Source organism: Protomyctophum parallelum, assembly GCF_964188405.1.
Source record: "Protomyctophum parallelum genome assembly, chromosome: 11".
NCBI lineage: Eukaryota > Metazoa > Chordata > Actinopteri > Myctophiformes > Myctophidae > Protomyctophum > Protomyctophum parallelum.
This window is the reverse complement of record NC_139707.1, coordinates 30,554,327-31,131,042: the sequence shown is the minus strand read 5'-3', so window position 1 is coordinate 31,131,042 and position 576,716 is coordinate 30,554,327. Positions and strand designations below refer to the sequence as shown.

Below are 576,716 nucleotides of genomic sequence, written 5' to 3'. Positions count from 1 at the left end.
GTCATACATTTTTTATCGATGGTGGGATAATGCTTTATCCCTGCTTCTGGATGCATTTGTTTTTAAAAAATGTAGACAGTTTGATATTCATGTTTGATTAAAAAAAAAGCATTTATTTTAAATAAAATAAAACCTAACTTAATTTTCCTCTACAAGCTCACAATACATCACATCTGCTGTTTTCACTATTTGTCAAACAAAGACACATGATATAGTGCTTAATTATTTAAGAAAATGTTCCCAACTCCATTTTATTTTCCAAATTGCACCCTGTATACCAAGATATGTACTGTTAAAATAAAGTGCATCACATCACGAGCCACAGTGGTTATTGGTCCATTAAAACTGTGTTAATGTGTTTTCCATGCCACTTAGAAAACCATGCTTGACCGCAACACAGCATTTGAAACAATTCATTCGCACAATGCATTTTGCACAAGGCACTCGCTCATTTCCAAAGCTCATCACTTATCCTGTTAACCGTTGAAATCCTCATGTATCATTTTCACATTAGTGTGGAGAGAAATGAACGACAGTTATCAATGGACACCTTTTCAATCATGTGAAGAGCCCCATTAACATACAGATGGGGTTAAAACGTGTGTGTGTGTGTGCAGTGTGCACGCTTGTGCGGCGCGTCCATATGCTTTATTAGCGTGCGTGTGTGTATGTGTGCGCGCACGTGCATGGATGTGTGCACGCGCGCATGCGTGTCTCGGAGCCTGTGTGTGGGTACATTCTTATGCATGTAGCGTGTCATTTGTAAGCAGCTTGCTGACAGCCAGGCAGGAAGGCAGGCAGGCAGTGAGACGCTTGTGAGAGCGTACCTGTGGCGCCTGCAGGGAGAGACTCCCTGTGGTCAGTCCGCTGTGCGCTGGCTGGCTGCTTGTCACCTGCTAGCGTGAGGGAACATATGGCCTCATCCCAGAGAAAAGAGATCGCATTTGTACTGGTAATGGTGTCAAACTATAGGAGTTTTTCTTCTTTATTATATTTCTTTATGACTTAGGTTACAGTAGTGTCTACTCTATAAGCCAGTGATCCTCAAACCTTTTCCATGTCACGGAAAAGGTCAGGGACAAGCTCACCGCACTGCTATTTTCAAATAGCCAATATAGGTTTAAAGTGGTTGAACAAAGTTTTATCTTATATTAACACATTTTGCTAGGGACCCATGGGGGTCCCACAATGAGAAATACTGCTATATAGTAGTTTGGGGTGCTAAACCGACCAGAAAATAATCAGACCCGTCTGAACTGAGTGGTGCTGTACTTGAGACTGACACATAAAGCAATACTTAGTTCTTATTGTGCAGTATACTATTCCCGCTAGGTTGCCACATTTGCGACACACACACACACACACACACACACACACACACACACATTTGAATTATTTTATTTGGTCCACACTTTAAAAGGAAAATGCATAAGGACACAAACAGTATGGGTGCAGTTATGTTACAATCACAAGCCTATGACACATGTTTGGAATCGTGATACAGCATGCAAGAATGTCACTCAGCAGCGTCTCTGATAGCCATATTCGTTCACACAACGGTGCTCAGGACTAGGCTTAGTCTCATATGGTGGCATAGACAGTACAACAGGGACAGTACAACACCTCGCAAGTCCTTCTGCCTCATCCTATGGAGTCGGACACTCCAAGCTGTCGAGAGTTCGAAACGCTCCCACAAACGCTCCCACGCTGTGGGCATGTCCCAGGCTGGACCATCAGAGAGAACGGAGCCGTCTCACACCCGGTGACAACACACGCGTCCGCTTGCCGTAGGGAAGCTGCCGACTCACCGGGTCTCTCCCGGTGACGCTGCACCCTCCATACTCCCTAGCCGCTCTCATGGGCCTGGAAGTCCACACACCGCTGCCCCGATGGCGGACCGACACAACGGGGAAGTCACCGGGTCCACTGCCTCTCCTCCCGGCACCTGTTGTTCACGGGAGGGACCAACAGGCAGCGTGGCGCCGGTAGTAGACTACGTCGCTGGGTACATCTTGACGTGATATCCTGACACACAGCCACCGCCACAGGAGTTGCAAAAGTTCCAAAAGCTGTACCCACTACATTAACGATCGTAGAACAAGCAAAGTTGGCGTCCACCGGCGTTTCCACCGTGCCGCCATTTCTGCGCGTGCACACACACACACACACACACACACACACACACACACACACACACACACACACACACACACACACACACACACACACACACACACACACACACACACACACACACACACACACACACACACACACACACACACACACACACACACACACACACACACACACACACACACACACACACACACACACGTGTGGAGAGTTTGCTTTCTTTTAAAATTTAGAATTGTTTTACTAGTACTTTGCTGGGTGTTTTATTGTATATGTATGTATTGTCCTGAATGTATGCATTGACCTCAGCAAAACAAATTTCCCTTGTGGATAATGAAGATATCTAATCTAGATTGATAGAGTTCATTATATAACTATGTCTGTTATTGTGCTATATGTTAAGGTGAATTCTTACTTTCCTCTTCCAGTTAGGCCAGTAACAGCAATATCTGAATGGTAATACTTAAATCTGCATGCAATTTTCCACTTCTACCCCGGATTTGAACTTGGCTGCGCAAATACCATACAGGTTGGAAAAATTATAGTTATTCATTCAAAATGTGTGATGCTTTAATGGCTAATGAAAACTTAATCGAATCAACTTTACATGCATGTTTTGTAACGTGTGAATGTCAGCAGCACTGACAGCAAATTAAAGTGTCACACAGCAGGGTGGTACAGTCAGGAACGCCTCTAATCGACTGACTCTCCTGTAGCAGGATGCCTGGTATTTGCAGCACGCCATCATACTCTTACAGTGCATGTACCTGACCTGCGCACAAGACCTAACAATGAAGAGCTTTTGTTTCTGTGTGGCTTGGAAACAGTGTGGCATGATGGGAGAAATGGTGCGGCACTGAGCATGCACAACCTCTGCTTTAGAAAAGATAATATCCGTCAGTTTATTTGCATTCCAGCTTTTTGGGGAGAAATGTTTATTTAGCTACCATCCCTTCCTTTTATCCTTCCTTTAATTTTCTACAGTGTCATTTTCAGACATATCTTAGGCTTTCCTTGAGTCTGCCATAAGCTGTGGCATAAGCTCACCTACTCTGTTGCCCTTAAGGCCTCCAGGGTTCATTGAGTGAATCTCAGCAATCATTGTCTGGCCACGCACGCGGCAGTCAGCGTTCCTCTCCTCTCTGTACTCGGCAGAGCGGCAGCAGCCATGTTACGCTTCATTTGAGCCGACATCCGGAGAGAAAGAGAGAGGAGGATGATCTGCGGCTCGGCTCGAGAGGCGTCTGCCTTGCCTTCCTCCCCGACTCCGTTTCTCCGGCAGTCTGAGCATCGCGAGCTCCTCTGAATTCATTAGCAGGCCAGTCACAGCGACGCACTGGAGCGGAACCTTTTGCGGCGGCCCACGGGGACTGTCAGCCCGAGTGACGGAGACGGATCGCAGGTGGACCTGCGAGGAGACCTGCCATAGATTAACTCGTCTGCCAGCAGGGGGACTCTCTGCGCCACCATTTGTTTCCAGGCTCCAACCAGATAATTTTTCTAATTAACCTTTAAGTGTATCACTCGATGTGGCATTCACCACGATGTGAAACAACTGCCAGCCAAAGCGGCTCTCACTACCCTCCCTCCAACGCCGCCTTCTTTTTTTCCCCCTCTCTCTCTTTGGACTGGATGTTTACAAAACAAACAATGCCTCTCCTCTCCGTCTCTTCTTATCTCTCCTTTCCTCTCGTATTCTCTCTCTTTCTCTACATGTATATCTGCTCAGGTGGAGCAGACGGTGCTTGTCCTTGAACTGTTTCTAAGCCACTTCAAGTGGCTAAACAATTTGCATCCTTGGTTCACTGCTACACAAGTACATGTCATGTTACACAGCATTTCCATTTCACAGCTTTAGTTACTACTTTACCGATATATTATTAGGCTACATTACAAAACCTAAAGACCCATGTACTTTGGCTAAATAGCTGATCTACAAGCTCACAAATATATATATATTACAATGGATCCTGTAGATTATTTTATTTTATTATGTTTTTTGCAGAAGCTGCTGGAAACTATATACAGTAGACTGTAGATGTGCCTATGGTCGCTGTCGGGTGGAAAACTTGTATGTCCAAAACCGTTAGGCTACTTTTTAGGCTCGTTTATATATTTCTTTCATTGGTTAAATATGTATAAAACTAAAAACCTTATTTTGGGCATGTTGCATGTTGGGCATAAATGTTCAAAATGTATAAAAAAAATGCTATCACTAGATGCCAGATCTACTAGCTCCATGGGTCACACAGTGACTTGTTGTGAGCTTGTAGATCTGTTATTTACGCTAATCCTTTTGCGTGACACACTGTCAAACAACAAAATATCGTTGTCGGGCAGAAACCAATTCTCCATATTCTTTGTGTATTGTTTGGGTAAATGAATGGCCTACTACAGTGTCAAAAGTAGCATATCCACAGCTTGTAGATCTGCTACATTTGCCCCTTTTCTTTTAATCCTGAAAAGTAAGTAAGTAAGTTTTGGGCATAATGAGGTTTCCACCCGACAGAGACGATCTATGTAATAGGGCATTCATTCACAAAAAAGATTGAAGAATTGTGGAAGATACAGGGTTTCTGCCCTGACAGCTACGATATGCTTTGAAGTCCTATTCCCTAAACCAAATGAAAGGATTCTGATGGGTTTTCATCTTTATGTGTAAACCACTGGTTCTCAAAGTGGGGGTCCGGACCCCCAGGGGTCCTTGGGGGGGGTCAGCAAAAGTAGTTAACATAGCATCACAATCACTTCAAGCACTTTATGCGTTTATGTTGGCTACAAAAAATAGAAGATCTACCCACCGCATGTCACTTCATGCAGTACTGCGAGCTTGCATATCTGCTTTTTTTTGGAAATTTTTGAAAATCCTTATTTTAACAAATCTTTTCTGTGGGTCCCTCACACTGAATATTTTCAGTTTGGGTCCACGGCCAAAAACATATCAATTTGAGAGTCCTTGACAGGAACATGTTTGAGAACCCCTGGTGTAAACGGTCTGTTTGACTCCATCTCTCACAGTCCATCCCAGTAGCAGGCTAAGGACAATTCACTATGAAGACTTCATACGTACAAACAAATGTCACCCTCTGGGCAGTTAGACTATATGCTCCCCTGCAAATACATCCCACATGGCCATCACCACAAGGCGATTTCCCAGAGCCTGGAGAGGTTCACGCTTTAGATTAAAAATGTGTAATTCTGTAGCCATCTGGCTGGAGAGAGAAGGAATTTAAGACCTGCGCACGGATGCCAGCCCGATGCCACATCTTGGAATGGGCTATTGCTTTCCAAATGGCTTTGGGGCTGTCGGTCCCCTCCATGTATTTGTGGTGATGGCATTAGCTTGTTTTCTATCCTCCCCTCCCCGCCTTGCCCTCTCATTGAAAAGTTCCAGAAAGTAATCTTTTCTTTTCTTTGATAAGGAATCTCAAACTGGGTCAAGGACTCGGAGTAAAGTCATGGAGCAGCAGTAATTAAAGCATTCTGCGATGCTTACAGTGCATACGCCTCGGCAATGAGTCTTGAGATAGGAATCCATTCCAGGATTTGGAGCCATTGTTTCCCCTTTCCTCATGAGTAAAATCATTTTCATGATTTTTTTTCCCTTTTCTCTTTTTTTCCCCCTTCTCCGTGAAGCCAAGTCTGTAATTAAGCTAGCCGAGTTATTATCAAGCCACCGGAGAGCATGGCAAAAGAACAGCCAGTTCAATTACTATATACAGTATAGTGTAAAAGGTCCACTCATTTGAATTGATGTAGGTTAGCCACTTTAACGCTCTATACTTGGTAAACCTGACCTGGATCAGCTCTGTACTTTTTCCCCTTCTACACCAAATTCCTTGGCCAAAGATTACTGACAACAATAGTTCACAACGAGTCGCAACACAACATGCTGTGAGCTTGTAGATCGGCTACTTTGGGCTAATGTTGGCCCCAGGGATGCTAGGGTTCAAGTGGTCACTCACTGGACAGATCGAAGTAATGACCTGACTTCTATATAGTCTGTTATTATTCATTTTCAACAAGTCTTGTAGCTTGCCAAAATAAATGACCCCCCAATGTTTTACTGTAAATATACTTTTACTGCTCCTAGTGTTGATGATTTCTCGTATAGTATTGTATGTCTTGGTAAGTCTTGATTAATTCAATGCGCAGGTCCACAATGGAAATAAGCCCTCAGTTATTTTTGTGTTATCCTTTTAGCATTATTGTATAACTGTACCTCTGCACCCTTTGAAAACAGTTAATAAAGTATTTAAGCTCATAATATATTGCATGTATAAAAACAGGTACATACATTCTGTATTACTTTTTTACTAATATTGTAACATGTGTTGTCTTCAGTCCATGTTATTGTTTTCTTTTTAAATCATCAGACCTTTATCATGAGTCACCAGGAGTATTATATTGGAATTAGGCTATATAAAATAAATTCATCACCAAAAGGCAATACATTTTTGATATTGATGATTCTGAGACTTGCCCTCATTATTTGCATAGTCACTATAATAATGCTGGTTAATATTCACACCAATGGGACGACTATAGCCTGCTGAAAAGTATAATCCTTCTCTGTAAGGAGAAGATACGCAGCAGCCAGTCTCTCTCTCTCTCTCTCTCTCACTGACTCCCCTATTTCACACCCTATTAAAAATATCTGCTAATGCTGGGGAATGAAGTCCTTGTGGCTTCTCGCACGGAAAACTATGGCATTTCTGAATTCCTTTAAAGCCTCAAGAAGACCTTAGGCAGTCTTGTGCCAGGGTTTATGACCCTAAGATTAGTCACTTTTTTGTGCTGGGATGGGATGTACTGCCGTGGGCTATTTCTGCCAGAAAACTGATTTTCATATTGATGCGACGTTGAGGCCTCTTCTAGTTCACATATTGGCTCATGCATCACCTGCACTCTGCAGCTGTCAAGGCTCGCTGATAGCAAGTGAGGCAGACAATTCCTCCGTTAATAAATAAACAAGTGGGGGGACACCGAGCATGTTATATTCCTAAGGCACTAGGCAGGCATCTGATTACATGATACACATTTCATTACTGTTACGCATGGGTTCAATCACTAACTAGACCGTCTTCATTTCTTTGTTGTTCAAATATGATTTTTTTTTAATATGCTTTTGCATATGTCTGTGGATCATACTACGAGTACTTTTTTTCCCCCTTTCACCATTCATGTCCCATTGACTATCGAATATGACTTATTATTGCATGGCTCATCGTATTCTATTGCAGCCTAGGTTTTTTTTAATCATAAAATTATGAATAAAGCAAAAAAGCTGTTCAATTAAGCCTCCACCCATCATACTTCCAAGTCAACTAGACATGGACCGACCCTAACCCTAACAAACATATTAATCACTTTCAACTAAGCATCTCTATTTTGGTCATATCATGTGTGTAAATGTGAAAATGTAAAAAACAAAACAAAAAAACAATACAGGTAGTAATAATAATAATAATAAGTAGAGTCTCGGTCAGGTGGAAACCTCTTATATTCAAAACAACTTATATTCACAACATAGCAGATCTTTTGTGTGACAAGTAGGCCATTCATTCATGAAAAATGTTAAAATATGGAGAAATTAGTTTTTTTGTCGACAGCAACGATAGGCTATAGGACTTTAAGTGGTTAAAAACAAGGCATAATTCCTGCTTCTACCTCCGTTTCCCATGTCAGCGAGAGAGAGAGAGAGAGAGAGAGAGACATAAAAGAGCAGTCTGTGAATTACATGGAGCTGAGCTGTTGCGTGTGTTACACAGAGGACGACCGAGGAGAGATTATCTGTGGCCAGATGTGTCTTTCTCTCAGGGAAAAAAGGGGCCACGCTCTGCGAAGCAGCCGTACCCTGCTGCACTAGGAAGCGGCAAGCAGCGGGACATCCGCTTTCCCCTGTCTGTACAGCCACGCCGGCTGTCACTGAATATGCACGATTTCAGGTTTAGGGCCTTTTCATGTTGCCTGACACATCGAACCAATTGCACTTCAGACAAACAGCGACTCGCGTGATTGACGGTAAATTCCAGAATCAGCCTTCTCTTTTTGCACGGAATAGTAAATTGTGCCGTGTCTGCCTTGGCGCGCACATGCTGTACGCCACTCCGAAGGGGGCTCACGTACGTCAGACAGACCTGGCGAGGGGGGGGGGGGGGGGGTGGCATTTGCATGGTGCATTGAAAGAACACGAAAACACGCTTTCGCATATAGAAAACTATCATATTCGTCTTAATTTCAAATAGAATCACATTGCAGCCATTTAGATTTTGCAGGAATACATTTCTGCGTATAAGGGTTTCGACGTTGCTGTAGAGAGGATTGTGGGGCCATAGAGTGTTCAGACAGACACACCATAGTTCATGAGCTATGACCGTATAGAGCAGAGAGGAGGCAGTCAGCTTCAGCTCTGTACAGATTGCATTTTATTGAACCGTGGGCTTGTCAGCATTTTTTGGAGAGCTGGTAAAATATAATTGTGTCATTCTTTATAAAGCAGTGTTGGGGTGACAGCGCCCACAGAAGCTTCATTACTCTGCTTTTTATTGGGGTGTGAAAGGAGGGACATTCTCTTTGTGATGAATAACGTCTCTCTCGCAAGAACTCAAGGTAAAACACACTCAACACGGCGTGCTCCACTGGATGTATACATGGATCATTTAAAATGAAATCAATTCAAGCTGAAGAATTAGGGGCTGGTCATGGCTCTTATCCGACACTCATCAATACTGGCGATTGATCTGGCTGGTAAAATCGAACCTACGTGAGAACCGAAAGAAATGCTACAAACACAAATATCTGCAACTGCAACAAAATGTGGTGGAGAGCAATGGTAGAGAGCAAGTAGGCCTACCTGCTAATCCAGTAATTATTTTATTTTACACTGGTACATTATCCTAATCTCAGGGACACTAGAACAAAAAATAAAAAACAACTGGGCACATTTTGTAGAACTGCATCATTTCATGGAAAACCCTTTTTGGGGTAATTATTAGAGAATGAATTAGACAAAGTATATTTTCTTGGAGGCTCTGGGTGGGTCCTGCATTTTATGGGGCCCAAAGCTAAAGTGTTTAAGGGGCCCTCTGTGTAAAGAAAAAGAAAGAAGGTCAAGAAGAAGAAACGAGGCCAAAAACCAGCATCTTCCATCAGTGAAGATGATGGCAGTGTATATCCTCAGCCATTCCAGCATCTCTGGAAAGCATAAATAATACTATGGAAGCTTATAGCACCTTATTCAACAGCCTACTTACCAACAACAGCTTCAAAGCGATCACCACCATCCTCACGGTAGGTTGGTGTAATGTAGTCATTCAAAGTTTCATTCGGGATCCTGAAAAGAACAAAAAGTCAAATGAACTCCCTTGATTCTATGATGGGTGATGATGCAGCCATGTAATTGACAAAGGTAAATTGTACATGGATTGCATTTGCTGTATATGACATTTTTCTATACAACTACTGGACCACACACACACACACACACACACACACACACACACACACACACACATCATGCCAAGGACCCCCACAAATTAATATACATATTTGTCCGAATTTGTTGTTCAAATGTTTCAAGAATATTCCAAATATTTCCCTTTAAAAAAACTACTAAAAAGCTATTTTCTAATAGTCTATATACGGTTCAAACTGGTCACTTCTTTTGGGCTTGACCTGGCTGCTTGTTTCTGGAGAATCTTCCACTTCCGCTCTGCCTCCTATGGTACTGCAGCCTCAGAAAGCAGTTTGACTCCACTTCCTGTCCTCTCTCTTTGTTTTTGGCTTGTTGTTTTTCCACCACTGTGGCAACTGTGATACTCAGCAAACTTTCAATTGGGTTGAAAGTTTGTTGAGTGTGCAGAGTGCTCAATTATCTGCGCTTGGTTGGTATATTTCACACATCACATTCACAGATCCATTGGCACATCTACAGTACACCTAACTTGAAACTGAGAAAACAGCCGACACACAATACATGTCCTTTTCACATTGGAGAGGTAAATTAAACTATGTTAAAGGACATTTATTGCGTGCTAGCCGTTTTCTCAGTTTCATGATATTGTTGAGACTTTTGTTCATCTGCAATGCCTTCTCTTAATACATCTAACCTAACACACCCATTATTAATTGTAATCAGCTGCAACTGTGTTGCTTACTGTATATCAGGGTCCCCAGATCAGAATATAGCAAAAAATAAAATTAGGGGCGCTAGCCCATCATAGGCCAGCCAAGTCTATGGACTTGGCTGTTTGTTTAGAGCCCAATTATAAATTCCCCGTCCCAAGCCAAGTCTATGGACCTTAATGTTTGTTCATGGTAAATTATGATGCAATGTGTGCCAGCCAAGTCTATGGACTCTATTCTATGGTTCAGATCTCCTGAGGAGGCGCGTCTGAAGCCTGTCCTGGACGGGGTATCCGGACGTAAAAACAAATCCATCCAAGTCTATGGACCTGCATTTCCTGTTCGTTTGTTCGTTGCGTCACCCATGCCTCCATATATGGTCACGTACATCACACCTTCATATGGTCACGCCTCATGACATCACACTTCCATATATGGTCACGCCTCGTGACATCACGCCCCCATATATGGTCACGCCTCGTGACATCATGGAGACCCTTAGATCTCCATATACATTGGTCAGTCCAACCACCATCTGACCTCACTGACACCAGATTAATAGTTTAACTACTGCTTCTCAACTGTGCCGAATTAAGAAGCTCTGTTGTTTCAGCGTGACCTCGCCAGCTTCTCGCCCTCAGGGCGTCTTACTGGCTTAGGATAAATGATGTAATTTGTGCCAGCCAAGTCTATGGACTTTAATGTGTGTTGATAGTTATGATGTAATTGTATGCCAGCCAAGTCTATGGACTATAATGCAGTAAATGACAATGCAAGACGTCATATCGCTGTGTTACGACCCTTGGACTAGGGGTCTAGAGTAGTAACATAAATATGGAAGAATGACAACTGAAAAAAAAAAATGAAATGTTTTATTATTTACTAACCCGGTGACAAATAATTAAGGACCAAATCTAATCAAACACAATATTTGTTGGCCTTCGGCTGAATGCCAAAAAAACGGAGGTGATCACCTATAACATCCAAACGGAACATCCACCTCTCACAACAACAGGAGGCACTGCTCTGAAGGAAGTCAAGGACTTCAAGTACAGTACCTGGGTTCATGGGTCAACTCAACAGAGCACAATCTAAAAGTGAGGAAGGCACTTGCATGGAGGGCCCTGAATGGCATAGCCAGTGTATGGAACTCCAACCTCCCCTGACAAATCAAACTCAGCTTCTTCTATGCAACGGCAGAATCTGTTCTCCTATATGACAGTGAATGCTGGACCCTGAAGCCAACTTTGCAGAAGGCTCTAGACGGGTGCTACACCAGAATGTTACGTGTAGTGCTCAACATCAGTAAGAGTACACATGTTTCCAACGAGAATCTGTATGCTGCAATATTCAGGGTGAGCGACAAAATAGAAGCCAAGAGAATGAGACTTGCAGGACACTGCCAAAGACACCAGGAGCTGGTGCTGTGGGAACCAACAGATGGGCACCGGTCATGAGGACATCCCATACTAACATGTGTGGATGTACTCTAGAAGCACCAACGAGCTGGCCGGATGTATGGAGAACCGGGATGACTGGAAGCAACGAAGCAACCTATAGAGAGTGATGGATTCTCTGCTGCCATTCCCCAGAGTGATCAGGGCAGAGTGAGGCTTTATTATATTATATCTTGAAATAAATTTACATGAGAACAGTCCCCAAAAATCTGGGAGTGACACAAGTGACAAGTTTGTTTTTCTTTCTTCTATAAAGATGGAGTTCTGTGATTTTTGTACTTTTTCTGTTTTGTATGAGTCCATTACTATTATAATAGACCCCCAGGTGTGGTTATAACATTCAAATATGTATTTTTTTGTTTCTTCCTGAAAGCTGAAAGTCTTTTGAGTCAAAAGGCCCAATCGAAATACACCACTTTAGTGACATAACACTGAAAAGCTGGACCGATCAAGGGCAAATGTCTTGTGCATAGTATAACGCTAATTAAGATGTTAACGTATAATTCTGTTCGCATTAGATCACTTTTTATGATATCATGGACAACAGGGCTCATATTGACAAATTGTGGGCAGGGCCGTGGCATCATAGCCAAGCTCGAATTGGGCTGAAAGCTTGCCCAAATGTGGAATCATACCGTCTCAGATATGTCATGAGTGGTGCCATAAACTATGGACACATTAAGGGCCCAGATACAGTTACACACAATGTCATGCTGGTATTGGACCCAGTGTTTTTCAACCTTTAGACAGCTGAAAATTCACAAAAGTGGCCTATAGGTGTAGTTCCCCTTTAAGCTTTACTAGAACAGGAGCTAACATTTTCAAAACATTAGGTCAAATAAATTGCACGAATAAATGAACAAACAAACAAGAGAGAGAAAACAAGGAAACACCACAACTCACGGCTTAAGATTACCATATACCGGTAGACAATCTGCAATAGATGGTGAAGTGCAATAATTCACAGTGATTTCCAATGCTGTTGGGGGAGGAAACACTACCAACTCCTCCGAGTGGCCTCCACGCACCAGAGTGATACTGTGGATTTCCTAAATGAGAAAGCAAATACCAGCAGTCACAATAAAGTGTCATTGAGCACATTAAACCGTGTCTTATTGTGTTTGGGTTCTCATCCAGAACATAAACATCTTTTTTTTAATAGTCAGAGAGACCTGGGCAATTTGAGCAATTTAGCAAAACATTTCATTACATCTGGTTTAGTGACTAAATTAAAAGAAAGAAGGCAGTCCTGATCATGGCAGCTTATTAAGGCAAAGGGGCCACTTGAGGGAGCAGCACTTTAAATAGAACACCAAAGTTCCCAACTTCATTTCCTATGCACAATCAAGCTCCATTCCGCAAGATGAAGGGTATTTAAGATCCACTGAAGGGATGGGGTTTAGGAAGTGGCATTTAATCAAAGCAAAAGTTCAGATGCAAGAGACTTAATACACACTGGTATAATAAAACCCAAGGCAGGTCTGTTGGGAAATGTAAGGTCTCAGACAGAAAATGGATTAAATACAAATACCCCTCTGCTATTGGTAATAACCTTTGGTAGATTGCTCTGAGTCTCAATCATTTTTTTTTTCTTTTTATAAAAAAAAAATGCACACAGCATCCTCAGCAATAACGTCCACAGTCCACACACTACAAAACAATTTATATCACGTACTGTAAGTGAAAACTTTATGAGCAATAAACCGAGATTGAATGTAGAGCATCTTGGATTTGTCTTTAACCCATCAAAACCAGGCAATCATCCGTTTAGATTTTAGCTTACTGGTTGTTATGTATATGATTTAAAAGAAATAGCAGATATACAAGCTCATAGCGTAGCACGAGAGCTTGCAGATCTGCTATTTAAAAAAAGAAAAACATTTGTGCAAATCTTTTAATATAATAATATGTTTTGCTTTGCTTCTGGGGGTCCCTCCCTGGCTAAAAATATTTTGAGATGGGAGTCCGTGGCTAAATCCATATAATTTTGGGGGTCTTTGACAACATTACGTTATTCAGAAAAGTGTTGGGATATAGAAGGCATTTGTAGAATCGGCCTCAGGTCCGCCAATTAATGGATTATATTCCATGACTGCAGGCAACTGCTATGGTCTACACGGCAAACGGCAACGTGTGTGATGAGGGAGAACAGCATCATGTCCGCCTGGTGAACATCACTCAGTGTAATTAAGAAGGATCTTGCTCACAGCCGCTCACCCTATTGACAATGAACGTCTGACAGTAGTAGCAGCTTTTATCAAATGAACAAATGGGCTCAAATAAAAGGGCGATGACACTTTGGTAGAGGTTTGGGTTGTGTATTTACCTTGCCATGATGCAACTCCAAAGATGGACAATAAATCACAAATAATCTCTCCATTGATCTCCATCATAATTAAACATATGCTCCTCAAGCACTGTATGGAGAAACTCTCAAAGTCACTCTTTTAGTCCGTACACCACAAAGAAAGCCGATTCAGACAATATAGAACATCACAAAACCCTATTTTTTTAAATAAAAATGTCAACTTTCCGTTGATTGTTATTTTTATTAGGAAGAAAAGGATCCGCAGATCTTCAAATAGTAAAATCACCAGGAAGTTGAAATTTATATTTATACAGTACCGGGTTCTGTAACGTTCTTTAATATGCAAATCAGCTTTGATTGTTTACAGGCTGAACGAGTGACTTTGAGAGCTGTTTCACCGTACAATTACAAGTCAATGAGGAGCATATTTTGGATTATCAATTTCTAATCAATGGAGGAATTAGTTTTAGATTTTTTTACCTTTGAACTTTGAGTTACATCATGGGAAGGTAACTACTGTACACAACCCAAACCTCTACCAAAGTGTTGTTTTCCTTTAAAGCTGCATGCCTTTTGGCCCATATCAATGAACTTCCACCATATACGGACATTTTTCAGCCACATGGAAATTTCTCCCACCCTGCACCCTGTTTTCACCCCATTGTTTTCCGAAAGAAAGAGATTCACAGAGTATCACACAAATACAATGGCCACATACTGTATGATTGATGAAACGCACAATTTTATCTGGACTGGATATCAAAACAGTAGAGAAGTGGGACGTAACAAATGACATTCTTTTAGGCATGGGTTTCTTCAATATTACGATGACATGCAGAATGAATACCGAGCAGTGAACATCGCTGTACATCTCTATTGCTTATCCTCCATATTCAGAGGCCCAGAGGAACAATCCTGAAGAACGAGCGTTTAAATGGTCCGGGCTCACTAGATTAATGAGGCAGACAAAGGTAAACTTGATTACAGCAGAGTCTGCCTATTCCGCCCCCTTTTTCTGATTTGTAGTTAATCGCCTCAGATTGATTTAAGCTCTGCAAAGTCTCCATAGAATCTATTTAGACCTCATCCACAGCCGCACAACTCAACTGGGCCTGAAAAAGAGAAAAAGAGAAAGAGAGAGAGACCGGGGCTCTCGGAACCTCTAAAACCTACGTTTTTTCCTCTTTGATTTAATTGATACCATCAATGGGAAAGTAAGAAAAAAAGAAAAGAAAAAAGGAGCTGCGAATCGTCAATCAAAGGCCCATATTGTACTGGGCCAGCGTGCAGGGACAGGTGCTATATAACGTCAGCTGCTAAACAGTACTAATTCTCCTGAATGAAATACGCCACAGAGGGCAGCCATTTACAGGACTGCTATCAGAGCTATATTTCAGGGCCCATGGCTGCAGTCTCTTGCCCATTAAACAGCGGGTGTGTGTGTGTGTGTGTGTGTGTGTGTGTGTGTGTGTGTGTGTGTGTGTGTGTGTGTGTGTGTGTGTGTGTGTGTGTGTATTTTAGGGCTAGTTTATGTTCTATTCCGCTTTGACATGATTGGTCAAAGGTTTATAGAAGAAGGTTCTTCTCACTACACCAGAGCATATTCATTAACACAAACATGGGTACCCTTAATCACACTGCTTATGTATGACACCTTGTGATCTTGTATATCCATTATAAAAATAAAAAAATCACATCCGTGTGAAAGTGGCATAAACTCATGCTCTTCAGATCAACATAAAATGTGTCCAGTGTCTTTCTCATTTAAATCTGCAATCGATTACTTTTCAAACCTGGGATTGTGATCCAACAGGTCCCACGACACTGACTGGCGGTATGGGCGTGGGGGACCTGGAAAGCACATCTGTGACTTGTGCCTAATAGTCGTCCTCTTACTGACCTGACCACAGGATTTTCTTTTTTTAAGGCTCCCGTAGAACCTACTTGCTCCGGGGTTTTTTTTGGTTTTGTTTTTTTCATGTCTTTCAACTTTCAGACCTCCTCACCCAGGCGACCCGACCAGGAGTGATAGGTTCCCGGCCTGTGTCTAAGAAGCATTCGCCCACTGCTTGTCTCCCCTGATCCAGAGCCACCGTGAGGCTATGAAGCTAGTGATGGTCTTTCTCTTGCGTGGCCTTTTTTACGCAGGAGGCTGTAGGCCTTGCACAGTGTTTTTCCCCAAAAAACCCTATCCCCCACTTCAATGGGCATGCACCATATTGATGAACGTAAATGACAATTTAAGTCCATTAAGCTAATAAATCACACACACACACACACACACACACACACACACACACACACAGAGAGAGATTTAGCTTTGCGAGACTTATTTATGGATTGGCACGATGGAGCAAAATGACAAAATCTAGGTGAGAACATGAACATTTTGGAAGTGTGGCAAGCTAAGTTTTGTGTGAATTCAGGGTGTTTAAAGACATCAATAACAGAAATGCATCTTACATTATGTTTTAGGAATTAAATCATGTCACAGTAAGAGTAACAAATCACCCACATGTCAAAAAGCCTAGTAATATAGTCCTTAGGGCTAGTTAATAAAATGCTAACTACTGGGTTGTTTTTTTAGGTACATTTGCCTACATGCAATGATGGAAGAAGTACCCACAGTTTTACGTTTTACTTACTTTTTTGTAAAATTATCAATACCCTATTGTAGAAATAGTCTGTTACAAGTTTGGAATTAAAAATGTACTTGATTGGCATCAAAATGTACAAATTAAGTAATCGTCCCCATTATGCAGATGTTTTAATGTATTCAAAATGTATTCAAAAAAATCATTGAAAATATCAGATCAACAACGCATCGCTTTGTGACTCTGCTATTTTCAAATTACCAAAGTAGGCTATACTATATACCCTATGTATAATTTACCGTCTGAAGTGGTTTTGTAACAATCACACGGGGGCAGTATTTATATCAGCAAGATGATGTCTTACGTTGTAATTTACTGCCCTAATTAAACATTAAAGTCCATAGACTTGGCTGGCATAAAATGACATCATAACTACTACCCTAAACAAACATTAAAGTCCATAGACTTGGCTGGGGACAGGGGAATTTATAATTAGGCTCTAAACAAAAACATTAAAAGTCCAACAAACATTAAAAGTCCATAGACTTGGCTGGCCTGTGACTTAATTTCGGAAAGCAAATAATAATCAAAATTAAGTACAGTACTTCAGTACATGTACTTAGTTACTTTACATCACTGTAATTTGTACTGTAATTTGCGTCAAACTGTGACAGACTCCATATTGCTGAGGTAAAGCATTGAGAAGAGTTGACAATGCACAAGAGGCACTGAATCTATAAATTCCACCCTTGGTTGGTTGAAGTCAGGACAGCACAGAGCACAGCAACACAATCCAGCATGGTGTATGTGACAAATTGACAATCGTGTAGATATAAATGTCAGTGTCCGAACATAATAATTGCGGTTTGTTTATTTAGCAGAGTTCAATCTAGCACCAAGTCCACAAGCTGGTCATACTGTATATTTCGGCAGGTCAACAATTTCACCGTAACACGCCATAAGTGTAAGTGAGCGAGTGGCCGAGATTTTGGGAATTGGAATTTGGCTTGTAGTCCGGCGGCCGACAGGCTTCTTTTGTTTAAAGTTGGACATTGGTATATAGTATACATGCTTTAAGTAGCATGTGACATGTCAAACTAGGGGCTTTTCATGATTCTGAATCCATTCCAAGCATTCATTTTGCACAAAAAACACTCCTTGGGCTAAAAACGGCCATAGACGTCATGACAAATGTAATGAGGTCAGCACAAATGTGATGAGGTCAGCACACACACATTTGGGCAAGTGGCTATGGCTGTTTTAGCCCAAGGAGTGTAGTTTGTGCAAAACTAATGCTTGGAATAGATTCAGAATCATGAAAACCCCCTAGTTTGACATGTCACATAATTATGCTACTAAAGCAAAAGGAAAGTTTGCTTATTTTTTTTGCTTATTTGCTACATTTCAAGCTCCAGAACGTTTTTAGTCCATAAAACATTACTTTACTCAACATCATGTAAACCTTATATGCAACACAAAACTGTAGCATATAGCCTAGGCCTATGAGCTGTTCTCCCAGTCCCTTCCCTTCTATTGAACCATTTATCCTCAGATAAATTATTATTATTATTACTAATTACATAGGCTAGCTAGGCTATGATTATGAATGATGAGGAATGAAATCATATCAAAGAGTGACAAAGGGGCCTGCCGCCTACGTTACTTATAAATAATAAATAAAACGCTTGTAACACAAGTTGTGTGGTCCTTTAACAAGAAAGTCTGACTGTAAGTCTAACAAACTCCCCTGGGTGTTGTTGACATCCAGTCAGCGCTAGTGTACAAAGTAGGGGAAATGATCGAGACACACGTGAGCTTTGATACTTACTTACCATACATCCCCCCGTCGTCTCTATTTCATGATAAGGCACTAACAGGCTTTTGAAGTAAACAGGTCCTGAGGAGCATTAGCAACAAACGGTGTCTTGAGGTTGATTATCTCGGTGACAAATGCTCTGTCACTTCTACTGCTACTCGAGGCGCCCAGCGAGGACCTCCAGTAATGAAGCCTGAGCAGGTGCTGCTGCAAGCTCCCACTGACATCAGGGGGAACGGGACGCACTGACAAGAATTTCTGATGAATTTCAATTACTGTTCTATTAAAGCTAATGGGGTAAATGAGCAGCCAGAATACATTTACTAGATGGCTTCAGACAAGGCCCTGCCTCCGCAGATTGACGTGGTTTTTGTACGTGCGCGGCCACCTGGCACAAAATGTATTTTAGTTTTGCATGCCTCGACTAGTTTGAAATTTCCTAGGCTATACTACTGGTTTTGTGATCATAGCCTAGTGCGTTCTCGCCTCCCACAGTGTCACATCATCTGGCGATAGATTACACATTATATTCTCCAGAAGGCCAATTGATAATGGATAGGCTAATATATAATATTGACGGTTTCTTGGACAATTAAATAAAGTCAGTCTAATAGCTGGTACTGTCCATTTGTCCTGGTTTGGAAAATGTGATATCCAAGAGTGGTTCTACTATGCCATCTCCTGGAGAGCGTTATTAGAAAAGTAAGGCAGCGTCTAGTGAGCTAATCTAGTGAGCTAATTTAAGACTTCCGGTGGACGATCTCTTCAAAATAAGAGTACCCTCTAGAGTATTGAAAAAAAGTTTAATTTGCACATTAAAACTACAAATTAAGCATTTAAATGATGCTATATGATGCTATAAGACACACATTATGTTTCTGTGTAAGAATAAGTAATTAAATCCTTATAATAATAATAATAAAGTTATCTAAATGGATAAATGCTATTCACTGGAGTGCATGGACTTTATAAAGTGGACACTGGACAAAAGACGGCTCCGCAAGGCAACTATCTGGACATACCCACGCGTTCGGGGAGATGTCCTATACCACACCCCACTCTCCGCTAAGCGGGAGAGGTGTAAAATTCACAGCAGCAGACCTTCTACTGGGGTCAAGGCTGACAAAAAGTACCGTTTCCGGACCCAGAATGGACACTGGACAAAAGACGGCTCCGCGAGGCAACTATCTGGACATACCCACGCGTTCGGGGAGATGTCCTGTACCACACCCCACTCTCCGCTAAGCGGGAGAGGTGTAAAATTCACAGCAGCAGACCTTCTACTGTGGTCAACGCTGAAAAAAGTACCGTTTCCGGACCCAGAATGGACACTGGACAAAGAGGCCTCCGCGAGGCAACTATCTGGACATACCCACACGTTCGGGGAGATGTCCTCTACCACACCACACTCTCCGCTAAGCGGGAGAGGTGTAAAATTCACAGCAGCAGACCTTCTACTGGGGTCAATGCTGACAAAAAGTACCGTTTCCGGACCCAGAATGGACACTGGACAAAGAGGCCTCCGCGAGGCAACTATCTGGACATACCCACACGTTCGGGGAGATGTCCTCTACCACACCACACTCTCCGCTAAGCGGGAGAGGTGTAAAATTCACAGCAGCAGACCTTCTACTGGGGTCAAGGCTGACAAAAAGTACCGTTTCCGGACCCAGAATGGACACTGGACAAAAGACGGCTCCGCGAGGCAACTATCTGGACATACCCACGCGTTCGGGGAGATGTCCTGTACCACACCCCACTCTCCGCTAAGCGGGAGAGGTGTAAAATTCACAGCAGCAGACCTTCTACTGTGGTCAATGCTGAAAAAAGTACCGTTTCCGGACCCAGAATGGACACTGGACAAAGAGGCCTCCGCGAGGCAACTATCTGGACATACCCACGCGTTCGGGGAGATGTCCTCTACCACACCACACTCTCCGCTAAGCGCGAGAGGTGTAAAATTCACAGCAGCAGACCTTCTACTGGGGTCAACGCTCAAAAAAGTGCTGTGCCTTGGGGCATTGACATGAAATCACTTTCTCTACGCAAGCTAAGTCAGGTCAAGGAGTTACCTCTAGCTTTGGAATGGGTGTCACTTGTGTGCGTTGATTGCATCTGTCTGTGCATTTATGCATTTGTTTGTCCTGACGAAACTTGATTATTTCTCGACTGTTTATTTTCTTGTATGACACGACATAGAAACTACTTGTGACTACTGTCTTTGTGTGCTGTCGAGCGGATGTTCTTTGCATCAGCTCAAAGGTATAGCCTGCTGTGTCATTCGATTCATTTGTCCAGATATGCCATTTATGATCTTTTAGGATGTACAATGACGCATATGGTGGCCTGTCGAAAAATACACACATACTGGTCAAAGCATACTCATTTTGGTGGTACAGACAGGATAAATTGAACGTTTTTGGAATTTTTGTGCCAGCTCTTAACAGGAGAAGTAAGGTCTGTGGGCTGTTAATTACTTCATATGTTGATAAGCTCTTTTCCTGCTGACATGTTTCACATTGTTCAGATTGAGCAGGTAATATTTGTGCAATAGTGTCTAAGATGCCTTTTTGTGACACGTCAAGTGGCTGCACTATGAATTGTGACATGTTCTTTGTAGATGGTAAGGCCTTGTCACCACATTGAGTACAACTATACAGACTAAGACTTTTCAGGCAAAGCAGGTCATCTCCAAGGAAAGGAGACCGAAGTGTGTATTCTACAAAGCTGTTTAATATGGTGCATACTTCTGTCCTAGAACATTTCTGAGACACTAATGACACTGATGTGTTGGCTAGATTGAATTTCTCAAGTTTCCGTCTAAATGTTGAGTCCTGCGCTGCTGCTTCTTCAAGCCGTGTGTGACATTTTTTGATAGCAGATGTCTGTTGTAGAAATGTTAGAATTGGTAATGGTATAGCTTCACACATATTGTCATTTAGACTTTCATTGCATAAAACCACATCATCATCATCTTCTTCCAAATTGTCCAGAATGTACAGATGTCTGTATGTTTTGCTTGAACAACTGTGTGGACACCACACATACTCAACCAAACTACTAGTTTGTGTATAAAATCTAATGGGTCATTGTGAATTCCTAAGGCCAAGTAAGATGCTATTCACTAGTTGTTGAGTGACACCACAGATTGTTTTGCAATCAAATGGGTGACCTGGATTTTGAAAAAACGCTTGAATGAGAGCTGCTAAATTCCCCGGCATAGATGACAACTGAACCATCGAAGTAGGTGTCAATGGTTTCAATTTATCTTGTACTACTTGTAGATGCAGTATACCCACGCGTTCGGGGAGATGTCCTGTACCACACCCCACTCTCCGCTAAGTGGTGTAAAATTCACGGCAGCAGACCTTCTACTGAGGTCAACGCTCAAAAAAGTGCTGTGCCTTGGGGCATTGACAATTATTTAATTAACGAATTAAATAACCTTATTTTATTCTGAAGGCAACCGGATGTCTTAAATTAGCTAGCTCTCAGACAGGAAGTTCTAAATTAGCTCATAAGACGGAGCCAAATATCTGTCTGAGAGTGGAGCCTGCCTGGCAAATGACATGGGGGGTCCTTTTTGTGGGCTTGGCCGAAAGTGGGCGTTACCAAAAGGTGGGCGTGGCCATGGCCGCCAGAAGTCTGTCAGATTTTGACAGCTTCAAATTAGTGTTAAACATAATATAACCCAATTGACTCCAGTCCTCTCTGTTTAATATATCTATAATGAAACTATATAAACTATGCATATACCATGAAGTGCTATGACTACTAGCTCTGGTCCATAGCTCTAATGCGTTTCATTTAGAGCTATGTTACTCTAAACTTCCCCGCTCGCATGAATGCAGACCAGCCTCTACTCTTTGGCGTAAATAAAAAGAACGTTTTTGCTACACATAAAAACAAAGGCGAGTTGTGTCATTAGAAAGCCTACTTTGGTAATTGGTTCTAGTTCTAGTGAACAGAAATAATAAATAAATAGACTTGGTAACCTAACTGTAGGGAGTGCAAACACATTAAAGAACCTGGGGGTTATCATCTATGAAAAGGCAACACAATGAGCAGAAAATAAAAATGAACCATGTAAATACAACAAATTGAGCAGAGCACTGCAGGGAGTTGAACCCCATTCCGGTAAACCAGAAGTACCACAACCAGTGCCTTGGTTTTTGTTTTACGAGGTCCATTCGTTGAAATGTAAACTTTGCATTGCAACGGTAAAGTAATTTCACAATTGACATTGTAGGCAATAATTAATAACGGTATGGCACCAGGCCAAAGCCATGGGGATAGAGTATGTTTTGCACTCTGAGTGAGTGTGTGTGTGTGTGTGTGTCCGTCAGTTTGTTAACAGCTAATCTCCAGCACCATTAACCCGGTCGATGCCAAATTTTGCACACACACTCCCTGGATGCCAACGATGAACCTCTGTCCCAAATTTTCCAGAACGGCCTGTATAGCACCACACATTTTTGTATGCCCTCCGAGACTATGGACTATAGCCTTTCACTTTTCCGCGATTTAACCTTTTTTCAAATCGTGAACAATGATGAAGAATCGCGCACTATAGCATGCCACTTAATGACCTTGGGGTCATCAAGGTCATTGATATTGATCAATAACCTTGAGCAGTATAAATGACCTTCAATAAGACTAGTAAATGACCTTGACCAGTATAAATGACCTTGACAAGTACAAATGACCTTGACCAGTATAAATGACCGTGACCAGTATATGACTGACCAGTATAAATTACCTTCATGAGACTAGTAAATGACCTTGACCAGTATAAATGACCTTTAGAAGACTAGTAAATGATCTTCACCAGTATAAATGACCTTTAGAAGACTAGTAAATGATCTTCACCAGTATAAATGACCTTGACCAGTATGCGGTCCGTGACCATGGACTATAGCCTTTTGCTTTTCCTTGATTTTCACCTTTAAAAAATCCTCAACAATGATGAAGAATCGCACACTATAGCGTGCCGCTCAATGACCTGAGACCATGGACCAATGAATGAAATACAACACATTGAGCAGGGCACTGCAGGGAGTTGAACCCCGTTCCGGTAAACCAGAAGTCCGACACCAGTGCCTTAGTTTTTGTGTTGTTGTTCATTTAAAGGTCCAGGTGTGCATACGCATGTGCCCCTGTGTGTGTAGGTGCATGTGTGCATGTGTGTGCACGCTTCAATGACCACTGTTGGACCCAATGGCGATCAAGGACCTCAGGGAGCCACCCATAATTCACAACGGTCACAGCGAACTCTGTTGCATCACAACTGGTGGCCAACAGTCGTAACCAACACCGCCACGACCCACAGGAGAATACCATCGCACAGTGGTATCAGACCAACCACAATCAGCCAGCCCTCAAACCAAACCCTTCGACCTAGAAGAACTCAAAACTGCAATGGGAAAGTTGAAACCCGGAAAAGCAGCAGGGATTGATGACATACTGGCAGAAATTATACAGCACCTGGAACCTAACGCAAAGACCTGGCTCGTGGGGATGCTGAACACATGCATGGCACAGAAAACCATCCCTTCTGTCTGGAGAAAAGCCAAAGTGGTTGCAATCCCCAAACCTGGCAAAGACCCATCATCCTCAAAGAGCTACCGACCCATTTCCCTCCTCTGCATCACCTACAAGAGAGGCTGCTACTCCAACGCCTCATACCACTCATAGACACCAAGCTGACTAAAGACCAAGCTGGTTTCCGTCCCGTCCTGTGCTGGACAGAGCTCAACCTCACCCAACACATTGAGGATGGGTTTGAGGGAAAACAAATAACTGGAGCAGCAACTGTAGGGCGAAGCAAGCACGCAGGCAGCTTGTGCCTGCCTGCGTGCCTGCCTGCCTTCCTCATGTGGAAGCTGCATAGTTGAGTTTGTGTGTGTGTTTCTTTTTCTGTCTTTCTTTCTTAGGACGAAGATCAAGGTAGACGCCGTTGGAAGGCTCAATACAAGCCGATGCCCCTAGAGATCCATCCCAAAGCTTCCCTCAGGGAGTCCAGCAAGCCAGCTAGCCAGCAAGCCCGCCCAGTCAGCCAACGCAGCCAGCCAGCTCCGCCAGTCAGCCAGTGTAGAAAGTCAGGCTGCCAAGCCAGCGCACATCAGCCCTTGCAGTCAACCATTGTAGCCATACCAGCCTTGCTCAGTCAGCTCAGCCAGGCCTCTCTCGAGGCCTGGCTCTCTGTCTGCCTGGCCCGGTCTGCCCCGCCCTGCCTTGCAGCAACAGAACCAGCCTTGCTGGCAAGCCAGCCAGCTCAGAATACGAGCTCAGCAAGCCAGCGCAGCTGGCAAGCACGCAGTTAGTCTAAACCAGTTTCAGACTGGCAGGCCAAGGCAGACAGACAGGAAGACCGAGGCGCCTAGGCAGGCAGACAGGCCAGGAAGGCAACAAAGTGCAGGCAGGGGGACTGTCCGGCCTAAGGCTGCGCTGCAAGGGTTGGAGCCTGGCCAGCTCCTGCTGGTCTAGACTGAGTGGCTGTGGCTGCACAGTAAGGCTGCGGTAACCTAGTCTGGGCTTGCTGCTGCACTGGCTTGCTCAGCTCGCATTCTGAGCTGGCTGGCTTTCCAGAAAGGCTGGTTCTGTTGCTGCAAGGCAGGGCAGGGCAGACCGGGCCAGGCAGACAGAGAGCCAGGCCTCAAGAGAGGCCTGGCTGAGCTGACTGAGCAAGGCTGGTATGGCTGCAATGGCTGACTGCAAGGGCTGATATGCTCTGGCTTGGCAGCCTGACTTTCTACACTGGCTGACTGGCGGAGCTGACTGGCTGCGTTGGCTGACTGGGCAGGCTTGCTGGCTAGCTGGCTTGCTGTGCTCCCTGAGGGAAGCTTTGGGATGGATCTCTAGGGGCATCGGCTAGTGTTGAGCCTTCCTATGGCGTCTACCTTGATCTCCGTCCTAAGAAAGAAAGACAGAAAAAGAAAGACACACAAACCCAACTATGCAGCTTCCACCTGAGGAACCGAGACGCGAGAAAAGAACTGAGCGTCACTTGGGATGGTCACAAACTCTCCAACCATACCCACCCCATGTATCTTGGAGTTACACTGGACAGGACACTCTTCTTCAAAAAAAACACCTGGAGAACACAAAAGCCACGGTCAACACCCACAATAACATCCTGTGAAAACTAGTGAACTCCCAAGTGGGGCGCAGAACCACAAACAATCCGTGCAACTGCCATGGCCCTGTCTTTCTCTACAGCAGAGTATTCCTGCTCAAGCTGGAGCCGATCACGTCACACCAAATTGGTCGACACAGCCCTAAATGACACCTGTCGCATCATCACGGGATGGGTCAAGAAAACACCTGTCCCGTCCGTGCCTTTATGCGCTAGCCGGCACCTCCCCCCGCACATCAGACGACTGTGTAACGCTCAAGATGAATGGAAAACACAGGAGATAGACAGTGAAGTCTGGAATGAAATGATAGAGAACACCTCACACACAAAGTTTCCTTTCGTGGCTGTTTACATTCGAGGGTCGCCGGTCCTCTCAAACGGAACAGTTTAACGTCATGTCCAGGACGAAAAGATATAGAGAACACCATAATGACAAATGACAAATAACAGCAGGAAGGCATGGGCCACAATCCACCGTCTTGGCAAAGACCACACCACCCATAATTCACAACGGTCACAGCTAATTCTGTTGCATCACAACTAGTGTAGGTATTGGATGGAGCCCGCACACCACAGGTATAAGAAAGACGTGATGCAGAGGAGGGAAATGGGTCGGTAGCTCTTCGGGGATAATGGGTCTTTGCCAGGTTTAGGGATTGCAACCACTTTGGCCTTTTTCCAGACAGAAGGGGTGGTTTTCTGTGCTGTGCATGTGTTCAGCATCCCCACAAGCCAGGGCCTTGAGTTAGGTCCCAGGTGCTGTATCATTTCTGCCAGTAGGTCATCAATCCCTGCTGCTTTTCCGGGTTTCAACTTTCCCATTGCAGTTTCAAGTTCTTCTAGGTCGAAGGGTTTGGTTTGAGTGATGGCTGATTATGGTTGGTCTGATACCACTGTGCGATGGTATTCTATGTGGGTCGGTGGCGGTGTTGGTTACAACTGTTGGCCACCAGTTGTGACCAAGACCGCCACCAACCCACAGGAGAATACCATCGCACAGTGGTATCAGACCAACCACAATCAGCCAGCCTTCAAACCAAACCCTTCGACCTAGAAGAACGTGAAACTGCAATGGGAAAGTTGAAACCCGGAAAAGCAGCAGGGATTGATGACCTACTAGCAGAAATGATACAGCACCTGGGACCTAACGGAAAGACCTGGCTTGTGGGGATGCTGAACACATGCATAGCACAGAAAACCATCCCTTCTGTCTGGAAAAAGGCCAAAGTGGTTGCAATCCCTAAACCTGGCAAAGACCCATTATCCCCAAAGAGCTACCGACCCATTTCCCTCCTCTGCATCACCTACAAGCCTATCCCGTCACACCAAATTGGTCGACACAGCCCTAAATGACACCTGTGGCATCATCATAGGATGCATCAAGACAACACCTGACCCTGTCCCAACACCTGTTTACATTCGAGGGTCGCCGGTCCTCTCGAACGGAACAGTTTAACGTCATGCCCAGGACGAAAAGATATAGAGAACACCAACATGACAAATAACAGCAGGAAGGCATGGGCCACAATCCACCGTCTTGGCAAAGACCACACCACCCATAATTCACAACGGTCACAGCAAACTCTATTGCATCACAACTGGTGTAGTTATTGGATGGAGCCCGCACACCACCAAAAAAAAGAAAAACAACATACTATAGTATGCCCTCCGTGACCATGGACTTTAGCCTTTCGCTTTTCTGCAATTTAACCTTTTTTCAAATCCTCAACAATGATGAAGAATCGCGCACTATAGCGTGCCACTTAATGACCTTGACCAATATCAATGACCTTGAGCAGTATAAATTACCTTCAATAAGACTAGTAAATGACCTTGACCAGTATAAATGACCTTGACAAGTACAAATGACCTTGACCAGTATAAATGACCTTCACCAGTAGAAATGACCGTGACCAGTATATGACTGTGACCAGTATAAATTACCTTCATGAGACTAGTAATTGACCTTGACCAGTATAAATGACCTTTAGAAGACTAGTAAATGATCTTCACCAGTATAAATGACCTTTAGAAGACTAGTAAATGATCTTCACCAGTATAAATGACCTTGACCAGTATGCGGTCCGTGACCATGGACTATAGCCTTTTGCTTTTCCTTGATTTTCACCTTTAAAAAATCCTCAACAATGATGAAGAATCGCACACTATAGCGCGCCGCTCAATGACCTGAGACCATGGACCAATGAATGAAATACAACACATTGAGCAGGGCACTGCAGGGAGTTGAACCCCGTTCCGGTAAACCAGAAGTCCGACACCAGTGCCTTAGTTTTTGTGTTGTTGTTCATTTAAAGGTCCAGGTGTGCATAAGCATGTGCCCCTGTGTGTGTAGGTGCATGTGTGCATGTGTGTGCACGCTTCAATGACCACTGTTGGACCCAATGGCGATCAAGGACCTCAGGGAGCCACCCATAATTCACAACGGTCACAGCGAACTCTGTTGCATCACAACTGGTGGCCAACAGTCGTAACCAACACCGCCACGACCCACAGGAGAATACCATCGCACAGTGGTATCAGACCAACCACAATCAGCCAGCCCTCAAACCAAACCCTTCGACCTAGAAGAACTCAAAACTGCAATGGGAAAGTTGAAACCCGGAAAAGCAGCAGGGATTGATGACATACTGGCAGAAATTATACAGCACCTGGAACCTAACGCAAAGACCTGGCTCGTGGGGATGCTGAACACATGCATGGCACAGAAAACCATCCCTTCTGTCTGGAGAAAAGCCAAAGTGGTTGCAATCCCCAAACCTGGCAAAGACCCATCATCCTCAAAGAGCTATCGACCCATTTCCCTCCTCTGCATCACCTACAAGAGAGGCTGCTACTCCAACGCCTCATACCACTCATAGACACCAAGCTGACTAAAGACCAAGCTGGTTTCCGTCCCGTCCTGTGCTGGACAGAGCTCAACCTCACCCAACACATTGAGGATGGGTTTGAGGGAAAACAAATAACTGGAGCAGCAACTGGAGGGCGAAGCAAGCACGCAGGCAGCTTGTGCCTGCCTGCGTGCCTGCCTGCCTTCCTCATGTGGAAGCTGCATAGTTGAGTTTGTGTGTGTGTTTCTTTTTCTGTCTTTCTTTCTTAGGACGAAGATCAAGGTAGACGCCGTTGGAAGGCTCAACACAAGCCGATGCCCCTAGAGATCCATCCCAAAGCTTCCCTCAGGGAGTCCAGCAAGCCAGCTAGCCAGCAAGCCCGCCCAGTCAGCCAACGCAGCCAGCCAGCTCCGCCAGTCAGCCAGTGTAGAAAGTCAGGCTGCCAAGCCAGCGCACATCAGCCCTTGCAGTCAACCATTGTAGCCATACCAGCCTTGCTCAGTCAGCTCAGCCAGGCCTCTCTCGAGGCCTGGCTCTCTGTCTGCCTGGCCCGGTCTGCCCCGCCCTGCCTTGCAGCAACAGAACCAGCCTTGCTGGCAAGCCAGCCAGCTCAGAATACGAGCTCAGCAAGCCAGCGCAGCTGGCAAGCACGCAGTTAGTCTAAACCAGTTTCAGACTGGCAGGCCAAGGCAGACAGACAGGAAGACCGAGGCGCCTAGGCAGGCAGACAGGCCAGGAAGGCAACAAAGTGCAGGCAGGGGGACTGTCCGGCCTAAGGCTGCGCTGCAAGGGTTGGAGCCTGGCCAGCTCCTGCTGGTCTAGACTGAGTGGCTGTGGCTGCACAGTAAGGCTGCGGTAACCTAGTCTGGGCTTGCTGCTGCACTGGCTTGCTCAGCTCGCATTCTGAGCTGGCTGGCTTTCCAGAAAGGCTGGTTCTGTTGCTGCAAGGCAGGGCAGGGCAGACCGGGCCAGGCAGACAGAGAGCCAGGCCTCAAGAGAGGCCTGGCTGAGCTGACTGAGCAAGGCTGGTATGGCTGCAATGGCTGACTGCAAGGGCTGATATGCTCTGGCTTGGCAGCCTGACTTTCTACACTGGCTGACTGGCGGAGCTGACTGGCTGCGTTGGCTGACTGGGCAGGCTTGCTGGCTAGCTGGCTTGCTGTGCTCCCTGAGGGAAGCTTTGGGATGGATCTCTAGGGGCATCGGCTAGTGTTGAGCCTTCCTATGGCGTCTACCTTGATCTCCGTCCTAAGAAAGAAAGACAGAAAAAGAAAGACACACAAACCCAACTATGCAGCTTCCACCTGAGGAACCGAGACGCGAGAAAAGAACTGAGCGTCACTTGGGATGGTCACAAACTCTCCAACCATACCCACCCCATGTATCTTGGAGTTACACTGGACAGGACACTCTTCTTCAAAAAAACACCTGGAGAACACAAAAGCCACGGTCAACACCCACAATAACATCCTGTGAAAACTAGTGAACTCCCAAGTGGGGCGCAGAACCACAAACAATCCGTGCAACTGCCATGGCCCTGTCTTTCTCTACAGCAGAGTATTCCTGCTCAAGCTGGAGCCGATCACGTCACACCAAATTGGTCGACACAGCCCTAAATGACACCTGTCGCATCATCACGGGATGGGTCAAGAAAACACCTGTCCCGTCCGTGCCTTTATGCGCTTGCCGGCACCTCCCCCCGCACATCAGACGACTGTGTAACGCTCAAGATGAATGGAAAACACAGGAGATAGACAGTGAAGTCTGGAATGAAATGATAGAGAACACCTCACACACAAAGTTTCCTTTCGTGGCTGTTTACATTCGAGGGTCGCCGGTCCTCTCAAACGGAACAGTTTAACGTCATGCCCAGGACGAAAAGATATAGAGAACACCATAATGACAAATGACAAATAACAGCAGGAAGGCATGGGCCACAATCCACCGTCTTGGCAAAGACCACACCACCCATAATTCACAACGGTCACAGCTAATTCTGTTGCATCACAACTAGTGTAGGTATTGGATGGAGCCCGCACACCACAGGTATAAGAAAGACGTGATGCAGAGGAGGGAAATGGGTCGGTAGCTCTTCGGGGATAATGGGTCTTTGCCAGGTTTAGGGATTGCAACCACTTTGGCTTTTTTCCAGACAGAAGGGGTGGTTTTCTGTGCTGTGCATGTGTTCAGCATCCCCACAAGCCAGGGCCTTGAGTTAGGTCCCAGGTGCTGTATCATTTCTGCCAGTAGGTCATCAATCCCTGCTGCTTTTCCGGGTTTCAACTTTCCCATTGCAGTTTCAAGTTCTTCTAGGTCGAAGGGTTTGGTTTGAGTGATGGCTGATTATGGTTGGTCTGATACCACTGTGCGATGGTATTCTATGTGGGTCGGTGGCGGTGTTGGTTACAACTGTTGGCCACCAGTTGTGACCAAGACCGCCACCAACCCACAGGAGAATACCATCGCACAGTGGTATCAGACCAACCACAATCAGCCAGCCTTCAAACCAAACCCTTCGACCTAGAAGAACGTGAAACTGCAATGGGAAAGTTGAAACCCGGAAAAGCAGCAGGGATTGATGACCTACTAGCAGAAATGATACAGCACCTGGGACCTAACGGAAAGACCTGGCTTGTGGGGATGCTGAACACATGCATAGCACAGAAAACCATCCCTTCTGTCTGGAAAAAGGCCAAAGTGGTTGCAATCGCTAAACCTGGCAAAGACCCATTATCCCCAAAGAGCTACCGACCCATTTCCCTCCTCTGCATCACCTACAAGCCTATCCCGTCACACCAAATTGGTCGACACAGCCCTAAATGACACCTGTGGCATCATCATAGGATGCATCAAGACAACACCTGACCCTGTCCCAACACCTGTTTACATTCGAGGGTCGCCGGTCCTCTCGAACGGAACAGTTTAACGTCATGCCCAGGACGAAAAGATATAGAGAACACCAACATGACAAATAACAGCAGGAAGGCATGGGCCACAATCCACCGTCTTGGCAAAGACCACACCACCCATAATTCACAACGGTCACAGCAAACTCTATTGCATCACAACTGGTGTAGTTATTGGATGGAGCCCGCACACCACCAAAAAAAAGAAAAACAACATACTATAGTATGCCCTCCGTGACCATGGACTTTAGCCTTTCGCTTTTCTGCAATTTAACCTTTTTTCAAATCCTCAACAATGATGAAGAATCGCGCACTATAGCGTGCCACTTAATGACCTTGACCAATATCAATGACCTTGAGCAGTATAAATTACCTTCAATAAGACTAGTAAATGACCTTGACCAGTATAAATGACCTTGACAAGTACAAATGACCTTGACCAGTATAAATGACCTTCACCAGTAGAAATGACCGTGACCAGTATATGACTGTGACCAGTATAAATTACCTTCATGAGACTAGTAATTGACCTTGACCAGTATAAATGACCTTTAGAAGACTAGTAAATGATCTTCACCAGTATAAATGACCTTTAGAAGACTAGTAAATGATCTTCACCAGTATAAATGACCTTGACCAGTATGCGGTCCGTGACCATGGACTATAGCCTTTTGCTTTTCCTTGATTTTCACCTTTAAAAAATCCTCAACAATGATGAAGAATCGCACACTATAGCGCGCCGCTCAATGACCTGAGACCATGGACCAATGAATGAAATACAACACATTGAGCAGGGCACTGCAGGGAGTTGAACCCCGTTCCGGTAAACCAGAAGTCCGACACCAGTGCCTTAGTTTTTGTGTTGTTGTTCATTTAAAGGTCCAGGTGTGCATACGCATGTGCCCCTGTGTGTGTAGGTGCATGTGTGCATGTGTGTGCACGCTTCAATGACCACTGTTGGACCCAATGGCGATCAAGGACCTCAGGGAGCCACCCATAATTCACAACGGTCACAGCGAACTCTGTTGCATCACAACTGGTGGCCAACAGTCGTAACCAACACCGCCACGACCCACAGGAGAATACCATCGCACAGTGGTATCAGACCAACCACAATCAGCCAGCCCTCAAACCAAACCCTTCGACCTAGAAGAACTCAAAACTGCAATGGGAAAGTTGAAACCCGGAAAAGCAGCAGGGATTGATGACATACTGGCAGAAATTATACAGCACCTGGAACCTAACGCAAAGACCTGGCTCGTGGGGATGCTGAACACATGCATGGCACAGAAAACCATCCCTTCTGTCTGGAGAAAAGCCAAAGTGGTTGCAATCCCCAAACCTGGCAAAGACCCATCATCCTCAAAGAGCTACCGACCCATTTCCCTCCTCTGCATCACCTACAAGAGAGGCTGCTACTCCAACGCCTCATACCACTCATAGACACCAAGCTGACTAAAGACCAAGCTGGTTTCCGTCCCGTCCTGTGCTGGACAGAGCTCAACCTCACCCAACACATTGAGGATGGGTTTGAGGGAAAACAAATAACTGGAGCAGCAACTGGAGGGCGAAGCAAGCACGCAGGCAGCTTGTGCCTGCCTGCGTGCCTGCCTGCCTTCCTCATGTGGAAGCTGCATAGTTGAGTTTGTGTGTGTGTTTCTTTTTCTGTCTTTCTTTCTTAGGACGAAGATCAAGGTAGACGCCGTTGGAAGGCTCAACACAAGCCGATGCCCCTAGAGATCCATCCCAAAGCTTCCCTCAGGGAGTCCAGCAAGCCAGCTAGCCAGCAAGCCCGCCCAGTCAGCCAACGCAGCCAGCCAGCTCCGCCAGTCAGCCAGTGTAGAAAGTCAGGCTGCCAAGCCAGCGCACATCAGCCCTTGCAGTCAACCATTGTAGCCATACCAGCCTTGCTCAGTCAGCTCAGCCAGGCCTCTCTCGAGGCCTGGCTCTCTGTCTGCCTGGCCCGGTCTGCCCCGCCCTGCCTTGCAGCAACAGAACCAGCCTTGCTGGCAAGCCAGCCAGCTCAGAATACGAGCTCAGCAAGCCAGCGCAGCTGGCAAGCACGCAGTTAGTCTAAACCAGTTTCAGACTGGCAGGCCAAGGCAGACAGACAGGAAGACCGAGGCGCCTAGGCAGGCAGACAGGCCAGGAAGGCAACAAAGTGCAGGCAGGGGGACTGTCCGGCCTAAGGCTGCGCTGCAAGGGTTGGAGCCTGGCCAGCTCCTGCTGGTCTAGACTGAGTGGCTGTGGCTGCACAGTAAGGCTGCGGTAACCTAGTCTGGGCTTGCTGCTGCACTGGCTTGCTCAGCTCGCATTCTGAGCTGGCTGGCTTTCCAGAAAGGCTGGTTCTGTTGCTGCAAGGCAGGGCAGGGCAGACCGGGCCAGGCAGACAGAGAGCCAGGCCTCAAGAGAGGCCTGGCTGAGCTGACTGAGCAAGGCTGGTATGGCTGCAATGGCTGACTGCAAGGGCTGATATGCTCTGGCTTGGCAGCCTGACTTTCTACACTGGCTGACTGGCGGAGCTGACTGGCTGCGTTGGCTGACTGGGCAGGCTTGCTGGCTAGCTGGCTTGCTGTGCTCCCTGAGGGAAGCTTTGGGATGGATCTCTAGGGGCATCGGCTAGTGTTGAGCCTTCCTATGGCGTCTACCTTGATCTCCGTCCTAAGAAAGAAAGACAGAAAAAGAAAGACACACAAACCCAACTATGCAGCTTCCACCTGAGGAACCGAGACGCGAGAAAAGAACTGAGCGTCACTTGGGATGGTCACAAACTCTCCAACCATACCCACCCCATGTATCTTGGAGTTACACTGGACAGGACACTCTTCTTCAAAAAAACACCTGGAGAACACAAAAGCCACGGTCAACACCCACAATAACATCCTGTGAAAACTAGTGAACTCCCAAGTGGGGCGCAGACCCACAAACAATCCATGCAACTGCCATGGCCCTGTCTTTCTCTACAGCAGAGTATGCCTGCTCAAGCTGGAGCCGATCACGTCACACCAAATTGGTCGACACAGCCCTAAATGACACCTGTCGCATCATCACGGGATGGGTCAAGACAACACCTGTCCCGTCCGTGCCTTTATGCGCTAGCCGGCACCTCCCCCCGCACATCAGACGACTGTGTAACGCTCAAGATGAATGGAAAACACAGGAGATAGACAGTGAAGTCTGGAATGAAATGATAGAGAACACCTCACACACAGTTTCCTTTCGTGGCCGTTTACATTCGAGGGTCGCCGGTCCTCTCGAACGGAACAGTTTAACGTCATGCCCAGGACGAAAAGATATAGAGAACACCATAATGACAAATAACAGCAGGAAGGCATGGGCCACAATCCACCGTCTTGGCAAAGACCACACCACCCATAATTCACAACGGTCACAGCAAACTCTGTTGCATCACAACTGGTGTAGGTATAGGATGGAGCCCGCACACCACAGGTATAAGAAAGACGTGATGCAGAGGAGGGAAATGGGTCGGTAGCTCTTCGGGGATAATGGGTCTTTGCCAGGTTTAGGGATTGCAACTACTCCAGCCTTTTTCCAAACAGAAGGGATGGTTTTCTGTGCTTTGCATGTGTTCAGCATCCCCACAAGCCAGGTCCTTGCGATAGGTCCCAGGTGCTGTATCATTTCTGCAAGTATGCCATCAATCCCTGCTGCTTTTCCGGGTTTCAACTTTCCCATTGCAGTTTCACGTTCTTCTAAGTCGAAGGGTTTGGTTTGAGGGCTGGCTGATTGTGGTTGGTCTGATACCACTGTGCGATGGTATTCTATGTGGGTCGGTGGCGGTGTTGGTTACAACTGTTGGCCACCAGTTGTGACCAAGACCGCCACCGACCCACAGGAGAATACCATCGCACAGTGGTATCAGACCAACCACAATCAGCCAGCCCTCAAACCAAACCCTTCGACCTAGAAGAACTTGAAACTGCAATGGGAAAGTTGAAACCCGGAAAAGCAGCAGGGATTGATGACCTACTGGCAGAAATGTTACAGCACCTGGGACCCAACGCAAAGACCTGGCTTGTGGGGATGCTGAACACATGCATAGCACAGAAAACCATCCCTTCTGTCTGGGAAAAGGCCAAAGTGGTTGCAATCCCTAAACCTGGCAAAGACCCATTATCCACAAAGAGCTACCGACCCATTTCCCTCTGCATCACCTACAAGGCTATATGAGAAGCTGCTACTCCAACGCCTTGTTGCCACTCATAGATACCAAGCTGACTAAAGACCAAGCTGGTTTCCGTCCCAGCCGCTCCTGTGCTGGACAGAGCTCAACCTCACCCAACACATTGAGGATGGGTTTGAGGGGAAACAAATAACTGGAGCAGCATTCAGAGATCTCTCTGCTGCCTACGACACTGTCCAACACCGCACAATGGTCAGGAAAAGCCTCCTCAACAACAGGCGCTTCTATGTCCAGTTAAATGACCAGAGGAGTAAATGGAAAGCCCAAAAGAACGGCCTCCAACAAGGTAGCGTGCTCGCCCCCCTCCTTTTCAATATCTACACAAACGACCAGCCACTACCCAATGCCTAATGCCAGCGTTTCATCTACGCCGACAACCTCTGCATTACGACCCAACAAGCAGACTTCCAGAAGATTGAGTCTGTCCTTGAAAGTGCCCTCCAAGAAATGTCAAGCTACTACAATACAACCACCTGAAACCCAACCTATAGAGAACACCTCACACACACATAATTTCCTTTCGTGGCCGTTTACATTCGAGGGTCGCTGGTCCTCTCGAACGGAACAGTTTAACGTCATGCCCAGGACGAAAAGATATAGAGAACACCAACATGTCAAATAACAGCAGGAAGGCATGGGCCACAATCCACCGTCTTGGCAAAAACCACACCACCCATAATTCACAACGGTCACAGCAAACTCTGTTGCATCACAACTGGTGTAGGTATTGGATGGAGCCCGCACACCACAGGTATAAGAAAGACGTTCTTTGTTGAAATACTGACAGCGTTTCGATCCATTTGATCTTCATCAGGTCATGTGTACACAAAACATACACTTTTATACTAAGGGAGTGCCCCCATTAAACAATCAAAATACCACATTTTGGTGCCCCTCCCATCACTGCAGGTGTGACACGTCAACCCTGAGTGAGTAGGTGGGGACCCAGACATATTGATGTAAATATAGTCTGTTCAGAAATTGTAGTGCCTCTCATAGAGCTTGTAGGTGATGCAGAGGAGGGAAATGGGTCGGTAGCTCTTCAGGGATAATGGGTCTTTGCCAGGTTTAGGGATTGCAACTACTCCAGCCTTTTTCCAAACAGAAGGGATGGTTTTCTGTGCTATGCATGTGTTCAGCATCCCCACAAGCCAGGTCCTTGCGATAGGTCCCAGGTGCTGTATCATTTCTGCCAGTATGCCATCAATCCCTGCTGCTTTTCCGGGTTTCAACTTTCCCATTGCAGTTTCACGTTCTTCTAAGTCGAAGGGTTTGGTTTGAGGGCTGGCTGATTGTGGTTAGTCTGATACCACTGTGCGATGGTATTCTATGTGGGTCGGTGGCGGTGTTGGTTACAACTGTTGGCCACCAGTTGTGACCAAGACCGCCACCGACCCACAGGAGAATACCATCGCACAGTGGTATCAGACCAACCACAATCAGCCAGCCCTCAAACCAAACCCTTCGACCTAGAAGAACTTGAAACTGCAATGGGAAAGTTGAAACCCGGAAAAGCAGCAGGGATTGATGACCTACTGGCAGAAATGTTACAGCACCTGGGACCCAACGCAAAGACCTGGCTTGTGAGGATGCTGAACACATGCATAGCACAGAAAACCATCCCTTCTGTCTGGGAAAAGGCCAACGTGGTTGCAATCCCTAAACCTGGCATAGACCCATTATCCACAAAGAGCTACCGACCCATTTCCCTCTGCATCACCTACAAGGCTATATGAGAAGCTGCTACTCCAACGCCTTGTTGCCACTCATAGATACCAAGCTGACTAAAGACCAAGCTGGTTTCCGTCCCAGCCGCTCCTGTGCTGGACAGAGCTCAACCTCACCCAACACATTGAGGATGGGTTTGAGGGGAAACAAATAACTGGAGCAGCATTCAGAGATCTCTCTGCTGCCTACGACACTGTCCAACACCGCACAATGGTCAGGAAAAGCCTCCTCAACAACAGGCGCTTCTATGTTCAGTTAAATGACCAGAGGAGTAAATGGAAAGCCGAAAAGAACGGCCTCCCACAAGGTAGCGCGCTCGCCCCCCTCCTTTTCAATATCTAAACAAACGACCAGCCACTTGAAACCCAACCCATCAAAAACCCAACTATGCAGCTTCCACCTGAGGAACCGAGACGCAAAAAAAGAACTGAGCATCACAAACTCTCAAACCATACCCACCCCATGTAACTTGGAGTTACACTGGACAGTTTAACGTCATGCCCAGGACGAAAAGTTATAGAGAACACCAACATGACAAACCCTACACTTAAACCCTCTATATTTAATAAAAAACAATTCTGGACAGGAATCCTGTATTGCAGGGGTGCCCAAAAGGTACATCGTGATCTACCAGTAATCACAAAGGCTGTGCAGGTAGACCATATGGCATGCCCCTGTATATAATCTATCACTTGAATTAAGGTGACTTGACACCAGCTCAAATGTTGCACACAAACATCAGTAGCAAAAGTACAAAGTTATTGTGACAGTAATAATTGCTATAGTGTGTGTTCAGTAACAGGAATATTCCTGTCTCTCCAGCTCTTTAATAAATAGAAAAGGGTTTAATCAGGAGTTGTAGTAGCCACAGGATAATCTAAGCGGTGGATATTGCTCTTTTCTTCATGTCTTTATGTATGTAAATTGTCTTGTTGTTTGTGTTATGTCAAATGCGTGTATATGTGTTCTGCATATACTTGGCTGCTGTGTTGCAAGTTACTGAACACACACTATAGCAATGATTACTGTCACACTATAGAGCTATTTAACACTGTTACTGAACACACACTATAGCAATGATTACTGTCACAATATAGAGCTATTTAACACTGTTACTGAACACACACACTATAGCAATGATTACTGTCACAATATAGAGCTATTTAACACTGTTACTGAACACACACACTATAGCAATGATTACTGTCACAATATAGAGCTATTTAACACTGTTACTGAACACACACTATAGCAATGATTACTGTCACACTATAGAGCTATTTAACACTGTTACTGAACACACACTATAGCAATGATTACTGTCACAATACAGAGCAATTTAATTTAGGTAACCAAATTGACCCCAATAGTAGATCTTTACACTCTCAATAGTTCAATTGTTGTTAAGCATCTGCTTAATTTCCAAAAAAACTACACAATTAGAGAATGTAGAAGATTGCTACTTTTGATCCTTTGATTATATAATGCTGATTGTAGCATAGTGGTTAGTGACTGAGCTTTGTTAACATGAGTGCCCGGGATCGTTTCCCACCAATTTCAAAGAATGTTTGTTGCTTCGTGCCAATTTTCACAGAATGTTTGTCCTTTTACCTACCAAACAATACTATTTTCACCTCTAGTCGATTATTTATTCAGCGTTTGAGCCACGGACCACCATTTGAGGCCATCTAGTCTCTCAGACCCATTTGAGCCACTGACCACCATTGTGAGAGTCTATTAATGTGAAATGGTGGTCCGTGGCTCAAACATGTTATCACTTTTGAAGTTACTTGTTGTGTTTAGATATGTAAATACTACTCTTTAAAGCCGTGTTTCGGTAGTCGAGTGGGTACTGTCGACGGTTAGTAAACATTGAGGCCGGGCATAGTTGTTTATAAACCTTCGACACTAATCATTCGGCTACTGAAACACTGTTTTACAGTTTCGTACAAACATCATATATAAACATCATAACAAGTAACTTCAAGTGATAGACGTTTGAACACACAAACAACAACAGCGTTAAGTATTAAATAACATTTAATCACTTACTTGCTCCGAAGACGGACCCGCGATGGTGACGTGGCACGTTCCAAATAAACACTGACCAAACCTACCTCCACGCGTCTCTTCCGTATTTGAGGGCGGCGGCACTTCCTTCCGGTGTGAGGCCACGCCCGCGAGATTTAACCGCGAATCTATTGTAGTCCTCTTACGTTACATCCGGGTCCCTTGGTTTTTGATTGATTGATTGAAATCTTTATTAACAGTTTGTAGAATTTACAGTACATTTTAAGCACAAACTCAGGTCCCAGCTTCTAATGCAAAATAGCTACATATGAACGCGTGAATCTTTTTTTTTTTTTTACAATAACGTTATTTGTCAGAAAGGAAGCCATTGAGGGTTAAAATGGGTCTTAATGCTTCCAACTCATATAACTGTCACCAACAACACTTTTAATGATATTACATGAAGCAGACAGCCCTGTGATGAAACCTTTAGCATTACACTGTGGTTAATAGGTTTTTATTCACAATGGAATGTTATTGTACTCTTAATATATCATGGTGTAGCACAGCACAGTAGATTCATATTTCAATCGATCTGGGATGTTAAAATTGTGCAAAACTCTGTTCAATGAATGGCCTCTTCTGCTACATTAAACATTACTAAACATTAAACGTTACTTATACCTGTTATTGAGACTCCTATAGAGCATGTTGACATGGATAGCTTGGTTAGTAGTATCTCTGTTAGTTAATGCAGTTTGATTGATTAAATTAATAGCCTATTTTATTAGACAAAAATGTAGAACAGTAGTGTCATAGAGTGGAAAATGCCATTTGGTTTAATGTCACAGAATGCAGTGCCACGTAGAGCAGCATGATAAATGGTTAACTTTATAGTGTGTTAAAAAAAGGCAGATCTGCAAGTTCAGTGTCTTGAATGAGATGTGCTGTGAGTTTGCATATCTGCTATTGTCCAGCATAGGACCGTTGCACAGTGAAGTATAAACAAGGCTTTAGGATTTATAAGTCGTTTTTAGAATATAATAGAATATTCACTCCAGTGAATAGCATTTATCCATTTAGATAACTTTTTGATGTTATTTAATTACTTATTTTTACACAGAAACATAATGTGTGTCTTTACAATAACTGTAATGTAATAATAATACTAATAATGTAATGTAATAATTATTAATTAAATAACCTTATTTTATTCTGAAGGCAACCGGATGTCTTAAATTAGCTAGCTCTCAGACAGGAAGTTCTAAATTAGCTCAAAAGACGGAGCCCTCTCAGACAGGAAGTTCTAAATTAGCTCAAAAGACGGAGCCGAAAAGTAACACGCAGCTCTTGCTCCATATTCACTTCTTCAGACCATTACCACCATCTGGTGGCCATATGCTGAACAGTAGCACAAACGTGTCAAAACTCAAAACCATTTACAACGGATTTGAAAACATTTATTCGTCCATTTGTCGCAATTAATTTAATTCTGGGGTAGATTTTGAATCTTGTCCGCAACCATAATCTCCACCAATAATGCGCCATTTTCATGTGTTTTTGCAGCGTTTTATGTGAGAGTGAGTGAAAGTAAGCTAATTGTAAATTTGTAACAAAAGGTTTTTCATTGTAACAAAAAGTCTTTCACCACACATAATTTCTGAGAGGTCTAGAACAACATACTAAAAGTCCAAAGAAATCCCAGTTGTGGAAATGTGTTTAATTGCATAAATCAGAAAAATGGCCAATCTTGGAATATATTCCTGACCAGGAGGTAATTGTAACAGTGAGGCCATAACAGTCATATAAATACTTCCAGCATTGACTTTGAAAGTGGCAAGAAAGCATAATAGGTATCAAGGTATCATTTTTATAATCCTTGATAAATGCATAATCCTTGAAATGGCTTCTTAGAATCTTTAGATCAGTCCGAGGGGTAACCAAACATTTTGGAGTTGCATTTCTGAATATGTGCAAAGTAATGAAAATCTGAATTAAAAACAAAATCCATGTTTTCTAAGTTAATATTTCACTAAAAGCACAGTCACATCACAGAATATTTAGTTTTTTTTTTTAATCCTTTATTTACCCAAGGTATTAGCTGAGCAAAGGTGCTAATTTTCAGTAACGCCCTGCACACACACATTAAAACCTGGGAGCTGACCAGTACAACCAGTCTTAAATACTGTTGGCCACTAAGCAGCTCCAGGGGGAGCAGTTAGGGGTTCAGTGCCTTGCTCAAGGGCACTTCAGTGGTGTTGGGTGAGTGATGACAATCCCTTCCCCACCCAGATTTTTCCTGCCCGTCCTGGGAATCGAACCGGCAACCTTTCAGCAACAAGGGCGCTCCTCTAACCCTTAGGCCACCGCTGCTAATTATTAGGCAATAGTTTTTGGATGTACACGTCTGCGTGTGTGGCACTGAAAACTTGTGCAGAAAGTCAGACACAGGGCTGATCAATGCACAGCATCAACTTGCCCAGTGAGATTATCACTTGCGGGTCGAAGTTGATATTGTGGGGTGTTAGGGTAAGTAACACCCCTGTGTTAGGTGTGTGATATCTTTTTATGGATCTTAATATCTTACCAGGATGCATCCACCACAACAATTCCACCGTCCACAGGCACGAAATGTATGATGATGTATGATAAAAGCGCCCTGCACTTTTGCTCACTGCATTTTTTAACCAACACACACATACAGAGTAACGGGTGTTCAATAGCACTGATTTATACAAAACAAATTAAAAAAACTCAAAATTAGAGTTAGTTAGGTTTCCTCCCGACAGCAACAATATGATATGGCTAACTTATGCCACCATTTTGGTTTTCTTTTGTTTTTTTAAATGGTATTTTCTATGATTAATATTAGTTTTGGTAGGCCTACTACTGCAATTGATATTGTTGTTATTTTAAGTTTACTGGTGGACAAACCTTGGGAAGGGTGGGAGGCTTAGGAATGAGAAAATAAAAGACATTAAACTAAATAATGGTACAAAGAGAATGACTGTACTAAAAATAATGTATTTCAATTGTTTATTTTCGATGTACATCCTCTGTTATGCGACTACAGTGCTCAATAAACATAGCATTAAAAAAAACATCACAGACACAGAACACTACTATTATTTCAAGGTGAAATAACTATGCAGCTCAAGCTACAGTCAAACAACACCCTGCCATCTTTCACCATGCTGCACTTGTTGCGCAGCAGATCCAGGATGCCCGCACGGAGCTCGGGCGTGAGCGACCGGTGGAAGTGGTCCTGCTCCGTCATAAAGTCGAGCAGCAGCTCTCCTGCCTCGCTGCCCTGGACGAAGCAGTCGGTGATGTCCAGGGTGTTGGGGATGATGCGCTCCACGTACTGGAGGCCCAGGCTCTTCAGGTGGACTTTGATGTCTCCGGCCGAGAGGTAGTCGGAGATGGTTTTGCTGCACAGCTCCTTCCTGTAAGTCTTCCACAGGATGTCCCAGCCAGTGTTGGCTGGATGGATGTGAGATGAAGCAGAACATTAGACAGACTTGCAGAGGGAGGTGACGGTGAGGTGAGGTGGGGTGGGGTGGGGGGGAGATGACCAGTGTGGAGACCTTTGGTCTTCCTGTTAGGAATGTACACTAGTCTTGCATATTCGAAGAGAGATCTCTGATTATATGGCTATGTGAAAATAGGAATGCACTGCACTGATGCCTAGCCACTGCATGAGGATGATATTGGTCAGAATGTATTGAGACGATAGCCCCTTCTTGCAGCATCAAAATTTAGAGCCGATCTCATAAAGTACAGGGGGGTAATTTGATTAGGTTGAAAACATGACTTGGGGTATTTCCGAAAATTATATGTTTTGTCAAATGTTGACAAAAGTTGTTGAAAAAAAAATAGCAAACATGTTATATTTCAGTAATGCTAGTAGTAGTGGTTATGCCTTTTAATGCGGATGGTTGTGGATTCGAACCCTGCTTGGGGTCGACGTCAGCAAGGGCATGAGGTCGTAACGGGTTCCTAACGCCAAATAAAATGGGTTCAGATCTGAGCCAAGTCTCCTGAGAAGGCACGTCTGAAGCCTGTGCTGGACTGGTTATCCGGATGTAAAAACAAATCCATCCACCCAGTATTTATGTAGTAAAGAGAGTCTTAGATATGCCATCTGAGGTTGTTTGGCTAACCTTTCCGTGCAACTAAAAGTTCAAACTGGTCCCTCTGATGCAGACCACAGAGAAGATAGGGATGATCATGAGACAGCTCCCATCTTTGCAATCTATTTATGAACAAGCTTCTGAAAGGCTCTCAAGGTGGGGCCTGGGTGATACTGGAACTACATTATCCTTGATTTTTTTGAAAATACCCAATCTAAATGGTAAATGGTGCATTTATATAGCACTTTTATCCAAAGCGCTTTACATACCAATGGCAGAGGAAACCATGCAAGGCACCATCAGGAGCAATTAGGGGTTCAGCATCTTGCTCAAGGACACTTCAACACTAACTCTGGGGGAGCCCAGGATCGAACTGGTTATCTCACGGTTCCCATTTTCTTAACTAATAATATGTCCATGAAATTTAAGAAAGTATTTGATGGGTGAGGTGTGATGGGGGAGCTTGAAATTAAATAATGACTGTTAAAAGGATCCCTGGCTAATAAGACAAATATGCCTTAAAACATTATACTTGCCCACTACAACTAAAATTAAAAAATTAAAACACATTCAATATTTTATTTATTTAATAAATAAAGAATCTTTCACTGAATAGGAACTGCTCCTGTCGCAAGTTGATGATGTCATATGCCCATTATTGTCTAGCCCTATGGAATGTATGGAATGCATACGCTAATAAAAACAACTTAATACTTCGTAAGGATAATATGAGCATAGAAGCAATATTTTAAATGCTTTTTATTAGCATGTGCAGTCCATACATTCCATAGGGCTGGACCACACATGGACATATGACAACTTGCGACGGGAGCAGTTCCTATTGAGTGAAAGGTTCTTTATTTATGAAAGAAATAAAATATTTAAGGTGTTTTTATTTTAGTTATAGAGGGCAAGTCTTATGTCGAATTGTTTTCATAATCCTCATGCCCCCCCCCCCCCCCCCCCCCCCCCCCATGGGGCATGAGGATTATGAAAACAATTCGTCCCTGCATACACAGTTACAAAGTTTCTTCAAAATAAAACTAAATAAAATGGAGGGGGAAAAAGACTTTCCTACAGTACTGAATGCAGGGTCAGGGAAGGGAACACATGCAATACCTCCACGGACCACCAGTTGAAAACAGCCTGCCTTAATGAACCACTGGTATCTATAATCTATCTGCATGTACTGTATGTCCATTATCCTACATACTACCGGTCCATTGTCCTACATAGTACCGGTCCATTGTCCTACATACTACCGGTCCTACATACTACTGGTCCTGCCGTCCTGGAAATAAAATGGTTCTGGTTCTTTTTCTTTTCACAGTACAGGGAATGCTTGTTTTAGTGGCTTGATCGTCCTGGGTGAATAGCAATAGTTCTAAGCAGTGAAAACCTGTGTAGCATAAATCGATATTGTTGCGATCAGGCAGAAACCTTGTACTGTATGTCCGTATTTAAAAAAAGAAAAAAAGGTCACAAACGTGTCACATTGCACGACACATTGTGAGCTCATAGATGGTGAGTGAAAGTGGAAAAGTGTGCCTGTGGGTTTTACAAATATTGAATCAATTAATAATTAAAGAGAAGAGCTTGTGAGTGTGACTAAATAATAACTACATTGGATCCATTTAAACACAGGTTCTTTTCTCCATGTCCAACGGTTTTGGATATAAGGTCTCTGCCCAACAGCAAAGATATACTGTATAATATAGCCTACACTTGGTGTGGTGTTTGCTCTCTGGGCAGGCGGCCAAGGCAGTGTGACCTACTGACCTCCTTCATGGACGATGAGCAGCTTTCCGTCCTTCTTCAGAAGGCTGTGGAAGAACTTGATGGTGCCAGCATAGTCATCCACGTAATACAACATCTGTTCAGCACATAGCAGTGGGCATATTTAAAATCTGTGTGTGTGTGTGTGTGTGTGTGTGTGTGTGTGTGTGTGTGTGTGTGTGTGTGTGTGTGTGTGTGTGTGTGTGTGTGTGCATGCGCTATATACCATGGGTTCTCAAAGTGAGGTGCAGGGGATATCCAGAGGGTCCCCAGCTAAATGTGTCACAATCATTTTTAGCCATATTTTATACTTAAAATAAATAAAAATAGGAAGATCTACAAGCTCATAGCTATGAACTGTGTGTGTGTGTGTGTGTGTGTGTGTGTGTGTGTGTGTGTGTGTGTGTGAGAATGCAAGAATGTATATAAATATTTATGAGTAAATCTGTAACATAATTAGCATAATATAAACTGTCTACAAATCACACTAACACTATACCTGAACCATGTGTATGAGATCAAATCGTTTGGTTTCACCATCGTCTTGGACTTTCTTCTGGTATTCTGCACATGACAGGGGGTGCCACGCAAACGGCATCTTCTGCAGCTGGGGAATAGTTGCCAGCAAAGCTGCGAAGACAATTTACAATTTAGGCATTTAGCTGAAGAAGAAGGAAATATACCATCTGATCACTAACAGATTAGTTTAAAACAATTATACATTTATTGTCTCCACCAGGCCGAAGGCATGGGGAAAGAGTATGTTTTGCACTCCGTCCGTCCGTCTGTGTGTCCGTCCGTGTGTCCGTCTGTCTGCGCACACACTCCCTGGATGCCAACGATGAACCTCTGCCCCAAAACTTCCAGAACGGCCTGTTATAGCGCCACCAGGAGGCCGACATTTGAAATTATATTACTCCTCCAGATTCTGTCCAAAAATCCCGCAAATCGTTACACACTATCTCTATAGTCATGTGTTCAAGATGGATCTGTCCGATATTTCATATTCCATCCTAATTGGCTAACATTGGCTTTCAAAGTTTGCAGGATTGGCCCTTTTGAAACAAAAAGCCTCAAATCATGAACGCAGCGTGCAATTAACGTGAAATCTTTCACAGACTTTCATACTAGGCTGAGGAATTGTTTTTTGCAAAACAATTTTTTTGGAACAAAATGCCTCAAATCATCCAATTGCCATCAATGGTGTAAGAACAAATGGCACCCTTTTCACATAGGCCTATTATAGCGCCACCAGGAGGCCACAACCTGACTTGGCACTGGTGGAGACCTTTTTCTAGTTTACTATCAATCTGTTCATCCTAGTAAACGTTATCTTGAAATATTCATATATTAAACATAATAACATCTCAAATGTATACAAGTAGCCAAAGACACTTTACAAGTTGGAGCCTCTACAGCGGTGCCTATTGGGCACTGCCCTACTTGGAACGATGCAAGTTGGAAATGCATGCCCCACCCAGATATTATGTATATGTCCCTTTTATGCCCATATATGGAGTTCTTTGTCAGGCATGCATCTGCATTTATGGAGTATATGCAGACGTCCGAATGATGTCCGAACAGGCCACCTCCTATATGGACCATGTCCAGAGCCCGAGAAGAGGCCTTTTTGGGGTGGTTCTGGAAAACCGTGGGTCCGACCGACTCGACACCGGCCACTGCACCCCCTGTGGTGTGTCGAATTTGAAGTTGGTAGGGCGAACAGTTCTCGAGTTACGTGGATTAGACAGAGACAGACGTACAGAGACTTTTAGTGCATTTATAGATATGACATTATGATAGAATGACATGAACTATATTATATTATATATTGTTAGATTAGATATGCTATGCTACTAACTAACCCTAAGCCCAAGGGTGCAACGCGACACGTTGTGAGCTTGGAGACTGGCTATTTTCTGGCAAAGATATTTGGCGTAGATTCTACCTAGAGCGTACCTAGTAGTACAGAGCGAAACTTAGGGCCGCTTCACTAAGTGGTTACGTGACAAAATGTTTCAATGAGTCCATGTACGCTGCTTTGAAATGGGAGTGCTGTGCCGTACCTTTGAACTGCTCTGTGAGTTCAGTGCTGGGTTCCACTACATCGACAGCAATGGGCACATCAGGGAACGAGGAGTGCAGAACAGACAGCACATGGGTGTCGATCTCCCCTATAATGATAAATGAATGAGAAAAGCATTAACGACCCGGGTCAGTGGCTCGCAGACCAGCAGTGCACATTGAGAACTGCTGCTTTGTACTCCTCCAGCCATCTGTTCTGTCACTCATTTAAAATGTACAGCACTTCAATTTCATTCAACAGTTTTGTCAACGGTGGAGGCTGCAAGGGGGCACAGTACAGTATGTGTGTGTATGTGTGTATGTGTGCATGTGTGTATGTATGTATGTATGTATGTATGTATGTATGTATGTATGTATGTATGTATGTATGTATTTGGTTAAAATGGGTAGGGTTTAAAAAAAGGCAAAAGCATGCTCTGTTCTGTTGTATGTATGTACTGTATGTACTATTCATTCACCACAAGTACCTTTACTGGCGGCGATCAATAAAGGTTTATCTGATCTCCAGTACACTCAATCCTATAAGCTCTTGCCAGGTTTGAGGACATTCATTTCACAATAATTGTGAAATATAAGAGATAAGAGAATGGACACATTCTCTCACACACACACACGTAACAAATATACACACTTGTCTTTAACACACACACACACACACACACACACACACACACACACACACACACACACACACACACACACACACACACACACACACACACACACACACACACACACACACACACACACACACACACACACACACACACACACACCTCTTGAAAGCCTGTCTACACAATTGAGTACATGAGAAACTAAATAAGAATCGTCCATGAACACGGCTACTACAAAGTAATCCTGAAAAGTAACAGGCAGTTTTGCACATCCATCCGACAGAGATGATAAGACTACGTACCTGCACCACTCCCAACACCAAGAACATGCAGGTGGGATTTACTAGCTCCAATCCTGTTTTGTAGTAATGAGAAATGTAATATTCATTAGGCAAATTCAGCCGAGGAAACACTGTGCCATTAGTTGGGGAAATGGGCTGATTACCATATTTATTGCATTTGGAAGCAAGTGGCTTGGTAATAAAAGTTTATGAAATCATATTGCGTCCATTAACACGCCTTAGTTATTGAATGAGAACTGTGCTCACACTTGAAGCAGAGGATTACATGAAACAGGACATCTGTCTCAAAATGACAAAGACTAATTTGGTAAGCGTGATTTAAAGTGAGGTTGTTGTGTGACATGCATTTCAGTTATCCACATCAGTGGTTAACCTTATCAGGCCGAGACCCCCCCAAAAAAGGATCATTTTGGAACTGGGGACCGTCCACCCTGACAAGCACTTGGAATGTATGAGTTGAAGCATTAGCACAAATTTAGTTTGACTCAATTCCACAGATAAATGCTGTGAAAATAGACAATCTAAAAGCTCACAACACGAGGCATTCCGAGCGTGTAGATCAGCGTTTCTTTTGCCTATTTGACAATTTGGCCAATGTTTGACCAATTTTATAGTAACGTTTGTTACTATACTATTCTGTTTTAAAATACTATTGTGGTGCGCTCACTGCTCACATTAATAAACATGACATAATGCAACACAGTATGCTTCCCAGGCATTATGTCCTGCATGCGTTACCTTTCAAACTCTTCTCCAGTCAGGACGTAGTCCAAACACTGCAGGATGGCCTTGTGTTCCTGCGATAATTTCACGTATAACTGGAAGCCCTGTGCATAACGGCCCCCATATCCAGCCTGCTTCTCCTCTGTAGCCATTATTACAGATACCTGTAACCCATCATTAAACACATCAATCCCTACTTTATGCATGTCAATAGTGCTTAAAAGTTTCAAAATATCCACATTGTCCTTTTGGTATAATTTGTAGGCAAAAAGTTAAGTTGTTCAAAATAGCAGATCTGCAAGCTCATGCATTGCTATTCAACTTGTTGTGGGCTTGTGCATCGGTTCATTTCAAATAGCCAAAGTATAAAAGAGTGTAGCCACTTTGCTTTTGCAGAAAATATCAGATCGACATCAATTTGGTTTCACTTTTTGGTTTCACCATGTAACTGTCCATCCATGTCTATTCATTATTATTCTTAATTGAGAATCAATGTCATAAAACATGCAAATAAGAAGTATTAAAAGTATTTACCTCGACTGTGTGGAGGGAGAAGGCAAAGCAGACTGTGTTTTGAGTTACAGAGCAGAGCTGTTATTGTCCAGTCCCACCCAGACCGAGCTTTGTTCCAATACAGATTGCATAACAGTGCTGTGAGGCAGAACCCCCAGAAAATTAACAGCCCGCCTACTTTGTCATATAGGCTACTATGTCACACAAAAGTAAATATTAGCTTCAAGAAGATTGTGTGTTGCTTCATGTTGGTATGTCAGAGTTCACATGTCATGACGTGCCACAACTTACAAGTGAATGATTTCTCGTGCTTAAGCATAGTTTGCAATTGCAATGATTCAGACCCAAACTGATTTGCTCACAATTAAACGATCAGCATGCGGTGTGGTCGATGCGTGTCTGTGTGGGTGCTGCTGGCGGCATGCATCGTGATGCAAGCTGCGGCAACACTTTGGTATGGACTGGTACACCGAGGGAAGCTAATATGGTATCTTCTAGCCCGAGGGAAGCCACTGGGTCAGAGTCTCTGGTGGACAGGGGACACCTCGTCACTGTGCTGGTTCCTTCCCTGGCAGCCACTAGAGGGAGACATGCTAAGCAAAATTACTCTTTAGTCTTAGCTCTTTTTGGCGTGTGTGTGTGTGTGTGTGTGTGTGTGTGTGTGTGTGTGTGTGCGTGTGTGTGTGTGTGTGTGTGTGTGTGTGTGTGTGTGTGTGTGTGTGTGTGTGTGTGTGTGTGTGTGTGTGTGTGTGTGTGTGTGCGTGCGTGCGTGCGTGCGTGCGTGCGTGCGTGCGTGTGTGTGTGTGTGTGCGCGCGTGTAGCATAGTGTGTGTTCTGCACTTTGTCACATCATGAAAGATATCACTGCTGCTGTTGCGTAATCTCAATGACGTTACAAAAGCGAAAGTAAAAACCACAGCAGTGTGACTGACAACAGATCTACAATAACTTCAAATCAACAGGATTTTGTATAAACGGTAACGAATTACAGACATTGACAGGTGAGCAGAGCAATGAGCATAGGCTACGTAAAACTTTTCAATACAGAATACAGACCAAAAATACATATTTTCTAATTTTGTGGTTCATAATTGTCTCAATGGCGTGTTTCAGTGAGGTAAACTCAAAGTGTGTTTGCAGCGATTCTCAAATACTACAGTAACTTGATCAGGGTTTTGGTATGAATAAGAAGTATCCTTTAAGAAGTACGTTTTACTCTTTGCATTTTGGTGCACTGGTGTGTGTGTGTGTGTGTGGGTAACAAGAATACTCGCCGCATTTATCCTTTTTGGCGAGTTAACTTGAGGATTCGCCGAAACGTTACGAAAACTCGCCGAAACGTGACGAAAACTCGCCGCGGGGGCGACGCTTCTTCACATTCTGGCGAGTGTTCGTCACGTTTCGGGGCACTTTTAGCAGCTGCAAGTTTCTGAATGTTCTCAGAGTCCGCAGGCTGATCTACAAGCTCACAACGTGAGCTCATTCTGGCGAGTTTCCTTCACGTTTCGGGGCACTTTCACCAGCTGCAGCTGCAAGTGGCTGATCTACAACGTGTAGATCATGCGTGTGTGTGTGTGTGTGTGTGTGTGTGTGTGTGTGTGCGCGTGCGTGTGTGACTTGACAACTGACTTGACTTTCACCTTTGTTCCCAGTGTGTAGAAATGGCGTCTGCCAGCAGTCTCCTGTCTGAAGAGCAGTTCCTGTGTTCTATCTGTCTGGATGTGTTCACCGATCCAGTCACCACTCCATGTGGACACAACTACTGCAAAGCCTGCATCACACATTACTGGGACACTAATGATGTGTGGCAGTGTCCACTGTGTAACAAAAGGTTCTGTAAAATACCAGAGATCTTTGTCAATACTTTCATTTCTGAGATGGTTGATCAGTTCAGGAAGTCAAAGCAGACGAAAACAACTTCCAACGCAATCCAGGAACGTGCTAAACCAGATGAAGTGTCCTGTGACATCTGTTCTGAGAACAAGCTCATGGCTGTGAAGTCCTGCCTGGTGTGTCTGACCTCCTACTGTGAGACTCACCTGGAGCCTCATCAGAGAGTCACAGCGTTTAAACGACACAAACTCATCGACCCTGTGAAGAACCTGGAAGACTTGATGTGTAAGAAACATGACAGACCTCTGGAGCTGTTCTGTAAGACTGACAACGTGTGTGTTTGTCAGTTCTGCACTGAGTCAGACCACAAGTTACACCAAATTGTATCTCTGAAAGAGGAATATGATGGAAAGAAGGCTGAGCTGGGAAAGACAGAGGCCGAAGTTCAGCAGATGATCCAGGAGAGACAAGAGAAGATTCAGGAGGTCAAGCACTCAGTAGACCTCAGCAAGAAAGATGCAGACAGAGAGATAGCAGACAGTGTGCAGGTCTTCACTGCTCTGGTGAGCTGTATTGAGAGAAGCCAGGCTGAGCTCATTGTTGTGATTGAAGAGAAGATGAAAACAACAGAGAAACAGGCTGTAGGCTTCATTAAAGAGCTGGAACAGGAAATCACTGAGTTAAAGAAGAGAAGCTCTGAGCTGAGGCAACTCTCACATACTGAAGACCACCTCCACCTCCTCCAGAACCTCGCGTCCATCAATATCCCTCCATCCACCAAAGACTGGACAAAGGTCAAGGTCCATCAGTCTTCATATGTGGGAATTGTGAGCACAGCTGTGGCTCAGCTGGAGAAGACACTCAGTCAAGAGATGAAGAAGCTGGGTGATGCTGAGCTGAGGAGGATCCAGCAATATGCAGTGGATGTAACTCTGGACCCTGATACAGCACAGTGCGAACTCATCCTGTCTGACGATGGAAAACAATTGAGTCATGGAGATGTAAAGAAGATCCTCCCAGACAACAGAAAGAGATTCTACACTAAACACTCTGTTTTAGGAAAACAAAGCTTTTCCTCAGGAAGGTTTTACTACGAGATACAAGTAAAAGGGAAGACTGGCTGGCATATAGGAGTAGTGAGAGAGTCCATCGAAAGGAAGGGAATAAACGCACCGTCACCGACTCCAACAAACGGCTCCTGGTCCTGGTCTATATATATGATTAATGGAAATGAGTACAAGGCTCTTGCTAACCCTCCTGTCCTCCTCACTCTAAGAGAGAACCTACAGAAAGTGGGAGTGTTTGTGGATTATGAGGAAGGTCTGGTCTCCTTTTATGATGTGGAGGCCAGAGTTCTAATCTACTCTTTCACTGGCTGCACCTTCACTGAGAAACTCTATCCATACTTCAATCCACATAACAACCACTGTGGTGAAAACGTTGTTCCCCTGACCATCTCTCCTGTCAGTTGCACAAATTAGACTCATCCTCAGCTTTCCGTGACAATATTCATTGTGATGTGTGTGTATATTTAAGGTTCATTTATAATGTTGTGACCCAGGCTTGGGGTCTCTAGGTGCAACATAAAAAGTGGACTTCTTCCTTCCCAGACTAGTCCCCAAACAGCCAGGCCACTCAGGTTTACAAGAATTAAGGATTTATTTTCATAATTTACACACACACACACACACACACACACACACACACACACACACACATGCCGTGTTAAACAAGGACCGTAACATTCCAAAGTCCTTATCATGTGGTTTAGGTAGTCAGTAACCAGAGGAACAGCCCTTACAAGGCTACGGTCAAGGGCCAAGGAACCTCGAACTACAATGTAGATTATTGATATATTTGTTATATATTATATATATTTGTTTTTGTTTTTTCCCCCGTAAATTAACACCCTAGCCTATAGCTACTTGATAGTGTCACACAAAAGCATCAAAAGTATCAAGTGAGCTTGTGGATATGCTACTTTTGAATGTGAATCCTGAAAAGTAACAAAATCGTCAATAAAGTATTCAATCAATAAATCAAAAAGGTTTTTGTGCTTTGAAGCATTCCTGGCAGAAATGCTGTTCAACAGTTTATACAGTTGCACAAAACTGCATTGTAATTTGTAACAGTATTAATTAGAACAGATACCTTACCTTGTGTGTGTGTGTGTGTGTGTGTGTGTGTGTGTGTGTGTGTGTGTGTGTGTGTGTGTGTGTGTGTGTGTGTGTGAGTGATATGAAGAATTGACATTGAATGTGTCAATTTCTGAGGCTCACCTCAAGGTGGTGCTATAGCTTCACTATAGGCTACTGCACAAACAGTGTTGTGCACACTGCACATTACATTTCCTTATGCAGCTTACTGTAGCTTCAGGACTTCCCTGTATTCACATCTCGAAACAATATGTTTATGATTTTAATACTGCTTGCATTTACATTTATTTCTAACTTTGATACAGGTCATCATAGTACTGTTTTCTCCATTCTTTTTCAGCTATATATATTCAGCTATAGTGTAGATTTGTGTCCCAACACAAACATTGAATGCCATTGACAATGAATGTACAATTAATTAACATAAGTCATATGTAGACGAGCAAATTGGCTATTTCAGTCCTACACAAAGTATTCCCATTAACAATATGACACAATAGATGATAAGAGCGCCCCTCACTTCAAACGGGTGTTATTTTTATTTGTTTAAAATGAGTTGAGGGCTGGGGGTGTGAGGTTGGGAGATGGTGGGCAAGCTAACTGGACCTGTACGTGTGTATTACTGTATGTAATGTTTTACTTATGCTAACTGGACCTGTACGTGTGTATTTGTAGGTATGTAATGTTTTACTTATGCTAGCTGCATCTCAAGGGGCCATCCTCTCAATAAAATTCGGACAAATTCTTATGATAATTACAGTGGTTGCCATGCTTAGGCCTATGTTATGGCATAATTTATAAATGTTATTTTTACAATATGATATTAAAATCACAATGTTGATAGAGGTACATACAAAATAAATGATAGGCCGCTAAATGATCTAGAAATAAGATTGAGGCTTTAACTTTTGCTTTTTATGAAGTATCCAAGATCATTTATACTGTAGGTTTTATGGAAGATGTCTCGGAACATAAATGCTTAAAATAACAAACTTGCTTCCATAGCATGTAACCACTGGTTTAGCCAAACTAAACCAGTGGTTCTCAAAGTGGGATCATGGGAACCTCAGGTTCTGTGAGTTCCTTCAGGGTTCCATGAGTTCCAGGGGGTCACAAGCAAAAATAAAGAACAGTTTAATTTCACTAATTCTAACTGGCAAGAAGCCCAATGAGAGAATGTATAATTAATAATATGCATGGACTAGTTGTCTTGTCTCCTAACCTTCAGTAGTAGAATGCTAAATCTAATCTAACAAAGAAAATCATATAAGGGTCATGGCACAAAATCTTTTCAAACTGGATTTTGATACCCCATACTGTTTACATGTAATTGGCTTCCAATTTGGTGGGAGGGTCCTATTAATTAAATAAAAATGTAATATCATGAAAACAATTTCACTGTATGTTATAGAAACTCTTACTCCTACCCCACAGCTTCACTGGCCCTGGCCACTACTGCAACGCAAGACCTACACAGGCATGGTAGGCATAGTTGTCAAACAAATACAAAAGTTAAAGAGAAAAAATATATGTTTATTATGTATTTTGGAGTGGTTCTAAGAGGGTGGTGATAAAAAGGTCAGTCTGGAGTCCTGGTGTATATACACTATCTGCTATTGCTTCTGTCTCTCTATACTCTTCTTGAATAAAGCATAAAATGCCACAAAAACATAAAAGGTGGAAAATCTATCTGATGGGGTGGCTGGTGCTCTTTGTGAGTTTGAATCAGACACCTGTGTCTTGGCATGTCTGCCCTCTCAATGCCCTCAATTTCCTCTGTCACTAAACTCTCATCTAAAAGAGAGACCAAATACACTTTCTCTGTTGGAGACAGAGGGAGGGACGGTGAGGAGAGTTGACCGCCTATTGTTACTCCAGGACTTGTCATTGAAGCCCACACATGGCTGGACTTCATCTCCCAATGAAATCCAGTCTCAGCCCCTGGATTTGTTGGTTCCCCCCTCCATCCTATCCATATGAAACAGAAGTGTTCTGTTCTCCAGGTCCATCTCGGCAAGGTTTAACCATGTCTCGGAGATTACAATGTCTCCAATAGTGTTTGCATTAAATCTTCTTTAATTGATTGGACATTTACGATCATTGTGGTCATTCATATTTCCTGATGTTCCTCTGTGGTTGTTGTACCCACTCCATTGACCGCAGTGCATCTCCGCTGGCCGTCTATGAATACATCTGAAACCCGGTCAACCTAACATCCTATAAGCAACTGTTCTACGGCCATATACAGTATAACCAATGCCGATGCTGAACAACTTTAAAGGTCCAATATAAGCAACAAAATAAAATAAAAAACACAGTCTAAATTGACTAACCGAGCAGACAAATCTTGTTGGATGATGAGGATACGAATACTCTGATTTTCTCACACGCATCTTCCTCCTTGATCATCTGCTCTGCAGAGAGTATATTTAAAGTATTCGTTTTAAAGTTTTAAATGTTTTGCTCATTATCATCCAATTATCATGATACTGCCTCTGCCAATTGGAATGAACAGCAGAACACATCAGTATGTGGGTTTCGATTAAAAGCCTGGAGCTTGATTTAATGACTTAAAGGGGAATCCCTTCCAGACTTATTACCTCATCTCCGCCAAGCTTATCAGCTAGGGTATGTCGATCCTCGATGTCTTCCAAACAATTGATCTGCCACTCATGCTTAAGACCTGTGAATATCCTCCTAACGGCATCTACTGAGCTAGCATAAATCATCTTACTTTTCAGGGGAGCACCCTCTGGAGCCCAGAAGATGAAGACCAAGTCTTCCTTCTTTGCGGAATCCTTGGTTTCATAGGTGACATCGTACAGTGCATAGCGGCAGTCGTCTAAAGGCAGCATCTCCAGAAAGCGCTGGTAGGGGTCCGTGACGGTGGTCCCTACGTCTCCCTGCAGGATCTCTTGGCCTATGTCAAGGACAATGCTCTCGTTGTCCTCGCTCACAACGAACATCGTAGCCTTCTTCCTCTTCTTCTTGTCTTCCTCAGTGGCTCCAGCCTTATGAACCTTCATGTCATTGAAAATGTCAATTACTTCGTCCGACACCTTGATTCCGGAAGCCATTGCTATTCCTGTAAATTGGTGCTTGTGTGTCTGATTGAAAAGTTAAATTAAGTGATGATTATATTTATATCCCTGTTTATATATAATATAATATAGGATTTTGACGATGTCACGGTTGCTAAGGTAGCAGAGATACAGATGTTATCAATATTTCTGTGTTTTGGGCCTCAACAACATTGAGGTTCTCTTTATTCATGCCCCCCATGATGTCATGTGGCAGCCAAGTCTATGGACTTTTTGTTTGCCTTTGTGCGCCATGCATTAGATCCTAATGCATCATCAAACTTGAAGTTCTTGAAGTTCTAATGATTATGACATGAACCCCCATTTGATTGTTTTCTGGTATCAAATCTCTGGGACCCCAAACTACACTGTACAATCCTCAGTGTTTGTTACATCTGAGAGTGTACAAATGGGACCAATGGACCAATAAGGGTCCAGTGGTTCCATTTGTACACTCAGATCTTATCTTAAATGTCATTAAATATAAGAAGCGCCCCTTCTTCAGAGACAGAGAGACCCTCCTATTCATGCACACACAGAACTAATTCAAAACATGTTTTACTGTCATTCACAATGATGTTAGATGTGGGAGTTAGTTATATTAAAGGTACAGGATTAACATATATCGTAAGTTGAGTTGGACTGATATCACGCACGTCACATCAATATCACATTGATAACATGCAGTGGGTTGAAAGCAAGGACCAATTAAGAAAATGGTTAGGAAATTTGATGATTTTCCTGAAATTGTTTTACTACCTTAAAACAAGCAAGGCTTGGTTTTCTGAGTTATATTAAAGAATGTTTCCTAGTCAAGGGTCATCATACTGATTAAGGACTATCACACTTGTCCTACACAAACATTTAATCCCATTGACAATGAATGGACAATTGAGTGTTTGTGTAAACACAAACATTGCATAACACAACCATTGAAGATGAAGGTGAGGACGCAAATTCCGATTGGCCGGAATGACATGCCGTTGACATTGAAGGGAATATTTATGTCATAATATGACGTAAATTTTACATATTATGTAAACGAACAAATCAGCTAGCCAAGCACAGGTAACAGGCATTCTGATTGGCCAGTATTAGATGATGCATGATGATGTACGATGATAAGAGTGCCCCTCACTTCACACGGGTGTGATTCTTAAATACTATGTAGATATTCCGCTTGCTTAATTGTAATCATGTGAAATGAATGCTGACAAAATTAATAAATAAATAGCGTTCTCAAGAAAGGAGAGCTCGCTAACAACGTATTGGGTCCCGACCCGGCCTACCGTAGCTGAGGAGGACGCTGGGGAGGACGCTGGGCCATAGTGCAGGTATCGCTGAACCGAGCTCACGTTTCAGCAGAGGGCCCAATTGTCCGACAAACGTTAGGTTAGTGTGAGGCTGTGAGGTTAGGGTACGTCGGAATAATAATAAACACAAAAAAAACTAGATAAAGTGCCAATCGGCACAGGTCTCCACCAGGATTCTTCCTCAGCCTAGTGGGAATATGCGTGCACAGTTTCATCGCAATCGGACGCTGCGTTGAGGAGTTGTGGCCATTTGCTACACCTGAAAACTGTAGGAGCCAATCGTGGCCAATCAGGATGGAATATGAGAAATCAAACAAACCTGTGTTGATCACATGACTATGGAGATCATGTGTACCGATTTGCGTGAAATTTGGATAAAATCTGAAGGAGTAATAATAGAAAATGTGTTTTACATATGTGGGCCTCCTGGTGGCGCTATAAAGAGCAGATGTGAAAAATTCCAGACAAAGGTTTTTCCTTGGCCTCTAGGGAGTTGGCATACAAAGTGATCCACAGATTCGTGCAGTTAGAGGTAAAAACACTTTTCGGCCAGTTATAGCTTCACCTTGAGGCTGAGTTGAAATTGTTCATGTGGCATTTCGTCCTCGGCCTAGTGGGAATGTGGGTGCACAATTTCAAGGAAATCACGCGATGTGTTCATGATTTGCAGCATTTTGTTTGAAACTGAGCACTCCTGTGAACTTTGGAAGCCAATCTTAACCAATCAGGATGGAGTGTGAGAAATCTGAAAGACCGGTTTCGTTGAATGGCTGTAGAGAGACTGTGTACCAATTTGCGTGATGTTTGGACAAAATCTGTAGGTGTACTGTGCAAAAAGTTGTTTTGCACAAAGCGGCCTCCTGGTGGCGCTATAACAGGCCGTTCTGGAAAGTTTGGGGCAGAGGTTCATCGTTGGCATCCAGGGAGTGTGTGTGCAAAATTTGGCATCGACCGGGTTAACGGTGGCCGAGATTAGCTGCTAACGGACGGACGGACGGACACACGGACACACGGACGGACGGAGTGCAAAACATACTCTCCCCACATGCCTTCGGCCTGGTGGAGACAACTAATGGTTGGGTGCACAGGTGTATGTAAAACACGTAACTTTGTTTGGAAAGGTGCTATAAAAAATAATTAATTAAGAAAGAAAGAAAGAAAGAAAGAAAGAAACTATGGGGGTGCCTGGTGGCTGATAGTGATTTGCTCACAAGGGAGTTGCGAGAAAGCATCTAATATCTAAAATCTAAATAAAGCATAAAATGATAGTTTAAACAAATAAACAAACAAACAAATAAATCATTGGATGGGGTGCGTGGTAGCTCAGCTAGTTAAAAACCATTGTTAAAATCCTTTGTCGTTTCACCCCATGGTACTGGACTGAGGAATTTCTGCGTCTTCCCTCCATGTCTTTCTTTTTTGTTACTTTACAATAAAGTTATCAGTTCTATTACAATTACACCCGACTATTGGATTCACATCTTTCATATTAATCCTGTGTTGCTACACTATCCTTTAAAAATAAAGCATAAAATGACAAAACGATTAAATATCAAACAAAATAATTAAACAAATAAAAATATTAGACAGACAAATAAAATAAACGTATGAATGAAAAAATAAATGAATGAATGAACTATTGGACTGACCATAAAACTCGTCATGTCCCGTATGTCTATGCCAAAAAAAAACAAAAAAACATTTAGGCTGCTTCAAAATGCTGAAAAAATTAAATTTAAAAATAACAATTGGGTGGGGTCTTTATGCTCTTTGTGAGTCAAGTCTTGTGAGGGACTGATTTTGAATCTCAGTGAATTCGTGTTTTGTTCATATTCGACTTATGAACTGGAAGGACGTGGAATTAGGAGCAGTCACTTTAGCCCTGGAGACCCACGACGATGTGCCAAAGTGCTACAAATGGTTCTGCTTGTAGCCTGGCTAATTGGAATGAACAGCTGAACCGCTCAGATGTTTGATGTCTGGCAGGCCTCGATTGAACCCAGGGGCTGGATTTATCCCCCAATAGGGCAACCTTCCAGAGAGACTATCTCGGCACCGCCAAGCTTTTCAGCAAGGCTGCGCCGATCTTTGATGTCTTCCAAACCGTTAACCTGCCACTTATGCTTGAGACCTGAGAATTCCTTCTTAATGGCATCTAATGAGCTGGCGTAAATTGTCTTACATGACGGTGACGCACTATCTGGTGCCCAAAAGAGGAAGACTAGCTCTTCCTTGGTTGTCTCCTTGGTTTCGTAGGTAGCATCATACAGAGCATAGCGGCATTCATCTGCGGGTAGCATGTCTACAAAGTGCTGGTAGGGATCCTGGACAGTGGTTCCTATGTCTCCCAACAGCATCTCATTTCCATCCTCAAGGACAATCTTCCTCTTGTCCTTGCTCATGCAGAACATCACAGCTTTCTTTCTCTTATTCTTGTCCTCATCAGAATGAGCCTTACGGATTAACATGTTGTTGAACACAACACGTACCTCATCTGCCACTTTGATTCCGGATGCCATTGGTATTAATAATTACTGCCGGTTACTGAATGAGGCTGTTATGTGTCATGCGTTTATTTATATACAACAAGCCAAATTGTTGCTTCACAGCTGCGTGTCGATTGGAGTATTTTATTTCAATGTCATGGTTGCTATGGTAGCAGAGATCAAATGTATAAGACATTCATGTCGTCAAAGTGGAAATGATGGCCCAGGCCGTAGCGTAACGGTCTGGGCACCGGACTGGTAATCCAGTCGCAGTGTGCCGCGGGTTCGACTCCCGGACCCGACACGGCCTTTACTGCATGTCATCCCCCCATCTCTCTCCCGTTTCCTGTCAGCCTACTGTCTGTCCCTTCAAAAATCAATAAAAGGCGTAAGCCGCAAAAAATATCTTAAAAAAAAAAAAAAAAGTGGAAATGATGAAATGGAAAATATATGTTCATACTTTTAGATACACTATCTTTGAGTATGTCAAAGGTCCCTAGAAGTTGAATTTCAATCACTTCCTCAAACGCAAACATCCTGTGTGATGACATCACGCAGGATGTTTGTGTGAAGGCAAGTCCTTACGGATATAATGAATCATGATTTCATTCACGTTTGAGTCCCATGTCATGCTCCTCCACCTGCACCTGATTTAAATTTTGAGCCGATCTTGGGCTGCTGAGTTCTTTATCCAATTTGGGCTAAATTCCTGACAACAAACTGGTATCAAAGGTTTGGTATAATCAAATGGACCCATAGATCTTGACTCTTGAGAGCGTAAAATAAAACCAATGTGGTTAAATTTCACGCTCTCAAGAGTTACATTTTTGTTAAACATCTGCATTAATTTACAAGAAGTCTACACAAACTGTGTGTAGAAGAATTGTTATTTTGAGAAATTAATTTGCCTGTTGATTCTCCTAAAGGTATCAACATCAACACAGCATTGAATTGTGGACTAAATCTAATTTAGTAATAACTAGAACTGTCGAGTGCCTACTTGCTTGTTGCACACTAGTAGGTGCGCAAGCAGAGCGCGTAAGTACTGTCAACCGCTACAAACTGTCAAATCTCAGCTTCTCTGTGAAGGAACTTTTGAAATGTTGAATTATTAGGTTTAGCTATTTGCTACCTACCTACTTTATGCATGTAAAAAAAGTAGTATTATGAAGTATGGTACAAGTTTCTATCTATAAAATAAATAGTTTTATCGATTTAGAATTATTCTGGATCCCTTTTTAGTTTTTCAAAGACAAATAAATCATTGATATCAGATGAAAAAAAAGGTATATAAACTGAAATAAAATATGTTATCACATATACAGTACAATTATTTAATTATTTATTTTAAATTGTCAATTGCTTTAAATTGACTTAATCTTGTACTATAGTGATATTAATACTAAATGCTTCTGTGTATGTATATGTAATTTGTAAGTTGATTAGCGGTAGACTGTGGTTACTTTGCGCCACTTTTGATGCGTATGCACCGTCCCAGCATATGACGTCAGGGTATAACTGGTATAACTAGCTCTCAATGATGACGTAATAAAGATGTGGATTAAAGGACCCAATGCCTTCGATGGTGACGTATATGTGGATCAGTGTCGGGTGGATTAACGGAAATGCCTCTATGTATATGTAAGTTGTAAGTTGATTAGCGGTAGACTGTGGTTACTTTGCACCACTTTTGATGCGTATGCACCGTCCCAGCATATGACGTCAGGGTATACAGTAACTGGTATAACTAGCTCTCAATGATGACGTAATAAAGATGTGGATTAAAGGACCCAATGCCAGAGTGTAATTGGTTTTCGATGGTGACGTAATGACGATATGTTTTAGTGTCGGGAGGATTAAAGGTAATGCTCCTATGTATACATGTATGTAATCTGGCACCACTGCCGTATCAGGCACAAGTAGTCATTACGTCATTTGCTGGGATGGTGCATACGCATCGAATATCGTCCTGGGCGAAACTAGTACTTGTGTGCTCTGCTTGCGCAAGTAATAACAAAATATTCTTTAGTTTTCGGTCTGAGAGGATAAATGTCATCAAATGGTGGTCTGTGGCCCAAATTATGCAGCATAGATAATGGGCCTTGATATGAAAAAGGTTGAAAACCAAACGATAAATTTTCTGGCCATTTGTTCAGCATTACATATCCCCAAATTTGATAAAAGTCCATATTTGGGTGAAATTTCACACTTAAAATGTACAGACAATAATTTAGTAATGTATGATGCTGAGGTCAACATGACCAGCGGATGCTCACAAATTATATTTTATTATTTAGCAACAAAGTCGGGGGAAGGTTGAAAGTCAAAAAAATATTTTTAAACAAAAAGGTTCTATGATGTTGGTCATGAGTCCTGACCAGACTCGCGAGGGCCCAAGTTTGAATCTGACTCTCTATGCCTTCAGATTCTCTCATTCTCTCTAAACTAGTTCCTCTCACTGCACTCGTTACATTCTCTATATAAAGAGTGAAATACCAATAAAGTAAAAGTAAAATAAATAAACTATTGGTCTGGTAGTTGATCAGTCATTTCTTGCACTGACTGTCAAATCTCAACAGGGCCGGATTAACCCATATATGGTGCCCTGGGCTATACGACCAGGCTCGTTGCTCATTGCACATGTTTACGTGGGCCAGGCGATTGGTGCCCCCCTGTCCGAGCTTGGTGCCCTGCAGCTATAGGGCTGCAGCCTCTAAATCCTGTGCATTAAGCCAGGCCTGCATTTCACATGTCTTCCATCCCACTGCCTTAGGTTTCTTTCCTGTCTCACCACGATCTCCTATCTAAAGTACAACTATATAAACAAAAATCACACTCGTGTGAAGTGAGCGGTGAACAGATGGACATACACACAAAGCTGTGCATAGGAGCGGCTGCACTGCACAACAAAAAAACAGAGCATACTCTCTCTTTGAATGATTTCATTTTCTCAACTATCTTTTTTTTAAAACACGACTTTAACACATACAATTTGTATACCAAATTACCAATGTTTTGTTTCTGTTCAATACATACTCAACACATCACATCAGAAATATAACATATTAAACACATCCAGATGGAGTGAGGGCTCCTGACCTGCAGTATTTTAGTATTGATATCGAGGTGAAGGATGCATAGCACAATATTTGAAACTTACGGTCCCAAAAAGCAACCGGAAACAACTGCTATTGGCTGAAACCGCAGCGATGGCGGGTCTTCCCTTGATAGAGCCAATAAGCCCTAGAAACATACCCTATTATCATACTTTTTGAATGAATGGGACTATATCATTTACTAAATGCATATCATGATAATAGAAAAAAATCACACCCGTGTGAAGTGAGGGGCGCTCTTATAATCATACATCATTATACATCATCTCATTCTGGCCAAAATAGCCGATTTGCTCGTCTACATATGAAATTATTCTCTATAGTGTCCCCACCTCTGCCATCGGTTCTGTCTCTACACCTCTAAATAAAATGAATAAATATGTAAATAAAAAGAACATTGGAGGGCATGCCTGTCCATATGCGTTTAAATCAGACTTCCGATGTCTTCCCCTCTCACTGCCCTGCCCTTTCATCATATCTAAATATATCATATCTTAATGCCAAAGCATTCCATCAGAACAAAAAACGATTAAAAAACTAACTATTCTGCCAAGGTGTTCCTTCACTTAGGAACTGAGGGCCTGTCCTCTCTCACAACCCCTGGTTTCCTGTCTTGTTGCCATTCCCTCTGTAAATAAAGAATACTGCCAAAAAACTAAAAACAAACTAAAACTCCAAAATCACCCAAATATCTTCAGCGTGCAGTGAGGAACCCATGGGTGTCACTTCCCTCTCACTTGCCCTTTGTGTCCTCTCTCGCTACACTTTCCTATCTGAATAAAGTATAATGCCAAAAACATAATGCCGAAAATAAATGAAGAAATCAAACTATTGGATGGGTTGCCCCCCATATGGTCCTTGTGAGTTCCTATCTCACTGCCTTTCCTACCGAAATAAACAATAATGCCAATGAAATAAATAAATAAAAAGAGATACATAATATTGGATGGTACCTTGGTCCTTGCGAGTCACCACACTATCTAAAAAAAGCATAATATTTGAAAAATATAAAATAAAAGTTGTGTGGTTGCCTAGTATTTCAGCCAGTCACTATCCATTCTCCTTGTGATCTGCGAGGAACCAAGTTCAAATTAGATAGGGTCACTTTTAGCCCCACCCACGATATTCCTTGCACAGATGTGCCACACATTCTAACCAAAACCAGTAGAAATATTACAAATACTGTACATTTCAAGCAGCCAGCTAGTAACCCCAAGTCATCTCGTGACCCATATCATTAACCAGACCACTGCCGGACATCCTGAAGTGATTTTCGCCACCCTACTTATTATCCCTCAGCTGCATTCTAAACTATCTGTAATAGAGGGAAGCCTCTATACCTAGAAGTGTCTAGTAGGCCTCGATTGAAGCCATGGGACTCGATTTATTGGCATATAGGGGTTCCTTCCAGACTGACTACATCTGAACCGCCGAGCTTGTCAGCAAGGGTGTTTCGATCTTTGATGTCTTCCAAACCGTTGACCTGCCACACATGCTTGAGACCTGTGAATTCCTTCTGAATGGCATCTACTGAGGCGGCGTACATCATCTTACTCTTCAGGGGTGCACTCTCTGGACCCCAGAAGATGAAGACAAGCTCTTCCTTCCTACCCAACGTGGTTTCGTAGACGGCATCATATAGCGCATAGCGGCAGTCGTCCGCTGGAAGCATCTCCAGAAACTCCTGGTAGGGGTCCATGACTTTGGTTCCTATATCTCCCACCAGGATTTCTTTGCCTTCATCAATGATGATGGTCTCATTGTCATCGCTCAGGCAGAACATCACAGCCTTCTTTATATTTCTTTTCTCCTCGTCCGTGGCTTGAGTCTTACGGACTTTCATATCATTGAAAACTGCAATCACGTCATCTGTCACTCTGATTCCAGTAGCCATGGCTGCTCCTGTGTTGTAGCTTTGATAAATAAATTAGCAGGTGATTAACGACAGGCCGAATTTGCTAAATGAGTTTAACTATACTTGACAATTCATTATAAAGGAGATGGTAGTGATGACAACATTGTGATGTTGTTGCACAATGACGTCATTATGTAGAAAAGAGAATAGAAGCAAGGCATTCTAAGAATAGACACTAGACAGTGACCTTACTCAGTGTGACTGGCCATGTGGTCATCGCTGCAAAGTGACTAGCCATGTGGACATCTCGGCAAAGGAATACGACTTAAAATGTGTTGGTTTTTAGGGCTGTCAAATACATTATCTCACCTCGACTACATGTTCTTGAGAAAACCAGTGGTTCTCAACCTGGGGGTCCTCAAATGATTTGCTTAATGAATGTGTAAGTTGTTTTATCACTCAACAGTAAACAAACTGACATACAGTAAGTGTATATACAGGGTATCTGCATTCTGCACAAGTGACAATTTAAATACTTTTAAGATACTGAAATACTGTTAAAATAAATAAATAATAAGATCACACCATTTCTGCATCAAAATTAGTATTATATAAAATGGTCAAACTTTGGCTCTTTTCACAATAATTATCTGTGGAACAGAGTCAAAACAAAATGTCATGCCTCAACTCCTACAATTCGGACAAAAGTGCTGGTAAGGCTGGGGGGGAAACACGAACACAGTCTGTGTTTCTTGTCTCTCAGTCTCTACACAGTATATAGTACACTGTGTAGAGACTGAGAGACAAGAAACACAGACAGAGTATAGGAGTGACATGCAAGCAAAATAGTCCAGCCAGCTGGGAATCGAACCGGAGACTCGCTGTCCGGCATTACAGAGAACCCATGTGCTATGCACCCTATTCGGCTAGGGTGGCACAGATACTATGAAAACTGACAATATATCCTTCACTCTGCCCTGAACTGAAGTTGAGGTGAGTTTATTTGTTAATATTTCATTCAAAAAATACAGTAGGATTATTGAAGAATGGAAAGGCAGTATAGGGTAGATCTCCAGGGATGAGGGTTGCGGTGATTATTGCTTACGAAAATTGCATCCAGGTGTTGTTAACTTTTTAAGTTTTTGCCATAAGAGTGAGTTAAACGGGGATAAATGAGTTCAGGAGAAGAAAGGTACAATAGAACTAAACTTCCCAGAGGTAACCAACTGGGGAAACTCTGCAGGTATACCTGTAGGTGATGAGATCGACCTTGAGATGTTCTCTCAGCTCTGCAAGAACAGAAGCACCCTGGGGTGACGGGGGATAACGAGGTGGTGGAGCAGCCAATCAGCCAGCGGTTACATAACTACATAAGGTACCACCCAGAGGGATAGAGAACATTCTGATGTTTATCTAGAAGTCACATAAAGATCTATCCATGCACACATACTTCAGGGGTAGTCAACTTTGATGATAGGGAGGAGGGCCACAATATTTCTCACTCACTCCAGAGTGCCACATTGCATATACTGTCTCAAATCTCTATTCGTAAATTCATTCTCTACTTTGTCATTCTATGTCATACAAAAGTAGCAAAAATAGGTAGGGTATGGTAGATCTTCTATTTTTTGCCATAGCCTATTATGCATTGGAATCGTGAATAATGTTTTGCTATTTTTTCATTGGAATCCTGAAAAGTTTTTATTTTATTTTTGGGTTTATTTTATTTTTATTTAATTTCCAATGCATTTAGTTACACTTATGTTAACTTAAGCTAATAATATAGACTGAAATAATTAAAGCTGGTTTGGTTGCATGTTTGGAATTTTAACAACAGATATATCATTCAGATATTAACCTGCGGGCAGTGAAGGTGGGGGCCGAATGTGGCTCCCGGGCCGCCAGCTGCCCATGTATAATTTACTTGAATAATCAAATATAACAACTTAAGTATATTCTCACATCACAAGTGTACAAAATTATGTAGAAAGAGAGGGTTGTATATAGCAGATGATGTAGAGTTACGGTCTATTGTGCAAGTGAGAGACTATCACATATTAGCAGATATGAACATGTAAGTGCACATAGCAATATTAGTATATTCATAGTCCTATACATACAGAGAAGGCTATAGCAATAATCCCTGTGTCAAAGCACTGAGCAGACTATTTGAATATGATATTATGCCACTGGTTTCAATGACATTCTAGTGTTTTGATTTGATTTCACTTGATTTGATTTTGTTACAAGTTCCACAATGCAAGTTTCTAGTAGGTTGTATTTTGGTCAATAAACATATCTGGTGACTTTCCCACTGTCACAACAGCGTAAAAATACAAAGGAAGAAGATACTTTTTTCTACAGGCAGGTGTTCGGGGTGCATCTATTTTTGAGGGACGCTAGCCCCTCCTATGTCCAGCTTTGAGGTGTGTGTAAACACAAACATTGTCCTAAAACATTAAATGCCATTGACAATGAATGGACAGATTTGAGTGTTTGTGTAAACACAAACATTGCGTAAACACAAACATTGAAGATTCTAATTGGCCGGAATGAGATGATGTATTATGATGTATGACGATAAGAGCGCCCCTCACTTCACACGGGTGTGATTTTTGTATATATCTTTTTGTGAAGTCTTGATGAAATATTAAAGCACAGTACCTCAAGTTGCCATGTATTACTGTACTTTTTGATGCCAATTTCTGGGTAAAAGTGATGGTATAACACAATTTATGTTTAGTGTTCTAGGGTTAAGGAGCCCTAGAAACGTGTGCTTGAATGTGGCGTTCTCATGCTGATGGCAAATGATCTGCATGCTGATGAACTAGAAATCACATGAATGATATTGCTCTCTCAATGACATGGATCGTTTTTTTTCTCCACTTTTAGTTCAGACTGTTCAGAATCACTCAGCAGCACTCAACTACAAACCCATTCGAATATCTGTCTTTCATAGTAAATTAGCTGTTCCTTTGGTCTAATTATGAGTTCATTATCTGTGAAGGAATCAACAGATGCTGCACTACATCAAGGACACTGGAAGTATTGTCAGCTTTTCTGGGAGCCCATCTTCTTACAATGACTTCACACTGATGTGCTGTTGCCAAGTTTGTGGATATCCCATTTTTTATGTTAAAAAATGGCAGATGTACAAGATGTACAAGATTAACACTCGTATAGCTGCTACTTTCAAATGATGATGTGTAATCAAACATTTAGCTGGGGAACCCCTGGAACACACCAAGGACCCATGGAGGTCCCCGGACCCTACTTTGAGAACTACTGGCTTAAACAAAAACAGTGATTCCAAAGTTCATATATGGTTAGTCAATAGTCAGTAACTAGGAATTATCATTTTCAATGGCTCCACATACAGTAAATATCTGTAAACAATCAACGGTCCCGTAATAAGTGCATGTTTTTAAAAGCATTCTTGAAGAGACCATACCATGTCCGTCTATTATAGACAAGTGGTCTTCAACAGGGGGTCCGGGACCCCTAGGGAGTCCTCAGAGATACCACAGCCTTTGTGTGATATAGACTTTATTATTTTTACATTAACCACCTGAACTCTAGCATCTCTTTTCTAGGGTGAACAGACGCGTTGTGAGCTTGTAGACACTAGACAGGCACAGAGGTTTGGTGTAGTAGAGGGAGAAAAGGGCAGACCAGGTACAGAGCAAAAGGTCACAAGTTTACAAAGTAAAGCCAAGGGGGTCCTCGGCCTGAAAATAACTTTGAAGAGCGAGAGTACTTGACTGTTGCTGAGGCCGACCTCAAGAGGGCGCCATTACATCACTGATAACAGCAAAAGAATAGGCCTAGGCTATAGCATAATATTGTGTCCTAGCTGTCCTATAGATAACTAAGATAAGCATACAACTGGGATTTGTATGTATTATTGTGTTCATTTGTGTATGCTATGTTGATGAATTGAATACAGAGGACCACAATAGAAACAAGTTCACATGACCTTTTGTGTTATCCTTTTAGCTTTAGTATCTTACCACATGCTGTTTACAATCAATCTATCATCGTATACTTGTTATCATGGTTCCACTGTTTAGCAGGGAAACCGATTGTATCTGCTGGTTCTCCGGAGTTTTGTCCAATTACTTGTTCATATATGTAACCTTTAGTCCATTTCGGCCCACCGATGTCCAGATGTTGCATAACCTGTTCAACAAAAAAATGCATTGATTGGCCCATAGGGGGCGCTACAGTAAACACTCAAAACTAAGGCTAAGCCCCATTTGTTCTAGAAATGAGAAACTTGCTGACAAGATGTGATCTATTCTGGTCAGTGGACAGGCTGTAAAATGTTGCCTCTAGGACTCGGGTCCAAATTACATGAAAGTGCAGTGGAGAATTTGGCCAAAAAAAATTATACAGTGAAAACCGCCCCTTGAAAATTGTCAGGGCAACCAGAAACATAGTAAATATATCCACAAAGCCCCACAATCCCTTGCATCTGAAAGTCCAAAAAAGGAAGTGAATTTAGCACAATACAGACAAAAAGTAAGAAAACATGAACGGATGAAAAACGTACACAGATTGGTCTATAAGGGTGTTTCTGGGGGGCAGGCTCACCGCCATGTGCTTGCCATGTTGGGTCTAAGTATAGCCCTGTGCTAGGTTGTCGCTGTCGGGTGGAAACCTCATATGTCCACGGTTACGTTTTGGTAGGCTGAGGAATGGATCCCTGCTTTGTCACAGGTTGATGTAGTACACCCTCCTGATGGCATCATTTCTATTGGTCTATGACCTTCATGACAGATGAGTGTCAAGCAGCTGTGATGAGGATCAGCATCTCTAAATCCAGCCGTGCACCCGCTCCGGGGACAGTGACGGATTTGGCTGGGTTGGTACAACTGTCAAACGGGTGTCTTAAGGCGGGCTCAGGAAGGACAGAAACCTCCACAGACAGAAGGGCAAAAGCCCAGTTGATCTAGACTTTCAGTAGGAAAGCACACTCCTGGTAAGGAATGAGTCCACACCCTCACTCACCCTCGAGTGAGAGTGCTCATAGCTCAGGGTCTTGTTCTCAGGTGAGGGGGGAGAATGGAGCACGAGATCAACTGGAGATCTGGAGCAGTATTGCGTTCACTTGACCGCGCATGATAAAAAGAGTGCTGAGCCAGAAGGAAAAGTTGACCATCTGCTGGTCAGTATTTGTTCCTCTCCCCAGGGAGAATTTCCAGGCAAACCCATCTAGATCTGGGAGGAGGCCAGGGGAAGAAGACCTATAGGACCGGCATTCCATATTTAAAAAAATATGTCATACATGTGGAAAAAGAAGATGCATGGAAGTACTTCTGCTTCCCTGCTTTGTGATTCTAAAACTGCCCTGCTTTGTGATTCTAAAACTGCTGTTTTATTTAAACAAAAATAATAAAACAACCTATTTCCTTGATTTACACAATTTCATGTTTTGCTTACTTGCAGTATCAGACCCTGCCACATACAAAAAACAATCACTTCGATCTCAAGATCCACGTGTGAACAGCGTGGCTCCAAGGTGGATTTGGACTTCATGAGGTCAACCTGTGCTACAAGTGCTATACATGATCCTGGTTCTGCCTCTGCACTTCCTCCAACTGCAACAACTGGAGTAAACAGATGAAATCTGGTAGGCCTCGATTGGCTGGATGTATTAATTTATAGGCCATCCTTCTAGAGAGATTACCTCTGTGCCAAGCTTTTCAGCAAGATTACGGCGATCTTTGACATCCTCCAAACAATTGACCTGCCACTTATGCTTTAGACCTACGAATCTCTTCCTGACGGTGTCCACTGAGCTCGCGTAAATCATCTTACTCTTCAGGGGAGCACTATCTGGAGCCCAGAAGATGAAGACCAGCTCTTCTTTCTTTGTGTCCTTGGTGTCATAGAAGGCGTCGTACAGAGCGTAACGGCAGTCATTTGCGGGCAGCATGTCTACGAAATGCTGGTAGGCGTCGTGGACGGTGGTTCCAATGTCGCCCAGCAGGATCTCTTTGCCTTGGTCGAGGACAATGTTCTGTTTGTCTTCGCTCAGGCAGAACATGACAACCTTCTTCCTCCTCTTCTTCTCTTCCTTGTTCTCCTGCGCCTTACGCACTTTCATGTGGTTAAAAACATCAAGAACCGAGTCAGCAACTTTGATGCCAGAGGCCATTGCTACCCGTATGTATTGGCTGTATGCTCGTTGTAAATGAATGAGGCCGCGATGACTCTTTATTTATATGCCAGGTTGGTCCATCACAGCTGCGTGCTGATTGGCCAGTGTATTATGACATCACGATAGCAATTGTAGCTGAAATCAAACTGTGTTTTTTTTTGAGCGTGTGTGCCCCCCATGACATCATGTGGCAAGTCTATGGACCTTTTAAGGAATAATGTATTACATGCAAACTTTCAGGCCAAGTCAATGGCAAAATACATTTACTACGACAAAGTGGGTGCCAAGTCTATGGACCTTTAACGGAACTTTGATGACTTCATCATTATCATACATGAACATCATGATAAAAGGTGCTGCTCACTTCACATGAGTGTGATTTTTTAAGGTGTAGCTAGCTCCTAGCTAGCATATATCCCTCCCTATAGGGGGTGAGCAGTCTAAAAGAGCTAATCTTCTACTGGGCTGATCAGGGCCAGATATCTTGTTCTGCATGCTGCCAGTAGGCAAATATTGTGAATATACTGTACACTCACCAGTCACTTTATTAGTTTGAAAACAATCCGAGGCTACTTTATTAGACACACAACTGCACCTTTCCGATCAGCCGGACAGATGCACGCATTTTCGACTTTTTAATCAAACCCGGCAAGTGCAGTGAAACTCTAAACTCAAACCAAGCTGTTTGTTGATTTGTCACCATTCAACCCCACCTGTTAAGTAAGCCTTGCCTAGCCACGAGGCCCATAGGGCAGGAGCCTATCTCCTGTTTATGAAGCGTGAGGCAGCTTGATGTACAAGTACACCCCCTGGACATGACGCTAGTATGTTGCAGTGCGACACAGTGAGTGCCAATTAAGCGGATGGGCAGTGACCCGGCTGGGGATCGAACTCCAACCTTCCAGTCTCAGGGCGTACACTATAGGCGCGTTCGGAAATACCGGAGCACACTGGCCTATTAGTTTGCATTGCACAGTGCGCTATTTCCGAACGTGCCCTATCTCTAACCACAAGGTCACTGAGCTGGTCACCTGTTCGTTTGTGGCTAAACTCCAACTATTTTATTACGGTATTATTGGTATAGATTAGAACCTTGATGAACCTTTTGTGATACAGACATAAGAACTGAAAGTATACATTGTTAGTTCCAAGTGCTTACTGACTGGAAATTATGGGCAAACAATAAGCCCCGACTTATTTTGTGTACAAACTAAGCCAACAATAAAAGCTCATGAAATGAACACATCTCAGTTTTGTAGCTCTTCTGCACAAAACGTGAAAAGCAACAATTAATTTATGATGGGGGAGTGAACTTACCATGCTTGCCGAGTGCCTCAAATTGTCTCTTGCAAAGCATGCAGCTGGCAGATTAACGAGGTGGGAGGGCACTTGACTCTACTGCATAAAGTGCAACCAGGCTCAGTGCAAGGATGAAGGAAAAATATGTGTTATTATTTGGGGATTTTGTATTTTTATTTTGCCACATCTTGGTACCGGGCGGTTTTCCAAATCACCCAAATCACTGAATGCTCCTTTAACAATCTTTGGCTCAGGCGCTCCTGCTCCAGATCAGAGCTGATGGCCTCCCAGCCCCACCTACCAGATACCTGCATTCACAACAGACAAGCACTGGCAGACAGAGTGGGAGGCCGAATCAAGCTTCATGGTAATTCAGGAAAAAGCAAACACATTCTTTACTTTCAGCAAATTTGATATTATAATTAGAAGGTGACACTTTTCTATGAGAAATGAATTATGGAAAAATGCAATTAGTACCGCCATCTGTAAAATGTATTCACTGTCTGCAATGATGTATTGGAACCCTGGCATCCTTTTTCTGGGAGCAAACATTTGGCAAAAAATTGACAATAATTTCTTAATTAAATTACTTAATTTACAAAAAGTGAACCCAATTAGAGAATGTAGAAGAGTTGTTATTTTGATCAACGTTCAAACGTTCAGTTATCTCTCCTATGGTACCAACATCAATACAACATGGATGGAATTGTGGACACAAACAATCTATCCGACGGTCTGAGAGGCTAAATCTCATCAATGCCGAATAAATAATGGACCTTGACATGAAAACGGTTGAAAACCACTGTTTTAAGGCAAAGGGTCAACAACGAGCGCCGTTAGGTTGTTGTTGAACATCACCTTGTCGCCCGACTCCGAGCTGCAGTCCGGGTTGCGCAGCATGTCCAAGACGCCGGCCTTCAGTTCTGGAGAGGCCGTATGGCTGAAGTTCAGCACCTCGGTCAGAAAGTCGAGCAGCAGCTCCCCGTGCTGGTCTCCCGGGGTGAAGCACTCTGTGATGTCCATTTGAGACAGCAGCTCGTAGCTCTGGTAGCCCACTTCCTTGGAGTCCAGGAAGCTTTTGATGTCACCCATGGTCACACACTGGCTGATCTCCTGGTTGCACAGCTGGCTTCTGTACGTCCTCCACAGCTTTCCCCAACCACTCTCCCCTGAAAACAGGTTCAGACGTTTAACGTTCCAGGGGACAACCAGGGTGTCCAAATAGACCACTTATGGGTTATGTAACTCGGCAACCTGGGAACCCATTCAGTAAAAAACACAACAGCCGAGCACAGAAAATGTAAAGTCTTAGTTGTATATATATGCTAATCTGTTTAAAAACCTTAAAATTAGCTAAACTCAAGAATCTGTACCTCTCACTGTCAGCCTGCCTGCTATTCACTGTCAGTCAGTTCTGTGCTCCAGTGTTGTGTTTGATTAGTTTGCTATGGATTCTACTTTAGCATTATTATTATTTGTTTTACTTTAGACTATGCCAAGCCCAAGAGCCACATGTAGTCCGCAGAATAAGACCATCGCGTACTGCGCGTATACGCAGATTCAACAGGAGATGGGCGGCGTTAAGAAATGCGCTAGTGTTACGCGTTGTGCAGCATCTGTGAGGTTTTTTTTTGTTGGCGCTTGGCTCGTCGACTAGAGATTATGTCACGTTCTATGTTACCTTCTTTAGGTACGCATGCATTCACATTGGAACGATCCGTATCCGAATACACTTCAACGGTCCAGAGAACCGCCCCCATGTGTTCCCGGGGACGTTTGGGCGATCCGCTCCCGGGAACAGTACACATCATTCACACTACCACAACATCTGCCAAGTGGTCCCGAGTGCGCACCCGGGACCATAGTGTGAATCAACCCTTATATAGCTGTTCAATGGGTTTGAGAATCGTGATACCTAGGGTTGTCCCGATCGGAAATCGGGGCCGATCAAGTCATTTTCAAATGATCGGAATCGGATCAGGAGCCAAAAGACGTGATCGGGACATCCCTAGTATCAATATTATATCCATATCATGATATTAGACTGGATATTGTCTGTGATTTTTGGATATTATACTATTGTTATATGGCATAAATGTGTTCCATAAAATATAAATATCGGATCAGGAAAAATCGGTATCGGCAGATGCTCAAAATCAAACGACCGGAATCGGATCGGGAGCAAAACAACGTGATCTGAACATTCCTAGTTATACCTGTTTCACCAGTTTGTGAAACATAGGACCATGCATTGGAGACAGGATTGATTGACTGAAAATGTATTAACAGTATGCAGAATGCATACATTTCACCCATGATAAAGCATTACACTTGTTTACAACAGGGTCCACCATTTAGCAGCACTAACTGTCAGGAGGGGTCTAATTTGTTTAAAGTTTTGAAGGTTGAATTTGATTGTGTTTGAAACATTTTTCACATGTTTTTTAAAGTTTAGGGTTGAGTCTAACATGACCCCGAGGTAGTCCTACTTGAACTCTAACAAGTTCCTCCCCACCCAGAAACACATTTGTGACTAGCACAATTGGTCTTTTTTGCGTTCGAGAGCAGACCGAATGGGATCCGCACCCCGCAGGCGGTCCCAAGACCGGACATTAGTGTTTATTCTGAAAATCCATGTTTGCGTTTTGTGGAGAAGAATTGACAGGAGGGCTGTTCAAAGGAATTTTCCATCTGAGTCGCTGTTATTGAAGAAAAGATACATCTAAAAGCATGTAAACAACATTGGCTCAAGCTGTGATTCCTGTAGAAAGTACAACAGAGACATTTCAATCAATCCTCAATCAATTCCTCCACTGAAGGTACTGTAAGAATTATACTTCCTTAGAAACCAGCGGTAAAAAAACCCAGCCGAAATGACCCCCAGTTACCGGAAACAAGAATAATGAGAAGTTTCCCATTTCTGTTGAGCAGGCTCCTGAAGAAGCTGACGGTAGCTGAAGGATCCTTGACGTAATACAGCATCTGTGGATTCCATCACAGATAATGAGTAATGGATTGAGTCGACAGCTAATTACAATCCTATGAAAGGCACAAGATACTCTAATGGGATTCATTGTTAGCTACTGTAGGTCCGGCCGCTTTATCAGCCATCGACTTTCATGACGACATTCGTATCAGCAGTTACAGTATGCATCCGATGACGTGTCCCGATTTATATCCACTTTCAACGATGTCATTATAGGCAAATCTTTCAAATGTTCAAAGATACAACATCAATGCAACACATTATTTTTGAAAAACTGTAATCAAAGACTTTGCCCTTCTTTTGATAAAATACCAGTCAAAGTATCCATATACATCGGAGGGCTAGGACTTTCCAAAATCGTCATTGTCTGGCTCTAACTGTAACATGCTGTTGGTGTATACAATTGAATATACCAAGATTACTCTTAGTCTTATGTACCTGTACACAAGATGTAAAAAATTAAGTACAACCTTCAACAAAGTTGCCAAATGAATATGTCCTAACTATGGCAATAATACAGTAAGGGCTATACACAAATATGTCAATGTGAGGGTCATCAGCACCAACCTGAATCATGTGAATGAAATCTGCCTTCTTGGTCATCTGTTTGGCTTTCCAGTGTTCCTCAAATTCGGCGGCCGTCATCTTATTCCAGGTGAACTTGATGTGATCCAAGTCCTGTTTCTGGGACACTTTTACTATGACACACACACACACACAGACACAGACACAGACACAGACACAGACACAGACACAGACACAGACAGACAGACAGACAGACAGACAGACAGACAGACAGACAGACAGACAGACAGACAGACAGACAGACAGACAGACAGACACGTTAAACCATACATTAATGTATGCTTTGTACTAATAATTAAAATCTACAAAGTAACTAGCAACTAGATTTTTTTTTTTTTTTTTGCCAGTTCATATGATTATTTTGGGTGTTACGGGCTGGTTACCAAAGGTGAACGGCACACCGGTCCTTGCGAGGTGCCAGCCAACGGAGCAAACACTAAAGAATAAAGGAGTATTGCCGGCCAACTCATATAGCTGCTAATAGTTCATTGTGAACACAAAGACTGGAAACACACAGGTGTAACTTTTCGGACAGAGTGTGGATCTATACACCTGTATTCTTTAGCTATATAGCAACAAACTTTATCACATCACAGGTTTAGTAAAGAAATGGGTGATGGACCAGTTGATGGATTTTGCGTCTTTTATGTCCAGAGTTATCTCCCAGTGAGCTGTCGAATGCACATTAGTGAGGAATGGCCTACATTTAAAGACCTAAAATGGTAAATGATGCATTTATATAGCGCCTTTATCCAAGGCGCTTTACATACCGGTAGATTGTGCATTACATTCACCCATTCACATAGACCAATGGCGGCGGAAACCATGCAAGGCACCAACCAGCACATCAGGAGCAATTAGGGGTTCAGAGTCTTGCTCAAGGACACTTCGACACCAACTCTGGGGCCCTTCATCCCTTAACTCAGTTTGGCTGGGCATGCAGAATAGATCCAGGAAGACTGTTGGTGATTCTAATCATGGAGGCTGCCGTGCACTTGGCCACTTTCAGTGCAGCAGAAATGTTCTTATATCGTGAACTTTCCCAGATTGTTGTCATGGCACACAGGCACAGACATACACCATTAACTGTGAGACCTGACATGGACAGCTGTGTGCCTTTCCTAATTAATAATTATATTGAAATAATTCAGTTAGGCACAACAGGTGGACTCCGTTCAAGTAGTAGAAGCATCTAAAGGACTATTCATAGTAATAGGATGCATAATATGGGGTCATTATTGTGCCAAAATGTTTGATCGTTTAACAGCGGGCGAAATTGTGAGTGTCGTAGCAAAGGGTCTCAATAGACCTATGTTAAAGGGATATTTCAGACTTTCATACGTTCACTTTGTTTTATTGTTTTATTAATTATTTAAGTATTTTATATATAAAAAAAAACACTCCCAAAACGTATGTTTGCTTTATTACTGTGCTTTGTGTAGAAAGCTCCACAGCACATTTTTATTAAATACATTTTAAGCCGAGTCTGAATCGTAACAAAATGTTGAAAACTTGAAACTGTCTGAAAACGTTCTGTATGTACAGATCTTTCTGTCTTTGAAAGATATGCATCAGCGTTCGCCATGCCTCTGGGCTGGGTACCAGAGGTATACTGTAGGCTGTGTGGTACCTCTGTAGTTGTGCAACTGCTGGCTGCTGGGCTCCACCACCTCGTTATCCACCGCCACCCCAGGGTGCTTCTGACAGAGCTGAGACATCATCTCAAGGTCGATATCACCTATAGGTAGCAGCACAGTTATTCCAGTTACCTCTGGGAAGTTTAGCATTAAACTATACCCAAAGTCAACTCCTGTTATCCGCTGACATGAATGGGAAATCCTATTTGTATTCAATCAATAAAAAGGACAGATAGTTTCTTTTCAGAATTAGAAAAATATAAACAGTCAAATGGGCAGAAACCACTGTGCAAGAATGACTGTTGCAATAGTGCATCACTTTCCACAAATTCTCCGATTCTGAAAATGAGCAGCAGTATGTATTTTAAAAGAAAAGGATAATATAATTTATATTCAATAGAGTATTCCAGTGCTGGAAATTCCCAGAATTCACTGGGGAATATTCCACTGAAATCTGGGCAGGTATCAATGCCCATTGCTGTGAATTGCAACACTGGTTATGGTTTTGGGGACTTTTCTAGTCAAGCTGGTTTTCTCATTGGCTGATGTACCGGTATGTGCGCAATGGTTTTTGAGATATTAAAAAAAATCTTATTGTGAGTGAATGCATGGGACCCGAATGGGAACAAGACCGCAAGGTCTTTCTTCGGTGCTGACCAAATGTGCTTTACTGTACCCTGTACTGTCTGCACCTTATTGTCTAATAACATTACCAATCAAAAACCGCAAATATGTCCGGGCAGAAATGTATAACTCAGAACACAATAGTTCTGCCTTAGAGAATTTTGGTTCCTGCCTAAACTCCCGCGCGGACCCCCGCAAATAATAATGCAGCTGGTAATTAATTGATTTATTCAATTCTTGTTTGTACTTTATTGTTTTGTAAAGCACTGTGCTGCATGAAAGGTGCTCTATAAATAAAGTTTATTAAAGTTTATTACCGTGCATATTTTAGTCAAAACTGTGAAACCTCACGTCTCAGAAAATGTCAGAGCACATTTTCAAAAAGGTGTTATTCATTCATGCAGCACACTGATGAAGACGGGATAACTTTCCATGCAATACTTTTACTTAACTCTTTCACTTTTGAAGTGGTCAAACATATAATCACATTGTTTTTCTTGTCTTGGATGAGTTTCTATTGAAGCATGTAAAGAGAAAAGATGAAAGAAAAGAAGAGAAAGAAAGAAAGAAAGAAAGAAAGAAAGAAAGAAAGAAAGAAAGAAAGAAAGAAAACAAACTATTGGGGAAACTTTGACCTCACGTGAACGTGAACTTGCACCACACACTGTTTATAAAATTAAATTACCTACAGTAGACCTACAGGGCCGGCTAATGTTCAAATTTTAAAACCATATCAAATAACATTAGTCGGTCAGAAATGTGCATATCAGCAAAACTAGAGTGAACAAGCACATAAGCAGTGATGTAATGTAAGGTCCTCACAACAGGTCCTGCCAGCTGCAAATGACAGGACAATTGACAAAGTAATGAAAATAAAAATAAAAATAATAAATAAATTTGCCGGAAAGAATTGTTTGCCTCCCTGGTATTTACTATATATGAACCTCTTTCAGCTGTTGCAAGAGCTTGAAATACTGACTCACAGTCATAAAAGAATAAACCAAAACTTCAGATGATGATATTTTCACAAATCCACTTGCAATATTTGTCAGCTAGCACATAAACACACAACCCTCACACTTATTATTCAGATTAATACAATAATTGCCCAAAACTGTCTTTCCATTCGCTGGAAAGCTCAAGCGCTCCAGTGGGCACATGGGTAAAGTATCTGTCGACCGCAGGTCTATTATTCTATTACAAAGTTAAACACAACTAGTTGGAGGAGGGCAATCAGGTGGGGAGAGTGATCTTTGTCACTGTACTAGGGACTCCTACTGGCTGGGGCAGCGCCTGTCAGTACTAGGGACTCCTACTGGCTGGGGCAACGCCTGTCAGTACTAGGGAATCTTACTGGCTGGGGCAGCGCCTGTCAGTACTAGGGATCCTACTGGCTGGGGCAGCGCCTGTCAGTACTAGGGATCCTACTGGCTGGGGCAGCGCCTGTCAGTACTAGTGACTCCTACTGGCTGGGGCAGCGCCTGTCAGTACTAGTGACTCCTACTGGCTGGGGCAGCGCCTGTCAGTACTAGGGACTCCTACTGGCTGGGGCAGCGCCTGTCAGTACTAGTGACTCCTACTGGCTGGGGCAGCGCCTGTCAGTACTAGTGACTCCTACTGGCTGGGGCAGCGCCTGTCAGTACTAGTGACTCCTACTGGCTGGAGCAGCGCCTGTCAGTACTAGGGACTCCTACTGGCTGGGGCAGCGCCTGTCAGTGGGACGTGCTGAACAGGAGGAGTAGGATTGCTAGCCTGCTAGCTCCCGGTGGAGCTTCCTCATGGGCCGTTGAGCCAGTAGGGCACATAAGATGCAATGGCAACATAAGATGTGAATGATTGATTGGTATAATAACTACATTTGGAGTGAAAGAAATATACAGTATATATATTTTTAAATAATAATATTAAATAAAAATAAGCTTAACTCAACTCAAATCCAGGTGAAGCTAGGTTATAATTTCTGACTACAAATGGAGCAGTAGATCAAGGCCGTTGTGTGCTCCATACAGCAGATCAGGGGGCAACTGCTTGGCTTAAGGAGAGGACTTTGTATTCACTAAGTAAATACATTTATGATAATGTTTGCCACAGGATGACTTGCCATAAGCTGCGCAGTATCCTGTCTGCAAGCCCTTATTGAATCTTACAAGTTGACAGAGCACCTGTCCCTCTGGCTATAGTCTTGCGAAGTCAGAGGATCGGAGATCTCGGTCTACTGAAACTGTACGTCTGGTGACATCTTCATGCAATGAATGAAATGACAGAAACCATTCAGATGTATCTTTTTGTCCACTGTTCTAGCCCATATTGAATTCAGATTTCCACTGACAGAAATCTTCCAAGGCAGAAATCTCCCTGATCTTCTGGCTACGCAAGGCTACTCTGGCCACAGCCTAGAGTGAAGTAAATGTAGTGAAATAATTCCAGTACATCTGGGAAGCACAGGTGCATGAGCGGAAGAACTTTTCCACTTAACTAAAGAAACACCCTGTGGGAGAGTTTACTCTGACTCTAATAGATCGCCATTCTCTCTGTAGGCCACCTGCTGAACTTAAAAACTAGCTTAATTAAAGCGCAGGTATGGGACCCCTGATAACTTCGGATATGACATTACTAAAAGGGTAATAGCTCTCGTGGGCTAAGTAAGGGATGCTTCTTTGAAAATAAATTATATAAGCTCTACCTCTAAAACAAAGATCAACTACACCTTGGCGGGTGACACTGTCGGGCAAACCGAGGTTAAAGATTATCTTGGCAGCTGTTGCATATAAACCCTTGGAAATTATGGTAGCCATTCAGTGGGGTTAAAGGTTTTTATGCAACACTCCAACACGGCCATAAATTACACACAAGCACACAAACACAGCCTCCATTATTCAAAACATGACTGCTGCCGGATCACCTTAGCTGTCAGAAGCCATTCTATCTCTTTTACTGCGTCACAAAAAACTAGGAGATAATGTACTGTCTGCTCATAGTGTCGTCCTGATGCTCGTTACCTGCACCACTTCCAACTCCAATGACGTTCAGATGCGGCTGTCCTGCTCCAACGCTGATGGAGGAGAAGAGAACATTGCTGTGAACAGATTTACCTTCGACGACAGACACCAAATCAAATTCTATTGTGTAATATCATGGCATGCGCCTGAACCACTAGGCCAGCGGGCGCACCAGAGATAAGAGGTTTCTGCTCAACAGCAACGACAAAATATCGTAGTTGTCAGGTGGAAGCCTTGTACAGTGTCCAAAACCATACTGTACATCTACACATCAAGATAAAGTAGCGTGTACAAACCGGTGTATATAGTCAGTATGAAATTGCAAAGTAGTATAAAGTGCCACTTCATTCATATAATAAATGAATTAATACATTAATGCAGGTCAACGTTTTCAGACCAAGGACCCCTTAACTGAGAGATATGAAGCAGGGACCCCCACTACATGTATTGTTTAAAATTGTGTTGCACTTTTTCATAGATTTCATAGATAGCTTCATAGTCTTGTTTGATGGAATGCACACGCAGATTAGACACACCAACGGACAGACATGCGGAAACAACGGTCGGACATGCGGTCGGACATGTGCTGCTCCGTGCTTGAGGTTAGGGTTTGAGGTAAGTTGTCGCAGGTCTAGTGACAGTCGGACCAATTGTATGTCTAAACTAAAGCTGATTCACTCTGTACTTGGTCTGCTCTTTTGTCCCTCTACTCCAAACCACTTTTCCAAAAATAGCAGATCCACAAGCTCATACATTTGCAATTGTTGGCTGAAGTTCTTCTCAGAATAGGGATGCTAGAGTTCAGGTTAATGTAAAAAGAAAAGAGAAGAAAATCCCCTAGGGGTCCCACCCGGAACCCCTGTTGAAGACTCCTGCATTAATGTGAATAATAAAGTATTCTCCTGTGTGAGACTGTGAGTAGGACAGGGTAAGGGTTTACCTTGCTAAAATGCTGGGCAGAATGTTATGGATGAAATCCTGCATGCACTGATGCTCAGAGGAACGGTCCAGGAACATCTGGAAGGCCTTCTGGTATCGGCTGTCATCTTCAACCAGACTCCTCAATGGAGATGTCATGGTGGCAGCTGCAGTCTGTCACACTGAACCCTCTAACAGCAGAAACCACACATTTATTTAGGGAGTCTGTGCATGCAATAGGCCTACAGAGATATTCACGTTTAAGAAATGAATGGAGAATCATGGTTATTGCTCATTAAAAGGTGGGTCTTTAATAGCCCCTTTCGGCACCCTCCGTAAAGCTTTTCTGAATTCTGGATCTCGCTTTACGTAAGGTCCCTGTGCATTTATTCCACGCTCTATGGTAGGCAGATGTACACATACCCTCCGTTCAGGCCGTGCTGCGGCCTGGTGGTGGTGGTGGTGAGATAGCCACATAAAGCGGCTATAGGAGACAACGGAAACTTGGGAGAGATTTCAGTTGGTATGTATTTGTTAAGTATTTGTTTGACCGTTTTGGCTTCTCTCTTCCTCACTTCCTTATTGACTTCCCATTGTACCGCCTCCTGCACCGAGAGTGGCTAGCTGAGACAGAGCCGATCAGAGGCAAGAACGTAGGGACGCGCAGCTAGTCACTCTCGGTGCGGGAGGCGGTACAATGGGAAGTCAATAAGGAAGTCAAGGAAGTGAGGAAGAGAGAAGCCAAAACGGTCAAACAAAGTAAAAATACTTAACGGCATCTGCGCCAAATGAAATTTCTCCCACGTTTCCGTTGTCTGCTATAGCCGCTTTATGCATCTTTTGAAACATCTCACCACCACCACCAGGCCGCAGCATGGCCTGAACGGAGGGTATGTACATCTGCCTACCATAGAGCGTGGAATAAATGCACAGGAGTCGGGACCCTACGTAAAGCGAGATCCAAAATTCAGAAAAGCTTTACAGAGGGTTCCGAAAGGGGCTAGGTCTTTTGCTGGTCACAACGCCCTCACAAATTGTGCCTTACATATTATTTGTCAAATTTGATATTAATAAAATGCAAGGCTTTTGCACACCTACAGGCAACAGGTGCGTAGGAGAGGGTATGGTGCCCAACAATGACACCCGCACACTGTCTTCAAATGCAGTGACCAACTTTTAATAGTGAAACAGCATTTGATATTAAAATAAAAAGATCTTAAAAGTCATTAAATTGTACATTTATAAATTTGCAGATGCCCTGTAGTGTATATAGTTATACTGTATATGTTAACAATTGATTTGTTTACTGTTAGTGTTGAGTGAGAAAACAATGTGCACACTATGATTAAATCACCTGGGTGCCAACGACCCAGTTTGGTAGTTGCGAACCACTGTAGAGCAGGTTTGACAGGACTGGTTTTCTCAGGTCATTCATTCATACATTACATTATTACTAGCCCCTCTCTGAACCCCCTGGGTCAGCCCAATCCGAACCCAGTACCATTGGGTTCTGACTTGTGGGGCTACATTATTACTAGATAGAGAGTTAGAGACTAGCCTTAATTGTTCCTTGGATCAAGACTGTCATATAATTATGTTATCGATTCTGACTGTCTTAAAATGACTGTAGGAAAAGCATCGATTTAGACGACGTCATACGATTATCGTATGCACTACTATGCACATAACAAATGTCAGGACTCAGAATCGATTAAATCAATGCTCCAGGGCTACATATAGACCAGCATGCTCTCATAATGTTACACTGTGGTGCCTGCACTTAGGTAGCATAAGCAAAACATAATAAACATTCATGAATGCTGCAAACATGTGTTGTTGTTGTTGTTGTTTTTACACCACCCGGGATATGAGCGACAACGTCATAATGTGACTTACTTTGGAGAGTGTCACGAACGCAGGCAGCGGCTTTAGATTGTTGTGTTGTTGTGTTCTGAGTCTGATACACACACACACACACACACACGACACACCACACAGACGGAAAAGGAATGGTTGAACAGTAAGATAAACACTATACTTCTGAAGCAAGAGGGGCAGTCACTGTGACACAGAGTGGGCGGGGTGACGCCGTGACGGAATCTATGGCCAGGCAGTCTACTGTAGTGTATAGACTGTCTGACAGACAGACAGACCTATAGTTCAATGACACAGACAGACAGACAGACAGACAAACAGACAGACAGTAAAAAAAATCACACCCGTGTGAACTGAGTGTTGCAACTCCCCTCTCCCCCCTCCTCCCTCCCTCCCCCCCCCCCCCCCCCCCCCCCTCTCTCTCTCTCTCTCTCTCTCTCTCTCTCTCTCTCATATTAGCAGGCAACAGTGCAGCACGTGCAGCACTATCTCTCTCTGTTTCTGGCACAACAAGCCGTGTATATCCACGGCTTCCCAAGCCCAAGCCTTCTCTCTCTCAAAGAGAGAGAGAGAGAGAGAGAGAGAGATTTTTACCTGTAGCCTACTATATTTTCACCTGTACTTTTCCTGTAAACAGAGAGAGAGGGGTGGGGGGCCTCAGCCTAGTATGAAAGTCTGTGAAAGATTCCAGTAAATTGCACACTGCCTTCATGATTTGAGTCATTTTAAAAAATCCACCTGCTCCTGTTCTCCTGTTGAAGTAGACCACTGGCCTATGAAATAATGCAGCACCAATGTGAACTTCCTTTTGTTTTGTTTATTTAAAAAAAAAACATGTACAAAGGCAATTTAAATAAATGTAAGCCACTTAAGCATATTTAATATAACAGAAATACTATTAATATACGTGTAAATGGCTCAATTGAATAACAACATTGCTGTAATTTGCATCAGTTGAGTCCCAGTTTCAATGTATTGATTTATAAACAGTATGCAGAATAATAATAATAATAATAATAATAATAATAATAATAATAATAATAATAATAATAATAATAAACTTTATTTGTATAGCACCTTTCATACATAAATGCAGCTCAAAGTGCTTCACAGGGCAGGACACAAAAATAGAATACAATAAAACACAAGTAGTTAAAATGATAGAACAATGGCAAAGAACAAAATTGAATATAAGAACATAAAATAAATAAAAACACCACATGCAGCAAATCAGTCAGGACAGGGTAGGAATGTGCATATTAAAACTCAACTAAAAGCAAGAGTGAAGAGGTGAGTCTTGAGTTGAGATTTAAAAATGTCTACAGAGGATGCGTGTCTGAGCTCGAATGGAAGTTTATTCCAGGCTGTTGGGCCGTAGAAGCAAAAAGCTGCCTGAATGAGTACATTTACAACAAAAGTACAACTCAATACAAAAACTGTGGACACTTGTTTACAATAAGGCCCACCATTTTCAATTCATCAGAACATTTAGAGACTTACACACTTCTATATAAAAATCAGGAATGATTGAATGTAATATGTCAGGTATATCAAGTTAGTTTCAGCCTTCTAGTGGAATCTGATATTTCCTCTTGTCTTATGGGGTAAGAATTGCATAATTATGTACCATAATCCATAATATGACATAAGATTCAGGAATACCCCAAAGATGTATACGTTTGTAGTAGTAGTAGTATAGTATATCTATAGTATAGTATATATATAGTATATAGTATAGTATATATATATGTAGTAGTAGTATATCCATGGGGCCGTGGGGCGAGCCGTCTCTCTCTGGGTGAGAGTGAGAGTTGAGGGGGCCCAAGGGGGGTCATCAGCCTCTCCGTGACTATACCTCTCTTTCTCTCCCCCCATTACTATTGCCTCATGTGGCACACCCGTTATGCGATGCTCAGAATGCCAGAATTGCACCTTCCAGGCCAGCCAATCACAGCACGCAATATGTGCTGAGGCATTCCGTCCTCAAATTTATATGAGGGCCTATATTGTCTATTGTGACATCATTTTTCTATATACAGCTTTTTGCCCTTAACTCGTGTCACATTTGCCATTGACAATGAAAGGAGAATTTACGTCATAATTATGTGTCTGAACAAATCAGCTTTTTGTGGCTTTTCTAAACAGTGCAACTGTTTTAATTCAGCTCGGGGCTTAAATATAAATATATATATATATATATATATATATATATTATACAGTATGTATATATATCACATCAATTCAGTTGTCATCTAGGTCATGCATGGTGAAAAGATTCGTTTTTTAAAACATTGTATCATAGTTAAAAGATAATAACATAATTAAGTTGACAAATTAATGAAGAAGTATATACATTTTTATTTGATGATGTACGACGACAAGAGCGCCCCTCACTTCACACGGGAGTGATTTTTCTTTTCTGTAGCCTAGTTATTGTTCAGTAACTACTGGAGATTCTCCAATTTTAACCCATTTAGAAGTGAAAAACAGTCAAATAGAGATTAATAGGTTAATCCCCCCTTGCTCAAGAGTGATGAATGAGCCATGTGGCCCCAGCCTGTTCAATCTCTATCCTCTAAATATTCATTACAGCTTCCGCTCGGCTCTCAAATAAGCCAAACTATATTAAACTTTATTAAAGTGATTTAGCTGGCGGTAATAGATAAATCATGATTAAAAGGCAACCCAGTCATCTCTAAGCCGTACCTATACCCAGGCCCTCATAGACAACTATACCTTTATGCCAGTCAGTGGAGTAATTAAGTAAAAGTATCAATACCATAAAGTAGAAACCCTCAAAATTTACTTGAGTAAAAGTGCAAAATTTACTTGAGTAAAAGCGCAAACTTATTGGTACGTATCAAAATATACTTATATAGAGAGTACCAAAAGTAAAAGTATATGCCTAAATGCATTATGCTGAATGTCAACGCATTTCACATAATATGTGTAAAATCTACAGGAGGGGCGAATTTAAAAATCACACCCGTGTGAAGTGAGGGGGGCTTTACCAACCCTCATCTTACATCATTGCGATATCATAACATAACATCGTATGCCGATTTACTCAGTGACAGACAAAACAAACTCAAACTCTGTTCATTGTTAATGGCATTTAATGTTAGTGTTAGTAGTGACAAAACAAACATTAGCCTATTTAAACTATTTGTCCATTGTCAATAGCGTTTTTAATGTTTGTCTATAGGAATCTCGCCCCCCTAGTGGCGAAAAATAAAACTTCTGGGAACTCAGATTAGTCTAGGAAAGACAAACATTAAACCTGTACATAGACAGCAGATCACAAGCGCACAGAGCTTGTAGATCAGTTGTTTTCAAATGGCCAAGTTTAAATAGGGCTGAAGTGGTATATGTTTAAGTAACTAGTAACTAAAGTTTTCAAATAATTGTAGTGGAGTAAAAATTACAATATTTGTCTCTGAGATGCAGTGGAGTTGAAGTAAGTATAGAACATTTTATTTTATTTCTTAACTAAAGTACAGTACTTGAGTACATGTAGTTACTTAATTTCTTTCTTCCACTGGCTGAGTGGAAGGAAAGCGAGATGAATTGAACATGACAGCACTGTCCCGTCTTTCTTCGCTGCACATCGGTTGGCCTTGACACAACCATTTTAATTCACCCTGCTCTTAAATTAAAGTGACAGTTTTAAATAAATGAATTAGATTAGACAAAAGATTAAAGCGCTGTATAGTGTATATACAGTACCTTCTTCCCTTCCTCCCAAAATGTTCCGGCTACTATCACATCAGGGTGGGATCTGACTTGATAATGGCAAGAATCTTATCATCATCAGCTGCTTATATAACCTGCCTTCTCTCTCTGATTCTGCTCAGTCATTCTAATTAATCAAGGCAAAAGAGGAAAGGAGTCAATGGAGATCATCATGCTAAGCACGAAAAGAAAGAAAGGGGGTTAAACAAGTCTGTCTGCAATAGGATTGTGTCCAATTTGAACATGTGTATTTGAACTCTAAAAAGAAGAAATGAGAAAATGTGCATGATGTATTATTTTCCACACAGAGTACCACAATTTATTTGCATTTTTGTCCAACTCTCCATGTACACACAATAGTAACACAAATGGCATGGTATTACTGGAAATAATTAGCTAACATACTGTAGCTACTATCAGGATTTGTTATGTCATAACCCAATAGAGCCATCAAAACAACAAAGGCAAGTCTGACTGCTCTGAAGGTCACTGATAGCTGTTTGGCTGCACCCTATCTGAGAATGTAAAAGTTGGCAGATGTTTGTTTGTTAGTCGATAATCACACAATTTATTAGTACCAATTTTCCCTTATTTTTTCCCTTGGATGAGCCAAATATCAGTGGAAACTTTGCCTTTAAACCTCGGTCATTTTAGTATATGAATGCAAGGACACTTGGAGCACGTTCTGCCAAAACAGATCAAGCATGCATACAATACAGTTGGCTGTTGAAACAGAGTTATTACAACAAGTAACAACTAGCACTCTAACAACCATTACCTTTATAAAGTTGTTAGTAAAAACTAAAAAGACATTCATAATCAATTAAATTCTCACAAGGCCAAATCATTGATTTGCGGACAACGCAAATTGAAAGGAAAACAGCACACGCTCATTTCTATTCTATGGGGTGAATAGGGAATAATGCACTCGTATGCACTATAGGTGACGCAACAAACCCTCTGGACTTGATCAGCAGCAGATCGGATAATGCATTTAGCTGTAAGATTTTGCACAGGCTGTCAAAAAACAACTTTAAGTTGTTTCACACGGTAAAATAATTTTACCACCCCATTATTATTTCAGACAACCACAATAACATGTCAGTATAGGCCTAGCTTCAAATTTGCGGTGCATGGGAAATAGGTTCCGTCCCACCACCCTTCTGGGAGGCACGTGTGAGGTCAGGTCACAGATTTAGCTAGAGATCCATTGCTTTAAGGATGTTCAGAAAGGAAATTTACAAAAATTGCTTTCTGAACAATAACCGTCTTTGAGCTTGAGCCAGATTTGTCAATCCTTCTATGTCATCTGAATAGTACAGTATGTATAAATATGCTTTATTCTGTATTTTAATAAAAGCAATGAAAGGACAAATACTGTACATAACCATGAATAAAGACATAACTTTCATCAATGACTTTATGATGGATGACTTGCAAAAACAAAACCTTGATTTACACCCATTTATATCGAAAGCACTTTTGTTGAGTTTGTCTGCTTAATTAGCTCTACTCCAGAATCTCCACTACAGAATCCACAATCTGTTCCACTCCAAAGATCAGAAATACATAAATAAAAGGCAAGCCGTGAAATTGGCAGACATTTTACTTTTGTAAACAATATGAGGTGAAAAGCAGAAGAAATAAAGTATAATGATAATAAAAGAAACACCCAAAAAAATCTTTTACTGGCATTATGGTAATCATGATTTACTCCTTTATAAAAGAAAAGATAAAGCACTTCAATGAAATTGCGTACCCACCACAGGATCAAATAGCAAATTAGACCCTGTATACACGAGGACGGTTGTTCGTTGCTGGTCGTTGCTGTGTTCCATTTCGTCTCTGAAAGTGGACAACAGGGTACAGTACAATGATCATCATTACATGATCATGATCATTAATAACCACTTGACCCACAGCATGTATTATGGGGGTAACATTAGACAGAAAAATAGCCAATATACAAGCACACAGCTCGATAAGACTTGAGGGCATTGTGACTATTTTGGGGCGAGGAAATGTGGGGGAAATGCGGTCCAAGTACAGTTGCAACTCAAGTCCATGAGGGTTTAATTGGTTAACCCCAGCCTCCCTATTCTGATGCAAACATTCGGCCAAAATAGCCAGTCTACAAGCTCACAGCACTTGAGCTTGTGGAATTGTAGATCAGAGATTTGGTGTAAAGGGGGAAAAAGGAGCTGACCAGGTATAGAGTCCTGGGGCAAGTTGGTCAAATAAACATGTGATTGGCCAGTAGTCACTTTGATCGGCAGTTGTGCCGAATACAATAACAATAACCCCAAGACATGACTCCTCCCAGGAACATAACTCGAGTCGACCGTAGCAGGGTCGGCAAAAGCGGACTTTGCAACGTTCGGCACGGCGACTCGCGTAAACTCACTCAGCGGTGCCTCTTGTTCCGCTTTATTTCAACCAATCAGAAGTAGATATGGGCGGTCCTTGGCACAACACTGGCGTATCTGGTAATAACGCATTCATGAGCGGTATTCTGCCTGTCTTTATTCTGTCCTTTCATTGTTTACAATAATCACAATGTGATTTTTAAATGATTATTTGTATTATTTTCTGATGTTGTTTTCTACTAATTTGTTCTGTGGCCCGAGCCTCTCAGCAGAACCATAGAGGGGGAATTATAGCTTTATTGTATAATCAAACAAACAAACAAGACAAGGCAAACCCGCTTTTGGTATCACTGTTCAAAGTCCAAACACATCATACAGTATGCCTGGCATCATCAACAGAAAACACTATTTCACAGCAATAACTTGCATTACAATGAAAACACTAGAAAAGTTGTTTGAAAGGAAAAACAAGAATGAATCAGCACTAATGTAGTGCATAAAGACTTTAATAATAATAAATACTAATAAAAAAAAACAGCTGTTCATTTACTCAAAGATGTATGGCGTTTCCTACAAAAGTCCAGTATACAGAAGAAACGTCCTACAAATGAAATGTCCCATTGGTCCAACTTTGAGTATCACAATATACTGTGGCTGTTCACCCAAAATATTTTGTCTTGTGTTTAACAAGGGACAAATGACATGATGGCCTCTCTGATTCTTGGCACAAAAACTCCATAACCAGCACCTGAGGATCCACATTGGTCTCTGCAACAGCTTTCCCGAGGAGAGATGATGTTTGGCGGTTTGTATACAGTACTGTTACAGAGTCTTCACACGAAATCCATTTGTTTTAAATGACCAGATTAACGTCACGACACATTTGTGTCCCGTTTGTCCGTAAGGAAAGGTTGCCCTCGGCCAGTCTTTTGGGCTATTCTGCTCCAAACGTTATGTCCCACCTTTCATTGTGGCACCATTGGAACTATAGTTAGCGTTCAGCTAGCTAGCTCAAATGGGCCACCATGTGGTGGGATCTGAAGGGCATTGTGGTCGCTAACATTCTGAAAGCACAGATAAAAGTCTGTAACGACAAGAGTGTCCTAGAGAGGTGTATAGGAGCGCGGTTACATATCCGCATCACCGTCGTAGGCAAGGGTCAAAGGTTTCTGTGGTGGTGTGGACATCTTTGATGTTTTGGGTGGCTTGCTGGAAGAGACAAAAACGAGACAAAAGCAAAGACAACATGAATGACTCTGTGACTGTGTCACATACTGTACTGTAGAATGACAAATAATTCCATTATCTGATAGCTGCAGCAGACAAAATATCACACTGTCAGTTGTCACTTGAAAGGGTTATATTGGTTCCAATAGATGGAAAACAATATCCTCTGCTGTTCTCTCAATGTTTGCCCTATAGCTGTTCTGATACAGGACACCTGCGTTTTATTCGGCAGTGGCTCAGGGGTAGCTCAATCCCAGGCTCCCCCAGAGTTAGTGTCGAAGTGTTCTTGAAGAAGACGCTGAAACCCTAATTGCTCCTGATGCGCAGATTGGTGCCTTGCATGGTTGCCTCATCCTTTTGTGCATGGGTGATAGTAATGCACAATCTATGTAAAGTGCCTTGGATAAAGGTGCTATACAAAACCAATATGCACCATTAAAACAAAATTAATGTTGCATAAATAATGCATCATTCTATTGTCATGCCAGCCATGGTAAGAAACACTTCTAAAATGAAGTCTGCTGATCAAGATAAAGTCATCCGTGCATGTCTCTCTTCCCTTCTAGTTTACTACAACTCCATATACTATATCCTATCTTCAATTAATTAAGAAGACAGCAGCTTGACAGAAACCAAACGTATTAATTACTTTTAAGACAGGGCTCGATTGGTCTACCACATACATACAGTATGAGGAGAGAGTACATCCTCAGAGATCCTTAGGCAGGGCCCTTCTGGTCGTTTCAAATTATTATTCTTTTGCACATTTCAATTGTACATTTGACAGTTTTTACTATACGTCATTACAGTTTGTTTGTGTTCTCACCTTTTTCCGTTGTTTAATTATGTTTCTCGCATATTCTTATCCTTTTACAGTTTCTTGGCTTGCAATTGTGTTGTCCCTTTATGCAGTGTGCTGTGATTGTAAAGCACCTTGTAATTAGTTTGAAAAAGTGCTCTAGAGTTTATTATCATTTCAAACACTTCTTATCACCGGCAAACTTGTGATGTGACAATAAAATTCTGATAATAATTATATTATTATGGGTTGTAGTTTGGGTGATGGTTGCACACAGTAAGAAAACCTTTGATGCAGTGATCTATACATACCAGACCAGGAATGATAGTGCAATAATGAATAATATTAAGATGAATCCAACTGCAGTCACAGCATAAACCCACAGCTTCAGTCTTCCGTCTGTGTAATTAGAAAAGCAGGGGGTTATACAAATTGGTTACACATTATATTACAGCTACAGCTCATATTGCTGTAGAGATCTCTGCTGTGAGCGACAAGCGTGATAGGAAAAGCTTCTTTAAGAACGTTCCCTGTGTCCCAACATCCTCTGAATTATGCCCAAAGATCACAGGATGGGTTGGGGGGGATGAGGCCATTGTTTGGAGGTACTCCAACATTTATTATACGTTTCACAAGATCATAACTTGAGGCCATAAACGTTAAAATTTCTTAAAATGTTCTGAAACTTAAAAAAAACATCAGCATATCAGGTGGTTATGCATGTCTGGAAAACATAAGAGAGTGTGTGTGCTGCATGTTTTTGTAAGTGATACTCGGTTGCACAAACTACAGATATGAATCAGGCTGTACGGTACCTGGGCCGACGGGCCGCAGGCTCCACTCGCTGAAGTAGTCCTGCGCCGGTGGCGGCCGCGGTCTCAACCTGCCGGAGTTGGTCTTCACGTCGGCTTTCTTGTTGTCGGCCCCCGGGGTTCTGGTGCAGTAGTCCAGGAAGCCATGCGTGGTCATCACTTCAGTGTAACCCTTCTCACACCCACACACTCCATTCTGCACAGGGGGGGGGGACCTCATTTAGGACCGGCGTGGATCGATGGGCGTGATCATTACTTTCCCATAGCCACAAAACGCTGTCGATACAGTGTGTCTGTGATGTATGGGGAGCCACTCCTTCACGGAGATTGTACTGTTTTAAGAGACACTTTTGATTTATCTGAAAGCCAAGGCCTTTTAAAAAGTGCTCAGCTCAGTGGCTGGGGAACACACCGATGCACATCACTTACATCGTTTGATTCCCGCTGGGACCCGGAACGGTAGAAAATGTATGAACTAATGGGACCATAATGTGCTCTGTGTAAAACATCAACCAAACGGCGTACCAATCCATAACTCCATTTCATCATGCACCGTCAGTCATGGTGTGTTATTACACTGTTGTTTCATTCCCCCAGCCCATCTTACTTCTAGTAAACACCATAAACATCTAAATCAAAACAGAGAGGGATTGTGTTTCACATGCTGCTAAAATGACATTTGAAGATCTTTGAAGCCCTTAAACCCTATATATACTCCATTGACTGGGGTCCCCCTAGGGTCTAAACTTGGCCCACTCCTTTTCCTCCACCAAATCTATTCTCCTGAAAATAGCTGAGCTACAAGCTCGATCTGCTATTGTCACTGAATGTTTGTCAATAATGACATGCCCAGAATACGGATGCTAGAGTTCAATTGGTTAAATATACCCAGGAGAAATCAAGTATAGTGCATTTTAATTGCAGTTACACAGGGGGCACTGTAAGGGGCAGTACACGTTCATGTTTTAGACAAGCATGTTGGTCACCTCTTCGCAGTCCAATCCACTGCACATTTCAACCATTAATTGTGCTGTTTAGGAGCCAGAGTCAGTGGCTTGGTCATGTGTCATATTGCTTTCAAACAAAACACCATCAGATGAACAGAAAAAAGACTTGGTATAATATTAAACGGAAGAGGGTAGGCTAAACGGAATGCCATGGTAATAGTTAATAAAAGGATATTAGCAGCCTAAATATCAGCGTCATGATGAAACAAACATCTGCAGTAGCTGCGGGCCGCAGGCACCATCTGTCAGTTCAGGTTATACGGTATTTTGAGGATACAGTTTGGATAACAACCAACAATACAAACGTGGACATAATGAATAAATAATATAAGTAAACAGTTTCTGAAAGTAGAAAACAGTCAAAAGCAGCCGGTATACAAGCTCACACCTCGTTGCATGCACTGTGACTCGATGCGAGCTTGCATATCGGTTGTTTTCAATATGCAACACGATGTGCAGCCAAGTATGGGAAGCCGTTTAGGCCATAAATGCATAGTCAACTCGCACATACATGTATACTTCTCTTGCACATACATATATATTGGTACTTCACTTGCACATACATGCATATCTCACATACACATACATGCATACTTCACTTGCACATACATACATTTAGGTACTTCACTTGCACATACATATACATACTTCACTTGTACATACATACATACTGCATTTGCACATATATAAATACTTCACTTGCACATACATACATACTTCATTCACACATATATAAATACTTCATTCGCACATAATACTTCATTTGCACAAATATAAATACTTCACTTGCACATACATACTTCACTTGTACATACATACTTCATTCACACATATATAAATACTTCATTCGCACATATATATGTGTGTGTGTGTGTGTGTGTGTGTGTGTGTGTGTGTGTGTGTGTGTGTGTGTGTGTGTGTGTGTGTGTGCGTGTGTGCGTGCGTGTATGCGTGTGTGTGTGTGTGTGTGTGTGTGTGTGTGTGTGAGAGAGAGTATGAATGTATATGCACAAAAGTATGTATATAACAGGAAGGCAATTCCTGGAACAGGAAGCTCGCATGATGGTCACATAATTCGCCAGGACACCATTTTTGCCATAACAAATGATTTTCAAATGAAAAGCTAATGGTAATGCAACAGTCAGGAACAGGCCTGTAATTGCTGAGTGCTGAACTGGAGGTAGTGCAAAAATGAAGACTGTCCACTTGATTTTTTTTGCTTTTTGCAAATCAATGTCTTAAATGGCAATAGAGACTTTGTTATTAATTTTTTTAGTTTATTGAGATGCATCGAGTGCACTACAGAGAATGATACGAGCGAGTCTCTCTCTGACAGAGAGAGACTCGCTGTAAGCCCTGGACCAGGGCTAGATACAGCTAGCCGTGAGAGAAATTTCAGACTTCTAAATGACTACACTCAAGCCGTTGGCTGTTTAGCGCTATGTGATTAAATATTTGTAACTTATATTGCCATTGAAAAGAAATGCTGCTGTGACGATGATGATGATGAAAAATATCCGTCTTTATATAATTGGCTCAGTTATCAAACCATGACATTGATGTCAGAAGCTCAAACACTGATTCAGATTGTAAGTGTAGTGCAATTCTTAAGACAAAGCCAGAGTTTGCAAACTAAAGTAGCATAAACACAACACCAGCAACAAACGTTCCGAGGTATTTTCTTTCTCCCCGAGTTCTGTCGGTAAGGCTCATGGCTTTTTTCACATGATAGCGCAGCTGATTCCAGGCATCACATTAGGGGTAAAAAGGTACCACGTGTATATAGCAATAATAACAATTACTATTATTATTATTATTATTATTATTATTAATAAACCATAGTATTAATTAACAGGTTACATGCAGGCATCATTTTAGGGGTAAAAATGTAACATCTTGCGAGCTTCCTGTTCCAGGAATTGCCTTCCTGTTATATACATACTTTTGTGCATATACATTCATACTATCTCACACACACACACACACACACACACACACACACACACACACACACACACACACACACACACACACACACACACACACACACACACACACACACACACATATGTGTGAATGAAGTATGTATGTATGTACAAGTGAAGTATGTATGTATGTGCAAGTGAAGTATTTATATATGTGCGAATGCAGTATGTATGTATGTATGTATGTATGTATGTATGTACAAGTGAAGTATGTATGTATGTATGTGCAAGTGAAGTATGTATGTATGTGCAAATGAAGTATGTATGTATGTATGTATGTATGTATGTGCAAATGAAGTAAGTATGTATGTGCAAATGAAGTATGTATGTATGTTCAAGTGAAGTATGTATGTATGTTCAAGTGAAGTATGTATGTATGTATGTGCTTCCCCGTGGTCAGGCTCTTACCGGTGTGCAGTGGGAGAAGGGTTTAGTGCACGGTGGAAGGCAATGTCTGACTGTGGTCGGCCTGTTCTGTGGGAAGCAGCCCCCTGACAACACACACACACACACACACACACACACACACACACAAACAAAGGTTTCATACCACTTGTACCTTTAAGCCATTGATCACCAAAACAAATGCGGTGTCGCGCTTGATTAATGGACTCGCATGCCTATCGGGCTCTCTGATCAATTTGCGAACATTGTAATCCCAACGTGGAAAATTGCATGTCAAAATATTAAAGAGTAATGCCCCCAGGGGCACTCGGCTCCTGTGAGAGCGGGAGAGATTACGCCGACTGATGTCTGATTTATGCTCCGTTGTACGAAGGCATCGCAAAACCAAAAGAAGAAAAGAATAGCAGATCTATAAGCTCACAGTGTGTCATGGATGTGACTCGTTGGGAGCTATTCTCAGTCGTGTAGCGAAGGCTGTATTTGCCAAAGACACTTCATTGCGGTGATAATTTACCTGATATTTACAGCACAACAACTTCTCCCATCCCACTCCGCAACTATACCTCTGTCCCGTTTCTCCATTTCGCTTCATTTACCCCAAATACAAATGTGTCATTATATATATATATATATATGGATTGAAAGCCTCTCGGCAGAGACTCTGGCTCATTGATTAGTTATGGGGGAGGGGCTGGGGGACTGGGGGACTGGGGGGGGGGGGGGGGGGGGGGGGGAGGTGGCGGGGGGATCAATGGATGCTGCGGCCAGAAATGGGCAAATCAAATGAGAAGGTGGTAAATTCAATAGCAAAGTTATCATTCCTCTACCCCTCCACCCTGGGCAAGACCTATAAGCTGAAAAGCGGAAGTTGCGGGATTTTAGCGGAAGTGAAATCGTTGATGCTTTACAAATCAGTTTACATTCTCCGCAAATGAAACAAGTGTTGTGATTGGTCGGGAAAATATCGTATCCGGGGGAAATACATTCGACGGCTGTTCCGGAGGATACAACCGCCGATAGCTTCTCTGCCTTAGGTTGTGACCAGGCTTTTCTTTTCGCAGATAAGTAAGCCTGGGACCGAGGCTACTACCCCTCCCTATCCCTCCAACTCTGTATGTGGTCTGTGTGCGTATATGCACTCCGAGACAGAGCCAGAGAAAGAAAGAGACAAACAGAGAGAGAGAGAGAGAGAGAGAGAGAATCTACATCAAACTAATCAATTATAATAAATAATATTCTATAAAATTAAATTGATAATCAATTTTCTAAAATACCACAAATGGCAGATCTACAAGCTCACAAAGTGCACCTATAGCAACGCATTGAGGGCTTAAAGCTGCACTATGTAACTTTCTTCTTCTACTCCGGATTTGAACCTGGTTTCCTGCCCAAGTGCTAACAATTTTACCATTGAGCTAATAGAGCCTGCCCGTTTATATTGTGTTTAGTTTCCAAGATGGCCGCAGCACCAGGAGGGGTTGAGGCGGAGGTGAGCGGGTGGGGTTGACATATGTCCTTACTGGGCTGCGTTCACACATCCAAGACACCTGTCTTGTGTCTGTCTTGTGTCTGTGTTTAATGGCCGCTCCAATGCATTTCCAATGGAAGCCCATATGGTTTGACCAAACATTTTGTTTGATGGGGGCAGAACACATCCATCAAAGCTGTGTTCAGACACAAGTCAGGTGTCAGACACAAGGCAAGTGTCTTGAATGCAGCCCAGTAAGGGCATATGTCGACCCCGCCCGCTCACCTCCATCCCACCCCCTCCTGGTGCTGCGGCCATCTTGGATCCTAAACACAATATAAACAGTGGGACAGGAGTGGGGCCGAGAAAGGCCCTTATTGAATCTTGACCATCAGGTCAAAAGTCGTATCCTGTGTCTAAAGGTGAGACATGACCTTTGACACAATCTAAATGTCTCAATGCAGGGAGACCACTCCATATCCAAACGCTATAACTTATATTGTATTTGCATACTCTACCATACAGATTGGACTTTTTTTATTCATTTTATTCATGACACAGTTACTGTACATAGTGCCGCTTTAAGTGGTTAATTAGACTACTTGATTTAGCTGATCTTCACGTTGATGCTTTCATAATTTAACCAATTAAATAGATGCGTATTTATAAAAACATTATGGAGTTCAGGGGTTCCTGTTTATGATGATCATGTACTGTAGGATGTACAGTAATAAGTGTATGAGTCTGCAAATGGTCATGTCTGATTGAACTATTAACAAGAGCTTGTGACTACATAATAACATTGGATCCATTAGGACAGACGTTCTTTTTTACATTCTGTGAAAAGTAACAGTTTAGGACAAACAAGGCTTCCATGTGACAGCAACGATAGGCTACACAGTAGTATACACCGCCCGCCCTCCCCACACAAACCACACACACACACACACACACACACACACACACACACACACACACACACACACACACACACACACACACACACACACACACACACACACACACACACACACACACACACACACACACACACACACACACACACACACACACAGACATTCCGCCGCCTCACCTGTGACATTGACACCATCCGAGCGTTGACACCACACCACTCTTTCATTGTCAGTCCATCCGCCCATCCTCCACTGGTAGCTGTGGCATTTCCCCCCTGGATAACAACATGCAACCGAGGCAAGCAGAGCTCATTAGGAGCTGGTGCTGGGCAGTGGGCACCCAGGCGTGACTTCAGGCTTTCCTGAGCATTAGCCATCACCACCTCTCTCACAACACTTGCCGGCTCGCACATTATGAGGGAAAAAAGGCAAGATTCCGGATTGTGGTGAAACTAAAGGAGCTCATTTTCCGCTGAGCAGCAAAGCAGGACGCTGCTATTACGAGACAAAGGCATTCTGCGGGAAACAAGATGAGAGCAAACGGGTAGAAATGCACCAAGGGACAGATTATATATATATATATATATATATATATATAATTTTTTTCCCTTTTTTATAAAAAAGGAGATCTCACTTTCCCTGGTGGGCAGCTAAGAGGGGGAGATTTATTTTCAGCAGGACAATGGTCAGAGACACTTTGAGCCTGTTTTCTTCAGATAAAAAGGATTCCACTGTTTTATATTCTTGACTGTAGGGGGATATCTATGCCCTTCATGGCTTTTCCTGGCTTGCACCATGCAATCCCTCGTTTTGTCCCTGTGTCTTGTGTGTCAGTCAATAAATATGGACTCTACAGTAGATACAGTATATACTGTAAGTGTAAGTGATCAACCACTTTCAGCCTGGCGTCCCTATTTTTGGCCAGCTATTATAGCTATTATAGCAGTAAATAAAGCTACACTATTGTTTTGGGTAAATACAGTAACGTTATTTTTTACCCGGCCATCTGCATGGCAGAGTTACAGTATGTTAATCCTATTAAAACATACACACAAAAACTATTTCTGAGGAAATGGAGGTTCAGTAATAGGGAACATATTGTCTAAATGAAAGAATATTGACTTGAATTTTGTCAATGTCTTGTAAATGTCTTGGTTCCTGTTGTGTTTTTAATGTTATGTGTTTGGACCCCAGGAAAATTAACTGCTGTTACGCAACAGCTAATGGGGATCCTAATAAACTCAATAATCAAAACTTTAATAGATCAAATAATCACTAAGACAATTCCTAGTTCCAAGTCATAGTTCCTATAGAGAGCTGGGTTTGTCCTCAGTACCTTTGCAGGGCTGGGTCTCAAAGACCTGCTGTGGGCAGCCGTCCTGGTTCTCCAGAACCTGGATGACCACAGCCCTGGAGCGCGCCTGGCGACCCGTGCTCTCAAAGCTGCGTCCCTCCAGACAGGTGAGCTGACACGAGCTCCAAAAGGACCACTCTGTCAAATGACAGTCTCCTGAAATAAACAGCATCTCTGATAGGTCAGGCATGGATTCAACCCTAAAACACTTTAACCACTTAAGCCCTATATTCAAGCTCACAACACATTGTGACGTGACACATTGAGAGCTATAATGATTTTGTGTAATTTATGACATTGAGTTACATTTTATAACTTCTGCGTTTGGATAAAAGAAAATGTGAGTATGCACATGCATCACTTTTCCATTGGGAAACAAAAACATTGGGCAAAACATTGGCATTGGAGTTTGGAAGTGTACAATCATGGAAATCACTCAACAGTCCTGCCTACCTCCTGTTTCTAAATGAAACATAATGCAGGAGGCTGCAGGACGTTGAGTTATTGAAAACGAGTGCTTCCAAATTCAAATGGCTTTATTGGCATAAGAAAACGTGGCCAAAGAAAATGTGGAACTATAGGCCTACAATCAAAACAAAATGTATGAAAAATTGAAAGTCAGAATATCAAATAGATATACTGTAGTTCTATGTAGCGAGGTCACTCGATGCAGATCACACTCTCACACACAATGATTAGTAGTCTTTGAGGTGGTTGCGTCCCATTTGATATTGTTCTCCTATCACAGCAGCTCATGAATCTTGCTGCTGTGTGTTACGGCCGCAGGCCTAGACTCGGTGAGTCGTTACACTGTGTCTGCACATTGTTGTACTTCGCCCAGCAGATATGGGAGATTTTTTGTCATTAGTCATGCTTCCAATCTCTGACACTTGGAAAAATAATCATCTGCATGGAATTTATTGATAGAAAGTAGCTCATAACAAGTAGAAAGAGGATAATTCAAGCTTGCTGTACAGCTGCAATGTTGGTGAGTTAAATGTTGTTTAATACAATCAGATCAAACCTTTCTGTTTGAATGTTGGTGAGTTAAATGTTGTTTAATACAATCAGATCAAACCTTTCTGTTTGAATGTGTGTGCTGTCAAGGCCAGAAAGTTGTTTTTTTGCCACTCAGTATGTCCTGGAATGATGATGTCAAGTGCATAGCCTATTACGGTAATACGTTTTCACCATCATTGAAACATTTCATGTCCATAATGAGTAAAATCGCCCACTACGCTGATTTGTTTATCTTTGGAATACAGTAGCGACCTCTAGTGGCAGTAATATCAGACTTTACCAAGTGATAACTGCTGGAACGTGTGTTTGTGATGGTGTGTAGTGGAAGGGTATTCCAGGGTGGCAATGCTCTGCCGGAAGGCAGTTTATCTTTTCCACGCATAGCCAGGTTGATGGACTGTCATGGACACAACTGCTGCCCCCTCATACATACTTCATAGAAGGACAATATCTGTCACCAGACAGGTTACAACGGGTTTACATAGGAAGGGGTCCTGTCTGATAAAATATACCAATACCAATATACCAACAACAGTTTTAAACAGAGAGGCTGTCAGAACTTTCCCTAAAACATCCGGGACAACAATCCACATACTCTTCTCCCTTTTGGCTCACAAACTGTGGAACAAACTCAACTCCTCATTGCAATTAGATCTGCAGACTCACTCCAAATCTTCCACCACAATCTGAAGACAAAGACTATTAATTTCTAATTGAGCATGATATACAGACAGATGCCAGGTTCAATTGCTGACCTGCGATCCGATAGTTTGTATAGTTTCAATGTGCAGGTTATAATTTGTATATTGCACTGTTTAGATTGATGACAGATTCTTTGTTTACCTATGATCCTATATGACTATTTCTATGCATTTGATGTATTACCTTGCTTACTGTAAATCACTCTGGATTGAGTGTCTGCTAAATGCCTAAATTGCAAATTGTAAAGTGAAATACCCCTTTAAATAATTTGGGACTGTTACAGAACAATTGTATTGGTGCCCCAGCTAGAGCCTGGGTCACTTAAATATTATTGAACGCCACTTCGACCCGCATCTCAGCAGATAATGTACCAAACACCAAGGAAAATTACTCGAGACAGGCTGAGGTTCAAAAACAATACACCAATCCATACTTTAAATGATACACTACAACCTATAAAGACTTTAGAGTTGTACTTAGTTGCGCACAGGTGTCACGCACCGAAAATAGCTTACACTAAAGATCGGCTATATAAATCAAACATAACTCACACACTGTGAATGCAAAAGGCAAAAGGCAATAGTGAACATTATATCTCCTCTAAAGGAAAGGAAAGGTTTGTTTGTTTTCTGCCTCCGGTAGCGACACACAATCTACTCTGCATGTCTCCAAATAACATATAACGGCTTCCTTTGCTGAAGGTCGAATATCAATTTCTCCAGTAATCCTGGATGAGGACATCTCACAGTGATAATTCCACCCACTGCCAAGTCTCCTTAGCCAGCACGTCGCTTTGATTCTGTGCCCTGACCGGCCATTAGTGACAATCTGTGGACTGAAGCAGCTCATTATCTTTCATCTTCCACAGCGTTCTGTCCCCACCGCACTGCTGGGGGGCTGTTGAAACGCACACCCACACCCACACCCACACCCACACACACACACACACACACACACACACACACACACACACACACACACACACACACACACACACACCTGCATAGCCAGCCACACAGCACATTTTGAAACACCCACACATGCTCACAGCAGCACACACTTGCCTCCTCTCACTCGCACACACATTTGGCCACTGTAATCACACCCTCCTGCTCCACAGTCAAGGCACACAGCAAAGGCTGCTTGAATGATGAATGGCACCCATGATCAGAGGCTAGAGAGAGAGAGAGAGAGAGAGAGAGAGAGAGAGAGAGTGACCAGCACACACCCGATCCCTCATGGTTAAAAGGCTTGAAACAACGTCTGTCCCTAAGAGCAACGCCAATGAAACTCGCAGGGCCTGGAATTTCTCCTTGATAAAGGATAATGATGTTGGGTTTTTCCCTTCCTCTTTAAGCACTTAATTGAACGCTATAGCGCTCCTATTCTGGGCGTGTCATAATAATAGGTGAACATTTGGCTAAAATAGACGATCTACAAGCTACACTATCATTGTGAATGTGTGACCCACTGTGAGCTCGGCAGCTCGTTGATAGGTTTAGTTTTTTGCCTTTTGGCTGAGAGATGTGGTGTAAACACTAGAGAGCAGTCGTACCCAAACGTTTTTTAGCCCGCGACCCAAACCAGTGAAAATAGCAGATATACAAGCTCACAATGTATTGCATTGTGTTGCACTTATGTGAGCTTGTAGATCTGCTCTCTTCACCACTTATTTTCCTCTTCTAATTTATGGAACAGTGGAACTAAACCAAAATACAGCCAGAGGGATGTGTCTTCCTGCAGGGAAACACACCTGCAGTGTGCCACACACACACACACACACACACACACACACACACACACACACACACACACACACACACACACACACACACACACACACACACACACACACACACACACACACACACACACACACACACACACACACAGTACACACACACACACACACACACACACACACACACACACACACACACACACACACACACACACACACACACACACACACAGTACACACACACACACACAGTACACACACACACACACACACACACACACACACACACACACACACACACACACACACACACACAGAGGAGGTGTTCTCCTTACCGGGACAGGGGACGAAGCAGGGTCGTTCTAGCTCTAGTTGGCTCTGCCGGCTCAGTCTGTCTCCACACAGCTCATCCTCCACCAGCTTGAGGACGGCCGTGTCCGGTGAGTCCCCCCAGTGGGCCACACAGGACAGGCTCCTCCTCCGAAGACCCTCACCACATTCCGCTTCCTATGTACACACACACACACACACACACACACACACACACACACACACACACACACACACACACACACACACACACACACACACACACACACACACACACACACACATACATGATACACACATTTCTGTGAGACAACAGTACGAAAGGTTTCCCGACCACAGATAAACTCTGAACATTTGCTGAAGACCATTTTAAATATTTCAGAATGTACTGTTTCAGAGCCAAGATTGAATTAAATTAAATTATATTAAATTCAGTGTATATAAAGTTTTTTTAAGCTAAAGGTGGGTGTTATAATATTATTCAGCTTAATGCAGTTTACGTCCACAATGATGAATATTATATTATATAACTTTCTTAAAGGAGGAAGGGGGTCCTTTGGGCCTCTGAAGCTCTCTATGCTATTAAAGTTCTACAATAAAGGGGAAAACAAAGACACATACGCACTTAAATGTGACATTCACAATGAATAAGTCCGAACTGCGTGACAACAGAGCCGAGCTTGGGCCTTTGTTAATGTGCTGGCCAGTGGGGAATGGAGTCAATGGACTCAGGGGAGTAACAATGGAGCTGAAAAAACATTCAATTAAAACCCTTTTCAGAAGCAAGGTGGGGAGATGAGATGAACATGATAGAAAAGGGTGTTTTGCTGATGCTTCAGCTGCAAATTAAACAGTGTTTCATTAACAGATTGCGCTACGTATGTACCGTATCCTTACATAAAGATATTCAGCATTTTCACACCCTTTGAAATTGCTCTCCTACTGTATGTGAAGTTTGTGATCGCTACTGTAGGAAATGGTGTACTAAAGAAAAAGACAAGGGATAGGATAATGTAGAATATACTATATGCTAGGCTGTTTTAACACATTAAGTAATTTATGCCTTAAACCCTTAATCCAAGAATAACACAACAATAACTGCAAGAGAACATCTGCTAAAAAGCCACTCTCCTTCCTTCTCACCTCCTGCTGTTTTGTGTGCTGCAATGCAAACATGTGAAAGTAATTTATGTTGTATGTACTGTATGTTTGAGTCACCACTTTACTTTAGGCAAAGCAGATCAAAACAGCGAAGGTATAATAAGAATACAAATAAGTAGTTTAGTTTTAATCCAATTACACTCATTAGCCAACAGAGGTTGAATGCCAAATTATTTCAATTAATCACACTGCTTGGTATGCACCCAAAACGGCAAGCAGGATCATCAGCTTGCCTGGCTCCAAGACAAGGTGAAGTCCTTTGTAATTATGCTGTAAAATGAGATGCAGGTAGGCCATGTCAGAGGGCCCACAATAAAATGATGATTGCCAGTGGCTGACCACCAGATCATTCTGCCACAGACCTGTGTGTTTGTGTGAATACCGTATGCTTTATTTCACTGGTTCTTAACTTGGGAGACCGGGGACCACTGGAGGTCATTGGATCTTTAAGAGTCTGTAACTCTGAGAGTGTATAATGCTCCATTTGTACACACTCAGAGTTATATAGACTGAACAGACTGATCAAGTATTTAATGTTAATAGTGTGCACTGTGCATGTACATTGTGTGTGCATGCATCACAGTGTGATGCAATAAAATTGAGATCTTGGGGTAACGGACACAGGTGAACTCCAGAGCAACATTACTATGGATGTTTACTATAAATATTGCATAGCATGGCTGTTGTGTATATGGACATATACTATGTATGCAAATTGATTAACTGCAATATACATCAGGTTCAAGGTGTGCATATTGGAATCGGCTTGTGCTGAAATTGTCCCTGGCGTCAGGTCAATCGCAAAAAGTGATTCAATTTATTTTTAAATGGTATATTTGAATATTGGCTTGTTGTTTGTTCCCATGCAACATCTCTCTCCTATCAGAAATGTGTGTGCATCTGATAGCAGGTTGCAGGTTAGGAGGATTGCTCTCAGGCTCTCCTTAAAGGTAATATATAGGTAACATTTAGCCTATTTCTGAGCCCCTCCTATATTCAGCTATAGTGTAGGTTTTTTCCTAACACAAACATTAAAAGCCATTGACAATGAATGGAGAATTTACGTTATATGTAGACGAGCAAATCGGCTATTATGTCATAACACAAACATTAAATGCTATTGACAATGAATGGAGAATTTATGTCATACAGTATATATCTGAGCAAATCGGTATTTTTGTTAAATTCCCATTGACAGTGAATGGAGAATTTACTTCATATATGTCTGAGCATATTTATTATTATTTTATTTTAAACCGGCTCGGATTAATGGAACTTAATATACTTTAAGTTTCTATTTATTGAATACAACGAAAACTAAGAAAAATCACACTTGTGTGAAGTGAGGGGAGCTCTTATCGTCATACATCATCATACATCACATTCTGTGCTCTGCCAATCAAATCATCTCAAATTTGGTGCACACAAACACACAAAGCTGGGCATAGGCATTCCGTGCTCAGCCAATCAAATCATCTCAAATTTTGTACACACAAACACAAAGCAAAGCAAAGCAAAGTTACTATATTTACCCAGGGTAACTGGACTAAGCTCAATAACTTGTTTACAGCCAGGCCCTGCTCATAGAACATTTCATGGTAGGGGCTCAATGCCTTGCTCAAGGGCACTTCAACGGTGGTAATTTTAACGTGCCGGTCCGGGGATACGAACTAGCGACCTTCCGATATCAAGACCGCTCCGCAAACCGTTCGGCCACCGCTGCCCCCACACACAGCTCAGCATACGAGCACCCCTCAAAAATAGTACCATAACATTTTCTTTTACACATCAGTGGTCCCCGGCCCACATGTTGAGAATGACATGGCATCACATATTTTAATGACTGAAGCCACATGAAGACCCATGATCCACGAGCCAAGAGCCACACCGTGGATGATCCCAAGATCCACATAATTTGAATTTTCATTTAGCCTTTATTTAATCAGGAGAAAAAGCCCCATTGAGATATAATCTCGTTTTTCAAGGGAGACCTGGCCAAGAAAGGCAGCAGGCAGAGCACGCAGCATTCAAATGGCTGAAGATTACTCAGGCTTGGATAAGAAACTGGGCACTCCTTGGTGAGTTGACAGGCCATCACTGCAAGGTGTGCCTTTTAAAGACAGCTGTCACAGTCACTGAAAGAAGATCTCCTAAACACCTGCAACAAAATGATTCATAAACACTTAAACCCTCTATTCTTTAGTAAAAAACAGACTTAAACCAAAATAGTTTGGCTTAAAATAGCGGATAGTCTATTTTTGACAATTGTTCCCCCCAAGAATAGAGGGGTTCAAGCTGGGGTTCAAGTGGATAACTAGAGACTGACCGATGCCATATTGTTTTGTCCAATGTCGATCCCTAAACCTAAAAACTAACACAATAGCATTGTGATAGATAAAAAACATGAATTAAACATTATGTTAAACAACACAATATAATGAAGCTACATACAGGCAAATCTATCTATCCATCCATCCATCCATCCATCCAACAACATATTTGTTTACTTTACATTTGCTGCCCAAAATAGGGACACTAGGTTGAAAGCGGTTAAAATCATAGCTGCACATGAAAGAAGACCCATTTCTCAGTTGTCAAGAGGTTTAAAAGTCAACGTGACAGCCCAGAATAAATATATTGCACTGTTATTTTCTAAAGAGAGAGAGAGAGAGAGAGAAAGACAATCAAAGTAGGTATCACTGGACTTCAATATAAAACTAAACCAAAAAGGTCCAAAAAGCATGACATCATATTTCACATCTGTTGCTGTCTATTGCAGCAGCAAGAAAACATTGTTCACAAAACCGTCTTCTGTGGTGTCACGCCCTTCAGTGTGAGAGTTGGCACCGTGAACTAACTGCCAGTCCATTAAAGTCAGGTTGGTGGCTGCTGGTGGCAATGCTCAACGAGGCAACAAGGTGGTCATCTGTCACTGTTGTTCGGCACTTTGACTTGAAAGCTTTTGTGTGAGAAAACAGACTGACTGACAGAGGTACAGTACATTGATCCAAACATCACAGTTAGGTAAAGCAGATTCAGTGGTTCCCAAATGTTTTAGCTCGATACCCAAAAGAAAGATTTGACTGAACCCAAACTAGTGAAAATAGCATCAGGACAGTCTGTCCTGATGAAGGTCAGGTTATAGAGAGTATATATGCGCGTGACATCATCATCAAACCAGGAAGTTACGTGGGAACGCCTACTGAGTGCCAAAAAACTACTTTCTGGCCTTGACAGCCCATACATCCAAACAGAGTCCAATATGATTGCATTAAATACGTTAAATGACGTTAAACTCACTTTGCCACTCGATTTGCCATTCACTTTATGCATGTGCATACCCTCTATTATAGAAACCGAAACAAGCTCAAGTGTTGCAAAGTCAGCAAACCAGCCAATAAAATAATAAGAACGGATTTGTCACTGTACATTTGCACATACTGCATTCAACCCATATTAACTAACATCGAGTGGCAAAGTGAGTTTAACGTTGTTTTAATGCAATCAGACTTTATGTTTGCATGTATGGGCTGTTTTGTGACATTCCTGCATAACCTCCGGGTATGATGATGATGTCACGTACACACCCTCTATTACCATTAGTATGGCAGCTGGGGGTTAAGGGTCTTGCTCAGGGGCACTTAGACACTTGGACTGGGCGGACCAGCGGGTGAACCGGTGACCTTGTGATTACCAGGCGGCCTCACTACCCGCTGTGCTGACTGTCCATCTGCCTTGTCACGCTAGCCTGGCATTGCCAGACTGATCACGTGGGCTCACTCACAAGTTGCTCTGCGGGAGGAATTTGAGAGTCAGTACATGATCAGTCTAGCAATGCCAGGCTATATTTTCTCGCCAGTTCTGACTGCAAGTGCGGAGAGCAGTGCAGGTAATTTAACAGTTCATTTTTAGCTTGACTTTGAATGAATTGACTATTAGGAAACAGTCACCGTTCCGTTTGTTTTAATACAGCACAAACATAAATCACACATGCATTCAATGATACTATACAAAAACAATTCACACACAATTCAATGTGTGTAGGCCTATCCCACATCCCTTGCAGCTACAAATTCTGTTCATTCGGCATTTTTGTCAGGTCTCTGAGGAAAGTCAAATTCATCAGCCACTGTCATCCAAATGTTCACATAATACTGCTTGGTTGGACACACAAACCTCATGGCAATATCCATCACATCTATCATATTTTTTTCCACACAGTGCTTTCAGGCGAATAATACAATGACAGTGGAGAAACTGGGGGGAAATTTGAGCTTTGAACATTATGTAGCGCCCACCATGGCTGCAGCACTGTCCACTCCAAGTTTTGACTCAGGGAAGATCAGTTTTTGGTGTTGCTGAATTCCGATCACATCTCTGTGTCACTGTTGGACTGGACGACTGAAGGGTGTTGATGACATTCATCATTTCAGTCCTGTTTTTAACAGCCAAACAAATCCTTGGCAGGCTGAAAGCGACGCCTCCTTCAATCTCTCGCCATCCTGACGGGATTTCTTGAGTTTGGCGAATACTTGGCATACGCGATAGAAGGCTGCAGTGGTCGCCAAACCTTTTTAGACCAATCCGCTTTGTTAAAATAGACTGCTGTGTGACCTTCACTGTCCAATGAGTTGTGGAGCAAAGATTTGAGTTAAAAATGTAATACAAATGTACATGGTTTTTCTAAAATAACAGATCTACAAGCTCATAGCATGGCACACTGTGACGCACTATGAAAAGCCAAAGTATAAAATATGGTTAGGTTAAATTGATTGTGACACAGATGCTTTCCGGGTTTTAATGGGCCTCACAGAACTGAAGGTTTGCCTGTTATCACATGCCAAGAATAGGGACACTCATTGGTCAAGTGGTTAATAATAATTACATTATTTTATTTCACATCAAAAGTTCTGCTGTTATTGTCAAAATGTGCTAGTCCTTCAGTGAAGATTCAATACTACTAATCTCTAGATCCGTAATCTCTCAAGAACAGATTCCGAGCTACGCTACTGAATCTGTCAGCAGGGCCATTCAGAATGTGTATATACATTGTTGATAGTGGGAATGAAAACATAGGCACCCCACAGGAAGTGGAGGGCTGAGGGCGGGCCAACATCCTGTTATACACATTCTATTGCTAGATCAGTGGTTCTCAAAGTGGTGTCCGGAGACCCTCAGGGATCCTTGAGGGGGTTCCATGAGGTCCCGCGCTAGGGATATTTCACTTTCAAACACGTCTGGGGTCATTTTAACTATTTATCTACTTAGGCTTTCATAAGACTGTTTGTTTAGGTTGCTTGAGTCAGTATTACAACACTGTTGAATCTGTTAAAGCGTTATTTAGATTTTATATTCATTCCTCATTCTTCCAATACAACTTCAAACTCTAATGCGTGAGGGGCGGTGTTTATCCTTGTTTCTTTATTAGTATATATAGATTTCTTTCATTTCCCCCCAAATAAAAAATAAATACGAAAAGATCTATTAAAAAAACATGCGTGGCACCAGATGATACGATATTAGCAGAATGGTGAGCATACCTCCACAGCACAGAGGGACCAGTCTCCTAACAGCCAGGTGTAGCAGGGCTGTATGGGGCATGGTTTGGTCTGGGTGAGCTGGCTGGGGCATGGACGGCCCTCCTCGTGAGCCTGCTGCAGGATGCGCCTGCTGCGCTCTGTGTGACCTGCAGGCACACAGCACAACATGCACCCAGTGTTAAGAACAGAACACAATGAAATGGAACAGAACAGAACCCCACAACACAGCACAATTTGTGCTGTGTTACTACAGACTGGCAGTTGAATGAAATGGGGAGATCACTCGGTTGGAAGGTGTGAAAGTCTATGGCTTTTTCAACAATGCTTCCCTACATCCTTCGGCCCAACGCAACAGTGTAAACACAGTCCATTCAACAGCAGATTTTCGGCAACAGACGCTTTCCAACGTCGGTGCGGTGAAGAACTACCTTTAGGAACAGCACAGCACAGCACAGAATATAATAGTGATACCGGATGTTGGATTCAAACCAAATTAGTCACGTTGGGTGCAAGGTAAGATAGGCAGCTATTGGCCAAGTGTACTATTTTACTACCGTCAAACCAGAGGCCATAGACTTGTTTATCGTTGTCAGAAACAAAATCACCAATGTCACAAGTGTAAAGAAAAGTGTGGATTTTTTTGTGCACTCCATGCTTTGTAGCGTTCATGAGAAATAAGAGGATAGAGGTAAGGTAAAGCAGGAGAGGTAAGAAGAAAAGAACATTTGTTAGTGGCCCGAAAAGGTGTAGGCTACAGAGGCTTTTTATTTTTTTGAATATAACACAATGAAGAAAATGTCACACTGTATTGCGGCACCAGTAAAGAAATATACTGAATATAAAAGGAATAGTACCTGAGGGCAGTCAGTGCTGCATAATTAGGTTTGCGCTTTGCTTTGAACTTAAAGTTCTATTTTGTCGGGTGGATGGAAACCTTGTATGTCCAAAACTGTGTTCCAATGGATCCAATGTGGTTGTTCATTTTGTCACAAGCCCTGTTAATACTTTCCATTGGTTCGATATTTATAAAACCCACAGACAGACTTGAAAGTTGAAATATGGAGATACAGGTTTTCTGCCCCACAGTGACGATGTGCTGATTTAGTGGAAGCTGGACAGGAAGGCTAAGTGTCACACTCACAGCAAGAAAGAAATTAGCACCACCACCCCGATCTGTCTAACTGTGTCAGCATGGCTATTTATGCGCACGCCTGACTGATTCACACACCAAGTGCTACACTCAAGTGTGTCATTAATAACAAGATCGAGGCAGAGCAGCTAGAGTGAGGGAAAGGGCAACAGTAAAAAGGAAAGAAAAGAAAATTGAGCCAGACCAATATGTCGGCCATTATTTGACATTGTTATGAGAATTATGCAGACAATGTGACTTGATCTTTTACAATTTACAATTTAGGCATTTAGCAGACGCTCTTGATCCAGATTCCAGAGCGACTTACATTAAGCAAAAACAAAAGCATGGCATACATCACATATATAAAAAGTAGTTATCATGAATCATGTATAAACTAAGAACGTAACAGTGGAGTATCTATGTCAACTATACATACTATACTATATTATATATTATACAATATACATGTGTACTATAAAGTGCTATGACAACATCAAATGCAATTCTAGTGCTGTCTACGTAACAAGCTATAATTCTGTCTAAAATACTATCTAAGTCTACTCTACATAAAGTGCTATCTAAGGGGCTAGGCTAGGGCAAGTGCTACGGGCCATGGTGGAGTCTGAAGAGGTGGGTTTTCAGACTACGGCGGAAGATTGGGAGTGAGGCTGCAGTTCTGACTGTGATGGGAAGTGCAAGTTTTGGAGCCAGAAGGGAGAAGAGTTTGGGACGTGTGGAGCGTTGTCCCGGCGTTTTTAGTGAAGGTACCTCCAGCTTCCCTGCGTTGGCTGATCTGAGTGTGCGGGAGGGTTTGTAGCCAGGGTACGATCATACTTGTGAGATATAGCCTTTGGTTGCTTTGAATGCCAGCATCAGAGTTTTGTATTCTGTGTGGGCTTCTGTGCGGGCTTAAGTGCACATGCCGGTAGGCCAGTAAGGAGGGAGTTACAACAGTCAAGTTTTGACAAGACTGTTGTCTGGATTAGGAGCTGGGCTGATTCCTGGGTGAGGAACGGTCTAATTCGTGTTTGCTTGTTCAATGTATATTTTACATACATTACAATACATTAAATTATCTCTTCATATACTACCTGTCAAGCAGAAATCTCTTGCAAATTGACATTGTTTGGTAACAGTTTGTGTTGCAATGTGACCAGAATAAATCTTTTTGCAGAAGATCAGAAGATATTTATTTGAGCAGGAGATTCAGCCGAGTATAAGTCTTTTAGTATTGTTGTAGCGGACGAAGATGAGCTGTTCTATTCTGTTTCATTTTGCTGACCCCCAGCATGAGAACCACTGGTCTAGAACTCTCCCAAAACACCATAGATATTATTATTATTTTCTTTTTAACGTGTATGTTTCTGTGTCACAACCATATTAACCGTTATAACATTAGCAGCTGTTTTCAGTAGGTTCGAGCTGCGGCGGCGTTGCATGCAGTGCGGTTGCAGACTTCCGCGGTGCGGGTCAGAGCTTAGGAGGCAGCCAATTATGACCAGGTCGCTAATACAGGCAGCCAATCATGACTATAGGTCGCTACGACGCGATTGGCTACACGAGTGGTGCACTCTCATTGGCTTAGGCGGCGTTTCAGAGTATACCATTGGCTTAGGGGCAGTCAATCATGACTTGGTCGCTAAAGCCAACAGCAGAGGATGTAGGCTAGGTTTCACCTGGCATATGCCATGTTCCACACAAACATGCTGTTTGTGTGGAAGAAAAATGACGTGACTCTGAAGACTTGTCTCTCAGTCAGTCAGTCAGTCAGTCAGTCAGTCAGTCAGTCAATCCGCCAGTCCGTCATTCCGTCCATTAGGACAGATGTTAGTGGTTATCTACACTGCACTAATAACCTGCTGGACAGGGAGATGGCTCATCTCCCCGTAAGCTCCAGGGGTGGATGGGGAGTTTCTTTAGAAGACAGACACAGTTAGACTCCCGTCGGTCTCCCCATCATCGCTGGGATAAAGAAAGCCGGGATAAGCAGAAGGCTCTCTGTGGTACCCTGACAGAGAGAAAACATCTCAGCAAACCATCTGACACGGATACGACAGGGATCCGTCAGCCCAGCCTGACAGATGACGCAGTCTCGGAATGATGCACGTGGTGCGTGAGCACGTGCATGAGAGAGAAGGAGAGCTGAGGGAGAGTGTGTGAGAGAGATGGAGGAAGAGAGAGAGAGAGAGAGAGAGAGAGATAATAAATGCCCAGTGAACAGCTTGTATAATATTAGACAAGCCTTTCGGAGTGATGAACAGACGGAGTGCGGAGGGAGATGGGCATGCCAATATGACAAATTAAAATTAATGAAGTTGCGAAGATATATTGTTGAGTCATTCTAATTAATGAATAACAAGCTGTGAGACTATGGCATGCAGAGACTTTTGAGGGAAAAAAAAACTAAAAACAAAAAAACAATGTATGCATTCAGGTTAAAATATTAACTAGTGTATATTATGGTCAGACGCAGCCACAGGTTCACAACTACAAATTGCGGTGTAGTAGACTGTATGTGGGGGGGATGAATATTGAATTGTGGTCTGAATCATTTATGTATAGAAAAAAATATATTATTCTCAATAATATGCCTCATGCCACCAAAAGCTGTCAATTTCACATGGAATTCTAATGACGCGGGGGGTAATTGCGAGTATATAGATTATCGAAGGATATACAAGTGGGCTGTTTCCCATGGATAATGCGACGCGTGGATTTCAGACTCACATTAAATATTGTAATGCTTTTAAATGTATTCATGCACAGTTCAACATCTGAGTGGAATAATGAGAGGCGTGGGAGGCGTGTGGGGGTTGGCCGTGCATTCTATCAACAGATGGGTGCTCCCAGTGGCGCTGGGTATTTGCACAGGACCTTGTTTTGTTTGTTTTGAAAATGAAAGTGGGTGGGTGGGTGCTGCTCTCCCCTCGAAACTTTTGAAGTAAGACTGATGTAGCCTATAAAGCTGAGAAGGAGGCTGTGTACTGTAAGGGTGGGTTGACTCCACAGGGCATTAAATGCCCCACTAGAGCTGGCAAACTATCATTTTTCTCATTGAGTATTCAGTGGATTAAATTTTAATTAAATGAATAATCAAGATGTGTGTATTTATATACTGGTACAGGACGTATCGTTACTGACGATATTTGCGTACTTCTACAAGCTATTGTTAAAGCGATATTTCCGTTATTATCTTCTACTTTTGCTATTCTTTTTATTTGAATCCCGAAAAGTAACAGATTTGGACATACTGACATAAGTTCCACCCGACAGAGAGGATTATGTATTTGGCCACGCAAGTCGCACCCCCATCTGAAACGATTTGGTGCCAGCTATAGGGACACCCCATAAAAAGTAACAGTTTTGGGACATGCTGTATGAGGATTCATACTGTATATATAAGACATTGTATAACTGTATAACAACTTTACTGTGAAATGAACTGTGGCACCCCTAGTGTGGAGTTGATATTCTGTCCTGTACCTTGGTTCCCACAGGTATGAGAGCATTCAGCCCAAGGTGACCACTGTGAGAGGAGACAGCTGACCGGACAGTCCACCACACAGTCTTCAGACAGATTCCAATTGTTGACCGCACCCAACTGATGAAGAAACAAAACGTGAAGGTTAGGAGCAGTGGTGATAAGTAAGTGCTCAAGTATTTAAAAGTATAGTTCACCAACAGAAATTACTTTTTTCTATCGATTAATCACCCCATGGAGCCTTGAATTCATTGTTTTTGTCGCATTCCTATGCCAATAATTTGATGACTGCAGAGTCTCAATTCAGCCTCCTCAATTAAGTCTCCTACCGGAGAACTACTTGTTAAGTACAATTTTTACTTTACTGGAGAATTTATTTTACTTGTACTTTACTACTCCACTGCATGCAATAGCCTATAGTACTTTTACTCCTCTACCTTTATTAGAAAACCTTATACTTATATTTTATAGATTTTGATTATTAAAAAAAAAAAACACTATGGTGAACTGCAAATTTCAAACATTTTATACATTTGAAAACTGAAATGGGACTTTCTGCATAATGACTAATTTACATTTTCGGTACTTTTGTACCAATACTTTTGTAAAGTAAATGGTGAACTTTTAATGTAATGGAGTATTTCTACATTGTGGTATTGATACTTTTACTTCAGTAAAACAATATTACTTTTTACACCACGTCCACTGGTCATGATCATGCAGAGTCTTCCTTTCTCATGAGAAAGAAAGAGGGCTAGCCAATTAATTCCGATAAAAATAGCAGTAGTCTACATTTGCATAATGTTGAGTTAAAATAAAATATTTCACGGTGGGGGTGCATTCGAGGACAGTGTAGAAAGACAGTCGCGTCACAGTTTAATTTACAAAATAGGCATTTAGCAAACACACTTAATAAACAGAGCTACTTAGAAAGTACAAGATTGGAGTATAAACAAACGACAGGGTAAATGGACCTGTAAATTGAATGCTAAGAAAACAATTAAGTGCTTCAAAGTCTAACAAACTAGTATATCGTTGCTGTTGGGCAGTAGCCAACTATCTCAGTTTTTTATCTCTTTAAATTTCCTTTAATAAATGCGTGCTATTGACCACCCTTTACGTCTGTATGTGGCTTTCACAAATATTGAACCAATGAAAAGTATTACAAAAGCGCTTCTGACTAAACTTCCTAACTTGACTTTGACATTCTAATCGAAACAAAAACATCTCCACATTAATGGTCAAAAACCTCCTAAACTCCACTTGAGCTGTACTTTACTTGGATAAAGTGATGATACTATAAGGACCAATTCAAGTATCTGACTATGTATACCGTACAGTCACCATACCGACTTTGACGAGGCAGTGTTGTGTTGTTTTAAAAACGTATATATTTTTTTACCCCCGAAAAGTTAATATTTTTTAATATAGTTGGTTTCTGCACCAAGATATCAGGTTGACATCAAACTTAGCATATGTCTAAACAGCATGCTATCTATCTAAGAAAATAAACAGAATTATGTATATGTCTAACCCTGTTTAACCTATACGTCTTACTGGGGGACCGCCAGCCAGGTAAGAGCCACCGCAGGAGAGAGAGACAGACATAGGGAGGCAGAGAGCGCCGACCGCTGCTGGGCACGGTTATTGACGCTTGTTATATCCCCAATCACGTCTTACGTCAACCCGACCTGTCACCGATGAGATGCCGACCGGAAACCTTTAAATCTGAGCGCCGCTCTCTCACTCCTGTTCTGTCCGGCACGGGCTAACGCTGGCGGTAAGTGAGAACCCGAACATACCTCCTCATATCGCTATATAATAGTAGCCTGGCAAGTAATGCATCTCTCTCTCATCCACAACAGGCATATGCACGGGACTTCTCATAAAGAGCGCCTCTAAGGAAATAAGGAGGAACACAGCCCACAGGCAAAGAGACAAGGAAAAGAGGGAACAAAGGAGGCCACTCAATCACCTGCCTCCGACTGGAGTGATAAGTGAATATTAGTGCCTGAAGCACCTGCCTTCTTCTTTCCGTTAACTTTCTGAACTGTGAATAATCACACAGCCTGAGCTGTCTATATCGGGCTCCCACTGTAGAGACGGTCCCCCTACCCCGAACCCGCCGAGGGAGCTAGAAGGAGGACATAGACTGTTTGACTTATTATTAAAACGTTATTTGTATTGGCCCATACCCCCGATTGTCCTCAAAGCTGTTGAAATACCTGTGAAACAATAAAACCTGAGGCCTGGAGCCAACTCCTATACCCTCTCTTGTGTCTTGGTTTGAGGCAGATGCTACAGTCTTTATAACTTTCACTCTGTGTAGCATCTGTGTAGTATTAGATATGTATTTTTCCCTTTTTCTTTTGAGTAAAACCGTTTTTTAGAATCGGCCTCAGGTTTAAATGTCAACCAAGATACAATCTGCATGCTTAGTGTGTTCAGCTGAAATATGATTTAGTCATCTCAAAGTGGGGTCTGGGGAACCGTATAGCCTAAATATAGTCAATATACAAACTCATAACGTGTCACAATTGCGAGGCGTTGTGACCTTTAACACAATTCTTCTCTTTTGGGGGTCCCTGGCGCTAAATCTTTGCAGATACTGTACATATCGTCTCTGTCGGGTGGAAACCTCATATGTCCAAAACTGCTACTTTTCAGTATTCAAAAACACAAAAAGTTATAATACGGAGATAAGAGGTTTCTGCTGTGAAAATGTTTGAGAACCACAGGATTAGGCCACGCTCCCTGGGGTTCCAGCTGTTCAGCTCAAAGATTAATCGCTGGCCAGAGGGAGGAGTTTACCTGTTGGCACACAATCAGTTCCAGCACCTTGCCGTCGCTGCGCACGCAGTCCAGAAGGCGTGACCGAGATCCCTGACCACACACTGCCTTCTCATTCAGCTGGCATGTACTCCAGTCTGAAACGCGCGCGCGCACACACACACACACACACACACACACACACACACACACACACACACACACACACACACACACACACACACACACACACACACACACACACACGCACACGCACACACAGGTTTGTATTACTATACTTGGGAGAAAAATATAAGATTTATAATTTTCCATAGTTTTCCCGATCGTCTATTTTCCAAATTGTTTTAACTCTAAAACTAACCCACTAACATCTAAAAACCTACCTTTCTGGAAAATCTTTGGTAGGGGAAATATCAACATTTTAAAACAGCAATACAATGTAAATTGTACATTTGTATACTTTGAAAGGCATGTACTTTTGAATACTGAAATATTTTTTGAGCACTCTCACATCCTACTTCAACTCATGAATCTGACAGAGCAACTTATTATAGGAAACGGGTTAGGGTTATGTCCAAAACAGTTACTTTTCAGAATTCAAATTCAAAAGTATCATACCAGATCTACTTTTGATGCTTTTGTGGGACGCCGGACTATGGCCAATTAGTATAGGGCGGAGATACAGTAAGAGGTTTCTGCCCGACATTATGACCTCCAATACTTCAATAACTCCAAGTACTGGGGTTTGAGTCAGACTGTCACACAAACCTGAGAGACGGTACTGGTAGGTGAAGCAGGTGCTGTTGAGCAGACAGGCTTCAGACTGTACATCCTCTGGACAGGCCTGATCTTCTGAGGAGGGGAGACGCAGGACATGTCTTGTCCTGTTCCTCACTGCGGCCAGGTCATCACACTGCTGCAACCACAGCAAGACGATGTCACTCACACACTGCTGCAACCACAGCAAGACGATGTCACTCACACACTGCTGCAACCACAGCAAGACGATGTCACTCACACACTGCTGCAACCACAGCAAGACGATGTCACTCACACACTGCTGCAACTACAGCAAGACAACGTCACTCACACACTGCTGCAACTACAGTAAGACAACGTCACTCACACACTGCTGCAACCACAGCAAGACGATGTCACTCACACACTGCTGCAACTACAGCAAGACAACGTCACTCACACACTGCTGCAACCACAGCAAGACAATGTCACTCACACACTGCTGCAACTACAGCAAGACAACGTCACTCACACACTGCTGCAACCACAGCAAGACGATGTCACTCACACACTGCTGCAACTACAGCAAGACAACGTCACTCACACACTGCTGCAACCACAGCAAGACGATGTCACTCACACACTGCTGCAACTACAGCAAGACAACGTCACTCACACACTGCTGCAACCACAGCAAGACAATGTCACTCACACACTGCTGCAACTACAGCAAGACAGTGTCACTCACACACTGCTGCAACTACAGCAAGACAACGTCACTCACACACTGCTGCAACTACAGCAAGACAACGTCACTTACACACTGCTGCAACCACAGCAAGACAGTGTCACTCACACACTGCTGCAACCACAGCAAGACAACGTCACTCACACACTGCTGCAACTACAGCAAGACAACGTCACTCACACACTGCTGCAACTACAGCAAGACAGTGTCACTCACACACTGCTGCAACCACAGCAAGACGATGTCACTCACACACTGCTGCAACCACAGCAAGACAACGTCACTCACACACTGCTGCAACTACAGCAAGACAACGTCACTCACACACTGCTGCAACTACAGCAAGACGATGTCACTCACACACTGCTGCAACCACAGCAAGACAACGTCACTCACACACTGCTGCAACCACAGCAAGACAGCGTCACTTACACACTGCTGCAACCACAGCAAGACGATGTCACTCACACACTGCTGCAACTACAGCAAGACAGCGTCACTCACACACTGCTGCAACCACAGCAAGACGATGTCACTCACACACTGCTGCAACTACAGCAAGACAACGTCACTCACACACTGCTGCAACTACAGCAAGACAGTGTCACTCACACACTGCTGCAACCACAGCAAGACGATGTCACTCACACACTGCTGCAACCACAGCAAGACAGTGTCACTCACACACTGCTGCAACCACAGCAAGACAACGTCACTCACACACTGCTGCAACCACAGCAAGACAGTGTCACTCACACACTGCTGCAACCACAGCAAGACAACGTCACTCACACACTGCTGCAACCACAGCAAGACAGTGTCACTCACACACTGCTGCAACCACAGCAAGACAACGTCACTCACACACTGCTGCAACCACAGCAAGACAACGTCACTCACACACTGCTGCAACTACAGCAAGACAACGTCACTCACACACTGCTGCAACCACAGCAAGACAGTGTCACTCACACACTGCTGCAACTACAGCAAGACAGCATCACTCCCACACTGCTGCAACTACAGCAAGACAGCATCACTCCCACACTGCTGCAACCACAGCAAGACGATGTCACTCACACACTGCTGCAACCACAGCAAGACAGCATCACTCCCACTGCTGTCACACATAGTCACCTCACTGCAGTTTCTCTGTTATTTGTTATGAGCGTGTAACTATTTTTGCTACGGGGACGGGAAGAAGTGGTGTGAATAACACAATATATAAACTTATATAAACTTTATTACAGGCTCGTGGCCCACAGGGTAAGACAGTACATCACAAATACGAGAATACAAATAAAATAAAATAAAAATACAGTACATTTACCCAGCCCCACAGGTTACCACTCTAGGCGAGGCACTTATACCAGTGTCCTCTGATGGTAGAAGTGTACCTTACAGAACTACGGCCTGGGTCTGTCAACTGACCAATGAGTCCATTCAGTGAGCGATCCAGCCTGCTCATGAATTTAAATGTCAAGTTCCTCAACAGAGCCATGAAAGTAGTGAGTCCCAATGAACAGAAAAGCCCACTGGCTCTAGTGCTCCTTGGTTTCTTTAACAGGATACGAAGACAGTTATTATAGGCTACTTGCAGTTTGCGTAAGCTCTCCTTCTTGTACTTTACCCACAGTGGAGCTGTGTAGAGAGGGGTGCAATAAGCTCTAAAGAGGTTTACCTTAACATCCGTAGTACAATGGTGAAATTTACGGACCAACATGTTGGCTTGTACATAAAGCATTCTCCTCTGTCTAAACATGTCCTCGTCATCCTGGTATCCGTTATGATATGCCCAAGATATTTTGTAATTTTGGACACACCCATAATTTGACCAGACAGATGAAAGGCAGGAAACTTAAGTTCCAGATCTTCTTTAGTTCTACATATGAGTATCATGCTCTTCTTGGCATTATACTGAATATCAAAGTCAATACCGTAATTTGTACATATATTGAGTAGCTGTTAACAATAAAGAACATGTCACATTGTATTGCAGTACCATTAAATAGAAGAAAAAAGTCCTGATGCACACCTACAACAGGTGCGTATGGAGAAGTAGAGAAAAAAGGGATCCGTCTTCACTTGCAGAATTAGATTTATTGAGCAACGTTTCGGTCGTTCAGACCTTCATCAGGCATCTAACAGCATTTAACAGGCATATAACAGTTTACAGAAAAAAGCACAGGAAAGTACAATTTAATAAAAGGTCTGCTAAGAGGATTTAAAACCCAGGTCCAACTTCATATTCAATTCATTAGAAATTGATTCATCGTGAGCTTGTAGATTATTTTTGCTACTTTTGTGCGACAATGTAGTATGACAAATTAAACATTATAGGAGATCTCTCTCTCTCTCTCTCTCTCGCAGCAGTTGAAGCACTTCTCTATCACTGTCATTCCCTAATGAGATGAGGCCCGTTGATCAAACATGATTGTCACGCTAACAGCCCCCCCCACCCCCCCCAGCCCACACACACACACACACACACACACAAAGATAGACAGATGCAAGACGCCTTTGCCAGGGCCAATTTAATTTCAACTGCAACTAATTTTGCGAGCCTGATCTGAGAACAGTTTAATGTTTTGTTTGTGTACAGGCTGGAAAAAGCATCAAAACAGCTTGTAATGGAGCTCAATACCGCTGTCGGGCGGAAAACTCATGTCAATTTTCAGGAAATTGAGAAAAAATAACCTGTGTCCCAATGGATCCACAAAAAGCTGATCTACAAGCTTGTGAGCTGAGCTTGTAGATCTGTGGTCATTACTTTACAAAAAAAATAATTAAATAAATAACATAAAATGTTGAAATGTGGAGATACAAAGTTTCCGCCTCACAGTGACAGGGAGAATGGAAGGAGTTGTTCAGTAATACAACAACACAACACCACAGAAGCCAACTTCACTACGTGCTTGATCATCAATTGCAGCAGTTGTTCCTTATTCCCTTTCAGCTGCCAGTGTCTATTTTTGCACAAATCGCTTGCTCGACATCTTAACAATATGCATAATATAGACATGGAAACATAATATATTTGTACATACAGTGTATGTCAAGAGGATAAAACTAAAATAAAGCCAGAGAGCTTATTTCCACTGTGGTTCTTTGAGAGAAAGTGTATGTGTAAAGTGACTGTTATGCTGTTCTGATTTCAGTAATATTACCAATGCTCAATCCCTTACATAATGTCACCTTAATAATAGATGAAAGACCGCATACCATCCGCTCACAAACTCAATTTAACATTGATGAGAACTCTTTTGGGAAAAGAAGGCAAAAGGATGGCAAGAACATCGGGTATAAATCCAGTTTAGTTTGCCTGGGCACACAAAATGTGCTAAGGCAATCATTTCTTTCTCCAGGTGCTATAATTTTGAATTATGGAACAAGAAGTTCTCCAATATTAATACATTAATATATTACTTTTGATCAGCTTGCTTCTTCTTCTTTTTCTTCTATGAGCTGAGGAAATACATTTGATTTTTCTACATTTCACCCTAGCGTCCCTATTCTCAGGGCAAAGATTTTTGGTGAAGATATTATGTTATTACCATATTACTAAATAGTAGCCCGGGCTGTTAATATGCAAAATCGATTCGGACCCCTAGGCCGTTATTCGCCATAGGCTGTTATTTATTTTTGCACCGGCCTGCACAAGGCCATTATTTGGTTTCAGTATATACATACAGTAACATACAGTAACGTGTAAATATTGTCTGGAACTGGTATTACCGTAATACTAATTAAAAAAACAAAGCTACAGTACATACAGTAAAGCGTTTACAAGTATACTGTACAAAACAACATATAATAATACTGTACAGGGTTCCTACCGCCATGAAATTCAATTAATTATTTTTTCATTTCATAAATAACAACCGAACAGCATAGTGTTACTTTTTTTACATCTGTTCTTTTTTCCATGTTGTCTTGCTTGATATCATACAATATCCTCATTAATGCATAGGCCTGGAAATGGGGTAAAAATACATTTGGAAATGTTGTAGAATATACTCATCATCCTCCTCCAATTTAGTGCAACAATGTTGTACAAGACCTACAAGCTCACAACGCGCCGAGGCTCGACGCATTGTGAGCTTGTAGATCTGCTATTTCTTTGCACACCGGCCACGGCTTTTTGCACCGGTCTACACCTGGCCATCATTTGGTTACATACAGTTCCATGCAGTCATCTTTTTTTAGTATGGTAAACAATAAACATAGCAGGCAATGCATTTTGATTTAATTGTAAGAGGGAGCGTATATCAACACACAGGTTTAACCACTACATGTTCTGATTGAGCAAGGGGAAACAGCGGACAAATAAATGATTTCATTATAAACTGTAGGCCTACGTACTGATTGAATAAAACCATAATTTATTGGCCTACACTACACATAGCCTACTGTAGTACTGTACTGTGTGTAGTCAAGTGGCTAAACCCCACAGGTTAGGTTACAGGCGATAGAAAATGTAATGTCAAGCAGAGCCATGTGGTGCACGTGAACTATATGCCGATAGCATCTCACTCCAAAAAAAAAAAGCATATAAAAAACATTAATTATACACCCAATGAAAATTTACACTTCACGGATTATAGGCCATTTGGAATTAGAACAATCAGTTGAAGATTGGCTGAGAATAGCACGATTTAAATATCAACCTTTTTGTTGCTATGAGGACTTGATCATGGTGGTGGTGTTTTATACTTGTGAGGACCTGGCTGGCGCACGCCGCGCACCGAAAATGGATGATCTGCTCTGCAAGCTCACAAAGCGCTGTCATGCAACACTTGAAGCTTGTAGATATACACAGATGACAATAAACATTTCACAGAATATATACCACTTTGAATTAAAACAATTGGTTGTGCATAGGCTGCAGGGCAGCACTTGTGAAACTATAGCCGATTTATTTTATGGATGTGGAGGACTGGTGTTGCGCTGTTGTGAGGTGATCGAGTGGCGTGTGGAGATCTGCAAACTCAACACGGTGAACACGCATGTAATAATATAAATGAGGGCTGAGGCTGATTAAGTTAGCAAATAACGGTCCATGGGCCGTTATATGGGGGAGGGTGGTTATTTGAAGGAGGGCGGTTATTACGTAAAATGGTGTCAGTACCTGGGCCGTTATTAGGTGCTGGGCGGCTATTTGAGCATGGGCTGTTATTTGGTAATATACGGTATATATAATAACCAGTGTTGTGACTAACGCCCTTACATCGCGTTACGTTACATAACTTAACTACTATTTGCAATAATTTGTAACCTAACGCTTTACATTTCCCATTCCATAACGTCGTTATAATTACTGTGCGTGTGTTAACCGCGTTATGGCGTTATGTCAATTGATGTGATCAGTGAAAAGTCTCGCCATGCAGCTGAGCCGCTTGTCTATCATACAGGCGTCTCTGTGCTACTGAAGTGAAGGGGGCAAATAAAGTTGTTAATCGATATAATTCAACTAAACTGCGGGAAAAACACAGATGTACAAGCCCAACGCGCTGTGCATTGCGACGGGTAGATAACTACTTCCAGCGCAGGAAGGGCGCATGCTTATGACGCTCTTTAACTATGCATTCAGCAGCCAGCGACAGTCACAACACAGAACACACGAGCACTGCAGCAGATGGAATGCACAGGCAGAACCGACACAACTTTATTGCACACATCTGTGCTTTCATCCACGCTTCCATAGCCTTTTAAATCTTATTTCCCATCCACGGGCACAAGCAATGTGTTATCAGCAGCTTCCACCGGACCACCCGATCTGTGGTGGTGTTCTGTTGACGAGGGAAGCTACTAGCTAGTAGCTAGCATGGGAGCTAACGTTCCATATAGTCAGAAGGAGTCCTCTTTAATAACACTATACTTTCCATCCGTTCCCCAACCCGGGCCCTCACACTCGCTGCTGCGTTTACACGGGCAGACACAAAGACAAATGGGAATATCATTTGGAGCTTTAACAATGAATGATAGACTGTATTGTTGCGTCTGCCCGTGTTTAATGGTCAGGGTTTCACTGTCCACAGCAGGCAGACCTGTCAAAACGATGCACTTCCCAAAACTCATGCCACATGCCACCACCTATAAATTCAAACCCACCTCTGGAATATTGCTATCTCATTCCACTTTAATTTATTTTATTCCATAGTCTTAGTTTTTCTCTAATAAAGTTGTTTTTATTTGTTTTCTCATGTTCTCCTTGAAAAGTGTCTTTAAGTACTCAGAGAAGCTTTATATAAATAATATTATCACTATTATTATTAGTACTTGTTTTATTGCCTATGCTTATGTAGAAAAAAGCTCACTGCTCAGGTCAAATAGGCCTATTGATATGCGATTGTTTGTGATTAATTGAGATGAATTCATCACAAAGCCTCCAATTAATTAGATGTTTTTTAATGAAGTCCCAACCCTATTCTTTATAGATCTAGCTTAAAAACAAAATCTAAAAAAGGTTAAATGTGTCGGATGACTCGTATCACATCGCATCAAAATCCATGAAATTCCACATGCCACACAAGATGTATTTGGCTATTCGGTATTCGGTTTTCGGCCAACTGTTTCCTATATTCGGTATTCGGTTTTGTCCGTTTTTTATATTATTATTTTTTAAAGTAAAGTAAAGTAAAATAAAGTAGTTACTTTCATAATTTAATGTAAAGTAAAGTAACAAATTACTTTTTTAGATAAGTAACGATAACTATAATTCCTTACTTTTTAAAAGTAACTTCCCCAACACTGATAATAACATAATAATATAATATTGGTGAGTTTAACGTTGTTTAATACAATCAGATAGGACTTTACTGTTTGGATGTATGGGCTGTCAAGGTCCGAAAGTAGTATTTTTGCCACTCAATAGGCGTTCGTGCATAGCCTCTAGTACACTGTAGGGTCTTAAATGGTTAGACGCCAAAATTTGTTCAGAGCAGTAGGTTGCTATATCATTAATTAGATACAGAAATAATACTATTATTACTATTGCAAAAACATACATTAATTTTATACTTTGGCTATAATAAATAAATAAATAAATAAATAAATAAATAAATAAATAAATAAATAAATAAATAAATAAATAAATAAATAAATAAATAAATAAATAAATAAATAAATAAATAAACAAACAAACAAACTGTAGAAAATGTCTACAGTGCTAATGCTACTTTTAAAATACCTGAGCACTTCTTCCACCACTGGATACGAATCTCATACATGCTAATGACTAATCTGCCATCCCTACAAAGCCCTGTCGGTAGGGAATCATCCAGGGTAGCTACTGTAACAGGTACCAACTCCAGATCAATCCTGCATGACTACTAGTGTGCACGGTTGCTGTGGTTTCATTAGCATTCAAGTTAAGAGCAGACAACAATGGTTTAGAACAACTCAACCACAATGCCTGGACGGAGTGGTTGAATGGATTTCTCTGATGCAGGAACGCCGCCAGGGCTTGTAGATTGAATAGATTGAACAAGACACACAATGCAGAGACGACTTGAACTAATTCGGTGATCTCTCCCTCTCTCTCTCTCTCTCTCTCTCTCTCTCTCTCCATCAGCCTTTCTGTTCCCCCCCTCCCCTCTGCTCTGTCTCTGGTGTTGGTCCAGTGACTTGTGTTATCTGTGACAGAAACCCTATAACACAGCGATACAGGTGCCTGTAGCTTGTTGCAGCAGAAGACCACCCACATGCCAGGCCTCTCTAGCCTATGGGCAAACTCATCATGTAAAATGAATTAATTATACAGCAATATAATGGCATTATGCTAAATGTAATTTGTAAGTGTGCGGGCGTTACAAGCGGAGCCCCCCCGAACCGCACCCCCCCATACCCATTTTGAGCAATAAAATCTGTGCATCGTAATGTATTGGTTTGCTATGTTGCTACAACACGTCGGTGTACGTGTAATTAAAAAGCGGGTGCGATGATCTCTCCTCATGTGCCCCCCGGCGCGTATTCCAACGGGGGATGTGAGACTCTAAGCGGTGCGTACACACTGGGAGCCATTCATTTGCCATGCATTTGCATTCTCAACCTGTGGGTCGCGACCCCTCGGGGGGTCGCCAAATTATTTTGGGGGGTCCCCAAATTATTTTTCAAAAACAAAAAAAGGGGAAAATTCAATTTTCAACTGAATTGCTGGAAAATGGAAATGAAGAGTTTACATGGTACACATAGTACATCATGCATACTCCTCCCTAATGACTATAAGGTTTCAGTATTTATTTATTAATGTATTATTATATGGTATATTGTCTCTATTATTAAGGTTATTGTAGCAGTCAAATTATATTGGGGGTCGGGAGGGGGTGGGGCGGGGATCCCGAGACATTGCCAAAGCATCTCCGGGGGTCCCCGGCCAAAAACGTTGAGAACCCCTGATTTACACTGCTGTTTGTGTTATGAGTATACATGCACACAGAGCGGAGGGGGAGGGGGGGGAGGGGTTTGGGTTAGGGTTAGAGAGGAGGTAGCCCACAAAAGTCACATTTTCAAGTCTACATGAACACCTCAAAGCTTTAGCTGGAGTGTAGTCGGAAACGAGATGCCGACCCATTTCGCATTTTAAAAGCAACACGATCTTTAAGAGTTTGCACAAAGCCTGCGTTTTGCAGATCCGAAATCCTCAAAGGAGGCCACGCTAAATATCCTTGCACACTGAGTGCGATGCAAATTATTTAAAGGAGCATTCAGTGATTTGGAGAAAAAACACGGTCAGCGACGGGAACAAGATGTGCAAATGCACACGCTCTACAGTGGGGGGGAAGTGCAACAGGCCAACAGCACGCGCACCAAGGCCCGCCCCAATCGATCCTGATTGGATGAAGGCCCCCTCTATCCTGATTGGATGAAGGCTTTCTCACCCACCACCAAAACCGAAACTAGGGTTTTTTTTTACCCCTGTGGTTCACTGGGGATAGGGAGGAACTAATTATATGGTCAGCACACTCTATAGTAAGGAGGATTATCACACAACAAGAAAAAAGGGATATTTGAATTAAGTGAAATCACTGAATATACCTTTAAATTAGTTGCAATGTATTCGCAGACCGGAATTGAGTGGATCAGCAGCAGTGAGGATGATCCCCTGATCTGTGAGTGTTCAAAGATCCAATCTGAACCCTCCCGAGTTGATATGGGCCTCTCTGATCAATGCGGCCATTTTCAAACATGTTTGGTATTAAATATCAGCTACATTTTAGCTGGATCGCTACTGTTCTGGAACAGTGCAGCGGGGGACTGAGAGAGTGAAAGCCGCTGTTCAGATGCAAGGGAGGGGGACCGCAATGCCCCTAACCCGCAGATCACACACACAAACACACACACACACACACACACACACACACACACACACACACACACACACACACACACACACACACACACACACACACACACACACACACACACATAGATTGAGTGTGTGTGTGTGTGTGTGTGTGTGTGTGTGTGTGTGTGCTCTGCTGCCTATTTTCACAGCCATATCGGGCTTTTCATAAAGTACTTTGTGCTCTTCAATGAGATGATGAATGCTCTTTGGTCTGGAAGGACACAGTACTGCTCAAAGGGTGAAAGACCATGCCTAGCAATGTGAAAGACAACAAAAACGTTTTATAGATGCAATATTTGGGGCGGTGTGCAAACGTCGAATATTTTATTCCCGTGCTCCGACATTCGCCCCGATATTCGTCCGAAAAACACGCTCTATGTGCAAACACCTTAAATGTCTCAATAGTATAGCAGGGAGACAAAATACAACCACCACAATTGTATAAGTTATATAAGTTACATAATTTGTATATAACTGTATTAACATACTCTACCGTACAGATTGGACAAAATAAAATGTTACATATTTACTTGTGAGGCTTTAAGTGGTTAACTTGTTTGAAAATTATGTGTGTGCGTGCGTGCGTGAGTGCGTGCGAGCGTGCGTACATGCGTGCGTGCGTGCATGTACAGTATACGTGATTGTGTGTGTGGCCGTGCGCATGCGTGCACGTGAGGTGTCAAATGCTCCAAAGGAGAGAAGAAAAAAAAAGGTTGGGAAACCACTGGACTAAACAAGCAAGCCATCAAGTGGGTCAGTCAGTCCATTAGTGGGTCTCTCTCACCTGGGGGCATTGGCTCCACGGTCCCCAGGGGGACATGACACAGTCCTCAGGGCAGGGTAGGAAGCAGACCCGGGCTCTTATTGGTGGCATCGTGTCGTCCTGATCACACAGACTGTCATCCATGCTGGCAGCACCCTCAGCGCTCTCCTCTCCCCTCCTCACACACCTGGCAGCACAGAGACGGAATTGTAGCCGGATAACTAGTCTCTGGGGCCCTGCAAACTGGGTCCTTATTTTTGTTTTCTGAGCAAATTATACCAAGATTCTGTCTCTAAATAGACTAGCACCACTTTTTTTTAAACAGGCTCCCCTCAGCTTGCCACCTGCCCTCCTCTCAAACCTTTAGATTTGTTTCAGTTTGCCAGAGGATTGGATGATTAGGACCAGCGGTGGGTCTCGACTGCCTGGCACGTATAGCAAGAGTGCAGCTAAAGTGCCACACGAGATCAGTGACTTTAAGGGTCTTTTGACTTGGCTAAAAATGACACCGTCTACCGTCACAATCTTTTACATGCTGTGCATAATTCAATACCTGCAATGCCTACACACACAAACACTATACCAGTCAGCATATGCACGCACGCACGCGCGCACGCACGCACGCATGCACGCCCACACACACACACACACACCATTGATAAAGAAGGTCATGTCTGCCAAAACGTACTCCCTAGCTATAATATTCGTGCTGCTACATCGGAGGCAAACGGGTTGACATTCAATATAAAATAATAGCTTATTTTTCCACATTTTCTTTTTTTTTGCTTGGCTTGGCTGGCATTGCCAGGCCGTATTGTATGTGCCAGCTGTGATAACGATGATAATGATGTGTGTAACGGTTCCAGGAGGTCGCCAGGCTGTCTTTTGCTGACCTGATCTTGCGGCTCTGGACTCCCTCCCCGCAGGCTGGCGTCTCGTCCACAGAGTTGATGGTGCACATCGACCAGGGCTCCGTCCTCCACTCGTACTGGCTGCACGCATTGTGACACGGCACGGCCTCGTACACCTACACACACATGCAAACACGTACACACATCCGTTTGTATTACTATACCTGCTGTGAGACATCATCATTTTTGGGCGGCAATTTTATGAATGACTTTTGAATGAATGCTTTGCCATTTTTTTTTCTACAGTAACCCTAAGGCTGAAAATAGCCGATCTACAAGGACAGCTCCAAATCTAAACCCTAAACCTACAGTATACTGTATATGTATATTCCTACAACAATTTCTCTTGTGAGGACCATTCAAATAGTACTCACACTGTCTGTTCCTCACATTCTTCTATACTTGTGACATTGACATGGCTCTTGTTTCCTATACAGTACGTGTACAGTAGATTACACTTACTGTCCTATACAAAAATAGCAGATCTGTAAGCTCACAAAATGTGTGAATTTAGAATGTTTTTGAAAATAGGCAAGCCAAGTTTATTTGCATACCACATTTCAACACAAGGCAATTCAAAGTGCTATACACAAAACACTGAAGCAGTAACACTTCAAGACGAAATAAACACATTATGAAAGAAAGTGAAATCACATTGCAGAGGAAATGAGTAAAAGAAAAGAAGTAACTAAAAGGCATGCATCAAAAAACAAAAGAGGGTTTTTAGGGACACAGGGTTTAAAGTGGATAAGTGGGATGCATGGGCAGTTGGGCACGCATACTAATGAATGCACTCTTACACACACTTGTGTGTGTGTATACATATGCATGCACGCACACGCACAGTCGCACACACAGTCGCGCACACACACACACACACACACGCACACGCACACACACCCAACCCCACGCACACAAAGAGCACACAAACATACTATACGTGTTCAGACAGCATAAGTGGTGTGTGTGTGTGTGTGTGTGTGTGTTCAGACAGCATAAGTGGTGTGTGTGTGTGTGCGTGTGTGTGTGTGTGTGTGTGTGTGTGTGTGTGTGTGTACGAGCGTTCGTGCGTGTGTGTGTGTGCCTGTGTGTGTGTGTACGAGCGTTCGTGCGAGTGTTCGTGTGTGCGTGCGTGGGTGTATGAGGCGCGTATGAGCGTTCGTGCGTGCGTGTGTGCCTGTGTGTGTGTGTACGAGCGTTCGTGCGTGCATGTATAGCTGACACTTCAAAAGCTCAGGCACAGAGAAGACTTCAGAGATGCAGAGAATGCCAGGGAGGGAATGAAGCAACCTTCAGAATAGCAAGGCGTACCTTTCACCTCAAAGTTCCTCTGTAGCTACAATACACCACAGCTCCAACCACAACACCATCTATATTCTATAACTGCTGTTTTTACACATTCAATTAAATTCAATTCAAAGGGCTTTATTGGCATGAGAAAACATATGTTTACATTGCCAAAGCAGACAGAACAATACAACAATACAGCAATACAATCGAAACAAAAATGATGTACATTTGAAGGTCAGAATCTTCAATAGATCAAATTCTATGTACCAAGGTCACTCAATGCAGGTATAGTGCAGGAATATACACAATGATTAATCTTTAGGGTGGTTGTGTTCCATTTGATATCCTTCTCCTATCACAGCAACTCACAAATCTTGCTGCTGTGTTTGCACATTGTTGTACTTCGCCCAGCAGATAAGGGAGTTTTTTGTCATTGGTCATGTTTTCAGAATCTCTGTGTGTGGTTGTAATCTGTGGGAAGTATGTGTCTCTGATGTCTTGGTACAATGGACAGATGGTTAGGAAGTGTAGCTCGGTTTCCACTTCATTGTGTGTGCAGTGGGTGCATAGTCTGTCTTCTCTCGGGATACAGGTCTGCCTATGACGGCATTTCTCGATTGCGAGACTGTGCTCACTGAGTCTGTACCTAGTTAAGATTTTTCTTTGTTTTGGGTCGGTCACGGTGCTTAGGTATTCTGCCACTGTGTATTCTCTGTTTAGGGCCAGATAGCATTCTAGTTTACTCTGCTTTTGTGTTGCTTCTTTCCAATGTGTCAAAGTTTTCCTTTTGCTGTTTTATAATTTGGTTTAGTCCAATGGGTTTTCTATCTCGTGGCTCTGTTTGTGTTTGTGCCCGGAGTTCCAGGGCCAGATGGCTGAGGGGGCATCTCTCTAGAGTTTCACTGTGTGTGAGTGCCTTGTTATGGAGTGCATCTAGGTCACTTTCTTTTAGGTGGTTGTAGAACTTAAGTGCTCTCTTTTTTATTTTGATTATGAGTGGGTATCATCCTAATTCTGCCCTGAATGCATTATTTGGTGTTTTTCCGCTGGGTACGGAGAATGGATTTGCAGAGTTCTGTGTGTAGGGTCTCGGTTTGGTGTTTATCCCATTTTTCAAGATCATGGTTTGCTAATGGTCCCCAGATCTCGCAACCATAGAGGGAAATTGGTTCTATCACAGAGTCCAGTATTTTAAGCCAGGTTTTAATTGGGATGTCTATTTTGATGTTTCTTTTGATGGCATAGAATGCCCTTCTTGCCTTGTCTCTCAGGTCCTTTACAGCTTGGTTGTAGTTCGCTGTGCTGCTGATGTTTAGGCCAAGGTAGGTATAGTTTTTTGTTTGTTCTAGTGGGATTGTATTTAGGAACAATTGGTGGTTTTGGCGGCTGGGCCTTTTTTGAAATATCATGATTTTAGTCTTAGTTAGGTTCACTGTCAGGGCCCATGTCTGGGAGAATTTGTGTAGGAGATGAAGTTGCTGCTGTAGTCCTTCCTTGGTTGGGGACAGCAGCAGCAGGTCATCTGCGTAAAGTAAGCATTTGATTTCTGTGTTTGCCAAGGGGATGCCTGGAGCTGTAGACTGTTCTAACGTTTTTGCTAGTTCGTTGATATATGTTGAAGAGTGTTGGACTCAGGCTGCATCCCTGTCTAACTCCTCGATTTTGGGGGAAAAAGTCTGTGTGCTTTTCGCCTATTTTAACTGCGCATTTGTTGTTAGTGTACATTGATTTTATGATGTCATAGGTTTTCCCCCCAATGCCACTTTCCAACAGTTTGTACATCAGGCCCTCATGCCAAATTGAATCGAATGCTTTTTTGAAGTCGACAAAGCAGGATAATAATTAGCTTTTGTTTTTGTTTATTTGGTTGTCAATTAGGGTGTTGAGAGTGTAAATGTGGTCTGTTGTGCGATATTTTGGTAGAAAGCCAATTTGTGATTTGCTCAGGACATTGCTTTCAGTGAGGAAATTTAGAATTCTGTGGTTGAGGATCATGCAGAGGATCTTTCCGAGGTTGCCGTTTACACAAATCCCGCGGTAGTTATTTGGGTCATATTTGTCTCCACTTTTGTGGAGTGGCGTTATCAGCCCTTGATTCCATGTGCTGGGGGAAATCCCAGAGCTGAGCACGATATTTAGGAGTTTTAATATGGCCAGTTGGAATTTGAGGTCGGTGAATTTTATCATTTCATTTAGAATTCCGTCTGCCCCACAGGCCTTCTTTGTTTTAAGTGTTTTTATTTTGTCTTGTAGTTCTTTTAGGTTGATTTGGGAATCTAGTGGATTCTGGTAGTCTTTTATGGCTGACTCTAGGTTTTGTAGTTTATCTTTTATTTGTTTTTGCTCTTTGTTCTTCTCGATTGGGCCGAAGAGGCTCGAAAAATGGTTCACCCATATATCTCCATTTTGGATGGGTAGTTCGTCCTGTTTTAGCTTATTAAGTCTGTTCCAGTTTTCCCAGAAGCTGTTTGTCTGTATGGAATCCTCAATATCTTGCAGTTGGTTTCTAACATGTTGATCTCTTTTTTCTCTTACTGTGTTCTTGTATTGTTTCAGTGTTTCCCCATATTGGAGAATATGGGGATGTGTGTTGTGGTTGTCTGGGTCTCTGTGTTTTTGGTCTGATAGTTTCCTTAGTTTTTTCCTGAGATTCTTGCAGTCACTGGTCAGCAAAAACACCTTGAAGACCTTAACAGGAGCCCTTGTACAAGGTTTCTTTGACTATGCATCCACCTCTTGGTACCACAGCACCTCAAAGGCCCTTAAAACAAGGCCCCAGACCTCCCAAAACAAACTGGTCAGGCTCCTACTTGGCCTCACCCCCCGAACCCACCTCACCCCTGCCCACTTTGACAGGCTGGGATGGCTTAGGGTCGACGACAGAGTACAGCATCTTGCAATGGGTCTGGTCCACAAGATTCGATACACCACCAAGATACCCATGTACCTAAATACTTCCTTAATGTAAACGAAGTCCACACCCACAACACCAGAGGGAGTGCAACAAACCATGTACAACCCAGATTCGGCACAAACAAGGGACTAAATTCTTTTCGCTCCTATGCCACCAAAATGTGGAACGCCCTACCAACAGTCATTAAGACATGTGAATCCCTTGACTCCTTCAAAACCGCTCTCAAAGGGCACCTACGGATGGCTGCAATTCGAAACTGGCCTCTGTAAAATCTGAATCCCCCCCCCCACCCCATTTCCCCTCACTGTATATGTATCTTTTCCCTTTTTGCTTCCTATATGATGAATTCCTGTTCTGTTCTTTAGCTACATAGAAGTGTCTATTTGTATGTCTCTAAATGTTTTGATGAATTGAACAATGTGGACCCTGTTGTAAACAAGTGTAATGCTTAATTGGGTCGTCCACTCACAGTTAACAGTCTTTGTATTGAGTTTGTGCTTAAAATGTACTGTAAATTCTACAAACTGTTAATAAATATTTCAATCAATCAATCAATTATCGTACCATTTGTCATTTTCAACATTTTTTCTGGCTTTCTTGTTTGATACTTTTAGGTTTGCTAGTGAGGCTGTAAGTTCGAATATATAAGTGAGGCCTTCTACTGCCCTGTTTACACTTTCACTGTTTTCTTCAAAGGATTTTTCTAGGAACTGGTCCAGTTGTGATTGGACTTGTTTACACATACTGTAGCCAACTGTTACAATTAAGGTTAAAGCACTACTGTATATTCTGATAGTAATTATTGCTATGGCGTGTTTGTTCTGTAACAAGAGACTCCCTGGCGCTCCAGCTGTTTAAATAAACACAACATTTAGTTTAAAGCAGGTATCAACATTTCGGCCAATTAGACCTTTTCGATCACGTAAAAATAAAAAGGGATTCTTGTAAGGTTTCAATGAAAAAGATTGAAATAAACTATTTATTCAGTCATTCATTCAATATCACTTCTTTAATCTGTATCCTGTCTGAGTTATCTATTCTGATTGGATACAATTTGTATCCTGACCTGAAAAATGCATGTTCTGTTTAATAAAGAGATGGAGAGACATGGAGATTCCTGTTACTGAACAGACACTCTATAGCAATGAGTACTATCAGAAAGAAATCACTTACTCTACCTTTAAAAAACACAGATAGGTGGCAAAAAGTCCCCTTTTGGTTGTTTGATTTGCTGGGTGTTAAGGCAGTCTGTAGGACACATGCTCAGAAAGACAATACATATAATAATGAGGCATCACAAGAATTCAGAGTTTGGAAGTATGAGGATTTTACTCGAGTAAGGAGCCAAGATTTACATGACCTGTTCATATATGGAAACCCCAGTCTGACTCTCAGAGTAACATAGGATCACAGCCTTTATAGCTTTCACTCCCACAACAGCCAGCCCCAAATATAGCCTCAAGACTTGAGCCTATCAGTTCAACAAATGGGACAGTAACAGAGTGAGACAAACAGCACCACAGGGGTGTGACAGATGAGATAATCTCAGAGGAAATGACTTAGAGGAGATACTCTTTTATAAAGGGGTATTATTAAATGTTTACATCTAAATTTCTACGACAGGGGGGCGTGGATTGAGTATTTTGGCTGGCCTTGATTGAGTCATAATGGTTGATTTTACACTTGGTTGCAAGCTACAAGCCCACAATGCATTGTGAGCTTGTAGATCTGCTATTTTCAGAGCACAACATCAAACAAACATCAAGTGACTTGTCTAGTTTAGTCTAGTTTTTATTTGTTGACGAAACTGTTATATATTTAGTCTTATAGTTTGCAGGCGTTTCCTATGTTGAATTGCCGGAGCTTATTGTCTTCCCAGCGGTGACTCGGGTACATCTGTGAAAAGCGTCAACTCTATCCAACGTGGAAATACTCAGACTTCCTGTAAACACATGTTTACTCTCCATCTAGTATACTGCAGCCTGTCAGACTGATAGGGAGGTAGGTGCACTCTAGAGGACAATTTGAGCGAAAATGCAATGACAAAGTTGTTGAATGCATGCATGCATGTGTGTGTGTGTGTGTGTGTGTGTGTGTGTGTGTGTGTGTGTGTGTGTGTGTGTGTGTGCGTGCGTGCGTGCATGCGTGCGTGCGTTTGGCACACAGACACACACATGCGTACGGGTTAGAGAGAGAGACAGAGAGAGAGAGAGAGAGAGAGAGAGAGAGAGAGAGAGAGAGAGCGGGGGCACACAGACGCCCATTACACACTCTCATCATCCCCCATCTGTGCCTGCAGATGCCCCTGCTGGGTAGCGCTGGCACGCTGTATCCTAAACCCCTCCCCCACCCACGCCACTACCCAAGCCACCATCGCAACGCACCGCTGCTACAGCATGTGCACCACCCCCGCCTCCACCCAAAACAGTTAAACAGCCTGCTCATCAGCAGAGTAGAGCTTTTCTATCGCTTAGCTCCCAGAAGAGAAACAAAAAAAACCATGGCATTGCACAAGTACACAAGTATTTCGTTGCTGTCGGGCAGAAACGTCTTATCTCCATATAAAACTTTTTTCCCCCGTAATTGAACGCCCTGCTTGATCATTCTACAGCATCACACAAAAACACAAACGTGACTTGTGTCCATTGTGGTCCATAATTGTAAAAGTACAACGTAAAACAATATTTGCCTCTGAGATGTAGTGGGATATAAGTGTAAAGTCTTGACAAATTGACACACTCAAATGAAGTGAAAGTACCTCAAAACTGTATTTTAAGTAAAGTCATAACTTTCCACCACCGATTCATGTGCGAACTGCTTGGACAAAGACCCGTTATCAGTTATCACGATACGACCCGTGCAGAAAGCACATGGAACACGGATTGGACACAGTCCACTCATCCGTTCCCTTCCTCTGTACGACCGCCTCGTCTCCTCCTCCTGGCTCCCATCTCTTTCACACACACAGCCCTTGAAGCGCAGCAGCACTCTGTTTTTTTCATGGAGAATTAAAAGAATGCTACTGGGTCCTTTTTTCTTTTTCTTTGAGCAGCTCACTCTAAAAGCTTCACAGACTTATTCACAAATATAATGAAGTTCCGAGGCTCCTTCACAAAGTGCCAACGGTAGAAGGGACTGCGGAGGGGATCCGGATGGAATGGGAAATAGAGAGATTCAATTCCCCCATGCTCCCTCCCCATAATATACACCTGGCGTGACATTGTATCCAGTCATAGATATACGGTTCTTTCCTCTCGACTCAAAAGGATGGCGAGTGGTGATGGGGGCTTGGTATGGAGTGGGGTGGGGTGGATGGGTTGGAGGGATTGTGGGGAGAGAGTGTGTGTGTGTGTGTGTGTGTGTGTGTATGTGCATGACTTCTGGGAGAGCTGGCAGCATGCAAAGGGGCGCTTTCATTGAGCTAAAGCAGAGCATATCAGGTACACAATGTGAACGACACTGACCTGAGCCTGCGTGATGGAGGTCCATGTTAGCAGTGCGTAACAAGCCAGAGGTGGAGTGGGGAGGGACGGGATGGGGGGTGGGATGGGCGTCGGGGAGAAAAGAACAATATCACCGTTAGTTGTTTTGTTTTCGCTTTTCCTCTTCCATAGAATACCAAAACATATTTGCTTATATTAGATAAAAACCCCTCTCCGACAATAATATATCATCTCTGTCGGGTGGAAGCCTCATAAAGTAGGGACAAGCTCAAAACACTTCGCCGCCGTTCGACCTTTGGATCTTCTACTTTTGTGCTTTTGTGTGTGGCGCTATAGTAAGATCAGGTAATAATAATAATAATAATACAACTTTATTTGTATAGCACCTTTCATGACATGAAATGCAGCTCAAAGTGCATTACAGAACAATGGAGAATAAAAGAACAAAAAACAAGCAGTAATGCAATACAGTGAGGTAGGACATTAATTTACCAGATAAGAGGTTTCTCCGACAGCAACGATATAACTAAAGTTAAAATAAAAGCCGCGTTCTGGTCTTGGGGCTAAATAATAATAATGAGCCTCGTCGTGGCTGACAGTAAATGTTGTGGCGATGGACATTTTGCCTGCTTGAATGATTCATGGTGCGGGGCGAGCGAGTGAAAGTACAGCATGCAGTCGGCCGCAACAGCTGTGCCGGAGCCCAGACCGGCAGCCGAGGGCCACACAGAGTAACAGAGTAATTAATCTCTCTGGAGACGTCGAGTGAGAGAGGTAGACAGAGAGAGAGAGAGAGAGAGAGAGAGAGAGAGAGAGATGTATAGGTGCAGAGCATTATGCTTGAGATGGGGGAGGTGCTCTGTGTCTAAACAAACCCTGCATGGCTATAAGACCGTTATGGCAGGTCTGCCTGTTTGCTCACAGACCATATGCTCTTTGTGAGTACAAGTTACCCAGGTTCAAGTCCCATTCCCTCTCTTGTCTCTCTCTGTTATCTCTCCTCTCCCTGCCCTTGGTTCCCTGTCAGTCTGCGCTGACCTATCTGAAATAAAGAAATTGTATCACTCAATCTAAGCATTCGACACTCAAGGACAGACCGATTGATTTTTTGTGTACGTCAACAACTCTCCCTGAGCTCGAACCGGCCAGCAGCAGCCAGATGCATTGAGATGCAGATAGGCCTACTTAAAACTGGACCACTACATGACAGGGAAACTTAGGTGACTCAGACATATTGAGCTTTTATGCCCAGATTATTGAAACGGGAGCTCCCTTTTATCCCGACTCCCGATTATGTTTTTTTGCTCCCGATCCGATTACGAATATGGAATATATGCAGCATATACTTGCCTGTTGCCATATATTGGCATAATATGTTCATATATTTAAAATAAAACCATAGCACCACCATTATCCTTTTCATGTCACGGCTTGCGCACCACAGGGGGTGCACGCACCACAGTTTGGGAACCACTGCTAATTAGCCCTTCCCACCCCAAAAAGCGATTGTCCAATGCCAATCCAAATAATTTTGCAACGGTTGCTATGCAGGTCAAGCTTTCTTTACTGCTAACGTGCCTATTGGACAAGGATGGGTTTGGGAGGGACTTAGTGAAGTGCTAATTGAACGAAGAGTTTCCAAAACGTTTTTCAGTGTTATTGTTGCATCACGTTGCATGTAAATGTGGGGCATGCAACACTATTCTGCAATGCAACACTATTCTTGTCTTTGAAAGGAACTGTATAGAGCCTAATTTATGCTTCGGCGAAACACTTTTGCGTGTTATTGTTGCATCACGTTGCATGTAAATGTGGGGCATGCAACACTATTCTGCAATGCAACACTATTCTTGTCTTTGAAAGGAACTGTAGAGCCTAATTTATGCTTTGGCGAAACACTTTTGCGCTGAAGCATAAAATAGGTTTACCTGAAGGTCTTACACTTAACTTTATACCCAGTCGGTCACCACAAACTCCCAGTGTATATTTGAAATGCGGCTGGTCTGTTTGTTTCTTCGGGTAGAAATTGTGTTCATTGTATGAGTAAGTATAGTGTAGGTGGAGGATGTCAGCACATAGCTCAACAAGAGGTACTGGAACACTTTTTCGCAACAAAAAGTTAACTGCTAGTTATTGTTCTTTGTTATGTGCTTATTGTAGAACATTAATGTTGTTCACGTTGTGCTTACATTGTGTTGGTGCAGCAGCACTCCCTAATACATTATGCATTAGTCAGATTTTAGTACTTCATTCAAGTGCATTTTCCTAGGATAATTCTGAAGGAATTGTACATAGAGCCGAGATTCAATAGATTCAGGTTTTTGTTTCCTGCAGTACATGTGCAAATTACACACGCACGCACGCACGCACCCACAACGCATAAAGAAGAAAACAACATCTTCTGAGTAACCAGCCCAACATTGGCGTACAGACCGCTCTGATAGCAATTGTGGCTTTCTACTAATGACAGATAGACACTTCTGGACACACACACACACACACACACACACACACACACACACACACACACACACACACACACACACGTCGAAGGGAATGCAATATTTTATTGTGAAAATAAATTGAGCAGGAGACACTTTAAGGCAAGCTTCCCCGCCCATAAATCTCTCTCATTGTCAGTGTGTGACTAAGACTTCAAACGGATTAGGCCATTACTGTCATCAGGCCCGCGGACACCACACAAAACAATGGCTCCACTGAGAGAGACGAGGAGAGATGGATCCCTATGTGATAATGTCCTGCAAGGCACTCGCGAGGAGACAAGTTCAAATGGGCCAACACAATGAAAAGCCTGGCATCAAGATGACTGCCTGTCTACCATGAGACAGCTCTGGTGGCGTCGGGGTTGGGAATGTTCGGAAAGATTTACTAAAAGCATCAAGCCTGAAATGACTTGATGAAGAGACCAAGTGGCAGCCGCTACTTTCAACGATACCAAGTGGCAGCCACTTTTCAACATGGCATCCCTGTTGGGCATGTCATTATTATAGGCAAAACTTAAAAGAAAATACATTATATATACAAAATACATACAAAATACACACATATATATATACCGTCCGGTATGAATAGTGCAATTAACCAATCATATCAGCGTAGACGAGATTTGGATTATGCATAGAGCACTTGGGTTTCCTGGTCAGTTGAAGTACTAAAGTTGATCACTTAAGCCCTATACATTATCATCTCCATATTTTAACTTTTTGTGTTTTTTTTGTGAATTGACCCCCTACTTGATCATACTACTGTGTCACACAAAAGTGTCAAAAGTAGCTGATCTGCATGGTTGTAGGTTGCAAAAAAAAGAAAAAAAGAATCCTGAAAAGTAACAGAGACATTATGATGAATAGCGAAGATAGCAGATCTACATGCTCACAATATGTCGCAATTCGGTAATGACACACCCAAAATAAGGAATCCACGTTCAAAGAGAGGAACTGCTATTGATGGATGATCCTAGGTTACAATAAGAAACTGTTGAATGAATTGGGGTTAGTTCTTGGGCATCTTGTCATAATTAAAATTGCGTATTAATTTCAATTTAATTCACTTCAATTGTATTAATGTGTCAAAAGGTTGTCTCAAGACACTTTACATGTAGAGCAGAGACATTGTCCCACTCTGAGCAAGCAATATTTGTGACAGTGGCAACGGGTGGGCCAAGTGCATTTTCAGGGCATGTATATTTTAATAAACATGTTGAATTTGGTGGTTAATCACATGATGCTGTGCAAAGGTAGCCTAATTCATCAATTAGAAGATGTGTTTACCTGAAGACAATTGCCACAATCTGAAAGGTATATGCTAAAACTAGATCTAGCTACGAACAGTACAGGCGCACATGTATTTCCAGCAAGCATTACAATGGGGAGTAGCGTAAAACCACTGAATGCATGAATCCCAATGTGAACATTTTCAATAGCCTACTTTCTTACAACCTTTCACATTCACAGTATAAAGCTGCAACCGTATTTGACCCGCACTGCCATCTACTCCTGAGGCACTTACCTTTCATAGGAAGACAGCCAGAAACAGGCCTGAACTTCAAATGTATTCCTTAGAGGACACCAGCTTGTGTCATTTTCATTTCTCCACATTGAGAGCCCTGTGAGCTGACAATGGAGGCACAGAGACTCGTCTAACTTCCAAGAAAAACACCTGAACACGTTAAAACATCATAGGAAAATCAAATCAAAGAACTGCTCCTTTCATTGCCATTACATCATAGGGGGAAAAGTACAAAAATGCAATGCCCACAGGACAATCTGAAGCATACATACCAAAAGCTACGGAAATACTACTCCAAACTAACTCTACAGGGGACCCCCTATAATGTACGAACAAAGTTAATAAATGTATACAAATATGTTGTTTTTACTCCTATTCCTCCCACCCAACTCTCCCAGCTGGCCGCTGACAAGTAGCTACTGTATTTAGCAGACTTCTGCCAAGTGTAGCCTTATAAGGTTATACTTGCCGTGTGGTGCAGGCATCTGGCATCTGAAACAATCTATGTTTGGGATATAGGCTTCGAGGATATGGCACGCTTTGCTGTTTTTCCCTCCCTCCTGACACTCAATCAGTTTTGTTATTCTAATTAGTGCATAGGGGCTAAAGCCAAACTTCGCATTTGAACTAAACGCTGTGGCCCATCTGGTTGACTGGAGGGACGGGAGACAACATTGGATATGTGCCAAAGAACCACATTTTGTCTCTCTGCCTGGTGTGGAGAGAGAGAGAGAGAGAGAGAGAGAGAGTGAGTGAGAGAGAGAGCACTTGAACAACATGCAGATTCACGCCGCTTGTAATGCGGAGAGACAGCTTGCTGTTTGGACCGAGCCTGGAGGGGCTATAGAAGCGCTACTCTCCAGTAATTACACCTCATTGGCCTTAGTGAGATCTGCCACCAATATTGACTGCACAAACCTTTCATTCTATGAAGCACACAGACAAGAGGGGAGTTTAAGGACCTGAGCAAATCAAGGTGTAAAAATAACAAATCAAGCATCTCTCTTATGCTTTAAAGAGACATTCAATCTACAGTAAACCAATTCTACGATGAATTGCATAGGCGATATGGCCTGTCTGGCAGCATTACAATGTTTCATATTGTCTCTGTCGGTCAGGTGGAAACCTCATATGTCCAGAACCGTTACTTTTCAGGATTCAAATTCAAAAGTAACAATGGTAGCTATACTAGGCTAAGTATCTACAAGCTCAAAATGTGTTTCAAGCTTATGGATCTGCTACTTTTGATGCTTTTGTGTGATGTTGTACAATGATCAAGTATTCATTGTCATTTATGAAATAATAATAATATGGAGATAAGAGGTTTCTGCCCGAAAGCGACGATCTCCATCATTCAAGCTACATAAACCTTCCCTGAATGATTGCTGTATGATAATGCTATGGTTTATATACCAGACTGTATATTTTGAATGTGACACTAGAGCCCTAGCAAAAGCAACGTGAAGATAATTCCGGAGAATAAAACTTGCATGGAATATATGTTCCTAGCGCACACAGTATGTCAGATTTGATGGGCTTCTCGTAAACACGGCAAAGTGCGTGGATAAATCCTGAACGGCTGCATCTCTCGACATGACAAAAAAATATTTCATTGTATGCAAAGACAATTTAGAGCTGTTATACGTGAAGCTTGATGGGAAAAAGCAGTGATTCAATTTTTTGTATCGTTCCCAAAGGAGTACCAATGAATCACTGGAAGTTCTGCCCTTGTGTTTTGGGGTTTGGTATCTTCTCGTACCATGTTTCTTCTTCTAGTTTCAGTGGTGTAAGAAGTACTCAGATTCGTGACTTAGTTAAAGTAGCAATAGCACCATATAAAATAGTATATTTTAGAGTAAAAGCTTATTTTTTTATTGCTGATCTTCACAACGTGTTGTGTTGCGAACGCGCTTGCCATTTTCTCCTTCCTGTTAACCCATTTTGGGGGCGGGAACCCCTTTTGGTATTTTAAACATTATGTTATAATTTAGCTATTGAAAAATTGCAGATCTACAAGCTTGAGCTTGTAGGTCTGCTATTTTTGAAAAATCGTAAAAATGTGGCGCAAATCTTTGAATATATATTCTTTCAAAGTGAATGTTTTTAACTCGGGTCTAAATGGGTTAAACATTTTCATCTTGAATTGCCAACTAATGCGGATATTCTGAAATTGGAATACTACCGGGATGAGTGTGGCTTGAACCAGAATGTCTCATTTTTCTCTCCCTCGACAGCGCTTTGGCAGATGGACCATTCATTGAGACGACTAATTACATCTCAACAGTTACACTAAGTGCAGCAGCGAAGGTGGAGTAACACATTTACCAGAACTCACAACATGTTCAATGTTGTGTGAGGTGCAACAGTACATCAAAGTAACTGATTTTAATCAAATAAATATATATTTTGAAATATATACAGTACAAGCTCACAATTCTACGTGTTGCAAGCTTATTTTTTTTAGATCAGCTATTTTTGTACAACAATATAAAATAGGGCTGCCAATGGTTAATGAGACTAATTCATTTAGAATATTATACAAAAAAATATAATAATATAATAATATAATAATATATATATATATATATATACTTAGCTATGCATGGGTGCCATGCACCTAAAATAGCAGATGCACAAGCTCACAACCAAGGCCCGACCACAAGAGGAAACGTTGAAGCTAAATGGACTTGGTGGACGAAAGTGATATTGCACTATGGGCCATGGCACTATTCATGGCACTATGGGCCATACGTGAACGTGCTATGCTCCATACGTGAACGCTATGTTCCAGTAATATATCATATCATATATCATACGTGAACATGCGCTATGCGATGAACGGCCCAGTGCGTTTATGTATTGCCCAATACCAATCCCAGAATGCACTCTGTTCCAACCCAGAAGAACGCCTCATGCACTGGGTGAGCAACTCAATACAAGTGAATGAGAGGAGAAGTCCGGTGACGTCTCTATTATATATGCTCACAACGCGTCAGCTATTTTTGGTGCACGGCACCCACACACCAACCAAGTACAGATCAGGCGTTCACAGAGGCTGTGTCCCTGATGAAGAGAGGTTCATACCTCACATCCCCATATAGAGGGCAGCGGTGACCTAAAGGTTAGAGGAGTGCCCTTGAGCAATTAAAGATGGAGTGCCACAATTTTTTTATTTTTCCAGCTTTTCATGTGTCTATGGGGTGACAGTACTTCATTAGACACCCTGGAGTCGTTTTTATGTCCAATGGTGTAATAACTTTGTATTTAGGGTTTCTTCCTGGAGGCTGAACCCTTGACGGTCAAACTGGCCAATGAAGTAAACACGGATAGTGTGACGTAAAGATATTGCACGCACACACGCACCTCCCCCTCTATACATATTTTTTAAATACGACAACCTCTGTGGGCGGAGCTGCCTGCCACTTACACGTGTGTGAACTGAACAGCGCAGCCAGTTTGCTTTTGCTGCTCTGTGTGTGTCTAACTGTGTGGCAGATTTTCAAACAGTCATTTCACACATTACCAGTTCACAGTAGAGCAGACTGTTTTTCGTTAGATTGGAAGCAAGTAAATGTTCACGTCGGGTCCTCAGGAAGGAAACCACAACAAACCAGTCTTATAGCCTACCTGCTCTGCTGTATAGTTGCTCTTGTTGTTCTCAAGGAGTAGGTTGTTTCTTTTATAATCACAGTGGTCGGGCTTTGATACAGAGTGTAGTGTCACAGTGTGCATTCTTGTTGGCTGTTGTAGTCAATATGTATGTAGGTCCTAATACTTATACGAGGCTGTAAAGTCAAGAATTAGAAGTATGTTGTGTCGCGCTGGAAGTCATGTTGCCATGTCTGGCTATTACAAGCGACTTGGGCTTGTTTTCATATAAGTAACTTTCAGGGGAGATGTGGTTGACTTGACCAATGATTCATGTGAAGGACCCTCAGATTAATATGTTGTTAAAAGGATTGGTGTTGTTGAAACGTTTTCATAAATATTCACGGCAATTTCTGTGACTTATTTTTGTGGACCTGGCCGCTTGTTTCTTTAAATCTGGCGACTTTTGCTGAAACTCAACGCAGTCAGATAAAGGACAGTTTTAATGCCAGGGTGCTTAGCTGGAGGAAATCAATAGCCTACAATATATTGTAGGCTAAATGATCTATCAAACTAATTGTTTCTGCTGTTAAACTATGATCGAATTGGATGATGAGCTGAGCTGATTGCGACAATAGGGTCAATATAATTGGAGGAAATAAATAAATGATTATAAAAAATCAGAAAAAACAGATCTGATATGGTATGGATGCATGGATTATATGCCTATACATGGATGGTGGCAGTATAAGTGCATAATGGTGCCTATACGATATCTCAGAAATATTGGAAGTGTTCACTTCTAACATTCACAAAAACATGAGTTTTGTTACATTACAGACACCAATTTGCCATTTTGTAAACAAAAGGGCAGAGCCATGGGCTGTCCTTTTATAAGGAGGGGGAGGGACTAGGACAAGTGGGTGGTCTTAAAGGAGGAGGCGGAGGGACTTGATTAGGTGGGTGGTGCTATGGTTAAACTCACGCATACCTAATGAACTGGTGGGTGTGTCCACATAAAACCATCATTTTAACAAATACTGTACACTTTTTTGAAAAAATTATACCTCATATACACCTAAATACACCTGATGATCATGTTTAAGTGTGGAAAAAAATCACGGCACTCCATCTTTAAGGCACTGAAACCCCAACTGCTCCAGCCTCCAGTGGAGCTTCTCAGTGGCCAACAGTATAAGACCGTGGCTGACTGGTTGTGCTGGTCAGCTCCCAGTGTGTGTGTCAGTGTGTGTGTGTGTGTGTGTGTGTGTGTGTGTGTGTGTGTGTGCGTGTGTGTGTGTGTGCGCGTGCGTGCATGCGTGCATGCGTGCGTGTGTGTCATTGTGCAGGGCTTTGCTGAAAATGAGCACTTGTGTTCAGCTGGGTAAACACATAAGGAGAACATATCTCTGTGTGCCATTCACATGAAACAACAACACCATGCAGCACCATCATCAACTGACAGAAGCCATCAAGGCGGTTCATCTCATTTACCCCAGGCCGGCCACGGACGATTTTCCATGCTGGAGCACACTCGGAAGCATCATGAGAGGCATAAATGGAAACCGTATTGATTTTGTTGTCTTCCGTAAATAGGAGGATATGATGGTAAAGGACTCTCGGGGGAGGGCGTAATGTAGGAGCACTGTTTGTCAAGACAGATACAAACACGGCAGTGAGTGGGGAGACTATCTGTGAATATCTCCACCCCATACGGTATGTAATGAGTGTCGAGTGGAGAAACAATGGTGGCTGCCAATGCTTTTAGGTAGAGCCTGACCAATGCCAGATTTATGGATTCGATGTTGGAGTCGTACACCACAGATTACCAATGTTTTTACATATATTTCACCAAATCATATTTTTCACCACTTTTATACACTATTAACAATACATTATTAATTGATCTGAGTGCCTGCACAAACAAGAATTTCACCCATTTTTAGCATGTAACTGTGATCAGTGATGTGACAATAATGTTACGTTCATTCATGTATTGATGTTTGCTGTCAAACACTGTAAAAATAGAATCACACTCATGTGAAGTGAGCAGCAGCAGTAAGGTAAGCAGCAACAATAGGCTATCAATAAAGCTAGCCTTGATACATATGAAACCGCAAAACAGCACAAAAAAAACACAATACACATGAGATAAGATCCAGATGATTCTGCAATTAAATTCTGACTCCACATTGCGTTGTGGCGGCAATGTGAAGAAGGAAATTGCGGGATTTGACGGCCTCCACTTCATGTTTCAGCTGTGTTTTTAAACCCATTATTGTGCCCTTCACATGTAGTAGCGGATAGGGTAAATAGTTTGTGTACTGTAGTGAGGCTCATAATAGGAGCGTCCCCCAGCCTCATAGTCTCCGACTGTTGGACACAGCGGAGAGAAAAAGGAAGGGTTGGATAAAGTGTTTGTCCAGTGAAGACGTGCTGGTCTTCTCCGTGTCATAGGAAAGCACAGTAGTGTCACACACTTCTTACCTGAGCCGGCGACAACCAAACTATCCCACACTGTGACTGCACACATGTGACATTCTGTTTGGGACTTGCGCGCTGTACTCTAGTGTGTGGAGGCAATAGAAAGACGAGAAGCAGGGTTGCCAGGTGTACGTATTGTAAGCGAGTTTTGGTGTTTTTGTTTGTAAGGATTTCACTGCTCAAAGAGCGTGTTAACGCTTCGGAAAGGGTTACTGATGCTATTGGTTAACTTTTGGTTCAAGAGGCTCCAGGCTCCATGCCAGCTAACTACAGTAGCATCACAAACCAAGGCACCGTGCACGCACACACACACACACACACACACACACACACACACACACACACACACACACACACACACACACACACACACACACGCACACACACGCCTCAAACAGTGGCCATATGGCAGAGAAGCGCTGAGGGTGGACAGGAAGAATGTTCTCCACATGATAGGGCCGGTTGTGGAGCAGAGCAGAGGGCCCCAGGCACACACAGAGAGGGAAATAACTATCTATCTGGCTGAGGCACTTGCTGGCAAGTCTACAGGGGACAATGTGCACACTGTCTGTTGCAACGCATGGAAATAGTTAACAATACATTTTGGTGTCACATTCCATTTGCGGAAGTCAGCTGATATATTCGAGCAAATATAATTTCAGTCTAATTTCAGTCACTCTATGCATATCGTTGCTGTCGGGCAGAAATCTCTTACCTCCTCTATTTGCTCAGACACTATATGACGTAATTTTTCCATTCATTGTCAATGGGCATTTAATGTTTGTGTAGTAAGTTTGTGAACATACACTAAAAGCTGGATAATAATAAGAAAAGTAATCAAAGGCCGCTGCAAACAGAAAGGTCTTTAGTTGTGTTTTAAAATGGCAGCAGACCTGCAGTTTTCTGAGAGTTTGTTAATAAAAACTAAATGCTGCCCATCTCAGATGATCTGGATTGTTCATGATATCGCACAAGATCAGAAATGCATTTGCGCCCTAAGCTTTATAGGCTTGCAATTTGTAGTATTTTGAAATCAATTATTTGACACACAGGGAGCCGTAAGTATTTAAGAACTGGAGTGATGTGCTCCACTTTCTTGGTAATAGTAAGGACTCGAGCAGCAGCGCTCTGAATCGTCTGATTGGTTGTTATTTTATTTTTTTTGGGGGGGGGGGGGGGGGGGGGTATTAGCTAAAGCATTTTAAACACTTTATCCATATTTTATACGGTGGCTCTTCAAAGTTTACAGATCTACAAGATCACAGCTATCTTTCAGAAAGATATCGAAAAGGTTTGAAAAGTTTTGAATGATTTAGATACGTTTTTCTTCCATAAATCTCTTCTGGGGACCCTGGAACAAACTCTTTTCAGATGCATACATATCAATTTGGGGTCCTTGACATGAAAATGTTTGAGAACCACTGGTATAAATCGAGCATAACATGGCCGTTTTCACATAATTGTTTCATGACGGCAGGGCGGCTACCCTATCTCTCTCTCCCTCTCTCTCCATCTCCGTCTGTCTCTATCTATCTTGCTCTCTCGACCATGCAATAGCAGGATGGATGGGTTTCATCTCTATCAGACTAGTCATTTTCTGGTGGCTGCTAGACAGGAAACATCTGCCTGCAGGAGCGGGACGAGATGGAGACCAAAGTGCAGGTCACAGTGTGATGATAAGAGAGGCTGAGCTCTGGTGAGAGGTGAGGCTCAACATTAGGAATGGTAATGATTCATCTCACATCCACAAGCTCCAACCTCAGCGACACGTACCACGGCCTGTTGCCTTGCCTGTTATGCACCCTTCCATGATTCTGGTTTCTTTCTTTTTTTACTCGCACCTTAACTAACGTCCTTAGCATATAATTTAAAAGAGGTTATAGGCCCAGCCACTCTGTCAATTGAACTAATAGAGGTTATATGCCCAGCCACTCTGTGTCTATTGAACTAGAGTAGAGGTCATAGACCAAGCCATGCTATGTTTATTGAACTACAGTAGAAGTCACAGTACCTGTCCGCATACCCTACATCTTGGATAGATGTATTTCAAACTAAGAGGTGATTTCCAGCCCTGTTAACAACAATGAGTGCTCATCTACCCCTCTGGATAAATCCATGAGGATATTAGCTGAAGCCATCCAGCCCTGGTTCGGGTGGAGTGGGTTATTATTACTGTGCACTACAACAGGGGGCACATAAAGCTTGTTAGCAGGCACTTAACCATCCGTACACAGATCTCCACATGAATATACTGGAGTATATTTCATGCGAGCGCCGCCTCATCTGCATACTGACCTCTACAAACTAAAGTGTCCTTTTGGACTCGTTCAAGCGTACAGGCAGCATTCATAAAACAATTCCCCCCCCTCTTTAAAGCATGACCCCACAGGAGATGTGCTAGCTGTCACGAAATATTCAGAGCAAGGAGATAAAACCCCAACTATCTGACTCCCATCTGTCCACTTTCCCATGTTTCCGCCTTCCTTTTTTCTTTATTCAACCTCTCTGCATACACGTCAAGGGAGAGGGCTCAACATGTCTGGCAAGCCAATGGAATCGGAATCTGTTCCAAGAACTGCAAAGAGCAAATGGGAATGCCCAGGAGTCCCACGAACTGATGGGTAATAAACCTTGACTTTGAAATGTGACCAGACTACGATAACTCCAGCCTGTCACACACGCACACGCACACGCACACACACACACACACACACACACACACATACACACACACACACACACACACACACACACTAGTGAAATTGGAAGTGATGACAAAGAAATGGGCAGACAACACTGGAACTGAAACACTAAAATTCAAACTGATAAATGGAGTCTCATGGTCTCCTGGTTGGATGAAATTGCCAACCCACCTGAAAATGTGTTTTCTCTTTATTAAAGAGCTGGAGAGACGGGAAGTGATTAGCAGTGATTACTATCTGAATATTAGAGCTTTGACTGTAACCATAAAATATCACTTACTCTAACACTACCTTTAACGTTGGACCTTGTAATTCCATTTCCACCAACTCTCACAATCTTTACTTACAAACTAAAGAAACACCTTTTCTTTTCTCACTTTTTTAAGCGTTAACTCAAAGATAATTGTACGTACCGTTCTTGTCTCTATGTTGGGTGTGAAATGTTATTGGGTGTTAATTGTTTTGTACTGTATTGTCTGTATTTATTTTGTAGGAAAAGGAAAAAATAAGAAACGCCTATTTTCGTATGTACCTCGTCGCCAATTGCACCTTTTGATATTCTTAATATAAATTGATTACGGTGATCAACTGTATCCAGTAGCCTATGCTGTCTATTCAACGCTAATATTTCTGATTCTTCTTTTTGGGTCAAAACAAGCTAGATTTGCACCTCATTTCTCAAAACGATATGATCCTCGCTTACAAGAAGTATGTTTTGGGTGGATTAAATTACATCTGCGGCAGCCGTTAAATATCAAATTTTTACTTCCTGACTGGGAGTTTCTGGCCAAAACGTCTTTCAATTTAAGAGCGCTCTGCACCACTTTGAGCCACCACTAGATGGCAGTCAATGAGTTAAAAAATCACACCCGTGTGAAGTGAGGGGCGCTCTTATCATTATACATCATCATACATCATCTCATCAACAACTGAATTTATGTAATTGATTAGCCGATTTGCTCGTCTACATTTTCCCTTCGTTGTCAATGGTATTTAATGTTTGTGTTGCCACAAATTTACGTCATTTTTGAGGCACATATGACCTCATTTCTCCTTTCATTGTCAAATATGAGACATGTGGGGACAAAAGCTGTATATAGGAGGTCAAAAAGGAGCCAGAGTTTGAGTACCACTGGTCTAAAAATAAAAGCAGAGGGTAGTTTTCTCACCTGGTTCTTGAGGTCCAGCTTGGGGCAGGGCCGGCCCCCATTGAAGGCCTTCTCCCTCAGCCACTTGGACCTGGTCTTCAGGCCGCTGCCACAGGAGGCACTGCAAGGCGACCAGGCTGACCAGTCACTCAGCTTACAGTCCAGGGGACAGGCCAGGTGGCACGGATCCACCAGGTACCCTGGAATCAGTGAGGGACATTAGAACCATCAAGTGCATTCACCTCAGTAGCGGACTTCACTTAGGACTTCCAATGCATACATTTCAAAGACAAATATTATATTTCTTTACTCCACACTTCTAGAAAGGGACTGTACATTTTCACTGTAGTATATCACTTTGTTATACTAGTGTCACACACAAAAGTAACAAAAAATTGCTGATCTACAAGCTCACAAGTAATCTTTGGATAACTACATTGGATCCATTGGTACACAGGTTATTTTCTCCATTTCCTGTAAAGTAACGGTTTTGGACATACAAGGTTTCCAACCGACAGCAGCAATATTTTGACAAAATGAGTGTGAACGGACGGATGGACGTACGCAGGGCCATTCAGTCAGGGTGCCATGGTGGACCAGGGGCTCAGATGACAATAATAAAGTCTGGACAGAGACACTCCTCTGCTTGCACTCTGATTCACATCTGGGCCAGGCCATCATCAGTGCAAGGGTGCCTGCCTGCCTCATGACTGCCTTGTTGCTGGAAAATATACCTGAAATCTAGCTCAATACATAATGGAAAACCACTCCACTGATTGAAGCAGACATACACTTTGATGGATAAGCATTAAGTCAACTCATTATGTTCCTACTCAGTCTAGCCCTGGTTCCACTCGTCTCCCTGGGATAAAGAGCTATATAACGACACCGTTAACAGACACAGATAAAAGGCTTACTATATGCAAGAGAATGATGTACCCTGAGCTATTCAAAACCATCTGTCTGCGTCCTCTTATCTACCGCTTCATAAAACGACCAATGTTGGGTTACTTAAAGATGAACTGAAATGGCTGTCGTGTTATGTGGTCAGATGGGTGGATCCGTGAACACTTTCGAGATTTCCTAGTGGGCCCTGATCCAGAAAAGGTTGGGAAACACTGACTCTAATACTGGCCCTTTAATATCTATTCAAATATGCTGCTGTTGGGTCATTATTCGCACCCTCAATATGTGCTTCTATTTTGGATGGTTTAGGGTTAGAGTATCAGGGGCTCCATTTTCATCACCGCTAAACCCCTTATCCCTAAACTTCTTTGCCTTTATTTTTTTACTATTTTGCAAGACATTTTTGAATAGTTAAAATGGCCAGTCTACAAGCTCACAACTTGTCAATGTAGATTGGCTAGTTGAACTATTCAAAAATGTTTTTCAAAATAGTAAAAGAAAAAAGGCAAAGAAGTTTAGGAATAAGGGGTTTAGCGGTGACGAAAATGGAGCCCCAAATACCTAGCTGTATTTCACTTGTGACCCAAACAGCAGATTAAGGAGGCGGACTGCTTGTTGGATATCCATAATTGGATGTCTACAAAATCTTTGCAGCTGAATGCGAATAATGGCTGTGTTATTTGGCCTGTTATTTTCAATAACAATCTATTAACCTTGGAGAAATACATTATTAAATAATTTGAGGAAATTGTGTTTCTTTCACTTTAGGCAAAGACCAAATACTTTCCAAATACTTTCGAACACATTCGAATTCCACATCCCGCCAAGATTATTGCAATTTCCTTTTTCTGTCAAGTATCTCAATGTCCTTCAGGTGATCCAAAATGCAGCAGCCCCAAACTGGCACTAAAAATGAATGAATCACACCTACAGTATATCCTTGAATTCCTCTACTGGCTTACTGTGAAATGGAGAATCGATTAAACCATTTTATTGATAAATGTTCAAGCACAAATTGGAGCCAGAAGGTCATATGTGTACAGTAGCTAGGGGACTACTGTACACATCTGACCTTCTGGCTCCGTATGTTCCCCAATCCTAAAATGCAAAATGGCATTGGAGGTGAAAGTCATAGTAAATGTATTTGATGTCAGCATACAGCGCCTAATGTGAACATTGCATGACAACATTGTTTATTAGACACAATCTGAAATTGTTGTTCGCTCGGGTGGCACAGTGGTAAAGTACCTGCCCACCACCTCTAGGGATTCAAAGTCACCGAACGCTCATATGAACACAATTGGCCCGTGCTCAGGGGGAGGGAAGGTGGGCAGGGAAGCTGATATTTGTCACTACACGTTGCTCCTACGGGCTGGGGGCGGCACCTAGCTGTCAGCAGGGAGTATGGGGGGGAGGAGTAGGATGAAGGGCCTACAGTATGTCCTCCACATTCATCTGACCTGTCCTGTCCCTTATTCCTAATTATCCCATCACATTCTACTGTATCTTCACTCGCTTTATGTTTTCCTCTGCTTCATTTCACCTCAGGCAGTATTATTTTCACTTCATGTGTGTGATCATGGAGCCTCCCCTCACGGTTCATTCACGGTTTGTTTTGCTACACTCCGAAATGTATTCTTCCTTGATGACAGTTTTAGCTTGAAGATTTTTATACCTCTGGCTCTACCTGGATTTAAAATAAACACTTTTATACTGCCTACAGACTGTCATCACACCATCATGTCTTTGCCCATGGCATTCAGGTAGTCTTTGACGACTTGAACCCCCTTGCATGTTAATGTGTTAACACATTCTGGGCGGGAACCCCTTCTGATGTGGCACACGTCTTTGAATATATTTTCTTTCAGAGCGTTTTTTTACTCAAGTCCCTGGAACAACATATTTTCAGATGATAGAAATATAGTAGGTTTTTCAGAAAACTGGTAGGTTTTAGCAGACATTTTGTAGAATCGAGCTCAGGTCTAAATGGGTTAATGTAGCATCACAATAATTTTAACCACCAGCAGATAGACAAGCTCATACTGTATCATGTCACTTCGTGCCACGCTGCGAGCTTGTACATCTGTACAGCGTACATAGTTTTTTTTAAATATTGAAAGAGTTAAAAAATTGTCGAATAATTTCTTTTCCGGAGGATCCCTGGCACAAAACCTTTGCTTCACGGCCAAATACATCATATCATTGTGGGGGTCCTTGACATGAGTTTGAGAACCACCGAAGTGCTGAATAAATCACACCCGTGTGAACTGAGTGGTGCAACTCCCCTCTCCTCTCTCTCATTAGCAGGCAACACAGGCTGCACTGTCTCTCTCTCTGTTTCTGGCAACAGCGTCCCTACTGGTGCTAATAGTCATACTCGTGCTCATAGTAACATAGGTGGGAGGGTTAACGTCACGGACATTGCTGTTCTTTGGAGTGGTTGCACCACTCAAAAATGTGGTATAGACTACGGACCAGTGAAAATGAGGCATACCTGAGTCGGTACAGAGAGCTGGGCTGGCCAGGTGTCCCTGCTGGTCTACGCAGGCCACGGCCCTGTAGCGTAGGCCCTGGCCACACTCCTTGACCTCCCGCTGGCTCCTCCAGCCCTGCAGGGAGCCTAGCGCCGGGGGCTCCGCCAGGATGCAGGACGACCAGTTGCCGTATGGCTGGGACAGGAACTCATCAAGGCAGGGACAGGCCTCTGTCTCCACTAGCGGATGCAGCTCCTCATTCAGGCAGTGTTCCTTCTTCTTACTGCGGCCTGACAGAAGAGACGCCAACCAGATCTACTCATGTTTTCCATGTACAACAGACAATAAAGAGACATAATGCATTGTTCCGAATCAGTATCAGAATCAGAAGCCTTTATTGCCATGGTATGTAAACATGTTAGGAATGCAGTTACAACGTGCAGTTACAACATTAGGACAAGTGCAAAAACAACGTGCAATGAATAGTGAATAGTGTTATGTGTTCAACATATTCAGGTCACAAAAACGAAAGAACAGACTACCTCCCCGGTAGAAAACAGCGGAGAACACTGACGTCACCAAATATGGAGCGACATGCCTCTGCACTGTTATTGGTTAGTGAAATACAAGGAAGAGGGCTTCCTATGCCAAATTTCCCAATGGGTTTCCCTAGGCCTTTCGGGGGACACTGTGGTACTGCGTGCAATGAGCAATGCAACACTGTCTGGTGCAGTGGTTTGTGATTGTGCATTTAGCTCTGGAGTGGGACATACACAGACAGACCCATAGACTAGTATTATATAACAAGATTGGTCTCTTGCAGATGCAGAGCCACGCTGGAAAAATCAACAACTAAAGCTTAAAGTGTAGACTAAACTGGCTCCCTGTCAAAGGGAGAAGCTCAGCGAAGTAACACTATTTATTCACAGTCAAAATTCACCCGTGTCTGGCTGATCCTCACTTTGTCTTTCAAAAAGCATCTCTCGCGCCCATGCTGCGTGGACGTGCAGAGACCGAGGCAGATATGGAGCATATGATTATGAGAGCACTGAAGATGTGTCCTCAGGGAACCCACTTGTGTTATGTGACTGTCTTCAATAAAAATAAAAATAAAATCCCTGAAGTTAAAAAAGGCGCACATTGCACACACTATGTGGTTGCTCTAAAAGGTTTGAGTTGAAATAAGATTTTCTGGGTCATGTCCTTCCTTTTGAATGAGAATTTCATGTGTAGGCCTATTCTGAACGTGTAGAGTTGTAGACGAAAGAAAAATATTCAAGGCTCATTTCAGGGGAGACTTGACAAGTTAACATGAAGGAAAGTCTGCCTGACTAACTCACACAAGCTCTTTTCTCTAACTCTAACTCTTTATCGTTGACCTTTTCTTTCGTTACATTTTCTCCATTTCGTTCTTTTTCTTTTCAGTCATGATTTCTTGCTGGCACCGCGCATTTTCCATTACTATTGATGGCCAGGGCCACATTGTCTGAGCCTTTATTTCAAGTGTATGACAGCGGAGGAAAAATGGTCACCAGGCCACACATCAAGCACTGCTGTATATACCCTCTCCTTATCTGCGCTCTAATGAGGAGCGAAATGAATGCATTTCACACTAAAGAGCCGCTATCAGAGTGCCTATTAATGCCAGCTCAACAGACTTCACTTCTGTGTACTTATAATTAGTCCTGTCCATTTCAGCTGCTGAGTAATATTAGCATAGCGGCTGATTAGGCTACCGATCTGAAGAAAACATGGTGTTCCTTGCAGGCATTGTCACTCCAAGTCTCCCTGAGTTAGAACACACACACACACACACACACACACACACACACACACACACACACACACACACACACACACACACACACACACACACACACACACACACACACACACACACACACACACACACACACACACACACATCCTTGTTCTTGTTTAGACATCAGTGATATACCACCCATATCACAGCAATTTTGTTTTGTGTTCGGTATTCCACGGATATCTTGTGACAACGCAAAGATTGTGACTGTGTCAGCGCCGTGAGCCACTCACATTGGACAATACGCTTGGCATTCGCTGCAGAAATTACATTCAAGGAGTTCATAGCCTGTAACAAAAAGAGACTATTCAGGCTTGAGGAGATCCACTGAGAGGCTTATTGTGAGAGAGCGTCTTCGCGTGGGCTCGGCTGATAAGACGACCCCGTCTCACTTGCTCGGTGAAACGGCGGGCGAGCGGAGAGGAATCCTAGTTTAAATGAAATAACATTAATTCTCAAGTGAAAAAATGTGACGCAGTGCAGTGCACCAAAGTATAAACCTTTAGGGCGAGGTCGCGTGAAGGCAACCACCCATGGGCGACGACAGACTGCTGGGCAAGTGCTGGAGGGCTGGCGCTTTGGCATGGGGGGTCTGATCAACATATGGAATGAATTCTGTACTGGGCATATATGGAGCGTGTCTTGAGTTGAGTGTGATGAGGTCGGATCAAAATAAGGATTGTCATAACAGGTCAGCTCCATATATCTAAGGGTGGCAGCGGGGGCAGTATCTTGAGTGTACAGGGTTTGATGAGGTCTGGCCATATTATGGAGCGTGTCTTGAGTGTACAACAACACTGACATATTGGAGAGAAGAATCACAGCTAATTGTACAGGTGTAAAACAGTTTGTCACAGGGGTTGACACTAACGGTTGCCCGACTGCCTGAATGCCTGGAGTTTGCTTTCAGGTTGCCCGATGGACAAGTGCATTCTGTCGTCATTAAATAGGCTCTCACCTAACCCACTTTCCCCGTCACTCACCCGCCCAGCAATCTGACGTCACCCAGGCGGATGCGTGCACACGCCGAACTGCCCCAGCAGTACGGTAGTGTTCTAAGCATACCCTTGAGCAGGTTGACATCTGAGGTTTGGTGAGAACTGTCTTTTGCAAGTCTGATGTCAGTGTGAGTGATGTGTCAGTGTTGATATGCCCATATATGGATATTCAGATGATGTCAGTGTTGGTATGCCCATATATGTGTATTCAGGTAATGTAGTCTCGAAGGTCGGTCCCTGCTCATAGTATTCACTCAGGTAATGTAGTGGAGAGCCTTCGTAACAGCACGACCTCCACACTCTCACAGAGGAGACTGCCGTCACAGTTAACTATGAAACTTTGTACTGACACCCAGCGTCATTGGACAACCTGCTCTACCTCTGAGTCCTGATCCACAGCCGCCCTGATTGTGACAGTCTTATGATAACCACTGTGGTTGCCGTAAAGGTCATGAATGCCACAGACGAAAAACTGTCTAAGTCCACACTATTTATCCATAATGTATAAATAATGGATAAGGGGTCAGGACAACGAGGCCTGGTATTTTCTACAAGTGCAAATGTTATAATACTTTTCAGGCAAGTGGGGATGACCTTGGGCAAGTAGAACTTGATCTGTACTTCAAGTGCCTCTGAGACCTTAGTGTCAACCGCTATCCAAGACCAAGACCAGCCTGATGACAGGCGGTGTTCATGTCTTGTTCAACAGTTTGATGTTAGCCGCATGGAAGCTGGATCATTTGCATAATTGGAGAATCATGATTCAACAGTATACAATGCAACAGAATGTCACGTATGGAGATTTGCACTGCCTGCTGTTGCCTGTATACCATCTCAGCTTAAAGTGTCCGCCCTGAGGGAGGTTGGCGGTTCACTCCCTGGCAGGGTGAAATACTATAAAAATGGTAAATTGCTTGGCACTCAGGAGGATCTAGCATTGGATTGGGATACATACCCAATGTGTCATATATGTGACAAAATATGTCACATAATTATGACACATTGTCATGTCCAGGGGGTGTACTTGTACATCAGTGACATACTAGTGCCATGCCCATAGGGTGTACATGTACATCATGTGACATACTAGCACCATGTGTCCATGTCCAGGGGGTGTACTTGTACTGTACAGTAAATCAAGCTGCCTCATGCTACAGAAACAGGAGATACAGTATAGCTCCTGATCTAAAGGCATGGCTCGGAGACCGTCGGTTCCCAAGGCTGCTTGCTTACTTACTTATATTGCCTGAATGTGACAATAAACACCTTGAACCTTAATGAGCGGCGTAAACGCACACCTTGAGCTCTGGGGTGCAGGGTAATGCTTATGAAATCAACTGAAATGAAAATATTTGTGCTTACTGACTGTCAACATGTCAAAAGACTATAATTACTGCAACTATGATATAATAGGGCTGGCAACAACAACAATGCAGTGTAGTATCTATATAGCTAAAGTGCTCAGAGATCACTCCTGCATTGAAATATATTACACAGGGGATAAACAAAGCACTGTGTAATTATCATAGTTAAAGTAAACACCTCACTTGTGTACTGTAGGCCTACAAATAAAGTGGCAACAGAATCCCTTGACCTGAGGCAGATGGAGAGAGAGAGAGAGAGAGAGAGAGAGAGAGAGAGAGAGAGAGAGAGAGAGAGACCCGCTGTATCCTGTTCCCGTCCAACCACTCTTATGAACTGGCATTCTTTGTCCTGGAATCAGAGTGTTTTCCACTTCCGAAGGAAGTCCCTCTGTGCGCTCCATCTGTCCCTCTATGTGTTTCAGAAGTGGGCCTTATTGCAAACATTGTACATCTTTTTAGCATTCCGTGGGTATCACGCTTTGCATAAGGCAGAAGAAGCCCATATTGAGATCTCTCGGAAGAGCGTAGGATGGGGAGACCCTGTTACTGAACAAACACGATAGCAATGAAATCAGAATATAATAGAGCTATTTAAGAATAAACAAATCACTTACTGCACCTTTAACATCACAACTTTCCTCTTATGGGGTCTCTAGTACAAAACCTTTTCAAATGTGGCCAAATACAGAGGTCCTTGTAATATTTTTTTTTAGAATCACCGGAGTGTAGACTATAGTCATATTGGGCCCTGATATTAAAGCTTAATTTAGTGTAAAAATACATATTAACTGAAAAAAAACAACAACTCAAAAATGACAGCAAAAAAGGTGAAATGAAGTACAAATTAATGTGGTCAAGGCTGCCATGAATCCTAAAGTAAGTACTTCCACTAGATGACACTTTAGTTCACTGATAGATCCCCTGCTATCTTTATTCAAGGCTGACTGACGGCTGCCCGCCCTCACACAATCTGACTTTTACCATGATATGTGTGTTTGTCTGCACGCATCTTCCAGGGTCAATCTGTGTCTCTCTGCCATAACTCGCCTTTTGTTTTCCCTCTTTACCACGTATTTTTGAGGGGCGCTTTTTTCCCCACAAAATGTCCGCAACACAAACATTAAATGCCATTGTCAATGAAGGGAAAATTTACGTCATCTGGTCCCCACACCTCTTATACAATGCTAAATCCATAAATTACGGGTAAAGTGCCCCTGACGCAAGATAGATAGAGCCCCATATGTACAAAGGAGAAAAAGGATGGGGCGCCCAGCCGCCCACTGGCAAAGTGGTCCAGGGCCAGGCGCATGCCACATATAGGCTTTGGCCTGACAGCGCGTCACATGTTCGAGTCCCGTTCATGACGACCTTTGCTGCATGTCTCTCCCGAGTCTCCTTCTCTCTCTCCCTCTTTCCTGTCCATCTTCACTTGATACTATATCAATAAAGGCAGAAAAGCCTAAAACAAATCTTTAAAAAAGAAAGGAGAAAAAGGTGAAAAAGGAAAACCTCCCTTTGATGGGAATTTACATTTACCTCCCCCTGTGGTCTCCTGATGTTTAATATGTTCAGGCCTAGAAAGAAACCAGTGATACACATCCTTTAATGATGGTGTCAGATTCATGTCAAGTGGCTCAATGGGGTGATGAAGACATCAGCAATCAAGTGCCCTCCGTTACAAAAAAACAAAACACTGCTTTCTAATCAGTGGCAGAACGTGCTCACAGCAGGCGATGTTTGAATATGGAAATGAGCATCAAATGAGCATTGAACACACGCATGAGGCATGTTAGCAGCAGCTAAATAGTCGCAAACAGAGATAGGGTATAAATAATGGAATGGAATATGGAGCTGCTCCCTGAACTGTCTTCCACCACCCCCTTCCATCCTGGTCCGCTCATGCAGAGAATTAACACACTAAAACCGGGAAAGCATCTGTGTGATTTTAGATTACATAACAATTAGGATTTAGAACAGTGGTTCTCAAAAATATCAGATATACAAGTTTACAAGCGTGTCACTTCATGCTAAGCTGTAAGCTTGTACATCTGCATTTTCTTTCTTTTTACATTTTTAGAAAGATCTTTTTTTTTATTTTTTTTTTAACAGAAATCTTCTCTTCTGGGGGGTCCCTGACACACAACATTTTCAGATGGGGGTCCACGGTCAAAAGTTTTAGAACTACTAATTTAGAAGGCATTTGTAGAATCGGCATCAGGTCTTAATGGCTTAACACACTTCGGCATCACTACTCATCAGAAATCCGTACGTTCATTGTTCAGTAATTCCCATCATGATTCCATTTGACATCTGCACATATCCACGTGTCTTGGAACGGAGTCTACATCTACAACCGAGCCCTCAGGTTACTGAGCTTTGCCCTGACCTCTCTGTCCATCCCTGGCTGTGATCTGGCAGCTTGGCGAAAGCTCAGAGAAATTGACCTTGACTTGTCTGCTCTGGGACATCTTGATCTTGAATGTGCTTAGCACTAAACTGGCTCAGCCAAATGACGGAAGTTTATTACAATGGCAGGTATACGCCTGGTAAAACTTGCCTACACTGCTCACCGCTTTCCAACATATTGACTGGTTATTTTTTTTTTATGTTTTGAGAATTTCGGAAAGTCAAAGTGAAAGGGTTTAAGTGTCTGTGGGTTTCGTATTGAACCAATGAAAAGTATCAACTACAGCTTGTGACTAAATAATAACTAGATCAATTCGTAACACAGATTGTTTCGAATTTATGAAAAGTAACACGTTTTGGACATTATTACTGATTATTATTGACCACCCTTTGGCATCAGTAGCTGACCATCTGAGCAGCCATCATCTGGGTGAAGCTGAAACAGAATTTCCCTGAGGGACCAATGAAGTTCTACCTATTCCAGAGCTGAGGTACACTCTCTGTTTACTCGCCCGTGTGAATGTTTTCAAAGCTTTTACCCACACTGAGCAACAACATACCTCCAGTCAGCTTGCGCAACATGCTGCAGCTCAATGGGATTTAGGGGAATGATAACCACTGGAGCTACGAAAACCTTCTGTCCAAAAGACAGACAAAATAAAAACTGTGTTGGAATGTAGTTATTTAGTCACAATCTATTGTTAATACTTTTCTTTTCTTAGATATTTAAATTAAAGAAACAGACAGATTTAAGCACTTTCACTTTAAAATAAATAACAAAAAAGAAGATCTACAAACGAGTCACAGATCTGCTATTTCCCTACTTTTGTGTGATACTGTAGTATGACAATGTATGTATGGCATTCATTTCCGACACACTTTTTTCAAGAACAAAGTAAATAGTAAATACATACATAAATGATTACAAAAAAGGTGATCCTTACTGCTACCAGTGTTGTTTTCGTCGACTAAAACCAAGACAAAAAATGTTTGTTGACTAGGCCTACCTTTTTTCACTGACGAAAACTAAATGAAAACTAAGCTGACTAAAACTAAGACTAAATATACTGACAATTTTGTCAACAAATAATATTAGGAAGGGACTAGTGGACAAGAGATCCAGTATGATCATTTTACAATTAGTTGCATGCTGAAAATAGACGATCTACAAGCTCACAACGCATCGTGCTGCAACGCGTTGTGGGCATGTAGATCGGCTATCTTCTTTACGACGGCATCAAGGCCCACCAAAATACATTTGTTCGACTAAATCAAATGTAGATTTCGACAAAAATCTTATGATATTTAGTCGACTAAAACATTCCAGGTGACTAAAATGTGACTAAAACTAAATTAAAGACTATGACTAAAACTAAAATCTAAATTTACTGCCAAAAACAACACTGAGCTACTAAAATGCACTGGTTTGACGGGCTTGAATTCATAGCACAAAAGACAATAAAGGCATGCTTTAAATGAAACTGTCAAATACTTCATTGTAGGTTCATGTGCTATATGTTGGCCAAGATGATTTTGGGCATGCAGGACAGCTGTGTTGCTGCATAATAAGGTCTGACAGTCTGAGGCTAGCATGTCTGGTTACAAAAAAACGTTCCCGAGGCTAGCTTAAACCCCCAAAGTATGTTCTCTCTGCCCATCAATTCACCTGACAGAGGAAACGTACGGCTAAAGTATTGGAATAAAAAGGAAAAAAAGTTGGCCAGCGAGAGTTGAGAAGCTGACTGACCGTGACCATTCTGCCCCAAAGAACATGAGTATACAGTACATCACAAATATAAACTACGCTACAGCACGGAACAAGCCCGGGCTGATTCTTAATGCTGTACATTTTTAAGAGCATTATAGATGAAGACAGTGTATGTTTACTACAGCCCCCTAAGGCAACTGATCAAATATTCATGAAGACAAACTACCCAGCCTGTTTTAGTGTGTAATTCAGTCTTTGTCATCCGCACTGAAATAAAGGGATTACAAGGTGCACAGGGCCCTAATTTAGGTCTGACACCAGACTTGGGGGCTGCGGAGAGAAACAGAACAAGGAAATGAGGTTGGACTGGATTATGGATGCCAGGGCAGAAGAAACTGCACCATATATACTCTATCGTGGATGCTGCACAGAGATAATTTTAGTATGCCTCTAGCACTGCACTATACTGTTCAGGGAATACGTTTCCGCACAAGTGTGCTGGAAAGGGCTCGCAAAAGGTAAATAAGCTGTGACAGTGTATGTGCTCTATGAGCTCTAGTGAGTGTCCTTTTGTTTTAACAAGGACACACTAAGGCTTTACTATAGGAGCAGCAGACTGCCAGACGCTACACACTCAATGTATTGACTCTGCCTGCGAGACAAGAGGTGGAGAGAGATATATAAAGAGCAACCTGTATGTAGGATTGACACATTGCCTGCCATTGACGTAAGATTACCGTCGTCATCTCCAATCCAACGTATGGCCGCTGTAAATATCATTATTCATATCATATCATCTTTCAGTGATTACACTAGAGGGCGGCTCTAGTGTAATCACTGAAAACCTATGATTGATGCTACGACTTCCAGAGAAGAATACACCCGAGAATCGCGTGATCCAAACAAAATACAGCCCGTCCACTCCAACGCTAAAGGATTTATAAAAAGGCATCTATCTCGGATTTCTTTTTCCAGATTGTGTTTTGGTGAAAACAAGCTTTATTACATTCAAATGCCGATAACTAAAGAACGAAAGGTCAAAATGTTTTCGATCCAAGTGAATATGGATCGAGTATGGTTAGCCACTGTGATCATCATCCGTTTACCTCTGCGCTGGCAGAGATGGGTGTTGTTCCTGTGAAGACTTGTCTGTCTGTGTGTCTGCGAGTGGGAGGGCGACTCGCCGACTCCCCCCTTACCTGTAAGCGAGCGCTTGCGTGCCCGCGAGCTGCCACAGCCGACGCAATCCGAGAACTTGGACCACCCAGTCAGGGTGCAGTCGTCCCTGCAGGCCACCCGGCACTTTCTGATCTGGGTGGGGAAGGCGCCAGCCCACCTCAGGCACGCCGTCATGACGGCCAGCTCCTCGCTTTCTCCCACGCAGCTGAGTCCTGGAGACATGGGGAAGTGGGTGAGGCGTGTCACTCTGATTAGAAAATCTTCACTTCAATACCGGCTCAGATCTTCATCCAGCCATAACACACCACCACCACCAGGCTGTCATTGTATCAGGGACAGAATAATCTTCCTAATGTGTGCTTGTTCACACCCGGTTTAAATGATTACATAAAATTGCAAAAGAATCTGCACACACAAGTGACAGTTTTGGCTCCCGTATACATTACTGTATATACTGAAACATTGTAGCGCATGTGTCCAAATTGTGTTTTTCTCTGGCAAAAAACACACTGGCACGGCTGCTGAGGAGCTTCATCCCAGCGCTTCGATCATCAAAAAAGGAGATTTTAAGTACTGTGAGTGGGTTTTTGAGAAGGAACGATGACATAAGTGCTTTTCTAAAAAGTTCTGAGATTTTCAGCTAGAAAACGCTAGGCACACGTAAAAGTCATAGCAGGTGCTCAGTGCAGTGCCTTTTCGCTACAGGTCAGGGGTTCTCAACCTGTGGGTTGGGACCCCCAGGGGGGTCTCCACATGATTTTGAGGGTGTCCCCAGATGAATTTATTTTTTTAATTATAATATATGAAATGGAATAAGACCATTACTAGATCAAAAGTAATCAACCATAAAAACTGGTCAAGCATTAGCCAAATTGTCAAATAATGCAAAAAAGAGGCAAAATAAATTGCGAGTCGTTGTGAGCTTGTAGATCTGCTATTTTCACAATATTTAACTGTGAAACCTAGTCACATAGAAAAAATAAAAAGGAAAAAACTAGATTCAGCCTTATTGATGCCAGAATCAGTTTGAAATAGTTGCACACAGTAAGACAATGTGGTTCATTTCAAATTACCAGGCACCTCTGCCCCGATCTTGGGCGTGCCTTTCCCTTTATCCCTAAACTTCTTTACAATATTTTACTATCTCGAAAAATATTTAAAAATAGTTCAACTAGCCGATCTACATCGACACGTTGTGAGCTTGTAGATTGGCTATTTGAACAATTTTAAAATGTTTTTCAAAATAGTAAAAAATGGCAAATAAGTTTAGGGATAAGGGGTAAGAGGTGGCACAAGATATTATGTGTATATCTTGCGGTCTTGAATGGAAACAAGACCGCAAGGTCTTTCTTAGGTGCTGTCCTTTTGGACCAATGCTGTGATTATACCCTGTACTGTTTTTTATTGTCTAATATAATTATCAGTCAATCAATCAATCAATCAATCAATCAATCAATCAATAACCATTACTACACTCCCTCAGTCCCTCAGTGGAACAGAAAAATTACCGAATATGTTTGGTCAAAATTGCTAGCATTGCTAGAACGGATTTTTTTTTTTTTTGCAAGAGACTTGTTCAGCAGAGGATGGGGTTTGAATTAGAATAATCAGTATAGTCCTGCCAAGTGCCAAGCATTGACAAGAAATGAGTTCCCTAATTGAAAGAACTGTCATTTTTAAAGTGTGAGTCAAACGGGGAAGTTTAGAGATATGTCACCATAAAGCCTGATATACTTTGTTGTGCGATGATATATAAATCATGTCACAGATGCGAGTACGGAGCATACATTAGGCACAAGAGGGGCACATCCGTCTCTAATAATACATCTTTTTTTAGAATCCTACTCCAACCAAAAGCAGATATTGGGGGCTTGCATGGACATGCTGGGTGCATGAAACCCCCCACCCCCATGTCCACCCACCCTGCTCATTGATCCACAAACATGCTATTGATTCCCATTTGACTTTTAAATTTTGCCCTCTGACAGAAAACACTGTGTATTTTGCACATCTGCTGGGAGTGTGTGTGTAGGCGGTCTTGATACAAAATCCCTTTAAGGCATCACGAGGGCAGACTGGAGCACAGTCAACGCACTTATGTTCTATTGATGTTCAAAGTCACGCAGACAGAAAGCGCTCTGCTGGTAGGCCTGTCACAATAATCGCCTAATCGCAAATTATTTGAGATAATCACAAATATTTTGCATAAAAAATGTAGGCTACATATATTTTCAAACATTTTGCCTGCTTCAATGTCATCTAAAGGTATAGTTGCTCAGCTAATATCCGTTAATATTAACCTCACAACAGACACGCCTATTTTCCCCTGTTGGTTTTCAGTTCCGCCTACTTAAGCTACTCCTCTCTCTCTGTGTCTTTTTCTTTCTCTCTCTCTCTCTCTCTCTCTCTCTCTTGTGGTATATTTTATACCATACAGGAGAGAAATGTGCACGGCAAACAGACGAGATGATGTTCCAAGATGTTGTTTATTCAGAGTCCACAGCGCAGCAGCAAAGCATAGCATAAGCTCACACAGGAGCCAGAGCCAGCTGGCCACAAGTCGTGACCACTGACCAGCCTCGACTGACTAACCCAGTTACACTCAGAGTACAGGTATTAAGTACAGTTTCTCAAACTAAGGTGAGAATGTAGGCGTGTTCACTGTTCCTCTGAAGACCCATTGATCAACCATATGCCAACACCAATTCTATTGTTACACAAATTGCAGCAGGAACATACAGTAAACCGTAAACAAACCATCTCGACACCCTGCTTTTGAATGACAAAGGCAGGCCTTGTATAGACAGAGTGACTGCAGATAATTAAGACAGACAGAATAGGCCCTACAACAGTTTACTTTTGTAAACTGTACATTTGCACAAGAACATGGGTTATTGCCTAGAATTATTGATTACCTAGATACGACACTCTCTCTCTGTTTTTCTCTCACACTCACTCACTCATTCTGAATGAGTCATTCACTCTCATTGTCTTTTATTAGCCGGGCCCCAGTGTGAGTGCTGAGAGTACTGACATTTTGATTTGGAATTGTGAGCCATCCATTTTTAGCACAATTATTTCAGCTTCTTCCTACTCTTAGGCCCTACTCTTCCATCATGTGGCCTTTCATATGATCTCTCTCTGAATCGTTATCATTTTTATTCTTAACTACCCCCACCGCCGCCGACAGGGATTGTGTTTAATTACGCAATTACTTAGAAAGGTTACAGTGTTTGTGCCGTGGACTCTTTAAAATGACCTTGTGTTGAACTATATCCATCACCTCAACTAAGCCCTTTCCTGATCTTTGAATGCCTGTCAACCTTATGAGCTCCGCTCTCTCTTTATGACCAGATTGTAACATTTTAATCAGGTCCCCTGTCTGTTGACAGCCATTACCCACAGTAGCTCCCGCTCAACAGCCTCCATATTACAAATGCAACCAACGTTTCCACTCAAATCATCTTTTCATGTCCTTACATCGTTGCTACTGCAACCAGAGGTTAGGGGTCAGTCACGTGAGAAGCTGTTTGATCGCTCATTATTGCTCCGATCAATCGGAAACTTGATTGATGTTGCTAACTTCCTGTCAAACAACGTGAACATGGCTGTTTGTTGTCCACAGTCTGTTTGACACCAGATTCACTATGTGCATTAATGATACCGTATCTCATTCACTCCTGGAAGTCTGACATTAGCATTCACTCCCACAGCCTGCCTTGCATCTTGCATAAGGAGAAAGATGTGCTGAAATGAAAATAAGCCTTTAATCAGACCATGGTTCATGCTGGTTTTGTAAAAAGCAGACTTTCTATTAGGAAGGATTCCTACTATTTGGGCCAAGATCCTTGTGTGCCCTGGCTTCATCTAGCATTCATACATTCCGATAAGCACTCTGAAATGATTGCTTGTTGAGGATCTACCGTTCAACAATTCAAACCCTCAACTCAGAGTGAATTGTGGAACTGAGAGCATGGGTCTCTGTCAGGCCCTAGCTGGAAGTTATTAATAAGGCGGTAATACCCTCTAATGCCTGCCATAAATTCTTGCCTACACACATTGCAAACTGTGATCCGGCAGTGTAGCGTTGTTTGAGCGACCATCACTCTCTGTCCACTTGCATTCTGCCGAGGTACGAGCCTTTTGCCGCCTCACTGGGTGCAATTTACAGCTCACTATCTTAGCCTATTTATTCTGCCGTATGCTGATGAAGCAAGTCTTTGCACAGCACCTCACTTGCCTTTGCTCATTTGCATCTAAGAAGAGGTTTCTTTCAAACTATTTTTAATTGTTTTGCACCTACACACTCACAGCGACTTCTGTGAAACAATACTTAATTGAAGCTCGAGTGTGCTCCAGGGTACTGTTGTTAAGGGGTAAGAAAACATAAAAGTGGAAGACACAGGCTTATAGATCACAGGACGTTACAAATACAATACATCTTTGGAAGCATCTCATTTTGGTTTTCTTTTTGCTGGGGGAGGATGTTTGAATCACATGTATCAGTCCTACCAGAGTAAACAGCTGCAACAGAGTATTTCAAGTCCGATTAAAGTCAAGCACGGGAAGAAAAACATATGCGCTTGCCTGTTTTCTTAGAGAAAAATTACAACTGCACGCCCTGATTTGGAATGTGAAGAGGAAAAACGTGCAATAGCATATCGTCTCTGTCGGGTGGAAGCCTCATATGTCCAAAACTGTTACTTCTCAGGACTCAAATTCAAATATAGATAAAGTAGCATATCTACAAGCTTCTTTTAATGCCTTATATAATAACACAAAAAGCTAGAATATGGAGATTCGTCCAAGCAGCCTCCCTCATGTATGGATCCCAAGCTATAGAATGACCTCCCACCACAGCGTGAAAAAACTATTCAGACTTCATTCATCTCATTTCCAACTATACCTCCTAAACATTAGCCAGGTTTCTATTCGATCATCACTTATACAGTAACACAGCTTGTACTGTGTACTACTACCTATAATTATATCTTTGCATCTGCGCCTTCTCGACTATTAGGCTATTAAATGTAGGGCCTTTCGTCAGTGCTAAACCCCTTATCCTTACATTTCTTTGCCTTATTTTACTATTTTGAAAACATATTAAAATTGTTCAACTAGCCAATCTACATCAACACATTGTGAGCTTGTAGATCGTCTATTTGAACTATTCAAAAATGTTTTTCAAAATAGTAAAAAAAAAAAATGTATGGTGTTATTGAGCACAAACGGCAAATTCTGGTAAACCACTGTTGTAAGGAAATGTATAGAGACATGGAGCTGGAGTATACAGCAGCTGCATGTCTCTCAGTGCAGTGACATTCTGTGGTTATTTGCCATAATCATATTAAAAATGGTATCATTTTCAGACAAATTCAATGAGACTTAGTGTTGGGGGGTGCGTCAGCTAGGTCAGGAGGGTGCACGGCCAAAGAAGTTTGGAGACCGCAGACTGCTGCTCTAATTCAGTGACCAGATACTGTAAAATGTTCATGGAACTGATATGTACAGTATCTATTCTATGGTTACTCGAAAGCATTTGCATTAGCCATAAAAAGAACAAGTGAAAATAATCCGTCCCTTTGCTGAAAACTGATAGGCCTACTTAAAGCCTCATTATTTCTAATGACTAGCACTCAGCACTCACTAACATTCACCACACATTCCATTCTCACACTTAAGTTATTTTGAAATGTCACAGTTATTTAACTTAACGTTTTTCTAATCAAAATCAAATATGAAGCTGGTAAAGGTCAATGAGGATTATTACTAAAACTAGGAATCCGCCACCCCCGTCCCTGCTAAAAAGTCACACAAATACACTGGAGAAAATATCTGCTGTAATTAGGCCATGGAACTGAAATTAGCTGTGCAGCCGAGCAGAAACGCTGCAAAGTTCTCAAGACACAACACAGAGAGCAGGGATTTGGTTTCAATCTTCTCAGGAAATTAGATACAACAGCTAGTCTCTGTAGTACTCCACTAAAACAAATCTGAAATGATCCAATTAACACTCTCTCTGCCTTTTAAAAGATTTCTGTCCACTAGCAGCAGCAGTCATCTCCACACTTTCAAGGGCGGTCTAGAAACTAATCCACACTGCTAAGATACACTGAGACACCACAACTAAGGCTCGATAAAAAAACCCGTATCAAATTAATTAATCAAAATTAATTGCATGTTTGCATATCAATATTTTACTTAAATCGGTCTGATCGGCCGCTAGAAGCACAACTGGAGGCCCGTGAGCCACCCAGAAGCGAGCCGATAGGCGAGTGAGTGCCATGCTGAGCGTTGCGATGTCGAAGTCTGCTTCTGCCGACTCAAGGGCCGTTCAAGTTGCATACTGATAGGCAGAGAATCACAAATCGTCCATCCTCGTAAACAATAAACATGCAACGCAGCGGGTGTGAGAATGTGTTGTGTGATGTTGTTTCAGACTCTTAAAGCTGCACTATTCGTATTCAGGTCAAACTTTGTGTCAAACCAGAAACAGGGTCGTATCAAAGGCTCACCTAGACACAGCATCTAAAAGTCTCAATGTAAGAGCAGGAAGACAAAAAGTTATTCAACTCCTAACATACAGATTGGAAAATTACATTTCATGCATCAAAAAAGTTACATAGTGGCATAGTGCCGCTTTAAGCCTCTGGCAATGACATATACCGGTATCATATGCATTTTTGTACCGTACTGTACATTGTCTATGCACAATTGCACATCTCATACTGTATGGCATTGCGGACATCAGTCGGAAGAGTTTCTAAAATGACTTTCTGTCTGCCACATATCCCTTTTTCTCCAACCACTCTCCATCTGTGTGTATGTGTGTATGTGTGCGTGCGTGCGTGCGTGCGTGCGTGCGTGCGTGCGTGCGTGCGTGCATGCGTGCATGCATGCATATTTGTGTGTATGGGGTTGAACATGCTTCCAGCCTCCTGCTGAGCTGAGTTCTTGCCGTCTTGATGTGCTGCATTCATTAACGAGAGCCCACTGTCGAGATGACATCATCAAACAACACGGAGACAGGCCCAAGCGAGCACGCTTCTCCGGCAAACTGACAGCTTCTTCATGTCCCCATCACTTCCTCTTGTTAAGGGAGCTGTTCTCTAAGAGGCTATTAAGTCTCATTAGATCCGGACTGCACGATGGAGGAGGAGAGGAGAGGAGAGGAGAGGAGAAAAGAGGAGAGGAGCACACTTGCCTCTTATCTCTAGGCCATTGCCACACGACTCCGCCGTTCCAGCCAGCCCTTGTCGAACGGTGTCAGGTACCAGCGTACAGCTGTGCCATTTGTGTACCTTCCAACTATGTAGAAACACACAGATGCAACAAGTTTGCAACAATCAACATGAATCACCCAAAGACACAACATGTTTTAATGCATCTTAAAACAAACGCGTGCACGTGTGTGTGTGTGTGTGTGTGTGTGACTGTGCGTGTGCGTGTGCGTGTGCATGTGCATGTGCGTGTGTGTGTTTACCTATAAACTGGACACAGTGGGAGTGATTCACATTCCCTCTCCTCGTACAGAGTGTCTGGACACTCCAGACCTCCATGGGAGGACCTCTGAGTGATGGTGCGGTATCGAGACTGCGTGACGGCCGTGGTGTTGTCTGTCAAACACAAACATACTCAGCACAGAGCACAGGTTCACACTACAGTCACTGTTGTTACGAACTATGCTTTCCCAAGACAGACACAAACTGGAACGAGAGGGTATAGAGGTTAACAGTGATCAGTGATCAGGAGCAATAGCTGCACCCAGAATGTGGCTGTGACTCTGTGTTATGGTACAGTATGTGCACACTAACGGATTAACCACTTAAACCCTCTAATCTTAGTGAAATGGAGTTATAACTGAACTTGGACCAATTTATTCCCAGGTATCTACTATCTACACCAAAAAGACCTGATCTACAAGTTCACAATGCGACGAGCTCTTAGATATGCTATTTAAGAAGATTGGAAATGTTTTGCCCGTAATGGCATGCCCAAAACAGGTTGCACACCACAGGACTAAAATATTTAAACCACCACAAAACAATGAAACAAATACACTGCAAATAAGACGAGTGACACAAAATGTCAGAGACAAACAAATTTACAATGTCCTTGGATGGTGGGGTCGGGTTATGTCAAGTGAAAGCAAACAAAGTAACAACCTTCTCTGGAACAACACACGGTGGCCTGTCTAAAAGACAAACAGAGACCCCATATGCCCCATGATCTTATCGCAACTGACCGGCACTTATGGCCGTAATGTCCTCTAACGTCTCCCTACCGTCTCTCTCTCTCTCTCTCTCCAGACGCACAGCGTACCCTAATGGCTTCATTTGCCTCAGACACCAAGGCTCATTAAACAATGCTAATTACTAAACATTGAAAATGGCGCAATTAAGAAAGTGATCACATCGCCGGCACACCCAGTGGACTAAAGCATATTTACAGTACAGACGAGACACCAGCGTAATTCTTTTTTAAACAATTACATACTTTTGATTTCAGAGACACTTAGTGCACGACCACAGAGCGGTCAAACACATTAAATATCTATTTTCCTCTTGATGAGTCATCTTAATGTAATTAACAATTAGTGATATTTCTGTTTAAATCTAAACACTTCACCGGTTCGGATGGCAGAACCAGCAGTTAATGTAATGTAATGTAGTGTAATGTAATGTAATGTACAAGGTTTCATGGAACAGTAAGAGTCGAGTACTCGTATACCTGCATCTACAGCTTTATGAGGTGCAGAACTTGTATGCTTTTCATTGTGACCAATGATCACTGGGTTGGTTAGTGGTTACGTGACAGCATAGACTTGAAGTAAATTGGTTTTGTTCCAACACAAAAGGTACAGGATCAGGTTTCCTGTATGCTGTGCCTATACTGACAAAGATTGCTAGAAGATTGCAGATTTGTAAAATGTTTTGGTTCCTCAACATTGTAGCAGCAATAATAAAAAAATATTTGGAATAGATCTAAACATACACTATACACATATAGTCACAATCGGGTGGAAATATTGTTTGTCCAACACTGTTACTTTTCTGGAAATGGAAAAAAGTACTTGTGTACTCTAGTCATAATTTACACTCTAAATTATAATTTAGATCTAGTTATAATTTACACAAGCTCAAGGTTATTACTGATTAAATGCTCATAAAACCCACAGACAGACTCGACCACTTTCACTTGAAACGTTTCAAATTTAGCGAATATAGCAGAATTACAAGCTCACAACGTGTCATGATGCTACAGGTTGTGGACTATTTTCTCTACCTTTGTGCAACACGCAAGTACTGTACAACGAAGTATAGGGCATTCATTTATGGGAAGAAAGAAAAAAAAAGCTGAAATATGGAGAGGAGATGTGTTTTCTGCCTGACAGCAACATATATGGTTCCTGATCTGCATTGTTCACTACAAACAAACAAAAAAGAACAACATGTTATTAATTCCCACGTCTTGTTTCGTATGTTTGATTTCTCTGCCAAGGAAATGTGAAGATGAGTATTGTGGATAGGGTTAGTATGGGGCTCTATGGTCGGAATATTGTGTAGTCGGATTTATGGGTGTCGGTTTATTGGGACGTTGGACTAACGCTAAGCACGGTCCGTTATAGGTATCAAGTGGTTAATCGTTTCTGTGCTGTCCGTGGCAGGCCTCATTGATGTTTCACTCTGGAATTATTACCCGTAGATATGTGTGAAGTGTTGTGGAACGAATGATAGGCATTTGTTGTTGTTGGTTGAATTTCCTGAAGGCCTACAGTACAGTACGGTACGTACCCGGCACGCAGGATGACGGGCAGACCATCCACTCACTGAAGGGCGTCACGATGCAGTCTCTCTTGCAGGGAAGCAGACAGGGCCGTACCGTTTCTGGACGGGCAGAGTCCGGACACCTAATAGCAAAAAAAACAACAAGGGATGGCAAAGGGGGAAGAAAGAACCGAGGTCTTAAATTCTGTCCTCCTCCCCCTTTGGGCGATGAATGATAAGCGACCTGACTCACGCGGGTAATAGGACAGTGCGGTGAAACAACTGCCCTGTCCTTGACATTAGACAGCTCACACTGGCTTCCATGACTGATTGTATCTCCTCCCCGCTGCTTCACTTGCGAGGGAGAAAACAACAAAGAAATGCAAAAAAATGTACAGATCTCTTTGCACATGCTTTTGACATTGCTTCTTCTCGGGGTGCCTGCCAAATCCAGCAGCACTCTGTGGAAAGGAAAAGGAATCTGCACGCCAGTCAAGCATGAGACACGCAAAGTTTATGTGCCGTTCTGTATTTCATTACCCGGTGTGAGTTGTGAATACCAATTAGCTTACTTAGGATTCATTAATATGCACCGTCTTTCAAGGGCGCACGCAGCACTACGCCCGCGACTGTCTGTCTGATTATCATCTGAACACAATTCCCTTCTGTCTGTTTCAGAAGTAGAAAAGTGAAATTCAATAAATGGAGAAGTGCAGATTCCAATACACACGCGTGGGCTGTAAAATGAAATGCAGCGCAGCGTGACGTGACGTGCATACTGTCATGATCGGCATGTGTCAGTGTCAAGCATCAGAGTTCGAATGGCTGTGTGAGTTTCATCAGCTGACAGAGACAGGTGTTTCTGTTGTGAACAGTGGTGGCAAGTAACTCTACAACAATTCCAAGGTACTCTATTTTACTTTTATTTTTACTTTTTTTATTTAACTTTTTTTTTGTACTGTTAAGTATATATTTAATACTTTTGCACTCTCACTCAGTTAACATTTCTGAATACAGGCCTTTCTTTTTCTACATTGTGCTACTTTCACAAGGAACAAATCTTACTTCTTCCACCTCTGGCTTTTTATCAGCAACATAATGCAACGGAAAGGACAGGGGTAGGCGTTTGGGGTGTGTTGTGTTGTGAGGAAGTGGGTGATGAGTGCATTTATCTCCCCATACACAGACAGGCTAGGAGTAGCCTCTCACTGCCGCCCAGGAGATGGAACGCTCTTGCGGGGACATCAATCAACTTCCACTGTGTGGCTACTAATTAAAGTTGAGAAAAGTGAAGGTATGCAAACTGTTTGCCAATGAATGTTCCTGGGGTTCCAATGACAACTTAGTTACCACTGCCTCTCAAGTGGCTCTTGACTTTTACCACTTGCTCATTTAATGTTGAATTAAATGTGTTCAGTCCATCAACGATGACTCACTGTAGGCCAGCTATCAGCTGGGCTCTATGATGGTTATATCTGTCCACCACCTTGGTCCAACACGATATACCTATCTAGAAATCTGCTAGCTGGTTTGCCACGGAATTTTTAATGTACCGTCATTTTGGTGAGGCCTTTCCTCTAACAGCACCATTACAGTAGAATTTTCAGTTACACACAAGATATATCAAAATCTACTACAGTAGGCACATTGTTATGAAAGTTTTGTATTCATGCTCCCTGGAGAAAAAACACCATTGATGTTGCCATGTTGGTGATCCCATGGCCTTTCCGCTACTCTTTGTTTTTTATCCATGGTACTTGTACTCCACTTTAACCACATCATTCCTAAACATGCTGCGAAAATAGCACGTTTTGAACTTGTGCATTGACTGGCTATTTTCAGCGAAGAAGAGATGGTGTACTAAATTTAGGAAAAAGGAGGAGACCAGGTACAGGATGGTGAACCTGGTCAGTGGTCAACAAAGCATACATATTCTGTTTATGTATTTAACGTAGATTATTATTATTATTATTATATTACCCTTATTATTATTATTATTATTATTATTATTATTTTGTTTATAATGTGTGGATATTTCACTATCCCACCTTACCCCATTTCTAGGAGCAATAATGATTTCCATTCATTTACTGATTTCTTTAGCCCCCTTAGTCAGAATGCATATTAAGAATGGCAGTGTCTGCTCGATTCAGTTCTGGGTGGGTGTAGTTAGCTGTCGGGACTTTTAGCCTTTTGGGTCTTGTGTTTTAGGTAGATATAGTGCACGTGCCTAGTCCTTGGGGTCGAGGTTGGAGTTTCATGACAGCCATGCAAAATCAAACAGAGACACACGGCTTTGATGCCCTCATCAGTGAGGCTGGCGTCACAGAGCTCCAACATCACAGAACATCACAGCTTTTTTTCTGCAGTGTGCCTGAATCACTTTACCCAACAACCAAATCACGGCGATCACTGGAGACCCAGCATGTTGCCACAAGCTGCCAACTACAGAAAGCAAGGCACCAGGAGGAGTTACATCAAAGTACAGTAGAGCAAGAGAAGGCAAGATATATAAAATCCATCCCTTTTCCCGGGTTTACTCCTACGCTATCTGTCTCTCCAGTGATGCATGCCAGTGGGGATCCGAACACAACGCACCAGCTGGGGGCGGGGCGGGGGGGATATATTAAGTGCTAAGCCCCAGAGTGAATAAACAGGGATACAGAAGCCTTACAGATCAGAGGGTTGCGTTTAATGCTAAACACATGAACCTTACGCGTCCCTATTCTGGGGGTGAGCATTCCTGCGGAAACAGGTGATCTGCAATCTTGTAGATCGGCTATCTTCGGCAAAAATATATTTAGTGTAACAGGAGCAGGGCCTTGTATAGAGCCCTGGGGGACAGGGTCGTCAAATTGCATATCAATGTGATTATGTGAAATAATAATCACTGCTTAAATGTGTTAAACGTAAGTTATGATCACTTTCTACTTTCTACATACATTAGTTGTGATGTTAAAAGATTGGAATCATGGAATCAATGTTACGTGTCCCTCAAGCCTCTACCGAAACTGCCCTAAACATACATTAGTAATGAGAAATTACTTCACAGTAAAATAAATTCCCCTAAAACGGATGAGCTTCTCTCCCAGCAGTGGTTAGAAGGAAACATACAGTTGCATGGCAAACATTTCAGCTTTCTTCTAGTCTCGCGTGGCCAGACTGATTCCTCCCATGATTCTTAAACGCTTCTATCATACAGTCTGCAGCAACGGAAGCTCTGAAAATTCTCAGAGGATAAAGCTGATGTGACGCCTTCTCCTCCCCGTTTCCATTTCGTCTTTACAGTCGCGCAAATGTGTCCTAATATAAATGCTTATCAGAAATGGAAATTGTAAAATAAAATGAACGGAAATGATGAGCAGATGACAGCTTGCTTTCTCGGCTTTCGTGATGTAGTATTCGGAGATTATGGAATAGTTGTCGCCTCGCACTGCGAGGCGACATCAGCTATCATCCATCATCAGCTTGTAGTTCGGCTATTTTCACAATATTTATCTGTGGAGTCGAACTAAATGTAATGCCTACAATTCCAAGTGCTTGTCAGGATGGGAGGTCCCCAGATCAAATATGATTATATGGGGTCACGGCCTGAAAAGTCAAAGGGTTCATGGTTGACTGGAATAGCCTCTTTTGGGTGGTGACGCAATAACCGATTCCATGCTGTTACCATAGGCGGGATCGTGAGGCTAGTGCCAGTGAAATTTGCAACATAAGCAAAGAAGAGCCACATCCGCCCGACCCGGAAGTGATAGCCCTCCATATCTGTAGTTGAGCCTCACTCTAGGCTGTTTAATTTCCTTAGTGCGAACACGGATTAATGTTTTATTAATGTCCCAAACATGGTACTTCATCCCATTTTGAGCAGAAAAACCAGTACCGCAGATTAACATGTAGGCTTCTACAATGGGAGGCCTGTGGAGTCTAGCAACGAAAGCTAGCCAAAAAAGGTACCATTCATATTTTTTAATATTTTAAAATCTCGTGTTTCTCGTGGATGGCCCATGATGGTAATAATAGCTTTCCTCGAGATATCTCGTGGATGGCTTGGATTGGCTTAAAAGATATAATTTAATCCCCACCCCCAGTCCAGATAAGAGCAGGTGAGCTACATGGAGCGAGGTGACTCCAGGCTTGCGGCAGAAATCCGAGATTCAAGATTCTCCCACGATTCTGAAATACAGGTCACTAAAACAACCAGACATGAAGATGGGGGGGCGTTGCTATCCTGTCCTATTTCTCTAAGTCTCAGAGGCATGCTATCTCAGTGTGCAAGGCCTCCCGAGTGTTAATCACACTAGATCAGGTACACTGACTGTGTCATATCTGCAGCGTTCCACATGGGCACAATCTAACCTTGGGGGCGTGTCTATAGCAGCAGGGTATATATAACAGTATACAGTATAAAGACAGTGTATTATAGTATAACAATGTATTGAACCTTCCATCTGAAAATATTCAAAAGTGCTGAAATGTTTACCATCCTGCTACCCTAATAGACAGGGGGTACACGAGCACATGGCCGTTTATCCGTCCTCTATCTCCGACCGAACCACACTTTTACCACACATCTCTCTATGCAAAAAAAAAACTGCACGCTCCGAGAATTAACATAGGCTACATTTCAGCCACCGAAGTTTCTTATTTACTGTACAAATATTACTTTTGTGAAACACGCTGTTGTTGCGCAAGCTCAACAGCCTACGTCAAAATCGTCATGTTGGGGCCAGTCCTTCAGTGACACACGCATTACATGAACCAAACGGCGACCGGGATGATTTCTTACCCCTCAATGTGTTTGTGTTGGAGCGCCTCAGTGTGGCCGTATAGGTCATGTGCAACCTCTTCCAGAGAGAGATGGAGACACTAAATCTCAGCTGGAGAAACATGTTTGCATGCATGCATGGCTGCCTTGCATGCTGTGTGCTACTGTTGAGTCTGTCACTCACTTTGACTGATTTATAGCATTGTCTTTCTGTTAAAATCCAACTATGTTAATTTAAGAACTCTGGACATATTAGGTAATTGTTTATTAACTGTGCACACGTGTAGCCTATTGTATGTCAGACTGTATGTCTGTCACCCCACAGTCACAGACCAAATTTTGTTATTATCACATAGTGATTATAACCAGTTTCACTTTAACTTTAATATCATGGTGGTTTCTAAGTATGTGTAGCCCAGGGAAGTAGACTTTGGCGATCTTGCATTATAGAAGGGTCGGTGTCAGGGAAAACACTGTCCACATTTTGCAGGTGTGGGAGGCGGGGGGACAGAAGATGTGAGTAGGGCAACAAAAACATCAGCTACAGCTCTGTGTGTGTGTGTGTGTGTGTGTGTGTGTGTGTGTGTGTGTGTGTGTGTGTCAGTGTGTGTGTGTGTGTGTGCAAGCGCGCGCACTACACATACTATTTACCCAGGGTGTGCGTGTGTCAGCCAGCCAGCACACACACACACCACCTCAGCAACTCTCATCGCCACAATCATCGGATGCCAAGTTCTTCCGCGCATTATTTATTTCCCAGTCCCACCCTTAGAGTTAACCTGACGCTGCCAGATCCAAGAAGCTTGCTACACAAATTTGTTTCACAGCTTATTGGGATCTGGGATCGCGGAAGCAAATTCGATGACGGGGCTGTTCCTTTTTTTCAAGATACTTGGTAGATGATTGGATGGGACCGTCTGTCTATCACCGTGTGGGCGTGCAAACACAACCAATCATATTGACGTGTCTATATAGCTTCACATCCGGTTTCGCACATATCCCGCCCTTAGCTCACGCTGATTGGTCCGGTACGGAACGGATTTTTGTCAGCTCAACTGCCTGAGAGATCCCAGATGATTGCTGTGTTGGGGAACATGGTTACCCAATACCGCCCTCATCTGGCAGCGTCAGGTTACCCTTAGAGTAAGGTCCCACCACTGATTCAAAGTCACCAGTGACTGTGAGTGTAAGTGTGTGTGTGTGTCAACATTATTTTGTTTTGAAACAAAAGCGCATCCCCGCCGGTTACAAGAGAAGGAAATACAATGAAGGAAACAGACGTTTAGAGAGGTCCCAGCATGATGCATCACTTGCAAATGTGCAGGTATGTTGATGTGTTCAGACAGACAGTGACAGACAGTGTCGTGTTAAGCAGCTCAACCCACAGGTGACAGGAGTGACGGTGCTGTGCTGTGCTGTGCTGTGAGTAAACTGACAACGCTTGGCTTTCTGACATCCCTTTCTCACAATCTATATATACAAGTGAAAACATGTGAGCAAAAAGGTGCACCCATGTCGTATCAACATGGTCACCTGTAAACTCACTCATTTACAAACAAGCTCACATCACAACAATAATACATGTAATAATAACAATAATAATAACTAGAACTGCACTCTGTCGAGTGCATACTTGCTTGTTGCACACTAGTAGGCCATAAATGGCCAACTAGTGCGCAAGCAAAGCGCGCAAGTCCTTTCGACCGCTGTAAACTGTCAAATCTCAGTATCTCTGTGAAGGAACGTTTGAAATGTCTAATCTTTAGATGTAACTATTTGCTACCTACCTACTTTATGCATATAAACACCTAGTATTATTAAGTATGATTCAAGTTTCTATCTATATAAGTTTGGGTGAAGAGCTAGTCATACATATACACACCACGTACTCTGGTCCCAGCAGATCAGGCACAACTTGCTATTTTATTTTTACTGATTATGTATATAGTATACGTATGACTAGCTCTAAATGATGACATAAGAGATATGGTCATTTGTGGTCGTTTGGTCCCAGCAAAGCAGGCATATACTATATAGGCATATACTATATAATGTATATATATATAGTATATAGGCATATACTATATACGTATACATATATACTATATAGAGTGTGTAGTTGTAAGTTGATTAGCGGTATACTGTGGTTACTTTGCGCCAAAAAACGTGACAGCTGTCCCGCCATTTGGTGTTTATGCAAGAAAACAGCAAATCTGTGCCTGGTTTGCTGGGACCAAACGACCACAAATGACCATATTTCTTACGTCATCATTAAGAGCTAGTCATACATATACACACCACGTACTCTGGTCCCAGCAGATCAGGCACAATTTGCTATTTTATTTTTACTGATTATGTATATAGTATACGTATGACTAGCTGTAAATGATGACGTAAGAAATATATATAGTATATATATATAGTATTTAGGCATATACTATATACGTATACATATATACTATATAGAGTGTGTAGTTGTAAGTTGATTAGCGGTATACTGTGGTTACTTTGCGCCAAAAACTGTGACAGCTGTCCCGCCATTTGATGTTTATGCAAGAAAACAGCAAATCTGTGCCTGGTTTGCTGGGACCAAACGACCACAAATGACCATATTTCTTACGTCATCATTAAGAGCTAGTCATACATATACACACCACGTACTCTGGTCCCAGCAGATCAGGCACAATTTGCTATTTTATTTTTACTGATTATGTATATAGTATACGTATGACTAGCTCTAAATGATGACGTAAGAAATATATATAGTATATATATAGTATATAGGCATATACTATATACGTATACATATATACTCTATACTGTATAAAGTGTGTAGTTGTAAGTTGATTAGCGGTATACTGTGGTTACTTTGCGCCAAAAACCGTGACAGCTGTCCCGCCATTTGATGTTTATGCAAGAAAACAGCAAATCTGTGCCTGGTTTGCTGGGACCAAATGACCACAAATGACCATATTTCTTACGTCATCATTAAGAGCTAGTCATACATATACACACCACATACTCTGGTCCCAGCAGATCAGGCACAATTTGCTATTTTATTTTTACTGATTATGTATATAGTATACGTATGACTAGCTCTAAATGATGACGTAAGAAATATATATAGTATATATATAGTATATACTAGGCATATACTATATACGTATACATATATACTCTATACTCTATACTGTATAAAGTGTGTAGTTGTAAGTTGATTAGCGGTATACTGTGGTTACTTTGCGCCAAAAACTGTGACAGCTGTCCCGCCATTTGATGTTTATGCAAGAAAACAGCAAATCTGTGCCTGGTTTGCTGGGACCAAACGACCACAAATGACCATATTTCTTACGTCATCATTAAGAGCTAGTCATACATATACACACCACGTACTCTGGTCCCAGCAGATCAGGCACAATTTGCTATTTTATTTTTACTGATTATGTATATAGTATACGTATGACTAGCTCTAAATGATGACGTAAGAAATATATATAGTATATAGGCATATACTATATACGATACGTATACATATATACTCTATACTGTATAAAGTGTGTAGTTGTAAGTTGATTAGCGGTATACTGTGGTTACTTTGCGCCAAAAACCGTGACAGCTGTCCCGCCATTTGATGTTTATGCAAGAAAACAGCAAATCTGTGCCTGGTTTGCTGGGACCAAATGACCACAAATGACCATATTTCTTACGTCATCATTAAGAGCTAGTCATACATATACACACCACGTACTCTGGTCCCAGCAGATCAGGCACAATTTGCTATTTTATTTTTACTGATTATGTATATAGTATACGTATGACTAGCTCTAAATGATGACGTAAGAAATATATATAGTATATATATAGTATATACTAGGCATATACTATATACGTATACATATATACTCTATACTCTATACTGTATAAAGTGTGTAGTTGTAAGTTGATTAGCGGTATACTGTGGTTACTTTGCGCCAAAAACCGTGACAGCTGTCCCGCCATTTGATGTTTATGCAAGAAAACAGCAAATCTGTGCCTGGTTTTCTGGGACCAAATGACCACAAATGACCATATTTCTTACGTCATCATTAAGAGCTAGTCATACATATACACACCACGTACTCTGGTCCCAGCAGATCAGGCACAATTTGCTATTTTATTTTTACTAATTATGTATATAGTATACGTATGACTAGCTCTAAATGATGACGTAAGAAATATGGTCATTTGTGGTCATTTGGTCCCAGCAAAGCAGGCACAGATTTTATGTTTTTCTGCATAAACATCGAATGGCGGGACAGCTGTCACGGCGGAAGAGACCGGGCGAAAACATTACTTGCACGCTCTGCTTGCGCAAGTAACAACCACAATAACGATACTAATAATGATAACAAGAACAATAACAACACTAATAACAGTACAGTACAGTACAGTACAGTACAGTACAGTACAGTACAGTACAGTACAGTACAGTACAGTACAGTACAGTACAGTACAGTACAGTACAGTACACTACAGTACAGTACAGTACAGTACAGTATAGTATAGTACAGTAAAATACAGTACAGAACAAAGAAGTACAGTAAAGTACAGTTCAGTACAGTACAGTACAGAGGACAACATTACAGTGCAGTGCAATACTAAGGAGTGTAGTACAGTACAAAGGGGTACAGTACAGCACTCGCATCGCCCTCCCGCTATTGCCTTCTTCCCATTTGCGACACATCGAATGGCGCTGGGATGAGCCTGCCTGCTTGCTCAGGGGATAAACTGAATCTTGACCATCAGTTAAAAAATGTTGTCAGATCCTGTGACTAGACACATGAACTTTGACACGATCTAAATGTCTCAATAAAAGAGCAGGGAGACGAAACGAAATACAACCACCCCGATTGTATTAACATACAGATTGGACACATTTATACTACAGTGTTGCTTTAAAGTGGTTCAACTGATTTTGATGCTATGTTAACACATTTTGCTGGTGACCCCCTAGAACCCCTTCGAGGACCCCTGGTTTATTATAGCACAACCGTACGGGAGAATCGCTGGGAAGAGGCTGCTGCTTGGAAATGACTCTTATTGCCTCATCAATTACTGACTAATCCAGAATTCCACGGTTGCCATTAGATGAACTTAGAAATTGCAACACCAAAGCCACTACTAGAGGCATGTTGTACCAAATACAAATATATTGTAACTGACGCGGGACAAACCGTCTGAATTATTCATAAATGTAGTCTTCCTGGTGGTGGTAGGCTATAACATCATTATAGCCACCAGCACACACAGACACAGAAACCTTTAGTGGTTGTTTGATATTGTATTGCTGAAAGATGAGTAGATAATGGGGGTGCGTAACGCAAAATTGATCTGGGGTTCATGATGGGGAAACAGTCCTTAAACCAAAAGAAGAGAGGCAGTGGAAGGCAGTGATGTATACGCAGCTCTCCGGGGATAGAATTACAGTATACGCTAGATCAGGCCCTTGGGTCATCTGTCAAGTGAGTAAAAGCACAAGCCGCTGTATAGTATATACTGTACTGTATATGTACAAATAAGATGCTGCGGGGAAGCACACAGAGACACTTCTTCTCAAATGATCTACTGTAAGGGAAATGTGATCGCTTCCCACTTTCCTGGCTCAGCTCGTATTTACAAAGCATCATTTTTCCCCTCAGGATGCATAAGTCTGTCTCGCAGCTAAAACAAAGTTCAAGCAGCTAAGCTATGATTGATGCATTCTCCATGTAATGTAATCACGCATACAGTGCTATATATATATACAGTGTGTGTACAGTATATTATAAAATATTCTCTCCTGTGGAAATTATTCCTTCAGTTCACATGTACAATGGGTACACCTGAGTACTATCATGGGTGAAATATACTTTTAATATAGTATATGTAGTAGGTTATCCTTCCAAGTCGGCCATCCCACCCGTGACCGAAAATTGCATCAAATCAATTTTCTATCAAATGCATGTGTACGTATTTCTGTAATCCACGTAACTCGAGAACCGCTCGCCCCAACGTCTTCAAATTCGACACACGTGTTCCACACACCCACAGGGAGTGCAGTGCCCGGTGTCGAGTCGGTCGGACCCACGGTTGTCCAGAACTGCCACAAAAGGCCTCTCTCTGCCTGGGCTCTGGACAGGGCCCCTGCCCAGACTCCATATTTAGGCATGCCTGACAAATAACTCAATATGTCCAGAACCACCACAAAAGGCTCTGGTCAGGCTCTGCCAGTGGACCTCACCTGTACATTCCATGACGTCACGTTGAGATTAAGCAACACACTTCATACTTGGGCATGCCTGACACAGAACTCTGATGACAGATGGGTGGGACGGGTACTCCGACACGGGTACAACGGGTATTGCATAGCCAGGTGGGGCATGGATCTCCAATTTCCATTGTTACTGACTCGGTGCTCTACAGCCGGGCACCGGTCTAGTTATAAAACTAAATCTCATGACGCCAGAGGATTAATATCGCTGTAATATTGTTGTATATCGTTGCTGTTGAGCAGAAATCTCCACATCAGGTTGTAAATTAGTCATTAAAAAAAAAATCTTCGGCGCAATAGAGTGTGCATTACAAATAAAAGTGAAAGTGTTTCAATCTGTCTGCAGGTTTTATAATTATTTTAACCAATGAAGGCTTCCTTTGCATGAGGAGTCCAAGCTGCTTCTTTTCAACACGTTATTCCAACCAGTTCCTTTTCCAGTAGGCTAGGGGGTTGTTTAAAAGTTTAGCTAATAAGAATATGGACATACGAGGTTTCTTCCCGACAACAGCGAAATCACCACACTGTAGTATGGATCACAATTGCCTGAGAGAGAAGAAGTAGGGAGCAGGTCAGTTACCTTTTACTGATGACCACTCCGGCGTTCATCTTCACACAGGTGGCCTGGCGGATTTGAACTCCCACTGCACAGGCGTCAGCTGTGGTGTTCCAGGAGCCGCCACTTCCGTTGAGGTGCACGGAGGCCTCCTGGATGCAGGGGCCCCAGGCCGAGGCCTCCCAGTAGAATACCATGCAGGGGTGCTCATTACAGGGCCTCCACTCCTCCAGGGCTGTGGCTGCAGGGCATTCCTTCCCTCCTGGACATGAACAGACGGAGTATAAGACAATTAGAGCGGCGCTTCTCAAAGGGAGAGTCGTTTTTAGGACAGTGGTCCTCAAACTTTTCATGTCCAGGACCCCTAAACTGATTGGCCATGTGGACCCGCCATCTGAAAAAGATGTAGCAAACTTTCAAACCCACTCAACCAAGGAGTTATGGAATGTAAGTCTATTGCCTAACGAGCCATACAAAATGGCTGCTGGAATGCTTTTCTAGAGTCTACTACATTATAACACACCCAACTCATGTAAAAGAAAAGGAAAAACTCCGCCAAGTAAGGCAAAAACCCCACCTTCGGCCGGTCTCACTCTAGCGCCGAACCACACCATCCAGGTGGCCAGTGTTCTGTACTGTACAGTACCGTACCGTACCATACCGTACCGTACCGTACCGTACCGCACCGTACCATACCGTACCGTACCGTACCCTACCGTACCGTACCGTACCGTACTGTACTGTACCGTACCGTACTGTACTGTACTGTACTGTACTGTACTGTACTGTACTGTACTGTACTGTACCATACGGTACTGTACTGTACAATACTGTGCCATAGTTTTACGTACTGTACTGTACTGTACTGTACTGTGTGTGTGTGTGTGTGTGTGTGTGTGTGTGTGTGTGTGTGTGTGTGCACAGTGGAATGGGGTGTGGCCTAAACTGATGTAATTTGCATCACTGTGAAATGTTGCGCAATAACATGGTTTTTCATGCAAATGCAAACTATACAGTAATTATGACATTTGCATGGATGCAAAGTAGTGCGTTATGTCTGGACAGGCATGCCGGTGGTGTTGTGCATGGTGAGATGTGGGCAAACGGTGTGGTTTGGTAGGAGAAGGTGGACAAAGGCAGCCGGAGAAACGGGGTGCGTGGGTTTTAATTAGGGTGGCAGGATAATAATAGGGGAAGTTAAGAATGTTTGAAAAGTTCACCAGCACTCTTCAGCGTGAATATGAATCTACAGTACGCTGTGGATCAGCCGTTGCCCGAAGCGTACATCGTCCGTGTGTGATCTGCTGCTGGGGCTACAAAAACACAAGAGATCCTAAAATGATGGTGATCTTTTCAAAGATACTGTTTCTGCCAGAACCGTTGCACCCGGCCGATATACGTTTAACTTTTTTCTTTGTGCTAATAAATAAAAAACTCAAACAATTGACAGAATGTAACAGCTCTATTAAATAGCAGCTTGACAAACAGTGAGGTCCGTTGTCATTCTAGACGGGTGTGTCCCTAGTGTGCACACAGTGACTTTGATAACGACAGATTTAAGGCTGCAGTGTGTTGACTCTGTTGACCCTGTAGTTGTTTGTTTTTATTTTTTCTTTCTTTCACTCTCTCTTTTTTTTGCTTCTCTCAAAATGCTATAATAAATGAGCCAGCAGTGTCTGAAAATGAATAATGGGAGAATGTCAGCTAAATGCTAATGTGGACTTCTGTAAGATACACATTTTTTGTAAACAACTTTGTCCTATTACACAAAATTGCATTTACATCAGGATGTCTGCTTCAGTTTGGGCCAAATGAAAAAGGAGTAAATACACAGAATATCAATAGGAAGCAACTGAAAAAGGAGAGAAAGGATTTTTGTCCAACCACGAAACTGCAACCAATGAGTGCGAAGAGGCACACAACCACGGGCGGAACTTGACAAAGGGTGAATTGGCAGAAGCTTATACTGCCAAGGCCCTACTACTGTCTAAGCTGAAAACACACTGTGAAACTTTTTATTTATTTAGGCTAGTTTTATTGGAAGTGTATTCCACTATACATGTCAAAGACAAATATTGTATGTTTGACTTCACTTTCCTTTTGTCAATGGAGTGCAACAATATCTGTTTTCTCAGAACGATGCAACACATTGTGAGCTGCTTTGGCAATGTAAACGTATGTTTTCTCATCCCAATAAAGCCCTTTGAATTGAATTGAATTGAATTGTGAGCTTGTGGACTCTTTTCGCCATTGTCGTACAACACCTAGCCACTGAAACCATACTGTAGAATCCTTATTGTGGGCAAAGCTTTCTCAGAAAATAGCAGAATGTCACGCTCACAGCAGATGCTAGTATAGAGCCCTGAGGTACTACGGGCAACCATAAAGGGTGTAAGACAAAGATAAAAGGGCTAAAGCGATTTAATGAGGACACAGTGTAAAGGGGCATACTGTACTTGCTGATCACTGAATATGCACCTAAACACATCACTTGGTCTCATCATTAAAGCTAGAATCATTCAAAATAATTGTATTGTGCCTTCATTATGGTACGATACTCTATGGAACTCTCTGGTCCATATACTGTAAGTTAGATTGTACTGCTGTTATACTGTATTGTAATGCCTTCTTATCTTGTGATGTATCGTATTGCATTTGGTTTCATATACTGTACTGTACATACCTTCCAGTTCATATGCTTCTATTTTATATGTTGTCATGTTTCATCAATAACCATTTTATTTTTTTAAGAACATTGAGGACCTCCTCAAAAACAAGATGGGATTTATCCTCCATCCTCCAATCAAATTTAGAAAACAAACAAACAAAACATTGAGTCCTTATGCCTGTCAAATAAAATGTGGTTTAAATCCACTTGACTTGCTTCATTTATACTATAAAGCAGATCTACGAGCTCACAACACATCGTGTCGACTCAAGTATGAATCAGGCTATACACAAACAGAGACATAAAGTATAAGGAGGACATAATGAAAAATAGCAAAAACAAGGACGTTTGGTTTACCCTTCCCGGGGAGGGCCAGCACGAAGCGCGAGCGGCTCTGCCTGCCCTCTGCGCTCTTGGTGGCACAGGTATGAGAGCAGGAGGACCAGGGAGACCAAGAACCCACCACACAGTCCCCAGGACAGGCCACCTCACAGGCCACCAACGTGGGGGGAGGATCCTCCACACACTGATCACCGGGCACCTCCTCGCCTGCTAGGAGAGACACATGAACACAGGGACAGATAAGTGAAAGTTATGTTCCCTCAAATCTAACACTAACACAGGCCCAAACCTAACACTATACCACAAGCCTAATCCTATAACCCGAGGGAACATAATATGGCTGATGGAACCCCGGCCAAATTATACTCACCACACAACCCTTTTTCCCAACAAAAATGCAAGCTTTACAGTTGAGAAAAAACCCAAATCCTTTTTTCTCAGCTGAATATCCCCTTATGGACTAAATTAATTTCTAATGATGAAAAAAAATGTATTTGTGTTTCTGCCATCAATCTGACCCAACTACGGATAAGCGGTTGAAGATGGATGGATGGATGGACGGACACAATTTCACTATTACAGTTACTACTATCTCTATTATTGTGATGCCATGTCCTAGTCCCTGATAGGTCAAATTTGTCCCAAACAGACATTGCCAAATATCTCAGACAAAAGTGAGGTCAAATGTAATCTACTTCAATATTTCTATAGTTGAGTCATCGAGTTACAGTAGCTGTTCTATGAATGAGCCTTAAGTGTGGGCGGTGAGAGATTCAGATGGTAATTAGTTTATGTTTTACATTCTGGAAAAAAACATTGCAGCATTACAGAACTTCTTTCCCAAGACCAATAATAGAATGACTGTGGAAATTATCAATCGGTCTCATATTATGCATATATGCAGTGGCACATTATTTGAGGGGAAAAGCCTATTTCTGGAAAGCTTTTGTTGGTTTGTTGGTTTTTCTTTAAAAAATATCTCAAATCCATCACTGGTGATTCACAACTAATCTAGACGCCCTTCCTTGGTTAAAAAGCACTATGTCATTTATAATTAGGACCTGTCCTGTTTTTTGCCAGACCGTTTTAGATGAGGATGAAGCTGGAAGCGCTCCTGCAGAAGCTATTCAGCCGCATACAGCATTTCTGTGTCAAAGAGCTCCAAATTTATATATCGTCGCTATAGAAACCAGCTAACTCAAATGTTCTTTCCGTCTGTGTTGGTTAAAAAAAATACTGAACCAATGAAAAGTATATTACAAAGTGCTTCTGACAAAACAAGTTAACATTTTAGGTATATACAAGACGCTCTTACTCCAGAGCGACTTACAGTAAGCAAGAACAACACATGGTAATACACCAAATACAAGGAAAATCAAAAAACTGAAAAAATTAATCTAAATGATTCAAAATCTTTCAAACACTTTCAAATTTGTTCAACAATAGCAGATGTGCAAGCTTGCAGCGTGGCACGAAGTGACGTGCTGTGAGCTTTATAGATCTGCTAGCCAGCGTATAATTGGAAGTGGTCAAATTGAGTTGTATTAACACATTTTGCTGGGGTCTCCCCTGGACGCCTCCTCAAGGACCCCTGGGGGTCTCTAGACCACAAGAACCACAGACACAGTGCTCATTCCTCCTCAGCAAACCACAAATGATATTGACCAGTGGTGGTGGACAGAGAATAAGTAGGTCAAGTACATTACAAGTACATTGGGATGAGGATCAGCGTCTCCAAATCTGAGGCCATGGTTCTCAGCAGGAAACCGGTGGATTGTGCAGTCCGGGTAGGGAATGAGGCATTACCCCAGGTGAAGGAGTTCAAGTATCTCGTGGGTCTTGTTCACGAGTGAGGGGAGGACGGAGAAGGAGATCAGCCGGAGAATCGGAGCGGCAGGGGCGGTAGTGCGCAGTACCGCACTGTTGTGACGAAAAGAGAGTTGAGCCAGAAGGCAAAGCTCTCCGTCTACCGAGCAATCTCAGTTCCTACTCTCTCACTCCCTTAGAGATAGGGTGAGAAGTTCAGTCACACGAGAGAGACTCAGAGTAGAACCGCTGCTCCTTCACCTGGAAAGGAGCCAGCTGAGGTGGTTCGGGCATCTGGTTAGGATGCCTCTCGGGCGCCTCCCTAGGGATGTCCTCGACGCACGTCCCACTGGGAGGAGACCCCGGGGCAGACCAAGGCGCATTTGTAGGAAACACATCGACTCACTGGCCTTGGAACGTCTCAGAATCCCCCAGGAGGAGGAAGTCACTAATGTTGCTCTGGAGAGGGAAGTCTGGAGCACTGCTGTTGCAACCGCACCAGACTACGGATAAGCGGTTGAAGATGGATGGATGGAAGTACATTAACTTACTTAAATACATTTTTGGAGTTGACTTTCCTCCTATGTCCAGCTTTGAGGGTTTGTGTAAACACAAACATTGAATACCATTGACAATAAATGTCCAGCTTTGAGTGGTTGTGTAAACACAAACATGGAAGACGAAGGTGAGGACGCAAGTTGTGATTGGCCGGAATGAGATGATGTACGAATCAGTATGATGATGTATGATGGTAGGAGCGCCCCTCACTTCACACGGGTGTGATTTTATTTTTTTGCAAACTAATAATAATAATAATATACATTCAATAATGACATTCACTCTGCTACTGTACGTTTCAAATAGAAATATTGTTTTTCTTTTTTTGCTGATGTTCATTCACAGTTACTGCAGGGCAGGGGTTCATGTATATCATTTTCAACCATCATACAGTATATTCCACTCCATTGACAGGTCCAACATCGTCCAATTCTCTCATTTTTCAAGGAATAGAGTCTCTCGCAATCTCAAGTTGTGAGTTAGTTTCTCATTTACACATCCTCCACAATGCTCAGCCACAGCTCATGAATTGGAGGATCTGCTTTGTGCCTTGTAATTACTTTTTCACTAGCTGTCAATAGAGCGTCGCAGTCCCGCCCCCTTGAGAGACCGGAAAGGAAATCCCCGTTCATTTTCCTCATAGACTTTTCAGAAAGTATTTATTTAAAGACGTTTACGCCACAGACAAAGCCAACTCTTGTCGTGACAAATCATGACAATAAACACAATGTTTTGGGCCAAACAAATAATTAGAAAGTAGAAAAAAACGGCAGGTTACAAAACATTTTTTGTTGTTTGTAATTATTTGTTTGGTCCAAAATATTGTGTTTCTTGTCATGATTTGTCACGACTCGAGTTGGCTTCGTACGACGCTTGAAAAGTCTTTAAATAAATACTTTTTGAAATGTCTATGAGAAAAATGTATTGGGATTCATTTCCTGGGCCTGGCATCGCTCTAGTACTGGGTGCATACCTTCTCTTTGTGTGACCTTGATTTGGGATCAAGATGGCAAAAGAAACATAATTCGTTGCTGTTGCTGGAGGAAACCTTTTAACTAAATTTTTGAGGTTTTTCATTATTATTTGCATACATCAGTGCTATTGAACACCTTTTACATCTGCGTGTTGTTTCAAAAATATTGAACCAATGGAAAGTATAGTAAAACACGCTTTGGACAAAACTCCATTGCACCCTTAAACTGCTAAAACAGCTAACTCCACCACCTCTCCCGCTCTCATGCAAGTAATTGAAAATATATAAAGTCACAACACCAACTTTGATTAGTATTTGTTTTAAAAATATAAGGTTTTCTAAATTTCCTGAACATTTTATATTTTTCATTTCCTGAAAAATGAACATTTGTTGAGTGAGTGTTTTCCTCCTGACAGCAGAGATATCTAACTAGAAAAAGTGCTCCTCGGAGCACTGGTCTCTGCCAGGTCAGGTAGGATATTGTGGCCTCCCGGTGGCGCTATAATAGGCCAATGTGAAAAGGGTGCCATTTTGTCTTACGCCTTTTACGGCAATTGGACGTTCAAATTCATGATTTGATGTATTTTGTTCCAAAAATGAGTTTTGCAAAAATCCACCTGCTGGTGGCGCTATAACAGGCCAATGTGAAAAGGGTGGGATTTATTCCTCTGCCTAGTAGGAATGTGCATGCGAAACTTAATGTAAATTGTACACTACGTTCATGATTTGAGGCATTTTGTTAAAAATGGGCCAATCCTGAATGTTATGTTCAGGATTATGTTATGGCTGGAAATATCGGACACAAACACACACACACACACACACACACACACACACACACACACACACACACACACACACACACACACACACACACACACACACACACACACACACACACACACACACACACACACACACACACACACACACACACACACACACACTTTTCATTCTACTTCTTTACACCTGTAAACCGTGACACATCTCCAATTCTCCATATATGAAGATCATGATACTGACCTCAACTAACCCTGGAAAACCATACATGGAGAAGACTGGATCATCACCTAGATCTGCATATATGGAGCCTGCCAGCAACTCTATGTCTGACTATTCTGTCCTCACACTTGCGTGCCTGAGCAAAGGCTAGACAGATAGCGTACAGACTCCAAATAATAAAGACGTTTCTTGAGAAGAGTAATATTTACTGTTGATTATGGATTTTTGTAAGACTGTCAAACAAACACACAAATACATGGATTTCAGAAACACACATGAAAACATGAGATACAAACAAATGAGCTGCTACACTAGTAAGTTACAACAAACATTCTGTATTTGTTCACTATACTGAAAACATGTAGGACATGGCTGATGCAATCACAGACTCCTGTATCTAACATGGTACATGATAATCTGTAGACCAACATACACTACTAAATTGACTAGTACACATTACTCTACAAACTTTTTCTCAACTCAAACATTTTCTTTAACAGTTTTGCATCAACACATTCGAGTTTACTTACAGACATATCTACACCAAAACACATAACGTTGGAGAGCTGTGGAGAACACTGCTGCATGCTTGCTTCTCAAATGACAATGAAGGAATTAACTAAATTGCTTTCAATTCCCCCTGACAAACTAAACTGGACCATACCATCACCTGGAATATACCATTCAAAAAAGGAGGATGAAATAGCACAACCAACCACAAGGTGGTGCATATGTCTCAACTAAAGAGGTCAGGGTCCAGAACACTGACCTCAAACCTCAAACCCTTAGATCTCCATATATGAATCTGACCTGTTCTGATATTCCATATGTTGATCTGACCCCGATGCCAATACGCCAGCACTCGTCCAGCATCTTCCTTCTGCCGTCACCCAGGCGGATGCGTGCACTTGTCCTTTAGGACGAGGTCACTTCTCGCCCTCAGTGCGTCTTACTGGTATGCTGCGAATTTTCTCCAAACACAACATATCTTTTCACCATTATGCCAATGATGTTCAGATCTACCTACCTCACAGTTAATTCTAGTTACTAATTTCAGACACAATTTTTTTTTCCTAAACCTCAATGAAAGCAAAAGGAAAATAATAATATTTGGCCATGATACTTTTAACTCCAACTCATCTGTCAAATTTAAACCTTTTGAACTTTTATCTCGTCCAGACTCCATTACTGTAACTCTTTGTACACTGGCATTGAATAGTCATCATTCAGCCTTCAGCTTGTTTGAAACGCATCTGCTCGCCTCCGCACTGGCATTAAAAACGTGCCCACACTACACCTGTCCTGGCCTCACTTCATTGGCTCCACAACAATTTTAGAATTGACTTTATTTGACAATTTGTTTTGTAAATCTCTAAAAGGTTTGACTCTGCGGTATCTCTCTGAACTACAGCACCTTTTACACCCCAGTCAGAGTTTGAGGTCTGCTGACAAGCTGCTGCTGATCGTGCCCAGAACTAGTCAGAAAAGCAGATGATCATGTGACCACACATTTGTGAGCCTGAATCCATAACACAGTGCAACACATACAATTGTGGTTTTACTGGGAAGCTTGAAGAGAGGAGAAGCAAGCACTCAGTTGAGTAGTTCACAGCTATACATGTATTGTTATAGTTACTGTACTCTACTCTACTGTGCTCTGTACTGTATTGTAGTGCACTAGTGCAGTCCAGACCTCAGACTCCCAGGAACGTGCCCAGGGGGCCGGCCCAGTTCTGGCGAGCTGCCACGCGTCCGAAACGGTCGAAAAATGACAGATACCATGTGGGGGTCCGTGTGGGGGTCCCCGGGAGAAAGGAAAGAGGAGCTGCGCACACCGTTTTACCGGAACATCCAATCTCCGCCTCCTGGCCTTTCAGCCTGGCAAAGATAATTAAGTCAGCTTGATGCTGCAGTCACAGTATACCAAGTGTCATTTTACCCTTCACAAAGTCGTGGATCAATTTCACACACAGGGATGTCACTCTGTTGCCAACACGACGCCCAGCACCCGAAAATATTTTACGATGTGCAATCCTGCACAAAGCAGTATCATTAACTGGGCTGACACTGTAACAATATAACAAATCCCCAGGACAGACAGTGCCATCTCTTATTTTTTTCTTCTCCTAAGTGAGTCACCCTCAATGCCAAAATGGTGGTGGAGGGTGTGTGCGGAGGTATTACCTCGTCAGACAAACACGAGGAAACCCCCCTGGGTCTTTTGGAACCCGCCACCCACAACGTTTTTAAAGTGGGCAGAGCACTCCAGCCATGAATGCCTCTAGCATGAATACAGCAGGAGTAATTGTCCAGGAAGATCATGCTGGGAAAAAACACCAGGGGCTAGGTAGGTCCAAATATGGCAAATCGGCCTTCCGTTCATGAGTGGCTACACAAATGGCGTGCATAGAAGGTGCCTCTAGCTTCAGGGAGGAAAGTAAAATTCAGTTAATCTAACTCTGAGGGCCAGATATACGCCATTTGGATGCATTATGCACATAGAAACATGCATGTTATTTATTAAACAGATGCACCAGCCTAGAAATGCAGTTCACTTGTCATTAAAAAACCAATCTACAAGCCAAGCTCACAATGTGTCGAAGAATGCAATGCGTTGTGAGACACGTATTAACATGGTTGCGGCTGCACCCCGTCGAGAAGGTCGTATTACAGCCAATGAGAGCCCAGGACAGCTATGCTCACAGACAGAAAGTCTGTCTGTCTGCCTGTACCAATAGTTACATATAACCTTTATTCCGTGGGTGAATTTATGCACGGAATAGGAAGGTGACATATGGCTAAATGGTGTCATACATATTGGTAGCTATATTAGCCTAATATTGCAATTAAATATAGTCTATAAAACCAACACATCTCACTTTAATATGTTGATAACACAGCATCGGAAACTCAGAATCTACGCAGCAGCACAACTGTTATTATGGAAAAATGTGGTCCACATGCGCTGTGTGTGTTGCGAGACATGGCGAAAGCATTTCCGGGGATCCCCAGCCAAAAACATTGAGAACCCCTGCTCTAGCGCACGATACTGCAGGCTATCACATACTTTTGTGTGCGTGTGTGCGTGCATGCATGCGTGCACGTGCGTGCGCATGCGTGCGATAGAGATAGAGATAGAGATAGAGATAGAGATAGAGATAGAGATAGAGATAGAGATAGAGATAGAGATAGAGATAGAGATAGAGATAGAGATAGAGAGAGAGAGAGAGAGAGAGAGAGAGAGATAGAGAGAGAGAGAGAGAGAGAGAGAGAGAGAGAGAGAGAGAGTAGCGTCCTGTGTTGGTCTCGTGCTGCATGTAAGTATGTGAGACGTCTTGGTGAACTCTTGCAGTGTGTGATCCCTTGTCTGTGATCAATCGTTTACTGTGAATACCACGACGATATAATGACAGCCAATTTAAAAAATAGACGTGTAGTGTGAAAACGTAATTTGATGACTCCCTGACGACATTAAAAGTCCTTGCATGTGTATGAGCCCTAAGTCATCTTACGTGTCACAAACTAGTGCACTTCTCTCCTTTACTGCTTGCATATATCATGCAAATCATTTGGAGGTCCAACTAAATCAGCGAGCAGACATAAAATTCAGATTCTGTACAGATCCACCGGCCAGACACCATCAGCAGGAAAGATCTCTGGCAGAGAATGTGCTGTCTACCACCCATGGAAGAGGAGAGGATGAGGTGAAGCCAAGTACCGATAGATACACTTTGTTACCACCCGCACTCTGACTCCTCCAGTGCGATACCCTCTTAGACCAATAACAATTACTGTATATAAGTGATACTGTAGGTTGCACTCAACGGGAGGGAGAATGAATTAACTCACTCTTGGCATTCTGTGTGCCATCACCAGGAAAAAAGCATTAGATCAGTCATTCCCAAAATGTTTTAGCCTGACACATAAAAGCTGAAACAGTACAGTAGATCTTCTATTTTTGCTGTTTTATATTAAATTATATATAAATATATTATATATATTCTTAATCCCAAGAACAACTGCCCACAAGCACAGCAGGCAGAAACATCTGGCAAGGAAGGCCCAGAGGACTCAGGTGGACTGTGGCCAATGGCCTATGCTCCATGAAATTAAACCACAGGCATAAGTAAGGAAGATTTGTGCAAGGGAGGTTATGCGCAAATAATATGAGCATAATCTATGATAGAAATTTGTTGTGCTTCTCAAAGTGGTGTCCACCTAAATTAGTTAATAGAGCATCAACATAAATGTAATGCACCTCTAAAAAGCAGGTGCAAATGAACATAGGCAGGTTAAATTAAAGGGAGCATACGGTGCTCTGGCTTAGCTAATTCCTCCCGATGAGAAGTTTGGTGCCTTTTAGGTTTTCCTCCACCATGTGTGCGTGAATGGGTGAATATAATGCACATTGTAAAGCACCTTGGATAAAGGCGCTATATAAATGCACCATTTACCAGATGACAGTAAATGCGGGAAAGGGTCACATAACCTCACACTAATCTAATATTTTGTTGGACTATTGAGAAGTTGGACTAAAGGATAGAACCCCTCAAAGGTGGTGGTTTCCCCCACAGGAGGTGCCCAGTGCCAACTCTTGTATAGTTCCATATATAGCATAGTTCACATAGGCAGGCATCCACTTTAATGCATTATGCGGCTAGGATTTGTCACAGTTGTAAGTACCAATCGATGCATTTGCTATAAAATACAATAGCAATCATTTGCAGCGCTGACCTGGCGATTATTTACTGATGTAATAAAGTCTGTAAGATATTGTGTGAGTGTGATAAAAAATGATTCACATAGATAGACCATATAGTATGTTATGTGGGCAAATTGGTCACTTGAGCAAACATGGCTTCTGAATGGGAACCGTTTGGATACTTTGCATAATTGTTTTGAACCGAAAGTCACATCTGCGTGGGACTTAATTTTCTCTGCTGGGTGCGTCTCCCACCTAGCTGGAGAAAAGCCATAATTGCGACATTTTCAGGTGACCACGTTTTATTGGAAACAGGCAGACAATGGTTTGTGTGTAGTATAATGCGAGAATCCAGCTCTCTGACCCACATACAGACAGAGAGTATCATTACTGAGTAGCATCGCTATCTCATCATCATTGCAGTGCAAATGTAGTAGCGTGACTTATTGCTCGCTTGCATAAGTGCAAAATGAACAATGAGATGCGCAGCCACGTACAGCAGGCATATCCTTGCTTAAAAAAGTGTAACTTCGGTGTAATGAGCATTTTATAAAATGTATTGCTTTTGGAAAGTTTGATGCCTTTGTCTAACAGTTAGTGGTGGTACTCTAATACAAAACTGGGGGGGAAACATAAAAAGAAAAAACATACTGTTGCAAATAGGGTGAGAATGCAAGCTTGCGTGGCTCTATCACTAGCCTAGAACATTAACAATAACATTCTCCATTATTGTTGGTACTGTACACACCAAGGCCAAGGTCCTGAATAACCAGTTTCCATTTAAATGCATGATCACATACTTACTGTACTTTCTTAGGCCTTTCAATTCCCCGAGGAACGTGCACATAGCTGTGTTTAAACCTTTATGTGATTGAACACTTGAATCAAGGCCATTCAGATATCCACATAATCCTATAGGCTTAAACACACGTCTGGTTGTGTTCGCTAACAAGGATATTAACATGCCTTTCCATGCATTTCCTCACAATGCTCAGAATAATCAACACCTTCACAAAACCAACTGTGTCTGTGTGAGAAGAACGAGAGCACGGGACACAGATCTGAGACTGTGCCATCTGTTTTCCAGCTCGTACAGCAACACATTTTACAGGAGGCATACATGCGCCGCATAAAACAAAATGAGTCATGACTTTTGATCCTGCCACACTCTCCCCTGCCCCTTAATATGTCTTTGTCAAGCTGATGGCACAGATAATTACGACCTAATTATCGTACATCGAACAATGAACATCAATACAGCCGTGAGAACAATAGACGCTAGCTGTTCTTGACTGAGAGGCTATTGGAGCATTGATCAAAGAGAGAAAAGAGAGACACAGCGGCTATTAGGAATGATTAGGAAGGTCATACACAGTATTGCCATGTCTGCTTCTTATAAGTGACTTTGGCCGTGGTTTCCTGTAAAGTTGTTGGTAAATATTGGCAGTTGCGGTTTCTTGGGCTTCTTTATAAAGTATAGCAGCTTATTTGGGCTTGCTTCCTAATGTAGTTTTAAACCAGTGGTTCTATAACATTTTCATGGCAAGGACGCCTAAATGAATATGTATTTGTCCGTGGACCCACCTACTGTATCTGAAAATATTTTGTGCCTGGTACCCTACCCACATACTATTATTATATTTATATTTCAAAAACATAAAAAAAATGTTTAGCATTGTTTTCATACAAAATTGCTTGTCCACCGAGGCAGGCTTGGATAAAGAGAGATTCCAAAGTATGGGATCATAACATATATTGAAGAGGATTCATTGAGAATTTACTGGAGTTGATAATTGGCTGATTGAGAGTGAAAGAGCTAAGCTCTCTCTCTCTGTATGTGTGTGTATGTGTGTGTGTATGTGTGTGTGTGTGTGTGTGTGTGTGTGTGTGTGTGTGTGTGTGTGTGTGTGTGTGTGCGCGTGCATGTGCGTGTGTGCGTGTGTGCGCGTGTGTGCGTGTGTGTGTGTGGGAGCTCTGTAAATAGATAGCTGCCCTGGGGGTCCTTCTGCATTATTAATACATGGATCTGTCGCTGAGCTCCAGCTCAGATATAATACCAGTGCTTGCTGCATGCCATTCCAACTTGATTTCTGTTTCCACACACCCACACACCATTTAAGCCTCTACGCTGTTATTACAGACAGGCAAATTGAATGTCCTCAACTTTGCCTAAAAGTTAATGATCCACCTTACTTAATCACCACATTCATCCACAGGCAACATTAACAGCCAAGGTAAGTTGGTAACACATTTTGCTGGGGACCGCCTGGAACCCCTCCAATGACCCCTGTGGGTTTCCGGACCCCACTTTGAGTTGAGAACGCTGCATTATCGCATGCTTCCAGAAGTTTCAACAAGACAACCAGTTACTGTATGCTGCGTGCATTGACACTGGCAGCGTCAAAAGATGCACAACTATCAAAAGCAACGCAGCGCTGCACACTGTATCTGTCACTGAGTTGATGTTTAACATCAACATTAAGTGTGTGTCCGACGAGCGAGACAAATTATGAAGGAAAATATTGAGGTAAGCAGAACAGGCAGATGGAAATGGGTGAATGGGACAATGTCAGGTCTCTGCTCAGTGTCTTGAGCTTGTTATATATGGCACTTTAATCAAATTGAATTGAAGTCAGTGGAATTTGTTAAACTACACTTGCTTCCTTTTGTAGCTTTGTAACCGTGAGAATTGGAAGCCAGCTCAACGTTTATTTTGTAGCGTTGTAGAAAGGATAAAAAGCATCAAAAGTCTCTGACGTCAGTTTGAATCTTCGTGTCACTGGCTTCCATTGGAAGTCAATTGTAGCCTATAGCTATAGCTGCCAGTGTGAACACATGCATAATCAATATACTGTACATTCAACAAAGGCACCAGTTGTGGCCCTACTGGACTCGTTTCCTGTTCATTGCGTTATCTAATAGATAACAGACTGTCTTGACCATTTAGCATTTAAACCCTATAGACTTCCCTCAGGGTTCTAAATTACTGTCTTTGATCCCACAGGAGGAAATTCGGGCGCTTCCCCCGCGGGATCAATAGCTCTTGTCTTATCTTATTTTACTAGGCCCGCCATTCTTTTCTACACTAAAGGTCTTCGCCGAAAATAGCTCACAACACACTGGTATGATTTAAAATGTAAATTCCCGTTCTCATTTACAATCATCCAATCAATATGTATGTTGACTGGAGAAATGCATCTCAGATAGATTCACTGTCATCCCTCCTTTCACGCGGTGGACCCATAGGGAGCTTGTGGAACTATTTTCACCAAATGTGCACCCCAGAATAGAGAAGCTATGGGTTCATGTGGTTAAATACAAACTTTTAATACAATAATATGGATTTAAGTGGGGAGTTTTTATTATTTCATTAATAACTGAGAATTTAAAGTTGGCATAAATGATGTACAAAATGAGAAACCGCACTGACAATGTGCAGCAGCGATGGTAGACATAAAATATTGCAGTCAGTCAGTATGATCAAGTAGAAAAAGAAAACGCAAAAAGTTAGAATATGGAGATGAGAGGTTTCTGCCCGACAGCAACAACATTATTTTTAAATATGGCCCACAGGTTCGGGAATCGTTGAATTATTCAAAACAAAACAAGTCACCGATAACAATGAAGGTACAGCTTTGAGCTCATTTTCTGTGCTGATGAATGTACTGTGCATGTTATTGATGACGAACAGCGTTGTGTGCAGGTGGGTCTTACAGACTGATGAGTTGAGAGAAGCTCCTATTGATCTGACTTCGCTCACCAAATGGTATTTGCATTTTAATGGCAGCCATGACAATGTGACTGGGAGAGAGAGAGAGAGAGAGAGAGAGAGAGAGAGAGAGAGAGAGAATGGGAGGGAGAGAGACCCGCCTAGTCCATCACTACAGTGATGCCAGATTGGACGAGAAATAGGTTGATTGCGTTTAATGTGCAAGATGACCCAAAAGCTGAGGAAATGTCAGAGTCAAGATTCATCACAAAAAGGACGAGAAAGAAACTGATGAATAACAGAATTAGAATTTTCGTTTTACATGAGGAAATTGATTTCTGACTATGGCCCGTCTCTATCTGTTAGCAGCAGAGGTTTGCAGGTTTGCTAATAATTACGGTGAGATTTCGAAACTGATAAATTCCAAGATATTACGTTTACGAAATAGTCAAAGTGTTAACTTTATACTAGCACTACCACCATCTTAGAGAAACACCTGAGAGGAGATTGAATACTCCCGTCTTGATTATGTTGTGCGGAGGAAGTTTCCCTGTCCACTGTGAATAATCTCAAATGGCTATGGGAAAAGAATTGTTCGGTTTAGAGGCATGTATACCGGCTCAATCTCAACCACCTCTGACACGAAATGAGATTTATGCAGTCTATTGGCAAAGCCACTCACACGTGAAAGCATCCAGAATTAGATGGTTTTCCATCTGGTTTCAGACCTGTCACTCATCGCTCACTACTGCTACTACAAACTACATACTGTACGTCATGTTTGACTAATGTGGACCACTGTGGTAATGGTCTGGGTTTAATAGACAAATATTTACATTATTTCTGGATAAATGTCACATTCCTATGAGTTTACCTTGAAATGTTGCCTGCAGATGTCAAAATTACTTATTTTTAACTTAGCAGAGAGTGGCATTCCCATCCTCCCAGGGACAATACCATAGCCTGAAATGACGGTCTGGCTCAGCCAATCAAAGGTACGTCACGTTAGCCTGGCTAATAAGCCAGACTGAATCAGCCGCTGTTGAGTATAGAATGTGAACGATTGAACAACTGACTCGAGTGACTCTGCTGACTGGGTCTGTGGGTCTGAGTACAGAACGACCAAAATGAACAGATCTTTTTACTGAACGACCGAGCGATGATCTGGTTCACTGGAATGAACGATAGTTCCCAACACTACTCTCAACTGAACCAGACTCCACCCATAGCCAAGAATTCAGCAAATCACAATGTACCACACCAAAAATGCTCCCCAATAATGTAATCAGCTCTTCAGGCACCACACCAAGCCCCCAGAAAGGCTTGCCAATGTTGAAGCTGCAATGCGTAGTGGTGAAAGCTGGTACTGCAGGTGGGCCCCTCAATTTAGCACGAGGAAACCCCGCACGGCTGGGGTTTAACATTGAGCGCTCGGTTGCACTTCTGCATTTGGCAACCAACATTTGGTTGGCAAATGCGGAAGTGGAGTGTTCTTCCGGGTGCTTCAAAACGCCACTGAGCAACTTCCATTGCAATGAATAACAGGGGGTGGGGGCCTGGGGGGCTGTCGCTCCGGTCCTCCCTCTATCCTTTATAACTATGCACCACACACACAGGCTTCAAGCTTCCTCAATAACAACATCTGCATAGATAAACACAAGCGCTTTAGATTCATATCATGTCACAGCAGAATTTGCACCTTGGGACTGAGAATCTAAACGTTACAAACATAGAAAATACAGCATAAATACCATCATGAATATGATTGTGCATTGTTGAACATCATAAATTAGTCTGATAGCTGAGCTGCTCTGTCACAATCGGCCTCAGGTCTTAATGGATTAACAATTATAATAGGTGAAGAGCAACAGGAAACCAGGGGGAAAGGGGAGACATGTGAGACAAGATTGGGAGCCGGATTCCATGAGGACAATTGTCTGTGCGCTAACTCTGGCTGAGCCACCAAGCATCCCAAGTTTACATTTTGCCTTTACATATTGATAGGTTTCTATACAGTAGCTTATGGATAAACCAGGTTGAACAGAGCAAGTTTCCTCTCAGCTGACAGAACATGGTTTGTTGAGTGTTCCAGTCGCTGTAGCTCATCATCATGCTCTTGTTTGAATACATTTTTGCTGTTAAAGAGAACTGGTCGATAGCTCTCTCTCACCCTGTCTATCTATGTCTCTCTCTCTCTTTCTCCTACTACATAGGAATCCCTTCCACAGAACTACTTCCAGAGTTTTCAGGCATGAAATGGAGAGCACTTCTTGCCGGGGGGTGAATTGGAAACCAAATGCTTGCTCAGTCTAGGAACAAAGTGGGGAAAACATTGCATTGCATATCACTGGAGCTGCTATCTCCATGAAATCTCACAAAAACCTCCCAATGAAACTGCAAAAGTTTTAAGCTGGCCTGGTACAGTGTACCTGTCACTCGCTGCTACATAAAAAGTACTGTAGCTACAATACTTCTCTATTTTGTGCCGGAAGAAATTGAATCAGAAGTCGGTAAGCCTCTTTTCATTATGTAGCCTATAATGTTCTCATTATTTCACCAGAGCATTGTCTGGTAGCAAAGTGAGACAGACATTCATTCACATTTTAAACACTGTCAGCATTCCTGTTCTTACATTGAGAACATCATTGTATTTGAGCTTTCAAAGTACAGTCACCGGACAATGTTCATAACCATTCCTCAAAATGTGCCAGTCTTTTCTTTGCCATGTCACCCACCTGTCCTGAACCCGTCATTATTCCACTGTATTCAGCTTTTGTTCCACGTAAGTTTCTTGATTAAATGGGGCAAATGATTGGATTTACAAAATGTCTGACAACAGTACAGATATGCGGTACTATGCGGTAGGGGGAACTACTTAGAATAGTGATCTCAAAGTGGGGTATACATTCACCCATGTACACACACATTCACATACCAATGGCGACAAAATCATGCAAGGCACCATGCAACCGAGCCGTTAGCGGCACTAAGCCAGGGGAATTTGGAGGTTGAACAGCTGCTCTATACCTGAGCCACTGCTGCCCTTAATGCTGCTGATTGTGCTTATCAGAGGCCAAATGGTTATGTAATTGTAATGCTGTGTTCACAATAGCAGCGAAAACTTGTTGGCGAGTGTTGCTCAACGAGCTCGTTAACGTTAATAAGTGTGCGTCCGGAAAGCGATAACAATGAAGATATAGCCTAAATACTTGGATTAAAAAGAACAGGGAACTGGCCGATGGATATAATTTGTATTTCAGCAATTTCAGGCAGATATTGTGTGGAGCTCATGCAAAACAACATGATCGTTTTGTAGCTCTGTGCTAGTATGAAGTTGAAGCCAGCTCAACTTTATTTTGTGTATTTTAAGCAAGCATCAAAAGCATCAAAAAGTGTTGGTCATCTGTTTGTATCTTCATTTCACTGCATGGCTTGGTAGTTGGTAGCTTTGTAGCCGCCAGTATGAATGCAGTATATAGTCAAGAAGATGAGTGTAAAAAGGTGTGTCTTCAGTTTAGCATTCCTCGTCACAGATAATATTCACGTAGATGCTCATGCATGCTGTTCATTGAAGCGATGCGTCAATGTGGCTGCCATATTGACAGGAGGGGCAAGCCATGCCTAATGTACAGTATGTCTAGCAGGAGGTCTATTGATGCAGGAGGTCTCTCCATAATAAAAGGTCTCTCCGTAATAGAATAATCATAACTCACCGAATTCTCAATCAATTTCCAAGTGGTTTTGTTTGTTACAAATGTCAGACATTTAGTTATGTTATGACACAGGATACTTAGTTGAATTAAAAATGTGTCTTTATATTAAAAAACATATATTACGTATAATTGCAGTAATAGTTATCAAGCAGAAAAAAGATTATTGTGCAGACGTAGATCTAGTAGATATTTGATGTAGATCCAGTGCAGTGTCTACATATATTGTCTATGATCCTAGAAGTTCAAAGCTACTGAAAAACATACAAGGCACTGACTCGTCGACAGGGTAATGGATTTCAATTTTCAAAAGCCTTTAATACTTCATGGCTTGACCAAAGTTAAACGTAAAATGTAACTTTTGTTCCTACCATTGAACAAATTAAAGGCTTTTAAAATCTATTACCCCCTTGAGTGCCTCGGATGTTTTCCAATAGCTTTGGTTCGTCATGGTCTCTGAGATGTCTTTGTGGCTCTGTGAGCTGGACAGATGTTAGAGAACGGCTCGTACAATGTTCTTGTTTAATCCTCGTGTAATGGTGAGGAGACGAGGGCAAGGTGCAACAGTTGACCAAATAAGATGTTTGAATTTAATTAGCAAGTTTCACGGTGACATTATTGAAAAAAATTAAATCAAAATCTTTTGATTACTTTTCAATGAATCGTGCAGCCCTAATTTCTGTTTTCACAGTAGCTTATCTTAGTCAGCTCACAAGAGTTGGCATTAACAATTGGTTTAGAACACTGATTCATATTGATATTAACTTAACCCCCTAAACCCCAGCATCTTTAATGTGGGCAATTAAGGCTTTCGCAGAAAAATTGCAGATCAACAAGCTTTAACCCACAATAACAGAAAAGACAGCCCTGACCATCTCCAGTCAACCATATAACACGTTGTGAGCTTGTTGATCAGCTATTTTTCAAATAGCCGAAATACGTACAGTATAGACTAGCCTAAAGGAGTATTTCACAAAAAATAGATAGAAAATAAGTAATTTTGGTTTAAGTGGTATATATTTAGTTATAAAACATCTAAATCTTAAGTAAGTATTAAGAAGAAGAAAAAAAAGTACTAAGTACAGTACTTGAGTAAATGTACTTAAGCTACTTTCCACCACTGGCGATGCTCAGTAAGCCTTTCTTACTAGTATTAACTCAAATGTAATGTGTATTGATGACACACTGTAAGTATCCTTGAATGTGTTTCTGCAGAGCTTGGGTGAGTTTTCCTGGGTGGACTTTTTCCAGTTCTGAAATAACAGCCTTGACTATACGGGGAGTATATGGGGCTGGCGTGGATGTTGTTGTTCCAACACTCATTTCCATATTTATTTACACTTTATTTCCATGCCAAATTATAACATAGGTGCGGTTTCCCTTCCATGCTAATTTAATATTGGCCTGTCTCTGAAAAACAAAAGGGGAAGAAAATGTTCTCTATCCTCTGAAGAAAGAACTGTGCCTTGAAGTGTACAGTAGACGAGTTTCCATAATTTCCAAAATAGCAGATCCACAAGCTCACAGCGTGTCAGTTTGTGGCGTGCTGTGAGATGGCACATTTTTGAAAATATTGTACCAAAATATGGTGGCTCTAAAAAAATAATAATATCATCTATCCATCCGTCTATCCATCCAGAAAGTGAAAGTGCACAAAAGTGTAAAAAAGTGGGGAGTGCTGCAGTTTCTCAGCATGGCAGCTGGTGTAGCTGTGTGGTCAGTGGTAATGAGGGTGCAGTCCAGACACGCTCATCTGATCAGAGTGTGAATGGAGCCCGTCAGCACTGTGTCAACTCCTGCAGACAGTCGGTTATTTTGCCTTCTCTTTCTTCCTTCTCCATCTATTTTACTCTATCTCAGCCTGTTTCCCCGAGTCACTCTGTGTGACGACTGCATCACTCTCAGCATATTGTCATGTCCCCAGCAACTTGCACAAATTAAGCAGAGGTAACAGAGCATTTCAAATAACACAGCCATGCAGGCTCGGTTCTGCTTGGTTATAATGCACAATACAGCCTTTCATCAAAGTGACTCTTTAGGACAAAATGATGAGCAACAAATACTGCGATCACGTCTCTCCAGTTCTGGCAACACTCCATTGGCTCCCAGTTACATAAAGAATTAATTTAAAAAATATTTAAAATCTCTAAAATGGGCTAGCCCCACTCAATATGGATGAATTAGTAGAACGCTATGGGCTCCAATTTCGTCGCCGCCTTTACCCGCAACGCAGCCCAGCCTTTACCCGCAACGCAGCCCACAATTCAGCCGCTGGGCTGGGGGTGCAACGCAACACTCTTCCATGGGCTATAGACCGTAAGGCTATGAAGCAATATAGCAATAACGGGCAACGGATAAGGGATCTCTTGAATGCAATTGCACGTGGACTGGTGATTGGTTTAATTATTGTAACACCCAAACCACACCTACTGTATGCAAATATAACGGAGGTGTTTTAGGGATTTAGACAGGTAACCAAAATACCAACTTTAGTGGTAAATCCCAAAACAGTGTATTTAGAAAGATCAGACGAAAATGGAGCCCTATATGTCCGATTGAGAGGCCTCATCCCTGAGGTCAGCTGACCTTTCACTATACACTTTTTTCCAAAACCCCCACTAAAACAAAGGGCGACCATGCCTCTGTGGTGGCTGTTCCTAGGCTTTGGAATAGGCTCCCCCTCCACATTCGATCTGCCCATCCATCGAAGCCATCTTCTTAAGACTCTTGTTTTCGCCTTGGCCTTTACAGACAGTCAAACCTCAATTTTACCTCATCTCTCATCCTCATCATGTCTAGCCTCCGTCCCAGCCTTATACTCATCTGCGAAGAGAAAGGCCTGGTCAAAACCTAAGGCAGACTGGCAGAGAGTGTATCGGCGGAAGTATCGTCAGATGTATTTCCCCCGGATATGATATTTTTCGACCAATAACACCATGTGTTTCATTCACGGAGAATGTAAACAGATTTGTAAAGTGTGATTTCATTTCCTTGAGCGGTATTCCACCGATACACTCTACAGTATAGGTCTTGCCAACGTAGATCATGTCTGTATTTGAGTCTAACAAATAGGTCTGTGTGTTTCCTGTGCACACACATGCTTGCCTATGCTTTGCGTTTACACAAACGTCCCATCGCCTTGTCGTATGTATTTCTCTGTATTTGTTTTGTTCTGTTTGCTTGTATTTTAAAATAGAAATGGCCTATATTTTAAATAAAGTTTGATTGATTGAAATACAAAACATCTACTGTGCAAGTGTTACATTTCAAAGGCTGATAATGGGTTCGGTGCCATTATGTGCTTGTCACCTTCAATTTAGCCAGCTTACCCATAAATCAGTGAGATTGATTGACTGTATTGGTGGCCTTGTATTGTGTGCAGGGTGGCATCAGCCTGAAAGGTTTAGAGAAAAACTGCTCATGCAGGATGCTAGACAACACAATCATCTTGGCCCTGACATTGCTGGTGCTAGATGGAAGACTAACGCATTGAGCTTCAGTAGTAAGTCCAATGAGCCAATTACGGGAAGTGCCGGTAAACAACTTGTCAACAGTCGCTAACAATAGAACTACTGTATCAAAGATAATTTCATAAGGTTCTCTCTCAAACCCGTCGAAGCGTACGTCCTGTCAAAGCTTGTTAGGTTCCCCCATTGGGTAATACATTTCGACCCGCCACTGGCTCCCTGACAAACGCTCACATAATACATTGTGACAGGATAATAAAACACGCACGAAAGAAAGACGCAATTAGGTTTATAATCTGCGGAGGTGAACAATTAAGGCCCTAGTACTTGAGCCATGATTCTGACTTTTAATTTTTGCCGTGCGTGTAAACTGCAGCGACCGTCCCCTCATGAATAATACATTGCTGTGCTGGTGGTGCTGACGGGAAGGCGGATAAATGGATCACATTCTACCTCAGGCCTCACACATCACACAATGCTGTTCAACTGCTTAGGCAACATCAGGAACACAGCACAGGAAGACTCTGGCCATGGCCTTGTTTATTTATGCAGCTGTTTGCAAACCATGCCTGGCTTATAGGCCTAATTATACTCTTGAATACGGGCTGCCGTCCAGGCTTGGCTCCATGTAAATGATGCCCCCGCTGGCAAGCGATTTGCAAGCATTTGTACTGGATTTTGAACGGCACCAAAACAGTCCCCGCTGCTGTAGTCCCCTCGGGCTAATTTGCGAACAGCGGCATGGGAGACTCACGCAACAGTGGGAAAACTCACAGTGATTACAGGTAAAAAAACAAACAAACTCAACCCTGAATGAACTTATTCATATGGGTTATGGAAACACCGTTTGGAACCTCCCTCCGCGATAGCTCCGAGATGAGTTTATGCTCCATCGGGGTCCGGCGAAAGTCACAGATGACTAACTTTTTTCCCACATCGTATCCAAAAAGAAAAGGCGCCTACAGATGTTTGCAAAATAGTCCGAAAATAAAATATAAGCGACGGAATTGAAACATTCGTTTAAATTGCTTATTTAGTCAGTCTGTGACATGTTTTCCCATTGCAGCCGAATTGGGAGCAGGGCTAAAGGTACAAAGGGATAGGTACAAAAACGAACTCAACACTGAGAAAACTCATACGTATATTGTTAGTACAGTAAATAGCAGATCTACAAGCTCACGAGCCATGAATGTGACATGTTGTGAGCTTGTAGATCTGATATTCACCAGCTAAGTATATATCAGGCTTAACAGGTACAAAAACTCATACTACGGATGTAAAACGTGGTTGAAATTCTTTGGTATAGTATACTATAAGCTCCAGCATTGTCGTTCTAAGAAACTCAAAAGTAAAAGTACGGTAGTTATTATGCAGAAAGTCCCATTTCACAAGCGTTTTTCAAAGGCTTTCATCTCTCGAATATAGCCGATCTGCAAGCTGTCAACGTGGTGTGAGCTTTGTAGATAAAATAGGGATTAATTGATTAATGTATAGTTTGTGGTGGTGTAAAAAATAAAAATAAGAATTTGTGTAAGCATTGAAAAATACTACGTACAGTAGTACAGTACTTGAATAAAAATGTACTTAGTTACTTTCCACCACTGCAGCAAGATGGAAAGAAGAAACGAGGCAGTACAGTACCTTCAAGGTCGATGCAGGTGACGTTGCGCGCTGCAGTGCCCGGGCCGCAGGCTCCTTTGGCAGGCACGCATCTCTCCCCTGGCTGGATTCGCCACACGTAGCAGGCGGGGTCTTCACAGGGGATGGACTCCACGAGGTGAGGGCAGCTCGCCTGGTGGTCGCCAGGCTCCCACAACACCTGTCTCCTTCTCTGTCGGAAACCTGCAGGGGGGAATCGATGGGGGGGGCGGGAGGGCGAAGCAACAGGATACGTTGTTAGAGAGAAAAGGTGATACAGTAGAAGAGAAGGGTAGAGGATAGGGTGAGTGGAATGGTGTGTGTGTGTGTGTGTGTGGGGGGGGGGGGGGGGGGGGTAAGGTTGGGGGATGAGATCCTCTTTATGATCTACTGCAGTCAGTGCAGTGGTTCTCAAACAAATGGAACCAAATGGACCCATTAGCGTCTATTTGGTTCCATTTGTTCACTGTCAGTTACAGACTCTCAAGGAACCACGAGGGTATCTGGACCCCACTTTGAGAACCACTGATCCACTGTTCCAGCTTGATCCGATTGCGCTATTGAGTTGATCAATTGAGCTGATCAAAAACGTTTTATCATTATATACTAGTTTATTATACTGTACTTGGAAGTAGCAGCCTATAATAACACATACTGTACTAGCAATCGTGGCATTCACTGTCTGTAAATTGGGGGATCACGTTATCCTTAAGTGATCATGTGCCCGGAAAGGCTGCCCCCTGTAGGGAAAGAGGGCAGAGAGAAATGGATAAAAGAGAGAGTGTTTGTGTGCCTGTGGTTATCTGCAGGCATCCTTATTTATTGGCCGTCTAGGTCATTGAGATGACCTCACAGCCAACTCTGCCAATTCTGTCAACTGTTTGGCTCGTGCAGAAGCTCAATTGGGGCCTGAGTGGCAGTGGGTACAACTTACAAGGCCCTCACATCGACTATTTTAGCTCTCAACGGGCTGTCGGAACATTTGATTGCCAATTAAAAAGCAGAGTCTAAACGATTTGTTTCGCCCTGACCAACAGATGAGATCGCAGAAGTTGCAGAGGTACAGTAGCTGGATGCTTTGTTCTTCCTGCTGCCATGGTATCCTAGTGCTGGGGTGGACATCATAGCCAATATAGAAGGTGACATACAGTTTTGATCTTGTCCTAACCTGTTTTATTTATTTATTTATTTCATTTTAAGAAATAAATTAAAATGCCGGTGCCCAGCCACCTTATCTCAACTGATTTTCAAAAGCCAAAGAGAACATAATTATTTCTGTGACATTCTGTAAGTGTTTGTTTGTTCTACTGAGCTATATAACAAGGCTGGTGTAAAGCCGCCAGACTGCAGTAGCTTTAGAAAATTGTGTATTGATTGATTGATTGATAACGTTATTGAAAACTAAACAATTAGTGTTGTAGCCAATTTGATCATTTTATTCTGTGGTAAATTTTTGTGAAGTTGCTATGACAACCTGGGAATAGGCGGGTTCAGTCAATCACAGGCACAGCCGAGCCTACTTGTATGTGTCACAGGTGCACGGCAGCAGGGATTTTGGGAAACGCTACAGGGAAGCCACACAGTTTTTCAACCGTGCGTGTTTTGTTTGTTTTCAGTTGTTTTGAGTTATCCTTTGTTTATTTTTGCATCACGAGGTATTGTTTAAGTTTAAGTTAAATACCCGGTTTATGTTATGCCTTATCCACCCTGCAAGCAAAATAAAACCTTTTAAATGCACTCAACGAGACGACCTGATTTACTGTCATCATCACCACGCGTTGGAAAGAGCTTCACACCATATCCCTCACTGGCATCCTTCCTTTGAAAAGTTGCCTTTACAATTAGGCTTGTTTCCGTTGTATAGATTCTAACAAGGGCCAAGGCATGAACATCTTTAAGGTAGCCAAAGTCATAATTTTATATTCCGTAATTTGGTCAGAATCCATCTTGAGATGCAGCATCTCATTTTAGAGGGGGACCTATACACAGATAAAAAATTACATACACAACAATATCTGTACATGTTTGTATTGTAGCAATACACACGTGTACACAGATCCTCTCCCAACTCATTTTAGGCAAAGAAATGGAAAATACAGTACAATGACTTGTCTAAAAGTCAGACAAATTGCATATTCAATTATTCATATTGCTGAAGATGTTTCTGTAAAAATCTATGAAAAGTCCAAGCTCACAAGAGTCACAACATGTTTTAATGGGAGATATTAAGAACTTGTAGACTGTTAAATAACAGTAACTTTAGAGTGCACTTGCACTTTCACTGATATTCCTGCCCTGTTTTTATTGTTTATTGATCGTGTTTTAGGTTGTTGTTTTGTTGTTGTTGGTCTGATGAAGAGCCGTGAGGTTCGAAACGTCATGTCCCTGTGGTGAGAAAATAAATACTTCACATATATTTCACCAAATGTTCACCAGAATACCAGACGCTGGGTATACATGTGGTGAAATACAGATGGTAACAGAGGGCACCACCACTTTCGCACACACGAAAGACAATAGACAGTGATTGTGGAGATCTGAACACATATGGAATAATAGCCGAAAGCCCTACAGTCTGGTGTGTTGGGCAAACACAAAACACAGCAAACCTTCTCATGCATCAATGTCGTCTACTCTGCTGGGGAGGGGGAGGGGGGGTTCAAGCCTTGTGTAGGATTCTCGCCGGTTTTTACTTTTTACTTTGTGCCTTGTTCCCGCTCATAAATCCTGAGCGTCAGTCGTGCAATGGGGTCGCCTTGGAAACAACCATAAAGAACTTGAAGCACACATTAGATCATTTCTGTCAGCACAGCCATTGTTGGGGCCTGGATGGAAAACATGACAGAGATCTAAACACCAGACACCAACCGAGTGAGGCATAAACCACCCATTGTCCATGTTTTGACTTATATTTTGTCAAAAGTTGCACCATTTTATAATCAATTTGATTTGAGAACACAAACTAATGAATACAATTAAACAGAAATTTAAATGAAATCATCTCCAACATAGAAAAACAGCCTTTGATTAAACAATGAACAAGTACATAAAATACAAAATCATATGGACCTTTTTTCATTGTCTTTTATTTAATTGGCGTCATGGAGGCGTGACCATATATGGATGTGTGACGTGACACACGGAAATGCAGGTTTTCATAGTAAATGCGACCTCAGGTTGCAATGAACACCACCAAAGACCTCTAAAACCAGCTTTCCAATCTATTAATCCATTAAGCCTTATCTATAAATGGACAGAATATCTGTGTATGTATGTATGTATGTATGTGTGTATGTGTGTGTGTGTGTGTGTGTGTGTGCGTACGTGCGTTGTGCGTGCGTGCGTGCGTGCGTGCGTGCGTGCATGCGTGCGTGCGTGCGTGCGTGCGTGCGTGCATGCCTGCGTGCATGCCCCTGTGTGTGTACCCCTGAGGACCCAGTGGGAAGTCAGTGGACAGTGAGGCATTTGGTCAGAAATCCTAGTGTCAATGTGCAAAATCTCGTCCCGTCTGTCCATGCATCTGTGCGTGTGCGTGCATCTGTAGTTTGCACGTATCTCGAGGACCGTCTGACCGACCAACTTCAACTCTGGTGCGTGCGTCACCGACAATAACTTGAGGGAGTTCCGTGCCTGGCGTCTAGTCAGTCGGATAGCAGGGTGTTGCATAACCGGGATGGAGCATGCATGTCCAGCACTAGCATTTCATGCTGGACTTTCTAAGTTTCATGATACTGACTTGCCCTGCAGTGGATCCACCACATGCAATGTAGGATTTTTAACTCACACGATGCAGATTTTAACATGCTGCTTTTCATTTCAAATTCTTTCAATTTGCTAAACTGATGGCCTGCATAAATAAGAGTTTCACCTCACTTTTACCTGTAACTGTGGTGTGACAATAAAGTTTGTTTGTTTGATTGATTGATTGTCAGAGACTGGCCTCCAAGTACTATCACAATGGCTACTGCACTAAGTAGGCCTACTCGGACAACAGGTGCAACATAACTGCAGGGGAAGCGTCCCCAATGTTTAAAACCTAACTACTATTAACTAACTACTACTACTGCAGCTGAGTTGAATCCGCTTTATACCATCTAAGAGCCATGAGTGTAGTTCTGATGAATGATCTACAGTATTAGTTCTCCTCACTATGAAGTGAAAGAAAGGGAACAGAGGTCACATACACATTCATAGGGTCATAGGGTGTTTAGCAAAACAATAATAATCTTCTACCATCTGAAATATTCAAGAGACATAGCCAATATAGAACAGGGTAAAAATACCACATGTATCGGAAATTGAGCATGCACTTATTTGTATGGGAAGTGATAAAGTGTGTTCATGTATATGTGTTTGTTTTCTGTAAGTACCGTAAGTTAATAAAAACCATAAAGGCACGTTTGAATTTGTCATCATTCGTCATTAACATTAGGACACTTAGTTCATTCTTCGGTTTAGTTTTAATCAATGTGGTCTTTCTTCGGCTGGTCGGGGGCCAAGCAGGACAAGCTGAATAACCGAACAATGGGCATCACCTAGGTTTGTGCAGCAGTGAAAGTGATACTCCCTCACTATGTGAAGGTTGTGAATGAAAACCTTACTGCGAACAACTAAATTACACTTTATTCTGTTTCTTCATCATCTTCACATTCTTCTGAAAGTCATCATCTTCCTCTTCTTCCTCTTACCATCTTCTCATTTTCATCTTCTGCGTAGAAACCGTTAATCGCCGCTTGTGGAATTATTTCGTGATTATTATTGTCTCCACCAGCCGAAGGCATGGGGGAGAGTATGTTTTGCACTCCGTCCGTCCGTCCGTCCGTCCGTCCGTCCGTCCGTCCGTGAGCAGCTAATCTCGGCCACCGTTAACCCGGTCGATGCCAAATTTTGCACACACACTCCCTGGATGCCAACCATGAACCTCTGCCCCAAACTTTCCAGAACGGCCTGTTATAGCGCCACCAGGAGGCCGCTTTGTGCAAAACAAGTTTTTGCACAGTACACCTACAGATTTTGTCCAAACATCACGCAAATTGGTACACAGTCTCTCTAGAGCCATTCAACAAAACCGGTCTTTCAGATTTCTCAGACTCCATCCTGATTGGTTAAGATTGGCTTCCAAAATTCACAGGAGTGCTCAGTTTCAAACAAAATGCTGCAAATCATGAACACATTGCGTGATTTCCGTGAAATTGTGCACCCACATTCCCACTAGGCCGAGGACAAAATGCCACATGAACAATTTCAACTCAGCCTCAAGGTGGCGCTATAACTGGCCGAAAAGTGTTTTTACCTCTAACTGCACAGATCTGTGGATAACTTTGTATGCCAACTCCCTAGAGGCCAAGGAAAAACCTTTGCCTGGAATTTTTCACATCTGCTCTTTATAGCGCCACCAGGAGGCCGACATATGTAAAACACATTTTCTATTATTACTCCTTCAGATTTTATCCAAATTTCACGCAAATCGGTACACATGATCTCCATAGTCATGTGATCAAGACAGGTTTGTTTGATTTCTCATATTCCATCCTGATTGGCCACGATTGGCTCCTACAGTTTTCAGGAGTAGCAAATGGCCACAACTCCTCAACGCAGCGTCCGATTGCGATGAAACTGTGCACGCATATTCCCACTAGGCTGAGGAAGAATCCTGGTGGAGACCTGTGCCGATTGGCACTTTATCTAGTTATTCCTTTGTTTCTGTTCCAATGATTTCTTTCAGAGCTCTTTGTCAGAAACTATGTACAGTATATCTTCACAGTTATTACATGCTGGACACCACCAGGTTGTAATCTAGTCTCTATCGACCAATGGTTTGCTCCAGGTCCCTTATGTCATAATGTTCTTATGGATGGAAATTGCCAGAATAAACTGCGGTTCCTAGATACAGCATGCTCTCAGATACTTCGGGGGGGGGGGGGGGGGCAGCTGGAATCCATGAGCTGAACACTATAAGCCAAGCCTTGTTCTTCTTGCCCCTTGGTTAGCCCTTGTTTTCCTCTACAGACGAGGCTGTCTAACCTCCGGACAAATTGCATCCACCAATCATCTGGAAGTCAAGGGGCCTGATCCGGTGGGTCCTCCTGACCAGGTCTGCTCGCAAAGCTGGCAGAGAGACTGCATGGATCGATTGCTTCTGGGTACTCGGCTGCTGTTGCCCGCGTCACAAACTGTGAAAGACAATTTGCCCTGGATGCATCCCCTTGGATATGAATAATTCAAGGCTGGTCATATCAGATTTATTTCAGAGCAGACGACTGGGAGAAATCCCCTACTTCAATGGTCTCTATGTTAACTGCTTCATTCTACTGTACATTTCTGGTTGTGTCTGCTAGAGTCAGACCACCGTTTCTCAACACCAGAGTACACGGCCCACCAGGGTTGTGGATCTATGGGTTAATTTAACACACTCGGAATTAAATGAACACTGAGCATTGTACAGTGTAGACTGGGTTCCCAGAGATTAAAAAGTGTGTGTGTGTGTGTGTGTGTGTGTGTGTGTGTGTGTGTGTGTGTGTGTGTGTGTGTGTGTGTGTGTGCGTGTGTGTGTGTGTGTGTGTGTGTGTGCGTGTGCGTGTGCGTGTGTGTGTGTGAGTGTGAGTGTGAGTGTGAGTGTGAGTGTGAGTGTGTGTGTGTGTGTGTGTGTGTGTGTGTGTGTGTGTGGGGGGGGGGGGGGGGTCTGTGGCCTAATGCATTAAACTCCTTGAAATGAAATGAAATGAAATGAAAACGGTTGAGAATGTGTGCTGCCTCAGATTGAGAATCAGACGATGACAGTGTGGTGAAAAAAGGGACGTAACGGTTTGAGATGAGAGGTAATTCTAGATACAGTGAATTGGAGCATGACAATGTTAAGGCATCCTGGTGCCTGGTTTGTTCCACAGCCGGGTAAACAGTAGGATCCCATGGGGACACACATCAGACACAGCGGAGCAGAGCGCAGAGAGAAACAACAGAAGCTCCGCCGCCCAAGGTCCACCTGTGTAAACAGTCTGGATCATCATAACAATGAACGCCAGCCCACGCCAACGCCACGGGAGAGCAGTGCCAGTGATTGGGTGGAATGTCCAAAAAAATTACTTTTCAGGAAACCTGTCTCCATATTTTAACAGTTTGTGTTTTTTCATATGATAAATTAACACCCTACTACTTGATCATCATACAGCATCACACAAAAGCATCAAATGTGGCGAATGTTGCGAAATGTCGAAGTGTCCCCGAGCAAGACACTGAACCCCACCTTGCCTCCAGTGGTTGCCACCATTGGTGTGTGAATGTGGGGAAGTGAGGACGCTGGCGTTCAGTGGCGTTGACTGTGCATGTAGTGCATAGAAAAGTGCTGTAAAATGCAATCCATTATTGCCTCCACCAGGCCGAAGGCATGTGGGGAGAGTATGTTTTGCACTCCGTCCGTCCGTGTGTCCGTCCGTGTGTCCGTGTGTCCGTTGGCAGCTAATCTCGGCCACCGTTAACCCGGTCGATGCCAAATTTTGCACACACACTCCCTGGATGCCAACGATGAACCTCTGCCCCAAACTTTCCAGAACGGCCTGTTATAGCGCCACCAGGAGGCCGCTTTGTGCAAAACAAGTTTTTGCACAGTACACCTACAGATTTTGTCCAAACATCACGCAAATTGGTACACAGTCTCTCTAGAGCCATTCAACGAAACAGGTCTTTCAAATTTCTCAGACTCCATCCTGATTGGTTAAGATTGGCTTCCAAAGTTCACAGGAGTGCTCAGTTTCAAACAAAATGCTGCAAATCATGAACACATCGCATGATTTCCTTGAAATTGTGCACACACATTCCCACTAGGCCGAGGACAAAATGCCACATGAACAATTTCAACTCAGCCTCAAGGTGGCGCTATAACTGGCCGAAAAGTGTTTTACCTCTAACTGCACGAATCTGTGGATCACTTTGTATGCCAACTCCCTAGAGGCCAAGGAAAAACCTTTGTCTGGAATTTTTCACATCTGCTCTTTATAGCGCCACCAGGAGGCCCACATATGTAAAACACATTTTCTATTATTACTCCTTCAGATTTTATCCACATTTCACGCAAATCGGTACACATGATCTCCATAGTCATGTGATCAACACATGTTTGTTTGATTTCTCATATTCCATCCTGATTGGCCACGATTGGCTCCTACAGTTTTCAGGGGTAGCAAATGGCCACAACTCCTCACGAGTCAACGCAGCGTCCGATTGCGATGAAACTGTGCACGCATATTCCCACTAGGCTGAGGAAGAATCCTGGTGGAGACCTGTGCCGATTGGCACTTTATCTAGTTAGTATTATGTTGATTGTAAGTTGAAATATGGAGATATAGTAGATACAAGGTCTCTCTGCCCGGGCAATAACGATATGCTGTTGCTTCCAGAGCTGTACGTGTCCACTCCTTTATGAATGCTATCAGAAAGGAAATTAGCGGTGAGCAGGGGGTGTGTGTGTGTGTGTGTGTGTGTGTGTGTGGGGGGGGGGGGGGGGGGGGGGGGGGGGGTTGGGGGACAGCGGAACCTGTGTGTTGGTGGTTCCCAGAGCTATATTAACGGTGGCATGGCAATCACACGGTTCATGCTGCCGTGGGATAGATGCTGTACGCGGCGCTGAGGGAGCGATCGTTGACCTGAACAATCTGTGTTTTTCTCGCTCTCTCTGGGGATGTTCATGCATGGACCAGGTCATCCTGCCCTGTTTCTTTTAGCACAGCATGGACATGTGTATACACAGTCACTATCACCACCACATTCATGCACGCACGCACGCACGCACAACACACACACACACACACACAGCTCACATACTGTATTATACTGTAAATCTTTACTGTAAATATGGCATTGCTTCATGCCCACCCACACATACAGTACGCACACGTGCACACACACGTGCAGCCCCCCCCTTCCCCCACACACACACACTCAAGAGAGAGATAGGTCTGCCAGTATTACACTTCCCTCCTCTTGGGACCGTGGGCTAAACTTCCGGTCTCTCTCTCTCTCTCTCTCTCTTATTGCTGTCTTTCTGGTGTTCTCTATCACTTTATCTCTTGGCTTCTCCCAAGAATTGTTGTCAAAGTCTCCTATTCACTGAGTTTGGCTTCCTCTGTGTCAGTGTGTGCCTCCGTACCTTTGCGTCCCTGCAGCTCGTGGCAGTCGTGGTGCAGACAGGCTCCCCAGGGAGACCAGGGGGAGAGCAGGCAGTCCTGTGGACAGGGGATGAAGCAGTGCTGGGCGGCCGAGGGCAGCTCCTCCCCGGCACACAGCCTGGCGCTCACAGGCCTGGCCACTGAACACACACAGGCACGCACGCACGCACGCACACACACAGGCACACGCACACACACACACACACACACACACACACAGGCACGCACGCACACACGCACACACACACACACACACACACACACACACACACACACACACACACACACACACACACACACACACACACACACACACACACACACACAAACACACACACACACACACACACACACACACACACACGCACAAAAGTTGATTTTCACCTCTGCAGCCATGCAAAGACTCTGAACTAGAAAGGTGGAGGCTGGGGCGTCTGTGGCAGCAGCATTGTGTGCGGTAGCATTAGCGGAGATCAAAATGGTAAGACGGAGCCATAATTTAAATGTTGCGACAATGGTCTGTGATTGCAGTATGGAAATGCATGGCTGATTAGAAACACTTATTCAATCAACCAAGCTGACATCTGATTACAGCTGAGGCGCACAACGTGTGTGTCCTGCATCAGCTTCTCAAGCTAGGCTGTTGCCTCCCTTTTCAAATACTTTGACTGTCAAAGTTCCATTTCCATTTCCAAAGTTTGCAGTCGCGTATATTTGTCCTACTTTAAATCAAATTAGTCACAGATATTTTGAGCTGAAATGACAGACCAACAGCTTCCTTTCTAAGCTTTCAGGAGGTGCACGTTCAGATGCTAGCATTCAGAGATTGTGGAATAGTTGTCTGAGTGGTTCATTGTGTTTTCTTACGTTCATAGGCATTCAAACAAAAAACGAGGTTATTTTGGCTGAGATGGCTTTACTTCTTAAGATACCTTTATTTCTTATTTATTCCACCACTGGTGAAAGGGAGGCTTGAGACCCATATGGTAATATCCTGCTGTGAGAGAAAGGAGGACACAGACAGGCAGCTGAGGTTATTTCAGGGTTTGGACGGAAAACATTAGCATAATTTGATATAGCCCGGCTGGCATGGCCAGTTAACAGCATGGAGGTTTGGGATCCGCGGCTGCGGTTTTGAAGTGAAGGGGGAATGGATACATTTAGAGGGGGGGGGGGGAAAGCATGTGCTGTCAAAAAAAGGGACAAAACGGAAGGACATTTTACTTTCCCAGCCTGGTCCTGTATAACTTTGACCAGCTCAGGACTTAAACTTATGGCTGAGATGTTGAGTCAACGCGCACTGAATACGCAATCAGCTCCCTAGGAGACAACAGCAACCCTGCGGCCACCTATAACGGGCCCTGGCATTAGCATCCAACTCAAGGGGTATGGGGGGGGCGTGATCCCCCTCCTGCCTACGACATGAGAATTTATTAAATCTAATATTCCATTTTGATGCACCGTCCTACGCACATGAATGAGCTGCACATTTCCATTTAAATGAAACCCAAAAGAGAAGTAGACTAAATGTCCATTGTGCATTTTTGTCATCTTGGCAAAAAAGTAATTTACGTGGTCTTTGATTTTACTTTGTAACAATGAGATGCTTGCTTGAACCTCATTGATAAAGCGCATAATACGGCTCTTTCTCCTTTTTCTTCACTAAATTGTGATTTTTCATGTCTGACAATCCCCTTACAGTGGGTAGACATCCAAGGGGAACAAATTGGTTTCCATGTTACAATCTGTTTACATAAGCTAAAGCTGGTGGGGTCGTATCTAGGTAAACATTACTGTTGACTTGTATTGATCAGTGTCCCTGGCTGCCATTGATTGATTCAAACAAACTATGTTCATTCATATTCTACAGCAGGTCCCACACGTATATCTATCCACCATGCAAAACTAGAGTTTCCCTCTGAACATCTTTGATGAATAAAAAGGACATTCCCACCGGCACGGTGTGAGGTGTTTAAATCATAAAAAGAAAATATACTCCTCGGATATAAAATTAAGTCACCCTAGACTCATCATTGAGCACGTGCTGTAAAGTCAGCGGATTGAGATTTAACACGGTGGCAAAATGTAATAATCATCAGTGATGTTTATTACAAATTAACGCAGCTACCAGGGGGAGGGAGATTCTTCTTTTTTATTAATCTTTTACTAGGTAATGAAACCCATTAAAATGTACAAGGCCACTTGATTAAGGAGATAAATTAAATAGCTGTTATGCACAGGCTATTTAATTTCCCTTGATATCCATGCATAGGTCAAAATCCTAATGGAAACAGTTTTCAAACTATTATTTATTAATTCAATTCTGAATATCCTGTCTGTCTGTCTGTCTGTCTGTCTGTCTGTCTGTCTGTCTGTCTGTCTGTCTGTCTGTCTGTCTGTCTGTCTGTCTGTCTGTCTGTCTGTCTGTCTGTCTGTCGGTGTATCCATCTTTCTAAATCGTCACTCAGGAAGTTAGCTGTGTATTCGCATGTAGAACACAGGTGTGGCTACAAAATCCAATACGAAGCACAATCCTCCTTTTTCATCTTCCACTGCACTTCTCTTTTTGAGTGGTGCAACCACTCCTACATCCAGCAACGTCTGTGTACCTGTGTGTGTGTGTACCTGTATGTATGTATGTATGTATGTATGTATAAGTGAGCACGAGTATGTTACATATTTATACCAGTAGGGGGCACCAGAGATACAGAGAAGAAATTGGAACGATACAGAGAAGAAATTGGAACAGAGAAGAAATTGGACGATACAAATTGGAATGATACAGAGAACCAATAGACGGGAGTTGCACCACTCGGTTCACACTGGTGTGATTTTTTTAAGATAGGCTACATGCCTACAGGCTGCAGCTCTGCGCTGAATAATTGATTGCAGGAGTTTACATGGGGGCACGCAGCAGACCTTGCACTGCACTTTATTTATGTCTGTGGAATATGCTTCCAGTGAGCAGGTTAAGGTGAGCTGTGGCCTCTCCTCTTACCCTCCTTACTGTTGATTGAGTGCATGGTAAAAAGTAACTACGGTATAAAGTACATTTACTTACTTACGGCTTGGTTGAATGCTATCTGTCTGTCTGTTATTTCTGAATAATGACCGCTCTGTTATATAACAGGCCGATGCCTAATCAAACCTGCTGGTGCTGTGAGCACTGACTTTTTTTAATGGATTTAAGACGTGTGCCATACAACTGTCGTGGCCTGCGTTTGGGCCAGAGCGGTGATAAAGCTCGCCGTATGGTTGTTGACAAACTTTTGGACAAGTGTGACATACTTTGTATGCAAGAAACATTTCTCGCCAAACAAGACCTTGAGACCTTCTTGGGGTCCCTGGAACCAAAATATTTTGAGATGCGTTTTCTTTCCAGAAAACTGTGAGGATTTTTTAGAATCAGCCTCAGGTCTACAGTATAATCTCCTCTTCTTACCCTCTTTCCTGTGATGTGGGGCGGTGGAGTCACCGTGGAGCTGCACACAGTAGGTCTCTCTGGTCTGGACTCCTCCTCCACACAGGGCGCTGGCGTTGGCCAGCCGCCGGTCCTGCTGGCTCAACAGAGGGGCCACGCGGCATCCAGCCCAGTCCGTGGTCCTCCACACATACCTGGTGAGACAGACAGACAGTGGTGGAGAAAAAAACCGTCATGTACAATGTTATACTTAATCTACTAACATTGTCCCTGCTGTCCTATACATACTGTACAGTACAGCCAACCAGGTGAATAATAATGTATTCACAGACAGAGTGACTGTGGGTAGAAATCTTGTATGTCAAAGGAAATGGAAATAAAGAACCTGTGTTCCAATGGATCCAGTGTAGTTATTATTTTGATGTTGTATAATGTCATATCATGTATTTTCATGTTTGTTTTGTGTTTTTTTAATAATTTTTATCCCACGATTTTGTAACCCATTTTTCACCCCTGTGTCAATTATCTAATGTGATCCTGTGCTCTACACACCCTCCGCCAACCTAGTCCCCATATATGGGGGACATGGGGAGAGCAACAGACTTGAACTCATGCTTCCTTCATGCCTGAGTGTCCAAGTTGCTGGCCTGGCCAGGGGGAGGTAGTTTAGAGACCAGGATTACTGTATGTTTTTTTGTGAGGGTACCTACCCTAGGGGACACGGGGAGAACATGCAAACTCCACACAGAAAGGCCCTTTCGCCAACCCCGCCTCGGGTATGGGCCTGATGATGCGGAGGAGGAGACACGCTGCCAGCACCGGAGCACCCACAGCGTCCCGAGCGGGAATCGAACCCAGGACCTTCTACGTAGCTTCTAGCTGTGAGGCGACAGCACTACCAACTGTGCCAGCATGCCCCCTGCTATTTTATTTTCATGTTTTTATATTGTATGTTATCGTCTATGCACCCCAGGAAGATTAGCTGTTGCCCTGGTGTCAGAAAATGGGGATCCATTTAATAAACAATAAACAATGCATACGTGGATAATATAAATACTGCACATACTGGCCAAGTGCAGAGCTAGTCTTCAGGGTTTGGTCTTATTTTTCATAATGTGGACATGAATGTACTGCAAAACATGATGCATAGATCTATTATGTGGATCTGACACATGAAGAAAAATAAGTAATACGAACGGAGCGTTCCTCCTTTAGCTGTTCTGATTATGTGGAAAAAACTTCAAACCAACTGCTCTGGCCTTAACTATGAAAAATGCTGTGATGCAGAGACCAATAATATTGGTGGGAGTTTAATAGAAGAACAGCCTGTAGTAATCTATCAAATACTTAATTTCCGTAATGAGTTTTCCTTAATCATGTAAATCCACCGCTCTGAGGCGCTGCATGTAGCAAATAAAAAATCTACTCGAACGGCGAAAAAATTATTCTCTATTGACTACTTTGTTTACCTCACAGAATAACAGTCATGGCCCTCATCTCTTTGCAGCAGCCTTTACATATCAATGAGCTTACACCTCTCCACCCCCAATCCTCTGGACCGACAAAGTGATTTAAGGCTCCCTCGACATTTTAGGCACATACTAAAGAGAATATATATATATATATATATATATATCCCAAATGTATTTCGATTGTTTATATATGTCTATATTTACAGACTCTGGGCATTTTCTCACACTTGTCCAAGCGAGAAGGCTTGAGAAATAGGAAAATTCAAAAAAATATTAGTTGGTGTCACAGCTGAAAGTATGCCTCAAATCACAAATCCATAATTATGTAAACAACCTGTCTGCTTCTGGGAGAGGGGACATCTGAGCACCACTTCCAGGCTTTCATTTTGTAAATCAAAACATTTCCTGTATTTCCTTACAGATGGTGTGCTGTGAATTCTTTTTTCATGTGTTTATGAGGTGACAGTACTTCATTACTCATTAGACCCCTTGGTGTGGTTGTTATGTGCAATGATGTCTTCAATTTGTATTAAATATTTCTTCCTGGAGGCTGAAACCTTGACAGTCAATGGTGCCAATGAAAATAACAAAACATTGTGATATAGTGACATCACAATATCATCCTCTCTCCTATCCCCCTTTATCATACAAGTAAGACGCGCAAACGCGTGAAGCGAACGCAGCTCGTGTGTGTGTGGTTGTGTGTGTGTGTGCTACAGCTGCGCCCTGTGTGTGTGTGTGTGTGTGTGTGTGCGTGCGTGCGTGCGTGCCACAGCTGCGCCCTCTGGTGGCGGGCCGGTGGTGTAACAGCGTGACACCACACAGCGTGACACACACACAGACACTCAGCCCCTGCTGTCATAGTAAGTGGCTCACTGCGTTCGCAACAACCACAGCTGTGGGTGCGGCTTCAGTTCAGGTGGACCACCACCCATCACCACCCACCAGGCAAACCAGGCATACTTAATGAACTGGTGGGCGTGTCCGCACGAAAACTTCATTTTATTTTTCACCCCTGTGTCAATCATCTAATGTGATCCTGGGCTCTACACACCCTCCACCAACCTAGTCCCCATAGGGGGACAAGGGGAGAGCAACGGACTTGAACTCATGCTTAATTCCTTCATGCCTGAGTGTCCAAGTTGCTCCTTTACACCTGACAGGGGGGAGTTTCCCTGGTTGGACGTAGCATGTGGAAGGAACACGTTATTCCAACCAGTTCTTTTCCCCTCCATCAGGCGCCCCGGCTGGGGATCAAACATAAATATCAAACATGTACTGTAGACAACATTTCCCAAAAGGAAATTAATGCATGACTTTTAATTCAGTCTGACCATGAAACCATGCAGGCATAGAACATATCCCCACCGTCTATAAAAATGACCAGACAGCTGGGCATATCATAAGCAGAGGCATAGATCCCCACAACCAGCACCACTGATCTCATTCCCCCCAGATTCAGCACAAACATGGGGTTGAATTAATGATATTATGCCACCACAATGTAGAATGCCCTACCACCAGTCATCAAACAATGAGACTCCCTACCCTCCTTTAAAAGCACCATAAAGAGCACCTGTCTGCAATTTGCAACTTGACATGAGACAAGTCCCTCACGCCTCGTGACACGTCACGCCACCATATGGCCGTTAGTCCCTCACACCTCGTGACACATCACGCCACCATATATGTCCGTCAGTCCGTCACACCTCGTGTAACTCTCCATATATGGCCGTCTCCATATATGAAGATCACGACACTGACCTCATCAAACCCTGGATAGCCATAAATGGAGAAGACTGGATCATCACCTAGATCTCCATATAGGGAGCTGACCTAGGCTCCAAAAATGAACAAGTTCAGCATTACCGGTTTTGGGTTCTTTATTTCTCTAAAAATAATCAATATATAGACTTGGACAAATAGATTTACAAAAACAATGGAAACTTAAAGCACAACTAAAGACAACAAACATACAGTGACTGCCCTAAAGGCTACCCCTTAACTAAGGGCCCTGGCAGCGCTCCCGGCTGTTAACGCTTTGCCTGCCCAAGTACTACTGATTGTCTGTCCCTTGCAGCCTCCCTTTATAGGGAGTGAATCCTAAGTACAGATACCAATTAACCATCACTTAGCTTTTACAGAAAATTCCCCATACCACAGGAATAATCTAACTATTAAATAAATGTTGTACAACGTAATTGAATCTGAGCTCCCTGCCATCCTTGTTGATCCTTACCCACCCATTATTCCTCTTTGATGTCTCCATTTTTACTGTAACCTGTCCATTCAAACTTTAAACGGGCCTGCCCCAGCGCCCCAAAGACATTAGTGCAGCCACGCCCAGCAGCCGGCGAAAAGTAGAGTTCTCAACAGGCCCGAAAATTAAGGCCCGGCCATACCATGCCCTCATCTAACCCTGTACACTCAAGACACTGCCCCGCTGCCAACCTTAGATCTCCATATATGGAGCTGACCTGTTCTGACATTCAATATATGTTTATCTGACCTCATCAAACCCTGTACACACAAGACACGCTTGATGTCCAGTACAGCATTAATTCCATATGTTGATCTGACCCCCCATGCCAAAGCATCAGCGCTCGCCCAGCAGTCTGCCGTCTCACAGGTGGATGCGTGCAGCGCTGTTCACGCGACCTTGCCCTTTAGGGCGTCTTACTGGTTATAGTATAGTATTGTATGTTTTGATGCATTGAATACATCGGACCACAATGGAAACAAGCCCTCAGGGATTTTCATGTTATCAATCTTACCATTATTGTATAACTGTACTTTTTGCAAACTCTAAATTAATAATAAAATCAATCAAACCCCCCATTCCAGCAAATCCAAGCCCTGGCCACCACTGTTCATCACCTGGGACAGAGTGGAAGTAGATCTCCCATGATGTTACAGGCCTCTTTCTCCTCCAGGGCAGGACACTGTCTCCCTCCGTCGCCCACGGCAATGTGCGTCATGGTCCGCCTGCGCACCCGGTACCCGGGGGACAGGTCTGTGGCGCGACCGCGGCAGGTCTTGGAGCAGAGGCTCCACGACGACCAGTCAGACACCTGGCAGTCCTTGGGCATCACGCAGGCCTGGAAGGTCAGCGGCGTGTTGTCGTCCTGGGCACAGAGGCTGCAGCGCCACAGGGAGCGAGGCCAGTGGGAGGAGAGCACATGGAGATGGAGAGAGAATTTAGGGAAAGTGATATTGTTTGGTTCAGCCTATAAGGAGAAAGTACCCATTTCTCAGCTTTAATTTTACAGTGTTCCAGTTCCAAATCCACTTGTTTATCACATGTCCTGTGCTGTGTGAGTACTTTCTCCTCGTATCTTGACCTGAAGAGCATTTGCATTGCGGCCTGAAACCCTAGTTTGGTAATAATTATGCCCAAAAGAGTTAGTGTCCGAAGTGTCCTTGAGCCCTGATTTCTCCCGATGTGCTGGTTGGTGCGTTGCATGGTTTCCGCTGCCATCGGTGTATGAATGTGTGTGTGAATGGGTGAATGTAATGCACAATCTCTGTAAAGCGCCTTGGATAAAGGCGCTATATAAATTTACCATTTACCATTTACCAAAATATAGGGATGCCGGGGTTAATGTGTTAAGATTTTAAATGTTGATATTATCTAACATAAATATCATAAATATCTACATTTCCTAAGAAGAAATGCATGACTGTATATAATTCAGTCTGACCAGAAGCAGGAATAAAACATTATACCCACCAGCCATGAAAAATGAATGACCAGAAGTTCGATTTCCCCAGCAAATCGAAACTTTGAAAACATACATCTCTGACACAAGAAAGAAACAATAATCTGATATAAAGTTCATGCCATTGTCGCACTCTCAGACTTTGATAAATAAGGTTTGCAGGCAGAGAGTGGGAGAGAGAACGTTGGGGGGAGTATGACAGATGCCAGCTGACTTTGGCATTTGATTAGGCTATGTGAGGCAGACTTTGGCTGCTTAGAACAGAGGTTTGGAAATAACACATCAACTCTGAGAATACCATCTAAGTCACAGAGCTGACTGCTAGATATCTCCACTTTGACAGAGGAGAAACCTTTTCTGCTTCCACTGCACTGTGACACATTATTATCATTATCGTCTGCAGTGTGCGACAGTAACCAAGTACTTAAGTATTTTTGGGGTATCTGTACTTTAGTACTTGAGCATTTGTGTTTTTGGATACGTTTGTCTTTCACTCCACTAAGTTTCAAATATTTTTGGAAGAGTACAAAAAGTACATTGTGAATTAACCACTTACGCCCATCATTTCAAATATTGTGATGTCAGCTCATAGCTTGCAGGTCTTCTATTTGTACTATTATATAAAAACAATGCATTGATATTAAAAGGACTATACATTGCATTACCGGGTTAGATTTGCTTTGAGTTGATTGGAAAGGGGCAAACTCCTGGTCGTGGTTGGTGGGAATACGTTTTATCCCTGCTACTGGTCAGACACACATTTATTTTTTGGGAGATATAGACTGTGTGGTATTTATGTTTCATAATATCACAATTTAACAATTAGTAATAAAACAATTGTGTGTTAACCACATTAACCCTGGCATCCCTCTTTCAGGCATTTCTATTTTTAAATGTGACAAAAATAATGTCAAACTATAATAATTTATTTAAAAAATACATGAAATACATGAAAAATTACAAATATAGCCAATCTGTGCCAATCTACTGTAGGGCTTACCTAACTGGTTAAGAAAGTGTCCCACCTCTTTTTATTTGTATTTTATTTTAATTTAATCAAATGGAAGCCTGCATACAGTGACAAACCAATCTGCACAGTACGGGCACAGAGCAGAATCCATACTCTTACTTATGAATAAATGCATTAGTCACATAATTACAATTTCCATTGTTTAATTTGGACAATTTAATTTGTTAGGTATATTGTAATGCAAGTGCCGATGCCGATTTTTAGGCGGGATTTTACTTGGTAATTAGACTGTAATTAGAAAAGCAGAATGAGGCAGGGGATTCAGGTGGGAAATTTATATTCAAGGGGCTCTAAGCTCGCCGCATAAATGAATATGTTGATGAGATGCTGTAAAGGATTTCCTCAAGATCCGTGCTTCTTCGCCGCACGCCGGTGTTGAGCGCCAAAAGTAGCAGACCTGCATGTCGCGGGTGCGACGCATTGTGAGCTTGCAGGTGTGCTATTTTTTCCATGCAACGGAGCATAAATTAGACTTTTCTGTCGGAGGCATAACAGCCAAGTGATTCACTGTGGTTTTGTGGGTAATATGGCGGTATCAAACACAATCACACCACCTTCATCTCCCTGATGATTGTCTTTTAATTTCCACGGCCAAGCTGGCCAGAGGATGAAGAAAGCTCCAAATGGAAACTGACAGTGTTCCAGAATCCAATATCGTCGCTGTCATGCAAAAAACTTGTATCTCCACTACTTTGTACGTTTCTTCTTTTTTTCTTCCCACATAAGTTCATTATTGCAACCTATGTTATACTTGTATACTCGTTCGAAGGCGTTGCGCGCAAACGCAGTGGTCGAGATCATGGATTTCACAATGATCCAGAAGCTGTTGCAATGTGCTTTAGAGCCCTACTATCGTTATTTTTGAAGATTTTTTGAATTATTTTGCCTAGAATGACATGCCCATAACCAAGTTGAAACTGGTTTCGTCTGTTTGTGTTTTTTTATGATTATTTAACTAATAAAAAGTATGAACAAGAGCTTGAGACTAATATCAACTACATTGAACACACTTTCTTGTGTTCATCTTCTTACGTGTTTTGGACACAGAAGCAACGGTATCAAACATGGGAATGATTTATGAGCTGGCATTTGGAACTCAACTCCAACCCTCTCTTGTCAGACTGTTTTCTATTTTACTGAGGACCATCAATCACCGACTATCCTGATCCTGGCCACAAATGTAGAAGTCAGTACAGATTCAGAACCATAAAACGGTGTAATTCAGATGTGGCAGAGAGGATGAATATTGTTGCTGTCGGGCCGAAACCTCTTACCTCCATATTTCAACTTTTTGTGTTGTTTCAATGCCCTACTTGATCATAGCGTCACAAAAGCATCAAGTGTAGCATGTAGCACAAAAAAGTGTCGCTACACGTTGCGTTTCGAGCTTTTCAATCTGCTACTTTTGACTTTGAATCCTGAAAAGAGTTTTGGACATGAGGTTTCCACCCAACAGAGACGATATGGAATCAGACGCAGTATGTGTTCTCAATTTCACAGCTAAAATGGTAAAATGGTAAATGGTGCATTTATATAGTGCCTTTATCCAAGGCGCTTTACGTAGATTGTGCATTACATTCACCCATTCACACACACATTCATACACCGATTGCGGCGGAAGCCATGCAAGGTACCAACCAGCACATCGGGAGCAATTTGGGGTTCAGTGTCTTGCCCAAGGACACTTCGACATGTAGACAGGAGGAGCCGGGATTCGAACATTGGACGACCTGCTCTACCTCTTGAGCCACAGTCGCCCCGCTAATATGGAGGTTGTGAAAAATACTCTGGAACCCCCTCAAGACCAGCTGTAAACCCCCCAAGGACCCCCAGTGGCTCTGCAGACGTCACTCACGAGTCTGACAATTTCCTCACCGCATGCTATTCAAAATAGATTATACATTGTTTGCTGTAGTCTGTGCTCAGTGTGTGTGTGTGTGTGTGTGTGTGTGTGTGTGTGTGTGTGTGTGTGTGTGTGTGTGTGCGTGCGTGTTTCATTCTGAGAGAAATCCATTGCTATCAAACCTAAATACTAGAGTTAGCCGGAATAGCAGACATTACGAGGTTTGACATTTACCACAATAGTAGCGGCATTACCATGCAAATAGGACACTGCAAACACAGGCTCACACAACACTTTACCATAATTAAAAAGTTAACAGGCATAAAATTATTATCGCTTCATTTTCCCCAGCCCACCTCCACAGCAAAAACCACCATGCAATGTGTTGGTGAGTGACCCTCGATTATCCACAAGTCACATTAGGGGGACTGAAGGGAGTGTGGAGACACGATATAAACAAACCTCCAACATATTCACTGTTCAGTGTTCACCTGTTCATGTTGCATCCGTTTTGGAGGAGATTAACACAACTAAGCTCTTTAATCATATCTGATTCACGGGCCTGTTCCCCAAAACAATCTGCACACCAATTATAATTTTCATACAAAACAGCTGCTTCTTCTGCACATTGGTTTAAATCTAGGATTAAATCCTGGTTGTAAGACTGATTTTAACCACTTAAAACCCTATTATATGTCTGTAGTCCCCCTTCTACAACAAATCACTTTGCCCAGATTTGCATAGCCAACTTTTGGGGTATGTTCCACCTAGAATACCGATGCTATGGTTTCAAGTGGTTAAGTAATCTGTGATGTACCCCAGAACAAGTTATGAGGGCATTTTGCAGAATTCATGCATTGCCTACCTCAACATGGCATTCATTAATTCATGCCTACTTCAACATGGAATTCATTCATTCATTCATGCCTACCTCAACATGGCATTCATTCATTCACTCATGCCTACCTCAACATGGCATTAATTCATTCATTTATTCATTCATGCCTACCTCAACATGACATTCATTCATTCATGCCTACCTCAACATGGCATTCATTCATTCATGCCTACCTCAACATGGCATTCATTCATTCATTCCTACCTCAACATGGCATTCATTCATTCATGCCTACCTCAACATGGCATTCATTCATGCATTCCTACCTCAACATGGCATTCATTCATTCATGCCTACCTCAACATGGCATTCATTCATTCATGCCTACCTCAACATGGCATTCATTCATTCATTCATGCCTACCTCAACATGGCATTCATTCATGCCTACCTCAACATGGCGTTTTTGCCATCGTTCCGAGTACAGCGGACCTGTCGGATCTGGTAGCCCACCTCCAGCTCCCATGACATGGGGTTGGTGTGCGTGTGATGGTGGTGATTATGGTGGTGATTATGGTGATGGTGGGATGTGTGCTGCTGGGCGTGCCGCTTGACTGTGTTGTTTTCCTCTGTGTCGTTGCTGAAATTGACCGTTGTCCTTCCGCTCGGCAGGACGCCCTTGTGATGCGGCAGGCGACATTCACTCCAGGGCCCCACCTTAAGGCTGTACCGGTACTCGCCCTCCCCCGTGGGACAGTCCACGTGGGCAGAGCAAGTCCTGATCTGGGTCAGGTTGGGGCAGCTGGAGCCACCGTACATGGGCGTGGCCAGGACGTGCCGGGTCCGGTGCTGCAGGCCGGCACCGCACGTCCTGCTGCAGCCCGACCACGAGGTGAAGTCCGACACCACGCAGTCCTGAGGGCAGGGGATGAGGCACGCCTGCTCCCCGGCCGGCCTCTGGGAGAAGAACTCGCATATCCTCGTGGCGACCACCGTTCCGTTGGAGGTGCGAGCACACCTCACCCGGCGCCTCTGGATGCCGTGTTGCGCCGTGACGCACTCGCCGGCGGTCCGCAGCTTGAGCTCGTTGGAGAAGAACGGGACCAGGACGCAGGCGCCCCAGTCGGAAATGTCCCACTCAAACAGGTTCTGGTGCCACTCACAGACCCGGAAGCAGTGGCGCTGGCTCTCGGGCTTGCCGGCGTGCTGGCAGTGCGAGTGGTGGGTGGTCCAGCCTTCGGTGTGGACACACCACACTGTCCTGGTCTGAAGGCCACCAGAGCCACACTCCTCGCCTATGCACTGTCCCCACTGACCTGAAACACACAGGAGTGACATATACATTAAATATTCATTTTCATTAAATCAGGGTTTCTCTTGTATTCATTTATTACAAAAAATTGCAGATCTGACACCACTCACAAGGTGTCACAGCGTGATACATATATCAAGCCGGTTTAGAAAGAGAGTGCATTAAACAATAACAATAAAGCTTTAAAAAGACATTTGAGTTTGTTGGTTTAAATTTTGGCTCCCACACAGATTGCAATTAAGCCCAATTTAAGGCCGTTCACTTAACCTTCATGTTTGCCTTATTCATGAGGAGTAAGGAAAGGGCTATGAAGCAATCAACCCAGTAGTTGGCAATACACATTTTCTTGTTGATAAAGCACCAGATTCACTTAAATTCAAGAAAAAGCGAATGGATATTCTTTCTGCGTCCTATGCGTGCATTCACCCTGCAGCGCAGTTACATTTGCAGTTCAATCAGGCCTAGAATGAAGATCTCTCATTTCTTTGCCGAGCTGAGAAATTAGGCTTTGTCAATTTCCATCTCCATGCAGGCTCTGCAGTGCAATATTAGTTTAAGCCAATTATTTAACCACACACCACCAAGCCTGTCACATGCAAATCCAATGAGGCCAACCTAGGCCTGTAAGATGGCTACAACAGAGATCCAAGTGTTTTTGTTGATTAACCCCCGTGGGGTTAGCATGGATGTAATTAAACTCTAGATGAGGTATTGGAAAAATGGCTGTCATTCCGATAAGATCTGCACACCCAGCAGATTTTTGCCACGGGCATGGAGGTATTAAACTCTGGGGTTGCTTGCACGGTTCATCCCGAACGGATGGTAAATGGTGCATTTTATATAGCGCTTTCATCCAAAGCGCTTTACATAGATTCAGACTCATAGATCAGTGAGTCAGTAAGGGAGCGGATTGGAATTGGGATGGACATATTGAATTGAAAAAATGTGGAAGTAGAGTTCTTCCGGGTGCTCAAAACGCCACTGAGCAACTTCCATCGAAATGAATAGCTGGAGGCGGGGCAGCCTGCCCTCTATCCTTTATAACTCTATGACACACACACATAGATTACAGCATTCCATAGCCTTTTTAATTATTTCCTGTGAACAAACATGTGCTGCGTGATGACGTACCACTGCCCTTATGAATATAAATTAATCTTGTGTTCATTCACCTGTTTGATTGCCATAGCTGTATGTTCCTCCAAACACAGCTGATTTCCATTACAGAACTACTCCAGACAGTGTATTATTAATTTCAAACGTGATCAGCATGCTAAAATATGTATAGTTTTTTTGGAAGTTGCAGGATTTTAGCGGAAGTATCGCCCAAGGAAATTACGTTGATGCTTTACAAATCAGTTTACATTCTCCGCAAATGAAACAAGTTATTGTTCGGGAAAATATCGTATCCGGGGGAAATACATCTGACGGATGTTCCGGAGGATACATCCGCCGATAGCTTCTCTGCCTTACGTTGTAACCAGGCTTTTCTTTTCGCAGATAAGTGACGGGACCGAGGCTACATAGCCTGAAGGAATGGGCCGCTCTGATTGGTCTAAAAGTGTCATTTCACTACGCCTTTGAGTCCAAGTTGAATCTCAAAGCCAAGTCTCAAGTCCACACCTCTGAAAGCTTGCACAAAATAATGTACAGTACCTCACTCTTTTATATTGTAAACTTGTGATGTGAAAATTTAGCTGAGATTTGAGTAAACCAAGATTGTGTTCAGAGCAGATTAGTACAAGAAGCATTGCCAGTATGAATTACTGAAGAAACAATGACATTTCTTGGTATTCTGCTGTTTCCTTTCTGTTCCCCATTTCTCAGAGTAGAAATTGTCTTTCTCACGTCATAACTCAATAACTCATAATTCATAACTTATTAATGAAATCGTTTGGGAAAGAATGTGAGGAAAATTCAAAGGGCATCATGCTTCCGTTTTCTTTCGTAGGTAGGTTGCTCTACAAAAATTATACGTCAGATTTTTTGAAGGAAAACCTAGGTTCAGTTCCTTCCTCTAACTCAGGTTGTCAAACACATTTCAGGTCCCAGGCCGGTTTGTTCATAATGTGACTTCATGCAGATCGGATTACTTTGTATTAACTCATCGATTGCGCAAAACGCTCTAAAGCGTTTTATTAATCTCGAGCGCCGTCTGCGCATCACGCTCTAAAGCGTTTTATTGGTGTTTTTACTGTATACTGTACATCAACTTCTCTGACGCCCGGACAACACATAATGTAACACTGATCATCTCCAGAAAGATCCGCTGTGAGATCCGGGAGTTTAAAGCCCCCCACCTCCTGAAAAGAGGCCTGGTCTAACCACATTCCAGGCATGCCGTATCCATTACGACGTACTGGGGAGGCGGCATCGCCGTCCTGCACACGGCATAGACCAACGCAGATCAGGGGATCTAAAATGGAGCTACCCATTTTCTAGTGTGTGTGAAATTTGTGAATACACTCGATTACCCTTCCCCTCCTGTTTCTACATGGTTTCTCCCGAGGCATCTCTCCATCGCATTACAGTTTCTTCCCCCCCCCCCCACTCATTCACACAGATCCACTCGACACAGCCCTCTCTAATTCTTTCCAACGACAACTCACCGGTCTGCCGCCTCATTCTCGGAAATATAAACCCGTATATAAACCAAGAATAATCTCCAACGGTCGATCGCCATTTCACGCACAGGTATACGCGAAACGAATGACGTATTCTCGAAGGACCGCCATAGGAGAAGCAGTATACATCTGACCAACTGTCTTTTTTTCGCCGTCGCGTCAGCCATGTTTGGACAAAGAAGCAGTATACTAGGCTAGCAGATATCACACCGTGGAACCCCCCCCACACTGCGAGTTGCGATCGATCGTTTTGCAGTTTGCAATGCTACTCTCATTCTCGGAAAAAAGATTCTCGGCAGTTGATCACCATAATCGCCATAGCGCCTTCGCCAGCCAATTGCAGTGATAAGGCGTCTGGGACGTAATCGACCCGTTTGTAATGGATAACTAATACAATCCTAAGCTGCGGAAGCCATCGTGTTGTCTGTCATTTTGTCGAAATCACAGCCAGCCGGGCTACGCTTATCGCTCCTGTGGTTCATGTCCAGACATGTCGTGGAACCCCCCCCCCCCACTGCGAGTTGAGTCGCTCCTGTGGTTCATGTCCAGACATGTCAACCTCTCAAGTCACTGTTATGCTATCAAACGATCTGTTGATTTTGTTTACTGAGACAATGATCACATATGTGCATAGAATCATCATCATCATGACGTTATCATGACAGGCAGATATAAACATAAATAAATTATCATATACATACTACACACTGAATGAAAGCCCTAAATGTCTAATTTTAGGAGGAAAACAAATAAAATACACATATCCCATATACTGTTTGTCAATACTAGACTATTGAATCCATTTCATTTATAAAATTCTCTTTTTCAGAGAGAACTTTAGCCCATTCTGACCTGAGATCAGATTCATACGAGGTTTCCACTGGACACACACTGGTCTGATTAGAGAAAGCATGGACCTATAGAACTATTATTCACAAAATAAGGCATATAGCGACATGTACATACTATATACCGTATGAAACAGAAGACTCTCTGCTTTCATAAGAAAAAAACTAATACTGTAATAATAATAAAAATCACACCCATGTGAAGTGAGCAGTGCAATGTTGTGAAGTGAGCAGTGCAACATTGCACTGCTCACTTCACAGGGGTGTGATTTTCATTATTATTACAGTAGAAGTATTTTTCTTATGAAAGCAGAGAGTCTTCTGTTTCATACGGTATATAGTATGTATAGGCCTTATTTTGTGAATATTTAGTTGTCAGTTCCTTGTCTTGTCTAAAATACTCTGAGGATTTCAGAAAATGCATGGACCTGAAGAACCATTATTCACAAAATAAGGCCTATAGCGACATGTACATACTATATACCGTATGAAACAGAAGACTCTCTGCTTTCATAAGAAAAATACTTCTACTGTAATAATAATAAAAATCACACCCATGTGAAGTGAGCAGTGCAATGTTGTGCAACATTGCACTGCTCACTTCACAGGGGTGTGATTTGTATTATTATTACAGTAGAAGTATTTTTCTTATGAAAGCAGAGAGTCTTCTGTTTCATACGGTATATAGTATGTACATGTCGCTATAGGCCTTATTTTGTGAATAATGGTTCTTCAGGTCCATGCATTTTCTGAAATCCTCTCTGGTGGGCGCAAGCTGCATTCAACAGCCAATTACTGACAAACTATACATGGGACCATGTGTATTTGTTTTCCTCCTAAAAGTAGACATTCAGGGCTTTCATTCAGTGTGTAGTATGTATATGATATTATTTGTGTTCATTTTTATATCTGTCTGTCAATGTCTGTCAACTTCAACCTTCCATATCTCTGCTGTTTTTTCAAAAGAGCAGCGTGCAGTGAAAAGCAGGTTTTAGAAAAAGGTCAATATCTCCAGAATGGAAGATGGTAGAATCATTTTTTTTTTTTTTAAATTGAAGTGGACTAGTTTGGCTTCCTTTTGATTTATGCAATGTGCGATGTGCTATAAGAGGCCCCTCGCTGTGGGCCCCTAAAAAGTTAAAAAGTCCAATGTTAATCGCTTAGCAGAAGCAATCCTGAGTAGAATTTCAAAAGTTAGCAATCAATGTGTTAAACGGAGGTCTGTGCGTGTGTGTGTGTGTGTGTGTGTGCAACTGTGCATGGCTGCGTGCCTGTGTGTGTGTGTGTGTGTGTGTGTGTGTGTGCTTCCGTGCCTGTGTGATGTGTGTGTGTATGTGTGTGTATGTGTGTGTGTATGTGTGTGTGTGTGTGTGTGTGTGTGTGTGTGTGTGTGTGTGCCTCTGTGTGTGCGTGTGCCTCTGTGTGTGGTTCTCAACGTGGGAACCCAGGGTCCACTGGGGGGTTCTTGAGGGATCCAGGAGACACTGATCCTAGCTGGTCTACAACTCTGAGGGTGTGCAAAATGGAACCAAATGCATTACGGGTCCATTGGTTCCATTTACAGTACACACCCTCAGAGTTACGGGGGTCCATATGGCCTGATTGAAACAGGGGTAGGCAACCTTAGGCAAATATGGGTGCCAACACTGGCACAAGTGGCACAGGGGAGGGTGATCACTGACACACAGGCATGAGTGTGAGAGAGTATTTTTGAGTGGTGCAACCTGTGTGTCCCTGGGTCTGTCTGTCCAAGCACGAAAATACCATTATAGCGTCTGTTCACCACCAAGTGTCACTGTTGCACAGCCTAACACACAGACACAGAGGCCAGGGAGGAGGGCTTGTACAGTACAGTACAGTACAGTACAGTACAGTACAGTACAGTACAGTACAGTACAGTACAGTACAGTACAGTACAGTACAGTACAGACGACTCACTGAGTCTAGGGTGGTTATTTTGAATAACACAAGGTGTTTAATGCCAAAAGTGTTTTTATTATTCTCTTTTGTCACATACAAGTTATAGTGACAGTCTTAAGTGCTATTTACGTGAATTCAATATGAATTGCATTTATTTTAACAAACATAAATGACACAGAGCAACCCAGGGAAATAAACAAAAGCATACTAAAACTACCCTTGAGTTTTAGACACAACCTTGAGTTTTAGACACAACCTGACAAACAAAATAGATTTAAGGTGATAAAGGGCCAAATGGGTCCTTTCTGTTTCTGAACAAACACAACACACTGGCTAATGGCTAATTGCCATTAGAACATTTGGTTTAACCAGAAAGTATCACTTCTTAAGCTGTTAATGTGTTGATCACTCAGCTGGAGGTCAAAGCCTCTGCATTCTCTCTCCTAACAGCTCACTTGTATTTATCTTCTGGCTGTCAGATGCTTTTGTTGGCTTTGACTGAATTGGGTTAAAAAAAAGAAATAGAAAAAACAACATCTTAGAAATGCATCCTTTGCAACTTTACTAAACCCCTCTCTCCTCAGGGAAGTAAGGCTGGGCAGTAAATCAAACTATCCAAAATCATAGACATACGTATTCTATTGGACAGTAAAAAAAATGCAATATCTAGTTACTCAAAGTATTCTTTTTGTCCATAGAGGACACCCAGACATCTAGAAACTAGATTCTAGCTAGTTTTACCAAAGTGAAAAATGTAAGGGCACACCTGTATCTATCTATCTATCTATCTATCTATCTATCTATCTATCTATCTATCTATCTATCTATCTATCTATCTATCTATCTATCTATCTATCCACCCATCCATCCATCCATCCATCCATCCATCCATCCATCCATCCATCTATCTATCTATCTATCTATCTATCTATCTATCTATCTATCTATCTATCTATGCATTTACATAGTGCTTTTCTCCAAAGCGATTTAAAATGCAATTTACATTCACCCACTGCCGCCGCATATATATCGCTGTCTGTCTGTCTGTCTGTCTGGACGTAGGGTTAAAGTGGAACAAGGTAAAACAGAATGCTATCGGTTGATAACATTCGAAGCGGTTGACTGCCCAGTGCTCACTTGATTCAAACAGGCCTATGAGAGATCAGCCTGTCTGACACAAAACTCAACACTGCATATTGTAATGTGTGTCTGTGTTAAAGACACACAGCTTAACCACTGATATTGAACAGGGTTATTATCTAAATAATGTAGGGGAAAACTTACAACACAGAGGCATGATCAACATTTAAGAAATTTCCTGCCCACAGTTTGTGACCTTGTGCCTGTCAATTGGGGAGATTGAGAAAATCACTTCGTTAAAATCTCCATCTTGAAAAGAGTGGATGAATACATTCAATTAATATGTCAGCCCAGTTAATTTATCTTCCCCGTCCTTCAGTCCTATAACCCCCACAACATGACGGATGCAGATCTGATCGCAATCAGAGAGATGAGATCAGTTTGACGATTCATTTGATTACCTACGTTGGTCACAATTTCTTCTCTTCCGGAGTCATTGGGCTCTGTGCTATGGAAATAATAATTAGTTTTGTCTTTTTCATAATTGTAATTAAATTGATATAATAATGAGATCCTAGCTCTAGCAAATTGCTTTCAAATGACAACTGCGTGAAACCGCTTATGTGCTGCTCTTTGAAAGGTGCATCAGTGGGAGCTGCTGTTAACTCTCTGCTTCCCAGGCCAATGACCACGGTGGCACCCGGCGCTGCTTTCATGCTGTTGCTTTTCTGCTTAAGAGGGCAATATTTCAGACTGCTGAATTGTTTCATAGTTCATCGGAGCATATCATTGACTTTATGCTTCCCAGGTGTGCAATACTAATGGAGACTTCCAGTGTGGCTCCATTGGTGCTCACATTATCATAAGTGCTACTTGCCCACTTCTTATTCAGAGCCGGTACAATGCAATAAACAAAATGGGAAAGGAAAAGTGATGACAGCGCATGAAGGTCTAGGATGTAACAATAAGTGATTTGTTCCTGGCAAATTATGTTGATTCATGAAACCAAAGATAGGCGCTACAGTGTGCATAACAACTTTAAACAGCTAAGGTGTGGTGTGACACTGACATTTTATTCCTGAGGGAGCTGATCGCCTTGTTAGATGTGGTGGGGGAATGGATTGGGGTGATCCATGGCCCTCTGGTCATTCATTTTTATGGGTCAGTGTCAGTGTCTTGCTCAAGGACACTTCAACACTAACCATGGGGGAGCTGGGAACCGTCCGATTCCCAAGCGGCCACTCTACCTCCTGATCCACTGCTTTACTCTACTGTATATCGTCGCCGTCGGGCAGAATATTCTAACTTTTTGCATCGTCACACAAAAGCATCAAAATAAACTTTGGGGGAGGTTGGAGGTTGGAGTTCCATACACTGGCTACTTTATCTGCTACTGCTACTTTTGAATTTGAAACCTGAAAACTATTTTTTATGTGTTTTCCACCCGACAGAGATGATATTAATTAAATTAAATTAAATTAAATTAAATTAAATTCAATTCAATTCAATTCAATTCAATTCAATTCAATTCAATTCAATTCAATTCAATTTTATGTGTCAAATCACAACAATGTCTCAAGACACTTTACAAACCAACAAAGATCTACCCAGAGCAAGCAAGATATACTTTGTTGAGGTATCCCCACAGGTTATCCACCATTCCTCCCCCTCCACACCAATTCACTGTGACAATACCGTGTCACAATCTGACATGTTGTAAGCCTGCAGATCGGCTAATGTGGCCAAATATTCACATGCGCAGAATAGGGATGCTGCATGGGACTAATGTGTAACACTACCTATATTTCAGCTCCACATTTTAACCAAGGAATGGGCGCAGCTGTGTTGACATGCTGGCCTTGTATTGTACCTCTGTTCCACCTGAGCACCCTGTCACACCTCACATTCCACTGTGGTCACTGATGGCATTATTTTATGGTCACCCACCCTTGGCTTGTATCAGCAACACTTTGGTACAGCGGGGGCAATTTCCAGCTATACCGATACGTGTGTATGAGTGTGTGTGCGTGTGTGCGTGTGTGAGTGTGCATGTGTGTGTGTGTGTGTGTGTGTGTGTGTGTGTGTGCGTGCGTGCGTGCGTGCGTGCGTGCGTGCGTGCGTGCGTGCGTGCGTGCGTGCGTGCGTGCGTGCGTGCGTGCGTGCGTACGTGCGTGCGTGCGTGTCTATGATTTATGGAGGTGCGACTGAGAGTGATTGTTCTGACAGTGGAGCCCTAACCCAACACAAGCACACGTGCGCTCTCTCTCTTGTATATCTCCTAAACACTGAATAATCAACTCTCCATCTGTCACCATCAGCTGCTCCCGAGCCCCCGCATATGCCCTGTCGTCTGACGGTGTCGTGTGACGAAAATACAGTATAGCAGATCCACGTCATAGGATTGTAGATCAGCTATTTTTGGCATACGACAGTCGCTCATTTGAATAGACGTGTTTCTATGCTTTACATGTATACAAACATACAAACAGTATTTACCAGGGATTTTGTGTCAGGGAAGCCCAAATTTATATATATTTGGCCATGGACCCTCATCTGAAAGGGTTCTTTGCCAGGGACTGTCCAGGAGAGAAGATTTGTGTTGAAAATGTTAAATTCTAATATAAAAAAAGCTAATGTACAACCGCATGAAGTGTCGCACTGTAAGCTTGTAGATCTGCTATTTTTGAATAGCCGGCTATGTTGAGGACCCCAGCTAAAGTATATGTATAATATACATGGATAAAGTGGTTAAGATGATGACATCACGAAGGTGTACTCTGCAGGCCAAAGAGTACACCTTTGTGATGTCACTGATCACATGACCCCAAGTTCTAGACCTCCAGTTCTAGGGTAAACTAGGGGTACTTTATTTATTATTTCCACATAACAACTCTAAGGTAAATTAATGACATATAGTTCACTGTTGAAAATGAGTGGTATATTCCCCTTTAACTACATTTGTTGTGGATCCCCCCCCCCCCCCCCCCCCACACTTTGAGAACCAAATGGGCAATGGCATAGAAAACAAACTTTCAACTCTTGACACAGGCGGGTCTACTCTGTGTGTGAGGTGAGCATGAACGTGACAATTTCAAGGGATTGAGCATCAGACTCGTCAGATTGCTCATGCTGCCCCAACCTGAACTCTCGCCTCTCACTGAGATGCAAATTGAATTATTAGGCACGTCAGTCGCTTCCCATGTGAAATGGATATTAAAGTCATACTCTCTCAACAAAATATTTCAAGGGTATAATAATAATAATTACAACAGAGCTACTGTACCAGATGTGTGGCCAAAAAGACAAAAATTACTGCTATAAAGTAGGACTTCAGCATCCCAGAAAGGCAACAGACAAACAGGAAGCCCACGGCGGCTACATTACAACCCTGCTGCTCACACCACAGGGGGCCACCCGGTCCCTGCAGGGAACCCCAGTATTATTTACTATTCCATCACCATCCTGATTAAAAAGAAAAGAATATCCTTGACTACAATGGGGGAAGAACACACACACAGTAGCAGGCTTACATTTTTCATGAGACTTATGGTAATTCACCCACTAGCAAACATCCGACATCCAATCTTGAAACGCTTTAAGTTGAGTTGTAATAGCAACTGCTAAAATAAAAGCGCCGTCAAATAGAGATAGAGATTGAGAGAAATGGAGAGAAAATAGAGAGGGGCGCGGGGGCAAGGGAGAGAGAGAGAGAGAGAGAGAGAGAGAGAGAGAGAGAGAGAGAGAGAGAGAGAGAGAGAGAGAGAGGGAGAAGCACAGCAGAGCAGTGCCTCAGCCGCTTGGCAACCAGTCAACAACTTGTTCCAAGCAATGACAACTCCCAGCACATTCATCTTCTATTTCCCTAACTAAGCCTTTGAACTCGGCAAGAGAAGCAGCAAACTCCAGAAGTTTCCCAGTCTTTTCTGCAGGCTATTTCATGCAGATTCTGTTCGTTTCTTTGCTGCCCTTGCTCCAGGGACTGTGAGCGCCACAGAATCCCCAGAGTGGGGACACAGGGTCTATATATTGTTTTTCTTTTCCTGTGAGGCATATTCGGTTTCCTTGTATGTGTTAAATTAACTTGACCAATATATTAACATGAACCCTCACATCCTTATTCTGGGCATGAATATTCAGCAAAGTGCACATGGGCTTGTAGGTCTGCTATTTTCAGCAATGAGGTTTTTCTAGAGGCAAATTGTAAATGGTGCATTCATCATACTGTAGTGATTTTATTCAAAACACTTTACATATGTGCATTACATTCACAAATTCACATTCACACACCGATGGTGGAGGAAACCATGCAAGGCACCAACCTGCACATTGGGCTTCTACCTCTAGCGTCTAGCTCAAGGACACGAACTCTGGGGGGAGGCCGGGATTGAACCATCCCTCTGTTCTACCGCCCACTCTGCTATTAACTCAGTGGTAAAACACTTGCGCCGGAGACCTGGAGCATGCCGTACAGGAAAAACATCCCAACAGACAGAACAATACACAATGGCACATTTGGAGCATATTTCAGCTTTTACAGATAGGCCTACTCCAAAAAGAATACGTTGTACCGTCCAAATCAATTACTTCAGCTACAAGTATGGCTGCTGTTTGTTTGTTTGTTTGTTTGTTTGCTTTTTCACTTCATAACGTCCAATCTGGAAACATAATGAAGAGAGAGGAACAAAAGCTCAGCACTTCTCTTTTGCTTTCTATTAAATGTTTTAAGTATCATTTCCATATCTATGTCAATAACGATTTTCCCTTGAGGGAAATAAAGGAATTAAATTATAAATGTACAGCGGAAACCTTAAGTAATCATTTTTATCTTTTATCCACTTAAATATCAATGCCCTATTTTATAATTTGTTATATGAGTTGTATGTGTAGTATTGCAAAACATTCTACATTCTACAACATTATTGTGAGCTTGCAGATCTGCTATTCTCGCTATTTCCCCCTGCAATAACATGCATAAAATATAGGGTCAGAGGGTAAAAGTGGTTAATTCTATCTGTGGGTTTGTTTGCGAAAGTAGGTCGCAGTCACGCCTCATGTGAGTCAGTCCGTCAGTCACGCCTCGTGACATGCTCCATATATGGCTGTCTATATGAAGATCACGACACTGACCGCATCAAACACTGCGTATAGCCGATAGCTAATAGTCGAAAACTAGAGTTCTTAACAGGCCCGGACCGGCCCTACCTGGGCCCTAACTGGGCTGACCCTAGGCCCAACGTCACAGCGCTTTGCAATGAAATGGTACATCTGGTGCAAGATTTATTTTTACTTACTTAGTAAAAGTGGCAATACAGTACAATATACGTAAAGTACCAAAGTATCAAAGTACTTTGAAAATAGATCTACAAGATCTACGTGGTGAGCTTATAGATCGGTTATTTTTGAATATCTGAAGTATAAACTTCTTGGGCGTATTATATGTTTTGAAAAATTAATTGTAGTGGAGTAAATTTTTTCAAAGTACTTTTAAGTTGCTTCTGAGATCTACTGTATATTCTAGTGGAGAAGAAGTACATACAAAGTACCTCAAAACTGTACACTTAAGTACAGTGCTTGAGTCTTGGTTACTTTGCACCACTGTTTGTCACGTTTGTTTGTTTGTTTTAATTAAATGATACCACTGCCACTGGGGTGTCCTTATGCATGGAGCCGTCCTTCACCCCCACACTTCCATCACACTTAATGCATGAGCAGCGAGAAAGATGCATCCTTAATTACAGGTGTTTGCTTGCTAAGTTGGGATGAATTCAGGATATCGTCGTCGCTGTCGGGCAGAAAAGGCTTTAATTGGTCCATGTTCTAACACTAACTGTGTTTTTCATGAATCAATGCCCAACTACAGTGTCACACAAAAATAGCAAAAGTATCAGATCCGTGAGCTCGAAGCGCGGTGTGAAGCGGTGCGTTTTTATATTTTTGAATATTAATCCTGAAAAGGAGGTTTCCACCCGACAGAGACGATTATGTGCGAGTAAAAATACATTCTGAGTGATGATAAAACGGTGGCTGTGCGGAAGGACACATCAACCCCCGGAGCTCGCCTTGCTTGCACCACACAAAATGATTAGCAGCTTTTGTTAGAGAGAGAGATTTCTAAATATATCTTGGTTTGAATAGTAAATCAGCAATAAACGTTCATTAACCACTTTTAACTCTACTGCATTAAACTTGACCGGAGTCCCCCAAGGGACTATACTAGGCCGCCTAATGTTTCCCCCTCTGCACCAAATATCATTGCTGAAAATAACGGTTTATACAAGGTCTCAACGTGTCGAACACTCACCCCAAAATATGGACAGTACTGTATGCTTAAGTGCAAATATGACACTACAGTGTGTGTGTGTGTGTGTGTGTGTGTGTGTGTGTGTGTGTGTGTGTGTGCGCGTGCGTGCGTGTGTGTGTGTTTCTACCACTGCCTGTGTAATGAGCTATAGACACAGAGGTATAGTGCTCCCCCAAAGGATATGATCATCAAAACGCAGCTTTTAAACAGCCCTCACTAATGAATTTCCCCCCAGGGCACAATACTACAAATGTCCCCAATGTACATCATGTTATAATTTATTCCACTCAGGTCTCATGGCCTCAGTGCCAGGTTCACTTGTTTATAATATAAACAATATTATCATATTATGAACAATGCTCAATATCTACACAAAAAAGGCTATAGTCCCACATACATTTATATTATATGCGTTGACTACCTTCTAGGCTCTGATTTATTAAAACAATCGAAATCACACTTAATCATGCAGAGGATAATTTTAATATGTGCATTATACACTTCGAAGTGTATAATCAATCATCCTTTGTCAGTGGTCTCTGCGTTTTGCATGAAACTACTTCAGAGAGTTATAGAACGCCATGAGGTAAAGTGTGCCTGAACTCTTTACCTGCACAACGGGTTGCAACCATACACACAGAAACCCCAGTGCCAGCTGGAACCGAAACTGGTTCTTCAAAATGATGCCACAGACGGAAAGTTAAAAGGAGCTTCAAAGGAAAAAAATAATCTTTGAGGAACCATTTCTGCTACCTAAAATTACTTACTTAAAAAAAAGTTTCTTTAGTTGTTGACAGTTCTTCGTGGAACCATACTAGCCTTTAAAAGAACCATTTAAGAACCATTGTTTCTGTGTAGCCCAGTCAAGTGCAGTGACTGACAGCTAACAGGGTTCAGTGGAAGGGACTGCTGACTCTAATATATTCACAGGTGTTTTGAGGACAGTCCTCCACTGCAGACAAGAGCAAAACAAAAGCCCAGCATGCAGTGTCTGCTACATGAAGTTCAACTTGTGCATGTGGCAGGGCGGCGGCTCGCAGGCGGATTATGCAGAAATGTTACGTTATTTAAAGTGTTCGTCTATGACATTCCACCAAAAACAGGGTTGATTAATGGGGTTAATACCCATTATTTGATAGATGGAAACAAATCTATCCACATTCCTGAAGGAATCCGTATGTTGGCACTCAAGTAACAAGAGCTAGCATCACTGTGAGATATGCAGCTTAACAGTGGCAGGCTGATAGAAGGTCTACAGTGGTCCCCGTGTGGTGATCAGAATCTTTTTGGTGTAATTGCTTGTCTCGTGAGGTCTGCTCAAGTTCTTGGCACCCGGCTCTGTGGAGGTGACACGTAATTGGATAGGATGTCACTCACTCCTTCTGTCTGGCTGCCTTCTGCTGACCTGGGGATTTCTCACTCGTAAGCACGGGAGTTGAACTAATGGCCATATAGGCAGCAAAACTGAGGAAAGAGCCTTGGCATTTTTTGATAGCGTGTGTCCCCGGGGTCACCACACTACAGGTAAAGTGACAATGGTGCCTTTGAGGGTACAATACCCGCGGTCTACTGTACCTGCTGACTATGCTGATAAAGGAGAAGTGTAGTCGTATCAAACAGTTGAAGATCTGAGTACAGCTGGTTAGATTTTTTCTTTTTTCTTACCCTCAGATCTTCAACTGTTTGATACGACTACACTTCTCCTTTATCAGCATAGTCAGCAGGTACAGTAGACCGCGGGTATTGTACACTGGGTGGGATAATTCTTGCCAGTTAATAGGCTGACCATCCCTGGGGCCAGCCATTTGTATGGTCAGCCGATTATCTGGCAAGACCAGCCAGCGCAGCGCAGCTTTCTCACATCCCACAATTGTTTTTGTGGTTTACATGTAAATCAACCCTGTTACTTAGAGGCGAACCAGATGTTTTTGATCAAAACAATTTTGTTGTGCTGCCATGGACCAAATCTACAAGGACTGCAAGCTAAGAGATTCTTTTCGTTATTTTCTCTCTGACAGAAGAAGTGATTACCCACGTCAGGTTTCCTGCAGAAGGGAACCTGCTGAGGCTAAATACTTCACCTAACTTCCATCTGTCATCTCTGTTCCCTTTGTCCCTCGGTTATTAATCAGCCACACTACCTCATTCTGTGGTCATCTGCGGGAGCTCTAATAAATAATGACTAGACAAACCAACACAGCTCCCAGCATCTGCATCACCATTCAGCAGAACGCAGCAAACTCTCCAACATTCTGGATCACAGATCCCATCCATCAATCAGCCGCTATTTCCTGTGGTGTTTGTAGGAAACAATAACTCACATCCCTGTCCAAGCCTGAAGAATACACCTTCGTGATGTCACTGATCACATGGCCCCACGTTCTAGACTTCCAGTTCTAGGCTAAAAAGAAGGGGGAGACTTTTTTATTATTTCTACACAACAACTCTAAGGTAATAATTATGTGACCAGTGCCAGTATTTTCAACCACAAGTCGGCTATAATGAAAGTTCACAATAGACCAAAATATATAGGTGGTTTTCATTTTTAGCCACATTAACACAGATGGAATGTTAAAGAATGTTTTAATTCCATCAGAAAGTCGTTTTAGTGTCATTAAGTCGTTCTAATTGCTTAAACATGTCACTATGTTTAATGTTTTAACCATTGGGTTAACCAATGCTAACCAGAAAATACAGCTTTCCTGCTAAAGTATGCAAATTTCGCTAAAATCCGCCTTTTTGTACACAATCGTTTTTGAAGATAATACTAGTCTTTTACTAACTGGCTAGGCTGAGCTAACGTGTTAGGTTTCTGGTCTAGAGGGGCGGGTCGCGGCTGAGATTTGCGCACGCCCTGATTGGATCTCATCGATCTGTCCGTCATCCCCGGCCCCTCCTCTCCCCCTAGTGCAGCGCTACGTCACATAATTTGGAGCAACGCCCACCCGGAAGGGTTGACTCCCACTTTTAGACCAGAGCGGCCAATGCGTTCCTCCAGGCTGTCAATTTTTGCACCAACAAAAATGAAAGCCTGGTACCGAGGCTACTAACTGGCTAACAGAAATAGCAGAGAAAGAAGTATTAACAATCGTATTTAGTAAAAAGTGTGTTTATTTTCGGTCCGCCTAAAGCTAATCTATGCTAATGTTCCAGCTGGGGGCGCTTGTGATCAGAACAATGGAACATGCTGAAATGGCTTCCTATTTCCAATAGCAGAAGAAGAAGACTGGAATTAATTTATTGTAAACATGTAAACATTGTAATATTATGTCACCATAACGTGGTTATTATTAGTTGCTTTGGAATGTACCTGCCATGAAAATTAAGGTCATAATAACGCAGATCACATCGGCACGATAATGTACTTGTTTTAGCTACAGGATGATATCAATATAATGCTAAATGCAGCTAACGGCTATCGTTGCGGGGTTGCCAGGTTCTGCGAGAGAAATAAGCAACCCGGTATATGAAAACAAGCCCAAAATAAGCTAAAATAGCCGATCTACAAGCATTTAACAAAACCAATCTTGTCCCTGGCATACATTACTTTCAGATGGGGGTTCTGCAGACAAATAATAATAATAACAGACTAATATAGCAATTTTATTTGTACTCATCTGGCACATTTACATAGGCCTAATTTATCTGCCACTGTTATTTTCCCTTTTTTCATACTACAAAATGCCAAATAAATACAGTAGCCTATTTAAAAAAGGAGAGATAACAGGCAAACGATCAAGATAACAACATTCTCTAATTGTGTAGACTTATTGGTACAGTAGGCCTATGCATTATTTTTCTTTAGAAACAAGGCCAACTAATTATAATAAGCAGACATGGCAACACTGCTGGTTGGCTAATGGAGGAATGAAGGGAAAACAGCGCCCCCTAAAGTCACAGATCACTGCTGAAAACTTTGAAGGGGGAATGCTCTAATTTGGGATTTCTGGTTCAACAAGTTTCAAATGGTCATATCTTCTTCATTTCCCCCCCAATTTCAATGAGCAATACATCATATGAAAGGTTACACCGTTACAGTGTGCAGTTTCATAATATGTAAAGAACTGAAAAATGACCATGGCACCCTTGTATATCAAACTACTGTCCCCGGTCACATATTAATGGCATACTGTAAATTCAATGTTGAAAAATCAGAGTAGCTTTCCCCCAGTGCTGTCAGGGTGGGCTTGTGCAAGGCAGCGGGGCATAATACTATATTATACAGTCCATGCGGCACACACACACACACACACACACACACACACACACACACACACACACACACACACACACACACACACACACACACACACACACACACCAGCTTCTTCTGTCTCTAATGTGCCTCTCAGTGCTTATATAATTGCCTCTCAAATCTTTTGTGGATTCAAGGATGAACAGGACAATGCGGTAAGTGCTGGAAATAATATTTTCAGTATCTCACATGACATGTTGGACTCTTAACAGGTCTCCTCGCAACACTGCAATTGACATATTTTCATTTTGCATAACGGAGCATTAAATGTACCCACAGTAACAGTAACACCTCCTGTCTTTCACCATGATGGCGTGTGTGTCCGTCCGAGTTTGTGTGTGTGCGTGTGCGTGTATACACGCATGCGGTGTAGTGGCCGTGTCAGACGACAAACCTACATTTATACCTATCAACAGTGAATCATGGTTTTGATGGAACATGGTGTTTATGCTGTCTGGATTGACATTTGATTTGTGACTGGAGTCACAGTTTTTGTCACAAATAAACCAGGGGTTCTCAAAATGGGACCAGGGACCCCCATAAGGTTCTTTGACGAGGTTAGGGGTCCTTGACTAGATTAGTTAACAGCATCAAGATCGGTTTAACCACTTTGACCCTATATGCACATGCTATTTAAAAATAGCCAATCTTACAACATGTCGCAATGTGCTATTTATTTATTTATACATACCGGTACATTATTTTTCTAACAACACAAATCTTGTATGCGGGTCCCTGGCACCAATCTATTTCCAGATGGGGGCTCCACAGGAAAATACATAGAGGGGTGCATTGACATGATTAGCTGGTAGCACGCACACACACACACGCACACGCACACACACACACACACACACACACTTGGGTCTTGAGAAAAAAGTTGTGGAACCACTGCTTTATAGCAAATGGCTTTGACTTTGAAATAAAGAAGATAGAAAGTAGTTGTTTCAGTGTGTCCTATATGCAAGGTTCCCTAGGATGGAAGTGTCTTTGTGAAATAAGTACGTATAGTGGAGACAGACTGGTAATGGTGAATTGTTTACATGTGTGTGTAGCTGTGGCAAATTAAAGCTGTTAATTTGATTAATGACAGGATATTTCACTAGCTTTCATTCATGTGCTGGAATCAAATGGCCATACAGAAAATGGGTCGCAGATGCCGAATTCTACTTCCCGCAGACAGAAGAGGTCTGGTGATTTTGTTTTGAATACACTGGCACTGCACGGGTAGGAAAAGGAGACCTATTAACAATTATGACACAGACACCCACGTTCGTGTCATAATTGTGAACCGCCAGGATTAATGAATCTATCTATCGCGCATTGCCAATGTTTTATGGCATGCAACCCTTATTTTGAAGAGCCAAATATCCGTAACCGGATGTTACGATGACAACATGCTGTGTGTGGTGTCTTGACCGGTTGTTGTTCTCTTGGTCGGTGGGGAAAAAACCTGACCGCGAGTATCACAGCGCCTGCTGTCGGCCGTTGAAAAACTTTGTTTTCACCAGAAACGACATTCATTGCGCCGATTTGGAGATACAGGCCATTGAAAGCAGCACATAGAGTGCAAGTGGATGAGCGCGCATATTTCTACGGTTCTGGCGGGCGGCACGACTAATTTAATCCTACGGTTACTACGGTTCTGGTGGGCTCCGTGTTAACAGGCGTTACTGCCCTTGTTGTAGGCTATAGCAGCTGTTGCAGTTAATTGTGACCTAGTCCAGAATGGCCAAGGATGTGTCAAGAGCTAAATTGCCAATTACATGAAAGGTAAATGAATTGTATTCAAATAAAAATCCCTTTGCCATATATACTTACACGGGTCCATCTCAGAGTTAAATTAACTCTGGGGACTCTGTGTATTATAAGTATTGTGTAGGTAAATTGCTGAAACTATCTCCGGCTAGAAGTGGAAAAGAAACATGTCACAATATTACTGTTGAAAAAAGTCTGTGGAATTAATTGGCTGCAGCCCAGAGGAGCTAGGGTCCCTTTGGGACAAAAAGTTTAGGGACACTCTGCATAGTTTATTGCCAGTATTTATTTAACACGAAAAAGGATTATGTTCAAAGTGTCAATGTAATGAGATTTAAACGGAATACACCATGGTGACAAAAATAGATGTTTTCAATAAGTGCATGAGGACATTTCCTGCATGTGTGGGTTGCATGGAGCCCTGCATATGTAAATTAAGTGACCTGGGGAGGTTTAAACAGTACTGTAAAAAATAAAAAAACATTTCCATTTTTGTTTACTGCCCTCTTCAAAGAAGAGGGCAGTTTACTGCCCTCTTCAAAGAAGAGGGCAGTAATGGAGAGTGACTCTCCATGGGAAAATGCTAAACATTCAACTGGCTTTCTGTGGCAAATTCATAATGAAAGAAAAACCTAAAGGGCTCTGCTATGGTCTACTGCAGTGGCTTGCCAACCTTTAAAGTCAGAGGATGCCCATAAAGTAACTCTGAGAGTAATTTGACCAAATTAATAGCTCTATATTCTGATAGTACTCATTGGTAGAGTGCTTGTTCAGCGACAGGAGTCTTCTTGTCTCCCCAGCTCTAATAATGGATAATGGCTTGCGCAGTCTTCTCTTAAAGTCAATAGCATCTGGCACGGTGATCCGTTTTTAATATTGTAACCCCCAAAACCACATAAAATAGCTAGCACACAACACGACAGACAAAACAAAAATATCAGCAAAATGTGCTAGATTTATTGGACCACAGTCCACAATACCTGCTTTTGCCTCAAAGACATTTCAACTTTTCAATTTTGAACATGTCATTATAAGCTAAAGTTAGGTGTTTTAGAACGCCTATTTGTCTTGTGCGGTTGCGGTTGTCATTGCAAGGCTATCAAATAGTGAAAACCTGTCAACCAATTCTCGCAATGACAGCCCATACTGCCAACCTAAAACCTGTAATCTGTGTTCTATAGATACCTCATTACAATTAGCCCTTCGCTATGCCCCACCCACTCTGCGATGGCAAGCTGTCCTCACCAATTGAGATGAATGTTAAATGATGGAATTTCTCCATAAATAATCGATCATTTCAGTAGCCAGAGCTTCAAGTTCAAAATGTCTTCAAAATATAGTCAACAAGGCCTGCAGTAGTCTATGCACTGGACAAATGTGCATGACATTATTTCAATAAACTAGAAGTACGAGGAAATGTTAGAGGGAGAAACGGTATCCATATCCAACTCAATCAACTTTAACAACCGTACGACGATGAGGAGTTTTCATGTAATGCTACATGACTATGTAATGCTACTAATCACTATGGTGATTAGTAAAATTGCCATCAAATGGGTGGGTCAGTTGTGTAACTTTCCCGACATAAAGCTTTGTACAGTATGTGTTCAACAACACAGCCATGCAAAATAAAATTGACAGCTATGAGGTGTCAAAAGCTTGCCATCCTTATAACAACGTTTGCAAAACTATTTGGAATGGCATTGGACAATCGCTTTTGGGGTGGGGTTTAGCGAAGGGCTTAGCTTAGTTTAGGAAACAATGTGCAAAGTGTCTGACAAAGGTCACAATAAAAAAATGTTCAGTTTGTGTCTATGACACATGCCATGTTGTAGAATGGTTCCTTATCTTCTATATGTAGCCTTGCGCAATAGCAGCAACCTGGCTGTGTTTGATCTGCATGGAACACACCCATAATTAGCCTATCATACTCAACTCAACTCAACTCAACTTTATTTATATAGCACATTTAAAACAACCATAGCTGCCACAAAGTGCTGTACAGTACATAGGTAAAAACAGTAAGTAAACACATAGACTAAAAACACAGAATACAAAGACAACACACAAAACAAGAAAAGGAGGGGGGGGAAGCAAGTTCAGGAACAGAGGTCTCATGCTGTGTTAAAATGCACTGGACAAATGCATAGACTCACAGTACACCGGTAGTTGACAGCAGCTATTCAACTAGTCGACATTTCATGCCCACACAATTCAGTGTTTCGGGAATGGGAGGAGGGGACCAAGTATATAAGGAACACACCATTTTCAGGATTTCTTATAATTGGTTCTCACTAATGCTCATCATAAAATGTCACTATTTCTATCTACTCTGTGGCGTTTCATATTGGCTTTCTTTTTCGGCATGCTAACTTCCCAAGAAGAGAAAGCTTGCATTTTCTATTGGCTTGAAATCCCCATTGATGGTGTCATTGGTATAGGTTTTGGTATAGGTTTTATGTTACGTGAGAATAGTAATCAAGTAATCAAGATTCTACTTCTGATACAGTAATCTGATACCGTTTTCTGCAACCCCCCCCCCCCCCCCCCCCCCCATAAAATATGTGACACACACAGAAAGGATTGACTTTCTTGATGTAACAATCTTCAAGGGCCCAAACTTTAACACAAACGGGAAACTAGATTTAAAAGTATTCTTTAAAGAAACAGACACTCACGCCTTACTACACAAAACGTCATTCCATCCGGCACACTCCTACACAGGAATAGTCAAATCACAACTACTAAGATTCCATAGGATTTGCACGCAAAGAAGTGATTTCAAAATAGCTTGTAAAACGCTATTTAATGCTCTCAGACTAAGAGGATACACTAGGACATTCCTCCAGAAAGCTCACAATACCTTTTTAGAAATAAGAGTGCGGGATCCAGGCCCTAAATTGGCCCTGATAACCAGTTATTCAACACAGAGCAGACTGGCCAACAACAGAATAAAAAGGAATTTTGAGAACCGAACGGATGATCTTCTAAAAGATTATAAAATTATATCGGCATACAGAAAAAACAAAAATCTTAAAGACTATCTAGTACACAGCAAACTAAAAGGAATCAACACACCAGCACGCCAGGTACCAGAATACTTCAAACCCAAACAATTAGTCAAAAATAGAACTACAAAACGCGTGTTGGAGATTAAACAACAAATAACAGCCAGAACCAGCAACTGCATTTATTTAATCACATGTGAAAAATGTGGTTTACAATATGTCGGAGAAACGGGTAAAACAATAGCTACAAGGCTGGGACAACACAGATACAATATTAACAATGCAAAAAGACAACCACAAGGTTTGTTCAACATTTCATGGCTCATGGCATTGAAGCTCTAAAAGGCGCTGGACTTCAACACAATCCCAACTGGACAGTAGGACAAAGACGTTTTAATGAAAAACAGTGGATTAAGAACCTCAACACGGATTTTCCTGGAGGCTTAAACATGCCTAAAATCAGATCTTGAATACAACAAAACTTAAACTCAGGATTAAACTGGAGAAATCTAAAAGTGATTGGATCAGACTTCCTTCGGATACATGGCGAATGCATTAATTCCTTGCATTGTGCTTCGGTCCCAACATGTGTAAGCACAGTGCAGTCTTTCAGTGCCCCCCCCTCCACAGTCTAGTATGACATCAAATCTGTTATTTGGCACTCAGTGTACTTTATACATTATGTAAGCAACACAGAATAATAAATAAACATCAATTTTCAGAGCTGAAATTTAGCCTAAATCTTAATTGGGTGTAGGAAGGGGGGGGGGGGGGGTGATGAGGGAGGGGTAAGGGACCTGGATATTGGATGAAGACAGTATCCAAACTATGGTGGAATAACTTTTTAATTAAGTTTAAGTAGCAATACCTCAATGGATAAATAATCTGCCTGCCTGGTGGCGCCGGTGTTGTGGCTTTGTGCAGGATGTGCCAGTCGTAACTTCTGGGCTTTACTTGCCAGGGCTAGCGTAGCCGCATCCCGCCGGAGACTGGCTGGAGCAATTCCAGCCAGAACTGGCAGGTAGGACAGTAAGGACACCGATGTGGGTTTCAGACAACCAGTTACTATCCAGGGGGCACTGTTAATGACAGTATTGTTACAGCGGCGTGTTTTGAGATTGTGGATCAGCTACTTTTTATGATGTTATGACACTATATGATCAAGTAGGGCTTTAAATAAATAATTAAAAAGGTTAGTTAATATGGAGATTTCTGCCCGACATGTAAAAGGACTGTATGAAACATTTTACTTGAGTACAAAGGTTTTGTCGTCAAAATATAATTACTTTTCCAAAGTGATAGTACTCAATTCCTAAATTTTTTCGAAAACAGCAGATCTAAAGACTCATGTATCATTCATGATGCATGCGTTGCGAGCTTCGAGGTCTGCTATTTTCAAATAGCCAAAGTATAAAATAGGGTTTAAGTGGTTAAAGGGGTCGTGACATAATCTTATTTTCTTTAGGTTTTCTGAGCTCAATTGCACCCAAAAAACCTGAATTTTTAACATGCAGTATACTGTAGATTTGCTGGCTCAAACAAGTGCTCTGATTTGCCTGTGGACTGCAGATGTTACTGTTCAGGCGATTTGCCTGTTTTCATTGCAGCTCAAAAGGCTTCAGAACACACAGAGAAAACAATAGACCACAACAAATCCACTGAATGTTAAAAGTTCAGGTTGTGTGGGTGTAATTGAGATCATAAAACCTAAAATAAAATAATAATAAATAATTAATTAATTATGTTATGAAACCTTTAATGTAGCATATGTTTTGTAATAATATACTAAATATATAACTATAGTAACTAAAGCTGTCAAATAATTGTACTTATTGTAGTGCATTAAAACAGTAAAGTAAAAGTAAAACTAAAATTGGTACGGTTCTCTAGTAAATGTATCCAAATAATGTTAAATGGCAATCTGTCCTTTTTGGAAAGGTTTTCCACTTTCTTGTGGTTTCTTACTTTAATCGCTTTCAGAGACAAGCTTTTTATTTATTTTAAAAGCCAAGCCCATTCGAAATTTGGTGTGTTTCCCCCATATTTTCCCTTCTTGTTTTGATGTTAGTATTATAATAAACCATGTGTTCGATCCAATAAACAACTTTTATCTTCAATCAGCACACAATTCCGGCTCACTCAACTCGACGACGACGACGATGGCAATGGGGGAACAGCACAACTATCCCTAATGATCGCTGTATAATTGAAAGTGTCTTAACTGGCTGTATCACAGTGTGGTACGTTAAAACGACTGCTCACGACTGCAACAGGTTGCAGCTAAAATCATCGGCAGCACAGAACTACCCAGTCTCCACAACATCTACACCACTCGTTGTATGAAAAAAGCCCACAACATCATTAAAGACACCAGCCATCCCGCAAATACCCTGTTCAAACCACTCCCTTCCAAAAAACGCTACCAGAGCATCAAATCTCGCACCACCCGTCTCAGTAACAATTTCTTCCCCCAGGCAGTCAGGCTGCTGAACAGCTGACCTTGAACTGTATTGCACTGTAGTCACTTCAATTGCACTTTTTTTGTTTGTGTTTTTGTCTTTTTCTTTGCACTATAGATGTTTGTTTATGTCCTGTGTATGTAAGACTGAGAGTGCTCTGAGCTAAATAATTTTCATTGTATTTATACTCTGTATCTATACATATGACAAATAAACCTGAACCTGATCAACAACAACAACACAACACAATTAATATAATGTCTGTCACGTGGAAAACCTCAGCTCATTATGTCCAAAACTGTTTTCTGGATTCAAATACAAAAACTGGTTTCTTCTCGACAGCAACGATAACTACAGTATATCAAAGATACAGTAGGTGTGCCTCAAGGCATCAGCCACTAAAAGCTTTATGTGACAATGTTATACATTTCATGGACGTTTTATGAATCCAAGGAAAAGATTAATGTTAATGTCATGGCTGTGGACTGTGGACAAAGTATGGCTGTCACTACTAAGCACACGTTGACACAGCGACTGAAGAACGTGTATAAGCACATTATGTGTTAGTGTTAGTTCTCCAGTTTGAGAACTGCCAATGATGACACTGACGATTATATGAATTACAATTATATACAATATCTTTAATTATGTTGAGGTATTTTTTGTTTAATCAGTCCCAAAACGGATAGTCATTTATTTTTGTGAATATGTTATATATAATGTTATAATAATATTGTAATATTTTGTCTTTTAGTAAGGGCATTTTATCAGGTATACCCACAAGTAAGACGTGCAAACGCGGGAAGCAAACGCAGATCGTAAATTTCTACTGTGTGTGTGTGTGTGTGTGTGTGTGTGTGTGTGTGGTGTCACAGCGGGACAGACACAGACAGACAGACATGATCTGCAGGGTCTCATAGTTAGTGCTCATTGCGTTCGCAATAACATCCTATATAAAGAAAAAAAGTCCAAATTTCATCATTCTTTCAGTAGCATGTGACATATGAAACTAGGGGGTTTTCATGATTCTGAATCCATTCCAAGCATTAGTTTTGCACAAAAAACACTCCTTGGGAGGAAAACGGCCATAGCCGTGATGAGGTCAGCACATTTGGTCAAGTGGATATGGCCTAATTTAGCCCAAGGAGTGTTTTTTGTGCAAAACTAATGCTTGGAATGGATTCAGAATCATGAAAAAACCCTAGTTTCATATGTCACATGCTACTTAAAGAATGATGAAATGTTTACTTTTTGGCCTTATATAGGATGTTATGGGTATGGTCACATATTATGCTAATAACTCAATTTCCCACAGGAGTTGAATTTCAAACTTTTAGTATGTTATTAGACACATTTAGAAACACATTGGTGAAGAAATTTCTTGGTAACGATTTAGTTCCCAGATTTTAATAGATTTCTCTTACTATTTGGTCTAGTCATAACTTATAACTTGTGACCAGACCTATTGCAAATTAAACATTCACTCAGCATATTTCCCCTCATGGGTGTGTGTGTGGGTGGGTGTTTGGGGGAGGAAGATGATATATGGCACATTGCAGTTCCACAGGTATACTAATTACATTTCATCAGTGTCTGGCAAATTGACATCTTGTAGACTAATGGCAAACTGACTTCCCTTGCACAGTACGTAGTTTAGGCCAATCAATACACCAACTGCATTTACGCGCATGCGCGCGCACACAAACAAACACACACACACACACACACACACACACACACACACACACACACACACACACACACACACACACACACACACACACACACACACACACACACACACACACACACACACACACACACACGGCAAGATGTGCACTCATTAATTCTTGGAGATTAATGACATCAACTGTCTCAGGAGGGAGACTAGGCCGGGGCCTCCGATAAACAAGAGGTGCTCAGCATTATGATAGCCCCGCCCGTCACTGTCGGGTCGAAACCTTGTATGTCCAATAATAAATATAAATAGTGAAAGTTAATAACCTGAGCTATGTTCCAATGGATCCAGTGTAGTTATTTAGCCACAAGCACTTGTTCATCTATTCATTAATTGGCTAAATTATGTATACAACCCAACGATAACCCAGTCCTGAGGCCGATTCCACAAAATGTCTTTTGTACAGTTTTCAGAAAATGTTATGTTGCTATATCAGTGGTAGCTCAAACCTTTTTGGTCACGGACCCCCATTTCAAAATATGTTGATGCTCACAACGTGTCGCAATGTGACGCGTTGTGAGCTTGTAGATCAGATATTCTTGCTATGATAATAAAGTACAGCACATTCATTTACCACAACAACAAAAAAGAAAAGAACTAGAAAAAGTGCCCTTCTGGGCACAGGTCTCCACCAGGATAGGAATGTAGGACATTGCAGCTTGCCTTCATCTGGTGGTTGGATAAAAGGGCAACAAAAGTAAACTAGAGAGTTGGCATACAAAGGTATCCACAGATCCGTGCAGTTAGAGGTAAAAACACTTTTCGGGCAGTTATAGTGCCACCTTGAGGCTGAGTTGAAATTGTTCATGTGGCATTTCTTCCTCGGCCTAGTGGGAATGTGCGTGCACAATTTCACGGAAATCACGCGATGTGTTCATGATTTGCAGCATTTTGTTTGAAATTGAGCACTCCTGTGAACTTTGGAAGCCAATCTTAACCAATCAGGATGGAGTCTGAGAAATCTGAAAGACCCGTTTCGTTGAATGGCTCTAGAGAGACAGACTGTGTACCAATTTGCGCGATGTTTGGACAAAATCTGTAGGTGTACTGTGCAAAAACTTGTTTTGCACAAAGCGGCCTCCTGGTGGCGCTATAACAGGCCGTTCTGGAAAGTTTGGGGCAGAGGTTCATCGTTGGCATCCAGGGAGTGTGTGTGCAAAATTTGGCATCGACCGGGTTAACGGTGGCCGAGATTAGCTGCTCACGGACACACACACGGACGGACACACGGACACACGGACGGACGGACGGAGTGCATAACATACTCTCCCCCCATGCCTTCGGCCTGGTGGAGACAAAAATGAAACATGGAGGTAGATGGTTTCAAAGCAGGAGAGGAGAGGAGAGGAGAGGAGAGGAGAGGAGAGGAGAGGAGAGGAGAGGAGAGGAGAGGGTCCCCACTGAGAAGTCTCTGTAGGCTGTACTTGTGTTAGTACCCTGATGGCAGCAGTGCAGGAGGATGAGAATGGATGGTGTGAGTGAAAATACTCCGTCCTCTTCCCATGTTGTATCGTCTATTGCAACTTTGAAGTAAAGCAAATGACGATCCAAATCTTGTACATTAGGTTAGGACTAGTTGATAATAAAAGTATAGAGATGGATACATGGGCTACAGTATATTCATAACTATGAATAATTGCATTATTCTATTCATGACAATACTTTAATGCATAATTATTGATGATACCACTTTCAATTATAGGGAAGATTTTCACAAATGTTTCACAATATTTTCACAGATCTACACATTCATTGACAAGTTATGACAACACACTACATCGTAGATTGGCTTTTGTTGCTATTTTCATGCAACACTGTTGTAAGATGAAGCATAAAATAGGGCTTACGTTGTTAATTAAATGTAGTTAATTTCAATCTGCTTCAGTCATACTGCCTCAATAACCAAAGCCTTTAGACTTGTTAGGCTCGACTGCATAACCATACACAAGCATAATCGAAATTGTGAACCTTTTCCAGCAAACTCTCTGAATAACACATCAAAATGAAAATGTAAACACATATATACTTTGTTGTATGATGAATAGCATTAATGACCAATCTATTAGCTACAATATATTTTATTTAGGAATTTCTGTCAGAGGATATAAGCACCTTGAGATGCATCATTTTGGGGGATCCTCAATGAAAAATGTTGCCAATGTTGACCTGATACCGGACTCAGGGTGTCTGCACTAAATAAGTCAGTCTGTGAGAGTTATCCCTGATCAAGGGAAACCCCACTGGCACCCTCGGAGCAAAACCTGGCAGCATCCGTTTCCCATCCTTCGTCTGCTCTGTTTATATCATTACACCAAGCAGCGCTCTGTTCCTCAGCGCGACTACTGCTGCTGCTGCCAGCCTCATTGGGATACAGCTTCTGAGGCGGCCTCATTTCAATATTCTCCCCCCACCACCACCGTCATCTATACTGTACGTCTCACCACCAGCTGCACTCACCCAGTCCTCCACCACCTCTGCACAGCTTCCAGGTTTAGTGTTTGTGAGACGAAATTATATACTTTTGTAAAAAGAAATAATGATAATAACAAAAATCAACTGCCACTGACTGGGGAGTTGGCTGGTGGCTTCTGAAATACTGTACAAGGTCAGAGCTTTTTTTCCCCCGCTGACCTGATACAGCTCAGTGTTTGCAAGAAAACATTATTCAGTATATCGTCGCTGTCGGGAGAGAAAATAACCATGTCCAAAACTGTTACTTTTCCAGGAAATGGAACAAACAATTTCAGAAATAGAGAATATTACAGATCGGCTATTTTCACTACTTTAGCTTGACACTCTTGTATGACGAGAAAGGACATTAAATGAAGAACATTTTGAGATACAAGGTTTAGGCTGCGGACCCCCATCTGAAAATTGTGTTGCCAGGGACCCCAGAAGAAAAGATGTATGTACAATATACAGTATGTAAGTTTTCGATATAAAAAAAAAAGCAGATGTATAAGCAGCTTGTGGCCATAAGCATGGCTGTGAGCTTGTAGATCTGCTATTTTTGAATAGCCAACGTATACATGGAAAAAGTGGTTAAGGTGATTGTGAAACTACTACACCGAGGACCCCTGAGGGGTCCACTTTCCGAACATAGCCAATCTACAAGCTCATAAAGTGCCACAATGTGACACGTTGTGAACTGGTAGATCGGCTACTTTTGGAGAATATTTTGACAAATGTTCCGTTCTCCTATCTAGGAAGCTAGACCAGATTTAGTGAAATAAAGGCACATCTCTTGCTTTTTATATAATCCTCCCAGCCCCTCACACACATACACATGCTTCAGACTACCGACTTGTGATAGATTTTCCAGTGCAAGATGACTTCGATCTGCATTACAGCTGAATTGGCCAGTGGCCATTACCATGACCTTCGTGCAAAGAATAATAAGAAATTTAATAGCAGGATACATTTAAACTACACCTTCACCTGACATGACAACACAACTGACAGAGCCTGCTGGTATAGCAACTCCGTTTGGCATGCTTCGGCTGCTATACTTTACTATACTTTACTGCTTCATTTTTTTTGAGTGGTGCAACCACTCCATTGAGGAGCTTTGTGTGTCCCTGGGTCCCTGGCTGGCCGACTGGCTGGTTCTGTTCTGTTGCACAGTTAACACACACACACACACACACACACACACACACACACACACACACACACACACACACACACACACACACACACACACACACACACACACACACACACACACACACACACACACAGACACACATATTAACTGTATATATGATGATTTCGGGTGTGACAGTACAGTACAGTACAGTACAGTACAGTACAGTACAGTACAGTACAGTACAGTACAGTACAGTACAGTACAGTACAGTACAGTACAGTACAGTACAGTACAGGGACTCCCTGGGACCCCCTCACGGTCACTCTGTCATTTCTCGACCATTTCGGACCAGCTTGCCGGAACCGGGCCGCCACCCTGGGTGCCTTCCTGTGGGTCTGGAAGTTCCGGGGACCCCCTGGGGACCCCCACACGGAGTTGCACCACTCAGTTCACACAGGTGTGATTGTTTGTTTTTTTAGGTGTAATTTTCTTATTTTTTAGTGGGAAGAGGGTGAGGTGAGATGGCATGTTTTGAACAACAAGAGCTCAACAGTGAGTCTCTTCAGAAGTAAAACATCTCACTGATATTCTAGGATTTGTATTATTAGCCATAACATTGTAACCTTCCGAGGTAGACACACCACGATCTAGATACTTTATTGATCCCACGAGGGACACTTTGTCGCCATGGCAGTTAGAGCAGTCACACGAAAAACAAAGATGTCACACAGTGTGAAGTAAGCGGCGCCTCATACCCAGGTGTTGGCTAGTGCTCTTGTAATTGGTTGGCTTGAACCAGATTTAAAACTCTTTAACTAAGGATTTTCTGAAACATCTAAGGCAAATTCCATTGGGAAGTTTAAAAAGTAAGCTCTATTCCGTGGTTCCCTTGTTTATTGGCAGGGGCTGTATACCGGGCAATGCAGAATTATAGATTTCGATTACTGCAGGCACTCAGACGCGTACCACATTGGCTCTGATGCCAACAGTGTGTCTGTCCTGGGTTCGATTCCTGAGTGCTGCAGCCATTTGCTGCATCTCACTCTCCCTGTTTCCTGTTGTTCTCTACTGTGCTATCAAAGGCAGAAAAGCCCCAAAAAATTAATATGAATATAATTTGATAATTGTAACAGCTACAGTAGTAAGTACAACTTAGCAAAAATAATGATATGACTGGAAAACAAAAATACCAAAGTCAAGCAGTTATTCCCCTGCCTAAAAAAACAACTTGGTTATCATAGCAGACTTGGTGGAATGGATTCAGTCAAACTGTTTTCAACCTGGCGTCCCCATTTTGGGCATATGATTATCGGTGGAAAGTTTCAAAAATAGCACAGATGCGACAAGTTGCAAGTACAACGGCAATGTTTGCTATTTGTTGTAGTACGATGATATATATAGATGCTTATAGTGTATAAATTCTTTACTTCCCTCCCAATCCCTGTGGTGTCATCACTAAAGCATTATTCTGAATTCTAGTTATTGTGGGTATATGGACTAGTTATTAATTATCAGAAATTCTGTGATATTATATGGTGTTTGCATGTTCTCCCAGTCTCCCCTAGGGTAGGTAGTAGTACCCTCACAAAAAACATGCCTGATGGAGGGCAATCAGGGTCGCAATAACGTGTTCCTTCCACGCCCTACGTACTAACGGGGAAACTCCCCCCTGTCAGGTGATAAGAAGTGGCCTGCTCACTCATCATGCATTGAAGGAAGCATGAGCTCAGTTTGGGGCTCTCCCCAGGCTGGCAGTGGAAGAGTAGCACCCAGGATTACAGCTTCGGCAATTGGTATAGTGAAAAACGGGTTACAAAATAGTGGAATCAAAATTAAGAACGAAGATACTATTATATCCTTGTACCGGTAGGTCCTTTTGCAGTCAGGAAGGTATTACTTTGATGCTGACAAAGACAGAAAAATAAATTTTGATTGAGTTGGGATTCTGCTGTTCCAAAACATCCTGCTCCCGTTTGGACATACCGGTAATATTGTGACTCAATTTGGACAGCCCTTCATATCAGGCTCCCAGTGCACGTAACAGCAGCCCAGGGTTTATTATTAAAACTGTACACTTCCATGTGTCCCTCAGGCTTACTTCTATATGCACACGTAGAAATCAACTAAATATGTGTTTAGCTTAACATAGCGCTCTTCGGACATTCATTCATTCAATGACTCTACCAAGACAATGTTCTCCCTGGGGCAAAAATCTTTACCAGTCCTGGGAAAACAGACTGCTGCACATTATTATGCAGAGCTTGTTTGACTTTTACAACACAGTGAGAACCTCCTCACTCACACAAAGGGACCCCTCCAGTTCTCTGGAATTTGGAATGAATGTGCATGTTCTTACATTTTATAACATTTGCATAATGGCATGTCAAAATATATCACGCAATGTGACTAACAAAACTTCAAGTGAGTTTTTTGTATGGCAAGCTTATTTCGTTATAGTAGGCTACCAAATCACTAATGAGACGAAGCGAGTCAGTCAACCTCAAGGGGGTTCATGCCATGCTCAAAGGCGCATATTATACTCAAGGGGTTAACATGCTGCATTACTATGTGGGCGTATAAGTGTGTGCAAGTCTCACACGTCATTCGCCTGACCAATTGGGCAGGCTACTTAAGCTCACTAGACTGCATGCTCTTCCTGCCTTCCTCTGCTCATGGTTCCCGGTTGTATGTGATGTTTTCTCCCACCACCACCCCAGCACCACAGGTGGGCTCTGCTATTTATGCTCCCCATGGGGGGGTTATTGTATATCTATCTCCCTGCTCTTTATGTTTTATGTTGTTGCTTAATCGTGCAGAGCAGGGAGAAATATAGCAGAGCCGAACGCCAAGTCAAATATCATATGCACACTTGTTACTCATTCTGTAATAAATATTGGTAAATCTATTCGTGAGTTGTCTGACTGAACAAAGGTTAAGGTAATCACCCTAGAGGCATAACCAGGCTTATAAGCAAACGACTAGCTCCCTAGCCATTTTGCGACTACATCAAACTCTCTCTCTCTTCTCCTTACCATCTTATGGACTCCCACAGCACAAAAGAAACCCCAAGGATTATGATTGTGTATTCAAGATGCATTCAATATGTAATTTCAGTGAACATACTTTGTTTACATGAGGAAAGCCTGCCCTGAAACTCCGACTCATGATCGTACCATGACCCCCTGCTGGGGATGCCGACAGAAAATCACACCTTCTTCCCCAACTTCATTGGAAAACAAGTGGGGTCCTTTGGAGGGTTCTAGGGGGTCCCCAGCAAAAGTGGTTAACATAGCATCACAATCATTTTAACCACTTTATTCATTTTTAAGTTGGCTATTCAAAAATAGCAGATCCACAAGCTTGCAGCATGGCACAAAGTGCATTTTTTCCTTTTTTTTTTTTTTACATCAGTCTTCTCTTCTGGGGGTCCCTGTCACAAAAGTTTCAGATGGGGGGGTCTGCGGACCGCAGCCAAATACATTAATTATACATAGATTTGGGAGTCCCTGACCTGACATGAAACGGTTTGAGAACCACTGCCCTACTGGACTCACAGTTGTCGTAACGTAGGCAACAGCTTCCACTGTCATCTACCTAAAGTCCTCATCCACTCCTTTCCCTCCTCCAGTGCCAGCCCCCCCTCCCCCCAACCCATCCACCATCCCTGTCGTATCCGAGACTCTGGACACATCCTAGTCTATATACACTATGTGGACTTGTGTGATATGGCCACTGGACTTGTGGAACATGGTCTCTGGACCTTAGTTTAGCACACTGTGCACTGGGCCATGTGCAATAAGGGCTACGTGCAATATGGACAGATCATGTTTTTCTTCTTCCTCTCATATCATTATTTATTTATTTATTTAAATGACTACTGCTCAGCCCATTCTACTGTTACTACTGTACTACTGTAAATAATGTATCCTCCTTACTGACATGTTTGCACCATTGGTGAGATGCGAAAATACTTTTCGCTGTGCTGTACTTGTACTGTACATTGACAATAAATTGAATCTCATCTCATCTCACTGTTATACAGCCTCAGATCTGGGTACCGCCAGGGGTCCAAATGGGCTCTTATGGGTCTGTAACTCTATAATTTAAAATTTGTATACTCTAAGAGTTAAATCAACACTGAGGATTTTGCAGAGTAGATTGGGCTCTCTTGGGATAAAATAAAATGGGGGGCCATGGCCTAATGCATATCGTCTCTCAGATGCCAGCGCTGTCATATTTGATGCATTCTATGTCTTTCTCTTCTAATAAGTTTCATCTTTCTTCATGTTGCTTTTTGCTACATTAACTGCTCCAATATGTTCTCTGAGGCTCTCATAGCTGACCCCAATAACTGCATTATTCCTCCCCATCTCAGCACTGAGGAAATCACCTTCAATACTGCACTTCTATTCTCACCCCAAAATGTGGAATGCACTACCGACAGCCACGGAACTCCTCCATTCCCCAACCAGATTTAAAACTGACCTAAAAATATGGCTGTCCTCAAAATATAATTGGACTTTAGATAAATGTATCCCCTGCTAGCTTGCCCCTAGAGATGCAATCAACGCACTGCCTCGTCGATCTCCCGTGTGAGTGGCATCCTCTTGCATCCTTTTCTTGGTAAAACTACAAAAAGTCTAAGCCCAGTTTTGGCTTAACGACACCACCAGACCCCCGAGGAGGGAGTGCAGAACAAAATATGAGTGATAAGCTACAAAATCTCATTTGAAATGCTGAGAAACAATCTCCAGAAATATCAAGAAGTTATGGCAGCTGAGAGCAAAATACTTCTCCAACAACTCGTGATGGTATGATGGTAAATGATGGTAAATGAACTGCATTTATAAAACATGTCACTTTGTGCCATGTTTTGTGCTTGTACTATATGCATGCTACTTTGATACTTTTTTGACGCTGTAGTATGGTCAAGTAGGAAAAAAAGGTTTAGAGGTTTCTGTCAGACAACAGTGATATAGTAAACCGACAAGCGCTTTAGAATGTATTTCACGCTCACGTCCTGAGCCGCTGGCACCCCAGTGCATCCATCTTACTCAGTACCATAAACGCGATCCTTCCCCCTTGGATGTGTCATGTGTAAATATGAATACATATATGTATATATGCTGTTTTTAATGTGAAAAGCAGTTATGATTTACGGAGAACAGTATTTTGCGTCCATGTATATACCAAATGTGTATTATGGAATTGACAATGAATTGGGGGCAGCAAAAGTAGTTCGGCCTAGCGCATCACATGATTTTAACTACTTTAACCACATACTTTGCCTATTAAAAAATAGCAGATATACAAGTTCATAGTGTGTCACTTCGTTCCACGCTATGAGCTTGTGCATCTGCCATTTATTTATATATTGACAAAAAAAAAGTATGGATGGATCTAATCTGTGCATTTCTGAGACAAATATTGTAAATTCTACCACAGGGCGTTTCTAAGAAGCAATCTGATTGGTTGAAACAACCTTCTAGCCGTGGGTTAAACCAGCACCGTTCAACACCTAATCAAAACAAATAATTCAGCTGCTCTGTTCTCCCAGAGTGCTAGCAAACTCGGTGGCTAGGCTAGCTAGTTTCTTGGGACATTTGTGGTCGTAGTGACTACATCCGTCATTAAAAAAATATATTCTTTCAGCGATTTTCTTAGTTTTGAGGGTAACTGTGGTAGAATTGCAATATTACACTCAAGGGTGTGGATTAACTTCAGTGATGCTTGCGGAACTCGACTTTGTCTCGTTCCTGACCGCATCCCTGTCGTGGCAATAATCACGTTAACCCACACCCTCGAGTGTAATATTGCTTAATTCATTAATAGGCTTGAAGCAAGTCTTTACTCATTATGGTTCACCAGTGCGTGCTGGTGTAAAATTGAATTATTATGTTCTCAAAATTCCACATCTATTTTGGGGAATGACTGATGAGACTCAGCATCGATTCCATATTGGGCGGTTGGACTGTGGCCTCGAACCATTCCAATAAAACAATTTAGGCGATAAGAGGTCAGATCTTAGGAACTGACAAAAAATAGGGAAAACTAACTGTTTGCAATTATTAGAGGACTCAAATACCCCCACTCCTTTTTTTAATATAATTTATCATAATTAATATCACATATTATATTATAGATATATAGTATTATCACTATTCAATTTTAGCATTTAAGTATTAGTATATTTCTGCTTTGTTTATTTCATGTGAAAGTCAAATGACACACATTGATAATGCCATTGGTAATGCAGACTTTGATTTGTGTAATTAGTATGTTCTTTTTGTTTAATGTATTTTTATTTGTAAGACTGGGTGTATGAAAAGGGGGAAAAACTAAAAACTAAACAATTGCAAGATTATGTAATAATTATGTGTACTGCAACATGAAATTAATATGAAATAATTTTCAATAAAGAATAAATCCATATCCAACTTTCTTAACAGAATAAAATCTAAAAAGCCCACAGCTGTTCTGGTGAATGTGTCAATTTTCACGAATCATACAAAAACTTGGGGCCATATCTTGGCATGGATCTACATCACTCTGTGTGTGGTTGAGTACCCCCAGCCAACTGTCCCCTGCTTACATACTGTAAGGTTGACATGAAAGCCCTTCACACAGTTCTGAGGGGAGAGCAGTTCTGAAAGCATACTCTTCACTGTGAGCGTTCTCATGGGATTAGCATCCGACTGCTCGGACATTCTGGCCCTGTGGCTCTCGGGAGATTGGCCGGCAGCATTTCTGACAACTTCAAACCCCCCCCCCCCCCCCCCCCCCCCCACACACACACACACACACACACACACACACACACACACACACACACACACACACACACACACACACACACACACACACACACACACACACACACACACACACACACACACACACACACACACAAACCCCACCCCAAACAGATAATGGTGCAGGGGGTTTCTGAGAAAGATCACGATCGCAGAATCAATGTTGAAGGCCTTTTGAACAATTCCCCTTTCAAATTCTGCCAAGGTCGCTTTTATAGATTGAACAAACAGTTGACCATTAGAGCAATGCTGGATTCAATTTCTATTATATACATAGTATGCAGAAGAATGACAGTATTCTTTTCAATTATTATGCAAGTGATACGTTGTTACTAGCAGCAATATGAAGATAATAGAAAGAGCCGTAATTGATCACCACCTGAGGAAATGCATGTGTCATAGCAGCAACAGCAACACTAGTACAGTACTGGTGCAGGATACTATAGTATTAAATTGCCCGGGGGAGGCTGATACAGTATATGGTTGGTTCTCAGCTGTGCCATTAGAGAATAGGATATGCAATGTAAGTGATCTGAAAGATTTTATTTTATTTTATTGTACACTTTATGATGATTAATTCCTTTAGTTGATGTAATGCAAAAACAAACACCTGAGTTATTCTGGGAAGATGACAGAAGTTGACTTGGTTGTTTAAGAATGAAGTGTTTAAGACAGCATAGAAGACATAGAGAGAAGACAATCCCAGCTTTTCAAGTAATTCCATGTGGGTTCATTGTTTCTCAGTCGCAATCACCTTATCACCTATAACTGGAGTATGAATAGGCCTTAAGCACTTCCCCAGCCCAAATGCAGTGGCAAAAAGTATGTTTCATGGCAATCTGCCCATTAAATTGTGAGATATCTTGTAAGTGAAAATCTTGGCCTAAGGCTAATGCCAGAGGAAAGTCCATGGGGTGCCATAAATAGAGGCTTCATCCTAGGCAGAGCATGAAGGTAAACATACTACAAGGGCAATCAAGAGTAGTTTCTTATTTGGGTATAAAGTGTTGAGCTAGCATACTGAAGGGCTAAAATAAACGTATTATTTGCTGAATATTTGCTGAACCTGAATCACATAAAGACCACAGACAGAAGAAACACCTTGAAAGAAGAACTGAAAAAGGATCACACAAGGCAGTGAAGGCACCATCGGCACAGTTCAAAAGAGAGCACACATGAAGAAAAATATTGATGCTTCATCGTATTCAATGCAAAAAGTGTGTTGCAACATCAAAGGCGGAGGTGACTGACACAAAGCATAGACATTCCAAACTTGTCTTGCATGTTTACGGAGAGACTTGGCATTTGATACAAAATACTGGCACAATGAAAAATGACAAGGGTTTTCACATATCACTTTTAGCTGCATCAATAAGATTGATCTCAATTAAAAATGTAATTGGTTGCTCTTCAACTTTGGTGCTGGGAGCTATATTATTTTTCGATTCTATCTGGTGCTTAATTGCATTTTCATAGTCGTCTTTCTTAGGCTTACTAAATTATAGTCTGAGTTGAGCTCTTCAGAACGTATGCATTCGCTATGATTTTAAGCCCTATTAGATACTTTCAAAACCTTTAAAAAAATCACACCTGTGTGAACTGAGTGGTGCAACTCCCCTCCTCCCCCCCTCTCTCTCTCTCTCTCTCTCTCTCTCTCTCTCTCTCTCTCTCTCTCTAGCAGGCAACAGTGCTGCACTGTCTCTCTCTCTGTTTCTGGCAACAGCGCCCCTACTGGTACTAATAGTCATACTCGTGCTCATGGGTGGGTGGGTTAACGTCACGGACATTGCTGTTCCTTGGAGTGGTTGCACCACTCAAATATAGCAGAGCTGAAAGCTCACAACAATGTGAATCGTTATAAGCTTTGTAGGTCGGAACAATGACATGTTACCATAGCCTTTGTAGATAAACTGTTTTTCAAAACACTTAGAAAAATCTTATAATATGGATGTTTAATATTTGTTTTACCAGGTTGAAAGCGTGGTTAATACATTTGTCATATTCATAGCAGTTTGATGTTTCAGCACTTGGTCCACTGCTGCCCTGCCTGCTCTTCACTCTATTGCAGACTATTATTTTTCCGGAACTACAGTATCTAGTGTTGTAGAGCACCAAGCAGGTTGTTATGATTGATGATTGTTGATGTTGTGATGGAGAATGAATCCCTTGCTTCTCAAATTATGGTGAAACAAATCCACGAGAACTTTGAGCCGGTTGAATCTGAGACATTAATATTTAAAGGCTTGTGCAAATGATACGAGTGCCTCGAGTTGGCACTGGCAACTGTCTGCGGTCTCTGCACTGTTTATGCATTTGAAGCAGCAAATGCACCATTTATGCAGAATGAGCCTTTCAGGTGAACAAACCGAAAACACAATAGCAGCATGGTCCCGGATGTCAACCCAGGCACTACATTGTAGTATTTTTCCAGTCCTCTCAACCAGCGCATTTCTTACAGTGCCCTGAACAACATTACATGTTGTTCATGAACAACATTAACATTACATGTTGTTCATTCAGGGCTCAAAGAAAGAAAGAAAGAAAGAAAGAAAGAAAGAAAGAAAGAAAGAAAGAAAGAAACATATAGCCCTAGTGTATAATGTACAGTAGGCCTATATACAGTCCTGTGTGTTTATTTATTTACTGTACTCTGTTTTATAGTATTTATAGGAGAAGTAGAAAGGTTATCAGCCAACAACAAAACACACAGAAACAGAAACCATTGCCTAAGAATGCCAATGTGCACTCACCATTTAGGAAAAGGCACCATAGCATAGTACCATACCATAATAGCAGTACTTTTGATTGTACTGTACCACTATTTTGCTAATAACTGTCTTTTAGCTGCAGCAAAGCAAGCCCAAATAAATGTGCCAAACTGTACATTGTAAACACAAGAAAGTGGCTTTAAACAAGCCTGCCAGGCATTTAAGGGAACTTGAATTATGTTTTAAATGCTATCTATCGTATCAACACTATTACACAGTCATTAGAGCCCTGCAATTGTTATTCCCTGGTTCCGTGCACATTCACACACTTTACCTTGACTTCAAATTGTACACGCTGACACACTTACACAATAAAGCTATTAACCACTTAAGCCCTATGTTATAGTTCTTTGAATGGCGATATTGCAATGCGAAAACAGTCAATCTATGAGCTCACAACGCGTTGCAAGTTTATAATGACATGCCTTAAATTAGGAACACCAGGTTAAATTGGTTATGGTGGTGGCATGCATGAAATATCATAGCCTCGGTAGCCAGGCTTTTATTTTCGTTCGCATTTGGCTCACAAAAGTTCCTGGTCTAGAGTGGGCGTGAACTACAGTGCAGAGGGGCGTCGCTCGAACTAATGGTGACGTCAATTTTCTCTGCTGTTTTCTACCAGCGAAGGGAGGGGCGGAGGGGGCCAGGTGCGGGTGATCGGTTCTTTTGTTGGGAGAAATCAAATTTGCGTGTCCAATTATTGTGTTTTTGCCGTCATGAGCAGTGCAAGAGAGCCTGGAAGATCGAAGGCCTTCAACCGTGATGGATTGTCAATCACCATACCACTAGACCCTCCATTTTCTTAATCATGAAAACGTTCATTCTCTTGTCATTACTCAAGTGTTTATCTTTGGAGGACATTACTCAGTAGAGAAGAGACCCAGGGGGGCTTTATTGCACAAGCTTATAACATAATGGGCTGGAGCTGCTCAGGGGCCCTGAATTATCATGGAAGACAGCAAGAAAGCAAGAAAGCTGAAAGCATGAAAGAAAGAAAGAAAGAAAGAAAGAAAGAAAGAAAGAAAGAAAGAAAGAAAGCATGAAAGAAAGAAAGAAAGAAAGAAAGAAAGAAAGAAAGAAAGAAAGAAAGAAAGAAAGAAAGAAAGAAAGAAAGAAAGAAAGAAAGAAAGAAAGAAAGAAAGAAATATAGTGGAGTCAAAAGTACAATTTGTTTTTGAAATGCAGTGAAAGTATCCAAAAATACAAATGCATGCAGTGTGAGTCGTGGGACATGTGGACAATATATAGTTGTGTGTGCACTGTGCGCACTCGTGCGCACTCGTATACACTTGTGTGTCTGTGTGTGTGTGTGTGTGTGTGCATGCGTGCGTGCGTGCGTGCGTGCGCACGCCCATTGGGCCCAAGGGCTTGGACGCCATAAGCCTTTGTGTTAATCTGACTTGGGCGCCGAGACACATCTCATTAATGAAAACCTTCATTGATTTCTCATTCTCTTGAAAATCATTGCCCTTCAGCTGATTCTTAACAGCTGAAAGTTCCCACATAATTTATATGAACTGCAAGGGGGCTTAATCAGCCGCCGTCCTCCAGAGGAGCCTAACGGCACTTTTAGACTAAAGAAACAACCTACTTTTACCTGCTTTTAATTTACCAATGAAAGAGCATAACAAAACCTAACATGATTCAAAAACAAGCATACACAAGAAAGAAAAATAACAACATAAATAAAGAAAATCACTAACTAAATATAAGGCACATCTCAAGGCAGTTTTTAACCAATTAAACCCTGTATACCCTATACAGTATACCCCTAGCCTGGATCCAGCCCAAAGACCCCGCCCACTCTCTTAGTGGAAGCTTCAAGAAAGCTACAGTCTGATAATCAGGCTAGTATACCCCCTCTTTTTCCCATCCCTAGACCATATCTCTTAAGCTAATTTGAGCAAAATGTTCACCTTTTCTCGACGAATGTTCGCCTACTATGACAGCCAGCATAGGGGAACACTATAAGGCTTCATGCCGTTAATGAACCAATGGAGGGACATAACAAAATGCAGCAAGATTTAAAAACAAACATGCATGAGAAAGAAAATCACTAACTAAATATAAGGCCCCTCTGTCAGCAACAGTGGCCTCTGGAGGCCACGCCGAGTGGATTGGAGACGGGGGAGTCACAGATTTGCCTTTGGAATATAACGTGTTGCTCGTTTGTAATAAAGATACTTTGCACACTGGAGGTGTGCACGCTTCTCAAGGGGGAAAAAGTAATACGACTTCTTTTGTGCTGATTTAGTGCAGCCTCACGGTGTAGTCTGAAACAGCTTTGTGTTAGACATATTTCACTTGGAAGTTAATCAATAATAGTGCTGTTTTGGAAAAAAGGGGAGGGCGCTTTGATGTGCGGCACACTGCTCCATCTGGGATGAATTCCTCACTTGAAGCATAAAAGCTGCGTTTTTCTTTTTATATCAGACCATAACCACACACAAATAACTTTTAGAAGATGAGCCACAGCGTTTTTAAAGGCCTTCTGGAAAACACTTATTTCGAGAGATGACAAAATGCGTGCGCACACACAAACACACAGACACACTTTACACCTGTATTTGAAATTTGAAATTCACAAACCCAATTTAAGAGCTGTTTCAATGCACTACATGGCTAAACCCATCCATAGTGTTTTTTGAACATAGGATCTACACAAGGCGCAAACATAAATACGCTTTGTTTGTTGTCATTTGTCAATGTTGTGTTGTCATTGTTTTCATTGTTTTCCAATTTGATGCTTTGTAATAGAGCTTTTTGGCGATTTGTTAATACAATCCTAAAATGAATATTATCGTGCAATTTTCTTTTTTATAAACTCACTATTTCTACTGGTCTACGACATCCGCAATTTGCTCGGCTCAAGTATAATCTGGACCCACATGCGAGCAGCACGGTAATGAAATTACTTGGAAAAACCAAACACGTATACAGGGAGAAACAAATCGTGGAACAGAGGATCAATCAGAAGCCCTGCTGTTGTGAGGATAATTGCACAGGGAACACGCTAACATGAGATACACCCCAAAGGGCTGGATTTTATTGTAATTTGATATCTAGAACTACACAGAAGAATTGATTTTAATACTGGACTTGTGAGATTGTTTGACTACTACTGTGTGTATGATTCACTGTAGTAAAAGCAAAATCCCCATGAGCTTACAACAGAGCATGTTAACTCCGATTACCATCTCAAGGACAATCTGATACTATGGGAATTGATTTTCTTATACAGTAGGACTTGTTTTGAGTTTGTTTGACTGTACTTTGTCTGCTGTAGCAAAGCAATAACCCCCATGGGCTTATTACAATACAGTTATATATAACGCCTATTTCCATCTCATGTCAAGATATCGCGTCTGGTGGAAACTTGTATGTCCAAAATGGCTACTTTCCAGGAAATAGCATGTGTTCCAAATGTATCAGTTCATGAAGAAGAGAAAATAATATTAAATATATATATATATATAAAACATAAAAAGCTAAAATATGGAAATACAAGGTTTCCGCGCCGGCGACAGCAACGGACAGTAATACCACAAGACACTGTATGAAGCTACCACTTGAAAGATCCTCTGTTGCTTCTATTTGATAAGAACGGAGCGATCTAGAGCTGATTAAACGCGGTTGTTTATACAAACACTCCGTTACAGAGCTATGTGTGTGGGTGGGTTTTTTTACACAAAAAAGGAGGAGGCAAAAACACAGAATGGCCAGCTTGCCATAGACATAACAGCCTATTCACGATTGTTATTGAAGTCTAATGCCTCTCAATACATACTATATTAATAGTACTAGACTCTAGGCAAATTTAATATTACCCCAAACACTGTTCTGGAGTCTACCATGACAATAGTAGTCACTCAACATCCGAACGCATGCACGCACGCACGCACGCACGCACGCACGCACAGTGCAGTGTCTTCCCTAGGTCGACTAATGCATTATGGTGTAAGAGACATCGATATGTATTTATTTATTACAAGTACACAGATTTACTCTGTGGTTTTGTATCATTCTTGTTCCACTAGACCACCTAGTCTACTTTTCCTCGATATACTTAACTATATTGACTTGAAAAGTAACAGTTTTGGGTTTCCACGCGACAGAGGCGATATTCAAATTGTACTGCTTCATGTACACAGCACCTCTATCATCGGTGTGTTTATATTTACAAATACATTTTTGGCCCAATTCCTACTTACACTTAAGCTTGAATTATGGAAAATGTAATCTCCACTCTCAGGCCATTTGGCCTGATTTGTTATTCCCAAAGAAAGAAGGAACAGAAATGGGGAGAGAACGCTTTCAGGTTTTCTGCACCTGCGGCATGGAACACTACACAGATGAAATGTAATCTTCATCTTCAGAACATACAGTAGTTGCCCTGAACGATTTAGTACTGTGAAGTGTGAAATGGATTCAAATCTCGTCAATCCAGGTTGTCTGTGTGTGAATGATTAATCTGAACATTTTAGTAAATTAAGTTACTCAAGCGTAGGTTATTTTATCTCTGTAAAAAGACGAAACAAACAAATACTAGTCGACTATGTTAACTCATCCCTTCATAACCATCTTCGTAACCATCTTTAATGACTGCTACAGTAGCTTCCTGTGGGGCAGGCGAAGCCATGCCGAGGCTGATTATACCCAATTCATCCATAATAATACGACAAATGACTTATTTCCTGCACGTTCCAACTGACTTTACTTAAATTGAAGTTTCTGCTGCTTCAGTTTCTAGATTCAACCTAAATCACTGTGACACCTATTGTTAAAAATAGGGTTCCTCTGGGACTAAACTGGAATTAGAAGGATATATTCAAAGGTAAGGTGTGCAAACTGGAAGATTTCCTCTTTTAAAAAACGATCCTCATTTCCAGTCAAGCAACAACTCACATAAGCCGTCTTAAATCGGTAAGGATGTCAAATCCTCACTCCTGGTGTCCGGATTACATTCCTTTTGAACATACGCTCTTTCAAGTGAAATTAATCAATCTCTTTATCACTTGGGCAGTATCATTACCCGACCGCGGAGTGAGAAATGAAAGTGCTAATCGCACAGTGAGCGGGCAGTGGGGGATTTGTGGGGGTGGGGAAAGGCAAAGTTTATATTTTTTCCTCAGCAAGCTGCTTCAGAAATAAATAATTCACTTGTGTTGCAGTATAATGACAAACAGACAAATACGTTTGAGTGCAAGAAGATATTACACATATAACTGAAAAAACTGTTAGGGATGAAAGCAAATTTGCTTTGAAAAGCTGTTTTCTTGGACTCAACACAGTCACAAGGCAGAGCAAGGGTGAGCCACACCCCCAGAGCGGTACCGTCTCAATGAGCCGCAGACTGGTGCCATAAATCCCCAGGAGTGCATACCTGGACATCATTATTTACTCCAAAGCAAAGTCATATTAACTGTGTGTCACATTACCGAACCATACACATCATTATGATTACAATCTGAGCAGGGGATGTCAGCCACGGGGCCGGCCGCGGAGATGGATGGTCTTGCGGGAAGCATATATTAGTATGCTAACCACCGCCGGAATACTGGTGAGCTCTCTTGATCACCCCCGTGCTTAAATACGGAGCATGTATGCAGTCCATGCACCCCACTGTGGGGTGGAGAGTAACCTAAAACAGGATGATTATTTTCAGTGGCGAATTGGTGGCTCTGTGGCTGAACCTGGTTGTACCCTCATGTGTACCATCCAATAATAGGTCAGTAGTAATGAGGCTCGGAGTATGTGCTTATAGCTCACACACAGAACGTATAATACAGTAAACAGTATACGTGCCCTGTAGTGGTTCTGTTAATTAATCCTCATACAGGGGTTGTTAGGATAATGAGCTAAAAATTATTCCAATCATAACCAAGCAGCATCAACATAATTACACATTACACATACCACAGTATCACAGTGTGACATAATGACTAAATGCAGTGATTCCTCCTTGTGATCAGTGTGATCAGCTGAGCAGAAAAGTCATTGTGAAGCTACGGTGTAATGACACTCTGTCTGTGTGTGTGTGCATTTGTCACTCGGTCTGCCGTCACTAAACACATCATCAAATCACAACACAAGGCCATGAAGGTTCATATATTAGATCTCTAACTCAATATCTGACGTATAGTGTCATTTATTTGGTGGTAAAAGGCCAAAGGTCAAGGACGGTGAGGTCAACTGGCAATACGTGACTGCTTTGAAAGTGTTAATCACGTTACTGGGTCGAAATGGACATGGGACAAGTTACAGGTTAAGTATCTTGCTCATGGACACCTCGACGGGAGCCCGGGATTCAAACCTGGGACCTCCTGTTTTCCAGGTGGCTTCTTTCTACCCATTCAGCTATGGCTGCCCTTGAGTGCGGACCAGTGAGCAACAGATGGGAGCAGCTGAAGTAAATGAGCTATATCTTACCCGTCTTCCATGAGAAATGCTGGTCCCTGGGAAACTCGATGTCTGACCGGACTTGGATGGAGCCGAGAGACAAGAGGAAGAGGAGGAGGAGGAGAGGGTGGTGGTTCCCAGCTCGCCGTGTCCAGCCAATGACCCCAAAGTCATCTTTTAGAATCATAGTCCAGCCCATTGACTTTGTGTCCTCTCTTACTCCTGTGAGACACAGATCAATTCTATCAGTCAACACGGCTCGCTCATTACCGCTGAAGACAAAGATGGAAACACCTGCAGGTTGACATGACATATTCTACTCCGGCAGGGCCGCAGAGGGAATGCTCTAAAAGTTGTCAACTAGGGCTGCAACTATATCCATTGTGTTCTTAGCCTATATTCTATCAATTACATTTTCAATTGATCAAATGTGCTATGTTTTCTTTGTGTCACACACACACACACACACACACACACACACACACACACACACACACACACACACACACACACACACACACACACACACACACACACACACACTTACATACATTTAACATTTATACCTATAATTTGTATACAGTATACTGTATACTAAACAAGTCAGGAACTATGTACTGTACATTTTGTAAATTAATAGATAGATGGCTCTGTAAGAGTTAGTTTTGCCTACAACACAATACCTTGCTAAAAATCAAAAAATGCAAAGTGTAGAAAAATTTAGTCCCGCCACTAACGTCATCATCAATATGTCAGAGATCCACATGGGAGCTATGCCATTATTAGACCACATTTGTTACTTTTACCCTGAGAAAGTTGTTACACACACCTATCCCCATACATGTACTGTAGATCTAAAATAATTTGTACGAAGTACGAAGAGATAGCGAGAGATTTCTGAAAATCCTAAATCCCCATGCCCCCACAGGGCAGAACTGGAAACATGTAATAAGGGAGGGGGAGACTCTAAGCTTGGAATAATAGAGGGTATTAGCACCTTTTTATTCCAACTCATTTATCCCTATCTCCTGCCACTGTGATTCATGTCCTAGGAGTGTTAGGGATTAGTCCCGGATTCACAAGGACTCTAATTGTGCTGCATCGACAATAAAATTAATGAATGTGGCATTAGATCCGGAACACATGATGCTTTCCAGGGCATATCTTATGGGAGCTGATGGCTTTGGCGATTCTGTTCCTGCCAAAACCAAAAGAGATAAATCCGCAAAAACACATATTTCTGCTGCAGTGACAGTTATTTAGAGAGGGCTTGCCATTTGCTTAACATCCCATATAAGTTGCCTCACAGTAACAATCCTTAAGCTGTGTTTATGCTAGCACCGACAAAGGTACAGAATGGCCAAGCTTGGCAAGCTACTTTGCAAGCTACTTTGCAGCTACTTTGCTTCAACAGAGTTTCTGTTGAAGTTTTGCTCAAGCCACACGTGCGTAAATGAAACGGATATAGTTGCCAATTATTTGGACCCCCTTTTTTTCCTCTCCAAATTTTGTCTATATGCCAATTAATTTCTGGCACTGCTGTTGTACCCTACTGGCTCACTTGCCAACGAGGATGCCCCTCCGGGAGAATATAGAGCCTTCGTCTTACTCCTCCCTCATTCAACATTGACTAGTGGCGCCCCAGCCCATAAGAGTATTTTGTACAGTGACAACGTAAACCCCCTCCCCTGAACATGGCCAACTGTGTTCGTACTGACGCTCGGTTAAACACATGAACTGCGGCGGATTTTTGGAAGTATTTTTGGTGATGCCTCTGGTGACGTCACGGTCGTTACCCCGAGTCCTGGCGCCCGGCGATATTTTGGAAAGTAACAACAAGTATTCAGAAGTAATGATTACTCTAAGTTGTCAAAAACATGTTCAAAACATACCAGTGAAAGATGATATCAAAAATGTACTTTTGTTTCATTGAAAAAAGTTTCACAGTATGTACTTTAAGCTGCATTTTGGCAGACTCATTGAAGAGGCATTGTTTTGTGTAGAGCATGTTTTGACCAGACTGACTGAATGTGGTTTGGTGTGTTACCGTTAAATCAAAGTCTAGGGTTAGGGGCAGCATAAGATGCAGAAAGACAATTGCAATAAAACAGAATGTGTATTTATTTACCGCCAACTTATATTTTATTTGTTTTACTAGGACTCGTTTTTGATTCGAATGCATTCACTTATTTACAGCTGCCATAGTTTATTTATGTTATTACTTGGTGGCGGTGGCCAGAGGATTTGGACAGACATCCTCCATAGTTTGGCGCCTATACAGTCAAATGCCAATTAAGACACCTCTGCTTTGCTGATCACCCGGTAAACCTCTCAGGCCTGGCGGCTGGCTCTGGAACACATACCTGACTGCACACAATTTACATCCTTCCTCCAGCTGCTCTCATTTGCCTATTCAACAAGCAGAACTCTCTTCTGTGCACTGCTGACAAAGCAGGTCACACGGTTACATTGGATCATTGGAAAGTGTACACATAAACGTACTCTGGAAATGCAAAACACATGCATCATCTGAGAATGTTTATGTTAAAGAGCAATTGATCAATTGTGTTCCGGCTTGTAGTAGCATAAGTTCCTTCATTGGACAATGAAAACACATTTTTTCCTTTTTTTGAAGGAATAAATATATACCATGGGGCAGTGACGGAACAGAGACGACCGACCACTACCGGAGTAGATGGCCATCAGATCCCGAGACTTCTCCCTCACCCTGAGTCTCGTCCTAACCATGGGTTCCTCATCCCATTCCACATTCACCTCATTTCGTTTCAATAAATTGTCAAAATTTAGTAGAGGTGTGGTCTCTTTCTTGTGAATGTTATATCATCTCTGTCGGGTGGAAAGCACATAGGTCGAAAACTGTTACTCTTCAGCTGTAGTATGATCAATCAGTTAAAGATGGAGATAAGAGGTTTCTGCCCAACAGCGATGATATATAAAAGTTAGGATGCCTCTCGGGCGTCTCCCTAGGGAGGTCCTCGAGGCACGTCCCACTGGGAGGAGACCCCGGGGTATAGACCAAGGCGCAGTTGGAGGAAATACATCGACTTACTGGCCTTGGAACGTCTCGGGATCCCCCAGGAGGAAGTCACTAATGTTGCTCTGGTGCACTCTGGTGGAACTGTTGCCTAGGGATGCACCGATCCGATACTCGTATCGGAGATCGGCGCCAATCCAGGCTAAAATTCTAGATCGGGTATCTGTGGCAAATGGGCCGATCCATTATCTTATCCGATCCGATCCGATAATTATGTGTAATTACAGTATGAAAACAACTCTACCTCCTCTGTGACACAGCAGTGTAGTATTGACAGTATAACATGTGGAATGCAGCCAGGCTAGCCTGCTCACACATTAACCTGGTCTAATTGTTGCACAGTTATTTAATAAATAATTCAGTGCATTTATATCTGTGTTTGTTACATTTTGTTTTACAAAGTTGGGAAAGTAATGTTTAAGTCAAGCCTTGATGTTGCCTTACACAAAATAATGATTCCAGACTCCACACAGTGAGGCATGCAGCTTAATAGGTTATTACGTTTCTTTGTGGGGGGTATCGGATCGGTAATCTGTATCGGCAGATATTGGACCCCCATGTATCGAAATCGGTATCGAATGCCAAAAAGCCGGATCGGTGCATCCCTACTGTTGCCCCCGCAACCCGACTACGGATAAGCGGTTGAAGATGGATGGATGGATGGATGGATGGATGATGATTTAGAACACTGGTGCTCAAAAATTGAGAACAAATGACCAGTTTCACAAACTGGTAATTTGTCTGGTAACAAACTGGTAACAAACTGGTAAAACAGTCATCAAACCTATAGAACAACTTTTCAAGAGAGCTACAGTATTAAGGCATTAATGGTATGTATGGTATGTATGGTTCACTCAGCTTGGTATTGTGGCTGCTTTGGAGAGGTTATCCTTTAAGATGAATAATCAGTTGGATAAATATGATTCATCATGATGTCATGTTGCAGGTTATTTGGTGTGATCCATGGTCAGGCCCTTTTGATTGTTTATTGTATTAGTATACATATGATACGGTTGATGATGCTGCGTGTTTGGTGGTGTAAACTAATTTTAACTTTTAATTTGATTAATTTTTATTTTTATTTGTTTATCTTGTCTATCCTTGTTTTATTTTATGTTTCTGTGTTCTTACATAATGTCCATGAATACGTATTCTGTTGTTGTTGTTGTTATTGCTTGTGTTTGTATTTTCTGTTTTCTGTGTTTGTAAAAAAAATCTAAATAAAGTATTGATCATTAAAAAAACCTCACACAATCTTGTACATCTTCAAAAATCTTGTGTTTGAAAAATGTGGAATCATTCTGCATTTTAAACACAAATGATCTATTCTGAGGGTCCCTGGCACAGAACATATTCAACTGGGGGTCCACGGCCAAATACATATCAATGTGGGCGTCCATGGCAAGGAAAGGTTGGAGAACTACTGATTTAGAAGGCATTTGTAGAATCGACTTCAGGTCTTTCTTTTAGTTTTTCTCTTTTTTTCTGTCATTAAGGCTGGATTTGTCTCTAGGTCAGCAGGGGCAGGTTTTAAAACACCAACGCTCTCCTTGGACAGTGATTCTTCAAACAGCCAGTTGAGATAATCCTACTGGTTAGAGAGCAATCTGTCAAATATGCCCTCCGTGCAAGAGAGGCAGAAATAATGCCACTTTTCTCAAGGAGCTATAGTGGCTGCCAGTGTATGCTCAGGCTCAGCTCTGGAAACCTCCAGTGTGCACCTTTCAATGGAACAGGGGTGGCGGAGAGAGACAATCCTGGAAATCTCATGTTCTCATGTGTCACATTCTTAAAGCCGCTGTCTAAAAAGATCTGGGTCAATAGAAATCACGTGTAGCTCTCAGGAGTCATGGGGAACCTTGGCAAACAGTTTTGCGGTTCAGAGATGGACACGCATCGCATTATTCTTACACTCCACACAATATGCTGGGATGCAATCTTCCCTCTCCATCTCTTGTGACGTGCTGTTTGGGAGATTCATGTGCTGGCTTCACAAAGGAGCGCAGACCAGCAGCTGCCATCAAGGAACTGATGAGCCCTGGTACGTCGTGTTCTCACAGGTGGTCGCAATAATTAATGTTTGATTAGCACTTCTCAAATCAATGGCAAAAGCTAATTTAGTATGCTGGGACTCCATGCAATCATCAGCCTATCTTCTGCCCTTCTTGACAAGGGGGTTCACAGCCAGCTCTGGCTGCAGAGAAAACAAAGGCCTCTAATCCCAATCCGTTTACCGCAGATGTCACCCCTCTTGCCTGTTGGGATTTCCATACAATTACACAGAAATTGCTCATTCTCGTTTTGTGTGCCACATCCAGTAGATTCTGATGAACAAAATGGAGTCCAATTGCCATGCAATACAATATTTGATGGAAGGCAATATTTTTCAATGCTGTCGTATTGTGTTGTGCTAGGGCCCAGCAAAACAAAAAGAAACATTCATCCCTATGTATACAAACTCATATTCAGGTGTTTTCATTGGCCAGAATGAACGTGACATGAACAGTTGGGGGGAAAAGCACAATTACAGTCTTTGCTTGGCATTTTGTTGCTGTGCTGTATGAAACGACAGCTGATTCATGTAAACATGTACATACTCTATTGTGCGGGAGCTCTGTCTACATCGCAGATTACCATTAATGAACCGTGCACTCTATTGTGTGTGTGTGTGTACTGCTTATGAATCAAAAATCAAGAAGGGTTTATTTGTCACTCATTCATAAGGTGTAAGCTGCTAAATGTTTGTGTGGCATGTTCTGCCGGACACAATATGCAATTAGAGTGCCTACTTGCGCGTTGCACACAAGTAGGCCATAAATGGCCCATAAATGGCCTACTAGTGCGCAAGCAGAGCGTGCAAGTACTGTCGACCGCTACAAACGTTCAAATCTCAGCCTCTCTGTAAAACATTGAAATTAAATACTAAAGTTGGGTTATAACTGGCTGTCAATGGTGACGTAATTACGATATGTTTCAATATTGGTTGGGTAACGTATGTATACATGTATGTAAGTTGTAAGTTGAAAGTACTTTACTGTGGTCGGCTGGCCTTTTTATCTGCGTATGCTTGGTAGGTATATATGTTGATGGTGACGTAATTAAGATATGTTTCAATGTCGGGTAATAACTGGCTGTCGATGGTGACGTAATTAGGATATGTTTCAGTGTCGGGTGAATTAAAAGCAATGTCTGTACACATGTATACATGTATACATGTACAGTACTGTATGTAATCTGAAACCTATCTTTATTACATCACCATCAAAAGCCAGTTATAACTCGGAATTGATACATATCTTAATTATGTCACCATCAATACCTACCACGCATAGCCTACACGTGCATTCGTATACCAGCACGACCACAATACTTATGAGCTCTGCTTGCGCAAGTAATAAGAAAATAGAAATATTACTAAATTGCAATGAAATAAAAAAATACAGTTATGCTGGTATTGTCGAAGTACTACGACAGCTACGAAAGCGTTCCGTCAGGCTGTCTCACAGCCTATGGGAAGGAAAAACCTCTCATTCCAGGAGCCGTACGAGAAGCCATGGTCAAAGCTCCCAGGAGGAAGTCATCACCACCCGGGCAAAACATGTGCATCGCGCTTCTGCGACCACGGCCAGGCAAGGTCTACCTAACCGCAGTATCAAAGGCAAGCACACTAGCATTCTGAACAGCTTCCACCCAGTTACCATCAGACCGTTGAACAAGAGCTGAATGCCGCCTGTCACCAGTCATTTGGCCTACAGTACCACAAGGGAACACTTTCCTTTCACATTCCTATTCGTGTGGATTGTTCCTCGATGGGACATGGGAGATCGACAAAAAAAGGATTTCTCATAGAGTCTATGAGAAATACTTTTTTGTGGATCTCCCATGTGCATTGTAATGCCTGTGAAGTTTTTGACTTATGCCAGACATGTCCAAAATCTGGCGGCCTGGGGAACAATTGTGGCACGAGGGTATATTTTATATGGCCTCCCTTTTATATTATGTCCTTCCTAAAATGTATTATTTATGGCCCGCCAGTACAGAGTACAGTATAATTTAGTATTTCTTTTTTGTTTTGTTTTTTTTGTGTGTTTTGAAATAAACCTGTAAGGCTTTATACAGACTATTTTCATTTTTGTGGAGATTTTCTTACACTGCCATTTGAATAAAGGACAATTAAAATGCAGTGCATGCATGTGAAAAAAGGCTGAAAAAGGGGTTGAATTGTTTTGTTTTGTCCACAACACGGTTACATTTGTCTATATAAACAGAAGGCTATTGCTTTGTAGTTAAAGTTGTAATTTTATGCATTTGTGTGTATGTGACTTTGTTATGATACAAAGGTACATAATGACACAAGATGTAGTTGGCCGTATGGTATTTTCACATTTTCAATGGCCCACTTTGAAAAAAGGTTTTCACACCCCTGCTTAACGTGACTTCCTTCGTATTACTTGTGCAAGCAGAGCGTGCAAGTACTGCGATCGGCTGGGTATGTATGTATGTCGTGTACTCCACCGGCCAATAAGGGACCACTGTTCTTGATGACGTATAACTAAAGTACGTTTAAAGGTTGGTATAAGGTCAATAGGGGGTATGTATGTGTGCGTGCGTGGCTACGTGCGTGCATGTACTGTACTGTACTGTACTGTACTGTACTGTACTGTACTGTACTGTACTGTACTGTACTGTACTGTACTGTACTGTACTGTACTGTACTGTACTGTACTGTACTGTACTGTACTGGTATGTATGTATAAGGGACCACCATTCTTGGTGATGTAACTAAGGTACGTTTCAAGGATGGTATAAGGTCAATAACGGGTCTAAAGGACTTAGAATAGCAGAGAGCTCTAGGACTCAGAGCAGCAGTCTTACCAGCAATGGTGAGGGCACTTCATGGCGCACTCTGCTTGCGCACAAGTAGGCCATGTGGCCTAGTGCATTTCTAGTTTTTGACCTGCTGTTGGGCTCTCGTTGCTCTCTCTCTCAAGCCAAGTACATTTTATTTCTAGAGCACATTTTAAAACAGCAAAGGTTGACGAATAAACAAAACATATACAGTAGAGAAAATGCACAAGAAGATACAGTAGAAACATTTTTCACGAAAAAATAAATACAGAACAAACTATAAAATGGGAGAGCACAGCAAGACATGATTAAAAAAAAAGGAGTGGGGGGCGGCATATGGTATTTAACTGGCCAGGGAGAACATGTGTGTTTTTAAATGAGATTTAGAAATGTCCATAGAGGGTGTAGCTTTCACAGCTAGTGGCAGGGCGTTCCAAAGTCTGGGTGCAGTGACCGAGAACACCCAGTTGCCTTTTGATTTCAGGTGAGTGGGAGGGATCTTCATTCTTGAGGACCATCTGCTCTCTCTCTCTCTCTGTCTCTGTCTCTCTCTCTCTCTCTCTCTTACCCTCTTTTTCTTTCTTTCCTTGAAAGATAATCTCTCCCACTGATTCACACCTGCAAACCTGTGATCAATACAACTGATTCTGATGTTGTACAGTACCTGGATGAGATGACTGCCAGTCATCCTGGTGATGGGGAGGGAGATGATGGTTTATTGGTCCTCCTAGAGTAGGCAGCAGGAGAGTGCAGGGCTAAGAGGAGGCCTCCCAGGATGTTATGTCTGACAGGGACAGTAAATCAACGGTGCGGGGCATTCCTCATGTAGCATCATGCGGCAGCTTAATCCACTGTGAATCAATGTGGCAAGGGGTCTCTGGGAAAGTGTGTCACATCTCCACCATCTCTCAGAGCTGATAACCCCCCGGCACCGACTCAGTCAAGCACCCCACCCACTGACGCCCGCTGGGCCTGGCACGGCAGTAAGCAAGGCTGTAGGCTGTGAGAGGGAGAGAGAGAGAGAGAGAGAGAGAGAGGGGGCGAACAACGGTTAATAATAATGACATTAATAAAAAACACATTGACAATAACATTTTATACCACACCGGAGTAAGAATCCCACACTTCCACAGCTCAATGACATTATCTGTGTGGGAGGTTCATATTTATTTTGTTGAATATATTGCGATATCCCGACCCCCAGCGCAACTCGGAGCATTGCTCCTTCGGAGCAATGCTCCGTCGGATCATAGTATGCCTCCCGGAAAAGGTACGAATACGAGACAAAGTGGAATGAATGACAGAGTTTAGATGCAGGGAAGCTTCATGAGGATGCATGGCCCCACAGGCAGCACACTTTCATTTAATATATCAGCATACATTGGTCCAGAGATATGACTTCACTGTGATTTATAGTCCGCTTGGTGTCTCCTCTCTCATTTCTTCAGCAATTCACCATCGCTGAAAAAGATATCCGGCAAACTAAAAAGATTACACTTCATTTGTCGCAGAGAGAAGGGAGGGGCATTGCGTTGGTAGCTGGTGGTTGTTGATAAACATTTCACATTATTAAGAAAAATAAAACTCGCAAAAGGACTATGGCAGCGATTTGTCACCGCCTCCCCTGTCCCGCTCTGACAGTGACATCAAAAACAAGAGCACCGTCAACGTTGCCTGTACACAGCTCCCCCCACTTCTGCTCGCCAACGACATTCAATGATTACCTGTCAACGTTGCAGCCAAGCCTCTTCTGAGGGAGCTCATCCCAGAGAATCCCTGATTCTATTAACACCACCTGCCCTTAAAGCACCCCCACACACCACACACCCACTCAGCTCTGAGCTCCACCATTCTATTGACTTTCCCAGCCATGGGCCCGTCAACCCCAGACCCCTTTGACCCATGCCTTTTTTCTCAACGCTTTTAAGTGCTTTGCCTGCCCCTTCCATTGTGGCCTCAAGTGGGCTTGTCTTTGCGCTCCCTTCCACCCCACCCTACCCCACCCCAGCGGCCGGTCAAAGCTAATTGAAAGCCAACAATTACGGATGGAAAGAGGAGGTTCCTGGTGAATACAAGCCAGATCGATTTCCGACAAGCAGGCGAAATAATTGATTGAAATGTTTTATTTAATCCATACTTTCGACTTTTCCTGATGTTAGCCAGTGAGATGATTTATCTTAGCGTTGTGTTTTTCTACACTTGTATCTGTACACCCTGGAATCTTTTGGATAGATTTTCTATCCAAGACTAAAGAAACTAGTGTGGTTATCTCAATAACTCCACCAACACAGACAAAGACTACTAACCAGAGGTCATTGTTTTGATTAACCACTTAAATCCTATTCCCCCAGGTTACTCTATACTTTCTCTTTTTCCCTCTATTTCCCTCATAACGCATCTTAGTGTTATGAGCCTGCAGATCTGCTACTTTGATACTTATGACCATATACGTATGATAACCCGAGTAATTTTTTTTGACTATGTGTTTTTATGTGTCTTTAGACATAAAAATCACACCCGTGTGAAGTGAGGGGCGCTCTTATCGTCGTACATCATCATGACGTAACATGTCGATTTGCTCAGACACATATGACTGGATATGGACACATACAGTATGGACTGTAATCTTTGTGTAGGACAAAAGTACAGATTTGCTCAGACACATGACGTAAATTCTACATTCATTAATGGGAATTTAATGTTTGTGTAAGACGACAATCTACACTAATAGCGGAATATAGGAGGTGGCGGGCTAGAGCCCCTCAAAAATAACTGAACTTTTTAAAGGGGGTTCCTGACCTGTCCACTCAGAAGGACACCATGCATTTTTAATTGAAAAAAAAAAGAATAAAATGTTAAAAGGATAGAAAAAATCCAAATAATCCAAATAAAACATATTTGCAATGCTGTAAAACTACAATTGTCACATTTTTAACATATACCAATACTAGTTCACCCTGCAGCAACAGCATCACATCCCAGATACCAGGTTACAGCAATGACAATACTGTAGTAGGCCTATTATGTAATAGCAAGTGCTATTTCTTTCTCTGGACACATGCCATTTTAGCAAGAAATAATATGCCAGAATGGATAGGCTACATATTGTATGTTGAACTATGTTCCAACTGAAATGACTGCTTATAGCCTACTCTACTGCAAGTCTGCAACAGTTGTTATTACAACTGCAATTATTTCAAATAGCACCATGGGGCTTGTTTTTGTTTGTGTGGGATGGTGGATGGCTGGTTGAAGTAGTCTGACCTGGCCTGAGTCAAACTAAACTGTGGGTCCAATTAGTTTGACTCAGGTCAGGTGAGAGTATACTTCGATCAACAATCTGCTATAATACAGTTTTTGGTCAAGTCTGACCCACACAGAGACTTGGTGCATTTATAGTTAGATGTTTGCCTATTATGACATGCCCAGAAAAGACATTACGGTTCATGTGGTTAAAATATATTAGGGCATGTATGGCAATTGGCAAATCCAGATTTATTTGTTGTTTGTTTTGTTTGTCTTAAAGATGAGTTTAATAGTAGAAAATGATACGGTATTGTTTTTTGCTGCCTTTTGCTGGCAGCACTCATTTTGTGAGTGTATACTTAATCTTTCTAACAAGGTCATTTTGTAAGTGAACAAACAATGCAACAAATACCTCATAATATCGTACCGCAAACTCCAAACAAAAATAAAAATAAATAAAAAGGTCAGATGAGGATGCTGGCAGAATCTGTGGCTCATGAGCCAGCTTTACTTGCATTATGCTGGGCATTGCCTCCCAAGGCAGACATTGCTATGAATCATAAAGCTTAGTTTTAATATTTACCTTTCAGCAGACCCCAGGAACTCCGGCTTTTTCTGCCTTACTGATTATCACAATAATGGAATGGAATGGACCACATCAGAAATGTTTCAAGTAAATGAAAATGTGTGTGTGTGTGTGTGTGTGTGTGTGTGTGTGTGTGTGTGTGTGTGTGTGTGTGTGTGTGTGTGTGTGTGTGTGTGCGCGTGTGCGCGCATGCGTGCGTGCATGCGTGTGCGTGCAGTTATGCGAACAGGTATCTCTGCTCCGCCAAGAATCTCAGAAGGACACAACAAGTCCAAGCAGCAGCTCCCGGGGCCAAGGTTGTGAACTCAATCAGCTGCGTGTTTGTTGTCATGGCGGGGAACATGTTACAGTTGGCCCCTGTCTGTCTGGACCACTGTGCTGCCGGTGCAAAGATATGGCTAGTTAAGCAAGCAGACGAGGTCAGGCCCCTGATATAACATGCCACTGTTGGATGTACTGTATGGGAATGAAATTCAGCTTTCTCACTCCCAGCCGCAAAATGAAAATAATTTACTGTACGCTCTTGAGATCAACATTCTAAATAACCTGTACCTGTCGATTTCTTTCCACTTTTGTCATTTGTTGTACACATTTTGTTAACCTCAAATAAATATGTGGATGCCTTTGATTTTTTTATTTGAGAATTGAGACCGGAAAATTCAATGATCGAATTAGCCGCTGTGTGACCATATGGCTTCTGTAAAAGATTGTGGAATTGGAATGATTAATTACAAAGCAAATGTGATCAGGCAGGGTAAATTTGAAAGCAGCAGAGATATGTTTCGAATACAGACATGAGTGTTGAAAACCTCTGAATTTAAGTCATGATGCCAAACAGCAGGTCTGAAAGTCTCTATGCACATTCATTCCCAAAAATTATCGTAGCATTTACCCACGTGGATAAAGTGCTATTGGCATTATTATCATGTTTGTTTTGTTGTCTTTCATAATTTTCTTGTAATTAACTCATTTCTAATTCACTCATCGTAGAAATATTCAACAAAATAAAAATTGACTGGTCATGAATATATATTGTATGTTTTCAAAGAGATAATAGATGACAACTAAATAAAAGCTAACGACTGAATGTTTGTTTTACCAAGTCCTACTATGCGATTTGTGAAACACTAGCACTGATTCCTCAACAATTCATATAAATTAATGTAAAATTATGATGTTTTAGTATCATTATACCTGTTTTACACACTGCCATCCAGGTGAAATCACAGATTGAGGCTTTAACCTTTGTTTTTACATGAAACATCTGAAACTATACAGATTTTATGGTGAGAATGTTAAGAAGATGCTTCTTAACATAATAGTGTTAGTTTGAAAACAAGTTAAAATGCTCTAATCTTTTTAAAAAAAAGGAAAGAAAAAGAAAACAGTCTATTTAGCTGATTCCATAGAAGACATGCTGACTTCTACGAAATCCAAATGACTGAAATCAGTCGTGGCGACTGAGAACTTTCACGAGAGATTCAGGCGCGTCAATCATAATCATAATAATCATAAACAGAATAATTAATAACGTCACTGAAGGGATGCTCAGTTGCTTGAATCACAATCAATTAAACTACAAAGAAGGGAAAGAAAACTGTTCATGATGGCAGCTTGTTCTCTTTGATAGCTTATTGGAATTAACATATAGCCTGATAGTGTATTAGCATTAACATATATAGGCTATTTATGAGGTTTCCGAGGAATGGAGATTGGAGGCAAACCAGGACAAAACCCACATGGTACACTTAGACAAAAATCACTACAGAGATGTTGGTTGTGTTTAATTTTGGTTCAATAAGGTTGTCATATACTGTATCTTGGATCGACATTGGATGAGCACATGACTTTAGTGTCCTATAGCTCAGTCAGTGGGCTCTGTCATGAACAACGTTAAACATCGTGGTCATTTAGGATTCAATGTCCTGTGTCTGAATATGCTTCTGGTGTTTTGGGTCTCCAGAAATATACAAGTTGTAACTCTGTGCATGATCATAGAGCTATTCAGGCGTGGAACTACCGGGGGGGAAGGGGGGGTGGGGTGGTTTCCCCCCAGCCCGTGACTCCAGGGGACACGGGGCTCGGGAGCTGTCGGATGATCGATTGACGACCACACAGCGTTACACAGACACTCGACAGATACCCATTCAAAGCGTTATCTCTCAAATATATCTACACATCCTGTAAGTTCACTTAAGAAATAAAACTAGTGTTGACTAATCATTACAAGTATAGCTCTTATTTTGAAGTCTGTTTAGGTTGTAGCCTACAGACAGACAGTTGTTTTTCCTGCCGGAAGGGAGAGACTGACAGACTGTAAACATTGAAGTGGTGGTGGATTGCTTTTAGCCAAAGTTTATATTACCATATGAAAGCCATGTTGCTGCGCATCTTTGACTTAAACAATGTGTACACACTTTTTATAATGTTAAACAAGGTGGAGAAGTGGATCCTATTGAGCTACTATGGCAGCACCCCCCTGGCCCGGTACCGGGTTGTTCCGCCTCTGGAGCTATTCGATCCTTTTTGGGAGTCCAAAAATGGACTCCAGTGTTGTCAATTAATTATGTGATGGGAAACAAATGTCAGGTGGTCCGACTATGGAATAGGCTTGTGAAGATGTCTGACTAGAAAATCACTGAAAAATAAAATAATTTTTTAGATTTGGTCACCCGTGGACAAAATTAATTGAGATCTTTATTTTACTTTTTTTCAATTCATAAAGAAAAATGGTGTAGTGATATATGGCATAAACCTAAGTTGTGAACTTAGGTTTAGATACTGTTTGTTTTGTGGAATTGGTGAAATTGAAAATGAGGTTTTTTGTTTTTTTTATTGGCCGGCCTAAATATGATGATATAACAGAGGTATTTGTAAGTAAAAATGTCTTCTATTTGTGGTGATTTCCTTGACTTAGAATGATGATTATGAAAAACCTGGAAAGGAGCTTTTGTTGTGGCACATTTAAGCTTGGAAGTATCATTCTGAGCTGGAATGGAACGTATTATGTGAATATAAACATGTTGTAACTAAATGTAAAATGGTGTCTTATAAACTTAGCATACCGGTATATCTCCTTCCTCAGGCATGATGATGATCTATTATTGTATCTATGTGTGCATATATTGTACATAGAATATACATTATAGTTGTTGTTGTTATACTTATTTTCGATCAATTACACACCCCATAAAGCATGCAGACGGAGTATCTGATTATCCCGGTCATCATTGGCTTAAGAATGCTTCAAAAACAAAATAATGTCCATGTGGTGTGTAATTGACAGAAATTAAGTAGTTTTTTGGAAGATCTACTCCTTTTGACTTCCTGTGAACAACTCTTAAGGACCCCTGGGGGGGGGGGGGTTCCCAGACCCCACTTTGAGAACAACTGATTTAGACAAGAAGCCCCGTGCGTGGTACAGTGCCTCTGCGAAAAGACCATTGTATCCACAAATCAAAATGTCTAAAGGCAGGATCTCTGATCACTATCACAGCAAAACTGTACTATCAAGGGACACCGATCAGTCTGCTTATCAATGACAGCAGCATGGGATAAGAACTTGAACTTGAATTGTGATGACGCCTTAGAACGCAACATGTTAATGCTACACTCAGAGAGTTTATATCTAGCATCGAAAATGCAGTAGCCGCCTGCATATGGCAAAATACAATACACATATTCACATATCATTAAGCCTGAACAATTTCTTGTTCAAAGAAAATCAATATCCTGTGCAGTGTGGCATCTGTTGGTATACCATACACTGTATAGCTTCAGAAATGCAGTGTGCCATGCCAGCTGGATAATCCTCACTGAATGCAACAGAAAACAACTTCTGATCTAAGACAAACACATATGAGAAAAGATCAAATACAATAGCAAAGTAGAGGGAGATCGGAGACAAGAGTGCACAGTCAAATCCTCAGTGTCAATTGACCTTAAATAAAACGTAGATAGATTCCATAAATAAATGATATAAATAAACAATGTGTGTGTGTGTGTGTGTGTGTACTGTGTGTGTGTGTGTGTGTGTGTGTGTGTGTGTGTGTGTGTGTGTGTGTGTGTGTGTATGTATATGTGTATGTGTATGTGTGTGTGTATGCGTGTATGTATGTTTGTTTGTTTGTTTGTTTGTGCGTGTGTGCGTGCGTGCGTGTGTGAGAGGGGGAGAAAGAGGGAAGGGGTGAAGAAACATGTAATGGCAGAATAGCAACTGGCTGCCTATACTCTCCCTACATTAAAGGCTTCATAATTATAACCCCACAGCAGGCTGAAGTTCCGGGCAGCTTGTCTCCACGTCCACTTGAGATGAGGGCATGGGGGAATAGAAATACACAGCAGACCATTTCTGCTTTTATTTGTACATCTGCTGTTTGCGTCTGCCATGCGTGTCTGCCATGTACGTTTGCCACTGTATATATTCCGTGTACATCTGCTGTGCTGTGTATGTCTGCTGTGTAATGTAAATCTGCTGGTGTGTACATGTAGATATTGCCTGATTTGTACTTTGTGCGCAAAAAAGGCGATCTACAAGCTCATGATGCTAAAAATCAGGCTTATGCAGGTGGCTGGGTCAAGCCTTATATCTAATCAATCTAATCTAATCTTATCTAATTAATCCAACCCTGGGCTTATGCCTTCTGTGGGGCCAAAGGGTGGGTTTGATTAACCAGTATCGAGGGTAGGGGGGGGGGGCAGTGTGTTCAGTGTCGGGCGACGGTTCTAGTTTCTGAAAGAGGCTGCTTCGAGGGACACCTGGACCCCCACCCCCCACCCCCCCGCATCCCAATGGCCATCCCTCTGGAGAACACTGCGTAATGGGGTAATGATGCGGTGGCCAGGCATGGGCCGAGGCCAGAGGCCTGGAAGAGATGTCCAGATAAGAGAGCTTGAACCCGTGAAGTCAATTACACACATATAGGCGAGAGATGTGGACGAGAGGGGAACCATGGGTGAAATTAAAGGTGGTGGAGAGCGAGCTATGTGTCAAGAGGTGAATAAGGTGGTTACTTTTTGAACGCAGTGATCTGGTGGCTGCGTGACATCCGAGCGTTCCATCACGTCGATGGAATACCAGGAGGTCACCTTGCTTATCACGGAGAAAGCTGGGGTTTTCACGTGGCAGTGTCACATAATGTAACGTGTGCGTCAGTCACAAAGATCAATCCACCTGGTGGGTTCGTATCAACTTCAGCGCTGCAGAATGTCCTTCAGAGAACAACTGTGGATACATTCTTATATATTTATCCTAAATGGATGGCTATCATGTCCAACAGACCGGCCGCCTCTTTGGCAGGAGAAAATAAGTATTTGTTCTCGTACGACCGCGGATGTCGAACAAGATCCCCTCGTCCTCCACTTCCACAGGAAATAGCTTAACAGAAAGCTGATTAATTCATAGACGGCAGCGTGTTCCAGGAGCTGTTCCGACGATTCAAACCTTTACAAGGTTGCGGAAGGTCAAGGTCACAACAACTCACGACTCACAGCAGGAGAAAGACCACTGTGCGCTGTCAAAGACGGAATACAACAAATCACGGCTTGATATTCAAGTCGGATTGGTAGAAGTCAAAAGATAAGGCCAGTGTTCATGGATAAATGCATTTATTTTTTTTTGTAAATATTATCATCATGCTTCCCACCGTCATGGATTTAAATGTCAGAACATTGCATTCACCACGTTGGCTGACCTTTTCAAAAGCCATCAACACTGCACTGTGGCAGCGATAACCCTGACGAGCAGTGCCTTGTTACAGACTGGTAATGTGCTAGCTACATTATGTGCAACAACGCTTTGTAAATCTTCCCGAGTGCAAAGACAACATCTGCCTGCCATTAACAAGCCAAGAGTTACAAGGATGGAATTGCCACAGAGTATATACTGTAGATACAGTGGAAAACAGCATCTGTTGTGTACTCAGACATCACATGATGGAGAGAGACAGATAGCCATGTCTCATGAAAAGACGTGCCTGGCGTTCACGGGCATGGGTTTTCAAAATGGTTTCATTTCTTCCTGTACCAGAAACAAAAAAACAAAGCAATTCAAAGTTCACAGCACATGCCCAGAGGCATACACAAACATATGGATTTATCCTTCCATCAAGCAAGCAAGCGCAAACACGCACGCACACACACACACACACACACACACACACACACACACACACACACACACACACACACACACACACACACACACACACACTTCAAACAATCACACACACTCATCATAATAGTGCACACAGCTGACAAAGATAAATATTTCCAGGCACATACAGTAGTATATTCACACACACACACACACACACACACACACACACACACACACACACACACACACACACACACACACAACAAAACAACAACTCGAGTCTCCATCCTACGATGTTCAGAGATCTCCGTCTGTGTTTAGTTCCAATTTTGTTGGAGTATGAATGGGAAACAAGTTTGTGTTTTGTGTCCTTTAAGGAGGCACCAGGCATTGAGGCCAGGAGATAAGGAGCTTGTGGACAATAGCAAAAAGGCTGCTGGTGAAACCAGATGCCGGGTCTTGTAAAGCGTCTGTGGATTATCAGAGTGCAGCCATGGGTAGAGAGGAGAGGCGAGCAGAGGCAGCTGGCCCTGAGCCCTGTTGACTGATCTCTGTCAGTGTTGCCAGATTTTGTGAGAGAAGCGACCAGATCTATGAAAACAAGCCCCATTGAAGCAACTTGTACGCCACATGAGCACTTTAAACCTATAAGCATCAGATATGCTGATCTACAAGCTCACAACACGTCAAGTCACGGCAAGTGAAATATTTTTAATATGTTATAACAATTTAACAACACAAATATGGTACTGGGGAGGGCTTCCCCAATTGTGTTGTTACATTGTTTAAAAAATATTCAAAATATTTCATTGGCTTGCAGGCAATATTTACACATAACTTTACAGAAGAAACAAGCCTAAAGTAGCTTATAATAAGCAAACATGGCAACACTGATCTCTGCGCTGGTGGGGGGGGGGGGGGTGGTCTCCAATGTGTGACTTCCACTATTGATCCAACCCGTTTGAATGAGTGGTTCTGGGATTAAAGCTTAACCTTACATTGATCCAATTCACCGCTAGGGTGGATACTGGGGACTAAGGACTCTTTTTTTTCCTGAGGGCCAAGAATGTCCCCCAAATAACTGGTCTCAGGACAGTTTCATCTTCTCGCTCCAGTGATCCCTTAATTCTGACATGGTTCCAATGTGACCATTTCTTTAACAGGCTGCTGTGCGATGTGTTGCCGAATGCGACCTGTATCCAAACATAATTAGTAGAAGGAGTTGGGGGGTTCAGGGTAGGACGCTTTTGGGTAACCTCGCGTCATCCGAGGTGAAAAGCCTGGTCGGTGTTCCAAAATCGCGGTATGAACCGGTCTGGAGTGGTCTGGAGCGTTATGTTGTAGTCAGATTTGTAGTCATCAGGCAGGAAACCACAAGGCGAAATAAGAAAGCACCCATTCATAATACTGATTCCGCCTTGTGGTTTCCTAGGTGACTACAAATAATTGACTACAACATGACGAAAGTTACCATCCGCTCCCAAACAGATCATGAACACGAAATGGAATGCTGCCCAGGCTAGCTTTTGGGTGGCTGGTGTTTAAAAAATGAAATTTCTTTACTTGACTAAAAGTAGCAATACCACAATGTAGAAAGTAAATGTAAATTGATTTTCGAAAATAGCTTCCTCGTGATGCGTTATGTAGATCGGCTCTTTCCGAATCGACAAAGTTTCAAATAGGTGTATAAATAAGTTTCTATACATAATCTAAATCTACAAACAATTGGGATGGTTGTATTTTTGTCTCCCTGCTCTTCTATTGAGACATTAGCTAATGTGTCTAAGTGAGACATGACCTTTGACACCATCGTGTTTCTGGTTTGACACAAATTTTGACCTGAAGATTCTCCCCTGAACGAGCAGGCAGGATCTATTAGCTCAAATGTAAAAATGTCAGCACCTGTGCAGAGACCCGGGATCATATAGGGTAGAAGAGGAACGTTACAATATGTTAAGTAAAAGTACCTCAACAAGCTATATAACCAATAAATAACCAATCTACAAGCTCACAACGCATTCCATCATGCTGTGTTGTGAGCCGGTAAATTGTAGATATTTTTGTGCTATTTTTCAACAGATGACGTCATACAGATTCTTACGAACATAATCGTGATTATCTTCAAATAACTATGATGAGGGAATGATAATGTATAATTGTGACAGGCCTAGTCACTCATCACTTGGGGAGTTTGTGTAAAGTGCAGCAGGAGAGGCACAAAGGACGTCCTTCAGACAGATTAGCAAAGCGGTTTGGAAGCTACAGTACCCTACCCAGGTCCAGCGGCAGCAATGATCATGTGAGAAATTGACAGGCCCTGCACTTCAGCACTTAGCATGAGTCAAGCCTTAGCGTAGGCTGATGGACTCGGAAAATATTGCTACCGTCTTGCGATGCATGATTTTTTTATGCACTCCTTACACTGTGAATACCGCTGCCAGCAGATTGAAAAAATCACATCAGCGGAAATAAAGATCAACCTGACTTGATGGAGTTTTCGATTTGGCAAAAGATACACCCGTTTCCTGCAGAGAGGGCATAACCTGCTTCTCTTGTCTCTAAACAAAAAAAAACCTGCCCATAATTGTATTTTTCAGTCTTGGTTGGTGCAGGGACAGAGTGAATAAATGCCACAAAAGAAAGGTTCCCTTTTGTCTAACAGGTTCATCTACAATCTGCCAAGATGAGGATGGAAGATTGACAGAAATAAAAGATACTGCAGAGAAACAAATCTTCCAATGTACCAAACAATGCAATGATTGGCCACTGTTCTGTAGCGCATACAAAAAGGTATTGACTGAGGATTTCACACACATTTTAATACAGTGCTGCAAGAGCACTGAATTCAATTGTTTAAGCATTTGCAGGGCTTTATCACTTTATAGAGGCAATTATTTCTGGATTCTCCAAAAGGTTACAGTAGGTCAGACTTTAGAGTGAGTGAATGTTGCATTGCATATATAATCTCGTCTAGTACAGGTGCCTCCCTGGGTCCATTTTGTCCCCATTTGGTTATTTGTCATCCAACTCTAATTCACTCTTTTATTGAAAACTGAGATCCTCTAGTCTTAGGCCTCTTTTAGACGGCGACCATCTCCATATAACACGTCAAAGTCCCGTTGCGTTCTCATTTTTTTGGACCATTTACACGAGAACGCACACTTGAATGAACACGCTACAAAGTGCATGTATATAAATGCCAGGTCGCTAGGTGGCGCGTGTCCTTGTGGGGTCCGTGTGACGCAGCGCTTATATAAACCATAGACATAAGTCACGCATGCGTAGAACTACTTCCATTCTACTACACAGGAAGTAAACAAACATCGCGTAAATAACCCTTAGTAACCCTAGTAACCGCATCATCAACCGTATTATATGTATACTAATACAATAAACAATCAAACAATACATGAATAATAAGTGTACCGTGGTCCTCATCACACCTCCAGCAAACCGGACTATCCGACATGGTTGTTGTTGTTCGTTTCCCCTAGCAACGTAAAAACTTAGGACACGGGGCGAGCCGACCAGAGCTGACGTAAGCCATGATGTCACAAGTTTTGCGGATCCACCGTTTTGCCTGTTTACATGGAGACCATAGGAAACGGCGTTCTCAAAGATTTCCACTCTGGGAGGTGGTTTCACTTCGTTGCGTTTTTCACCTCCTGAGAACACGGTTCTCGTCTAAATGACAGCAGCAAACGATACTTTATTTTGCCGTTTTATATGAACACCATCCTCATGTAAATAGCACCTTAGACTAGAGGATCTCAACATTGATGACGGCCCTTTCACAACAGGGGAGTTTGCCAAGGTCAAAGCCTCCCTGAGGCACGGGAAAAGTGCTGGACCCAAGGGGCCAGCTAGGCACTCCAATGTTGAAGCGCTGGGCCCTAGTGGTAGGAGGAAGGACTGCAGGCGGACCCGTGGATTCATGACGAGGAAACCCCGTGCAACCGAGCGCTCAATGTTAAAGCCCAGCTGCACTTCCGCATTTGGGCACTAAAATTTGGTGCCCAGGCAAATGCTGAATCAGTGGAAAAATGCGGAAATAGACGGTCCTTCCGGCAGCCTTCCGGGTGCTTCAAAACGCCACTGAGCAACTTCCACTGACATGAATAGCGGAGGGGGCGGAGCTTCGCGCCAGTTCAGTCTCTATCCTTTTAATACTCTATGTCTGGACCTGATGGCATTCCACCTGAGGTAATCAAGAACTGCAATCTTGATGAAGTCATCTTGGAGATCTGCAACCAGGCTCTAATGGGAAACATCATGCCAGAAATATGGTCTCTCTCTCACATCATCCCATTACCAAAATATGGATATATCTCAAAACCTGACAATTACTGCTTCACAATGTACAGTAGCTACTGATGCAACACAGGGGCTGTTTCAGCAATATGCTAACACGTGTTTTCTCAGTTTGTCATGAGAATTTGCCCTCCTCACCACCATGCTATTTGCTATAGCAGTGGTTTGAAACATTTTCGTAGGCACACTTTTGAAAATCTCAAAAGTATTTGCCCACCCAGTGATGGCAGCCCGAGCCCACCCATCTGACGTTTATTTTAATGATCAATCATTGAGTGTGTTCTGGTTAGGATAAATGGAACTAAAGTAGTATAATTTAGGTTCCTATATCGGTATCACAATGAAACCTTTTTTTTAAGGTCGTAAGAATTTTCTTTTACATTATATCTTTTTTCAATAAAAGGTTGGAAATAGCTGGTACTGTATACAGTACACAACAAACCTAATAGTCTGCCCCGTCAGAGTTACATTTTTGAGGGGCACTGTGGCACAGTCGGTAGTGCTGTTGCCTCACAGCTAGAAGGTCCTGGGTTCGATTCCCGCTGGGCTCACTGTGGGTGCTGGCGGAGTGTTCTCTCCTCTGCGTCATCAGTGCCCATACCCGAGGCGGGGTTGGCGAAAGGGCCTTTCTGTGTGGAGTTTGCATGTTCTCCCCGTGTCCACTAGGGTAGGTACCCTCACAAAAAACAGTAATCCTGGTCTCTAAACTGCCTGATGGAGGGGAAAGGAACTGGTTGGAATAACGTGTTCCTTCCACGTGCTACGTCCAACCATGGAAACAAGGAGCAACTTGGACACTCATGCATGAGTTCAAGTCCGTTGCTCTCCCCAGGTTGGCGGAGGCTGTGTAGAGCCCAGGATCACATTAGATAATTGACAAAGGGGTGAAAAATGGGTTACAAATTCGTGGGATAAAAAAAAAAGAAAAATTTATTATGTGGATCTCGAGATCCGCAGTTTCTGTTCTCTCAATGTATGTGATCAGTCCAGATAAGACATATGTGTATTTGTGTTTAAGATTGCCACACTGTGAGATATGAATAAAAATAGTTAAAGTGAAATGACAACATTTTTGTATTTTCACTTTTCTGAACTGAACGCTTCCGTGGGCCTTTATGAGTTTTTCCCTTTTAGACAGATGCTTTTTTCCCTTTCTTAACTAAATGGTATCACATGGCAAGCCGAGATGACATTTATATAGTAAAAAAATGCCAATGCCTCAAACCGCCTTATCTCTAAGCTTCTGTTTTCCTTACCAGCAGCCAGCCATCACAAAGGAGTCTATCTAAATCAAATTCCAGTTAGCGAGAGAAAAACAACTTACTCACTGCGCTCGCTGGTGTCTTCAGATTTATAACCGTGACCTCTGCACAGCTCCATACCAACATTTTGAATGAAAGAGGAGCTGCATTCAATCAAATTGTGCGACTTGCGAACGGTATTGATTTCAAACCAGTCTTTTTTTCTCTGCTTTTAAAGACAGATAATTCTCACCGTGATGTGCATCTCACCAGTCGTTCATAATGCATGGCAAGAGTCTGTGTGTGGAGTGACGAGCGCAGTCAGTGTGGGCAAGTACTCGAACCCATGCATGTACAGTTTAAGCATTAACTCAGAAATCCACCAGGACACCCTGCTAACAGTGCTCTTTAAGATTGTAATAAAATAAGCGATTCTCAAATGTTTTCAAACATTTTAAAGACGGGGTGCAATGGCTTTTTGGGGCATTTTATTTTTAAGTTTTACTCTGAAACCGGAGGCTGTGCTTTTGCCTTCTCTGTCCATGCCCCAAAGCATCCAAAAGCAAGAAAACATGGTGGTGTTTTATCTTGAGCATTAGTGAGGACCAATTATATGAAGAGATGTTGAAAAGTGGTGAAGTGGTCCTTTAAGTGATGAATCAGATTAGTCAATGAGGTCAATTCTAAAAGACAAATTTGGATTTTTCCACACTTGATTATTTGATTCCATCTATAGAATGATCACTTACAAAATAATCAACAGTAGCTGCTCTGTAGCTATCCCCCAACACACATGCACACACAAATAACAAAACAAAATGTCAATCTAGTCATGGTAGGACTAGAAGTGTGTGCACAGCAATATCTCATATATAGCAACTCTCCACACAGTGCCTGCATGTAGCACCCTGTACTTTTTCACAATCACCAAGCTGCCTCTCTGATCCCACACCGATGATGCATGTCATCTTTCTGACTCCTCCGGCACCAGTGGTGCTTGGAGGATAATTCAAGGTGCTACGAGGTGCCAGCATCAGGATGAATGGTTGAACAACGTCTGGGGCTGAAAGCCCTCAGTTCTGAGTAATACAGCATGAGCAGGATATGCCAAGAAAATTAAAAGTTAAAAACATATTTTCCAGCTGATTAACGGTTGTCTATGTTATGATTAGAATCCAACAGGGATGTCATGTTAAGCTGTATATGAATTATATACAAATTACAGTAGTCACACATAGCCCAATGGTTTTCAACGTACACAAGTCCAGTGACCATACACTACTTGGTTCAAGTGGACCCTTAAGTCTGTAACTCGAGTGTACAAATGTGTACTTTACAGTGTAGATTTCCTTCGCAATCTTCAACACGCCAGCACTAACTCAACTAAGATGACGCACCTCCGTCATATACTTTTTTGCTGAGTCGTTTTAAATGTGTAAAATGTAGGGCTGTCAATCGATTAAAATATTTAACTCGATTAATCGCATGATTGTCCATAGTTAACTGTGATTAATCGCAAATTAATCGCATATTTTGTATACGTTCTAAATATACCTTAAATCAGTGGTTTTCAAGATTTTTCATATCAAGGCCCATTATTTATTCTGCATTTGAGCCACGGACCACCATTTGATGAGATTTAGCCTTCCAGACCCAAACTAAAGAACTGTATTGATGTTGGCCAATGGTACCATTACGAGAGATAACAGGCTATGTTGATCAAAATAACATTTTTTCTAAGTTTTCTAATTGTGTAGACTCACTGGGAGAGAAAGAGAGGGGGAGAGAGGCGGGGCTCACTGACTGCCTGCATTCACATGGATGCGTCTCTCAACCATTCTGTCAAACTTCACAGTGCGTTAATCGCGCATTAAAAAATATTGTGCCATTAAAAGGATTGTGAGTTAACTAGTTAATAGTGCATTAACTTTGACAGCCCTAGTAAAATGTAATAAATACATCCAGGCCAGTACTGTTCACATCATCTAGAGGATCTTACTGTAAGACGATTTTTACATGTAAGAATACTGTGACTGCAAAACAAAGTTAAATTTCCCAAGAGGTGTTTATGCATACCACAAACCGTTTTTAGCCCGGGGTAAACAAAATGGTCTTCCCCATATAGTTATAATAGCGTACGATCCTTTGGATCACTTTCAGAGCGATTTAGAAATATTGACAGCCAAGATAAATCCATCAGAAGGACATCTGGAACACTCGCCCTCAGAAAGTTGACTTATTATTACGTATACGAGACGATTTAGCCATGGTTCACATGGCGCTCGTCTGTCATGGCGGAACTTCAACCTGTTTTATGCACTTTTCCCATTTAGAACGTTAACGTCTACATACATGTTCAGATTTCAAATATAAAGTGCTCGCCCCAGAGCCACGGATATTACAATCCTCTTCGAGTGGGTAAAAGTACCCGTGTCTTCCGCATTGTTCACTAAAAAGCGTTTTAATCCGATCTGTGGCCATTTTATCAGAGTTATAATGCACCAACCGATAGGGGCGCATAGTTGAAAGTGTATGGCCAGAAACTGATTAAACATTGCTTTTTATTGAACAATACGGAAGATACTGGTACTTATTCCCGCCCTAGCAGAAATGTAACATCCATGGCCCTGGGGTGAGCACTTTATATTTGTAATCGGTACATTTTGTGTAGGCGTAAGCCGCCGTAAGGACTGTAAATGGAGAATGTGCGTAAAACACTTCAGTCCAAGCCAGGGGTACCATGAGCTCACAGCGCGTTGCGAGTTTGTAGATTTTTTTGTTTATGCTGGGGACCTGGGGTTCAAGTGGTTTATAGTCAGAGTATCCTTATCTCTTTATACTTTATTGCAGCGTCAAGTTGCACAAGCATAACCACCACTGAAATCGGACATCAATCTCCCTCTCCCTCCATGTTACAAAACATTGTGTTACCGCGGCGCAGTGTTTACTCGCCTGCAGACACTCTATAGATATGATCAATTAAACTTAATATAATATCAAAAACCAACAACCATAAAGTCATCAATAAAGTTTATAGAACACATTGTAGTGAATTCTATAGAGACAGTTGGAACTTGGCACAGAGCCATCGTTGTGCGGTCGAAACGAATGGTGTCGGTAGCCTACTTGGAATTCACTAAAACATGTTCTATAAACATCAGATGAATTAATGGCTTTTTAAAATGTATATATTATGATACGTTTCAGTGATCATATCTTACCATGCAAATATATCAGTCCATTGCGTTGTGCTGGATCATGTCCATGCAGTCAAGGAAAACATTCCAATCGGCCTCTAGCTTGTTTCATTTTCTAAAGTAGTGTTCCTTGTCGAGTGGCAACAAGGATCTGTGCCTGTGATCTGGCAAGCCATGACGCCTACTTTTAAATTAGTAGTATTTAAAGCATCTGCGTTTGAAAACGCAACACTCCACTGTTTATTTCGGTTGGGAGAACTCTGAACTTTCCCCCGGCTCCACCCCCAAACTATATTGACGCCCCTGATGACCAAAGACGGTGTCGGTGTAATTGTATTATAGTTTAATACATCCGTGCTTTATTTGAGATATATCTTGAGATATATCTTTGAGTCCAAGGAGTATTTTTGGTTAGAACTGTCACATAAATCCAAGCTTTCAAATGTGTGAAAAAGTTAACATAACTCTGACAAATAATTGTAACAGCTCAGTTGATGGACAAGCCAAGGTTTTAAGATCACAAAGAACTCATATCCATGCAACACAATGCTTGTGATGCCTTTGGTGCGTACAAATAAGGCAGATATCCAACCTGTCAAATAGGCTGTATCTCCCTGAATGTCTGTTGGGATGACTGACATATCCTGTGTGCAGAAATAGAGCACCAAAGTGTGACACCACTGACTAGAGGGCGCGATCCCCCTGGGTCACATAGTTATTGTACTGCAAATCCCATGTCTCATATAATCTCATATAAGAACTGTGTTCCAAAAAAAAACAAATTCAGTGGCTTCCTTGAAAATAAAATAAAACACAATATGCTTAGGTTTACGGTTAATTGAACTAATACATTTGACCAATTATAGAACATACTCGCTAATCGATTTTACCCGAGTCCCCACATTCAGGAGTCGTGGATTCTTGAGCCGCAATGGTTCTGCAGGCTCCACCGCTGGGCAACGGTAGTACTGCAGGCTCCACTTGCGGCTCGAATGGCCCTCCTAAAGGCCTCATCGAATGTTTTTGGGCTTCCTCCTCACGGAGGATGCAGGCTGGGGCACTAACCCATACTGCTCCCGGGGTGCCATTTACATTCCGGCTATCACCTGTCTCTCCGGTGGTCACCAGACTATACCTGGTTGTCACAGTATATTCCTCTGAGTCACTATAAATAGAATACCTCAGAACGAAAATACATCGCATGGATGAAACTGGGACGTATCCTCAGTGATGTATCCCAAGGTCATCGGGGTTTCAGGTCTCGCGAACAGGATTATCTAATGTAATCCTGGGCGCTATCCTTCCTCTGCCAACCTGGGGGGGGGGGGGGGGGGGGGGGCAGCGGACTGACCTCATGCTTCCTTCTATGCATGAGGAGTCCAAGCTGCTTCTTTTCACCTGACAGGAGAGAGTTTCCCCGGTTGGACATAGTGCGTGGAAGGAACACATTATTCCAAACTGTTCCTTTCCCCATCCATCAGGCGCCCTGACTGGCCAGGTAGTTTATAGAGACCAGGATTACTGCATGTTTTTGTGAGGGTACCTACCCTAGGGGACACAGGGAGAACATGCAAACTCCACACAGAAAGGCCCTTTGCCAACCCCGCCTCGGCTTGTACATTTTTTTTTTCAAAGATTTGCACACATTTTCAATATTTTTTTATAGACAAGGTAAAACATAATGAATGTGTCAGAGATGCTGTCCCGGTTTTGGGTTAGGATTGTTCACCCTGTTTATCCAATTAAAGCCTGATTATGTGAACTTGTGGTCAACCCAGCCAGCTCTTTCCTCGCAAAGTCAACAGCTACTATATGTGGTTGGTTACTAGGCAACTGTACACTAATGGTAGCAGCAAAGCACTATTTATGCCTCACAATTGAGACCAAACTTGAAATACCAGAACAAAGGAAAACAATCATTATTTCCAACATTACCTCTATAGAATAGATCTAATGTTCCACTCAAAGCCATGGCGCAATTTTCTGTGTCTCTAAAGCATAACTTAAGTTACAGTATACTGAAAAGTAATCAGAGTAGTCTCTCAACTATTCCACAAACGAAACGAATGCTATATAGTCTGTTACTACACGAAACATGAAATCCGAGTAAAGAAGCTACTATTTCCTATACTATTTCCGTTCACAAAAATATATTTGAAAATATCTTTACATTTATTATTTTTATTTCCAAGCTATATATGCTTAGATGATTTAGATGTATGTTAGGATACATTTGCACGACTGTAAAGACGAAAAAGAAGTGGGGAGGAGGCTTCACTTCCACTTTATCAGAGCTTCCGTGCTCCACACTGTATGACCGGAACATTTTTTTAAATTGCGACAGGCAACAGTCTGGCCACACGAGAATACCAGGAATGTGAAACTAGTAAACTACAACCCTTATTTCCTGGTTGGTTTGTAGCTGCTACTGCTAGGGGTGTGACCTTTGATGTGTGGATGTAAAAGATCTAAGACTTCAGAAAAGAAAGGCAGTACTTGTCCGACGCTACAAAATGCATCATGGGAATTGCAGGAATAATATTTACAGAAAGGATAATTTCAAGAGTTGTACACAAAATTTCTATAGACTATGATACTCATCAACAATCATCATCATCATCATAACCTTTATTTAATGACGATTGAGGGGCAGGCCAGGCCGTCATTTACAATGTAGCGGAGGTAAGGAGCTGAAACACACATGAACAAATGTTCAGAAAATGTGTATTTTCCTTGACCAGCAGCCATTGAAGGAAAGAGTGAGGGAGTCAGGGAGAGAGGCGGTGCCGCTCCAGGCACAAATCAGCAGGAATGCATAGGCTACATTTTTCCAACACCCCTATGTAACAAATACTTGCCTATAGCATAAACACAGTGATGCGCCACCAACAACAAACAAATGCAATTATGTTGAGCATTATAATGTCTTCCGTATGACCTTGTATTTGTTGAACTATTTAATTAATTCAAAAATGTATATACCGGTATTTATAATAATCGTGAAGAACATACGGTAGATTCGTAAAAAGTATTGGTAGCGTAGGTAGGGTACTACTGGCCAATCTGCATTGGGGGGGGGGGGGGGGGGCCCAAAGTCCAATCTGGGGGGACAATGCCCCCCGTAGCGCCGCCACTGGAGAGAGTACAGGCAAAAGCCAAATGCTGGATACTTAATATACTTACGTAAATTCGTAAGCTAAAGTTTCTTTGTTACAAAGTTTAAATTATTAATGTGTGAAAGATTATTTTGTCAATTTGATTGATTGATTGAACATTTTATTCACAGTATGCGGAATGGGTACATTTCAAACGAAAGCAAAAGTCAATACGACACCATGATAAAGTGTTTACAACAGGGTCCACCATTTTCAATTAATCCGAACACAACTATACACTTCCACAAAAACAGGAAAGTGTGTGTGTGTGGGGGGGGGGGGGGGGGGGGACTCAGACAGCTCTTTGAGACCGGTTTTAAAGGAGTCAAGAGATTCACATGTCTTAATGGCTGTTGGTAGGGTGTTCCACATTTTAGTGGCATAGGAGCCGAATGAATTGAATCCCTTGTTTGAGCCGAATCTGGGTTGCACATGGTTTGTTGAACTCTCGTGCACACTCCCTCTGGTGTTGTGAGAGTGGATTTTGTTGACAAAACACTTGGTTAGATGCCACAAAGTAGGTGGCAATGCCTAGGACCTCTTCCATCCCTGTCAAGGGGAGTGCTAAGCTTCTCTCCTTTCATACAATTTGAATGATACAGGATACATTTCACATCCTCGTGATGACTGGCCCTATTGGCTTATTGACAGTAGTATATTTGTGTGAAACGTGAAAATGTCATGTCTGCAATTTGACGGAATCTTTTAATGTATGTAAAACTGTGGCAGGAGAAAAATCTGCAAATATACAAAAATAAGTCAGGTCTACGGGCTTGAAGATTTGTCGACAGGTGGCCACCCATCAAACATCTGTCTGCCTATTTGTCTATCTACAGTATCTATCCATGGATAAACAGAGACAGGCAGACAGATGTTGATGCATTTCCAAGTAGCAAAGACATGCACTTGATTTCTCTTGGTTTCTCATCATGCACACTGACTGCACAGTCACACAAATGCTTGATTTATTCTCCGCTTGTATAGTACCATTATGAGAAGGATAATCTCTCAGGGGCTCCTTCCTTGCACAATCAAACAAAGCATACAATACACAGACAACACAACATGCATGCAGACAGAAGAGACGCTCCCACCCCAAAGTACAAAACAGTACATACAGTACATGCTTGTAGTTTGGCTATTTTCGGTGCATGGCACCCACACGCAACCGTTTCCAACTACCGTGGGTATCCCGAAAACTTCCATAACTTGAAACGTTCCAGAAAATGGGTTATAACACCAGTATGGTAAAAACATGGCTGGCTGCCATCACTGTGTACTGTGTACTATAGTACACAGTGATGTAAGCAACACAGCTGCAGCAAATCAAATGTACAATGAGTGTGTTACATTTTAGTTGTGTCTATCAGGGTTGCACATTGGCCCTTGACTCTGGACACACCTACTGTCTGAAAATCACTCATTCATTATTAATGTGTTTGGTGCAGCTGTATTGCATAGTAGTCTGCCATGTTTTTAATCTGCTGTTGGTTTTAACCTGAACTGGAAAACAAACAACAAAATCAGCCTGGGGTGTCATGCCCCTTGAAATTTCCATTATTAAGCATAATTGAAGGGAGAGTCACATAATTAAAAATAAAAACTCACAACACTATCAGAGTAATATGCACTTATATGGTGATACTTATATGTATCTGTAAATCCATGTCCCCAGTGCCGCCACTAGTAGGCATGCACTGTCCATAGGGAAGCACGCCGAGGCATCAAAATGCGCCAGGCGTCTCCGCTGCTTAATAACGGGCGCTCGTGCGTGCGTCCTCGAGTTGCATGCATGCCCATGTGGACCTGCTGAGAGTTAAAGCAGCCTCTCTTCTCTGCCCGGTCTGGCAGTGAGTTCGTTAGCACCAACATTAGGACAAATCAAACGGCGAAAGTAGCCGATCTGCATGTATAAACGGGGTGCTGTTTGAAAGGTTCTACACTGCAGCGGCCCTAGCCGCCCTACATGTCCCTTTTATGCCCATATAATTACATCTCTGTATCTGTCGGCCCTTTTTCCTCTTATGCCCATAAGGGCATACAACTGATGTCATCAGTACTGATGCCATATATGGGCATGCCCCCTTTTGTGCCCATATATGGAGCTGACTGATTTGTTTGCGCCTGATGCCATGACAACACATTGAGGTTAGATGACACACCACATTTGGGTGTAACTGCATTGGGAACTCCTTTATGGTTATAGCTGAGTTATAGTGACATGAATTGTAATATATAGGATAGGTTCTGAGTTCTGTTCTGGTTATCCAGAACTCAGGGTTAGTTCAGAGAACCTTATCTGGAATCCAGCCGTAGCGAAAATGGAAAGAAATCCAGAACCTTTCGAGAACTCAGGGTTAGTTCAGAGAACCTTATCTGCAACCCAGCCATAGCGAAAATGGAAAGAAATCCAGAACCTGCAAGGCTGCGATATACGCTACACGGCACAACACAGTTCACTCAGTTCTCATAGTCTGAAAGAGCCCTAAGTATATTTAATTGTCCGTGTACAGAACATTTTGACCCTGACAGGCACCACACTGAGAGACTGAGGTGGCAGTGATGAAAGCATCCGGCGAATAGTCATGACTGCTAATGCAAACCATTACCCTCAGAGCAGGGTGCTTAAAGTACCACTTACCAATCTGTGGAATTGATCTTAGAATGAAAGGCTCAGCGTGGCCATATGAGGTCACCCATGGCACGTCCGGACCTTAGGCTCCTACTTCACAAAATGTTATATAGCGATTAAGCGAAGCTATACTGTATAAATAGTAAGCCAGGTGTGTGCGTGTGTGCATGCGTGCATGCCTGTAGGCTTCTCCACTGACTGAGTTATGAAGCATTTTATTTTACAATGCTTGGACAGTGATAAACAAACATTTTAATAGATTTCACAAGCTATATTGAAACTGCAAATGGATGATTTACACGTACAGTGTTACACCTATTCTACTATGCATGTACCTGTATCTAGACATTCTCATCTCATTTCTAAAGAGCCTTTCAAACGGGAAGCGAGGAACGCAGGCGTTGTTGCCTGGATCAACGGCAGGTCTCCTCCAGTTCTGCTCAAGCTAAACAGTATTCAGGTCTGGTGAGTCGCAGGAGTGTGCACGAAATGAGCACGCGCACAACAAATTCGGGACCGCGCTCACATAAATACGCAACGCGACTGCTCCCAGTGCTCCGCGCAAAAACACAGGTCTCTTTGAAAATGAACTATAGGGCCTGGGCCGTGGCTCAGCGGTCCAGGCACCTTGGCTGGTAATCCAGTCTGGCAGTGTGCCGCGGGTTCGACTCCCGATCTTGACGGCCTTTACTGCATATCTTCCCCCCCATCTCTCTCCCCATTTCCTGTCAGCCTACTGTCTGTCCCTCCATAAAAAATCACACCGTGTGAACTGAGTGGTGCAACTCCCCCCTCCCCCCCCCCCCCTCCTCTCTCTCGCTCTCTCTCTCATTAGCAGGCAACAGTGCAGCACGTGCAGCACTATCTCTCTCTCTGTTTCTGGCACAACAGCGCCCCTACTCGTACTAATAGTCATACTGGTGCTCATGGCCGCATACATAGGTGGACACATAGGTGAACACATTGCTGCGGACAAAACGCAGCAAATGTTTGTAGGTGATTCTGGTATAAATGTTTTGACATTTTTAATTTGTGTTGGTCAAGTCCTATTTATAGTCTTGGAATAGTCCACAAATTCAGTAACTCAGCACGCACGCATGCGCACACACACATATGCGCACGCACACACACATATCTTCCAAACCCGGGCTACAGGCATGGGGCTCAGATGACATCGTCTTGTCACGCTGTTTCACAATAATTATTTTGGAGTGGCACTGTGCACACAATTTACTGAAACATGTTAACAGTTATCCAATCATAATAAAATGTATTTACTCGATCCCTCCTAACCTAGCCTCGTAGATGATTCTTCAAATTATATATGTGCTGTACAGTGCCATTTGGGCACTGTACAGCAGATATAATTTGAAGAAAACAAAAACACCATGCCCAATGGGCACGGTGCCCAATGGGCAGCACAGCACAGCATCATTTGAAGACTCATCTACTGCCCTTGCATTGTGTCATTTTTTATTTCAGAAGAGTTGTGTTACTCAAGAGAGTAATATGCAATTTGTTACTCCTGAAAAAAGTAATAATAGTATTTACTATTTGTTTATTTACGCTAAAGCGGAGAGACTGGTTCCATGTGAGAGTTAAAGCGAAAGTAGCCAATGGAGGGCAGAATCATAGAAGCATTGGCTATGAACCAGAGCTAATATACTATATGTGCCATAAAATGCTAGTTACATAAGTTGAGCTTTTGCATACTGTATGCCTGTAAAGAGCTGGAGAGACAAGGAGACCGCTTTTACTGAACAAACACTCAAGACCAGTGATTACTATGGGAATATAGAATAATATCACTTACAGAAACCATACCGTAGCTCTATAGAATATCACTTACAGAAACCATAGCTCTATAGAATAATATCACTTACAGAAACCATACCGTAGCTCTATAATAATATCACTTACAGAAACCATACCTCTAATACAAGCAAGCACTGTAAACACCATCATCAAAATCGGGCGGTGAAGGCGGAATGAACTTGCATTTCATTTCACTGTGCTAACTAATGCGTTATAATTGGAGTGGGAGATGCCACACTTGTTGGCCAAGAGATGGGGAGCTTAGGTGGGCTTTTTTATTTGCGGGAAGAGCCATCCTGTATGGGAGTTGACAGCGCCTGTGCATCAACAGAGCTCTCTCTTGTCTGACCTTCCCTGCTGCTGAGCACATTATGCTTCAATTAACGGCAGCAGCCTGCTGCGTCCAGAAGGAACAGCTGCCTGCCCCACATGGCAATGATTCAATAAGAGTCCCGCCGGTAGGAGGACGCAAAACTTGAGTCCAACCATCAGACACACCTTCACACAAGGGGATACAAATTGACTCAGTTACAGATGGGAGGAGGGAAGGGGCAGGAGGGCTGGTGAGGTCTGAGGATATAGGGGAGAATAGGGACTGTGACCTGCACGCACTGTGAGGTGCTTGCGACTATGTCCTGCCAATTGGAGATATAGCTTCACCATATGGGTAATTGGATTTTCATGTGCAACGAAGATAAAATCTGATTAGCAGCCACGCTCTCAGCTAATGGATACGCTCTACGATGCTGTGTTTCTGGCGTCCTCACAGGGAGGGATGAAGTCTTTTCAGTGTTGTGTTCATAATCAGGGTGAGAGTGGGCGATCATTGCCTGCTCTATCCAGGCACTTTGTAGTCAATTTTAATCCCATGTTTGATACACATGACGTAACAAAGCAACATCACAGAGGGAAAACTACCGTACAGGCGTCATCTCTGAAAAGAAAACACTAAGAGGTGGCAAAATAGTTACCCTATTTCAAAACGTTGTGAGCCTGTACAACTGGCTTTTTAATATAATAACATGCACAAAATAGGGGCATCAGGTTGAAAGTGGCTAATGAATGTATGGTTTGCAGACAAGAAAACACTTGTCTATAACATGTGTCACATTGGATTAAGATGTACTTCGCGCCAATCTAAAATGTATCTGTAAAAACATTCAGAGGTGGAGAAAATATTCATAAAATAATTGAATTTGAGGTTAACTGTGAATGATATTGGGGGTGACAATTGCCTTCCTCTGGGAACCCACATGACACCCCTGATATTGTACATGAGATACAGTAAATGCATATTTCCCTCAAAGAATTCCTGCAGTTGCGTCCACGTAGCTCACTTGGTAGAGTGCTCGCCATTGAATCACAATGTTCTGGGTTCCACCCACGGGCACCGCCAACTCAGCATATGTGTCGCACGGCTTGGGTAATTAATTAAGACGCGCAGTAAGTACTGGGAGCTGATGGTTGGTGTGGTGCTCCATCTCAGCAATCTCATCTCCCAGGGGTCTAGCATTATTGTAAAGGCACTGACAAGAAGCCAATCTGACCTACTTACTTATGGTTCAGTTGCACTATTCTTACCTGGCATCTCTATAATTATCCTGACACATACTGTAGGCCTACAGGTGCTCTACTTGGAGTACTGACAACAATAACCTAAAATACTAGCCTAATAATTTGCTCAGTACAGCACAGACCTATGCTCAGTTTGTCGAGGATCACTGTGCTTCTGGCACCAACCCATTTTGGGGAAAATGTTGATGCCGTTTTAGTCATAGTCTTTTGAATAAAAGTTAGTTATAGTTAGTTATAGTCATATTTTAGTCATCTGAAATGTTTTAGTGTCAGTCTAGTTCAGGGGTAGGCAACCTCTATTATCAAAAGAGCCATTTTTGGCCCAAAAGATTATTACAATTCTATCTGGAGCCGCAAAATATGTTTGCTTTAACAAAGCAAACTTTAATTATGTATGAGTTTTCTGTTCTTTCAATGTTACATGTAATTTTATTTTATCAAAGCAAATCAAGTATACCAGTAAGCCAGCAGCATTTGGTGGTGAAAACAAACAAAGATATCTTAGCATTAATACATTATGTATTTTCCTTCATTAAATGAGTTTCTTATTTTTATATGGTGTATAGGCAACATTGTTTTGCAATATCAAAATGAAAGAATAACTTACCTATACTACAATAATAAATTATGATTAAAATGTAAAGAAAAAAAAAGAAAAGAAAAAGAAAACCTCTCAAAATACTTCTTTGCCCAAGCAACTGGGAGCCACAGGAGAGGTCGTAAGAGCCACATGCGGCCCTAGAGCAGCAGGTTGCCTACCCCTGGTCTAGTTTAAGTTGACGCTGGCCTAGTGGTCCAGGCGCATGCATGCCACATATAGGCTCTGGCCTGACAGCTTGTCACATGTTCGAGTCCCGTTTATGACGACCTTTGCTGCATGTCTCTTTCTCCCTTTTTTCTGTCAATCTTCACTTGTATCTAACTACCTATGTATAAAGGCAGAAAAGCAACAAAAAAAAACTATTTTGGCGGGCCTTATGGTATCGTAATGGCTGATTTTACATTTGGTTGCATGCTATAAATAGCATCTAAGCTGGCTCTCTCTGCGTTGTGAGCTTGTAGGTCTGCTAATATGACTTGTCTTAGTTATACTGGATCTTTTCTCCACTAGTCCATAGTCTAGTTTTTAATACAAGTTTTTTTAGTTGACAAATATGTTTATTATCAGTGGTGGACAGTACATATACTTTACTTGAGTACTGTACTAGAGAAATTTGACAGAGCATCTTTCACTTGTACAGTAGTTGAGTAATATTTGACCACAATCATATTTTGCCTCAAGTAAGTACTGGGGTTGAATACATAATGTTGAATATGTAAGCCGGTGGAAATGTATAGATGTGTTGGTTTATTGTAATTTTTGTGCTTTTGCTGTGTTATTCTTTTGCATGTTTGTTTGAAATGTTTTCTTTAAGTTGCTGTGAGTTGATTAGAGTGAGATTATTGTCCAGTGATTTTGCTTTATAGTTTTGCTTATTTTGTGAGTTGCATGATTTAGATTTATGTAACTTATTTTTCCACGGACTGACATTGAACCCTGGCTGATACCAATTAAGGACCTGCACCTTCAAGGATCTACACCTGGGTTGGGTGTGGTCCTCCAGGAGCCTATATAAGACAGAGGAGAGTGTTTGGAGATAGGTTGGAGTGTGTTTGAGCTGGGCAGAGAGAGCCAGGCCTTCAACCAGCTCTGTAAGTGCCACGACCACGACCCCCGGCTGTTGTGTACCCGGCCCGGCCCGGCCTGTGGGGGCGGTCGAGAGGAGAAGAGAGAGAGAGCAAAGAGACGAGACGACAGCAAAGAGCGAGGTGTGTGCGAGCAGGTTGGGTAGACGGGACACAGTGAGATCGGGAGTTGGATCACCAGAGACGGAGGCGGAGAGAGAACAGCGAGGTCGCAATACTACACGCCGATAACAGAAGGGCTCAGGTTGACACCTGGGCTGGCCTGTGAGTACCTGTAGTATATTGACACACTGTAGACCGACCTGTCGCTCCCATCCATATAGCCGTAGGCATTGCAAACCAGATGAACTGTGTGTAGTTCCTCTTGTGGGTTTCAGTGGCCAGAAGAGGAGAAGGCACCGATGAACCGATCGTGAGTGTGACTGTCCCAACAATCCTCCTGTATTTTTGCACACTTGTATATTTGCACAGAATACCGTATATTGCAGATTGCACTTTGTGGGAAACCATATTTTAAAGTTGTTTTGTTGTGTTTATTTTTAGAATTTAGTTTAGTTAGTTAGGATTTTTATAGGGTTTTAGGTTTAGGGCGTTTTAATCATTGTATTTTCTACTGGCCATTTTAGCGTGCCCCCCTGTCTAGCTCAATAAGAATTACGTTGTAATTCCTCCCCAACATCCCAAGAGCTGGAGCTCTTATTCAGCCCATATTTGACTACGCCTGTACCTCCTGGTTCACGAACATCTCAAGGTCACAAAAAATTAAGCTTCAAACCTCACAAAACAAACTAATTCGACTCCTCCTAGGCCTAGAGCCCATGACCCACCTTTATGCAACACATTTTGATGGCATAGGATGGCTCTGGGTAGAAGACACCCAAGCACCCAAGAGTCAAGCAGTTGAAAATGGGGCTGACTTTCAAAATAGTAAATTCAGCCCTGCCCTCTGTGCCCTCAGTCCCCATTTACTTAACCGATTACCTCACAAAGGTGAGCAACTCTCACAGCCACAACACTAGAGTGAGTATAAATAATGATCTGGTGCCACCCACTTATAGAACAAATATGGGTAAATTCACTTTCCACAGCACTGCCACTCAGGTGTGGAATGCCCTGCCCCCTTCCCTCAAAACAAACAAATCACTGGCTTCCTTTAAAACCGGGCTGAAAAATCACCTAGCAATGTCAGCGGGTCAAAAGGAGAGAAGATGACTGCCCAATCTCCCTATACCCCCCCTCTGAGCGATTTATTTGGTATTTAGATTTTTTTTAGATTTCTTTGGTACTTTGGTACTGGTGTAAATAATTTGTATGTTTTTTGAGGTATCTTCATTTAATGTCATCATTGTATTGTGAATGAATGCATTGGGACCCGAATGGAAACAAGACCGCAAGGTCTTTTTTTGGTGCTATCCTTTTGGATAAATGTGCTTTTGACTGTACCATGTACTGTTTTTGCATTTGATATTGTCTAATAAAATAATCAATCAATCAATCCTGTCTCAGTATCGGTCTTTCCATAGTTTTCCTTTAATTTATATGCTCTTTTTAACTGGTTTTAATATCGAACCTGGGTGTCCTTTTTATTGTTTTTAAGAGTTCCCTTTACTCTTTTTAATCCAAGGGTGGCGTAGTTCGGCTACATTTTTAACTGAGTCTCACAGTATAACACACCGCACTTTAATTAGTGCACCTTAATCTACCACTGTGTTTCTGGTGACTTAACCGGCTCCCGTCACAAATACATAATGTATTCAACCCCAGTACTTACTTGAGGCAAAATTGTCCACCACTGGTTCTTTGAGAGGATTGAACTAGTTTGCCATGCGATCTTGCTGCCCCAGGGACTCTTTTTCTTTTTGTTCTGAGCGGTGATGGTGTTAATCCCTGCCCTCAGTGTCTGTTTGAGCAGGACAATTGTAATTAAGAGGGATGGATTAAACCCTGTCCTATCGGGAGAAATACCACGGTGAGAAGGAAACGAGATATAAGAACTGGGATGACGTCCAAGACTTTCTCCAGATCGCTATCACCTCAGACACGCATCAATCACACAATAATGCCCCATTAACAACTTCTGTGGCCTCAAAGTCACCTTGGCACTTTGGGCTTGTGACGCAAACCAAAATGCAGAGCTGTGACAATGCAATTAACATGACAAATGTGAAACAATACATTTGTGAAGCTGAAGTTTTGCCCCAAACCCTGCGACAAATGCCTACATGTCGTATCTCCGCCGTGGATCTCCTGCAAAGTGTAATTACACCTTGGGCCGGCAGGACCACGGACAGTATAGTGCTGCTGGCACTGATTGCATCTCACCTTGATTTGACCTCCATAACCCCCAGCGTGAATCCGCCCACCACTGCCCAACCCCCTCCATATCACGGAGGAACAATGCATTACTTAATCAACTGATAAAGCCTCCTGATAAAAGTGGCACTGTTTCCATTTAGAGACAGAAATAACTCTCCACTTCCTTTGCTTTGCTGTTGGGGGAGGATATATGGCATCCTTGTGAGGGTCCCGCTATCGCTACCCTTCAACAGCATATGCCTTGGTTTCTTAATGAGGCCTCTCCTTTTGAATGGGGAGTCAGCAGATCTCAAACACAGAGGGCAGACACGGCTGGGAACAACGGGAAACGTCAGGCCGGGAGTCTTAAGAATGTTAAGGCAGGTCAAAGAAAGCAGGCCTGTATAGGTGTGTATGTTGGGCCGTTTTTAAATTCAGATTATGTATTTCTGTGAGTAATTTATGATCTGAAATTAAAGCTGCCAAAATGTTTGCCCTACCCGGGATTCAAACACAGGTCTCACACACAAGCGCTGAAATTCCTACTGCTGAGCTAATTGAACTTGCATTTGCCAACACTTACTACCGCCGACTGATGCCGGCGGTAGTATATTTTTAGTACTGTTGTAGCCGTCTGTCGGTGTCGGCTCTCAGGTGCATTCAGCAATGTTTTTTTTTTCATACCTTCCAACGGACTGATCACTGTGATAACTTTAGTTATATTGTGTTAACATACTCTACCGTACAGAGCAGTTGGAATCATGTTTTATTCACAAAAGAAAGTTATCGATTGCAGCTTTAAGAATTAATTTGAGTAAGACAATCGCAAAACTATCACTATTACCAGAGAATGTCTTGTTGGAATGATAAGAGAGAGAAAGCGCCTCCGGGGTATTTCATCTGAATCTGAGTCATCTATCTGACAACAGTACACAGGCGTGGGAATATAGGGTCAACTTTGTCTCACACATTGTAATACGGCACCTTTGCAATGTGTCACATTTGAATGAATTGGAGCTAAAACAAGAAATGGAGTTTTGGATGAACAGAAACTGATGGGTTGCTGTTATGAATAATGCATTGCCGTAACAGCAGCAAATGGAAGAAAAAGGCAGATATGCACCAGACAAAACAGTGAAAGAATCACCTGATGGGCGTCAAATCAGAACCTAGAGACACTGAAAGGTACCTACAGTTTTGTATGCTCAGCCACTCCCCTAGTCCAACCCCCAGATTCTTAGCCACACCCCTAGATTTATTTAATGTGCAGTGTGGCCATTAAGCCACAGGGTGGCGTTTTCAAACTAGTGAGCACTGAGATTTCTTTGTGCTTGCTCATTTTCCCAGAAGTTAGTATTATGCAAATTGATCCAATTAGATTTTATTTCAGAAGGTCCTGTTATTATTAAACGTTTAATCAAAATCTACAAAGTAACTAGTACTATATACTATTTTCAAATAAATGTAATGGAGTAGTAAGTACAATATTTGCCTCTGAGATGTAGTGGAGATGGCACAATTAGTTGCCTATTAGTTACATATGAACGATACAGTGGCATCCATATTCTGGGCATGTCATCATAATAGGTGATCATTTGGGAAAAATAGATGATCTACAAGTTCACTGTGATACTTTACATTGGCTATTTTCGGCAACCATAATGGTCAGGCAAGTACATAGACAGGCTCAAAGAGTATACAGCAACCACCGATAACCAATTTGGTTTTAAGAAAAAACATGTCACGGATTTATGTATTTACACGCTTAAGGAAATTGTCAGTCAGTACAGAAGTCATAACAGTACAATATTTGTGTTTTCTGAATGCCTCACGGGCTATTGATCGCATTCATCATGGCAAACTGTTCTTAAAACTACAAGAGCGAGGGGTCTAATAAGGATCCTGCAGTATTGGTACTCTCACCAAACTATGCAGGCTAGGTGGGGAATGAGTACTTCCACGCCCTTTCTGGTGTCCAATGGAGTGCAGTGCGCCAGGGGGGAATTATGTCTCCACTAATATTTAATTTATACATGGATGATTTATCTAAACAGCTTAACGAGTGTAAAACTGGGTGCATGGTGGGGGGGGGGGGGGGGGGGATCAATCACCTGATTTACGCAGACAATGTTGTTGTACTATCCCCATACAGTGCTGGCCTACAGCAGCTATTACGGGTCTGTACCAAATATGGCTTTTTATTTGATATTAAGTTCAATTCTAAAAAGAGTGTCGTTATGATTTGTAAAACAAAGGACGACCAGAAGCTCACCTTTCACTCTTTCTCTTTGGCAGGTGAAGTATTAGAGGTTGTAAAGAAGTTTAAATACCTGGGTCACATAATCAGTGATGATTTATGTGACGATGATTTATTTATTTTTATTTTTTGTGTATGTTTGGATTCTGGGGAGACACCGTATTTCTATGTTGTGTCTTGAGCTGAAGAAGTTTGGGAACCACCGGTTTTTAGGGGCAAGGGGCTGGGGCATGTTTAGTTGCTCTGGATATATTAATGTTTACTGTGTCATTTGGGCTTTCGTCGCCCGCATCACCCAATCTGGAGCAGCCTGGTGGATCTTTTCTTGGAGGTTGTAGACTTGGAAACAAAGCGATTGGATGTGTTTGATGTGTTTGACACCATCAATCTGGTCAATGAAGCCATTCATGTGTGCCTCTGTGATCATCTGGGAGGCAATCTTTTCCGCTTTTTCTGAAGGAATTTCCAACAACAAAACAAAAATCCCTTTCTGGCCAAAAAGTGCATTTTATACGTGTTCAGGGCTCAGAGTGCATCCACTATAAGGAAAGTAGGCTTTCTAATAACACAAGCCGCATTTGTATTGGTAAGAAATATGTAAAACGTTCCTTATATTTCCGCAACAGAGGCGAGGCTGGTCTGCATTTCAGGCGAGGGCAGGAAGAGAACAGTCCCATATCTATACTATACTATACTATACTATAGTATACTATACTATTTATATACATATAAATGTCCCTGCGGTCAGCAGCAACGTGCATGCCGAGTTTGAAGTTGCTCGGTTGGACGATTCTCGAGATACGTTAACTAGATGGACATTGTGTATGCACGTACAGAGATTTTGTGCATTTAATACTCATCTGTATCAATAGGAATGTGTATATTAGAGTGTTCTAGATCAGTGGTTCCCAAAGTGGGGTCCGGGGACCCCCAGGGGTACTTGAGGGAGTTCCAAGGGGGACCCAGCTAAATGATAATTTGGAGCCAAATGGACCCTTATGGGTCTGTAACTCAGAGTGTACAAATGGAACCAAATGGACCTGGTTAAAGTTAAATTAGCATTGATTTTACAATATAAATTGGGGGTCCCAGAGATAGAAATGCTATTAAATGGGGTTCCGTAGACTAATGCATGTCAAACTGGGGGTCCTTGAAATTAAACGGATTGAAAATCACTGCTAGAGCCATAAAGATTTTCTTTTATTTGGGGTCCCTGGCATATATTTTCAAACGGCGGTCCGCAGGGCTAATTTGTGTCAATTTGGGGGTCCTTGACATTAAAAAGTTTGGGAACCACTGTTCTAGATAGATGAAATCATACACCAGAGCATTTAAATGTGTTTCTAATGCTTAACCGCCCATGCATCGTATAATCACAACATTTCACTCGTTTTCACATAGCCGCCGTCTTGTAAATATGCAAATTATGGTTCCAGACACACCCAATCATAATGATTTACAAACACGTTGAAGTATTCCAACGTGTTTGTAAACAGTAGGTGGTGACACTTTTTATGTATGAAACATAAGCTTTTTCCTAAATGTGTATGTTTCATTGTGCTAGGTGCCATCACTTAAGTTGAAGTGTTTTCTTTAACAAATGCGCTACATTTCATGATCTAGATTCACATATGAGTAAACTAAGGCACCAATTCCTGTTTCAGATGTTATACATACTGTACTGTATATAAATTTTTGGACTGTGACAGAATACTGCAGGATATTATGAGTAGAACTTTTAACCCAAAGTCCAGAAGGGTATTATCTATGGAAAAATGCATTGAATGAGTAGTGCCCATGACGCGGGAACGAAACTGAACGAAAAGGGACCTCACAATATGGCCTAAAAAGAGATCACCAATACGCTGAAGGTTTTCCAAGGTGAAGTGGCACCTGTATCATCTGGCAAGTTGGGGAGATAATGTGCAGAAATCAGTGAGCATGCAGTTGTCTGGAAATTACTAGACTGACATTGTCATTGACCATTGCTTCAACAAACGCTTTTAAAGCTCCCAGTTGCTCTGTATCTTCAAACTGAATAGCCTTCTCCAAGATCTGTCAGTACTTGGCTTGATCTTTGTGTGCTCTTGTTGAATTCATTAGCTGAGCAAGCTCCTGTCTCACGTCAGTTGCTATTTTTGGCATTATAAAGTCTCTCCTTTTCTCTTTTCAGTCTCTGTCCGTCACTCCCCTCTATTTGGCTCTGCTTTTTCTTGATCTGGTCTCTGCCGCCCTTTTCTCTTCAAGCTCTATTACAGTATATTATGTTATGTTCCTTTCTCGTAATGAACTAGGTAAAAAACTTCCGCATTAGCAAAATGTGGGATAGACAAGTTCCATTGCTGGAATTTAGACTGTAAAACTGTGACAGTAACCTTATTGGTCACTGTCAACACTATATTTGGGATGGCTGACCCCATTCACGATTAGCGATGTCGCCTCAAGCTACTTCCAATGACAATACGATTATCAAGGTGATGATTTTAGGATTTAGAGACATTTGTGGAGAACCATGCACTAATCCAACTGACTTCACAGAGATACACGTTGTGGACCCCAGTAAGACTAGCTGATTGTATACATGTTATCTATACAGGAACATTTAAAATATAAAGTTAATAGATGGTCAATTCACCTGTATTTAATAGCTGAACTATTGCAGAAATTATTTAAATATTTCTGATATCAAGAATGATCATCTTGCATCAGCTCCAAAGTACAAACTGATTAGAAAATCTAACCGAGTGCATCTGATCAATAATTATCTGTCGCTAGTGCTGACTGATGTTCAAAGTGGTCCTTTATAATCTTAACTCAATTGTCACCGTTTGGCCTCATCGAGTCTGTTCATTAACACATAATCCACTCTTCAGCCAAGCTGAGTTCTCAACTGGCATAGCTGTTAAGGGCTGATGTCCAGTAAGTAATATTACATAAAATGAGTCTGTTTAATGTCACACCTTTCCTTATAGACAGAATTGCAGAATTGATGCTCTTGCTTTGGGGTGTAATTTCAAAATAAAGTAAAGAATTTTGGGCATGGCATTAGTTCGAAGTGTGCTTGAGCAAGACAATGTACCCCTAACAGGTTGGGTTTCCTTCACCGTCTGTGTGTGTGTGTGTGTGTGTGTGTGTGTGTGTGTGTGTGTGTGTGTGTGTGTGTGTGTGCGTGTGTGTGTGTGTGTGTGTGTGCATGTGTGTGTGTGCGTGCGTGCATGCGTGAGTGCATGCGTGCGTGCGTGCGTGCACAATCACAATCAATCGCTGAATGTTCACAGAATTATTATTATCCAGTATTCCACCACCTATACAGTATTAGACCTCTGCCACTGCTAGGAGAGCACATCTTAGCCTTTACGTTTGTAATGATTGATTGGAGCGAACCCCATGTTGCTCCACTCACGGTTAACCTGACCCACATGATGGATAAACAAACAGAAGTCATACATACAAATGCAGATTAAAAGTGATTAAATTTGTCTTGAAAATGGGTCTAATCTCCACAGTATTCACAGGCACGGGAGTTATTAGCCTAAAATGGGGCCCTGCTGAAAAATCAAGCAATATTGTCTTTAATATGCAGCTTTAATATTTGAGTGAAGACATAAAATATTGATTTAAGAAACCTCTCCCAGGTCTGAGCATGATTATGTTAAAGAATTTGCTGATAACACAGATTTAGTCTGCATGTGCCAAAGAATACTAATTGAAGGCTTACAGTACTGGTTGGAAATTATATATTTCCGCACCTCTATCAGCATTTAAGGTAGAACTATAGTGGCATATCTCGGAAAGATAGCACATCTTTCCTTTCCTTGCACCTTGTATCATAATTGAGTTTGGTGGCGTGGCAGCGTTTCCCACCAGACTAAATTACACATTAATGCTAGTTATTAAATCTCACACACTAGAGGACTAATTGCTGGACTAACAACCCTGTGGCGGGAAACACACGATATGCCACATGACATATGGAGCACGCAATCTCCGGCACTGCTGCACAAGGCAGCACTTATTTGATTGTGTCTTCCCAGGATAAGACAGGAAGGGGCAACAGCTGAATGCGGGAGTTTATTGAGCATTCCGTCTCCGAGGTGAACCCAGGGCTGGCTGGCATCACAAAAGCAGAGACCTCACCATGGCCAAATCCAATCAAATGTTTGAGAGCTGACAGGTACAATCAGTCAGGGGCTGATTGTGGCTCAAGAAAGGTTGGGAAGTAAAGCTAAAAAATGAGGAAAAAACCTTTTCTTTCCTTCTGGTTTGATGCGGCGACTTTTATAGACGTATGGGTGAAACAACCGTGGTGAAAAATGACTTGAAACGGATCAGGGTGAAATTGAAAATACAATGTTTCTCTTTTCGTTCCTCTGCTATCGTGATGGTTGGCTTTTATTGCATCATAAGTGATAAATTGAACCAATCTCTGGTTCCTACACGACAATTTGCTTGTAACGCAGCAAGTATATTTTTAGAGGCAGCTCCAATAATACAGTAAGTGCAAAACCTAACAAGCTTCCTTTCTTTCAGATATACTGTAACTATCTCATGGGGAGCATCTCATGGCAGTGCCGTCACATTTATATCTTGAAATCTATACTCCGAATGACTCAGAAGAACAGACCTGAGACGTGCAGGATCTGGGGCTGCTGTATTGATACTGTGGAGAGATACCAGTGCCAGCATCCTCGTAGCATCAATGGCTCTGATTAATGGCACCTTTAGGGCAGGGACAGGATTAAACACACAGAACGGAGACAACCTGTGACTTGCATGACAAAATACAGTAACAGATTAGCAAGAAGTAGCACTCAGGAGCACCATCCTTTACAGGAGATAAGTGCACGTATTGGAGATCTACAGTATCATTCTACTGTATGTTACCCACTAGGAAATGTGAACACAGAGCATGACAACTGGAACTGGATAAGGAGTTCTTGCACCTACGCTGGCGAGAAAGATGGAAGCAGCAATGTTTTGCCAGAGCGAAGACAACCGCCCATGCATCGTATAATCACAAGTCAATGACTGGAATAACTGTCTAATGATTTTCCTAATAGAGAAGATAATGTGTAATCATAACGATATAATCCTATTATTGAGCCATTTCATTAGACCATGAAGGCCAGCTGTTTAGCACAGGGACTGTGCTCTATCAACTGTTGGCTCTATCAAAGTGCATACAATGACATTCATGGCCAGATGTTAATAAGTCTGATGAATTGTTTATTTCACAGCACTGTTTGCAAGCGCACACTAAAGGTGTATTAAGACATCTGATGAAAAGACAATTATATATGCGATGATAAATCTTACTGATGGTGCAGTTTGTTCATCAGATCTATAGCAATGTTGGTGGGCCAACTGCTAGTGGTAGTAAACCTGAGCCACAATCAATACACACACTAATCTAGACTTGCATGCCTTCTGTGGCATCTACGGGCAAGTCTGGATTTTTCCTGGCACGTCAAGGTCAGTGATAATATCAGTCTATCCATTCCACAAAGACAGCAACACAAAGCAGATTAATGATTTTCTGCTATGCCTCATCCCCTCAGTACCATTTTAAGACAAGAGCTTGAAAGGGCTGTGACACTAATATATATAGCATGTTTCAAACTAACGTCTTACCTACATACACAGCTAACATGCTTGATTAGTAGTGAATCTCTCTGTACTTCAGCTGGTGATGTGTGCCATCATCATCACTGTGTCATAATTGTATGTAAACTCCTCACAAAAAGTTAGGAAATTTAACTTTGCTCAATTATTTCTCCCCTTTAATAATACCAATGTGATATAGTTTTTGTTGATTAATCACCTTTACAACGAGGTATACATCTTGTCATTGTTATTATTTTTTCCAACCAAGGTTCATGTTTTAGGTTGTTATTAGAGAGACTAAAAGATGGGTGTCAATTATTTTCCATTTGCTGCTTTCTTTCATTTTAACGATTTTAGCTATTTTGAACAGGGAGAGTGGGGGCATTTGAACTAAATATGTATTCTTTTAACAAAGTTTTACAGCGATTTCTTACATCTGGCCACAGTAGTTGTTTTCCGTGAGTGGAACAACTGACTGGGGTTTATAGGGCTATAGTAAATAATAATAAAGAAATCGTCGTAAAATTTAAAAATAAATAAATAGAAAATAGAAAATAAAATAAATGAAATCGTTAAAATGAACACTCAACTTTTACATTCTCTAATAACAACCTAAAACATGAACCTTGGTTGAAAAAACCCAAAGTTGTCCTTTAAACTATCCCACAGTAATACGGAAAAAACAACACATATTGGCCATTTCTACACTTAATTAGCCTAATTTAACACTGAGTGCTACGGAACTCAGTAGCGTGTGGAAGATCCATACATAGCCATAACACTTTGCATGGAATGGGTCGGTGTCTCTCTCTACACCCGATTCACTACTCTCTGAGGCAAGACAGAACATCATTGAAGGCATCAATGCAGTAAGATATCGGGATGAGATTCTGGAGCCAGTGGAGATCCCATATCTTCAGAATCTGGGACCACGTGAGCTCATGAAAACTAGATGACCTGTTCTAGCCCTAGTCATACTTACGGCCTAACCTGATTGGCTCCTCTGGCCAATGGGACACCAAGCAACGGCAAAGCTGCCCTCTAGCCAATGGGAAGGGGAGAGGCAAATATCCCTGGCAGGCTGCAGACAGACAGTGCAGCGCAACACAGTAGAGAAGCATGATCACAGTCACACAGTCACTCACGGGGTGACGGGGAAGGAAGAGTATCGATATAGCTAGTACTCGATATAACTTCAAACCAAACGTGTCTGAAACAGCGCAGTGCAGCCAATGCAAAGCCACAACGAAACAGTCATTGAACCACGCACAGAACGTCGGAAACGAACACAAACAGCGCGCAAGGTTGTGAGTTGTGCCACACAAATATACATATTACTAAAATAATAATCAGACTAATATGGGGGGGGGGGGGGGAGAACACAACGGAGACACCGCTTCTTTCACCTGACAAATGACATGTTATGATCATTTCTTGTTTAAGTGTGATGGCCCACTTTTTGAGAGGCGTGCTGCTAGCCCCTCCTATGCACAGCTTTGTGTGTGTGTGTGTGTGTGGGGGGGGGGGGGGGGGGGGGAGGCGGAATTCACAGTTTTGTGTGTATGAGCACGGAATGTGCTCAGCTGATTGGCTGATGATAATTATGATGATAAGAGCGACCCTCACTGCACACATTTGGCAAATTTGTCAAATCCAATATTTTGTATGCACCTTCGTCAAACGTGCTTTATAGCCTACATCTAAAACACGTGGCACTTTGCCAGGGTTATTGCATGCGTGACATACTGTAGCCCAGGGGTACTCAACTGGCGGGACCACCTCTCTGCGGACCCTAGGACCCTTTTTCTTTTGCATCAGGTCAGGCCAGCAAAAAAAAATCTCTCCTAAGCTCAGGCCAGGCCAGCCACAGTCAATTTCAATTCAATTCAGGCAGTGTTGCTGCAGCACAACTACATTGTGTGTCTTATGTTAATGAAGGGAAGAAGTTAATAATATAAATAACATCAGATGGTACATTTCTCATGTCCCCCAAGGGCCCCCAAAATTCTGGCGCGCGCTACGCGCGCGCGCAGTGTGATTTGGATTTGGAGTTCCACTCCGGGCCTGCACTCTGCACCCCATTATTGGTTGGTTGGAAGGGGATCTGATTTGTATAAGCTTGGCTTGACCATACTAAACGGGCATAGAGCCCCGCTCTCCGATGGACGCCGCGCATGGGACCGGACCTCTGTCTTATTCAAAAAAATATTTGTGGACCTTCATCATTTCTAGTTGAGGACCCCTGCTGTAGCCTCTCTCTTCCTCTCTGGGATATTGTGTGGGCTATTTCTCTCCTCTCCCTTCACTTCCAAGCCCTCCCTCTCTCCGCTGCCCTAAGCCTTCCTCACTTTATCTGATGTACGCTGACGCCAGGGATCTCCATAATGTCCATATAGGGCTGTGAGGGGGTCATCCCTATGTTCCCCAGGTTCTATGTTCCCCACTTACCTTAGGGTTTAGGGTTAGCGTTTGGTTTCTGGTTTAAGAACTTCAGTGTTTTGTACTATGTACAGTATAGTATGTATAGTACAGAACAAAGAATGTTTGTTTTTGTCATCTTTGTTGAAGAGTCTGAGCAATTATGTTTTATTTTATTTTATGCCAGTGTTAATTTTTAGTTGGCTAAGACTAGATAGTAGTCTAGGCAGGCCTAGACAGGCCTAAAGTTCAATGGATTGTTAAAAGGCTGAGCTTAAATCAGAATTTGCTACTAAAAGTCTGACAGACAGACAGACAGACAGACAGACAGACAGACAGACAGACAGACAGACAGACAGACAGACAGACAACTATAACTTTCCCACAGGTCTCTCTTTAAAAAGACCTCCATCTCAATTAGATTAACTGCAAAAACGGACAAATTAAAAAAGAAATTCTCTAAAATGATAGGCTAAGTTTCGCCGTGCATTACTGAGCTCAGTCTGATTCTAGTGATGGTGGAGATACCCAAATCACTCTCATACCAGCTACCAAATAAAGCCGCGACACCTCGCACATTCTTATCAGGCCAGTCATCACAAAACAATTAGGAGATTTTCAATACCAGGAAGCCTGGAAACTTTGTCAAACCCATCAAAGCCTTGCAAAATACTGTCTGAGACATCCAGACTAAAACATGTGAATCAAAGCAGGGGGCAAGGCAATCACATTATACAAACACGTAATGTGATATTCTAAGACTGATATGGTGAATAATTATGGTATGCATGGTGTGGTTTAGCATACAGGGCTGCAAATAACAATTATTTTCATAAAAGACAAATCGGGTGATTATGCAAATGATTCATTGATTAACTTGAATATAGTTCTTATTTAGCTATTACCAAATGTATTTGTATATTTTAGGTTGTTTTAGGCATGATCTAACTAACAATAAAGTTAGTGCATGGTATTTATTGTAAATCGCTCTGGATTAGCGTCTGCTAAATGCCTAAATTGTAAATTGTATGGTTCTTTTTCTTATTCACTATTCAGCGGATGCAACAGCTGTAGGTAGTGTACCTCAGACAATCATGACAGTATTTAATTGCAGTATTGTAACATAGTACCTACAGGGGCATGGGTCATGACATGACAAGGCGATGGATTGTGCAGTCCATCTGTCTACCGAGCAATCTTCGTTCCTACTCTCACCTATGGTCTTGAAGTGTGGGTCATGACCGAAAGAATAAGGTGCGAATACAAGCGGCCTAAATGAGTTTTCTTCGACAGGGGCTGGCATCTCCCTTAGAGATAGGGTGAGAAGTCACGCGAGAGAGACTCAGAGTAAAGTCGCTGCTTCTTCGCTTGGAAAGGAGCCAGCTTAGGTGGTTCGGGCATCTGGTCATAATGCCTCTGGGGCGTCTCCCTAGGGAGGTCCTCGAGGCACGTTTCACTCGGAGGAAACCCCGGGGCAGACCAGGGCACATTTGGAGGAATCACATCGACTCACTGGAACGCCTCGGGATCCCCCTGGAGGAAGTTACTGAGGATGATCTGGAGTCTGGAGCACTCTGGTGGAGCTGTTGCCCCCGCAAAACAACTACGGATAAGCGGTTGAAGATGGATGGATGGATGGACTTTAAATACATTATTTTTATTTTATTTTATTTGTTTGACTAAAACATGACTAAAAACCTTTTGATTTTCCGTAGACTAAAACTAGACAAAAACTATCAAGGATAGAAATGACTAAAATGTGACTAAAAGTAATAAGCATTTCATCCAAAAGACTAAGACTGACTAAATAAAAAAATGCCTGCCAAAAACCACACTGGTGAGAAGTTCAGTCACATGAGAGACTCGCTGCTTCTTCGCCTGGAAAGGAGCCATAGCTTATGTGGTTCAGCTGTTTCCAATGCTCAAGTCTATTGTTTCTATGGCGTTTTGTGCATGTGTGTGTGTGTGTGTGTGTGTGTGTGTGTGTGTGTGTGTGTGTGTGTGTGTGTGTGTGTGTGTGTGTGCGCGCGCAATTTTTTTTGTTGTAAACCTTTGAAATATTGTTTAAAAAAAGGTGGAGGGGGATAATTACTGGGAACCACTGAACCAGCTTTTACCACAGAGAACCTGCCTATTGGTTGATCCTCAAATTAACTCCACACGATAAAACAAAAACAAAAGTTGCAATCACGCTAAGTCTGTCAAAATAATAATAATACAAAAAATCATATGCAGTATGGTATAAGGAGCTTGTCGAAAACAACGGACAAACCTCCCGTGTGTGAATGAAAGATTTCATTGTTTTCCCAAGCTCTACCCCTCTAGTTGTTCTAATTAATCCCCGGGTCCCTGGATCATTTAGCCTGGCGCTCCCACAGAATAGAGAGTCTGACATGATGGAGAACAAGTGAAGTGTTACAGTGGCTACTGCAGCTGTTATCGCCGGCCAGAGCTGAGACCTGAGAGAATAATTTAGGAGTCGTTTTCATATGGAAATTACAGTATGCATCACCTCTCTCCAGAGCGCTGTCTGACTCACTTCCTGCTGCTCTAATAAAAAAAGAAAACGCTCATAGGAGCCCGTTGAGTGGAGTGTCATTTGGGACGACTCCAGGGGAAAAAAGAAACGTTTTGAACCGTACCACATTCTCAATATAAAATGATGAGGCAAGCCTGCGAGGGGCTCTTAACAGAGAAAATAACCTTCTGCCATAGCTATAACTTTAAGTCCCATGGGGTCAAGTGAGACAACGGCGGGGACAGGCTGGAGATACTAAAATAAATGTAACATAAAAGCCATTTAATAATTCAGGGGAATTTGTTCACAGCTGTTATCCCACTAATACAATCATCTCATTGATCCGCAGCCTATTGAGCATCACAAAGTCACATGAGACGTCTGTAGTCTAGTGTAAATGGTGGCACATGCTAACATTTTATCACCAGCAGTCGCATGCTTGAGAATGGCATGTGAAACTTGTACCAATCTCTCTGAAATATCATTGAATATGCAAGAAGGCAGGTTGAACACTAACTGAAATGAATGCACTTCTGCTTGGTGACTGAAATGACTGCTTGGTTGACTATTTAAATTAAAGTTATGTTATTTGGAAAAGATGCAAGGTTTGGGTTATATGTTTTCTCCACATTCTATGTGTAATTTGAGAACTGGATGACCTGGAAATTGTTTTTGAGCTGTGCACACTCCTTTAACTGGCCATGTCCGTCTGTCCGTCCCTGTGTCCGTCTGTGCCTATGTCTGTCTGTTTAGACTAGGACCCCTTACGACCTAATGACCCCTGCAGATGCCGGGCCATTCACACTAAGCACTCACCCATTGACCACTGCAGCACGCACGCACACACACACTTTTTCTTTTTCAGTATAGGACTTCAACCGTGGCAGCAGAAACAAACTTCTTCATTACAAGATCACAGTTAAGAGTCAACGTTCCATGGCGCAGTGTCTCAGGTTCACTCCCCTCTGCAAAGTCTTGTTCTTGAGCAATACACTGCATCCCTCGCTGCTCACTAATTCACTTGATTAATGGATGGAAATGAGCTTTTAGCTAAATCCGGCATATTTACATGACATTTTTTGTATTGATTGAAATGTTCATTAATGTGCACTGTCCCGGAAACAAAATAAACTGAAACTCACAATGTGTTGTCATTAGATAATGTTGATCAGCATCATCATCACTGGATGAATTTCGAGTGATTATTAATCATTTAATTATTGTCTTCACAGATCCCCCGCCCTGAATTGAGACAAATAACAGTCTAAAAGTCCAAAATGTATTCTGACCCCTCCCCGAAAAGGCCTAGCTGTCCTTACCCCTTATCCATAATTTATACATTATAGATAATTAGTGTAGACTGATTGTCATTTGTTCCATCTGCTATATATCATTACATTGTATGTAACGTTAAAGTTTACCTACTGTACCCTGCCTGCTCCTGAAGACTCGGTTTATTACAAAAAAGGGGGCATAAACTTGCAAAATAAGGACAGCAACCTTAGGGACACGCTGGCAGAGAGAATATGTCAACAGCCTCATAATCGTAACAATCAGTGTTTCGATTCCAGTTGTGTTGCATGTCCTCCTGCCATCTCTGCCAACAGTATCATCTCTCGCTACTCTCCTGCACGGTGGGTGAGTGAGCGAGAGAGCCCAAAGCAAAGCGCTACAAACACTGACACAACACGCAAACAACCTGAGAAAACACATGCAAGGATATGATAATACATACTGTACACAAAGCATTTCAGAAAATCGCTTCACATTGACAAAGGAAAAGCTAGATTGAGAAAGCATGCCCTGTCAACAGGGACAGAAACAAGCCACAAATTGATTTTAACACAAACAAACTGAGCGCCTATTAAGTGTGGGCCTTCACCCTGCCAAGAATATTTAACCAAGCCCTCAGTGCCAGGCTTTTTCATATTTACTTACGTTTTAAAAGTAGTCACAGAATATTCATCTTCACTACGATTGCATCCCTGACCCCGACCATTCACTGTCCGATTACCAGTGTGAACTGAGCGGTGCAGGCTGCTCAACAAAACCGCTGGCTAGCTGCAGTTAAAGTTATAGTGCTCAGTGTCAATGGCCCTTTAGGCTCAACAGTGCCACTTTAGGTGGCACTGGCACAGACATGTGTGTGTGTGTACAGTATGTGCATTACACACACATTGGCTGTGGTTAGGCACCGCTAAAAATACCCAAAAAAGAACGTGGAACGATACAGGAAGAGAGATTTTAACATGTCATCTAGTGTAAAAACAAAAACACGTCAAAACAAGTGATTGGCACACATTCCAGCACTTTTCTAAATGCTTGACGTGTTATAAGATTGGCAAATGCGCTTCATCAATTTGCTAGTGTTTGGTTCAATTCAGCACATTTCGGAAATGCCTGTATTATTAGATTGGTAAGTCTACATGTCTTTTCTTAATCTGGTGGTGCTGTGTCAATTTGCAGCACAATTGGCTCTCTCGGCCACAGTACTCCACTACGAATAAAGCCAAAAAAGAAAGAGGGGAAAAAACAGCAGCATCTGGAAAGGAGTAAGCACCAGCATGTCCTGGCACTCTCTCATGGCTGAAGCTTGACCATTGGATCTGGTGTTTTTCCCCCATCCAATTATCTGGCGCACAGCCAAGAGGCACTCGGACTCTGTGCCCACGTAAGGAAAGAGCCAGTGGCAGTCATTATCCCATTGTTTGCACACAGTCTGTACTAATTAGATGCAAAAGAGTAAGGGGAACTGCATCTAGTGGCACTGTGGAAATGGCAGCGCAAATGAGGACAGAGAGACGCGTCACATGACCCTGCTGCTGCTGCAGGTTGGAGTGTAATGAAATAATGAACTGCCAGGGGATCTTCTCCTGGGGATAGCACAACACAACAGCCGTCTGCTTTTTTTTCTTCTAAAGCAGGCCAACGTAGTAGAGACGGCCAAGGCCCGTCGCGAAGGACCCGCATCACACTGATTGTACACACCAGGTTTTGAGGCACTAAAGAGAATGTAATCAATAGGATCGTGGATCTTACAAAAGGGTTTAAACAAGTAAAAATACAACATAAAACACCAGGGAACAACACTACACAAGAGCACAGTTTTCTGTGGCGTTGTTGGCGAGTCTCTGACTGAACTTGGCATTATGAGAGGAAGAATTGTTATGCCTTTTCATAAAAGCTGATTTGCCTCTGTGGGCTCTTTGACTGGGATTCACCGAGTACACACTATGATCACTGCGGTCTAGCAGCCTGCAAAATACCTAACATTATAATTAGGACATAGCATTACGACTAGACCACATCTGTCAATTCTGATAGAACCTTTGGTGAAATTTAGTCAGCCGCTGTTTTGTGCTCGCTTTCTGAGAACTATGCAAAACTGTCTCTCAGGTCTTTTGATAGGCACTCAAACAGGAGCATGTACTTCAAATAGGGGTGCAACGGTAAACTGAACTAACCAATTTAATTGATTGCGAATAATTGATCCCTATTTTCAGCAAGTTATAGACGAAATGTTTAAAACATTCTCTTTTTTTCCCTCAGATCTGCGAGCTCACACTTCTGAACTTGTGCTGTTTTAATTATGTTCGATTGACACCATTGTGCCGTTATATAGAATAGTACTTTTAAGTGGTTAATCGATTCGTTGATATAATAAATACAAAAAGAAAAAAAATACACTTCTTGATTATTTGAGTGATCAGGAAAGTAACCGATAGAATAACCACTAAGAAAATAATCGATAATTCAATATTGATGTCAAATCTATGGGCCAGAAAGTGTCATGATAGGACCATACTTGATAGATATGAGGCATTGCTTCTCATTGGACCATAAAGCTCACTCGGAGGACTCCCATGAGCCATATCTTCTTAAGTTCTTAGAGTGAATGCCTGTCAGTCTTCCACCACAAGAAGCAGAGAGGAGAGAGGGAGAGAATACAGCACAATACCATCACTAGCTTACCAACTTCTTAAGAAAAGTTAAACCTTTTCCTCATGCACAGCACACAAAAGTGTCACATTTTGCGTAGCGGCTAGGTTACTATGACAACGGTACACAAAAACAAACGCACGTGAGTGAGAACGCAACAACAGCATTTCCCAATTGCCTCAAACCCACATCCATTTTAGCTGCTACAATAATAAAGAAATTTAAACTGGACTCACCAAAATGCAGTGTCTCTCGTTAAACAATATAAACAAGAAAAAATCCACCAGTTGGTCAATAACACAATGCTAGGCTGTCACTGTCCTACCGTCACCTCATTGTTTTAGGTTTGCGTTTAGCATCAACGTGGCAAGCACTGGGAAAAAGACACGTTCGCTTGGAGTCCTGGTGGCTGGAATACCAGCACCGATTTTTTTGTCAGTATCTTCTGTGTCATACTGCCATACAATTGAACGACAAGCCCGTTTGGCAGCCACATGACTTGCTGCGGTGTTGTCGCTGCCATGTTTGTTTACATACTGACGGATTTTGGGGGTAAGTAGGCAGTGTGTGTGCCAGCCGGGTCACACACTGCTGCTGCTTCTGGCCCGGCTGTATTATTATATTTGTAATTTGAAAAAGAAAAATGTACATTGGTGACTTTAATATAGCTTAGATTAGTAGATTGTGTAGGCCTACAAAAAAGAATAAACACACACACACACACACACACACACACACACACACACACACACACACACACACACACACACACACACACACACACACACACACACACACACACACACACAAACACAGGTAGATATTCAGATGCCAACCTGAGGTCTCATTGTAAATACCCTCACATGAGTGTTGTGTACTTGATTAGGTATGCATCTGAGCGTGGGTGTGTTTACTCATCATAATACAGTGTTTATAATGACGGTAATTAATAGATGGAGGGAGCGACGCAGATAGCCGAGGAGCTTAGCAATTCCACGTTCCTTCTTGCATGAAGAACTGGCCTGCACATTGGTTCTGTGCCAGACTTTTTAAATAATGGGATGGATAAAGATATAGGCCTACTGTGTAGCAGGTCAGTGAAGATAGTCATTTTAATAATATCCCGCCATTGCTTCAGTAGACAGAAATTGTTCAGTGAATCAAAATATGTCTGCATGACATTGCTGAATATTCTCACTTCACCTACAGAGACTACGTCAGTGAGTGAGTGATTTATTTAACGACATACAGCCTCCTCCCTCCTTTAATGATGACATCAACGTGCGTGATACCTTTCTTTCTCCTTGACAATACACACTGTGACGTAAAGTCTGTTTGAAGTCGAAGGCGCTTGCATCAAACCGGACAGTAACCTTTGTGCATATCAAAGCGACGTCACATCAAATCAGACAGACTGCAACCACAAATTTGCATCACAGGGATATAGAGAGAGACAAAGCGGGGGTGGTGGTTGGGTGGTGGGGTAGCAGCATGTTTTTGCTAGAGGTCGCGTGTTCTCTTCAGGTGAACGACCCCCTTTCCTTTCTCATCACACGTAATTATCGCTGACACCACAAAGACAGAGGCTGTGTGGAAAAAAGGGAAAGTCAATTTGAGAGAGTGAAAGAGAGAGAGAGTGAGAGAGAGAGGGCGTGGGGGGGGGGGCTGCATATTGCTGTGCTAATTCTATTATGTGAAGTGAGGAGATTGACTGAATATGGCCAGTGATCCAGAGGTAATGGGGGTGATGGAAGCGGCAAAATCGAGGCTCTGCAGCCGGCCCACCACCCCCCTGCTGACTGACGGCTGAACAATCTGCCGCAGGGAAAGCTGACAGCCAGGGCTATTGTGACGGCTTCCTTCAGCTGCCTGACAGGTGCACACGACCTGAAGAGTAACCTAAGTGGTCAGTCGGAAAGATCCGCCGACAAATGAGCCGGGCCACTTGACAAAGACCCTTGAGGTAAAGACGCCGCTCTCCAGCAACCTCATTTGTATTCTGATTCAGTTTTTGGACTCGGGGGCAATGTAATTGAAAAGTGCTGTTGCGGGGTCAGAAAATCCAATAGACTCGAAAGAGTGTTTGTGTTCACGGTAGCAATTTACCCCCCGTCCACCCTCTAACTTTCTACACAAAGTGAGATGTCGGTCACTTTTAGCCCTGCAAGGATGCACACATCCCGTGTACATTCAGACAAATACAAACCCAAACACGGATCACCAACAGGGAGCAGATATCACCTATCCTGAGTGATTTGACCTTCAGTCGATGTCCATCTGTAGTGTTACTGTATGTCAGTGGAGGACATGAGATCAGGGAACCACTGGACACTCTCAACAAGACTTATGTTAATGTATTCGCCAGCCTGCTGCTGAACACATTGGGTGGTCGGTCACACATGGCATGCACGGATGTACGTGAAGGCAATCCTGCAAACACAAACATGCACACATGCATGCAGCGAGCAACAAATCCCAATTTACACATAGACATACATGTCTATGTGTCTCAGTACAGTATGAGTTTAAAGTAGGAGTTTAAAATAGCATTGCAAGGGCACAGTTTTTTTTCTCCCACTCCCCTGAGCACCCCGAGCCAAGTTGCATTGTTCCTCACATGTTAAATATGCAGAGGGTTACTCGTATATGGATGAATCATCTGTGCATATTCAAGTGGAAGAATATTATGCATATCATATGCATGTGTCTACACTAACTGAGATCTGAAGATGCATGGTACTGACTTTATCTGTGTGTCATTCAGTATCCTTGAGATGATACAATTATGTAGCAAGCTCACTCAAAACAGCTCTTCTGGGACCATTGACAATGCAACAGGATCCTATTAGTAGAAGGGTGTCATTGACAAATAGCTATCTGGTGTCTTTGTCCTTTCATTGTGTCACATCGGGAGGCACAGATATCATTCTGAGGGCTAAATATGTATGCAGGGATCTGTCTTATTCCTCTTTCATCTCTCAGTAACAAGCTAAGCAAAAAGAAAACAGAAAACAGAATTGCGTGATGTGATTCTCACTGGGATCAAAGGAGACCCACAGCTTATACAGATAGCCCTCCATTGTTAAGGTAAGATTTTGGTTCTAGAATTGTTTTCTTTTCTTCTCAAAGTGCCTCGCGCTTCTCCTTCAAGCTCAATCAAGATCAGAACTATTGATTATGCTCTTCAGTCGCCTGTTGGAAATGCTATTAGCATAAGACCGAGATCAATATCATTTTTCAACGCTGTAAATTTCCATACACACATACGAGCGTCCCTTCTTAGTTATCACGGCCATGTCTGGTAAAAGGTCCAACCGTCCAATCGATTTGATGCAGCAAGGCCCATTTGACCGGCTCTATTTGCTTGAACAGCATTACAGCATTATAACAAGTTCCTGGAAACTATATGCACAGCTATTTGATGCGGTAACTGCACTTATGTGGGCTGTAATGGTTGGAGCAAACTGCCTGTGATTGTGGTAATAGGCTGTAGGGCCTGGGATTAAGAACCATTCCAATTCACCCTGTAGGTGGCGGGCAAATTGCTGTTGTAAATTATTTGCTAGTGACGCATCGCATTGTACTGTACTGTACCATGTAAGCTTGTCACATTTGTAATTTAATATTTTTTTTAATATTAGGGTTACCATATCCTCTATTTTATTTTAGTATGATCTTTTCTATTGATCTACTACTGTCAAGCTGATGAACTTAAATGTACAGTAAGTTTTAAATATGTACATTCTGCAGTGCACATTGATAATTTACCTTCCCTTCATCTCTATTCACTTCCTTTTGTGCACAACAGTGATTTCAAAAATAAAAATAAATAGGAAAAAATCATATTTGATTTATGCTCCATTCCACTTTGCTCCGGGACATTCTTCGAGTTTTACTTCTTTCAGTTAAGATTTATTTATTTAGATTTTTTTGTTTTTGTTTTCTCCCATGTCACTGATCTGCAGTAACCTTAACGGCATGATTGGTGTGATTTCAGATGCACAATGGGCCATGACCATGGGCCAGAGGGAGGTGGCTGGAAAAATGAGAGAGAGGGGGGGGGGAGAGACAGAGAGAGAGAGAGAGAGAGATTTCAAGTAACTCAAGTAGGGTCCAATCGATAGGAGCCAGTGGAAATAGGTGCTCCATAAGCAACATCACCAGATGAATCTGTAAAATGAAACTCTCTGTGGACAGATGAAATCATCCCACGGGGGACACATAACTGGATGGTGAAGAGAGTTCATGCAGCCACTCTGGCTTGAGCATCCTGGTGTGGCAGACGGGGTCCATTTGCCAAAGAAACACTACTGCGCTCTGTGCAAGATGTAATGTAATCTCTTGGCCTTGTTTTCTGTTTATGTGCTCTGATAGGCTTATAAAAGATTAATTATCCCCATGAAATCTCCTCCGATGTCGGTACAAATCCCCCTGCGATGCATCACACACATGCAGGCCCAATACATTTTTTTCTTCCATCCTCAAGCAGTAGTTGCTCCTTTCCATTCTGGAATGTTTGTTTTGTAAAATCAAATCTTGTGCTTGTACTCACAGGGGAATGCTATTACCTTGACCAGTGGACTCTCACTCACACACCAGACCCCCCCCCCCCCCATCCCCTCCCCCCCCACACACACACACCCACGCACAAACAATTACGCACACATGCACACACACACACGCACACGCATACACACACACACACACACACACACACACACAAAACTCCGCCTTTCAACGAGTTCTGACATGCCACCCTCATATTTCAATCAATAGTCGGGGGTGGGATGCAATTAGTAAGCCGGACGGGTTGCGCGAGTCATGTGACAGATCAATCGAGCAGCGCGCCCAGGCACTGCCGCTCGTTGTGGTGATTCACGGCCCAATAGTTTGTCCCCCCCGCCTCAGCTCGGATCCGTGCCGTCGATCTCCTTTATATGAAGCATTCAAGGCTGGGAATATGCATCCGTCAAATGTCCCCCATTACTCTGGCTGCCTGTCACACCTGGGGTACCTCAGCCCACAAGCAGATGAGGGGGGGGGGGGAGGGTGGAAAGAGACAGAGTGGAACTGTCAAGCAGAGAAACCTCGACGGGACTGAATAGGCACCAGCCTTCTTCCATTTCTCTGGCTCTAATTTCCTGAAAACGTGGATATTTTTCTGGGTCCCCAAGCTGAACGGCGGGTTAATGACAGGGGCCTGGTGTGAGGGAGTAGGAGGAGAGAGGAGTGGGGGATAGCTGAGACAGCATTTATTTTGTCCCCTTTTCCCACACTTCTGTAAAGTTTGACCATATTATGGCTCTTTGGGTACCTGGTTACATTGTATAATATACTGTACATACATAATATAAGTCGTATGTACGTAAGGAGTACATATGTAGTACATAGTAGGTCAGGGTATAGTTGCTGTCGGACAAAACACGTTTATCTCCGTATTTTATGTTTTTAGGTGTTTTTTTCTTTCATAAATGAACCCCCTATTTTATAGTTTGACAGTTTTTGTTGCCTATAATGTATAATCCCTAGTTCAGAATAGGAGCGTAAGTGTTATAAATAAATAACTAATTAAAATTAAACTAAAGGAGCTTGTGACTAAACAATAACCACATTGGATTAATTCCTGAAAAGTAACTGTTTTGTAGTAACTGTTTTGGACACACACACACACACACACACACACACACACACACACACACACACACACACACACACACACAGTAAATGTGTATGAAATAAATCATTTCACAGTATACGCCATTATTATTGTGCGGTACAGGTGATATGCTGTTGTTGCACATAACTAGTGCACATAACTCAACTAATCAGTGTTGTTTTCTTCAGGCATAACGATAACGTAAATGACTACATCAATGCCCCTTTTTCCAGGACTAATACCTGACGTTGACAAACTAAACAATAACAATCAGGACAAGACTGACGTTGACTGAATGCATGACAATGTTGTTTGTGCAAAAAATTTCAGAAATGCTGCTGCTGCTACTACTGCATCCTGTCCTTCTTGGTCACGCCCATCACCTTGCATGCATGCACGCACGTCGTCGCACGCACACACACACCCTCCGTTACTTTACTCTTTCACACATGCACGGCACGTGCACACAGTCGACCATGATGGCGGCGCCCGCAGCGTCAACGGGGCTTGGTATCCGGAGAAAACGACACGACTTGTCACTGTTATTTTCATTATCGTTGTGTTGGTTATATTCTGATGTAATTTTCATACTACAAAATGCCCAATAAATACAGTATGTTTAACAGGTTCAGTCCATCCGACGTGCCCCCACACGTCATAAGCAATCCAATCGACGGATTCAAAGGACATGTGTACACGTCCTAGCGCATCTTCAATGATATAAAACGAGAGAAGAATATTCAGATCTTTTTCCTTTTTGAGTGGTGCAACCACTCCAAGGAACAGCAATGTCTGTGTCTATGTGTGGTTAACCTATGTGTCCGCCTATGTGTTGGTTAATGAGCACCAGTATAATGAGTACCAGTAGAGGCGCTGTTGTGCCATGCAGAAACAGAGAGAGAGAGACAGTGCTGCACTGTTGCCTGCTAATGAGAGAGAGAGAGAGAGAGAGAGAGAGGAGGAGTATGAACACGATGGATTATTTAGCGATATTATGGAAACGAGAGCAAGGTAAGCAAGCAAAAAAATATCTCAGTTTTTTTCCAGAACAGAAAAGTTTAACAATAATGTATCTCTTGAGAGTGTAAAATTAAACCAAAATGACCCGTTCTTCTTACACATTGGATGGCAATTGGATGATTTGAGGCATTATGTTCAAAAAATGTGTTTTGCAAAAGATTACCTGTTGGTGGTGCTATTATAACAGGCCAATGTGAAAAGGGTGGGATATAGAGACCAGCGGGTCGCGGATGGCCGCAGTTGCCGCGGGTGAACCGCAGTTTATATGGGTCATTAAAATATATTATAAATTAATATTGAATAAACCGCGGGTGAAATAATGCTGGAAATAAATTAATGGCATCTATCTATAGGCTTTATAGCTTTTAAATGGAAATAAATTAATGACATCTATCTATAGTCTTATAATATAGTTTTTAAAAGGCACAAAATCTCCGCATGCGTGCGTTAGTAGTATTTTAATATTTTCCATTGGGCACAAATTAGACGCCTATATTGGCTAAGGAAGGACCACAACAACGAGTGGTCTGCTAGCTGCTAGGTTAACAGGCAGCTGAGAGTGTGAAAGAAATTTACAACTAACTGAAACAGAAGAGAAGAATATAAGTATGGTGTGGGACTCGGTGCAATGGGACTGCATGGGAGCGAGGGCTGGATATATGCCACATGAAAAGACGTTTGTTGCGATGTGAGAACGTGAACGGCAGCCTTGTTGCCATGGAAATGGGAATATACAACCGTAACTTAACTGTCGGCAGTGGTGAGTGACACAAGTTATAAATAGCAGATCTACAAACTCACAGCATGTCTCAGCGAACCAGCGACGCGCTGTGAGCTTGTAGATTGGCTATACTACTGTATACAGTATACACAATTGGATTAATTAATTAATTCGGTCGGATAACTGGCGGATTATAAATATGCGGATTCGGGTGACAAAAAAGCTCATCAGCTGATCTCTAGTGGGATATATTCCTCAGCCTAGTAGGAAAGTCTGTGAAAGATTTCAAGTAAATTGCACGCTGCGTTCATGATTTGAGGCTTTTTGTTCAAAACGAGCCAATCCTGCAAACTTTGAAAGCCAATGTTAGCCAATTAGGATGGAATATGACATATCGGACCGATCCGTCTTGAACACATGACTATAGAGATACTGTGTAACGATTTTCGTGATTTTTGGACAGAAAACGGACGCACACACGGACAGACTCACACACGGATGGAGTGCAAAACATACTTTCTCCCCATGCCTTCGGCCTGGTGGAGACGACAATACTGCTGGTGGACTGCTGGAGGAATGAAGGGAAAACAGCACCCCCTAAAGTCACAGATCACAGAACTGAATGCTTTAAGTCCATTTTCTCTGCTTGCTCTTTCTTTTCCACTACTCGACTTTTTTAGACCCATTGCTGTTACGTTCGGTTCCCTAACGTGTCTCTCGATAAACAGCAGCAGCTCACGTGTCTGCTGTAACATTAGCAGAATGTTTAGCAGTCATCTATTTGTGTTCATGATAAAGTGCCACGTCGCGATATGTTATGCTTACATACCCAGCCGACCGCAGTACGATCACCGATCGTGGGTTTTACCCACCCAACATTGAAACATATCTTAATTACGTCACCATCAACACCCAATTAGGGATCACAGAGGACAGGCCTACATACATACCATACATACGCAGCCGACCACAGAACGTGCACTCTCTGCTTGTGCAAGTAACTATCAAGGGTAGAAATTACTAAAATATGACTAAAACAACTAAGCATTTCGCCCAAATGACTGAAATGTGACTAAAACTAATAAGCATTTCATCCAAAAGACTAAGACTGACTAAATCTAAAAAATGCCTGCCAAAAACAACACTGCTACTAATGTAACTCCACCAATACACATCTTGAAAGCGAAGCTTTCCCTCTAGTGTTGCAGAAGCAGCATGCATGTTCTCTCACCTCAACAACCAATGTCTTTTCATAATCACAAAGCTATTTCTCTCTCCTTTCTCCCCGCCGTCCTAGCAGGCGTCGCAAACTCTGTCATGAATGAAATATAAGCACACAGTTGTATTACTTATGAGGTCTAACACAACTTTGCTCTGAGCTATTTTCGGGACTCATTTAAATCCCCATCATGAAAAATTCCTATATCCACAGACGCGGGCTAGGGGAAATTAGTCTTCAAGGAAACTCTGGCCAAAGATGAACTTGAGAGATTGGTTATCAGCAGCGACCAGCTTTCAACCAACCAGTAATACCTGCATCAATCATAATGGTAGAAGGCTTCATACAGAAGCACCGTGAGGAAATTTGAAGCCTGCAGCCAAGTCCATCATGAGTCATGGTTTATAAGTTAGGGCCACTGTGCTTTCACTTATGAAATGTCCAACTGCAACATAGCGTCACCACATTATTTATCAACTGCAACATAGTGTCACCCCATTATTTATCAATGACTTCAAAAGGCAAGCAATGCTTGTGCTTTATTTCTCAGATCTCCTAAATGAGAGCTATAGCGAGATGGTGAGAGAGAGTAGGCTACTGTGAGAGGAAGGTGGTGGGGGGGGGGGGGGGGGGGGCTACTATGTCATTTATTCCAATTAGCCACAAATTAAGTTTTAAAGAAATGAGAATTAAGGAAAACAAAGCTATGAACATCATTGAATAGCAATTAGAACCTCCAACGTGACCCAGCCCTTCCCGGTGTCACTGTCACAGAGGCAGCCGACCGAATGTAATTATATCCGTTTCCTCCATCTCTCCTGCACATTAAGTCTTAATGTTCCATGCACACATAGTTAAACCTTGTGTCAATTAGTCTGCAGCAAAAAAAGAAAAAAGAAAATCAATTGTAAGATGGTGGGTATGCTAGAAAAAAGACACGCACGCACACAAGCACGCACGCACGCGTTCTCCATTCATTGTCAATGGCATTTTTAAAGTTCAGATAGCACAAACAATAAAGCTGTATATAGGAGGGGCTAGTGCACCTCAAAAAGACACATCTCAACAATCTGTAAATATACAGCGGAGGGTTCCTGACACAATCTCCCGGATCAGCGGCTAGATTTAGTCCAAATCAATAGACAGCGGACTCATTACCTGCTGCCGTGGGAGTGCGGTGAACACCTGAGCAACAGCCGGGGTCCACAGAACTCTCACACCTCACTTCCCACGTCCATCCAACCTTTGGCCAACCCTTTGGCATTCCATCAGACAGAAACCTACTGTATGTAGCTACCTAATACGATGTTTATCTGTCTCACTCCATCTCCCCGTCATCTGCCTTTTTAGTTTCACACCCTTTCTCTCGCATTCCACCCACATTTCCATTTGTCTGCCAGCGTTCGTCATTCGCATTACATTGCGTCACACACACACACACACACACACACACATGCATGTACATCCTTATGCACGCACGCACGTGGGTGCGTTCACAGTCTGCGCACACGCACACACACACACACACACACACACACACACACACACACACACACACACACACACACACACACACACACACACACTCACCTGTGAAGTCTTCCCCGACAGACACTCTCTCTCATTGAATACAGCTAGCATCCTGAAGTTATAGCTCAGCGGCAATAAGATCACTTACATAATCACCTTGAGAGAGAACAGCTTGAAGGCTTATGCCACAACTTTGCTCTGACGCTCATGGTTTCTTTGCAATCTAGTCATCACTAGTCATAACTAGTCCCCCCCTCAAGTTCAACACAGCTGAAGAACACCAGAGGAACTACAGGAGAAATGCATGTGCATCACTTTGTGCATGCAGAAGAGGCGGCAGCAACTGCTGCGCGTTTCCTTGTCAAATTTTAAAGAGGTGGTTCTTGTGGTTGAGGAGGGAATAAAATCAGAAAGCATGTCTTACCTGGACTGTGGGAGCCGCTGCCGCTGGTGATGCTGCTGCCGCTGCTGCTGTGTGGGGTTTATCAGATCCTATCTCTGTCTGTCTGTGAGTCGCGGAGAAAGAGATACAAAGGAGAGAGAGGAGGAGAGAAAGAAAGAGGGAAGGAGGTTAGAGATAGGAGTGCTGGGGAAGAGTGTGAGAGCACAGAGAGAGTGGGGCTGAGAAAGTGTGCCTGCACGAGAGAGAGAGCGAGAGAGCGAGAGAGAGAGTGAGAGAGAGATTGGGGGACATAGGGGGAGCGGTCGGTGGAACTGTGACAGCCTTGCTCTTGCATAGCACTCTGTTCCACTGAGAGGGGGGATGCGCTGCTGGCATCAGGAGGTGGTACTTATCAGTCAAATGACATCTGCTTCTTTCTTCAAAATCATTGGCTAAGAGGGATGATTTCCTAATAAGCCAGTCCCACTGTCTCCAAGTGTGCACACCTCTTCATATTCTCCCAGCAGCACACGTACAACAGCGCAGACATACAATACAAATGCAAGTACATCCTTATGGATGTACTTGGATGCACGCACGCACGCACGCACGCACGCACGCACGCACGCACGCACGCACACAGACACACACACACACACACACACTTTCTGTGCAGCTTACAAGGAATCTCTTTACAACTCCCTTTATCTCTTTTCTCCCTTTATCTCTCTCTCCATTCTGCCGGCACACGCACAAGTCTCTCCATTCTCCCATGGCCTCGCCTCCGTGAGCATTGTCTTTTTTCCCCTTTTTTTCTTATGAAGCTCTTTTTGATATTAACTGCTCAATTGCGGTGGCTTTCAATTCTGTGCCCATTCAAAAAGAAAATTCCCAGCCAATTCTAAGACAGCTTTCAGGGAAATGAAAAAGGGGTAGTTAGTTCTTCACGGTCTAGATAATGTCAAGGCCCATCCCATAACAGGTTATATCACACTATACTGACACTCTCACATTCTGTGCCTGAAAGCCTACTTTATACGCATTTAACGTTAGAGACTGAACCGCTGATTGCCACAATCATATCTCTCAATAGACTTTTTTGCAGTAAAAAAGTGATGATTGTATTAAACACCTGCTGATCCTATTTTGGTTGCCGGGTTGCCAGAATAAAATCTGATGCGTCTGAACTGAGTGGTGCTGTACTGTACTCGTACTGGTACAGCGTGCGATTTGCATGACATTTTGCACGGGGTCTTGTTCATGAGTGAGGGAAGGACGGAGCAAGAGATCAGCCGGAGAATCGGAGCACAAGGGCGGCATCATATTGCAGTCGCTACCGCACTGTTGTGATGAAAAGAGAGCTGAGGCAGAAGACAACTCTCTGTCTACCAGACAGAGATCAACATGTGTTTAATGTTAAAAACAATAACATTAAACACGTGATCAAGAACAAATTAAAATGAGGCAATGCCCTACATTTATAGTGACTATCAGATATAAATAACAATTTGTATTTTTGGGGATGATTTGGATATCTATTGTAAAACTGTGTGGGACATCAAATGAATGCTGTTGGAGATGAACAGTATATGTGACTGAGCAAATAGGCTATTTTGTCCTAACACAAATATTAAATGCCATTGACAATGAATGGAGAATTTACGTCATATGTGTCTGAGCAAATCGGTATTTTTGTTAAATTCCCATTGACAATGAATGGAGAATTTACGTCATATGTGTTTGAGCAAATCGACATGTTATGTCAAGTATAGAGAAACTAAGTGAGAGAGAGAGATGTTTGAAGGTGTCCAGGACTGAAATAAGCAAAAGTCATTTACACCTAAACTAACATTTGAAAGAAGAAAAGTGATATTTTCACACTCTACTATGTTACACTGTATTCCTGTCATATGGTGGTGTAGTTCTCAATGTGAAAAGTATAAAGGTGGCAATGCTCGGATCAGTTGTTTTCAAAAAGAAAAAAGTGGAGCTGTAGCACTATGAATTTTAAAGGTAGGGTAAATGATACTCCTGTAACCCAAAAGAGAAATTGTCTCCCGGGGACCCAAACTAGCTAGTAAGTGATGCTGTGATGTAGCTTTGCAGTTTCTGAGATATGGGATGATGGGCAGCCATAATCCTATATTTTCTCTCACCGTGCACATTATACAAATTATTTTTAATAGAATAAGCTTTGTATGCATTTTGGAGGTATCCACTAAATACTAAATACTAAAGGTCAAGGTAAAGGGACTGCATTTATCTAGCGGAATCTTCTCCATAGCACTTTACAATGTATTCCTCACACACACATTCCCAATCCGATGGCAGAGGAAACCATGCAAGGCAGCAAACAACCTGCTCACTGGGAGCTGCAGTTCAGTGCCTTGCTCAAGAAGGACACTTTGACAGGCAGCCAGGAGGAGCCGGGAATCGAACCTGGAGCCTTGCGATTCCAAGACAGTAGCTCAACAGTACTTCCTAAGCCAGGTTCAGGTGGCCAGTGGCTATATAGGTCACAGCAGGTTCAGGTGTGTGTGTGTGTGTGTGTGTGTGTGTGTGTGTGTGTGTGTGTGTGTGTGTGTGTGTGTGTGTGTGTGTGTGTGTGTGTGTGTGTGTGTGTGTGTGTGTGTGTGTGTGTGTGTGTGTGTGTGTGTGTGTGTGTGTGCGCTCGCGTGCATGCGTGCGTGCGTGCGTAGTGTGTACTGTTTTTTGTCTGCTGGTATAGTGTTGCCGTTTTGTCTGCAAGTCACATTCCCCTTTTGCACCACTAACATGTTTCCTCCTGATGAAACCTCTCCACTGCTGGTTGGGCTTCTGAGGGTGGAGCTCAGTTCCGAGGTGAGTCTAGTCTAGTGCAAACTGCTATGGAGAATCCCAACATTGAGCCTGGTGGTTGGTATTGACCTATTAAAGACCGCCTGTGCTGCCTGCCAGGCTGTCAGGCTGTCTCTGATCGTTCCCTTCAGAGACAGAGAAATAATATAAAAATATCGGCTCAACTACCTGCACCCCATCGTACAGCGACAGCAACGGGACTATGGCATATTTTCATCAGCAGCATACTCATAATCCTTCAGAGGCTATGAAGGATTATGAGTATGATTGCTTCATTTTCAGTGATCGGTAACAGGTCAGGTTCCTGATGGACCACCGGAACTTATACGGCTGCTTCAGCCAGCCAAGACATCTGGCGGCCGCCATTGAGAAGTGGAAACGTCCAGTTAATAAATCCCAAATATTATGGTGTATCGATGATGAGTACAGAGCAGTTTTGGAAAACCAATGGTTTCCCAAATAACTACTGGGGATGGGGAGGAGAGGATGACATTTATTAGAGGGTTAGAGATTTGTGTTAGCCTGGTAACCAACATTGACACGTTGTGAGCTTCTTAGACTGGCCATTTTAACTATTCAAAAATGTTTAGCAAAATAGTAAAAAAGGCAAAGAAGTTTAGGGATAAGGGGTTTAGCGGTGACGAAAATGGAGCCCTATAGGACCTTCTCACTCACACCAGATGGACCATGACAACAGACGGTATCAGTTCCACAAGGTGGTGAGGACATCAAGATAACCGCTGTACAAACGTCACCGTGAACATCGGCAATTCGGCATGCAGTCATACGTGACACCAAAGGGTATAAACGGAACAAAATCAACAGTTGATCTTGAGTGTGAAGGAAAAGTGTGAAGGAAAAGAGAGCTAAAGGAATGAGATTATTATTGACACATGTATGTGCAGTGATTTAATGTAGCCGTCTTTTGCTATTGTGTTATAAGTGCTATAAGTGTTTTGACATACAGTATGAGATGATATGTCCACGTGTGGGACACATTGTGCGCAGGTGTTTTTTGTGCATATTGTGAAATCCTCCCATAGTGCCCCTGGTTTCTTACACCTGTATTAACAATAACTAACAGGTTTATGACAAAATAAACATGATGCTCATTCATTTATGGAGAGACAGCGAAATGCCTTCACGACGGACGACGTACGTCGCGACGTATATTTTTCCGTCGCAACGTATATTCGAGTACGTCCTGGCGTAAATATCAATTCGTCCCGGCAGAACGGACTCGTCGCGGCTATATCTACCCGTTTGCGACGTAATATGTTGGCTATTATTTTCCGTCGCGCCAGAACGGGACTCGTCGCAGCTATATCTACCCGTTGTGGCGTGAGCTGGACTCGTCACGGCAGAACGTGACTCGTCGCGACTATATCTACCCGTTTGCGACGTGCGCCTCGCCGGTCCGGTCTCCAGGCGAGCCTGCGTCCTTCATATATTTTTTTTTCTGCTCTCGTTGGACTTAACTTTAAAAGTCCAATGGAACACCTCTTTGTAACGGGTCGCTGTAGTATAGTGGTCTAATTCCTCGCCTCTCTATTCTTTTTTGCTGAGGACGCTGGTTCAATTCCCGCTCGCGGCAAACCAAAATTATTATATTTTAGACAGACAGACAGACAGACAGACAGACAGACTGCCTGTCTGCCTGCCTGTCTGCCTGCCTAATGTATTGTAAATAATGTATTCATTCCATACGGCTATTTTTTTTTAATATAAAAACTTTTGTCTTTCGCGCGATTCGAACCAGCGTCGTCAGCACCAAAACATTGAGAGGCGAGTGATTAAACCGCTGGACTACAGCGGCCATACGTTACAAAGAAGTGTTTCATTGGACTTATAAAGACAATAGCACCCAGCTGCAGTCTCGCAAGGGGAGGGACCGGAAGTGCTTTTATTTCCGGCTTCCACGTGCACAAGCGCACATACACGCACGCGAAATATAATGCGCGTGCACGACACGCACTTGCTGGTGCGCGCTTAAATGCCGGGTGTATATAGTACCATCTGTGCTTAAACATAATTACGTGGTCGGTTTGGAAAAGTTTGAAGTAGTTTGTTGTAGGTAATATTTTAATTGAAAGCTTATTAGTTGGTGGTATAAGTGTGCATATTTGAAGAAATGCAAATCTAACAATAATAAAATGATATGCAATAATAGGCTAGGCCTATATGGTCGATTATAACATAATGATATCAAGGCATTTAAGTAATGTAATAAGTTGCTATAACCCCGTACCCCTGTCCCACACACACCATGTCCAGACCATAGATCACAGACACACGACCATATGCATTTAATTTACTATGAAAACCTGCATTTCCCGTCAGTCAGTCAGTAAGTGTGTCATGTCACGCCTCGTGTCATGCCTCCATATATGGTCACGCCTCATGACACGTCACACCGCCATATATGGCCGTTTCCATATGATATAAGATCCCGACACTGACCTCATCAAACCCTGGATAGCCATACATTGAAAAGACTGGATCATCACCTAGATCTCCATATATGGAGCTGAGGCGGCCAGCAACTCTACATCTGACCTCATAATGTAATAATCAGCTCATAATGTAATTAAAAGACGAGCACATAACTTAATAGATTTTTCTATAATGTAATAATGTGTTACATTAACAGTTTCCGTGCCTTGAATGGATTACTCCAGGTTAATGTCGCTGCCGTATCGGACATACCCGCCTTTTGTTTTATGTGTTTAATCCGCCGTAATGTAATGAATCAAAAGAAAATCCGTCTTCGTCGCGGAGTATGAGACTGGATGCCTTCGCTGTGATGACAAAACCGGAAATCGTCACATGCTGTGGGCTGCTAGGGCTTCTGGGAAATTGAGGCCAATGGAAATGCATTGGATGCAACGCCTCATTGAAACCAATCTTGTGTGCGTCTTCCGGGTGCACCAAGATGGTGGATGCTACACACAGATCATAACAAACCACGGGAGCTTTTTTTGATGGATTTTCGCGGATTAAAAGCCCAAATAATTCAGCGTATGCTCTAAAGGTAATACAACAATCTCGGCAGTGAAGGGGGGTTGATTAAAATGCGGGTTAATCGTAAAAAACAGTCAAACTGTTAAGAACCTCCACATAGGCGACTCATACTGTAATAAAACTTCATAATGCAATAATGTCTTTATAATGTATGAGCTGATTATTACATATTGCATTATATTTCGCGTGCGTGTATGTGCGCTTGTGCACGTGGAAGCCGGAAATAAAAGCACTTCCGGTCCCTCCCCTTGCGAGACTGCAGCTGGGTGCTATTGTCTTTATAAGTCCAATGAAACACTTCTTTGTAACGTATGGCCGCTGTAGTCCAGCGGTTTAATCACTCGCCTCTCAATGTTTTGGTGCTGACGACGCTGGTTCGAATCGCGCGAAAGACAAAAGTTTTTATATTAAAAAAAAATAGCCGTATGGAATGAATACATTATTTACAATACATTAGGCAGGCAGACAGGCAGGCAGACAGGCAGTCTGTCTGTCTGTCTGTCTGTCTGTCTGTCTGTCTAAAATATAATAATTTTGGTTTGCCGCGAGCGGGAATTGAACCAGCGTCCTCAGCAAAAAAGAATAGAGAGGCGAGGAATTAGACCACTATACTACAGCGACCCGTTACAAAGAGGTGTTCCATTGGACTTTTAAAGTTAAGTCCAACGAGAGCAGAAAAAAATATATATGAAGGACGCAGGCTCGCCTGGAGACCGGACCGGCGAGGCGCACGTCGCAAACGGGTAGATATAGTCGCGACGAGTCACGTTCTGACGTGACGAGTCCAGCTCACGCCACAACGGGTAGATATAGCTGCGACGAGTCCCGTTCTGGCGCGACGGAAAATAATAGCCAACATATTACGTCGCAAACGGGTAGATATAGCCGCGACGAGTCCGTTCTGCCGGGACGAATTGATATTTACGCCAGGACGTACTCGAATATACGTTGCGACGGAAAAATATACGTCGCGACGTACGTCGTCCGTCGTGAAGGCATTTCGCTCCACCTGCATTTATGACCAAATCTGTGCTGCACACACTTTTTCGTTAATGCCCCTCACTGCCTGCAATTTCAAAAACATTTTGGGGACATGTTTGAACAGCTTACTAGACATACCCAGCAAATTTGGTGATGTAAATGTTATTGATTACGGTCAAATTGTTGTGCCATTTATGGTTACTTGAGCCGATGGCTCCACATCCTTTAGAAGTTAATTGTAAAATTGTCGAAAACCAAACATTTCCGATTTGTACCATTTACCATCTCATGGGAATTTACAAATAGGGTTCAGCCTTTTGGCCTGAACCTAATTGAAATATCCACGTATAGTTATCATATAGAATATGTACTATATGCGGCAGACACTCTCATCTTGCTGCTACTGTGCCGGCAAAACTGACATGCATCGAAAAGACCAAAAACATATTTATTGCCTTTTCTAACAGAACAGATTGAAAGCACTGACGTGACTGATGTAGCTCAATTAAGAATATTTATTGTGTGCCACTGCTGATGCATCTTTGACTGTCACTGATGAGCCGGTACTGAGAGGCATTATGTTGCAGTAGCCTGAAAATGGAGAATGCCAGTGTGGTAATGAAAACCGTTCAATTTTATTAAAGTCAAGGGAGTCCCTGATACAGTACTTTCAAATAAGTTCCCAAAATTGAACAATCCATGAATGCAAAGGGAAACCAGTGGCAGAGCTGAATGACCCAGTCAGGCTTCATAATTTAGCATTTGGTGGGTATAACAGAGCACTTAATGCAAATAACACAGCAAATAATGTTGCTATCGGCCAGACACCTCTTATCTCTTATCACCCCTACTTGATATACTACAATTTCTATTACAAATACATACTGCTTTGGACCTGTCCAGCCTTACAGTCTTTTTGGTCAGCTATATTTGATACTATTTCAGATGTGTTACAGTTTCCCATAGAGTCATCCCCTATCATTTCCCTATTTGGCGTCCTTCCTGATACTATCCCCCTGCCTAAATATCAATCTGACCTTGTCGCTTTTGTGACGCTTCTGGCAAGACGTCTTATTCTCATGCATTGGAAAAAAATGCCCCATTCCCGTTGGATATCTGACATACTGTATTTTTTTAAATTGGAAAAAATTAAATATACATTGCGTGGCTCAATCTCCAAATTCAGTAAAACATGGCAGCCTTTTCTGTCTCATGTTGACCGCCCCCGATTGAACCTGATTGACTGTCGCCTGACTGGCCAACCTGTCTTGTCTGGATGATGTTTGTGACCATGATCTGCTTTGTATATTGACTAAATTGTGCCTTTTCTATCTCATGTTGACCGCCTTAAACTTGTGCCCCCGATTGAACCTGAATAACTGTCGCCTGACTGGCCAACCTGTCTTGTCTGGATGATGTTTGTGACCATGATCTGCTACGTATATTGACTATATTGGAGTTTTATTTTTATTTTTTATATATATATTTTATATATTGTTTTTATTGTTTTGTGTTTTGAATGTTCTTTGGTTGTCTTGATTTGGAGTTTGTGTTTTGTTGTGTGTTTTAGTTTTTTTTGTATTTGTCACTCTGTTTTTATTTCTCAATTTACTTCGATGTTTGTAAAAAACCAAAAACGAATAAACAGAACATTAAAAAAGAAAAAAGAAAAATACATACTGCTATTTTTTTATTTGAATCCTGAAACGTATCAGTTTTGAAGATATGAGGTGTCCTCTAGACAGAAATGATATGCTTAACCCTCTAAGACCCAGCGTTGCTTTATAGCAACAAGTTATATTTTAATTAATTACTTAATTTTTTTTTCTGTTCTTTTTTCACCTAAACGTCATCAGTGATGTTCATTGCAATGCCATTGGTCATGATATTTGCATATAAATACCCCCCACAGAGGCTGAAATTCACACAAATAAAATATTTTTTGACTCTTTTTTAACTTATGACTTTTGACCTTTAACCCTAATAAAAGTAAGTAAAATAATTGTAATATATGTTTTTTTGTGATCATTAGAATGTCTAGAACATGTTTTATTCATTATTGTGAAAGATATCCCCCAAATGTAAATTATTAATTTATTATATTATTATATAATTATTATATAATTTTTATAAATCTTTCATCAAACTTTATTATTATAATTTTTTTTAACATATTTTTTAGTCTTAGTCCTAGTAGTACAAAGTAGTAGTAAGGTTGAAATCCATTTTTTGCAAGTAGAAATTAATGCGGGTGTTAGAGGGTATTAAAGGACCACTTCACCACTTTTCAACCTATCTTCGTATAATAGGTCCTCACTAATAATCACGATAAAATGGTACAATTGTCTTCTACTCAGTCTGTGTCTCATAGGAGGGCTGTGGGCAGTTCAGAAACCCGTCCACCAGTGACATCATCATTAGGCAGATTTTTTTTTAAACAAGATTTTTATTGTGAGAACGATGGCTTCCATTTTCGCATTGCAACTTTTCAGGACTATAGAAAGCCTGCAGTTTATATTAACTTGGATTCCCCATCGATGATGTCACTGGTGGACGGGTTTCTTAACTGCCCACACAGCCCTCCTATGAGACACAGACTGAGTAGAAGAAAATTGTGCCATGTTATCATGATTATTAGTGAGGACCTATTATATGAAGATAGGTTGAAAAGTGGTGAAGTGGTTCTTTAATGGTATGCAAGTTGTTACAGACTAAAAGTGGACTGGTACTCAATTGTACAGAACACGTGTTCGTTCATATTACCTGTGTCTGTCTGAGTTCCCTTATTAGTTTTAATTGTCTACTACAAAGTTTTGGAGTGCATGTTGAAATTGAACAATAAATTGGTAGCTTAAGAATGCTATAATATATTTTTATAATATATGATGCTATACAGTATTCACCAATAATTTGGTCTGCATGAAGTCACATTTTGATCAATCTGGGCCGTGACCTAATGCAGTGGTTCTCAAGGTGGGGTCAGGGGAAACCCACTTTACATACTCCATTACGGGATTCGCTTGTAATTCTGACGGCGCATTAGTCCGAGAACGTGGCTTCGCCACGTTAGGTTAGGGTTAGAGACAATGTTAGTAATGGGCCGAGTCAGACCAATAACGCGCCGTTGGAATAATGTGCTGTTGGAATGACGCTGACACCTTCATTACATAGCTCAAAACATCGTTTCAAAACATTTTTGAAGATAATAAAAATAACTATATATATATATATATATATATATATATATATATATATATATATTATAATTTTTTATGGAGGGACAGACAGTAGGCTGACAGGAAATGGGGAGAGAGATGGGGGGGGGGTGACATACAGTGCAGGCTGTCGGGATCGGGGGTCGAACCCGCGGCACACTGCCAGACTGGATTACCAGCCAAGGTGCCTGGACCGCTGAGCCACGGCCCAGGCCTCGAAAAACATTTTAACAACAAAAATCTTGTATGGGTGTTCCCTGGCAAAGACTATTTTCAAATTCATATCAATCTGGGCGTACTTGACATGGAAACATTTGAGAACCACTGTATACCATGTGATGTCACATACCATGTGACACTATGCCTATGAAATCACACTACATGTGACCAAAAAACAAGAACTATATAGCTGCGAAGGAAACAAGAATACATTTCAAATAAATCACAAGGGTAGGTGTAAAAGACTACATTGATTTTGGCCTTTAATGAAAACAGAGTACAAATTCTTCAAAGTGGCATATCTCAATTAATCTTTACGGAGAAGGACAAATACAGACGCGTCCAGCAGCTGAGTCGGCAAAAGGAGGTAGTTTAGGGTTTATTATGAGTGTGGATTTGGCAAAAGTTTATCTATCCCTGTTATCGCTCTCAGTTGTCAAATCCAGACTCAAGTCTTCTCCATTGATACCCACATCCGTTTGAGAACAGCATTCTCCACAAACCCCATATTTCTGCCTTCAAACTCTTACCAGAGTGCTGTTTCATATTAACACATTCAGACTGTAGAATGTGTGGAAACGTCATATGAAATACAACCGATGGATCCAGAGGACGTATACACACTTCCTAGCGCTTTTTCATTGATATGCATTTTATGTAGACTTATAGCATTTTTATGTAGACATAGCACTATAAAGTATACATGCATAGTTCCATTATATTGATATGCCACTGTTACATTCTTAGCTTACGTATGATTCATGATAATTTTAACGTATGTGATGTATTGCCATGCTTTTTTGTCCTTGCTTAAAGGAGCATTCAGTGATTTGGGTGATTTGTGTGTGTGTGTGTGTGTGTGTGTGTGTGTGTGTTGCCTCCACACATTCCATTCAGCCCTTGTGTTGTCTCTCACAGCTGAGGACCTTAGGTCTGATCACCCAGCTGATGTTAATCGCCCACTTAATGTCCACGGACTGACGGGAGGTTAGAGGGAGAGCAGAACAAGCCAAGGAGATATTTCTTTAAAAAAATCATAACTCTGGACAGGAATGGACTAGGCACTTCCTTTTTTTTTGACATGCTCAGATATTATGCTCTACAAAATTCAGGCGCATTTGCGACCAAATGGTCGCTATTTCGAGCCCTGCCCTCGAGTGTAATATTGCAATTCTACCACAGTTACCCTTAAAACTAAGAAAATCGCTGAAAGAATATATTATTTTAATGACAGATGTAGTCACTATGACCACAAATGTCACAAGAAACTAGCTAGCCTAGCCACCGAGTTTGCTAGCGCTCTAGGAGAACAGAGCAGCTGAATTCATTGTTTTGATTAGGTGTTGAACGGTGCTGGTTTAACCTACGGCTAGAAGGCTGTTTCAACCAATCAGATTGCTTCCTAGAAACTTCTTGTGGTAGAATTAATCATACCTCCCGCTGTTGTCGATTGCCTCTAGAGTGTTTTGGCTACATCTAGCTGCTACAGCCACATCCGGGATAACATCTGGTCCGTCGGTAAAAGTGATCTGCTACTATAAATCGTTTGTTGTTGTTTTAATGGATTAAATAACCCTTGGCGATCAGGGTGTTAAGGCCGGCAGTTCCACGTGCCGCACAAGGTGCCCTATTGTCACGTGAGCACCTCAAACTGTCTGTGCACACCACTGGATTTGCCAGCTAACGCGGCCAGCTACCCATGGTGACTTAACCCAAACAGCGTTCAGACATGCACTTTCAAAGAGGTTTTATGTTTGGGTGCTCCCTGATGGGTGCATTTCTCATCAGTGTGAAAGCACACTGGCCAGATGAGCTAATTAAAGCTTTTCCAGCTAGTTCCAGTTTGCTGGCAGATTCCAGCGATGTCACACCTCATTTTCAGAGGGAGAGAGAGAGAGAGAGAATCAACATTGCAGCTTGTTTCAGCTCATACGTAGCTTTGTTCCACATTCTATGTGGCCTTGCAGTTAGTTCATCCCTTTGGGCAAGAAGTGTGCATTTGTTTGGGAGAATTCCGCAAAGTCCTTTTTAGTTGCTTTGATTTTTTTTTCTTTTTCATTCTGGTAGGCATGGGCAGAGGCCAACATTCTAGTACTTGGAAATGTTTTTCTTTCTTTTTTTATAATCACACATTAACCTTATAATAACAGATGTGTGACAATTCATTTTTGCATAACCCGCCCGTCGCGTCCCGCCACGGGAGCCAGCCCACACCAACCTGCCCTGCAAAACAAATTAAATCAACAACCCGCCCGCCCCGTGGCCCCCAAAAACAAAAAAACTACCGGCTTTTCAACAGCAAGTTCAGTTGCTTTTCGAGAGAGGGGAGGAGGCACCTTTATTTTTCTTTTACATTTCTACCCAGATTTAGATGAATATCTCATTTTAAACACTAGAAAATGACCAGTCTGCCCTGCAGCCCAAATTACTGGTTATCAAAGTAAAATGAGCTGTTGTTTGCTTTGCCGCTATTAATATTAAATATCGCATAATTCGCATGCATAATCGCATTTGCTTGATTGCCTATAAGTGACTGACTGAGACTGAGAGAGAGAGAGAGAGAGAGAGAGAGAGTGAGACAGACAGAGAGAGAGAGGTGAGTCAAGTGACGGTTCCTCGAATGAACATATAAAACTCATTTTAGTTTTGATTGTGTATACTTCGACTTCGTTGCACGGTGGCAGGTTCCGCACACCCAAAATAGCACGTTGCTTGTAGATCCTATAATTCTGGGGGTGACCCGCCCCGCCCGGGTCATTGTGCTGAAAACCTTGACCCGTCCGTCCGCCCCGCGGGACCTGCGGGCAACGGGCCGAGCCGCACATCACTACAGGACACCATACATGTCCTTCTCACACGGTTTATTTACCTTTCACCTGGACAAACCAGGTAAATGAACCATGTGAAAAGGAAATGCATGCATTGTGTGCTGGCCATTTATTCACTTCTATTGCATTATTAAGCCTAGCCGCACCAAAATACTTTGATCTGGAGTGTGCAAGCCTTTTGCTTTTGCAGATATTTTCTCTCAGGGACTTTATTTAATGAAATGTTATTATACTGTATTTTTAATAAGATATAACTAGCACATTGCAGTCAGTGGTTGAAGGTGGTGGTGGACCCTGCTCTTTCATTGAGACATGTAGATCCTGGTGTCGGGTCAACTAATGTGAATTTGAGACATTACTTGAAGCAGATCGGACACTATAGCAGATGCAGCACAATGCAGATTATTGTAGTATGAATTACTGTGTTCCAGGAGGGGAAGACAACGAACATACCGGCAACTGACCAACAGTTTGCAGCACAAATTTGTTCATTCAGGGCTATATGCAGTTTGGGCCGCCGAAACGCCTCCGGTCGGCAGCCCAGCTCATTTACTGTGAACGTACGGTCGTGAGTTTGTAGGAATAAAGTTCAGTTCTTTAAACCACACTATTTCATTTGATTATGTGATTCTGTTTTTCATAGTTTGTATTATTTGTGTTGCGACGTTGACATGACATGAGGTAGAAACATCTTACAGTAAATCGTTAAAAACGGGAGGAAAAAGTTTGTCAGCTCAGGACATGGCAGCTTATTCCTTTACATATTTGTGATCGTATTGAACTGTGTTGTATTTTCACTGTGAGGTTCTATAAATGATTTAGGTTTATTTGGCATAGTGACAAGGACTTAATCTTCCATAGTCTTTTATTTGTTATTCATAGCCTAAGCCTACAACTCCCCCCTAATGACCCAGGAATGTGAGACAGATTGGTTGTATGACTAGCCCATGCTCTATATGTGACATTGTGATTGACTTGAGATGTTTTGCCACATAACCTGAAGAGTCCTATATAATAAAAATGTTGGCACTTTGGCTATTTGACATATTAGATTATTCTGCCGTAGGTGGAGAGACTGCTTTTTCATAGCTTTATTTAATATTATACGCAGTAAAACCACCTTCCAAAAGCGACGGGACAGTAAACCTCGGCAGTTCGAGTAAACAACGGGTGAAACGGGATGATTCCTCCTCCATTGTTGCAGTCCAGTCACTCCAGTGTGTCTGTCCACTCGTCTCGGTCGGACTGAAGGACTTTTTCTCTGTGAAGCCACGGTCTCTCCGCCTGCTTCTTCTCCAGCTGTTAAACACAGCAGTGAAACGACTGGAAGGACTCCCTTTTTAAAAGGAGACGTTTCTACCTCATGTCATCATGTCAACATCGCAACACAAATATGACAAACTATGAAAAACTACGCCATCAGATAAATAGTGTGGTTTAAAGAACTGAACTTTATTCCTACAAAATCACGACTGTTCGTTCAGTGAATGAGTGGCTGCCGACCGGAAGCGTTTCGGCGGCCCAAACTGAACACGGAAGTGTTGGCTGCATATAGCACATTCACTCATGCTGAATTTGTTATATTGTCACTGTCGGGCAGAAACCTTGTATCTCAAATTATCCACACACACACACACACACACACACACACACACACACACACACACACACACACACACACACACACACACACACACACACACACACACACACACACACACACACACACACACACACACACACACACACACACACACACACACTTTCATGTCAAGGACTAACAAATTGATATGTATTTGGCCACGGACGCCCCACCTGAAAATGTGTTGTGCGAGGGCGGAGGGACCCCCAGAAGAGAAGATTTAGTTTTTTATATTGCAGTCGTACAAGCTTGTCCATCTCCTATTTTTGAATAGCCAACATATAAATGGAGTTGTTAAAAATAAGTGGTGCTATATTAACTACTTTTGCTGGAGACCCTTAGACCCCATCCCCATGTGGAACATTAACCAAAAATCGTGGCTCTACAAGCTTGTAGTTTGTCTATTTTCGCCTGAAAAGGTCTTAAATGTTAGCTGTCTGAAAATACACATTAGCATGACTCTGACACAACACTGAAGACAATGCTGTATGGGAACACAAGCTCACAATAAGAGTCACTGTTAATTGTGTTCAGCTGCTCAATTCACCTGCTAGGCCTCAGTGTATTCAGTCGTACGATTGTTTGGAATTCCATGAACAGCACAGATCTAGCAACATGAACAAAAGCCGAGATCATCACACATTCGTTCACTTTTAGCTTTGCGAGATAGAGAGCTTTTCAGGTATTCCACTCACTATGATCTGGGTAAATATGGTTCTCTTCGAGACAGCTCACCCCCTTAGGTGCCATGGAAATATTTATACTTCAGTGAAGGAGTCTATATTTTCAAACAACATTTGAGGGAGGGGGAAAGGAAATTGCACTTAGAGCTCAAAGATCACACTTGATTTTATCGATTCTGAAAATGTTTGAAAACATACAGTATCAAAGTTGTTCAAATGATTAATTTATACGGGTGAATTGAAACAGGTCTGGCAAGTTACTCTTTGATGTCATGTTAGTGTTCTGCCGATTCAACTTCTAAATAAAAATAATAAAATCAAGTCTTCTAAATCCTACGTTTTTTTTAAACGTATGTTTTGTATTTGGCCGCCGGCCGCCATCTCAAAATATTTTTGTTCCAGGGACCCCCAGAAGCAAAGATTTTCAAAAATAGCAGATCTACAGTACTGTACATGCTCAGAGATCTGCTATTTTTGAATAGCCAACCAATATGTGCTATATATAAATATCTACAATCTAAAATGACACAGATGATTTAATGCGTAAAACAACTGTCACTATTGTTGGCTTTCTTCAGTTCCATCTTGCATCTTAACCACTGGATGCTTTGAGTCATCACCATTGACTTCTTCCAGCGATTGCACAGCGGGAGCCCCCTGTGCTGTCCATAATTGTGTGTGCCAACCAATATGTGCTATATATAAATATCTACAATCTAAAATGACACAGATGATTTAATGCATAAAACAACTGTCACTATTGTTGGCTTTCTTCAGTTCCATCTTGCATCTTAACCACCGGATGCTTTGAGTCATCACCATTGACTTCTTCCAGCGATTGCACAGCGGGAGCCCCATGTGCTGTCCATAATTGTGTGTTTGACAGACTCTTTTTGATTAGTCCGTTTCTTGCTGAGCAATACTGACCCATCATGGGGTAATTGGCTGAGATGGTGATAACCCTTTGAGTTCCTGTCATTCTGCCCCGACACATCCATGATATATGTTTTTTTATTATTATTCTTTTGCCAAAGTCTAGAAGTATTCCTCGCTATAATTGGAACTTTTCTTCCAGCCCGAGGAGCCTTCCTTCAGTATAAGTGCAGGCTTCTCTTCTTCTCTGAAAATTCCCCCTTTGACAAAAGCCACAAGACAGTTGAGCCAATAGGCTATATACGTGGTGTGCTCATATCAACCGCACAACACGGTAAAGTACAGAATGAGGCAAATTAATGTGACAGCCAAATCAGGCAAATGGCCCCCTGTTTCCCTGATATATAGGGTGCTGAAAGATTTGCGTTATTGCTACATAAAAAGGAGTTAACAGCTCCCTTAATTGTGGTGTGGCTGGAAAACACAGACAGTAGCTACCGCCATTCTCAAGCAAGTGACTAACGCAACCACAGGAATTGTCTATCCTGCGCATTGATCATCACAAAAGACATCCATTGTTATGTGAATACACTCTGACTACAGCAGTGCCAGGCTTAAATATATTCTCCTTCACAGAAGGTATAAACATTGTGTGGAAATAAACGTGTGTTTAAAATGATGCTAAAATGTCTGCCCCTTCATATTAAGTCTGCACCCTCCTTAGAGACCTTTAAGTCTTTACTCAAAACCCATTTCTTCTCCCTGGCTTTCAATGTTTGACCTAATTAAATTAACCTGTGTACTTCTTTTTTTTTGTGTTGCTTTGATTTTGTTTTACTATGTTACTTGTGTCATGTTTCGTGTACAGCACTTTGGTTGGCCTCCTGGTCTTTGAAAATGTGATTAAAATTTGATTCGATTTGATTGAACTAAGCAACATCCACAGAATTTCTAGTTAGAACATTAAACTGATGCCTGTCCAAATAAACAATTTATTTCACACCCACACACACACACACACACACACACACACACACACACACACACACACACACACACACACACACACACACACCTCTTTGTACTTAGATTCAAACATCAAACGATGAACAACTGAAGAATTGTCCTTGCCTGAACTAAAATGAGAAACACTCTGAATAATCAGTCATATGAAGAAAAAAAGCCATGGACCAAATCTAAATTTGAGGATGGCATTAATCCTACCAGGAAATTCAAATATCCCCCATGCTTCTGTACAGCTAAATAGCTGACTCTCTGCATCTCAGAGCCTCATAGCAGCTCATTCTCTGTCTCTGGAATCACATATGGCTGGCTGCCTGCAGTGTGCGATCTGATTATGTGTTTTATTTAGGGCTCTTTCAAACTACCAATCAGGCTTTCCATCAGGCCCGGCTGTCTGCTTGCCTTTGAAGCAGGTCTGGCGTCACAGGGGTTCCAGAGGGGGCCTGGCACCCTCTGTTGCAGATTTTGCCCCCTCAGTTTAAGTTGTATGTACATAATGTTTTACTATATCCAGCGCAGCGATACGTTCATTGAGACACGGTAGGCAGAATATAATCTCCCCTTCATTCTCTATCAGTAATTCATTATGTTCCTTTAAATCAGCAGTCTCTCTCCATGTCAACTCACTCACTCTCATTGGCTGCCAGCTAACTCACTCACACACACATTCAATCAGGTGTTCTTTTAAGCAGTCACTACACTGTCCTCAGTCTTCATGCTAGCTGACTGTGTCTCTGTTGCTCAGATTTCAGCGTTAATATTTTCTCCACCTCCCCGGCCTCCTCCCTGTGGCAATATTTATGTAATGTGGTATCTAGTTCTGTTATGGGTATCTCTGATTATAATGTGTTTTATGGATTGCATTACGATCATGTGATATGTTCAGTATCTACAGTATGTGGTATATGGATGCATTGAAAGTTATGTTGTTGATGTTATGTCTTTATGCTCTGCTCTGGGGTTTGTTGATGATATCAGAGCTGTGTCTCGGTGCACAGATAATCTGAAATGTGATATGATATCAGATGATATGATATCACAAGAGCAAAGCCACACCGCCATACTAAATGCAATAATTTGCAATAAATGGTTAAAGATGGAGTGCCACAATTTTTGTATTTTTCCAGCTTTCCATGTGTCTATGGGGTGACAGTACTTCATTAGACACCCTGGAGTCGTTTTTATGTGCAATGGTGTAATAACTTTGTATTTAGGGTTTCTTCCTGGAGGCTGAACACTTGACGGTCAAACGGGCCAATGAAGTAAACACGGATAGTGTGACGTAAAAAAATTGCACGCACACACGCACCTCCCCCTCTATATATATTTTTAAATACGACAACCTCTGTGGGCGGAGCTGCCTACCACATACACACATGTGAACTGAACGGCTCAGCCAGTTTGCTGCTCTCTGTGCGGCAGATTTTCAAACAGTCATTTGATTTCACACATTACCAGTTCACAGCAGAGCAGACTGTTTTCCGTTAGATTGGAAGCAAGTAAATGTTCACGTCGGGTCCTCAGGATAATCAAGGAACACCACGACTGGATCACCAGTCCGGTGCCCAGACCGTTACGCTACGGCCTGGGCACCGGACTGGTGATCCAGTCGCGGTGTGCCGCGGGTTCGACTCCCGGACCCGACACGGCCTTTACCGCATGTCATCCCCCCATCTCTCTCCCGTTTCCTGTCAGCCTACTTTCTGTCCCTTAAAAAATCAATAAAAGGCGTAAGCCGCAAAAAAATATCTTAAAAAAAAAAAAAGGAACACCACAACAAACCAGCCTTATATAGGCTACCTGCTCTGCTGTATAGTTGCTCTTGTTGTTCTCAAGGAGTAGGTTGTTTCTTTTATAATCACAGTGGTCGGGCTTTGATACAGAGTGTAGTGTCACAGTGCATGTGCATTCTTGTTGGCTGTTGTAGTCAATATGTAGGTCCTAATACTTATACGAGGCTGTAAAGTCAAGAATTAGAATCTGTTGTCTGTTGCGCTGGAAGTCATGTTGCCATGTCTGGCTATTACAAGCGACTTGGGCTTGTTTTCATATAAGTAACTTTCAGGGGAGATGTGGTTGACTTGACCAATGGTTTATGTGAAGGACCCTCAAATTAATATGTTGTTAAAAGGATTGGTGTTGTTGAAACGTTTTCATAAATATTCAAGGCAATATCTGTGACTTATTTTTGTGGACTTGGCCGCTTGTTTCTTTAAATCTGGCGACTTTTGCTCAATGCAGTCAGAAGGAACATTCATGTTGTAAATTGAGTTTGATCAGAGCAAGAGTGGAGAGTCTTCTGTCCAGAGCATCATGTGCCTAGGGCAGTGCAAGTGTTTTGGACAGTTTTAATGCCAGGGTGCTTAGCTGGAGGAAATCAATAGCCTACAATATATTGGCAAATTAATAAAATTATTCATGCTAAATGATCTATCAAATTAATTGTTTCTGCTGTTAAACTATGATTTAATTGCATGATGAGCTGAGCTGATTGTGACAATAGGGTCAATATAATTGGAGGAAATAAATAAATGATTATAAAAAAATCTGAAAAAACTGATCTGATATGGATGCGTGGATTATATGCCTATACATGGATGGTGGCAGTATAAGTGGATAATGGTGCTTATACGATATCTCAGAAATATGGGAAGTGTTCACTTCTAACATTCACAAAAACATGAGTTCTTGTTACATTACAGACACCAATTTGTCATTTTGTAAACAAAAGGGCAGAGCCATGGGCTGTCCTTTTATAAGGAGGGGGAGGGACTAGGACAAGTGGGTGGTCTTAAAGGAGGAGGCGGAGGGACTGGATTAGGTGGGTGGTGCTACGGTTAAACTCATGCATACCTAATGAACTGGTGGGTGTGTCCGCATAAAACCATCATTTTAACAAATACTGTACACTTTTTTGAAAAAATTATACCTCATATACACCTAAATACAACTGATGATCATGTTTAAGTGTGGAAATCACGGCACTCCATCTTTAAATGGTCATTCTGAGCTTTAGTGTTTCAATGAAATAAAAGTTATATGTGCTCCTCGCCATTTTCAACTTCCCCCTCAGTCATTTCATCCTGGAGCCGAGCCTGCTTTGAAGCGGTTATCCTCGCACTTCTCCGCCAGCCAAATGCTGGATCCTGCATGCCGCCATATCGCCAAAATGGTTATGGTGGTTAGATACATTATTTTTTAAATCGCTGTTGGAACTCAGCTTGCGATCAGCCACTTAGCCCATTAAGGACTGAGGCCGATTCTACAAATGCCTTCAGTAGTGCCATCAGTAGTTCTCAAACTGTACGTTAAAAAAATAGCAGATGTGCTTGTATATCTACTATTTTTTAATAGCTAACGCTAGTAAAAATCTAAAATGTCACAGATATGCTTTCCCGGTTTTAATTGGTTAGTGCAGCGGCATATCTCCTTAATTACACCTTGACTATGAAGAAGTACATAGCTTATCAGCTTAAAATAGCGCACATCACAAGGCCCTAATGTGTACAGGATTAATTAAACTCAAAGTACCAAGAAACAGTATGCAACGTTTGATTAAACAAAACGAAAAGGGTGGACTGAAAAGACAAAAATAAATCATACTTGCTAGAAGAACATCAAGATTGTTTTTCCCTCTGCATAATAAATCACTTTGTGAACCATGACATACATGCCTGTGTGTATTTTACAATCTGAACATTTTGTTAGATAATATCACATGATGGTTAAAAACCTGTGTGCTCATCGTGTCGTAAAGCTGACAACTGTTGCGGCAGAATGTGCCTATATTTTAGTGTTCAATTGGCACGAGGCACAGATTTATAGCTTAATTTCCATTCCCTGGGGCTGAAAAAACTGCTACTGGTGGCAGTGGTGGGCACAGTATAGAATGTGAATTAAACTGCTACTGGTGGGCACTGTGTAGAATGTGAATTAAACTGCTACTGGTGTTCACAGTGTAGAATGTGAATTAAACTGCTACTGGTGTTCACAGTGTAGAATGTGAATTAAACTGCTACTTGTGTTCACAGTGTAGAATGTGAATTAAGCTGCTACTGGTGGGCACTGTGTAGAATGTGAATTAAACTGCTACTGGTGTTCACAGTGTAGAATGTGAATTAAACTGCTACTTGTGTTCACAGTGTAGAATGTGAATTAAACTGCTACTGGTGTTCACAGTGTAGAATGTGAATTAAACTGCTACTGGTGGGCACAGTGTAGAATGTGAATTAAACTGCTACTGGTGTTCACAGTGTAGAATGTGAATTAAACTGCTACTGGTGGGCACAGTGTAGAATGTGAATTAAACTGCTACTGGTGGGCACTGTGTAGAATGTGAATTAAACTGCTACTTGTGTTCACAGTGTAGAATGTGAATTAAACTGCTACTGGTGTTCACAGTGTAGAATGTGAATTAAGCTGCTACTGGTGTTCACAGTGTAGAATGTGAATTAAACTGCTACTGTGTTCACAGTGTAGAATGTGAATTAAACTGCTACTGGTGTTCACAGTGTAGAATGTGAATTAAACTGCTACTGGTGGGCACAGTGTAGAATGTGAATTAAAAGATACTTTACCATAGGAAATCCCAAGAGCAGCACTGTACAAAATACAGCACAAAAAAACAGCTGCATAAGTTCAACAAAATAGACACGGGGGGAAAATAAAAGGGATTCATTACGCACTAAGAGCAGGAAAGTAATTAAATGCAATTAGACACCAATGATAGATGCCACATTTCTCTCTCTTTTCACTAGACACTAGACCTAGACCGATATATAGGCCTACTGGTCTGACTGACGCCATTGCAGCCCAGCTCCTGAAGAACAGCCAATTTCAAGGTGCAGATAAGAACTTTGCCCGCCTCACACTGTGCGAGGTATCTGCCCTCTCTAGGGCACCAAGTGTTGAGGCTGACACATCCGGAGCCTTTACAACAGCTGAGTTTAGAGCGGCCATCGACAAGCTCAAACAAGGCAAGTCCTCGGGGGAGGATAACATCCATCCAGAGTTCATGATCCATCAGAGCGAGACAACATCTACCTGGCTCTGCTCCTTTTTCTCGTCTTGCTTCCAGAAGTCCAAGCTGCCGAAGACCTGGCGCCGTGCTGCTGTTATCGCCCTGCTGAAACCAGGCAAAAGTGCGGAAGACCCCAAGGCCTACAGACCCATTTCACTGCTCTGCGTGCCATTTAAATTACTGGAGAGGATGATCCTCAGTCGCATAGAGCCAGTAGTAGACCCACAGCTCCCCAGGGAGCAGGCTGGTTTCCGACGGGGCAGGTCAACGGTGGACCAGGTGACACTACTCACCCAGGACATTGAGGACAGCTTTCAGGCCAATGAGAAAGCTGGAGTAGTGTTGCTTGATCTAACGGCCGCATATGACACCGTCTGGCTCCGTGGACTTCACCTAAAGCTGCTAAGGACAATTCCAGACCGGCATATGGTGAAATTCATAATGGAGATGCTGTCCAACCGCAGCTTTATCCTCAGGACCAGCGACGGCAAGAGAAGCAGATTGAGGAGATTGAGAAATGGGGTGCCACAGGGGGCTGTCCTCTCACCACTGCTATTTAACATTTACATCCATGACCTTCCGGAGACAAAATCCAGGCAATATGGTTACGCTGATGACCTAGCAATCATGCTGCGTCAACCAACATGGTCAGCAGTGGAAGATGGTCTTAACCTGGACATGAGCACCTTGGCCGACTACTTGTGCAAGTGGCGTCTGCAGCTCAGCCTTGGGAAGACAGTGTCGGCCGCATACCATCTGTGCAACAGAGAGGCAAAGATGGAACTGTCGGTGTCTGTTGACAACAAGCGCCTAGAGCACCAACTAGCCCCCAAGTACCTCGGGATTCGCCTGGACAGGACACTGTCTTACAAACAACACCTGCAGGAAGTTAGAGCCAAGGTATCGTCAAGGGTCTCGCTTATCCGCCGCCTCGCTGGCACAACTTGGGGAGCCTCCGCCAGGACACTACGGATCTCCACACAAGCCCTAGTGTTCTCTGCTGCAGAGTACTGTGCTCCAGTCTGGAGTAGAAGCCCACACGTGAGGAAGGTTGACCCGGTCATCAATAATGCCCTTCGGATTGTAACTGGCTGCCTGAAGCCGACCCCTGTGTCCTACCTGCCAGTCCTAGCAGGAATTGCCCCCACCAGCCTTCGACGAGAGGCCGCAACCCTCGCACTTGCAAGGAAAGCCCAAGAAAACGACTGGCATATCCTGCACGAAACAACAACTAACAACTAACCCAATTATGTTATGGACCTTCGTCTAGGGTGAAGGGACATGACACAATTTGAGAGGAGACAGGGTTGAAAAGAACTTGAATTTATTTGTAGTAGCCCTTTTTGGTCAACAGCAGAGACAATTTGTACATTTCGGGTTCAAAACTCTCACCTTTTGGCTTCAGAGTGCAGGTGCTATTCTAACAAAACGAATCTAACTGGAAATCAAAAGTTTACCCCTACCTAAAGGCCCTAACAGAATGTTAAACAAAATTACAATTCTAAATCCCTAACTACCCTATTCTAACCAAAATTACAATACATTAACAAAAGAAAAGACCTGGCACCCCTACATGGTGGAGGTAGGAACCGGGCTTCTTATTTAACAAGGATAAATAATAAGTTACAGATTTACAAGAACAACAATGATATAAACGAAACATCTCTAAGGCAACTTACGGCAGAATGAACAGGACAACTAACAAAAGAACAAACTAAACAATAAGGCAGGCAAACGGGTGGAGGACTAGAGGGATCGAGTCTCTGCTGCAAACATGCTGTCGTCCCCTGGTGAAGTCAAGTTCAACTGAGCTTTTATAGAGCAACAGGAAGAGTGCCCAGCCAACAGGAAACTGGTGTTGTCGGGGAGAACCAATAAGCAAGAGAGGGGCAGGTCCAATCAGAGACCTGTCACTCACAGCCATGTCTGTATGCATTCCCTTGAGTACTGTAGCCAACAGTCTCATGTTCTCAGCACCTCATTCACAAACAGAAGAAACACAACTTGTCACATGCCATAAAACACAATACATTTCCAAAACTTATAATTATTATCCTAATTTAATAGTCACCATAAATAATAATTATACTTAAACAAATAACAAATAATCAAAAGGACCGTGGTCCGTAACACCCCCCCCCCCACAAAACAGAACTTCCTCCCCCAAAAGAAGAAGTTGAGTTACTCCGGGGAGCAAACACGAGAAAGAGCATCTGCCAAGACATTATCAGCTCCTTTCTTGTGACAAATTTCCGAGCTGAAATCCCACAGTATACCACTACATACGTTCTGGGTCCAAGTTTCCACATTATTCTCGGTAATAGTACAGCTGTGGCCCAACCACCACTGACATCCGCCTCGAACTAGTCTGGCGTCTGGACACTTGGGACAGGCAAGCTACACAGGAGAACTTCACAGGACTACAAACAAAACAAAACCCAGTATCATTATGTATGGTACGAATCACAAAACTCATCAAGAAACAGAAACAAAAAAATCACAGGAAAACAGAAACAAAAATCACAAAAGCAGAAATCTCCGACACACAGGTGACTGTGGCTCAGGAGGTAGAACAGGTCGTCCAATGATCCATGGGTCGGCGGTTCGAATCCCGGCTCCTCCTGTCTACATGTCGAAGTGTCCTTGGGCAAGACTCTGAACCCCAAATTGCTCCCGATGTGCTGGTTGGTACCTTGCATGGCTTCCGCCGCAATCGGTGTATGAATGGGTGAATGTAATGCACAATCTATGTAAAGCGCCTTGGATAAAGGCGCTATATAAATGCACCATTTACCATTTACCATTTAAGGCAGCGCCCCCATACAGACTTAAGTCCCGTCACCCCTATAACAGGAGAGCACAAGATATGCTCGGTTCCATCCCTGAGGACCTGTCTACAAGGGCATAGCTGGCAACCACCTGGAAGCGGGAATGGGAGTCGGCTGAGCCCACACGCCTGCACCGCTACATCCAAGACCCGGGAGATGGAGTCGAAGGAGAACACCTACCACGCCGGCACTGGACCCTGCTAAACCGCCTCGGTACCGGGGTCGGACGCTTCGGATCGGCTATGAAGGAGTGGGGCCTGGCAGACAGCGCAGCATGCGAGTGTGGGGAGCCTGAGCAGACTGCCGACCACATCATTACCACCTGTCCTCTGTACAGACCTCCTTCAGAGGCTGGCCTCTTCCAAGTGGGACCAGAGACAATGGCGTGGCTTTCTGACACTGAGCTGGACATTTGACGACAATACACGAAAGAAGAAGAAGACTGATGTGTGGGCAGTGTGAGACTTGTTATACAACTGCTTCCTCTGGTGCCATAGTTAGCTCAGCTGCATCACAGATGACAACATGGTGGAACACAGTGCCCTGGTGGAGAGCTTCAGAGTGGAGTGATGGCAACCACTTTCAGCTGTTGGAAAGAACAACACCACAGCAATACGAGACCCCTAGCTAGCTCCCCCAGCACATGCATCCACAGGGAGAGATTGTGGATAAACTGGATACACGTACAAGTTCCTAGGAGTAGCCTACACATGAACATTGAACAACAAGCTAAACTGAAATATTGACAACACATACAATACAGTAGGCCCTACAGGTGTCGTTCCCAAACTGGGGGTCGGGACGTCCGTCCGTCCCCAAATGATTTTAGGGGGGTCCCCAGATGATTAGCTGAATGTGCAACATTATTTCAGTATGTACAGTAAGTGTACTGTATATAGGGTATCTGCACATTTCTAAAGTTACAACTTCTAACCACTTAAACCTCAGCATCGGAATTGTGTGGAAAGCTAACAATGCGACATATTGTGAGCTTGTCGTTTGGCTATTTTCAACAAAAGGTTTCCCCAATAACAGAAAAGACTGGCTCTGTTGTTGGCTCTGTTGTTGGAGTTGAATTGGACAGTAAATGGCAGAGGAGAGAATGAGGAGGAAGGCTCCCACCCTCTCCTTAATATAGTGGGGCAGTTGAGAGCAAATAGCAGATTCATCTCCCCGCCAAGCAAGACTCAAGAAGACGCAATCGATCCTTTTTTTTGGCTGGTATGGCCATCAAGCTATACAACTAAAGCATTGAATGTTCCTCCACAAGGAGGTTAGACTGCAGTGGTTCTCAATCTGTGATTTTTGCCCTGTGGTTCTTGTTTTTTTCTTTCAGCCATCTACGTTCTAGCACCACTAGGCTGGGGTCAATACTTACAATACAAGATGCAAATACAAGATGCAAATCTTGGAGTTCCAAGAGCAGAGCGCCAAGCAAGGACCCTAATAGAGCCCTGCGCGGGAGTGATTTATTGATCCCGTTCCCGCCCGCTCCCATTGAATTTCAGACCAATCCCGCCCCCGCGCCTGCAATGATTTTATTTTTGAACACAGGTGACCGCCTGTCCGCCGCTCCCGCCCGCAACAAAAAAATAAGTAGAATTTAGTCCCGCACCATCCCGCAATTGTATCGTTTCGTCCCGCTAAACCAGCAATATTTCCATTGGGATAACAAAAAATACATTTAAGAGGGTTGCACACCGGACGCGTTTTTCGGAAAACCGATGGAGAAACGTCGCTTAAAAATCCGAATTCGCGCTCGGTGTGTGGAGTCTGGAGACCTTCACCCAAACAGTTGCTGAGATTGAGCAGGCGTGCGTGCATGAGAGAGGAGTTAATGGTGTGTGAGGAGCTGATCAGTCACAGATAGAGGGAAAGTGTTATATTAGGCCTATTATTTATGCTATATATATTATTATTGTGTCACTCACAGTCTCACAGTCACAGACATTGCGCAGCAGCGCGCACATCATGCAGCTGGGTGGGGGGAGAGAGAGAGAGAGAGAGAGAGAGACTGCATGCGTGTTAAAAGCCAAATATACTCATCGTTGTGTTCTGTTTCACGTTATTGCTGAGTGAGTGACGCTGACGCACACAGGGAAAAGCAACAAGGGGTTTAAGCGAAAATGTCCGTTGTGGGGGGAAGGAACTCGATCCACACATGCACTTCTCACAGAGCTATTCGCCTACTAATGATTGACAGGTGCGGCCGCTTTGGGATGATGTCTGTTGGAGAGAGTGAGACTGACTCCAGCACATGGAAATTATACGTTCTCATCAGACATTCATATTTTGCTAATTTGTAGGCTATATAAGCTATGTATCTGGTTAATTTCGGGATGATGCGGGATTCGCGGGGGCCCACTGGTTTTATCTTGACCGCCCGCAGGCATTTTAATACCGCCCGCGCCGCCAACATTTACGTTGAGTCCCGCGGAAGGAAGTCAAGGACTTCAAGTACCTGGGCTCATGGGTCAACTCAACTGAAAAAGACCTGAAAGTGAGGAAGGCACTTGAATGGAGGATCCTAAACGGCATGGTCAGTGTATGGAACTCTAAACTCCCCCGTCAAACCAAACTCAGCTTATTCTACGCAATGGTAGAGTCGGTTCTCCTATACGGCAGTGAGTGCTGGAACCTGAAGCCAACCCTGCAGAAGTCCCAGCGTATAGGCACTGGTGACGCAGAGGAGAGAACCCCCAGTGACCACAGCATCCCCAGCGGGAATCGAACCCAGGACCTTCTAGCTGTAAGGCAACAGCGCTACAGACTGTGCCACCGTGCCCTGATCTGCTACTTTTGCCGTTTTGGAATTTGAACCCTTGAAAGAAACAGTTTTGGACAGAGAGATTTCCACCCGACAGAGACTATATTATATTCTGTCTGAAATGTCAAGTAAATACTTTTTGTATAAACAGGATGCAAGAGCAGAGTTTATACGAGAGGTTGTACATGAGTTTGCAAATCAATTCATAAAGGCCGGAAGTCTATAGGAGACATTAAAACAAGGTATATTAATAATAGTATTAATCTTGGGTTATGGATTGACATGCAACAGTAAACAGCCACCCACCCCCTCAAGAAATATAATAGATACAAATGTCACTCCGCACAATTGTACATAGACAGATAGTATTCACACACACACACACACACACACACACACACACACACACACACACACAATTTTTGCCAACTGTTTGCCTATTATGACAAGAACGCCAGGGTTCATGTGTTTAAACTCCAAGTTACTTTGGAATAAAGGGCAATGATGTGTATTTTGCATGAGGTGACAGGGTTCAAATAGTTTGGGGAATTGAAGAATAGGCCTATTCCATTTACAAAATACTATACCACCTGGCCACCAAGCTATTGCCCTAATCAACTCACATGTTACACTGGCTCCCAAGGGTATTTTACAGCATTCATACTGAATTTGCAGGCAACCACAGCCCACATTCTGTCCACGTATGGCCATCCTCTCGAGGCACAGACTGAGAACAGTATAATGGTTTGTAAAAAAGATTTGTCACAGACATGGCCAAGTCTGGCCACGCACACATGTGTCATATAATATTGATGACTGATGTGCGGTCCAGCACTATGGAATGTATGTGTAAGCTCATACAGTATAAGCTTGTAGATCAAAATGTTTAACTAAAATGTTTGCTTCTGAGGGTCCCTGGCACAAAATATCTTTTGAGATGGTTGTCCGCACATGTCATTGTGGGGGTCCTTAAGGCTCATACATAGTCTGGATTTTCGGTGGTGGGGTGACCACCGAACTACAACATGACGTCACGAGCCGCGGTGAAGAGCAAACCACCGCCACTGCTCCAGCCCTTCTCTCTGTTTTTACTCACCACCGCTCAACGTTATTTCAGCTCCGGTGGTCAGCTCACCACCGGAGCGGTGGTCACCTCACCACCGAAAATCCAGACTATGAATAGGCCTTTAGAGGGACACTTCACCCTTTTTGCAAAAAAAATATAGGTTAATGACGTTTAGAAGATTTAGAACACTTTCATGGGGGTCTTTATGTGTGTAATATGTGGTTTTAGCTTTTAGCAGTGAGCCCAGTGTCTCTGATGTCATGGACACTGGGCTCACTTCCTTCCTGGACTACAATTCCCATAATGCTTTGGTGCACTGCTCCTCCTTGTGGATAGGGGGAGGGCTGTCTTACTGAGACAACATGTAGTCCAGGAAGTAAGTGATCCCAGTATCCACAACATCAGAGACACTGGGCTCACTGCTAAAACCACATATTACACACATAAAGAACGTCATACTGTGAGAACCACTGATCCATACAATGCATTGCTTGCTGTCAGATACTTTGGGGGGATTTATGGGGGTGAAACAGGCTGGTCAGCAGGAGCCTCAATGCAATGAATAGGTTTCCTTGGTGATGGGCTAATTATCCCATCACATCGCGGCAAGAAAACGATATAAGGCATTTTGGACAAGGCAGTATTACTGGCAGCTCTATAAAGACATGAATAAATTCTAGACTGATTTAAGTTCAACCCAGTAACGCACAGGTGTTTGCTTTGGATTGTTATGCATATTATGCTAATTAACTACCATAAAACATGGCCAATGGTTACACTACAAATATCCTTAGTTAGTACACCTGAATGAGACAAAATCATCTTATTATTACTTGCGCAAGCAGAGCGCGCAAGTAATAATTTCGCCCAGTCTCTTTCGCCGTGACAGCCAACCCGCCATTTGATGTTTATGCAAAAAAACATCAAATCTGTGCCTGTTTTGCTGGGACCAGATTACACAAATGACCATATTTCTTACGTCATCATTGAGAGCTAGCCATACGTATACTATATACATAATCAGTAAAAATAAAATAGCAAATTGTGCCTGATCTGCTGGGACCAGAGTACGTGGTGTGTGTATATGACTAGCTCTCAATGATGACGTAAGAAATATGGTCATTTGTGTAATCTGGTCCCAGCAAAACAGGCACAGATTTGATGTTTTTTTGCATAAACATAAAATGGCGGGTTGGCTGTCACGGTTTTTGGCGCAAAGTAACCACAGTATACCGCTAATCAACTTACAACTACATACTCTATATAGTATATGTATATGTATACGTATGTCTTACGTCATCATTTAGAGCTACTCATACGTATACTATATACATAACCAGTAAAAATAAAATAGCAAATTGTGCCTGGTTTGCTGGGACCAGATTATACAAATGACCATATTTCTTACTCAGATTCCCAAATAGAAATGTTGGATCTAATAGCTTTTACTGAAACACACTTAAAGAAAAATAATAACATTACTTTTAAATTAAAAACAATGAACACGAATTACAATACAATCAGGAATGACAGAGAAAAAGATATAGATGGGGGAGTTATGTTTGCTATAAAAGAAGATATTTCCATTGAAATAATTCAAAATGAAATCAGGATATTAGAAAAAGTAGAACACGTATGTATACATGTAAAAGATAAAGATCTATATATCATTCTTATGTACAGATCACCTAAAACAGACCTTTCGAAATTAAACACATTTCTGGAAAACATGGTAAAGTATCTATCATCTCCGACTTCTGCAATTATGATAATAGGAGATTTCAATGAAGACCATAATACTGAGAAAGATAGAAGTATAAAGACCTACATGTCAAGATTAGGCTTTAAACAATTAAATACAAATCCAACTACAGATTACGGAAGTATTTTAGATCATGTATATTTTAACAAATGTGAAAGTATTATTACAGAAATTGAAGTTAGAGACACATTATTACTCTGATCATGATTTAGTATTAATATCACTATAGTCCAAGATGAAATACATTGAAAACAATTGACAATTTACAATAAGTAATACAATAATTATACTGTATAATATATTTTAATTCAGTTTATATTTAAAAAAAATCATCACATATCAATGATTTATTTTTCTTTGAAAAACTAAAAAGGGATCTAGAATATATCTACATCGATAAAACTGTATTTCTTATATAGATAGAAACTTGAACCATACTTAATAATACTAGGTGTTTACATGCATAAAGTAGATAGGTAGCAAATAGTTACACCTAATAATTAGACATTTCAAACGTTCCTTCACAGAGATACTGAGATTCCACAGTTTACAGAATAATTATACTGTATAACATATTTTAATTCAGTTTATATACCTTTTTTTTCATCACATATCAATGATTTATTTTTCTTTGAAAAACTAAAAAGGGATCCAGAATATATCTACATCGATAAAACTGTATTTCTTATATAGATAGAAACTTGAACCATACTTAATAATACTAGGTGTTTATATGCATAAAGTAGGTAGGTAGCAAATAGTTACATCTAATAATTATACATTTCAAACGTTCCTTCACAGAGATACTGAGATTTGACAGTTTACAGTGGTCGAAAGTACTTGTGCGCTCTGCTTGCGCACTAGTTGGCCATTCATGGCCTACTAGTGTGCAACAAGCAAGTATGCACTCGACAGAGTGCAGTTCTAGTTTCTGCTAATTTATGCTTAATGTAAAAATTTGTCTCACTAAATATGCACAATACAACAATGTCCCGAACAGAAATGGATTCTAGGTAAAATAAATTACCATGGAATAAACAGAGAAAACTTTGGTAAACCCAATTATCAAAATTGAGAGAGAGAGATATATCCATTCCTTTTTAATGATTTCAAATCCATTTTATTTTTTGGGAAGACAGTCGGATAAGTGCTTGTCCAGAAATACATACGGGCCATATGGCATCTATGAATCTCTCTGTATCCGTCTGAGTCCCTTTTATGCCAATGTACGAGATCACTGGTGGTCACGTGACATCATAGACTGGCCTCCAATGACTATGATAATGTGTTCTGCACTAAGTGCTCTGATAGCAGGTACAATGGATACAAGAGGTATTGGAAAACCGGATGGTCCTGACTCATACCAAAGACTGAAATATATTGGACCAAATGCCTCCCTGCTTGGCACTCAGGATCAATTGGATTTGGAGTCCCTGTGACATACTAGCAGCATGTCCAGGGGGTGTACATCAAGCTGCCTCACGCTACAGAAACAGTGATAGGCTCCTGCCCTATGGGCCTCATGGCTCGGCAAGGCTTACTTCAGTGATCCTGACTAATCCTCCCCTGCCATGTTCTGTGCATTTCCCATTGCTGCTAAGATTTTATTTTTATTTTTCTTATTATCTATCTAAAATGCATGACGTCTCTGTAGTCTGTACGTCTGTCTGTACGTACGTACGTCTGTAATGCACGTAACTTGAGAACCATACTGACACAAAACTCCATATATAGGAATAAAGGACACAGAGAGACATATAAAGACATTTCCATATACAGTATGGGCAAAAAAGGGATACAGACAGATGGGTGGAACGGATACTATGACACGGGTACAACATGTATTGCATAGCCAGGTGGGGCATGGATCTCCAACTTCCATCGTTACTGACTCGGTGCTCTACAGCCAGGGACCCGTCTAGTAAATATGAATACATCCAGTATCATTATCCTGTTCTTATATTGTTTATGTTGGTCTTAGACTTAGACAAATACTGACATTTCAGTGGCAAAGGGTGGCTAGAGTTGGATCTGGTCCATCGACTGTAGGTTTGTTTGGCAATGATGCAGCGAGACGGGAGGGACGACGACAGTCAATGATCCTCCTCAACTATCCGGGGACAGACTGTGGTTTTCCCTTGGATCAGACGCAGGAAGTGAACACAGTGCACTGCGAGGGGTGATGATTGATTTGACTCCGGGCGACTGTCTGTGTGGAGCTGGACGAAGTTGAACGTTTTCAGCTGGCAGGGGTTTCCACTCTCAGCCTTATCAGTGATGGAAGTGATGTCCTCCTTAGGTATTGCAAGTGGCATGTCATTCAATTATTTGAATGATTCAACTCCACCCCCTCTGAGCAACAGAGTCTGTGGGGTTCAAGTATTCCCAAAGGTGGGACAGAGTGGTGGTTCGGAGACATTTAATAAGGGCTTCTTCATTTTCATTCATTTTCATTGAAGAGGTGAGTGGGCAGGCAGGTAGGGAGGCACGTGCAACCTAACAGGTGGAGCGAAAAGCGAGCTAAACCGACATGTTCGTGCTCGTTTCATGCACACGGCGCCTGTGACAAGAGCTGGATTGTGGTTACCTTTTTAAAAATGTATGTGCAGAACAATGATGTGACACAGCTATAACAGGTTAGATGACCCTCTGTTTACTCACGATTGTGAGAGAGAGCAATTTAGCTAGGCGGGAAATAGCTGTTTTCAATGCATGATAGTTCAGTTGGTGATACAAGCATGAAATCTGGCACAGATATCCTTCATATGACCCTAATCGATAATCAACCTCGGGCCACGCAGAATTTAATTTTTTTCAAGGTGGCCCGCGAGTTTCAAAAAGGGCTGCAACTGGACATACGTTTTGGACTATATCACTTCGCTAGGGCTGTAAATATTTTTATTTCCACTAATTTTGATGTAAGAGAATATGTTCTGGAGGTATTTCTACCAAGTATGATATAAAAAGTAACATTAGGTTCCAATATGGCGGCATGTTTTCCAATATGGCTGCCAATAAACTGTATAAATGTACATCTGCTCATGGTTAATGCACAGTTGATGATGCAGTTTTCAAAATCGCTGCAACTGGACCTACGTTTTGGACAATATCACTTTGCTGGGGCTGAATCTTTGATTTCCCCCTAATTTTGATATAAGAGAATATGTTCTGGAGGTATTTGTACCAGGTAAGATACAAAAATAACATTAAGTTCCAATATGGTGGCATGTTTTCCAATATGGCTGCCGATAAATTGCATAACTGTACTACTCATGGTTCGGCTCATGGTTAATCCACAGTTGGTGATACAAGCATGTCATTTGGCACAGATCACCTTTATACCACCCTAATTAGTAATCAACCTCGGGCCATGCATAATTCCTCATTTTTTCAAGATGGCCGCCAGGTTTCGCCAGTTGAAATGGCTTCAACTGGGCCTACGTTTTGGACTATATCCTTTTGCTGAGACTGTAATTTTCTATTATTTCCCCCTCATTTTGATATAAGAGAATATGTTCTGGAGGTATTTCTACGAAGTACGATCAGAAATAACATTAGGTTCCAATATGGTGGCATGTTTTCCAATATGGCTGCCGATAAATTGCATGAATGTACATCTGCTCATGGATAATACACAGTTGGTGTTACAAGCATGAAATATGGCACAGATCACCTTTATACCACACTAATTGGTAATCAACCTCGTGCCATGCAGAATCCCTCAATTTGTGAAGATGGCTGACAGGTTTACAAAATCCCAAAAGCCCAATTGACAAGTTGTTATTGTGTTATTGCAGTACCAGGGCACACTGGTTGACACTATAGCTGTGATACTCAGCATGGGGTTCAATGCAAATACATTTTCTATAAGGTTTCCTAAATGCTGTATAGCTTGCCCCAAATTAAAGTTAAACTGCTGCACCTGAATTGACAGGATCAGGATGTTCCAGCGCGGGAGAGCCGAGCCAAGGAAGACAGGGCTTTTGTCTTTTGGAAGGTGTACAGGTGATCTTACTTGTTACTTGTAATGTGTGTACTAAGTAATGTTTTCCGTCATGCTACGAAGCCTATGTCCCAGATATGTACCAATGCCAGGGTATAATTGGTTTACGATGGTGACGTAATGATGATATGTTTCAGTGTCGGGTGGATTCAAAGGACATACGCATCAAACCACCCGAGTAACCACATTATACCACTAACCAACTCACAAATTACATATACATACATATAGACATATACATATACAGACATACAGTATGAGCATATGACGTGGTGAATTATGTATCAATGCCAGGGTATAATTTGTTATCGATGGTGACGTAACGATGACATGTTTCAGTGTTGGGTGGACTAAAGGTAATGCCCCTATGTATACATGTATGTAATCTGACACCACTGCCATAACAGGCATAAGTAATCATTACCATACTTCAAAATACTACTTTTTTTCATCCAAAAGCAAGGTACGTAGCAAATAGCTAAACCTAATAATTCAATATAGCAAATGTTCTTTCACAGAGAGGCTGAGATTTGAAAGTTTGTAGCGGTCTACATTACTTGCACACTCTGCTTGCGCACTAGTAGGCCATGCAACAAGCAAGTAGGCACTCGACAGAGTGCAGTTCGAGTTAGAAATACCTCCAGAACATGTTCTCTTATATCAAAATGAGGGGGAAATAAAATAATAATAATAATACAGCCCCAGCAAAAGGATATAGTCCAAAACATAGGCACAGTTGAAGCCATTACAACTGGTGAAAACTGGCGGCTATCTTGAAAAATGTAGGAATTATACGTGGCCCAAGGTTGATTATGAATTAAGGTGTCATAAAGGTGATCTGTGCCAAATTTCATGTTTGTATCACCAACTGTGCATTAACCATGAGCAGATGTACATTTATGCAGTTTATTGGCAGCCATATTGGAAAACAAAACATGCCACCATATTGAAACCTAAAGTTATTTTGATCGTACTTGGTAGAAATACCTCCAGAACATATTCTCTTATATCAAAATAATGGTGAAATCAAAGATGTACAGCCCTAGCAAAGTGTTATAGTCCAAAACGTATAGGTCCAATTGCAAACTGGCGGCCATCTTGAAAAATGCGTTGCCTAATGTTGATTATCAATTAGGGTGGTATAATGGTAATCTGTGCCAAATTTCATGCTTGTATCACCAACTGTGGATTAACCATGAGCAGATGTACATTTATGCAATTTCTCAGCAGCCATATTGAAAAATATGCCGCCATATTGGAACCTAATGTTATTGTTTTATCTCACTTGGTAGAAATACCTCCAGGACATATCTTATACCAAAATTAGGGGAAATTGTAAGTTTTATAGGCCCCGCAAATTGTTGTAGTCCAAAACGTATAGGTCCAATTGCAAACTGGCGGCCATCTTGGAAAATGGAGGAATTTTGCGTGGCCCGAGGTTGATTATCGATTATGGTCATATAAAGGTCATCTGTGCCAATTTTCATGCTTGTATCACCAACTGAACTATCACCTCTATTTCCCGCCTAGCTAATTGTCAGTCTGTGTATTCACATGAGAAGTGAAGTGCGACCCCTATGATCCAAGAGAGAATGCAGGTGTTGCGTCCCTCCCCTCCTGAAAAGCCTTTTAATGGAACACTTTCAGGATCTTAAAGGAACACTTTCAGCTTCTTGCTTCTATTGCTGCTGAGCTGCTCAGATGGTCATGATGAGCGGGCTGGGAGGCGAACCGATAACCATCTGATAAGAATATCTCTCTAGCAATTCAGCTACTGCCGCCTATTTGTATTTTTTTGCCAGAACATAATTTTCAACTAAAGCACAACAGATCTACGTGTATGTTTTATTTATTCATTTCACTCACCAATATAGCAGAACTGAAGGCAGTGATTATAAGACCTGCGGCTGCATGACAATTCGTCCCTCCATTCATTTTGGAAAAGTATGAATCATATAATTATATTTAACATTTGTTAAATATATTAACCACTTATTATTGAAAGCTCTTCTCAGTAAGCAGTTTTTGTTTTGATATGTTTTTGGATACTGTTCATCAGTAATTATCAGTTGATGATGTTGTTGATTACAATTTTTGTCTGGCTTCTTTGCTATATATTCTGTGCACGCACCAGACTACAAAAAACACAGATACTGGCTTTTATGGTACCCAACAACTGAACACTATCTACTTACCACTGCCAATTAAACTTTATGGGCTCATTGTTTATCGGCTTAATGTCATTATCTGGGATTTGTTCGTATATAGGACTATGGCAGCAATGAAGATTTTGTAACCATGCATGTGCATAATGAAGTTATAACATTGAACAAGACCTAACAAAACCTATAGTCGCCAAGAGCCTAATGACTAATTAGTCAACCAGTGCACTATAGGGGGGATCAATCCTAATGTTCAATATGCTTATGTTCAAATTAGAGCCTCACAATGAATAAAAAGTAATTGCTGCCATTTTTCAATCCCAAGAGGCTATGCATGAAACGGCTTCAGAAACACATTCATTTTAGTGCTGCATATATTCTATCACATCTAAATCAAATCCTGCATTTCATTAAAACTGAGCTCCTCCAGAGTAAGAAATCAACTCATAATAAACACGTAATTCATATTGCAATATCAGACTAAAGTAAAAACAATTCATGCCGATATCACATGGGACCATGCAATGACAATGGCGGACTAGAGTCCAATTATCTAAATGATTTAAGGGCCTGCATTTTGATTTGTTTATCTGTTGTATCAATATTCATTTAAAAGAGCAGAGCAGAGAAGTCTCAAGTGGCTGTCATTGCAAAGACTGAACAACTACAATATCCATTAAACACAAATCTCATTCTCCCCAGCACTTTGGAAGTGGATTAATCCGCAGTGCATTCTAATCACACTGTAACAAGAGGCTATCACTGACCACCTACAATTGAAGCAGAGGGGTAAAGGAGGTAAGTGTTCATGGGGAGAGCTGGCAAACTTTCATCAGAACTTCTACCACAAGTATTTTCTCTCCTCATCACGGGTGGAAAGATGAGGGAATGAGCGGTGAAAAGCGTGGAGTTTTTAGGTGGAGGGTGATGTGGGTGGGGGGTGATGGGTGTGAAGCCACCTTGCCCTGACACACAGACACATTCTAAAAGGAGTAATGAAAACAGTGCAGAGGAGAGACAGTGAGTAATTACAGGCTTGGCAGTGTTATCCATTACAGCCGAAAGTACCATGGGTCTGGGGGAGGGGGTTCTTGTGGCTGCTCCAGCAGAAAATGCTCTGCTCTTATTTACATTTAGACAAGTCTTTTCCTCAAGCCAAGTCCTCCTCTCCCTCATGACAAGGTTAAGAATCTTTTTAATCTGCTATTGAGAGGCGCAGTCATGTGATCGTCAAGCTAACACTTATTCACACATGCACAGTGCACACAGGGCTCCGGGAGTCCACTTGGCCAGGTGGTGGCAGTGGTGACGAGAATGATTAGGCAACGACCTGCCTTGTCCCACCTAAACATACAATGACTTAGGGACAATGACATTATGTGTTCATGGGCCTTAATTTCCTGGTCTGCTCATTAATCACAGGCTCTGGGTCTTCAATTTCATTAGGCAAAGCAATCAGATCACACACACACACACACACACACACATACACACACACACACACACACGCACACACACACACACACACACACACACACACACACACACACACACGCATTCATTACATATGTTACTCCTGCACATGCGCACGTCTGAAAGAAGTCACAAGCATTCAGTGTGCATTCTGTACATATGAGCTTTAGGCTGGGAAAAATGGAGCCGACAGTGTCCGGTAAAAAGATGACAGCCAACAATACCAAACTCATTTGACCCGTGGGCCACGCTCAAGTACAGGCCAATGAACCCAACAACAACATTTTGTTGTGAAAGTACCTACCTGCCTGTGTGATTTTACACGTACTGTTATGTCCTGTATGTGTGTGCACTCATCACTGTATTTGTGTGTTATTTTTATGCTATGTTGATGAATTGAATACACTAGAATTTTGTACTGTACTGCACTCCTTAGTATTGTACTGTACTGCACTCCTTAGTATTGCACTGTACTGTAATGTTGTCCTCTGTACTGTACTGTACTGTACTGTACTGTACTGTACTGTACTGTACTGTACTGTACTGTACTGTACTGTACTGTACTGTACTGTACTGTACTGTACTGTACTGTACTGTTATTAGTGTTGTTATTATTATTGTTGTTGTTGTTATTATTATTGTTATTATTACATGGATTATTGTTCTGATGTCAGCTTGTTTGTAAATGAGTGAGTTTACAAAGAAGCTTATTGTTATTATTATGATTGTTATTAGTAGTATTGTTATTGTGATTGTTATTATTACATGGATTCCAAAATTGCTAAATATAAAAAGATATATATTTTATTATTGACATTTTTACAAACAAATAAATAGGCTAGTTACAGTAGCTGCCCACTTAAGCACCCTGACCACACCCAGCACAATGACATAGCACCCCTGGCTAGTTACAGTAGCTGCCCACTTAGCACCCTGACCACTGCAACAATGACATAGCACCCCTCCCCACCCCAAGGATGGCCTATAGGTGAGGAATGTTGTTTTTCCAGTTCTAGATGGGAGATCATTAAGATGCTGCTGCATCCTGTATTAAGATGCATCCTTACTTCCTCCCTTTCAAGCAATGGAATTTAATTGAATGGCTGGAAATGTACCATTGTTTTGTCTGTAACTATATACCCCCTTTACCCCCCGTGGCGCCGGGCCTGCAAATCCAAAAGTAGTGTGAATATTTCCACAGCCTAATTACTAAATCATCATACTATCAGTCTTCTCCGAAATCTGTCAATCTTTGTCAACTCAGCACGTGTTGACAACGCATTGTAAAAGTAGTGTGAATATTTCCACAGCCTAATTACTAAAGGATTGTGACTGTGGGGTGACAGACATACAGTCTGACATACAATAGGCTACACGTGTGCACAGTAGGGCATTAACCAAACGTGATTTTTGATAGTCGACTCGACTACCATCAAAATCGATTTATAGTCGATTAGTCGGCGGTAAAATATGATATTTATTCCATCCAATCAAGCATTAAAACATCGCGTTCTGAAACAGCCAGCGAGTGAAGCAAAACAGAGCCGGTGAATGCACTCAATGCAGGCCGTGTGGAATAGTACTAAGAGAGTGGCGACACCTATGGGCTATAGTTCCAAACATTGGAACTGTATCCCATTGAGATAGAATGAGCACTTCCGCATTCCATTGTTACAGTGGGAGTCAACGCGAGTGTCGCCACTCTTACTAGATTACGCTGAATGCCGCTCTGGTTGGCCGAAATTAGCTCAGCTGTTTCAAGTCAAAGTTGCAAGTCCACAATGACTCACGGATGGACGCGTTGTGAGCTTGTAGATCTGCTATTTTTTATGCGCAAGACCGTTCAACGGAGCAGCATAGCATGTTACGTTGTTCACAATGTTTTGGAGTGGAGACTGAAGCGGGGAGGAGGCGAAGGAATGAACCTTGCGATGTTTTTCATACAACCATAAATGTTCAACAACAAGTTACAACAACAGTTCCTTTGGTTTTTAGAAGGAGCTACAAGCTAGGGGGAGGTTTGCTAGCTAGCAGGCTGCCAGGCTATGAATCAGATGATCAACTACTTAACTCCATCGCGAGTCTTTTGCGACTATTAGAACTATGATCATGCTAGCCCTGGAACATGACTGCCATGATAATTATCATGACAGTCATGCAGTAACTTTGCCCTGTTTTTTGCAGTCGCTGCATTTACAAGATTTCCGTATATATAAACATTCAGATTTCAAATATAAAGTACTCACAAAGTGTCCCACGGGTGTTAGTTAGTAGCAGCGCGAGCGATTAGAATTGCTGCGTCCCGCGTTCTTTAATAAAAAGCATTTTTGTCCGAGCTCTCCGGCTACTTTTTTCAAACGGGGTTCGTTTGGGAAATCCACAGTTGCACACCGGGAGCGCACTCGCCTATTAGTCTGTATTGGCAGGGCGGTCAGCGTACCTATATCGAACACACCGAGTGCCACCCTCCTCCCGACCGATAGGGGCGCGTAGTTGAAAGCCAATGGCAAAATAACACCTCGGATAAAAATGCTTTTTATTAAACAACGCGGGATGCAGAAATTATAATCGCTGGAGCTGCTACTAACTAACACCCGTGGGACACTTTGTGAGTACTTTATATTTGAAATGCGAATGTTTATATATTTTAATTATTTGTAAATGTAGCGTCTGCAAAAACCAGGGTGAAGTTGCGTCATGACTCTCGTATGAATACGAGAGTCATGTTTACAGGGCTATGATCATGCGGCATAGCTGTTTGTTTTTAATAATGCCACACGCGGCACGCCTGGACTTTTGTTGGATAAGCATGAAGAAACATGAAATCACGGCAAGAGCTACTGTAGTTTGACTGTCACCAAACTGGATAATATTGGGCAGAGCGAGGAGGAACTCCTGCTATACTTTACTGTACCGGATGACGACGACACGTCTCCAATCTAACTTGTTGAACAAACTACAGTAATAAACTCACCAATAGTAAAAGTATTTACACACTGCAGTTGTCCCCATTGATCTTATGAGCCTATGAGGCATATCGCATATGCTTTTCCCAAATAAAATCTGTCTTGAATGCTGCTAGTGCCACCGCCGCCCACCGCACCTACACGAGTGAGGGTGACGGCAAACCCCACGTACAGTAGGCTTGTATATGATATGAAAACAATCAGCCAAGAATGGATTAGTACTGAAGTTGGCAAACTACCAACAAAACAACCGAGCTCACAGCTGCATGACTGCATGTCTGCTGTAGAAAAGCAAAAAAAAAAAAAAAAAAAAATCATAAAAAATATTAAAAATTAATATTAGCGAATAATCGGATGTCAATTAACAGTGTCGACTAGTGTTTTGCTAGTCGACTAGTCGACTATTCGATTATTATGTTAATGCCCTAGTGCACAGTAGGGTTGGGTGACGATACGAATACATCGTCAATATACTAATCCAATCGCCGAATATTTTTATTAGGCGATTTCTCGGGACGATTTAGCCCAATTAACCTGTAAAGTGTGAGCAACATGTGAATCAATTTGGCCCAGCAAAGTAGTAACACCGGCCGGGTGGAAATCACCTCCTCCGTTATAATGTATGCTCCCACAGTCCCCGCACTCAGCAGCATCGGGCACCGGGGCACGGCACTTACGCCAGCCAAAGTAAAGGCTGGGAGCTGGGAGGATGTAGCCTACATGTTGTTTAAGCTCCGGAGTCCAGACCCATGCAGTTTAATAATATACAGTCACAACAGAATGCACACTGCTGTCTCGTGTCTCATCACAATCCCAATGCCTCACCCGTGAAGTCGGGGGGGAAAATAAAAAAACAGTCTACTAGTGTTAGTGTATAGGCTCTGGGATCATAATAGCGCTTAGCTTAGCATTAGCTTAGCGTGTAGCCCCTACTGGTGCTGCAACCCACTGATTGAACTTCATATCCGCCTGTAATCTAAGTTATTTTTATTGACAACGTGAACGAACACCGACACCAGTGCTGCAAAAATAGACAGATCTACAAGCTCTCAACGCGTAGCGAACGGCACTGCAAAACAGCAGCCCGGCCGCAGCAGCTTGTGCGCTCCGCTCCGAGGCTCCGACTGACCGGTGCGGGGAGGCAAGGGAGCAAGTTACCCTGGCTGCGCAGCTGCGCTGCAGAAACAGACTGACCTACAAGCTCTCAACGCCTAGCGAACGGAGCTGCAAAAACAGGCAGGACGCGGCGCCTTGAGAGCTTGTAGATCTGGCTTTTTTGGGACCTGCAGTGAGCTGTTCTCACTTTACTTTTATGACACGAATACATCGTTAATCAGCGAATATTTGTCAGACGATGGGCGGTTGAAAAAATTTGGCATATCGCCCAACCTTAGTGCACAGTTAATAAACAATGACCTAATATGTCCAGAGTTCTTAAATTAACATAGTTGGATTTTAACAGAAAGACAATGCCATAAATCAGTCAAAGTGAGTGACAGACTCAACAGTAGCACACAGCATGCAAGGCAGCATGCATGCATGCAAACATGTTTCTCCAGCTGAGATTTAGTGTCTCCATCTCTCTCTGGAAGAGGTTGCACATGACCTATACGGCCACACTGAGGCGCTCCAACACAAACACATGAAGCTTCAGCTGACACAAAACAACACCATGCTGTTTGTCCAAAACACACAATAACTCCTCTCCCACCGATGTCATGTGTTCATTTATCTTTAGCCATATGGACTCCATTTGACCCAAATCAACACCAATGCTAGCCTGTTTGTCCAAAACACACTATCTGCTCTCCACGTTTCTACTTCGCCACAACCTAATGTTAGTAACAAATCTATTGTTGTAGATTGTGAGAAAGGGATGTCAGAAAGCCAAGCGTTGTCAGTTTACTCACAGCACAGCACCATCACTCCTGTCAGCTAGGGTTGAGGTACAGGGTCGAGCTGCTTAACGACAACACTGTCTGTCAGGCGTACTGTAGTAAATATAGGACTAATATGTGCATGGAATGGATAGTGTGTGAGTCTGGGTTCAGCGCACACTCGCAATTGCGGCTGGAGGGCGACGCGACACACACACACACACACACACACACACACACACACACACACACACACACACACACACACACACACACACAGGGCGATGTGTGGATAAATCACTGAGAGTTGGGAAATGCGCAGGCAAGCACAGAATGCACGGGCGTCGCCGCGTCGGGCGTGCAAACGATTAAGCACGCACAGGCAAATGTGTTCAGAAGTACAACGATTAAGCACGCACAGGCAAATGTTGTGTTGTCAGAAGCATCTGTTTCGGTTTCGTTTGCACAACGGTTTCGTTCGGATGGCTGGGCTCTGTACTGCTGCTGCTATGGAGCAGTGTAGAGTAGGTGACAGGCTGCCTTAGAAGGGCGCGTTCACGACATTGAGGGGTAAGAAACCATCCCGGTCACGTGGTTCATGTAACGCGTGTCACTGTGAAGGACTGGCCAGTCTGGCCCCAACATGACGATTTTGACGTAGGCTGTTGAGCTTGCGCAACAACAGCGTGTTTCACAAAAGTAATATTTGTACTGTAAATAAGACATTTGTGTCGATGGCCAGTAGCCTATACTGATTCTGGGAGCGTGCATATTTTATTTTGCATGGAGAGATGTGTGCTAATAGTGTGGCTCGGTCGGAGATAGACCACGGACAGATAAACGGATAAACGGGGCTGTGCTGTCTAATGTCTATTAGGGTAGCAGGATAGGACCACAATGGAAACATGTCCCCAGGACTTGTTTCATTTCTGTCTAATAAAGTATTCAATCAATCAATGTAAAAACACCATTCTGATGTGACTGCAATGTAGTCCAAGCTAAAGCCTGATTTACTTATTGCATGCTGTGAATAGCAGATATCAAGCTCAGCTTGTAGAGCTTGTAGATCTGATATTTACTGAGCATGACACTGTCACACAACTAAGGTGACCTTCACACCAGAAAGCTTTACTGCGATTAAAACGAATCCTGCTACGTATTGTCGGAAAGTGCGCTTCATTTGGCAGGTGTGAAGGCTCATTTGAATCCTAATGCGCATCAAAGAACCACATTCTACTCCGGCCAAAAACGGGGGTTTCGCTTAGCTTCCAATCGCACTTGATTACGATTCAGTGCAGGTTGGAATGCAATCCGCAGCAAATAAAGGAAATGAAGCAAACTATGTGGCGGATAAGGAGATAAACACAGTTGGAGACGGAGAAGGGATACTCATTTTACGCAGTACAAAGATGTCCCGTAAGGTTACTATGTGACGTGGTCAAATAATGAGACCGAAGCCCTCATCGAAATATGAGGACGAGTACATTAATCTATTGCTTAAGGAAAGGAAACACATAAAAAACACTGCAGTGTACAGAATATTCTGTCTGTCTGTCATGCGTAAACATGGAGGGCTGTCACTGTGTGTGATCCGAGTGGAGACATTCTTCATCTTGTTTAAATATAAATACTTCAAAATTAAAACACATGTTTAGCTCAGCATGATTTATAAACTGTATAGCTAATATGACATATGCATAATAATTGTAGGCTATATGGTGATCGGATCATCAATGGGACTCTGGGAGTAGCTATTGTAAACTGTGGATCATTTTGCGCTCCCGTCTCCGCTGTGCCTCGTTCATGTGCCCAAAAGAACAGTGACTGGCAACACAGGCACGCGTGCGCACACACGCACACGCACACGCACACACACACACACACACACACACACACACACACACACACACAGTGTTGGGAAAGTTCTTTTTTTTAGGAACTAGTTCAGTTCACAGTTCATCATCCAAAATTTTGAACTAAAGTTCATCGTTTGAAAAATTAACTATTATAGTTCTTTTTCGTTCTTTTTTTGCTTTAATTTTTAAATATTTTTTACATTTTACAAAAATTGCTCTTTTGCAATGTGAAATGCCACCGAATTCTTAATTATTTTCCTTCTCTATATGGGCACATACTTTTATTGTGAAGGCAAAAGTTTCTGAATATTCTCAGAGCCTGCATCTCCGCATGCTGGGGGTGGCTGATCTTCAAGCTCACAACGTGTCCGGACGCGACGCGTTGTGAGCTTGTATATCAGCTATTTTCAGCACGGAACACATTGTACGGCGAAGAATAAATCAGGCATCACTGCGATTCATTCACTGTGGAAGAGAGATGTCTTTTGTTGGCCGTTCGTGGCGATATTATGGACACGTACCTTCTCGACGCGATAATAACCAACTAAGCTATTGGAAGCTATTTTTCGTGGCACATTATGTTTAATCAAACAACAAGTTCCCTCAGTGTTTGTGTTAGGAGTTGGGACAGTGTCTGCTGCTGTCTGTCAGCGTGCATGATCATCATGCAGTAGCTACATGCGCGCTCCAGTGACAGCTGAGAAAGATTAGTTAATTTGTGTCGGATAGGGACTTATTGGTGGGTTTTCAGCTAAATATTAAGGCCTGTTTAGGGTGTGTTTTAGTGCCGGGGATTTCGCCTGGAAGACTCTATTGAAACACTCACTCTTGAACGAAAGTTGAACGTGAAAAAGTGACGTTCACACACGCCAGAAATGAACGCGTTCACAATGACGTTCATCAAACAGAAATACAGTACGTTCAGTTCACGTTCACCCTAAATGTGAACGAGTTCGTGAACGATCGTTCTTTGAACGCGTTCGGGTACAACACTGCACACACACACACACACACCAGTCCCCGACGACACACTGCATATCAGTTACCCTCACATCAAAAGTCTTAACTATTACTCGAAGTACAGCCAGTGTGAAGGCAAACCGCAACAAATTAAATATGCAAGAATCGCAACTTCTCCGCCCATTCGCATCAAGTCTACCAAAGTATTAGGTGAGAATGTGACCTATCAGGCTGACTTAATGGCTTAACCACCCATTCTGTATTTCACCAGTTGACATTTAACAGACACCTACAATAGATAATTGTATTCATAACCTCCTCTCAATTATGTGTCAGCAAACAAAAGGAAACTGATTTAATTGTTGGCCAGCGCGACCTGAATTGAACGTTTTCATTGAGCATTAAACAGAGCACTTATTTTCGTTGGAAGAATGCAATTAGATTATGTTGAAACACAACAGCATCCCCGTGGCATTACTGGGGAGTCTTGGCTACCGTTAAGATATGGAGGAACAGCTGGGTGCCATCGTTAGAATGCAGCATAACTGAGCTGTAATGTGTAACACAGACATCCATTTCATCAGTGCAGCAAAAGCATCCAGAGGAACAGTACAGTAAACTATTCCAATTAATATAGGGGGAGGGAAAACTGTCCTTTCTCATAATCTTCAGGGCCTCAAAAGAATCTTAGATTTTTTTCTTTTTTTTTGTATTTCTTTCATTTAAATGTTCCACCATATGTTCCAATTTAATTATGTGGAGAGTCATCATGCTTGTACAGTATGTGTTGGAGGTGTTACAGTAGACAGATGCACTTGCTCAGTTGCCCACACGATGCAGGGAAAGACGTATACTTCGACGGATTACAACAAAAAATGAGATCTAGTTACTGATGTGATGATTGAATTCAAATTGGCCAACGGCAAGGAGGTTTTGTTATAGAGCGTCGCAGTCCCGCCCCCTTTCAGAACGACGAGGCACCAGGACATAATTCCCCATTAATTTTTCCCATAGACGTTTCAAAAAGTATTTATTTAAAGACATTTAAAGCCTCGGAGGCTCGGACCAAAAATTGTGATAGCATACAAAGAATTGCGTGCACACAGTATGTAACAGTAAGAGCCATATTTTGGACGGTGTATTATAATGACTAATCTCATTATTAGGCATGTTATATTATCTATCTATTATCTATTATCTACAAGCTCACAAAACACTTCTCTGCCTTGAGGGCGAGAAGTGACCTCGCCCAAAAGGGTCGAGGTCGCGAGCACGCATCCGCGTGACGGCAGACTGCTGGGCGAGCGCTGGCGCTTTGGCATGCAGGGTCAGATCAACATATGTAATGAATTATGTACTGGCCATATATGGAGCGTGTCTTGAGTGTACAGGGTTTAATTTGGTCAGATCAACATATGGAATGTCAGAACAGGAAGGATCAACATATGTCAAAACATATCAACTCCATACATGGATATCTAAGGGTTTGAGGTTGTAGGTCAGATATAGAGTTGCTGGCTGGCTCCATGCAGATCTAGGTGATGATCCAGTCTTCTCCATGTATGGTTATTCAGGGTTAGATGAGGTAAGTGTCGTGATCTTGGCCATATATGGTGGCGTGACGTGTCACGAGGCGGCATAACCATAAATGGAGGTGTGATATGATGAGGCGTGAACATATGTGGAGGCATGATGTCACGAGGTGTGACCATATATGGAGGTGTGATGTCACGAGGCATGACCATATATGGAGGTGTGACTAACACACAGGAAATGCGCGATTCCATAGTTAACTGCGACCTTTGGTCACAATAATGTTTTTCAAGGGGGGCACGGTGGCGCCTGCTGTAACTTCTTTGTCGAGCTTGGGCGGCCAATCGCGGTCCTGGATTTTCGGTGGCACAGAGAATTCCAGCACCGAGAATCAGCCAATCAACAAACAGCCTGTCGGAGTGGACCAATAGCAGCCAGCTGCAGCCTCGCCAAAAGCCAATCACCACGAAGCCGGTTAGCAAAAAACGTAGAAACAGAGAAGACAAATAAAATAAATAAAAAGAAAGTTTGATTCACACGGTCAGCATTTTCTTTTGTCATTCTCTAGCATGTCATGATCTTTGTGTTGTTAAACGTGACCCACACGTCGAAGACAATCGGTTGAGTTTGCTGTTCAATGTTCATTGCAACGAGGAGGTGATTAGTTTTAGTCTTTTTGTCATTACATCGCTTTGATCCTACGTTATTGGACTTCTGGTATCGTCGCATTATTAGTCTATTTGAGAACGGCGAGGTCCAGTCATGATCGATGTGTTATATGTGGCTATATTTTATTCATCGTTTCCTACAGTCAAGGGTTTGTAACATATACACAATATGATTACATTGCTTAATGATGGTTTCATAACAACAACAGAGCTAAAGTTAATAAATTATAAAATTGCCGACTGATGACTGTTAAAAGAAATCACTTGGGGAATAAATATGCATGAATGGACACTGGACAGTAAAGTCAAGAGCAGGCTGTCAAGCATTATATGCAATAATGTTTTGATCAACTCACATCAATAATACCGGGTGAAAGAAATATGTCATATATTGTAGGCTACAACAGCCTATGAAGTTAATATAGGCTATATTTAATGGTTTGCACTGCAATGACTGATGACAATGATCTGAAAAAAACACTAGGTAGCCAAGACCTGCACTGACATTTTACTATAAGGCATATCTCGCTCATTTCTTAAGCGATTTTTTTTTATTTAAAAAAATCGCCATAATCCTTGGGAACTCTACTTTCAATTGGTGTTGTCAGACTGTATTGTCTTCCAATCTAACGATATAGTCACATTACGCACAGGTACGCACAGAGGCTGCAGCGTCTTCCTGTTCTGTCGTTACAAGGAGTGAGAGAGAGAGAGAGAGAGCGTGCATATTTAGGCTATATTAAAGGTCTTGTATATAATGATACATGTGATCTCACATAATGTGCGAGTTAGAGCTAACGTTACTCAATGATCATTTGCCATCTGATTGATATCACAGCAATCAACTAGATTTGAATAACAAAACGTATAGATTGGACAATATGTATCTGCTTGTCAGAAAGTGTGAGAGAGAGAAAACATGTGAATGAAATTTCTCCAATGTCTATAATTGCTTAGAGAGAGAGAGAGATGCGCTCCAAATTTGGCAAGTCAGCCAGATAGGTAGTAATGCCTTTATCTCACGTCAATTTTAGCGTCGTATACATTTATACATTAGCATCTTTCATTCAGATTATGTTCAATAACGTTATGGTAGGCTACAGACTACAGTAGGTTACAGCCAGGTTCAACCAAGTTGTGCCTCTAACTGGAGTCGATCCCGTTCTGCCCAGTTCAGACAATGCTCGTGGGTCTGTGTGATTGGCCAAGCGTTGATTTTCTGCCTTGCTCAAGGGCACGTCGGGACCTCGACAAATGAGCGATACCCTTGGCGCAGTCGGTAGTGCTGTCGCCTCACAGCTAGAAGGTCCTGGGTTCGATTCCCGCTGGGGACACTGTGGGCACTGGGGGCGTGCTCTCTCCTCCGCGTCATCAGTGCCCATACCCGAGGCGGGGTTGGCGAAAGGGCCTTTCTGTGTGGAGTTTGCATGTTCTCCCCGTGTCCCCTATAGGGTAGGTACCATCACAAAAAACATCCTGGTCTCTAAACTATCTCCCCCTGGCCAGCCGGGGCGCCTGATGGAGGGGAAAGGAACTGGTTGAAATAACATGTTCCTTCCATGCGCTAAGTCCGGCTGGGGAAACTCCACCCTGTCAGGTTAAAAGAAGCAGCTTGGACTCCTCATGCATAGAAGGAAGCATGAGCACAGTCCGCTGCCCTCCCCAGGTTGGCAGAGGAAGTGTAGCGTCCAGGATTACATTAGATAATTGACACTGGTTGAAAAAATTGGTTGTAAAAAAATTAAAAAAAAAATCATAGTCATAACTAGAAAAAGTGCCCTTCCGGGCACAGGTCTCCACCAGGTTATCCACAGATCCGTGCAGTTAGAGGTAAAAACACTTTTCGGCCAGTTATAGCGCCACCTTGAGGCTGAGTTGAAATTGTTCATGTGGCATTTCGTCCTCGGGCTAGTGGGAATGTGGGTGCACAATTTCACGGAAATCACGCGATGTGTTCATGATTTGCAGCATTTTGTTTGAAACTGAGCACTCCTGTGAACTTTGGAAGCCAATCTTAACCAATCAGGATGGAGTCTGATAAATCTGAAAGACCCGTTTCGTTGAATGGCTCTAGAGAGACTGTGTACCAATTTGCGTGATGTTTGGACAAAATCTGTAGGTGTACTGTGCAAAAACTTGTTTTGCACAAAGCGGCCTCCTGGTGGCGCTATAACAGGCCGTTCTGGAAAGTTTGGGGCAGAGGTTCATGGTTGGCATCCAGGGAGTGTGTGTGCAAAATATGGCATCGAAAAACTTGTTTTGCACAAAGCGGCCTCCTGGTGGCGCTATAACAGGCCGTTCTGGAAAGTTTGGGGCAGAGGTTCATGGTTGGCATCCAGGGAGTGTGTGTGCAAAATATGGCATCGACCGGGTTAACGGTGGCCGAGATTAGCTGTTCACGGACACACGGACACACGGACGGACGGACGGACGGACGGACGGACGGAGTGCAAAACATACTCTCCCCACATGCCTTCGGCCTGGTGGAGACAACAAGGCATAAGATGCTGCACAAAATAGGGCCCATTCTATAATGTTGAAAACACTGGTACATGTCTACATATAATGTAGACATGTACCAGCAATACAGGAAATGTGGGACAAATCAACATGCGGCCATGTCCCACGGTAGGTCTCATGATTAATGGTCACTGAGTTTTCACTTTTCAAAACAAGTGACAGTGCTCTGCACTGGCACGTCATGCGCTCGCCTGGCGGCTCGCATGGGCATGGCTCATGAATAAGCCTCAAGCCTCGAGTTTGCAAACATGTCCCACTTTTCAGTTTCCTACATTTACTCATGTGACACACAGACACACACACACGACACATGCATAAAACATGCATATTTTCAGATCCTTGTTATCTGAGATCAACAATACCGGAGCTATGTCGTCTATGGGGGTGTTGGTGAAACGTTGCTCTATAAATATAGTATTATGTTACCAGTGTCCCCCTTCAAAGCTCTTGCTGATGTTCCTAATAGCCGGCAGCACCTCACCAATATAGATGTGCATTTCCTCTTATCTCTATGCTTTATGTGGTAAGCCGTGTATGCCGCTGGGAATGATATCCTATTCCAGCAAGGAGAGGAGAGAGTGAACTGGTCGAACATCAGTTGCAAAAAACAAATGGAAAAACCCTTGTCTGGTGATAGAGTATGCTGCTTCTGTTCAAATAGATGGTTTCTATGAGTGTGCGTCCATCTCTCCCAGTTTTGTCCTGGATGATTCTATGCGGACAAAGGTAGTGAACACCATTTGTAATTTGTGTTTTTAATAGTGCAATTTGTTCCAGTGACTGGGGATCTTAACGCTACAGCGATAATGACATTCTAGACAACTGTGTGCTTCCAATTTTACAGTTTGTGCACGGAAATCCGACCATATGCCTACTCTCCCACACAGAAATGGTTTTGTAGGATGATTGAGAACTTGAACTTGACCGGCATGCACAGAGCCCTGACCCTATCAAACCCCTATGGAATCAATTGGAACACCAAATATGAGACAGGCCTAATCGTCCAAGATGAAGTGTCTGACCTCATTAATGCTCTTGCACAATCTTCCGGCTGGGATCTTTATGATATGGTTTTTTTTAATGTTCTTTTTTGAAAATATCGTGTTCTGGTTGTAAATATGTATATATATATGTATATATAAGGTTTCTGTCTGACAGCGGCAATATCATACAACGATAACGTACACCTGTTACTGAAATGGGTGTGGTGGGTGATTTGATGCTCCAGTAACTACTGTCTTTAACGATTTGGGGGATTTCCCTTTGTGGTGAGGTGTAAATGTTATGATTGATTGATTTTGTTGCAACTGTCATAGCAGTCTTGCGATGCAGTCAGGTTGCCAAAACACGCCGTGACACAGCCTGTCAAGAACAGAACACTCTCAATGTGTTACAGTGATAAACATTCACAAGAGCTCTGGTACTCATACCAATGCCCTTGAGACGTGGCAGGAAGTACAGTCTCTGCTGTTCTGTCTTGAGGATATTGTAATTTTTGTACACCCCTCTAATAATAGTAACAAATATAAGTTCCTCTCCCTCATGTTGTGTCGGATGGGAGTTGGGAGACATCCCACTCTGATGCCTGTTTCCTTGTTACTCTCAGGTTCAAATTACTAGGGCTGTAACAATGAGTTAAGCATGTTTTCTTTGATAATTTGTTTTATTTTGTATATATTAACAAATTGCTGTGAACAAATATTCAAATTAAGTTTTATAATTGACAAATCATATTAGTATTGGATTAGTATTGAACCTATTTTATACTTGATTGTACAACGTGTCGCTAAAATAGTCGAGATTAGTAAAGCTAATGTGTACAGATTTTTGTGAGATTTGGACAAAATCTGTAGGTGGAAGAGCAAAATGTGTGTTTTGAAGAAAATTCTAAATGGCGGAAAATCTATCCTGACACATGGGTGTGGCCTATATGTGGAGATGCGTCATGACCCAAGGAATCCAGGGAAATTTTGATTTGACATACGGTTCAAGAGTTATGAGGCAAAATGTCAAGTGGGCTCTTATAGCGCCACCATGAGGCCCACTGATGTAATTATTTATTACATAACTTTTAATAATTATTATGAACCCCTTTAAGTGTTGTAACTGTAGCCCTTACTACTACTACTACTACTAGTATGGTTTCTGAGAGAAAAATACTAATAATTAAAGGGCCTCGTTAAGACCTCCATAACATAATAGTCAATGCCTGTGTGATAATTCAGCGCGTTTGGTGCAGCCAGTGAGGAGCAGCGACACTCAGACATTCAAACAGACATCCAGTCAGACATAGGGTGATGTGATTATTTCTGTACCTATCAAACATTAATAAGGCCACATGCTGGTACTAAAATAAATATAAGTCAGTTCGAGTTCAGGAGACGTCTCCAGCCACAGACAACTTGTTTACCAGATTGTGGTCTCTACGGGCAGTGTGAAGCAAGAATTGAACACATTTTCAGCATTTTACCACTTATGTCCATTACTTTTTTTAACCTACTATGATTTAATCATAGGTGAAGGCAGAAAAATAACTTTCAAGATGGTTGCTATCAAATAATATAGAAAACTTAATTAAATGATCAAATCAACTGCAAGAGCAAACAATGGTGTATTAGGGTGCCTACTGGGAACGTGTGATAAAGGTTTGACTAGTTTGAGTAGCAAGCCCATACTGTATGCAGCGGCAGTCAAATTAGTCAAATGTAATTAGTTTTGTCCATGCATGCCATGCATGCACTTTAGAGATGGATACATGTTGAGGAAGTAGCAGAACCGGCGTTGAGAGAGTTAGTTACGGCACTCTGCAGAGACGAGGGGCTGCTTGAGCCCTACCCAAGGAAGCTTACAGAAGGAAAAGTCATAGTCACGTGACTGGGCTGCTGCGTGCGCCATGTATGACGCTCTCTGTGGCAACTTTCTCAACGGAAGTTCGATGAAATACATGGCAGTGGATGGAGCCGGCTGGACGAGCTGATGCACAAACATTATTTATGAAACACTGTCTGAGACCTTTGTCATAATCGGTTCAGGAATATCTCTGGTCTAAATGATCTGCCCTCTACAGGCTGTCCTTTAGATTCTGCGGCGGATGGGTGAGCTTTTTGTACGTGGAGTGTGTGAGGCTGCACAGTTGAAGGTTTGTGTTTTCTGTTTGCTGAGTGTTCTCTAGAGGCCCCTCGGCCCCGGTGTAGTGGAGTAAAGGACGCATCAATTGTCAAAAGCCCCAGAATGGCTACTTCCTTCCAATTGTAATGACGGCTCCTGTCTTTTATTTAGCTGCTAGTGACTACAGGGTTTTTTTTAAAGAAAGAAAAACACACAAAAAACTAAAAAAACAAAGAGAGGGTGGGGACACATAAGACCTATACCGTATACTGTAGTTATAGAAATGTAGAAATAGCTACAATAACCGCCCTACAAGCTCATAACACATCGTGACAAGAATATCTATGAAGATATATGAAAGGGAAATGTGTCTAAAATATATATATATTAGAAAATTGTGATTATCAAACATAAGCCTATGCATGTATTTAAGTCAGTCTGACCAGGAGGGATTCCCAAAGTTGGGGTCGGACACCACATGGGGTAGCGGGACACTGACGTGAAATAATTTTCACATTTTTGAGTGGTGCAACCACTCTTATAGACAGCTATGTGTGTCCCTGGGTCCCTGGGTCTGTCTGTCCAAGCACGAAAATAGCGTTATAGCGTCTGTTCACCACCAAGTGTCACTATTGCACAGCCTAACACACCTTACATACCATTTCAATTCAACAGAATGAGTGAAATACAATGTAAAAATGATTTCAAACTAATTTAAACCATAATTGTTACAAAACCCCTAGCCCTAGGCTTAATATATTACATGTGCGGACAAATGCACAACAAAAGTGCACATTTATGTGCATAAAATTACCTCTGGGGTTAGGTTGGGGTCGCGAGTCAATACAGCATTATTTTGGGGTTGGGCCGGGGGCTGAAAAGTTTGAGAACATATGGCTTAGAACAGCGGTTCTCAAGATATGGTTTGCGACCCAAAGTGGTGTCTGCGTCAAAAATAAAAAGTTTTATCAAGGAGTGAGTTTGTCGCAGCCATCATGAAAAGGATGTCACCTTGACTCCTCGCACACGCACACACACACACACACACACACACACACACACACCTCTCTGCCTCCAACACCGACCGGGTGTTGGAGCAACTTGCAGCACAACTGCACAAGACAACAACACACGCACAAGCTTTGGCAGAGAGGCTGAGGCGCACAAAGTGATTTAAGATGGTCATAAACTATTTACTTAGGACTTATGTTCAACATGAGCGGGTGGTACAATTACAAATTCATGTTCCATTTGTACCTTGGAAAGTTAGATTTGCAATCGTGAGGGGGATAATCTCACAGACAGACAACCATACCAGTTCTCAACATCTACCACTGTGATAGCGTAAAGAGTTTGATCAGCTCTCGTTTTTATTATACTTAGTAATATATGTGAAGGTGGTTCTTTACTACAGAACCAGAACAGGTGTGAAGATGAGGTCTGCAAATTATTTCCCTCATACTATGGGGTCATGTGTGGTACGAAAAAAACCTGGCTTAGAAAAATTGGCCATGTTTTCATGTCATAAGTAATGTTAAAGCTGCTATAAGCGATATGTGAAAATTGTAATTACCTTTTTTTTCTCCTTTTTGTTGGTATTCAGACAGCCAGCAATGGGTAAAACTCTCCCAAAAAATGTATTCTCAAATTAACTCTAGCTTCTTCTTATATAAAGACTATAATACCAGGTAATGAAAAATACATATGATTACTTACAATCTCTGGTAAGCTTTTTAAGGCCCTGTTGTTCATTGTACGTGACTCCGACTGTTGTGACATCCTCCACCAAAAGGAAACAAAGCAAACGTTGGAAAGAAAAACAGAATGCACATGATGGTTACTTCTCTGACCAGAAATGCAGTAGTCAATCCAACTGCTTCACGACCACTGCATTTGCTCAGACTAATTAGCAATTGTACCTCGGGAGGATTAAATTTAATAGTGCCTTTAATAGTCCCTTACCTAGGCTCATCAGTTGTTTCTGGTGTAAAGTAACTTATGTTTGTATTTGTTTAAAATGTCTTAACTTCCGCACCAAACCTTTCCTACAAAACTAAATCTTTTCACCCTTGGGAAAATATTGTTGGAGCTCTTCTTAAAAAAAAAAGATGAAGAAATTCACGAATCTTAAACAATACCTACAGTATACAGTAGGTCTCTGCTTTTGAAGCCAAATCCTGGCATGCAGCTATATTGAGCTTGAGTAGCAGCCTTTCAAACTCAAACTCAATCAAATATGGCATGTTTGTTTCACATTACCTGCCTCAAAATTTCTAAATGTCCTTTGCATTTTCGCACACAGACGGTGTGTGTTGGGCTTAACAAACACGCTTAAAATTCTTCCCCCGTACCCCGTCACAGTGGCTTATTTTTAACATCTTTTTATGTTTAAAATATTACAAAAGCCTATCCTCCTCATCCTCCTTCGGGGACAGCACCTTTTAAAGGGCAGCGGTAAAGGGCAGCGGCCACAGAGGTGGGCCGGGCCCAAGCTTATATTGGCAGCCTCTTTAACGGATGCCTCCAGAGCCGGAACATGTATTATTCATGCGCCGGTACGACTCACTCTTCCCAGACTCGGGATCACCTCAGAGACTTCACACTGGCCTGTGTTTAGCGTCAGGCTTATTTAAACTACAGTGCATACTGGTAGAGGAAGAGAGAAAATAACAATCTCTCACCTACTGTAGATCCACACTTTAAGCCTCATTACAAGCCTCAACCTTTTTTTATTATCGTTTTGCCTCAGTTGACAATGTTAGAAATTGTGAAATGAGCCTGACAGTAGCTGGCAAAGAACAATGCTGGTGGCTGTCAACACATGATTCAACACTCGGTTCTGTAGATGTAACATTTTAATAGCAGGAAGTCTTTTCAGGTCACCCGGCCCTGTGCTAATTAATATAGATAATGAATAATCGGCTCTTATCTCTGACACCTGCTAATTATGTTTAATAGTTCAGAAATGCTCTCATTAAACGTGCTAATTTAACACTTGGCTCTTTATGGACCTTCTGCAGAGGCTGATTCTGTGATTCTGCACAGGAAAATGTGTTAATCTAACTCAGAAGAGTGTGCAGAGCTAGGAGCTAGGAGTGCAACACTTAATCAAACTAATCAGCTTAATCGATTATAAAACATTCATTGATTTTCATTTTAATAAAATACATTTGCGTGACAAATGACAAAAACAAAAAATACCTCATCTACAAACTGTTTATTTATAAAAAAAATACAGCTCAAGTGGTTAATCAAGCTAATCGATTTGATCAATTATATGATCAATAAAGAAAATGTGCTTTATTCATATTTATTTCTTCCATTTGGTTCCATTTGTGCAATCTTTGGAGTTAAAATAAGGATTTTACCCTCCAGACACATTGCTCCATCCTATTCCTCTTGGCTAATGTTAGTCTTTTTTGACGACTGATGGCCTTTTATCTGTCACACACGCGTTAATTTATCTGAACAACAAGGGAGACGGATACATTTGACCTTCTCCAGCTGATGAAATGGCATTTGTACTGACTGTCACGCTAGTGCACACCCACCAGACCTCCTTGGTCGACACAACTGGATGTAGCTCTGCTGTGTAATTCTCACTCGCCTTACTATCACACGGAAGAAAAAATATATATCTCACGATGGAAAGAGCCCCCGGCGCACTAGCATTTAGTGCAACCTAAACAAAATACTAAATATACAGAATACAAGATACTTGAAACTGACAGTTTTTGCTCTCTTCATGTGTCTCTGTGCAGACTTTAGTTCGCTGTGAACCTGCCATGTGTATTTTATTACCTGTGAAGTTTCTGCCTTATAATGTTTCTTTCTTTCTTTCTGTGTGGAGCCACTTTCGCACATAATGCTTTGAAACCAGGAAAGCATCTGGATCATTTTAGATTTTTGCATTGGCTATTCAACAATAGCATTGTTTTTGAACATTTTTGAAAAATCTTGAAAGTGTGAGAAAATGAAAATGAGCACTATACCCTGGGTAAATAAAGAACAAAAAGCCAACCAGCTGAAGAAATCATAGATTGAGACTTTTATGAAATATCCAAGACCAATTGTGTTTTATAGAAGATGCTTCTGAACATGTATTCTATTGCTAGTTTAACCAATTCAAATACGCTTGTAACTACTCGGTTGCACGCCACGTCGTGTAGATAGCAGATGTTCAAGCTCACAAGTTGTCAATGCTACACGTGCAATGTGTGAGCTTTGTACCGTCACACCAAAAAGGCAATGACAGACAAGAGAGACAATCTGTTGTTTTATGTTTTGCAATAAATCTTGCATCCAATCGAGATATTTATGAGCTGAGAATAGTCTTTATTTTAATGTTGGCTCATCATGACAGATCTTGCTTTGATTTACCACACATTTGACACTTAGTTGTGACTAATGAGAGGTTTACAGTATTATTTGTTGTTGTTGTTGTTGTTGTTGGGGTGTTTATGGAATCAGCAATGAGAGTTTTGTTGCCGGCTAGATATGTTTGCACATACAAGGATTATGTCTCTGTGAGGTTGGTGCATCACACTGATGTGTTGAAACACTTCAATTATTTACAACTATTTACTGAAAATATGAGATGAGCTGAAACAGGGAGACTGTAGTACTGTCCTGTATATACAAGCTGAAATATACAATGTGCATTATAGACTTAACTCGTTCCCTCCGGTTACCATAGGCGGCGATCTGTGGCCAGTGCCAGCAGAATTCACGAAAAATCCAGAGAAGAGCCATTATTCATAATAGTCCATTTTCGAGCCAGGGTCGTGGCCGTGTTCTAGCGATAGAACCATTGATGTGGTAACCGAGAGCTCCAATTAATGTTTTATTAAGCTCCCAACATCGTACTTTAATAGACTGGTAGAGCAGCGTAGGTAGACAAATGAATACATTATGAGTTGTGTGTAGTAGTTAGCCTGGTAAGTGTGAAAAGGAACAGCTACTTGCCGTTTATGTGCTTATTACGCATGCACATATACATTCACACGTTTGTATTTCTGTATATTGTAACTGTACTTACAATACAGTAAGCCCTAATTATTTTTCTTCTTTTAGGGCTTTTGCCTTTATTTTATATTTTTTATGGAGGGACAGACAGTAGGCTGACAGGAAACGGGGAGAGAGATGGGGGGGTGACATACAGTACTCCCCAAACCATAAAACAACCAATTATCTTGTGAGGACCAGGAAAGTGGTCCTCACAATGTCTATTTTTCAAATTCTACTATACATGTGGTTACGTTTGGCATAACTATGTACACACACACACACACACACACACACTCTCTCTCTCTCTCTCTCTCTCTGAAGGTGATGTGTCCATGGCTTCCAATGGAAAGTGACACAGTTGTGTCACCAGTTCATGAATCACTGTCTTCAATAAATTAAAATTAATCACCACACTTTACACACAATCATCATGCCATGATGCCACCTATGGTTCAGCTTCCCAAACTCAATTCTGTTCACGTCGTTATAAACACACCACAGGAAACTCCTCTGCATTATTAACCCATTCAGGCCTAAGGCCGATTCTAAAAACGCCTCTAAATCCTGACCTAAGGTTTCTGAAAAACTTCAAATATTGATATAGCAGAATCAAAATTTTTACATTTTTGAATACTGTACATACTGTACAGAACCCAAATATGGGTTCCCGGCCTGAGGGGGTAAGGTACAAATAGGGAACCCCGCCCAGAATGGGTTAATGGAACCAAGAGTGTATACAAAATGGACCTTAACATTCCTCAACAACCCCCAGCGGTCGTTGAGGACGTTCTGAGGGGTCCCCAGTAAAATTAGGCCAGTGCCACTGGCCTACTTGGAACGATGCAAGTTGGAAATGCAAGCCCCACCCAGTAATTATGTCTTTAATTATGCAATCCAACGGACACCGGGTTCTGTACTCCCTGTGGTGGTGTGGAACGCGCGTGTTAAATATCAGTGGGGCGAACGGTTCTCGAGTTACGTCTTACATGGATTACAGACGTACAGCCATACACACAGAGACTTGTTGCATATTATATATAGAACCAAAATCAGTTTAACAACTTTAACCCTATATGTCATGATGCGATAAGTCGTGATCCCTGGCACAAAATATTTTCAGATTGGGGTCCACAGTCAAACAGCTCTAAATCTACGGTGCTCTCCATGGTTTGGATATAACGCGCGATGTTTGGAGGTCTTTGCTGATTATCCGTTGATCTATATGGGACCATTGGCGCTTTCTAGAGCAAGGGGGGGTTTACAGACCCCCAGGGGTCCTTGAGGAGCTTCTGACAAGTTCTGAGTGGTCCCCACTCCTCCAGCTAAATTAATGATTGTTACAGTAGGCTACAAACTTTTACTGTTTTTTGTCTTTTCTTTTTTGAGTTTGTCTTGTCTTGTTTAAAAAAATAAAAAATAAATCATGATTCTGTAACTCATTGTGGTAAATATCTGCATTATAAATAAATCAATCTTAAAAAAAAAACAAAAAAAAACACTAAAATAACACAATTTCCAGATATGTTAGATATTTCAAAAAAAGCTTATGAAGTGGGGTCACTGAAATCAAAAGTGTTGGAGAATCACTGAGCCAGATTGCCGTACACGATAAAAACGTCCCCAAAAGATGTGACTTCCTATTCAGCAAAGTGGCTGTCCGTCACGAAAGAGTGCGTGACCTATATGGATGATACGGCGGGGGGGGGGGGGGGGGGGGGCGTGCCACGGGAGTCTGCTGTGAATACTGAGTTCCCTCCTTCCTCTGCTTCCATTCAGGCCCGAGCGTTAATTTGTGCCCATGCGGCCGCAGGTGGGTGGATTTCAATCGCGCCTTGGTGTCAGGAGAACAGTGGTTTGTTGCCAGGGCCTCTATCCACAGGTGAACGGCTGATGAATGTGAGCCGTCACGGCTGTAAAGTTCCACGCTGCCGCTCCCAGACAATGTGGTAATGGGGTGTCTGTCACCTTCAATAGCTGCCGACACCAGGTCACTCTTGGGGGCTTGATAGTAATTGCCGGCGATGGAGACGCGCCGCTTCCGAACACGAACTGAGCACACGGTAAAATCCATGGCGTTTATTTAACCCATTAAAGGAGAATTCCATGCTAGAAGGCTTTCTTACCTTTCTTTGTAGTTGTTACGTCCCCACCAAAGAGGTCCAGGTTTGTTTGTGCAAAAACTCCTTATTGGCTATTTCCCCTACCATAATGAATCGCATTGAATGGGAATTTAAGCGCAAATGAAGCACTAGTATATCCATCAGATCAAAACCACGGAGAGCGCTCTAGATGAGCAGATACGAGGCATTCTTTCTGCCACGCTAACAGGCTAGTGAACGGTAAGCTAATATGACTGAAGAGCGAAGTACGGTGGCCGAGAGTCCGACTGAAAAATAAACAAAAAGGAAGAAATTCTGAATATTCTCCCCTCGCCTGATATCATTGAGGATGCGCTAGGACGTGTACACACGTTCAATGCATGCGTCGGTTGGATTCCCTAGGACGTGTGGACACGTTGGATGGACGGAAACGGTTAACAAGGAAGCAATAATGTAATAGACATCGTTTACAACATTATGGCCCTCAGCAGGAAAATGATCTCTAACGTATGTTGGAGGACCTTTCTACACAAAGCTTTCAGTAATGTGCTGTATTTTGTCCTGTGCTAAATATTTTACCCGCCTCCTTTTCTTGTATTTGTCGACTCCTGCTGGGTTCAGTGACTCCGAGATTGGGGGAACGGGCCTGACATTAAACAAGTCCCTTTCTGGACCCCAGGGAGCCTCTGGTGCTTCTGTGTGCATCAGATTTCCCACTAATACACCTCCTGCATTTACTGAGGGACTATACCTTATCTCTGCCCACAAAGGCCACAGACAGACAGACAGACAGACAGACAGACAGACAGACAGACAGACAATAGAGGGCTCACTGCATTACAGACCCGACACAAAGACCATGCCATCTGTCACAGCCCTCCATTTAGCTCACACTGACTCTTATCTCCAATTCGCTGGTTCCCTTTTAGCAGTGGTACTGGGTCATTATAGAGATCTGCATTCAGCTGTTTTCATTTCCCTTTATTGTTGTGGCCTATACGTGAGCGACAACAGCGCTCAAATGCTTATGTAAGCACAACAGCAGTTATGCGTGTCATGCTGCGCATAATAAGGTTGCTGTGAAATCGAAGAAAAAAACATTTGTGTCACTTAAACAATACTATACCTTCATTCGTTTCAAGGGGTGTCATCTTGTTGACTGATTTCAACAGAGAGCTGCTAGCGGTTGTGGCTACAACCTGGCGTTGAATCGTTACTAGACCTGTCACCTGTCGCAATTATTTTAAATAATCGTAATCGTTTTTGCACAATCGTCATGACAGTGTAAAAGTAACTACATTATGTATGTTATTTGTCATGGCTGCCTTGTGCAACTTTCGTTTGCGAAGCCTAAAAGCCAAAAAGAAATACTAATGTTATTATATTTTTCCAATGTTAAACGTCAAATACAATTAAATCGTCAACTTAAATGTTGTAATCGTAAACATCCCTAATACCTAATCATGTATACGTTGTTTCAGCCAAGCTATTAAATAGCAAATGTGCTAATAAAGCAGATGGCACGACATTAGAGCACAGAAACAGTTGATATATTTGAACATTGCGGGCATCAATAAACAATGTGTGCGATCAGTCTGGACATGCTAACTAAAGCCCTGTTTTATGGGTTAAAGGATTAAAGAAAACGCAAGATTTTAGAAATTGGTTGAGAGGGGAAAAAGGAGGCGGCCAAATACAGACCCCTGGCGGACCTTGGTCAATAAAGTATATAGAGCTTCAGTGGTTAACGTCTATATCAAACCCACATTAGATATTTGTCTCTCGCTTGGCGCCCTTTGACGTTACATTAAGGCAATGTCCTTGAATCTTGTGTCGTATACTTGTCTACATCCTCTCCTTGTATGTTTCATGTGCGCTTTAATTTGCGGCAATTAACGCTCTTGCCAGCAGTGCGGCTGGCTTATGGTTAATCAATAGGAGGAAAGAGCGACGTGGTGCCACGCTCTCCCAGTGAGAGAGGCGGAGGAGACTTCATTGATTGTGCAGCACGGTTTGACCTATGTCAAACCCCATCTGTCACCTGTCACCGAGACGCATGGCACCCGGCTGTAGACCACTGATTCAACAAGACACCGGGAGAAGGAGATGGAGGAAACTGTCACTGTGTGCACAGCGGGAGGGCTCAGCTCAGACACCATGCACTTGCAATGACATCTTCCAGGAGCAGCAGAGAATGCGCCTTTGAATATTGTATGTCCAACTACGATTCTTTGAATTTCATTAAAGAAGAGTGAACCACGCGGCATTGCAATGAAAGTGCAAAAGATGTAAAGTGCAAAAAGCAATAGAACCCACTTGATCTACGGCCATTATCGAAAGCACTATTAAACTACTACGGAAGCTATCATTGCAAAATATGTCCTGTTCAAAAGTTGTTGACAAGCTAGGGATCATGTTTTACGACTATTTCATAAACTGTGGACATTCTGAAGCAGGCTCTCTCTCCAGTGCATCCTGGGAATTCTCTCGGTGATCCCCCTCTCCTGGATAATTGTGTATCATACGCGGGACTAGTTTACGGTACAGGACCACATCTCAATTGTGGTTAGAATAACCACGATAACTCACATCCGCAGCTTCTAAACAGCATGCCGGCCTAATGTTGCAGGCTCAGCACATTAACTATATTTACTACCATCCGTTCCCACAGGAAATTGCCTCGGCGGGGTGAAGTAAAGTAGGGGGAGCCAATCCCTAAATTTCAGTCGAGTGACAGTTTATAAACGGGCAATGTTTTCTGAGTGTCGTGTGTCACGTTTGTAATTCAAACGCCGTACCTCTGTGGCCGCCTAAACAAAATCTGTGGAATAAACTCCTTTGCAGCGTTATCTGTAAACACTAATGGTGAATGATGTCAGGGTAAATTTAATGTTTAAAAACAACCAGGTTGACAAAAGTGCTGTACAACATGAAACAATAACAAAAAACATTTTAAAACATTTAAAAATAGCAAACAAAATTACAGACCACAAGGCCTCAGATGCACTGTGTTAGGCCATCAGTCATGAAAGAGAGAGAGAGAGAGAGAGAGAGACTAATTGACAATGGCACCATTTTACACTGATTTTGTCTGGTCTGTATGACTGTACAATGTATGTATACTGTATAGTCTGGCAGCCAAGAGGCTTCTTTTGTTTAAAGTGGTACATTTGGTATATAGTTTTATTTATTGGCCTAAAATATTGTCTATATACTATACATTCATGAATCCACTTGCTGACCGTCGGTCAGTATTGAGCAATTTCTTTATAGGGGCATGTATACAGATATATGACCATACCATTAACATCCTACTCTGTATATAAGGCAACATTTGCAAAATGTCATTATGCTTTATGTAGCATGCGACATGTCAATCTATGGGGGTTTCAAGATTCTGATACACTCCTTGGGCTAAAAAGGGCCATAACGACTTGCCCAAATGTGCCCAAAAGGTGCTGACCTCATCACATTTGTGATGACGGCTATGGCCGTTTTTAGCGCAAGGAGTGTTGTTTTTTGCAAAACTAATGCTTGGAATGGATTCAGAATCACGAAAACCCTTTGTTTGACATGCTACTTAAAGGAGCATTCAGTGATTTGGAAAAACCCCAGTCCGCCCCGGTAACAAGATGTGCACATGCACACGCTCTACAGTGGGGGGGGACGCAACAGGCCAACAGCATGTGCACCAAATCCCGCCCCAACTAGATCATGATTGGAGGAAGTCCCCTCTCATCCTCATTGGATGAAGGCTGGCTAACCATAGCCAAAATTTAAACCTAAGTCTTTTTGACCCCAGGGGTTAACTGGGGACAGGGAGGAACTCCTTATATGGTCAGCACACTCAAAAAATGATATTTGAATTAAGTGAAATCACTGAATATACCTTTAAAGCATAATGAAAATGTGACATTTTTGCCTTATATAGGATGTTAATGGTATGGTCACATTATATTATAAACCCCTATAAAACAAAATGCTCATTGCTGACAGCCATTCAGCAAGTGGATTCATTAATGTATATAGACAATATTTTAGGCAAAAACAAAAGAAAGAAAAATACCAAATGTCTTACTCCACACCACTGGCTGCCAGACTAGTATGTGTGTGAATTGATGTCCGTCTGTGCCTACTGCCTATGCATACACTGTACACGTGAGAGGCTTATCATAGTGAACAGGCCATGATTTTGATATTTCGTCATCGTTTTGTCAATCCACGTATGACTCATGGTTAATAATCGCCTTCTGTCTCATTCTTGTCGAAGTTGTCGTGCCGCAGAAGACGCACCCTTTAGGTCAGACTAAGATCGGATTTTAAGGTTTCTGTCTGTACGACGTGGATAAAATGTCGGCATGTGATTTTTTTTTTACTAGGCTGTGCACGTCTCACAGTGCACATGTCTAGTTGGCCAGACTCTGTCATACAGCCAGACTATTTTACTCCTCTGCCTGCCTATCGTCTGTCTGTGCAGGGGGAGCAACACAAGTATTTGCAGCATGGGGTCGGCAGGCACTCAATCCCTATATCTTACCTGGTCTGTGCAGCATTCGGCAGTGTTTGTGCGTGTGCGTGTGCGCGTGCATGCGTGTGCGCGTGCATGCGTGTGCATGTGCATGCATGCGTGTGTGCGGGCGTGCGTGCGGGCGTGCATGCTGTTGACCAAAACTGACACAGGAGAAGGTGTCAGAGATTAAATAATGGGATAAACAGCTGCCTAGAGGCTGTCAGGGGGGGACGAAGCAGAACTGAATCTGCTGATATGGCCAAAGTTCTTTGGGGACATTGATTAAACAATATTTCTCCTTTGCAGCAATGTGAGGGGAATGAGATACAGTGTACTGTAACGCAGAGCGCAGGATCATTCGGTGTCCGTCTGGAGAGCTTAGACGAAGTAGACGCTATTTTCTTTTGCCTTGGCACGGTTCGTCCCGCCATCCTTCTTGAAGATTATATTAAGAGAATCCCTGAATTGGTATTGACGCCTAAACAGATAGTGATTAACTATAACATAATTCTCTCCCTTCAGACTCTGACTCTTTTGGGGTAATTAATCTGTTTCAAATCCGAGCATGCACTTTCAGACTACTGCAGGGATCCGTCCATGCTGAGGGATACTTAGACAATTGGTTCTTACAATTTACAAATTTTCTTCAAACTTCTTCAGGGACCCCCAAACTGTTATTTATTTAGGCCTCAGACCCCCCAGAAGAAAATGTGAAACCAACAAAATTATTCAAACTTTGTCGATATATTTTTTCTAAATTCTTCAAAAATAGCAGATGTACAAGCTCGCACTTGGTGCGAAGTGACATGATGTGAGCTTGTAGATGTGCTATTTTTTAATAGCCAACGTAGAAATGGAAAAGTGGTTAAAATGAGTGTGATGCTACATTTACTACTGGGGGTCCCTGCACCAACCACTTTGAGAACAACTGATTTAACTAATCAATTTAATCAATTAAAAAAATGAAAGAATATATTATTGATCTCTATATTGGACATGTTATTAAAGTTTAAAATAATTTAAAAACGCATGCCGCATTTGCATGACACCACTGTGCGACAAAGTATTAGCGCTTAGGTGCCATTGTTTGGTTAACAAATCAAACAGCGGCTTTTATTAAAGGTCAAAGATGTTGGACATTCCCACTGTGGAACTGTGGAAGGGTCTTCATTTGTCAATTGTCCTATGTACTGTACATGTGTACATATAAAGTGTTAGTAAAGTCCTACGGAATTAGCTCTATTTTTATAACAGCAACTGATACTCAACTATTGGACGTGTCACGTGTATTTGATTGAGCTTGTAAGTTGTGAGCTAGTAAGCCTACTATTTAAAAAAAGACAAATATTTTTCACCATGTCCAAAATATTGATGTCAAATAAAAAGTAGTTAATTTGACCATTATTTGTACAAACATTGAGGTATCAAATGGTACAAATTTCTATAGTCAATAGTGCACCACCAGCTTTTATAGTTAATGTTTTATAGTACCTTTATTCCCAGTATGAGGGAGAGGGACACAGAGCTACACTTAAAAAGTAATTACCGGTATCTAAAGAATCTGGGATGCAACCGAGCCCCGAGAACTTGTTTGGTGTGCAGACATAACAGTGTTCTTTTTTTACTTTTCTTTGTGTGATAACTAGCACTTGTCATGTGAGTTTTGGTACAATTCACACCTCTCTGTGTCTGCATTTAGAATTTTACACCACGTGATGGTCATGCTGTTTGCTGCCAGCACACTTCCTTAATAGGAACAAGGACTGTCTAAAGAGGACGAGACGCGAAGACCGTACGGGCGACGCCATGTTGCTCCATGGTGATCCATGGAAGGAAAGAAACATGCGCAGTTGAGACCAAGGAAGCTGAACGCGGAAGAGTTGGCTGCATATTGCCCATTGCGCATGTTTCTTTCCTTCCATGGAGCACCATGGCGTCGCCCGTACGGTCTTCGCGTCTCGTCCTCTTTAGACAGTCCTTGAATAGGACCAAAACATTTTGTCATTAAGTTATTAAACATGTCCACACTTAAGCGTTGGCCACGTGCTACGTGTTGCAGACCTGAAACCCGGAAGTCAGTTAACAGTGGGTTCCCTTTCACTGCCAAATAAATACATAAATAACACCTTAGTAGTACTTTTGAGGAAGAGGTCAATTTGAATCATGAATAGTGAGTACTGTCTTCCAGGTAGCAATTCACTGTTCAGAATTATGTAGTGCTTTGTAAGAAAACCTTTGTAAGAAAAACATTCAGATGCTCCCACTGGCTGTGATTATGGAAAACAACAAAAATGTGTTACCACAATTATGCAGATGGCACACACATTTACATAAGCATATCACCAGGGGACGATTGTCCAATATAAGCAGAGTAAGTGCAATGAATAAATCAATGATTGGATGTGCCAGAATGTTATTCAATTAAACAAAGACAAAACTAAAAGTAATTGTTTTTGGAGCCAAGGAAGAACGATTAAAAGTCAGCGCTTATCCTCAATCGGTAATGCATGTTAAAAACCACAACCCGAGCTAGGCATTAAGACAATTACAAAGTCAACCTACTATCACTTTAGGAATATTTAAGGATCAAAGGAATTATGTCTCAGCAAGATAAAAAAGATAAAATCAAATCAAAAAACGTTCAAATCGTCAGCAGACTCGAGCAGTGTCTTCACAGGTCTCCCAAAATATTCAGTGAGACAGCTGCAGTTTATTCAGAGTGCTGCTGCTGCCTAACAGACCAAGTAAGTGGATCATATCACTTGATCCAACTTTATTTATAAAGCACATCATTTATAAAGCACTTCAGTTTTAGGAACTTTTACATTGGCTTCCTGTCTGTCAAATAATTGATTTAAAAAAAATAGTTGGTTTATAAAGCAATCCACTGACAGAGGAGCAACGAGGGGAGAGAGAAAGAGAGCAAGAGAAAGTCTTTTTTGTCGGGTATACAGTATACATAACAACGTTGAACTTGAACTTGATATTGTGCCACTGTGCCACGTAGTGTAGGTTTGCTCTGTACTCCCATAGACATATAAACGTAGACGCCCTTTCCGGCTCTGGAGCGTATGTGCTCAAGGGAGGGCAAAACTTTCCATATATTCCTTGCAAAGCCCCGCGGTAGCATGAGCGTGCATCACAGAGCGCATGTTCGGGTCTGTAAGTCCCGGAAAAGATGCGCTGTGATTGGCCAGTAATCACTTGAGTGGCAGTGTGACGTAATGTGCCTTCCACACTTCCGGCGTACTTCCTCTCCCAGTGTAAATTATTCCGCCCCTCCTTCAACACACATCGCTCCAACGAACTGCAGCGTTGAGCCATCTATTCTTTTTAATATCTATGTGTATTCCTTCCTAGTCTCTCCTTCCCTCTCCACTCTTTCATTCTCTGCAGATTTGAAGTCATCAATCACCTCATTTGCCAATCAGCCTGTTACCTGACTCCACCCTCATCCAATCACCACCACCTGCTGCCTATAAAAGGCTCAGTTCCACCTGAGCTCACTCTCTCAACCAGTTCAACTCATTGTTTGTTTGTTTGTTTGTAGTCCTGTACCTGCATCCTTATATTTTGGCTCCCTTTTTGATCCCAGAGCAAAACCAAATCTTTTAGTTTATTGTTGTTCTAATGTAAATTCTATATTATATGCCCTGCCTTGGGACAGGTAAGACAGAGGCCTCAACAGAGCGTCGCAGTCCCTTTCAGAACGACGAGTGGCCCAGGAAATGATTCTCCATTCATTTTCCCCATAGGCTTTTCAAAAAGTATTTATTTAAAGACGGTTACGCCACGGACAAAGCCAACTCGGATCGTGACAAATCATGACAATGAACACAATGTTTTGGGCCGATCAAATAATTTATAAGAAGAAAAACAAAACAAATAGTGTTGTCGCCTGCCTTTATTTTCTTCTAATTATTTGATCGGCCCAAAATATTTTGTTTGAGTCATGATTTGTCACGATCCGAGTTGGCTTTGTCCACGCCGTAACAGTCTTTAAATAAATACTTTTTGAAAAGCAATGAATGGAGAATCATTTCCTGGGCCACTCGTCGTTCAGAAAGGGGGAGGGACTGCGACGCTCTATAGGCACCACGTAGACCAGGGGTAGTTGGTCTGTCTTTTGTTTCACCTAGCTGCTTCTTTTGTTATTTTGGCAACACCCGTGTCCCTTGGTAGTGGCTTAACTGTTTATGGTTTCATGTGTGCATGTTGCACACCTACTGGATGTAAATATGTAAATAGCCTAAAATACCTAAAAGTAATACCTAGTAAAAAGCACCTTTTTTACTCAAACTGTCGCCATTTATTTGCACCTCTATGCTCAACAGCCTGGTTATCAATCTTTGATACAAACTCATCGCTAGACCCACAAGGGTTTCGTAACAGTCCAAAACTGCTACTTTTCAGGAAATGGAAAAAATAATGGATCCAATGGATCCAGCCAGTGTAGTTATTTAGTCACACTTTTGAAATTATGGACATATGAGGTTTCTCCCCGACAGCGCCGTTATATACTGTATGTGTCTCATAGGGATTTGCAAAGAAGCGCTCGATTTAATATGGTAATTGAGTGCTCAAAATGCCTAATATATTTCCGCACACCCGCTGCCCCATTTATCGTGTTTTCTAACAGGCACTGATTATGAATTCATTTGATGGGGAGACATCGTTTTGATTTTATATAGCATTGCTTCAAAAAATTATCAAAAATATGCTTTTTGAACCTGCTAGCTAGACTTGAAATGCCAGTGTTCGTCTGAATGACTCACGGCTGTTACGTAACAATAGGAGAGAAAAGTTCAAATGGTGTGTGTTAAGTGTCCATCCGCAGGCTGAATAAAGAAAACACTGTCTAAGAAACACTGGTACATCTAAATGTATTCCTAACTTTCCTTGACAGGTATGTTTGTTTTGTCTCAGAAACGCAACTGGAAACAAATTGTCTTCACCACCGCATTGTTGAGTTTACCTACCAGCCAGGTTGTCTGCAGTGTGTTGCTGACTCTGTGTCAATAAGACGGCTCAATTAACGTTCCACTCCTCGCCAATATAGTGGCACATAATTGTCAAATAGCTCTCCGTGTCCAACAGTTGAGTCACATGCGTAGCACCCAAGCCCCCCCACCCTGTTGCAGGCAGACAGGCGAGGCTTTGAGCTCTTCCCTGGAATTCATTAGCTTCAATCAATAACTATGTCCCTGTTTTGAAAGTACGTACTGCATGTGCCATTCTCCTCTTTCTGTTTCAAGGATAAATTTGCTGATATTTGCATCTTTTGATTCACTTAAAGTTACTTTGTACATAGTAGTAACACGCAATACTTGCCTAATATAGATAACGGCTTTCAGGAAACCCGGGGGTTGTGAAAATCTATCTCCTTTGAAATGTGAACTAATAATATAAAAATTGCTCTATCTATTTGTGATTTTCCATCATTTCTTTGCAAGGTTTAATCTTGATAACATATAAAAAACCATCAATTGCTTTCCTGGGGGAGTGCTCAGAAAGTACCATTTTGACAAGTTTGATGGGAGACCGCTCGGAGGATCTGAGGGAGTCACCCATGTAGATTTGACAGTTTAGCTGCAATAGATGATTCTGCTATGCTGGGGACTCTTTCATTATCTCCAAATTACCTGAGATGGAGCCTGGGTTTACTGGGCGCACACAAGAGAACACCTGCAGACTTAACACAATCTTTCTATGGAAACCCAGAGCCAAACAGGGGGGAAAAAATAACTATATATGCTAAACCAAAGAATTAGAGCACCTAACCATTTGATCCCTAGCCTCCATATTCTATTTCTATTATTCAATAACATATATAAGAGCTCACAACGCGTCACTATGCAACACATTGTGAGCTTGTAGATAGGCCATTTTCCAGTGAAGCCCCTTGGGAATCCAGTCAACTAAGTATATAGGGTTTAAGTGACTAATAGCAAAGCATGTTTCTTTTTGACAAATCCACGCACGTTTGTTGACAAATGCACACCACCACCACATGCTAAATACAGAACAGAAGGGGAGAGCAGGACGGCAGTCATCAATTTTCACTGGGAAAGAGGATTCAGCAGTCACTAGGAAGCCTGCAGTCTAGTCAGTAATTGACTGGAGTTCTGTCTTCTTTTTGCCATTATGCTCCGTTCATCCTTGGCCGAAGCCCAGCTGTCCACCCACAGGCCCCCAAATATACACTCCACTAGCCTGAGCATGACAATGAAAGCAAGGTGCACGCGCACACACACACACACACACACACACACACACACACACACACACACCCCCCCCCCCCTCTACAGGAGACACATTTGAGCATCAGCATGTGAGAGACGTACTGTACCCAGGCAGTGCCAGAATAGCCAAAGGACAGAGTGTGAGCCATAACAGCTTGACCAAAGGCAGTGGTACACACAGGCCACAACAATGAAGGTTGTTTGTTTCCAGCCAGGTCGTGTGAAAGTATAATGGGGAAAAAGTTTTCTTTCTTATTCATCCTCTCATGTGAAAGTATAATGGGAAAAGGGATTCTTTCTTTCTCTCTCTCTCTCTCTCTCTCTCTCTCTCTCTCTCTCTCTCTCTCTCAAAAGCGGGCGACAGCCAGACGAATTGTCCGGAAGTGCATTATTTGTCTATGGGAGCCGGCGACTACCAGCAATAGCAGGCGAACAGGTGATGGTCGAAAAGTGGGCGGAGCAACGTCGCCGAAAAGAGGGGGATTGGGTGATGTGTCGGCAGATGCTCGCCCGCCAATGCTTGCCCGCTGTAATTCAATTCAATTCAATTCAATTGAGCTTTATTGGCATGAGAAAACGTACGTTTATCTTGCCAAAGCAGAAGTGGAACAAGACAATCAAAATAAAACAATGTATTTACAAATAAATATTGGATATAAATAGGAATTAAATAAAGGTGTAAACAGAGCTACTGTAAACGGTGAGTGCACACACAATGATTTGTATTTCTTAAGGTGCTTGTATTCCATTTGACGTCCTTCCGCTGTCACAGCAGCTCACAAATCTTGGTACAGTGGGCAGACGGTTAGGAAGTGTAGCTCAGTCTCTACCTTGTTTTGTGTGCAGTGGGTGCATAGTCTGTCTTCTCTTGGGGCCAGGTCTGCCTATGTTGGCCTTTCTCAATCGCAAGACTGTGTTCACTGAGTCTATATCGAGTTAATGTTTTCCTTAGTTTTGGATCAGTTACAGTGCTTAAGTATTCTGCTACTGTGTATTCTCTGTTTAGAGCTAAATAGCATTCAATTTTGCTATGGTTTTGATTAGATCTTCTCCAGTGTGTAAGATAGCTTTCTTTTTGTTTCCTTATGATTTGGTGTAGTCCCATTTGTTTTCTGTCTGGTGGTTGTGCTAGTGTTAGTTCCAGAACTAGCTGGCTGAGGGGACATCTTTCCAGTACTGTGTGTGAGGGCCTTTTTGTGGAGTGTGTCTGGTTCACTTTCCTTTAGGTGGTTATAGAATTTCAATGCTATCTTTTGGGTTTTGATAATGGGTATTATCTGTGTGTGTGTGTGTGTGTGTGTGTGTGTGTGTGTGTGTGTGTGTGTGTGTGTGTGTGTGTGTGTGTGTGTGTGTGTGTGTGTGCATGCATTTGTGCGTGCGTCGGTGTGTGTGAGAGAGAGAGAGAGCACCATCTCACACTGCAGTCCAATGCTGGCCAACTTGTGGAGGAAGAAGCAGCACCACACTGAAGAATAGTACCACACTGCCTGCACGCCATCTCCAGATGGCGTGCGTAGGTGCATGCGTGCATGTGTGCTTAATTGTGTGTGAGTATACTATATGCTGAATATATGTAGCATGCATAGTGCATACCATATCGTCACTGTCTGGTGGAAAAAACCTTTTATGTCCAAAACCATTCCTTTTTCATTACTATTTTTAAAACATTTTAAAATAGTAAAAAGTTGCTGATCTACAAGCACAAAACGAAAAGAATGTGAGGCGTTGTGTGCTTGTAGATGGCCGAAGATCGGCTGTTTCCACAACTTTTGTGCGACACTAGTCTCACATGGAGATACAGGGTTTCTGCTCGTCAACAGCAATATCTTCAATGTAAACATGCTTAATTTTTACAGAGCTAGAAACTAAATAATTTAAAATAATAAACAACAGATGAGGGAATTAGGCTATATGTTATATAAACTAAATGTATAGGATGAGTCTGCACAGGTATACACAACAAGGTGCAGGCTACAACTGAACGGGTGCAGGGCTGCAGGCTCACTTGGACCTACATTACTGTACAGTATTTGATTCTATGCACGTATAATTGTCAACCCAGTCCCACATCAGCCTTCATCTGTCACTGCCTGCCATAGCGAGAAGACACTGTGCCATCTAGTGGTAGCTCAGAGAACACACCCTTTGCGCTGATAACAAGTCACACTGCTCTGAGCCCAGAACAAACAAACAAATCCATGTGCAGCCGAGCTTTGCAGCCATTTATTGAAATGGAGCTAATTCTATAAACCCAAATCTATCCACTCCAAGAAAAAAGCATTCAAAACAGCTACCTTGGACGAAGGGGGGAAATGACTAATGAAGATTTATTATTACCCTTGTTTGTCATTATAGATTTGCTCAACCATGTCTGTTGAAGCCAAAATGGGCAGTATCTTGAATGATTCGGGTGGTTTGGTTGTTTCCAGGTATTTCCAATCGGCTTTCAATGAGCGCTTTCATTTTAGCGTATATTATTGGTATCCAATAGCGTGTTGCCCAGAGTCTGGTGGTGGAACGTAACCAAGTACATTTACTCAATGCTGTACAATTTAGGAGTATGGTATTATTTCCATCAATTCCATCCTAATAATAAAATATATAATAATAATATAACATTTAATATAATATAACATAATGTACTGTCTCACCTACCTTTGAGAAAGTCTGGAAAGCCTCTAGATGTTTCCTACTGATCTTCTTCCCTGGGGTATGTCTGTGCGATCAGATCCACACGCATCATTCTGTTAAGAAAAATGTTGAAAACAGAACTTTTATTTGAAACAGCGTATTTTTACATTGTTGCTTTTTTCACCACTGCTTGAGACCAACACTGCAGCCCCACATGAATCAGCATAGCTACTTTAGTGATGCTCACACATTGGCAGCCAAAATCTGACTTTTTTTTGTTGGGCCTATCCAGATTGGAATAAATAAAATCCACACGGAAACATATTTGTGCTTATCACATTTGTGATTAGTATACAGTGTCTCAGTCTGGACACTGAAGGCATATTTAGTTGCTGTTGGGCAGAAACAGAAACCACTATCTATATTTACATTTTTGCTATATTTGAATCGTGAAAAGTAGCAGTTTAACTTTTGGACATATGATCAGAGGTCATGTGAGCTTGAAGATCAACTTTTTCCGGCAAGTGACACTGTTGCTGTACAATACAGCACTGAAGTCTGACATATTAAATAATGACTGACTATCGTAAACACCACGAAGCCATATGTTAGATTGAAAACGCAGTCAGATTGAAAAAGGAGTGCTCGTTTTCTGACATCTTGGAGGTACAGAGACTCGGGGGGGGGAAGATGATTTATGATTCTGTCCCCAACAGTACATAATTTGGACGGCGCTGAGTCGACTGAAGGTGACTTCACAACACTCTGCAAGGCAACTCACTCACCTAAGCTTGCTCGCCGGTGCCTCACGTAACTCCAGTCACCTTCTGGCGGCGCGCCTCCATCGGTGAAACCGAGAGCACCTTTTTCAATATGACTGGTTTTCCAATCAGCCTGTGACTTATGTGTGTATGTATATATTGTCACATCCCCTTTGGCCTGGCCTGCAGGCCTGTTGTCTGTGTCTGTTTAGTGTACCGGTACTCCCCTGTCTATGGGACCATCTGATGGTCACTACATTGCCGCAGCGAAGCAAATCTACCCCATAATACATTGCGCAAGCTCGCTCTTGAGCACACATGCATGCGTTTGCGCACGTGCGCTGCTTCTGCATGCATGCGCTTCAACTCAGAAGAGGCAGAAGTTGAACCAGCGAAATAAATCATCACATCAAAACATTTATTTTCTTCCCAGACGGATCACGAAGCTACAGATCTCGAGACAAATGATCTGTGCATTTATTTGCAATTGTTTTATTTTATTTATAATAAAACAAAGTGTATTCATTTGCAATAGTATTACTAATCTGATTCATTCACCCAGGCCCAGCACATGACGTTAGGAGAGGAATCAGTTGCTTGCTATAGAATATATTTGCGAGATTCTTTATCACAAACGTAGGCTAAATACATGCACGTGAGACACATTGTGTCACGAACATATGATTTATTAATATTAATTCATTCCTGCCATGAAAAAAATATATTATATAACATTATTTAATTGAATTGCGATAAATACATTAAAACCTCATTATGTAGGCCTAGATAGTAATTTATTGGAGTGCTGTTTCTGTTAACACCAAACGTCTGTATTGTGAGCAGAGCTTGTAGATCGGCTACTTTTGGTAATTTTTTACCAAAAGTTGTTGGTAATTCTTTACCAAAAGTAGCAGATCTACAAGCTCACAATACGGACGTCACGTTGCTTATAGATCGGCTATGTTTTGGCGTATTCTCCCCCAGGCATAGCGGGGGTTCAATGTTTTAATATTGTCAAGGTGGTGCACTGAGGCCCAGGCGGTGGCGTAACCGTCTGGGCACCCGACTGGTAAACCAGTCGCAGTGTGCCGCGGGTTCGACTCCCGAGCCCGACACGGCCTTTACTGCATGTCTTCCCCCATCTCTCTCCCGTTTCCTGTCAGCCTACTGTCTGTCCCTTCAAAAACCAATAAAAGGCGTAAGCCGCAAAAAAAATATCTTAAAAAAAAAAAAAGGTGGTGCACTGTTTTCATATTGCTGGATAATATGGATATAATATTAATTTATTGATAATAATCATTAGGCCTATGTTATTTTAAGAGAATAACCTTTTTATCATAAACATAGGCTTGAATGGCCTGCAAACATATTTTCATTAACCTATTTATTCATTCCTTCCTTCCTTGAATCCATGAATTTAAAAATAATTTAACAAACTGTCCTTGTCAGGGAGGTGGCTCTCTATTGTTTACGACAGCCTGCAGTCACTTATTAGATACAGTCTGTTTCTAGCGAAACTTTTACTAATTCAGCAGCAGTAACATTAACGTTTTGACTGGTTTCTTGTAGTCAGTTGATTCTTCATTTCCATATGAGTTAAACAGTTATTAATGAGGCGATCTGAAAAAACCCTATGGGGATTACAATGCAAATAAAACGTAACATGAAACGGCAGACTTATAGCGCCCTCTACAGATATTGACTTCAGACTCGGTGCTCCCCATATAGGGAGTACTGTCCGAAATCATCACTATTAAAGTCCACTAAGTCTGGATCCCCATATGTGGAGTAGGGAACAACGGTGGAATGCAGCCTTTGTGTTTCCCCCACAGATGTGTAGGCGTCGGCTAAGGTTCCCAATCTTCCCCAATCCTCGCCCCCTACGAGAACGGGGTCCTCGTAGGGGGCGAGGACCCCGTTCATTTTCCCCATAGACATTTCAAAAAGTATTTATTTAAAGACCTTTTAAGCCTCGTACAAAGCCAACTCGAGTTATGACAAATCATGACAACAATAAAGCCGAACAAATAATTAGAAAGAAGAAACAAACGGCAGGTTACAACACAATTTTATTTTTTTGGGGGGGGTTTTGTAATTATTTGTTTGGCCCAAAATTATTTGTCATGATTTGTCACAACTTGAGTTGGCTTTGTCCGTGGCGTAAACGTCTTTAAATAAATACTTTTTTGAAAAGCCTATGGGGAAAATGAACGGGGAATTAACTTCTGGGTCTCTCGTCGTCATGAAAGGGGGCGGGACTGCGACGCTCTATTATAGGTGAAAAGGAGGCACTGGAGCAACTCAGACAGTTTAAGCCCTTATTTTATTATCAGGGTCACAGGAGCAAGTAAATTGGCGACAATGTTTCGATGTTTCAGTTACATCTTCGTCAGGTCACCAGGTCAAGATGTAACTGAAACATCGAAATTTTGTCGACTTTTTACTTGCACCCTGATAATAAAATAAGGGCTTAAACTATCCGAGTTGCTCCAGTGCCTCCTTTTCTCCTGTAACCTGTCCTGCCTCTGAGACGCACCAGACTGGCCTGCCAGTTGGAACTCCCTTCTGCTCTATTATAGATGCATTGGGAGCACCTGATCAATGCTACCTGGAGTCTTATAAGAGTTGGTGGCAGCCATTCCTATTTTTCCCTCTCCTGATGACAGCACCCTTCTTTTGCTTTCTCATTATGACTTGATTTACACACCATACAACACCCCACAGTACATTGATCACACATCCACACTGACTACTACTGATTTACACACCATACAACACCCCACAGTACATTGATCACACATCCACACTGACTACTGATTTACACACCATACAACACCCCACAGTACATTGATCACACATCCACACTGACTACTGATTTACACACCATACAACACCCCACAGTACATTGATCACACATCCACACTGACTACTACTGATTTACACACCATACAACACCCCACAGTACATTGATCACACATCCACACTGACTACTGATTTACACACCATACAACACCCCACAGTACATTGATCACACATCCACACTGACTACTGATTTACACACCATACAACACCCCACACTACATTGATCACACATCCACACTGACTACTGATTTACACACCATACAACACCCCACAGTACATTGATCACACATCCACACTGACTACTGATTTACACACCATACAACACCCCACACTACATTGATCACACATCCACACTGACTACTAGTTATATTACTGACTTACACATCCCACACTCTTTTGTTTGCTAGTATTTAATTAAGATGAAATTTAGTTTTTATGACCTATGGTTCAAGAGTTATAAGGCGAAATGTAAAGTGGGCTGTTATAGCACCACCATGAGGCCAACGGATGTAATTATTCATTACATTAATTTAAGTATTATGATGAACCTCGCCCCTCCAAGTGTTGTAACTGTAGCCATTACGGTTTCTGAGAGAAAAATACTTGAATGTGAGTTTTCACATTTATTAATTATCAAATACATTTACAGCGTTAAATTTGTTAAATTGAAAAAGGGCTTCGTCAAGACCTCCATAATATAATGGTCAATGCCTGTGTGAAAATGCAGTGATTGGTGCAGCCAGTGAGGAGCAGCGACAGTGTTTCAGACAGACATTCAGACATTTCGTATACCGTGTATATATAAACGCCCTGATGGCGAGCAGTGACACGCATCCGCCTGGGTGACAGCAGATTGCCGGGCGAGCGCTGGCGCTTTTGGACACATTTTCATGATTTTCCAAAAAATTGCAGATCTACAAGCTCATAATGCGGCACAAGAACTGTGATCTTCTATTTTTGACTAGAGGGAGTCCCCAAACCCCACTTTGTATGCACTATGCACAGTAACAGAAAGTTGCTGCATTCCTTGCATGCAGACCTTTTTGAAATATAATATATTTTCTACTGAGGAAATTTCAGCAGATGACTCAGTAGAGGACTATTTCAGGTCACAGACATAAAAAAATAAACTCATTTTCCGGGGGGTGAAGCTCAAGGGATTTAGAGAAAATTAATTTGGCTCAATAGTGGGCTTGTTCAATCGGTGAAATTTTGCAACAATTATTATAAACCTTTATTATTGTTCCACGGAGGTGTCACAGAAGAGTCACAGAAGTAATAACAACACTGATACATTCAAATTCTAAATAGCTAAAGTAACAGATCTACAAGCTCAAGACACGTCGCGTCACACCGCACTTCAAGATAGCAGATCTGCTATTTTTGGTTATTTTGTGTGACGCTGTAATATAAATCAAGCAGGGCATAATTTTACAAAAAAAACACGAAAAGTTAAAATATGGAGCCGAGAGGTTTCTGCCCGACAGCAACGATATTCTCTATGCTCCAGATGGTGTGTCACTCGCTGAAAATAGCAAATGTCTAAAAGCACACGATGTGATGCATCCGTGAATGAAAATAACATCAATACAATTTAGAAACCAGTAAGACGCCTTTAAGGAGAGGAGCGACCGCACACACATCAATACATATAAATGTGCCGAGAATATCAATACCAAATGAATGTCAATGACTATACATCTAGCGCTATGCTCCAGTGAATTAATTAATATATGTACGGTATATGCACGGCTTATCTTATCTCTATACGGGGTGGATATATGATGGACTATTAACCGTCTATCCGCACTGAGTAATGAGTATATGAAATAATTATGCATTAGCAATTAAAGCGGCACTATGTAAAAAAAAAAAAAGAATATATATATTGTCAATCTGCAGGCCTATACAATTAAGGTGGTTGTATTTTGTCTCCCAGTTCTTCTATGGAGACATTTAGATCGTGTCAAAGGTCATGTCTCACCTACCTGCATAATAGATACACGAGGTCAAAATTCTTGTAAGATCAAGATTCAATTCAATTCAAGCAGGTAGGCTCTATTAGCTCAATGGTAAAATGTCAGCAAATCCGTGCAGCTTTAATGTAATATATTGGCTTAATATTACACCAATGCTGGTAGTGGCACACATCTCAAATTGCTTAACCCCCTAGTGGCCAATGACGTTATTTGCGTATTAAATCAACAAATCCCTCGTGGCCAATGGCGTAATTGACGTAATAGACGTACTGCCCTGTCAATACGTCTTATTATAACAAAATAATGGAATTTTTAGACTTTTTTTTTTTTTTTTTTTTTTGAAATCTACCAAAAACCGGCCGAAACGCCGTCTCTATGTGATTCGCGGCAAAAAAATTGATATTTTGGGATGTTCCTGGCTGTTTTTAAGCTTAGTTTGACTAAGTTATGAAAAAGCTAATGTTAGTTTAGCAATCCGGACAGCCAAGCTATCTGCTTGGGGTCAAACTAGCCTCGGTTGTTTACCTCCGTTTGACAGGAAGTGATTTAGCCAGATTTGACACTTTAGCCAAAATCAGCATAATGGTACGTTCCCGCCATCTGGTGGCAATTGTTGGGTATTACTTTGAAAGTAAAAGTAAAACGTGATGTATTTTATTTAGATCGCTGATCTGCAATTTGCATTAAAATGACGAATTAAGAAATGGGGCATTGGCCAGCATTGGCCAGATTTGGCGACTTTTTGGATGGCAATCGAAGAATGTGAGATATGACCACAATGTCACGAAATGTCTCATTTTAAAGCTCCAAGTCAATAGTTTACAATGAAAAAATAATTATGATTATAGCTTGTTCCATCGTTTACTTATAAGCTTTTTAGTAGACCTTGGTTTCAGTGATAAGTCAAACCAAGGTGTACTAAAATGCTTATAAGTAAACGATGGAACATGCTAGGAACATAATTTTATTTTCGGTGTAAACTCGAGACGTGCAGCTTAAAATGAGATATTTCGTGACATTGTGGTCATATCGCACATTTTTCTATTGTCATTCAAAAAGTCAGCCAAAGCTGGCCTAAGGCACAATAAGATGTTATTAAGGGTGGCCATAACAACTCAACTTGGCATCCTTATTTGGGTCATTATAGATGAGATTCATCCCCCAAATAATAGATGATTTTCAAAGCAACTCTACAAGCTCACAAGGCGTTGCATCACAACGCATTCTGAGCTTGTAGATAGACTACTGTGTAGCTTCATCTTACACCACCGTACAACGGACGAAGTATAAAACAGGGCTTAAATGGTCAATGGGATTCCATAGTCTGTGACCCATAAAGATATATCCTTGAGATATATGCCATAGAAATAGAAATGTAATCTCCTTCACTTTCTGGCTGCTTCTGCCCTTCAGCTTAAATTATACTCCATTACATGAATAATGTCACTTATCAGAAAGAACAAATCAAAAAGCTAACAAATGCATCAGGATGCGATCATGCGACGCGTTGTTAGATTGTAGATCTAGAACAGTTTCTGCTATTTTTGTGTGACACTTTTATACAAATTAACGGGCTTAAGTGGTTAATGCAAATAATCGATTATATACACCAAACAAAAGTAGATTCAAGAATACACACACACACACACACACACACACACACATCTATATTATTTGATTAACCAAACACGTTATATAGAATCATCGCTAGCATCCACATTAGCTGGTGCTGGTGATCTTTAAAACATAGATATTTGGGCTGTGTAATACAAGCTGCCCATTACTGGGCAGCTTGTATTACACAGTAGTTTTACTACCATGACTGAATTGAACAGTGTAACAGAGTCTGCTGTTAGAGACAGGACACCCACAGAGGGCTAACGTGTTGCATGCAATTAGGCCCTGGACTAATGGAAATGTAGATAAGGTCCTATAGACAAATTAGAGGCAGAATATAATAAAGAACACGGCAGACGGACACCCAGGAGCCTTCTGATGCTATCTGATACTACAGTCTGAGGCCCCTGCAACTCTTTTCTGCTGAGTAAGCACATAATGGTCATGTACAACCCCTGCGAGCAGGAAAAATGAGATAATTATGTCATATAATAATGAATTACTGCTGGCTGTGCTTCAGAGCAACGTAGATAGCGTTTGTCAGCACATCACAGAGTCAGTCTTGTCTGCCTTCCAATTTGGTTCAGTCAAATAATACCCTGGCGGTGGTGAAATCTATTCACCATGCTCTTTCCGGCTTACTCATGGGCCTATAAATGAAGATAAAACGTGAATGTGGGAAGTGTGTGGGTGGTAGGGCAGGGGCAGGGCACACGGGTGGGCGGGAGCCGAGGCGGGTGAGGGGGCTCCAGGCTCCAGCTCATTCCCGTCTTGAGCTGGAGCTTCTGAATCTGAGACTTCCTTTGGCATTTTATTTAAGACAAAATCATCATCACTTTCTGGCTGGTACGTTTACGTCTGGGGCACCGTAATACCACTGTCTGCGTGGGTCAATGAGCACTGAAAGGCATGCGTATGTGCGTGCGTGCGCGCGTGTGCGTGTGCGTGCGTGCGTCACAGCATGGCACAAAGTGACATGCTGTGAGCTTATAAATCTGCTATTTTTGCATATCCAACATATAAAAGGATAAAGTGTTTAAAATCATTGTGATGCTGTATTAACAGACAAAAGAGAATTCAAACATAATAATAATAAAATAATAATAAAAAACATAATACATAATACATAATAATACGCACACAAAGACGAGCCGCGGTAGTTTGATTTTGCAGTGCAGCCAGGCTCTGCGCAGCACAGTTTATTCGCTTGTACCTGCACTTTGCCAGCTGTCAACAGTAGTAGAACTGACACGATTACATTTTGAATGAATCACAATGGCATGTTCTAAGTTCGCTAGTAATAAGAAGGTTTGACAGTGAAAATTGTCGGTTCAATGAAGAATGGAAAAATTAAGAAAAGCTCAGTGTTCAAAAATTGGTGTGCATTTTGGGTAAGCACAGGCCATTCTCTGACGTAGAAATATAAAAGAATGACAAAGAAAAAGAGGAAATGACAGCTAAAATAAAGCAAATCAGCAGATTCCACTGCAACCAATATAGGCTACTGTTACTGGCTGGTGATTTGTCCAAACAGCTTTGTGATGGAATACAAAATGCAGAGTGCATTTAACTAGCAGTGGATGAGTCCAGTCCACTGACACCAATGTTGCTCAGTTGCTGGTGTTTGTGAGGTATTATCCATCGATCCATCCATCTTCAACCGCTTATCCGTGGTCAGGTCACAGGGGTGAGGTATTATGATGATGCAAAGAGCGAGTTTATTGAAGATGTGTTGGAATTGTTAAACCTCAGTGGACAATGTCTTGGTAACCAAATGTGCCATTTCTCTTAAAGAGGCTATTAATCTTATTATGCAGGCACAAATTGACAAAATAAAAGTGTTCTTTGTGCCTCAACACAATATCTCTCATTTGCTGTGAATTTGTGGAGGGGAATATTTGTCAAAGTGAAACATTTTATTTGTATACACATTTTATTTTCATACTCTGCAGTCTGCACCCCAGTATTGGTGCTGATCTGATTTGTATAAGCTTGGTTTGACTACTAAAGAGGCATACGCGTGGGACCAGACCTTAGTCTTATTCAAACATTCTTTTTGGACTATAGGGGAATTGATTTTCAAGGTTGCTTTTGTGTGCATGTACTGCACTTACAGTAGCTGTGGAGAACAGAGCCTTCAGTTCAGACAGAATTGTAAAGTCGTTTTGAGTTCAATAATGATTAGGAGAAGAAGCTTGCAAAGAAGTTTTCAAGAAATGCTCACACTCTGCCCACACCATCATTTCTCATGATTTTGAACTTTTCAAGATAGCCTACTACTCATTCTGGGGGCATAATTTCATAAAGAACTATGGGAGTTGCAAAAAAGGGCCAACTTAAGCCTTTTTTAAAATAAGAAAAATAGCTGTATCTACAAAGCTCACAACGCGCCATGGTGTGATGCGTTGTGAGCTTGTAGAATAGATACAGCAATTGTTTTGTTATCTTGTGTGTCACATGTGACATGTCACATGTAAATGGATGGACTCGGATTGTGAAACGTTCAGAAGTGGAGAAAATATACATAAAATAATTGAATTTGACGTTAAATTTAGGGAGTGGCAGTTGTGATCACCTGGGAACTCAAATGACTCCCAATGATCATTCCCACCAAGTTCCATGAAAGACTAGATAAAGTGCCCCTCTGGGCACAGGTCTCCACCAGGGCAGGTCAGGTTGTGGCCTCCTGGTGGCACTATAATATATGAAAAGGGTGCCATTTCTGGACGGCAATTGGATGAAAAGGGTGGAATATATTCCTCAGCCAGTAGGAAAGTCTGTGAAAGATTGCACGCTGTGTTCATGATTTGAGAAAATGTGTCGCAGTCCCGCCCCCTACCAGGACCCAGGAAATGATTCCCTGTTCAATTTTGAAATGTCTATGGGAAAAATGCATTGGGAATTATTTCCTGGGCCTGGCGTCGTCATGAAAGGGGGCGGGACTGCAACGCTCTATAACAGGCCAATGTGAAAAGGGTGGGATATATTCCTCAGCCTATAGTATGAAAGTCCGTGAAAGATTTCACATAAATTGCACACCGTGTTCATGAAATGTGTTTTGCAAAAATCCACCTGTCGGTGGCTATATAACAGGCCAATGTGAAAAGGGTAGATTATATTCCTCAGCCTAGTATGAAAGTCTGTGAAAGATTTCACGTAAATTGCATGCTGCGTTCATGATTTGATTTTTGTTCAAAACGGGCCAATCCTGCAAACTTTGAAAGCCAATGTTAGCCAATTAGGATGGAATATGAAATATTGGACAGATCCGGCTTGAACACATGACTATAGAGACCGGGTTAACGGTGCCGGAGATTAGCTGTACACAGACGGACGGACACACACACACACACACACGGACGGACGGAGTGCAAAACATACTCTAGACAATAACCAATAACCAAATCAGCTATGGATTTTGACATTTTCCTTGATTGTGACCTTGCCCTTTGAACTTGAATCAGCCCTCAAATTATTATTTTTTTTAGAAATGTCTACTGATCCTGCTAACAAACAAACAAACACAAACAGACAGATAGTATTGCTGCAGGCAGTGTAATTATAGTTCATTTCTGAATCAAAATGGCACAAATTCACTAGGCTAATTGTTCTCCAGTAATGATCAAGAAAAAGCTTTGGAATTATTTAAGCTTTTTAAAATAGAACATGAAAGTTTAATGAACTGTACTGCATTAAGCAATCATATGATTCTAAAATCATTGATATGCTTGGTGTTTATTCAACAGTGACAACCTGCGAATTTGGATTGCAGAGCTGTGCTCGGGGAGCAAGGGAACAGTGTTCCAGGAACAGAGCATCTGATGAAGGTAATTACACAGTCCTAATTGTGCTTTCCTTTTTTTCATTGAAACAGCTAATCACTACGAATTGCTAACAAATTTGCTTCATGATTCAAAACAGAAATAAGGTGAAAAAGGAACAAGCTGTGTTCTCCGTCTTTGATGCCACCTGTATTATTTCCACACTCAACAGGCCCCACCATCTTATAATTACAGAGCATTGTGGCGGAGAACTAGCTATGGCGTTTATTTACCTCACACAGCATCCTCATTTAATCATGCCTGTGCTGCATTTAAATTGGCTTCTTCACATCTTCTAAGAGACTTAGTTGCCAGGCAACGTGGACATAAAACACTTTATGGTGTTCCAGTTGTGGAGTTCTTAGGTTTTTTCCCTTAAGGCATCAGCAATTCATATGTGAGTTATATACAGTGCCATCACTCCTCTGACCTCTACGACGTCAATCTGCAAAATTGGAATCCAGGTCTGGAGATTCGTGTGATGATAATAACGGCGCAAGGCCAAGGCGCCTCGTCTCAAATGAGAAAGATTTCCCTTTGTGATTTTCCATACACAAGGTATTTTTCACTTATAATTGGATATGTACAGGACAGAATGGAGAAGGTTTTAAAATCTTGTTCTTGAACAGAAAAGCACAAGTCAATAAAAGCTGAGCTGAAATTTCCCAAGTGGAATCAATGTGCTGTTCAATGCTTCATTCCCTGCTATACCAAATATAAAGATAAGAACATGTGCCTTTCGATAAAAAAAATATATATTCCATTTCTCTCTCTTCCCTCAAGAGCCTATTACTTCACCATTGGCATGATGAAATCTGCCCCGCACTGAAATGTGAGGTAAAAGGTAATGGGTCAGCCAGAAGGGCTGACACCAACGAGGTAGGTGAGCGACACTTGACTTTGAGCTGTACTCCACCAAAAATGTACATTTCTACCATGGACATGCCTGTCACTCTCTTGGTGGGGGTGACATGACCCTATAGTGGCCTGCTCACACATCACTGTAAATTGTCCAGATTAATTAGAGCATTTTCAACCTTTTGTGGAAAGCGTTGGCGGCCCACCCATCACCCATTTATCTCGGCTGCCATGATAATTCCCAGGACGTCTGGGGACGTCTTCGTCACAAATTGGGTTAAAGGGTCACTTGACCCCTTTTGCAACCAGAACTTATTTTAATGATGTTTGGGAGACAAGAACTGGACTGGACTACAGTACTGGACTACAATTCCCATAATGCTTTGGTGCACTGATCCTCCTTGTGGATAAAAAAAACCCCAGGAAAGTGTTTGTCTCCCAAACATCATTCTTATCATTAAAATAAGATCTGGTTAAGATGAATGTTATACCTAGGATATTATATTTCTTTCAGTCTCTACCAGTGGAGGTGCCTGCCAAACAGTTTTGTGAATGGGACAAAATTATATCTAGATTTATCTGGATCGGAAAAAAAACGAGAATCAGATTCCAAACTTTACAACTCCCTAAAGAAAGAGGGGGACTATCCCTTCCAAATCTCAGGGATTACTATTATGCGTCACAATTAAGACCTTTAATATGTTGGTGTGATGATAAATGCGAGGCTAAATGGAAAGCTTTGGAAATTAAATCAATCAACATCCCTATTCAGTCTTTAATTGGGAACAAACACCAGGCTAAGTCATACTATGACATTTTAGACCCATTCACAATATTTACTTTAAATACTTTTCAAAGTCGTGAAACAGTTCAAAATGGAGAGGACAATCAGGGTGTTGAGGTGGCCCGCTTACGATCCAGATTTTAAGCCTGGTGTGTACGATCAAACTTTCAGGCGATGGGCTCGGTATGGTTTTTCCTCTTACAGTACTGCCATGAAAGGCAATGTGTTATTGAACTTTGAACAATTGAAAGATATGTGTATGTGCATAGATAACAAGGACTTTTTAGATACCTCCAAATACGAGAGTACTTTATGGGGGAGGTGAAATCATCCGAGCCGGTGGCCTCAAACGATCTCATACAGGTTTTTATTCAGGCATATAAGCATGAGTCCAAAAGAGTAGTGTCCAGTATATATAATGCCCTGGTTTCAGCTAGGGTCAATTCCACAGAGTACATTAAAATTAATTGGGAAAAAGAGTTGGAGATTACCATCACATCAGAAGAATGGGCAAACATGTGCAATACACAAATTACATCCACCAATTCAAGAATGTGGAGAGAATTCTGTTGGAAGACCCTAATGAGATTTTTTATTACACCCAAAATTAAATCAAGTCAACTGAAAACAGATCAGCCATGCTGGAGACAGTGTGGCCACAAGGGGGTCGGGCCACGCTCATATTTTCTGGTCTTGTCCTAAAATTCAGAAATACTGGCAGGACATCCACTCCACCTTGGAGACCATTCTGTGTTTTGAGATACCTCTGTCTGTTCCTTTTCTACTGTTAGGAAATATCCCTGAAGAGTCTCTAATACATGATAAATATTTAATCAAGATCCTCTTAGCAGCAAGTAAAAAAGCAATCACACGACGCTGGTGCCAGCAGGACCCACCAACGAAAGATCAATCAATGGATGGACATTATTGAGGAACTGTATGCTATGGAAAAACTAACATTCATACTTAGACTACAAGAGGATAAATTTTATAAAAAGTGGGAAAAGTGGAATCTCTTCTCTCAGCCTAGCGATATTTGCAATAGGATTTCATTGAATGTTTTTTGTAATATGAAAAATGCAGCCTTTTTTTCTTTTACTTTTTGTCTTTTTCTTTCCGTATAGTCTTGTCAGTTGTGTTTTTCTTGTCTGTTCTTCCTTCAATAAAAATTAAGTGAAAAAAAAAAAAAAAAAAAAGATCTGGTTGCAAAAGGGGTGAAGTGGCCCTTTAAAGGGGCAGATGGGTGAGCCATGTTGATTTTCAGAGCATGTTTGGTCCAGCTTCTCAATTGAACTAACAAAAAGTATACTTTAAAACAAGAATGTCAAGGTTTTAACGAACAGATACCACATTTTGTTCACATAATTATCAAGAAAGACTTAGTGTTTTGGCAATTATTTGGCACACTTCTCATGGCACACCAGTGGGCCCCAGCCTACAGGTTGGCTATTTTCCCTAATCAAAAATAGCCATAACCTCAAATAGTCATAACCTCATGCATACTTTATACGCATCTTTGTCTCCACCAGGCCGAAGGCATGTGGGGAGAGTATGTTTTGCACTTCGTCCGTCCGTGTGTCCGTCCGTCCGTCCGTCCGTCCGTCCGTCCGTGTGTGTGTCCGTCCGTGTGTCCGTGAACAGCTAATCTCGGCCACCGTTAACCTGGTCGATGCCAAATATTGCACACACACTCCCTGGATGCCAACGATGAACCTCTGCCCCAAACTTTCCAGAACGGCCTGTTATAGCGCCACCAGGAGGCCGCTTTGTGCAAAACAAGTTTTTGCACAGTACACCTACAGATTTTGTCCAAACATCACGCAAATTGGTACACAGTCTCTCTAGAGCCATTCAACGAAACGGGTCTTTCAGATTTCTCAGACTCCATCCTGATTGGTTAAGATTGGCTTCCAAAGTTCACAGGAGTGCTCAGTTTCAAACAAAATGCTGCAAATCATGAACACATCGCGTGATTTCCGTGAAATTGTGCACGCACATTCCCACTAGGCCGAGGACGAAATGCCACATGAACAATTTCAACTCAGCCTCAAGGTGGCGCTATAACTGGCCGAAAAGTGTTTTACCTCGAACTGCACGGATCTGTGGATAACCTGGTGGAGACCTGTGCCCAGAAGGGCACTTTTTCTAGTTGTTTCTTGTTTTTCTCCTTGCTCTCCTTCCTTCTGTCCTGCCTTTCCTAAAAACTATGAATGATGGAGCTTGCCCAAAAAATAATTGCACCCACTGACTAAAGGTGCGTTCAGACTTGGATGGTTAGAACGGTGCGATTACATACAAAGTGTACTGCCCTGAATAACCTTTAACGTCCATAGACTTGGCTAACAAAAAATTACATCATTCCTGCCCTAAACAAACATGAAAGTCCATAGACTTGGCCGGCCTATGACGTAATTCTGTTAAGTAGTGATTTACGATAGAATCGGTAGCATAAACGGAATGAGCCATATCGGCCATAAAAATGCCATATTGGGATCGGAACGGTCTCAAAATAATCCAGAATATTTATTTTCACCAGCAAAAAAAATAAAATAAAATAAATAAATGAAAAATGTAAAGATTCATCAATGAGTTCAATATAAATCAACAGTGTCTAGTACATCTAGTCTAGATGAAAAGCCAAATCAAATATGATGTAAAATCTTAAGTAAAAAAATGTCTACATTTACAGTAATTTGTGTACTCAACTCATTCAGTAGTCATTCAGTTGTGAAAACAGACACTTGGAAAAGCGTATAGGCTATTTATTGATTGATTAAATACTTTATTAACATGCTTTGGGCCAAGCCCCTATAAAGCGTCGCAGTCCCACCCCCTTTCAGAACGACGAGTGGCCCAGGAATGATTCTCCATTCATTTTCTCCATAGGCTTTTCAAAAAGTATTCATTTAAAGACGGTTACGCCGCGGACAAAGCCAACTCGGATCATGACAAATCATGACAATAATTACAATGTTTTGGGCCGATCAAATAATTAGTAAGAAGAAAAACAAAACAAAGTGTTGTATCCTGCCTTTATTTTTCTTTTAAAAATTATTTGAACGGCATAAAATATTGTGTTTGTTGTCATGATTTGTCACGATTTGTCACGATCCGATAAATACTTTTTGAAAAGCCTATGGAGAAAATGAATGGAGAATAATTTCCTGGGCCACTCGTCGTTCTGAAAGGGGGTGGGACGGCGAGGCTCTATAGGGCCTATAGGCTTGTTTCCATTGTGGTCCTATATAATATTGGAATCGGTCAGAATCGGTATCGGCAGATATGACCCTGCAAATAATCGGAGATCGGATATCGGTCAGAATTTCATAATCGTGCACCCCTATTGGAAAGCCATGCACACAAAAAAGGACACTGGATAGAAACTGGTTAAATAATGAGAAGATGTAGGCTACAGATAGTGTATGTATGTAGTAACGGTTACATGATGTTTACAATTTTAGCATCATGCAGGAGTACAGAACATGCCCTCACGAGGCGATTGGGCGAAGTTTCCCCCATTTTATTCTGATTACATACTGTATTTTTCTGGGGATCCATTTTAAACTGGAAGGTTGACAGATTTATTGATTATGATTTTTAAAAGAAAACTACCAACTGAATTTGTAAACATCAATCAAGCTTGTACAACTTTACAAACCAGTCTTCCAAAAACAATATAGATCATTACAAAGAGGGTGGGGGGGGATGTTGCAGGAGGGTCGGTAATATGGATCACAGCCTGGAGAGACAAAAGTCAGAGTGGAACACAGCAGCATTGATTTCCTATTAATCAAGAGCATCAACTTTGTTCAGATGAGCAACATCAAAAGCTATAACAATGAGGCTCTCTGGGGGAAAAGGAACTTGATAAAGAATCTTGAGAAAGACAAAAGTGATTTCAAAGAAAGACTCGAGCAAATAATTGACACAAAATAAACAGCTTACTTAACCTACCATACTTGTTTCTGTGAAATTCACATTTCAATGGCAATCTACTTTTTTTTCTTCTTTCTTTAATTTAATTATCTTCTCTGGATATCAGTCTCCTGTGCCATGTTTTTGATCGTTTCAAGGAAAAGAAAATAATATCAGCTTTATGAAGGTGTTATTTAGACACAATATCGACCAATAAACGCCATATGTCCTCCTATCGAAAGCAATCCAGCCTGACTCCAAGATCCATCCCTATGATTCCCACCCAGTAGCATGAGATACGTCTATTTCTGCAGAATGGCTTTAACAACGATCTGCTTCTGTGCAAAAAGTAATACAATCTTCACTGGCCATGATAATGAAACAGCCTGCTGGTAGTGGCTGCGTTTGTTGTCTCATTTTGACTTCTGTAGACTGGTGGGAGAGATTATTTGATAGACATGGGGAGATGCCACAGGGGAGGGGGAAAGCTGGCTCACTTTGAAATAAAACTGCTTATCGTAATTTGTCTTGTTTATTGGTAGGGGACGTGTATTGACATGTATGGGTTTCATAACTTGGACATCTGCATTCATTATTGATCACAAGAAAACCTATTATCTAATTATCTTAAAGGTGCTGCGTGCTGTAAGTGATTTTCTTTTTTGCGTGTTAAATGGCTCAATATTCCCATAGCAATCATTTCTGTGTTTGTTTAATTGCACAAAGACCCGCACACCGTCTGCACCTGCAATACAAACACTTTATTTAGCCAACATTTCGGTCAAAGACCTTAAGGCATCAGATGCCTGAAGAAGGTATTTGACCGAAACGTTGCCCTGAAACTGGGAGGTCGGGGTTCGATCCCCGGCCGGGTCATACTAAAGTCAGTAAAATGGGACCCAATGCCTCCCTGCTTGGCACTCAGCAACAATGGGTTGGATTGGGGGGTCAAATCAACTAATTATCAAATTATTCCCGAGCGCAGCACGCCTGCGGCTCACAGCTCCAAGAGATGGGTCAAATGCGGAGAACAAATTTCACTGTGTGACAAATCGTACAACTTTGATCAGATGGTACAAATCAGAACCCTCAGTTTGTGAGCAGTGGCTGAGCATTGTGGAAGAGATGTTTGTAATGGAGAAACTAACTCATACATTGAGACTACAAGAGGATCTATTCACCAACAAATGGGAGAAATGGACTGAATATAGAAACCAACAGGATGACACAGAAGATAATAATGATGGACATTCATGAATGGACTGGAATATGTTGCTAGTTATTGTTGTATATGTACCATTGCACTGTGACTGTAATTTTGTGTTAATCTGCTAATAACAATTAAGTTAAAAAAAAGAAATGTATGTCAGTACTGCCTGCCAATGTAACCTCTCCTTGCCCATTTGTTGTGCCAACTGGTCAAATCCTTTTATTCCACAGTCATGTCTTAGCCTTGATCGATTTGTTAGGCCTGTCATAATTATTATTACATAATTGTTTAACCTCAATTATTTTAGATAATCACAATAATGTTTTACATTATTGTCACAATAATTACCAAGTTGAATTTGTTGTTGTTTGTTTTATAGTGTAAATTGCAGATCAATAAGCTCAAAACACGTCATGAGCTTGTACCTCGCCTATTTCCACTATAACTTTAAGTATAAGGTTATTAAATTAGGCTATGTACGTTATTTGTCATATCTTCCCTGTGCACGTTTTGTTTATAAAGCCTAAAAGACAAACAGAAATGTAATTTCTATTCATAATGTTCCACTGTTCAATGACAAAAACACTTTAAAAATCTTAATGGTGACTGACAGCCCTACCTCTCATGTCTTCAGTTCAGTCACATCACCAGTAGAAGGTAGCAGGGGATCCTCCTTAGCATCTCACCATCTTCATCTAAAGCCATCCATGTGTTTCACGTTGACTTCAGTTTGGATTCAAATCGATAGCCGAGCTCTTACCATCAATCTGCAAACAATGACCAGGTGAATTAAATAAACTCACACATACAAAACCTTTATGGCTTAATTCTTAATTATCTTAAAGTTTAAGCTAATTAATTTGCCATCTTTATACCATGACACTAATGGTTGCCCGACTGTCCGTGGCAAGTAGGCAAGTGAAGTTCTCTTTCAGGTTGCCCGACGGCCCGGGCAAGTGCGTTTAGGAAAAACTCTCTTTACACAACACAAAATAAGAGAGCACAAGTGGGCATGACCTTTGGGCAAGTAGAACATGACCTGTACTTGCCCGATGGGCAAGTGCCTCTGAGACCTTAGTGTCAACCCCTGACATCTATCTAGGTACCACATACATCGATGCCATTGCACAAATATAATTGGGATGAAGCCTACGTGTACATGAAGCTGCCTCATCATTCCTATGGAGTGGAATAACCAGGAATTCGCCATCCAAAATTCAGAAAAGGTAACCGAGGATCCCGAAAGGGTCTAGGCACCTGCCTGGTATGGGCCACAGGGCCAGTGCAGACTGCAGAGTAATCTAGTAAGAGATTGGCAACACTAGCGTTGACTCCCATTGTAACAATGGAATGCGGAAGTGCTCATTCTATCTCAATGGGATAGTTCCAATGTTTGGAACTATAGCCCGCTTTGCGGCGAGATCAAAACGTGTCGCCACTCTCTTAGATTACTCTGGGCCATTGGGGGTATAATTATATGCCTCTGCAAGGCTATTTTACAACATATTGTAGCCTATAGCCTACTACTGGCATGCCTGACATTAACTACTCAACAAATATCGATATGTTCAATAAAAACCTGTTATATTTAGACCTGGCTGTTAGGCTACTTTCCCTTTATTATTTTTTAGGGGCACTATATCCCCAGCCCATATGGCAGTCAAGTCTATGGACTTGTTTAATGTTTGGTAGAGCACTTTAAACAGAGTGGCAGCCAAGTCTATGAGTATGGACTGTTTGTTGTTTAGACTTTAGAGCACAGTAGCGCACACAAAACAAAGAATAGGCGGACTGGAAACTGATGCAAAACTATAGCCTATTGTGTGTGTGTGTGTGTGTGTGTGTGTGTGTGTGTGTGAGTGATTTAAGTCAATCTATAACACCTGCCAGCACTCAGCAATTAACATTGCGTCACTTGTGTGGTTTCTTTTTACTGCACACATAACAAAACACGTGTCTGTCAGAGCAGACTTTCGTTTTTTCTTTAGTTTATTTATTTATTTACTAGGCCTATAATTTATTGTAAATCCTTTATCAAGACATACAGACACGAAAATTAAGCAACTCGAGTGACTCACCACCTGCTCGCCACCTGGTCTGCGTCGAGACTCTTCACTTAAATACAAATAGGAATCAAATAAAAACTAATATTAGCCCTACTGCCTGCCTAATGCCTATGCTAATGTAGCTACTAGCTAAATACATGCTACTAAAAAACGGGGGAAACCTCCACCTTAACCTGACTCCGCCGCCAGATTGCGGCAGTAATGTTGTCCAGCAGGGGGAGTGGTTTCAGCCCACCCAGAGCCATCAAATAGAAGATAAGGGGGAAGAAAGTAGAAACCGAGCGCTCGAGCGCTGTTCATGCAGCCTGAACTGAGACAAGCTGGAGTTGGAAATACATTGTTTTCAACGAGGGTGGCGCAAATAAGAGCTATTTTAGGCATGTGTGCAACATGACCTGTTTTAAAGTATTGTACAGTAACAACTAAAGTCTCTGTAATGTTTATGTTGTACGATTACTAGTACAAAACAATCTAAAATAAAGGGATTTAAGATCATTAAAGCTGGGCTGTACTTCCGGTCCAGGGCAGGACTCAATAGAAGTCGTAGGATAGCCGCCTTTAAGTTTGGACTGGCCCCATGAAGTGAACGCAGTTTGCGTAACTCTGTCAGCCTTATATGGTCATAGTTTAGATTTGAATAAAAAATGTCACTTTTTTGACTTGAGAGCCACTTTCAAAATGACCAGCGCAACAAGATCTACCCACCAAAAAAAAGATCAGATCACATTGCTGAAATCTGTTTAAAAATGAGGGGGTTTTAGTATAGTGGCGCTGGCGTTACATAAAACACACACACTTGGAATGGGAAATAGAGGGGGGAAATGGAATTGGTAGGGTTTTTCAATTGTATACAACTTTGTAATGCTACTGACGTGTACATGACATGTGCACAACAATCTTGAAAACAAAAATCTAATCAAATCAAATTTATTTATATAGCACATTTAAAAACAACTCTCATTGTACCAAAGTGCTTCACAAATGCAATACAATACAATACAATACAGTGCAGAAGACGTCAATAATAAAACAACAGGCATATAGGACAGAATAATCTAAAAGGAAAGGTGCAGGATCATGTCGGTGGTGGAAAGGCTTGTGAATATAAAAATGTTTTAAGTTGTGATTTAAAAGACTCAATGGAGGGCGCAGACCTAACCGCGAGGGGAATTTTGTTCCACAGATCTGGGGGCTGAGACAGCAAAGGCACGGTCGCCCCTGAGCCTCTTTTTTGAGTGCGGAACCCCTAAGAGACCCCTGTCTGCTGACCTGAGGGTCCTGGTAGAGGGGGGATAGGATGGGAGGTCGGTGATGTAGGAGGGGGCCAGCCCATTGAGGGCTTTGTACACAAACAGGAGGGTTTTAAACTGGATTCTGAACAAAGTAATACATTGTGGGTTTGAGCTGATAGGCCCTTCTACATTTCAATCAAGTCACCTTAATTCAAGTGGCACATGCCAAAACGTTTTTTTTTTTTTTCTTTTTTTAATTAAATATATTTTTAGGGGCATGTCATGTGATCTACCTGCACAGCCATTGTGATCTACTGGTAGATCGCGAGCTACCCTTTTGGCACCTCTGCCCTATGATAATTGATATTGTATATCTTCTATTTGTGAAAAGCCAAAGTAAAATATAAAGTGGTTAAAGTGGTTAAAATGATTGTGACACTATTAATCCATTTTGCTGGGAACTCCCTGGAACCACCCAAGGACCCCTGGGGGTCCCCGGATCCCACTTTGAGAACCAATGAATGCTTCAGGGGGGCCTAACCCTACATCGGCAATTTGAAAATAGCCGATCTACATGCTCACAACGTGTTGTGGTGCAACGAGTTGTAAGCTTGTAGATCGGCTATTTTCATTGAAAAAAATGAAACCCAATAAATAATACATGTAATCAATAATACAAACACTAGCCTGTCCGAAAGACATGGGATTTCTTTCCCCCCATGGGAGTCCCCGGAACAAAATAGCCTACTTGTCTGGTTAACAATATTTTCAAGAATGAAAATGTTTTCAAGAGGGAGTGGTTAACCATACCAGGTTAGGTCTGCAGACAAATAATTTGCATATAGCTGACATATACAGAATTTCAGAAATTGGCGCTCTATCTTCCCCAGTGGCCAACAGACTGCTGATCACTGATCAGGTGCTCTGATCAGCCAGCAGGTGCCGCTACTGCAAAGTACAGGTCACAAACCCTTTCCACTGCCTCCTGACCTAACCTATCAGCCTTATACCCTACTTTTTTTAGGAAACCTGCATTTGCCATGACCTCAAAGGTTGTCCACCAGAAATAATATCTATATCTATAATATCTATCACAACCTATATGGACAACCCGGTCAATTTTTGGCTGGAAATCCAATATGGCCACCCCAATATTAGCCCCTATTAGTTATAATGGGGGGTGAATAGGGCAAAATTTTAAACTGAGGGATATTTCCACGAAACTTCACAGGTTGATCAATGATATAAATACGAACATTTGTTGTATTGAAAGTTTCCATGAAATCCAATATGGCCGCCACAATATGGCCGCCATAATATTAGCACCCAGAAAATATAGGTTTGGCTCTAACTGCTGAACGAGATGAGCTAGAAATGCAAACTTGGTGTCTATTACATGGTTTCTGACCATGAGAGACTCAATGGAATACCTGTTTTTATTATTGGGTGTGTCTGGACCCTTTTTGTGCATATTTACAAGATGGTGCCTACCCGGAATAGTGCTTTACCATGATTTATTGCATGATTGTTGACTGTTTTGGCAAACACAAGCAATATTAATCCATTGGCTAAGATTCATTGCACAGAAGGGACATATATTCTTGAGCTTGCATATTGTCAAAAAGGCTGCAAACGTGAAAAAGAAAAGTGATTACTATTCCTGTCAGATCCTATTACCCAGGGGGCCAAACCACCCCTTTTTTTGGATACCTGCATTTGCCATAACATCAAATGTTGTCCACCAGAAATAATATCTAAGACCCAATAGAATCACAACCTATATGGACATATACGGTACATTTTTTGCTGGAAATCCAATATGGCCGCCACAATATTAGCCCCCATTAGCCAGTATACAGTATATAATAGGGGTGAATAGGGCACGTTCTTTAACTGAGGGATATTTCCACGAAACTTCACAGGTTGATCAATGATATGAATACAAAATCTTTTTGTATTGCAAGTTTCCATGACCAGGTGAGCTAGAAATACAAACTCATGGTTTCTGACCACGAGAGGTCAACTTATCTGGACAGCCAAACTTGCCAAGGATCTGCCATAGGCCCTCACCATTGACTGTGTCAAAGGCCTTGGTGAGGTTGACAAACACCATATAGAGACCCTTGTTCTGATCTCTGCACTTTTCTTGTCGCTGGTGAATGGCAAAGATCATGTCACAGGTACCTCTGCCTGCGCGGAAACCACATTGGGATATAGGGACAACATTCTCAGCTACATGGCTGATGAGCCGGTTGAGGATGATTCTCACTAAGATCTTTCCTGCGATGTTCAGGAGGGCTATACAGCGATGGTTATCGCAGGATGCCCTGTCCCCTTTGCACTTGTTAACATGCACTATGGATACATCCTTGAAGTCTTGAGGGAGATCACCCATCTTCCAGATTACCTGGTACAGGGACGTTAGCTTTTCTACTAGTGCCATGCCTCCATTCTTGTATAGATGTCTGCGGGCAACCCATCACCTCCTGGTGCCTTTCCAGAAGTGGTCTGTTGGAGTGCTTTCAATGTCTCTGCGTTGGTGGGGGTGTCAGCCAGTTCAGCTTTGATTGGCAGCTGGGGTATGGGGTATCGTGCTCTGCCCAGCATGCTAGGATGTCATTATTGTCAGTGAGCAGGACTGCTTCTTCTGGCTGCAAGCCTTATCATCAAGATGTTGTTTGTGGGCTTCATGGAGTCTGTTGATGAGGATTTTGATCTCGTGCAGTGCTTCCGTAATGTTTTCTTCTAGCGCAGTAGCAATTTGTGAATAGCAATGTTTTACATGCAGCCTGTTTGCATCCATCATTACTCCTCTACTTCTCATAGATTCATTCCAACTGGCCTTAGAACCAGCAACAACAAACAACAAAGGTGAATATGAAGACCGTAAAGGCAACCTCTTCACTCCCATTCACAGACTGCACTTTATGTCCTGTTATTCGCATTGATAGAGTGAATTTTGATTGCCCTAAAGCTGAAGTTGTTGGCAAGTTGATTTTATGGGAAATCATTCCTACAACTCTACATAGGATCTGACAGGAAATGTAATATCTCTTTTCTTTTTCACGTTTGCAGCCATATTGACAATATGCAAGCTCAAGGATATATGTCCCTTCTGGGCCATAAATCTTAGCCAATGGATTAATATTGCTTGTGTTTGCCAAAACAGTCAACAATCATGGTAGAACAATTTCGGGTAGCCACCACATTGAAAATATGCACAATAAGGGTCCAGAGAAGACACACCCAATAATAAAAACAGGTATTCCATTGAGTCTCTCATAGTCAGAAACCATGTAATAGACACCAAGTTTGCATTTATATCCCTCAGTTTAAAATGTTGCCCTATTCATCCCCATTATATCTAATCGGGGCTAATATTGTGGCGGCCATATTGGATTTCCAGCAAAATAATTACCGGGTTGTCCATATAGGTTGTGATCCTACGGGGTCATAGATATTATTTCTGGAGGACAACCTTTGATGTTATGGAAAATGCAGGTTTCCTAAAAAAAAAGTGGTTTGCCCCCTGGGTATAATAGGATCTGACAGGAAAAGTAATGTCTCTTTTCTTTTTCACGTTTGCAGCCATTTTGACAATATGCAAGCTCAAGAATATATGTCCCTAATGTGCAATTAATCTTAGCCAATGGATTAATATTGCTTGTGTTTGACAAAACAGTCAACAATCATGGTAGAAATCATGGTAAAGCACTATTCCGGGTAGCCACCATCTTGTAAATATGCACCATAAGGGCCCAGACACACCCAATAATAAAAAGGTATTCCATTGAGTCTCTCATGGTCAGAAAACATGAAATAGACAATGTGTTTGCATTTCTAGCTCATCTCATTCAGAAGTTAGAGACAAACGTATTTTCTGGGTGCTAATATTGTGGTGGCCATATTGGATTTCATGGAAACTTGCAATATAAAAAATGTTCGTATATATATCATTGATCAACCTGTGAAGTTTCGTGGAAATATCCCTCAGTTTAAAATGTTGCCCTATTCAACCCCTATTATAACTAATAGGGGCTAATATTGGGGCGGCCATATTGGATTTCCAGCAAAAAATGTTTTTATTTGGTTAAAACAAAAAGGAATTTGTTAACATATTAAAGCTATAGTACTGATATAAATCTTTGCTGTATTTGTTCAATAGCCTCTCCAGCAGGTGGATGCCAATCAGGATAGAATACCCATTTGTCAGAATTTATAGTATTTCAATTCCAATTGTGTCTGTCTGCTCATTTCTTTGTTTCATCACTTCCTATTTCACCTGTTTAATCTGAATCCTGTGTGAGTTCTCTCTCCTGATTGGATAAAATTGTTATCCCGACTTGAAAACTAAATAGTTGCCCATGTTTCTACCTTATATTGTAGCATATAGGCAGGTATACTATACTAGGTAAATTGACACTTGTTTTGCCATTCACATTACAATTACAAAGAGTTAAATTCACAATTTGAATCACCTAGATATATATAATAAATAAGGCATGTATCCCCACATGAATAATAGGCACCACACTAGTGGTTAATCACTACACAAACACAGCACGTTTTACCAGGAAATTAACTGAACAAGGTACATGCGTTGAACAACAATGGAAGCTTTTACAGTGTCAAGTGTCAACTTTGCTTCAGTGCACAGCAGCACACTTCAGGAAGCCCTTTGGAATAACACCATTTTCAACAGGAACCTCCTCGCTCACTTTCATCTTCTCTGTGGTAAATTGGCTGCCAGCCAGTTGCTCCAGATCATTCTGGTCTAAATGAAGACTGAGTCAGAATAGACGGCCCTGTCAATTTGTTCCCAATATCCTGGGACACATGGGGCTCCCAGACCTGCTCACAATAATCCTGTTGGGGCCGGGCAGAATCTCAATCCATGCACAGAGGAAGTGAATTCTTTAAAGGGGGATCCGTGTCAAAATGCATCTTAGGTTTTTATTATAGCCAAATAGAAATAAAAGCTCTTCTTCTTTCCACTGCCAACAACTTGCAATGCAGCTATAGCACCATTTATTAGAGTGTGTTGGCTTTATTAAGCAGCAAACGCCCGTGCTTGGTTTATTGCATGGCGGTTCCGGCATATACCTGTCAGGAGACTTTCCATTTAATTCAGATAAATGGCTATGCAGCTTGTCCAATATATCCTGTGTCTTCATTGCTTTAACCTCCTTTTGGAGACTTTATGGCGGTTTAGCAAATGGTGTCACGGCATCAAGGCAAGTGCTCAGAGCAGTAGAAATGAGCACCACTCCACCACACTGAAATTCTGCATTGTAATTTACAGGCTTTTGTAACCTATGGCAAATTGCTGCTTGCCAACAAGGCTGTGTCTCCAAATGACTTTGCTGACATTAGAGGGAAACAATCTGCTATTTACTTTGATTTGTGTAAAACAATTTCCCCAGACAAACCACCTGTACCGGCTGAGATTAATGAGTTAATTCTAGCCGTTCTCACATCCTTAATAAAGTTTCAAAAGAATCATTGAGGTCGGAGGTCATTATGTACTCGGTCTCGGGTCTTTAGTCCTATTGGACGTCGAGTTAAATGAGGCAACTTTGTCTCAATTGTAGCTTCTACCTAAACACAAAGAGTTGCAAGGAAACAGTAATAAAAATGGCTCAGTGAATCGATCTGTCCAAGAGGAACATTGTGTTTTTATGGTATATATCAATGGCCCACTTAGCCACTTAGGGGCTGCCAATATTTTAGACAGCACTATCTGTGTCTCTGAAGCACTTTATCATAATGCACGTGCAATGTCTCCATACAGTCATTTTCTCTTAAGGTGGCATTTCATCAGCAGCATAGTGCTGTCCAGCGGTGAGAAGTGCTTTGTGCATAACAGAAAGGTCAAGAGGAATTTATAAGCTGTTATATGCCTCAGAGTCCTCAAACACTACTGGAGTAGTACTAGTGTGCCTGTCTGCCTGTCAGTGCCTGACCATGCTTTTTGCCAGGTGCTTGAAAAGCGCCTGGACTACATTTGCTACTACCTCTAGTAGCGACCGTAGTGGACACTTTTTCATGATTGGCTGCCTCGTCTATAGGCTGCCTTTAAGCCAATGGGAGACTTACCCATAAAACCCATAGCCTGAATGGCATGATAAAACCCATACTCTGAATGCCACAACGTGAGCAGAGGCTGCAGCACGCAAACTGATTAGACTGCATTGTAGATGATAAACGAGAGCTTTCTGCACCTGGCAGTTATGACATTGATTTGCTAGGAATCAAAAAGGTTTGATCCATGTCTCCCCCCTGTCATTGCGCCTTGCGCAAGACTCCAAACCCCTGACTTCTCCCCAACAAGCACCTTGTATTGCTGTGTGTGTGTGTGTGTGTGTGTGTGTGTGTGTGTGTGTGTGTGTGTGTGTGTGTGTGTGCGTGTGCGTGTGCGTGTGTGTGTGTGTGCGTGTGCGCGTGTGCGTGTGCGTGCGTGCGTAGTGGGTGAAGTTGAGGCATACACTGTAAAGTGCTTTGAGTGGTCCTAAGACTAGAAAAGTGCAATACAAATGCAGCCCCATTACGATTTATTGTGCTCCTTATTTCTGCTTGTAATGTGTACAAGCCAAGGGGGTGGGACCTCGATAAGATGTTCAAAAGGATATAAATGTAATGTAAAATGTAGGTATGTGACCCACTGTACAAGCCAAGAGGGTGGGACCTTGATAAGATGTTTAAAGGATATAAATGTAATGTAAAATGTAGGTATGTGACCCACTCTGTGAGCTCGCCTCAGTTTAAGGAACCTTTTACATTCACTCTCCGAACACAAAGCTATGTTGTCTCCGCATCCAGAGATTATTTGTCATTGTCCCACTGAGACACTGGTACTTAGACCTGTAATTGTTGCCAGCCAAACTGATCACTTCCATCGATCTTAAGCCCTTCGCCTAATTCCAATAAGCGCTCTGAGACGCCATTCTCCTCTCCTTTCATAATGAGCTAAATTAGATAAGACCAATAACAACAGTGTTCTTTGTTTTCTTAATCTGGCTATAGTCTTTGTGTGGCCTTTTGTTTGTTTTTCATAAAATAAATGTGATCGTTTAAATGACCTTGTTCTAATAGTTTAGATTTAGCTTATGATCATTTAACGAGTTAAATGAGTGCATATGAGTGGGAATTCATGAAGTGTTGACTGTGTTATTAAGGTGATTGTTATAATAGCTACTTAGCTAGTAGGAGGATGAGGATGTAATGGCTTGGGTCTTTCCACTAGATGGCCCTTAGACCCTGCTGTGATTCCTCTGGAGTGGTGTTACTGAAAGAGCCACTTGAGCTCATTGACTGTACTTTATACCAATCAACCAATCCAAAAACCTTGCACTCGAGAATCACATCCAAATTCAAATGGAAGATGTATGAGCCAGCAGTCACTTTTATGTGGCAACTGACACACATTCCCTTTCAAGTACACAGCAAAAAGGCCTATCCTGGTTAGTTGCCAAAATCACTAATTAAAACTTAAATGTATTCCAAGTCCTCATTAAAACAATGACATATGACAAGCCATGTTAAGCGGATGATTCTTATTTACATTTGCATGTGAAACCACAACAAACTACAATAAACCACCCCCCAAAAAAGAGAAAACAACCCAAAGAAAAGCACAATTTGTTCTTGTCAGTGAGGAAGTGGTTTGCTCAGCAAACCATGTGACATGATGACTTCCTCGTTTAACACCTCATGATGAAAACATTTCACTGAGCAGCTTGTAATCATTGGCAGAGCGGTGGAATGACAATCTGGCATTGTGCACCTCAGTGAACACTTGAGTGTGCGCTGTCTGACATATATAGAGCAGCAAGACTAAAGAAAGTCACTTTATGATTATGAGGGAGTTGTGTCGCTCACTATCTGGTGTTTGACATAAATTGCTCTCAGTAATGATGGATTTCCCTCTTAAGGCCCTCTCGCACACATCTCAAGAATTGAACGGATTCTCTTTTCCTTTGCAAAGTCACCCTTTGGGGCCTCGGTCATGACATTACAAGGGCCCCTTTTGTTTCTTTTGGCAGCAAGCTGCAGCACCCCGGGATCCATCCCCACAGATCCACGCAACAACACTGTCTGCCTTCCAGGAACGAGCTTAAGCTGCACCATTCCTCCCCTTGATTTATGGGCTAACGAGAAAGATAAAATAACAGGGAGGTCTAATTATTCTCTGTAAGGAAACAGGAGAAAGCCCAGAGAGGGGGGGGATATCAGTCGGTGGTGTGGGAGGACTGTGTCCGCAGCCAGAGAGTCGCTGTCCGGAGGGCAGGGCGTGAATGGGAGTGTGTGCAGGTGGTGTGTGTGGGACGTCCAGCCTCCATCCCAGCGGGGTCATCTTACCGCTCAGTGCCCCTTACACTGACCCCATGGCTCCGCTGTATGGAGCTCCACTGCCCGCCTCCTTTCACCCAGGCTTTTATAGCCCCATGTAAATCTCTCTCCAGTAACACAACCCTGTCATGCCTGCAAACCACTCTTTTAATCTAGCCACATTCAACCTTTCTTCCTTTTTTTTGCATGTCATTACAGGTGACAACATTTTCAGAAATTGTCTGAAATAGCAGATCTACATGCTTGGATTTGACTACTTCTAACTCATCAAACACTTAAAAACTGTCTATTCTTCATTCTTCAAAGCTGGAATATGAGCCTGTCAAAGGCAAAATGTTGTCAAAATGTTAGGAGACCTTTTTAAATAGGGCTTAATTTGTAAAAAAAAAAAAATCCTATTGAGGGCACGAGAAGGTCGCTGGCACAGAGATGTGGTCACAGGTCTACTCCACTTGAAAGATAGAAATGGAGAAAAGAAAAATACATCAAAAAGGGTTTATAGAGTCCAGAGTGAAACCTTAGACATGAGAATGGCCGGACATTTGAGGACCCGAGCCCGTCAGATGAAAGGCAGGCGTCCATCAATAAGTCATTAAAGCAGACGTGTAGATACGACTCCCAGAACACTCTTGAGTCTCCGTTGCGAGCTCCAGCTCGCAGGAAGCAAAGGTCAGGAAGTTTCTGCAGAATGAATAAAGGATGATATGAAAATGGAACAGGGAGTTACAGTATCAAATGAGGAAGTGATGAGCACCATCTGCTGGTTTATGGCCCAATTTGTTGTTTACTCATTGTGCATGTGTGAAATTAACAAACAGCCACGAGTGCTGGGCATAGTATTGGTTACTCGTCACAAGAAGGAATTGTTGTGGTTTAGGAATAGAATCAGATTACACTATAAACGCACTGGCAGCAAGTTCCTGTGGCAAATGTCTCAAATGAGAATGTAAATAGTAAATACGTGTCTCAGAGCAGTGCAGTGTATTTTCTTGACACTCGGTATGTATTATTCATACACAGTATTAATATACAATGAACTCCATATAGTATGCTATTTATACAGTGTATACTATATATCAATATGCAATGAACTCTGTAATTTAGCACTTTAACCCTGGCTTCCCTGTCTCCTCACTAAAGATTTAAATAGCCCACCCATCTACGAGCTAATGTGAGTGGCTATTTTTATAATTGAAAATTAATATAAGTGGGTAAAGAACCATAACATCTGTTAGTGGTGTCCCTACGACACACAGACAGTAGAGAGATGCAAGAAATTCTGGATTTGCAGTTACTAACTGCCTGGACAGGTCACAGTCTTTTATTTTACAACATGATGATGAGCAGTAAAATACCACCCAGGGGAGATTCTCTGTTGTTTTGTTGTTGTTTTTCAGTTTGTGGTGTATTAATGGAAAGTGAGAAATTCATGGATGGATAGTTGGATACACAAAGCAGCAACATCCGAGTTATGACATACTGAGACAGTTTTATGCAACAGCTGGCCGAGGCAAGACTTGTTGTTTTATTTAGGGTGTGTGCGTGCGTGCGTGCGTGTGTGCGTGTGTGCGTGTGTGTGTGTGTGTGTGTGTGTGTGTGTGTGTGTGTGTGTGTGTGTGTGCGTGCGTGCGTGCGTGAGTGCGTGCGTGCGTGCGTGCGTGCGTGCGTGCGTGCGTGCGTGCGTGCGTGTAATTCTGAAAAAGGCAAAACTAAGGGCCTCTCTTTGACCAGTAATTTTATCACCAATGGTCAAAACAAGCGTCTCTAACCCCGATCCGTCTTCGTTAACCAATGAGGGACATTAGGACCTGACACAAGTCACCCCACCCCAGCACTGATTCATGTTCCCAGTGACATGTGTTAACCCTGAAAGCTCCTAGAGAGAAGCATATAACAACATTTACAAGGCAATAAATTCAATCCACTTAGACGGTACAATGACAACCCCACTGTTTGTGTTTTATCCCTGGAAAACAATAAACGAATATAATAAACCTCGACAATGGCACCGCTGTTCTTGCCATGCAAGAAAAAAACTTTTAGATGAACTGTTTCTTTCACACTCGATTTGATCGTGTTTTTGAAATACTTCGGTAATGGGTGGCATGAACCTCAAGAGGCCCTTATCACTCAGCAAATGATAGCTGAGGGTTGTTACTCAAAATTGAATTCTGAAATTACTTCCCTGTGTGCCTGCAACATGGGGAAATCACAACATGGGGAAATCTTTCCATTGATGATTATCTGAAAACCTTCAGTTTCACTAAGTGCGCAGACTTTAATTACCGTAGCTTTGTCTCGATGATTTTGGCTCAGGCCCAAACAAGGCATGGACAATTGTGTCTGCTTCTTTTTTTAAGATTTTTTTTTTTTGCGGCTTACGCCTTTTTTTTATTGATTTTTGAAGGGACAGACAGTAGGCTGACAGGAAACGGGAGAGAGATGGGGGGATGACATGCAGTAAAGGCCGTGTCGGGTCCGGGAGTCGAACCCGCGGCACACTGCGACTGGATTACCAGTCCGGTGCCCAGACCGTTACGCTACGGCCTGGGCCGTGTCTGCTTCTTAATCCATTACTCAAGGGTCACTTCAACCACTTTGCCCCCATAAGGCAGCTTAAGGTGCTTGTTACTGCTGAACGAACGTGAGATCCGCTGAACAAATACAAACACTTCGAGAAGTTCTGTACGGTCGCCTTTCACTCGCACTCCAACGGCCACTTTTCTGCATTTGTTTGTTAAAGAGTTCACTCCAGCCATTTTGTCCCTGTGTGTTCCAGCTTTTTTGTCTGTGTCAAACAGAGCCAATACAGCAACTGGGCCCGCTGACTCATATCCAGCAAATGGCTGGCAGCGAGGCAAAGCATGGTGCGAGTCTATGCCCTTTTCCTGCCCAGTGAGCAGCTAATGGTGCACAGAGACTGGCCTGGGCAGGATAGGGCGGGTCAACGGACTCATGGCCCGCTCGTGGCCCCCGTTCCAGATGTGCTTTTGGCCCCTGCATTGTGCGCAGCTACAAAGCACGCTCACCGGGTCTCCGCTCGTCGAGCATTCATGTTTTGGCTGGAGCCGCACCGCCCTTTTACTGTCTCTACTTCTTTGTGTCTCTGGCTGATGGCCGCTCTCTGCTCTGCAGGGGCTTGGCTCTGGGCTTTCACTCCAGCCGAGGCACACTTAACTGCAGTACACGTACACACTCACACACTCTCACACACACACACACACACACACACACGCACACGCACACGCACACGCACACGCACACGCACACGCACACGCACATGACAGACAGACAGACAGACAGACAGACAGACAGACAGGACCAGAGGCACACGTGACATGCTACACTCTACACACAGCTGCTACACACACACACACCAAACACGCATGCACGCACGGCGTGATGTGCATGGCTGGGGTGTGTGTGTATGCATGCGTGCATCGCACGCATACATACACACACACCCCAGCCACATCTACACACTATCCCACACACACACATACACACACACAGATAGAGAAAGAGAGCTGTCCCTTCCCCCGCCATGGAGGGTGGAGAGACGACCATCTGCCTCTGAGAGCAGCAGCACAATGCCCAGAGATCTGAGGACTCCACTTAATGGGGAGTTTGTCGGCGTTAAAAATTCATTCAGCATCTCCCTGTGCTGCTGTCAGGCGAGCTGCGAGGCTTTTCATCCTCGTTACTGATAAGTGCTTTGTTTCCAGAGGATTCGGGTTCGACCGCTGCTGCACCGCCGATGACTTCATCACCTGTGGTTCCCTTACTATAAACAGCAGTGGCTCTCAACATGCGGTCTTGGGAGTTGGGACTCCCAGGGGGTCCCAGGGGGTTCCAGGAGGTCCTCAAGCTAAATGATTGATAGCTAGTTACCAAATGGACCCATTTGTACGCTCTCTGACTTATAGATCAGGGTTTCCCAAAGGGGGTGTGCCGTGGCACCCGCGGGCCGTGACGCAAGTCCAGGGGTGCCTCAGAATACATTGCTAATATATTATCACTTCAGTTTAACCACTTAGGTCAAGAGACATTTTTGGCCTAAAAAAGTATTTAAAATCTGTCTGGAGCCGCAAAATTGTTTTTTTTTAGGAGAATGGAGAATGTAGGGATAACTTTATGCCTACTACAATAATAAATTATGATTAAAATGTACAAAAACAGGAAGAAAGAAAAACTCTTATTCCTTCACAACAACTTTATCGAAGGTTGCCTATACCTGGCTGGCCCTGCTAGACCCTCTATCTATGTACTGTACGTTCAAGTGGTTTAATGTCAAGTATAAAGTTTCAGATTTTCAAGTTTTCTTTCCTTATGACATACTGTATATTAGGGGGAAAGATTTACATATTTATATACCGTAATACAACATAAATGCAAGGTGCTAAAGTAACTATATGTCATCCAGGGGTGCCGTGGATGAAAAGGTTATTTACAGGGGTGCCCTGAGCCCAAAACGTTGTAGTACCAGTGCTACTGCCTTATACACACACGAGGTTAATGGCACATAACCCCCCCCCCCCAACCCCACTGCATGATCCATTCATTGCATATGACATTAACGTCACAACACTCGCTGGGCTCTTGCCGACAACCGGTGTGTTGACACAGAGTGTCACCGGTTCAACGGTGAGGCGAGCTGAAGAGGTGAAAACACCAATACATATTATTTTTGGATAGCTCCAGTGCAAATCTGAGATGAGGGTGGCGGTGCGAACTGTTGGGGCAGATGATCCACAGTGATAGAGAGTCACGGTCCATGGCAACAAGGGGCTATTGATCTCCCTGCTAGCAGACATCTGTGGCATCTATCAGGGGGGCACTGACACTCACTGGACAGGGGGAGTGCAGGCAGAACGGAGAGAAGTGCTGCTACTCGCTGCTGCTATGGCATTTTGACATTTGGCTAGAGAGAGAGAGAGAGAGAGAGAGAGAGAGAGAGATAGAGTGAGTGAATGAGTGAGTGAGTGAGTGAGTGAGTGAGTGCATGCGTGCGTGCGTGCATGCGTGCGTGCGTGCGCGTTGATGATTATGACACGTCACAGACAGACAACAAGAGGTGATGGTTCGATAAGAGTGCGTGCGTGCGCGTTGATGATTATGACACGTCACAGACAGACAACAAGAGGTTCGATAACAGTTCAGCCGTGAGCAATTGTGTTTTTATCTTTCGATTTTTTTTCTATCTCTTTCCTTTGGTCTCACTGTCCCACTGTACTATCTCTCTCTCTCTCTCACAATTCAGTTAACAGGCTTTATTGGAATGGGAAACTATTACATTTCCCAAAGCAAGTGTGAAATAAAAACAAAGAAATGTAAAATAATTAAAAAAAAACACACGTGTAGCTTAAAGAGAGCTGTGTCACATTGAAACTTTGCAATCACATATACTGTACCAACTTAATAATATATAAAAATTGCAGTACATTTCTGAATGAATTTAAAGGTATTTGTTCTGTACAACGTTCAACTGAGTGAATAAGTACATTGATAAACAAATGAGTGTTTCTCTCTGACTCACATGTTTCTCACTTTCTCCCTCTTTGACACAAACACATTATCTGCCTGACTGCCTCTCTTATGTGTGGTTGTTTGTGTGAGCATGTACATTATACGTATTACTGTGTTTTAAGAATATACTGAAGTGTTAACAGGTGCTGACTGGTCGGGTATGTATAAAAAAAATTGCATCAGTAAAAGAAAAGCAATCATTCCATTATCAGTACAAAGCTTGGCATGCCGGAAAAAGGGCTTGTTTGGGCCAAAAATCATGCAGGGCGGTGCCAGCCATCGTAAAAGTGAAGCAATGGTGTTTTTCTTGCCGGCTTGTGAGACACAGCCAGGCTTTGTAATATTTATGAAGGATCTGCGGAGACATTTGTCTCTGAAATTAAAAGATTATCCGGTTATCTCAAAGTGAAAAAGTCTTATTTCCAACTGCACCAAAACAGCCACACTGATGCTGCCTGTGTCGCGTGCCGAAAATAGCCTATCTATAAGCTTGTAGATGTGCTATTTCGGCATGTGAAGAGACAAAAAGTCTTCTTCTCTGTGTCACACTGATTGCTGTGTGATAATAATGGTATGCATTATATAACTTAACGTAGAAGTAGCTTATTTTTGTGATTTATATTTCTCCTAGCACCATCTCAGTTACAAAGCCAATAGGCCATCATTATCTATGTAGGAGAACATGCCCCGCAGATGATTTGGAAACCTGATGATGGCAGAAACAATCTTCCTAGACCCATTATAATGGCAGTCTGCTGCTGCCGCTGCTCCTTCTGGGCATTCGAACACGCACAAAATCTAATAAATCATAGAGCAGAACAGGGAAAAACCAAGGCTGAGAAATAGGAGATGTGTCTTAGTTATGTTATGGAGGAACAGTGATGGAAAACATGTTTTAAGTAAAAGTAGCAATACCACAACACAAGTGAAAGATCTGTAATAAAAACAATTACTTGAGTTAAAAAAATACAAAAGTAGCCTACTCAAATTTGTCAATTTGTTTTCAAAATCTTTTAAAACGAAAACGTCCAGATGTCAAATCAGCTATTCATTCAGTCAAATACACATTACACAATAGAACAATTTAAAATCCACAAAGTAACTTAACTAAAGTGAATTTAAATAATTGTAGATGAGTAAAAAGAACAATATTTGCAAAAGTACTGAAAATTTGAAATAGGCTATACTCAAGAAATAAGTAAATCAAAACAAAACAAAAAACAAACAAAAATTCAGCAAGTAGAATAACTCAAGTGCATGTACTTATTTACGTTCCACCACTGTGGAGGAGGAGGAGGAGGAGGAGGTGGAGATGAAGGAGGGAGGGGAGGGAAGGTGAAGAGGTAAATGTGGTGAGTAATAGTGAGTCATCTTATAGCATGCATTGGAGTCATGTCTCCCGGGACCACAGACGATGATAGGTGAGTAATAAACAGCCTGAACAACACCAAGGTGTTGGAGGGTCAGGTCACAGCCAGGTGCAGAAGAAAGTTTAGCGTGGAGCAAAAAACAAGTTCACCTTCGCTTTTACTTAATGTTTCCACCACATCGTGACCGCAGTGATCCTCATAAAACAGGAGGTGTTCAAAAAAACATTGGATCAGCTGTCATAGAAACAGGATAGATACATACATACATACATACATACATTACCTCCCAAGCCCCCACAGCCTCATACACTCCATTTCAAACCCCGCAAATTCATCAATAACCCCCATAGTCACACTTCCTCCCCCATCACGGATCCCCTGTCTCTGACCACACCCAATATAGTCTACATCATCACCTGCACACAATGTCACAAACACTACATAGGAGAAACCGGACACACACTAGAAACACGCCTCAAACAACACTTATATCACATCCAACGAGCAGACATACACACAACTCTGTACACACACTTTCAATCCCATCCTATCGCTAACCTCATCATTTCAGGTCTGGAATGTGGAGTCCGTTGGACCAGTGGACAGCGGAAACTCATGGAACACAGATGGATAAAAAAATTACAAACTGTAACACCCACTGGTCTTAATGAAAGAAGTTGATTTTTATCCCCTTCCTGTTCATTTTTATGTAAAATAAATAAATGGTATCCAGGCCTTGCTGTGAACTTTTACTCCTGTTTGGTTTTAGGTTGTTTTATTAATGTCCTTTTTTATATCCATTTTACCATTGGGTTTTAGAGTATGGTTTAGGTATGCGGTCTAGCTTAAACTTGGACTCAGGGGGGTGGACGCCTCTGCCTTGCATAGTCCCCAGTGAATAGGCAGTTGGCCCTTCACTGGTAACCCTATTTTGGACTCATTTTAAATATATGAAGGTATTGCGGGCAGGGATTTTTACCAAAAAGCCCCCCCTTTTAAAATACATACACACATACATACCTACATAAATACATTTCAGAAGTTTTAGCAGTTTTAGGCCAGTGCACCAGAGCAAACTCTTGCCTTTTTTTAAACACTACCCATTCTAACCAAATACATACATACATACATACATACATACATACATACATACATACATACATACATACATACATACGTATACATCATTGTGTATTGTATGTATGTTACATTAAAGTTTACCTGCCTGCTCCTGAAGACTTGGTTTAATTAAAAAATCACACCTGTGTGAACTGAGTGGTGCAACTCCCCTCTCTCCCCTCTCCCCCCCCCCCTCTCTCTAAAACCCACATTGTGCACCCATTGCTTGTGCTACTGAAAGAAAGAGGGATACCATATAGAATGCCAGATAGCAGAGTACAGCAAAAGCCTGTGTGTTAATTATTCCAAAGTGTATACAAATGGAAGTAAATGGGACTTCCATTAGGTGACATTTGTGTGCTCCTGACAAAATGTGCACGTCCCCAGGTCAGAGGCCTATTAGGTGTATCTGAAACCAGATGATGGTGTGATTATGTGATATAAATCTAAAATGTGTAATGCCCTGACATCATCCATTAAAGGACATCCACTTTGAATGTTATCTACCGATAATCTTATCAAGACGATGTTATCGACCTACTGCATGTATACTGGGAGCCTATTGGCTGTGATTAGGAAAGACAGAAGTGAAACTGACTTACACTGGTTTCTTTCCAAATCTGTCTGAAAAAGCTTCTACCAGGAGACCACAAGGGGAGGTAAAATGCAGTTTTCCCTTCTCTTTTGTACATATGCAGTAGTGTTTCTATTCGCTGATGACATGTAATATTGTGTTACGTTTTTATGTAATATGTGTTATGTTCCATCTGCTGCTTACATTTCTGACTAATGAAGTATAAAATCAATCAATTAAAAGTCAACTAAAATGTTCCGGCAAAAACCCATGTGTTTAATTTGACTGGTATTTTAGGTATTTATTACATTTCATCCATCCAGCCATCTTCAACCGCTTATCCGTAGTCTGGTCGCAGGGGCAACAGCTTCACCAGAGAGCTCCAGACTTCCCTCTCCAGGGAAGTACATTTATACCGTACAATTTATTAAATTTGTAGGGCCTATACATCATATATTATTACTAAGTGGCCTCATTTTGTCAGATGACATGCAAAACCAGATGAATATGTCCCACAGGATGGAGACCATGTCTAATTCTATTACTCTACACATGCACAAGCACGCACGCACACACGCACGCAGTACCAGACACACATACCGCTCCTGGACATGAGTAGCAAGTGGACAGAGCAGAGGGCAGCTCCCTGCAGATCCTAAGAAGCACCCCGAGGCATGAGGACCCATGATGGATCTGCCATTGATTTGATTTCAAGTGGGAGTGAAAGCTGTTGTCTGTGGCCTCTGCCACAGAGGTGAACCATGATTGAGCAATGACTGTCTAGAGGGTTTGCTCAGGAAACCGTAAAGTGGAACTGGCCGGGACACGTTGCAAACAATCACCTTTTTGTACCGATCGCTTGGAAATGAATTGTTGATTCATAGAGTGGAAACAAAAGGCCAGTCCCAGCTGCCTGTATGGCCCCGGCCGGCTCGGCTAGGCAATCTCGATTTCTTGCATTTCAGATAAGAAAGAGGCACACGAAAGGGTAAAAATTAAGTTATGAACATGGATATTATACAAAAAACACTCTCAGATATCTGCATGGCACTGATGGCAGTCATAATACAGACCATGCGACCTCGTGACAGGAACAAATAGTGTGTCAGCCCGGTGGTGTGCAAAAAATATACAAAACAAATTGACTTATCTGAGTACAAGACCAAAGTAAACAAGAGATCACAAACGGGACTCAAGAGACAAACTGAAGCACACACAGCTCTTGCGGTCGTGTAGATGTTATTGATGATAACCCGGAACCTCCTGTTGACACTACCTGATAATAATACGCTCTGTCGGTTGCCTTGGGCCTTGTCTTTTCTGGACACCTCTACCCAAAGCAAATATCCCACAGCAAATATCCAAGTGTCTGGGTGCTTGACAGATAATAATCAGTCCAAACAATATGAGTCTGTCTGTATTCAGAAAGTGATCGCACTGCTGTAACATCCTGCTCTTCAAGTTCTTGGCTCTGATAAGTGGTGCAGAAACTCCTTACATCATCAGTGGTATATTTTCATTCAATGGATCAAACAGGTGCAGTGAGTATATCCAGCTTGTTCAGGTGCAGGGGGGGGGGGCAAACAAATGTCTGCATCTCTGTTATGACCAAAACAAGATTGGTTGCGGATGCACTAATTTTATCAAAGTTTCGATCGCTGGGATCTTCATCAGGTTCATGTTTCATATAGAAACCATTGATGAGTAATTCCAAACTTGATGTTTACTTATACATCACAGTGGGATGTTTTATAGCAACCACTGGCAACAGGGTTTGATTTATAGCCTAAAAAAGAAAGAAAAGCTAAAAACAGAGGGGTGGGGAGGTGGGGCATTTTCTAACCACTTAAGCATAAATGCCCTATGTCATATACAACAAATAGTGGCAACATGTCGCATCCTAATGTGTTGTGAGCTTGTAAATCAGCTATTTTCGTTTGGGGAAAAACACACACATGCGCACATGTGTGCGCGTGTACAGTGTACACACACACACACACACACACACACACACACAAAGAAGACGTTTCTTTAAATTCAAAATTATTATTATTTTTAAAAAATTCTATTATATTATTTCTATTATATCAGACAGTTACTACATTTAATTCAGTCTGACTCTGACCAGAAGCAGGGAAGCACCGGCCATCCTACTATAAATGCACCACGTCTCTGTACGTGTGTACGTACTGTGTGTACATGTGTACATCTGTAATCCACATAACTCTTGAGTATACCTTGATACACCGTTGTCCAGAAACGCCACAAAAGTCTCTGGTCAGGCTCCTGCCAGTGGACCTAATGAGCCTAAGTCCCCTCACCTGTACAGTTCACAGCCTCTGCCTCAGCCAATTGTGCCATTTGATTACTTAACCAGTCCACTTTTCACAGTCAGTTTGCACTCTTTAGACACAGGCAGACAGACATAGAGAGATCACCATATGGGACACAGACAGATGGTTAAAACGAGTGCTACGACAACAGGTATTGCATACTAGGTTCCAAATCGTTCCCAAGTAGGCTGGTGGCCGAAGGGCACAGGTCTAGTGAACATTAATGACGAGGAGGAGGATATCGAAAGCAGCTGAGGAATGGAACCCTGATTCTGAATAATAATAATAAATGTATTCCTGGTTTGCTGGCAGGGCGACTAACGCCTGTGCTCTTCCTCTGTCATAAACCATTTTAAAAACGTAGGTCCTGCCAAATAATCAAGTGGGCAACGAACAGGATGTTGGTCTGTGAGCATTCATCGTGGAGTACTATGTACCACATGTCCTTGTTGACACAAAAATACAATAATCCTCGCGAATTTGGGCCAGCGGGAGGTAGGGTAGAAATGGCAACATTCTGTATCAGCCGGGGAATCTAAAGTCTTTGCAGTCTTTAGAAAAGAAAATAATTCAATTGTTCTTAAAACTCTGGGAAAATAAACCCAGATGCGGTGGAATACAAAGGCCCCCAGGTCTATAGGGTGAGTACCTCTAGGATTTGACCGCGGAGGCGGCATGAGGAGGAAATTCTATCGTGGCGAGAGAGCACGGAGTGTTTGTTTACTCAGCTCTGAAAACCCCACCATTTCTATATTCTCAAGGGATGACTCTCTTGTCGGCCTCGATACAAACTGAGGCCTAACACCACATGCTGTGTGCAGTGTGCACAAGACTCCTGTCAAGGAGTCTCATCTCTGTCAGCTATCAGACTGCCTGACTAATTGATACCTTTGTCTTAAAGTCCTCCAGAAATTAGCTGTATGGCATCCAAACGTTGATTTAAAACATATTACACATCAAAGCAGTGTGTGCATTTGCCTTTGTTCCGCCACTGTGAAGAGTAGACTATCATAATAAGAGAGTGTAGCTTCATTCAGGATCAGGGTTGTAAACTCAATAAACTCACCCTATGAGAGGCAGAGCAGAGGGAAGGAGGGGTGTAATAATCACCTTTTTAGGGATGGGAAGTCGAGAACCTGAAATGGTAATTCCTTTTCAATGCTGACTTGTTTTTCAATTGCTCAGACTGGTATTCATTACAAATCCACTTATCTACACGCCTGAAAAGCTAATTCAAAACAACCCTGTAATTTATTTTTTTATTTTTTATTTTTTATTTTTTTATCCCACGATTTTGTAACCCATTTTTCACCCCTGTGTCAATCATCTAATGTGATCCTGGGCTCTACACACCCTCCGCCAACCTGGGGAGAGCAACAGACTTGAACTCATGCTTCCTTCATGCTTGAGTATGTCCAAGTTGCTCCTTTACACCTGACAGGGGGGAGTTTCCCTGGTTGGACGTAGCGCATGGAAGGAACACGTTATTCCAACCAGTTCCTTTCCCCTCCATCAGGCGCCCCGGCTGGCCAGGGGGAGGCAGTTTAGAGACCAGGATTACTGCATGTTTTTGTGAGGGTACCTACCCTAGGGGACACGGGGAGAACATGCAAACTCCACACAGAAAGGCCCTTTCGCCAACCCTGTAATTAATTTTAACATGTTATTAAATTGTTATTAGACAGACTGTTTCTACACTTTTCAGATATAATAATACAGCTGAAAACCTGCATAGGCCACACTGAAAGTTGATCAGGAATCAATAGAGGAATTACTAATGGATTTGGTATCATTCAAATCTTATCTGTTCCCATCCCTAATTTCAACAGGTGCCTGGCTGCCACTATTTACTTTCCACAGCAGCCCTTTCCTGAAGACAGAAGAGGAAGGAGAAAATACAACAACTATTTGTTTTCAGCTGGCTTGGGGGCAGGCAGTATAGACGGACGGTATCGTCTTTCAGACGTCAAGGCACCAGCGGGGTGGTAAAATGTGTCCCTCCAGCCAGGATTGATATATTACATACCTCCATTGGTCAGCGTTGTTGCCAGGTCTGCTACTCTGCGTATTATAGGCGATGTTGGCCTTGTTTTTCTGTAAAGTTGCTTGTAAAATGTGTGGATTTTGGCCTTGGGGCTGGTTTCTGAAGTGTTATTTGGGCTGGCTTCAACTGGCTTGTTAAAAGGTTTCAAAAATATTCCACATTTTGCACTTTTATTTCTCCTCAAGATTTCTTTGAAAATAGCAGATCTACAACCTCACAGCTTGTATCGTTATCTATCATCGGCTATTTTAATATATGTAGGTTTGAAGTGCTCATGTGGTCAGTCGCTTCTTTTGGGCTTGTTTTCACCGATCTCTGGTTCTTATTTCTGTCGTAACATCTGGCAACACTGCTCCATTGGTACTTTGTTCTCACATCCAACGCTGGACACTTCTTCTCACTGCAGACCAGCACAGCATGTCACTCAACACGGGATGTTGAAGGCATCAGCGTGCGAGGACGTGCTACGTACGTATGCATGCCAGCCATATTTGTTGTTTCTTTTTTTCCATTCCATTGTCTAAATAACAAATTGAGAGTTCTGTGCTGAGAATATAGGGGGCTATAAATCAGCTCTCTAACAGCAATGTGCCAAAGGCGACAGGTTTTATGCACAAAGCCTGTTTGTAGAAGCAGAGGTTAAAACATTGGGTTTATTTAATAGTGTTAAGTGACTCTGTTAATTCAACAGACATAATATTCACAATATAGCAAGATGTCCATAATTACCTGTGTGTCTGCCATAGTGCCTTACAATGGTCAAACATGCCATCATTCCATTCCAAAATTACAAATAAGTCATTGGTTATTATCCTCGATTTTCCAAAATAGCAAAAAAAACTGATTTTTTTCTTGTTTGCCTATAATGACAAGATCAAAATAGTGATGCCTGATTGAATGGTTACATTATTTTGTATTGGCTATAAAATAGTGAATTAATGCCATACTTCAGAATTAAACCAAAAACATATTAGATACTACTGTCAGGCTAATTAGGTAGCCTATTTCTCTCCACAAAGAACACAGATTTGTGTCTTTTTCAGCATTTATTTTGGCATAATCTCAAGCCACAAACTCACTCATAAAATCACCATGTGTCGCCTACATGTTGCTTTAATATAAAACTTCTATTATATATTTTTTTTACTGTAGATCCAATCAGGGAAATGAGAAGTGTGTCCTGACAGCAGGTCTATTCCCCATTTCCCCTTCTCCCCTCCTCTCTAGAAAGCTTATCCGATGTCATCTGTCCCCATTGTCCTCTTATCTCGGAACATCAGGGCTGAGCTCAGCATTTGGTATTGCATTTGGAGGAGTGAAGGGGGACCGTCTCTACTCCTCTCCGGAAGCCTGCCAGAGCAGATGGAGCACCTCCAACTACAACAAGAGGCTTGGATGGATGCTTTTTTGGCCTTCTGTTGCAGGTGCTACAAAAGTCAAAGGAGGTCTAGTACTAGTGCCCACAGAGAATAATCTCTCAAGCATAGGTCTTCACGCTTCGTTGCTGTATGGTCATATTTGTGACTGGTGTAAGTGACTTTCCACAGCACAGTTCATTTTACTCTGAGGGCTCCATCTTGTGCCACCCCTTACCTCTTATCCCGAAACTTATTTGCCATTTTTTACTATTTTAAAACATTTAAAAATAGTTCAACTAGCCAATCTACATCGACACGTTGTTAGCTTGTAGATCGGCTATTTGTACTATTTATAATGTTTTAAAATAGAAAAAAAGGCAAATAAGTTTAGGGATAAGGGGTAAGGGGTGGCGCAAGATATAGGGTTAAGAGTGTAAACATGGACCTGCAAGACTGATGGGAGGGTCCATTTGGTCAATTTTTATTCTCTCGAGTATATCCTATACAGTAAGTGAGGATTTTAGTTTGACTTTGGCATTATGCTTTATGCAAACAATAACCATGTTTTTTCCACAACACCATGTAATGCTGTGAGCTTGTAAAGTAGCTACTACTTTTGAACCTTTTAGTAATTTGGGGGAAATCTTCGCCTATAATGACATGCCCCAAATAATGTCTCGTGGAAAGTATACAGTATACAGTACATACAATACAGAGATGAGCATGAAAGGGCACTACCAGACACCAGCTTGGCATGCAGCGACCAGTGTGGCAGCAATTTAAGGCTGTTGCAAAGCAAAACCACATTTTAGACGTTGGTGCATAAGGAAAGGGAACGCTTGCATTTATCATGGACACATAGAGAACACCCTTCCTCTGTAATATCAAGCTGCCGTTGCCCAACCTCCCCTGTGGCTTGTTTTGAGTCTATGCCAACAAAGTGAGTATATTCTCCTCACCTCGAGGGTAGTGTCAACCATTTCACATTTTTATTGGCTCATGCATTCTTTTTTTTCTTTAATTCTGCGTGGATTCCATGTCATGACAGGCAAGGCTCAACATAATCTCTGCAGAGATGTTCAGAAGGACCAACCACCTTATTCCTGTTGTTGCCCACAGACTATCAAACTAGATACTGATGAATGATTGTTTTGTGATGTTTTCTTTTATGAAGAAATGTTACATCTTGTGTGAAGGTAATGCCAACATGAATATAAGCATATACTCATTCCACATGCTAACTGTGGATGATATAGAATGATATAAGACATTATTATTGCAATATACAGTATATACAAGAAAATGTTATGAATAAGCACTGATATTATTAGTGTGGTTGCCTGAAGGCAACCATACTATTGTTTTTGTGACCTTTTATTAGTGTGGTTGCCTGAAGGCAACCATACTATTGTTTTTGTGACCTTTTATTATTATTAGTGTGGTTGCCTGAAGGCAACCATACTATTGTTTTTGTGACCTTTTATTATTATTAGTGTGGTTGCCTGAAGGCAACCATACTATTGTTTTTGTGACCTTTTATTAGTGTGGTTGCCTGAAGGCAACCATACTATTGTTTTAGTGACCTTTTATTCTTTTCATTATAGATAAACTTATTTTGCCGCATTATACCTCCCACAGTTTTTGTCGCACGCACTCGAGCCATATGTCAAAACGACGGGCTACATCGGGAATCGTGTGCGTGTATTTTGCTAAGACATTTGTTGAATAGTTTAATTGATATGAATTAATTAGTGCATTAAATTTCCCCATAGACATGAATGGGAAAATGCAAAAACTCACTTTCAAGTATTTTTTCCTCTGAGACCGTAAGGGCTATACATACAAGACTTGGAGGAGAGATTCATAATAATTACTAAAATTAATTACCTTAGAAGTATATCGGTCGGCCTCATGGTGGCGCTATAACAGCCAACTTTACCTTTTGGGGTATAACTCTTGAACCGTAGCTCGTAAAATAAAAAATATTTTTTCCTTGGATTCCTTGGGTCATGACACATCTCCCCATATAGGCCACGCCCATTTGCGTCTAGATAGATTTCCCGCCATTTTGAATTTTGTTCAAAACACACTTTTTGCTACTCCTCCTACAGATTTTGACCAAATCTCACAAAAATCGGTACACATGATCTCGGGACCTATCCCATTAAAACAGCACAGACAGAATTTAGATCTTCTGTATCGTTCGGCCGTAAACGTCTTCCAAAGTTAGTGGGAGGGGCCTATTTTACAAAAAACGCCACAATTCACGCACGGAATGTCCGATCCATCCCAAATTTGAATCACAGGTCGAGGGTGGTTTCATCAACGCAGAGACAAAAGCAATTCCATTTTCGACGGGTGCGATGTGGGCAACCACACTTTGCAATTTCCCAGAATTGCCTCTTTCTAGTTTATGTTTTTATTATAGATAAACTTTATTTTGCCGCATTATACCTCCCACAGTTTTTGTCGCATGCACTCAAGCCATATGTCAAAACGACGGGCTACATCGGGAATCGTGTGCGTGTATTGGGATAAGACATTTGTTGGATAGTTTAATTGATATGAATTAATTAGTGCATTAAATTTCCCCATAGACATGAATGGGAAAATGCAAAAACTCACTTTCAAGTATTTTTTCCTCTGAGACCATAAGGGCTATACTTACAAGACTTGGAGGAGAGATTCATAATAATTACTAAAATTAATTACCTTAGAACAATATCGGTCGGCCTCATGGTGGCGCTATAACAGCCAACTTTACCTTTTGGGGTATAACTCTTGAACCGTAGGTCGTAAAATAAAAAATATTTTTTCCCTGGATTCCTTGGGTCATGACACATCTCCCCATATAGGCCACGCCCATTTGCGTCTAGATAGATTTCCCGCCATTTTGAATTTTGTTCAAAACACACTTTTTGCTCCTCCTCCTACAGATTTTGACCAAATCTCACAAAAATCATTACACATGATCTCGGGACCTATCCCATTAAAACAGCACAGACAGAATTTAGATATTCTGTATCGTTCGGCCGTAATCGTCTTCCAAAGTTAGTGGGAGGGGCCTATTTTACAAAAAACGCCACAATTCACGCACGGAATGTCCGATCCATCCCAAATCTGAATCAGATGTCGAGGGTGGCTTAATCAACGCAGAGACGAAAGCGATTCCATTTTCGACGGGTGCGATGTGGGCAACCACACTTTGCAATTTCCCAGAATTGCCTCTTTCTAGTTAGTGTGGTTGCCTGAAGGCAACCATACTATTGTTTTTGTGACCTTTTATTCTTCTTATTATTATAGATAAACTTTATTTTGTCGCGTTATACCTGCCACAGTTTTTGTCGCACACACTCGAGCCATATGTCAAAACGACGGGCTACATCGGGAATCGTGTGCTCGTATTTTGCTAAGACATTTGTTGAATAGTTTAATTGATATGAATTAATTAGTGCATTAAATTTCCCCATAGACATGAATGGGAAAATGCAAAAACTCACTTTCAAGTATTTTTTCCTCTGAGACCATAAGGGCTATACTTACAAGACTTGGAGGAGAGATTCATAATAATTACTCAAATTAATTACCTTAGAAGTATATCGGTCGGCCTCATGGTGGCGCTATAACAGCCAACTTTACCTTTTGGGGTATAACTCTTGAACCGTAGGTCGTAAAATAAAAAATATTTTTTCCCTGGATTCCTTGGGTCATGACACATCTCCCCATATAGGCCACGCCCATTTGCGTCTAGATAGATTTCCCGCCATTTTGAATTTTGTTCAAAACACACTTTTTGCTCCTCCTCCTACAGATTTTGACCGAATCTCACAAAAATCAGTACACATGATCTCGGGACCTATCCCATTAAAACAGCACAGACAGAATTTAGATCTTCTGTATCGTTCGGCCGTAATCGTCTTCCAAAGTTAGTGGGAGGGGCCTATTTTACAAAACACGCCACAATTCACGCACGGAATGTCCGATCCATCCCAAATCTGAATCACATGTCGAGGGTGGCTTAATCAACGCAGAGCCAAAAGCAATTCCATTTTCGACGGGTGCGATGTGGGCAACCACACTTTGCAATTTCCCAGAATTGCCTCTTTCTAGTTAGTGTGGTTGCCCTGAGGGCAACCATACTATTGCTTTAGTGACCTTTTATTAGTGTGGTTGCCTGAAGGCAACCATACTATTGTTTTAGTGACCTTTTATTCTTTTCATTATAGATAAACTTATTTTGCCGCATTATACCTCCCACAGTTTTTGTCGCACGCACTCGAGCCATATGTCAAAACGACGGGCTACATCGGGAATCGTGTGCGTGTATTTTGCTAAGACATTTGTTGAATAGTTTAATTGATATGAATTAATTAGTGCATTAAATTTCCCCATAGACATGAATGGGAAAATGCACAAACTCACTTTCAAGTATTTTTTCCTCTGAGACCGTAAGGGCTATACATACAAGACTTGGAGGAGAGATTCATAATAATTACTAAAATTAATTACCTTAGAAGTATATCGGTCGGCCTCATGGTGGCGCTATAACAGCCAACTTTACCTTTTGGGGTATAACTCTTGAACCGTAGGTCGTAAAATAAAAAATATTTTTTCCCTGGATTCCTTGGGTCATGACACATCTCCCCATATAGGCCACGCCCATTTGCGTCTAGATAGATTTCCCGCCATTTTGAATTTTGTTCAAAACACACTTTTTGCTCCTCCTCCTACAGATTTTGACCTAATCTCACGAAAATCAGTACACATGATCTCGGGACCTATCCCATTAAAACAGCACAGTCAGAATTTAGATCTTCTGTATCGTTCGGCCGTAATCGTCTTCCGAAGTTAGTGGGAGGGGCCTATTTTACATAAAACGCCACAATTCACGCACGGAATGTCCGATCCATCCCAAATTTGAATCACAGGTCGAGGGTGGTTTCATCAACGCAGAGACAAAAGCGATTCCATTTTCGACGGGTGCGATGTGGGCAACCACACTTTGCAATTTCCCAGAATTGCCTCTTTCTAGTTTCTTCTTATTATACTAGATAAACTTTATTTTGCCGGATTATACCTCCCACAGTTTTTGTCACACGCACTCGAGCCATATGTCAAAACGACGGGCTACATCGGGAATCGTGTGCGTATATTGGGATAAGACATTTGTTGGATAGTTTAATTGATATGAATTAATTAGTGCATTAAATTTCCCCATAGACATGAATGGGAAAATGCAAAAACTCACTTTCAAGTATTTTTTCCTCTGAGACCGTAAGGGCTATACTTACAAGACTTGGAGGAGAGATTCATAATAATTACTAAAATTAATTACCTTAGAAGTATAACGTTCTGCCTCATGGTGGCGCTATAACAGCCAACTTTACCTTTTGGGGTATAACTCTTTAAGCGTAGGTCGTAAAATAAAAATAAAAAATTCCCTGGATTCCTTGGGTCATGACGCATCTCCCCATATAGGCCCCGCCCATTTGCGTCTAGATAGATTTCCCGCCATTTTGAATTTTGTTCAAAACGCACTTTTTGCTCCTCCTCCTACAGATTTTGTCCAAATTTCACAAAAATCGGTACACATGATCTCCGGACCTATCCGATTAAAACAGCACAGTCAGAATTTAGATCTTCTGTATCGTTCGGCCGTAATCGTCTTCCGAAGTTAGTGGGAGGGGCCTACTTTACAAAACACGCCACAATTCACGCACGGAATGTCCGATCCATCCCAAATCTGAATCACATGTCGAGGGTGGCTTAATCAACGCAGAGCCAAAAGCATTTCCATTTTCGACGGGTGCGATGTGGGCAACCACACTTTGCAATTTCCCGGAATTGCCTCTTTCTAGTTCTTTTTATTATAGATAAACTTTATTTTGCCGCATTATACCTCCCACAGTTTTTGTCGCACGCACTTGAGCCATATGTCAAAACGACGGGCTACATCGGGAATCGTGTGCGTGTATTGGGATAAGACATTTGTTGGATAGTTTAATTGATATAAATTAATTAGTGCATTAAATTTCCCCATAGACATGAATGGGAAAATGCAAAAACTCACTTTCAAGTATTCTTTCCTCTGAGACCGTAAGGGCTATACTTACAAGACTTGGAGGAGAGATTCATAATAATTACTAAAATTAATTACCTTAGAAGTATATCGGTCGGCCTCATGGTGGCGCTATAACAGCCAACTTTACATTTTTGGGTATAACTCTTGAACCGTAGGTCGTAAAATCAAAATATTTTTTTCCCTGGATTCCTTGGGTCATGACGCATCTCCCCATATAGGCCACGCCCATTTCCGTCTAGAACGAATTTGCAGCAAATTAGCATTTTCTTCAAAACACACTTTTTGCTCCTCCTCCTACAGATTTTGTCCAAATCTCACAGAAATCGGTACACATGATCTCGGGACCTATCCGATGAAAACAGCACAGTCAGAATTTCGATATTCCATATCGTTCGTCCGTAATCAGCTTCCAAAGTTAGTGGGAGGGGCCTATTTTACAAAAAAATGCACAAATCACGAGCGGAAAGTCCAATCCTCCCCAAATTTGAATCACATGTTTAGGATGGCCTAATCAACACAGAGCCAAAAGCAATTCCATTTCCATCCATAGGGGGCGCTACAATCGCAAAAACAATTACCCGTTTGTTGCAAAAACACGATTTTGGGGGGGAAATCCCCTTTGAATGACTTACGCATGATCACAAAGGGTGACTTGACATTGTAATTGGCTGGCAAAATTACTGGGAGGGGCCTATACCCCTTTGTTGCAAAAACATGATTTTGGGGGGGAAATCCTCTTTGAATGACTTATGCATGATCACAAAGGATGACTTGACATTGTAATTGGCTGGTATAATTACTGGGAGGGGCCTATATCAGCCAACCTATCCGATTTCAACAGCACAGTCAGAATTTAGATCTTCTGTATCGTTCGGTCGTAATCGTCTTCCCAAGTTAGTGGGAGGGGCCTATTTTACAAAACACGCCACAATTCACGCACGGAATGTCCGATCCATCCCAAATCTGAATCACATGTCGAGGGTGGCTTAATCAACGCAGAGACAAAAGCAATTCCATTTTCGACAGGTGCGATGTGGGCAACCACACTTTGCAATTTCCCAGAATTGCCTCTTTCTAGTTAGTGTGGTTGCCTGAAGGCAACCATACTATTGTTTTAGTGACCTTTTATTCTTTTCATTATAGATAAACTTATTTTGCCGCATTATACCTCCCACAGTTTTTGTCGCACGCACTCGAGCCATATGTCAAAACGACGGGCTACATCGGGAATCGTGTGCGTGTATTTTGCTAAGACATTTGTTGAATAGTTTAATTGATATGAATTAATTAGTGCATTAAATTTCCCCATAGACATGAATGGGAAAATGCAAAAACTCACTTTCAAGTATTTTTTCCTCTGAGACCGTAAGGGCTATACATACAAGACTTGGAGGAGAGATTCATAATAATTACTAAAATTAATTACCTTAGAAGTATATCGGTCGGCCTCATGGTGGCGCTATAACAGCCAACTTTACCTTTTGGGGTATAACTCTTGAACCGTAGGTCGTAAAATAAAAAATATTTTTTCCCTGGATTCCTTGGGTCATGACACATCTCCCCATATAGGCCACGCCCATTTGCGTCTAGATAGATTTCCCGCCATTTTGAATTTTGTTCAAAACACACTTTTTGCTCCTCCTCCTACAGATTTTGACCAAATCTCACAAAAATCAGTACACATGATCTCGGGACCTATCCCATTAAAACAGCACAGTCAGAATTTAGATCTTCTGTATCGTTCGGCCGTAATCGTCTTCCGAAGTTAGTGGGAGGGGCCTACTTTACAAAACACGCCACAATTCACGCACGGAATGTCCGATCCATCCCAAATCTGAATCACATGTCGAGGGTGGCTTAATCAACGCAGAGCCAAAAGCCATTCCATTTTCGACGGGTGCGATGTGGGCAACCACACTTTGCAATTTCCCAGAATTGCCTCTTTCTAGTTCTTCTTTTTATTATAGATAAACTTTATTTTGCCGCATTATACCTCCCACAGTTTTTGTCGCACGCACTCGAGCCATATGTCAAAACGACGGGCTACATCGGGAATCGTGTGCGTGTATTGGGATAAGACATTTGTTGGATAGTTTAATTGATATAAATTAATTAGTGCATTAAATTTCCCCATAGACATGAATGGGAAAATGCAAAAACTCACTTTCAAGTATTCTTTCCTCTGAGACCTTAAGGGCTATACTTACAAGACTTGGAGGAGAGATTCATAATAATTACTAAAATTAATTACCTTAGAAGTATATCGGTCGGCCTCATGGTGGCGCTATAACAGCCAACTTTACATTTTTGGGTATAACTCTTGAACCGTAGGTCGTAAAATCAAAATATTTTTTTCCCTGGATTCCTTGGGTCATGACGCATCTCCCCATATAGGCCACGCCCATTTCCGTCTAGAACGAATTTGCAGCAAATTAGCATTTTCTTCAAAACACACTTTTTGCTCCTCCTCCTACAGATTTTGTCCAAATCTCACAGAAATCGGTACACATGATCTCGGGACCTATCCGATGAAAACAGCACAGTCAGAATTTCGATATTCCATATCGTTCGTCCGTAATCAGCTTCCAAAGTTAGTGGGAGGGGCCTATTTTACAAAAAAATGCACAAATCACGAGCGGAAAGTCCAATCCTCCCCAAATTTGAATCACATGTTTAGGATGGCCTACTCAACACAGAGCCAAAAGCAATTCCATTTCCATCCATAGGGGGCGCTACAATTGCAAAAACAATTACCCGTTTGTTGCAAAAACACGATTTTGGGGGGAAATCCCCTTTGAATGACTTACGCATGATCACAAAGGGTGACTTGACATTGTAATTGGCTGGCAAAATTACTGGGAGGGGCCTATACCCCTTTGTTGCAAAAACATGATTTTGGGGGGGAAATCCTCTTTGAATGACTTATGCATGATCACAAAGTATGACTTGACATTGTAATTGGCTGGTATAATTACTGGGAGGGGCCTATATCAGCCAACCTATCCGATTTCAACAGCACAGTCAGAATTTAGATCTTCTGTATCGTTCGGTCGTAATCGTCTTCCCAAGTTAGTGGGAGGGTCCTATTTTACAAAAAACGCCACAATTCACGCACGGAATGTCCGATCCATCCCAAATTTGAATCACATGTCGAGGGTGGTTTCATCAACGCAGAGACAAAAGCGATTCCATTTTCGACGGGTGCGATGTGGGCAACCACACTTTGCAATTTCCCAGAATTGCCTCTTTCTAGTTAGTGTGGTTGCCTGAAGGCAACCATACTATTGTTTTAGTGACCTTTTATTCTTTTCATTATAGATAAACTTATTTTGCCGCATTATACCTCCCACAGTTTTTGTCGCACGCACTCGAGCCATATGTCAAAACGACGGGCTACATCGGGAATCGTGTGCGTGTATTTTGCTAAGACATTTGTTGAATAGTTTAATTGATATGAATTAATTAGTGCATTAAATTTCCCCATAGACATGAATGGGAAAATGCAAAAACTCACTTTCAAGTATTTTTTCCTCTGAGACCGTAAGGGCTATACATACAAGACTTAGAGGAGAGATTCATAATAATTACTAAAATTAATTACCTTAGAAGTATATCGGTCGGCCTCATGGTGGCGCTATAACAGCCAACTTTACCTTTTGGGGTATAACTCTTGAACCGTAGCTCGTAAAATAAAAAATATTTTTTCCTTGGATTCCTTGGGTCATGACACATCTCCCAATATAGGCCACGCCCATTTGCGTCTAGATAGATTTCCCGCCATTTTGAATTTTGTTCAAAACACACTTTTTGCTACTCCTCCTACAGATTTTGACCAAATCTCACAAAAATCGGTACACATGATCTCGGGACCTATCCCATTAAAACAGCACAGACAGAATTTAGATCTTCTGTATCGTTCGGCCGTAAACGTCTTCCAAAGTTAGTGGGAGGGGCCTATTTTACAAAAAACGCCACAATTCACGCACGGAATGTCCGATCCATCCCAAATTTGAATCACAGGTCGAGGGTGGTTTCATCAACGCAGAGACAAAAGCAATTCCATTTTCGACGGGTGCGATGTGGGCAACCACACTTTGCAATTTCCCAGAATTGCCTCTTTCTAGTTCTTCTTTTTATTATAGATAAACTTTATTTTGCCGCATTATACCTCCCACAGTTTTTGTCGCATGCACTCGAGCCATATGTCAAAACGACGGGCTACATCGGGAATCGTGTGCGTGTATTGGGATAAGACATTTGTTGGATAGTTTAATTGATATGAATTAATTAGTGCATTAAATTTCCCCATAGACATGAATGGGAAAATGCAAAAACTCACTTTCAAGTATTTTTTCCTCTGAGACCGTAAGGGCTATACTTACAAGACTTGGAGGAGAGATTCATAATAATTACTAAAATTAATTACCTTAGAAGTATAACGTTCTGCCTCATGGTGGCGCTATAACAGCCAACTTTACCTTTTGGGGTATAACTCTTGAACCGTAGGTCGTAAAATCAAAAATATTTTTTCCCTGGATTCCTTGGGTCATGACGCATCTCCCCATATAGGCCCCGCCCATTTGCGTCTAGATAGATTTCCCGCCATTTTGAATTTTCTTCAAAACACACTTTTTGCTCCTCCTCCTACAGATTTTGTCCAAATCTCACAGAAATCGGTACACATGATCTCGGGACCTATCCGATGAAAACAGCACAGTCAGAAATTCCATATTCCATATCATTCGTCCGTAATCAGCTTCCAAAGTTAGTGGGAGGGGCCTATTTTACAAAAGATTGCACAAATCACGAACGGAAAGTCCAATCCTCCCCAAATTTGAATCACATGTTGATGATGGCCTAATCAACACAGAGCCAAAAGCAATTCCATTTCCATCCATAGGGGGCGCTACAATTGCAAAAACAATTACCCGTTTGTTGCAAAAACACGATTTTGGGGGGGAAATCCCCTTTGAATGACTTACGCATGATCACAAAGGGTGACTTGACATTGTAATTGGCTGGCAAAATTACTGGGAGGGGCCTATACCCGTTTGTTGCAAAAACATGATTTTGGGGGGGGGGAAATCCTCTTTGAATGACTTATGCATGATCACAAAGGATGACTTGACATTGTAATTGGCTGGTATAATTACTGGGAGGGGCCTATATCAGCCAACCTATCCGATTAAAACAGCGATCTTCTGTATAGTTCGGTCGTAATCGTCTTCCCAAGTTAGTGGGAGGGGCCTATTTTACAAAAAACGCCACAATTCACGCACGGAATGTCCGATCCATCCCAAATTTGAATCACATGTCGAGGGTGGTTTCATCAACGCAGAGACAAAAGCGATTCCATTTTCGACGGGTGCGATGTGGGCAACCACACTTTGCAATTTCCCAGAATTGCCTCTTTCTAGTTAGTGTGGTTGCCCGAATGGGCAACCAGACTCTTGTAACTGTGACACTTTATTATTATTATTATTATTTTTTTTTCACTGGAGTAGTCTTTATTTTGACGCTTTATACCTCCCACACTGTACGCTGTACGCACTTGAGCCATATGTCAAATTGACCGGAAAAATCGGGAATCGTGTGCTTGTATTTTGTTAAGAGAAATGTTGTATAGTTTAATTGATATGAATTTATTAGTGAATTAAATGTCCCCATTGACATGAATGGGAAAAGGCAAAAATTCACATAAAAGTATTTGTTCGTCGGAGACTGTAATCACTATAGTTACAAAACTTTTAGGGATAATTCAACATTATCCCTAAAATTATTTAACCCTAAAATTTTATCGGTCGGCCTCATGGTGGCGCTATAACAGCCCACTTTACCTTTTGGCTTATAACTCTTGAATCGTAGGTCGTAAAATCTAAATTATTTTTTCCCTGGATTCCTTGGGTCATGACGCATCTCCCCATATAGGCCACGCCCATTTCCGCCATGATAGATTTTCCGCCATTTTGAATTTTGTCCAAAACACACTTTTTGCTTTTCCTCCTACAGATTTTGTCCAAATCTCACAGAAATCGGCACACGTGATCTCTGGACCCATCCAATTAAAACTGAGCCGCAGAATTTTGAAAGTGCGTATCGTTCGGCCGTAATCGTCTTCCGGAGTTAGTAGGAGGGGCCTATATCACAAAAAATGCCATAAATCACGAACGGAATGTCCAATCCATCCCACATTTCAATCACATGTCCGGGGTGGTTCAATCAACCAAGTTCTAAAAGCAACAAAATTCCATTTTCATCCATAGGGGGCGCCGCAAATGCGAGAAATGTAACCGTGTGTCGCAAAAACATGAATTTCGGGGGTTAAATCCCCTCCGAATTACTTACGCATGATCTAAGGCGTGACTTGAAATTGTAATTGGCTGGCAATACTAGTGGGAGGGGCATATGTAAGCCACTGCGGCAACCACACTCTGCAATTTTTTTAAATTGCGAATTTTCTAGTTTTTGTTATTATTATAGATAAACTTTATTTTGACGCATTATACCTCCCACAGTTTTTGTCGCACGCACTCGAGCCATATGTCAAAACGACGGGCTACATCGGGAATCGTGTGCGTGTATTGGGATAAGACATTTGTTGGATAGTTTAATTGATATGAATTAATTAGTGCATTAAATTTCCCCATAGACATGAATGGGAAAATGCAAAAACTCACTTTCAAGTATTTTTTCCTCTGAGACCGTAAGGGCTATACTTACAAGACTTGGAGGAGAGATTCATAATAATTACTAAAATTAATTACCTTAGAAGTATAACGTTCTGCCTCATGGTGGCGCTATAACAGCCAACTGTACCTTTTGGGGTATAACTCTTGAACCGTAGGTCGTAAAATCAAAAAAAAAAAATCCCTGGATTCCTTGGGTCATGGCGCATCTCCCCATATAGGCCCCGCCCATTTGCGTCTAGATAGATTTCCCGCCATTTTGAATTTTGTTCAAAACACACTTTTTGCTCCTCCTCCTACAGATTTTGTCCAAATCTCACAAAAATCGGTACACATGATCTCCGGACCTATCCGATTAAAACAGCACAGTCAGAATTTAGATATTCTGTATCGTTCGGCCGTAATCGTCTTCCGAAGTTAGTGGGAGGGGCCTATTTGACAAAACATGCCACAATTCACGCACGGAATGTCCGATCCATCCCAAATCTGAATCACATGTCGAGGGTGGCTTAATCAACGCAGAGCCAAAAGCGATTCCATTTTCGACGGGTGCGATGTAGGCAACCACACTTTGCAATTTCCCAGAATTGCCTCTTTCTAGTTGTTATTGTTATTATCATCATTATGTATTATTTATTTTTTTGTTTTGTATTTTTTTTGTATTTCTTTGTGCACACTAAATTCCCAGTAGGATTCTAAAGGAAATAGTTAAAAACGTACCACCTGGGCATAGGGGTGCAGCACGATTATGAAATTATGACCAATACCGATTCTGACCGATTCCGATATTATACAGAGGACCACAATGGAAACAAGCCTAGGCAATGCTGGTGAAAACGATTAAATAATCAGCATTATTTTGAGACCGATCCGAAACGATATGGCATTTTTATGTTGTTTTCGTTATGAATACAGGTGTGCTTTGAGATTTTGGCTTGTACCTTATAGGCGCAAAAATGTTGAAAACCACTGGCCATACAGTGCATAATCAATTACCTAGTCCTCGCCATGCAAATTTCCGAGTAGGAATACAGTACGTTCCATATGATGAATCATTGTTCCTGTGTATACAAAGACAAAAACTGTATTGTAACAAATTATTTAGGCTTAGAGCAGTACACACAATAATGTGTGCATGAGCTGTCAGTGATATTTGATCATGATCCCGAAGCAACAAAGAGAAACCACTTCCACCTGTTCTCAATGAGTAAAATAATTACTTTCCAAACTTCCCTAGGAACTAAAAAAACATATATTTCACAAACACATATTCTGATGTGCAACAAAATGGCCATTTTAAATAAGAATTTCAGTAATATGGAGAAAAACAACTGGATGGTAACCATTTGCTCTCCTTAAAATGCGGTGAAAGCTAAAACTTTTTGTTCAGACAAGTTTGGAAGGCATTCTTTAGTGTGTGTGTGTGTGTGTGGGGGGGGGGGTGGAATAAACTGGCAGCCAAAAATATATTGTTCAATACTACGTTTATAAGAGAACACAAATTGCAACACTGACTTCAATCTGGGTGAAATGGAATTCACTGAATTGTGACAGCATATTAGGTTTGTTTAAATATATGTAAACATATTACATTCATAAGTCTGTGACTTAATTTCCAAATTAATAATACCAGTAAGACGCCCTAAAGGGCGAGGTCATGTGCGCGCATCCGCCTGGGTGACGGCAGACGGGAGCCTGCTGGGCGAGCACTGTCACTTTGGCACGGGGGGTCAGATCAACATATGGAATGAATTCTGTACTGGCCATACAGTATATGGAGCGTGTATTGAGTGTACAGGGTTTGATGAGGTCAGATCAACAAGAGATCCAGTCTTCTCCATGTATGTGACCGACGGACCTTAGACGCAGGATTTCACAGTAAATTAATTAAATTAAATTAATTGACCTTCGGTTGACCTTGACTGAGGTCAAGGAAATAGCTTTCAAAGAGCCAACATATCCAAGCCCTTAGCAAAGTAGGAAGTCTAGGAAAGCAAGGGCCATGCCAAGATAACACAACCTTTGTCTTTAAAGTGGGAGCATTGTTGAGAATCCAGCCCTTTCTTAAACACAAGCATGCGGCCAGCTTGGAGCTTTTCAAATGGTTTTGTGAGTGAAATATAATCAGCAATTTATATATTTCACTTTGGCAGCTTTATGTAAAAAATAATTAAATAGATTTTACTCAATACCATTTGTAACATACAAGTCCTAAAATAAAATGATTTTGTGCTTGCTTAATACCTGTACTTGTCCTATGATAATTCATATATACCTGCATCATTCTTCAAGTTTTCTTCTGTAGACTGAGGCTGGATGCACCTTCACCGTTGTTTCCTTGAATGGAAGGAGAACCGGGATTCATTCTTAAAAATGTAACTTAAATTTTCAGTTTAGAAACAAGGTTGTCAATGTGTGATTTGATTTAGGATACATTTAGTCACACACAGTGTTGTTTTTGTCGACTAAAACTAAGACTACCTATTTTCACTGACAAAAACAAATGAAAACTAAATGAAAACTAAGCTACGATGACTAAAACTAAGACTAAATTTACTGACAATTTCGTCGACAAAGAAAAACTAGACTAAAATGTTAGGAAGGGACTAGTGGACAAGAGATCCAGTATAAGTCATTTTACACTTGGTTGCATGCTGAAAATAGCTGATCTACAAAGATCGCGTTGCGACGCGTTGTGAACTTGTAGATCGGCTATTTTCAGCAAGTGTAAAAACACTCATTACGACGGCATCAAGACCCGCTAAAATACATTTTAGTCGACTAAATCAACTGTAGATTTAGTCGACTAAAATCTTATGACATTTAGTCGACTAAAACTAGACTAACACTAAGACATTCCAGGTGACTAAAATGTGACTAAAACTAAATGAAGTTTCAGTCCAAAGACTATATGACTAAACTAAAATAGAAATTTGCTGCCAAAAACAACACTGGTCACACAGTGACTGGTTGATTGATTGGATTTGATTGATTTCGGAGGATAACACAAAAAAGTCCTGGGGACTTGTTTCAATTAAAATGTTAACGCCTTGAGCAGTCTCTAAGATTTTGGAGGTTCACTCCATATAGCTTGAATTTGTATTTGTTTGTATTTGTCTGTTAGATAGAACCACATCAAAACCAGACTGCAGGAATCCAAGGGCTTGTGCTATTGATGTGGAAGTGCGGTGTATAACTGTATAATTTGCATTAAAATGGAATGCAGCATTTTATAAATTATCTCAGAGATTATTTACATATATGGAGACCAGCAGTGGTACCCTAGTGTGGTACCCCTGCATGGGGCTTTAGGCTCGTCACAGAAGACAAACCCCTAACAAAAGAGAACACAAGAAAACAAGCATGTGGGATGGATGTCTCATCCCACTTGGCAGCCTCCCTTCCCAAGAGACACCTTGTACATAGACCATGACTACTCTCTACTACACTACTCTCCTGAGAGTACAGCCTGGCCGATAACTTATCTTTTGGTTCCGATGCCGATCCCCAGTTTTTTTTATTTTGGGGCGGTCCCCCAAGTCCCCCCGGTAAACAAACCGACCTACAAAATAAGTGTATACACTATACAGGGTATCTGCACATTTCTAAAGTTAAAGTTTAATGACTTGTAAGACCTTTAATACCAAATATTATCAAATTATTATTATTTTGGGGGGTAACAGCCTGAATATTTAGGAACCGATGCTCTAATCCCTCGATTGCCGATGTTTCATTGTATAGCAAAAAATAAAATAAATAAATAACCGATCTACATGCTCGCAACGCATCATAACACTGTGAGCTTTGTAGATTATTTCTGTTAATTAACTTTTGAAAATGTTCTCCTATAATGCCCAAATTAGGGAGACTAGATTGAAAGTGGTTAAATTAAAATGATGTGTCCCATAAAAAATGGGACACATCGCCTATTTTCTGATACTGACCTGATTGACTGATCTTAAAAAAAAGTCAAACAATGGCCGATAGATCGGCCAAACCAATATATCGGTCTAACTCTACGAGAGACACTCTGTACATGGACCATGGAGAGAAGGAAAAACACAGGTACCCCGATGGAGCCTTCACTGATAAACGCAGATATAAATGTTATGCATTCCAGCATGAATGCTGAAAATACCACATACCATAACATGCATGCAGGCACATTCCAACTCTTCTGAGTCATGTAAGAACACAGGATTCTAAAGGGCGCGAAAACATGATTCCCTGTGCATTCACTCAGTGACATTTTCGACAGGTACAAATATTTTCCTACACATCAAAATATAGATAAAAGTACTTATAGGACTATGAAAAGAGATTTAAAACTTCCCTATGTGTTCATAACTGAATGATTTATACTCAAATAATGAATGTGAGAGTGAAAATAAGCAGTTCACTAAAACCATGCATCAGATGTTTTGCGCTTTACTTAATCAACTGTCAGCGAAAACGGGACTCTTTGCAAGACAGAAAGAAGAAAAACATCCCTCAATCTCACCGTTGTTCCAGCCCCACAAATATGCAGCCTACAATGCATTGGCAAGCATGCACAGGTGAGCCATGGTTCATGAATAAAGGAAAAAAAATCATAAAGCTATCATGTACAGAGTTGATATACACGTAACCCACCTGGCAATCCCCACACAGGAGATTAAAGGTTTTGGGGATGGGCTACTCAAACCCTTTTATATGTGTTTAGGGGCGACACCCCAAGTGAGCTTCAACAACAAAGAGAACATGTTATTTTCTATGTGGTGATTTGAAGGAGAAGGGGGGGAGAAAGTGATGGTGATATTTGAGCAGTGGTATACCATTATGAAAATGATCTGACTTGCTATGGGCTCCTCTCTGGATGAGTTGGAACTGGATGACTGACTGTGACTGGCATTCAGTGTTGCCAGTTGACATTGTGTGAGAGAAATAAGCAACAAGGTATATGAAATTAATCCAAACGAAGCAACTAGACCACATGAGCACTTTAAACTTTATGTACATCGGCTGATCTCCAAGCTCACAACTTCGCAGTCTGGCACATTGAGAGCTGATATTCAAAAATAATAATGCCCATTTCAGAATGTGTCTTGTTACTCTTGTAACTACACAATAATTATTGATCGTTAATAATCATTAAGCCGTACTTCAGATATTTGAAAATAGTTGATAGAAGCTCGCAATGCGTTGTGTTGCGCCACATTGTGAGCTTTAAATTTGCTATATTTCCAGAGAAGAAAAAGAAGATGATTGATTAATTGCATGGATTACTACAAAGTAACTAACCAACGCTGTCAAATAAATGTAGTGGAGTAAAAAGTATAGCATTTTCCATGTAGTGGAATAGAAGTATGAAGTATCAATACATGATATAGTACAGTACTTTAGTTACTTTCCACCCCTGCAAGTCTTTATGAGTAGGAACTGGGTGACTGTGACTGTCTGGCATTGTTGACTGAACAGCTCTGTTCACTTCACTCCTCTCTTTATCTCACAACAAGCATTCTTCTGCCTCATTTCAATAGCCATTCTTCACTGAAGAGCCCCCCAACCCCCAGCCCTGCCACTCACACTTGCTATGATTTGTATTCTAAGTGGGCTCATGGACCCCTGCTGCCTATGTCGATCGCAATCTGCAGCCTTATTGCATCCAAGGAACAGGCTTCAGATATCCATTTGAAGGCTCACACGCACATTTGTGTTTTTATTAGAATAATACTAGACATTCCTTCAGTTGAAATGGCAATCAAATGATAAGCTACACAGTACACACACTCACAAACACTACAACACAATAAAGGGGAAAACATCAACTAGTTGTGTAAGACGAGTGATTATCTTGCAGACATAATAATCATTCTGAATTCATTACTCTTGACTTTGAAAAGTCATATGTTGTAGGTGGTTCTCAAAGTGGGGTCCAGGGACCTCTAAACTCTAGAGGTCCTGGAGGGCCTTCCGGGGGGTCGCCAGTTATAATATAACAGTGAAATCAATATAACCATGCACTTCGATATAGCCGATATACCTGTACCAGCAATGCAACGTGCTTATATGTGCTTATACTTTCTTGTACAAATTTGGGGATCCTTGACATAAAAAAGTTTGAGAACCACTGCTATAAGGAGTTAAAATAATATTCTGGATTTGACTGCATAGGTAGATGATAGATTACATGCCACAGAGAACAAACAATGCAAGAAGGGGCATAGACTTGTGCCAAAGACTCAAACGTGTCTGAAACTTTTGATAAGATTCTCTTTGTCTCTGTTATTTGAGACCGTCTGAAATGCCAGAATGACATAAAAGAGTTTTTGAACTTTGGATTCCTCCCAAAGGATAAACCTTCCACCGGTCTGCCACTCAAGTCTAGTTCCTTGGCAAAGTTACACTTATGAATCAGTTCTTTCTTGTCATAAAGGTTATTTCTCTACCATGTTGCTTCTACACATAATGCCTGCTTAAAATAAACCTGAATGACATTTCTATTATGAATCATTTCACAGCATTTCACAAAAAATGTATATGCTATTTTATGAATACCAAGTTACAAACCATCAAGATAAATGCAAATACAATACAGTGACATTATCAGATTACATTGTCTGCGACCGCTACAGGAATTAGGCCCTGGTAGTACTATTGTTCAAACATGATAATCTTTTGTTAATGTGTTTATGAACTCTGACATAATTAGTTGAGCTATAAGATTACAGTTACTGGATAATCATAAAACATTCATAGTTCATCTGTTGTTTAAAGTGTTGATTCTTTACTTTAGAAGAATACTGTATGCAGGAAGTGCATTTCAATTTGTATCAATGCTAGTGAGAACTCAACTTCTCATTAAAAAAAAAGAGGTGAAAATACAAAAAGTTGTTTTCAATGTAATTCCCCTTTGAACAGAAAGTAATTTGGATAAAGCCCAGTGGTTTTGACTTCCAGACACTGATAGCAGAAAAGCAGTTTGCTACTGAATGGATTTGATAAGAGCAACACACCAATACAGTGGGCATTCTCTCCTGGCCAGACTCCCCTTTGCCAACTCTTCAGGGGCCCAGACACTGCACACAGGCACACTCTGGCAGACTGGCAACACAGATAGAGCATTTTATTAGATTAGCCGGTAACACTGCAACAACTTTGATAAGCATTCAAAGGCTAATATGAATTAGTAGTTTAGTGTGTTAATGAACGTCTGGATTATTGGTGATTATTGGATTGCTTGATGATAATTGGTGGATTGACCATTTAGACTCCCTCTACATATAGTAAATGGGACCAGAGTTGCACTGTACTTGTTATTTTTCCAATCTACAACATAGAATAGCTGAATTACAAGCTCACAAAGTGATGCGTTGTGTGAGCTTTTAGATTTAGAATGTAGATCAACAATTTATGGTGAATGTTCCCTCCAGCATATTAATGTTGGGTTCAAGTGGTTAATGGGTTATTCAACTGTTCTACATTGTTACATTTTAGACAGCGTCCAAGGCCAAATGGTTTCAAGTTAAACATGCAAAAGCTTTTCTGTAAATGTGATCATGGAGGATTCACACTTCAACACAAGCAACAGCTACATCTGTGGAACCGACAACATGGATAGACTCATACAATCAATCACTACTATCATATATCAAAGAGTAGTATAACAACATTTGCAAGCCACACATGGCATGTATCCAGTTTCAAAAGTGGCCACAATTTTGGTTGAGATCAGAGCCGAGAAGGTGGAGAGCTCTGTGTGGCCTATAGTTCTGTCATCGCTCTACTAAACTGAAATCAGAGAGGGTGAGAGTGGTGTGGTGAGACTTTAGTATTAAGAGAATGAACACCCTTCTCAGTGGCACCCTACACTATGCGCTGTTTGATAGAAGTCCCACATAAGAGTGCGGTTCTTTTCAAATCCAGAGGGGTCAATCAGCACTTGGAAAGGCAGACATAACAGCACTTAAAATGTGGCAGGATGTGTAGAGGGGTTGAGAGAAATGTAGACTCGGGTGGTGAAAACTAGTACTAGACTTAATTCTCACATCATAATAGCCTAACATATGTGACAGTGCACACACTGTCACACAGTGATTTGTATACAGAAATATGAGTCTGAAATATACAAAAAGACCACTCTAATTTTCCACTCTCTTTGAGCAAGAGAGGGGCATTCTGTTAAGCTGGAAACGACATAAGTGTAAACAACACAAACTCCTCTCTCACACGGTCACACACCATCTACTCACATGACACACTGTCTGTCAATGCCACTGACTGAACACAACATAGTTTTGATTTTATAGCCTTCCCGATTTGGAGACTTCTGCTTCAGGGACGACGCGTCTTGTGCGTGGTGTTGTGCACCCCCCACACGCGCCCTGATGCTCCTCCTCGTCCTCGGACCCGGAGGGGGAGGGGTTAAGGGTTAACAGTATTTATGAGTGCAGGTCCCTTTAGAATTTACTATTACTACTAGGCCTACTAGGAGGAGACTGGAGAGGAGACCTACTAACCACCATACAACACACAGATATAGGAGCCTACCTCTACCTCACTCACAGCACAGAGACAGAACACATTTTCAACGCACAGCAAAAATGTCATATGAGGTGAGTTTTCACTTTTTATCTTTTCATTTGTTTGTTTAAATAGGCCTACTGTTTAAATAGTAGAATATTTAATAGGACTTAGTTTTTGTGTGTAAAGGAGCAACTTGGACACTCAAGCATGAAGGAAGCATGAGTTAAGTCCGTTGCTCTCCCTAGGTTGGCGGAGGGTGTGTAGAGCCCAGGATCACATCACAGGATGATTGGCACAGGAAAATGGGTTACAAAATCGTGGGACAAAAAAATATAAATTATTTAAAAAAAATAGGACTTAGTTTTTGTTTTTTTGTGGGTTAACTTTTAAGTGTGTAGGATATACTATATGTGTTCTTTGTCTATAATTCCAAAGTTAATTATCATATAAAAATAAATATGTAGGCCTATGGCTAAAGAACAATTAGCCTACAAACCTATAACTATATTGTGTTTCAAATTCTAACCTATATTCCATTCTATTCTGCTTTCAGCAACATGTGTTTGTATTCGAGAACGACAACAGCTCGGATGATGAGTCCGGGGATTTTGAAATGCCCGAGGACTTCGAGGAGCCCTGCGGCAGGGCGCTCAGCAGCGAGTTCTACCGGATCTTCCTGCCGACGGTTTACGGAATTATCTTTATCCTGGGCATCATCGGCAACGGATTAGTGGTGGTGGTCATGGGCTACCAGAAGAAGGTAAAAACAATGACGGACAAGTACCGGCTCCATCTCTCCGTGGCCGACCTGCTGTTCGTGCTGACGCTGCCCTTCTGGGCCGTGGACGCGGCCAGCAGCTGGCACTTTGGCGGCTTCATGTGCGTCTCCGTGCACGCCATCTACACGGTGAACCTGTACAGCAGCGTGCTCATCCTGGCCTTCATCAGCTTCGACCGCTACCTGGCCGTGGTGCGCGCCACCAACAGCCAGGCCACGCGCAAGCTGCTGGCGGAGCGCGTGATCTACGTGGGCGTGTGGCTGCCCGCCGCGCTGCTCACCGTGCCCGACCTGGTGTTCGCCAAGGTGCAGGACATGGAGGCCAACGACGTGTTCGCTGGCCTGGACGGCGTGGAGACGGAGGGCTCGCGGATCATCTGCCAGCGCAACTACCCGCAGGCCAACAGCACGCTGTGGGTGGCGGCGTTCCGCTTCCAGCACATCCTCGTGGGCTTCGTGCTGCCCGGCCTGGTCATCGCCACCTGCTACTGCATCATCATCGCCAAGCTGTCGCAGGGCTCCAAGGGCCAGGCGCTGAAGAGGAAGGCGCTGAAGACCACGATCATCCTCATCCTGTGCTTCTTCGGCAGCTGGCTGCCATACTGCCTGGGTATCTTCGTGGACACGCTCATGATGCTGGGCGTGATCTCGCAGAGCTGCGCGCTGGAGAACGGCGTGCAGAAGTGGATCTCAATCACGGAGGCCCTGGCTTATTTCCACTGCTGCCTCAACCCCATCCTGTACGCCTTTCTCGGGGTCAAGTTCAAGAAGTCGGCCCGGAGGGCGCTGACGTTCAGCAAGTCTAGTCAGAAAACGACTCTCATGACAAAAAAGCGAGGGCCCATTTCATCTGTGTCGACTGAATCTGAATCGTCCAGTGTTTTGTCCAGTTAACAGACTGCATGCACGACTGAAGCCTTAATTTGGCTTAAGACTCTCAGGGGAAACACAAAGACTATAAAGCTTTCATTTCAAAGGACTTACTACATTTTGTACATTTGTAAATATTATACATTCTGTATTATTGCTTTGTTTACTACTTGAAGCTTGACACATACACACATAAGTGTCTACCTGATCCGTCTGGAGAGAAGGACTGAGCAGGAGAGGGGCCCTGTAATTGGAAGAACATCTGTGCACTTTTTTTTTTTTTTTTTTTTTACATCTTAAGCAACCGTGGCCCAAAAACCAGAATCCTCAGTCACAAATTCACAATTAGCACCCATATGGCTTCTCAATAGAGAAAGTAACATGTTAAGTTCCCTTCACTTGGTGGAGATATACTGCCTTTATTATGTTAGGCTTGTAAACATGTATTATCTCCATTCACGTTACAAACCTGAAGGTCAGAGGGTCAACCCCCAGTGCTTTCTCTCTGAGAGTTGCTGCAAAGACTTAAATACCATAAACCAGAATAATAATGTTCAAACTGAATTATGCCATGCAAAGAAGGCAGATGTGGCTTTTGTGGATCCTGTGGCATGGCTACACAAGAATATCCTCTGAAATAACTTTCACTATGACATGCATGTAAGACGAAAAACTAAAATAAAAAGTTACATTCATCTTGGCCTGCTTTATCTGTCAATAATTTGTGGTAAATATTTTAGTGGTTTTAAAACTTGTAATAAGTATATTGGCCACCCCCAGCTGGACATATTTTGTGCTGAGGACCCTCGTACAAGATTTGTGTGTCCAAGTAAGAGAATAAGCCAATCTACAAGCTCACATTGTGGGCTTGAAGATCGTCTATTTTCAACTCGTAAATGTATAGGGATAAAGTGGTTTAACTGATTTTAATACATTCACAAACCCATGGGGTCCTCAAACCCCACTTTGAGAACCACAGAGTTAAACGGATTGGGAGATGTTCAGGTGGAAAGTAAACCAAAGAAAGCATGACAACAAAGGATGTCAAGAAGAATGAAGTCGTCAAATAGCTCCTGTGTTTTGCTGCCATTCATCCAAGCTTCCAGCTAGGACACATTTCCATTTCTTTACATTTGTAAAAAAAAAAGTGTGAAGTACAGCCATCAAGCCCTGTGCTTTATTATGGACATTTTTTCTGACTCTTAAGGTCTCACAGTCAACAGGATAACAACAAGAGGGCTTTATTGGGTTGAAAATGCAGAATGATTCCCTCATATTAGCATAAAACCTCAGCTGCCTCAGTCTGAATAATAAGAGGACACAGACTATTTACACACCTCTGAGTTCAGCTGAGCTCTTCTGCTTCTACCAAAAATAAACTATATGGCTCTGACTCGTGGCTTCTGCCTTCTGCATGGTTTACCACATTGTTGGTTAGTTTATGATGCAGCTATGCTTTTCAGCTTGCGCTGCTTCTGCATCGGCTTCTTACCTTTAATATAAGATAAATAATTACTGATCAACCAAAATGTGGAATGCCCTGACACCATCCACTGAAAGGTGTAAATGTATAAAAACCGGTTTCTTTCTATACTGCCTGAAAAAACATCTATCAGGAGACCACAAAGTACCGCGAATGAAATTTCCCATATAGACTATACGAACATATTTCCTGTCTATAGTGTTTTGTATTTGTTGATGACACTTGTGTTATCATTGATGATATGTTGATACTACTACTAACAATAATAATTATAATAATATTAGATTATGTTGCTGCTCTTAACCTCAATGTCAGTGAACAAGCAGATAGGGGTTCTACCTCATTTTCATGAGCAGTTAAGCACACACACACACACACACACACACACACACACACACACACACACACACACACACACACACACACACACACACACACACACACACACACACACACACACACACACACACACACACACACACACACACACACACACACAAATGGCTGGGGTTGGGATCAAATACCACCCTCCCCCGCTAAATGCCATGTGCAAGATCCAGTGCATACCAACCTGTGCATTTGTAAATATAATAAACTTGCAAGATCACTGTATCTGTCTGTATATGTTTAATTGGAATATGCCTCATGTGTATGAGCTGTGTGGAGTCATAATACTACACTGTTACATTGTGGGAATTCTTTCGTAACCAAGGATGTGTTAGTGCCATAATTATGTCAGTTACAACACTGCATCATTCCTTACGAGAATTTTACCCAAAGATCAGGGGGAATGATCTTTTGTTCATTTGTAAAAGTTTAGCTTTTTGTTGTTAAAAAAATCCCTCAAACTGTACATTCATACACTAACATTCCACTATTGTTTTTCAAGGGCTGTATGAATTCCCTGATTTCCCTCGCCTCGGCCATATCAACAACTCCACTTAGTCTGGTGCACTATTAGACTATATAGGCTACTGAATTGTTTGTTTTCAAAGACAGACCAGGCAAGCATACCTAGTAATGATCAAATCTTAATCAAAACCATCTGGGCTCTCTATCATTTTCCCATGCAATCTACACTGCACTGACATATATCACTTTAAACAAACTCCAACCGTCAAAATATTTTGATTTAACAACCTATTGAGAGGCGTCTAATGTGTGTGGGGTTTTTCTTCTTGTTGTTTGCTTTACTGGGTTAAAGGAAGGAGCTGTTGAAAGCATCAGGAAACGGGTTCTGCTTAAGATTCATTAGCAATAGCCTATGCATATCTGTGGCATTTAACACTGGAACCTGGGACCTGGTGCATGCATGTGCTGCCTGTGTCGGTCTAATTTTGGCTGTTCTTTTAATCAAAATGATTGAGGGGAGATGTCACCATGTTAAATTATCTTATAATATCCCAGTCTGTGGACTAGCAACAAACAAGAGATTCTCATTGGGCACTGGCCTATTATTATTAATGGTGACATTGTTTTGGTTGGGAATTGAACGGCAGGAAGGCCATTTCCTGCACCAGGAGCTCTTGTGGCCAACAGCCTGTGAAATGACTTGAATTACCCCTCACCAACGTTACTGTGCTCCAACTGTGACGTGCTCACTGGTCAAAAGGCCACTGCATGCAATTAATGCACTCGACCCAAAGGTGTGAAAGGAATTTCATGACAAGGGATAGCCCACATAATGACTGCTTAAACCCTATTTTATACTTTAAATTTTAAATATAGGGAAAATAGCCAATCTACAAGCTCACAACAGGTTGCATTAATTGTTGCATCGATCTGCTATTTTCTATTAGGCTACAGGCTGTATAGGCCTACATTTATGAATGGTTTTGAAATGAATTATTCAATAAGTGTGTAATATTATATGCCATAAGGTATCACATTCACTGCATAGTCTGCATATTCCATTCATCCATTGGCGATACAAATGTATAGGTGAGATAGTACATTTACTCAGTTAGACCCAGTGCAGTTGTCAGTGGTTGGTTCTCAAACTTGCCGTACGTAGGCTAGTACTTGCCCTAACCTCGATGAACTTACAGTAGGCCTATGCAAAGGCTCAACTTATGTAACTTAGATAGCATTAGTCAGTGTATACGCATAGTTTCATTATAGGCCTATAGATATCATATTCCACTAGTCTGTTTAGGCGTATGATTCTTGATTACTATTTTTGATGGATTAGCTACCATGTTTTGGTCTTGCTTATAGTCACAGGGATTAAGAGTGTCTGCTAAATAAAATGCCTGAATTGTAAATTGTAAACTGAGGTCTTGTGATGAATTGAACATGGTGGACCCTATTGTAAAAAAGTGTAATGCTTTATAGTGTTCCACAGTTAACAGTCTTGTATTGAGTTGTGCTCGAAATGTACTGTAATTCTCCAAAACTGTTAATAAACGCTTCAATCAATGAATCAATGAATCAATGAATCAATGAATCAATGAATCAATGAATCAATGAATCAATGAATCAATGAATCAATGAATCAATGAATCAATGAATCAATGAATCAATGAATCAATGAATCAATGAATCATCTTTTTGATTCATCTTTAGTTCACCTTTTCTGTATGGCTAGAAGTCTGTTGATATTATTTTATCTTTATTTTATCCTTATTATGAAAAGTGAAGTAGAGTGATAATAATATTAGGCCTATCCCGCTACTTTTCCCCTTTAGCCTGCATTTCCCCATGGGAATGAACACATTTGGGTTAACTTATCTTATCTTCAACAAACATCATGTCATTTTTCAACTATTTTATTGTAACATCACAATTTTAAAGAGTGGGTAAATTGTTTATGCAAGCTCCACCGTTTTTGTTATTCCCATTAAAAATGTAAGAGAAGAAGATTGAATAGTCAAATTATTAATATTTCTGATATTATATGATAATATCTATTTATTGTCATTATCTAGATAGAAGTACTGAATTAAAATATCTAATTTTGAACAAAGTGATATTGAAATCACATGGAATGAATTGCGTCCTCTGCTTGTTTCTAGTCGGATCTAAAACAAAACGGTATTCTTCTGCGCGTCGCCGATACTGGTCCTTCCTTCCCTGTTCCCTTCCGACATCCATGCTGACTGAGTGAACAGCTGTTTCTCCTTCTAACAACTGTCAAACTGCTTTTTCTGCACAAACAAGACACGGGTACAACTTGAGATGACAAAAGAAGAGGTGCAAGGAGGGTAAGAGAAAAATACAAGTCATACATGTGGACGATAGTTCTAAAAAGCACGTTCTGCTACTTATTATGTAGCAATTGTATGCTAGCCTATGATGCTAGCGCTATAGCTGCTATCGTTACAGTTTATTGCATCATCTTACAATTTATCCAACTTCTAGATAGAAACTACCACTATGTGCAACAAAACGCATTTCCAACAGCAGCACGTTGCTCAATGCACAAGATAATCACAATGACAGCTTCAGCTAATGCCAACATCAGTCAGCCACAGCCACATTGCAAGGTGTTGTTCATTGAGGACTATAGCCCCAATACGTTCCCTACTAGGACCTGTCACCTGATGAGGACGTGTTAAAAGTCTGTCTGTTGACGCCAGGTCCTTTACGACGGTGGTCCTCAAGGTTGTCACTGTATTAGACCTGGAACTAGCCCCTTTCGGGACCCTACATAGTACATAAAGCTTTTCTGAAATTTGGACGAGTTTTATGTTGGGTCCCTGGTCATGACTATATTTTCGTATGGGAATTCCGGAACGCGGAAGTAAACATGCTCTCTAAGATCCTATCTGCGGCGTGTGACAGCCTTTTTTTGCTTGAGTTATTCTGAATTCGGGAACTTTAAGTACCTATACATCCCGCTGCGAATATCTCCTGTGGCGCGGAAGCCGTTAAGTATTTTTAATCTTTGTTTGACCGATTTGATCGCTTCATTTCTTCTTGTTTGTTTACCGTTTATTGTACCGCCTCCCGGTGTGCGGTTGGCTTGTGCGGCTACGTCCCTGCCTCTGATCTGCTCTGTCATAGCTATAGACCGATTCCGTACCGGTTTCATGGTCGCAGCCTACGTATTTCCTGTAGGCGGACTCGACGTAGCTGCGGGGGTAAAACCCTCACCAGGCGCACCTCTTCCACTACAGTGAACGGCAGAGTGACTGATGTTAGTTTGCCTCAAACTTTACTCCTTTACCTGCTTTTTTACTAACACTAACATTACAAAGATGTCCAGAACATCGAGATGAACCTGTGTAGTTTATGGCTGCTCCAACAGTAGTGGCAACATAACAAATAAAATAAAACGGAATGTCTAATATCCACCGCGATGGCTGAGACCAGAGCCATTGAGTAATGGTTGAGACAAGGCAGTGAAGAATCCTGCAAGATACATAATTTCAGTCTTACCCAATACCCAATCTTTCTGTTTTATGAACACAAGGCTGCTGTATTTTATACCTCATACTAAGCATTTAAAGTATGAGGTATAAAGTACAGCAGCCTTGTGTTAATAAAACAGAAGTATTTGGTATTGGGTAAGACTGGCGTTATGTATCTTTCACTGCTTTGTCTCAACCATTGCTCAATAGCTCTGGTCTCCGCCATCGCGGTGGATATTAGACATTCCGTTTTATTTTTATTTTTATGTTGCCACTACTGTTGGAGCAGCCATAAACTACACAGGTTAATCTCGATGTTCTGGGCATCTTTGTAATGTTAGTGTTAGTAAAAAAGCAGGTAAAGGAGTAAAGTTTGAGGCAAACTAACATCAGTCACTCTGCCGTTCACTGTAGTGGAAGAGGTGCGCCTGGTGAGGGTTTTACCCCCGCAGCTATGTCGAGTCCGTCTACAGGAAATACGTAGGCTGCGACCATGAAACCGGTACGGAATCGGTCTATAGCGCCACTAGCTAGCCAGATAGGCGGTACAATGAGGTGTCAATAAACAAGGAAGGAAGAGAAGAATCAAAGCGACCAAATCGGTCAAACAAAGATTAAAAATACTTAACGGCTTCCGCGCCACAGGAGATATTCGCAGCGGCATGTATGGGTACTTATACTTCACATATTCAGAAACACTCACACGAAAACATTTCGTCAAAGAGCGCAGACAGGCCATAAACACGGTGTTTATGTTTTATGTAGTCTGCGTACCAGGTGGCACTGTACTGATGCAACAGGACGCAATGCTCTGTGTCGTCAAAAAGTCAGAAACTTCAGTAGCATTTGGGTTCTGCTTGGAGGGCTACCCTGGAACATGACTGCCATGATAATTATCATGACAGTCATGCAGAAACGTTGCCCTGTTTTTTGCGCTCGCTGCATTTACAAGATTTCCGTATATATAAACATTCAGATTTCTAATATAAAGTACTCACAAAGTGTCCCACGGGTGTTAGTTAGTAGCAGCGCCAGCGATTAGAATTGCTGCGTCCCGCGTTGTTTAATAAAAAGCATTTTTGTCCGAGCTCCCCGGATACTTTTTTCAAACGGGGTTCGTTTGGGAAATCCACAGTTTCACACCGGGAGCGCACTCGCCTATTAGTCTGTATTGGCAGGGCGTTCAGCGTACCTATATCGAACACACCGAGTGCCACCCTCCTCCCGACCGATAGGGGCGCGTAGTTGAAAGCCAATGGCAAAATAACACCTCGGATAAAAATGCTTTTTATTAAACAACGCGGGATGCAGAAATTCTAATCGCTGGTGCTGCTACTAACTAACACCCGTGGGACAAATTGTGAGTACTTTATATTTGAAATCTGAATGTTTATATATACGGAAATCTTGTAAATGCAGCGAGCGCAAAAAACAGGGTGAAGTTTCTTCATGACTCTCGTATGAATACGAGAGTCATGAACCATGGCTATCACTGTATGAGACATACAACAACAACATTTTGTTTAGTGCAACCATAGCCCTAGAACGGCTCTTGTTGTTACATACAGTATGTACAGTATTTCACATACAAGAGCCATAGTACACCCTCCTTGATTTGTGGTAGAACTTTAACATGTGCGGCCTAAATGTGATAAATGCTCCGTTTGTACTCACCCATTAAATAATTCCAAAGACGTGGAGTGAAATATGGTCCTCTAGTTTTATATCCATGTGAAAGTTCTGGCACAAAACGTGTATTTAGTCAATTATCTCCACTTTTTCAAGAGATGCACACGGACATCTTTCTCTCCGGGCGAGGGGGGCCGGAACAATCGATGAACTGATTTTACAAATAGTCCTGTTTGCCGCAGACGTCATCACCAATTGACATGGGAAACACAAAAGTTTGCAGTCACACAATTGGCAGGTGCTTTGCGATAGGTGCTGGGTAATTAATCACACCACCTGCCAATTGTGTGACTGCAAACTTTTGTGTTTCCCTGGTCAATTGGTGATGACGTCTGTGGTAAACAGGACGTATTTGTAAAATCAGTTCATCGATCATTCCGGCCCCCCCTCGCCCGGAGAGAAAGATGTCCGTGTGCATCTCTTGAAAAAGTGGAGATAATTGACTAAATACACGTTTTGTGCCAGAACTTTCACATGGATATAAAACTAGACTCCACGTCTTTGGAATTATTTAATGGGTGAGTACAAACGGAGCATTTATCACATTTAGGCCGCCAATATGGAACCCGACCATAAAGTAAGTGGGACCGTTCTATGCCTCTGATACATGAAAATTTACAAAGTATAATTAAATGATCACAGGCATTCTAGGTCTAGTGCAACCATAACACATAGCAGTATCAACAGAGAGAGAACAAAGAAACACTGATGGGGCAACTTCATGGCATAAAACTGTTAACCGTTAAAAATAGTAAAATACACCAATAAAATGATAAGTAGATAAAATAAGGAGGACCACACAATCACACGATTAAATGGATGGAACAGAGTTCAAAGTTCATGTGCAAATTCATCATCCATAGGGGGGACCATGGGGGATTTATTATATACTATTGCACTTGTCCATATACTATTGCACTTGTGTGTGTGGTTTGAGGACCCCCAAGGTCTTTGATTGGGTTCATCAACATTGAGGAACAGTTTAATTTCACTGTTTCACAGGCGGTAGTCACAGGAGAATGTATGTGACTACCGTATGTTCCTATATGTTTAATAGATGTTTGTGTTTATGTTTAATTCTCTCCCCTATATCTCCCACCTAGACAGACTGGTAAGGGTCCATCAATTTACTACCTGCTGTCAGTCATTTAGCTGGGTGGGGACCCCTAGCCGCAATTTGCAACTCTAGATTTTTTAAATAATGGGATGAATCTAGAGTTGTAATTCCCTCCATTGACTCCCCACTCATCCAAATTGCTTTTGCGATCTGCTTGTATTAAACAACATTAAAACCTCTTCAACCCCAGGGGGGTCCAGGGGGGAAAATCGAAAACATCAGAGTTGGAACCTGAGACCTTGACCAGCTCCATTTACCCGCTGAGAGCTGTTCATGAGGTGGACAGCCACTGCCCCCGCCGGTGGTGGTAATGGGGCTCAAGAGGTTCTCACCAACATTGCAGCTTGAATGATCCTCTTTCAATCTGCCAAGCGTTTGGAAGCACTCGTCGATGTCACTGAACAGCCATGCGTACCACATTTTCGAATTGTTACAGAATTTGCACATAATGCAGGAGGCAACAGCGTGACCCGTTAATAAAAACGAGTGCTTCCAAACTCAAACACTTAGAAGAATAACCTGCACAGAATTTTTTGATAGAAAGTAGCTCATAACATGTCTACGGTGGATTTTTATGAAACAAACGCTTGGCAGATTGAAAGAGGATAATTCAAGCTTTCCCTACAGCTGCAATGTTGGTGAGTTTAACATTTATTTATTCACAAAAAAAACAAGCATATTGCAAAAGCAATTTGGATTCATCCCCATTGTAAAAAAAATCTATAGTTGCAAATTGCGGCTAGGGGACCCCCTGGAATCCCCCAAAGGACACCTAGAGATCAAGGGGCCCCACTTTGAGAACCACTGCATTAAGATGATGAGACTTAGGTGTAATGTAATACACACTTCAATGTGTTGTAGCTTTGCTAACAAATCTGACATGCTGTTAACTGTAAACAACTTGTATGAAGTGAACCTGTCAGGTCTTGTTCATTTCCCCTCTGGCCAATGAGCAGCCTATGGGTTCAACTGAACAGGGTTTTCAACAGTATGAAGACGGACTGGAATGTTTATTATAAATTGGTGGCTCAAATGTCTGCCATGCCATCTGTGGCTGACAAGATCCACATGAATCAACACATCGATTAACCACTTAAGCCCTAGTGAGGGCTGTGAGCTTGTAGATCTGTTGTTTTCACATATTTCTTTTGCCTATAATGACATGCCAAAAATGGGAATCCATTATTATATTAAATTGTTGATTATGGATTAAATTGATTAGTTCAATTAACTGTTGGGCACTTATGTTCTATGATAACTGAGAAAACAGCCAGCATCACACAATAATTCATTGTCCTTTTCACATTTCACGTTTTCATTTTTGAGTGGTGCAACCACTCCCTTACGGAGCTATGTGTGTGGGTGGCTGGCTGGCTGGGTCTGAGCACGAAAACAGCATGGTTGTTTTTCACCACCTGTGCGCAACCTAACACACACACACACGCACACATATTAACTGTATATATGGTGATTTCAGGTGTGCCAGTACAGTACAGTGACAGTACAGTATAGTAGAGGGCACAGTAAAGGGACCCCCACACGGTAACTCTGTAATTACTCATTCGTTTCGGACGTGGGGCGGCTCGCCAGAATCGGGCCGGCACCCTGGGTGCGTTCCTGTGGGTCTGGAACCCCCCCAGCCCACACGGAGTTGCAACACTCACTTCACACGGGTGTGATTTTTATTTACCACTCCACGGACAGAGCAACGGATTGATGCGTTTCAACTTAACACGTGTTCCTCAGTGGTGTCATTGCCGGCATTCTGCTTTGCAGTGTTTGTCCCTAGGTGGTTGTAAATGGCCGTACGGAATAGACAGTTCTGTCAGAAACTGTAACTAATGTGAGCTTATATTGAGTGTTGTTGCACAGTTGCTGGACTTTAGGTGTGTTGTTGTTTACAAAAGAGGTACTGTAGGTGCGCTGGAGAAGTCCATCCGTTGATTTATCGGCGCAGAAGAAAAGACTTCTGCACAATTCTTCTGGTTAACTGTTGATGTTGTTGGACTTCACCTGTCTTTCAGGACTTCACTTACTGTATGTAAAAATAAAAATCACACTTGTGTAAAGTGAGGGGCACTCTTATCATCATACATCACATTCCGTGCTCAGCCAATCAAATGAAATTTGGACACAAAGGAGGGCATAGGAGGGCCTAGAGCTCAAAAATGGAATGATTTCATGCACTTTCAACGCACGATTATTATTTATAATCGTTTAATGTTGTATTGAGTTTGTGTTTAACTGTTGCACGCCTAAATACTGAAGGTTTGACTGTGTAATATGACAGGCAAATCCCATTTATCAGTTGATCACATTTATGAGGATTATATAATAATAATAGTAAAAATAATAAGAATACATGTTATTAATATTAATATATATATCTTACTTTAGATTTTAAAGAAGTGCAATAAGTGCAACAAACAAAAAAATGAGAGAAAAAAAAACATTTTTAAATCACGTGAGCATGAGAACTAGGAGGTAAATCACTATAGCTAAACGGACGTTTTGTTAAAAAGGAAAGTCCTTCCTTAGTCCATCTGTCAGCACGTGTTTGTCTATTGAATAGACAGCTGCAAGGTGCACTGGATTGACAGCCCAACACATGTGTCATGCAGCACAGCTGCACCACACAGTCATTCGTCATCAGAATCCTCATAGGGTAAACAGGAAATTACATTGCTAGTCTGGTTTGTAATCAGAATCTGTCTCTCTCCCTTTTTTTGTTATTACATATTGTACATGGAATTTAACTTGGTACATTGCTCCTAGACAGTGAAACCAGAGAAGTATGCAATATAAGAGTAGGATATATAAAATATTAAACGTAAAAATATAGTGTGAGATCAGATAACTTGTCAAGAATTCTACAAAATATACAGTATATCGTCTTTGTCAGGTGGAAACCCCAAATTGTGTCCAAAACTGTTTTCTGGATTTTAATTCAAAAATAGCAAAAGTTGAAGAAAATCAATAGCAAAGCGCATCACTTCGTCCGGCGTTTCGAGCTTGCAGTTTTGCTGCTTTTGCTACTTTGTGTGACTGTTGTATGATCAAGTAGGCCATTAATTTACAGAAAATATGGAGAACTTAAGAGGTTTCTGACCAACAGCAACGATGTTCCTGTTTACGTAGTTATATCTGACATAGTGTGGCTGTAGCTGTAGTGGCGTGTGTAGAGAGATGGCTGTCTGGTATTCACAAGGTCACCGGTTTGACCCTTGGCTCACCCATCTATCTACATATATGTCGAAGTGTCCCTGAGCAAGACACTTAACTTAACCCCTAACATACCAGACAATACCGGTTCGACCGGGAATGTCCGGTTTCATACAGGGTGTCCCTAGTGCCCAGCCTCATCAAATCAAATAATACTTGTTTTGAACACTTAGATATTTATCATGTTCTGTAACTTGTTACAGAACATGATTGTATGTGTAAAGGCTAACCACAAATAGTGGCTATAGAGTATAGACTCTCAAACATTTTCATTTCAACGACTCCCAAGTTGATATGTATTTGGCTGCCGACCCACATCTAAAAAGGTTTTGTTTCAGGGACCCCAAGAATATAAGATTTAATAATAGCAGATGTACAAGCTCTGATGAACATTTGTGAACATTTGGTTATAATGAATGATTAATAAAGTTAACTACATCTGCTAGGGACCCCCTAGAACCACCCCAAGGACCCCACTATGAGAACCACCGCTATAGACTATAGAAGTATAGAGCACACATACATGGAGGATGGTTAGTTTATTTACTTACAAGCCACAGGTCCACTTTCAAAATAATCAGAGCGTGGGCGGACGGTGGAAGTGTGTGTAAATACTACGTAATATTTTCATGAGCCATTCGGAAGTTGAGTGTGTGATCTGGTGTTTTTGTTTAGACTGTGTTGCACTATTTATAGTTGGCCATTGGTTCTTGTTATTTCCTGCGACTAAATGAGTGCAGCTCTATATTTCATAAAGGCTTCCTCTAGGTCTTGATTGATTTGAATACTTTATTAGTCAGAAATGTAAACAGCACCTGGCTGGTACAGTAAGCTATTAGCTAAAAAGATAACACAGAAAAGTCCTGGGGACTTGTTTCTATTATGGTCCTGTAGACACTGCTGAAATATAGGCTTGCTTTATCAGAGTAGATGCAAATAGCAGTGGTGGCAAAAGTACTCATATCTTTTTTTACTTAAGTAAACGTATCAATACTGCAATGTAGAAGTACTCTGCTACAAGTAATCGTCCGGAATTCAACAGTACTCAGTCATTATGCAGAATGTCCCACTTCACACATTTTTTAATGTATAAAAAGCTTTTGAAAATAGCAGATGTACAAGCTCACAATGTGTCATATTGAGAGTCTTCGCGACACATTGTGAGTAGAAGTAAAAGTACTGAATATTTGACATATTCAAGTAAAGTATAAATACCTCAAAATTGTACTTAAGTAAATGTATTTTTAGTTGCTTTCCACCACTGGCAAAAAGAATTGCAGGGTCGGGCACAGTTCTTTTCTGTACTTGAGTGTGGTCTTATCTGTGCTGTGTCAGCACAGTTAGTGATATGATGGTGTCATATTTCACACTGAGTGGATGGGTGGGACAAGTACTTGGTATTGAGTTTTATTATTTGCTGACTTTTCACAATGAAATAATATTTCTTCTTAATGAATTACAAATAATTACAATTAAACGTATGTGTATTGTGTAGTAATATACGTATTTCTATGCAGCGAAATTGTTTTTTATTACTACAAAAAAATAAAAAATAAAGCATTACTGATGTCTACATTTTAAATTCAGGTCCTTTCTCAGCTCTTATGTTGTATTCATTTCTCGTATTTAGTCAAATTACGACACCTTTACCTTGAGATAAGCTTGAGTCAAGTGTTATCATCATAACAGGATAATCTATTTCCACGCCTTCGGTGCTTCGGTGGATTAGACTACAGTCCTTGTGAATCTGCTGTCTCCCTGCATGGTTCACACCAGGTTCACACAGGGAGGGGTCTGCCGTATTGAATCTGATACAGTTTAACCTAACTGCTCTGCCTCTTAAGACTCTAGTCTCCATTCCTTCAGTCACACACAGGGCTACAGTTGTTTTTTGGAAAAGTGTGAAAACAATGGCATTAACCTATTAAGACCTGAGGCCGCTTCTAAATCAGTGCTTCTCACACTTAAAAATATGTATAAGCTTGCTCCGCAGCACGGAGTGACACACTGAGCTTTAGATCTGCTGTTTTTGAATAGCCAATGCAAAAATCTAAAAGTCTGCCTGCTGTGACTGTTTCCATGTTTATCCAGTTTTAATCTCACTTTTTTGAGACTCCCCTTCACTCACGCACAGGGCCTACAGCTGTTTGTGGAAGTGTGTGAAAACAATGGCTTTAAAGCTATAACAGCAGACTTAAAAAGCCAGCAGAGACCCGGGTGGGCAGGCCGCACCGCCCGGGCCGAGGTGGTGACGGCCCGGGAAATTGATTTTCCCACCCGGCCGACGACTTCCTCCCAGGAAGCCAGGCTGAGGAATAGAAGCTGGAAGTTGACTTATAGTGTTTGTGTTGTGCGTGTCTTCCTGTTGGCAGGGCGGCGGAGGAGGAGGAGCAGGCCCAGTCAAAGAAAGGACTGAAGAAACAGCAGAAGGAAGCGGAGAAAGCCGCAAAGAAGGCTGAGAAACAGGCCAAGCTGGTCAGTGGGGTTTGTTGGATTGTCGCACACCACATCCGCCCATCGGCCCCCCAGCCTCGGCCTCGCACTCCCAGCTGGTAGGGAGGTGACGTGCCGAGTGGCTGGGCACCGTGGGTTCGAGGATGGTTGGCGTGGGGGCAGCGGAGGGGATTTGTGCTAAGGGGAATCCATTGTCTCGGTATTCCTGTCCCCATGGCTTTGTTTATGTGTCCACCCAAACAAAGAGCTATTTTCTTATACACTGGAAGTAGACAAAATATGGACTAAACAACTCCAACATGTAATCGGGCATGCAAGGCTGACGTCAGGGTAGGCTGTCACGCCTACCGGCGCCATCTTGGATGTGAAGGCCTACATATTAGATCTGTATCAAGTTGGTGTTTGAGTGTTTAGTGCACAGTGCTAGAGCTCTTTCAGTTTGCCAAAATGGGATTTATTTAGCCTAAGTAGGCTTCTCACCATCAACAAGGTCAGAATAAAGGGGATAAAATAGATAATAGACTAACGTAACGTTTCACCGCATTCCTCTCACTGCAGCCTCCTCTGAGTGTGACTCTTTTTTTCTCTCTCTCACTATATTATGTTATATAACTATTCTCTCTCTTTCTCATATCTCACACACGTCGTTATACGTTAGCGGGCAGATTCATACTGCAGTAGATGGGCGACCTGTTTCCTACCTGCTGGCTGCTGCTGCTCCATCTGTCTGTCAGTGTCAAACCACCACGCGGTCATTTAATTATTTTATATCTCCGACCGACAGTCAATGCAGAGTTGAGCTCGGCTATAGGTGGCTAACAACAAATTAGCCTGCTGCCTGCAACATAAAACCGCTATGTATTTACTGCAGAGAGAACACATGTTTGCAGTTTGCATGATGATCACTTGTCACTCTTGTGGTGTTTTCCCCTCTCCCTTCGATAAGGATGTCCACGTGCACAACTCCTCGTCCAGTAAGTTGTAAACATAGCCCGTTTCATGGAAGGAGCAGGGGTTGCTGATAGTTTTTGTACACTCAGCATATTAACATCGTAAGCAGAAGCTAAGAGTTGACAGTTTTCAACGTTAAATTACTTATTGAGTGACTGATGCGTCTATCCTACACTGAACTTCCTATTCCGCTATTATGAGTTACAGTGTGACTATTTTAGTTACAGTTATTTGTACTCCTGCGGTAGCGTGTTGCTTATTGTGACTATATAGCAGGTCTGTATTACAAATGAATCCTGCCTGCTTCAGTGCATCACATCCAGCCGTGTCGTCCATCATGCGACAGGATTTTCTTATCAAGGGGAGGGGTGGTTCCCATCCAATCCAACCCCATCAGCCATCCCATCTGCATGCGCACTCACACCAATTTGCATAGGAAATGGACCCGTTACCTCCTCAAGAGTATCTCGTGGCACGGGGAGTGATTTTCCCCATTGCAGCCGCCGTGTCTGTAAAGAGATAAATAATATCCGTACATTACAAAGCAATTTCTCCCCATGCCATTACTCATTTTCTGTGATCCCCAGAGCCATGTACAGTAGAGATTGGGGTTCTTCCGGCCAGGGATCTCCACGCCAGCTTCTTGGCTTTGGAATGAGATTTGTTTATAGCTTTTATCACGATTTAATTCACTTTATTCAAATTCCCTATGGATGAGAGCGATGTTTAACATGGTTGTTAAAGCAAATGGTATCGAGTGTCCCCCATTGGATGTGTGAAATATCGAACCCCCTCTCCATGAAGTGTTTGGAATCAAATGGAGCATCTTCGTGTTGTGGTGATATTTTCTGTACCCGTCTCACCCACCTCATTTCTTTGTTTTACAGACGTCCGAACAACAAACTGCAGAGGAGGATGTAAGTACACTATGCAGTAAAATCCTCATTGTTAATTGAACTCTTAACGGGCGTTTACACTGAGCACTATAACGATGACTATAAATATTTCGATATATATTATTTCGACTTTTTATTGTTATAGTTGCATAGATTGCATTTTTAGTTGCTGGTACAACCAAGACTAGGCCAATAAAAGTTTCAACTAATTTCAGTTAACCACACAGGATAGCAACTGGAAGGCTCACCCCAAAACACACTTTCCCCCATTTATTTCGCGGACTAGAGATTCTTGTATTTGTTTTACCGAGCATAAAACACTCCTTTGAAACAGATTGATGACTACAAGTATTTGGGTTCATATAAATCTTCTCCCCAAAAAGACTTTCAAACTAGGGATGGTATGGCCTGGTCAGCCTGCAATGACATGCATAATCCAGAAGAACATAGTTTTTCTGGCCACTGCTACAGAGCTGATCATGAGGATCTCTTCCCTTCTTTTCTGGAATCCTGCCTCAAAACAGACCAGAGGTAGAAAAACTGTCGTTCCCTGATGTCATCGCTAGGGACACATGCATGTAAGCAGGAACTGGGGATGGCAATGAAGGACCGGGAAGTCTGGCGTGGCATTGTGAAATCCATTATCTCGACCGTGGTCGAAAAATGGTGATGATAGAAATAAGTTTAGGCTTTGGCATAGTTTTACTGAGGTTAAGTTTAGGAATGAGGTTAGCCTCCCTTTTATACGGACGTTATGTTTAGCAATATGGTTAGTTTTAGGCATAGTTTTCTGAGGTTACGTTTAGGATTCCGTCAGATTTTCCCTGAGGTGACTGTGTTTTGGGTTGAGTGTTTTGGTATTTCAAAGGATTGCTGAAAGCAGAGCCTTTAGTATTTAATTAGCAAGGAACATATTTCTGCAAAGTTGCAAACTGCAAAGTTTCTCGCCTTTCGGTCTTTCTAAATTGTTCATGCCCTTGCAGCTATTTGTATGCAAATACTTATTTGCTGAACCTCTTACGCACTCTCCACTCTTTAGGAATCTTGTTATCTTTAGTCAAGGTTCATAATCTCCTGCAATCTTTGAGGTACCAGACAGGCAGACAAATCATGAGATGAATGTGACATTTCGCATTCAAATTGTGTTCATCGAGCATTTTGTGTATACACCAATAGCCAAATGGTGTTTTATTCAGCAGCAGAACACCGCCAGAAGAAATGTACATTTTGTAATGTATTGACAGCGAGATCACCTTGAATGAAACCACAAAGTTCCCCAGCTAACAAGCACTCCTCTTGTGCTTTCAGGACTTTGCCAAGGATCGCTATGCTGTGTCGCCTCTTTTCCAGTCGCAGCAGAAACTGGGTAAGTCTGGCTGAGTGGGTAGAGCGAGGTAGTCAGAAGGTCACTCCTCCTTCGACCTTCGCTTCGCTTATATTCGTGCAGAAGTGTCCCTGAGCAAGACACTTTAACCCTTAACTTCTGCTAGGTGAATTCAGCAAAGTAATTTCTCCTTTGGGACAATTTAATACTCTTAACCCTAGAACACTAAACCCAACCCTAGAACACTAAACCCAACTAAATGGGAAACCCCACTACACCCAACTCCGGTGTTCTAGGATTAACAGTGTCGCACAGCAAAATTAGCTGACGTACAAGCCTCACAACACACCGGCATATTATGGTCAGGGCATCCTGATCAACAACATCCTGGTTCATGTTTGGTTCAGGCAGCCTGTGTGTTAAAGGTTGTGAAGATAACACGATTACAGCAGATGAGCTCCGTGACAAATGCTCTTAGTCAACCCCGCTCATCTCCATAGCAAAGATTTCAGAGATATAATTGCAGTGACTAATAGCCTGGCGATAAACTCCTGGACGAGTGCCATTGAAATCAACAGGTAGGCCGACGGAGGCCGTCCATCTGTCTGGCTGTTCTTTCAGCTCCAGTGATGGCGAACAAAGTGGGAGCCTCCCCCCCACCTGCATGCCTGGTCATGGGGTGGGAGTGGGGGGGTTACAGAGCAGGGCCTTTCATGTGGGTGGAGGTAGGTTTCCCAGCCAAAGGAGCGTCTCTGCTTTCTCGAGTGTTGCCGCGCTGTCTGCCTCCTTCCCCCTGACTGATAATGAGGTTAACGTATGCCTCTGAGTGACACAGGTGAAACCCGAGTCAATTTGTCATGTTGGGCCCACAGAGGATGGGGGGAAAGTTTGGACGGCTTTTCACCAACTCTTCCGTCTAATGTGTCATATTTATCACCACGGCTGTCCCTCTTGTAACATGAGGAGCTTTTTGTTGTGTAATGTATGTGTACTGGTTTGTGTGTGTTTATGTGTGTGTGAGTGTGCCTGTGTTATCCTGTGGCTGCTTGAAGTGTGTGCGCGTGTGTGTTTGTGCACGCTCGCTCGCTGCTGGCTGGTTTCATGGGGAGAAGGGTGTGTATTTGTGTAATATGCATGCTTCTTATGCACATTGCTTTACGCTACGTTGTCACTGAGTGTGTGTGTGTGTGTGTGTGTGTGTACAGACATGGTGGTGTGATTTGCACATACTGTACAGGTGTGTATAGGAGTGACTGAACCCTTTTGAGGTATTAAAACAAAATGTTTGTGTGTGTGTGTGTGTTTGTGTTTGTGTTTGTGTGAGCCAGAAAGAGTACTGGTGCGCGTCCAGGAGCTGACGCCCGAGAGAGCAGACCAGCTGATGTGGATACGTGCCAGAATCCACACCAGCCGAGCCAAAGGTGAGCTCATCCACCCTCTTTGTCCGTCAATTTTTCAGACCACAGACCCCCCCCCCCCTCCCCCTCCTTCTTTTTAACAAAATACCAAAGAAACAGCCAGCCCAGCCCAGACTTGACTGCCCCACCCTCCACTCCACCCCTTCGCTAATCCTCGGTGTACTATAACCCCAAAAAGCCCCCGTGCCCTTGGGCAAGAAGATAAAGACAAAAAAAAAAAACATAAGGAGAGGAATGCCATTTTTCAGATGGCACCCTTCAACTCAGCTAACATCTTAAGGTCAGCCTCTGAAAACAAATGCACAGCAACCATTACATCAAAATAATCTACACTGGTGTCTTGAGAGTTATTCGTCATGATCTGCTTCCTGGTGAAAGAAGACCACCTCCAGCCAGCATGGATGGAGGTAGCAATCAGTGTTGCCAGATTTAGCAAGAGAAATTAACAACCAGGTCTATGAAATGAGCCCAAAAGAAGCGCCTAGGCAGCACCGCCGCCATTGTAATGCATTGGCCAGAGCGACCGGGTGATGTCATCAAAACGTGTCACCTATCCCACTCTGTCCTGTGGAAAGCCTGTATGACTTAAAACGTATTAAAACGCGGATTAAACAATAAACATAACTCGGGTAACTCGCGAATAGAGGGAAAGTGTTCTACAGTCAATTAACTTGTGTAACTCATTTTCATGAGTCAAAGTGTTAAACAGAAAGAGAGAGACAATACATGGACTGATGCCCCATGGGCATAACAACACATGGGGCACAACATAATACACTACAACAAAAGTACAGTACAGTACAATAAAAACAAAACAAAAAGTATATACAAATCATAAAATACCTATTCACACTAAATACACTATGATAAACATCACAATATAACTGACACCATCATCTGATTCAATATGCAGATTTATCAAATAGTACATTTGGAATATTTTAAACATTTTAACAACACAAATCTTGTATGGGGGTCCCTGGCACAAACTATTTGTGACATAAAGAACCATTGGGTTAAACAACATTAGGAATCAAGCCTCAAAAATCAATAATTTAGAAACCAACCCCAAAAAACTGCAACCGACAATGTATACAGATTAGAAAAACAAGCCCAACGTCGCTTATAATAAGCAGACTTGGCAACACTGGTGGCGAGGTGTGACTTAACCCCTGCTATCCTTTCCAGAATATATATATTCTCATCAAGCGCCAGTCCCCCCCTCCTCCTCCCCCCCAGAGTTTTAAAAACCCCAGAGGGTGTTTTTGATATCATTGCGTTGGTTGTCAAAATGACAATGTCAACAACGACCTGTGTATATATCAAGTAACCTTGTCTACCCCCGGTCCCGGCTTGTAGCAGCCAGGTATGAGGGCCTCTGTCCCGTTTGAATACAATGAACCCATTTAGCAGTAACAACCCCCGCCAAACAAAACAACAAAAAAAGAAAACGAGAAAAGCACGTACAGCTCTAGTCTGTGCTAACAATGCGATGATGAACAAGCCGCGGCGTTGCTCTGATTTGGTGGTCGTTGTGTTTCCGGGACAACTTCCATGTCAAGAGGTGCTTCCTCCCTTCCCATCCATTCATTCACTCCGTCTCATCCAAAGGATGTCCTTGAGAGCAGAATAACATCCTAATTTGGTCGGAGATGAGACCGTTTCTGTTTGTCTCTCTCTCTCTCTCTCTCACACACACACACACACACACACACACACACACACACACACACACACACACACACACACAGAGCCCCATGTCTTCACACAAACATGCGACATCAAAGCACCTGGGTGGCCTGAGTGACTTCCCATGTGATTGTTGGCTGTGTGTGTGTGTGTGTGTGTGTGTGTGTGTGTGTGTGTGTGTGTGTGTGTGTGCGCGCTACAGTAACAGCCCATCATCATATAGCCTCCTTCAAAGACCAAATTCCTTTCACAGATGTTTGACACTTTACCTGCAGAAGAAAAGGGCCTTTACAGACCAAAGGCAGCGTCTTTTAAACCCTCTGTCTTTTTGGTACAGCCAACACGGTTGGTCACAGCCTTTATTTTATTTTGACGAGCCCATTAGGCCGTCTCCTTGTGAATGAAAGGGGATCTGTTAACGGCCCGGCCGCTTGTCTATTGTTGTTGTTTTTACAGGGAAGCAGTGCTTCTTGGTCCTGCGTCAGCAGCAGTTCTTCGTGCAGGCACTGGTCGCCGTGGGAGATCGTGCCAGCAAGCAGATGGTCAAGTTTGCCGCCAAGTGAGTACCCGAGACTGCATTTCCTGTCAGCACGGGCCCGAAAAAAAAACAATGGTGGGAAAATCTCAGTCACCAATAGTCAAGTCCTCTTATCCATTTTTCACACGTCCTTTGGTTGAGAGGGGAGGGGGATCGATCATCTCTTCACTTTGACAACAAAAGCCGGCTATTCTAGAAGGGCGGTCCTCAGCGGTGTCTTAATGGAGCAGTTCCCGTCCTAGATAACAGCCAGCCTATTCTGCATAAGAGGAAGAAGGAATACTTAAGGTCCCCCGTGTCATCAATCATCATAGGAGGTCAGACTGAAGCCCATTACTGGTAGTCTATGAATGAGCAGGAATAACACATTCGAGGTGCACTTTCTTTAAGAGCCTGCCTCGGTAATTATAGCGTTGTGTGCTGCCAAGCATTTCAGACACTCTTTTATCAGCCCTGATACCACTTGGCTCAGAGAAAACATCTCTTTTACAATAATTTGCACCTACTCGATATCAAGGAAGAGCCTGTCAGGGAAGAATGCAGGCTTCGACTTGTCGCTTAATCCTGTCACGTGCATGCTAGACATTTCCATGTACTTTGATGGGGTGTCCCTGTGCACTGAGGTTTAGTGGAAGTCGACCACAAAACACAAGTCGGCTTGTCATGGTCAGTTTCAGACAGACAGTACAGTGGCCTCCGTCAGTGGGTGTGGGCACCAACCGCCATCTGAAAAGACTTTGTGGTCTGCCACAAAGAGATTTTATTATCAAAATTATTGTTATAGTACCAAAATGGTCAGACTTGTTTTGTGATATGTAATATTGTAAGAGTAATGCATCATTCCTTGACTTGGTGCAACAGAGCCCAAATCTCACATCCCTTCCACAGTCACCCTGACAACCAACCAGCAACTGTCCGTCCAGTCTGGCTGTGGGACTGTGACGATCCATAGCCTGTGGCAAATGAAAGACACACATACTCACTTAAGAATACTTACTCGCTTAAGGAAATGTTTTGCACCACTTCAAAATATGTGAACGGACTGAGTTCACAAATTTGAAAAAAAACAATGTCAGTCCTAGTCTGAGAAGATCTGCTTTGTTGTCAATCCCTGTGGTTGCCATTGGAGATGTGCAATGTCAAATCTATTGGTCAAAGTGTAAAAATTAGGATGGACAAAAGAGTTTTCTTCATTTTATAGTGGAATCAGATTTTGAGATTTCTACATGGTCTTGAATTAAGTTTTTTTTTAGGGAGATGCTTATCTGTTGAAGGTGTTACATCTCTTACTTCCCCTCTGTTTTGGTTGGTTGCGCAACTTTATATAGTTGGGCTAACAGTCAGATAATATCGCAACGTTTCGTTGAGAGCTGGATTGCCAAATTATTAGCAGCCGATAAACACAAATAGCCAAGTCACACTGCCTGCCATGTCACATGTCAGGGGAATTTGATGTAACACCTGATTCTCTGATGACAAAATCCTTTCCCCTTTTTATACTCTACGATATGATTCTAATCACGTGGAACCACCATTTGCTACTTGCTAGTGTTTTCCTGGCTGGGTTGACAAGTCACATAAAACTCCCTGGATTAGGATGAGCCCTCTCTTGGTAATCATCAAGAGATGACTTTCATAGGGAAGACACCTGTCACGTAATTGTGAATCCAAGTAATCCTCCTCTCACTAACAATTCAATTAAGGTCTACTCAGCTTAGACTCTGATCATCTGAGAGCATCTTGTTCTCTTAAATCCTCGTCAAGTGACCCCGGTCATGCCGCAATACCGCTGATCCTAAGATCACTACCATAGTTGGCGGGGCCCCCCTCAATCTCCGTGGCATAATTCAACAAGTTATCTCAACTCCCATCTCTATCCATTTAGTTTCCATCTCACAGTGGCATTGTCGACTTTTTTTGTCATAGCTAATCAGACTCAGTGCATTCCTGAAGCAATACCGTCCCCGGCCGAGCCACAGGGCCCCTGAGGAGGAGGTTATTAATGTGGGGATTTATTTGTGTAGCTGATCCCCCTGCCTGCTTGAGGCGGAAGAGGCCTCTGTGGCAGCTGCAGCCCTACGCTGGCTCTCATTACTGCTTTTTAATGGGATGCACCAAAGGATTACAGCGTGGCACTCCATCTGGCTTTGCACCGTGCGACAGTTGGTAACGCTCCTTGCATCTCAGGCCTCCTCTGGGTTTCATCTCAGGCCTCCTCTGGGTTTCATCTCAGGCCTCCTCTGGGTTTCATCTCAGGCCTCCTCTGGGTTTCATCTCAGGCCTCCTCTGGGTTTCGGCGATGAAGATGAGCGCACCCTGCATGACTAGACGGCAGAGTGCCCTCTGCTCTTTGCAATCACACAAATATGACCAAATATGTCACCTCGCACAGACAGCATTTTGGAATGCATGGATGAGGTTGGTGGGGAAAGGTTCTAACCCATGTTCATTGTAGAGCACAAACCAAGCCAGGGTTTTGTGGACGATGCTGATCCCAATTGCCTATTTTGGTTTTTTATTAAAAACATCCAATATCTTGAAATCAATCTGAAAATCTTAGTTTTTATTAAAGCTTCACTATGTAACTTTCCTGCAAATGAACTAGCAAATGAATAAAATACACACACAAAGTGAACATTTTATTTGACCTCTTAAACCCTATTAAAATTTTCTTGTCAACAGCCTATGTACTGCTCATGATGGGTGTACATTAAAAACAATGTTTTCACACTCTCTGAGAGGTGACAGTTGACTCATGTCAGACGAGATACAAAATTATTACTCAAATTAAACTGCGGCAGCGTGCTGCAAATGACAGACAGATTGTCTGCCCCTTACACAACCAATTGATTTTAGCCCACCAACCAACCAATAAACCGTGTGAGTGGATTGAGCCTATAGTAGACAGACGGTTAAATTGACAGAAAAGCCACAAGCAACGAAACCGCCCTTAAAGACACTCTCCTGAAGAAATGTCTGCCGTTGTAGCAATGAGTATTTCAGGATGTGAAGTGATTTTATCTGTGTAAGCTTGTGGTTACCTAGTGCCCCACGCACGCACGCACGCACGCACGCACGCACGCACGCACGCACGCACACACGCACACACGCACACACACACAGCCACAGCCTTGTGAATCATAAAAGCACTCATCTGTGAACATCAATCATGGTTTTTGGATGGAAAGTTAACAGATACAGTATACGTGCAGACAACGCCTGTCTCACTAGTGTCTCAACCTCCCACAACGGAGGCCAGCCGTGAGTCTTTCTTTAGATGTCGAGTACTCACTGTGGTTTGCCCCCCCCCCCCCCCCCCCATTTCAACCATAGCATCACCAAGGAGAGCATTGTGGATGTGGAGGCAATCGTCAGAAAGGTGGACCAGAAGATCGAGAGCTGCACCCAGCAGGATGTGGAACTGCATATCGAGAGGGTGAGAGCTGATGGCCCGATGCCTGATTTATACTAGCAGATCTATAACCCATTAAGACCTCAGGCCTTCTAAATCAGTAGTTACAATTTACAATTTTGGCATTTAGCAGACGCTCTAATCCAAAGCGATTTACAATAAGCAAGAACAAAAAACATGGTAATACAACAAGACATTGTTCTCCATAGTTCTCAAGTGCACGCAGCGCTGCATGAAGTAATGCGCTGTGAGCTTTTATATTTGATTTGATAACGACTGTTCTAAGCCACTGTTCTAAATCTTAGGTTGTTGTTAACCTCGTAACTGCAATGCGTTGTGAGGTTGTAGATCTGCTATTTTTGCAGCGCGACACCATCATACGTCAAAGTATAAAAGGGACTTGAGGGTGTCATTTAGACTTATGTATCTCTACCACTGGAGTCTGAAATTTTCAGGGGGTTTTCAAAGGTTCTCTCATGTGAAGCAATCGTGAACCAACAAAAATTCACCAACAGAAATCCTGCACTCTGCTCTTGCTCAGCAGCATCAGTTCTATTCAAATTGACATGACACTCATGTTCATGTTCATGTTCACTCAAGAGGTCAAGAGTGTGTAAAGCACCGTTTCACAAACAGTGTCTCGGGACCGACTTATACGGTTTCACTACTTAAAATAAGTAGTGAAAATAGCTGATCTACAAGCTCACGACGCGTCTCATCAGGTTGTGAGCTTGTACATCAGATTTTTTAACTTTGGAGAATTTCTCATTTGGCTCTTGAGCTAAGAAGTTTGGTAACCACTGAGGTGTCTAATACACTCTAGATGAAAGACGAGGTCCACAGGGTCCAAAGCGTCACATCCATTTGAATAATACTCATGCTGCTGAGCAAGGGCAGCGTGCAGGAGTTTTGTTCATGATTGCTTCATTTGTCACTGTCCCAACGCACCTGCATCTGAAGTGTATGTGTGAAAAAAGGTTTTCTCCTGAAATTATATCTTGTCACTAAACAATACTCTTTGGTGCAACTGCTGGGAAGGGGGTGACATGAATACTGTACTGTTCTTTCTGCTTTGGCAATGTAAACGTATGTTTTCTCATGCCAATAAAGCCCTTTGAATTGAATTGAATTGAATTGAATAAATGTCATGAATTAATGAAAATATATCACACTGGAGATGTTACCACAAGTGCACCGCCCCCAACCAACCGCCCCAATTTGAAAATCTTCCCTCCCACAGACAATATTTATCACGCTACTCCATATCGATAAACACAGAAGCCTCATTTAACCACATATACATCCACCCACCCACAGTTGCATGCACGTAAAAGGTTTCACGTGAGACTTTCAGTTTCAAACTGTTTTCTTTCACTTTTGCCGTGGAGCCTCTTTTTGTTTGTGATCCAGGTACTTTCCACTTTTCTGAACATGTGTCCAATGAAACCCTTTAATGTTTTGTGTGTGTGTGTGTGTGTGTGTGTGTGTGTGTGTGTGTGTGTGTGTGTGTGTGTGTGTGTGTGTGTGTGTGTGTGTGTGTGTGTGTGTGTGTGTGTGTGTGTGTGTGTGTGTGTGTGTGTGTGTGTGTGTGTTCCCCTTTTACTTCCCCGCTCTCCCTGTTAGATCTTTGTGGTCAGCCAGGCGGAGCCGCGCCTGCCCCTGCAGTTGGAGGACTGCGTCAGGCCCGAGGGGGAGGGGGATGAGGTGAGACCCAATGGCAGGGATGAATGGATTCAACTGATTTCTGCCATTTTTATGCGATTTTTAAGAATTAAGACATTTTAACGATAAAAACCAAAGAGTATTAGAATGGGTCAAACTAGCAATAGAATAGCTTTAAGAATATGCAAAGGATTGTAAATGTGCTATTTTGGTTATCCTGTCACCACCCCCCCCCCCCCTCCCTCCCCGGACCCCACTTTGATAACCATTCAATTAAAATAAATAAACACAAGACAGCATTCACTGCCCTAGACAAAAATAATACAATATCCAACTGTGTGATCATAATGAATGCTATATTAACCAACACAATAGAACATTCAAATCAACTGTCACAACAATAATAAGGAAGCTTTAATAATGGCGTGCAAAAGAACAGGACAGTTTTATGACCACTGTAGCCACGAGTACAGGGTCAACGGAAGCTAAAACCCGTGTGCAACTCAAGAGTGAGACGACCATAATAAACGGAAGAAATTAGCTGAAACTGTAAATGTTTCATGGTAGGAGGAACTAGAGCTCCCAGGGGCTGTAAGGTCACACTCTCCCAGCGTTCCTGTTGTGCATTGAGCTAATAGAGCCAAAGGCACATCCTGCTCAGTCTGTCTCACGCAGAAAGATATGAGGAGGACATAGGCAGGCAAACTGGTGGGACAGACAGACAGACAGAAAGACAGACAGACAGAGACAGGCTGGGAAAGTGTCCCATGCCTCCCTGACCGACCCTGACAGCAGGTGCAAGAGGAGCATAGATGGGAGCATGTGACGTGACAGACTGGGGGCCAATCCCCCCAACAGAAAACACCTGGGGTCCAGTGTTGCTTGCAGCTGCATGGATTGGCTTACTGCATAAACAGTGACAGTCCCTCAGCTGTCTCCTCTCTGGGCCCTGCACTGGGCTAGGTGACCCCAAGTGACATGGACATGGAAGGAAAAAAAAAGAAAAGGAGTATTGTATTGTCCTGACTTTTTTGATTACTTTTCTGTATTCACCCAGCAGTTGGATTGAGGGTTAAGTGTCTTGCTCAGGGACACTTTGGCATGTAGATGTGACATTCAATGACGAACTGCTGAGCTAATGATTACCAGACAGGCCTCTCTACACGGGCTCTGGACACAAAATTGGATCACAAAATGTTTCATGTAGATCATATTTGGGTATTCGGCCATTTTCACTAGTTTGTGTACCGTGGAGAAATGTAGGTTCTCACGCTCTATCTCTCAAAATGTTTCATGCAGGGGGTGTCAGTGGCTCGGGGTTAGAGTGGCCGGTAGAGCAGCTGGATGGGAACTGTGAGGTTCCTAGTTCGATCCCGGGCTCCCCCAGAGTGACCTTGAGCAAGAAGATGTGCAGGCTGATGACTTGCATGGTTTCCTCCACCAGCAGTGTATAATGTGTGTGAGAAAGCCGGGTAAATGTAATGCACAATCTATGTAAAGCGCTTTGGATGAAAGTGCTATATAAAATGCACCATTTATTTACCATTGGCTCATATTTAAACCTGCGTTGCACGAGGGTGCAACGCGCTGAAAAAGAAAAAACTCCTGCACACTGTATTCAAATGCAAATAAAGGTTTTAATGGGAAACATTTTGGTCTGTTAGAGCCTGTTAGAGTCTAACAGACTAAAGATAACCTGATGGTCTAACTGTCAGACCTTTGTCAGGTTATCTTTAGGCACTAAAGATAACCCGATGAAGGTCTAACCGACTGAAACGTTGTTTCCCATTAAAACCTTTATTTGCATTTGAAGACGGTGAGCTGGAGTTTTTTCTTTTTCAGCACGTTCCGCCCTCGTTTGGTTTTCTATGCACCTGTCGCCTTTGTAGGTGTGCAAGAGACTTGCTTTTGACATGATAAAGGGCTAAAACATTGTTGTTGGCATCTGAGAAGTTCCTCGATTGCTGCCCCTCTGAGATTAATGTGGTGTGATAATCAAAAACTAAAGTGACCACTAACAGTCTAAGGAAATGGTGATTCTGGGACTCACGCATTATGCAAATGCTGCATATGCAAAGGCTGCATCGCAGGTTACAATGCAAAATCCAAAAAGTGTTCAGTTATACCCTCAGAGTTAATCACTTTCAACCATGTCTTTTGGGGGTTTGTATTTTTCAAAAATAACAATTGTTCAAGCTCACAATGCATCACAGTGCTACAGGTATATCTGCTATTTTATATGATTGCTACTTTGACCCATTGTAATACTCTTTGGTCTTTATACTGTATCTGCTCTTCTGTGGGTCCCTGGCACAAAACCTTTTCAGATGGGAGTCTGCGGAAAAATACATTTAGGGGTTCTTGACTTGAAAAAGTTTGAGAACTGATTTAATTGCTTTTCTTTTCTTTTCCCTTCAGGATGGCAGAGCCACAGTAAACCAAGACACCAGACTAGATAACAGGGTGATTGACCTCAGGGTAAGATATTTGCTTTTTCTCACAAATAACGCTCTGAAATCCACCCTGCACACCTACTATATCTTCATTATGTTACATTATGAAACGTTATCACATTATCCGGTGTTATTACATTATTAGCCCGTGTTATACAGGTTGCTTGTCTTGATTTATCTAATCCCACAGAAAGGAACAGGTTCATATTTGAGGCTTGTTAACTGTCATGCTAAGATAAATCTAGACAACAACTGCTAATTGAAAACGCATGATATCAGTTTTTGCCCGAAGGGCAAACTTGATTCATTTGATTAAAACCCATCCAGCCTTTTGAAGAAAATATGGCAATTGGAATAAAGTTCAACACAGTCATATAAAAAGTTTTGAATCTTCAAAAGGAAATTAATATGCATAGAAAATGAGCTGACTCACTCTATGGCTACCGGGTGAAGCATCAGAAGGTTGTGTTTCAGGCCCAGTCGAGCCTTGGTACTTTATTAGTGCGAGAGGGGCTAAATGTTAACGCAGCAAGGGCAGAATCCATTTCTTCCGGCCGGCCGGTAAGCACCGTCGGCCGGTCCGTGATTACGTCGGCTGGTCCGTGATTACGTCGGCCGGTCCCTGATTACGTCGGCCGGTCCGTGATTACGTCGGCCGGTCCGTGATTACGTCGGCCGGTCCGTGATTACGTCGGCCGGTCCGTGATTACGTCGGCCGGTCCGTGATTACGTCGGCCGGTCCGTGATTACGTCGGCCCGTCCGTGATTAGGTCGGCCGGTCCGTGATTGGGAGGCGGTCCACCCCAGGAGGTTAGACGGGACAATAGTCCGATACGGGAGGGGAGGTGCGTGCGTGCGTGCGGGGGTAAATGTGTCAAGTCACGTGACCACTGGCTGTGCTACGAATATGAATTATTATTATTATAGCTAACTTAATAGTTCCTGCTGTAAAACTATTTCTAATAGTCTAGGGGTCTGTGCTAATGCCTCTCGATTTATTGCTCCGTGTGGCAGACCCCTAGACTATTAGAAAGCCGTGACTTACATTAAAGAAACGTTCCACTGGGAGGCGGTCTTTTGCAACGAGAGCAGAAAAAAAAAAAATATGAAGAAAGATAACGATATGATTGGGTGTTTTACAGCAGGAACTATTAAGTTAGCTATAATAATAATTCATATTCGTAGCACAGCCAGTGGTCACGTGACTTGACACATTTACCCCCGCACGCACCTCCCCTCCCGTATCGGACTATTGTCCCGTCTAACCTCCTGGGGTGGACCGCCTCCCAATCACGGACCGGCCGACCTAATCACGGACCGGCCGACGTAATCACGGACCGGCCGACGTAATCACGGACCGGCCGACGTAATCACGGACCGGCCGACGTAATCACGGACCGGCCGACGTAATCACGGACCGGCCGACGTAATCACGGACCGGCCGTCGTAATCACGGACCGGCCGACGTAATCATGGACCGGCCGACGTAATCACGGACCGGCCGACCTAATCACGGACCGGCCGACCTAATCACGGACCGGCCGACATATCAAACGACCGGCCGACGCACCTACGGACCGGCCGACCCATCGCACCGGCCGGGACGTCGGCCGGAAGAAATGGATTCTGCCCTCCCTCTGTTAAGGGGGGTCCAACTGATATTCTTCTGTTTTTAAGTGTTAAATTAAGCAATATTACACGAGAGGGTGTGTTTTTACGTGATTATTGCCACGCCAGTGATGCGGTCAGGAACGAGATGTAGTCGAGTTCCGCAAGCATCACTGAAGTGATGATCACTTTGCCCTTAAAACAAAGAAAATCGCTGAAAAAAACGTATTTATTTTAATGACAGATGTAGTCACTACGACCACAAATGTCCCAAGAAACTAGCTAGCCTAGCCACTGAGTTTGCTGCGCTCTGGGAAAACAGCAGCTGAATTCTTTGTTTTGATTAGGTGTGGAGTGGTACTCGTTTGAACCACGGCTAGAAGGCTGTTTCAACCAATCAGATTGCTTCCTCGAAACGACCTGTTGTATAATTGATAGTAATCATTGCTAGAGCAGATAGAGAGACATTTTATGTCTCCACGGTACAGTGAAAAAGCCGATCTACAAGCTCACAACACATTGCAATGCAACACGTTGTGAGCTTGTAGATCTGCTATTTTTTGCTATCTTTTTCTCAGGGTTTATTTGTATTTATGGAATTGCTTTGATTCGTTTTATACATTGTTTATTTTTTATCTTATGAGGATCCCTGGCACAAAACCTTTATCAGATGTGGGTCCAATACACTACATTTGGGGGTCCTAGACACCACTGACCTCCCAGCGCCTAGGTGAACTTTCAGCCTAAACGAGGGTCTCACTGGTGTGAACCACGTTAGTTTGTCACACGAAGCAGGCGCTCGGCAGAGCTGGCTAGCTCACTGTCAAAGCCCAAAAACACCTGTTTCTACAACACTTTGCCCTTTGAGCTCTTGGACTTGGGCCTGTTATCAGCTCTCTCTGTACCTCAAGTAAAGTTGTTCTCACACAGGCAGGCAGACAAGACGGGCGGCTGGGCAGGCAGGCCGGCGTCTATCCTCACAGGGAGTCATAAAAGACCTTCAGTAATGAATGGCTTGTTCTTATACACTCTACCCCCCTCTAACTTCACTGCCTTTTAGTTTAACCCATTCAATCTGGGAAAGCATCTGTGTCATGTTCAGACTTTGCTATGTATAAGCTATATATTGTTGCTGTCGGGCAAAAATCACTTCATCTCCATATCTAACCTTTTGTGTTTGTTTTCGACTTTTCGCAAATTAATGCCTACGTTATCATACTACATGCTCACACAACGTGCTTTGAGCTTGTAGATCTACAGTACTTTTACTATCTTTTTATTTGAATCCTGATAAGTAAAATCTTTGAACCTATGAGGTTTACACCCGACAGACGAGATATGCTTCTCAGAAAACTATTAGGATTTAGGTGTTAGAAACTTCAGTTGGAAGTGTGAAACCATACTGTGGCAGTTACCAAAAAAAAACCTCAAGCCACCATCCAACCAATCGAAACTGTGATGCAAGTCACACAGTCAGTGATGTTCCCTGCCCTCACCATGGGGACACGCTGTCAAAAGGAGAAGTGGGGACAGTACTACTCAGCCCACTAATGATATAAATAATGCCACCTTCAAACCAAATTGTAATAAACAGGAAGGGCTTTCTCGTTATGTAACCTCTGAATCTGTCAACGGTCTTTTCAGAGCTTGTGACTCATGTTGTAATGTGTTACCTTGTGATGTACAGCAGTGGTTCTCACAGTGGTACAGTAGTTGTCCGTTTTAAGCCAGGGGTCGGGACGGGGTCCTCAGTTACTACCAAAGTTCTGTGTGATTTTTTCATTAACTACTTTAAGCCTAGCATCTCTATTATCTATTATGATGAGAACATTACTAGCCAAAAATTGCAGATCTACAAGTTCACAACACCTCACACTGTGAGGCCCAGATGTTGGCAGTTGTCAAAATATAGCAGTTGAGGTGATTGTATAGAATCTAGATTATGTTTTTGTTTTTTTTCCTTCCCTTCAAAACAATTGAGAAAAAGTCATTTTATTTATAAGATTCAGGTTGAAAATTAGCTGAAGGTAATCTCAACTAGACGGCGGAGCCCGCGGCATTGTCTGTAGATTGATGAGGTTGTCAGTATTCAGTCATTATCACTTTTCCTCTCTCACAATGGGAGAAGTTGGGACGACGCCCATTCGGGACTTTGGACAATCACTGGGAAGAGAAATACGAAGCCTTTCAATTAAAGCAGGTTCTTTTTTTAGGTCCTGTTGTATTGAAAGGGGGGCAGTGGCCTGCTAGACCGCTTTGGTTTACGGGGGATGAATAATTGCCAGAGTTGAAAGCCAATAGAGACAGTTTCCTGAGGAAAAACCCAGTGAAATGAGTCAATCGATTAAGGGAGCTGCTCACACACCTATATAGTGACACACTATACAGTCTAACGTTGTTATAGTCCCCCCTGTGTAGTTTACTTTTACTGCTCTCACATGATGTCAGGTTGTGCATTTCTAATTGTATGGTTATATGTCCTCAGGCCTTTTTTCTGAGTTTGAACTCATCCCACCCACGCCACTGCTGACAACACATTGACTGAGTGATGCTTGCTCTTTGCTGAGCAGACATGCACAAACAGAAAATGTTGAGCGCTGCCTTCGCAAACTTTAAATTACGATCACTTTATAACCCAGGGTGAATCACGCAAGTATTAACTTGTGTTAACACTGTGTGCGGCCGTGTTAATGTGTGCGTGTTTGTTTGTTTGTGTTTTGTGTCCACCGCCCACAGACGACAACCAGCCAGGCCGTGTTCCGCCTGCAGTCAGGAGTGTGCCAGCTCTTCAGAGACACCCTCTATAAGAAGGGCTTTGTGGAGATCCAGACCCCCAAAATCATCTCGGGTACAAACAAGCACCACTCATGGCTAATTTAAGCCTTAGTTGTGTGCCAGATGTCACGCATCCAAATAGCATATTGTTGCTGTCATCAGGCAGAAACCTCTTATCTCCATATTCTAACTTTTTGTGGGTTTCTTTCGTGAATTTAATTGAATGATTGATTGAATTTTTTTATTTCACAGTATGCGGAATGGGTACATTTCAACGAAAGTCACGACACCATTATAAAGCATTACACTTGTTTACAAGAGGGTCCACCATTTTCAATTCATCAGAACATTTAGAGACATACAAATATATACTTCTATAAAAAAAACAGGAAATCATCATATAAAGGAAGTAAAAAGGGGGGGGGGAAACAGACTTCATTTTAAAATGTTTATTTAATTAAATGTTTTATTATTTTATTTTATGGTCAAATTGAAATATTCACTTCGATAGAAAGTTCTGTCTGTATTAAGGTTGGCAGTATTTTGTTTGAAAAACCAACTGTTGCACCAGTGAAAGGCACCAGTGAAAGGCACCCGGTTTTAATCTCAGTCTTTTTGTTCCAGGGTCTGGGGATGTATTTTAGTTTAAATTCTCTACTTAAGGATTGCAGTTTGTTGTTTGTTATATTAAGTGAACCACAGCAGTGGTCTCATGCCGCTCTTCTGCAGCCCACAGACACCAGGTTTGAGTCAGAAGTGTGGTTTAAACAAATGACACTTTCACTTCCCCCTTCTTCATTTGGTGCCCAATGACAGCTCGATTCAACGTGGCACTGGTATCAAATTCAAATCTGGCGCTTTTTTCAGTTCACTCGGTGGTAGTTGTAAAAACCGCACAACGGACTTCCTGCTCCACCCTGTGGCATGGTTTTCAGTACACTAGCATGAAACCGACCCCACCCTCCAGAATGGCAGTCATAGCAACACTGAAACTTAAAGTCCTATACTATATGAGTTCATAATACTGTACGTCTGTCTGGTTTTATGGGGGGTACTGACTAGGTCTGGGCCTAACCCAAACCCATAATGTATCGAAACCCTAATTTATAACTCTCAGTAACTGACTAATCTTGCTCATGTAGGATAATCGACTTATCCAGAAGCAAGTTTTATTTTATTTTAACATTCATTATAGTTTATTTCTTATTAACACATTGACACGAAACGTTCCTCCACTCATCATGCCATTGCTCTGCAGTTTGAACGGATTCATTCTGCTGCCTGTGCGGTCACCTTATCAAACATTTTTAAGTGATTTCCCTGTAATTATATAAAGAATGTAACTAATATTGTTGCCTAGATCAGTGGTTCAAAATAAGTTTAACCATTTAACCCTAATATACGTCCGACTATTTGAAGAAGGAATAAATAAACAAAACATGTATGGGGGTCCTTAGCACAAAATCCTTTCAGATGGGGTTCCTCGGCCAAAAATACATTTGACCGTGGACTCCCAAACTGTTTTGAGAACCACTGGTCTAGATATTCTGTAGCGTGTTTGAAGGGATATCGTGTGGTGTGCGTGAACTTATCTGTTGCCCTACCTTCTTTGATGTCCACCTCCAGCTGCCAGTGAAGGCGGGGCCAACGTGTTCACTGTGTCCTACTTCAAAACCAGTGCCTACCTGGCCCAGTCACCCCAGCTCTACAAGCAGATGTGCATCTGTGGTGACTTCGACAAGGTCTTCTGCGTGGGACCAGGTACATATTGACACCTGCCAGTACACTCCTCCATCCACACCTCCCATTACACTCCTCCACACCTCCCGTTACACTACTTCACACCTAGAAAAGTCCCCCAGGGGCCAATGGGCTCTATGCACACAGAATAACTCTTCCTACTTCCGGGCCCCTTCCTTACTTCCTTCACAGGTGTTACTGATGATACTAATTAAGGCTCTGTTCCAGTTAGTGGTTCTCAAAATGTATAATTTCAAGGACCCCCATAACTCTTGAGAGTGCACAAATAATATTTTTTATTTATTATACTGGTCCATTGAGAGTGCACAAATACAATTTTTTATTTATTATACTGGTCCATTTGGTTCCATTTGTACACTCAGTTACACATCCATACAGGGCCATTTGGAACCCACTCAAAGACACTTTGAGACCCACAGGGGTAGCAGAGTGTTTCCAGTGAGCCAACACGCACAGTAGCAGCACCCTGGCTCTGTCTGACCAGAATGGAACAGAGCCTTCATTAGTATCAGCGTTAACACCTGTGAAGGAAGTAGGGGAGGTGGGCCAAGTTCTTTCCAAAATGGCGTGTGTGCATAGAGCCCAGTCGGACCAATAGTATGTCTAAACTAAAGCCTGTACCACAGGCTTTAGTTTAGAGATACTTTAAATATATTTTTTAATATGGCAAATAAGTTTAGGGCTCAGCGCTAAGAGATGGCCCAAAATATAGCTATGCTAAGTCTACGCAGTGGTGTAGTCTACCATTATACACTAGTATGATGTGCCAAGGTTTTGTGGGAAAAGCGTATAAAGCATATGCTAGGATGTAATTTCCATCTATTGTGGTCAAATGGTCTAGTGTACAAAAATCACACCTGTGTGAACTGAGTGGTGCAATTCCCCCCATCTCTCTCTCTCTCTCTCTCTCTCTCTCTCTCTCTCTCTCTCTCTCATTAGCAGGCAGCAGGCACAGCACTATCGCTTTCTCTGTTTCTGGCGCTCATGACCACTGCCACATAGGTGTACACGGACATTGCTGGTTGTAGGAGTGGTTGCACCACTCAAAAATAAAGCCATTCCCGCCACACGCCCTATCACAGCATACTCTAGTATGCTGTGCCGAAGTTTTGGAGGGAAAAGCGCATACTAATCATTTAGTCCATTGAGCATATAGCCTATACGTGCGCATGTCGTGCAGGGAATAATGATGTTATACTGACTGAAAAAACCTAGGCTACAGCACCCGCTCCACATCCTCCTGGTCGGGTGAGTCGGTTGGATAAAACAGCAGTGACAACACAAAAATGTGTGTGGGGAGGAATTAGTTGGGATAACTAAGATTATACTGATGAATAGGAACAAAGTATACTATGTTAGTTCCATTGATCCAAGCTGGAACACAATCAATTGATTGATCGTTAAAATAAATATGTTCTGAACATTAAGGCTGTACCCTAGCCCTGTTTTTAGGACTCGAACTTTGGCAGGAATTTTCGAGCGAACATCCGGACCATTTGTTTCTAATTAATTAATTTCTCAGAGTGCTTTTAACCAGGCTGCAATTCAACATGAGATATCCGCCTTGAACATGATTAGCGCAGCTCTGAAGAGAGCGCAGCACCCTCTCTTTATCAATCTCTCTCGTCTCTCCCAACACACGCACGCATGCACGCACAGTCGCACACACACACACAACCTGCGAAAATCCGCAAAAACAGCTGATCTGCGAGCTCATCATTCCATAAAAATGAGCCATGGCATGAGTTCTCAAGCAGCCCCCAAAACATGGTTGTGTGTACCTGTACGACCGTCCATATTTTTCGCCTGACAAAAAGCTGAATGGTTCAAGCCCATTAAGATTCGAGTGCCAACCCTAACGAGCAAACGTTCAAACCCCGAATGTTCTGGGACAACCTTACTGAACATGCACACGTGCAATTTTCAAGTGGGCTCTGATCCAGGAGAGTTCGGAAAACCACTACCATAGAGAAAGACCTGATTATGCAGGCGTGGCCCCCTTGAGAACTCTGTGATGTGAAATCCCATCCGTTGGTTCCAGTGTTCCGAGCGGAGGATTCCAACACCCACCGTCACCTGACAGAGTTTGTGGGTCTGGATATCGAGCTAGCCTTCAACTACCACTACCACGAGGTCATCGACTCCATCACTGACACCATGGTGCAGATCTTCAAAGGCCTCCGAGACAAGTAAGAAAAGCAAAAGCAGATGTGTCATTTCAGGAATAAAATTGAGGGTGGACTAAAATAAGATGTCACTTAACCATACCATTTCTAAAATAGCGAAAGAATTGTGGATGCTATTGTGCTATGTGAGGTTTCCACTTGACAGACAATATACTGTAAGGTCATGCCCAAAATGGGGATGCCAGGTTGAAATTGCTTAATATAGGTATGGTTGCAGACAAGCAACCATACATCAGAGTCCTGCACCGGGTCGGATACCAGCGGATACCCCGTGGGTACCGAGTTTGACGGGTGGAAACAGGTGGGAAAATTGGGTGCGGGTTTCGAAAATTGGACTCGCATGTAGATGGAGAGGCATGGATTTGCACTCGGCCTTGATCTGAAAAGAAAATCCATAGTTGGGGAAAATATGCATGAGACCTGAATTGCTTAGGTTCTATGTGAACATTAGTTTGTGACAATTGCCATCCGCCGAGAGACCTCATATGACGCTCCTGAAGAAAACCATTTCAAAGCTCAAACTCTTAATAGGACACATTGATATTAGTTTGGTAATTGGTGGTACCCGTTGTGCGAAGCATGCCAGCCTGTACTGTCAATCTGTCATCCTTGGCTCACAAATTTGTACTTTTCTAATTGAAAAGGCCGTTTTGTACTCGTCAAATATAATGAGCAGACACATTGAGATCACACTAAAACAATGCTACAAGCTGTACACACAGTTTCTGTACTGTCTTAGCAGATGTCTGGCGGACTCCAAGTGTTGGTATTTTACAACAGCTCATTCAGCTGTGGAAGCAAGTTTTAATGTTGGGGAATATCCTTGTCATATTGTCAAATCGTTCAACGCTGGACAACAGCCTGTCACCGAAGGGAGGCAGCTATGAAATGTTGTGCAGGTCTTTCCTGCCCTCTTGTGGACTGACATAGTGTAGCACGGAGAGAAAAAAACATGTTTGTGCTCTTGGCACAATGAATGTAGGACAAGCAAGTGATGGAAAGAATTCTGACAAAAATGCAGACGAAGTAACACTGAGGTATCCTCCAACGTGTGATGATCTGGGGGGGATGTGTGTGTGTGTTTTTCTCTGTCAGCTTCCAGACAGAGATCCAGACAGTAAACAAGCAGTTTCCCAGCGAGCCCTTTAAGTTCCTGGAGCCCACCCTGAGGCTGGAGTATATGGAGGGTGTGGCCATGCTCCGCAAGGCCGGCGTGGACATGGGAGACGAGGAAGACCTGAGGTCAGTGGTGGAAGAACTACTAACTATATATATATATATATATATACTATATTTTTGAACATGCAAGGTTTCCATCCATCGACATTATATCCTATATGGTTCTGTAACAGTACATCAGTCAGTTTGAGCGTGTTATGGCCTCAGATATACTGCAGTATACATGGTAGTAAGTCAACACATGCATTTATTTGCAGATATTAAAACCTTTTCCTATCATCCATGTGCTCCAGCCTCATGACCTCTAATTTATACTGGCCCATCTGTGTGAGGAACCGGACCTAAAGCCCGGTTTATACTTTATCTATACTATTTTCAGTCTCGAGAATAAATGATGCATCGGTTGGCTGAGGGAACAGATGTTACCTCAAACATAATACAACAATAATACTTCTTTTTTCCCCCACAGCACCCCCAATGAAAAGCTGCTTGGCCGCCTTGTCAAGGAAAAGGTACAGTAATATTAAGTTAGGTTTCATCATGTGTTCCATTGTTCTTTCATTTTAACCATCTCCAAAGCTGCAATCCATACTCTTTAAAGGGCCCCTTCACCCGTTTTGCAACCTGAGCTTATTTTAATGATGTTTAGGACACAAGAAAAACTTTCCTGGGGTTTGTGTGTGTGCTATATGTTTTCTTAGATATTTTAGTCATGGCGCCATGTTCATGACCAAAAGCCTCCCCCCTCTCCACAATGAGGGAAGTGCACTAAAGCATAATGGGCATTGTAGGAATTCAGCAATCGAGTCAAAACCCTAGTCAAACAGACAATTATTCTTCTGGCCATAGTGTGCAAATTTCAAATTGTGCTACTGTTATCTACTACAAATACTATTACAATGTAGTAACTGCAGTTTCTTCCAGCAGTGAAATGTCCCTTTAAGCGAATAAAACAAAATTTGTATCAATCTGTATGGTAGAGCATGTTAATAAATATAAATAACACAACTGCAGTGGATGGAGGTGGTCTCCCTGCTCGCCTATTGAGTAATGTAGTACATATTGTGGTCTTGCAGGATCACTACTGTTTGACAGCAGTAGAAATGTTGGCCCTTGTGCAGGGGACTCATGCAGGGGTTCATATCCCGTGCAGGGGACTCATGCAGGTGTTCATATCCCGGGCTCCAGATAAACGTTACAGATTGCTGCTTTACTTGCAGTGAGTGGGACATCACTTGACTTGACATGACTTTTAATGTTGCGTACATTTCTGTCTGTTCCCTCAGTATGACACTGACTTCTATGTGCTGGACAAGTACCCTCTGGCTGTGAGGCCTTTCTACACCATGCCTGACCCCCACAACGCTGTAAGTCCCTTTTTATGTTTTGCATTTTGTGGTGGAATGATTTTCGGATGTTTTTTTTTTTTTACTAAATATAAGTCAAAGGGGCTCAGATAGATGAAAACGCCTTCCAGAAAAACCTGTTGCTATAGCAACATCTAAAATGACACGGATGCTTTCTCAGTTTTACAGGTATAACAAGTTGTTGTACAACAACGTATAGGCTTTCCCAGTCTTAATGGGTTAACAAATACTGTGTAGGGCAAAATTGGAGCCAAGTTCGAGGTACTATAAACCGTGGATTAGATTTTATTTAAAAAAATTGTGTGAGGAGAAAATACTTGACATGGCCATTATTGATAAAAGATTCATATTTCTGAAGATTTATGTTTGGAGGTGTGAACTGGATCTTTAAGCCCTACTTAGTACGATGATAAATAGTAAAAATTGTTTGTCTCCAATCTCACGACATCACGTGAGCTATTTCGCTATAGAAAAGGATGTGTGCACTTTTTCTGTAAAGCACTTTGAGTTGCATTTCTGTCATGAAAGGTGATATTATACGTTTTTGAAAATGTTTCACTAAATGATTGAAAGAAAAAGATGTGTCATGACCTCATTAGCAATGTGTTTTCTTTCCAGAAATACTCCAACTCATACGACATGTTCATGAGGGGAGAAGAGATTCTGTCTGGAGCTCAGAGAGTCCACGATGCTCAGATGCTGACTGAGAGAGCCATGCACCACCAGATTGGTACGTGGAAGTCTTCTAAAAACAACTGTTCGGAGGCCTGTGTCAAAGTCACAATCATATGGCTCTTAGAGGATGGCTAGAGAGAAAATAGAGATACTGTATTGGTGGCATCAGCAGACGGAACTGTTTAAGTAACTTAAGACAAGTAACTAAAATAATTAGAATCAACATGAGGCTAGTAACTAGTGTTACTAATTAGTTATGAGATTATAAAATTTTTATATTTGAAAATATATCTTTATCTTGTTTACTTGTCGTTATCTTTTAAGAATTTGTGTCACTTTCTTTAAATCAGTCCATACCCAGGATGTGAGCACTCAAAGTATTTACAGACTTATGTATTTTATGTTATTTATGGGAATGGCCTGTGTTCCTATGGCTCGATTTCGGCGTAGCTCAACAAACACACACACACACACACACAGTGCAGCTCCACGCTTTGTCGTTAACAGAGAGATGAAGCGAATGCGGACCCAAGTAAATGACCCGCTAACCCTGACACTTGCTGTGTTGGGTGTGTCTTTTGGTAACGACATGGTTATAAATTGCCTGTTCACTTGTAACATCACGTGGATAGACACTATTTAATGGGTTTGTATGTTTGTTGGTCCAGTTCTCGCACTGATGAAGACCTTAACTGCAAAGCGTTTGACAACATTGCATTTCAAGGGTGCTCAGTCAGCTGGTGCAAGATGTAAAGTACGTGCCCACTGCCCACGACTCACGACTGTAGTCGAGTCTACACCGTGGTATGCACCACCACGGTGCATCTGGTTTGGGTGTCTATCTAAATTATATGAACGCAATTTGCTGTGCCTCGGTCTGGGGAGGGAAGGCGGGCACAGAGGGTGATTCATGTGTCGCAGCACGTACCCCTACGGGCTGGAGTGGCACCTGGGGTGTAGAACGGAGGAGGCGCCACCCTACTGGCTCACTGGCACTTGAGCCACTAGGGAAACAAGACCGTTGTCTATTAAACTATTCAATAAAACAATCAAAGGGTACAATAGCAATTAGTAGTGGTACAAGAAGAAAGGTTGACTACACAGCTGGTTATCAGATGTCTAAAGTGGTCAGTGTCTGTGGAATGGAGGTATTATGGTGTATTAATCACTTATGTTATGTTAGCATTTTGAACTTCCTCTCTCTGTTTAATTCCACAGATCTGGAGAAGATCAAGGCGTACATTGATTCCTTCCGATACGGAGCGCCCCCACATGGTGGCGGTGGAATTGGTAAGGAATGTTAAGGAATGTAACGGATGTTGGAGGGTACACCTAGAAGGACGACACTCCTTTTGTTCTTTCCAAATGTTGCTTGTGTAGCAGAAATATACACCACTGTACTAAAAACAAAACATTTTCCCTGTACACATTCACAAGAATATTGTACAAGAGTATCAGCCAAATGTCTAAAATGTATGGTAACACTTTATATTAAGGTCGTCTTTATAATGCATTATAGCGCATTTATAAGGCATTACTACTGGATTGATAACACCCTCTTACACCCTTACTCCTTCTCCTCCCCTGCAGGCCTGGAGAGAGTCTGCATGTTGTACCTCGGCCTTCACAACGTCCGCCAGACCTCCATGTTCCCACGTGACCCCAAACGTCTGACCCCTTGAACAAGCCCCCTACCTACTGCACCCCTCCTCCACTGACCACCTGACCCCAACGGAGACCCTGACCATCACTGGATGGATCACAGATGCTAGCGTCTGGACACTAATTTTCTAAAACCCACAATCCTGAAGAGCAGGTATTTGAGTTAGTGCCACCCTATGAAGTGCCACTATGATTAAACGTTAGGGAATCATAAACAATAGGGCGAATTATGGTGGTTTGTGCGCCCGTATGACACCATAACAAGGCATTGACCATGTACACCCCACATGTTTGAGCGGAGTCCCTCAGGGCTCTATGCTAGTGTATTTTAAATGTTCTGTTATTGTGGGGAAAATAGCTGATCGACCTGCTCACAACGTGTTGCAACGCAACGCGATGTGAGCTTGTAGATCTGCTATTTTCAGCCAAAGCTTTCCCCACAATACAGATGCTGGGGTTTATGTGATTAAAAAGGAAGAGGTGGTAACGCCCATGTTTAGAAACGGGGCAAGTGATTTACACACAAAATAACCCATCTCCCGATCGATAAATCCTTTGTTTGTTTTAGCACTTTTATATGGGGATTAAAACGACGTAACTTTGATACACAACGTCCAAGCACTGCTACTACAGAGTTAGAAATACTGTTTGTGGTCTCACGCTAATACACAGGTATTATAATTAGTAGAGATGTTTTCTAAGGTAATTGGTGGGCTAAAAGTCAATAAAAAAGGACTTGAATCACACGTTTTCCAATGCCTTTTCCCCTTCTCTTTAATATGTTACATCTGATGTGTTTTCTAACCTCAACTCTAAATATTAGATAGATAAGAGTTCTAGGTTCACAGGATATTTAACATCACCATGGTGCATCGGCAAGAATGCATACACAGAGTTCCATCAAAGCCTTTTATTGTTCCGTTGCACACATGAGCATTTGAGATGAGCAAGGAGGTGGTGAGGCTTCACAGTTATGGTTTTTACTATAAAAAGACAGAAACATAATTACAATTCATTATATACACATCACATTTATACAGATAAATAGACAATTAGGCCTAATGCAAACTTGGTACTCAAGGTGTGGGTGGGTAGCTAGCTACCACTAGATACATTAAAGAGTACCAAGCAAACTTAGAATACAAACACATTTCAATGAACTCTATAGGTTAAATACTGCATTTCCATGAATACTGAACAAGTCAATTATGTGCACTGCGCATTACACACCATCTTCTCTATAGAGTTTCAAGGCAAACAGTTGAGATCTAATAATCACAATAACCAATAAATACATGAACTGAACTCACTTCATTGACGCATAACAAAGGCATGAGTTGCTGCTGCTGCTGCCAAACTTAACTGTAGGGACAGGCACTCAAGCAGTATATATAGCTGGCAACTGATTAAGGTTTGAGTGAGAGCAGGTGAAATTACTGATTGAGAGGGAGTGACAGCAGGAAGTGGGTGGATCCAGTCCATGAGTAGGCCAGGAGGAGGGTTGCTGTTGATAAGTAGGATGACTCTTTTCTACATGGTTGATTAACCATGACTGCAGGAGTTCACAAACATTAATCATTAACAGATGACTATATTACAATGACACATGAATTACCACCGGAAGGCCTTTTACCCGGAATAAAGGGGTAATTTATTATTGATTTGATAAGATTCAATCATACAATGGTATTTACAACCAATAAATGCATGGTAATGCTGAACTCACTTGAAAAAAGGAAAGAACAAAACAATCACTATCCCAATCAAAGTGTTAATGACACATGAGAAAATAGCATATAGATTTTTCAATACTGACAGATCATATTATTACAAATTAGGCATGCTTTAATCTGGATGGAAAGAGTTTGAAGTCAGATTAAAGGTTTTATGACATTCATTTTCATTTATTTTTATTTTTACTTTAGGTTTTATGACCTCAATTACACCCAAAAAACCTGAACTTTGAACTTTCAGTGGATTTTCTGTGGTCTGAAGTTTTCTTTGGGGTTTTTTGGGCCTTTTGAGCTACAATGAAAACAGGCAACACAGTGAAACAGTGACATCTGCTGGCAAATCCCATTGACATATATGGGATTTGCAGTAAGTGCAGATCACAGAAAATCTACTGAATGTTAAAAGTTCATGTTTTTTGGGTGCAATTGAGATTAGAAAACCTAAAAAAAACAAGAACAATTCCAAAAACTTTTTTTTAATGTCACAATCCCTTTAAAGAGTCTTGCTTGAGACTAATTGGCACCAGTCAATTCCAATATTGAGTATCACAATGTAAGGCCTAAAGAGATGTGTGACTAATAATTGTGCTTTGAATGCCTAATTTATACTCTGTAGTATGACGTTGTGAAGAACTGATCTTCAAACAGTTTGTGGTGCGATGGAGTATAAATGAATATTGTGAAAATAGCCGATCTACAAGCGTTGCAAGGCAGCGTGAGCTTGTAGATAGTCTGTTTTCAAATGTACCTATTATTTGACAATTTGGCCTGACCAGTTTTATAGTACAATTTGTTGATTACTTTTGACGCAGTAGGCTAATGGTCTTAGTATTGAAATTGTCACACTACTGTCATCTGGGGAAAGAATCATGTGGGGACCCACCACAGGTTGAGAAGAACCACTGCTTTAATCAGTGGCGCCTCCGCTGATTTGCAAGATGAACAGGAAGATCTGGACAATGTCGATGTAAAGGGAGAGGGCACCGAAGATGTACTCCTCTGGACTGATGGCCAACTCACGGTTCCCAATGAGGAGTTGGGTGTTGTACGCTAAAAACTAACGGGAAGAGAAGAAATGACAACATGGATTTGCGGGATCTCCCTGTCTCAAGCTCCTTAATAAACTTTACATACATTTTCAGGTAGGTAACAAAGTTTCAGCCAATCTGTTCCAGTTCCAAGTTTGTCTGAAGCCCGTCTACCAGCCCCAGCAGCCTTTGAAACCCGTCTACCAGCCTCAGCAGCCCGTCTGTCTATCCTAGGTAGGTCTCTATCCTGATTCCAACCAGAAAATGCATTTTCTGTTTAATAAAGAGCTGGAGACACTATAGCAATGAGTACTATCATCATATAGGGCTATTTAACACTTAAATTAACCAAAGAAAATCACTTTAAACCTAATGTTTGATCTGATATAGTAAAGGGAGCACTTCATCTGTTTTCAACCTTCAATTGGTCCTCACTAATGAACATAAAGATGGCACATGTTCGGTCTGCTCACTCTGGGTCTCATTTGTGGGTTGCGAACAGTTCAGAAACCGGATGATTCACATCTATATGTTCTCTTTGAATCTGCACCCAGCACACGCCTGAACCTTTAAAAGACTACCTGAGTTAATCGAGCCTTTTCCCTTGAAGTGAACCATCATCTATAAAAGCCATTGTTCTTGCAACTTGCATCCTATTAAAAAGGTAAAGTACGGGTTTTTAAATGATCAAACCTGGCTCCCAATGGTGTCACTGGTTTATGAAAAATGTACAGACCACCAATGAGACGGCGAGTAGACTAATGGCGGAATGTTATAATGAGCATTAGTGAGGACCAATTATATGATGGATACTGTACTGTAGGTAGGTTGAAAATATATGGAGTGGTCCGTTAAAGGCAGACATAATATAAGCCGATGCTGCATTGGCCACTGGGATCGTAGGTCAACCTGCTGCCATATTGGCAAGGGGCAACTTGCCTTAAAAGGATCCCTGGCTAATAAGACAAATATGCCTTAAAACATTATACTTGCCCTCTACAACAACAAAAAATACCTTAAATATTTTTTATTTTATTCTAAATAGAATACGATACAATTTGACATCGGTCAAAAGGAAGGAACCATGACAGCTCTCCACTTGCTTCCTAATTGAAAACATGAGTCTCGTGTGGAACCGTGAAGTGACTCACCAGGGTGTAAATGATGGCTCCAATGGCAGCGTAGAGCATGTGAAGCCAGGGGACCTGTGGAGTGACAGATAAGAAGTCTCTGTAAAGGGAAATCAAATAGCTTAGTCCCCAACAGGGCTGCTTTGATACGGGGTCTTCAACAGGGAGTCTGGGACCCCTAGGGGGTTCTCGGAGTAACTACAGGGGGGTCGCCAAATCTTTGTGTGATATTTTCTGTAACATTAACCACTTGATCCCCAGAATCGCTATTCTGAAGAACTATAACTACAAGCTCACAGCGCCTCACACTATATTTCGCTAAGAGGTTTGGTGTAGAAGGAAAAATCACACTTGTTTGAAGAGAGGGGTGCTCTTATCATACATCACATTCCGTGCTCAGCCAATCGAATCATCACAAATGTCATTCGGCCAATCACTTTTTGTGAATTCACTAAGGGGTGATGAGCCAATCATCATCCAATGTTTGTGTTCACACTATCCCGTAAAGCCAGTTACGCAAACTGTGTTCACTTCATGGGGCCAGTCCAATGGCGGCTCTTCTCCATAGACTTCTATTGAGAATGGGGACAACCAACTGGGACACGTCCTGGACCGGAAGTAGGCAGAAATGCATTGGACTCAGGCAACAGCCCAGCTTTAATGATCTTAGATCCCTTTATTTTAGATTGTTTTGTAGTAATAGTACAACATTACATAAACATTAAAGAGACTTTAGTTGTCACTGTACAATACTTTAAAACAGCTGTCATGTTGCACACGTGCTTAAAATAGCTCTTATTTGCGCAGCTCTCGTTGAAAACAATGTATTTCCAACTCCAGCTTGTCTCAGTTCAGGCTGCATGAACAGCGCTCGAGCGCTCGGTGTCTGCCCCCTCAATATCGTAACTCTTCTATTAGATGGCTCTGCCCCTCAAATAAAGAGCAGACTAAGTACAGAGTGATAGATCAGATATTGACGGTTTAAGTGGTTAAATGTCTGAAAATACACTTTAACATCAATCCAACACTGATGATGGTGCTGTCAAACAAGTCTATGAAGCTAATAAAGGTGGGGGTGCTTCTAAGGGGTCCTTGGCCTGAAAAACATTGAAGACCCCTGCCTTAAAGCAATCAAGGGAGGGCAGGGGACATTTTAAAGGGAGTACAGTATGTTAAAAACTATACATACTTTGTAGTATAATAGTGAAAATGTATGTACAGTATGTAAGCTCACAATGCTTACAGATCTGCTAGTTTTGCTATTAAAAAATTTGCCAAAAAAAAGGACACCAGGATGTAAGCTCTATGTTCTGATCATAATAACCATTGCTATAGAGCAGGGTCTTCAACAGGGCGTCTATGACCCCCAAGGGGTCAGGTCCTCAGAGTTACTAAATCGGTGGTCTCCTGCAGAGCCATGCCGTATAAATAAGTATGACTTACTTCCCCTTTAAGTATTATTTGACTGTAAAATTAAAAACAAAGTGTCCTCACATATTGGAAGGAGAGGACGACGGCCGTGATGATGCCGAGGACCAGGAGCAGAACGGAGAGAATGCACAGAAGGCCTGAGCAGGAGGTAAAGTCCACCTGTGATTACAAGCGTAGTCATTAGAGGGCACTGTGGAGTAGGTCACAAATAACATGCTCAATGGCTCAAGGCCATACGAAATGGAAATGGACGGGGGAATAGGAAGACTGCAATGAATAACATGATTCGATATTATACGCTGAAACACTGTAACATTCATTTCATCAGATTTGGAAGTTGGATCCACATAACATACATCTTACCCTGAAAAAGCAATGAATATTTAAAGGCCACTGTGCCCCGTTGTAATCCGAGACAAAGGAGTTATTTTACACACCGAACAAAGACGCCCTCTCACCAGCCACAGGCTACTGAAGCTTCAGAGAGGCCACACCACAGACACAATTTACATCCTCCGTACCTTGGTTTGGAAGCAGAAGATCGTCACAGCTATACACACTATTGCTGTTATTCCGATTGCAAGAAACACTGCTGTTGTTTCATAGTAGCTGTGAAAAAACACAGAATAAGGTTGAAAATGAGAAACTGTGTCCACGTCATTATCAGTATCAACATGGGTTTCTTTGTAGTCACAATTTAGAACAAACCTTGCTATTGTTCCGGTCATGTAAGACATTGCAAGAGTCTACAAGAGACAATAGGAGATGGTGAATGAAGACTGCAACTGGACTACTAATAAATTATGAACTAAAACAAAACAACACAAAAATGACCTGCAGTAGGATACTTATATTCAGTAAATGCATGAAATATGTGAAACTAACTGGCAAAGTCAGTTTTAACCCTATTTTATATTTTGTTAAATAAACTCACCTACAAACTTGTGGCATCACAAAGCGTTGTGAGCTTGTAGAGCTGCTATTTTTGCTATTGATTTTGTTTATTTTAAAACGTTTATAAAATAGGGACACCAGGTTGACATTTTGGGGGGAAACTTTTTTGACATCTTTGGAAATGTCTGGAGATTTGGGAGAAATTTCTATCTATGAGGACATGCTCGATATACAGTAGGGTTGGACGTGTTTAAGAAATCACACCCCTGTGTGTCTTCTGGGTCAAGTGAGGGGCGCTCTTATCATCGTACATCATGACAGTTACATGCTGATTTGCTCAGCCAAATATGACGTAAATTCTCTATTAATTGTCAATGGCATTTAATGTTTGTGTTAGGGGAAAATAGCCGATTTGCTTGTCTACATTATGACCTAAATTCTCCATTCATTGTCAATGACATTTAATGTTTGTGTTAACACAAAATAGCCGATTTGCTCAGACAAATATGACGTAAATGTCTCCATTCATTGTCAATGGCATTTAATGTTTGCGTTAGGACAAAAATCTACACTAGGCCTATAGCTGAATATAGGAGAGGTCCTCAAAAAATATATGACAGTGAACATACTCACAAAAATTGACAGCAGGATCAGATTCCATGGAAAGCGTCTCCTAATAAACCAAGAAGACATGTGTGAGACCTCAGGAAGAGTAGCTGCTGTCATGTGCACCAAGCTAATGGGGATCTAATACATACATCTAATCAATAAGAAGAACAAATCATGTGTATTGTTTAATCATAAGAGTCATCAATCATAATGGTTATAGTTATACTGTGGGGAGCGTTGCCATGGTTACCGTGGCTCTTTGCAGCAGATGAGAACGAGGTAAACAACAAAATAAACCACACTATAGGGGGATAGAAAGGTAGCATTCATTATACCGTCAGGGGATGAGCACAAGTACATCTGATTATAAGAGCCTTATCTGAAAAAGGACACATCCTATCTATATACTCACAATGATGCCCAATAGATGCCAGGGTTTTCAATGACAAAGAATCTCACTTCACCACTGGAAACATACAAAGAAAATGCACCACAATGGAACAAGTACACAGCACAGCAAAGTTAAAAGGTGTGTGTGTGTGTGTGTGTGTGTGTGTGTGTGTGTGTGTGTGTGTGTGTGTGTGTGTGTGTGTGTGTGTGTGTGTGTGTGTGTTTTCTCAAATTCAAATACGGTAAGTGTTAAACAGCTATATTCCCATAAATCATTTGACATTGAGTGACAGGGGTCTCTCTCCCCATCTCTCCAGGACTTGAATACATATACGTAGGACCACAATGGAAACAATTAGCAGCTTTTTGCTTCTACAGGCCGACGGCATGGAACAAACTCCCACTGTACCTTCGACAGGCAGCCTCTGTAGACATTTTTTAAGCACAGCTCAAGACCCACTTCTACACCCTTGCTTTTAATTGATCTTTTATTTTTTGTTATTCATGTCCTCACTGTATTGCATTACTGCTTGTTTTTTAATGTTTATGCCTTGCTTTTCTTTTCTTTTTTCTCCATTGCTCTGTAAAGCACTTTGAGCTGCATTTCATGTCATGAAAGGTGCTATACAAATAAAGTTGTATTATTTATTATTATTAATTAAGCCCTCTGGGCTTTTTGTTATCCTTTCAGCATCATTGTATATAGTTATAGCACTACTCATCCAGTCGGGAGAAAGAAAGAACTCATACAGGATAAGCAAGTGAAATGATGATTAAATAAATGCTAGGGAAGAAAAGGTTTGGAACTGGAACATGATACATGATACATTATCTTTGTGGGGTTCTCTCCCTGATTGGATATTTGTAACCCACCTGAAAATGTATGTTTTTTGGTAAAGAGCTAGAGAGATGGGGAACCACCAACCAATATAATAGCATGCAGTGATTTATCAAGCTTTAACACTTGAGGATTTACTATTTACAAACATGTGTCATCAAACCATGTTATACACAATTAATAAGGGATATGTCTGAGACACTATACTTACACAAATGTAAAGACAGCAACAATTGACACAGTGACGAGAAGCTGAGCGGTCAAAATCAAGTAAACCTGCCCATAGATTAAAAGAGAGGAAATAAAACAACATAAGTCCTGGCACTTCTTGCTTTGAATGACTGGCAAAAGTACAAACACTCTTACTTACTTTTCTGATGAAGGCGTGTCGAACAGATGTGCTCTCCCACTGGGCACTCAGAAAATCATCCATGTCTCCTGTAGAACAAGCAGGGGGTTTAGATAGGCTACTTCCGCTTTAGCCATTGAAAAATCCTAATATGTTGTTATTTCGGATGTCTGTGTTTCAAATCCTGTGTTATTGTGGCTCACAACAACCTGAGAATGAATTGGGCACTCCAGCAGACAGAGTCGGTATGGTGGGCATCCCAGATGGAGGGTAGCCAGGCCCTGCCCTCATCAGGCCAGCCCCCGGGGGATAGTTGGCTGCCTGGCCTGGGTAGCCAGGCTGCTGGCTGACGGGGTAAATGCCAGGGTCAGGGCTATAGGCCGGCGGTGGTGGTACGTCGTACCCGTACTGTGGTGGGTAGTTCCCATACTTGGGAGCCTGCAGAGCCTCCTCGTAGGCTGGAGGGGAATCTATTTTGGACATGATGATACAGTGGATCACCTTTAAGAGGGGATGAGTGATGGACAACTACATCAGAGTGAGTCCGCATGTCATATAATGTTAAACAAGTGAACTTGTGATTGCTTTTTCTCCTCACTCTATGAACCATATTATGTCTTCTGGGTCATCATCTTTACCCATATCATAAGTAGCTTAACTACATCATGGTCTAAAAAGTTCTAAACTCCTGGCTGTCAACTAGCGATATTGTTCCAATTCCACCCAGCAATAGCTTTAACCACATAGTCATAGGCCTACTGTTGGTGCACAGACTCGCCACTCTATCCAAGCTCTAGGTACTGTAAATAACAGTACCTGTATATCCAGTAGGTGAGTAGGATGTTTCTAGCTGTAAATAACAAGCATAATTTACGTTGGTATTATCATATTAATTTATAATTGTTGAGTTCACTCTGTATATCCATGGACATAATAGCCTACTAGCATGATGATGCAATTATATTACGAAACATGGGCTACATGGAAGAAATGTGTTTAATAAAACTAAGTGGATTGTTTACACAGCACTGAAAGAAAGCACTCACCTCTCTGTCTCATGTTATTCTTTCTTGCTCAGAGTAAGTACAGAGATCGACTAATATATAATACACATATAATACAATCAAATAAATCTGTATACAAGATAATTTCAGATTTCAGCAGGGAGAGGGAGGGATAGATACAGACTTATAGCATGTTATGTAGACAGCACTATAATTGCATTGTATATAGTCATAGCACGGCATAGTACATAATGTATAGCATAGTAGTATATGTATAGTTTATATGTATAGTTTCATTATGATATTCCACTACTTTCTTAGCTTACGCATGTTTCATGATAAATGCTTTTATGTGATGTATTCCCATGCTTTTTGTTCTTGCTTAATGTAAATCGCTCTGGATTAAGAGCGTCTGCTAAATGCCTAAATTGTATACTAAATTAACTGTTAACTAAATTAACACTTTTCGCGGGGGAGAGTTGGTAAAGGGGCAATTGGTTGTTTGGTATCCTTCTACAGTAGCCTACAGTAGGCTATATGGAAAGCCTGTTTTCAGGGCCACCCCTAGGTAAAAATTAACCTTGCCTCACCAGGCTTTCCACCACCTCGGAGGAAAAGGTAACAATAATGCATTCTAAAATATTAATGCTGAAGCCAAAGAAAACAGTGACACACAAATTAACCTAGTACAGTATATAGCCTATAGGCATATTTCCTGATGATGTAGCATACCGGTACTTTAAAATAATAATAACAGGGGGGGAATGCTTACCTTGATGTTATAGAATTAGTAGAGATGGGATAATTGTGCCTTTGGTCCTGTCAGTGTGTGAGAGACCGCTATAGTGTCCTTGGAGGTTTGCTGGTGATCAGCCACCGCAAGAGGATGTCATGTTGGTAATGAGATATGCTCTGTGAAACTCACACTGCCAATGCGTCTCAGAAGAAGAAAGTTAGTTCATTTGATCTTATGTATTTTGAGACGGCTTCTAATGTAGACTATATTTAGAGTTTGAGTGCACATTTATTTTGTTTTGTTTTGTTATTATTATTATCTTTATTATTTTTAAGAAAAACCTACATCACAGTTTAGCCTGCCTTTAGCTTGTTTTTCCTTGCATCGTTCTTGTGTGTATGACAGGACGGTCGCACCATGTTGTGTTAAATCTGCATAAGTCTGCATAAAATAACGACTTTTGCACGAATAAACCGTTTAAAGTTCTCTGTGGGCATGTAGGATGTGATACTACCACTTACTACCACTAGAGGTCACTGAATGATTAACTTACTCCAGTTCAAACTTCAAAGTCATTCACATTACACATAAAACACAGCACACATGCCGTACGGGTGTCACTATAGTATAATATTACTTTGATTGACGTTTGTGGTTTGTGTACTGTAGACCAGTCTAATATGGTTGTTGTTGTGGCTAAACAATGCCAGAGATAGATTACAGGCAGTTAAGAAAGTAAGGATTTTAAGATAGGCCTACTGATGTGATCAAGTAATTTGCTGATTTGTGAGAACAAATAAAGTACGCTCATAATGATAATTATATAATAATAATAATAATAATAATAATAATAATAATAATAATAATAATAATAATAATATTGAGGATATGTAACTTTTGTATGTGAATCATGGATACATTAATGGCTTTATTGATAGGTAGGCCTGGCCTAACCCTTCCTGATACGATTCTGCGAATTTCTGCCTTCCAGTAAGGCAGAAATTCGCAGAATCGTATCAGGAAGGGTATGAATCAGAGCTAGATAAACCTGTGGATAGTCATTTTGGGCATACAGAGGTTGAAGATTAACTTTAGATAATGTTCAACTTAAAATCATTATTTATTTCAATAATTTGCAAATAGGCTACAGTGGTACGATGCTAAATGGATAACAATAACAACATGTGGACTGCGGTAGGTCTAGTGTCCATTGAGGTGCACATTTGCACAATTTACTGAAATACACCTGTGCTTTTGTTGCTTGCCCCCAAAAAAGAAAGAACGCGTGCGTACCACGTCGTCACTCTAAACCCGGCAGTGAACACACGTGACTGGGAGGCCGCCCACTCCACCATGGCGCTGAATGACTGGTCTCCAGTCAGTGTGCTGCTGGTGGTAGTCCTCTCATCCCTGGGCTGTGTGTGCTTCTTGTACCGCCGCTGCTGCTCCAGACGAGCTGCTGCCCGCTGGCTGTGGTGGAAGAACAACAGCAGCAGCACCATGGCGCGCTCCGAGTCACCGCTGTTCAGAATCGCGTGAGTTAGTAGAGTAGAGAATGTCTGTCGCACTGCAGGAATGTCTGTGTTGATGTTGTTGACCTACATGCATTAGCTTAGCATCACCCATACTGTACATGTACAGGCAATAACAATAACATACACAATGGATACATAGTACTAACCCAGTTTTCTGTACAGTCTTGCCACTGGTCCATTTGGTCAGAGCTGTAGAGTCCATTTCAAGTTATATTTACAATAATTTAGCTGGGGACCCCCTGGGTTCCACTCCACCTCAAGGATCCCCTGTGGCTGGGAAGGGGGGGGGTCCACATTGATAAACACTACTGTTGTAATGTTCCCACTAGGTACATGCTGTACACACGGACCAGACTGGGGTACATGTACTACAAGATGCAGATGAGGAAAGCCCGCGAGCAGTTTCCATCCGGACACTCCAGAACCCAGTGCACAGAGCTGAATGGTACTGTATGCAAGTTGTCAAGTGTATAAACTGTATTCAAATCCTTTGAAAATAGCAGATGTAGGGCTTGTAGATTGGCTATTTTCAAATTGCCAAAACGTATAATAACGGTCTGAAGTGGTTTTGTAATAATAATCAAAAATCTACAAAGTAAGTAGTCACTAAAGTTTTCAAATAGTTATAGTGGAGTAAATGTACAATATTCTCCTCTGAGAGGTAGTGGAAGTAAAAGTACTGAGAACTGGAATTATGCCAGTAAAGTGAAAAATACCTCAAAATTGTAGTTAGGTACACTTGAGTAAATGTACTTGGATTGTATTACTTTCCACCACTGGTATGGTATTGTATGGAACCACTGTACCATTGTGGTTCCACTATAACAATGTAACAATTGTTACATTGTATCATGTAACATTTAGCAGTAGCACTGTGCAGCACTGCTGTTTACAGAACATCAAATCAAATGCATACTGTATATCTAGGGTTAGATTTAAATTGTACCAAAGTGCTTTACAGGGGATAATCATCAAAACAGAACAATCAATAATAAGTCATAGTCAAACAGAAAAACATTAAAAGCATAAAAACAAGCTCTTCTTAACATAAACATAGTAGGATAGTGCAAATTCAGTCGTCAGGGGGATTCAAAGGCTTGTGAAGAGTTTTTAGCCTGGATTTAAAAGACTGAACAGAGGGGGCAGACCTAACAGCGTAAGGGAATGCTGTTCCATAGTTTAGGGCTGCGACAGCAAAGGCACGGTCACCCCTGAGCCCCTGTCTCGTTATCGGGAGTCGGGACCTAGTGGTGTGGGGAGGATTAGAGGTCAGGATTAGAGGTAAATGGGCCCATTTAGATCTTCTCCGATTCTGATGAATGGTAGCTAGTGGAGACTGGAGAGAGGCCAGGACAGGGGTCTCTATTCCTGGTACCGGTCAAGGGTCTGGCCGCCACATTTTGGACCAGTTGGAGACGGGACAGTGTCCAGGTATCCATGGTCAAGGATGGTTTTATTTACTGTATTTTTCTTTTTTTACATAATGTTTTATTGGGTTTTTTCCATTTTATAATACAAGACATACAAGGAACATAGTACACAAAAAACAACAAACATGACAAAACAAAACCAACATTAACACATACCCACCCACCCACTAGCCCTGTGGGGAGAATAGCTCCTAAACACTGGGGCCCCCCAGGGGTGCGTCCTTTCTCCACTTCTCTACTCATTATACACTCATTTCTGTCAATCTCACTTGAGTACAGTTATGATGTATAAGTTTGCTGATGACACATCCTTAGTAGGTCTTATTACCATTACAACGAGGTTGAAACCGACTACCGCAGAGCAGTAGAGGAGCTGGTGAGATGGTGTGAGAGTTACAACTTGATTCTAAACATCTCTAAAACCTAAGAGATGTTCATAGATTTTAGTAAAAAGAAACCGAGTCCCCTCCCCCCCCTCTTCATCAATGGGGAAGAGGTAGAAAGAGTTTCCTCCTTCCGGTTCCTAGGGACCACCATCCATGAATCCTTATCATGGGATCTTAACACCAGTCTCATAATAAGTAAATCACACCAGTGTCTCTATTTCCTGCGGCAGCTTAAGAAGTTCAAAGTCAGCCAAGCAGCCATGACTCACTTCTATAGGGCCACTATTGAAAGTGTTCTCACCTTCTCCATGCTTGTCTGGTTTGGTCACACAACCTCTCAAGACAAATTAAAGCTTGAAAGAGTAGTACGTCGCGCATCAAAAAACATTGGATGCAGCCTCCCTACACTTTCCTCACTCTATTCCACCAGAATAATTAGGAAGGCAAATAAAATCATTGCAGACAACTCCCATCCTGCACATCACCTCTTCAATCTCCTCCCATCAGGCAGGAGATATAGAAGTATCCAGAGCTCAGGGATAGCACTTACCCTGTAGCCATTAGACATCTGAACTCATAGTATATACATATAGCACTTTAAAAGAAACTGAATGTAATTTCCTATGCTGCTGGTTTTTGTTTTTGTATTGTACTGTCCTTCTTGTTTGTGTATCTATGGTTGTCTGTATATGTTGAGTATGAACCAAGACAAATTCCTATCACTTGTTGACGTGGCAAATAAATGATTGAATCTTGAATCTTGAGACTTGTAGAAAAATAAATATACAATAATAAACAAGACTTACAAAAATTATTAGGAAAGAAACTTGTAGGCAAAAAGTTACCATATAAAGGAAAAGAAAGAAGAGAGAAGGATTATTAATCAATTGCAGTTAAATAATTAATATATACTGTACAAGAAAAGGGTCCCAGGTTCTAGAGAAGTTATTCAATGAGCCTCTAGTTGAGAATTACATTTTTTCTAGGTGGATAGGTCTTTTAGCCAGGATGTCGTGGCAGGGGGGCTAAGTGAAGCAAAATGTGACGCCTCGCTATGAGGAAGGCGAAGGCAACTAAATCTGCCTGGCACCTACTGAATCATTTTGCACGCCACAGGAGACACACCGAAAATAGCAACTAGGGACACAGAGACACAGGAAAGCCAAAGACTGCGGAGAGAGTATCAAAAAAGTGTTTTGGGCAGGAGTAAAAAGTGTGTATGGTCTGCAGGCAACACTCATCACCTAGCAAATACCATCCCTACGGTGAAGCATGGTGGTGGCAGCATCATTCTGTGGGGATGTTTTTCAACGGCAGGAACTGGGAGAAATATAGTATAAAAATACTGTATTTTTCAATATGTTTCCCAGTTTCCTCTGACATGTGGTCTGAAGGGAGACAAAGAGGTTGCATTAATATAATTATTTCTGGCTATACATAGCCACTAATAGTATGTCATAGCAGATTATGGCTAACGGGAGAGGACAGGACACAAATCTCTTTGCCACACTAATGCCACTTTTTTAAAAAGCTCTAATGCTATTAGAGGCCCCTCTGTTGTGTCTTGGTAATTTACTATGGCCACAGCCCACTATCTCAGTCAACAATAGCCAGCACTTCACATCCCATCAGGTGCACAACCCAACCCCTTCTGGTCTCTCCGTTCAGTAGAATGCGTTGGTCTAGCCAGGGCAAGGGCCTATAGATTATATAAACAGTGGGTAATTCCTTGGAAAAGTTAAAACGTTTAACACAAATAAATAATGAAAAAGAAACAAAGAATTATACATTTCTAACTAAAACTACTTATGTATATGTCATACAGACATAATTGACAAGTTTGTATACACTGCAGCAGACTACTGTATGTGTTACACATATCTCTGTCAGGTGATGTGTCTACTCTAAAACTGTTACTTTTCAGGTTTTTGTGTGGTGCTGTAGTATAATCAAGTAGGACATTGTTATCTTTTAAGTGTAGCAACAGTGAAAACGAAAAAATATAAAATAATAAAAAGTATTGCATGTTAATAACGCTCTTATTTTACATTTAGTCTTGGTGTTGACCAATTCAGTCTCGGTGGTGTGCATAAACTGAACTGGTCTGGTGGAATCTCATCGTAGCTTCTCTAATTTATTTTTTTATTCCGCAGGAATTAAAATAATTCCCATTCCAGTACTGTCTGATAACTACAGCTATCTTGTGATTGACATGGCCTCTAGCGTGGCAGTGGTGGTAGATCCTGCAGATCCTCAAAGAGTACAGGTGACTATCTTTTTATATTGTTAAAATAAAAATACCTGCTCTATTCTATTCTAGAAAAGTGTAATCTTTTAATGTTTGTTAGTGTAAAGTGAAGGGGAGCCAGTTCACATTAAAAAACGAGTATACTGTAAATGAGATGTTTCACTTCATTTTTTTCTCTTCTCCATTACTGCATACATAAATCAACCGTTGCCGCTCAAAGCTGCTGATTTTAATAAGCTTCTGATCACAGGAGGACACAGTGTTACTGCTGTAGATGCCAAGGATTAAACAAACCTCTGTAACCCTGCAGGCAGTCCTCGAGGAAGAGGGGGTGGCGTTAGAAGCAATCCTCTGTACACACAAACACTGGTGAGAGAATCTATCTACATCTTCTAGTATGTTACTGTGCAGTCTGCACGCTGTACCCACTTACTGCGATATGATTTATTATAAATTATTATGTTGTGTATAGGCCAAGACTCTGCGAAATTTCGCCTGAATGACATGCCTAAAACATGGACGCCAGGGTTAATGTAAAGAACGTTCAGGGCTATTAGCAAATTCCACGGTGAACACGCAAGCAACAAGGGTGGGTGGGTAAAAGGAGGGCCTGGAGGAGAGGGGACTCGAGGGCAATTATGTGAAATATGACAGAAATGTGCACGCATTGGCATGCATGCATTAGTAGATGGACGCATGTACTGTATAAAGATGAAAGCAGATCTATCGGGTCATCTGGGAAAGGTCTGCAGCAGCTTTAGTTTTTATGCACCACATATCTGGCACAAACTTCCAGAAAACTACAGGTCTGCTGCCACTCTTACTTATTTTAAAATTAAAGGCCTTTCTGGTTTCCGCCTTTGATTGATTTATTTATTTACGTTTTCTTTCTCTTCTGCACTGTAATCTGTTATCAATTGTATACATTTTTCTGCTTAATGTTTTGTGTAAAGCACATTGAATTAACTTGTTATTGGAATGTGTTATACAAATAAAACTGCCTTGCCTTGCCTTGCCTTTCACACACAACTGATAATGGCTCATATTTTGTGTCATGGTAAAACTTTCCATATTTTCTTAGGGACCACAGTGGGGGAAACAAAGGGCTGAAAAAGCTCCATAGTTCATGCCCGGTTTATGGAAACGCAACTGATAACATCCCTGGCCTTACACAGTAAGTCCCAGGCTGCCGTGCACACTATGAAATACGTACTATATCGTCTCTGTAATCTATCCAAAACTTTTCAGCAAACGGTTACTTTTCACAAGTATAAATAGCAGATCCACAAGCTCAAAACGCGGTGCTTTGAGCTTGTGGATCTGCTACGTTTGATACTTTTGCGTGACGAAGTAGGGCATTCATTTACGAAAAAACACAACGTTAGAATATCGGTCTAAGAGGTTTATCTACATGGATTTCATCATTGTTATCCGAGTGCTTCTTAATTCTTAATTATTTTTGTATTAATCGAAAAAGTATTCCATAGATTAACAGTCACTGACACTATTCTCTGATACTGTTTCCCACTGGGAAAAAGGCTATTCATGGATAACATCACGGCTAGTGTAGCGTTGTGATCAGCTCTGTCATGGTATATTGATGCTGTTGGGCAGAAACCACTTATCTCCATATTCGTTTTGGATCTACTAACTTGTGATACTTGTGATACTTTTGCTGCTTTTGAATTTGAATGCTGAAAAGTAACAGTTTTGGACATATGAGGTTTCCAATTCCACCCAACAGAGGTGATAATATATGCTCAGTTCATTTTTCCACAGTCACATGTCTTAACTATGAACAAACCCCAGGGTGTTGTGCTGATAGGCCTGATCCAAACCACATGAAGTATAAAAGCCCTGCTAGCTGCTACACCCAAACACACCATGAACCGATGACCACACTGAGTGGGGTAAAAAACAACAACATTGGATAAACATATTTTAATTTTAAAGGATCTGTACAAAATGTCAACAACACCACAGTGAAATTAAATAAAGTACCATTATGAAAATTAAACATAATAATTGGAACAGCCAGGAACAGTGTGGCTTCAATGTCATGTGGCCAGCCTGTATGTATGACTCCAAATATGGGCAGGGTTTCAGCCTGATCCAAACCCCATAGACATGCATCATTATGCAAATAAATAATATTTTTGTGGGTGTACTAAGATAGCCCTACTGCAGTGTGTGCACAAGAAATGTGACAATGGTCCAGCAGTTAGCAAGATAGCAATCATATCATTCTGCGTGAATGCGCTCAGCAAGTTTCATATTCATTGGCAGTCTGCCCAGTAGATATTGAGATATTTTTGTGCATGTACAGTAGTGGAAATTCTGACTTAATGGTGGTGCTAGTCTAGAATACATGGGGCCAACTGGGCCATCCATGCATGTTTGGGACAACAGCGCTGTGAGCTTGTAGATTAGCTATAGCATTTGATAACTTTAATAACTGAAAATAGCTAAGCACATTGTGTTGCATCATGAATCATGATACGTGATCTTACAATGTGACACGTGAGCTTGTAGATCTGCTATTTCAACTATGTTTGGAAATGCATAAACATTTTTCCAACATGGAAACTATTATGATGATTATGCAAAAATAATTATGATTATCTCAAATAATTAGGTGATTATGTAGTAATTGTGACAGGGCTAACTGAACCCCCCCCCCCCCCTCTCTCATGTCACCCAGTCCCCTCTCACACAAGGACACGGTCAGTGTTGGCCACATGCACTTCAAGGCTCTGTTCACTCCTGGACATACGGTGGGCCACATGATCTACCTCCTGGACGGACGGGCCCTCGGAGGGCCCTGCAGCCTGTTCTCTGGAGACATGGTGTTCCTGTCGGGATGCGGTGAGCAGGGCTGCCTGGGGGGCAATTTACCCAAATTATATCCAAAACCATATTTAGGACCAATAACCAAATAATCAGGTTTTGTGTCACAACAATATTTCACAATAGACTTTTATTTATTATAATCAACTAAATGTATTAGTCTGAGTAACCACTTTGTTGCACAATGGCACAATGGTGGTGTACAAAAACTGTGAAAACGATTCAACTCATTTTTGTTTAATACTGTCGTGTTAAACATTGGGATGTCGAGTTTAGTTAATAGTAGACCACACACACACACACACACACACACACCCACCGTTGTGTGACAAAGTATAAACTAGGACTAAAGTGGATAATCCATTCCTTGCTTCTCAATTATTCAATGAATCGGAAAGGTCATAGTTAGAATAATCCCTGACCCTAAGAAAATAATGGATAGTTGCAGCCCTAGCTTGTGTGTTGTTGTGACATTCCCATCAAGCTCTTGTGTTTCCAGGCAGGATGTTTGAGGGTTCTTCCCCAACGATGCTGTCATCTCTAGACAGCGTTGGAGCGTTGAGTGATGACACACTACTGTGGCCGGGTAGGGGTGTCTTCCTAAGTTGTGTGTGTGTGTGTGTGTGTGTGTGTTAGAGATTGGATGTGGTGAGTGATGTGTGTATTTGTGTGGCGGGGGTGTAACTCACTTCCTGCACACATCACAGAGTGCACATCCTATCGACTGTTGCAAAATGTAAAGAAAATAGCACTTCCACTACTCACCAATACAAAGACTATTTAGTGGAGTTGAAAGCCTACTTTCCCTAGTGGACACACTCTGAGCCCCGACCACACGTATAAAAGGCACTTAAAAAAAATATTATCCCACGATTTTGTAACCCAGTTTTCTTTTCACCCAGTGCCAATTATCTAATGTAATCCTGGGCGCTACACTTCCTCTGCCAACCTGCGGGGGCAGCGGACTGACCTCATGCCTCCTTCTATGCATGAGGAGTCCAAGCTGCTTCTTTTCACCTGACAGAGGGGAATTTCCCCGGCCGGACGTAGCGCGTGGAAGGGACACGTTATTCCGACCAGTTCCTTTCCCCTCCATCAGGCGCCCCGGCTGGCCAGGGGGAGGTAGTTTTAGAGACCAGGATTACGGCATGTTTTTGTGAGGGTATCTACCCTAGGGGACACGGGGAGAACATGCAAACTCCACACAGAAAGGCCCTATCGCCAACCCCCGCCTCGGGTATGGGCACTGATGACGCGGAGGAGGAAACACGCTGCCAGTGCCCACAGCGTCCCCAGCGGGAATCGAACCCAGGACCTTCTAGCTGTGAGGCGACAGCACTACCAACTGTGCCACCGTGCCCCGTTAAAATAAAATGCACCTTTTGGCCAAAATGTATAATAACACTTATTTCCTCACCTTTTTAACGCCCAGGGATATTTAGGACCATTAAATCAGAGCGCCCAGCGATTTACAGCAACGGAGCACATTTAGCGACGCACAAGGCGCTATCCCGGATGTAGCTGAAGTAGCTTGATGTAACCAAACGGGAGGTATGATTAATTCTAATGCGACTAGCGACCGCGATGGGCCGTCTAAAACATAATCTTTGCTTAGAATTGGACGGAATGATTTAGATCAAGAGTTATTCACATTTTAAGATTTTCGATCTGATCGGCTAAAATGGGGGGAAACATTTTCGATGACGTCCCAACCGGAAATAACATTGAATGTTGCGCAACAGACACTCCCAGCCTGTGGAGCGATGCGATCGGTTTTGACATCAATAAATCCCGTCCTTTTATTAATCTCCGTCCTGAGCGCTGGGCGCTACTATTTGATAGGACGGAGAACTCTGTTTATGCCGCTTGGGGTGTTAATCTTCGCCATCACAGTGCCAACTCACTACTGCTCCACAGGCCAGAGGACAGCATCATACAGTACATTGAGTTACCGATAAACTGCACGCTATTCGTCTCTGCAACGTGGCAGGCGCTGTTCCGTAAAAACATCGCTCAACCAGTGTCTCCACCCGGTGGATTATTACAACATTGGAACATAAGTGGTTAATTAATTAATTAATTGGTGTGTGTGTGTGTGTGTGTGTGTGTGTGTGTGTGTGTGTGTGTGTGTGTGTGTGTGTGTGTGTGTGTGTGTGTGTGTGTGTGTGTGTGTGTGTGTGTGTGTGTGTGTGTGTGTGTGTGTGTGTGTGTGTGTGTGTGTGCGTGCGTATATATCTGGAACTCCCCAACACTGTCCACAGGCCACGAGTATGCTGAGGATAATCTGCTGTTTGCTGGCGAGGTGGAGCCGCGTAACGCTGCCAGGGAGACCAAATACCAGTGGGTCACGCAGCAGCGGGGCCAGAAGCTGTGCACGGTACTGAGAAGAATCTTCTGTCCTTGTTAGCAACAACTTGTTGTCCCAAAAGGCTTTTCACATTGGCTAACAACACCTGGTGAAGAAACGGCTTATCACAGGTCCACAGCGTGTCTGCACTGTAGTCAGAATGAATCCCTCAGTGCTGCTGTCTGTGTCTGTGAATCAGCCTTAGTCTGGTAAGGTATTGATATTCAGCACAGATACCTAGTCTCACATAGTCACATTTGGACGATCGGAGGAGATTTCTGCCTGCAGAAATATTCAAAGAATATCTCTATGGCAGGCCTAAATATTGGGACGGTATCAGGATTGTTTTTGAAGCGCCAAGGCGGAGGCTTGTTTAGTGCTGCTTCTCTCCGTTGTTGTAGCCCCTGCATTGAATTTATAGTTCCGATTTCCAGGTGTAATCAGTTAGATGAAGAATCTCTGATCTTTCTGACTACACATGACTACAGAATATCTGGTAATGTGAAGGATTAACTTTATTTTATGATTCAGGCAATATCCCATGACACATGAGGCAATAAAAATCCAGAGGATAGCACATAGAAGTATTACTTAACCTATTAAAACCGGGGAAGCATCTGTGTCATTTTAGATTTGCTATATAGAGCAGTAGTTCCCAAACTTTTTCATGTCAAGGACACCCAAATTGACACATATTAGCCCGTGGACCCCCATTTGAAAGGATATGCCAGGGAAGATTTTTTTCTAGCAGTGATTCTCAACCCGTTAAATTAAAATACAGGACCCCCAGTTTCACATGCATTGGGCTACGGACCCCCATTTAATGGCATTTCTATCTCTGGGACCCCCAATTTATATTGTAAAATCAAGGTTAATTTAACCCTGAGAGTGTACAAATGTACATTTGGTTCCAATCTCAGAGTTACAGACCCATAAGGGTCCATTTGGTTCCAAACTATCACTTAGCTGGGGACCCCCTGAACAATGGTTTAGAACAGAGTTTCTCAAAAATAGCAGATTTGCAAGCTCACAGCGCATCACTTTAAAGTTTTTGAAAATATTTAGAATCATTGATTGAATCACCCTTGATTGGCTTTGTTTGGTGCTTAGGGGTTAGTTGTTCCATATTGAAATCCCTTCCATTTAAAACCCCCTGAACAGATCACAGACTCATGGGGTCTGCCCAGATAATTTCAGAGACCGAAGAGACAACACCCTGTAATGTTACCATGAATGTAAGAACACAAGCACATGAGACGGAGTGTTCAAGTTCTTTAGGGGCCAAGCTCGAAGGGCCTATTTTATAAACCCACAATACCGTTTCAGATAGTTATGTTTTTGTAAAGCCTTATGTTTTTGTTTTGATCTTATTTCCAATTCCAGTTTCCGTTAGTTTTAGTTTAGTTAACTATAACTTGTAGATCGGGTAAATAAGAAGGGGAACAAGTAATTTATTAAAGACCCTTGGGGGGCACCGGGACCAACTGAAGTGCAGAGGTTTTAAGTGGTTCAAATATGGGTGGTGTAGAGATAAAACAAGAACTCACTGGGTCAAATTCCTGTCGGTGGAGTAGTGGGAGGCCGGCCGGCAGCAGTGGTAAACCTCTGCATGCCTTTCATTCTCCCGGGGGAAACTCCTCACTGTCGGCAGCGACTGGTGACTCCACGTGTACTGGATGAGGCATATGGTTGTCTAACAAACACTCACCGGGGCCTAACTGTGGATGTTGGCAGTAACACAAACACACACACACACACACACACACACACACACACACACAAATTACTTTATTTAGTTGTGTGAAGCGAGGGAATAGAGATGTAAAGCTGTGTGTTTCATTTGACCCTGTTTGCTACAAATACTGACTGTACACCCTGTAAACAAGTGAATCGACCAATTGCTTATTTTTTCAATCTTATATTTTGTATATCAACAAATGGATGTGAAAACATTTTAATAGGTTATCTGCTACATTTTATGTTTTTGTGCGCCACTGTAGTATGATCAAGTAGGGCGTTAATTTACAAAAAAAAACACAGTTAAATTATGGCTATGAGTTTTCTGCCCAAACAACGACATGTGTATATATATATTTTAAAATAATCAATTCAATCCATTTGTTCGTTTCACCCCTACTTTTTTAATAGAGTCCGTCCACCATTGGGGAGGAGAAGAAGTACAACCCCTTCCTGCGGAGCGACTCTCCGGAGCTCCACGTGGCCCTGGGCCTCCAGCAGTACCAGGACGAGGACTGGACACAGTTCAGGGCCCGGGTTCTGGAGGAGCTGAGCCAGCGCAAGGTCCTCTACAACAGCAGGAGATCCAGATAAACAGTGACACCAATAAAGGGAGGTTCCACCGCGGCCTCGAGCCTACTAAATCAGGCTGGTCCGGTGTATCTCAGGGGCAGACACATACAGTATAGCTCAGTGGTTTTCAATCAGTGGTCCGGGGACCAACAGCTAAATGATGTTCGTAACCAAATGGACCCTTATAGATCTTTAACTCTGGAGAGCGTAAAATGAAACCAAATTTACCCTTACAGATCCATTTGGTTTCATTTTACGCTCTCAAGAGTTAAATTATTGTTAAACATCTGCATCACTTAATTTACAAAAAGTCTACACAGTGAGAGAATGTAAAATAATTTGTTATTTTGATCAAAGTTTGCCTGTTATCTCTCCTACGGTACCAACATCAACGACAGACAAAATCTTATCCGACAGCAAAATATTCTAAGTTTTGGGTCTGAGAGGCTAAATCTCATCAAATGGTGGTCCGTGGCTCAAATGCCAAATAAATAATGGGCTGAAAAACCACTGGTATAGCTGAATGAAGAAGTCACTGGTGCAGCAATACGGATGACCTGATGAAGATGTAATCTGACATCGAAACATCCTTTTTGCCTTGAACCCTGTTCCGTATTAAGACCTGAGGCCTAACCTTTTTGTGCCAAGGAGTAAGGAGGACCCCCAAAATTATATATCGCTGCAGAAGAGGGGGAGAAAAAGGTAAATTATTCAACGTTTTCTCAAACGGGTTCCAAGATTTGTTAAAAATGTTCAAAGATAGCAGATGTACAAGCTCGCAGTGTGGCACGAAGTGACGCCCTGCGAGCTTGCATGGTATTAAACCAAACCACAGATTTTACTGAAAAACGTATGTTGCTATATATATATATATATATATATATATATATATATATATATATATATATATATATATATAGCTAAAATCTAAACGGACAGATGCATTCCAGGTTTTAATGGGTTAAAGAAAAAGGCTCCAATCATCCGATTGCTCCAGTGTCTTCTTTATTAAAAAGACACGATGGATGGGCTCACCCTAAACGGAAGGAAACTTGCATGTGTTGTGTAGCATTCCCTGATTTTGGCTTCTGAATAATCAGCGCGATAATGAATGTGTCGCAAAGTAATAACCACATGGGTTAATTCAGGGTTTAAAGGTACTTGAACAGGTTGGTACTACTTAACTGCACTGTAAGGCTTTATGAGGGCATTTAAAAGATACATTTTCTGATTCTTTGACGGTGCTGTGAAACATTTATTACACCAGTTTTGTTATGAATGATTTTGCTCTCTTGATTAACAAATAAGAATGGTAAAAACGTCGAGACATTTTCCTAAAAGAAAATAATTTGTTAGCTTCAGCTTCAGTAGCTATTTTCTTTTCCTGACACTTGAAGTATGACTAATAATGTTTTTAATTAGCTTTACTAACTGCTAATGCTCCATTCTGGACAGTGGTTCAAATTAATCTTATCGAGTCTGTCATGGAGTTTGGCTATATAGGCCAGGGCATAGCAGAGGTGGCCAATTAAAGTTATACAGTATATGGTATGGCCTAGAATCATGCCATCCAGCGTCCTGGTGAATTATGACCATAAAAGCATTGATTCTATGAAGAAGAAGAAAAGAAAACCACTAAACTAATGTTAATTTAGTATTCTTTTAATATATAACACAGAATCAAATGCTTTATGGTCATGCTTCGCCAGGAGCCTGCATGGCTTGATTCAAAGCCTAAAATACTTTATATAGATATTTTTTGGTAATCTTTATGTGAAAAATGAAAACCCCTTTTTTGAGTGGAACCACAAATGATGGTTGCCACTGCCTGGCCTATAATAATAAGGTTTTACATCCGTTGTCGCCCTCTGCTGACGTAGAATGGTAATAATAATGATGTCTGAGAGTTGCAGTAAAGATAATGGCACATCATGTGCACATCAATATCTTCATTTGCTTCAAATAACATTGTCAACCAGTAAAATCTCACTGGAAGAGTAGGGAGACCCACCTCCAACTACTGCACATATTGCCAAATATATTGCATTGATACAGTTGTTACAATTGTTAAAATTATGTTTTATTCATTAGACAGGATTGTACAGTAGCTTTAGTTATCTCTGCCATTGCGCTGTTAATCTTTTCTTGTTATATTACACTACCTTTCATCATAGTACTGTGCGTGCAGAGCATGAAATGACTCATGAAGGGACAGATTTCACTGAGCCTCTGCAAATTGTATTTATTTTCAAATCTGGCAGTGCAGCTAGCGTGGTTGTGATTGGATTTCACTGCCCTCAAAGTTGCGGGGCACTAATGCAAATATGGGTGTGGGGTTATCACCAGAGGCATTTTCTTTTATCCACCCATTGAAAATGCAGGTACCACTGTTACCACATGAATATTCCAGACTAATATATAGTGATATTAATCTGGCAATGCCAGGCTATAGGTCTGTAGGCCTTATGGTGACATTGGCAGGGTCATTGCACCCAGATATTCACTAAACTACATGTGAATTTCGAAAATAGTTGAAATCGTGACTACTTGTGAGCTTGTAGATTTGTCTATATTTTGCTATTTGGCATATGATAGTGTATTGGGCGTAAGTGGTTAATTATGGTAACAGACCAGTATTTGTAAATGTATTCAACGTTCACACATTTGTAAGATATTTGTTTGGCTTTTGCCTTATTGATTAATAGTTTACAGTAGACCCTAGCAGTCCGGGCTGTAGATGCAATTAAGATGTTTAATTTCTTTCATTTTGTAAAATCACTTAACATGAAGCTAGTGTTTTCTTTTTTTTCTTCTTTTCTTTTAATTTAAAACCTTTTTTTATATAGCTCATTGGTTAAAAACCTTCTGAAACCAAAATTGTGAATATTACTGTATATAATAACATGCTGAATGATTTATAAAAACTGTGACGATACATTATATTTTTTTGAGTACAGTGAAGACAATAAATGTGGTTTCATTGCAATATGAATTTGAATATTTTGGTTTCCTATTTAAAAATGTTGTCAATTTAAATGCAGTTTGAGTCACTTTTCTGTAATGTCACAGTGGCACAGGGATAAACATTTCTTATTTTTGAGGACACAAGTCAGTTCTAGCTCCTAGTTCTCTAGGTGACTCCTATAGCTGAAGATGTTATTGCTGTCGGGGGGGGGGGGGGGGGGGACCTTATCTCCATATTTTAACTTTTTGTGTTTTAGTAAATTAACGCCCTACTTGATCACACAACAGCGTCACACAAAACCAACAAAATATCAGATCCACAACTCAAAATGTGGTGCGAAGTGATGCATTTAGAGCTTGTAGATCTGCTACTTTTTACGTTTTTGAATTAGAATCCTGAAAAGTAACTGTTTGGACATATTGTCCAAACACCCGCCAGAGACGATATTCTGCAGGGTTGATGCAGACGCGTGCTATTTGCATAACCGTTGCTGTTGGGTAGAAACCTATATTTTAACTTAATATGTTTTTCTTTTTGTAAATTAATGCCCAACTTCGTCGCACTACATGGTCACAAGAAAAGCTGAAAAAATCTATAATCTCAAAACACGTCGCATTGTGACGTGCTATGAGCTTGTACGTGTGCTATTTTGGCTCTTTTTGAGTGGTGCAACCGGGTGCATCCCTCCATTCCTACATGCTGCCATGCCGACATCCCCCCATTCCGACATGCCCCCATTCCGACATGTTGCCATTCCGACATCCCCCCATTCCGACACAGTTTAGTCCCACCATTCCGACAGTCCACAAATCTTAAATGTATTTTCAAGGCAATGTTTTAAGGGGTGTGTAGCAACTTATAATGTAATAATCAGCTCATAATTTAATTAAAAGACGAGCACATAACTTAATAGATTTTTCTATAATGTAATAATGTGTTACATTAAGAACCTCCACATAGGCGACTCATACTGTAATAAAACTTCATAATGCAATAATGTCTTTATAATATATGAGCTGATTGAGTTTTTATTACATTTTAGCCATGATACTGACATGACACTGACCTTGACACTGACATGATACTGACCATGACACTGACATGATAATGACCATGATACTGACATGATACTGACCATGACACTGACATGATACTGACCATGACACTGACATGATACTGACCATGATACTGACATGATACTGACATGATACTGACCATGACACTGACATGATACTGACCATGACACTGACATGATACTGACCATGATACTGACATGATACTGACCATGACACTGACATGATACTGACCATGATACTGACATGATACTGACCATGACACTGACATGATACTGACCATGATACTGACATGATACTGACCATGACACTGACATGATACTGACATGACACTGACCATGATACTGGCATGACACTGACCATGACACTGACATGACACTGACCATGATACTGACATGATACTGACCATGATACTGACATGACACTGACCATGATACAGGCATGACACTGACCATGATACTGACATGGCACTGACCATGATACAGGCATGACACTGACCATGACACTGACATGACACTGACCATGACACTGACCATGATACTGACATGACACTGACCATGATACTGACATGACACTGACCATGATATTGACATGACACTGACCATGATACTGACATGACACTGACCATGATACTGACATGACACTGACCATGAAACTGACATGACACTGACCATGACACCGACCATGACACTGACCATGACACCGACCATGACACTGACATGATACTGACCATGATACTGACATGACACTGACCATGATACTGACATGACACTGACCAAAGAAAAAGAGCACCAATCACAAACATTCAATCAAGAACTGACCAATCTAAGCAAGGCAGTAAAAAGAGTACTCTGCTGCACTAATTATGAGATGAAACACTGTTGCATAGAATAGGTAATCAACATGAGATCAAACACTGTTGCATAGAATAGGCAATCAATATCAAACACTGTATCCTAGCTGAATATAATTCAGAGTTAAATTAATAATTCAATTGAGTAATTCATGCTATTACATTCGATAATATTCAAGCAGGATAAACCATTTGTACTATAATCAATAAACCATAAAAAATATATATATATATATATATAAAAAAAAATATATTATATTAATATAAATAATAATAAATAAATAGTTGTAAACCATTTGTACTATAATCAATAAACCATAAATAAAATGAAAAATAAATAAAAATAAAAATAAATAAATAATAATATTTATATTAATATAAATAAAATAATTAATTAATTAATAATAATAAATAAAATAATAAATAAATATAAATAATACTATTTAAATAAATAAATAATAAATAAATAAAATAATAAATAAATAAAATAATAAATAAATACATAAATATAAATATAAATATAAATATAAATATAAATATAAATATAAATATAAATAATAAATAAATAAATAGTTGTGAAAGTGATCTGTCGGAATGGTGGGACTTTTTCTGCCGCGGGTCCCTGTCGGAATGGTGGGACTTTGTTCTGTCGGAATGGTGGGATGTTTACAAATATGAAGCATACCACCATTCCGACAATTAGAAGTCAATGTAGGAGTGGCAGCATGTAGGAATGGAGAGTGAACACCGGTGCAACCACTCCTACAACCAGGAATGTCCATGTATCATGTATCATGTATCATGAGCACGAGTGGTGTGCGCATGCGTGAAACCAGCAATGGCCAGCAATATCCGCGCGTGTGTGTACAATGCGCGCCTCACATCTTGTGCTAAATAAATAGCGTCAATGCTAGCGAGCTAAAATATAGCCATCCTTGCTCTAGAAAGCACCAATGTTTCCATCTAGACCACCGGATAATCAGCAAAGACCTCTGAACATCGCGCTAATTGACCAAACCATGGAGAGCTCCGTAGATTAGGAGTTATTGAAGCTTTTAGTCTGCCTGTATAATGGGAGGTGGACGGCAGCTCGCATGCGCGATCCGGTCTAGGTACGCTAAAGAAGGAAAGGCCGACCCCCGTGGACGGAAGCTCGCATGCGCAATCCGGTCTAGGTATGCTAAAGAAGGAAAGGCCGACCCAAAATAATAATGAAAAAATAGTTCTCAGCGACGCGGATTGATATCCATAATAAATAAAGAGAGAGAGAGAGAGAGGAGGGGGGAGAGAGGGGAGTTGCACCACTCGGTTCACACAGGTGTGATTTTTTTATTTGACATATGAGGTTTCCACCCGACAGTGACGATGAGTTATAAATGCTGCCATGGGAGAGCCATTTTACTTCAGGTTACATTTTAATGAACATCTCTGAAAGTCAAAATCCAGCTGTGTGTTATAGTTTTATACTGTATATGTTAGTAACGAAAATATGGGATATATTTCTCAATAATGGACCTCCCATGGGAAAACGTAACCCTATACTGTATGCAAATGAAAACCTGTGTCTTCATTTGCCTTGGGCCTTGGGTGGTAACGAGTTTAGTACAACATGCCTCAGGTTACACAAAAAAAAAATCAAAATTAAGATCTATCTACATGGAATTGTTCACAATTGTCAGGGGTGGAAAGTAACTAATCACAAGTACTCTCATTACTGTTGATGGATAGATTAGATTTTGCCCACAATTAATGTCAAGGTTTCTCCATGTCACTCATATTTGTCACCATGCACATCCCTAATCATCTTTAACTTTGGCCTGTTCCCTGTTTTGTGTTTTGCCCCATGTTTGGGAAAATTATGTTTTCATCCCATCCCTACTTAATGTCATGTCACATTGTTCCATCCGGTTGTTCATATTTCACGGCCCTATTTTATCATTTATAATATTATTTATATCTCTGCCGCCATCCTGTCTCTATAAAGCTCACTGTATTTCCCCAGCCAGTTAACATATTATACTGTAGGCAATGTTTTTAATTCAGATTGCAGGCACCTGCGCTCTTATCAAACCAGTGACCTTGTTACTATACGGTATATAGATATTGATAATAATATGAAGATAGAGACCAGATATTACCAGGCAATTCGCAGTCCCCTCTGGTAGTTGCTCTCCCCTCTGGTAGTGAGAGAAAAAAACAACACTGTAATAGAATGCACAAAATCTAGTGCCCATAATTGCCCCTTAACTCCTTTTCACGCAGTGCAAGGAGAAGGACATTGGTGAACAGCAGGAGGAGGAGGTCATCAAATCCATTTGAGGAAATATGACCCCCCCCAGTCAAAAAACAATTGAAGGACAGCTGGGGCCTTATAAATGAATACAAACGTAATATCAACATCTTAATTACTGTCCAATATACTTAGATAGGGATGTGGGTGGGGGTGAAATTATGACAGGCAGTTACCTCATCAAAATATGACCCCCCAGTCAAAAAAACAATTGAAGGACAGCTGGGGCCTTATAAATGAATACAAAAGTAATGTCAACATCTTAATTACTGTCCAATACTTAGATAGGGATGTGGGTGGGGGTGAAATTATGACAGGCAGTTACCTCATCAAAATATGACCCCCCAGTAAAAAAAAACACGTTTAAATAGACTTGTGCTTTCTAAGGTGTGATGTGGGGCCCTAAAGATTAATACAAAAGTAATATCAACAGTAATACTTTAATATCAAAAGTAATATCCCGACGGTCTTTACGGCATGTCACTCCCCCATCTCTCTCCTCATTTCCTGTCAGCCATATGTTTGGCAAAATGTTTAGGAGTAATTTAAACATGTTTGTTGTGTGTGTGTGTGTGTGTGTGTGTGTGTGTGTGTGTGTGTGTGTGTGTGTGTGTGTGTGTGTGTGTGTGTGTGTGTGTGTGTGTGTGTGTGTGTGTGTGTGTGGTGTGTGTGTGTGTGTGTGTGAGACGCAACTTGGCCTGTTTTAGCGCCAAGGATCCCCAAAATGTTATTTGGTCACAGACCCCTGCCTGAAAATATGTTGTGCCAGGGACCCACAGAAGAGAACTTATTATTATTATTATTATTTGTATTTATTTTCAAAAATAGACTATCTACAAGCGCAAGCTGTGTTTTTCCGGAAATTAATGCCCTACTTCATTGATTGATTATCATACCACAGTGACATTAAAAATAGCCAAACTAAAAGCTCTCAACGGGGTGTGATGATCCTAGTCTGCCTGGCCTCAGTATCACTGCAAGACAAAGGAAAAAAGAGAGCCAAGTATAAGACTGTAGTCTTACTGTACTGTAGCCCACTATGGCAATCTAGTCTGGCTCGTGAGACTAGATTGACTGGATTGACACAACCAATCAGCCCAGTCATATTCATTTGAGACATTTCATACAAAAACCTGTTGTGTGGGGCTGGGGCGACAGGCCTCGACTCAGCCATATGTTTGGCAAAATGTTTGTTTGTGTGTGTGTGTTTGTGTGTGTGTGTGTGTGTGTGTGTGTGTGTGTGTGTGTGTGTGTGTGTGTGTGTGTGTGTGTGTGTGTGTGTTAATGTATGTTTTGTAATAATAATCAAAATCTACAAATTAAGTAAATAGTAACTGAAGTTTAAATAAATAAATGCAGTGGAGTAAGATGTATAGTGGAGTAGAAGTACAAGTATTGGAAATACTCAAGTACAGCACAAATATCTCAAAATTGTACTTAAGTACAGTACTTGAGTAAATGTTCTTAGTTACTTTCTACCACCACTGCTACTACTGCAGTCAGACCTCATACAGAGTTATTATTGAAGAAGGCAAATCTGTCTCTGGCGCGGAGGGATGGTCGTGTTGGTTGCTATAGGCAACCCATGTGTATCCAATCAGAGCGTGGACCGTCCCTCTGGGCTATGGGATGCAGAGCTCCGGAAGAAGGAAGTGGAATATAGTAATTGATAGTAGAGTGACGTGTAGGTGGAGGAACAGCTGAGCTCCTGTCAGAGGGTTTATGTTTGTGTCACATTTTCTCATCTTCAATCACATTTTCATCTTTAATCAACATGTTGAAGGCAGTGATTTTAATCGGAGGTCCTCAGAAAGGTGAGAATATGTCCCTTCACTGGATGCGATGATGTGCAGTTGTTTATTAGACTGAACGCTGTGTACTGTAGTCTGTTACTATTATGTGTATTATGATACAGAAGAGTGGGCACTGGGCACTAAGTGGGCACCTCCGTGTAAAACGTGCTATTTTGGAAATGTTCTCAAGAAATGTCAAGTATGATGTGAACAACCACGGTATCAGACCTAAATGGAATGGCATTTATCCTTCAACTTTATGTTTATGCCCAAAATGACTGGATGGATATACAGGTTTTGTTGCTATGAAATATATTAGACCTTAATAGTCAAATGTTAAATCATGTTCTAAACATGTATGTATACATTCAAGTTACTTGAGACTTCACGTTACTTGAGACAGCTCCAAATATTGCATTTTAACATTTTTGATTATTATTAGCCAATTCTACATCGAGGTGCCCAACTGCCCACTACTTAGTGTGTTACCATTATGAGCATGACATGCATTTGTGTGGTGGGTTTGTTTAAAATAATGGCATGGAATATCATAGCATAACACTAGCTGCAATTTGCAACTCTAGATTTTTTTAGCCCATTGTAAAAAAATCTAGAGTTGCAAATTGCGGCTAAGCATAACACCAAACAAGCAAAGCAATAATATGAACCATCTGATCGATCAATGCTCATCAGAATCAATGCGAGCATACACAGCCAACAGTAAGCACTGCAGAACAGTAAATTAATGTACCTCATCCGATTGTCAATTAGGCTACATGTAATCATATTCAATTGTTTGTTTAATTAATGTAATCATGAATTAAAAGCTATTGTTTTGCAGGCACAAGGTTTAGGCCCCTGTCATTTGAAGTTCCCAAACCCTTGTTTCCAGTAGCTGGAGTTCCGATGCTCCAGCATCACATCGAAGCATGTGCAAAGGTGGGTGACTTCATATAAACATTTAGGCCAACGTTTTTCAGGCCAAGGACTCCTTAGCTAAGAGGGAGATGAAGCACCAAGCAACCCACTATAGGGTCGCCACTTACAGTTGTGTTGCGGATTCAACTTTTTCATAGATTTAATAAACTTGTTTGACACCACAGTGTTGTGAAAATTGCTGATCTAAAACATCACAGAACCTTGCGCTCCTTCATTTTCATAACCCTAATCCAAAATATCAGATCTAAAAGCTCACACTGTCTTGCATCGTGGCATGTTATGATTTTGAATAAACAAAGTATACAATATAGGGTGTTGGAAATAATACTATAACAAAATACATACATAAATGGATGCATCTGAGACGTATCCTCAGTGATGTATCCCAAGGTCATCGGGGTTTCGGGTCTCGCAATATCATACCCCTCACTCAGGTGACCCAGCCGGGAGTGATCAAGTCCCGACTTACGTCCCAGTAGCTACCCTCGATAAGTCCCATTAGGGAAAAACCAGGGCCACACAATCCATTCCTCCTGAACTACTCTGCCGGGACTGGGAGGTACTATTCTGGCACATGGAAGGACTAGGCTCTGTGGGTTGTCCGGGCCCCTCCTACGTCTCACCAGGTCCACTCCTGCTCTCACCAGGTCAGGCCCTGTGCGTTGCACCAGACTCCCAGCACCAGGCACTTTATTCAGGAATGGTGGATTCTCAAGCCGCAACGGTTCCGCAGGCTCCACCTTGCCCTTGGTGGTGCCGCCGGCTCCGCTTGAGGCTTGCATGGCCCTCCTAAAGGCCTCACCGTGGGTTTGTTGGGCTTCTTCCTCACAGAAGACACGGGCTGGGGCGCTAACCCATACTGCTCCCGGGTGCCGTCTAATTTCCGGCTGCCACCCGTCTCTCCGGTGGTCACCAGACTATTCCTGGTTGTCACTTAGTCTATTCCTATGAGTCACTATAAATAGAAGAACTATAACAAAATACATACATAAATGGATGCACCTGGGACGTATCCTCAGTGATGTATCCCAAGGTCAACAGGGTTTCGGGTCTCGCAAGTTTCGCAACATCATACCCCTCACTCAGGTTACCCAGCCGGGAGTGATCAAGTCCCGACTTACGTCCCAGTAGCTACCCTCGATAAGTCCCATTAGGGAAAAACCAGGGCCACACAATCCATTCCTCCTGAACTACTCTGCCGGGGCTGGGAGGTACCATTCTGGCACATGGAAGGACTAGGCTCTGTGGGTTGACACCTGTCCGGGCCCCTCCTACGTCTCACCAGGTCCACTCCTGCTCTCACCAGGTCAGGCCCTGTGCGTTGCACCAGACTCCCAGCACCAGGCACTTTATTCAGGAATGGTGGATTCTCAAGCCGCAACGGTTCCGCAGGCTCCACCTTGCCCTTGGTGGTGCCGCCGGCTCCGCTTGAGGCTTGCATGGCCCTCCTAAAGGCCTCACCGCGGGTTTGTTGGGCTTCTTCCTCACGGAAGACACAGGCTGGGGCGCTAACCCATACTGCTCCCGGGTGCCGTCTAATTTCCGGCTGCCACCCGTCTCTCCGGTGGTCACCACTCACCAGACTATTCCTGGTTGTCACTTAGTCCTATTCCTATACAAGTATTGTTGGTAGTCTTTCTTAAGTTCCTGGGGAAATGTACAACATTCTTTTTGTATATACTGTATCAGCCTGTGTCTCTAATTCTGTCTAATATGTGACATCTTATGTATTCCGTAGGTACCAAATATGAAGGAGATTTTGCTCATGGGCTTTTATCAACCAAATGAAGAACTCACCAGATTCTTGACAAATGCACAGCAGGAATTCAAAATCTCCATTAGGTAAACAACACAGTCATGAAAGTACACACATTCTGTATGCCAGTGGTTCTCAAACATTTTCATGTCAAGGATCCCCAAAATTTTATTTGGTCACAGACCCCTGCCTGAAAATATGTTGTGCCAGGGACCCACAGAAGAGAACTTATTATTATTATTATTATTATTTGTATTTATTTTCAAAAATAGACTATCTACAAGCGCAAGCTGTGTTTTTCCGGAAATTAATGCCCTACTTCATTGATTGATTATCATACCACAGTGACATTAAAAATAGCCAAACTAAAAGCTCTCAACGGGGTGTGATGATCCTAGTCTGCCTGGCCTCAGTATCACTGCAAGACAAAGGAAAAAAGAGAGCCAGGTATAAGACTGTAGTCTTACTGTACTGTAGCCCACTATGGCAATCTAGTCTGGCTCGTGAGACTAGATTGACTGGATTGACACAACCAATCAGCCCAGTCATATTCATTTGAGACACAAAAACCTGTTGTGTGGGGCTGGGGCGGCAGGCCTCGACTCTCACCTATAACATCAAACCACACCCCACTACCACACATACTATGGTCATCATACAGATTATAGTTTAAAATAAAATAAAACAATAATTTATTTATTCAGGAAGGTCAATTGAGCGCAAGCTCTCTTTTCCAATAACGCCCTGATTACAGTAAACATAGCATAAAATTAAACAAACAAATTACAACACAATAGATATTTCAGAATATGTTTTTTTGCCTATAACTTACTGTATATGTTCTAAGGTTGAATTGGGCATTCTCACTTGTTCCTGTGTGTGCGGTTTTAGTTTCTCTGCTTCTGTGTGCCACCAGCAGAAGTAAAGCCAGCATCCATTGCTCTTTGTGTTGGCCAGGTATTTGCAGGAGTATGCAGGTTTGGGTACCGGAGGGGGAATCTATCACTTCAGAGATCAGATTCTCTCTGGAAGCCCGGAGGCCTTCTTTGTCCTGAACGCTGACGTCTGTTCAGAGTTTCCTCTGCCAGAGATGCTCAACTTTCAGAAGGAACACGGAGAACCTGACGGCTTTGTTATCCTGGGGACAACAGTAAGACTTTTCCTGATTGACAAGCTGTGCTTGTATTTCATGCTGTGAAAAGAAAATCATAGTATTTTGTGGTCAGTGAGGCTTGTTGTTTGTTATTTGAGCTGTGCACACCGCTCCAAAGAAGGGCAATGGGTGGACTCTATGTCCCTATGTCTGTTTAGAGTATGACCCATTGACCCCTACAGATCATTGGGGTTGCATTGGGGCCACTGCTGAGCAGCCAGGCCATTCACACTCAGCACTGTGAGCAGTCAGCTAATTGGGGTTGCATTCCACACACACACACACACACACACACACACACACACACACACACACAATCGCTCAGTTCACACGGGTGTATTTTTTATTTTGTTTTTTATTATATTGCACCTATTTTAATTCTTTGAGCTTTACATTAATTCATTCATTCATGCTGCATCTGGTGCAGTAATGATCAACAGTTACAGTACTCAGAATGTTCTCCGTTTTGGTATACCGTAATTGATTATTGTTTCCATATTATTATGTTGGAATGCTGGCTGTGGTCAAATAATTGGATTTAACATTGTGTGATATAACATCATCAACTCTCTCCTTCCACTAGGCTAACAGAAAGCAGTCTATGAACTATGGCTGTATTGTTGAAAACCAGGAAACACATGAGGTATGGATCCAGTTCTGCACATGTTGTTTATAATCGGGTAACAAGCAATACACATTTGTGCCCTTTAGTTATGCTCAATCATGCGTCAAAAAGTAGCAGGTCTACAAGCTCACTCTGTGGTGGTTCTATATCCGCTACATGTGACACAGTCGCACGACCGAGAACAAATTGTGTTCGCTCCTGCATTTCAACGAAAATGTCATACTCCCCTCCTTTCAACCTTTGGACATTTCTCTCAGGTCTTGCATTACGTGGAGAAGCCCAGCACGTTTGTGAGCGACATCATCAACTGTGGGATCTACCTGTTCACACCTGACATCTTCCAGCACATCGGTGCAGTGTTCCAGAAGAACCAACAGGACATGCTGTTGTGAGTGGAGGACGAGGGCCTCGATGGGGGGGATCTGTGTGTGTGCATACCATTAATTTCCTTTTCCTTTGGGTCTCTTCATTTGTCTTTTTTTTTCTCCTCCTCCGCCTCCTCTTCCTCCGCCATGATTTCTGTTTCCCGTTCTCACCCCCACATTCGCCAGATATCCATATGATGGGTAAGTTGGTACAAGCAGGTTGTACAGTGTGGTTGTAGAAGTGCACTGGTGTTGGGTGTGTCGTGGACTCTATCTATGTTCTCTAACTGTAGTAAATAATCGTGAAGCGCATTATTATTATCATTATTTTTATATAATGTATCGGCACGAAAGCAGAAGAGATTTTTTTTTTATTATCGTCTGATTTGTCGTACAACAACCACTCGCACGAAAATAGCCGATCATCAAGCTCATTTTATTCAAATCAATTACTTTTTTATAATTAGGAGTTGGACAGTAATCGGGATATTAGATGTGATGTGATTTTTCCTAAAGCCAGATTGGAATTTGTTGTGCACATTATTGTTCTGTAGAAATACATCCAATTGATGAGATATGCATTTTTCTAAAACCTTGCCCAGAAAGGGTAGATTTGAAATGGGTCGATAGTTACCCAAAACAGAGGGATCAAGATTGTGTTTCTTGAGTAGGGGCCTAACTACGGCAGTCTTCAGCGAGTCTGGGAAGATGCCTGATTGTAGAGAGCTGTTTATTATTTTTTGGATATCTCCAATCACACTGTCTAAGACCTCTTTGAGAAAGGTGGTGGGAATTGTATCCAATGAACAGGAGGAAGATGTCATCTGTGATATGGTTTTGCGGAGTTCGTCTTCATCAATTGCGCAAAACGACAATAGGCTCCCCGCTGGAGAGATCTACCCTGGGACCATTAGCTGCTGTTTGAAGGTTTGCGCTAGCAGCAGCACCATTCATAATATCAGCTCTAATGTTAAAGATTTTGTTATCAAAAAAGCATGCAAACTCATTACACTTAATAGCTTTAGAGGCCGGGAATGACTGCTTGTAGGACTGGGGGGGGTTTAAAAGTCGATCAATGGTAGAGAATAGGACTCTGGCATTTTTCTTGTTCTCGTTAATAATGCCAGAGAAATATGCCTGCCTTGCTAGACGCAAGGCTTTGTTATAGGTGACTGTTGACTTTTTAAGAATCTCTAGGTGGGTGGTGAGTTTATTTTTTCTCCAAGCTCGCTCAGTTCTACGACATTCTTGCTTCAGTGAGCGTGTATGCTCATTTAACCAGGGCGTCACTCTGGTGTTATGTTTCTTTTTTGTTTTCAAAGGAGCCACTATATCAAGAGCTGACTCTAGTTTAAGATTAAAATTTTGAACCATATCATTTACTGGGGAATATCGGGCAAGGGGGGGGCCAGATAGTCTCATAGTGTATTTGTGATAAGGCAGAGTACCCCTTTCCTGCTCTGGTAGTAAGGAAGGACACATGCTATCAGTGCTTAGCAAAACAAATATGTTTGGCTCCTGGATGTGTACCTCACTCTTTATAATTAGACTTTCACATTTCAAGTTCATCAATGGTGTCTGTGTGTGTGATATACAGTAAATTGTTGCTGTCGGGGTGGAAACCTCATCTCTTCATTTATTTATTTTAAAAATAAATGAATGCCCTACTTGATCATACTACAGCGTCACACAAAACCACAAAAGCATGCAGAGTAGAAGATCCACCATCTCGGAAGTGTGGTGCGAAGCGACACATTTTGAGCATGTAGATGTGCTACTTTTGCTGTGTTTTTGAGTGGTGCAACAGGAACAGCAATGTCCCTATGTCCATCCCTATGTATGTCCCTATGTTTAGGGTACCAACAGGGGGCGCTGTTGCACAGTAAGTAACCGTTTTGGACATGTGAGGTTTCCACCTGACAGAGACGATATCTTAGAGAGAAGGGAGAGCTCACATGGTGGCCTATATTGGGTGTTTTGTGTTTGTCACTTGCTTTTAGTGCATTATCATGAGATGTAAAGACACTTTGCAGATGTGAGGACACACAAAATAAAAGGTTGGGTTACACAATATTCCCAAGATCTCACTACTAGCCATGCTTTGTCTTCAACCACACCCTACTCCTCTTTGGATAAACTTTCATTGTGGATACCATATTGCTTTTTAATATTCCTTTCATTCATATTTTCCTTAACATTTCCTTTTATCTTTGGGCTATCACAATCAATTAACCCAGTTGAATATCAGTTATAGAGCACCGAAGTCTGACGTCAACATCGGCAGAGGGCGCAAATCTGCATGTTCATGTACTTTCTATTTGCATTGTAATCCCCATAGCGGGATTTTGCCTCATATAATAACTGTTAAAAAAAATAAACAAATCATCCAGGCCGCTTCACTCATATGGATATGAAGTATCAACTGACAGAGAGAAAACGCTATTGTTACTGCTACTGAATTAGTTACATTTTCGCTAGAAACTCATCATATATGAGTGACTGACGGTTGTAAACAATACAGAGACACCTCCCTGACAATAACGCAGAGACAGCTTGTTTATTTTTGGACCACAGCGATTTTACAACGATTTTAAGATGATCCCATGTTATTCTCCATAGAGAAATTACTTCCGTGAACCAGGGGAATCGAAGGGATGAGCGAGTGACGTCAGGACTTCGGCGCTCTATTGTCATCATTAAAGTGTAAATCAGGCCCTTTCCCCCCCCCTTTTTTTAGAGAGGAGCCCACAAACGGCTGGCACCGGGCTGAAGCCATCCGGCTGGAGCAGGACATTTTCACTGCCATGGCAGGACAGGGCAAGCTCTACGTTTACAAGACCCTCAGCTTCTGGAGCCAGATCAAGTCTGCTGGGTGAGCACATTAATCATCTTACATATGCTGTCAACGCTTAACAACCTGTAACCTGGCATCCATGTTTTGTTTTGGGGCATGTCATTCATTTTTAGGCGAGTGCTTTCTAAATGGTTCACAATCTTTTAGAAAATAGCAGCTCTACATGCTCACAAGGAGTCTCGATGCATTGTAAGTAACAAGGCAACCACCAGACTATAGTAATTGCCCGACTTCATTTATAGAACAACCCCAAAAGGTTTTAGTTTTATTTTTAGGCCCCTTGTGACGTCATGTGGGTCAATACATTATCATACTGTACTTAGCAATGTGACCCTATGTGACCGTACTGAAATCGATCATATTGTATATCTGATGGTGAATTTTGTCTCATCTGGTACTCCAAGCAGGTACTGTACACAGAACACAGTAATGATTTATTAGAAAAATGCATTTAATGCAGGTGGAGGGGGCTGGCGAATAAACAATACAGTCTTGTCTGGGTCTCAGTGCATAGACCACTGATTTTATAAGTGGGGGTTATTGCCCCCCAGGGAAGCAGCCAGCGCGGCCAATTTGAAAGGGGAGAAATGAATTGTAAGATAGATAGGATTTTAAACTGCTGGATGCAATGTCACCAATGTCAAAGGTGCTCAGTAATATATTTTTTTAATAATAACTCTCTGGTGTAGCCTGGCGGCGAGCCTGAAGACCTTTGCTGCGTGTCACTCCTCGTCTCTCTCCCCCTGTTAACTGTTGGTCTCCATTGCTCTCCAATGTTACTGTATACCCAAATAAAGATATATTGGACATAGACATGTACCTTCTCCCTGGACTGTGTTTTATGGTTTATTCTCACCGTCTCTCAACAGCTCTGCCATCTATGCCAGTCGTCTCTACCTCAACCAGTACCACAAAACCCACCCTGAGAGACTGGCCTCCAATGAAGAGGGCGGGCCCAAAATAAGTGGTATGTTTATGTTAGCTTAGCCGAATACAGTACAATATTATTATTTTCTTTCATTCAGATGTAGGATTGATAATCATGCTGCATGTCGTGTTCCTTTAGGTAATGTCTATATTCATCCTACAGCCAACATAGACCCAACTGCTGTGGTAAGGTGCTACACTGTACATTACATTTTCAATTAATTGGATATTCGAGATTGTTTTTTTTCTTTAGTTTTTTAAAGATGCAGTATATATATATACATACCGGTATATAGTTGTGAACATCAATTAATGGAATAAGCATTTAAGGCATATTTTATATTTGCACAATGGTGCCATGCGGAATTAGTCAAAGTATCAGAGGAATTATTGTGATTTGAGATTTTCTAGATCATCTACTATTTTGTCTTTTTCCCAAATGTTTTTATTTTTCTATCACAATACAATATAATCGGCATACCACATTCAAAGCAGTTAAACTGTCTTCTCTCCACATTATGAAATGCTAATCAGATGTGGTTTATAGTGACAATCTCTTGTGTTGTTCCTCTCCACAGTTGGGTCCCAATGTGTCCATTGGCACCGGAGTAACTATTGGTGCTGGAGTCAGAGTGAGAGAATCCGTCATCCTGCACGGTGCAACTCTACAGGTAAACACACACTGTTTGTGTAAGGAAACATTTTGTGATTCAATCTTTCTTGCGCCAGTCGTAGGCGTAGCATACTTGTGTAGACGCCATGCAAGACCTTTTCCTGCTGTACTGTGAGGGTACAATATCCATTCTATGCTGATAAGTTATCTTTGAATGAGTTCTCATTCCTGTTTGGCTAAAATTGGTATGAAAATCTAAAGATCTGTTTACTAAAGCTTGGCGAGATAGGGAGATATCTTTACTGAACACCCTAGCCATTTTCTTTTCTTACAAACATGTCAAACTTACAGAAGCTCTAATATCAAAGATAAAACAAATTACCTAAGCATAATTCATAAATTGTGAAGCACTGTGGACACTACAGTAGCTGAGCCGCTGCTTAGAGCATCGATGACTAGGGTTGGGAATCATTTAGGATTTTAACGGTTCTGGTCCTATAGGGTCCCACTCCCAAATTGACCCGGTCACTCTCAGAGTTCTAGGTCTTTCAAATGTATTTATTGGTGACAACTGCTTCTAATAAGATGCCTTGACTCAGCCTGGTATAATAATGAAATTAACGATTTTGTCTTCCTCCTCCTTGTCGTCTTTTATCCCACGGCTCTGTGTAAAGGATCACAGCTGTGTTTTGAATTGCATTGTGGGATGGGACAGCACCATTGGCAAGTGGGCCAGAGTGGAGGGAACTCCAAGCGACCCCAACCCCAACGACCCCTATGCAAAGATCGACAGTGAGACCCTGTTTAGAGAAGGAAAACTCACACCCTCAATTACTATTCTGGGTAAGAAGACTCTGATCCTGGCTGCACCGTGTGTATCTCGTCTGTCTCTGTCAGGTGGAAACCTCATGTCTAAAACTGTTACTAAAAAATAAACGTTTGTATGCGACGCTTTAACCTGTAACCCAAATCTTTGGCACGGCACGTTGAAAGTAATAATAATCAATCCGGAATGGCTTTGTCCACTATGGCAGCCATTCCCAACCTGTGTGCAGGGCCTACTGGTGGACCGTGAAGGTATTGCAAACACAAAGATTTTAATGATATTATTAAAAAAGAAATGAATGAATGTTTGAAATGAATGTTTAATGTGGTGTCCTGATCCAGAAGAAAAGGTTGGGAGCCGCTGTTCTATGGCATTGTGGCTGTTGCGGATTTCTGTGGCTGGGTTCTTCTTCCAGAGAATTGTTCAAGTAGTGTGGCTTTATTTACGCAATGCAGAGGGTTTAGTCTACAGAGACACAGCAGCATGCGTTATACAGATTGTCTGAGGCTCATCTACCCTGACATTGGGTTTTATATAATGTCATCATTATTGCTCATCTTTCAATGCATCAATAAATCATGTCCTGTTCCTGATATAACAATAGACTTTAGCCATGACATGGCCATCTGGCCTCATCTTGGTCCTCAGGTTATTTAGGTACGTGCCACATTTACACACAACTTTCCTGGCGGGACACCTTGTTTGTTCCCCGATTCCCATCATCCCAAGTTTGATTAGGCTTGCTGTGCCCTTGGTCTGGCATCATTAACATTTGAAAATAGCTCATCTACAAGCTGTGCATTTTGAGCTTGCCTTGTAGATCTGCTATTTTCAAAACAATACATGGGTACGCTGCACTCCACTGACCAGTACTGAATCTGAATGTTTGTCTCTTCCTCAGGTTGTAATGTGACCATCCCTGCAGAGGTCATCATTCTCAACTCCATCGTCCTGCCGCACAAAGACCTGAATCGCAGCTTCAAAAACCAAATTATTCTCTAGTTATCTGCCTGCATGGACGCCGGCTGTGTTCACTTAGTGTCATGAATGAAGGATTCGTCTAGAGCCGCCCTGACACTGCCTCTGAGTTACTGTATATAAGATGTCAGAAGAGAAAAGATATGGGACATTTATTTAGTTGTTTTGAAAGGAACATACAGGAATATTATATATGATTATCATAATTAATTCTGTTATTATGGAATAAGTACTTTTTTTAGTAAGAGCTTTTTTACGTGCAAGAATCTTTATTTTCTTCTTTATTTTCGTAACAATCACATTACATAAAAAATGTTCTTGGTTTGTTGCCGTAGGCCTTTTCTGCGTGTGGGGCGACTTATTTATATGCTTTTCTAGCAGAGGATCTAGTAGGAAAAAAAGCTAAAACATAATCAAACTAGGAGAGGTCTAAGAAAAAAATCCAGTCAGTTAACCACAATTTGACACATAACATAGATGTTCAAGCCTCTATTTTTGCAATTTTCGCCATGTGATAGGCTATTTTTAAACAAATTGTCTCTAGTTTCGGGAGGAAACCTCATATGTCCAGAAACTGTTACTTTTCAGGATTCAAATCCAAAAGTAGCAGATCTACAAGCTCAAATTGTGTCGCTTCGCAGTTCGCACCATGTTTCAAGCTTGTGGATTTGCTACTTGTGTGACGCTGTAGTATAATCAAGTAGGGCATTCATTTTCGAAAAAACACAAAAGGTTATATTATGGAAATGGACGGTTTCTGCTCGACGGCAACACAATAAGGACACCAGTTTTAATGTGGCCTTTGTCCTCCCGTACACGACGACCTCACACGCAAATTATTCTCTAGTTATCTCCTGGATGCTTTTGCGTATTGTCATGAATGAAGGATTCGTCTAGAGCTTCCCTGACACCGCCTCTCTGAGTTACTGTATATAAGGTGTCTAAAGAGAAGATATGGGACATTTTTTATGTATCGTTTGGTGAGAAGCCATTATGCAATTGCATTCTCTGGCGTCAGCAACAATGGAAATAGACGAGATGGCTAATCGCCTCCCAGTTGATTCACCTTGAAAACCTTTTCCGTTCAAAGAACTTTATATTGGATTTTCATGGAAAATTATTGAGCTGGAGAATAACTGCGGACACCCTTGTAGTGTAATGCAATTTGCTTGAATTTAGTTTGATTTAGACAAGGTTTTATTTGACCGTGTTCATTTTCCTCAAGGGTACCTTTCTGTTAGTTGGATGGGGGTTGGGTTTGTTACTTGCACTAGTGTTTTTAAAATAAAATAAAAACCTTGGATTACCCACTGTGGTTAATGAGGGGAGGTAATCATTTGTGAGGCTGTGATTACATCGTTTGCAGCATTTTAATTGTTAATTTGTTCCTCACCATACCAATGAAAGAAATTGGATCTTCGATTTAAACTGCAGCCCATGAGACCAGTGATGTTTTTTTTAATGTGGAACTAGCAGGAGGCATTGGGTCTTGAATCGTTAATACCAACTAGTTAGAAGCCTTTGATTTCAGCAGTTATGGCAATCACCAAAAGGCTCATTTGAGTTAACATATGGTTAGTTGGTTACATAAGTGCTTTAACATTTTCATTAGTATGCCCTGTTGTAAGTGGTCTAATTCATCTTTGCCCAAGGTTTTTTCATTATGGTCCATTATCCACTTGGGGCTGAGAGGCTCTTTGGGCAAATACTTAAACCACTTTGACCCTGGCAACCCTTTTTCCACAAAACATTGCATTGTGAGTTGTACAGAGCAGACTCAGGTCAGTGCTGATAAACACACAGCTAACCCTTCCCGGGACTGCAATGAAACCTGAAATGTTTGACTGCAACATGTTGCATAAGTTTACTGGAGTGCTTACAGGAGTCGAGCTAATTTTCTTAGAGCAGAAATCTCATCTGACCTATGTTAACTTACAGGAATAAGTACTCAAACTTTTTCTTTAACATATAAAACTTTATTTTAGACTCACATTTACATCTTTATTTTAGTCTATTATTGTCTCCACCAGGCCAAAGGCATGGGGAGAGAGTATGTTTTACACTGTCCGTGTGTGCGTCCGTCTGTTAACAGCTAATCTGCGGCACCGTTAACCTGGTCGATCCCAAATTTTGCACACAAACTCCCTGGATGGAACTTCTGCCCCAAATTGTCCAGAACGGCCTGTTATAGCGCCACCAGGAAGCTGACTTTTGAAAAACTAATTTTTTGATATTGCTCCTCCATATTCTGTCCAAAAATCCCGCAAATCGTTACACACTATCTCTATAGTCATGTGTTCAAGCCGGATCTATCTGATATTTCATATTTCATCCATTCCATTTCATATTCAATCCATACAGCAGTACTGACTCCACAAATAGACTGCAACCTATTGATAGGTTTTAATATACTGTACACTGCTGGATTTTCGTTTTATATGTGCAAACATATCGCACGCTTCCGACAGACAAACCCTAAGCTCCTACCAGCATAAATCGTTTTTGGTTAATAGTGAGAATTCTCAATATTTGAGAATTTATACAAGTGGTGCATAAACCTGTGCCATGGAGTGCCCACCGACCGTGACGTGGGGTTTTCCCGCCAACAAAACACCACCATCTGGTTGCACCAATTAGTACCCCTTCAACCACAGAAAGGGGAACTAATTAGTTAGTTGTTCCACATAATGTTTGGATTAGGCTCACAAAATGTTCACATGCTTTTCAAAGTGGGGCCGATTTGAAATGAGTGGGATGGGAGTGTGACAAAGTCAAATGTACCTAGGTTTAAGCCCTAGGTACATTTGCTGTAGGTTTAAATCTGAACTGAACCCCCCCCCCCCCCCCCCCCCCCCAAAAAAAAGTAAGCAATGCAGGTGTAGCCAATACAGTAAATAAAGTGAGTGTCCGATTTAGATGTAACTGTGTTCTCATGGTTTTGGCTATGCCAATGTTCATAAGTCAACAGTAATGACATCCAATGTTCATAAGTCAACAGTAATGACATGCACATTGACATACCGGTACCTAAATAATAAGAATAATATTTGTATCTGCATGGCTTACGTCATAGTTACTGTAAGGCAAGCCTTATTGAGTATGTCATGTTGTTAGAATGCTTGGGCGGGAAAATTGAGCTTGCACACAAACCAATTTTACCCACTACTTTTGCAACTGTAAATCTGTGATGTGGCACAGTTGATTCAGAAGTTGCCTTGCATTCTACCTTTTCTACACAAAAGTAGAATTCCCCAACAAGTAAATGCTGTTTGTCTGAAAGAACATACTATCCAATTAGTCCTAAACCCTATGAGACAGAGACGATGATACATCCAGCAGCTCTTACTTCTGTAAGTGAAGCATGAGGAAGGCCAGGGTCTCTCTATTGACCTTTGGCAAGTCTCCAATGACCTGGTACATGGTGGATGCTGCAGTCTCCTCATCAGCCATCTCTGACACGCATGCACGCACGCACACACACACACACACACACACACACACACACACACACACACACACACACACAACTAGGAGATGAGCCAACAAGGCTACAGTTTTCCCCTGTTGCATGAGCTGCACCACTTTTAGCCAAAAATGCCTTAAAAATACTCCATAGTTGCAGCCCTACTACCATCTTCCCTACTACCATCTTCTTGCATGGGATGATTATTTTATATAATATAACATAGACCATAGCCTAGACCAGATCTTTAAGAAACAGGTACTTAACAAAGCCCTGTGTATCCGATCTGATGCTGCTCACCCACTATACGGAGAGTACATCCTTCTCCCATCCGGCCTTCGCTTGCGAGCCCCATGTGCCACAAAAAACAGGCACAAACATTCCTTTGTCCCGGTCTCTATTCACACACTGAATGCTGCTGTGGGTAGATCGAGGATATAACCTTATGATGATAAACTTTTTACTGTA

General features: G+C 42.1%; 11 protein-coding genes across 13 annotated transcripts; 5 read left to right on the top strand and 6 right to left on the bottom strand.

Moving 5' to 3' along the window:
• Window positions 1–42,060: 42,060 nt before the first annotated feature.
• On the bottom strand, window positions 42,061–49,524 carry LOC310867176 (histamine N-methyltransferase-like). The gene is made up of 7 exons (XM_083777037.1): window positions 49,438–49,524; window positions 48,919–49,067; window positions 48,181–48,233; window positions 47,246–47,353; window positions 45,679–45,809; window positions 45,183–45,276; window positions 42,061–42,753 (listed from the first exon to the last, which is right to left on the bottom strand). Exons 2-7 carry the CDS (start codon window positions 49,053–49,055, stop codon window positions 42,401–42,403), a joined length of 876 nt encoding a protein of 291 aa, XP_083633163.1. The 5' UTR covers window positions 49,056–49,067; window positions 49,438–49,524; the 3' UTR covers window positions 42,061–42,400.
• Window positions 49,525–50,322: 798 nt separating this feature from the next.
• Window positions 50,323–52,774, top strand: LOC310867148 (E3 ubiquitin-protein ligase TRIM39-like). 2 transcript variants are annotated; one of them, XM_083776980.1, is made up of 2 exons: window positions 50,323–50,393; window positions 51,069–52,774. In XM_083776980.1, the coding sequence occupies exon 2, from the start codon at window positions 51,078–51,080 to the stop codon at window positions 52,728–52,730; it is 1,653 nt and encodes a 550-aa protein (XP_083633106.1). In that variant the 5' UTR covers window positions 50,323–50,393; window positions 51,069–51,077; the 3' UTR covers window positions 52,731–52,774. The 2 variants fall into 2 exon arrangements, with proteins under 2 accessions (XP_083633106.1, XP_083633105.1); XM_083776979.1 differs by having other exon boundaries at window positions 50,361–50,417.
• Window positions 52,775–55,975: 3,201 nt separating this feature from the next.
• LOC310866970 (uncharacterized protein) lies at window positions 55,976–65,294 on the bottom strand (the record flags this gene model as incomplete). Its single annotated transcript, XM_083776765.1, has 3 exons — window positions 55,976–56,512; window positions 59,910–60,298; window positions 64,793–65,294. 3 exons carry the CDS (start codon window positions 65,292–65,294, stop codon window positions 55,976–55,978), a joined length of 1,428 nt encoding a protein of 475 aa, XP_083632891.1.
• Window positions 65,295–70,373: 5,079 nt separating this feature from the next.
• On the bottom strand, window positions 70,374–71,415 carry LOC310866835 (cofilin-1-like; the record flags this gene model as incomplete). Its single annotated transcript, XM_083776588.1, has 1 exon — window positions 70,374–71,415. One exon carries the CDS (start codon window positions 71,413–71,415, stop codon window positions 70,912–70,914), a length of 504 nt encoding a protein of 167 aa, XP_083632714.1. The 3' UTR covers window positions 70,374–70,911.
• Window positions 71,416–72,865: 1,450 nt separating this feature from the next.
• On the bottom strand, window positions 72,866–84,442 carry hnmt (histamine N-methyltransferase). The gene is made up of 7 exons (XM_083777279.1): window positions 84,363–84,442; window positions 82,489–82,657; window positions 81,549–81,601; window positions 77,919–78,026; window positions 76,271–76,401; window positions 75,606–75,699; window positions 72,866–73,886 (listed from the first exon to the last, which is right to left on the bottom strand). The coding sequence occupies exons 2-7, from the start codon at window positions 82,623–82,625 to the stop codon at window positions 73,525–73,527; spliced, it is 885 nt and encodes a 294-aa protein (XP_083633405.1). The 5' UTR covers window positions 82,626–82,657; window positions 84,363–84,442; the 3' UTR covers window positions 72,866–73,524.
• A 6,612-nt stretch (window positions 84,443–91,054) lies between these two features.
• On the bottom strand, window positions 91,055–346,717 carry thsd7ba (thrombospondin, type I, domain containing 7Ba). Its single transcript, XM_083776564.1, has 29 exons — window positions 346,620–346,717; window positions 288,142–288,477; window positions 279,605–279,796; window positions 233,155–234,019; window positions 228,152–228,412; window positions 223,824–223,996; window positions 220,363–220,521; window positions 211,224–211,424; window positions 189,671–189,865; window positions 186,670–186,907; window positions 175,063–175,178; window positions 172,752–172,884; window positions 172,469–172,576; window positions 165,289–165,473; window positions 155,812–156,081; window positions 152,433–152,611; window positions 130,796–130,929; window positions 129,924–130,089; window positions 119,076–119,223; window positions 118,329–118,444; window positions 115,520–115,637; window positions 110,905–111,050; window positions 104,209–104,380; window positions 100,393–100,566; window positions 99,236–99,331; window positions 96,678–96,760; window positions 93,281–93,473; window positions 92,777–92,864; window positions 91,055–91,648 (listed from the first exon to the last, which is right to left on the bottom strand). Exons 3-29 carry the CDS (start codon window positions 279,771–279,773, stop codon window positions 91,567–91,569), a joined length of 4,968 nt encoding a protein of 1,655 aa, XP_083632690.1. The 5' UTR covers window positions 279,774–279,796; window positions 288,142–288,477; window positions 346,620–346,717; the 3' UTR covers window positions 91,055–91,566.
• Window positions 346,718–485,989: 139,272 nt separating this feature from the next.
• Window positions 485,990–488,209, top strand: LOC310867318 (C-X-C chemokine receptor type 4-like). Its single transcript, XM_083777275.1, has 2 exons — window positions 485,990–486,098; window positions 486,563–488,209. The coding sequence occupies exons 1-2, from the start codon at window positions 486,087–486,089 to the stop codon at window positions 487,679–487,681; spliced, it is 1,131 nt and encodes a 376-aa protein (XP_083633401.1). The 5' UTR covers window positions 485,990–486,086; the 3' UTR covers window positions 487,682–488,209.
• A 3,993-nt stretch (window positions 488,210–492,202) lies between these two features.
• On the top strand, window positions 492,203–530,276 carry dars1 (aspartyl-tRNA synthetase 1). The gene is made up of 18 exons (XM_083776527.1): window positions 492,203–492,343; window positions 501,893–501,995; window positions 503,813–503,842; window positions 505,130–505,187; window positions 506,474–506,566; window positions 508,709–508,811; window positions 512,124–512,226; window positions 513,826–513,906; window positions 516,283–516,342; window positions 520,662–520,773; window positions 522,327–522,461; window positions 524,503–524,650; window positions 525,743–525,889; window positions 526,296–526,338; window positions 527,113–527,193; window positions 527,812–527,923; window positions 529,087–529,158; window positions 529,459–530,276. Exons 1-18 carry the CDS (start codon window positions 492,318–492,320, stop codon window positions 529,548–529,550), a joined length of 1,599 nt encoding a protein of 532 aa, XP_083632653.1. The 5' UTR covers window positions 492,203–492,317; the 3' UTR covers window positions 529,551–530,276.
• A 1,747-nt stretch (window positions 530,277–532,023) lies between these two features.
• LOC310866969 (protein lifeguard 3-like) lies at window positions 532,024–538,415 on the bottom strand (the record flags this gene model as incomplete). Its single annotated transcript, XM_083776764.1, has 11 exons — window positions 532,024–532,320; window positions 533,443–533,496; window positions 534,916–535,011; window positions 535,374–535,461; window positions 535,561–535,598; window positions 536,380–536,419; window positions 536,606–536,656; window positions 536,768–536,821; window positions 537,795–537,859; window positions 537,954–538,021; window positions 538,142–538,415. The coding sequence occupies 11 exons, from the start codon at window positions 538,413–538,415 to the stop codon at window positions 532,171–532,173; spliced, it is 978 nt and encodes a 325-aa protein (XP_083632890.1). The 3' UTR covers window positions 532,024–532,170.
• Window positions 538,416–541,018: 2,603 nt separating this feature from the next.
• On the top strand, window positions 541,019–553,622 carry pnkd (PNKD metallo-beta-lactamase domain containing). Its single transcript, XM_083776581.1, has 9 exons — window positions 541,019–541,207; window positions 541,537–541,652; window positions 545,177–545,289; window positions 545,582–545,640; window positions 546,353–546,445; window positions 547,973–548,136; window positions 548,618–548,704; window positions 550,380–550,495; window positions 552,614–553,622. Exons 1-9 carry the CDS (start codon window positions 541,026–541,028, stop codon window positions 552,794–552,796), a joined length of 1,113 nt encoding a protein of 370 aa, XP_083632707.1. The 5' UTR covers window positions 541,019–541,025; the 3' UTR covers window positions 552,797–553,622.
• Window positions 553,623–561,639: 8,017 nt separating this feature from the next.
• Window positions 561,640–574,086, top strand: LOC310866571 (mannose-1-phosphate guanylyltransferase regulatory subunit alpha-A). Of its 2 annotated transcripts, XR_014569935.1 has the most exons (13): window positions 561,640–561,770; window positions 562,591–562,688; window positions 564,427–564,530; window positions 565,402–565,594; window positions 566,181–566,240; window positions 566,480–566,610; window positions 569,325–569,459; window positions 570,311–570,408; window positions 570,508–570,554; window positions 570,947–571,039; window positions 571,656–571,824; window positions 572,709–573,174; window positions 573,390–574,086. XR_014569935.1 is itself a non-coding variant. In XM_083776218.1 (12 exons), exons 1-12 carry the CDS (start codon window positions 561,731–561,733, stop codon window positions 572,807–572,809), a joined length of 1,269 nt encoding a protein of 422 aa, XP_083632344.1. In that variant the 5' UTR covers window positions 561,640–561,730; the 3' UTR covers window positions 572,810–574,086. The 2 variants fall into 2 exon arrangements, 1 of the variants encoding a protein (XP_083632344.1); XM_083776218.1 differs by having other exon boundaries at window positions 572,709–574,086.
• Window positions 574,087–576,716: the final 2,630 nt, after the last annotated feature.

Bases quoted from the DNA above. Each gene is read 5' to 3' on its own strand.
- LOC310867176 (XM_083777037.1), bottom strand. From the start codon at position 49,055: ATGGCTACAGAGGAGAAGCAGGCTGGATATGGGGGCCGTTATGCACAG. The intron at 45,810-47,245 runs GTACGGCACAGC...TTGTCTTCGCAG, and splicing joins ACTCACAGAGCAGTTCAAAG to CTTTGCTGGCAACTATTCCC. The intron at 42,754-45,182 runs GTCAGTAGGTCA...ACATCCATCCAG, and splicing joins GCTCATCGTCCATGAAGGAG to CCAACACTGGCTGGGACATC.
- LOC310867148 (XM_083776980.1), top strand. From the start codon at position 51,078: ATGGCGTCTGCCAGCAGTCTCCTGTCTGAAGAGCAGTTCCTGTGTTCT.
- hnmt (XM_083777279.1), bottom strand. From the start codon at position 82,625: ATGACATCTCCATTGAGGAGTCTGGTTGAAGATGACAGCCGATACCAG. The intron at 76,402-77,918 runs GTACCACACAGC...TGTGTGTCATAG, and splicing joins GCAGTTGCACAACTACAGAG to TAAAAGTGTCCCAGAAACAG. The intron at 75,700-76,270 runs GTTGGTGCTGAT...TGGAATCCACAG, and splicing joins ATTTCATTCACATGATTCAG to ATGCTGTATTACGTCAAGGA.
- thsd7ba (XM_083776564.1), bottom strand. From the start codon at position 279,773: ATGGGCTGGACTATGATTCTAAAAGATGACTTTGGGGTCATTGGCTGG. The intron at 186,908-189,670 runs GTAAACCAAACG...GTTCATGTCCAG, and splicing joins GCTGGCCCTCCCCGGGAAGG to GAGGGAAGGAATGCCCTGCA. The intron at 99,332-100,392 runs GTACTGAGGACA...GTTGTTATCCAG, and splicing joins TGAGACCCAGCCCTGCAAAG to GGGGGAAATGCCACAGCTAC.
- dars1 (XM_083776527.1), top strand. From the start codon at position 492,318: ATGACAAAAGAAGAGGTGCAAGGAGG. The intron at 492,344-501,892 runs GTAAGAGAAAAA...TCCTGTTGGCAG, and splicing joins AAAGAAGAGGTGCAAGGAGG to GGCGGCGGAGGAGGAGGAGC. The intron at 503,843-505,129 runs GTAAGTACACTA...TTGTGCTTTCAG, and splicing joins AACAAACTGCAGAGGAGGAT to GACTTTGCCAAGGATCGCTA.
- pnkd (XM_083776581.1), top strand. From the start codon at position 541,026: ATGGCGCTGAATGACTGGTCTCCAGTCAGTGTGCTGCTGGTGGTAGTC. The intron at 541,653-545,176 runs GTACTGTATGCA...TTTATTCCGCAG, and splicing joins CCAGTGCACAGAGCTGAATG to GAATTAAAATAATTCCCATT. The intron at 546,446-547,972 runs GTAAGTCCCAGG...CATGTCACCCAG, and splicing joins AACATCCCTGGCCTTACACA to TCCCCTCTCACACAAGGACA.
- LOC310866571 (XM_083776218.1), top strand. From the start codon at position 561,731: ATGTTGAAGGCAGTGATTTTAATCGGAGGTCCTCAGAAAG. The intron at 565,595-566,180 runs GTAAGACTTTTC...TCCTTCCACTAG, and splicing joins TTGTTATCCTGGGGACAACA to GCTAACAGAAAGCAGTCTAT. The intron at 569,460-570,310 runs GTGAGCACATTA...GTCTCTCAACAG, and splicing joins AGCCAGATCAAGTCTGCTGG to CTCTGCCATCTATGCCAGTC.